This window comes from Carettochelys insculpta, chromosome 11, assembly GCF_033958435.1.
Source record: "Carettochelys insculpta isolate YL-2023 chromosome 11, ASM3395843v1, whole genome shotgun sequence".
In the NCBI taxonomy this organism is placed as follows: domain Eukaryota; kingdom Metazoa; phylum Chordata; order Testudines; family Carettochelyidae; genus Carettochelys; species Carettochelys insculpta.
This window is the reverse complement of record NC_134147.1, coordinates 1292501-1696719: the sequence shown is the minus strand read 5'-3', so window position 1 is coordinate 1696719 and position 404219 is coordinate 1292501. Positions and strand designations below refer to the sequence as shown.

Below are 404219 nucleotides of genomic sequence, written 5' to 3'. Positions count from 1 at the left end.
GAGCGCCCTGCGTTCACCGGGCAATGGGGCCAGTCGGGCGTTTGCAAGCGGTTCGGGAGCTCTCGCCGGGCCTGCCCCGGCCCTCTCACCCCGGCTGCTGAGACACCGTCCCGCAGCCCTGCCCAGGCCAGCCAGCAGCGGCTGGGAACGAGCGCGCATAATGCGGCCATTGATCTGCAGCCGGGCCAGCCGAGCCCAGACAGACACAATAGGGCCTTGTCTAGGAAGGCTCCAGGGCCTGGGGAGGGCGTCTTTCTCCCTTCTTACTCAGCCGCACCTCGGTGCCAGGGCAAAGCCCCAGGCCCAGGGCACGGCGAGGGCCGGGGACGGCCGGGCGGTAGACAGGCCAGGCTGGGAGAGGCAGGAACCGTCTCCCCACAAGGCTGCCCCACACCCGGGGTGCTCCAGGGTGCGCCCAGCCCGCAGCACCGTACAGCGCGGCCAGGCAGCACCCAGGGCCCTTCTGCGGGTGCCCCAGGCAAGAGGACCCACCGCCCCCGCCCCAAGGGGTGAGCCCCAGCCCTGCAGTGACCACACCTTCCCTGCCCCCGCCTGCCTCCTGGCGCTGCCCCACTGCTCTGGACCCGGCTGGCACCAGGGACAGAGACTGGCTTTGGGTGCTCTGCCCGGGCTGGGACAGGGGGGGAGGCAGGACCTCCCGGCTGCCAGCCACAAGCTGGGACCTCCCAGGCCTAGCACGCGGCTCCGGGCATCTCTCTCCTGCCCGGCGGCGAAGGGCCGGCTCGGCTCCCAGGCTCGCCGTCCCCGGCAGGGTGAGCTCCCGCCGCCAAGGGCCAAACGGGCCCGTCCCGCTGCGTGGGCCCAATCCCTGCGGCGGGTGCACCGGCGCCTGCTCACCAGCAGCGCGTGATCCGGCCGCAGCTGAACCCTGAGCCTCCCCGTCAGGTGCCCACACCGGGCACAGCCCTGGGCAGCGCGAGCCCGACCTGCTGGCCACGTACCACCCAGCCAGGGCACCACCCTGGGCTGCAGGTCACCCCCCATTCTTCGCTGGCACAAGAATGGGGGTGGGGGGCACGGAGGTGCCTGCCTGCGGGATCACCTGGGGGCATAGCCCCACGTGCAGAGCTGCCTGTCATGGTAGCTGCCTCAGTTTCCCTGCAGGGTCCCAACATACCCCTTCCCCCCCAGCCTTCGTCCAGGGCCCCACGTGGCTCAGGGTGGGCTCCCAGCCCTCCTTCCTGGCACACAGCTTTAAGTACAAGCCCCCCATCCACCGCTCACCCCACACAGCCTGGGCACCGCCTCCCTGGGGCTCCCCTGCAGCACACCCAGCAGCTCCCTCCAGGCCCGACCCCTTCTTCCCAGCCACTCACCCAGGCACCAGCCGGCTCCTGATCCACCCCAGGTGGGGCTGATAACCCCAGGCCCCATCAGCACTGGCTGGGAGAGACACTGCCCCACCCACTCTCCCAGGCCCCTGGCTCTTAAAGGAACACCTGCCCTGGCCCCTGAATGGAAATAGGTGACACGGGGGTGGGGGGGCTCCCTGCAGGGGGCGCTGTTGGAAGGACAGAAGTGCTTGCTGGGGGTCCTGGCAGGGGGTGGGGGGGCAGCAGTGGGTACTGGGAGGCAGCAGGGGGCACTGGCTGGGGGGCAGGGGGTGCTGGTGGGGGGGCCCTGGGGGCACTGGCTGGGGGCATGGGGTGCTGGCTGGGGGGCAGGGGGTGCTGGTTGGGGGGCTCTGGGGGGGAGGGGGTTGTGGCGCGGAGGCAGGGGGCGCTGGCTGGGGGACAGGAGGTTCTGGTGGGGGGTGCTGGGGGGCAGGGGGAGCTGGCGGGGGGCACTGGCTGGGGAAAACGGGGTGCTGGCGGGGGGGCCCTGGGGGCAGGGGTGCTGGTGGGGGGCACTGGCTGGGGGACGGGGGTGCTGGCGGGGGCCCTGGGGGGCGGTGGCGGGGGGACAGGGGGCACTGGTGCCAGTGCCCGTGAGGGGTGGCTGCTGGGGGCTAGTACTGGGCGGCCCATGGGCAGAGCGCTGGGACCAGGCTGCCTGCGGAGGTCGGGGCTCCTCTCCCAACAGCCGCCTGTGGGCGAGAGCGACCCCCCACCCCCACCTGGTCCTGGCCCCCCGCCACTCGCAGGGCCACCGCCCAGCCCCCACCCAGCTCCTCAGCCTTTCCCCCACGCCCGGCTCGGCCCAGCTGGGGGGCCCTGGCACAGCAGCCGGCGGACCCAGGGGAGGCTACGGGCTGGGGCCATGTGCCATCGGCAGCAGCAGCTTCCCATGGTGCCGCCCCAGCGGGAGGCTCCTGCCGCGGCTTGGGCCAGCCCGAGCTGGCTGGGGCAGCATCCGGAGACGCCGCAGGGACACCAGACGCCCCGGGGGCTCGCGGCTCCCCGGCGTCTGCCAACGGGCTGGTGTGCCGGGGTGCTGCCTGTGGGGCGAGTGCGGACACGCGGCGCGTGGCCGGGTGCCACTGGCTCGCTCAGGCCTGTTCTCCCTGCAGACCTCGTCCTCCCGCTGGCACCAGGCCAGGCACAACCAGCCACGGCAGCCGGAGGGTGCAGCCCCGGGCCGGCCAGGGTGCGGTGTCGCCGGAGAGCCTGTGGCTTAACTACCGGCTCTCATTTAAAGGCCGGCCACACCGCCGGGCCGTGATTTGTACCGCTGAGTGTCACCAACACACCCGGAGCTCCCTGGTTCCGACGGGCGAAGGCAGGGAAAGGGGGGGTTGCTTCCCCGGTTCCGACGGGCGAAGGCAGGAAAAGGGGGGGGTTGCTCCCCAGTTCCGACGGGCGAAGGTGGGGAAAGGGGGGAGGGGTTGCTCCCCAGTTCCGACGGGCGAAGGCAGGGAAAGGGGGGGGGATTTCTCCCCGGTTCCGACGGGCGAAGGCAGGGAAAGGGGGGGTGTTGCTCCCCAGTTCCGATGGCCGAAAGGCTGGGAAAGGGGGGGGTTGCTCCCTGGTTCTGACGGGCGAAGGCGGGGGGGGTTGCTCCCCAGTTCCGACGGGCGAAGGAGGGGAAAGGGGGGGGTTGCTCCCCGGTTCCGACGGGCGAAGGCTGGGAAAAGGGGGGGTTGATCCCCGGTTCTGATGGGTGGGGCCGGCAGCTTGTGCTGGAGCCATTTATAAAGCTTGGAACCCCAGCCTCTGCCCTCCTCTCCTGAGCATCGTCTGCCACCCCGACTGCCCCACCTGGGCAAGCGCGTCAATAGACACAAATAAAAACAAATGCCTTAAAATAAACGCTGAGATTGTCTCACCAGCTGCTGTCAGATGCAAGCCTGGCAGCTGGCTCACATGGGGTGTGTTCCATGAGCTTGCTTGAAGATGGAGGGCAAGTCACGCCACCTCCATGCCTCAGTTTTCCCCTCTGTGAAAGGGGACCAGTGAAGCTGCCCTGCGCCGTTTGTGAGCCGTGCCCATGGAAAGTGCTCTACACAGGCCGGGACTCCGCTCACACAGGACGGCTGCTGCCCCTCAGAGTGACCCTGGGGGCCTCTAGAGCTAAAAGCATGAGCTGGCAGAGCCCAGCCCACTCAACCTGGGGCTGGGGCCGGCTCCTGCCCCGCGCGGCTGGCAGGCAGAGGGGGCTTGGCACACACGCTGGCACTTCACAGGGCCTGGGTCGTTCAGTTCCACCACTGGGGACTGCCGAGAGGCGGAGGGAGCTGGGCCGGCTGAGGTGCCACAGGAGGAGCGTGCATGGCGCTGGCGGGCTGTGCTCCCTCTGCCAGGCCGTCAGTCTCTCCTGGAGGCAGAGGGACACCGGCACAGCAGGGGAAGTGAGTTGCACCACCCTGCCGAGCCAGCAGCGTGCTGGGGCCACTAGAGCCCAGCAGCCGGGGGCCTGGGTGCCCTGAGCCTGGGGGGAGGCAGGCCTGGCCCAACAACATGCTTTGGGGAGTGCAGGCTCGTCAGACCCCCGCTGGCCCCTTCTCCATGCTCATGTCTCTGGGTGACACCTGTGGTGGGGTTCGGGGTCCCCAGGCCCTGCGCCCCGTCCCAGGCAGGAGTGACTCACTCGGCAGGAGAGCAGCGGGTTTATGAGCCGACAGGACACAGCGTCGTACAGAGGAGTCAGTGCAGCCGGCAGAGACAGCCAGTCCCATCCGTGCTGGGGAGAGGAGGCCCTGAGGGGCCCCCAGAGCCGGGGCCTGGCCCCCTCCTTTGTCTCTCTCTCCCTCAGCCCAGACTCGCTGCTCCCAACTCCCAGTTCCAGTTCAAACCCCTCAGGCTCCACCTCCCCCTTTGTCTGCAGTACAAAGGTGTTACCTGGTCGCCAGGTTGCCCCCAGCAGGAGCCCCACACCCTCTGTGAGCCCCTCACACACACACAGGTATCCCCCCCTCCACCACAACAGCTCTCGCAAGGCCCCAGGGCCGTTCCCCCCAGGCCTCTCCTTGGCTGGCAGGCTGGAAAAGCCCGGCACTGCGAGGGTTAAAATCCCTCCTGCTTCCACCAGCTCTGTCCCCCACCTTGGGTCCCTCCTTCCGCCTGCAGCAGAGCCTGGGCTCCGTGGGTGCTCCTGGCACGGCCGGCGGCTGGCAGTGGGCAGTGGGAGCCGCCAGCTGGGACGGGGGTTTTTGATGCCGGCCGGTGGGCAGAAGGAAGGCTCCTCTGGAGAGTGATGGCTTCGGCTGGCAGGAGCGGGGCACCCTGCCCGTCCCACGGGGTGACTGACCTTCGCCCCCAGCCGGAGCCTCGGCCGCAGAGCCGGGAGGGCAGGTTCTCCAGCCCCTTCACCGTCCCTGGACCTTCCCCTTCATCCCCATCGTTCTGCACCGCGGTGGCCGGAACCGGGCACAGGGCTCCGGCTGAGGCCTCCTGGAGCGAGCGTGAGAGGCGATGGGCGCGGTGGTCCAGCAGGGCCGGGGTGCTCTACCTCGGAGAGGGCCCCGAGCTCCCCAGCGGGGACGGCTCTGCTCCTCGGGAGCAGCAGAGCTTCCGTGTCCCCCAGCGAAGCCTGGCCGTGCCGCCGGCAGCGTGTCCTCGGGGCCGGGCGCAGACCGGAGCCGACCCCCCACGGGTGAAGGGCCACCCCGGAGCCCATCGCTGGGCAAGCCAAGTTCCAGGAGTTACCCTGGAGCTCCCGGGGGTGCACGTGTGAAAGAGGGCCACTCGCCCCTCGCCGTGCACGACCCCCCGCAAGTCACACGCTGCCTGGTGCAGGCCTGAGGGCCGGGGGCTGCCGAGAGGAGGGCGGGGTATGTGCCCCGGGTGGGCTGGACGGGCTGCTGCAGGCGGAGGATCAGCCGGCACCCACAGGCGGGGGCATTCCTGGCGCCGGCACTCAGAGGGGGCTGCCCATGCCGGCGTGCCAGCGGCCAGACGGCGCTGATGGTGCTGGGGGCAGATGGAGCTGATGGTGCTGAGGTGCTGATGGTGCTGAGGGGCTGATGGAGCTGATGGTGCTGAGGTGCTGATGGTGCTGAGGGGCTGATGGAGCTGATGGTGCTGACGGAGCAGATGGTGCTGAGGGGCTCATGGTGCTGAGGGTCTGACGGAGCAGATGGTGCTGAGGGCTGATGGGGCTGATGGTGCTGAGGGGCAGACAGGGCTGAGGGGCTGATGGTGCTGAGGGGCAGACGGAGCTGATGGTGCTGAGGGGCAGACGGCGCTGATGGTGCTGAGGGCTGACGGAGCTGATGGTGCTGAGGGGCAGACGGGGCTGAGGGGCTGATGGTGCTGAGGGGCAGACGGGGCTGATGGTGTTGAGGGGCTGATGGTGCTGAGGGCTGATGGGGCAGACGGTGCTGAGGGGCAGACGGCGCTGAGGGGCTGATGGTGCTGTGGTGCCCACGGGCAGACCCATGACAAAGGCCTGTGCTGCCACCTCCTGGCCAGGCCCTGCCAGCACCTCTGCCAGCTTTGCTCTTCCCACGGGGGCGTTCCTGGGGCTGGAGTCTTCCAGGCAGCCACCCGACCACACACCGCAGAAGGTCCTGTCCGCCCCAGGGCCTCGTGGCAGCCAGGCGCCCCAGCCCTGCCAGACAGGAGACAAACCCCGTACAACTCCCCTCCTACATTGGATGAGCTGCAGGGCCTGACGTGGGGCGAGGCAGGAGCCCCTGGTGAGGTTGCGTGCCGCCCAGTGCTGGGACCAGACAAGGTCAAACAGGGGCAGGCAGGCACCTAGATAACTAGGGCATCGACTCTGACTGCGCCCATCCATCACCGCGCTGCCGGCTGCAGCCCACGGGCGCGCCCCAAGGCCTCTCCTCCGTGCCCTTCTCCCTGCCCGCCATCCAGCCCTTGGCATCTCTCCCAGGGCCGCCTCGCCCACTCTGGCCTCCCTGAGCCACCTTGTCTCATTCAGAGACAGGCAAAACAGAGCCCCATGGTCATCCACCCAGCGTCCCTCCCCATCGCATCCCGGTGAGTCCCACCACCGGCTGACTGCACCTCAGCCTCTCGTCTGCACCCTTCCTGCCCTCCCTCGCAGCTCTGAGCTTGTGAGAAGAGTTGATTTGCACAGCTATCATGGTAACAAGTTGCATGTAACAAGTCTCTCAGAGTATTAAGCTTAATGGGCTGTTTTGTTTGGTTTTATTTTGTTTAACAACTTACTTTGATCTTCCTGTTCTCACTTGTGGACACTTAAGTCCTGCTCCCACCCCAAGAGTGGGCTGGACTGGAAGGACAGGGGTGGAGGAGAGCTGCTGGGCTCAGGTCAGGAAGGACATCTCTGGCCTGAGAAAGATGTTACCTGAAATAAGAACTAGGGTAAGAAAGTAAGATTTTCAACAAGTTCATAGCGCACTAGACTTGGCTGTCTCTTATTTTGTTTGGTTACCTGCATCGGTCTCTGACCGCTTCAACCTACTGTTACTGCTTGATAAAATCCCGCATGTTTATTAATAATCCTGGTGTAAATACTGGTTACCGGGGAGGGGGTGGAGAGTTGTGCCTCCATCCTTCCGAGATAAAGGGGCGACCACTTCACGAGCGTGCTCTGTATGAAACTTCACACAGAAGAGGATGGAGTTTTTCTGCAGCTCTGGGCCCGTGGCACTGTGCGCCTGGGGGCTGTGGCAAGGCCCCGGCACTGGGTCTTTCCTGAGCCGAGCTGATCTCAGGGTCTGTGTTCTCTGCTGCGGGCTGACTCCAGTGCTCATAAAGGCAGAATAGAGCGTTTGCAATCATTCATCCGGGCGACACAAACCAAACGTTCCCGGCCCTCGCGTCACCCCCAAGCGCGGGAGTTTCTGTGAAGAACGAACAGGGTCCCCAGGCACAGCCATGCGATGCAGGCAGGTGCAGGAGCAGGCTGGTCACAGGAGGGGATGCGGCATGCTCAGCGAGGAGGGCACCTTTGGTGATTTTAGCTGCTCTACTAAGGGGTGGAGGTTATTCACGGCTTCTTGAGCAAAGAGGAGCAGACTTTCACAGGCATCCTTGGAACAAGGGTCCTGCTTCAGCTCCCTGCTGCGAAGAGGTGGCAGGGCCTTTCTCAAAGGGCGAAACAAGGGATTTGTCTCCAGCCAGGCTCTGTGAAGTGGCTGAAGTGTCCTGACTGAAGCCATCCACAAAAATTCAGCCTGAGGTGGGCGCCCAGCCGGGGAAATTCCAGTCTGAACAGGCCAAGTGCATTAAGCGACTGCGTCTGAGGCTGGGCCTGTTAGACAAAGTTCCTGTGGCCTTGCCTGAGGTCGTGCAGTGACAGGAAAGGGTCCACCCGGAGCACTTTTGCTTTTTCTATAATGTAAAGGGCTCCACAGTGGCCCCACCCTCTGGCTGCATCTATTCCAGCTCCCTGGGAAAGCTGCATTTCGCTGGGGAGTTACAAAACCCAGCAGCAGGCAGAACCTTTCCTGCGTTATTTTCCCTGCTCCTTTCCCCAGAAACCGACTTTTCCTAATGAAGGAATCTCAGGCAACTTGTAAAAAGTGTGCTTGAAAACAGACCGCCCTTTCACAGCTGCTGAGAGATCAGTAACGGGGGGCGGGGGGCGCGACTGGCTGCCTTTATAGGGACAAAGTGCCATTCATCTAAATTCCAAGGTAACGACTGATTCCATTCCGCGGGAGGTGGGGCCGGCAGAGCGTGGGTCAGTGACACCCAGGCCCAGGCCAACGCAGGAACGTTGCGGCTGCGGCCAAGGAGGCTTGCGGGGCAGAGCCGAGGCCCCTGACTGATTTTGTGAAGGGAGCAGGGAGTGCTCATCTTGATGTGTTTGCAGAGAATCCCATGGGACTGGTGTGACGGAGTGGGGTGTTTCACGCTCTTCTGCAGTAACCCGAGGTGGGTGCCTCAGCTTCCCTCGGCACAGCATCAGCGCATGGCGGCGATGGGCGTTGCAGTGGGATGACTTCTCACAGGTGGGGCAGGCCCTCCCGGCTCCTTGTAGCCCAGGCAACCAGGTGACCCCTTTTTTCCCCAGGAAACAGGTCAAAGGCGGGAGCAGGGCCCTGGCTGGTTTGAACTGGAATGGGGCTGGTGAGTGGGGCAGTCTGGTCTGGCTGGAGAGGGAGGTAGGAGGGCCAGGGCTCTGGCTTGGGGACCCCTCTGGGCCCCTCTCCCTAAGCTGGATGGTCCTGACGGCTTCTGGGTTCTGTGCTGACCTGTCTGTTCTCCGCTGGGTCCCTGTTGCCCGACAACCCTCCTGTTCTCCCTGCTGAGCGAGAGTCACGTCCGGCTGCAGATGGGGAGGCAGGGCCGGGTTCCCCCCACACTCTGTGACCCCTGGGCACGGCGCAAACAGAGAACCAAATAAGGTGGGTTGGGTTAAGTCACTGATTGTAACCAGGATTTAAGTTAGCAGGCCGGAAGCTTCAGTTTAAATAATTTTAAGGTTGTTTTGCAGTTATTTTGCTAAGGAAAAATTAACTTTTACTGGCTGGTAACCATTAGAACATGTTGATTTGCAACTAAATGTTGCCTTTACAGGAAGTTTGGTGCTTCATTTTGCTAACTAAATGCACACACACACGTTTATGTTATTATAGAGCTTACATTGCATTCATTCGGCATTGTCATATTGTACAATTCCATTGTATAAGACAATGAGTGGTGCGGTTTCTATTTAATCAGTGGTGACTAGTGATTTTCCTTGGGATTTCTGTCAAGCTGTATTTGGATGGAATATCAAATTCAATGACAACTGCACAAAACCAGCTTTTTAGTTTATGCAGTTAGTTAAATGAAGCTCTCTTAAATGTACTGGATACATAAGAAAAAAATCAGCAACGTTTTTCAAAACACATTTGGTATTTAAAACTAACTGGCTTATTACACAAAGGAAATATTATCTGTAGTTAGCGAATGGAACTGATTGTTTTTGGTCACTGTGGCATTCATGATTTTAGAACTAGCAGCTCAGCACAGTTTTCAGGTTTCTAAAAGGGCGTCATAAGGAGGAGGGAGAAAACTTGTTCTTTTTGGCCTCTGAAGATAGAACAAGAGGCAATGGGCTTAAACTGCAGCAAGGGAGGTTTAGGTTGGACATTAGGAAAAAGTTCCCAACTGTCAGGGTGGTCGAACAGTGGAATAAATTGCCAAGGGAGGTTGTGGAATCTCCATCGCTGGAGATATTTAGGAACAGGTTAGATAGACGTCTATCAGGGATGGTTTAGACAGAACTTGGCCCTGCCATTGGGGCAGGGGGCTGGATTCGATGGCCTCTCGAGGTCCCTTCCAGTCCTAGTGTTCTATGATTCTATGATCTTATCCTCTCACATCTAATTTTTATTAATAGAAAAAAAAATGAGTTTTCCTGCTTTTTCACCCCTTATTAGTTTCTAACTTTGAACAAACCAATCCGTACACTGACCCAACTGAAATAAAGACATTTTAAAAAATTATGAATGTGAATTAAAAAAATCCAATATAAATGTATCTTTAAAATGATTTATATTTATATTGCTCTGGAACAACAGAAACAGCCCTTACCTGAAAGAGTGTTTATCTTGTCCATGCTGGCAGGCGGCCCTCGGCTTGGGGAGGTTTCTCCCTCTATGGCCAGCGTCAACTGGGTCAGTTTAGTTGTGCAGTTACGGTTGGCGCAATGGAAAGTTTAATTTTTAAAACTGAGAGGAAACGAATTTTAAGGTTAGAAAATTGCTCTGATGAAAAATCCCCGGCAAGCCCCACGGAGAAGCCCCTGAGGCCCGGCACTGCCATCAGCAGGCACCAAGCCCGCAGCCCAAGCAGCGGGGAAAGCGCCAGGCAGCGGAGGCGCCCGGTCTGGCAGCAGGGGAGAGGAGATACTCAGAGCTGGCGCGAGAGAGCAGCACCCTGGCTGCAGGGAGGAAGCTTCAGTCTTGGGCGGGATTGTGAGGAGCTCAGAGTGCGGGGGGCCGAGATCTTGGGGGCTGCCAGCTGTGGGAGCCCTGGGCTGTGAGTGTCCCGTCTCACCGGCTCGTGGGCTGCGACTCGTCTGGGGGAGCCAGGCCGGGTGCGAGTCAGGGGTGACCGACGCCCCTGGGATGGGAGACGCCTGCAGCTCTCTCCCCTTCTGCTGAGGGGCTGGGAGGGTGGGGAGCCCGGCACGAAGGCGGGGAAGGCTCCCCGGCTTTCAGCTTGCGACTGGGCCATGAGATTCGTCTCCCGGCGCTGCCGTCGTCTGCACCCGAGCCGGCAGCCGAACCAGGCTGCCTGCTGCTTGATGCGCACTGCCGGCTGGCCGGCCTGGAATCAGCCATCCGGCTGCATGGCTGAGCCAGCAGAGCCTCCGCTCAGCGCCCGTCCAAGCATTGGCCAGTGGCTGCGACAGCTCCTCATGGATCTCAGCGCGGCGGCCCGGCTCACACCGGGGAAGAGGTTTCTGGCCCTTGGCTGCAGCTGTGGCCTGTGACCCTGACTCCCTTGATTTCCCGCCACTGCGTCCTACTTTAACTACGAGGCACCCCTGGCCCAGCCCAGCCTCTGGTGGCGGGTTGGCGTGCTGGCCTTGTGAACCAGCGGGTCAGTTTGATCCTGGGTGCGGCCTCAAGCGTATTTCATGATAACCGCTTTCCAGCGGCTTTCGATAATCACGCTGCTGCCACGTGCCTCAGTTTCCCTGCTTGCAGCTGCTTAACCCCCTCCGCGCTGGGCCCCCAACCCTGCCCGTGAAAGGCAGCTGACATGCAAGTGATTGTTATGAGACAGTACGAACGAGACCCAAACGAAAGCTCCCATCCGTCGGGCCTAGTCCGAGAGAGCTGACTCGTTAGCCTGCCCCCGGTCCAGGGCGTTAGATCACACCCGCCCCCCGCTGCTCCGGCCAGTCAGGGAGCGCTCTGCTGGTGTTTGCAGGACGTCGGGGCAGGTTTTGCTGGCTACGGCGCCGTTCTTAGGATGGCCTGTGACTGGGAAGGCGCCAGGAGGTCTGCTGGGGTGGTCTGTCTACCTCGGAGAGCACAAGCGAGGGAAGGTTCTCCGGGAGGGCCGATGTCAGGAATCTGCTGAACTAGAGAAGAGGGTGGGAAGGAAAGGGGGTGTCCAGCCAGATGGGGCTCAGAGCAGGGCGTGCTGGTTGAAGGAGGAGCGGGGAAAAGCGGGTGGCTCCCATGCACATGCCTCGGTGCACCCGGCTGGAAACAATTCGAGGGCTCCCGGGTTCTAGCTCTTCGCACACGCACGTGATGCAGCTGGGCCGCGAAGGTCAGAGCCCAGCTGGGGCGGAGGCGGTCCCGTAACTCACAGCGGAAAACCACCCTGCTCCTGTGGCGCGCAAATGAGACTGTGACCGTAGCAAGGCCCAGGCTGTCCCAGTGGGGTGTGAGCTTTCCCAGCAAGGAGCCAGCGCTCAGCGAAGAGCAAAGCTGCACTGCTAAGCACTCAGAAATCAGGAAAAGACTCGGGCTGGGAGGGGTTGTACATCCAGCCTCAGCTCTGTCCTCCGTACACGTGCACCAGGCTGCTGACCTACTGTCCCTGAAACAATGGCCCTGTTAGGGCCCAGGTTCCCTGCAGGCGCCCGAGGGACAGGTCCCCGCCTGCACGGCTCACAGCTCACCCTCCTCTCGCAGCGGGTTGCCAGGTCCCAGCTCCCCTTTCTGCCAGCTGGGTTCTCAGCAGGTCCCCTCGACTTCCAGCCCCACTGTGGGTCTCCTTCCAGGAGCCCGAGAGCGACAGGGGAGCGCAGCCGGCGCACAGCTTGTTCCAAACGGAGCAGGAGTTACTTGTGCAGAGGAACACAGCTAGGAGCAGGAGAGGGTAAACCAGCAAAACCGGGCGCCCCTTTTCTTTTCACTCACTGGTACCCAGAGGGTCCCGCTCCCACGGCCTCCTGCCAGTGGTGGGATGTGTCTGTGCGGCCCCGGGCCAGGGGAGGGAGCAGGGGCTCTGTGCGCCCCTTGGCCGGGAGTGGAGTCGCCCCGGGCCAGGGGAGGGAGCAGGGGCTCTGTGCGCCCCTTGGCCGGGAGTGGAGTCGCCCCGGGCCAGGGGAGGGAGCAGGGGCTCTGTGCGCCCCTTGGCCGGGAGTGGAGTCGCCCCGGGCCAGGGGAGGGAGCAGGGGCCGTGTGCGGGGACCAGGCTGAGCACAGGGCCACGGAGCTTGGGCAGTGGTGGAAGCAGCTGGGGCAAGGCTGGAGCGCAGCAAGGGGCCCAGCCGGGCTGGGTGACGCTCTGTTGTCTCCTGGGCTGCCCCCGGGGCTGCCCCAGACATCCCCCCGCTCCCTGGGGCACAGCCAGTGCGAGAAGCCCTGCAGCAGGCAGCCCCAGCACCTGTCGCCCGGACGGCAGTGGTGACGCCGCGCAGGTGTGCGCCCCTCAGGCAGTCGGGGGTCGCTCAGATCCCCGCGGGCGGAGCTGTCTCCTCTCGCCCCTGCCAGCCCTCCACGCCCCAGCGTCCCCCCAGCCAAGGTCTCAGCCTGGGCTGCAGCTCTGCCCCGCCACCCGCTGGCAGCACACGCAGCCAGCCGCAGAAGCGCCCGTGGCTCTCCCGTGGGGTATTTACCCCAGGGTGGCTGGGGACATGCGGTGCAGAGGGGCTCTGCTGAGCAGCCGTCCGGGGCGAAGCGCTGGAGGTGCGCGCCTGTGCTTGGAGGGACGGGTGCGATACACTAGGGGGCAGCGTCACCCCAACCTTCCCCCCGCCTCTGCCGGCCGCGAGAGCCAAGGCGGGGGTCTTTCCCTGGGTGCTGCTTTCTCCCCGCCGTTCCCAGCGGAAGAAGCGGGTTCACCCAGGAAAGCTCATGAGCTGAGAAATCTGTTAGTCTCTGAGGTGCCCCAGGCCTGCCTGTTACAGCAGAAGTTTGGCGTAGCCGGCCCGGGGGGGCGATGGGGAAGAAGTGGGGTGCTCCCCCTGCTCTGTGCAGGACGGCGGTCAATTAGGGCGGGGGCTGTGCCGGGTGGAATTCAGGGGCCCACAGGACGATGGTGCCACTCATTGCCCGGAGGTGGCTCTTCCCGGGGCCGCTAAGGCCTGTCCTCGAACCGCACCTTCTATTCCAGCGAGGACACATGCTCCCCAGGATGGCAGGAGGTGGTCAGCCAGTGCGGGAGGCTGGTCTCTCTTCCTCCTGCGCCTCTGGTCCTCCTCAGCTCGTCAGCGGGCGAGTTCGTAATGCAGGAGGCCGCCGCGCCGGACGTCCCTCCGTTTTCAGCAATCCTGGGCAAGGGTCTCCCCAGCATCAGTGTCAGTATCGAGAACAGCAAGAAGTCCTGTGGCACCTTACAGACTAACAGATATTTTGGAGCATAAGCTTTCGTGGGCAAAGACCCGCTTCATCAGATGCTTGAGTTGGGGGGGTGGTTTCAGAGGGGTATTTAATGAGTGGGGTCCCAGTAAAAGGGAGGCCAGAGCTGACACGGTCTATTCAGCAAGGTGGAAATGGCCCAGTATCAATAGTATATATCAAAAGAGGAAAAATCAAGTCAGATCAGACAGGGGGATGTGAGCCTTTGTCAGAGTCTAATGGGGAGCTATTAGCACCCACAGCAGAGAAACTGCCTTTGTAAGCTACGAGCCACTCCCAGTCTCTGTTTAATGCATGGTTAATGGACTCAAATTAGCAAATAAATTGCAGCTCAGAGATTTCTCTCTCCATTTGATTTCAGAAATTTCTTTGTTTCAGGACAGTCACCCTTAAATCTGCCGCTGAGCGTCCAGGGAGATTGAAATGTTCCCCCACCGGCTTCTGTACGTTACCATTCCTGATGTCCGATTTAGGTCCATTTATTCTTTTACGGAGAGACTGTCCAGCGTGGCCAATGTAAATGGCAGTGGGGCATTGCTGGCACATGATGGCATATGTTGTATTAGTAGCTGTGCAGGTAAAGGAGCCCCTGATGGCGTGGTTGGTGTTAGGTTCTGTGACGATGTCACTGGGGTAGATATGTGAGCAGATGTCAATGTCAGTATTGTAGTTCTTCACGTTATCCTTCTGCAAGTCCTTATCACGCGTCTGTTGGCCTCCTACACTACGTCACCTTCCTTCAGCTGAGACAACACGACCTGTCTGGGGAGGTGCTGGATTGGCATCCGGACAACAGGACCCGTCCAGCACAGTTGCTGCTGGAGGATCGTTGTCTCAATCCTGGTGGTCTCTGCCTCTCGCAGAACACTAATGCTGGTGCATTTGAGTTCCCATTTGCTCTTCAAGATGTCGTGGAGGCTGCGTTGTTGATGGCTCTCAAGGAGTTCCAGGTGCTGTTGGTAGGTTGTCCAGGTTTCAGACCCACGGACGGATACCGGGAGAGTAACGGCTCGATAAAGAAGAAGCTTGGTGTGTGTTCGAATGTTGTGATCTTCAAAACCCCTGTGCCATAAATGAGCGCAGGCTGCACTGGCACGGCTCGGACGGTGTTGGATTCCTGCATAAATATCTGCCTTGGGGGAGAGGGGACTTCCAAGGCAGAGGAAATGGTCGACTTTCTCCAGTACTTCTCCACTGATTTGAATAGCTGGAGCATGTGGGACCTCATCTGGAGAGGGCTGATGGAGCACTTTGGTCTTTTGACGTGGAGCCTGAGACCAAGACCCATGCGAGCACCCGCAAACGCGTCCAGGAGAGTTCGAAGATCTTTCTTGGGTGGACGAAAGCTGCGTTGTTCAGTGACGGATGTGGCGGAAATCTTACCCTTAGCTCTCAGCCTGCTAAGCCGGAATTGCTTTCCAGCCATTCTGTAAACGTTTTCAACCTCCTCTGGGAGCTTCCCAGCATTCGGTGAAGCGTGACAGCAATAAAACGCGCGAGCACGGCTGGGGGGACAACGCGGCCCTGTTTGACTCCTGTTTGGACTTCGAAGGATTCGTGCTGGGAGCTGGCACTGCTCAGAGCAGTCGCTTTCGTGTTCTCGTGAAGCAGCTTTAGGCCCCTGATCTATTTATCGGGACATCCGATCTTCGGAAGTACCGAGCAGCGGGCACGGCGCACCCCCGAATCACAGGGGTCAGTTTTGCTGCCGACACGTTTCGTGCAGCTGCCGCGCCGTGAAGATCAGACCTGCACTTCTGTGACAGGACCAGCAACCACCCTGCAACTCTGGTAAACTTTCTTCTGACCGGGGCAGAAGGTGAGTTCCAAGGCTCCAGGATGCAGCTTTGCTGCGGTGCAAGGAGGGAGATCCCACGGTCGTTCCCACAATCTGCTTTACCCCCTTCCTTGACAAGGATTCAAGAACTGGAATTCAGGGCGCTCAAAGGGGAGGTAATGTCAAACTTCGCCCCAAACTAGTCCAGCACCAGCTGCAGCAGCCGGCCCCCCAGGAGCTGCAGCACCAAATCAGACCTGCTGTGATGGAGTGGGGGATACCTGCGTGTGTGTGTGGTTCACAGAGAGTGTGGGGCTCCTGCTGAGGGTAACCCTGACGACCAGGTAACACCTTTGTACTGCAGACAAAGGAGGAGGTGGAGCCTGAGGGGTTTGAATTGGAACTGGGAGTTGGAAGCAGTTAGTCTGGGCTGGGAGAGAGACAGACAAAGCAGGGGGCAAGGCCCCAGCTCTGGGGGCCCCTCGGGGCCTCTTCTCCCCAACATGGATTGGACTGGCTGTCTCTGCCGGCTGTACCGACTCCTCTGTACGACGCTGTGTCCTGTCGGCTAATAAACCTGCTGTTTTCCTGCACAGACACACAGGCACCTTCCTCGGCCCAGGCCTGGAAAACTCTCTGCAGGTCTGTCTTGGCCACTAGTAGATGATGGGTTGGAATCGCTCCTTCCCTCCTTGAGCTGTGGCAGGCCACTCGGTTCAGAACTCCAGGCAGTCCAGGGTTCCCTGCCCCGATCCGGGCTCACCTCTGCAGGATTTTCCTTAACCCTCAGCTCCGCCACTGCACATCCACGCTGCCTTGTCCAGCTTCTTTAATCTCGATTCGGTTTCCAGGTGCTGCCACTTCACAGCGGAGTTGCTCAGCGTGGTTGCAGGCTCTCAGGCTGATGCCCTCTGCACCCCACGATTCCTGGAAGAATCCCTTCAGTGTGCCAGGCTCCTTGCGGGTCACAAGCTCCCTTGGGTTAGGCCGTAGGCCCCTCTGCCCTCTGGGACCGACTCCAACAGACTCCCAGCGGAATCCCTTCTTCAGTGTGACACCCGCTCTCAGGGACCATGAGCACCCTGTCTTGGGAAGGACTCATTCAGCGTCAGCCTCCTCAGGGGTCACTTGTTCCTGGGGGTTGGGCTCTCGGCCCCTCCACCTTCTGGGACCGACTCCAACAGATTCCCAGGAGTAACCCCTCCTCGGGTGTGACACCCCCTCTTGAGAACCACGACCGCAGTTGCTTGGGTTCGGCCGCAGGCCCCTCCGCCTTGGGGAGCTGCACCTCACTGCCCTTCAGCACACCTGGGTCTCGCAGGCCCCACTTCTTCCAGGGCCCTGGTCACTTACTGCTGGATGCTCCATCCTCGGGGTGCAGAACATCCCACTTCTGACACCAGTGTGATGGGGTTCTGGGGTCCCCCAAGCTCTGCACCCTGTCCGCAGGCAGGAGAGTCTCTCACTCAGCAGGAAAACAGCAGGTTTATTAGCCGACAGGACACAGCGTCGTACAGAGGAGTCAGTACAGCCGGCAGAGACAGCCAGTCCAATCCATGTTGGGGAGAGGAGGCCCCGAGGGGCCCCCAGAGCTGGGGCCTGGCCCCCTGCTTTGTCTCTCTCTCTCCCAGCCCAGACTAACTGCTTCCAACTCCCAGTTCCAATTCAAACCCCTCAGGCTCCACCTCCTCCTTTGTCTGCAGTACAAAGGTGTTACCTGGTCGTCAGGGTTACCCTCAGCAGGAGCCCCACACTCTCTGTGAACCACACACACACGCAGGTATCCCCCACTCCATCACACCTGCTGCCTCCCCTGCAAACTCCAGCGGCGGGTGTGACGCCCTTGGGTTTTGAGAGGAACGTGCGGAATGTGGTTGCAACAACTGTTCTGTGTTTCGACCACCTCTTGGGCCAAGTGAGGTGTCTGTTGAGAGCTGCTGATGCGCTGGTTCTGCTGCTCCTGCTCATGCGTAGGTACCCCTTGAATACGTGGAGTTAGAAGTACGGGCTGTGGGCTTGTATTTCAAACCTGAGTTTCTCCGAGACCACAGGAGGAGGCGTGTCAGCCTATTGTGAAGGTTCCCAGTCAGGCGAAGCCGTACCTGACAGACAAAGGGCCTCATTGGATTCTGGCTGCCATCGGACGTGTGACCCAGCAGAGAGGCGATGGCAGATTGCAGAGGAAGGCCTTGGCCGGGTGACTTGCCCTTGGGACAGGCTCCGTCTGGGACAGGCTCCCGCACGGGAGAACAAGGGAAGTCCCACCAAATGGGCCAGGGGAGAAAGAGGGCCCTGAGAGCTCCTCCATTTATCTTTGCTCCAGCTTGTCATTCAAGAGCATCTTTGCTATGGACTTGGGCCTGGAAGGACTTTGACCCGTCCTGGCAGAGGATGCACTCCAGAGACTCTTACGATAGCAGCTGTTCCATCCGCTGCAAGCCTGTGTCACGAACTCTGTGAGGGGTGCAGGTAATTTGGCTGTGGCAGTAATTTTACTCCCCCCACCCCCCACAGCCTTCCTTTCTTTCTGAATAACCCTTTCGACGCTGGATGCTAACGGGCGGCTCGGCGTGCTCCTGGGGTACGGCCTGAGGCACACATTGGTGTAGGGATGTGGCTGGGCCTTTGGGAGTGGAAGAACCTGCGTGGCTTTGGTGCGATTGGTTCCCAGGGCTGCTCACTGTGAGAAGAGGCCGGGCTGTGGCCCAAGGGAAGCTGGAGTGTCAGTGGGATTTGCTTGGCTGGTTCTTGTTGGCCAGTGCGGCAGCTGAGGTGCTCGGTGTGACGGGCCTGGGGGTGCCTTGGAGCGGAGGACCCTCGGTCTCGGGCCGTTTTAAGCAATTTCTCCGGCTGTGGCCCTCTCCGCCGCGCCCGGAAGAACCTCCCTACTGCAGCGGTTAAAACGCCTGCAGCACGCGACCAACTTCCCGGAGACGCGCGCGGCTTTGCCGCTTCCTGTGTGAACAGGAGCTGGGGCCAAGTCGCCTTGGAGGCTCTTCCCACGGGGAGGCCAGGGTGTCATGGGGGTCAGGGGGCCTCAGGGCTGAGCCCAGAGCTGAAAGTCGGGGAGCCGAGGGGCGGGGTGACTGCTATCGTGATGCTCCAGGGGGTTAACTGAGGTCAATGACTCCCGCCTGCTTACAGCGTGAGAGAGCCCCGGTGGTGCCCCCCCACGCTGGTGCTCAGCAAGCCCCGTTCCTTCCCGGCGCTGGCTGCCAATTAGCATGGTTACGCTCCAGTGCCCGGTCTCCTGGGCACCCAGAGTGCCCACCGCGCGGCGGCGGCCATGGAAGCTGGAAGCCCCTGCGTCCTGGGGTCACCTCAGCTTAACCCCCTCCCAAGTGCAGTGCGAGGAAACTGCTCCGGAGCTCGTTTAACAGAGGGGCGTGTGGGGAACAGCAGGGGACGGCTTACAGGAGAACAGGCGCGGCGCTCGTCAGCCTGCGCTGGTTAAGGAGCTCCTGCCCCGGCCGACGGGTGCACCGTGCTGCGCCGTGCCGTGCCACGCCGTGCTGTGCCGTGCCGTGCCGTGCCGTGCCGCGCCGTGCTGTGCCGTGATGCGCCGTGCCGTGCCACACTGTGCCATGCCATGCTGCGCCGTGCAGTGCTGCGCCAGGAAGCTGAGCTCCACCTCCCAGCTGTATGGTGCCCCTCTTCTTTCCTTACCTCTTCTCCAAGCAGGCCCCGGGGTTCTCTCTCTGTCCGCCTGCTCGCGAGAGTCGTTTGCCTTTGTAAACCTCAGGCCTGCACCGTTCTGCTCCAGACGGAAAACCCAGGGCTGGGCCAGTGGAGATCCCTAGTGCACTCCCTCTCCCCAAGACACCCTCCAGCACCCCCCGGCCAAGAGTTCCCCTGCCCCATCAGACTACGTTGGACGTCTGTCCTGAAATGGCACCTGCAGAAACCTCTCACTCAGCCAGTTCTGAGCTCTTGGCAGAGAACCCCCATGGCCCACCCTTTGGGTCCCACAGCACGCCTGCCTGGCCGTGCCCGGGGTCCCACAGCACGCCTGCCTGGCCACGGCCGGGGTCCCCCAGCACGCCTGCCTGGCCACGGCCGGGATCCCACAGCACGCCTGCCTGGCCGTGCCCGGGGTCCCACAGCACGCCTGCCTGGCCACGGCCGGGGTCCCACAGCACGCCTGCCTGGCCGTGCCCGGGGTCCCACAGCACGCCTGCCTGGCCGTGCCCGGGGTCCCACAGCACGCCTGCCTGGCCACGGCCGGGGTCCCACAGCACGCCTGCCTGGCCGTGCCCGGGGTCCCACAGCACGCCTGCCTGGCCACGTCCAGTGTACTAGGACAGGATTTCTGGGCACAGTTGGAGCAATCAATCCAGGTGCCTTTGCTTAAAACTGGGCCACTTACAGCCCAGGCCGGGATTTCCTTCTGACTGAGGCAAATCCCCCCAGCCACCGCCGCACCTCTGCCAGCCCCACTGGCTGGCCAGAGCCACACAAGCAAACCCCCAGACTTCTCAGCTGTTCTACCAGCCCAGACCGACAGCCCCAAACAAAGCTGAGCGGTTCTCAAACCTGCTTCACCGACTACACCCAGATTCTCCCGCCCCAAAGGGTCCAGCCGCAGTCCTCAGTCAACGTAAGCTTGGCTCTTACCCAGATCGCCAGGCAAAAGCCTGATCCTTTAGACTCTAAACCCCAAAGGTTTATTAAGAAGTGAGAAAGAACAGGGTGAGAGAAGGGTGGTTGAGGCGATACTGACACGCATCAGTTACAGCGATGTGCCAGTTCCTGCAGGTCCCCGAAAGTCCCCCTGTAAGGGGTGAGGTTCCAGGTTCCGGTGCTAGTGGATCTGGCCAGCTGGGGCCAGCTGGAACAGGAACAAAAGGCAAAAGACACGAGACTGTCTCTTCCCAGGGGGACGCTGCTAGGCCCACCCCACGGCTTTTGGTTGTGTCCAGGGACCAAGCCCTTTCTGCTGCCCATCCGGCCCTTAAGGGTCAATGTCACCTGCCCCAGGTGAGCCGCCACGGCACACTGCCACTGGCCGCCGGTTCGGCCAGCCCGCCCCCGTCATTGACATGGCGGGTGTGACGGGCGCCTGATTTCAGCTCCTTCGCTCAGCCCAGCTCACCTGAGCCGTGGGCTGCAGCCCACTGGCCAGCCCCCCTTTTCTGAGGCGTGGACGCGTCGGCTGAGCCGGCTGGGGCTGAGCTCACACCTCCTAGTGTGACTCTGAGCACTGACCGCTGCTCACACAGCCACAGAGCCAAACCCCGTAGCTGTGCCTACGAATGTGACACCGACACTGAAGTAGCTTGCACGGATTCAGGGCATCCTGAGCTTTCTTCAGACACGTGCAACAGCCTCCCTCGCACACTGTCTGGGACCAGCAGAGACACGGTGCTCATACAATGGCTCCCAGGCCCGATATAAAACTCCGGTCACGAGACCTCCAGGTCTCCGAGGGGGGACAGGAAGGTGTTTAGATTTTCTTCTTGTTCCTGAAGCTACGTGGCTAAACTACCCCCCACGAGCCATTCGCCCTTTGCGCAGGGTCCTGGCCCCCGGGGCAGAGCTGGGCATTCCATGGTGAGGTGCCTGGGATCCCTGCGAGCCACAGCCATGACTCCCAGGGCTTCTGGTGCAGGTCGGGCCCAGGAATGCATCTGATCTGTGCCTAGCACTGGGACCCAGCAGGGCTCAGAGCAGAATCCAGCAGGCGTGCAGGCGTACGGGCCCCCTGCCATCCACACACAGTTCCCGCCTTTGCAAGCGCCCCCTTCCCCAGTGCCTGTGCCTCGTGCATGGCTGGGAGAGCCCTCCTGGCGCACGGGGCTGCGGCTCAGAGGCTCCACGACTTACCCATTCCGCACAGGCCGGCTGGGGCACAGCGGCGCATTCAGCCCAGGCCAGGGGTGTCAGAGTCAAGGAACCTGAAAAACGCTGCTCCGAGCCCAGGGTTGCAGGGAGTGACAAACGTTCCCCCTCTGTTAGGTACTCCCAGGGCTGCACTTTCCCTTGGATTCAGACACCTCCCGAACCAGAGCCAAGTGGGGACACTGAGGCAGGGCGTGGGACGTGACCCGTCCAAGGTGTGGGAGCGCTGGGGCAGAGGGCAGGTTTTGGGTGCTCGAGCGTGCTCCCCCGTTCCTCCCTGGGAGAGAGAAAGGCCCCTTTGTGACAAACCCGGAGCACAGCTTGTCCCTGGGTCAGGCTGTGAATATTAATCACCAGTTTTTATCAAGCCCTGGCAGGCTGCCCCTTCGAGCTTTGCTGCTGCACAAGGCAGCAGGCTCTGTGTGCCAGCGAGGGGAGCACAGGGCTCCCCAGGCTCTGCTCGGTCCCCAGCGGGTGCAGGGACGTCGGCTTTGCTGCAGCAGGAGGGAACGGGGAGGAGCTGGGAGCTGGAGCCGCAAACCCCAAGAAGGGCTGGAGCGGCCGCCAGGCCTGAGGGGGACGATGGGGTGTGCGGCCTGGGAGCCCGGAGATGTGGGGGCGCAGGGTGGGGAAGGGAGCGGGGGCAGGGTACGGGGCAGGTAGAGATGCTGGGGGCAGGGCAGGAGGCTGGTGGTGGGAGCCTTCCCTCCCAGCCCGTCGCAGAGGCCAGGAGAGAGCAGTGCTACCGGTGTCTGGAGCTGGTGCTGAAGTGGGGGGCCCTGGGCTGGGCTGCCCACTCCCCTGCTGCTTCTGCCTTGTCCCCCGAAGACCCTGGAGGGGTCTCCCCCAGCCCCCGGCGAACGGCCACGCACGTGGAGCGCCAGCCCCCCAAGCAGCGCCGGGGCAGGCCTGGGTGAGCAGCCCCCAGCGCGGGCAGCCAGCGGGCATGTGTGCGGGTCCAGGCCCAGCTCTGCACTGGCTGCCCTCAGCCGGGTCCTCCAGCCAAGGGATGTGCTGCATGGGCACCCTCCGAGTGGGGCAGGGGGGGATGGTTCAGCTCAGGCAGCTCCCGGGGATGCCCAGAGTGGCAGCCCTTTGCCTGGGAGCTGTGCAGTGGGGCTGGCGCACCTCTGCAGGGAGAGGCCTGCCCGGCACCAGGGCCGGGGCTCTCCACGCTGGACCCAAACCTGACCCTCACAGTGGGTCCCCTCAGGGTTGGGCCGGGCTGCCAGGCTCCGCTCTTCAGATCGGCCTGGTCCAAAGTGTCTGTGCGGCGCCGGACCTGGCAGGGCCCCAATCCTGAGTGGGGACGTGACTGCCACAGCCTTATGGAGACTTGAGCCAAGAGCTGCTCGTTCCTTACACCACTTGGCCGTGGGTCTGGGCGCCTTCAGGGCATGAGGTTTGCCTCTGGACGACGTCCTGCAGTCTTCCCAGGCCTCAGTTTTCCCATCTGTAAAACGGGGATGCAAATGCCGGGTGGCTGGTGAGCACCTGATGAGAAGAGCTATGGGGATGAGTACTCTACGCCGAAGGGGCTCTGGCCCCTGTGACGCTGGCAATCGGGAGGGTCTCTGTCACAGGCAGCCCGCTGCACGTGTAGCTGGGAGCTGACTCCTGTCCCAGGCCTGGCCCCGTCACGTTTCTGTCCAGGTGCGTTTCACTGCAGGGGATGTTTTTAGCTCTGTTTGCAGAGCAGGAGGAGGTGAGCAGCCCCCCCGCCCCGCCGAGAGCAAGGGCAGTGCCTGGCGCCCAATGCGGGAGCCAACTGATACCGAGGTCCTAGGGGAGGTCCTAGGGGGCAGAGTCCTGCAGCTTCTGCTGGTCGGTGACCAATGATGGGGGTGGGCGTAGGGGGGACTCGCTCTGGGACGGGGCGGCTGCTGCCCCACTCCCGCGGCAGCCTGCCAGCTCGGCGTGAGTGTGTCCCCCGGCTGCGCCCGTGCCCTGCTGGGGCCTGGGGGCTGGGTTTGCTGCAGGGCGGCTGTTCCTCTCCAGCGCCGTGGGTGTTACAAAATCCGATGACGAGAGACACCCTGCCTGCCTCCCCTCCCCGGCTTCGCTTGCGCAGCTGCTGGGGAAGGGGCCCAAAGGGCAGGACAAGCCTGGCCTCTGTCGGTACATTCTGTGAGGGCTGCGCCGGGCGGGACGTCCCACCCCCGGGGATAGGCCCCCCGTCAGTGTCACGCTGCCCCCAGGGTGCAGTGCCAGGTCTGGCGGCTGGCCCCAAACAGAGCCCACCCCACGCTGAGCTCTCCTGGTGTCACAGGCCAGAAGGAACGTCAGCTCATCTGGTGCCAGCTCCTGCCTGGTGTTTCCCTGAAGCCGAGCCCGGGGCGGCCGCCAGGAGAGATCCAGGTGCCCCCAGCCGCTCAGCAGAGCTCTCGGGGAGGCTCTCTGGCCCTCCTCTGTCGCCCGCCAGTTGCTCCCTTCCCTTTGTCCTGCCTCTTTTGTTCCTGTGCCTGGGGGCCAGAATAGAGGCTTTATCCTCCTTGCACCCCGTGACCGGATCCCGGCGGCTCGGACTCCGTGCCGTGCCCGGGACCGCCAGTGGTGTGGGAAGGCAGGTCACAGGGAGGCAGTGCCACCGTGGGCTGGCCCCACAGGGAGGCTGTGCCACCATGTGACTGTGGCCATAGAGCCCAGTCCCGGAGTGACAGCGCAAACAGGGTGGCACAAGGGCTCCCCCAGTGCCAGCCCCGCATGGCCCCAACGGCTGGCTGAGAGCTGGGAGTTTGCGAGGACGCTCCGCTAGCAGAGCTGGACTGCAGGAAAGTCAGCCGCGCAGCTGCCGGGGAAGTGGGGCGTGTGCCCTGCAGGAGCTCTGGAGCCCGTGGGGTGCCGAGGCCCGCAGTGTCCTGCAGAGAGCAGCTCTGGGGCGGGTCGGGTCGGGTCGGGTCGGGTCAGGGACCGGTGCAGACAGACTGTCGCTTTGGAAGGGCCGGTAAACGTCAGGCCAGCTCGCCCGCCCAGACGCTCACACCAGCTTCCCACTGGGGGTAACAGAGGTTTCCCGCCTGGCAAAGTGAGCGCGACTTACGGGTGTTTGCTGGGTGCCTTTTGCCATGCGGAGTGACAGCTGGTGTGTTCCTGGTTAGACTCTCTCAATCCTTCGCCCGGCATTGCCCACCGCCGCCACTGTCTCCCCAGCTGCATTTCCCACACTGCACGTGTTTCAAACAGTCACAAAACCCTGTTTTCCAAATGCGTAAAACTGGCAATTCTGAGCAACTGTGAAAACGAATAACCCCCCGCCCCGAAACCTGCTTACAAAGAACCAGCAGTATTAGCCCAGGCAGCTGGAAAAAGCTGACTTCTCCAAGCCTGTGTCTGACGCTACATGATGGGAACTCCTGCCTCGCTAGCACAGGGGGCCTAGCGCTCAGCTGACCCCAGTCTGGTGGCGTCTCCCTTTAAGATTTGGGGGTTTGACACACACCAAAGAGCTTCGCAACATTGGTGATGAGGAAGCAATGAAGCCTTCTTTGGGAGAAAGTTGGCTACTGTTTCTTTAAGGGGTGGGACCAGGAGGCTTGTGGAGTGGGCGGAGCCAGGATCCCCCTCCAACCAATTGGGAAAGAGCTGGGAGGCGAGGGCGGTATATATTCTGGCACAGAGGACCGCCCCCTCCTTCTGCTGCTGGTGGCTGAGGCTGGGGCTCCTGGGAGGCGGGGGCAGCTGATGGAGGAAGTGGTTGGCGCTGCAGCTGGCCCAGAGTAGCGGGCGAGCCTGGCAAGGGGAGCTCGCCAAGGAGGAGTCGGTTGGGTCTCTGGAGTGAGGGGGTGGGCTCGTGAGCTCTGGTAGAGAGCGTGCAGGGGGCCGAGCCTGCAGGCTGACATTTGGCTGGGCAGGTAAAACGCCAGCTCTCAGCAGAATTCAGCCCCCTCCCTGGCACGGGGAGCTTGCCAGCCACTGGGGTGCCACAGCCACCGACCTTGCCCGCCTGTGGCACTCGCCACCCCGGGCTCAGGGACAGTGTGCGGAAGCAATGCGCCGACGTTGCAAAGGGACCGCTCGGATGTTTGCTCTTTCCTCTGGGCTGCACGGGGGACCTAACGACAAGCCAATAAGTGCCTGTGCAGGCCACCCGCCTGGCTGCCTCACCCTCGTGAGCTTCTCTGGGGCGTGTGCCGGGCTCCCAGGCCCCTCACCCAGCCCTCGCTTCTCCTTGGGAACTGGGAGCCTCCTCTCAAATTCGCCCCCCAACAGCTACACCCCCCTCTGTCTGCCAGCGTCGGACGTGTTAAGCATCCGGCCCAACCTTGGGTACCCCCCGGGCTTTTTCAGTCCTTCAGCTGCTGCCTCTGCCCACAGACTGGGTCCTCCTGGGGCTCCGCCAGGGGCACCGTGTGGGCTTTGAACTTTCCCTGCAGACCCCGAGGTGCCAGGCCCTGTCTCGGTGGCACCGGGGTGACTCTGGATGACATGGCCCCCGGAGACCCAGCAGGAAGCCAAGCAGCAGCGAGCCGCAAATCGGAGTCCCGCGGCTGCCGTCCGAATACCGCCGAAGTCGCCTGTGCTCGCGGGGGACCTGCTGGGTTCCAGGCGAGGCTTCGGTGCAGCTGCGGCTGAGTGGCCCTTGCAGGGCAGAGGCTGGCGGTGAATGACGTCAGGCTGCAGGGTGCCCTGGCTGGAGAGGGTAGGTGGGGCGTGCCCCACGCCCCTCACTGCACTGCACTGCAGATCCCCCGGGCTGGGCCCAGGACAGCGGGTTAGTGCTGTCAGCCAGCAGCATGGGGAAGTGAGTGGGTGGCATCCCCTCCATAGCGGGCAGCCCCTGGTAGGCCCCTCTCCATGTGCTCGCTGGGAGCTCCCCCAGAGGCCTGTCTGCTCTGGCCGCTGCCTTCCCGGTCCCCAACCCCTGGCCTGCTGGTGTCTGGGCACTTACACAGCCAAGGAGGCTCTTGTGCAGGGGCAGCTTGTTCAGCCATGGCCCCCTGGGCCCAGCCGGCCCCCCGCCCCTCTGCCCACACTCCAGCTCCACTGGCTAAACATTAACGGGCCCTGTCTGCAGAGCAGGCGGGGACGCCGGGTCGTGGGAGGCAGGTCCCACCGCTCTGCCCAGCATTTGGCTGCAGGGCATGTCCTGGCGAGGAGCCGATCTGCCCCTGCGGCCGGCGCCCCCAGGGCGAGAGCTGCTCAGGCAGCGGTGGCCAGGCGGCGTCTCCGTGTGCCGGGGAAGCCGTCTGAGCGCATCACCTGGACAGACAGGATGGCACCACGAGGATCACATGCAGCTGGCACGGGCCGGGGCCCTTCGCTGTCGGCTGCTCTCGTGTTTCCCACGGCCGGCTCCGGCTCCGGCTCCGGCTCCGGCTCCGGCTCCGCTGGCTCCTCTGCAGGAGAGGATAAGAGCCTACTACAGCTGCCACCTGCCTCCAGTCGCCCACGTGAAAACTGGACACACAAGCTGCAGAGCTGGAACCTTTCCTGCCCCCTCTCTTCCCCATAGGCCCTGCCCCAGCCCCGCCTTTTCCCCATAGGCTCTGCCTCTGCCCCACCTATCCGCCAAAGCTCTGCCTCCCCACTGCGTGGTACGCCAAGGCTGCACCCCACCCTAGCCTCTTCTCCCCTCTCCTGTCACTTGGGGGTCTCCATCCCCTGCCCAGGGTGAGAGGGGCTCATGTGGGGCCAGACCGGCAGCTGCCCGACACAGGTAGGGCAGCCCCAGCTGAGTATTGGCTGGGGCAGGTGACAACCTGCACTGGCTGGACTTTGGGGTCTGACTGGACACGGTGAGGGCCCTTCTTGTCCGGACTTCCTGGTCAAAGCCCAGCACCGCTCAGCCTGTGAACAGCGCCACTCCTGTCGCTCCGTCTGGGCCTCCAGCCCCCGCTGCAGCACCGCCGAGGTCAACTGCCTGACACGACAGGGAACCCGGGGCACAGGGGCCTGGCGCGGGGCTGGAGTGCTGGCGCTCCCTTCCAGCCAGCGCGTTGCAGGCGCCCCCCGAGCGGCTCTGCTGCCTCGGTGGCTTTGCTGTGACTGTCCTGGGGAGGAGATGGAGGAGCCAGCAGCCGTGGGTCCTGGAACCTTGCTGGTCCCATGTGAGGCCATCCCACCCGGCCGGCGTGACCTGGTCAGACGGCCGCCCCGGGGAGATCTGTGTCAGCCTCACCTCAGTCCCTGGGAAACTCATGAGGGGGATCCTCAAGGAATCCATTTTGGAGCACTTGGAAGAGGGGAAAGTGATGAATAAAAGTCCGCGTGGATTCACCAGGGGCAAGTCCTGCCTGGCCAATCTGATTAGCTTCTGTGATGAGGTAACGGGCTCTGTGGACATGGGGAAGTCAGTGGATGTGATATATCTTCACTTCAGCAAAGCTTTTGGGACGGTCTCCCACAACATTCTTGCCCACAAGTTAAGGAGGTATGGATTGGATCCATGGACTATAAGATGAATAGGAGGCTGGCTTGAAGGTCGGGCCCAACGGGTAGTGGTCAATGGCTCAATAGCTGGATGTTGGTCTGTTTCAAGCGGAGTGGCCCAAGGCTTGGTTCTGGGGCTGGTGTTGTTCAACATTTTTGTTAATGACCTGGATGAGGGACTGGTTGCACCCTCAGCAAGTTTGCAGATGACACTTAGCTAGCGGGAGAGGTAGATTCACTGGAAGGTAGAGAGAGAATCCAGAGTGACCTGGATAAATTGGAGGACTGGGCCAAAAGAAATCTGATGCAGTTCAACGAGAAGCGTAGAGTCCTGCACCTGGGATGGAAGAATCCCAAGCATTGTTATAGGCTGGGGACCAACTGGCTCAGCAGCAGTACGATGGAAAGGGACCTAGGGGTTGTGGTGGATGAAAGGCTGGAGATGAGTAACCAGTGTGCCCTTGTAGCCAAGAAGGCTATCAGCAAACTGGGGTGTGTTAGGAGGAGCATTTCCAGCAGATCTACAGAAGTGGTTATTGTGATGGAGTGGGGGATACCTGTGTGTGTGTGTGTGGCTCACAAGGGGTGGGGGTCTCCTGCTGAGGGTAACCCTGACGACCAGGTAACACCTTTGTACTGCAGACAAAGGAGGAGGTGGAGCCTGAGGGGTTTGAATTGGAACTGGGAGTTGGAAGCAGTTAGTCTGGGCTGGGAGAGAGAGACAAAGGAGGGGGCCAGGCCCCAGCTCTGGGGGCCCCTCGGGGCCTCCTCTCCCCGTCATGGATGGGACTGGCTGTCTCTGCCGACTGCACTGACTCCTCTGTACGACGCTGTGTCCTGCCGGCTAACAAACCCGCTGCTCTCCTGCCGAGTGAGAGTCACTCCTGCCTGCAGACGGGGTGCAGAGCTTAGGGGACCCCAAACCCCATCACAGTTATTCCCCTCTACTTGGCACTGGTGAGGCCACATCTGGAATATTGTGTCCAGTTTTGGGCCCCCCAGTATAAAAAGGAGGTGGATTTGCTGGAGCGGGTTCAGCAGAGGGCAACAAAAATGATTAGGGAGCTGGAGCACAAGACCTATGAGGAGAGGCTGAGGGATTTGGGCTTGTTTAGTTCGCAGAAGAGAAGACTGAGGGGTGATTTAATAGCAGCCCCACCCACCCCCCTACGCGTGTTGAAAGCTGCGGCTGTTTTCCTTGGGCGTGTTCCCATTTCTGCGCCAAGTAAAGACGTGTGTACGTTCTCCAGACTTGCTTTCTGACCCCGGCCCAAGGGGGTTTCATATTGTGATGGAGTAGGGGGGGTGCGCAGTGAGACTGAGGCTGGATGTGTGTGACCGGCAGAGCAGCTCCCAGCCGCTAAGGATGAGCCCTGGGGCTGTACCCTGAGCTGGCAGGTAACACCTCTGCCCTGAACACAGAGCAGGGCGGAGCCCAGCAGGGTTTGAATGGGAGGTGGCAAATGGAAGCTGTAGGGGAGAGAAGGAAGGAGCCAGCCTGGGGTGAGGGGAGCAAGACCTCAGATGGGCACCGCTTGGGCTCCTCTCCGCAGGACGGATTGTAACAGAGGGGGGTCCGTGCTAGTCTCTGTACTATCGACACAGCAAAGCAGTCAAGTAGCGCTTTAAAGAGTAACAAAATAATGTATTAGGTGATGAGTTTTCGTGGGACAGACCCACTTCTTCAGACTACGGTGTGAAGAACTGGGCCCGTCCCACGAGAGCTCATCAGCTAATACATTATTTTCTTAGTCTTTAAAGTGCTACTTGTCTGCTTTGTTGTTTTGTCCAGGGCGGGTTGGAGTGACTGTCTCTGCCGGCTGCACCGACACCTCTGTGCTGAGCTGGGCCTCTGTCACCTCATAAACTTCCTGTTCTACCCGCTGGGTGAGAGTCACTCCTGCCTGCGGGTGGGGTGCAGCGCTGGGGGACCCCTGAACCCCATCACACATGTGAACATACCCAACATTTCCAACTCTTTGGTTTGCCGGCGGGGAGGGAGGCTGCAAACTGCAGGGGCGAAAGGTGGGGCCCGACGTAAAACTTTGCTCGCCCTGATCTGGATTGTCCCTGGCAGGTGTGTGTCTGACCTGCCCTTAACTCTCTCCAGCGATGGCGATTCCCCCACCTCCCCGGCCACTTGTCTGGCACTGAACCACCCTGACAGGTAGGAAGTTTTCCTAACGTCCAGCCCACCCCGCCTGGCTGCAGTTTAGGCCCACTGCTGCTTGTCCAGTGCTCAGGGCCCAGCATGGTGTTTCTCCCTCCCTCTTTGAGGAACTTGAAAGTGATTTTCTGACCCAGCGGCCTGAGCGCCTTGGACCCGGCCTCAGCTTGGACCAATGTCCCAGGTGGCAATGCAGAAGGCTCCCAGCTCCGCCCAAGGCCGCGGAAAGTCAATTAACTAACTCAGCCAGCTCCCCGTCTGTTAAGCATGTGCCCGCTGTTTGGGGGCGCAGGCTGGAAGCCACGGGGCAGTGCGGCTTCTCCCGAGAGCACCAGCTGGGAGAGGCGAACCCGCCCTCAGGCAGCTGGGAAGGGATGGAGTGATGAGAGGGGGCTGAGCAGACCTCTGTGCTAACCCACTGGCGAGGCTGTCGTGAGGCGTGAGGGTCGACTGGTAGGAAGGGCTGGGCCCAGCCAAAACCTGGGGTAGCTGTGCGGGCTGGGATGTAACCCTGGGGCTGTGACTGAGGCCTGGTCAGGCCATTTCGTGGCTCAGTCAGAGGGTGAACCCCAGAGCTGCCTACGAGCCTGGGAACCCTGGCTCCAAAGGGAAACTGAGGCACCAGCCGGCGTGAACCCGGAGCACCTGACACGGGCTGCCGGGCTTGTCTCTCCCCAGAGCAACACGCTGCAAGGTAGAAGGTTTGCTGGGGTAACTCAGTGAGGGAGCTGGGTCGATGCTGATTTACACCGGCTGAAACACCGGCTTTCACCACACACCACACTTGGCCCACTTTGCACAGGATTTGGCGCAAACAGAACAGAGGTTGCAACTGTGTTTTCTGTGATCCCAGCAGCAGCCAGTGATGTCAGGCAAGGCGTCAGGCTGATTACACATGCCTGACTTAGCAGGGGCTCCTTAACTCCCTCCTGAGGTCCTGGGCAACTGGAACGCCTGATCACACGAATGCATCATCTCTTTTTCTCTGACTACAAAGCAAATATTTATTGAACCCTTTTGCCTCTCCCACATGCTAATTGGACAAGTCTACCGTGTCTTTCGTATTAACTCTATTGGGAACGCGCTTTTTGCTCCTAAAATACTGCAAAATGCCCTTCTCCTTATTGTCCTTAACTCCTGCTGGCCATCGATTTCGCCTTGCGGCCATTTGCTTCCCCTTTCAATGTCCTACGATTCCTAACTTCTGACTCAGATTCCTTACTGGCAACTCCCCCTTTTTTCTATTTCTTCTACGTGTAGGTTTTTATGTCGTATAACGGCCTTCACTTCCCTTTGATACGAAGTGTCTCTCTAACCTGCACGGCCTCCTTCCCCAGTTGTGGGTTTTGGGGCAGTTAATAAGCTCTTGTCGCAAAGCAGTTCACATTTATCAGTCGCATTTTTCTGAGCTGACTTGTCTCAAAGTAGTTTTCATCTTTGTGAAACTGGCTTTTTCCCACAGCCAAGAATGCGATTACTGGGCTGGACTCGAGGCCATTTAAAATGGCATCAAAGAGTGGCCACTCGGGCCTATGTTGCCATTAACTTTTGGGTCCGTGATCAGTTGCTCTTTTCCTGTGAGGATGGGGTGTAAGAGTGAATCGCCCCGTTGGAGGCCACCCTTTGATCTGGAAATGGCCCATGTCTTTCGAAATCCCAGGGAGGTTTTAGCATGAGCCTGGCAGCGTGCGTCTCTCAGATGCAACGTCTCCGTGATGGCGCAGCTTGCCCGCTGCGCACCGACAGACAGGCGTGGACAAAGGCTCTTGTCCCATCCCCTGCAGGACTGAAAGGGCTGCAGCGCGAGCCAGCTCACTTTGTGCGTCATCTGTCCGGACACTGAGCCGCAAGCCCTCAGGAGCGTTTTCTGCTGCGTCACGCGCTGCTCGGAAACGGGTCAGGCCGCTTTCGACATAGTTCTGCTCTCCTGCCTCCTTTGCGCAGTTGATCCTTCCTGAATAGGCCGCAGCTATTGCCTGTCACGTGCCGGTCAGGGGACCTGTCCCATCATACGACCTAGACGGCACCTGAGCTCCCAAATGGGAATTCCGGTTCCTCTGCTCCAGGCTCCCAGCCGTGCTGGCCAGGCAGCCAACGGAGCTCCCCTCCGTACGCGCTTTCCTCTCCTGATTCAGCTGCTCTCAGCATTGTCATTTCGTGCTGAGCATTCCCGCCTGCCTTCCCTTTTGTCAGTCATTTAATACCTTCCCGTCCCTGAGAAAATGTGGCCCCGTCCACCACGGGGGGCCCAGCCCAGGGAGAGGGCCCCTCCGCCCATGGGCGTTGGACGGCTGTGCAGGATGCAGGTCTCCCCGCCAGGCCTCGGAGCCGCCTTTCTTTGGCTGGGCAGATTTCGCCAGTAACAGCCAATGTCCTGGGGGGTGACAGAGCAGACAAGCTGCAGCTCAGAAAGAGTCCCAGTTAGTGCCTACTGATTGGCCTCTCCCCTGCGTGGCGCAGCCGCCCCTCTCCACCCGCCAGGCCCCGGCGCCCACCTCTGGGGAGGGGTCCTGCAAAGAGGACCAGACTGAGTATCGCAGCATCCTGGGCTTGTGCCAGCTACTCTGCCACTGCCAGGGAGTGGTGCTGCCCCCATCTCCAGGGGTTCCCCCATCTGGCCCCCCCCACGCAGGGTCTGCTTTTGGAGACCCCAAAAGGAGTAACATTCCCCCTCCGCCTGACACTGCTACCTCGCCAGCGTCCACATCCGGAACCCACTGCCTGCTGCCTCCCCTTTCTCACCTGCGGCGCTGGGGGGTCCTGCAGCCGGGGAGGGGGCAGCCCATGAGAAAACCGCGCCCCTAAGGGAATGAACCGCCACCACCTTCCCCCAGGAACCGTCAGGACGGGTGCGATTCGCATTGCCAAGGTCCAGTGTGTTTCCAAACTCCTCGACGGGCCACGCGTGGGGTGTCCCCGAGGACAGGCCCTTTTGGCTGGAGGCTTGTTCGAGGGCGGGGACGCTTTCAGGCAGCTCTAGTCATGCCCGGGGAAGGCTTCCAGGTCCGTCTGGGGCCTGCTTCGGGTCCTTCGGCCCTGCTACTCCGCTGCAGGAGGGAGGACCCGTCAGGTGCCAACGACCAGCTCTGGAAGCAGCCCTCCACTTCGCAGGACGTGCCTGCTACTGACCTCCCGTGGCTGCGGTGCCAGAGATGCGCCCGCTCGGGGCCACGTTGGGCTGGGATCCACGGAGTCAGGCTGGCGGGATCAGAACCCAGCCGTGCACTACAGAGACATTCCTTCCCGCGCGGTACAGAAAGACGGGAGCTCGGTGGCTAACCCAGCCCCCACCTGGGGTCCGCTCAGCCAGGAGCTCACCCCCAGGCCCATGTGTCACAGAACTACAGGGCTCCTCGCTGCAGAGAGAGCTGTCTCCCGCCCTTTCCAGCCCCAGACGAGGAAGTGTTTCAGAATGGGGGGATGCCAACATAAAGCCGCCCCCGCTTCTGCTCCCACCTTCCCTGCCCCCAGCCCAGCCTACCGCTGGCCTGGCCACGAGGCCTGTGGGAGGTTAGTGGTTTAGCGCAGAGATAAACCCAGAGCCTCCAGGGCAGCGATCAGTGTTTGTTTCTGCCTTGTGTAAAGGGTAATTGGCTTGGATTTTCCAGCAACAAATGAGAGGAACCCCTCCCCCCGTGCAAAGATCAGGCCTGCTTTCTGACAAATTGTAATGGCAAATAACGTTTTGAAATTGGATTAACTAATTACTCTGTCTTGCTACTGAGCTTGCCCATCAGCCGAGAGCGAGGAGGATGTACAGGGATATCAGCCGTACTCGTCAAGGGCAAACGACACGGCCATAAAGCAAACCTGGATCTCACCCCTGGCAGCAGCCGGTTTCTGAGCCTGCAGGCCGGGCTGGTTTGCACAGGCCTCTGGTCCTGCAGCTCAGCCATGCGTGAGGCACGAAACTGATCGGCTGCATCTCGCGCGAGCTTGTGTTGGTGCTGGCGCAGCTAAGCCCTGGGGTGGCAATACACCCTAATGGAAAAGGCAACGGACCAGACTGCAGGAGAGCTGGGTGTAAATCTCTCCCCTGCCACTGGCTTCCATGTGACCTTGGGCATGTCACTCCCCCGCCTCAGTTTCCCCGCCTGTAAGATGGAGGTAAAGACACTGACTTCCTGCAGGACGGCTTTCAGCTCTGTTACTGGTTAGCCACGGTTCCAGCTAGAGAAACAGCCTCCCTGACTGCTCCTCCCCCAAGATCCACAGCTCGACCGGCCTTTCCATACCCTGTATCCCACGCGCCTTCTGTGAGGACCAGGAGGTCGGCGCCGCAGCAAGGAAACGGAGCTGGGCAGGGAGCGCTGCTGAGTCTCTCCTAGGCGGCTGGCTAATGGGAAGCAGCATCACACAACTTGGCCCAGTGGGCCTCGGTCCCAGCAGCCCTGCCTGGGCCTGGGCCTCGGCCTCGGTCTCAGCAGCCCTGCCTCCTGGTGGTCACGCTCAGAAAGGCGTAGGAGACCAGCGGCATGTCCAGCGGTGACACAGGAGTGTGCCAGGCCAGGGGAGACTCTTACAGCCCCAGATCTGCTGTGAACGCAGGTGGGGACACCACCCCGCCCTGGGGCTCTCTGGGCTGTCTCGCCCCATGCTGGGCGTGTCTCAGCTCAGGGCCTGGGGCCCCAGAGTCGCTGCGAGTTCCGGCTCCCCACCCACCGCTCACGTCCTTTCCCGCAAACTCCACTTCTGGGACATGTCCCGTTTGCACTTTGGAGGTTGCAGCTGTTCAGTTCTTCCCCAGCCCGACTGCCCCAGACGCCGGCGCCACGTCCCTCTCCCGCGGCCGGTCCCGCTTCCTGGCCTTCCCTGCCGCTCGCCAGGGCAGGGGCTGCACAGCGCTGGAAGGGGGCAGCTGCCCCAGGCCTGCGGGGAAGGGCTTAAACCAGCCTGGCAGGGGAGCCAGCAGCCGAGGCAATTAGCCGCCAGTGGGGCCCAGCTGGGGCTGTGTCATACGGGCTCCAGAGGAGAGGCCTGGCTGCCAGGGAAGCTAGAGGGCTGCCGAGCCCAGAGAGGGCTGGGGGAGGTGGGCAGAGCGGGGGCGCCCCAGGCTGAGGGACGAGGGCTGCCAGGGCAGGAGAAGGCAGCAGGTCCGGTGCCGGGCGGTGTGGAGGGGCCGTGTCACAGGGCAGCCTGCGGCTGAGGGAAGGGCTGGTTGTCACTGAGGCGAGGGGGCGGGGGGCGCCCTGGGAGGGGAGGGCCCCGGGGGCGCACTGCGGCAGGGCAGGGCCTGAGGGAAGGGCCACGCGGCCTGGGCGGGACACGGTGCCGGCGTAAGGCGGTGCCGAGCAGCGGAGGACGCGCCGGCGGCTGAGGGGAAGACCCGAGGTGGTGAGTCGCGCCCAGTTATGGGCTCCCGAAAGACATGGGGGTCTCCACAGAAGTTCCCAGCTGAAACGTTGCGCGGCTGTGGGGGGCGGTACATGTACACTCTGCAGCCCCAGCCATGGCAGGGGTGTCGCTCGCTGCCCGGGGTCGCTCCATGCCAGCTGCAGTGCTCAGCTCATCCCCTGGCATTCGCTTCTCCCTCAAGCACCAGCGCCAGAGCATGGGTGCGCCTCCCCGGAAGGGGGCAGGGCTGCGGGGCATTAGCGAGACAGCTGCCTCCCCAGCAGTGCCCTGCTCACACCGAGCCAGCCCCGGCACTTCCCTTCTGGCAGCTGCCACCCCTGAGCACTGACTCACCACCCCTGGGCAGGCAGCCATGCCCAGACACGCGTGGCCGTGGCCCCTCTCCAGCGCCGGGCAGGCAGCCGTGCCCAGACACACGTGGCCGTGGCCCCTTTCCAGCGCCGGGCAGGCGGCCATGCCCAGACACGCGTGGCCGTGGCCCCTCGCCAGCGCCGGGCAGGCGGCCGTGCCCAGACACGCGTGGCCGTGGCCCCTCGCCAGCGCCGGGCAGGTGCCCATGCCCAGACACGCGTGGCCATGGCTCCTCGCCAGCTATTTGTAGGGTCCCTGGGCCAGCCACCCCCAGGCTGGCAGCGGTGCCCAGACACGTGTGGCCGTGGCTTCTTGCGCAGTGTTCAAGTCACCTGCTGTCCCATTCAATGGCCCAGGCTGCAGTGTGCCCTGTTGGAGGGTCTGGTGGCTGTTCTCAGGCCTCTCCCTCTCTTTTAACCCTTCCCTACACCGGTGCACAGCAGTCCCCACTTCCTGCTGCCTCCTGCCCTGGGGCTAGGCTGGGAATTGGGGCGTCAGAGCCCTGCACCGGAGCCGGCGCTCTCCCAAAAGGCGCCAGTGGCTCAGGTCTGCCTCTGTCACCCCCCTCGACTTCCAGAAGCTTGGGCAGGCCCGGCCTGGAGCCCTCCAGGGGGTCGGCGGCTCAGGCATTACCTCTGCTCACTGCGGGTGGGAATGAAATTCAACAGGGCTCTTCCACCGTGAGCCGCAGAACCCAGCCAGGGTAACCGGAGCCAGGCTGTGGAGGGGCAGGAGGGCAGCTCGAGTGACAGCGGCTTACTGAATAGTTAACGTCTTGGGCGCTGGGCGTTTGACGGACGGTCGGTGCCATCGTTAAGGTGCGGGTGAGCCCGGCTCTTCCTTTTTCTCCTGCTGGCAAGGGAACGAAGGGAACAGGGTGGATCACGCACCGGTTCCCTATCACCCATTCCCAGCATCAGGCAAAGAGAGGCCAGGGACGCCTGTCGGGGAGCCGGCGCTGGGCCCGTCCTCTGTGAGTGCATCTAGCTCATCTGAGCCCGGTTTCGTCCTTTGCCGGCGAGGCGTTCCGGGGGGCCGCACGCTGTGGGAAGCAGCACTTCCCCTGGCCGATTTTAAACCCTCCGCGTGGCCAGGTCGGCTGGTGACCCCTCGGCCTCGTGTTCGGAGAAGGAACAAACATCCCCAGGTTGAGTTTCTCCACGCCAGGCGTGATATCCCGCCTGGGGCGCCTCTTCTCCCCACAGAAAGGTCCCAGGCTTATCCCTCTCTCCTCAGATGGGAGCTGCTCCCCAGACCCAGCCACTGCCGCTGTCCTTTTCTGGGTCTCCTTCTGGGGAGGGCCGAGCACAACTGCGGGGCGGTTCCAGGGGCGGGCGCGCCGGGGGGCACACGGCGGCAATACGCTGTTTTCGGTTTAGTCTCTGCCCCTTTCTGGATCATTCCCAACATGGTTCTGCCTTTTCTGACCGCCGCTGCACAGGGTGGATGTTTCCCGAGCATCATCCACCTGGACCCCACGATCTAATTCACACCCCATCTGCTCTGCTGGTCCAGGGAGAGGGCGCTGGAGGAAACTGTCTTTCCCCCCTGCAGCTCTGGGGCAGCCTGGTCCCCTGAACCCCTCAGCCCCAGCCAGAGACCAGCCCTCCCTCCCACACCCTGCCCCAGAGAAAGCGGTAGAGGGGAGTCCTTCCAGCCGCCTAGAGACGGTGGGGGAAAAGAGCCAATCAGAGTCCAGTAGGGCTGGCACAAAAGGGAGCTATTTGTAGGGTCCCTGGGCCAGAGTCATGTGCTGGGAGGTCTCACCTCCGGCCTTCCCAGCCAGACCCCTAGGCAGGAGTGACTGGCTGCCGTAGTAGCTGCTATCTTGGGGCGCTACCAGTCGCTAGAGAAGAGGATAACAGGCGCTGTGCTAACGGCTCACCCCAGCGTGGGCTGGAGGGGTGGGACCGTGGCAGTCATGATTCCTGGGCTGCCTTCCTGGTTCTGGAGGGGCGTGGGGGTCTAGCGGCTACAGGCAGCACAGCCCAGCCCAGCCTGCAGGTTCAGCTCTGGGTTGTAGCTGTGGGGCAGAGGGAGGTTATAAACTCTGTCCCAAGGGGCACAGCTCAGTCCCTGCCCCCTGGCTTCTGTCCCAACCCCGCTTTCAGCCCCCTTGTGCAACTGCTAGGAGGGGGCATTGGGAGTGCCGGGGGGGATGTGATGGGGCACTGGGGGGGCTGTGAGGAGGTACTGGGGGCGCCGGAGGAGGGCATCGTGAGGTGCTGGGTGTGTGTGCTGTGAGGGGGCATAGGGGGGCTGTGAGGGGGTACTGGGGATGCTGGAGAGGGGCATTGAGGGTGCCAGGGGGTGCTGTGAGGGAGTAGTGGGGGTGTGGTGAGAGGGCTTGGGGGGTTGGGGGGTGCTGGGGATGTGGGGGTGCTGTGAGGGGGTACTGGGAGCACTGGGGCTGTGAGGGGTGCTATGAGGGGGTACTGGGGGTGCCGGAGGGGGACTTTGGGGTGCGGGGGTGCTGCGAGGGGGTTTGGGGGCTGCAAAGGGGGTACTGGGGGTGCCGGAGGGGGGCATTGGGGTGCGGGGGTGCTGCAAGAGGGTTTGGGGGGGTGCTGCGAGGGGGTATCGGAGGGGGGCATTGGGGTGCGGGGGTGCTGCGAGAGGGTTTGGGGGGGTGCTGCGAGGGGGTATCGGAGGGGGGCATTGGGGTGTGGGGGTGCTGCGAGGGGGTACTGGGGGTGCCAGAGGGGGGCATTGGGGTGCGGGGGTTCTGCGAGAGGGTTTGGGGGGGTGCTGCGAGGGGGTACTGGGGGTGCCAGAGGGGGCATTGGGGTGCGGGGGTGCTGCGAGAGGGTTTGGGGGGGTGCTGCGAGGGGGTACTGGGGGTACCGGAGGGGGGCATTGGGGTGCGGGGGTGCTGCGAGAGGGTTTGGGGGGGTGCTGCGAGGGGGTACTGGGGGTACCGGAGGGGGGCATTGGGGTGCGGGGGTGCTGCGAGAGGGTTTGGGGGGGGTGCTGCGAGGGGGTATCGGAGGGGGGCATTGGGGTGCGGGGGTGCTGCGAGAGGGTTTGGGGGGGTGCTGCGAGGGGGTACTGGGGGTGCCGGAGGGGGGCATTGGGGTGCGGGGGTGCTGCGAGAGGGTTTGGGGGGGTGCTGCGAGGGGGGTACTGGGGGTACCGGAGGGGGGCATTGGGGTGCGGGGGTTCTGCGAGAGGGTTTGGGGGGGTGCTGCGAGGGGGTACTGGGGGTACCGGAGGGGGGCATTGGGGTGCGGGGGTGCGGCGAGAGGGTTTGGGGGGGTGCTGCGAGGGGGTACTGGGGGTACCGGAGGGGGGCATTGGGGTGCGGGGGTGCTGCGAGAGGGTTTGGGGGGGTGCTGCGAGGGGGTACTGGGGGTATCGGAGGGGGGCATTGGGGTGCGGGGGTGCTGCGAGAGGGTTTGGGGGGGTGCTGCGAGGGGGTACTGGGGGTACCGGAGGGGGGCATTGGGGTGCGGGGGTGCTGCGAGAGGGTTTGGGGGGGTGCTGCGAGGGGGTATCGGAGGGGGGCATTGGGGTGCGGGGGTGCTGCGAGAGGGTTTGGGGGGGTGCTGCGAGGGGGTACTGGGGGTACCGGAGGGGGGCATTGGGGTGCGGGGGTGCTGCGAGAGGGTTTGGGGGGGTGCTGCGAGGGGGTACTGGGGGTATCGGAGGGGGGCATTGGGGTGCGGGGGTGCTGCGAGAGGGTTTGGGGGGGTGCTGCGAGGGGGTATCGGAGGGGGGCATTGGGGTGCGGGGGTGCTGCGAGAGGGTTTGGGGGGGTGCTGCGAGGGGGTACTGGGGGTATCGGAGGGGGGCATTGGGGTGCGGGGGTGCTGCGAGAGGGTTTGGGGGGGTGCTGCGAGGGGGTACTGGGGGTACCGGAGGGGGGGGCGCGGCTTTATGCGCAGGGGCGTGAGGCTGGCAATGATTTCAGACACCCGCCCGCGGTCCCGCCCCGCCCCGCCGGCCGGGCTGCCCTAGTTTTGTGCCCCATTTGACTGGTGTGAGGTTTAGCTGGGTCCTTTCTCCGCTCTGCCACGGAATGGCTCACCTCTCCCGCGGGGGCACCTGTGCCTGGGGGGTGGTTGCGGCGTAGCCGTCCCGAGCGGGGGCGGGGTAGCCATGGCCGGGGGTGTAGCTGTGCCAGGGGGTGGTTGCGGGGTAGCCATGGTGCGGGGGTAGCTGTGCTGGGGGGGGGTTGCGGGGTACCCGTGGCGGGGGGGGTAGCTGTGCTTGTGGGGGTTGCGGGGTAGCCGTGGTGGGGGGTAGCTGTGCTGGGGGGGGGTTGCGGGGTACCCGTGGCGGGGGGGGTAGCTGTGCCTGGGGGAGGGGTTTGCGAGGTACCCGTGGTGGGGGGGTAGCTGTGCCTGGGGGTGGTTGTGGGGTAGCTGTGCCTGGGGGGGTTGCGGGGTAGCCGTGGCAGGGGGGCGTGTAGCTGTGCCTGGTGGGGGGTTGCGGGGTAGCCGTGGTGGGGTGGGTAGCTGCCTGAGGGGGTTGCGGGGTAGCCGTGGGGGCATAGTTGTGCCTGGGGGTGGCGGGGGGGTAGCTGTGCCTGGGGGGGTGAGGGGTAGCCGTGGTGGGGGGTAGCTGTGCCTGGGGGGGTTGCGGGGTAGCCGTGGCGGGGGGGCAGCTGTGCCTGGGGGTGGTTGTGGGGTAGCTGTGCCTGGGGGGGTTGCGGGGTAGCCGTGGCAGGGGGGCGTGTAGCTGTGCCTGGTGGGGGGTTGCGGGGTAGCCGTGGTGGGGTGGGATAGCTGTGCCTGGGGGTGGTTGTGGGGTAGCTGTGCCTGGGGGGGTTGCGGGGTAGCCGTGGCGGGGGGGTAGCTGTGCCTGGGGGTGGTTGTGGGGTAGCTGTGCCTGGGGGTGGTTGTGGGGTAGCTGTGCCTGGGGGGGTTGCGGGGTAGCCGTGGCAGGGGGGCGTGTAGCTGTGCCTGGTGGGGGGTTGCGGGGTAGCCGTGGCGGGGGGGGATAGCTGTGCCTGGGGGTGGTTGTGGGGTAGCTGTGGCCCAGGGGGGTAGCTGTGCCTGGTGGGGGGTTGCGGGGTAGCCATGGCGGGGGAGGTAGCTGTGGCTGGGGGGGGGGGTTGCGGGGTAGCTGTGGTGGGGTGGGTAGCTGCCTGAGGGGGTTGCGGGGTAGCCGTGGGGGCATAGTTGTGCCTGGGGGTGGCGGGGGGGTAGCTGTGCCTGGGGGGGTGAGGGGTAGCCGTGGTGGGGGGTAGCTGTGCCTGGGGGGGTTGCGGGGTAGCCGTGGCGGGGGGGCAGCTGTGCCTGGGGGTGGTTGTGGGGTAGCTGTGCCTGGGGGGGTGCGGGGTAGCCGTGGCGGGGGGGTAGCTGTGCCTGGGGGGGTGCGGGATAGCCGTGGCGGGGGGGTAGCTGTACCTGGGGGGGTTGCGGGGGAGCCGTGGCGGGGGGGCAGCTGTGCCTGGGGGTGGCGGGGGGGTAGCTGTGCCTGGGGGGGTGCGGGGTAGCCGTGGTGGGGGGTAGCTGTGCCTGGGGGGTTGCGGGGTAGCCGTGGCGGGGGGGCAGCTGTGCCTGGGGGTGGCGGGGGGGTAGCTGTGCCTGGGGGGGGCGGGGTAGCCGTGGCGGGGGGGTAGCTGTGCCTGGGGGTGGCGGGGTAGCCGTGGCGGGGGGGGTAGCTGTGCCTGGGGGTGGCGGGGGGGTAGCTGTGCCTGGGGGGGTGCGGGGTAGCCGTGGCGGGGGGGTAGCTGTGCCTGGGGGGGTGCGGGGTAGCCGTGGCGGGGGGGCAGCTGTGCCTGGGGGTGGCGGGGGGGTAGCTGTGCCTGGGGGGGGGCGGGGTAGCCGTGGCGGGGGGGTAGCTGTGCCTGGGGGGGTGCGGGGTAGCCGTGGCGGGGGGGGGCTGGTTTTACTGCCCATGCGGTGCTCGCTCTCTCTCCCCCAGCACTCGGCGGACCTGGGCCGGGCCCGGCCCTCACCCCGCGGCAGGGGCCTCTGCCCTGCAGAAAGCGCCTCCCTGGAGTCTGGGTCTCCACCTGCAGGGGCGGCGGGACACAGCCGAGCTGCGCACCCAGGTCCCTGCCAGGCGCCTCCAGCCCGGGGCGGGAGGAGGTTATTCGGGCGCCCCGTGGCGCACGCGGCTCTGCGGGGCCCGGTGCTCGGCGCTGCAGGTGCTGCCTGCGGAAAACCAGCCCATGCCGCGCGCTCCGCAGCTGCCCCCGTTCTCCGGGCTGGGGACCTGCGGGAGGCGCTGCCAGCGCTCCCCGCCGGGCAGATGCACCGGCCGGCACCAGGCCAGTCACACGGCCCCGCGGAGCGCCCCGGCCCGGCCCTTGTCTCCGGTGCCGCTGCGCGCCCGAGCTCCGGCTCAGCGAGAAGGGCCGAACCGCGCCGGGGTGCGCGCTCGGAGCCTGGTGCCGAGTCGAGGCGGGGCGGCCTTTCCCGGGGAAGGCGCAGCCCGCAGTGCGCGGCCGGGCAGCCCTCGGCGGCGGGCGGAGCTGCCCCGCTAACCCCGGCGAGGGCGAGGGCGTGACGCGGGGATTGGCAGCTGCCGCGGGGGCGGGCCTGGCGCTTTAATCCTCCCCCGGGGGGCCGGGGCCGGGGCTGGGATCCGCGGGGCAGCCCCGTCCGGCACAGGGGCTCGGCCAGCTGCGCCCAGGGCAGAGCGGAGGCACCGGGGGAGCGGCAGGTGAGTGCCGGGGCGCGGGGGGGTCTCCCCGCTTGGCCGGGCAGCTCCCGCAAAGCCCCTGAGGTCCCGCCGGGCTGAGGCCGGCCCCGCTGTGCCCCGCTCCGCCAGCCAGCCCGGCCCCGCTCTGCCCCGCAATGCCCCGCTCAGCCATCCAGGCGGCCCCGCTCTGCCCCGCAATGCCCAGCCCGGCCCCACTCTGCCAGCCAGCCCGGCCCCGCTCCGCCCAGCAATGCCCCGCTCCAACAGCCAGGCGGCCCCGCTCTCCGGCGCTCGGTCCCGGCTCTCTCTCCCCGGCCTCCTGGCCCCGGGACGCGCTACCCCACACGCCGGCCGCCAGAGACCCGGGGCTGGCCGCGGGCAGAGCCGGAGCAGGGGGGCCGTGCCGGGCTGGGGTCCGGTCTCCCGGCTCCGGCGCTGGCGGGGGCCGGGCTCGGCGGCAGGCGGGTTCCCCGGAGCCCGCGGGCGGAGTGTGGCCCCGCTGGCGGCCGGGGGAGGTTTTCCACTTGAATCTTTCATGTCCCGGCTCGGGTGTCGGCGCTGGCGGAGCGCCCTGCCCGCCTGGCTCCCGGGGCCCTGGGCAGGGCCTTTCCCGCGCCCGGCCGCCCCAGGAGCCCTGGCAGGGGGCGAGGGGCGAGGACCCCCCAGCTGAAGGCAATTCAAGGGCCGTGGCCGGGAGACACCTGGATCCTACTGGGCCCTCCCGCTGTCGCCGCCGGGGGCCTCCTGCTGCTCCTGGACCCTCGGTGTGGGCAGCCGTGGGGCCCGGGCGCCAAGCACCGCTCTCAGCCAGGCCCGTCCCGCCCCCTCACCACGAGGCCGCGCTCCCGGGCCAGCCGGGTCTCCCCCGGGCAGGAATCCAGCGGCTCCGTCCCTGCGCTCGGCCAGGTGCGCTGCTGCGCGTCCGGCTGTCGCTACACCCCTGGCTGCGGCGGGGGCGCAGTGCCGGGGCCTGGCGGGCGGCGCTGGGCCCCCACCGTTGGGTTGCTCGCTCGGGAAACCTTCCCCGGCCGCGGCGGGGGAGCGGGGCCCCGGCGTGCCAGGGCCGGCCTGGGCAGCGTCCGCCGCTCTCCGTGGCCCCCGCCGGGCCCTGCTGGTGACACAGGTCAGCGAGCGGCCCAGCCCTTCCTGTTCGGCCCCAGGCCCCTTCGCCTTCGGCCAGGGCAGGGGCCGCGCCAGGGAAAGGCCGTACGAGCCCCCTTCCCCGGCTCCCTGGCCGCTGCCCCTCACTCGGTCCCGCGGTGTCAGGCGCTGTACACGCTCAGGCAGCCCCCGCCACAACTGCGGCAGGGCCCCGGCCTCGCACCTCTGAGCCGCCCCTGCCCCAGGGCGTTCCCTGGTGCTTCCCGCAGAGCAGCCGAGGGACAATGGGACAGGGCTGCCGCCCCCTCTGCCACTCATTGGCCGGGGGCGGCCCTGCCCCGTGCCTCAGTTTCCCCGCCGGCGGCGCGGACGGATGGCGCCGAGCAGTGAGGCTGGGCTGGAGGGAGCCTGGCTCTGGTCCCAGAGGGTGGGCTCCCTCCCAGCACGACCCCCTGGCTCCGCACAAGAGTCCCGTTGCCGGGGGCCGAGGGCCAGTGCGGGGGGTCCGGCTGGGGGAAGGGGGCAGCGTGGCGAGGCACCCAAGGGAGCCGGAGCCTCGGAGCCCCTGCTCTGGTGCTGGACAGCAGCTGCGGGGTGCACGGGCGCTCCCCAGCCCGGCTGAACCCGGAGGGCTCAAATTCCCCCAGGCTTCCGGCGCCGCTGATGGAGCAGCCCTGCCGGCTCTGCCCCTGCGGCCCCTCAGCACGGCCCTGCGATCATCCGGAGCAGCTGGGAGCCCCCCTCGCTCCCCCGGGATTACATTTCCTCCCAGCGGGCAGCTCAGGACGCGGGCAGCTGGCAGGGGTGGAGGGGCCCTGGCCACAGCTCCCTCCTTCTCGCGAGCAGCTGCTCCCGGCTCCAACTCACTGGCCACGAACAAGCCGTCGTTAATAATCCACTGGTGGGGAAGGCAGATAGGCAGCGCCATGGCAGGGTGCATTGGGGGCGAGGAGCCAGGAGTCCTGGGTTCTCTGCTGGCTCTGGGCAGGCAGTGGGGGCTGGTGGTTAGAGCAGAGGTGGCTGGCAGCCAGGAGTCCTGGGTTCTCTGCTGGCTCTGGGCAGGCAGTGGGGGCTGGTGGTTAGAGCAGAGGTGGCTGGCAGCCAGGACTCCTGGGTTCTCTTCCCGGCTCTGGGCAGGCAGTGGGGGCTGGTGGTTAGAGCAGAGGTGGCTGGCAGCCAGGAGTCCTGGGTTCTCTGCTGGCTCTGGGCAGGCAGTGGGGGCTGGTGGTTAGAGCAGAGGTGGCTGGCAGCCAGGAGTCCTGGGTTCTCTGCTGGCTCTGGGCAGGCAGTGGGGGCTGGTGGTTAGAGCAGAGGTGGCTGGCAGCCAGGAGTCCTGGGTTCTCTGCTGGCTCTGGGCAGGCAGTGGGGGCTGGTGGTTAGAGCAGAGGTGGCTGGCAGCCGGGACTCCTGGGTTCTCTGCTGGCTCTGGGCAGGCAGTGGGGGCTGGTGGTTAGAGCAGAGGTGGCTGGCAGCCGGGACTCCTGGGTTCTCTTCCCGGCTCTGGGCAGGCAGTGGGGGCTGGTGGTTAGAGCAGAGGTGGCTGGCAGCCGGGACTCCTGGGTTCTCTGCTGGCTCTGGGCAGGCAGTGGGGGCTGGTGGTTAGAGCAGAGGAGGCTGGCAGCCAGGACTCCTGGGTTCTCTGCTGGCTCTGGGCAGGCAGTGGGGGCTGGTGGTTAGAGCAGAGGTGGCTGGCAGCCGGGACTCCTGGGTTCTCTTCCCGGCTCTGGGCAGGCAGTGGGGGCTGGTGGTTAGAGCAGAGGGGGCTGGCAGCCAGGACTCCTGGGTTCTCTGCTGGCTCTGGGCAGGCAGTGGGGGCTGGTGGTTAGAGCAGAGGAGGCTGGCAGCCAGGACTCCTGGGTTCTCTGCTGGCTCTGGGCAGGCAGTGGGGGCTGGTGGTTAGAGCAGAGGTGGCTGGCAGCCAGGACTCCTGGGTTCTCTGTTGGCTCTGGGCAGGCAGTGGGGGCTGGTGGTTAGAGCAGAGGTGGCTGGCAGCCAGGAGTCCTGGGTTCTCTGCTGGCTCTGGGCAGGCAGTGGGGGCTGGTGGTTAGAGCAGAGGTGGCTGGCAGCCAGGACTCCTGGGTTCTCTGTTGGCTCTGGGCAGGCAGTGGGGGCTGGTGGTTAGAGCAGAGGTGGCTGGCAGCCAGGACTCCTGGGTTCTCTTCCCGGCTCTGGGCAGGCAGTGAGGGCTGGTGGTTAGAGCAGAGGTGGCTGGCAGCCAGGAGTCCTGGGTTCTCTGCTGGCTCTGGGCAGGCAGTGGGGGCTGGTGGTTAGAGCAGAGGTGGCTGGCAGCCAGGACTCCTGGGTTCTCTTCCCGGCTCTGGGTAGGCAGTGAGGGCTGGTGGTTAGAGCAGAGGTGGCTGGCAGCCAGGAGTCCTGGGTTCTCTGCTGGCTCTGGGCAGGCAGTGGGGGCTGGTGGTTAGAGCAGAGGTGGCTGGCAGCCAGGAGTCCTGGGTTCTCTGCTGGCTCTGGGCAGGCAGTGGGGGCTGGTGGTTAGAGCAGAGGTGGCTGGCAGCCAGGACTCCTGGGTTCTCTGCTGGCTCTGGGCAGGCAGTGGGGGCTGGTGGTTAGAGCAGAGGTGGCTGGCAGCCAGGACTCCTGGGTTCTCTGCTGGCTCTGGGCAGGCAGTGGGGGCTGGTGGTTAGAGCAGAGGTGGCTGGCAGCCAGGAGTCCTGGGTTCTCTGCTGGCTCTGGGTAGGCAGTGGGGGCTGGTGGTTAGAGCAGAGGGGGCTGGCAGCCAGGACTCCTGGGTTCTCTGCTGGCTCTGGGCAGGCAGTGGGGGCTGGTGGTTAGAGCAGAGGGGGCTGGCAGCCAGGAGTCCTGGGTTCTCTGCTGGCTCTGGGCAGGCAGTGAGGGCTGGTGGTTAGAGCAGAGGTGGCTGGCAGCCAGGAGTCCTGGGTTCTCTGCTGGCTCTGGGCAGGCAGTGGGGGCTGGTGGTTAGAGCAGAGGTGGCTGGCAGCCAGGACTCCTGGGTTCTCTTCCCGGCTCTGGGTAGGCAGTGAGGGCTGGTGGTTAGAGCAGAGGTGGCTGGCAGCCAGGACTCCTGGGTTCTCTGTTGGCTCTGGGCAGGCAGTGGGGGCTGGTGGTTAGAGCAGAGGTGGCTGGCAGCCAGGACTCCTGGGTTCTCTTCCCAGCTCTGGGTAGGCAGTGGGGGCTGGTGGTTAGAGCAGAGGTGGCTGGCAGCCAGGAGTCCTGGGTTCTCTGCTGGATCTGGGCAGGCAGTGGGGGCTGGTGGTTAGAGCAGAGGTGGCTGGCAGCCAGGAGTCCTGGGTTCTCTGCTGGCTCTGGGCAGGCAGTGGGGGCTGGTGGTTAGAGCAGAGGTGGCTGGCAGCCAGGACTCCTGGGTTCTCTGCTGGCTCTGGGCAGGCAGTGGGGGCTGGTGGTTAGAGCAGAGGTGGCTGGCAGCCAGGACTCCTGGGTTCTCTGCTGGCTCTGGGTAGGCAGTGGGGGCTGGTGGTTAGAGCAGAGGGGGCTGGCAGCCAGGACTCCTGGGTTCTCTGCTGGCTCTGGGCAGGCAGTGGGGGCTGGTGGTTAGAGCAGAGGTGGCTGGCAGCCAGGACTCCTGGGTTCTCTTCCCGGCTCTGGGTAGGCAGTGAGGGCTGGTGGTTAGAGCAGAGGTGGCTGGCAGCCAGGACTCCTGGGTTCTCTGTTGGCTCTGGGCAGGCAGTGGGGGCTGGTGGTTAGAGCAGAGGTGGCTGGCAGCCAGGACTCCTGGGTTCTCTTCCCGGCTCTGGGTAGGCAGTGGGGGCTGGTGGTTAGAGCAGAGGTGGCTGGCAGCCAGGACTCCTGGGTTCTCTTCCCGGCTCTGGGCAGGCAGTGGGGGCTGGTGGTTAGAGCAGAGGTGGCTGGCAGCCAGGAGTCCTGGGTTCTCTGTTGGCTCTGGGCAGGCAGTGGGGGCTGGTGGTTAGAGCAGAGGTGGCTGGCAGCCAGGACTCCTGGGTTCTCTTCCCGGCTCTGGGTAGGCAGTGGGGGCTGGTGGTTAGAGCAGAGGTGGCTGGCAGCCAGGAGTCCTGGGTTCTCTGCTGGCTCTGGGCAGGCAGTGAGGGCTGGTGGTTAGAGCAGAGGTGGCTGGCAGCCAGGACTCCTGGGTTCTCTTCCCGGCTCTGGGCAGGCAGTGGGGCTGGTGCCTGGAGCGGTTAGCCAGTTACACTCCCCTACAGGCCGTGCTCCCCGGGGCGCTGGCTGACAGCTGCGGAAGCAGCAGTCACACGCGGAGCCTGGCTTTCCCCGGCGCTGTGCGAAGTGGGGTCCTCTGGGCAGCTGTGCTAGGGCCGAGGCAGCGTGGCCAGAGCTTGCAGGCCCTTGTCCTGCACTGGCCAGACGGCTGACCCTGGGCACTTCACTTCACCGCGGTGCCTCAGTTTCCCCACGTGCGGCACGGGGAGCCTGCCCAGCTGCCTCTGTGGCGGGCAGTGAAGGACAACGCCAGCGCTTGCCCATTCTCCGCCGGCCCCGGCCGGGGGATCCTCGGTGGCAGCGGGTCTGCGCTTCAGGGCGGGCCGGCCAGCACGCGCCTCCCGAGGGCTCCCTCAGACCCAGGGGCTTTGCAGCCCTTGGCGGTGTGCGTGTGGGTGGCTGGCGACAGGCAGGTCGGACGAGCTGCCCAGAGTGTCTCGTCCTCCGCCTTGGAGGCGAAGACACCGGCGGGGGGGAGAGATCGGGCAGTCTGGCCGGGCTGCAGCAGTTCCACTCTCCGGCGCCAGCGGGCGCCCTTCTCCCCATTTCACGGATGGGCAAAGCGAGGCCCAGGGCGGGTGCCCAGCCTGGCAGACGCAGTGCAGATCCCGGCGCCAGGCCCCGGGGGCCGCCTTCCTCCCCCAGAAAGAGGGCGCAGGCGGAGGAGGGGCCTGGCCGGCGTGAGCTGCAGCTGCAGCGGGAGCTGCGCCGGTGAGCGGGGCCGGCTGGGCTGGCTGGAGGGTCGGGGCCCGGCTCGGGACCCCTCTCCCCAGGACGGATCCTAGTGACGGTTTCGGGGCTGACGGGTCTGGGCTACGCTGCGTCCCTGTCGCTCCACAACCTCCGGTGCTCCCTGCCCGGGAACCACCGCGGCCTGCGGGTTGGGGGCAGGGCCGGGGCACCCCCAGCTGGGTCGCGCCGGCGCCCGACCGCACCCTGCTTGGCGGGGCTGGGTTGGCCTGTGGCTGGGGGTCCCTGCACCGGAGCCGGCCGCCTCTCGTGGCGGGGTGCTGAGAGCCAGCCCCGCTCCCTGCCGGCCTGCGCCCCACTCCGGGGCTGGAAGGGGGCCCCGGAAGGCCCCTGGAGCCGAGGACAGGAGGGAGGAAGGGCCGCGCGCGTCCATCCAGCCCAGAGTCCCGGCTGCCGGCAGGGGCCAGTGACGCCCCCCGCGGCCCCTGTCCAGCCCCGACGCACTGGGGTCAGAGCGCCGCTGCCGCCCGGCCTGGGAACCAGCCAGCCGCGGAGCCGCCGCCAGGGCTCTCGGGGGGCTGATCCCCGTTAAAGCCCCGGTCCCCGCGCTGCTCCGGGAGCACGTCGAGCCCCTTCCCCCGACTCCGCAGCGGGTCAGAGCCCTCCGCCGGGCCCCCGCTCCGCTGCGCGCCGCGCCGGCTGCCCACACCCCGCCGGCGCGTGGTGCCCTTCGCCGGTGCCGGGGCAGGCGAGCGCGCTGGGCTCCCCCGCGGCAGGGAGGGAGGGCGGTTCTCCGTCCCTAGCGCGCCGCCGGCAGCAAGGGCCATTGGGGACCGACCGCGGGGAGCCCTTTCTGAGCTGCGGGAAGCGGGCGCCCGAGGAGGGCTGTGGCGTCCCCGCTGGGCTGGGGGGCGCGGCCCTGCCCGGGAGCTGCGGGCTGGACACGGCGCGTTTCTAGGACGGGTTCTTCACGCGACTCCGGGAGCTGGGGCTTGAAGGACACCGAATGCCACGCGGTGGGGTCAAGCCCCGGGGTTCCCGGCAGCGCGTGGCCTGAGGGCTCCCTGCGGGGGTTCCTGTACCGCCACCCGGCAGGGTGACGTTTCAAACCTCCCGAGCCCCGGAGGGGCCTGAAGGCTCCTGGCAGGGGCCGGCGGCTCCCAGCAGAGCCGCTGGTGTCCTGGGCTCGGCCTGCCTGGGCTTACAGCCGCGGCACCCCGGGGCACGCACGTCCTGCTCCGCGCGGGGTACCCGGCCAGCCCCACGCAGGCCGGCAGCCGGCCAGTGCTAAAGCCGGCTTACCGCCCTCGCTGGCTCTGCGTCCCCGCCCGGGCGGCGGATTACCGAGCGCTGCCCCCGCCTCGCCCCAGCTCTGCCGCCCGAGGGCAAGGGCCTGGCTGGCGGGCTCTGCACAAGAGCCCCGCGCCGCCTGTGCTCTGTGCCGCCCGTACCCCGCGCCGCCCGTACCCCGCGCCGCCTGTACCCCGCGCTGTTTCTCTCCCACGCCGCCTGTTCTCCTGTGTCATCTGTGCCTTGTTCCGCCTGTACTTGGTGCCACCTGAACTGTGTCACCCTCCCACGCCCCAGCTCCCTCCGTAACAGCTCCAGGGCCTTGTCTCCCCTGGTCTTTCCCAGCCCCGCCTGTGTGTTCGACCCGGCTGCAGGCTGCGCAGGGCCCAGGCTCAGCTGACAGCTCTCGAGCGAGCGCACATGTCCCCGGGGCAGATTGAGCTGAGCTGAAACCGGTTCCCGGCCGCTCGCCGCTGCGCTGCGCTGCGCCTGGGTCCCAGGGGGAGCAGAGGGTCCCCCAGCGCTTCGCACCGGCTGAAGGCGAGTGGAACCAAAGCCCGGGTCGGGGGTGGGGGCGTCTCCGTCCGTCCGTCCGTCCCCCGCTCCTGCTGCGCCAGGCGCCAGCCCCGCCGGGCCAGGGGGTAGGAGCTGAGCTGCGCAGCCCGGCCAAGCCCCGTGGCCCAGCCTGGCGGGCCGGCGCCGCAGGACTCGCTTGTGGCCGGGGGCTGAGAGACCCGGCTGCGCTGAGCGGCGGGCGGCAGCAGGTGTCCCGGGGAAGCTCAGAGGCCGCCCGGCCTGCGCCGCCGGAGCTCGCCGGGGAGAGCGCGCCGGGACAGGCGGCTCCGGGGGGGGACGCCGCGGCCATGGCGGTCCGCCTGGGCTCTGTTCCAGGCGCCCTGAGTGACCTCGCGCCGTGGCTCAGTTTCCCCCCGGCCGGGGCCCAGCGCTGGCCGGTCTCACACGGGGGGTGGGGGGGTCCCCTCCATCGCTCCTGAAACCCTTCCCCGTTCTACCACCCCGGGGGAGGGCGCAGCCAGGCTGGGCACCGCCGAGACCGGCCCGCGGTGGAGGTGGCTGCCCGGGGGTACCGTGTGCTACCCAGGGCCACTGGGGTACGTCCGGCAGGCAGGGCCCCGGCTCGGCGTGAAAGTGGCGGAGAAAGGCCCCACTGCCTCTGCTCACAGGCCCAGGCCAGCCGCGTTCAGTGCGGTCCCCTGGACTAGCAGGAAGTGGGAATCCGGCTGCCCCCCACTTCTGTGCCCAGCTCCCTGGCCAAGCTGGGGGTCGGGATCGGGGGGCCCGGCAGAGCTGGAGGGGCGGGGGTCGGGAGCGGGGGTCCCCGAAGAGCTGGGGGGGGGCCCGGCAGAGCTGGAGGGGCGGGGGTCGGGAGCGGGTGGGTCGGGAGTCCCCGGCAGAGCTGGGGGGGGGCGGGAGTCGGGAGCGGGGGGCCCGGCAGAGCTGGTGGGGGCAGGGATCGGGAGCGGGGGTCCCTGGCAGAGCTGGGGGGGCGGGAGTCGGGAGCGGGGGGCCCGGCAGAGCTGGTGGGGGCAGGGATCGGGAGCGGGGGTCCCTGGCAGAGCTGGGGGGGGCGGGAGTCGGGAGCGGGGGTCCCCGGCAGAGCTGGGGGGGTCGGGAGCGGGGGGCCCGGCAGAGCTGGGGGGGCGGGGATCGGGAGCGGGGGTCCCCGGCAGAAGTGGGGGGGTCGGGAGCGGGGGGCCCGGCAGAGCTGGGCGGGGCCCGGCAGAGCTGGAGGGGCGGGGTCGGGGTCGGGAGCGGGGGTCCCCGAAGAGCTGGGCAGGGCCCGGCAGAGCTGGAGGGGCGGGGGGCGGGGTCGGGAGCGGGGGTCCCCGAAGAGCCGGGGGCGGGGCCGGCAGAGCTCGGTGCAGACGCCGGACTGGCTGGGGAGTGGAACTGGGGCTCGAGACCCCCTGGCTGCAGGACACGGCCCGGAGGCTCCGCGCCGCCTGGTGTCAGGGCCGGGGCGAGCACACGCGGGCGGACACACGGGAGCCCCGACACACACCCCGCCGCCGGGCTCCACAAGGACTCCGCTGATTGCCGGGCTCCCTGGAGTCCTTCCTCCAGCAGCCGCCCCGCTGGCTCGTCCCGGGCACCGGCTGAGCCGCTGAGCCGGGGCGGGCCTTGGCCGTTGGGCGCCCGGAGCGGGCCGGCTGCGCTGCGGGGCTCCGACGGGGGAGCCCGGGCGCTGTCGCTCTGGGGGCACCGGGCCATGTCGCAGGGCAGAGAGGTGCCCGCCCCCCACGCTGCCCCGTTGGGTATCTCAGGTTGGGCCCGTGAGCCTGGGGCTGGACCCGCCTCCGCCCGCCGCCCAGGGCTTTGTTCCACCCCAGAGGCGGCTGCATGCGCCGGCTCCGCGCGTGGGGACCCTGCCTCGGCGTGTGGCAGCAGCGGGGGCCCTGCAGCGCAGCCAGCCCCGCTCCGCAGCGCCCACGGCCCACTCGGCAGCCCAGAGGGAGGCTCTGTCCCGGGCCGGGCCGGGCCGGGCGGGGCGCGCACCCCACAGGGGGAGCATTGGGCGAGCCGCCTCTGCCACGGCCTGGTTCCCTTCCTGCCCCCGCTGGCTGCCAGGTAACCCTCTGCCCCGGCCGCCCCGGGGCTCCCTTCCGCCCTCCGCCCAGGCTGGCCCCGGCCCCTGCAGCCGGGCTGCGCGCGGGGTGCTGCCTGCGGGCCGGGAGCCCCGGGAAACCAGCGGAGCCGGCGGGAGCTCGCAGAGGCTCCAAGAGGGTGTGAGCCAGGCGCAGGAGGGACCGTCCCGCCGCAGAGAGACCTGCAGACGCGGCGGGAACCAGCCGGCCCGACGGGGAGCCCTTGGCCGGCTCAGACCCGAGCGGGGGCAGCTGGCGGACGAGGGGCTGGAGGACGCCGGCGTGTAATCAGGACAGCAAAGGCGCGGTGGGAGCTGCGGCTGGCAGGGGACGGGAGGGGTTTCTACAGGCGTGTTAGCAACAGGAGGGTCGTCAGGGGAGGTGCGGGGCCGTTACTGGACGCAAGGGACCGACTGACAGATGAGGGGAGAGACGCCGAAGTACTCGATGATTTGTTCGCCTCAGTCTGCACGGCCAAGGACAGCTCCCACGCTGCGGTGCTGGACGGTGCGGGGCGGGGAGGTGGAGGGCTCCCACGCCGCGGTGCTGGACGGTGCGGGGCGGGGAGGTGGAGGGCTCCCACGCTGCGGTGCTGGACGGGGCGGGGCGGGGAGGTGGAGGGCTCCCACGCTGCGGTGCTGGACGGTGCGGGGCGGGGAGGTGGAGGGCTCCCACGCTGCGGTGCTGGACGGGGCGGGGCGGGGAGGTGGAGGGCTCCCACGCTGCGGTGCTGGACGGTGCGGGGCGGGGAGGTGGAGGGCTCCCACGCTGCGGTGCTGGACGGTGCGGGGCGGGGAGGTGGAGGGCTCCCACGCCGCGGTGCTGGACGGTGCGGGGCGGGGAGGTGGAGGGCTCCCACGCTGCGGTGCTGGACGGGGCGGGGCGGGGAGGTGGAGGGCTCCCACGCTGCGGTGCTAGACAGTGCGGGGTGGGGAGGTGGAGGGCTCCCACGCTGCGGTGCTGGACGGTGCGGGGTGGGGAGGTGGAGGGCTCCCACGCTGCGGTGCTGGACGGTGCGGGGTGGGGAGGTGGAGGGCTCCCACGCCGCGGTGCTGGACGGGGCGGGGTGGGGAGGTGGAGGGTTCCCACGCCGCGGTGCTGGACGGTGCGGGGCGGGGAGGTGGAGGGCTCCCACGCTGCGGTGCTGGACGGGGCGGGGCGGGGAGGTGGAGGGCTCCCACGCTGCGGTGCTGGACGGGGCGGGGCGGGGAGGTGGAGGGCTCCCACGCTGCGGTGCTGGACGGGGCGGGGCGGGGAGGTGGAGGGCTCCCACGCTGCGGTGCTGGACAGTGCGGGGCGGGGAGGTGGAGGGCTCCAACGCTGCGGTGCTGGACGGGGCGGGGCGGGGAGGTGGAGGGCAGCCTCGGCGGGGAAGGAGAGAGTTAAGAGCTACTGTGATGAAGTGGGGGATACCTGTGTGTGTGTGTGAGGGGCTCACAGAGGGTGTGGGGCTCCTGCTGAGGGTAACCCTGACGACCAGGTAACACCTTTGTACTGCAGACAAAGGAGGAGGTGGAGCCTGAGGGGTTTGAATTTGAACTGGAGTTGGAAGCAGTTAGTCTGGGCTGAGGAGAGAGAGACAAAGGAGGGGGCCAGGCCCCAGCTCTGGGGGCCCCTCGGGGCCTCCTCTCCCCAGCATGGATGGGACTGGCTGTCTCTGCCGGCTGTACTGACTCCTCTGTACGACGCTGTGTCCTGTCGGCTAATAAACCCGCTGTTCTCCTGCTGAGTGAGAGACTCTCCTGCCTGCGGACAGGGTGCAGAGCTTTGGGGACCCCAGAACCCCATCACACTGGTGTCAGAAGTGGGATGTTCTGCACCCCGAGGATGGAGCATCCAGCAGTAAGTGACCAGGGCCCTGGAAGAAGTGGGGCCTGCGAGACCCAGGTGTGCTGAAGGGCAGTGAGGTGCAGCTCCCCAAGGCGGAGGGGCCTGCGGCTGAACCCAAGCAACTGCGGTCGTGGTTCTCAAGAGGGGGTGTCACACCCGAGCAGGGGTTACTCCTGGGAATCTGTTGGAGTCGGTCCCAGAAGGTGGAGGGGCCGAGGGCCCAACCCCCAGAAAACAAGTGACCCCTGAGGAGGCTGACGCTGAATGAGCTCTTCCCAAGACAGGGTGCTCATGGTCCTTGAGAGCGGGTGTCACACTGAAGAAGGGGTTCCTCTGAGAGTCTGTTGGAGTCCGTCCCAGAGGGCAGAGGGGCCTAACGGCCTAACCCCAGGCAGCTTGTGACCCGCAAGGAGCCTGGCACACTGAAGGGATTCTTCCAGGAATCGTGGGGTGCAGAGGGCATCAGCCTGAGAGCCTGCAACCACGCTGAGCAACTCCGCTGTGAAGTGGCAGCACCTGGAAACCGAATCGAGATTAAAGAAGCTGGACAAGGCAGCGTGGATGTGCAGTGGCAGAGGTGAGGGTTAAGGAAAATCCTGCAGAGGTGAGCCCGGATCGGGGCAGGGAACCCTGGACTGCCTGGAGCTCTGAACCGAGTGGCCTGCCACAGCTCAAGGAGGGAAGCAGCGATTCCAACCCATCATCTACTAGTGGCCAAGACAGACCTGCGAAGAGTTTTCCAGGCCTGGGCCAAGGAAGGTGCCTGTGTGTCTGTGCAGGAAAGCAGCTGGTCCACTGGGAATGGCAAGTTGTCTCTGAGAGAAGCTGCTTCACCTTCTGTGTGTGTGTGGAGACCAGCCGGGGGGCTGGGACAAAGGAGAGAGTGTCTCCCATTGTCTGTCTGTGTTGAACAGCAGCAGCAGCCTGGGGAGAGAGCAGACCTGCGTTTGGAAAAGGTGCCAATGAGGAAACTAGCCCATTGTCTGAGGAAGATTCACCAGCCTGGGGTGGCTGGAGAAGGAACCACCAGGAAAGAGCATTCCAGGTGTGACTCTGAATCCAGCCATGGGGGCTGGAGCAGAGGGAATGGCTCTGGGATGGGCAGTGGTATCCCTGCTAAGGACACTGGTCCTTGGTGCAAGAAAAGTGCTTCTGCTTCTGGGGAAGTGAATCCTTTGCCTGAGCCTGTGGGGGCTCGAGATGGAGCCAAGATCCCAGAGCTGGATCTGAGGGCAGCTGAAGCCCAGATGGGAAGTGGGCCTACCTCTGTGTCTCTCAGGGGGGATGATGCTTTAACTTGGTCTAATCCAGTTAGTATCATCAGGGAATCCCAGAGACCAGACGATTCTGGTACTTGTTCTTTGCCTGATGCTGAGGTGTTACCGGGAGGGGGTGAGAGGACTCTGTCCTACCAGAGTCATCCTCTCGCCAGGACACAAGAACAGACGGGCAATGGAGTTACGCTGACTGATGAAGATAAAGGAGCTGGTAGCAGAAGGGAGGAAAGGGACCCTGACCTTCTGTCCGGTGGTACTGGCTGTCTGCCTGGAGGGGGATTACGTGGGAATCTGCCTGATGGGCCAGAAGTGATCCTGGGTTTAGGTGAAACCCAGGAGCTGGTTGTGGCTCAAGGGAGCAGTGCCCCTGTGGAGCCAGACAGGGGTGAGTTATTGTTTGGGGGAGCTCTTGAGGAAAAGAATTTCCCTGAAACTTTTCCTGACCCGTCTGTGGGGACTGCAGAAAATGGGAGTGAGGTGAAGGAGAGTGAACAGGAAAGGTGCTTGTCTGTAAGAGCCAGAGCAGCCCTTTGCCTGGGGAGAAGTTTGTTTCAGCTCCTGATGGCCAGGACTTGCCTGAGTGTGAAACCACTGGCTGTGCTCTGGAAGGGTCCAAAGCAGGTAGTGTAAAAGTTTCTCAGGAATTGGAAGTTAATGCAAGTAAAGTAAAAACTATCAGGGCTGCTCACAGCCCTGTGAGAACCAAGTAAAACAGCTGCACAGTCAGTCTCTGTAGGATGCAGGAGAGGTTCAGCAGTTCCCCATCTCCAAATGGTGGAAACACTCATATTCTCATACTGGATTCGACTTCTGATTCCATGGGGAGGCAGTAGTTGGAGGTGGAAGGACAAAGGAGCTGTGGTCCTGGTGGGCCAGTAAGGGATAAACAGGGATTCCTTCATGTGGATTCTGCATCTGGGACTCACAAAACAACTCTCAGAAAGCAGTTTAGTTTGCAAATTTCCAGGCTGGCTGGGAGATCTCCCTGAGATCATCAATGGCCCAGCTCTTGTTAGAAGGGAGGGCACAGCCAGAGAGATCAAATTTCCCCCCCCAGGGGGCAAGGGAGAAGATTAGAACTTGATGGTGCTAAGAAAGGCCTCAGCCATTTATCCCAAAATACCAGATTCTCAAGGATGTTGCACAAAGGTTGTGGTCTACCAAAGAGCAACGTAAATGTGCAGTTGCAATGGGTCTGTTCTGTTACTCACGCTGACTGCTGTAACCAAGGGGTGCTGCTACCAAAAGCTGTAGAATTGTACCATGCGCTGAAGGTTTGGAAAGAGCCATGTAACATGATGACATGGATGTAAAAGCATAAATTGTATGTTGAAGGAGTCTGTAACTCTGAAATGTCACCATTGTTCCCTGTAACTAGTCTTTCAACCTCTCACATAAGGAGGAACATTCCAAACCTATTGTGTGGCATGGAAGGGGAAACTGAGGCACACAACCATTTTGGTGGTCTGGCTAAATGCCAAGGGGGGAAGCATTTGTACCTTCCTTTACTGGACTGTAACTGAATTCCAAACATTGGCTGGAGCAGCTGTATGGACTGGTGGGCAGACAGGGCAGGGCCCAGACCAGAAAAGAACTATTTGATCTGTTGGTGCTGCAGCATCTGTATGGGCGCTGCCTGCCCGACTTGAGAACGTGGCTGATGGACCAGAGACAGAAGCAGGGAGACCGACCAACCTGAGGGAACTAAAGGGACTTGTCCGGCTGCATCACATGAAAAGGGCCAAAACCAAGCTCCTGAGTTGGAGCCTCCCCCAGCAGGATTATGACATGGAGGTGGTGCACATCAAGGGGAGCACTGAGGGGGCAGCCGATGCCCAATCACGAGGGGAGAGCCCCAAACTTCCCCAGCTCATTGGCTGAGTGACCCCGCTCAGTTCGGTCTGGAAGGGGGGAGAGATGTGATGGAGTGGGGGATACCTGTGTGTGTGTGTGTGGCTCACAGAGGGTGTGGGGCTCCTGCTGAGGGTAACCCTGACAACCAGGTAACACCTTTGTACTGCAGACAAAGGAGGAGGTGGAGCCTGAGGGGTTTGAATTGGAACTGGGAGTTGGAAGCAGTTAGTCTGGGCTGAGGGAGAGAGAGACAAAGGAGGGGGCAAGGCCCTAGCTCTGGAGGCCCCTCGGGGCCTCCTCTCCCCAACATGGATTGGACTGGCTGTCTCTGCCGGCTGCACTGACTCCTCTGTACGATGCTGTGTCCTGTCGGCTAATAAACCTGCTGTTCTCCTGCTGAGTGAGAGACTCTCCTGCCTGCGGACAGGGTGCAGAGCTTGGGGGACCCCAGAACCCCATCACAGCTACCTAGAAAAACTAGATGTGCACAAATGCCCGGGTCTGGATTCAACGCACCCCAGGTACTGAGGGAATTGGCAGAGGTCGTTGCCGAGCCTTTGGCCATTATCTTTGAGGACTCTCGGAGAGGGGGAGAGATCCCAGATGGTTGGAAAAAGGCAAATGTGGCGCCCATCTTTAAAGAAGGAGAATCCAGGGAGCTCTAGACCAGTCACAGCCTCACCTCAATCCCTGGGGAAATCATGGAGGGGATCCATTTTGGAGCACTTGGAAGAGGGGAAAGTGGTCAAACGCACTCAGCATGGATTCACCGGGGCAAGTGCTGCCTGACCAATCTGATTAGCTTCTATGGTGAGTTCAGGGGTCCCCCTGCACTGCACCCCGTCTGCTGGCAGGAGTGACTCTCACTCAGCAGGTACAACAGGAGGTTTATTAGGCAACAGATGCCCAGTTTCTCACAGAAGTGACAGTACAGCAGCCAGAGACAGTCCTTCCAACCTGTCCTGGGGAGAAGACCCTGAGGGGTGCCCCTCTGGGGTGTAGCTTTCCCCCTCCTCAGGCTGGCTGCCTTCCAGCTCTCCCTTTTCCTAGCCTCCAACTGCCACCCCCGATTCAAAACCCAGCTGAGCTCCTCCCTCCTCTTTGTTCAGGCAGAGGTGTCACCTGCCAGTTGTAGCCCCAGGGTCATCCTTAGCCACTGGGAGCTGCTGCTTGCCTCGGACATCCAGCCTGACTCACACATGCACCCCCCCCACTCCATCACATCTCTCCCCCCTTCCAGACCGCACTGAGCGGGGTCACTTAGCCAGTGACCTGGGGAAGTTCGGGGCCCTCCCTGCGTGACAGGGCATCGGCTATGGTGTTGTTGTTCCCCTTGACGTGGACCACCTCCATGTCGTAGTCCTGCAGGAGCAGACTCCACCGCAGGAGCTTGGCGTTGGCCCCTTTCATGTGATGCAGCCAGGTCAGGGGTGAGTGATCGGTGTACACGGTGAAACGCCGTCCAAACAGGTACGGCTGCAGCTTCCCCAGCGCCCACACCATGGCCAGACATTCCTTCTCTATGGCCGCGTAGTTCTGCTCCCGGGGCAGCAGCTTCTTACTCAGGTACACGATGGGGTGTTTCTCCCCTTTGTCATTCACCTGCATTAGCACCGCCCCCAGCACCACGTCTGAGGCATCGGTGAACACCAGGAAGGGCTTGTTGAAGTCTGGATTTGCCAGCACTGGGGCCCTGACCAGAGCCTCCTTCAGCGTGCAGGGGGCCTCTTGGCACTGCTCGGTCCAGACCACCTTGTCAGGCTTTCCCTTTTTACACCGAGCCCAGCTCAGCACAGAGGTGTCAGTGCAGCCGGCAGAGACAGTCATTCCAACCCGTCCTGGGGAGAGGAGCCCGAGGGTGCCCCTCTGGGGTGTAGCTTCCCCCTCCTCAGGCTGGCTGCCTTCCAGCTCCCTCTCACCCCAGCGTCCAACTGCCGCTTCCAATTCAAATCCAGCTCAGCTCCTCCCTGCTCTGTGCTCAGGGCAGAGGTGTTACCTGCCAGCTCAGGGTACAGCCCCAGGGGTCATCCTTAGCCCTGGGAGCTGCTCTGCCGGTCACACACAGCCATCCTGAGTCTCACCCCAGCCCCACTCCATCACACCTCTCCCCCCTTCCAGACCGAACTGAGCGGGGTCACTCAGCCAGTGACCTGGGGAAGTTCGGGGCCCTCCCTGCGTGACAGGGCATCGGCTATGGTGTTGTTGTTCCCAAACCGAGTACCCACTGTCGGCCCAATCCGAGTACCCACTGTCGGCACCACCCGCCTTGGCCGCCAGCCCCTCTGGCTTCTGGGACTCCACCCAGTTGACTCCATGACCCCCCGGCTTGCTCAACCTGTGAGCTTGGGGCACTGGGCTGATCTATGCCCCTTCCACCCACAGCAATAACAGCCTGGGGCTTGCTGTGTCCCTCGAGCTGGCTGCTCTGTCCAGGCTCTGGCTGGTGCTCTGGGGGGTGGCCGGCCCCTCTTTCCTGGGCTTGCCCAAGAGGTGGTCCCCTCTGTCGTACAGCCAGGAACCGGTCTCTCTGAAACTCCTGGTCTCTCCGGGACTCCCTCTCTCTCCGGGACTCACTTTCAAACCTGGCCCGGCTGTTTGTGAAGTCATCCACCAGCTTCCCTGCACTGTGCGGATCCCCGGGTGTCTGGTCCTCAAGCCACACCCTCAGGTCAGGTGCGCACATCTCATAGAATCGCTCCATGACCGCCAGCTCGATCAGGTCTTCTACGGACTGGGCTCCCATCCCGAACGCCCACTTCTGGTAGTATTGCCTCAGGCAGGCGGTTCTATCTACATGGGTTTCCTCTGGCCTCTTCTGCGCCTCCTGGAACCACTTCTTGTACATCTCCGGAGTCAGCCCAAACTTATGCAGCAGGGCCTGTTTAAACCCTTCATAGTCCCCAGGCTGCAGCCCCTCCAGCTGGCTGAGCACCGCTGCGGCCTTCTGGCCCAGCAAGGGGGTGAGGTGCCGGAGCCACTCATCTGGGGGAACCTCTTGCAGCTCTCAGGCTCGCTCAAAGGCGGTAAGGAACTCGTCCATGTCCCCTGGGTCCTGACACTGGGCCAGCACACGCGTCTCCAAGTGACTGGCCACCCCGAGCCGTCTGGCCCTCTCCCTGCTTACCGCAGCTGGGGCCTCTTGGCGTCTCGCCTCTGCCATGGCCCGCTCATGCTCCCACTCTCGCTCTCTCTCCTCCCGCTGTCTCTCTTGTAGCTGGCGCTCGTGCTCACGCTCTCTTTCCCGTTCCTGGCGCTCACGTTCTCTCTCCCCTTCCTGGGCTTCCAGTTCCTTTAATCTCACCTCGTGTGATGGAGTGGGGGGTGTATGTGTGAGTCAGGCTGGATGTCCGAGGCAAGCAGCAGCTCCCAGTGGCTAAGGGTGACCCTGGGGCTACAACTGGCAGATAACATCTCTGCCTGAACAAAGAGCAGGGAGGAGCTGAGAGGGGGTTTTGAATCGGGGGCGGCAGTTAGAGGCTAGGAAAAGGGAGAGCTGGGAGGCAGCCAGCCGGAGGAGGGGGAAAGCTACACCCCAGAGGGGCACCCCTCGGGGTCTTCCCCCCAGGACAGGTTGGAAGGACTGTCTCTGGCTGCTAGGCTGTTGTTTCTGTGAGAAACTGGACATCTGTTGCCTAATAAACCTGCTGTTGTACCTGCTGAGTGAGAGTCTCTCCTGCCAGCGGACGGGGTGCAGTGCAGGGGGACCCCTGAACCCCATCACACTGGTGTCAGAAGTGGGATGCACTGCACCCACGGATGAGCTCCCAGCAGTGGCTGACTGAGCACCAGAGAAGGAAGGAGTCTCACAAGAGCCAGAGGGGGAACAGAGCCATTCCTGCAGCTGCTGCTGGTGAGTGGATACCCCGGGAGACAGTGGGGAGATGGATTATACTCGACTCCTGAAGGCAGAGCTAGCGGGGCTGTGCAGAGAGAGGGGCCTGACCGTAGGGAAGGCGACCAAGGCCCAGCTGATGGCACAGCTGGAAGAGAATGACCGATCCGGGGGGGCAGAGCCTGTCCCGACAGAAAGTGGCCGGTCCACCTCGGGAAGCGTTTCGGACTCTCCGACAGGAGCAGGGGCTCGACGCCGTCAGACAGACGCGGTGCCCGCCAGGTCGCGCTCAGCTAGCGGTGGTCCATCGCGGGCAGAGTCCCCCACCGCAGAGCTGCAACGGCTGGAGCTCGAAGTGAAATTAAGGGAACTGGAGCACCAGGAACGGGAGAGAGAGCGTGAGCACGAGCGCCAGGAACGAGAAAGAGAGCGTGAGCACGAGCGCCAGGAACGAGAAAGAGAGCGTGAGGAGAGAGAGCGAGAGCGGGAGCATGAGCGAACCATGGCAGAGGCGAGACGCCAAGAGACCCCAGCTGCGGTAAGCGGGGAGAGGGCCAGACGGATCGGGGTGGCCAGTCACTTGGAGACGCGTGTGCTGGCCCAGTGTCAGGACACAGGGGACATGGACGAGTTCATTACCGCCTTTGAGCGAGCCTGTGAGTTGCATGAGGTTCCCCCAGATGAGTGGCTCCGGCACCTCACCCCCTTGCTGGGCCAGAAGGGCACAGCGGTGCTCAGCCAGCTGGTGGGGCTGCAGCCTGGGGACTATGAACGGTTCAAACAGGCCCTGATGCATAAGTTCGGGCTGACTCCGGAGATGTACAAGAAGAAGTTCCAGGAGGCGCAGAAGAGGCCAGAGGAAAACCATGTAGATACAACCGCCCGCCTGAAGCAATACTACCAGAAGTGGGCGTTCGGAATGGGAGTCCAGTCCGTAGACGACCTGATCGAGCTGGCGGTCGTGGAGCGATTCTACGAGATGTGCGCACCTGACCTGAGGGTGTGGCTCGTGGACCGGAAGCCAGGGGACTCACATGATGCAGGGAAACTGGCAGATGACTTCACAAACAGCCGGGCCAGGTTTGAAAGTGAGCCCCACAAAGAGAGGGAGTCTCGGAGAGAGAGGGAGTCCCGGAGGGAGAGGGAGTCCTGGAGAAACCGAGAATCTCAGAGAGACCGGTCCCTAACTGTACGACAGAGGGGACCACCTCTTGGGCAAGCCCAGGAAAGAGGGGCCAGCCACCCACCCCCCAGAGAGCCAAACAGAGCCCGGACAGAGCAGCCGGCCCGAGGGACACAACAAGACCCAGGCTGTTACCGCTGTGGGCGAAAGGGGCATAGAGCAGCCCAGTGCCCCAGGCTCCCAGACAGGTTGAGCAGGCCGGGGGGTCATGGAGTCAACTGGGTGGGGTCCCAGAAGCCAGAGGGGCTGGCGGCCAAGGCGGGTGGTGCTGACAATGGGCACTCGGCTTGGGCCGAATCCGCCCCACAGACCAGCTCCTCAGGGGGACCAAATGCTCAGAGGCCAGTTTACAGAGTGGGGGCGGCAATGCCTCTGTGGAGCAAGTGTCTCAAACACCTCGAGGTAGACGGGAAAAAGGTCACGGGGTTCTGGGACACAGGCGCTGACGTGACGCTGGCCCGACCCGGGGTGGTGGCACCGGGCTGCATGATACCCGATTCCCACCTGACGATAACAGGAATTGATGGGACCCCTTTCAAGGTGCCCATGGCGAGGGTGCACCTGAAATGGGGGAAGAAGGAAGGCCCCAAGGAAGTGGGCGTGCACAGCCATTTGCCGGCGGATGTACTGATGGGGGCTGACCTGGAGAACTGGCAAGGTGAACGCCCTCGTGCCCTGGTCCTGACCCGTAGCCAAAGAAGACGAGGGGTGCGCTCCCCAGATTCAGGGGTACAGGCCCAGCCAAAGTCACAGGAGCCACAGGGGCCAACCCTGAGAGAAAGGGGGTTCCCAAAAACCAGATCTCACAGGCCAGGGGTGCTGGAGCCAGGCAGGGATGGGGAAGTAGCTTCCGCCCCTGCCCCAGCGGAAGAATTCCAGGCAGAGCAGCAGAGAGACCCCTCCTTGCAGAAGCTGAGGGAACTGGCCAGTCTCAGCCCAGCTCCACAGTTGGGGAAGGGCTGCAGGGAGAGATTCCTGTGGGAAAAGGGATTCCTGTATCGGGAATGGGCTCCCAGACGCAAAGCGGAGGCATGGAAGGTCCAGAGGCAACTGGTGGTTCCCCAAAAGTACCGGCGCAGGTTGCTGTACCTAGCTCATGATGTCCCGCTCGCAGGACACCGGGGGATCCACCGCACCAGGAGAAGGTTGTTACAGAACTTTTTCTGGCCAGGGATCTTTGCAGCTGTCCGTCTGTATTGCCTGTCCTGCGATCCCTGCCAGAGGGTGGGGAAGAGCCGGGACAAGGGGAAAGCTGCCTTGAGGCCACTGCCCATCATAGAGGAGCCTTTCCAGAAAGTGGCTATAGACATAGTGGGCCCCTTCAGCAAGGCAACGCGTTCGGGGAAGAAATATATTTTGGTAGTGGTAGATTTTGCCACGCGATACCCAGAAGCAGTGGCCTTGACCTCTATCGACGCTGACACCGTGGCAGATGCACTGCTGTCCATTTTCAGCAGAGTGGGGTTCCCCAAGGAGGTCCTCACAGATCAGGGGTCCAACTTCATGTCGGCCCTACTGCAAAGCTTGTGGGACAAGTGTGGGGTCCGGCACACCTGGGCCACAGCCTACCACCCGCAGACCAATGGGCTAGTGGAGAGGTTCAATGGGACTCTGAAGCAGATGCTGAGAACCTTCATGAATCAATACCCCCATGACTGGGACAAGTACTTACCCCACCTGCTGTTTGCATACAGGGAGGTGCCCCAGGAATCCACGGGGTTCTCCCCGTTTGAGCTGCTGTACGGAAGGAGGGTACGGGGACCCTTGGACTTGCTCAGAGAAGAGTGGGAGGGGACGGCCTCCCCTGAAGGGGAGTCAGTGGTACAGTATGTACTGACCTTCCGGGAAAAACTCACCGAGCTCATGGGCCTGGCCAGGGAGAGCCTCTCCATGGCCCAAAGGAAGCAAAAGGTCTGGTATGACCGTAACGCCAGGGCCCGAGCCTACGCCACCGGGGATCAAGTGATGGTCCTTATACCTGTGCGGCGAAACAAGCTGCAAGCGGCCTGGGATGGGCCCTTCAAGGTCGTCAAACAGCTAAATGACGTGAATTACGTGGTGGAACTGTCGAACCGGGCCCACAGCCACCGGGTCTATCATGTGAACATGATGAAACCTTACTGGGACAGACAGAACTTGGTGCTGGCCGTGTGCAGACACTGGGAGGGGCAGGGGGATGATCCCTTGGTGGATTTACTCACAAGGACGGGAGCCGGCTCCTTGCTGGAGTCTATTCCCCTCTCAGACCAGCTGACCCCTGCCCAGCAGACGGAGATCAAGGAGGTGCTGCATTCGCATCAACAGCTGTTCTCGGACAGGCCCGGACGCACTGACCTGGCTGTCCACCGGATAGAGACAGGCACCCACGCCCCTATCAAGTGTGTGCCATTCAGAGCCACAGGGAGGACGGCTCAGGACATAGAGCGGGAGGTTGAAGACATGCTGGCTCTGGGGGTGATCCAACCCTCGTCCAGCCCCTGGGCCTCTCCCGTGGTGTTAGTCCCTAAAAAAGATGGGTCTGTTCGGTTTTGTGTGGACTATCGCAAGCTCAACGCCATCACTGTCTCGGACGCCTACCCCATGCCCAGGCCTGATGACCTTTTAGACAAGCTGGGGGGAGCCCGTTACCTCACCACCATAGACCTCACCAAGGGGTACTGGCAAGTGCCATTAGACCAAGATGCCCGGCTGAAGTCGGCTTTCATCACCCCTGTGGGGCTCTACGAGTTCCTGGTCCTGCCCTTTGGCCTCAAGGGGGCACCCGCTACCTTCCAGCGTCTGGTGGACCAGCTACTGAAAGGGATGGAGAGCTTTGCCCTGGCTTACATGGACGACATTTGCATCTTCAGCCAGAGGTGGGAGGACCATGTGTCCCAAGTCAAGCAGGTGCTGGACCGACTCCAGAAGGCTGGTCTGACTATCAAGGCAGGGAAGTGCAAGGTGGGAATGGCTGAGGTGACCTACCTGGGCCACAAGGTGGGCAGCGGCTGCTTAAAGCCAGAGCCAGCTAAAGTGGAGGCTGTCAGAGATTGGCCAACACCCCAGACTAAGAAGCAGGTCCAGGCCTTCATTGGGATGGCGGGGTACTACCGGAGGTTTGTGCCCCACTTTAGCTCCATCGCAGCCCCCTCACGGAGCTGTGTAAAAAGGGAAAGCCTGACAAGGTGGTCTGGACCGAGCAGTGCCAAGAGGCCCTCTGCGCGCTGAAGGAGGCTCTGGTCAGGGCCCCAGTGCTGGCAAATCCAGACTTCAACAAGCCCTTCCTGGTGTTCACCGATGCCTCGGACGTGGGGCTGGGGGCGGTGCTAATGCAGGTGAATGACAAAGGGGAGAAACACCCCATCGTGTACCTGAGTAAGAAGCTGCTGCCCCGGGAGCAGAGCTACGCGGCCATAGAGAAGGAATGTCTGGCCATGGTGTGGGCGCTGGGGAAGCTGCAGCCGTACCTGTTTGGACGGCGTTTCACCGTGTACACCGATCACTCACCCCTGACCTGGCTACATCACATGAAAGGGGCCAACGCCAAGCTCCTGCGGTGGAGTCTGCTCCTGCAGGACTACGACATGGAGGTGGTCCACGTCAAGGGGAACAACAACACCATAGCCGATGCCCTGTCACGCAGGGAGGGCCCCGAACTTCCCCGGGTCACTGGCTAAGTGACCCCGCTCAGTGCGGTCTGGAAGGGGGGAGAGATGTGATGGAGTGGGGGGTGTATGTGTGAGTCAGGCTGGATGTCCGAGGCAAGCAGCAGCTCCCAGTGGCTAAGGGTGACCCTGGGGCTACAACTGGCAGATAACATCTCTGCCTGAACAAAGAGCAGGGAGGAGCTGAGAGGGGGTTTTGAATCGGGGGCGGCAGTTAGAGGCTAGGAAAAGGGAGAGCTGGGAGGCAGCCAGCCGGAGGAGGGGGAAAGCTACACCCCAGAGGGGCACCCCTCGGGGTCTTCCCCCCAGGACAGGTTGGAAGGACTGTCTCTGGCTGCTAGGCTGTTGTTTCTGTGAGAAACTGGACATCTGTTGCCTAATAAACCTGCTGTTGTACCTGCTGAGTGAGAGTCTCTCCTGCCAGCGGACGGGGTGCAGTGCAGGGGGACCCCTGAACCCCATCACACCTCGAGCTCCAGCCGTCGCAGCTCTGCGGTGGGGGACTCTGCCCGCGATGGACCACCGCTAGCTGAGCGCGACCTGGCGGGCACCGCGTCTGTCTGACGGCGTCGAGCCCCTGCTCCTGTCGGAGAATCCGAAACGCTTCCCGAGGCTGACCAGCCACTTCCTGCCGGGACAGGCTCTGGCCCCCGGATCGGTCATTCTCTTCCAGCTGGGCAATCAGCTGGGCCTTGGTCGCCTTCCCCACGGTCAGGCCCCTCTCTCTGCACAGCCCTGCTAGCTCTGCCTCAGGAGTCGGGTATAATCCATCTCCTCGCTATCTCCTGGGGTATCCACTCACCAGCAGCAGCTGCAGGAATCGCTCTGTTCCACCTCCGGTACCTCTGGCTCTTGTGAGGCCCCTTCCTTCCCCTGCACTCAGTCAGCCACCGCTGGAGCTCATCCGTGGGTGCAGTGCACCCACTGCTGACACCAGTGTGATGGGGTTCAGGGGTCCCCCAGCACTGCACCCCGTCTGCTGGCAGGAGAGACTCTCACTCAGCAGTTACAACAGGAGGTTTATGAGGCGACAGAGCCCAGCTCAGCACAGAGGTGTCAGTGCAGCTGGCAGAGACAGTCATTCCAACCCGTCCTGGGGAGAGGAGCCCGAGGGGGGCCCCTCTGGGGTGTAGCTTCCCCCCTCGCCAGGCTGGCTGCCCTCCAGCTCCCTCTCCCCACAGCTTCCAACTGCCGCCTCTGATTCAAACCCAGCTCGGCTCCTCCCTGTTCTGTGTTCAGGGCAGAGGTGTTACCTGCCAGCTCAGGGTACAGCCCCAGGGGTCATCCTTAGCGGCTGGGAGCTGCTCTGCCTGTCACACACATCCAGCCTGAGTCTCTCACGCACGTGCACACACACACGTGCACACACACACGCACACGCACACACACACTCTCTCTCCACCACACCCCTCTGGGCCCCTCTCCCCAGGATGGATGGTACTGACGGCTCTGGTCCCTGTGCTGACCAGTCTGTTCAGCGCTGGGTCCCTGCTGCCCCGTAAGCCCTCCATGTTCCCTGCAGAGTGAGGGCACCTCTGCCAGCGGCTGGGGGGCAGGGCCTGGGGACCTCCTGCTCCGTGAGGGGGGAGTGGTTCCTCTGGGGGCTGAGCCCCACTGCTTGCCCCTTCCTGGGGGCTGCTCCCAGTGTTGTGGGGTAGGAGGAGTAACGTGTCTGCTCCGGTTCCCTGCAACCGGCACACAGATCGGAGTCGGCTCTGTCCAGCTGGCCCATGCCGGGTGCCCCTTTGCCCTTCTCTGCACCTGTCCCAGCTCCGCTCTCCTGCTCCAGCCGGCACAACCAGCCCTGGGCACAGGACCACAGGGCAGGGCAGGTGGGGCTGGTGATGCCACCCTGGCACAGCCTGAGCTTGGAGTGTCAGAGTCCTCTCTGAGAGCCTCTCCCTGCCCGGTGCCAGCAGACTCCCGGGGCACCGAGCCAGCCTCCCGCCCCCGAGAGCTGTGCCCCGAGGGGTGTGCCACGGATGGCTTCCCTGGCTGCTGGCGCTGCCCGGCAAGGCTGTGGATGGGTGATCGCAGGGACCGGCTAGCCCTGCCTGCGGGGAGGGAGCAATGGCAGACGTCTCGCTGGCTCTCACCAGCCCCCCGGGATTCCCCAGCGCTCGTGTCTGCCCTGGGAGGGTCGCTGGGGGCACCCCTGTGCCAGCGCCCCGGGGGACAGGGCCCTGCGGCGAGTCTGGCTGCAGGGCGGCTGGCAGGCAGCAGCGGGTGGGCGCTGACCACGTGCCCGGCAGACCAGGGGGCAGCGCGAGGGGGTTTCTGGTGTGCTGAGCCCCTGGCCCGGATGTGCTGTCCCGTTGGGTCCCCAGCCCTGGCAGAACCCCAGGGCCCCTGCGGGCATTGGCACAGGGTAGCCGCCTCGCCCTGCTCCTAAGTGCTGCGAGGTCTCCTTCCTTCCCCAGCCGGCGTCCTCGCCCGCCTCCCGCCGGCCCAGCACCGACCTCGCGCAGACATGGCGCCCGTGGAGGAGAGCCCCGTCCAGACCGAGATGGTGGAGCTGCTGCCCAATGGGAAACACGCTGTGAACGCCTCAGCCGCCCCCTCGGTGGGGGACGACAGGTAACCCGGGCAGGGGCCTGACCGGCCGGAGCCAGCCGAGAAACCGGCCAGGTCTGTCCGCCTGCGCCGGGCGGTGAGTGAGGAACCCCCAACAGGCCTGGGCACAGAGCAGGCAGGTGCCTTGCCAGGGTCCCCTCACGCCCGCCCCGCAGCCCGGCCTTCGGCTCCCCCTGCTCCGTGGGTGCCCTCCACCGCAGGGCTTCAAGTAACAACATCTCTCACAGGCGCTGCCCTTTTACGACCTGGGTGCCTGCCAGTGCTCTAAATAGCTCCCTGCTGGCTTCTGCTGCAGCTCAGCCAGCGCTCTGCACCTCTTCCTTCAGCTCTGCCTCACCCCCGACCTGCAGCCCTGCCCGGACCTTCTCCCGATGCCCCACACTCCCGCCCCGCAGCCCCCGCCAGCCCTGCCCGGACCTTCTCCCGATGCCCCACACTCCCGCCCCGCAGCCCCCGCCAGCCCTGCCCGGACCTTCTCCCGATGCCCCACACTCCCGCCCCGCAGCCCCCGCCAGCCCTGCCCTGAGCTTCTCCCAATGCCCCACACTCCCGCCCCGCAGCCCCCGCCAGCCCTGCCCGGAGCTTCTCCCAATGCCCCACACTCCCGCCCCGCAGCCCCCGCCAGCCCTGCCCGGACCTTCTCCCAGTGCCCCACACTCCCGCCCCGCAGCCCCCGCCAGCCCTGCCCTGAGCTTCTCCCGATGCCCCACACTCCCGCCCCGCAGCCCCCGCCAGCCCTGCCCGGACCTTCTCCCAGTGCCCCACACTCCCGCCCCGCAGCCCCCGCCAGCCCTGCCCGGACCTTCTCCCGATGCCCCACACTCCCGCCCCGCAGCCCCCGCCAGCCCTGCCCTGAGCTTCTCCCAGTGCCCCACACTCCCGCCCCGCAGCCCCCGCCAGCCCTGCCCGGACCTTCTCCCGATGCCCCACACTCCCGCCCCGCAGCCCCCGCCAGCCCTGCCCGGACCTTCTCCCGATGCCCCACACTCCCGCCCCGCAGCCCCCGCCAGCCCTGCCCGGACCTTCTCCCGATGCCCCACACTCCCGCCCCGCAGCCCCCGCCAGCCCTGCCCTGAGCTTCTCCCAATGCCCCACACTCCCGCCCCGCAGCCCCCGCCAGCCCTGCCCGGACCTTCTCCCAATGCCCCACACTCCCGCCCCGCAGCCCCCGCCAGCCCTGCCCGGACCTTCTCCCAGTGCCCCACACTCCCGCCCCGCAGCCCCCGCCAGCCCTGCCCGGACCTTCTCCCGATGCCCCACACTCCCGCCCCGCAGCCCCCGCCAGCCCTGCCCGGACCTTCTCCCAGTGCCCCACACTCCCGCCCCGCAGCCCCCGCCAGCCCTGCCCGGAGCTTCTCCCAATGCCCCACACTCCCGCCCCGCAGCCCCCGCCAGCCCTGCCCGGACCTTCTCCCGATGCCCCACACTCCCGCCCCGCAGCCCCCGCCAGCCCTGCCCTGAGCTTCTCCCAGTGCCCCACACTCCCGCCCCGCAGCCCCCGCCAGCCCTGCCCGGACCTTCTCCCGATGCCCCACACTCCCGCCCCGCAGCCCCCGCCAGCCCTGCCCGGACCTTCTCCCGATGCCCCACACTCCCGCCCCGCAGCCCCCGCCAGCCCTGCCCGGACCTTCTCCCGATGCCCCACACTCCCGCCCCGCAGCCCCCGCCAGCCCTGCCCGGACCTTCTCCCAGCCCTGCCAATGCCCCACACTCCCGCCCCGCAGCCCCCGCCAGCCCTGCCCGGACCTTCTCCCGATGCCCCACACTCCCGCCCCGCAGCCCCCGCCAGCCCTGCCCTGACCTTCTCCCACTGCCCCACACTCCCGCCCCGCAGCCCCCGCCAGCCCTGCCCTGAGCTTCTCCCGATGCCCCACACTCCCGCCCCGCAGCCCCCGCCAGCCCTGCCCTGAGCTTCTCCCGATGCCCCACACTCCCGCCCCGCAGCCCCCGCCAGCCCTGCCCGGACCTTCTCCCGATGCCCCTCACTCCCGCCCCGCAGCCCCCGCCAGCCCTGCCCGGACCTTCTCCCCATGCCCCACACTCCCGCCCCGCAGCCCCCGCCAGCCCTGCCCGGACCTTCTCCCGATGCCCCACACTCCCGCCCCGCAGCCCCCGCCAGCCCTGCCCGGACCTTCTCCCAGCCCTGCCAATGCCCCACACTCCCGCCCCGCAGCCCCTGCCAGCCCTGCCCGGACCTTCTCCCGATGCCCCACACTCCCGCCCCGCAGCCCCCGCCAGCCCTGCCCGGACCTTCTCCCGATGCCCCACACTCCCGCCCCGCAGCCCCCGCCAGCCCTGCCCGGACCTTCTCCCGATGCCCCACACTCCCGCCCCGCAGCCCCCGCCAGCCCTGCCCGGACCTTCTCCCCGTGCCCCACACTCCCGCCCCGCAGCCCCCGCCAGCCCTGCCCGGACCTTCTCCCGATGCCCCACACTCCCGCCCCGCAGCCCCCGCCAGCCCTGCCCGGACCTTCTCCCGATGCCCCTCACTCCCGCCCCGCAGCCCCCGCCAGCCCTGCCCGGACCTTCTCCAATGCCCCACACTCCCGCCCCGCAGCCCCCGCCAGCCCTGCCCTGAGCTTCTCCCAATGCCCCACACTCCCGCCCCGCAGCCCCCGCCAGCCCTGCCCGGACCTTCTCCAATGCCCCACACTCCCGCCCCGCAGCCCCCGCCAGCCCTGCCCTGAGCTTCTCCCAATGCCCCACACTCCCGCCCCGCAGCCCCCGCCAGCCCTGCCCGGACCTTCTCCCGATGCCCCACACTACCGCCCCGCAGCCCCCGCCAGCCCTGCCCGGACCTTCTCCCGATGCCCCACACTCCCGCCCCGCAGCCCCCGCCAGCCCTGCCCGGACCTTCTCCCAGTGCCCCACACTCCCGCCCCGCAGCCCCCGCCAGCCCTGCCCTGAGCTTCTCCCAATGCCCCACACTCCCGCCCCGCAGCCCCCGCCAGCCCTGCCCGGACCTTCTCCCGATGCCCCACACTCCCGCCCCGCAGCCCCCGCCAGCCCTGCCCGGACCTTCTCCCGATGCCCCACACTCCCGCCCCGCAGCCCCCGCCAGCCCTGCCCGGACCTTCTCCCAGTGCCCCACACTCCCGCCCCGCAGCCCCCGCCAGCCCTGCCCGGACCTTCTCCCGATGCCCCACACTCCCGCCCCGCAGCCCCCGCCAGCCCTGCCCGGACCTTCTCCCGATGCCCCACACTCCCGCCCCGCAGCCCCCGCCAGCCCTGCCCGGACCTTCTCCCGATGCCCCACACTCCCGCCCCGCAGCCCCCGCCAGCCCTGCCCGGACCTTCTCCCAGTGCCCCACACTCCCGCCCCGCAGCCCCCGCCAGCCCTGCCCGGACCTTCTCCCGATGCCCCACACTCCCGCCCCGCAGCCCCCGCCAGCCCTGCCCGGACCTTCTCCCGATGCCCCACACTCCCGCCCCGCAGCCCCCGCCAGCCCTGCCCGGACCTTCTCCCGATGCCCCACACTCCCGCCCCGCAGCCCCCGCCAGCCCTGCCCGGACCTTCTCCCGATGCCCCTCACTCCCGCCCCGCAGCCCCCGCCAGCCCTGCCCTGAGCTTCTCCCGATGCCCCACACTCCCGCCCCGCAGCCCACGCCAGCCCTGCCCGGACCTTCTCCCAATGCCCCACACTCCCGCCCCGCAGCCCCCGCCAGCCCTGCCCGGACCTTCTCCCAGTGCCCCACACTCCCGCCCCGCAGCCCCCGCCAGCCCTGCCCGGACCTTCTCCCGATGCCCCACACTCCCGCCCCGCAGCCCCCGCCAGCCCTGCCCTGAGCTTCTCCCGATGCCTCACACTCCCGCCCCGCAGCCCCCGCCAGCCCTGCCCGGACCTTCTCCCAGTGCCCCACACTCCCGCCCCGCAGCCCCCGCCAGCCCTGCCCGGACCTTCTCCCGATGCCCCACACTCCCGCCCCGCAGCCCCCGCCAGCCCTGCCCTGAGCTTCTCCCAGTGCCCCTCACTCCCGCCCCGCAGCCCCCGCCAGCCCTGCCCGGACCTTCTCCCGATGCCCCACACTCCCGCCCCGCAGCCCCCGCCAGCCCTGCCCGGACCTTCTCCCGATGCCCCACACTCCCGCCCCGCAGCCCCCGCCAGCCCTGCCCGGACCTTCTCCCGATGCCCCACACTCCCGCCCCGCAGCCCCCGCCAGCCCTGCCCGGACCTTCTCCCCATGCCCCACACTCCCGCCCCGCAGCCCCCGCCAGCCCTGCCCGGACCTTCTCCCAGTGCCCCACACTCGCGCCCCGCAGCCCCCGCCAGCCCTGCCCGGACCTTCTCCCGATGCCCCACACTCCCGCCCCGCAGCCCCCGCCAGCCCTGCCCGGACCTTCTCCCGATGCCCCACACTCCCGCCCCGCAGCCCCCGCCAGCCCTGCCCTGAGCTTCTCCCAGTGCCCCACACTCCCGCCCCGCAGCCCCCGCCAGCCCTGCCCGGACCTTCTCCCGATGCCCCACACTCCCGCCCCGCAGCCCCCGCCAGCCCTGCCCGGACCTTCTCCCGATGCCCCACACTCCCGCCCCGCAGCCCCCGCCAGCCCTGCCCGGACCTTCTCCCGATGCCCCACACTCCCGCCCCGCAGCCCCCGCCAGCCCTGCCCGGACCTTCTCCCGATGCCCCACACTCCCGCCCCGCAGCCCCCGCCAGCCCTGCCCTGAGCTTCTCCCAGTGCCCCACACTCCCGCCCCGCAGCCCCCGCCAGCCCTGCCCGGACCTTCTCCCGATGCCCCACACTCCCGCCCCGCAGCCCCCGCCAGCCCTGCCCTGAGCTTCTCCCAGCCCTGCCAATGCCCCACACTCCCGCCCCGCAGCCCCCGCCAGCCCTGCCCGGACCTTCTCCCAATGCCCCACACTCCCGCCCCGCAGCCCCCGCCAACCCTGCCCTGAGCTTCTCCCAGCCCTGCCAATGCCCCACACTCCCGCCCCGCAGCCCCCGCCAGCCCTGCCCTGAGCTTCTCCCAATGCCCCACACTCCCGCCCCGCAGCCCCCGCCAACCCTGCCCTGAGCTTCTCCCGATGCCCCACACTCCCGCCCCGCAGCCCCCGCCAACCCTGCCCTGAGCTTCTCCCAGCCCTGCCAATGCCCCACACTCCCGCCCCGCAGCCCCCGCCAGCCCTGCCCGGACCTTCTCCCGATGCCCCACACTCCCGCCCCGCAGCCCCCGCCAGCCCTGCCCGGACCTTCTCCCGATGCCCCACACTCCCGCCCCGCAGCCCCCGCCAGCCCTGCCCGGACCTTCTCCCGATGCCTCACACTCCCGCCCCGCAGCCCCCGCCAGCCCTGCCCGGACCTTCTCCCGATGCCCCACACTCCCGCCCCGCAGCCCCCGCCAGCCCTGCCCGGACCTTCTCCCGATGCCCCACACTCCCGCCCCGCAGCCCCCGCCAGCCCTGCCCGGACCTTCTCCCGATGCCCCACACTCCCGCCCCGCAGCCCCCGCCAGCCCTGCCCGGACCTTCTCCCGATGCCCCACACTCCCGCCCCGCAGCCCCCGCCAGCCCTGCCCGGACCTTCTCCCACTGCCCCACACTCCCGCCCCGCAGCCCCCGCCAGCCCTGCCCGGACCTTCTCCCGATGCCCCACACTCCCGCCCCGCAGCCCCCGCCAGCCCTGCCCTGAGCTTCTCCCGATGCCCCACACTCCCGCCCCGCAGCCCACGCCAGCCCTGCCCGGACCTTCTCCCAATGCCCCACACTCCCGCCCCGCAGCCCCCGCCAGCCCTGCCCGGACCTTCTCCCAGTGCCCCACACTCCCGCCCCGCAGCCCCCGCCAGCCCTGCCCGGACCTTCTCCCGATGCCCCACACTCCCGCCCCGCAGCCCCCGCCAGCCCTGCCCTGAGCTTCTCCCGATGCCTCACACTCCCGCCCCGCAGCCCCCGCCAGCCCTGCCCGGACCTTCTCCCAATGCCCCACACTCCCGCCCCGCAGCCCCCGCCAGCCCTGCCCGGACCTTCTCCCGATGCCCCACACTCCCGCCCCGCAGCCCCCGCCAGCCCTGCCCTGAGCTTCTCCCAGTGCCCCTCACTCCCGCCCCGCAGCCCCCGCCAGCCCTGCCCGGACCTTCTCCCGATGCCCCACACTCCCGCCCCGCAGCCCCCGCCAGCCCTGCCCGGACCTTCTCCCGATGCCCCACACTCCCGCCCCGCAGCCCCCGCCAGCCCTGCCCGGACCTTCTCCCCATGCCCCACACTCCCGCCCCGCAGCCCCCGCCAGCCCTGCCCGGACCTTCTCCCAGTGCCCCACACTCGCGCCCCGCAGCCCCCGCCAGCCCTGCCCGGACCTTCTCCCGATGCCCCACACTCCCGCCCCGCAGCCCCCGCCAGCCCTGCCCGGACCTTCTCCCGATGCCCCACACTCCCGCCCCGCAGCCCCCGCCAGCCCTGCCCGGACCTTCTCCCGATGCCCCACACTCCCGCCCCGCAGCCCCCGCCAGCCCTGCCCTGAGCTTCTCCCAGTGCCCCACACTCCCGCCCCGCAGCCCCCGCCAGCCCTGCCCGGACCTTCTCCCGATGCCCCACACTCCCACCCCGCAGCCCCCGCCAGCCCTGCCCGGACCTTCTCCCGATGCCCCACACTCCCGCCCCGCAGCCCCCGCCAGCCCTGCCCTGAGCTTCTCCCAGTGCCCCACACTCCCGCCCCGCAGCCCCCGCCAGCCCTGCCCTGAGCTTCTCCCAGCCCTGCCAATGCCCCACACTCCCGCCCCGCAGCCCCCGCCAGCCCTGCCCGGACCTTCTCCCAATGCCCCACACTCCCGCCCCACAGCCCCCGCCAGCCCTGCCCTGAGCTTCTCCCAGCCCTGCCAATGCCCCACACTCCCGCCCCGCAGCCCCCGCCAGCCCTGCCCGGACCTTCTCCCAATGCCCCACACTCCCGCCCCGCAGCCCCCGCCAGCCCTGCCCTGAGCTTCTCCCAATGCCCCACACTCCCGCCCCGCAGCCCCCGCCAACCCTGCCCTGAGCTTCTCCCAGCCCTGCCAATGCCCCACACTCCCGCCCCGCAGCCCCCGCCAGCCCTGCCCTGAGCTTCTCCCAATGCCCCACACTCCCGCCCCGCAGCCCCCGCCAACCCTGCCCTGAGCTTCTCCCAGCCCTGCCAATGCCCCACACTCCCGCCCCGCAGCCCCCTCCAGCCCTGCCCTGAGCTTCTCCCAATGCCCCACACTCCCGCCCCACAGCCCCCGCCAGCCCTGCCCGGACCTTCTCCCAATGCCCCACACTCCCGCCCCGCAGCCCCCGCCAGCCCTGCCCGGACCTTCTCCCGATGCCCCACACTCCCGCCCCGCAGCCCCCGCCAGCCCTGCCCTGAGCTTCTCCCAATGCCCCACACTCCCGCCCCGCAGCCCCCGCCAGCCCTGCCCGGACCTTCTCCCGATGCCCCACACTCCCGCCCCGCAGCCCCCGCCAGCCCTGCCCGGACCTTCTCCCAGTGCCCCACACTCCCGCCCCGCAGCCCCCGCCAGCCCTGCCCGGACCTTCTCCCGATGCCCCACACTCCCGCCCCGCAGCCCCCGCCAGCCCTGCCCGGACCTTCTCCCGATGCCCCTCACTCCCGCCCCGCAGCCCCCGCCAGCCCTGCCCGGACCTTCTCCCGATGCCCCTCACTCCCGCCCCGCAGCCCCCGCCAGCCCTGCCCTGAGCTTCTCCCAATGCCCCACACTCCCGCCCCGCAGCCCACGCCAGCCCTGCCCGGACCTTCTCCCAATGCCCCACACTCCCGCCCCGCAGCCCCCGCCAGCCCTGCCCGGACCTTCTCCCAGTGCCCCACACTCCCGCCCCGCAGCCCCCGCCAGCCCTGCCCGGACCTTCTCCCGATGCCCCACACTCCCGCCCCGCAGCCCCCGCCAGCCCTGCCCTGAGCTTCTCCCGATGCCTCACACTCCCGCCCCGCAGCCCCTGCCAGCCCTGCCCGGACCTTCTCCCAATGCCCCACACTCCCGCCCCGCAGCCCCCGCCAGCCCTGCCCGGACCTTCTCCCGATGCCCCACACTCCCGCCCCGCAGCCCCCGCCAGCCCTGCCCTGAGCTTCTCCCAGTGCCCCTCACTCCCGCCCCGCAGCCCCCGCCAGCCCTGCCCGGACCTTCTCCCAGTGCCCCTCACTCCCGCCCCGCAGCCCCCGCCAGCCCTGCCCGGACCTTCTCCCGATGCCCCACACTCCCGCCCCGCAGCCCCCGCCAGCCCTGCCCGGACCTTCTCCCAGTGCCCCACACTCCCGCCCCGCAGCCCCCGCCAGCCCTGCCCGGACCTTCTCCCCGTGCCCCACACTCCCGCCCCGCAGCCCCCGCCAGCCCTGCCCGGACCTTCTCCCAGTGCCCCACACTCGCGCCCCGCAGCCCCCGCCAGCCCTGCCCGGACCTTCTCCCGATGCCCCACACTCCCGCCCCGCAGCCCCCGCCAGCCCTGCCCGGACCTTCTCCCGATGCCCCACACTCCCGCCCCGCAGCCCCCGCCAGCCCTGCCCTGAGCTTCTCCCAGTGCCCCACACTCCCGCCCCGCAGCCCCCGCCAGCCCTGCCCGGACCTTCTCCCGATGCCCCACACTCCCGCCCCGCAGCCCCCGCCAGCCCTGCCCGGACCTTCTCCCGATGCCCCACACTCCCGCCCCGCAGCCCCCGCCAGCCCTGCCCTGAGCTTCTCCCAGTGCCCCACACTCCCGCCCCGCAGCCCCCGCCAGCCCTGCCCGGACCTTCTCCCGATGCCCCACACTCCCGCCCTGCAGCCCCCGCCAGCCCTGCCCTGAGCTTCTCCCAGCCCTGCCAATGCCCCACACTCCCGCCCCGCAGCCCCCGCCAGCCCTGCCCGGACCTTCTCCCAATGCCCCACACTCCCGCCCCACAGCCCCCGCCAGCCCTGCCCTGAGCTTCTCCCAGCCCTGCCAATGCCCCACACTCCCGCCCCGCAGCCCCCGCCAGCCCTGCCCGGACCTTCTCCCAATGCCCCACACTCCCGCCCCGCAGCCCCCGCCAGCCCTGCCCTGAGCTTCTCCCAATGCCCCACACTCCCGCCCCGCAGCCCCCGCCAACCCTGCCCTGAGCTTCTCCCAGCCCTGCCAATGCCCCACACTCCCGCCCCGCAGCCCCCGCCAGCCCTGCCCTGAGCTTCTCCCAATGCCCCACACTCCCGCCCCGCAGCCCCCGCCAACCCTGCCCTGAGCTTCTCCCAGCCCTGCCAATGCCCCACACTCCCGCCCCGCAGCCCCCTCCAGCCCTGCCCTGAGCTTCTCCCAATGCCCCACACTCCCGCCCCACAGCCCCCGCCAGCCCTGCCCGGACCTTCTCCCAATGCCCCACACTCCCGCCCCGCAGCCCCCGCCAGCCCTGCCCGGACCTTCTCCCGATGCCCCACACTCCCGCCCCGCAGCCCCCGCCAGCCCTGCCCTGAGCTTCTCCCAGCCCTGCCAATGCCCCACACTCCCGCCCCGCAGCCCACGCCAGCCCTGCCCAGACCTTCTCCCAATGCCCCACACTCCCGCCCCGCAGCCCCCGCCAGCCCTGCCCGGACCTTCTCCCAATGCCCCACACTCCCGCCCCACAGCCCCCGCCAGCCCTGCCCTGAGCTTCTCCCAATGCCCCACACTCCCGCCCCGCAGCCCCCGCCAGCCCTGCCCGGACCTTCTCCCAATGCCCCACACTCCCGCCCCGCAGCCCCCGCCAGCCCTGCCCTGAGCTTCTCCCAATGCCCCACACTCCCACCCCACAGCCCCTGCCAGCCCAGCTCTGAGCTTCTCCCAGCCCTGCCGGTGCCCCACACTCCCACCCCACAGCCCCTGCCAGCCCTGCCCTGAGCTTCTCCAAGCTCTGCCGGTGCCCCTCACTCCCGCCCCGCAGCCCCTGCCAGCCCTGCCCTGAGCTTCTCCCAGCCCTGCGAGAGGGATGCAGAGCAAGACCCAGCCTCCCTGGGCTGCAGTGTCCCCAGGGCTCCCCCCGCCTGGATGGGATCGTGTTTGTGGGGCATGTTGAGTCAAGTGGAGGAGTGCAAAGGGTTGGGGTCAGTCACTCCCTTGGGGACTGTCGGGGCTGCCTCCCCACTCTGACCCACCGAGTGCAGAACGTCAGGGCTCGCAAACCTGAAAAATCCCTTCCCTGTAATGGCTCTGCAGGAAGAAAAGCTCCCCCAGGTCACAGACTCCCTGACCCTGGGGGTCGTCGCCGCTGCCACCCACATGAGAAAACCCCACATGTGAGACGTCTCCCTGTGGGTACCCCAAGCTCTGAGCCTTCCCTCAGGAGAGAGCTTGGGACCAAAGAGCTGCAGTCTGACAGCTGACCTGTCACTCCACGGCCTGAATAACCACAAGCCTGGCCCAGAGCAGTGCTTTAAAAAAGCAACGTATTCACAAAACCGCAACACGGAGACATCCCCAGACAGCAAATAACCCCCCGGAGTCGCGGGATGTAATAACAACGCCAGCGTTCGGCTGCAGCCCCGAGAATCACTTCCCTGGGGTTCAGCAGAGAAGTCACAGAGTGCAGGGGAAAGAAAGCAAATGCGCGAGCGCCTGAGGGAGGCCTCGCCAGTTCCAAAGAACCACAGCCTGGTGGCATCTGCCTGAGCCTTCCCGGCCCCGTGTGCCGAGGAGGAGACGGCCAGGAGAGTTACAGGATTCGTCCCAGCTGCTTGGGGGCAATCGTCCCTTTGGCCCCCTGCGTCAGCCTCCCAGACAAAGACCCCCTCAGCCTGCAAATGTTCTCGGTGTGAAAGACTTTCTCTTACCTGCCGCCCCCGCAGGGGAAGAGAGAGAGAGAGAGAGAGAGAGCCCTCCAAAGGTTTCCCCTTTCCCGGCATTGGTGCATGTACCCCCTGGGTGCCATCAGAGATGGGGAGCCTCCTGCCCAGAGGAGCGCCCTGGGGTGGGATTGGGGCGGTGCAGGAGTGGGAGTGGCCTGGCCCTGTTCTGCCTGGGAGCCTGGGTGGGGCAGACGGTGGCATCCCTGGGGGCGTGGTCGACGGCTGTGCTCTCCCCCTGCCTCCACCCAGGTTTGACGAGACACAGCCCCCCCTGGCGGAGATGGAGGAGTTCCTGCCCCACATCCCTGACAGGAAGCAGACCCACTTCACGGACGTGAGTCCAGGCGGGGGCTGGCGGGTGGCTGCTGCGTGGGTGCTTGCCAGGGTCAGGCCTCACAGCGGGCAGAGGCCCACAGTCCTGCCCTGCTGGGCTGCCCCAGAGCCCGTCCCAAGGCGTGGAGATTGCTGGGCAGAGCTCCCGGGGTCTGCGGTTTCACCACAAACCTCCAGTGCCGGGCGTGACCCATTTGCCTTCTAGGGCAGCCTCGAGGATAAAAGCCTACTGGTGCTGCTGCCGGGTTCCACCTTCCCGCCACCCCCGCCCGCGTGTTCTGCTTCCGGGGGCTCGTTCAGCTGCTGGGGGGACTCCCCCGGCCGGGCGCGGGAGGGGCACACTCCCAGGAGTCCTTCGGCCTCGGCTGGCCCGGCTGCGGCACCAGGCCAGGCGGTGGAGGTAGCAGGAACGTACAGGCCAGAGGGGCGGGGGTAGGAGCCCAGAGGCTCTGCTGATGGGCCCGTCCCCCCCCGTGTCTGCAGCCGCTGTGAGTGGGCCGGGCTTCATCCAGGGGGCGGCCACAGGCCCTGACCTGCTGCCTCCCCTCCTGCAGTTCGAAGGGAAGACGTCCTTCGGCATGTCCGTCTTCAACCTCAGCAACGCCATCATGGGCAGCGGGATCCTGGGGCTGGCATACGCCATGGCCAACACGGGCATCCTGCTCTTCCTGTGAGTGCAGCCCCTGCGCCTCGGGTCAGGGGCGGGGCACAGCTCGGGGGTGGAGCCAGGGCAGGGGGCGGGGCCTGGGGCACAGCTCTGGGGCGGAGCCAGGGCTGGGGGCGGAGCGGGGCTGGAGCACAGCTCGGGGGTGGGGCTGGGCATGGCTTGGCCACCAGGTCCACTGGGTCTGGCCCCCCAGAGAGCCCCCACTGCAGCCTCCAGGGCTTGTGCCCAGACACTGCGCCCCAAACCTCGGGAGCCACCCAGGAAGCCAGGCCCTCCCCTGCCCCTCACCGCACATGGCGACAGCCTGGCACTTGTGCAGACCGGCCGGGTTTGAGGGCTGGTTCCGAAGCAGGACGAGGCCTGGGGAGCCGTTCCGCCGAGGGAGACGCTGGGGCCTGGCGTGGGGCCGACCGAGCCATCCCGTCTGAGCAAGGGGTCGTGCCGGACATGCTCCCGGTGAGCCAGCAGCCGCCCTGGCGTGAACCCGGGAGTCTGTGGGAAACGGCCCTGGATGGGCGGGGTGCGGGACATGGCGGGTGGGTGAAAACGGTCCAATGCCCGAGCGGCAAGGTGCCGTTATTGCCCCTGGAAACAGGGAAACTGAGGCACAGAGTGGGCCAGGGACACGGTGACCCAGCCAGCTGCTGGGGGCTGGAAAGAGACCTGCTCTGCATGGCCTGTGTCCAGCAGGGGTGCGGTCTTGGGAGCCAGGAGCCCGGACGCCTGGGTTCTCTTCCCACAGGTTGTAGGCGTGTTACTTCCTAGGCTCAGGGCTGCGTGGGGCGAGGGTCGTGCGCATGTGGGGGGCGTTCACTGACAGGAAAGGGGGTTTACGCTGGAGGGCGTCCCCAGGCCAGGTACCCCAGCGGCAGGCAGCGGTGACTCCCGCCAGCAGGGAGAGGAGGAGGTGATCGGGCAAGAGGGACACAGCGCAGAGCAGACAGGTCAGCGCAGGAGCCAGAAGCCGTCAGCACCATCTGTCCTGGGGAGAGGGGCCTGGCCCCCTTCCTCCCTCTCCAGCCAGCCCAGACTTTTCCACTCCCAGCCCAACTCCGATTCACCCAGCCAGGCCCCTCCTCCGCCTGTGTCCTGCTTCTGCAGGAGGAAAGGGCTCACCTGGCAGCCTGGGTTACAAAGGCCCCCGAGGGTGATTGTTTACCTGTGGGGAGGTGTGTGATGGGGTTCAGGGGTCCCCCTGCACTGCACCCCGTCCACTGGCAGGAGTGACTCTCACTCAGCAGGTACAACAGGAGGTTTATTAGGCAACAGATGTCCAGTTTCTCACAGGAGCGTCAGTGCAGCAGCCAGAGACAGTCCTTCCGACCCGTCCTGGGGAGAAGACCCCGCGGGGTGCCCCTCTGGGGTGTAGCTTCCCCCTCCTCAGGCTGGCTGCCTTCCAGCTCTCCCTTTTCCTAGCCTCTAACCGCCACCCCCGATTCAAAACCCAGCTCGGCTCCTCCCTGCTCTTTGTTCAGGCAGAGGTGTCACCTGCCAGTTGTAGCCCCAGGGTCATCCTTAGCCACTGGGAGCTGCTGCTTGCCTCAGACATCCAGCCTGACTCACACATGCACTCCCTCCACTCCATCACATCTCTCCCCGCTTCCAGACCGAACTGAGCGGGGTCACTTAGCCAGTGACCTGGGGAAGTTCGGGGCCCTCCCTGCGTGACAGGGCATCGGCTGTGGTGTTGTTGTTCCCCTTGACACGGACGACCTCCATGTCGCAGTCCTGCAGGAGCAGACTCCACCGCAGGAGCTTGGCGTTGGCCCCTTTCATGTGATGCAGCCAGGTCAGGGGTGAGTGATCGGTGTACACGGTGAAACGCCGTCCAAACAGGTACGGCTGCAGCTTCCCCAGCGCCCACACCATGGCCAGACATTCCTTCTCTATGGCTGCGTAGTTCTGCTCCCGGGGCAGCAGCTTCTTACTCAGGTACACGATGGGGTGTTTCTCCCCCGTGTCATTCACCTGCATTAGCACCGCCCCCAGCCCCACGTCTGAGGCATCGGTGAACACCAGGAAGGGCTTGTTGAAGTCTGGATTTGCCAGCACTGGGGCCCTGACCAGAGCCTCCTTCAGCGCGCAGAGGGCCTCTTGGCACTGCTCGGTCCAGACCACCTTGTCAGGCTTTCCCTTTTTACACAGCTCCGTGAGGGGGGCTGCGATGGAGCTAAAGTGGGGCACAAACTTCCGGTAGTACCCCGCCATCCCAATGAAGGCCTGGACCTGTTTCTTAGTCTGGGGTGTTGGCCAATCTCTGACAGCCTCCACTTTAGCTGGCTCTGGCTTTAAGCAGCCGCTGCCCACCTTGTGGCCCAGGTAGGTCACCTCAGCCATTCCCACCTTGCACTTCCCTGCCTTGACAGTCAGCCCAGCCTTCTGGAGTCAGTCCAGCACCCGCTTGACCTGGGACACATGGTCCTCCCATGTCTGGCTGAAGATGCAAACGTCGTCCATGTACGCCAGGACAAATCTCTCCATCCCTTTCAGTAGCTGGTCCACCAGACGCTGGAAGGTAGCGGGTGCCCCCTTGAGGCCAAAGGGCAGGACCAGGAACTCGTAGAGCCCCACAGGGGTGATGAAAGCCGACTTCAGACGGGCATCTTGGTCTAATGGCACTTGCCAGTACCCCTTGGTGAGGTCTATGGTGGTGAGGTAATGGGCTCCCCCCAGCTTGTCTAAAAGGTCATCAGGCCTGGGCATGGGGTAGGCGTCCGAGACAGTGATGGCGTTAAGCTTGCGATAGTCCACACAAAACCGAACTGACCCATCTTTTTTAGGGACTAACACCACGGGAGAGGCCCAGGGGCTGGACGAGGGTTGGATCACCCCCAGAGCCAGCATGTCTTCAACCTCCCGCTCTATGTCCTGAGCCGTCCTCCCTGTGGCTCTGAATGGCACACACTTGATAGGGGTGTGGGTGCCTGTCTCTATTCGGTGGACAGCCAGGTCAGTGCGTCCGGGTCTGTCCGAGAACAGCTGTTGGTGCGAATGCAGCACCTCCTTGATCTCCGTCTGCTGGGCAGGGGTCAGCTGGTCTGAGAGGGGAATAGACTCCAGCAAGGAGCCGGCTCCAGTCCCTGTGACTAAATCCACCAAGGGATCATCCCCCTGCCCCTCCCAGTGCCTGCACACGGCCAGCACCAAGTTCTCTCTGTCCCAGTAAGGTTTCATCATGTTCACATGATAGACCCGGTGGCTGTGGGCCCGGTTCGACAGTTCCACCACATAATTCACGTCATTCAGCTGTTTGACGACCTTGAAGGGTCCATCCCAGGCCGCTTGCAGCTTGTTCCGCCGCACAGGTACAAGGACCATCACTTGATCCCCGGTGGCATAGGCTCGGGCCCTGGCGTTACGGTCATACCAGACCTTTTGCTTCCTTTGGGCCATGGAGAGGTTCTCCCTGGCCAGGCCCATGAGCTCGGTGAGTTTTTCCCGGAAGGTCAGTACATACTGTACCACTGACTCCCCTTCAGGAGAGGCCGTCCCCTCCCACTCTTCTCTGAGCAAGTCCAAGGGTCCCCGTACCCTTCTTCCGTACAGCAGCTCAAACGGGGAGAACCCCGTGGATTCCTGGGGCCCCTTCCTGTATGCAAACAGCAGGTGGGGTAAGTACTTGTCCCAGTCATGGGGGTGCTGATTCATGAAGGTTCTCAGCATCTGCTTCAGAGTCCCATTGAACCTCTCGACCAGCCCATTGGTCTGCGGGTGGTAGGCTGTGGCCCAGGTGTGCCGGACCCCACACTTGTCCCACAAACTTTGCAGTAGGGCCGACATGAAGTTGGACCCCTGATCTGTGAGGACCTCCTTGGGGAACCCCACTCTGCTGAAAATGGACAGCAGTGCATCCGCCACGGTGTCAGCGTCGATAGAGGTCAGGGCCACAGCTTCTGGGTATCGCGTGGCAAAATCTACCACTACCAAAATATATTTCTTCCCCGAACGCGTTGCCTTGCTGAAGGGGCCCACTATGTCTATAGCCACTTTCTGGAAAGGCTCCTCTATGATGGGCAGTGGCCTCAGGGCAGCTTTCCCCTTGTCTCGGGTTTTCCCCACCCTCTGGCAGGGATCGCAGGACAGGCAATACAGACGGACAGCTGCAAAGATCCCTGGCCAAAAAAAGTTCTGTAACAACCTTTCCCTGGTGCGGTGGATCCCCTGGTGTCCTGCGAGCAGGACGTCATGGGTTAGGTACAGCAACCTGCGCCGGTACTTTTGGGGAACCACCAGTTACCTCTGGACCTTCCATGGCTCCGCTTTGCATCTGGGAGCCCATTCCCGGTACAGGAATCCCTTTTCCCACAGGAATCTCTCCCTGCAGCCCTCCCCCAGCTGTGGAGCTGGGCTGAGACTGGCCAGTTCCCTCAGCTTCTGCAAGGAGGGGTCTCTCTGCCTGGAACTCTTCGGCTGGGGCAGGGGCGGAAGCCACTTCCCCTTCCCTGCCTGGCTCCAGCAGCCCTGGCCTGTGAGATCTGGTTTTTGGGGGCCCCCTTTCTCTCAGGGTTGGCCCTTGTGGCTTCTGTGGCTTTAGCTGGGCCTGTGCCCCCGAACCTGGGGAATGCTCCCCTCGTTTTCTTTGGCTACAGGTCAAGACCAGGGCACGAGGGCGTTCACTTGGCCAGTTCTCCAGGTCACCCCCCATCAGTACATCCGCCGGCAAATGGCTGTGCTCGCCCACCTCCTTGGGGCCTTCCTTATCCCCCCATTTTAGGTGCACCCTTGCCATGGGCACCCCCACCCCGGCTCCAGAGCGGGAAACTGAGGCCCGAGGGCTGTGGTGTGCAATGAGCGTGCCGGGAGAATGCAGCCCTCGGTGGCACCTCAGGACACACGGGTCACCAGCGCCTGTCCCGGGGCTCTGCCCCAGCGAGCTCATCTCCATCTCCTTCCAGTTTCCTCCTGACGATGGTAGCCTTGCTGTCCAGCTACTCCATCCACCTGCTGCTGAAGTCCTCAGGGATCGTGGGTGAGTGCCCACTTGCCGGCTCGTGTGCACCAGGCCCCTCCTGGCACAGCTGGACTGGGGGCAGCAGGACGTGGGAACAGCCCTGGCACGGCCAGGGGACCACAGCCCTGTGTGTGCCTGGGGGGCGCCATGGGCCCCAAACTCAGCGTTGCCCACCCGGGGGTTGCACTGAATTGGGGGGCGTGTCTGGAGGGCCAGAGGTCTCTGGGTGCTGGGGCTGGGCTGGGGCCGGCACTCCTGGGTACGGCTCCCTGCAGGCCCTGCCCCGATGCCTGGCCCCTGTGGCTGGTCTCACCCGATCGCTGTCCCGGCAGGGATCCGTGCCTATGAGCAGCTGGGCTACCGGGCTTTTGGCACGCCGGGGAAGCTGGCTGCGGCCATAGCCATCACGCTGCAGAACATTGGAGGTAGGTGGGGGCTGAGCCCCGGGGCCCCTCCCTTCGTGTCCTGCAGCCCTAGCTGCTGTCCTGCAGCGGCTCACCCAACCTGGCAGCTGCAGGGTGCCTAGTGGGGGGCTCTGCTTGTAATGCAGGCGGTGTGGGGCACCACCGAGTGGGTCAAACCAGGGCAAACTCCTCACAGACAGGGCCGCCGACAGCCCCAGCCGGGGTCGTCCTCTCTAGGCACCAAACCCGTCCCCCCGAGCGCCTCTGCCACACTGGCCGGCCAGAACCACCCGAGCGAATCCTGACACGCCGGCGTCCCCTGGGCCACGGCCCGTCCCCTCCTCGCAGCCTGCGGTCCTGGAGCCCAGTCGTGCCAGAGCCGCGCAGGTTCTTCCAGCGCCCAGGCCCCAGGTCAGAGAGCGCCTCGGGTCTCGCCCAAGGGGCGCCCTGGACTCCGGCTTCCGCAGGTTGGGCCTGGGACCAGCACACCGGCGCTGGTGCTTGCTGCGGGCCGGGGGCTCCGGTGGAGCCGTCTGTTGTCTTCAGAGTCTGGAAACCGGCCCGAGCCCAGCCGCTGTCCTGGAGCAGAGCAGACGCCCGCGTGGGCAGCGAGCCGCTGCGCCCCCCCCGCGCGGGCGTCCCGAGGGGGTCTGGTGGCACAGGGTCGTGGAAAGGGAGTCCCATCGGCAGGAGGCCCGAGTCGAGGTCCGTCAGTCCGGGAGGAGACCGGGATTGTGCGGCTGGCCCCTGTGAGGAGGGGCCGGGCCTCAGCTGGCAGCAGAGGTGCTCAGTGCTGGACTGAGGAGCGCTGCAGGAGCCCCCGGGCCACCCTGGCCCTCGCGGCGGGATCCACATGAGCACGTGCCCTGTCCAGGCCCGACTGCAGCAGCCTGGGCCAGCGGGGGCTGCTGGGCTCTAGCTCGTCCCACTGAGGTCTCTGAGATCCCAGGGCAGAGCCGACCCGCCCAGCTTCCCACGCCAGGGCGCCTGCCCCGAGCAGCTCCGGCAGAGCCCTCGCCCAGAGCCCTCCTCGCGCGGCCCAGCAAGCTCCCGGGCTCACGCGGCCTGGGCAGCCCCGGGCACAGCTGGATGCCGGTAACACGGCCGTGCCGGGGCTGCCCCCGGCCCTCTGCTCCCACAGCCATGTCCAGCTACCTGTACATCGTGAAGTCTGAGGTGCCGCTGGTGATCCAGACCTTCCTCAACCTGGAGGAGAAAAGCACGTGAGTCCCCATGTGCAGCGGCCAGCCCCAACCCCCCCGCAGCCAGCCCCACTCCCGCTCGCCTGCGCTCCGCTCCCAGCCAGAGAGCCCAGGCCGCACGGTACGGGGCACCCGGGCCACCAAGCGCCTCCGCCAGCCCTTGTCCTGGAACAGCAGCTGCTTCCTGGCTCCGAACAACAGCGGATTTGTAGCTCTGCTCCCACAGCTCTCACTCCCCACCCACAGCCCCTGCCAGCCCTGCCGGCACCCCTCACTCCCGACCCGCAGCCCCTGCCAGCCCAGCCCTGCCGGCGCCCCTCACTCCCCACCCACAGCCCCTGCCAGCCCAGCCGGCGCCCCTCACTCCCCACCCGCAGCCCCTGCCAGCCCAGCCCTGCCGGCGCCCCTCACTCCCCACCCGCAGCCCCTGCCAGCCCTGCCAGCGCCCCTCACTCCCCACCCGCAGCCCCTGCCAGCCCAACCCTGCCGGCGCCCCTCACTCCCAACCCACAGCCCCTGCCAGCCCTGCCGGCGCCCCTCACTCCCGACCCGCAGCCCCTGCCAGCCCTGCCGGCGCCCCTCACTCCCCACCCACAGCCCCTGCCAGCCCAGCCGGCGCCCCTCACTCCCCACCCGCAGCCCCTGCCAGCCCAGCCCTGCCGGCGCCCCTCACTCCCCACCCGCAGCCCCTGCCAGCCCTGCCAGCGCCCCTCACTCCCCACCCGCAGCCCCTGCCAGCCCAGCCCTGCCGGCGCCCCTCACTCCCGCCCCACAGCCCCTGCCAGCCCAGCCCTGCCGGCGCCCCTCACTCCCAACCCGCAGCCCCTGCCAGCCCAGCCCTGCCGGCGCCCCTCACTCCCCACCCACAGCCCCTGCCAGCCCTGCCGGCGCCCCTCACTCCCGACCCGCAGCCCCTGCCAGCCCAGCCCTGCCGGCGCCCCTCACTCCCAACCCACAGCCCCTGCCAGCCCTGCCGGCGCCCCTCACTCCCAACCCACAGCCCCTGCCAGCCCAGCCCTGCCGGCGCCCCTCACTCCCCACCCACAGCCCCTGCCAGCCCAGCCCTGCCGGCGCCCCTCACTCCCAACCCACAGCCCCTGCCAGCCTAGCCCTGCCGGTGCCCCTCACTCCCCACCCGCAGCATCCCCAGCCCAGCCCTGCCGGTTCCCTTCACTCCCCACCCACAACCCCTGCCAGTCTAGCCCTGCCAGCGCCCCTCACTCCCGCCCCACAGCCCCTGCCAGCCTAGCCCTGCCGGTGCCCCTCACTCCCCACCCGCAGCCCCTGCCAGCCCAGCCCTGCCGGCGCCCCTCACTCCCCACCCACAGCCCCTGCCAGCCCAGCCGGCGCCCCTCACTCCCCACCCACAGCCCCTGCCAGCCCTGCCGGCGCCCCTCACTCCCAACCCGCAGCCCCTGCCAGCCCAGCCCTGCCGGCGCCCCTCACTCCCCACCCACAGCCCCTGCCAGCCCAGCCCTGCCGGCGCCCCTCACTCCCAACCCACAGCCCCTGCCAGCCTAGCCCTGCCGGTGCCCCTCACTCCCCACCCGCAGCACCCCCAGCCCAGCCCTGCCGGTTCCCTTCACTCCCCACCCACAACCCCTGCCAGTCTAGCCCTGCCAGCGCCCCTCACTCCCAACCCGCAGCCCCTGCCAGCCCAGCCCTGCCAGCGCCCCTCACTCCCGCCCCGCAGCCCCTGCCAGCCCAGCCCTGCCAGCGCCCCTCACTCCCGCCCCACAGCCCCTGCCAGCCTAGCCCTGCCGGTGCCCCTCACTCCCAACCCACAGCCCCTGCCAGCCCAGCCCTGCCGGTGCCCCTCACTCCCCACCCGCAGCCCCCCCAGCCCAGCCCTGCCAGCGCCCCTCACTCCCAACCCACAACCCCTGCCAGCCCAGCCCTGCCAGCGCCCCTCACTCCCGCCCCGCAGCCCCTGCCAGCCCAGCCCTGCCAGCGCCCCTCACTCCCGCCCCACAGCCCCTGCCAGCCCAGCCCTGCCGGTGCCCCTCACTCCCCACCCGGAGCCCCCCCAGCCCAGCCCTGCCAGCGCCCCTCACTCCCAACCCACAACCCCTGCCAGCCCAGCCCTGCCAGTGCCCCTCACTCCCGCCCCACAGCCCCTGCCAGCCCAGCCCTGGATGGTGCTTGGATGGGGCCTGGCTGCTTTGGGGATCAGACAGCGCGAAAGCTGATCTGCCTGTGACCTGCCCTGAATGTGGCCCATGGTGGGAGAATGCTCCCTGTGCGTCCAGCCAGCTCCCCTTGCCCACTGGTCCATCCCCGCCCCTCCCCACCTGAGGTGGGCCAGCCAGCTGGGGAAACTGAGGCGTCTCACAACACAAACACCTCGCCGGGGTCCCAGCCTGCTGCTTTCACCCCCCGCCCCAGCTGCCTCTCCGTCCCACTCCCTGCGAGCACATGTCCTGCCCATGCGTCTGCCTGGCCCCTGGCTCAGCCGTGCCCCCGGCCTGCAGGCGGCTCTGGCCCCCCGCCCGGCCCAGGGATTTAGCCATATTAAGTCACTGCTATTTTTGCCGATGGCAGAGCTGAGTAAGCCGCCGGTGTGGGATTAACGCAGCAGGAACAGCCAATGGCTTCTCGTCCCTCCCCGCAGGGCACACGCCTTCCCGGGGTTCCCCGAGCCGCCCCAGCCTGGCCCACCCAGGGGTTAGAGTGGTGGCTGGAGCCGGTTCACACGGGCCGGGAGAGGCGGCGCTGTACCCGTGTTGGGCCGCCCTGAGCCCGTCTCACCCTGGGTGCCACGCGGAGCCGCCCAGGCCCTGAGCTCTGGGCTCAGCCCCTGGCAGGGCCCAATCCCGGCCCTGGGCAATGTCCTGAGGGTGCGGCTCACGCCCCATATGTGCCTGTGCCCCGGTCCCCCGCAGCGCTGCCCCCAGTGCGACTGCTCAGCACCACCTCCCCACTCACTGCTCCACACCTGCCCCGGCTCCCTGTCCCTGGAGACCCCCTGCGGGGCAGCCCATGGGGGCAACTGGGGGACACGGCAGGAGGCACCCGCGGGCCTGAACCGTCCCTGGCGCTGCCCCGCAGAACCGCTGGGTGGCCAGGCTGGGTGCCAGGGCCCCTCAAAGGGCAGGCAGAGGCAGGGGGCCGGGGGTGGCTGCTCTGGTGGGCAGCCCATCTGCTGCCAGGTGGGAGGGAGATGGACGGGCAGGGGCTGTGCTCTGGAGTGAGGGGTACTGGCAGGCTGGGATCAGTGTCACCCCCAGCAGGGCCCCTGCCACGTTATCCAGCCTGCCCCAAACTGCCCTGGGCCTGGCACCAGGCCCGTGGGGACCCTGGCAGCTGGGACCACATCCAGCCATGCACTCTGGGTGCCCATTGGAGGGTGCTCATGGCCAGGCTGGGCTGTAACTGCCCCCCCCACCACTGGGCTCTGCTGGTGCCAGGGCACCCTGGGAAACCTGTGAGCTGCCCCTGGGGAAAGGGGGTGCTGGTGGGCCGGGGCCAGGGGGCGCACCAGGGGGGCAGGACGGGGACGCAGCCTGCTGGGGTACAAGTGCCAGGCGCCCAGCTCTGCCCCTGCCAGCCCTTCCTGCTGCAGCTGGCGGCGTTGCTGGCCCCCTGTCCGCTGCCAGGCCTGACATGGGCTCCCGGCTTTCAGGAGCTGGTACCTGAACGGGAACTACCTGGTCATCCTCATCTCCGTCACCGTCATCCTGCCCCTGACCCTCATGAAGCAGCTGGGTGAGCTGCCCTCCCAGGGCTGGCGGTACGGGGGGGCAGGGCAGTGGGGGGCTGAGAGTGGGGACCCTGGGGCACTATGGGGCATTCAGCATTGGCTGGGAGCCAGGTCACTAAGGGACACAAGGGGGGCATGGGGGGGCAGGATAGGACCAGCCCATGGCTGGAGGGGGTGACAAGGGGCCAGTGGGTGTCTCTTGCTGGCGTCGGGTGGGCGCTGGGTGTCTGGGCCCTGGCGCCCCTCCCCCATGGCTCACCCCCCCCCAAGCCACGCGCCTCTCCTGGGGAGCCCCTCCCCCACGGCTCACCCCCCCCCCACGCCACGCGCCTCTCCTGGGGAGCCCCTCCCCCATGGCTCATCCCCCCATGCCACATGCCTCTCCTGGGGAGCCCCTCCCCCACGGCTCACCCCCCCCACGCCACGCGCCTCTCCTGGGGAGCCCCTCCCCCATGGCTCCCCTCTCCCTGCACGTTGCCCCACAGAGCCCCTCCCCATGTGGGTCTGGGCCAGGCACGGAGTTCAGCTGGAGCTGGCGGCTGCCTGGGGCCCTTGGACGTGGGGTGGGGAATCCCCTGGCCCCGTGGGGCGGCCTGGCTGTGTCCCTGCCCTCGGTCGGTGCCCACCTGATGAGCCCAGGGCCACAGCTCTGCCCACGCCCATTCCCGCTCTCCTCCCGCCAGGCTACCTGGGCTACGCCAGCGGGTTCTCGCTCAGCTGCATGGTCTTCTTCCTCATCTCGGTGAGTCGCCGGCCTGGCGCCAGCCAGCCAGCCGGGCAGCGCCCGCTGCGCCGCAGCAGCCCTGGCACTGCCTCTTCTGGGGCACACGCCCTGCCCCAGGAATGGCTGGAGCTGCCCCCTGCCCACCGGGCTGCCCCACCACCTGGGGGCACACCCTGCTGAGGGCCCCGTTCCGCAGGTGGTGCCCTGACTCATGCTTTGCCCCTTGTCCTGGGGGCCCGGGGCCCCGGCTGCAGCTGTGCTGGAGGCCGCTGGGGAGGGCTCAGGCATGCAGGGTCTGCGGGCTGGGCACAGGTCAGGCCTCGGTGCGTGAGGAGCCTGGCACGGGGAGCAGGAGGCCGGGTGTGCCAGGCCCAGCACCAGGTCTCTGAGAGGCTCGGGGGGGCTGGGTACAGCTACGCGTGGCAGGAACCGGCCACTGTGCCAGCTCCCCGCACCAGGGTCCTGGGGGCACAGCCTGTCAGCGCCAGGGAGTGCCCGGGGGCAATGGCCAGGAGCATCTCACCTTCTCTAGCAGCAAACAGCCACCTTCTGCAACAGCAAAAACACTGGGACCTTCGCTGGGTGGGTGGCAGGGCCGGGGGGTACGGCATGAGGGGCACCGGCAGGGCCCGGGGGTGCGGCGTGAGGGGCACCGGCAGGGCCCGGGGGTGCGGCGTGAGGGGCACCGGCAGGGCCGGGAGGGGTGCGGCGTGTTGGGCACCGGCGGGGCCTGGGGGGTGCGGCGTGAGGGGCACCGGCGGGGCCCCGGGGGTGCGGCGTGTTGGGCACCGGCAGGGCGAGGGGGTACGGCATGAGGGGCACTGGCAAGGCCTGGGGGTGCGGCGTGAGGGTGTGATGGGGTTCAGGGGTCCCCCTGCACTGCACCCCGTCCGCTGGCAGGAGAGACTCTCACTCAGCCGGTACAACAGCAGGTTTATTAGGCAACAGAAGCCCAGTTTCTCACAGAAGCGACAGCACAGCAGCCAGAGACAGTCCTTCCAACCCGTCCTGGGGAGAAGACCCCGAGGGGTGCCCCTCTGGGGTGCAGCTTCCCCCTCCTCAGGCTGGCTGCCTTCCAGCTCTCCCTTTTCCTCCCTCTAACTGCCGCCCCCGATTCAAAACCAGCTCAGCTCCTCCCTGCTCTTTGTTCAGGCAGAGGTGTTACCTGCCAGTTGTAGCCCCAGGGTCATCCTTAGCCACTGGGAGCTGCTGCTTGCCTCAGACATCCAGCCTGACTCACACACGCACCCCCCCCACCTCCATCACAGAGGGGCACCGGCGGGGCCAGGGGGTGCGGCGTGAGGGGCACCGGCGGGGCCGGGGCCACCCAGGACTGGAATCACCGGACTCTCCCAGCACACTGCTCCTTCACCCCTGGGTGGCTCCGGCAGGGAGGCGGCTGTGATGGGGTTCTGGGGTCCCCCAAGCTCTGCACCCTGTCCGCAGGCAGGAGAGTCTCTCACTGAGCAGGAGAACAGCGGGTTTATTAGCCGACAGGACACAGCATCGTACAGAGGAGTCAGTGCAGCCGGCAGAGACAGCCAGTTAAATCCATGTTGGGGAGAGGAGGCCCCGAGGGGCCCCCAGAGCTGGGGCCTGGCCCCCTCCTTTGTCTCTCTCTCCCTCAGCCCAGACTAACTGCTTCCAACTCCCAGTTCCAATTCAAACCCCTCAGGCTCCACCTCCTCCTTTGTCTGCAGTACAAAGGTGTTACCTGGTTGTCAGGGTTACCCTCAGCAGGACCCCACACCCTCTGTGAGCCACACACACACACACACAGGTATCCCCCACACCATCACATCACCTGGCACCTCCATGCTCCTGGGGCTGCCCACGGCTCACCCTTGCCGGGACCCTTGCATGGGGCCGCCCAGGGAGAGCGGCCGCCGGGCTCCTCCCTCCGGGGACGGGGTGAGCTCCTGCTCCGGCAACCCCTGGGCAGCTGGCGTGGACGGCTGGGGCCTGAGGGTCACATCAGGAGGCCTGGCTGGGTTGGGCTGGGCCACTGCCCCCCCCCGGCTCCCGCCCCACTGCCCCCCCGGCGCCGTCCTGCGCAGGCAGCACCTGCCCCACTGCTGTCCCCCCCGGCGCTGCGCTGGGCATGTCTCCCCCCAGGTCACCTACAAGAGTTTCCAGATCCCCTGCCCCCTCCCCGGGCAGGATGGCAACGCCACCGGCAACCTGAGCCTGAGCCAGATCCAGGCCAGCTCCCCGGCCCTCCAGCTGCCCGCGGCCGAGGACGCCTGCTCTGCCAGCCTCTTCACACTCAACTCCCAGGTACCGCCGGGGTGTGCACGCGTGTGTTTGTGCGTGTGCCGGGGCCGGGCTCTGCTCGGGGGCGTACAGGTGTCCCCCCCGCGGTCCCCACTGCCCTCTGGCCGAGCGCTCAGGCCCCTGATGGCAGGTCCGGCTCTGCGCCTTGTGCACTCACATGGCCCCCGTGGGTGTTACGTGTCTGGGCCGGGTCTCCTCTGGGGCCCCGTGGGCTGGAGACGCCCTTGTGAGAATGGAGCTGGGCCTTTGGGTGCTGGGGCTTGGTGGGAGCTGGCCACTCGGCACTGGCAGGGGTGAACCCAGCACCCTCCTGGGCCCCTGCCTGCTCCACTCCCATAAGCAGCACGATGGGGGCTCTGGGGCCGCTGAGGGAACCAGTCCTGGGCAAATTGCTTAAATCCAGGCCACTTACAGCCCAGGCTGGGATTTCCTTCTCCCCAAGGCAAATCCCCCAGCCACCACCGCACCTCTGCCAGCCCCACTGGCCGGCCAGCGCCCCACAAGCAAAACCCCAGACTTCCCAGCTGCTCCGAATGCCCAAACCAGCCACCCACCTGCTCAGAGGAGGGGGTGTTAGAACCTATTTCACCAGCTGCACCCAGATTCTGCCAGCCCCCAAAGGGACCGGCCACAGCCCCGGTCAGTGTGTACTTGGGTCTTACCCAAACCAGCGCGCTGGGCCCGTCCTTCAGACCTGAGCTCTCAAGGGCTGGTACCAAAGAAAGACAGACCGGGGTGGGAGCGAACCCTTGCCGAAGTGGTACCCGACACACCCCAGTTACAGCCGCCGATGCAGGACACGCACTGGTACAAGCGGCTCTGAAAACACGTCCCCCGAGGGCCAGGCCCCGTCCGCGCAGGCGTCGTTCATGCGGAGGGAAGAGCGAGACGGTCACGGCCAGGGACGTCTTTATAGACTGGCCCTGGGGCAGGAAAACCCCTCTCTCCTTCCCGCAGGCAGCGGAGGGTCGGTCCCCGGCTCGGGTGGGCTGTCCTGGCACTCTGCCGTTGGCCACTGGGTTCCCAGCACCTCTCCACCCCTTCCCCCAAGACGTGGGATTGACGTCTGGGCCCCGGTCTCTGCCGCTTTGCTCAGCCCGCGTCGCCCGGCTGGGGAGGTGACCACAGCTGCACTGGGAACCCCCAGCGCGGAACGTTCCTAAGGCAGCGCTAGAGCCGATGTCTGTAACTTCCATGCAAGCCTGGCACAGGCGGACACGTGCCGGGCGTTCCCAGCTTCCGTTACGGCCCTCGCCTGGCCCCCGGCACAGGGATTGCTGCAGCCCCAGGGCCGTGATCCCGGGAATGGCGTTATACTTTGTGTAAAAATCCAGTAACACCCCACTCCCTCCCCTCTCTGCCTCGCCTGGGCCATCCCCAGCTGCGGCCCTGGCCGGACGGGTGCCCTGGGTAGTTCTCCCTGCCCCACTGACGCCAGTGTCTCCCACAGACAGCCTACACGATCCCCATCATGGCCTTCGCCTTCGTGTGCCACCCGGAGGTGCTGCCCATCTACACGGAGCTGAAGGAGTGAGTCCTGGGGGCCTGGGGGGTGCAGCCCCAGGACCCTGCCCCACTGCTCCCTAGAGGGGCCTGAGCCAGTGTCACTCAGCGCCCGAACCCAGGTGTACACCCCACAGCCCAGGGGGCTCCTCCCCTCGAGGCTGGGCCAGCTGTGGGTCCCACAGCAGCACACGGCCTGCGCTGCCCTGGGCTCCAGCGGGTTCTGGCGCCTGCCCAGGGCGAGCTGCTCTCTGCCCGGGGCACCGGGCGCCCAGCCATTCTGGGGCCCACATGCAGCCCCCGGTGCAGAGTGCAGGGCCCACCTGTGCGAGCACTGCAGCTCACGCCGTACCCAGGCCAGGGCTGGCTGGCTCACCTGCCCCTCCGACACGGGAGCAGAGGTGGAAGCTGCTCCTGCTGCCCCCCCCGTCCCCACAACCGGGGCGCTCCTGGCACTGGCGAGCCGTGCAGCTGAGAGCCACAGCCCCTCCCGTGTGCTGTGCCTGGGCTGGCTAGCGAGGGCCTGGCTCCTGGCTGGGGCAGGCCCACGGGGAGGGCAGCGGCTGCCAGTCTAACCCTGCCGGGCGCGTCCCACAGCCCCTCCAAGAAGAAGATGCAGAGCATTGCCAACATCTCCATCGCTGTCATGTACACCATGTACTTCCTGGCTGCCCTCTTCGGCTACCTCACGTTCTACGGTGGGTGCCCTCCGGCCGTGTCCGCGCCTGCCCCGCAGGGACGCTGCCAGGGCTGTGCCGGGCTCCGCTGCCCTCTCCTGCCGGCCCAGCGAGGTCCCAGCGCCGCACGGGCCGTGGCAGAGCCCGGCGACCGGTCCCCGTGCGGGTGCTGGGGGCGCGGGGAGCTGGCCTGACGCAGGCTGCGCCCACAGGCCAGGTGGAGTCGGAGCTGCTGCACACCTACAGCTACGTGGACCCCTTCGACGTGCTGATCCTGTGCGTGCGCGTGGCTGTGCTCACCGCTGTGACGCTGACCGTCCCCATCGTCCTCTTCCCGGTAGGTCAGGCCCCCGCCAGCCGCAGCGTGGCCAGCAGGCGCCCCTCCCTGCCAGGCACGGGCGCCGTGGTCCTGGGCCCGTGCACAACCTCCTCCGGCCCCGGCTGGGTGGCTTTGCCTGTGGGGACGGGCAGGGCTACTGGTTTCTCCGGCTAAGCCTGGCCGTGCGCTGGCAGCAGTGGGCACGGGAGGGGCACAGGAGCACGCGGCAATGGTCTCACACACACCAGCTGCCAGAAGGGGCTGGCCAGGGCCGGGCGTGGGGCCTAGAGGCCGGGGTGACGGGCACCATAGTGCAGACCCCGACCTCGCCCTGCGCGTTTCTTGGAATAAAGCGAGTTGAAATCAAGTTACTTCCTAGCTGCTGCACCCCTTTGCTGGGCTCTGCCCCCCGGCCGGCACGGTGGTGCTGCCCTCACCGCTCTGGTCCTGGCTGTGCCTGGCTCCCGCCTCCCAGGGGCGCTGGGGGCCCAGCGCCAGGCGCAGCAGCTGGGAGCTGGGACCCAGGCAGCAGGGTGAGCGCGGCGAGCAGCTCTGCCACGCTAGCCGGCACATGCACAGAGCTACCGGCATCTTTGCTACAGCTGCGGAGCCGCTCTGCCCCACGCAACCCCAGCCTGGGGGGCCCGAAGTGGCAGGGCGCCCTGCCCCCAGGCTAGCTCTTTGCCTTTCCCTCCCTCACCCCCTCCCACTCCCATCCCAACTTACACGAAATTTGACTGACCTGTGGTTGCCCAGGAACAAAACCTGTGCGTGAGTTGGGGTTTGACTGTACAGGTGACAGCCCTGGTGGGTGTGGGGTGAGAAGCCCAGAGGCCAGGGTGATGGGCACGTGCTGTACCCAGCTGCAGCGGGTGTGAGGTGAGCAGCCCAGAGGCCAGGGTGATGGGCGCGTGCCGTACCCGGCTGCAGCGGGTGTGAGGTGAGCAGCCCAGAGGCCAGGGTGATGGGCGCGTGCTGTACCCAGCTGCAGCGGGTGTGAGGTGAGCAGCCCAGAGGCCAGGGTGATGGGCGCGTGCCGTACCCGGCTGCAGTGGGTGTGGAGTGAGCAGCCCAGAGGCTAGGGTGATGGGCACGTGCTGTATCTGCTGCAGCGGGTGTGAGGTGAGCAGCCCAGTAGCCAGGGTGATGGGCGCGTGCCGTACCCAGCTGCAGTGGTGTGGAGTGAGCAGCCCAGAGGCCAGGGTGATGGTCACATGTTGTATCTGCTGCAGCGGGTATGGGGTGAGCAGCCCAGAGGCCAGGGTGATGGGCGCGTGCTGTATGCGCTGCAGCGGGTGTGAGGTGAGCAGCCCAGCAGCCAGGGTGATGGGCGCGTGCTGTATCCGCTACAGCGGGTATGAGGTGAGCAGCCCAGGGGCCAGGGTGATGGGCGCGTGCCGTATCCGGCTGCAGCGGGTGTGAGGTGAGCAGCCCAGCAGCCAGGGTGATGGGCACGTGCTGTACCCAGCTGCAGCGGGTGTGAGGTGAGCAGCCCAGAGGCCAGGGTGATGGGCGCGTGCCGTATCCGGCTGCAGTGGGTGTGAAGTGAGCAGCCCAGGGGCCAGGGTGATGGGCACATACCGTACCCGCCTGCAGTGGGTGTCGGGCGAGTGGCCCGGACAGGCTGCGTTCAGGAGCTGTGGGAGCCTGGGCTGCGCGTGCCTCTGACCCCCTCTCCCACAGGTGCGCCGAGCCATCCAGCAGATGCTGTTCCAAGGCAAGGAGTTCAGCTGGCTCCGTCACACGGCCATCGCCGTGGTGCTGCTGACCACCATCAACCTGCTGGTCATCTTCGCCCCCTCCATCCTGGGCATCTTCGGCCTGATCGGTGAGTCCAGCACACACTGCCTGCCAGCTCCCACAGCTCATCTCACGAGTGGCCCAGAGAGGCCAAAGGCACCGCCTCCCTCGGCTGCTCCCCCTGGCCCTGGGCTCTCGGCGCAGCCGCAGCACCCAGAGCCGCTCCCCTGCGTTTGCACCTTGGCTTTCTCTCCATTCCTGATGTGCCGCTGCGTCCTGGCACCGACCTGGAGGGGCTGGGCTGGGCATGGGGTAGGCTGGTCCCCCCTCTGCAAGGACTCTCGTCAAGGGAGGAGAGGGAAGTGTGACGGGTTGGATCAGAGGGGTCCCTTGAGACCGCCCCCCCAGTGTGCTTCTCATGCCACTGAGCCACCTGCCTCCCCTGGGGCTCCCCAGCGCCCCCCACTGCTGGGCCAGAAGCTCTGCTCTGCCCCAGCCAAGGCCCAGGGTTGGGGTGAGAACTCCCACAGAGAGCACAGCTCAGCTCGGAGAGGGCCCAGCTGCGAGGACCTCGACAGCTCCCAGGAGCACAGCCCCAAAGGGGACCGAGACCTCAGATAACCCATCTTGTTCTCTACAGCCGCTTTCTGCAGAGAGAGAGAGAGAGAGAAAGAGAGAGAGAGCCCTGTGCTAGGATGGCGTTCTGGGCACAGCCAGACAAATCAGTCCAGGGACCTTTCCTTAAATCCAGGCTGCTGACAGCCCCAGGCTGGGATTTCCTTCTCACTGAGGCAAATCCAACCAGCAACCACCACACCTCTGCCAGCCCCACTGGCCAGCCAGGAGCCACACGAACAAACCCACAGACTTCCCAGCTGCTCTACCAGCCCAGCCCGGCAACCTTAAGCCTGTTTCACCCAGCACTGCAGATTCTTCCAGACCCCAAAGGGCCCAGCCCCAGACCTCGGTCAATATACACTTGGCTCTTACCCACACAACGCTCACCAGTTCTTTAGATCCGATATCTACGGGGTTATTAACACAAAAGAAAGAGCAGGGTTAGAGAGAAGAGTGGTTAGAGCAACACTTCCCCGCGTCAGTCATAGCTACTGGTGCAGCCGGTGGTGTTACCTGCTGACTCTGGAGGGTCTCTGAAGGTTCGTGTCAGGGTACATAGATTCAGTCACTGGAGCGTTGTAGTTCCAGCCGCTGGGGTCCCCCTGCTGGGACATGGACCCTTGGCGACCCCAAGACAAAGGGTCCAAGACAGACACTGCTAAGTCCGCACTATTGTTCTCCTCTTCCTTGTCCCTTGTGTCCAGGGACAAAGCCCTTTGTTCTTCCCAGAGGCCCTTGAGGGGCCGCCCCCACCCGACCCAGGTGGGCTGTTGTGGCCAGTTGCCATTGGATGAATCGCAGGTGACAGTCTCCAGTTTCTGAACTGGGCCCGGTCCTTGGTTTCAGCCCAGGTCCCCTGACCAGAGGGCTGCATCCCATTGACAGGTCCCAGCAGCTGGGATGTGGGTTCGGTGTGTGAGCACCTGGCCCCCGCCCCTGCATTGTTCAGCCCATTGTCCTGGCTGGGGCTGAGCTCACACCTCCTGAGACGCGGCACTGACACATTTCTAACACAGCCACAGAGCCAAAACCTGCAAGTTTACCCACAGCCGTGAGTAGCACACACAGACTCAGGGCATCGCCAGCGTTCCTTAGGCACCTCTCTCTCTCACACTCACACTCACACTCACACTCACACACACACACAGAGCACAATATTCTGTGCCAATAGATACAGTGAACACACACAATGGATTCCGGAGCCATGCAGGAAGGGCTGCCAGTAACGTCACTGAATGCATCCCAGGGACCTTCCCATGCTTGGCTCTGGGTCACTGTGCTCCCCACCCAGTATGGGAAGTACCCAAGTTCCATGTGAATGGCTTGTGAAAACCTTGCGTGTCCATCGCAGGCTTCATCAATGCAGTTACAGGCTCCACATAGCCTGCTCCCACCTCACGACAGTGCTCAGTTAGAAGGCTGGTGGATGGGATCTGCTTTCCCAGCATGGCCCCCACGCACCCCGGCTGCTCGTGCCCTGAGCTGCACAAAAGAGGGAATGTATCCCTGCAGGCTCTGGCAGAGGTTTGGAATTCAGTCACGCCCCAGTAAATGGACCTACAAACATCTCCCACAGTGAGCGGTCCTTGTTTCCTGGCCATGCCAGCAAACTAGCTGTGCGCCTCCGTTTCCCTTTCCACGCCACATGGTCGGTGTGGTACGGTTCTCCTCTTGTGCGAAGTTACACGTCTAGTTACAGGCAACAACAGCAACAGTCCAGAATGACAAAGACCTTTTGCATACATGTCACGCTCTACATTAACGTTAACACGGCACATGGCTCCTTCCAGACATCATACATGTGGTCCAAGTTTACAGCTTTTGGTAACAGCAACACGTCCGCTGCAACAGCAACCACCAGCAGCAAGAACATTCCCACGGCAGCTGTACATCCCCATTGCCCCTTGCTAGAACACAGCCTTTGTGCAACATCCTTGAGCAGCTGGCCTTTTGGGCTAAATGGCCCAGGCTTTTCTTTGCACCATCTAGCTCTACCCCCGCCCCTTGCCCTGTGGGGTAGAACTCTGAATGTCCTTGCTGCCTGGGGCACCCCCACTTCTAACCATGGCTGTAGCTGCAGAGTCTGCTCGTCCGAGCAGTCTGGAAATCTGCATTTTCACAGCGCTCACGCTGCTTCCCGGAAGCTGCTCTGTGAGCTGGGGACAAAGCGTCCACCTGAAGTCATTTCCTTCTAACCCCCTCTGGCCCAGAGCCCCTTTGCTCTGCCCGCCCCCGCAACTCCTGTCCCTGCTTGGTCCGGAGTGCAGGCCGACAGCAGAGCACCTGGACGGCGGGTGCCTGGAGCTGGGACACGGCTTGCCCACTCCTGCCTGTGAGCAGGACTGACTGCACCGCTGCCCTGCTCCGCACTCAGCCGTGTCGTCGCCTTGCGAGGCTGGGGCCCATCAACTTGCTCACGAGAGCCCCCTGCCCAGTGCTGGTCACACCCAGTCACCTGGTCACCCCAGGGCCTGCTCCGGCCCCTTCCAGCGCTCAACCAGTGGCTTCAAGCTCAGGCCGGTCCTGGCCCTCAGGAACTGAGACGAACGTCTCCCAAGCAGGGGCGGGCGCCTACGGACAGCCTCCTTCCCCTCGCTCCCATCGCCCGCAGTGCGCTCCGGGGAGTCCTCTTCCCTGGGAGCTCCCCTTCTGCAGCCCCACAGGAGCCTCCACCGCCTCCATCGAGTGGGCGTGAGCCTCTCGTGCCAGCTCGGCCTCTCGCGTGCTGGCTTGGCCCTCCTCTCGGGCTGTCGTTTCGGCCTCTGCTGTAGGAAGCGCCACGATTTTTATCTGCCCCTCCAGTCCTTGGCCTTTCCCACTCCAGCGTAGGGCTCAGCCTTAGCTGAGGGCTCAGTGCCATCTGCTGGTGCCTTTGCATTGGTAAATCTCTCTGCTCCGGGCTTAGCCTCACGCCATCTGTCGCTCACCTCAGGGCTTCGTCACTCAGGCCCTGATGCCGTGGCTGGCTCGCTGCAGCTGCACTTTAACCAGCACTCGGCTTTAGACCACTGTGGGTCACCAGCCCCAGCCCAGCTGACCAGGCCCGGTGGCTGCAAACAGACAACGCCCCTGTGCTAGGACGGGTTTCTGGGCACAGCCAGAGAAATCAGTCCAGGGACCTTTGCTAAATCCAGGCCCCTCACAGCCCAGGCTGGGATTTCCTTCAGTGTGATGGGGTTCTGGGGTCCCCCAAGCTCTGCACCCTGTCCGCAGGCAGGAGAGTCTCTCACTCAGCAGGAGAACAGCAGGTTTATTAGCCGACAGGACACAGCGTCGGACAGAGGAGTCAGTGCAGCCGGCAGAGACAGCCAGTCCCATCCAAGTTGAGGAGAGGAGGCCCCGAGGGGCCCCCAGAGCTGGGGCCTTGCCCCCTCCTTTGTCTCGCTCTCCCTCAGCCCAGACTAACTGCTTCCCAACTCCCAGTTCCAATTCAAACCCCTCAGGCTCCACCTCCTCCTTTGTCTGCAGTACAAAGGTGTTACCTGCTCATCAAGGTTACCCTCAGCAGGAGCCCCACACCCTCTGTGAGCCACACACATACACACAGGTATCCCCACTCCATCACACGGGTTTCTGGGCACAGCCAGAGAAATCAGTCCAGGGACCTTTGCTAAATCCAGGCCCCTCACAGCCCAGGCTGGGATTTCCTTCTCACTGAGGCAAATCCAACCAGCAACCACCACACCTCTGCCAGCCCCACTGGCCAGCCAGGAGCCACACGAACAAACCCACAGACTTCCCAGCTGCTCTACCAGCCCAGCCCGACAACCTTAAGCCTGTTTCACCCAGCACTGCAGATTCTTCCAGACCCCAAAGGGCCCAGCCCCAGCCCCCGGTCAATATACACTTGGCTCTTACCCACACAACGCTCACCAGTTCTTTAGATCCGATATCTGCGGGGTTATTAACACAAAAGAAAGAGCAGGGTTAGAGAGAAGAGTGGTTAGAGCAACACTTCCCCGCGTCAGTCATAGCTACTGGTGCAGCCGGTGGTGTTACCTGCTGACTCTGGAGGGTCTCTGAAGGTTCGTGTCAGGGTACATAGATTCAGTCACTGGAGCGTTGTAGTTCCAGCCGCTGGGGTCCCCCTGCTGGGACATGGACCCTTGGCGACCCCAAGACAAAGGATCCAAGACAGACACTGCTAAGTCCGCGCTATTGTTCTCCTCTTCGTTGTCCCTTGTGTCCAGGGACAAAGCCCTTTGTTCTTCCCAGAGGCCCTTGAGGGGCCGCCCCCACCCGACCCAGGTGGGCTGTTGTGGCCAGTTGCCATTGGGTGAATCCCAGGCGACAGTCTCCAGTTTCTGAACTGGGCCCGGTCCTTGGTTTCAGCCCAGGTCCCCTGACCAGAGGGCTGCATCCCATTGACAGGTCCCAGCAGCTGGGATGTGGGTTCGGTGTGTGAGCACCTGGCCCCCGCCCCTGCATTGTTCAGCCCATTGTCCTGGCTGGGGCTGAGCTCACACCTCCTGAGACGCGGCACTGACACATTTCTAACACAGCCACAGAGCCAAAACCTGCATGTTTACCCACAGCCGTGAGTAGCACACACAGACTCAGGGCATCACCAGCGTTCCTTAGGCACCTCACGCCCACCCCCACCCCAGCACAGGATGTGGGGCCAACCGAGACGGGGGTACCGTTATCAGCCAGTGAACTAGAGAGGCCCCTGGTCCGCGAGCCAGCGAGGGAGCTGCTGCTCGCCGACAGGGGCAGTGCCAGGCCCGAGGCCTGGTCATACCCGAAGGGTTTGTAGGGCGCGCCAACGGCGGGAGGCCAGGGGCACAGGCGGGCGCAGGTGAACGACTGGATGGAGGGAAACAAACCACCCAGCTCCCCCATCCCCTGGTGCCTGCCTGGTTCCCCTGCCCTCATTCGCTCCTGCTCTGCCCAGGTGCCACGTCGGCCCCCTGCCTCATCTTCATCTTCCCAGCCATCTTCTACATCCGCATTGTGCCCCAGGACAAGGAGCCCCCCCGGTCCCTCCCCAAGCTCCTGGTAAGTGCTGGGCAGCGGGTCTGCAGGGGCCAGGTCTTGGGCAGGGGCGGGGGCAGGTGGCTGAAGCCAACAGGTGGGCGGGGGTGGGGGGAGTGGGGGCCGAGGCCGGAGGGGGTGGGTGGCCGAGGCCCACAGGTGGGCAGGGGCGGGGGGGTGGCTGAGGCTGGCGGGGGTGGGTGGCCGAGGCCCACAGGTGGGCGGGGGGGGGCGGTGTGTGGCCGAGGCCCACAGGTGGGTGGGGGCGGGTGGCCGAGGCCAGCAGGGGTGGGTGGCAGAGGCCTACGGGCGGCTGGGGGCAGGGGCAATGGGCCGACCCCCCGGCCGACGGCTCCTCCCCATCTCCTCCCTTCAGGCCGCCGGCTTCGCAGGCCTGGGTTTGCTCTTCATGCTCATGAGTCTGAGCTTCATCATCAGCGACTGGGTGAGAGGCGGCATCAGGAGCGGGGGCAGCCACTAGGGGGCAGCAGGAGGCTCCCCACCCCGTCCCACCCTGCCCTGCCCCCGCCAGACAGGACTGCTGGGCCAAGCTCCCTGCTCTGCTGCAGGCTCTGTGCAGCAGCCTGGCCCTCCCGCTGCTCAGCCAGGGATGCACCCGTGGCCCTGCTCAGGTGCCGGGGTTGCCCAGCCCCAGCCGCAGCCCTTCACAGCCAACGGACGCAGCTGGGGAGCCGCACTAGATGGACACAGGCCTAGTGGTGCAGCGTGGGAGAAGGCTCTATTCCGGGCCAGGGGAGCTTGCCTCAGTTTCCCCATCTGTAAAATGGGACAGCTACTTCCCTACCTCAGCTGGGGCCAGCTGTGAGAAGGAGTCGCTCCGGGCACGGGCAGAGCCACTCAAGCCCTCGGACGCCGCGGCCAGGGACCGAGTGCTGCCACCTGGGAAGCGGGGGGCAGGGCTGCGGCTCGGGGCGAGCGGAAATGAAACGGGGCAAGGTGGGGGCTGTCCTGCCCGGGGCCTCAGTTGTTTTGCCTGGCTGGCGCCCAGGGCTGGACAGCCTCTCATGGCCCCATTTGCCTGGGGGGTGGGAGGAGGGCGGTGGGTGGGTGAACTGTGGGCAAGGGGCGCTGTGCACTGGGCCTCAACACATCTCAGACCGGCCCAGGAGCGGGAGAGTCCAGTGCCCCCCTGTGAGCCCTGGCGGAGAGGGACGGGGAGCTGGGGTCCCCCACAGAGCCCATGTCGAGAGCTCCCAGCCCTAGGACCTGATTTGCTGCTCATCCACGTAGACGAGAGTCCCCGTTAATTTATTTTGTGTAGGTACAGGCACCCCCCCACTCACCGACACGCTGGCACCCCCCGCACCCACGGGCACCCCCCCAACTCACTGACACGCTGGCACCCCCCCGCACCCACGGGCACCCCCCCAACTCACCGACACGCTGGCACCCCCCGCACCCACGGGCACCCCCCCAACTCACTGACACGCTGGCACCCCCCCGCACCCACGGGCACCCCCCCCAACTCACCGACACACTGGCACCCCCCGCACCCACGGGCACCCCCCCACTCACCGACACGCTGGCACCCCCCCGCACCCACGGGCACCCCCCACTCACCGACACGCTGGCACCCCCCGCACCCACGGGCACCCCCCCAACTCACTGACACGCTGGCACCCCCCCGCACCCACGGGCACCCCCCCCACTCACCAACACCCCCCACGGACACCCCTCCCCACTCTCCGACAAGCTCACACCCCCCCGCACCCACGGGCACCCCCCCAACTCACTGAAACGCTGGCACCCCCCCGCACCCACGGGCACCCCCCCAACTCACCGACACACTGGCACCCCCCGCACCCACGGGCACCCCCCAACTCACCGACACGCTGGCACCCCCCGCACCCACGGGCACCCCCCCAACTCACTGACACGCTGGCACCCCCCCCGCACCCACGGGCACCCCCCCCACTCACCAACACCCCCCACGGACACCCCTCCCCACTCTCCGACAAGCTCACACCCCCCCGCACCCACGGGCACCCCCCCAACTCACTGACACGCTGGCACCCCCCCGCACCCACGGGCACCCCCCCACTCACCGACACGCTGGCACCCCCCGCACCCACGGGCACCCCCCCAATTCACTGACATGCTGGCACCCCCCCCCGCACCCACGGGCACCCCCCCACTCACCAACACCCCCCACGGACACCCCTCCCCACTCTCCGACACGCTCACACCCCCCCACACCCACGGGCACCCCCCCAACTCACTGACACGCTGACACCCCCCCCGCACCCACGGGCACCCCCCCATTCACCGACAACCCCACGGACACCCCTCCCTACTCTCCGACACACTCACACCCCCCCCACACCCACGGGCACCCCCCCATTCACCGACACGCTGACACCCCCCCGCACCCACGGGCACCCCTCCATTCACCAACATGCTGACACCCCCCCCACACCCACGGGCACCCCCCCATTCACCGACACCCCAATGGACACCCCTCCCCACTCTCCGACATGTTCACACACACCCCGCACCCACGGGCACCCCTCCATTCACTGACACCCCCACAGACACCCCTCCCCACTCTCCGACACACTCACACCCCCCTGCACCCACGGGCACCCCCCCCATTCACCGACACGCTGGCACCCCCCGCACCCATGGGCACCCCCCCATTCACCGACACGCTGGCACCCCCTGCACCCACGGGCACCCCCCCATTCACCGACACGCTGACACCCCCCCGCACCCACGGGCACCCCTCCATTCACTGACACGCTGGCACCCCCCGCACCCACGGGCACCCCCCCATTCACTGACACCCCCACGGACACCCCTCCCCACTCTCCGACACGCTCACCCCCCCCACACCCACGGGCACCCCTCCATTCACCGACATGCTGACACCCCCCCGCACCCACGGGCACCCCCCCAACTCACTGACACGCTGGCACCCCCCCCCGCACCCACAGGCAACCCCCATTCACCGACATGCTGACACCCCCCCCCGCACCCACGGGCACCCCCCCACTCACCGACACCTCCACGGACACCCCTCCCCACTCTCCGACACGCTGACACCCCCCCCGCACCCATGGGCACCCCTCCATTCACCGACACACTGACACCCCCATGCACCCACGGGCACGCCCCCACTCACCGACACCCCCCACGGACACCCCTCCCCACTCTCCGACACGCTGACACCCCCCACAAACCCACGGACACCCCTCCACACTCACCAACACGCTGGCACCACCCGCACCCACAGGCACCCCCCCACTCACCAACACCCCACATGCACCCCTCCACACTCACCAACACGCTGACACCCCCCACACCCACGGGCACCCCTCCACTCACTGACACACTCACACACTCACACACCCACAGGCACCCCTCCACTCACCAACACGCTGACACCACCACACACCCATGGGCACCCCTCCACTCACTGACACACTCACACACCCATGGGCACCCCTCCACTCACCAACATGCTAACACCCCCACGGACACCCCTCCACACTCACCAACACGCCCATGCACAACCCTCCTCACCCACCCACACGCACCCACAGGCACCTCCCCCCCACCGACATGCTGACACGCTCCTGCCCACCTGTGGGCCTCAGCCACCCTCCTGCCCCCGCTCGCCTGTGGGCCTTGGCCACCCCCCCCCGCCAGCCTCAGCCACCCCCCCCTTCCCCCACCCCCGCCCACCTGTGGGCCTCCACTCACCGCCACACTAACACCCCCACGAACACCCCTCCACACTCACCGACACACTGACACCCCCAGGCACCCACGGGCACCCCTCCACTCACCAACATGCTGACACCCCCATGCACCCCTCCACACTCACCAACACGCTGACACCCCCAGGCACCCACGGGCACCCCTCCACTCACCAACACGGCCACGCAGACCGCTCCACACCCACCCACACTCACCCACAGGCACCTCCCCCCACGCTGACACCCCACAGGCACCCCTCCACTCACGACACGCTGACACCCCCACGCACACCCCTCCACACTCACACTGACACCCCTCCACTCACCGACACGCTAACACCCCCACGCACACCCCTCCACACTCACACTGACACCCCTCCACTCACCGACACGCTGACACCCCCACGCACACCCCTCCACACTCACACTGACACCCCTCCACTCACCGACACGCTGACACCCCCACGCACACCCCTCCACACTCACACTGACACCCCTCCACACTCACCGACACGCTAACACCCCCACGCACACCCCTCCACACTCACACTGACACCCCTCCACTCACCGACACACTGACACCCCCACGCACACCCCTCCACACTCACACTGACACCCCTCCACTCACCGACACGCTGACACCCCCACGCACACCCCTCCACACTCACACTGACACCCCTCCACTCACCGACACGCTGACACCCCCACGCACACCCCTCCACACTCACACTGACACCCCTCCACACTCACCGACACGCTGACACCCCCACGCACACCCCTCCACACTCACACTGACACCCCTCCACACTCACCGACACGCTGACACCCCCACGCACACCCCTCCACACTCACACTGACACCCCTCCACTCACCGACACACTGACACCCCCACGCACACCCCTCCACACTCACACTGACACCCCTCCACTCACCGACACGCTGACACCCCCACGCACACCCCTCCACACTCACACTGACACCCCTCCACTCACCGACACGCTGACACCCCCCCACATGCATACGCCCCCCACACTCACACTGACACCCCTCCACACTCACCGACACGCTGACACCCCCCCACATGCATACGCCCCCACACTGCCCTCACTGTGGTGCTGGCCCCTGCGCGCTGTGTCCAGGCAGGCTGGGGCGCCCCACAGAGCCTGCTTGGCTGCTGTCGCATGGGGACACCCCTTGTTACCACCTGGGCTCAGCACGAGGAGCAGCCCTGCACCCCAGGCCTCCCCGCCCCGGCCTAACCTCACCTGCCCCTTGGGCGGCTCTCCCCGCAGCGAGCTGGGCTGCTAGCGAGGCTCTGACCGCGCCGGCCAGGCGCCTTGGGAGCCACATGCAGCCCCTGCCCTGCCGGCGGCTCCCACCCTGGCCAGCTCTGCGGGGCCCTGCTTGGCCCAGCGCCGGCTGCTACGGGTGCCCCAGGGGAGACCAGCTCGGGAGCGTCCCTGGGTGCCAGCCCTGCTGAGCGGCGGCCCAAGGGGCTGGCGCGCCCCACCCTGGGGCCAGGGCATGCGGGGACAGCCGGAGAGCAGGGGCGCAGGCCACTGGGCGGGGGGCATCTGTGCAGCCCCCGGCCCATGGCACCCCAGCGCCCCTGCCACTGGGTACGGCATGCCTGGGAGGCTCTGGGGCGTGCTGGGTGGGCACCGTGTGAATGGGGGCCAGGCGATGGGGGTGGCGTGGTCCCTGCCTGAGCCGTGTGGGTCTGATCGCCGGACAGGGCCGCTTTCTCGCCGGGGGGGTGTGGGGGGCGTCCGCTCAGTGTGTTCAGCTGCCTCCCTGCCGGTGCCAGTGGGCCCCTCGGAGGCTCCCCCGCCGGGGCAGGACAGACAGTCTCAAAGCTGGCGGGCGTTGGTGCTCAGCCCTCATCCTGCGAGGCGCTGAGCGCAGCCCAGCCCAGCCAGGCGCTGCCAGCAGCGGGTGCCGCAGCACCAGCCTCACGCCCGGGATCGGGCCCCAGGGTTACCTGGGGCACTGTGGGATGGGAGCCCTCAGGCTGCACTGGTAACCCCAGGGGGCTCCCCACTTCCCCCCGCTGGGCCTGCGCAGGGGCAGGGCTCTGGGGCGTGCCGGCCTTGCACAGGTGGGGGGTCCATGCCATGGTGCAGCGGGCCGCCGCGTGGGGCTGGTGGGTTCGGCCTCGCTCCGCATTCGGGGCTGGGAGGCACCTGGCTGAGCCTGGGCCTCGGGTTCACTAGGGTTCCTCTCTGGAGGGAGACGGCCCCTTTCCACATAGCAATAAAGGAAAAGCAAAACTGCCCCGGCTACGTGTGCTCTGGGCCGGGGGCTGTGGGGCAGGGCAGAGCAGTCCCCTCCCCTCCCTTCCCGTCCCTGTCCCATCCCGTGCCCTGCGGGCAGGCCCCGGCTGCAGCATCCTGCCCTGTGGCTCAGGCACAGACAGGGCGTGCGGCACCCACAGAGCTGTGGGGCCACCCCGGGGGGAGGCAAGCCTGGCCCCAGGGTCCCCCCACGCGGCCGGAGGCAGCGCCCAGGCCCACGGGAGCCAGCCTGCACGGGGCCACGCTGCCCAGCACCTCACGGCCCCGGCGGGCGTTAAAGCCACAGCCCCGGGCCGACGCAGGGCAGGCCGACGCTCCCCGGCCCGGGACGCCCACGCCTGGGGGCCGCGGCAGGCACCCGCTGCATCACAAGTGAGCCAGGCCCGTGGGCCTCCCGCCCGGGGCTGCCCAGCCGGCCGGGTGCTGTACCAGGCAAGGGCGTCCCCACGCTGGCCACTGGGTGGCCCCCTCGCCCTGCCGCCCCGAGGCTGCGCCCGGGGTTACTGCCCCCAGAGCTGCGGGGAGGGGGCAGCCTGATGGGACCTTGGGGGGGCAGGGAGCTGGGCAGGAGCAGACCCCCAGGGACCCCCTGGCTGCAGGGTTTGATGAGCCGGGTGTGAGGCCCAGAGCTGCTCCTGAGCCTCCTCCACTCAGAGCCCCCCAGGAAAGGGCCCCCCCCATTGTTTGGCCCCTGGGGGAGTGGGGGGCAGAGCCTGTGGGGGCTGCAGGTAGCAGCCCGAGCTCAGAGCCCCCACCCTGGCCCAGCTCCATGGGCTGCGCAGCGGGTGGTGGGGCTCAGCCCCGTTGGGAACCAGTTGTAGCTGCTGCCTCCCCACCCCCAATGCCCTGCTGGTGGGGCGCCTTCCCCAGGCGTTGCACTGTGCCCCGACCCTCCCAGAGCAGCCTGCCACTGCTGCAGCTGCAGGACCCACTGCAGGGGTCACGGGGGGGGGTCACACTGCACCTATGGTGGGAGGCTGGGGGGGGGGGTCACACTGTGCCCATGGTGGGGGGGACTGTGGGGGTCACACTGTGCCCATGGCGGGGGTCTGTGGGGGGGTTGCACTGTGCCCATGGTGGGGGGACTGTGGGGGTCACACTGTGCCCATGGTGGGGGGTGTGGGGGATTGCACTGTGCCCATGGTGGGGGGACTGTGGGGGTCACACTGTGCCCATGGCGGGGGGGCTGTAGGGGGTCACACTGTGCCCATGGTGGGGGGACTGTGGGGGTCACACTGTGCCCATGGCGGGGGGGCTGTAGGGGGTCACACTGAGCCCATGGCGGGGGGGACTGTGGGGGTCACACTGTGCCCATGGCGGGGGGGCTGTAGGGGGTCACACTGAGCCCATGGTGGGGGGGACTGTGGGGGTCACACTGTGCCCATGGCGGGGGGCTGTGGGGGATTGCACTGTGCCCATGGTGGGGGGGGGGCTGTGGGGGTCACACTTCCCCTGGGTCTCGCCCAGGCTCCACTCCAGCCTGTGCTATGCTGGGCAAGGCTGGGCTCCTGCTTCCCAGCCTGGGGGGGCGGGGGGGGGGGGGGGGGGATGGGGACCTGCACCGGCAGAAGCTCAGCCTGGCTGACCAAGTGCGCCTGCCGGCAAAGTCACAGCTCCAGGCCTCTGTGGGTCCCAGTCCCCAGCTAGCGGCAGGGCCCCTCACCCTCACTGGCCAGGCCAGAGGCTAGCGTGCAGCCCCCCGGCTGTGCCACTGCGCCAGCTGTCCAGCAGATCGGCCTGTAGTCGCCTGCACCATCTCCATCCTCCCAGGTGACCGAGCTGTGAAACCCCAACTCCAGCCAAGCCCTTCAGCCCAACAAGGAACGCCGGAAACCAGGGTCCGTCCGTCCATCCGTCCGTCTTTCAGTGCAGTTTGCCTGATCCACTTCAGTCACCCTGTCGCTAATGGAAATGCTGCTGGGCACAGCCTCCCTGGTCGAGTCCGTGGGGGGGTGCCGCTGTCGGGGCGTTAATCCACTCTGCTGGGGGTAGCGGTTCTCCCGCAGCTGAGCGCTGTCTACACCAGGGCCTGGGGCCGCTGACACACCATTGGGGCCTGGCTTTTTTGCACCCTGTGTGTTGTGCCTGGCTTGGGCTAACATAGCCGCATAGCCCAGGCCTCAGTTCATTGTCCTGGGTGTGGGCCTGGCACCGCAGCCGGGACTGAGAGCTACGCTGCAGCCTGCAGGGCTGCCTGACCCGAGGCACTGCCCCAGGGCTGGGGGGTGCTGGAGCCCAGTGTGGGTCGCGGGGGAGGGGCCCACGGGTGCAGACTCGGTGTTCCTGCCCTACGCCCTTTCCTGCGGAGATCACTTCTCCTCTCCCCGTGGGAACCTGTCGGCCCCAGCATGAGCAATTACCACCACTTGTCATCGGGCTTTTAATGTGTCACTTATTGCCTCTGCGGGCGGTAGCCTGGTAGCCCTAAAGCCCGGGGGGCGGGGCCGGCTTCCAGGCATGGGGCTCGCCCCATGGGAGCCGGCCCTGCCCAGCGCGGCGCAGGGAGCGGCTCCTCATGCAGCCAGGGGGGGCAGTCCGCTTCAGTGGGGGATTACCACCGACGCCTCCATGTGCCTGTCGGCAGGAGCCAGGGCCCCCCTTGCCCAAGGGAATGAGGAACCCGGACAGTCAGTCGGCCTTGCCCTGTGCCCATGGAACTTGTCGGCCAAGCCCCGTGTCTCCCGGGCACGGTAGCGGCCTGGCTGGCCGTGGGGAGGGGTGAAGCGTGGCCAAGGGCTGGGCGGGGGCTCAGGAAGTGGGAGAGGGGAGGCTGCCAGGAAGGCCGGGCTGGGTGTGCTAGCCGGCCCCTTGCGACGGACGGATGGAAGGACAGATGGACGGCGGGACGCCCTCGGGCAGAGGAGCTGTGCTTACCAGCGCGGCCAGCCGGGGCCCTCGACCGCGCAGGGCAGCTTGGCGGGGCAGGTGTCAGGCGCTAAAGGGAGGGCAGGAACCCTGGGGCCCGAGGAGGGCTCGTGTGATGGAGTGGGGGATACCTGTGTGTGTGTGAGTGGCTCACAGAGGGTGTGGGGCTCCTGCTGAGGGTAACCCTGACAACCAGGTAACACCTTTGTACTGCAGACAAAGGAGGAGGTGGAGCCTGAGGGGTTTGAATTGGAACTGGGAGTTGGAAGCAGTTAGTCTGGGCTGAGGGAGAGAGAGACAAAGGAGGGGGCCAGGCCCCGGCTCTGGGGGCCCCTCGGGGCCTCCTCTCCCCAACATGAATTGGACTGGCTGTCTCTGCCTGCTGCACTGACTCCTCTGTACGATGCTGAGTCCTGTCGGCTAATAAACCTGCTGTTTTCCTGCTGAGTGAGAGACTCTCCTTCCTGCGGACAGGGTGCAGAGCTTGGGGGACCCCAGAACCCCATCACAGCTCGGCACCTTCCGATCGGAGAGGAGGGAGAAAGTCGTGGGGCTGGAACAGCCTGGCACCTGGGCTTCTCGTTGGGTCCCTGGCTTATCTACAGCCTGGCCCCGCTCGCGGTGCCCCACAGCTCTCACCCACTGGGCACTTGGCGGGAATTTCCCCCTCTGGAGGGGGCGCGGTCCTGGACCATGCGTGGCAGGCTGGGGATCTGCTTCCATTAGACTTGCTGGTGCCTGGGCTTGGGTTTGTTCCCTGAGCTGGGCTAACGAGGTGTGATGGGGTTCAGGGGTCCCCCTGCACTGCACCCCGTCCGCTGGCAGGAGTGACTCTCACTCAGCAGGTACAACAGGAGGTTTATTAGGCAACAGATGCCCAGTTTCTCACAGAAGCGTCAGTGCAGCAGTCGGAGACAGTCCTTCCAACCCGTCCTGGGGAGAAGACCCCGAGGGGTGCCCCTCTGGGGTGTAGCTTCCCCCTCCTCAGGCTGGCTGCCTTCCAGCTCTCTCTTCCCCAGCTTCTAACTACCACCTCTGATTCAAACCCAGCTCAGCTCCTCCCTGCTCTGTGTTCAGGGCAGAGGTGTTACCTGCCAGCCTAGGTTGTAGCCCCAGGGTCATCCTTAGCCACTGGAGCTGCTCTGCTTGTCTCTCACATCCAGCCTGAGTCTCACACAGGCACTCCCCCCACTCCATCACATGAGGGACCCCTTTATCCTGGGATGAGGACTCAGACCTGCCACAGCGCTGGCCCGAAGAAACCGGACACCAGCACCGGGCTTCTGCCGAGCCAACAGCTGGGAGCAGGGGAGTGGGGGGAGCCCAAGGCCGGGCTAGCAGGTTGCCTCGCTCGCCGATTAGTACTGTCGCAGGGAAGACATTGCGTGTGACGAGTTTTGCAGAGGCTCAGGCTCAGCTGGCCTGTCAGTAACTCTCTCTGCTCTGTCTGGGATCATTCGCAGCACTTCAGTCCTGCCTCTCGTACTCCATAACGCACCAGGGGTTTAATGTAGCCCAGCCTCAATACTGGTCCCCTCTGGGGGCAGCCCCTGGGCATCCCTCTCGCTGAGAATGGGGCTGGTCCCTGGGCATCTCTCTGCCAGGGAAGCTAGAGGGCTGCCGAGCCCAGAGAGGGCTGGGGGAAGGTGGGCAGAGCTGGGGCGCCCCAGGCTGAGGGACGAGGGCTGCAGGAGGTGCCAGGGCAGGAGAAGGCAGCAGGTCCGGCCCCGGGCGGTGTGGAGGGGCTGTGCCACAGGGCAGCCTGCGGCTGAGGGAAGGGCTGGTTGTCACTGAGGCGAGGGGGCGGGGGGCTCCCTGGGAGGGGAGGGCCCCGGGGGCGCACTGCGGCAGGGCAGGGCCTAAGGGAAGGGCCACGCGGCCTGGGCGGGACACGGTGCCGGCGTAAGTCGGTGCCGAGCAGCGGAGGATGCGCCGGCGGCTGAGGGGAAGACCAGGGTGAGGAGCAGGGGCCCCGTGGAGGTGAGTTGCGTCCGGTTAGAGGCTGTTACTCTGGCTCTGTGCCATGGCTGGGGGAGACCCGTGCTCTGGCTGAGCAGGACGGGGTGGTGGGCCCCCCCGGGGGCAGGCTGGTGTGCTCAGGGGATGATCAGCCCCTGGGGTGAGACTCAAGGGGATCTGTGTGCCCGACCCCCCTCACAACGTACCCTGAGGTCGTATCTCCGCTGCCGTTAACAGCCTGTGACTGGCTGGGGCCAGCTGAGGTGGGCTGAAGGGCTGTTTAATCGCCGGGCAGCCCAAGCTCTGGGACCCTCCCACCCCACAGGGTCTCGGAGTCCAGGCTGCACCCCGACGGCCTGCATGGCAATGAAACAGCCAGCCCCAGCGGGCAGTGCAGACACATCCTAAGTCGAGTGAGTTGCCTTAGGTGACCCAGGAAATCAGTGTCAGAGAAGGGAACTGAGCCCAGCTATCCGCACTCCCACATCAGTGGCCTCACCACTGGGCCACTCTGCCTTTTCTTAGTGGGCACTTTGTCGGGGCACTGCCCCCCCCACCCCCCGCCATGCACAGGCCTGGCTCCTCCTCGCCACGAACGCTGCCACGTGCCAGCACCGCCGCCGTGTGGCAGAGGGGTGGCGCAGCGGACCCAAAGGGGAGGGAAAGTAGCCGAAGGCCCAAATGGTTAGACGTGGCGGGGGGGGAGGGAGTTGACCTGGCCCATCCCGCTAGTAACCGCTTGGCCCAAACAGCCCGGGGCTGAGCGCTGCCAGCACGAACGAGGCTTTCGTTTGCCGGGAACTCGAGCGTGCCCAGGCCAGCAGCCCTGCTCCCCGGCCAGGCGCTGCTGGGAGCTGGAAGAGCTGGCACTGCAGCAGACGGCTTGCCAAAGGCAGCACTTCCAGCTGAGCGCAGGGAGCGCGGCCCTCTGCCAGACCTGGGCCCTGCACGAATTCAGCCCGGCGTGGGCTGAGAGCTCCCCGGGGCTGGCGCGCTCCCCGCTCCGCCTTTCAAACCTTCCACCCACCAGGCCAGAGAAGAACAAAAATAGTTTCCAGCGTCATTCATCATGCAGAGCCGCCAGCCCTCACCCTGGCCTACGCTGCACAGCGCCAGGGCTGGGCTTTCAGTCCCGGGGGCTGGGCAAGGAAGTGCCACTTAACGTACCAGAGGCATGAAGTCACTGCCCCGGCGAGTGACGGAGAGGGCCAGGAACTCCAAGGAGGACGCGCCTGCGCTGGGGTGTGTCCAGCACTGGTCAGCAGGAGACCCCCAAAGAAGCCAGTGCAGGTGCAGTGTCACAATCTCCCTGATTTACAGGTGGAGAAACTGAGGCCCGGGGGGGCAGCGACATGTCTGCGGTCACTCAGCACATCTGCCACAGGGCTGGGAGCGGCACACAGCTGCCCTCTGTCCTAGGCTGGGCTCTGTCCACTACCTCAAGGAGAAAACCCAGGGGCCAAATCCCAGGGTCTTCACTTGGCCGGAACTCCATTTGGTTTCAGTGGAAGTGTGGGCCACCCCCTGGTGGTCCCACCCACAGAGGTCCCTGTAAGCCGTGTTCGGGTGCCCCCCAACTGATTGGCAGGGCGCCCGCAGCCAGCAGCCTGTGTTTCTACTGGGGGTGCACATCCGTAGCTGCCTCAGTGCACTTAGCAAAATTTATTCCACCCCTGGATGGAGTCCAGGCTGCACCCTGGCTGGGAGCCGTCTCCTGAGCAGTTCTCCAGCCCCTCACCACCTGGCGGCTCCCGGGAGAAGCCAAAGGGTCGGGAAGCCTCCCCCCACTGTGTGCATGTGGCCACCAGCAGGGAAGGAGCCCGAGCCCGAGGCCGAGGCGAGGCCGAGGGAGACTCAGTGTGGCCCAGACAGCCTGAGCTCAGCGGAAGGCCAGGCCTCTGACCCCAAGGGAATCCAGGGCTGATTTCCGGGATGGCGGCTCAGGCTGCCAAGCTGGTCTCTCCCCGAGAGCTGCTTCCTGCCCTGCGATGCCGGCTGCGTTGGCAGAGCGCGTGTGTGTGTGTGTGTGTGTGTGTGTGTGCGCGCGTGTGTGTGTGTGTGTGTGTGCGCGCGCGTGCGTGCGCACTCGGTAAATAAACTCAAGCGCAGCAAAGGAACACTTTGCACCCACGTCTCCACCCTCCCCGCTGGTGCAGGCCCCCAGTTTCCCCAAGCACCTGGCTCTACAGCGGCAGCACTGTGTCCTAAAACCGAAGTTGGCCAGTGTCGTGGGTCTGTGTCGGTCTGTTCCCTGGGAAAAGAGGGTGGCACTAACTCCACCATTTCCCTGGCGCGTCTCTCGAGTCACCCCCGGCCTTGCTTCCCCAGGGCTGGGCCCGCTTGCATGCCCGTTCTTGTGCCTGGGATCCCTGGCAGGAAGGGACACGCAGCCCCGCTAGCAGCAGACTGCTTGCAGGTGTGGGCCTCGAGATCAAGAATTCTGAAAGCAACGCTCATCCGGCGAGCGACCGGAGACCATGCCGGGTGCCTGAGCTCCCTGTTCAGTTCAGAGCTCGCTGCGGAACAGCTTTGAACAGCAAGAGGAAGTGGGGAGAACCAGGCACCCTCTCAGACCCTTCAGCAACAGTCCAGCAGCTCTTGGGCCAGCTCTCAGGCGAAGGTCGTGACAAACGCTGGGGGCCCCTTACTAGTGGGGCGTGCATTCCTCGCCAGCGGGAAGGAGCCATCGGAAAGCGGAGTGCTGCTTTGGAAGAGGTTGGGCACCAAAGCGACCGCTTGGAAAGGGCTTGCACGGCTGGGTGCGGCAATCCAAACCGCTCTCAGGAACAAATAAACAAAGCCTGTACAACAACTCCCTCCAGGGCCTCCCAGGCAGTGCATGGTGCTTCTGGGGCTCTTCCCAGTCGGGCATATGCACCGAGCATGGCTGACTAAAACCCCGGTAGTCGGCGTGGAGCACAGGCCACCCACTGCTAAGCCAGGCACCACACCCCGGCTCCACGGCCAGCAAATCCCAGAAGAGAAGGGGACCCCAGCCTGTTTGCAAACAAGGGCCTGCTAGGCGCCAACGGGTCCTCCTTGGAGGGTGCAAACTGTAGAGGCTGCGGACGTCCTTCTGGCCCTGCAGCTTAGCCCCAGAGAGGTGCACCCGCACTGGCATTACCGCCTCAAGCCATGAGGCGATCGCTCACCAGTGGCCGGGGGGCTCTGCAGTTCTCCTGCAGCGAGAAAGCTGACAGCAGGTGCTTGGGGCTACGTGAACTGCAGGGGCGTCAGTTCTGCGAGAGCAGCAAGGGCTGCCGCCGAGCGTCCAGGCTTGCATTTGGGCTTGCAAATCGGAGTTTCCAGGCTTCCCCGTTCCCAGAGTTAAGTGCCAGTCTCTGGCGTGCTGGTTGTGCTCTCTGGCTGTGCGAGCTGGTATCACTACAGATTGCCTCTGTAGGGGAAGGGTGAGGCACATTCGTACTGGTGTAACGGTGGCTAGATGGGGGCTCGTGTTGGCACAAACGTTCCCCCACCCCTCCCCGCAGCTGAGCGAAGTAGACTGGTACAAAGGGCCTTGTTTTTGGCAAGGCCTGTCGTCCTACCGAGCGGCAGACGTGCAGGGAACAGCCGTGCCGACCCGCTGAGAAACGTAGCACTCAGCCAATCCAAGTGCCAACGCGTGCAAACTGGCCACCTGTGGGATAGCTTTCAAATCCCCCTTGCTCACGCCTCTCAGGGGCTTCCCTCCCCAAAGCCCTTGTGCGCGGCGTGAATGCTTGCCGTGCTTCTCTGGCTGGTAGCATACAGGAGCCTGTTTGTGGGACCCGCCTCTCTCCTGGCCAGCAAGAGGAGAGGGCTCTGCGCCGTGGCCCGGACAGTAACGAGCTACCCAGTCAGGCGCAGGCTGGGATGGATGCCTGCAGATAAGGAGGCTAGGGACTCCGGCTAAAGCGGAGGTTTTCCCTTCCTCACGTACAATGCCACAGGAGCCTGCCCCAACCACTCTCACTCCCTGCCCCCAAGGTCCTCTCTGCAGCGCCGTAGAGATCCTGAGCCAAAGCCATCACCGAGGACGTGCGCATCAACACCCAGCAGGGAGAGCAGGGAGGGAGTTGGCCCAGCACCTGAGATGGCAAAAGCTTTCCACTGCTGTCCGTGAGCTTTCCACGCAGGCCCAGCTGCAAGCTGGAGCGTCCCCTTTGTCCCCAGCATTCGGGGCAAGACTTGGTGCTGCCAGGGCCCCAGTGTCCCAAAGCTCCCTCCGAGGGCGGGAAGGGACCTCAGGAGGCCATCGAGTCCAGTCCCCTGCCTGAAGCAGGATCAGTCCCAACTGCGTGTCACACATCTGACAAAGCGGGACTTTGCCCACGAGAGCTAATGCTCCAGTAAACCTCCGAGTCCACAAGGTGCCACAGGGCGGCTCGTAGTCTCAGGGTGGTTTTTCCTAAAGCCCCAGTGCCTGGAGTCAGGAGAGCACATGGGAAGCTTTTATTTCAAAACGCAGGAAGTTTCTGGGTGTAGGGGTTGGGGAGAAATGGGGCCACCTCACAGTCCAAGCTCCAGAAGGCAACAAAAACGAACCCACCTGTGTTTTAAAAAAGATCTTGATTTGGAATGCATGGGGGTGGGTGACACTGTAAATGCCATGCATCCCCCAGTGCACCCCAAACTCACCCTGTGAACCCCCACCCCACCCCTGCACCCCAAACTCACCCTGTGAACCCCCACCCCACCCCTGCATCCCAAACTCACCGTGAGCCCCCACTCCACCCCTGCAGCCCCTGCACCCCAAACTCACCCTGTGAGCCCCCACTCCATCCCTGCACCCCAAACTCACCCTGTGAACCCCCACCTCAACCCCTGCAGCCCAAACTCACCGTGAGCCCCCACTCCACCCCTGCAGCCCCTGCACCCCAAACTCACCCTGTGAACCCCCACCCCACCCCTGCAGCTCCTGCACTCCAAACTCACCCTGTGAACCCCCACCCCACCCCTGCAGCTCCTGCACTCCAAACTCACCCTGTGAACCCCCACCCCACCCCTGCACCCCAAACTCACCCTGTGAGCCCCCACCCCACCCCCTGCACCCCAAACTCACCGTGAGCCCTCACTCCACCCCCTGCAGCCCCTGCACCCCAAACTCACCCTGTGAACCCCCACTCCACCCCTGCATCCCCTGCACCCCAAACTCACCATGAGCCCTCACTCCACCCCCTGCAGCCCCTGCACCCCAAAATCACCCTGTGAACCCCCACCTCACCCCCTGCACCCCAAACTCACCCTGTGAACCCCCACTCCACCCCTGCACCCCAAACTCACCGTGAACCCTCACTCCACCCCCTGCAGCCCCTGCACCCCAAAATCACCCTGTGAACCCCCACCTCACCCCCTGCACCCCAAACTCACCCTGTGAGCCCCCACCCCACCCCTGCAACCCTGCATACAAACTCACCCTGTGAGCCCCCACCTCACCCCTGCACCCCAAACTCACCCTGTGAACCCCCACTCCACCCCTGCACCCCTGCATCCAAACTCACCCTGTGAGCCCCCACCTCACCCCCTGCACCCCAAACTCACCCTGTGAACCCCCACTCCACCCCTGCACCCCCTGCACCCCAAACTCACCCTGTGAGCCCCCACCCCACCCCCTGCACCCCAAACTCACCCCGTGAGCCCTCACTCCACCCCCTGCAGCCCCTGCAACCCAAAATCACCCTGTGAACCCCCACCTCACCCCCTGCACCCCAAACTCACCCTGTGAACCCCCACTCCACCCCTGCACCCCCTGCACCCCAAACTCACCCTGTGAACCCCCACCTCACCCCCTGAACCCCCAAATCACCCTGTGAACCCCCACCTCACCCCCTGCACCCCAAACTCACCCTGTGAGCCCCCACCCCACCCCTGCACCCCCTGCACTCCAAACTCACCCTGTGAGCCCCCACCCCACCCCCTGCACCCCAAACTCACCCCGTGAGCCCTCACTCCACCCCCTGCAGCCCCTGCAACCCAAAATCACCCTGTGAACCCCCACCTCACCCCCTGCACTCCAAACTCACCCTGTGAACCCCCACTCCACCCCTGCACCCCCTGCACCCCAAACTCACCCTGTGAACCCCCATCTCACCCCTGCACCCCCAAATCACCCTGTGAACCCCCACCTCACCCCCTGCACCCCAAACTCACCCTGTGAACCCCCACCTCACCCCCTGCAAGCCAAACTCACCCTGTGAACCCCCACTCCACCCCTGCACCCCCCCTGCACCCCCAAATCACCCTGTGAGCCTCCACCTCACCCCCTGCACCCCAAACTCACCCTGTGAACCCCCACTCCACCCCTGCAACCCTGCACTCCAAACTCACCCTGTGAGCCCCCACCCCACCCCCTGCACCCCAAACTCACCCCGTGAGCCCCCACTCCACCCCCTGCAGCCCCTGCACCCCAAAATCACCCTGTGAACCCCCACCTCACCCCCTGCACCCCAAACTCACCCTGTGAACCCCCACTCCACCCCTGCACCCCCTGCACTCCAAACTCACCCTGTGAGCCCCCACTCCACCCCTGCACCCCAAATCACCCTGTGAGCCCCCACCCCCACTCCACCCTCTGCACCCCAAACTCACACAGTGAGACCCCACCCCGCCCACATCCACATCAGAGCTGCCCCCAGCCCATAGACACCCCCGGCTCCGGCCCCGCCCAATGCCTCACGAGGCCCCGCCCCCGCCCCGCCCCTCCCTCCGGTGACCCCGGCCCCGTTCCGCCCCGCCCCGTGCTCCCGAGGCCCCGCCCCCGGCCCAGCTCCCGAGGCCCCGCCCCCGAGGCCCCGCCCGGCCCCGCCCCGCTCAGAGCGGCGCCCGCCGGCCGGCCGAGGGGAGCTGCGCGCCCGCCATGGGCTGCACCGTGAGCGCCGAGGACAAGGCGGCGGCCGAGCGCTCCAAGATGATCGACAAGAACCTGCGCGAGGACGGCGAGAAGGCGGCGCGGGAGGTGAAGCTGCTGCTGCTGGGTGAGCGCCGGGCCGCGCCCCGCCCCGCCCCGGGACCCCCCCGGGACCCCTCCTGGGGACCCCCCGGATCCTCCCCCGGGACCCCGCCTGGGGACCCCGCCTGGGGACCCCCCCAGATCCTCCCCTGGGGACCCCCCCCTCACTCCCCCCCCGGGACCTCCCCTGGGGAACCCTCCCGTATCCCCCTGGGACCCCGCCTGGGGACCCCCCGGATTCTCCCCCGGGACCCCGCCTGGGGACCCCCCGGACCCTCCCCTGGGACCCCGCCTGGGGACCCCCCGGACCCCCCCGGATCCTCCCCCGGGACCCCGCCTGGGGACCCTCCCCCGGGATCCTCCCCTGGGGACCCCCCCCGCGCTCCCCCCCCGGGACCTCCCCTGGGGAACCCTCCCGAATCCCCCTGGGACCCCGCCTGGGGACCCCCCGGATCCTCCCCCCGGACCCCGCCTGGAGACCCGCCTCGGGACCCCCTGCACTCCCCCCCGGGACCTCGCCTGGGGACCCCCCCCGAATCCCCCTGGGACCCTGCCTGGGGACCCCCCCCCGTATCCCCCTGGGGACCCCGCCTGGCGACCCCCCCACGGCACCCTTGGCCTGGGGACCCCACCTCTGGCATCCCCTGCCCGGGGACCCTGACCCTGGATCCCCGCCCGGCACCCCTAGCCTGGGCACTCTGCCCCCTGGGACTCCCCTGGGACCCCCCACTGGGCACCCCACTCCCCAGGGCTCCCCTGGATCCCCTCCACCTTGGGATCCCTGAGCAAGCCTAGGGAGTCCCCCACTTCAGTCCCTCTTGGCACCTCCCTGGCCCGGGACCCCTCCTGCCCTGCCTAGCCACCCCAGAGCAGCCCCTGCTGGGCCCAAGGGCCTCCCTCAACCCCATTCTTGGGGTTCCTCCCCCTGGCCCAGCCTACCCGATCCCTGCATAGAGAGCCCTGTGGAACCCCTGACCTGGTGAACTCCCCAGGGATCCCCAACATGTGTGAGCCCCACTGGCCCAGCACCCACCCACCTGCCCCCCCGAGCACCCTGCCACCTTGCACCCGCCCCCCTGAGCGCCGTGCGCACCCACCCACCCAGTAGCTACCCACATGCCCCCCCGAGCACCCCGCCGCGGCCCCCATAGATGCACAGTCACCCCTCATGCCGCAGCTCCCCCTGCATATCAGAGACCCCGGAATCTCCCCAACTGGGCCACGTCCAGCCCCGCCGCAAGAGACAGGACCCAACACAAAGGCCCCCCTTGATGGACGCCCTTCCTCCCAAGCCGGTGCACCCCGCGCCCCAGGCATCCTACTCCCATGTGCCTCCTGCAGTCTCTTTGCTCCCCCTGTTAGAGGAGCCAGTCCCGCCACCCTGCACATCCCTCTGCTGCGCCCCAACTTCCCCCAGCCTCCCCAGCGCTCCACCACCCTCCAACCTGCCACGCCCTGCCCAGCTTGGCCCCGGGGGACGAAGCCCAGGGCACCCAGGCCCACCCTGCACCCTGCCGAGGAGGGGGAGCTGGCACTGCCGTCGCTGTTAGGGGGGCGCTTGGAGGGGAGCTGGAGCCGGCTGCGGGGGGACGTTGCGGGGGGAGCTGGAGCTCATGGCGGGGTGCTTGGAGGGGGAGCGGGAGCCAGAGCCGGCTGTGGGGGGGAGCTGGAGCTGGCGGGGGGGGGAGGGGGGCTGGCTGCAGTTTCTCCCGCTGGGTTGGGGGCAGCGGTGGCGGTGAGGGCGCTGGCTGTGAGGCAAACCCCCGGCTGGGCGCCCCTGCTCGTGAAAGCCCGGCGCCCAGTGCAGGTGCGGCATGTGGCCCTTCGGGGGGGGGATAAGCAGGGCGGGGGCCGGCCCCTGCTCACCCAGCGTGCTGGCCCGGCTGGCAGCGCTCCCTGTGTGCCAGGGAGGCAGCGGCCGATCCACCCCCCGGCCTGTCTCCCAGCCGGCCCGGCCCCGCTTTCCCGAAGCTGGGGGCGCAGACTGGCCGGGAGAGCCGGGTGCCACGCACCCCGAGAGACGCAGCAGCCTGGCCTCGGTGCGTGTGATGTCGGCGGTGCCCGGCCTGGCCCGGGCTCCTGCGACACGTCCCCTTTGCCGTGTGGGCATCTGCTGCGCCAGGCTGATGCGCGTAGGGGCGTTGAGCACAGACCTCTCCGCTGCCCTCCTTTGGCTGCGGTACCGGGAGCCGGTGACCTCTGCCCGCGGCTGAAACCCACCAGAGCCCGCGCTTGGAGCGCCATCCCCTCGGCGGGGGGAAGCCCGGCTGGGGCGGCAAACGGGCAGGTGTGGGGGGCTGGGAGCAGAGACGCGTGCGACGGCAAAGCAGTTCAGAAAATGTCTGACCGTGGGGTTTTAAACAGAGGAAACGGCGGCAGGAAACAATGGTGCAATCAGGCCAGCTCCTTTCTTTGCAGGCAGCCTTGCGCTAGCGACTGCAGAATTAGCGTCGGCGCAGCGCGGCCAGGCCGCCCTGTGCTTCGGGCAGGCTCTTCACCAGCACAGCGGTGACTGGCGTACTGGTGAAGTGCCGGCCACCGACCTGCTCGCCAGGAAAGGCCGCGGTGAAGATACGCGGGCGGTTTTGTAGAGGGATTTCAGTAGGCAAAGTAGAGGGGACCCTGGGTTGGTGGGATGTGCCCAGGAGATTAGAACTGGCCAATGGGAATGCAGCATTTCTTAGTACCAATAATATTTTAGGACCTGATCCTGCAATCAGGATCCGTGTGGGCGGCTCCATTGACTGCGCAGGCCTGGGGGTTTGTGTGTGGGGGTGGGGAGAAGCCTGCCTGTATTCTTGTAACCTTATTTGTGGGTGTGAAGGATCTTTTTTTTTTCCCTTGAGAAATAAACGGGTCAAGCGCCTTTTAAATCCCCACTCCCCAGAACTACTGAACGCTGCATAATGCAAGAGCAGAAGCAGCTTGACCTCTATGGTACTTTTAACAGCAAAACAAAAACCTGCTAGATTTCTTTCAGTGAACTTTCTCTTGTAGGAGCCTAACACCTGTTAGCCTTTGTGATTTGTAACATAAACATGCTTGTGATTGCTTGTGGATTTCCAGGTGACTAGGTGAATTCACTGGATAAATAAGACAGAGGGCAGCAGCTTCACCCGTAAACTACAAATAACTTTTAAAAGGTGCCTGGCACCTTGTATTTGGATTTCCACTTGTGTTAGCTTAGAGAGGACAGAACCTGTTTCGTCGAGCGTTCTGGCTTTGGTAACATTCTCTAGCTGAAACGGATGCAGCAAATGTTTCTCCAGGATAATCTCTTTTCACGGCATCGCATTTGTGCTGAATATGAAATATGAACGAGAGTGAGTGTTGCAAAATGCAAATGTTGTGCGTGGCTAATTTGCAGCTACCCTTGTGCCTCATGCTTCATTACTATGTGTTTGTTGGTTTTGGGGATGTGGCTATTGAAAGTAACTCATCGGCTAACAGAGGCCTGCGTCCTGTAAGCACTTCAGCCGCACAATGACGGCCCTTGGAGTTGGTAGAAGAACTCAGTAGAGTTAAGCATGGGTGCAGGTTGCTGGAACTGCGTATGCGCGCGCGCGCGTGTGTGTGTATTACAGCCCCCCCTCTGAGAGGACTGATTACTGAGGATATGAGTTGTCACAGCCCCCCCAGCTAGACAGCCCAAGCAGTAAAATATCCTAGTCTTAACCCTGCAGGTACCGAGCCCATGTCTGGGTGTGTTGCCCAGGATGGTGGCTGTCACGCCTGCAGTGGTGCTGCCAAAATGACCATCTGTTTTTGGGCCTACCCGTTTGCTATGAAATTAAAGGGAAGAAAACCTCTTGGCAGTTTTGAGTGGCGGGTGTCTGTGTGCATTCTGCCCTCTGCCGTGTCGTCTGTGCTGAGCTTGGTTTTGGGCGTCCAGGGCAGACCGAAATGATTTATTCCCAATTGTATCTTCATGTTGGAAAGGGGAGGAAGGGTTAGTCAAACGATTCTTGCATCCTGAACTGGATTTACCAAAGTTCCTTTTGATCTGGTGTGGGGCCCTAACTTCAGAAGCCAAGCAACACCCTTTCCCTTTCCAGCAGCTGTTCAAGTGTAAATAGTGCTGAAGGTTTGAGTCATTATTGCCCTGTGTTTAAGCCGAGACATGTCTGGAAAATACTTTCAAATTAACTTGAAGGCATTGCACAAACATTGCTCTTCACTGAGAGCAGCAGTAAGGGACCCAGTCGCCAAAGCCACCTTCCTGCCTTGAAAGTGACTCCCGTCAGGTGCCAGTGAGTTGTCGGTGTTGGGTCCCTTACAGCAGGGTGACTTGACTGTAAGCCGTGGCAGGTGCGTGTTTTGGTCCAGTTCTGAAGAGCGACTGAATTACTGTGCTGTGCGGAGGGGTCGGGGACATAGCACATGTTTTCAGGACCAAAACTGGCTTGCCTGGCATGAAATGAGCGGTGAAGAGAATCGATATCCCTCCCTGCTAGGCCAGGAGCAGGGCTGTCTTCCCCACCACGCAGCTTTCTGCCACGCGGCTGGGCCGACACAGCTGTCGCTGAATATTGTTTGTGGGCACTTTGGCCATGTGTTTAAGCAGCCATGAGATAGAAACCGTCAGTTGCAGGCGCGGACAAAGCCTAAATGGTGCTGGCAGAGGGGCTGGGTATGGCAGATGTCTTGTATGTCGAGGGAAACTCCTGTGACGTGAACTGTCTGGGGGGCGGATGGAGGCAAGCCTTTGAATACCAGGGGCTCTGAAGTTTGGATTACTGTTTTCACCTGCTCTGCCACCTTTACTTGCAAAGTGACCTTGGTGCGGTTCTAATGCTCCTTAGCTGTCCAAGATTTGGATGGGTTTTTCCCCCACACCCGGCGGTGCTCTGATAAAAGATCTTACTGTGTCCAACTGCTGTGAGCTGTTGCCGCGTCAGCCTCTGGAGCGGAGGGCAGAACCGCGTTTTGTCAGTAGGTGCCTCCGCTTTGGGGCAAGCAGCTGCAGTGGTCAGAGAACCACCTCCTTGTACGAGCTCCAGTTAACACTTTTCAGCAAACACGCCGGCTTTTGTGTCTTGTGGCTAAGACTGGGCTGAGGTCTCAACAGCTCCTCTGTCAAATCAGAACTCTCTATTCCTGCTTTGCACATGCATTCAGAGAGGCTTCAAAGGCTTCTCTTGTCTTGAATCTTCTGCCCCAGAGCGCTGGCAAACTAGAATAGCGGTGTCGCGAAATCTCCAGTGTGCACCTCTTGGCTGGAAGTTTTCATCAGCCGGGTCAGTCAGCTTTGTTAGGGAGGTGGTAGGTAATGGCTCTCTGATCTCTGCCCTTCTTTCCTCTCTGAGTCATGGGGTTTTGCGTAAATTATTCACGCAAACATTCATGAGAAGTTTATTACTGTTTTGATGGCTTATTTCAGCAGGCCATAAATTACCAACCAAAACTTGGGCTGCTTTTAAATCAAGCGTGCTCTGTCGCAGGAAGCTTCCTTTGGGGTTCAGCCTCAAATTTGCCCATTGTCCAGTGACTGCTGCAGAAGGGGAAACGTGTTGTTTTGAAAAGAGGCAGACTTGGGTTAGTAATTCTAAATTAGCGTAAGACTTTCCAGCTCTCTCTTTAAGGAGTTGGCTGGATGCGCAGCTCTGTTCCAAGTTTGAGTCTTTAGCTAAAAATAAGCACAGTCGAAAACTGCTCAGTCGATTTTCAGAGCCAGTGAGAAATACCCTCCTGTTACCCAAGAGAAAAGGGCTGCTGAATTTTGCTGACCCGAAGGCAGGGTGGAGAATTTTGCTTGTCTGTTGCTTGCTGCAGTTCTCGCTGCAGTCTCTGGTTCAGTTGCCGTTCTCAGAAACCATCCCTCGCCTCTGTGACATGCAGCTCTCCCATGGGGCAGTCCTTTTTGTGAGTTATTGTCATTTAGGTCTGAGCTCTGCCTGGGGGCAGGGGGCGGGGGAGTAATGGCAGCCATTCTAGTCTCGTAATGGCTTCTTTGTAATTAGTAACTCTCAGCCCAGAGGTTTTTAGTTTCTCCCTGGACCCCGGTTTTTTTCAGTTCAGGTGTGAAGACTGGCTTTGTTTATCAGAGGACGTTTTAAAACAAAACCAGCCCCTTCCTGAGAGACAAGGAGCTGAAGAAAGCGAAGGCCCCAGCCATCCATCTCAACCCAAGTGTGCTTTCCAGAAGCACGGGAGACGCGTTTCCAGCCACCGTGAACAGAGCGGAATATTGTCTTTAACCTTTTGGGGCACCGGTAGTTTGCCGTCGTACGTGGGAGAAAACTGGAATCACCGCGATCTCTGGAATTCAGCAGTTCGTCAAGGCTAATTTCTGTGGCAGTGCAAACAGAAGCGTGTGCCAGGGTTTCTCAGGTTTACCGCAGGGATAGCTAAATTCTTCGGCGCGTTTGCCTAGAGGGAGACCGTAATTACTGGTAGAAGAGCAGCATCGAACGCACAGGGTGCTACTCATGGACTTAATCAGGTTAAAGGACGGGTGTGGTGGGGCTCCATCTTGCTGGAGGCAGCGGTGTTGCTAGAAGGTTGCTCTTATCAGATATTTGTCACTGCGCATTTTGGAAAGGAATATCTTTGGCCTGTAGACGTAGTTAAGGAGTGGGTGTGTGTGTGCTTCCTGCGGCTGAGAGAGGCAGGAGCATCTGCAGAGCAGAGTTAAGTAATATGGTCTCTGTGAGATGCAGGGAGAACGATTAATGGGTGGGAAAACGTTACGCCGTGCGTGTGGCCATGTTGGCCCAGGCTGGGGGAGAGACGGGGTGGGGGAGGTAACACAGGGTGAACCTCTCTAATCTGGCACCTTCAGACGTGGATGAGAGAATCTGCTGGACGAGCACCACTCCTGCTTCCGGGGCTCTTGGAAGACATTTGGGGTAGATTACAGCTCAGAACCCTGAGAGCCAGGACTGGTGGCTGGAAACACACGCGACTGCACTGCGGGAAACGTGGCCGTGCCCAGGAGCGGTCCGCTAACTAACACCGTGCCGGGTCACGGCTGTTGCTGGGCGAGAGTGTGCTGGATTGGAGAGGGTCCGCCTGTGCCTTTTATTGACCCCACCCCAGTGGAGTGGAGCTTTTTCCCGCGGAAGAGCTCTGTGTGTCTTGCAAGCTCACCTCTCCCGCCCACCGAAGTTGGTCTGATGAAAGATCCTCCCTCCCCGGCCAGGCCTGACAGCGGTGGGCTCCGGGAGCTCGCTCTGGTTAGCCTAGCAAAGAGGGGGAACTCTTTCTTCCTCCGCGTGCAGTGCCTGCCAGGGGACCCGAGCTTTCAAAGTGCAGACCCAGGGATGACCAGCGGTTGGCTGGCCGTTGGAGTTAGACGAATTCAGACTGGAAATAAAGTGTGGATTTTTAACAGGGAGAGTGGTTAACCTCTGGGACTAGTTACCCTGAGCAGCGCTCCCTCTAGCTTTTTCCAGCCATGTGTGGGATAAATTGTATGCGCACCGAGGCATGTGTGGATGTGCCCAACCAATAGAAACACTCGCTCTGCTAGTCAGCTGGGCAGCGCCCGAGCACTCAGCTTACAGGGAACACTGGTCCTGAGCTGTGGTGGCCGCCATCATCATCATCATCATCATCATCATCATCGCTGGACATCTGTAAGTCAAGGGCAGGAATACATTTCAAATGCTGCCTCAGAGCAGCCGTGCGGCGAAGAGGTTACTGTGCTGATGAGCGAGCTCTCCTCATCAGTGTCATTCATCCAGCTCTGTGGGAGGAGCCATTCTGTCAACAGAGTGCTGTCTACACCAGGGCTTAGGCTGATATAACCGCGTGGCTCAGCCGTGTGGATTTTTCACATCCCTGAATGATGCATGTTGCTAGGCCAGCGTGTAACGTAGACCTGGCTCAAGAATTTTTCTAAGAGCCCAGCACTAGTGCAAGTGGGAATTATTTTTAGGGCACATCTTTGGCCTACGTCCTGCAGGAGGTCAGGCTGACCTGGTCAATGCTCTCTTCTGGCCTGGGAGCGCCAGTCTGAGAGGTGTTCCTGCTGCTGGACAGCTGATCGACAATAGCCCGTTTTACATCTCCCAGCTGTTCAGGAACAGGCACGTTTCTGTAAGTTTAGCCTGCGCCAAGGTTTTGTTTAATGGCCAAACTGCCTTTATTTAATCGCACGCCCAGCCATGTCTGAGAAGCTCTTCCATAATGGTGCCGGAGAAGAACCTCGCCTCACTGCACCAGCATCCTTCCGGCAAGTAACTGTATCTGCATCCGTCATGTGGAATAATAGGGTTGTAGTAATTGAAACAGAACACAGTGCAGCATCCATCTCCGGCTTGTAAAAACAAACATCTCGGCTCTGCCTCAGGCTTTCGCCCAAATAAACGAGTCGCCCTTTGTGTAGCAGTAGCAACTGCTGCTCTGGGGCGCTTTCTCTCGCGATTTTAAAAGAATGAACAAGGGAGCCCTCAGGGCGGGGAGGGCTAGCTCAGCGGTTTGAGTATTAGCCTGATAAACCCAGGCTTGTGAGTTCGGCCCTGGAGAGGGCCGGTTAGGGATCTGGAGCAAATGGATTTTAATAAAAATAAAAAAAAAAAAAAATCTGTCAGGGATGGTGCTAGGTGCTTCTGTGAGGGCTCAGGCCTGGTCCCTTCCAGCTCTCTCAGATAGGTATATTTAATTTCTGGCTGGTCCCTGACTAAAGAGTTCTTGGGTTTCTAACTTTAAATGGTCTCCATCCAGCACAGCTCTTGCAGCCAAATGCTTTATTTAGATGAAGTCACCCCTCCATAGGCATAACTGGAGCTCTTTGCTACTCAGGCACGTGTTGCTGCTCTGGTTACACCCAGGCCAGCTTCCTTCCTCTAAGGGTTTGTCTTCCCTGGGCAGGGAACTCAGGTGTTACCCCTAATTTGCAAGCGCACAGGTGGCTGGCCTGAGCTGGGGTCTGGGCCACAACTGAGTGAGCACAGCTAGTCAGCTGCTTGTGCCAGCTGAGCTCGTCCAGCTTTGCAGTGCCTTCCCTGGCATCTCCCCAGGCGCCCAGGGAAGGCAGGTTCCCCTGCCACTCCCGTCTGCGCCGAGAACTGGGAGAGGTGCTCCCAGAAGTCCTGTCGCCGCCCACGAGTCAGTGCAGCACCAGGGTGCAGGCACCAACTCGCTGCCTGTTCCGCCTGGTCTCTGCTTTCGCTTGAGTGCGGCTGGCTGGCGTGAGCGCTGCGGTGAAGGTGTGCGCCATTCAGGGCTGTTGCCTTGGGCTTTCTGCAGACTCAGCCGCACACCTCTCCCTCAGTGTGCCCTCAGAGCTACCATTTCTCACGCTGGATTTCATCATCGGTGCTGGCAAACGGTCCTCGTGAATAGGACAGTTTTCTCTGTGTGTGTTTGTTGCCTTCCTCAGTCTGCAGACAGCCCCAGCGCTTTTGCTGCTGGTGCTCAGGGCTCTGCCACGCTGCTTCGGGCTGACGATAACAAGATTAGGACAGCTTAGCTGCTTTGGCTCAAACGCTGCCAGCAGAAGTGAAACTGTTGGTCACATCCCTTTCATGCAGCGGCTTGGGAAGGAGCGCAGAGCAGGGCGTTGCTGTTCCTCCTTATGGGAGGAGGACCCCCGAAAGAGTCCGAGGGCGGGCTAGGGCAGTGGGATCCTTTCTGGGACAGAAGAATTGGCTGGCACATGCTTCCCTCCAGCTGTAGATAGTGATGGAGCTGCTGTTCTAATGCCCAGGATGCTGTAACTGAGGAGCTGTTCTCACCTTTTCCAGTTATGCAAATCTTTTTTATAACTTAGCGAAACAGACAAGACATGAGCGGTTGTCAAGTGCAGGCCATGGCTTGTGCGACTCTTCCGCAGCAACAGGGAGAGCAAAAATGCTTTTAATAGTAGCAAAAACCAGGCTTGTGAATCCACGCTGACCGGCAAGGGGCTCCTGGGCTGAGGTGTGGCCCCTGAACCTCCCCCTAAGTCCTTTCTTTTGGTTGTCTACATCTCAGGCTGATGAGATCCCTTTAAACTCCCTGGCAGCTTCATCCCCCCGCGTGACTGTTGCTTTCTTAAACTTCCAACTTAGGGTTTAAAATGGGTTTTTCTCTTTGTCCCTCTCCCTCCGAGCACAATCTTCCAGGAGTAGGTTTTAGCTCTCAGCAAATGCTGCAGGGGGTTTCTTCGTTTCCGTGAAATCCAGCCCTTGTGGGGTCCTTCTGCAAGGGGGGTCCTGCATGGGGTCCTTGCACCCCGCACGTGGCACCCTCATTTAGCAGAGCTCAGGGCTGAGAACAGGAAAGATCCAGCCCAGCCCAGCTGCTAAAGTTCGGTTACCTCTGGCGTTCTGAGCTGCCCATGGGTGACACCGACCCTAAGTAAGTGGGTGTCGGCTGGCTCCCAGGCAGCTCAGTTATTTTTGGACTGTGAAGGTTAATAAGGCACTTTCCCCTTTTGGTTGTTGCAGCGGCAGCGTTTGGTGAGGCAGGTGGTTCTTTGGGTGGGGATGGGGGCGCGGGGGGTGGCGGGGGAGAGCCCTGGTGGTAACGTGGCTGCTTCTCTCCCTGTCGAGAAGTGCCTGTAGAAATTCGCCCGTTGCCTTTGTTTGCCTCCATCCGAGGTGCTTGTCCGAATGTGCGCAGGCTGCAACCGCCTCTGCAGAACCGACCCCGTCCCTCGCAGGTCGCCCCTCTGCTGAGCTGGCCGAGCTGTTGTGCCCTGCCCCGGCGAAGGACCGGCTCTCTCCCGCGGGTTGGCGATGGGAAAAGCCGAGGTGGCTGCGGAGCGGGAGGGACGGAGAAGCCGTTGGCAGCGTGGGGCGAGCGAGCTGCTGGCGTTCAATGGGGGTTTTCGGTCGAAGAGTCTGAAGAACCGGCGGCCTGGTCCCTTCAGAGCCTGCTTTGGACCTGGGGCTGCTGCCTGTTGCTGCGACTCAGAGCCCAGCTCCCCCACCTGGCACCTCGCTGGGTCGCAGTAAAGGACTTGCAGCGGCTCCTTCCCGGGCCTTGCGTGTGCCGAGCTTTATTTTTCTTCCCAGTTCCAGCTGAGAGCTGATCTTCTCGGAGGCCCTTCCCCCAGCCCCGGCGAGCAGGCCTCTTGCAGGAACAGCTTACGGGGGGGGCAGGGCTCGGCAACCTTTTCTTCTGTTTTCGAGGCTTGCGTAAAAGCAGAGGAAGGGAGGGGCCGGCTGCAACCGTCTGAGGCTTCCATTTTCCCAGCACGGTGGGTGGAGCAAGGGCGGTTTTTGTTTTGCTGCGCGTTTGTGGCATCTCATCGGAGTGAGTTCTGGCTACCGTTAGCCGCCTGCGGCGCCCCCTCCCCGGCAGTCTGACGGCAGAACGCTTCCAGATTTGGGTGCTGGCCCTGACGCACCTACGCCCGTAGGGAGGCGGGTAGTCGGCCCTAACTGCTCCGCTCCAGGGCGCAGGGCACCCAGGGCTGCCGCACCTTCTGGTGGGGTCTGAAAGCCCTCAGCCGCTCTGAAGAGCCCTCCCCTGCGTGGGTGGCTTAACCTGATGCCACCCAGGTTTGACGTTTTTGGTTAAAGCCTCCCCCCATCCAGGCACCCGGCTCTCCCTGGCCTTTTCAGACGCAGCTTTTGCTCCAGTGCTACAGGCTGCTTGCCTGGCTCTGAGAGCGGGGCTCACGTGAAGGCCCCTGGCGCCTCCCTCCCCCGGCTTGCGACCAGCCCCCTCCAAAGGAGGAAATGGAGGCATAAGGGGTTGGCTGGTGCACTCGCGTTCCCCAAGATGCTTCTGCGGCTGTTCGGCGTGTTGCTGGGAGTCAGCCCTGGGACGGCACGCCCGGGCTTAACCTGCGCCTTTGGTCTGTGCTGACTCCAGATGTCGCAGGGCCGGTCCCGATTTAGGGCCCCTTGCAGTGGAGCCAAAACTCTGCCTTCGTGCAGCCTTCCCAGCCAGCAGAGACGTTTCCAATAGCAACCTGGTTTTGTTCAGCTCCTTGCAGGGTTTGTGGGGACCCGTGGCAGCTGGCGTCCCAGGAAGTGAGACTGCCTGGTGTCTATTCTTAGTGTGACAAGCTGAGAAAGATGCCTGTCAGAAGAACAGCGGTGGCGAGTGCGAGCTTACCGCTTGAGTAAGCTGTGGAGTCTGCCGTGGGAGACAAAGAGCTTTCTCAGTGGCGGTTGAACCCTGCCGTGTCCCTCTGGGTCAGCGAGGTCGTACCCCGCCGGGGTTTTTCACTCCCGCACAAGGGCCACTTGTGCAGAAATGGGAGGCTGCCTACAAAGACCTCTTGGGGTGAGAATGTGACGGACCCCCGGAGCTGCAGCTCGCAGTGAACGGAGGGGCTCGCAAAGTACCTGCTGCGTTCGCTCATGCGCTCGCCCTGCAAGAGTGGAGAACTCGGTAGTGTGCCCGGGGTGCCGGGAGCCGGGTGCCTGCCGTGGCTCTGGGAAGTTAAAAGGGGTGGCCCCGTCACTCCTGAGCCCAGGGCCTTGCCGGGATGGGTCTCATGGGGACACTGGGCGAGGCTGGAATGTTTGAGTGTCAGTCGGCTGTCTGCCTCCCCGAGTGGCACCATTAAGCTGACCCAAGCCTCCGTGCAGGCAGCACTGGGAGGGTGGAAGAGTATTACGGCCTCCTGGAGAGGTGAGCCGGCTGCTCTGACGGGAGAACCCCTCTCATGGGCACAGGTGGGCCTGTGCGGACGAGCCGGCGGCGAAAGCGGTACTGCCTTCACCGGCGTGGAGTCGGCTCTGTCGCTCGGCAGTTGCTTGCTGCTGCCGTGGCTCTTGGGCCAGGGGATGAGCTGTACCAGTGTACGGATGCTTTAGCCTGGGGCATCCCGGCCCAGGGCTGACCCGGATAGGTGAGAAATGGAGGCCTAGCGGCGGGTTCCCCAGTACTGAGAGCCGTCCCTCTGGGGCACCGTGCGATCGGCATCTCCGCCCAGTGCCGTCCTGTAGCGCTCTGGGGGCAGAGGGAAGCTGCCGGCGCGAAATCCCGAAGGAGGGGCTAGAGCGGAGGGACCGAGAACTGGCCTCCCCGCGGGCTGGGGAGTCAGCTGGTGCTGGGGGAGCGAGCGTGAACGGCGCTGGCACTAACGAGGGCCATGGCGTTTCGTTGACGGCTGTTGACCCCGACGTGGAACAAGCCGCTTGTGTGCCCGGGGGCCCGTAGAGTGGCCCGGTCTCCTGGTGGGGAGAGAGGCTTGTCGCGCTCATGCCGTACAGCGCCTCTCTAGTGACCTGGCGGCCTGGCCGCAGGAGCACCAGCTGGGGACGTTGCTAACTTCACACGGCCTGTGCGGTTTGTCCCTGGTAGCAGAGTTCCTCCGTGGCGGGCGGGCACCCAGAGGGGTGCTGCTCGGAGCAGGAGGCGTGCCTGTCTCTCTGCGCCAGCTCTCCGAGCCTTGGCCCTGGTGGCCCATCTCCTGCTGGCCGCTTCAGAGCGGGAGGAGCTGGCTGTGCTTTGTGAAAGCCCTGGGGAGCTGTCGTCCCTGCTTTCTGGGCGCAGCCGGAGCTTTGTCGGAGGAGTGGCCTTTTAAACCTCAAACGCCAGGGCACGATTGTGCACTGACTACACTGTGAACCTGCTGCTCGGGCGCCGATCGCCCTCTTTCCCCAGGGTGGTCAGCTGGGTTTGTGTCCCTCTAGTTTGTGAGCAGAGCTGCGTCGCCGGCTCTCCCAGACTGCCCCAGGGCATCCCAGCATCTCCCAGAGCGGAGCTGTGGCCTCGCACTTAGTGCGTGGCCCAGGGGGTGAACTCTGGAGACATAGGGGTGTAGGTTTTACTCCTGGTTCTGCTACGGGCTCGCTCCAGATCCTTAGGCAGGTCGTGCCTCAGTTTCTCCATTTGTGACAAGCGGGTGCTGTGGCCTGTCTCTGAGAGGCTTTGACTGCTGTGGAGGAGAAGCTGCTCTCTGGAGACGTCTCGTGCTCCCTGCGTGGAACAGCTCCCGCAGAGCGCGGCAGCAGAGAGCTGGCCTCAGGGCCGTGGGCAGGCTTCTGCACTGAGCGCTCTCGCTCTTGGAGTTCCCTGGACCGCTCTCATGCGTGCGCTACCCGGTGTGCGAGCTAGCTCTGCCCGTCCTTGGCGCACCACTCGGTGTGGGTGGCCTCTTTCCCACGGCAAACCTCCCCCTGTGACCCAGCCCCCTCCCCATTTAGTATTAAATGCCGGCGGTGGGGCGGGCTGGGGAGGTGGAGCCCGGCTTGCAGAACACCTGCTATTGGGCTGACCCTGCGTTTCCAAGGCTGCGACTGTGGCTCAGGAAGAAGGTGACAGAGCCACCGCCCTGCCCATGTCATATCAGCAGCCTCCTGCCCCCTCCCGAAGCTCCGTGGGGCACTGGGCTGTGTCCTGCTCCTGGGGCGGGCGCTGCAGCCTGGAGCGCGCTACGGCTGGAGGACGGGGGCTGGCGGGGCGGACTCGGGCGAGTGTTGGCAGCGCGTCCATGTGGCGTGGTAGCGCTCACACAGCCTATGCCATGAGACCGGGCTCCGGGCCTGCGAGATGGTATCTGGGCCGCAGGGAGCGGAGCCCCAGGCCGTCTGGGGAAAAGCAGTGGGGTCTGGGCAGTGCCCAGCCGGGGGCAGGAAGGGTCGGTGGTGCTCGTCGGAAAGGTAGCGCCTTCCTTCCGTCAGCTCGGTGGGCTCGCAGCCCTGGGCTCCTGGCCCTGAAACAAGAGTGGGAATTGTCATGTTAAATGAGCCCCCGGCCCGAGTTCCCTTCTGGGGCGCAGCCGGACCGATGGGGCTGCGCGGCTGCCGTCGGGTCAGCTTTCCCTTTCAGCTCGCGGGGGGGTCGAGGAAGTAGACTCCAGGTGGGCACCTTCCGTGCTGTAAAACTGGAGCCTTGCCCACCTGGCTGAATGCTCCTCGCTGACGGCGCGTAATCTGCTCGGCTCCGGCTCCGGCTCCGGCTCCGGCTCCGGCTCCGGCTCCGGCTCCGGCTCCGGCTCCGGCTCCGGCTCCGGCCAGCCAGCGAAAGAGCTCGAAGCCCTGAGCAGACGGCAGCCTTCCCGCTAACTTTTTCCCTCTGGAGTGGAATAAATGTTGTGTGCCCAGAGGCCTGTGCGAATGTGCGCCAGCCACAGGAAAGCGCTGTGGGCTGGGCGGCACCTGGCTCTCCGCTGGGTGGTCGCCCAAGCGCTCAGTGTATGGGGAGCGCTGGGAGGCATGAGGAGCTGAGCCGTCAGAGGGGTTGTGGGTGATGAAAGGCTGGATATGAGTAAACGGTGGGCCCCTGTCGTCAAGAAAGCTACCTGCATACTGGGGGGCATTAGGAGGAGCATTTCCAGCAGCTCTAGGGAAGTGGTTATTCCTCTTTATTCGGCACTGGTGAGGCCACATCTGGAATATTGTGTCCAGTTTTGGGCCCCCCAGTATAAAAAGGATGTGGATTTGCTGCAGCAGGTTCAGCGAAGGGCAACAAAAATGATTAAGGGGCTGGAGCACAAGGCCTATGAGGAGAGGCTGAGGGGTTTGGGCTTGTCTAGTTCACAGAAGAGAAGACTGAGGTTCTGGAGGTGTAAAGCAGAGGGGCTGGGAAGATGCCTGCGACGGGCTCGGTCGCAGAGATCCCCAGAGACTGACATGCTGAAATACCACTCAGCACGCCTAGCTGCTTGCTCCCTGGGGCGCCCACTCCTGTCCTGCTGAGCCAGGCCCCCCGGGCTCCTCCAGCAATGGCTCAGAGCTGGAGTCAGCCGGCAGCAGAGCACACGGACCCTGAGATCAGCTCGGCTCAGGAAAGACTCGGTCCCGGGGCCTTGCCACAGCCCCCAGGCGCACAGTGCCACGGGCCCAGAGCTGCAGAAAAGCTCCGTCCTCATCCCCCCTGCTCTCACACACAGCACGCTCGTGCAGTGGTCGCCCCTTTATCTCGGAAGGGTGCAGAGCTGCCTTGCCTCCCCCGGCCCCGGGTTTGTTAAGCCACAAAACTAGTTTCACCAAGTGTGAGAAGCGAGCGTGAGTGGTCAGAGGAGATGGCCGACGGTTACGAAACCAAACCGAACACAGCCCAGCATGGAGAACAAGGAGAAATCCTGTGGCACCACCCTGGGATACCTGTCACCATGCCAAACAAAGCACGGCAGTTAAACCTACTGCACTGCGACCTGCTTGCAGATCACTTCTCACCCTCCTTCTTACGTCCCGTAACATCTTCTCAGGCCAGAGGCCTCATCCGCCCGCAGTTCTCCTCCACCCCGTCATTGCCACCCTTTTGTCCCTGGTGTTAAACTCAGCATCTGCTGCCATGGGCGCAGGTCAGTGCAGCGTGTCTGCAGGGAGACGGCTCTGCCCCACTCAATTATCTCTTGTAGTTCTGTTTCTGGCTTCTTCATTGCTGTTCCTGAGGGGCTGGAAACAGGCTTTTCCCATCCTGGCCACATGGATCATAAATCTACGGTCACAGAGCGGCGGCCGTGTTTGTCTGTGTTCGATCAAAACAAAACAGCAGTCCTGTAGCGCTTCAAAGACTAACAAACTAACTTATTAACTGATGAGCTTTCGTGGGACAGACGCACTTCTTCAGATCACAACGCTACCGGAACAGACTCGATAGATAAAGCACAGAGGTACAAAAATTGCTGTCAAGGTTGGTAAATTGGAAGAGCAGAGGGGCAGCCGCGGGAGGGTGTGGGGTGGGGAAGTCAAGAGTTTAGATAAAACAAAGTGTGTAAAAAAGTCCTTATAATGGGCCAGGTAATTGCTGTCCCGGTTCCAGCCACGTGTTCATGTGTCGAATTGGAATGTGAACGTTAGTTCTGAGCGTTCTCTCCCTAGATGAGTATCAGAGGGGTGGCCGAGTTAGTCTGTAGCTTCAAAAACAACAACAAGTCCTGTGGCACCTTACAGACTACAGATATTTTGGAGCATGAGCTTTCCTGGGCAGAGACCCACTTCGTCAGAGGCGTGAGTGGGGGCGGGGTTCAGAGGGGTATTTAAAGAGAGGGTCCCAGTAAGAGGGAGGCCAGAGCTGACGAGGTCTGTTCAGTCAGGGTGGGTACGGCCATCTCTGTAGGCAGTTGCTAAAGTTCCTTTTCAGTAGAACACAAACTCTTGGGTCTTTAATAGACGGCCCCTCCATTACAGTGCTGGCTGACAGGTTTGTGTATTTGGAGTTTACAATTGTGGGACCTCTGTGGTTTATATAGTGACTCAGTTCTGGTCTGGCTCTGGTCTGAAGAAGTGGGTCTGTCCCACCAAAGCTCATCACCTAAGCAATTAGTTTGTCAGTCTGTAAAGTGCTTACGTGGCTGCTGGTTTGTTTTGGGACCTCTGCAGTCAGTACTGCATTCCTAACGTCAGGTTCAGAAAAGGTAGGCGCATAGAAATAGACTAGACGCATTCAGCAGATTGAGCTTCCCGGTGATATTTCACAGGCTTTATTTTGCAGGAAGCGTTTTCCTGTTATGCACATTCATAAGCGCGTATTTCCCTAGAGCCTGGCCAAGGCCCCGTCCCGATGCCCTTCTTGTGGCAGAAAGGAATCATGTCTCTGAATGCAATCGGGGTCTCAACAGAGCTCTCCTGCTTTGAGCTGGAGGTGCAGGGGGCCAGGAGGCCCTCTTTCGGGTGCTGCTCTGCAACGTCTGCTTACTCAGAGACGCGTCTCAGCTCTCCAGCCAGCCGAGCTGGGAGAGGACCCAGGCGGCTCCGAAGCCGCAGAGCGATTCAAATGGCACTCGGAATCTCTGCTGTCGGAGTTGGAAAGCCGACCTACTGATGGGCATGTTTCACTCGCGCAAGCCTGGCCTCTTGGCTCTTGGGGCCGGATCGATGGGCGTCTGCCTGTGACGTCTGTTCGGGCTTTGTCGCCCGCTGAGGTGGGAGCGCATCGGGGAATGTCTCTAACGCAGCTAGAGCCGGTGGGCGCAGTGGTCTCTGTGGGTTGCCCTGAGTCAGTCTGGGGAGAGTCTGAGCTCGTGGCAGCACATCAGCACGAGGCTGGGGGTTGTGTCCCCGTTATTCCTGAGTCCTTGGGGCTGGGCTGCTGCGCCAGCCCGTGTGACGCAAGCGCAAGCTCTTGTCACGTGTCACGCTGGAGGTTTGCCACAGCTATGGACAGAGGGGCCCCAGGGGAGACTGGGGTTCTGGTGCGCTAGGGGCTGTACGGTCGCCCGGGGAGAACAGGCCCTGCCTTCCAGAGCTTACTGTCGAGGCAGACTGAGGGTGGAGGGATAGCGACTGGCGCGGAACAGCACGGCAGGTCAGTGGCAGAGCCAGGGAAGAACGAGTCCCTCGATTCCCACCAGACCACCTTCCCCCTCCCCGCTTCTGCTCCGAAGACCTAAATCTGCCGATGGGGACTCCCTTGCCGTGGGCATCGCGGCCGGCTTGGATTTCACTGCGCCGTCAACCGGCAAGGAAGAGCTGAGGCGGGGGCGGGTAGAGAGGTGCGCTGTCCCTGCACTGGGGCGTGGGAAGGACCAGGAGGGCGCTGGGTACGGCTGCTCTGGGATTCAGGCTGTTGGTCTGTGGCACTGGGAGAGGTGACAGCCGGGGTCCTGGGCTGGCTCCCTCCGCCTCTTCCCTCCCGGAGCGGAAGCCGTTTTGTTCTGTGCGCCGAGGCGCGTGCGGATGCACCCTGCCAACAGAAACGCCGGCCGCCGGCTGGGGGCACCTGAACCTCCGCGGGCGGCCAGGCCGGCCAAGCGCTGAGCTCCCAGGAACGCTGCTCCTGGGTGAAGTCAGGTGTCTCCTTCTGCTCAGGAAAGAGCCGGTTCAGAGGGCTGCTGAGTCAGGTGCCCAGAGCTGATCAGATTGCTTCAGTCGGGTATTTGGTCTCGGGTCGGAGCCCCTCAAGCGCACTGGGGGTCTCTTTGCTGAGCACGAGGGCTGGGACTTCTTGCAGGGCAGGCGGAGAGTCTAAAGTCATCACCTGACTCCCAGAACTGGGGCTTTAAAGCGCCAAATGCAGCAGAACGTGTGACGGGATGACAGGAGTTGGCAAATGGCAGCTCGCTGCCTCAGCTAGCCATGGCGGTTGCAGGGGAGGAGATGAGGAAGTAGCAGCTTCCTTTATGAGCCAGCCTGGCTCAGACAGAACACTTACGGCTCTGGCTTTTCCACACAGCCTCTCGCTGAGACTGTGCCAAAGGGAGGGAAGTGGCTCATGTGATGCACGTTGGCTGGGGAGCTGTGGTCCAGATGAGCCCTTGGAAACCTTGCCTGCATGAGAAGGGGTTTGGCTGTAGAGCCCTACTGCCAAACTCTGCTAGCGGGGACACCATGCACAGAGCGCGTAGTGCCTGTGATGGGTAGAGCGCTGAACTGGGACTCCAGAGATCTGGCTCCTGTTCCCGGCGCTGCCCTGACAATTTAACCTTGGTCATCTCACTTCAGCCCTCTGTGCCTCGGTTTTCCCAGCTGTAAAATGGGGGCCTTACTTGCCTCTTTACTCAGTGCTGCGAGCTCCCTGTTGAAAAGTGCTAGGTAAGAGCTGGGCATAAGTTGCTTTTGTACTGGCAAAGGCACTTTCGTCAGGCCAGGTTTTGCTGCTCTAAAAATGCCGTCACCCCTGCCACCGCCGTCCTGCCCAGCTGAGCTCACTCTCGCCCGCAGTTTCTGATGTAGACCAGATGCTCTGAACCTATATGGGAGGTCCCGCCCGAGCTGGTGCTTAGTGCAGCTCTTCTGGGATAGTCTGGATCACTGCTTTGCAAGTTCAAAGTGGCTCCCTTCCTGCGTGGGGCTTGCTTCCCGTCACTGTTTGTAAGCGAGACGCAGGAAGAGAGAGGAGCAAAAATACCTTGAACTGGAGAGGAAATTCTCAGCAACTATGCAACAAACAATGATCTGGCTGGCTCGGGTTTGCTGCCAGCAGTCACTTGTGGACTTCCTTTTTTTGTGGGGAAGTGGAATTTTCCCTCCCTTCACACCCGTTCTAGGATGGGCCGGTGACGCTCCTGGCGTGAGCCCCGCTCGGCCTGACTGGCCGTTCCCCGGAGGGCCTGGCCCCACCGTGAGCTGCCTGAGTGGAGAAGGCTGCAGGGCGACTTGCGTGGGCGAGGGACTCCGGGCGAGAGCAAGGGAGTCTGTGTGTGCCTTCGGCTTCCCCAGCCCTGGGCTGCCCCGTTCGAGGGGGGCTTACAACCAAGGTGCGCAGCCCAGTGGGAGTCCTGGCCCTTCGCTGTGCCCTGTGGACTCCCTGTGGTGGTCCCTGATTCGCTCTCCCGGTGCAGAACCCCCGGCCGGCTCGCTCCTTTCCTGTCTGGTCGGGACCCCGCCTGGCAGGGTGGGTCCCCAGTTCCACTCGAGGGCTTTCACGTCGCCCTTCTCCTGGGGCGCTCCCCTTCCGCGCTAACGGGAGAGGCTTGAGTGATGGGAACCCGTCTCTTTCTGGGGGGGTGTCACGGCTGGGGCGCAGGAGCGGCGTGGTTAAACTGAGGCAGCCTCTCGCCCCTTCCAAGCAGCAGAGCTGTTTGCACGGTTGCGACTAAAGGGAGCGGCTGACCTTTGAATTCGCTGGGGGGCGCTGGTCAAGTGCCCCCTGCATCCCTCACTCCCGCTTGGCAGGTCCGTAAACACCCGCCTCCCGCGCTGCTTCTCCCAGAGAGGTGTCTTGGGACATGGCCATGCCTGGCCGGTGCTCCCTCCCTGCGGCACGACCGCTCGTTCTGAGCGGAGCCGACGCTGTCAGGCTGGTGGCTGTGTGGGAGGGGTGCACCGTGGTGGGCTGTGAGCCCCACATCAGCCACCGAGTCTTGCGTGTCCCCCAGGGGAGGGCGCCGGCTTGATGCGGCGAGGAGCGGGAAAGCTTCCTGCAGTGGCTGCCGGTTCGGTGGCACCGGTGGCTTCGCCTCTTCACTGGGAGCAGCAGGCCGACGGTGGCGTGCCGGCCACGCTGCGAAATCAGTGCCCCATCCTGTCGGGGTGCAGGGCAGGGCTCAGCACCACAGCTAGGGCCTTGGAGGTGCAGAGGGTTTGGCACCCCAAACCTTGCAGGCTGCACTCTGACCAGCTCGTTCTTCTCTGTGGCCGGCAGCGGCGGGGACAGAATAACCGGGTGCGCAGGGGTGAGTGGCTGTAACTTGGGAAGAGGAGCCTGCTTGTGTTTCATCTCTGACTCCTGGTCTAGGGTGGGGCTTGGGAAGACGCTGGCTGCCATGGGCTGGAGGGTGGGAACAGGGCTTTCTTTTCTCCATCCCTTTTGTCCGGCCTGGGCTCTATTGCTCATACAACACGCACACAAATCCTTAGTTTCCCTCAGCTCTGTGGATAATCCCAGTACCTCCTGCAGCTGCTGCTCTGAGCTTCCTCAAGGAGCAGCAGCCAGGGAGCCAGGCTGACCTGATTCTTGTCAGTTTCACTGCTGCTGTTCAGCAGTGAAACCGACCCAAATCCCCTCAACTTCTCTGATCAGTGTGAGAGAGGCTGCCAGACTCCTCCTGAGGCGAGTGCTCGTGTGTCCAGCACCTCTTGGGTTTGCTGTAAAAGGACTGTAGGAGCCAAAGACGCCCAACAACATTTCCAAGTCAAAAGTTAACCTGAACTCGGCTTTGATGTCAAAGTTTTGGCCCCAAGCCCTAGATGTGTGCTTGGAATCCAGGAAACTAAGCTGCTGCCTTGCTCTCTGTGTGTGCACTCGTGAGGCAGATCATGCTGAAAAGTACCATGTAAAGTTAACTTTTGAAACCTGGTGGCCACCTCTGTTTTTGGGGTGTCATAATTCAAGAACCCCTTATCCGCGTCGCTTCGGATTTTGTAGAAAAAGTCTGCCTCGGCGTCCAGATCAAGGAGGCTAATTGGAGGCCAATGAGCATCTCGGTAGATTTAATGTTTTATGTCTGTTGCACTGTGGTAGCTCCTCCAGACAGGATCAGGACCTTCTTTTTGATACGAGCTGTACAGACGATCAAAGCGGACCTTGTCCTTGTGACAGATCTTACTTTGTGCCTGTAGGTCGTGGTGGTGATGATGGGATTCGAAGACGAGCACCACCTGAATCGGTGCCAGCTGGTTGTGATTTTTAGGCCTTGTGGCCAAGTTAGATTTCAGTGTTGACAGATCTAAATCCTGATGCAGCCTGAACTCGGCTGACTGTGTGGTCTGTACCCCTGTCCCCCATTAGCAAAGCATGTTGTCTCTCGGTGGCTTAGGGCTGCCCGTGAGGAGTCACTGAGTACCAGGAGGGAGGTGAAGCACTGGAATGCGTTGCCTAGAGAGCTGGTGGGTTCTCCATCCCAAGAGGTTTTTAAGTCCCGGCTTAACGAGGTCCTGGCTGGGATGACTTAGTTGGGGTTGGCCCTGCTTGAAGCAGGGGACTGGGCCAGATGGCCTCCTGAGGTCCCTTCCCGCCCTGGGATTCTATGATTCCATGATTCACAGGGAGTTAAGTCGCGTTTCTGCGGAGAATGCGAAATCGGTAGTGCAGTACATCAGCTTTTCAAGCCATTGGCTGTCACGGGGTTTGGTGTTCCCATTTCATAGATGATTAGGGCTGAGAGGGACCTCAGAAGGTCATCTAGTCCCACCCCTACTCAAAGCAAAACCAGCCCAGCTAAATTATCTCAGCCAGGGCTTTGTCCAAGGTGGCCTTACAAACCTCTAGGGGTGGAGATTCCACCACCTCTCTAGGCAACGCCTTCCACTGCTTCACCACCCTCCTGCGGAAATAGTTTTTCCTCATATCCAACCTAGACCTCCCCCTCTGTAACTTGAGACCATCGCTCCCTGTTCTGCCATCCGTCCGTCACCACTCCAGCCTCTTTACAGCCCTGCTACAGGTAGCCGAAGGCTGCTGTCAAATCCCCTCTCTCTCTGTTTCTGCCGACTGGAGAAGCCCAGTTCCCTCAGCCTCGCTACGAGCCGTGTGTCCTAGCCCCCTCACCACTGCCCTTGCCCTCTGCGGGACTCTCTCCAGTTTCACCACTGGAGCTGGGGGCCCCAACGGAAGGGAGGGGGCTGCACCTACGTCGCTTCTCATCTTTCCCATCCTTGCGCGGAATCCGTGTTTATGTGCGCTGAGGGATGTGCACCGCTGGGAGAAGTACAAACCTCGCCGTGGGTGCTCTGCAGATCGGGGGGTGTGTGTGTGTGTGTGTGTGTGTGTGTGGGAATCCCCCCCCACCCCCAACTCCCGGGCGGCCGTGCCAGGGCCCAGCGTAACGGGAACACTGGTCCAGAGCATTTTAATAGCTGTCTTACGTGCACTGTTTTCTGTGGTCGATACATTTATTTTGATACCCCAGCTTCTAGGAGGCCCCGTTCCGTGGCAGGGGCTACGCAACCTCCGAGCCGGGGGGCGGGGGTGTCTCTGCCCCAGAAGCCTCACAGTCTAAGGAATTGTTTTGGCTTTTCCCCGCCCCCCGCTTCGCTTTTTGCTTGGTTACAGAGCTTGATTTCAACTCGGCCTGTGGTAGAAATCTTACTACTTCCCCCTCCTGTCTTGCAGCCTGTCGGAGCAAGCGATGAGTTTGGTTGGGCTGGAGCCTGTAGGCAGTGGTGGGGTTTGTAGCTCTCTGTTGCATTACGCATCGGTATGAAAACTGCCGAGATCTGCTATTTCACACTGGGAGTTGAGACAGAGGATGCGACGCCGCATTTTTATAACCTCCCCTTTCCCAGCCGGGAGCGAGGATTTCTGGGGGAGAGTGGCTTCTCGTAGCCATAAAGAGAAGCATTCGGGCGTGACGGGGTTAGCTCCCCTTTCCTAGACAGCTGTGTGCCAGTGCTGCACGTACGGCTGGGTGCTCCACCGTCCGCTTAAATCTTCCTTCAGGGAAAGGGCTTGATGTCTGCCTGGTGCGCGCGAGCTAGGGGCTCTGCAGAGTCTCTCAGTTAAGACAGATGTTGGAGGGACGCAGACCATAAAATCGTACGGCCCACAAGCTGTTGCGCGGGGGGCTTGTGCACCTGCTCGCCCCATCCCACTAAGCCCACCGTGCGGTGAGTGAGAGTTTGTTGGGACACAGATGGCTTCTAAAGATAGTGCGGTGAGTCACGGGGAGCTTTGGAGGGACTGCTGTGACCGTGGGCCGGCTCTGTTCCTCCGCCTTCCTTTCAGCTGGAAGGCCAGGCGGCTGCGGGCCCTGCGTGGAAGATGCCCCCTCCTGGGGTTCACCCTTTTCTCCGGCCGCCTCTAGAGGGGTTTCCGGAGTCACTCTCTTGCTGACTGATGAGATCCAGGTGCCAGCAGCGCTATGCAGCGGGGCCCCGGGGCTGCCGCCCGCCCCAGTGAGCTGCAGGGGTGTTGTGCTCCTGGCAGCCATGAGCAGCAGCAGGGCCGAGGAGCAGCATTCGCAGCCGCGCGAGGAGCAGCGCCTTCGTTTCCGGTGGCGGAGGGGCGGCGCGTCTGGGCCCGTCGTCAGGGAGTGTTGCCACGGTTACGTTTCCTCTCCTCTGGAGCTGGGGCTGACGCTGACGGTGGTGTTCGCAGCTGTCGGGCGGTGGCCGGGGGGGGATGGAGATCGGCTGGGTCGAGATGGAAAGTTACGGTGAAAAGTTGGGCTCCGGCGTCCGGGCTAGCCCCTTCGGCGCTCTGGCCTGTGGGGCAGCAGCCGGGGGTGCGTGTGGGAACGGCCGCGGAGCCTCCCACGCCCTTACGCTGACTGGCTGGAATTGAACACGTAGAGGACAGTGGCCTCTTCCCTTCGGAAGAGGAACGGCGAAAGGCCCAGCCTGTACGTTTCCTGTGCTGGAGATGGTGCAGGCGGCGGGTGAGGCCTGTGTCCCCTGCCCCAAAACTCCTGTGTGTTGGGCCGTAGGTTAGGCAGGTGCCTGGAGCGGCTCGGGATGACCCAAAGGGGGCTTTTAAAGCTTCTGTAGCCCTGTCCTCGGGGCGTCTCTAGGTGCGGTGCAGAAGCTCCACCAGCGTGCCCCAGCCTGGGCCTCAAAATCAAACCCCTGTCATCAGTGGGAGATCTGCTGGCGTGGGAGCCTCAAGGGTTTGGCTCCGTAGAATGGGCTGAATAGACACTCCCGCCAGCTGAGAAGCGTGACAATGTCCTACGACCAGCACTGGAGGGTTTCACGTAGCAGATCCCTGAGGGTGCGTATACAGGGAAGAATCTCCATAAATCATCTCTGGCTAAGTTTTCCTGGGTGGCTTCCAGGGTCTGGACCCTCAGATTGAACGTAAGTTAAGGAGGGTTCCTGCAGTCCTTGTGTACTAACCTTGTGCCACCAGAGAGTAAAGGGGTAAAACTGGCTTTGTGAAAAATCGCACTTCTCTGCCAGGGCCTTGTCTGCCTGTGGTAAGAAACCCCAGAAGTGCGTTTTCTAAGCTGCTTGAAAGATCAGCTCAGAACTTGCTCCCTAATAAATTCATCACCTGCTCCAGTTAACCTGGCTCATCGCCAGACATACTGGAGTTCCTTTGGGAAACCAGCCACAAGCAAAACGTGGTGAGGGAATAAAATGACACTGAATTTTTTTTTTTCCTTATTTTCCATTAAAATGCCCCATATTTGTTTGGTGCTCTTCTCTGTTACTGAGAGACCCTGTCCCCCTATTTTCAGTGCAGGCCTTTGCAAGGTAGAGTCAGCTTGGGTCAGTTCCCCCTCGTCTTTGCGTGTGTCTTTTCTTCAGCAACTGGGGAGATAAAAAGTGTTTCTTGAATTGGAAAATGTGACCTTATCATGACTTTGCGATTGGACCTTTGGGGCAGTTCTACTGCCTGAAAAACAAACTGAACTCTTTTCTTGAAGTTGATGCATTTCAAGTTGGATTGAAGTTAATAGTTGCTCTTAAAATTCTTCTTCAACTCTTTCCAGACTGTGCTGTGGTGAAATGAGCTTGAAAGATACAGGGAGACAGTTGAAAAAACCCACATGCGTCGCCCTGGTTACCCAGCATGGGGCTCTCAGTCACCCTAATAAAGCAGTTGTTAGAGCTTATTAACTCTGTGACAGGGAGTCCGAGCTCAGACCTGTGTCTGTTAAATGCCTGGACTTAGCTGCGCTTCTGGTGAAGTGCGATTTTTTTGACCCAGCCAGTAGCGATTGGCTTTTCCAGATCACTGGCTCTGTGTGTCACCTGCTTTCCAAAACCTCTCGTCAGGGCCCATTCTTGCGGCCCAGTCTTTGGGGCAGGCTGGAGGGCACAAACGCGTAATCGCTCTGCGGCAGAGGCTCCTCGATGCAGCTGCTGGCTTACAAAGAGGATGGATCTGGGGGCTGCACCAGGGTTTGCTCGTTTGACTTTCCTTGCTGCTGTAGCCCACCCAAACAGGAGTCCCTAATTGCCAATCAAGGGCCCAAACCATCAAGGTGCTTTCCAGCTGTTCCCTGGCTCTGGAGACTTGGCAGACGAAGTTGCCCAGTTTTCACACCAGCCTGGCAGACCCCCTTCCCGGGCAGATGGGGAAGGAGCAGAAGCCAGGACATTTGCTTTGCTGTTTCACACTTTATTGGGCAGGACTGGCTGGAGACGGGGGCATGGTAACGTGCAATTACACAACAGCCTCACGGGAAGGAACGGTGCGGCCTGCCACCCACTGCTGCGTTATCTTTCCTCCTGCACTGACCCGTGCTGGGGACAAGCAGCCCCACGCAGTAAGTAGCTGTGGATAATCAGCCCCCAGGGAAAAGTCCCTCCCGACTCCCAGCAGTCCTGCTGTGTTTCTTTCTGCAAACCAGGGATTGGAGCAGCAGCAAGGTGCCTGAGAGGTGTGTGGGTTTCCACCCCACACTTTGGGGGCAGGGGGGAGGGGCTGTTTATTTTCATGAGGCATTCAGTTGCTGGCTGCTCTGGAAGGCGGGGTGGGGACCATAAAACCTGTGAGACTGTGCCCTTGAGCAAGGCGGGGCAGCTTTTTGGAGAGGGCTTAAAGCTTTGCAAGCTGCCTTTTAAGAATTGCTTTGTTGCTTAGATTCTTGCCCAGCTCCTTCCTGTGCAGCCGCAGAGAGGCAGCCCTGGTAACGTGACTGTAACCCATTTGCAGTGTCCACATATCCGTTCCACTTCGCTCTCCCCAGAGAGTTATTGACTCATTGAAATCTCCAAGCCTGCCAGCCGTCATGTTGTCATGAGGGAGGGTTAGCACAGCTGAGAGAGAGCAGCACTTGGCTGTGTGGTTTCAATAACGTGTGTTAGCAGAATATCCAATTCCTGCGTGTAAAGTTATGTCGGGTTGAGTTACCCAGCCGCTCGATATTTGAGAACAGGGAACCTTGTGTGGTGCATTATGACAACGGAGTTGCCGCAATTTATTGCTGTTCCGGAAGGGGAATGCAGTGAAATAACAAAGGGCTTTTTAGTTTCCTGCTTGGTGGGGTAATAAAGGCTTTTCTCCATCAGGCAAACCATGCGCTGCTGAAAGGTGATGAAAAGTGAAGTCCTGGGTCGAGGGTGTGAGCACGCTGGTGTCCCCCTTCGGCAGGGTTAGGGATGCTGCTTTGAGATGGGTGACAGAGAGGGTGGCTTCTCATAGCTTTCATTCGAGTATCACAGCATCTGCTGGCAAGTCCATGGTTTGAGAGGAGGCGAGTGAAGCATGGGGAGCCCTGCTTGCCAATTGGTTTCTCTTCGTCATTTCAGAAACACAGAGCCCAGGCGACAGGCTCGCCAGCTCTGCATGGAAATCAGATGGCCGCTGGTGAAAGCGTGCTGCCTTTTTTAAAGGCGCTTATTTCTTAAAGTAATTTTCCGCTTATTGTCGCTACAAAGGGCTGCCTAAAGACATGTTTATTTTGCAGATGTGTTCCCCACGGTGTACTGCCTGTCTTTCCAAGGTAGGGCTTAAAAAATCCTGTTGGTACGCTGGGACCTTTTCCCATGTCATGCGAAGAGACCTCTAGCAATTCCTGCAGAGGCAAAGCTTTCACTGAGGTGGGGAAAAGCAGAGAAGCTTCAGAATAGAAACCAATACTGTTTCCTTCCCGAGTCTGCAACCTGGCAGCTCCAGGGCCTTTTACTGCCAGTCTAGCTTTCTCCAGGGCAGTGGAGTGAAATTGAAAAAGCACTAGTCAGTTTCACTGCTGTGAAACAGACATGGCTTTTTGTCAGTTTCACCTTGCTTGGACAGTCAGGTCTCTGGTAACCATACTGTTCCATCCCTCCCCTGTTTTTCACATCTACCTCTGGCTAGTGGTCCCTGGTGCATTTTTGAAACCCTGGTGCTAAAGGATAAGTGGGCATTACAGTACGGAACTCCCGTGGATGGATAGACAGTTTGGCTTTTAAATAGACACCTTTTTAGGATTTTCTAAAGATACAAGAAGTAAAATGGTTAATAAATCAATATGCAGTGTGAATGATTTCAACTACCCTGTTCAGTGAACAGTAGCAAATAAGCTGCAGTTGAGCTAAGAATTTATGATGAGGAAAAATAACTGTTTGATTGCTAAAGCATTTAATACTCTGTCAAGAATTTTCCTGTCCAGAGGTTTCCTAACTGTGACCTGTGGTGAGCTGGTGTGTCACACGGGGCTGCCTGTCCTTGTTTCCTGGTGCTTAATCGCCTGAATAGAGACTCTCAGTATTTGTTCCTACATAAGCACTTGCTGCAGTTGACACAGGAATATCTTTCTGATCGCTGGCAGAAGAGAAGGCGGTCTGCAAGGCGCTGTTATTTGTTCATGTTTCAGCCACTTAGAGGTGGTACTAAATCTCCTGTCTAGTGCTTTTCTGCTCGTTGGCATGAAATAGATAACAGCGCCTTAAAATTCTCCAGTGTCTGCTTAAACGTTTCCTCTGAATCGTAAGTTTTTAAGCTAGCTGCATCTGAAAAATCCGTACGATTGGAGACCAGATTGTCCTAGTGCTCCAAACCGCGTGATGGACGTAAACCTTGTTTCCATATAGCACTCGCTAGTTATTTCAGAGCTAGCGTGAAAAGTTCTGCTTGTGTGATATTTACGAACGTTTAAGAGCAGTGCTGTGCATTGAGACACACAGTCCTAAATCGTTAGCAGGTTAAATTCCACTCCCTTTTCCAGAGCAATTCAGAAAAATGTGCTGGACCTCTAAGCGTTAAAGGAAACCTAGAATGATTTAAAATGTATGTGAGAAACGTTGTTTCCCCACAGATGGAAGCAGATGACTTGCTAAGTGTTTAATTTTCATGGTTTTAGCTCATCCCTGATACTAGAAATGCAAAAACCTGATCTCTGAGAAGTAGTAACAGAAACGCGCAAAGGCCCAATCATGTCTGAAGATGTTGATTCGTTATCTGCTCTCTCTCCCCTCACCCCCTCCTCGCTCCACTGTCTGACCTGGACTGGCAGCTGAGAAATAAGAAATATTTTTCAGTTTTGCGTGGAAACCAGTGCGGTCCAGTGTGGAGGAGGAAGTTGCTGCCCTGTGTGTACGGGGAGCCCAGATGGATACTGGGGCAGGACGCTGCTGGCAGGTCCCACACTTGTCAGGCGATAAGACGAGAGGTGAGCCTGCTTACAGGCTCCACCGGGAGCGGTGTGGAGGGCTGCTTTGGCCATAGTTTCTTCTAGCTCGCACAGCTGGCTCCTCTTTTTGTGTCTTGGGCACCGACTTGTCTCGGCTGCAGTGGCTGGTGGGGTTCACTCCAGTGGAGTTCGCCTCCTGGGCGCGAGAGCAAGACGCTGCGGCAGCTGAGGAGTTACTTCTGCGTCACTGGCTCCGACCTCAGCAGTACCCGGGCCCCAGCCCAGAGGGAGGGCGGCCTGCCGCTTGCCTTGAGCTGGAGAGGGCGTGTGTGCGCGGATGGGCGCGAGGGCTGGAAACCAAGAACGGAAGAGAACACAACCCTGACCCGTCAAAGCTTCGCTTCTCGCCGAGAACGGCCAGGGAACCGCAGCCCTGCTTTCCGCGTCCCAGCCGGCGCTGCCTGTAAGCCGAGAGGTTCGGGGGCCGCCCGGAGCCCCCACGGCACAACCAGCAGCACGCGCTTTTACTGGTGGAGCACGTGCCTCAGTGCATGCAACTGACGTGTTCTGCCTAGGGATGGGCAGAATCCAAGGGAACGCTGGTCCCAGCCGTTCCTGAGAGCTGAGGAGACCCCTGTAAGCCCCTCTGGCTTTGGAGCCAGCGTGTTTGACATCTCTCTTCCCGCCACCTCTGTGTTCTGCTGGTGCCTCGCACACGAGGCGCTCCCCTGGGCTGGGGCCCGGTGTCGTAGGAGGGTCGGGCTGGCTTATCACCAAGGCTGCGTCTAGCTTGCAGACTTTCCGGGATCCAGGCGCTGTGTAACTTGCTGCCCGTTTGGTGACAGGCTGGAAAGGGTTAAGGAGCACGCACATGGCGGTGAACCAAGGGCCAAGTGCTGGGCAGGAAGAGGGGGTGAACTGGCAGTAACTTTCATGGTGGTTGTACGGCAGCTCCCCCCAGCAGCGGGCAGGGCCCGGCGAATTACGTAGCCAGTTAAGGTCTTCGGAGGCGCTCTGCTCCCAAGAGGTCTTGACGCAGCGCTGGTGCAAGTGGGGACGTTTAAATACTGCACTAGATGTGGTGACTGTGTGAAAGGGAACATTGCAGGTGTAAATCAGCCCCCAAAATATATGGGCACCAAGTAATTTCTCTGGCTGCCAGGGTGGAGTTAAAAGATGGGCGGTGCCTTTCCGACCCAGCCAGCTGCTCCCCTCCATGCCTGTTCTTTAAACATCTGCCCAGCTGCCACTGATGGAAATAACAAGTCCTGTGGCACATTAGAGACCAACAGGTATTTTGGAGCGTCAAAAACCCGCCTCATGACTCATGCATCTGACGAAGTGGGTCTTTGCTCACGAAAGCTTATGCTCCAAAATATCTGTGAGCCTCAAAGGCGCCACTGGACTTCTTGTTGTTTTTGCAGATACAGACTAACTCAGTGTGATGGGGTTCTGGGGTCCCCCAAGCTCTGCACCCTGTCCGCAGGCAGGAGAGTCTCTCACTCAGCAGGAAAACAGCGGGTTTATTAGCTGACAGGACACAGCATCGTACAGAGGAGTCAGTACAGCAGGCAGAGACAGCCAGTTAAATCCATGTTGAGGAGAGGAGGCCCCGAGGGGCCCCCAGAGCCGGGGCCTGGCCCCCTTCTTTGTCTCTCTCTCCCTCAGCCCAGACTCTGCTTCCAACTCCCAGTTCCAATTCAAACCCCTCAGACTCCACCTCCTCCTTTGTCTGCAGTACAAAGGTGTTACCTGGTCGTCAGGGTTACCCTCAGCAGGAGCCCCACACCCTCTGTGAGCCCCCCCCACACACACAGGTATCCCCCACTCCATCACATCTCTCCCCCCTTCCAGACCGAACTGAGCGGGGTCACTCAGCCAGTGACCTGGGGAAGTTTGGGGCCCTCCCCTCGTGATTGGGCATCGGCTGCACCCTTAGTGCTCCTCTTGATGTGCACCACCTCCATGTCGTAATCCTGGTGGGGGGGGGCTCCAACTCAGGAGCTTGGTATTGGCCCTTTTCATGTGATGCAGCCGGGCAAGTCGCTTTAGTTCCCTCAGACTGGTCGGTCTCCCTGCTTCTGTCTCTGGTCCATCAGCCACGTTCTCAAGTCGGGCAGGCAGAGCCCATACAGATGCTGCAGCACCAACAGATTAAATAGTTCTTTTCTGGGCTGGGCTCTGCCCTGTCTGCCCACCAGTCCATACAGCTGCTCCAGCCAATGTTTGGAATTCAGTTACAGTCCAGTAAAGGAAGGTACAAATGCTTCCCCCCTTGGCATTTAGCCAGACCACCAAAATGGTTGTGTGCCTCAGTTTCCCCTTCCATGCCACACAATAGGTTTGGAATGTTCCTCCTTATGTGAGAGGTTGCAAGACTAGTTACAGGGAACAATGGTGACATTTCAGAGTTACAGACTCCTTCAACATACAATTCATGCTTCTACATTAATGTCATCATGTCACATGGCTCTTTCCAAACATTCAGTACATGGTACAATTGTACAGCTTTTGGTAGCAGCACCCCTTGGTTACAGCAGTCAGCGTGAGTAACAGAACAAACCCATTACAACTGCACATTTACGTTGCTCTTTGGTAGACCACAACCTTTGTGCAACATCCTTGAGAATCTGGTATTTTGGGGATAAATGGCTGAGGCCTTTCTTAGCACCATCAAGTTCTAATCTTCTCTCTTGCCCCCTGGGGTGGAAATTTGATCTCTCTGGCTGTGCCTTCCCTTCTAACAAGAGCTGGGCCATTGATGATTTCAGAGAGACGCCCCCTCCCAGCCAGCCTGGAAATTTGCAAACCAAACTGCTTTCTGAGAGTTGTTTTGTGAGTCCCAGATGCAGAATCCACATGGAGGAATCCCTGTTTATCCCTTACTGGCCCACCAGGACCACAGCTCCTTTGTCCTTCCCCCTCCAACTACTGCCTCCCCATGGAATCAGAAGTGGAGTCCAGTATAAGAATATAAGTGTTTCCACCATCTGGAGATGGGGAGTTGCTGGCCCTCTCCTGCATCCTACAGAGACTGACGGTGCAGCCGTTTCACTTGGTTCTCACAGGGCTGCTCACATTCCCTGATAGTTTTCACTTTACTTGCATCAACTTCCAATTCCTGAGAAACTTTTACCCTGCCTGCTTTGGACCCTTCCAGAGCACAGCCAGTGGTTTCACACTCAGGCAGGTCCTGGCCATCAGGGGCTGAAACAAACTTCTCCCCAGGCAAAGGGCTGCTCTGGCTCTTACAGACATGCACCTTTCCTGTTCACTCTCCTTCACCTCACTCCCATTTTCTGCAGTCCCCACAGATGGGTCAGGAAAAGTTTCAGGGAAATTCTTTTCCTCAAGAGCTCCCCCAAACAACAACTCACCCTTGTCTGCCTCCACGGGGGCACTGCTCCCTTGAGCCACAACCAGCTCCTGGGTTTCACCTACACCCAGGATCACTTCTGGCCCATCAGGCAGATTCCCATGTAATCCCCCTCCAGGCAGACAGCCAGTACCACCGGACAGAAGGTCAGGGTCCCTTTCCTCCCTTCTGCTACCAGCTCCTTTATCTTCATCAGTCAGCATAACTCCATTGCCCGTCTGTTCTTGTGTCCTGGCGAGAGGATGACTCTGGTAGGACAGAGTCCTCTCACCCCTCCCAGTGACACCTCAGCATCAGGCAAAGAACAAGTACCAGAATCTTCTGGTCTCTGGGATTCCCTGATGATGGTAACTGGATCAGAACAAGTTAAAGCATCATCCCCCCCTGAGAGACACAGAGGTAGGCCCACTTCCTATCTGGGCTTCAGCTGCCCTCAGATCCAGCTCTGGGATCTTGGCTCCATCTCGAGCCCCCACAGGCTCAGGCAAAGGATTCACTTCCCCAGAAGCAGAAGCACTTTTCTTGCACCAAGGACCAGCGTCCTTAGCAGGGATACCACTGCCCATCCCAGAGCCATTCCCTCTGCTCCAGCCCCCATGGCTGGATTCAGAGTCACACCTGGAATGCTCTTTCCTGGTGGTTCCTTCTCCAGCCACCCCAGGCTGGGGAATCTTCCTCAGACAATGGGCTAGTTTCCTCATTGGCACCTTTTCCAAATGCAGGCTCTGCTCTCTCCCCAGGCTGCTGCTGCTGCTGTTCAACACAGACAGACAATGGGAGACACTCTCTCCTTTGTCCCAGCCCCCCCGGCTGGTCTCCACACACACACAGAAGGTGGAGCAGCTTCTCTCACAGACAACTTGCCATTCCCAGTGGACAAGCTGCTTTCCTGCACAGACACACAGGGACCTTCCTCGGCCCAGGCCTGGAAAACTCTCTGCAGGTCTGTCTTGGCCACTAGTAGATGATGGGTTGGAATCGCTCCTTCCCTCCTTGAGCTGCGGCAGGCCACTCGGTTCAGAGCTCCAGGCAGTCCAGGGTTTCCTGCCCCAGTCCGGGCTCACCTCTGCAGGATTTTCCTTAACCCTCAGCTCTGCCACTGCACATCCACGCTGCCTTGTCCAGCTTCTTTAATCTCGATTCAGTTTCCAGGTGCTGCCACTTCACAGCGGAGTTGCTGACCGTGGTTGCAGGCTCTCAGGCTGATGCCCTCTGCACCCCACGATTCCTGGAAGAATCCCTTCAGTGTGCCAGGCTCCTTGCGGGTCACAAACTGCCCAGGGTTAGGCCGTAGGCCTCTCCGCCCTCTGGGACCGACTCCAACAGAGTCCCAGCGGAATCCCTTCTTCAGTGTGACACCCGCTCTCAGGGACCATGAGCACCCTGTCTTGGGAAGAACTCATTCAGCGTCAGCCTCCTCAGGGGTCACTTGTTCCTGGGGGTTGGGCTCTCGGCCCCTCCACCTTCTGGGACCGACTCCAACAGATTCCCAGGAGTAACCCCTCCTCGGGTGTGACACCCCCTCTTGAGGACCACGACCGCAGTCGCTTGGGTTCGGCCGCAGGCCCCTCCGCCTTGGGGAACTGCACCTCACTGCCCTTCAGCACACCTGGGTCTCGCAGGCCCCACTCCTTCCGGGGCCCCGGTCACTTACTGCTGGATGCTCCATCCTCAGGGTGCAGAACATCCCACTCCTGACACCAGTGTGTTGGGGTTCTGGGGTCCCCCAAGCTCTGTACCCTGTCCGCAGGCAGGAGAGTCTCTCACTCAGCAGGAAAACAGCGGGTTTATTAGCCGACAGGACACAGCGTCGTACAGAGGAGTCAGTGCAGCAGGCAGACACCGCCAGTCCAATCCATGTTGAGGAGAGGAGGCCCCGAGGGGCCCCCAGAGCTGGGGCCTTGCCCCCTTCTTTGTCTCTCTCTCTCCCTCAGCCCAGACTCTGCTTCCAACTCCCAGTTCCAATTCAAACCCCTCAGACTCCACCTCCTCCTCTGTCTGCAGTACAAAGGTGTTACCTGGTTGTCAGGGTTACCCTCAGCAGGAGCCCCACACCCTCTGTGAGCCCCACACACACACAGGTATCCCCCACTCCATCACACTCAGCCCACCCCTCTGACGCTGGTGGAAATGGAGACCCTGGGGAGCGACCTGTGCCGGGCTCTCACCTGGGCAGATTTCCCTGCAGGATAGGGCAAAATCCTGCCTCCAAGTCGCTTTCTAGGGGGATAGCGTTCTCTGGCTGCCCGCTGCGGCAGATCCGCTTTCCTACACCTGGGCCTTTTACCGCCAGTTGCCAGTCAGAACCCAGAGCGTTCCCCATTCTGTGGTGGGACCGGAGGCAGTGTTGGCGGCTCCGTGGGCTTTTGCTTCTAACCCTGGTGCGTTCCACATTCATTTTGAGGAGCAGCTGTTCGCTGAGCTCCCCTGTGTGGGTGCAGAGTGCGGTTGGCAGAAGGAGACGGCGTGAAGCCGTGGAAAAGCTGACGTGGGGCCTGGCTCGCGTGGCCTTCACTGGCCAGAGATGAGACCGGAAGAGGACTCCAAATGCATCTTCCTGGCAGCGTGTGCAATCCCAAGTGGCCAGTTACTGGGGTCTTCCCTTTCAGCCTTGCCCTGACCGCCCTGCCTGAGCTGCTGGTTGTGCTGGGGCAGCTGGGGGCCGGACGCTCCGCAGGGGGGAAGTTGCTTTCCTTGCCACTGGTGCTGGCTGAAGGCTTTAGTCCTGAAAGGGCCCCACACCTGCGACTGAGAGAGAATAGCAGGAAAAGGACAAGCCACCAGCAAGAGCTCTACATCTCGGTTGGCTCCAGGGCTGCTCTCCCAGTCGGAAATGCCTTTTCTTCTGAGAGCAGGTCCGGGAAATGTGGCCCTTCCTCCGCTGCCTGGCAGCCGGACAGCCAATTGTTCCACAGAGGGAATGGTTGTCGTGCACTGGAGACTGGGGCTCTGGGGAGGGCTGCCAGTGCCTCTTGGGCCCCATGGAGCAGGAGAGGCTGTGAGAGTGCCAGCTGAGCCGCGGAGGGTGGCGGGGTTCACGTTGGCTAGAGTGGGCAGAGACAGAAGCTCCCCTTGCAGGGCCCTGGGACTCCCCCGTCCTCAGTCGCTTTGCAGCCCTCTTGGCTTTTCTCCATCGGAACCATCCGCCTGCAGGCTGGCGGTGGCCTGCTCGCCGGACGCTGCAAACAAGGGGCCGAGCTTGCCATGCGGAGATGATTGCGGTGTTACGGCCATGCTCCGACTTGGTGTCGCCCCAGGCCCTGCAAAGCTCTCCTGTAGGGAAGGAACGGGTGCGACGTGCTGGCCGTCGGCTGTGCGTGCCAGGGGATTCAGCCTGTGCCATGGGGCAGTGCGTTCTGGAGCTGGGCACACGTGGAGGGACCGTCATGTCCTCCTTTTGCCCTCGGGTCGGGCGTTATTTGCCGGTGCGAGCCCTGGACTGAGTCCGGGAGAAGGTGCGTTAACAACGATGGCCACTTGTCTGGCCTTTCCCTCAGCAGATCTCCCAGGAGAGCAGGAGCATTATTCCTCTTGTGCAGATGGGGAGACTGAGGCACGGAGGAGGTGGTTCCCCTGGCAGGCCAGAGGCTGAGCTGAGGCTAGAGCCCGGGTCCTGGGACTCCCAGCCTAGTCAAAGCAGCCGGGTAGTCGGGCTGGGTGGGAGAGGCCGAGGCTCTTTGCGAGAGAATTCCCTGTCTGGGGAGGAGCTCTAGTGAGGTTCCCCCGAGATAGTTCCAGGGGCACAGCCTTCCGGTGGGTGCTGACGTAGCTCCCCGCTTCCCAGGAGGAGCACCAACCCTGGCTTGTACCGGAGCGGCCGCGTCTGCGCCAGGGCAGCAGCAGCGTCTCTTGTGACCGGCTCAGCAGGGCAGCCTGCCTGCCCCAGCAGCCTGGAGCTCTCGTGGGATGTCCTTCACCACCCCCGCAAGCGAACCCCTCGAATTTGCAGCCCCTCGGCTGTGCTGGCCACCGCTGCTTCCTTTTGGACACTTGGCCGGCTAGCATCCATGCAGGGCAGGGCTGGCAGGGCTCCTCCGGCAGGGCCATGAGCAGTCGGGAAGGACGGCACCGGGCGGCTGTGGCGGGCGTGTTCCGTGCTTCACAGCTGATTTGCACAGATGGCTTTGTGTGCACGCGCGTGAGTGTGTGTGGGAGAGAGGGGGAGAGAGAACCACACCGTAACCCAGAATTTGGCACCGCTGTCCCTCGTGAAGGAGCTGGTACGGGGGGTGTCCCCCACTGCCCCCGGCAGGGTGACCCTGCAGAGAGCCAACGAGCAGCCAGCGCCCTGCGGGCCTCGGAGCGCGCTGTCGGGTGGTGAGTTGGGCTGACTCAGTTCCCTTGGAATGCCCGTCTTCTCCAGCGGTGCAGCGGGGAGGGACCCAGCCCGGGTCACAGGGCCGCGGGGGCGGGCTGGACAGGGGCAGGGAGCTCTGTTCTCCCCAGGGGCCAGGGCCTGGCCGAGGGGGGGCGGTGGGCGTGGTGCTTGCAGGGCAGGCTGTGTTTTCAGCTTTTGGCTGCGACCCACTCCCTGGCTCTGCCGGCCACAGGCGTCCTGACATGGTTACACCCAGTGCCGGCGGGGGGAGCCGAGCCGCTGGAAGGGAAGCCAGGTGCTTTTCATCCAGGGCTGTTCCTGGGGCGCCGTCAGTGGTGGCGGAGTGGCAGGCGTTTTTGTTGGGGCCCGGTTGGCCCGCGGGGTGGGGGAGCTTCCGGTGTGGTTCCCAAGCCTGCGGGCATTTCCTTCTGGTGCAGACCGCCTCGGGCAGCTCAGGGCAGCGTTAACTCGGCAGCATGAGCGGCTCTCTCTGGGGAGGGCAGACAGGGATAACGCAGTAGCAGGGGCAGCCGGTGCAGGGATTCCCAAGAGGGCACTGGCCATGTGCCCCCTCCCCGCCCATGCTCCCCCCCACGGGCTCATGGCCCGAGAGCAGCATGAGCCAGGAAGCTCGTGCTGAGGGGGGGCGTGGGGCAGACTGCCACCGCACTCATCCGAAGCAGCATGGAGCCAACAGCGTGGGGGGTGCGTGTGCCCCCCGCATCCCTACAGGTCCCCTATGTGCCCCAGGCTGGGACCCAGGAGGCCTGCAGTCGGGTCTCACTCCGGCACAGGCTCCCTGTGAACCTGGGGCCAGTCACTGAACGCCCGCCCATCTGTGAATGGGACTTGGCTGGCCGAGCTGCGAGCCCGGGCGGGACCCGGTACCTCTCTGATTCGGCGAGTGAGGCACCCGGTGCAGTGGGGCCTGCTCCCACGTGGGCGGCTCAGTGCGAGCTCAGCGGTGCTTGTCCCCCGACTCGATGGCGTGGGGCTTCGGGACGGCAGGGACCAGTGGGGTGAATGGTCAGCATAGGTTTGCTAGTGCTCTGTTCGCGCACAGTGCAGCCGCCCGTGGGATTTCCTCCGCTTCCCAGCAGCAGCTCTTTCACCGGCTCATCGACTTTTTCCCGTTCTCCCTCCCCGCAAGGTGTAAATGGTGCAGCCCCTCCTTTCCTGCCTGCACGCTCAGGGCGCACGGTGAGCCCCAGGCAGCAAGGCCAAGGCCGGGAGAAGAAAGGTCAGCGTGGGACTGAGACGTGGCAGCCGTGTAGAGTCCGCCTTGTACCCTGGGCTCTCTGACCCTTCCTCCTTCCCTGGAAGCAAAGCTTTTAGCAGCTGTGTGTGCTGGGTGGTGGGGTTTTCAGGCCAGCAGAGGCGAGCTGAGGGAAGGAGCTTTGCTGAGCTCCAGCTCATGAGCCATAAAAGACACTAAAAGGGACAGAAGTGACACCCTGTGGTTTGGAGGGTGCACGTGGCCCTGGTGGCTGCTGCTGTCTTCTGGCAGGGCCTTTGTTTCTGCTAAGCCGCTCTGGCATCCCCTGCTGCAGAGAGCGTCTCTGGGCCTGGCCTTTCCAGAGCGACTTGCTCGCACTCCCCAGGCCGTTAGCGGCAGAGCTCAGAGGAGATCGCAGCTCTGCCTGGTACGACACAGCCCGCGCGTGTCCTGGCCGGCCCCGACAAGAGCGGCCAGGCAGACACCTGGCAGAGAATTCGCTGGCGTAACTCGAAGCCTGAGGCTCTGGAGTGACTCGGGGCCAGCTGCTAATAAAGCCCCATAGAGACCAAGGGGAACCTTTCAGGCGCCTCTCGGAGTCATTGCTTCAGGCTCTCTGCAGAGTCAGGCAGCCGCCCTGCTTTGCTGAGCCAGCCGAACTCAGACCCTGGCTTCAGAGGGGCCGGCAGGAGAGAGAGCCCCGGGCTGGAGGGCCAGGGAGGGTGGGGGACGGTTGGGGTAGAGAGAGGCCGAGGTGGGAGGTAAAATTCAGGCCAGAGGTACAACGTGCCTGAAGATAGGGAGGAGGAGCTGCCTGTCCCCAGGAAGCTGCTCTTGCCCCAGGCCGCTCCCAGCATGTTCGGGCGTTGAGTGCTGCTCTGTGCTTCCCAGCAGTCGCTGAGCGGGGATCGTTCCCTTCCCGTCAGTAGCTGCGCCAGTCCAGTGCAGCTTCTGCCATCCTGTCCCGCGCCTGCGAGCATCACGCGCCCAGCAAAGAGACCCCCTGGGGACCAGGCCTCGTGCCTGGGAACATCTCCGTGACCCCCCTGCGGCGTGGGAGCGAGCTGTGGTACCTCGGCACCTCAGGATGGGCACTCCACGGCCTGGCTGATCAGGACAGGCTGTGCTGTCCGAATTAATGCCGCGCGAAAGCCGGTCCTGGATGAAGGGAGATTTAAAAACCTCAGTGGCTCCTGCCCAGCCTCGGAGGCAAGGCCGCAAACGGCCTCAACTTGCGCCCGCCTGCTCGGCCGGGCTCTGGAGCCCGTCAGCACTTGGTCCGCACTGAGCCCACTGCATTCAGAACCGGCACCACGAGCTCCCTCCCACGCCCGGCGCTTTGGGCCCTGCTGCTCCTGGCCAGCTAACCCACTCACCCACTGGAGTGACTCCGCACCTACAGCAGTGAGGGGAGAGGATGCTAGAAGAAGGCCTTGATTTTTTTCAGCCCTGCCGTGTGTGGCCAGCCCCTCTGTGGCCTGGCTTGGCCTGGCCTGTGCTAGGGAACACCTGTTAGCTGCAGATGCTGGACCAGCATCTGATGAAGTGAGTCTGTGCTCACGAAAGCTCATGCTCAAAACTTTTCTGTTAGTCTAGAAGGTGCCACAGGACCCTTCGCTGCTGTTACAGAACCAGACTAACACGGCTGCCCCTCCGCTACCTGTTAGCAGGTTTGCCATGGGAATGAATCAGGACATGACTTTCCGTGGCTGCGCTAATGGTGGGGTTAATTAACCCGTTTCTGGCCCTGTGCACTCTGTCCCAGCAGAGAGGCCAGGCTGGCTTCTGAGCTGCCTTGCTTGCTGGCTGGAGCCCTGCCTTGCCACCTCTCTGCTGTGCAATGGGCTGTTTCAGTCAAGTCCCTCTCCATCTCTTCTCAGGGGGTTTAAAGAGAAGCAGCTGAGCCATGGGACCGGACTAATTTGAGGGGCTCGCTGGGGAAGTGCGAGGGCCAGTCCTGGCTTCTGGCTGTGGCCACTGTGCTGTTCAGCCTCTGCCCTCAGAGGGACGGGGAGTGTGTCGGAAATCCAGCTGCTGGGCCCCTGAGTCATCACACAGCTTGAATGCCGTGAAGGCCACGTCTGCTTGGGGAGCTTTTAGAGATTCCTGGTGGAGCCTGTTGCTGGCTCAGCAGCCCGGAGAGGAGCTGGCATTCGGGTGAGGCTGCAGATGCTTTATACCGTGGCAGCTCACCCCGGTTAATTGCTGCTGTCTGAAAAGGTAGACGCTGCAGGGGCCTTTTCTGCACTAGTCACGCCCCTGCTGCAGTGGGGCCACGGGTGGGAGACGGTCCCTAAGAGCTGACAGTCCTGAATGGCTGGGAACATGGTGTGAAAACGGCTTTTGGCAGCTGGGATCCCTGGTGTGCACGGTGCTGTACGTGTGGCGGGATTGTACACACTGCTCATCTTTCCCACCCTTGCCTGTCGACTGCAGCCATTGCACGTGTCTGCTGCGGGGCAGGGCAAACTTCTGGGGCAGAGGCCGCTGTCGTTGTCTGTCCAGCCCTAGGATGGCGGGGCCCTGCTCTCTGGCTGGGGTGCCACCTTCATACAGCTAAGCAGAAGGGACTCGGTGTGAACCAGAAGAGTCCAAAGGGACACGGCTCCCGAGGAAGGGGAGGGAGTTCGGCGGAGACAGGCCGGTGTGTGTACCAAGCCAGGGATTTCCAGCGGGCAGAAGGGTAGTACGGGAGGCCGATGGAAGGAGTTCAGCCGGGAGCAGAGCTGGGGTGGAGGTGGGCAGAGAGGTGCAGAACAAGGGGCACTGCAGACTCACTTAGGCTGTCGCTTGCAAATGACAGGAGAGAAGTTGGGGCTGGATTCCTTCTGCTGTCGCAGTGCTTCCATCCCGCCTGATTTCTTGGGGCTTGTCGGCATGGAGCTCCAGGCCCATCCTGGGTGTGCGGACGGGGGTAGATACTCCTCCCTCGGAGGCGGTAGCCGTGCTAATGGAGACGCCCTCCCCTCTGCGCTGGGGGCTAGTCTGCTACATGCGTGGCTGGTCTGTTAAGACGTGCTCAGCACCCTGTGCACAGCTCTTGGTGCGAAAAGCTCCTTCCCCAGGCGGCTACGGAGAGCTGCATTTTCTCTTCCACCTTTCCTGCCCCATCCCGAGGCGGCTCACACCCACTTGGCTCTCTGCGCAGCGCTGCCTTCCGAGGCCATCCCGTCTGGAGAGGGGCTTCTCCTGCCTGGCCTGGCCTGGCGGCTAACCCTTGGGGAGGTGCTGGAGCGCACACCGAGCCCGTTCGCTTTGGAGACTGAGCCGAATGCAGGCAGGAGGAGGCTGCCGCCGTGCAGCTGCAGTAATGAAGGGCAGGTTTATTTTTACAGCCGTGGCCGCTGTAATTGCGGCTCAAGGCACCGATTATAAGCGGGTGCTTCTGTGTTTGCAGCTGGCGGGAGCGCTCACCTCGGGCGGGGAAAGCAGGCTGGCCTTGGAGCCCTGCCTAGTGCCTGGCTCAAGCCGTGGGGTCTCTTTTCCCAGCATGAAGAGGCCACGTTTGCCTGCAACAACCGCCCCACCTGCCTCTTCTCCCGGAGTGGCGGTGCTGGCGCGCTGACGGGTTGGGGTGCTGCACTCTGACGAGAGACGGGCCGACCGAGGGAGAAGGGCGAAGCGCTGTAGCTCGGGGTGTGAGGAGTGGGCTGGAGAAGTGAAGGAGTGGGGTTTACGAGGCCCAATGGAGTCTCCATTGCAGGTGATAATGGGCCGTCCGTGGAAGAAGTCAGTGGGGTCGCGATTGCACCAGGAAGGGCTCGGCGAGCCCCGGGAAGGGTGCAAGGTGCTGGATCCTGAGCCGCTGGTCACTCGAGCTTCGGGACTTCGGGCGTCGTCCTTCCCACGCGCGTCGGAGGGGCCGAGTTTTGGCCGGAGGGGCGTTTGCGGCACTGGGACGGGGCGAGGGTCTGGGTACGCGCGGCAGAGGAAGCAGGGTGAGGAGGTGGATGGGTGCAGGGTGCTCACAAGAGTAGGTGGCGCGCCCTGGCGGGGGACGCAAGCCCCGAAGCAGACGCGGCTGACGAAAGATTTTGCTGGATTCTTGTCGTGCGGCTCCGCATGTCTGACAGCTGAGGCTTCGCTCGGTAACAATAGGCGGGAGGAGCGGCAGGGTTGCTGCAGACGTATCATGCAGCACGTTGGCAGCCGTTTTGGCTGACTGTAAGAGTGAGTGTTCCCAGATCTGTGACTGCTGTGTAGATAACAACCTGCACTTTCCGCCCTGCCGCGTGACGCGCGCCCATCGGAGCTCAGTAACCCTTCGGTGGGTGCCTCGGCGCTGCGCCCGCGCTCTCGTTCCTGGCCGTCTCGTGCGGCGTGGGGACGGTCGGCACAGGACACGCGCTCCCCTCCTTGGCTGCGTGTGGTGGCCCCAGTGGAGAACGTCTGGGAACCTTTGGTTCTCCCAGTTGAATCGGGGTCATCGCGTTGGCAAAGGGAGGTTCCTCGACGCCCATCGTCTCTACCGTCGCCGTTGTCACGCCAGCCCGCAGGATACGCAGCATCGCAGGCCTGGTGCCCGGCCTTCAGCATCTGGGGACCTGGGGGATGGGTGGATGTTGGCTCCTGGCAGCGCAGTGGGGGAAACCAAGAATTCCAGCAGCCATCGTGGCTTCCCCTGTCCACCCGCCCTTTTGAGCCTGGTCTCGCTTGCCTCGGGTTTGGAGCGCCTGAGCTGGGGCCGCACACCTCCCTCCGGCAGGACGACGCGTGTTTCTGACCTGCGCTCTCCACGCCGCGCCCTGTCGCTTGCGATGGGCGAGCCCGGCCAGGCCTTGGGGGCTTGGAAAGCTCGAAGAGACCCACCTCTTGCCGGCGGCTCTGGACGGGGTGACTTGGTGCCCTGGCGAGTGCACGGCAAAGCGCCGCTCAGCGCCCTGCGGAGCCGCCTGGCCCGGCCGTGCAGCGGGTGCCTTTGGAGAAGGGCGCGGTGGGCACTTGCCGGGAGGGGCTGTGAGTGGCCCATGGCCCTGCGAGCCCGGTGCTGGGTGCTGGTCCTGCCGCTGGCGGAAGAGGCCAGCGCAGCCTGAGCTCCTGTCGAGCCGGAGGCGGGCTTCTGAGGAGATGCTGAGAGCCCCCAGGCGACGGCGTCACTGCACTGGTGCGGAACGGAGCCCTGAGCGTGGTGCTGGCAGCGGGGCCGCTCTGGTGTCCGGAGGCAGCTCAGCAGCACCTCGAGTGGCGTCTTCATCCCCCTTCTCATTTCGGTGCTCCGTGGCTCTTCTGACAAGGGCGGGGGAGCCACTGCCCTGGGGAGGCCTGATTAGCCAGAGCCCTATTAGAGCAACCCCGCGGTAACCTGATCAGTGATGCGGCCTCCCTGAGCTCCTTAAATCCATCTGCTGCCTGGCTGGCTCGGCACACCGAGGTCCGACCCAAGCTGTAGGGCTCGCACTGTTGCTTTGCCAGGGCCGTGGCCCTTCCCGAGGGCTGCGCTCCCCCCACGGCACCTTAGGGCCCCTTTCCCAGACAGGGCGCGCAGCTTTCGCTCCTGCCTCTCTCATTGCTGCATCGAGCTGTGCAGCTCTCTGCAGAGCTGCCCCCCGGCCCTTTAGCGCTTCCGTCGCACACCCGCATCCCCTCTAGTTCGGTCTCTTTGGGGTACTGGGTCCCTGCAGAGCGACGGGCCCATCTCCTCCCATCCAGCAGCGTGCAGCTGAGATCCAAACAGGTCCGTCTGTGCCGCGCTCTGCTGCCGTGCGCACGTTTGTGATTCCTTATTGCCAGGGTGGCTGGGCACCTCTTCCCAGCACCCCGAGAGCTGAGGCAGGCGGCTGTCTCCTTGGCACGTGTGGGGCACCAGGGCACAGAGGGAGGCGGAGCTTGCCGAGGGCCGCGTGGACGTGCCGTGGCAGTGCCAGGGACGTGGGCCCAGGAAGAGGTCTGGCAAATGAGGGAGCTGAGAAGTGTTTCCTTAGTTATTTCTGGAGATTTCGAAGCCCCGTAGCTACAAGGCTGGGGGCCGCTGACCCACAGGCATCCGTCGGGGGCCACCGAAGCGAGAGAACCCACCTCACCAGTGTGGTCCCCGACCGTGGGCCGTGCCTTGTCTGGATCAGACCCCGAGGCTCAGGGCTCCCCTCTGTGGTGGGGCGGGGGGCGGGGAGGGGGCAGGGCCCCAGGCTGGGCTGCGGCTTGCTGCTGGCTAATGCCCCGGCCGTGTGCTGTGTGTCCCCCCACGCCCCGAGGAGATGGGAATCCTGTGGCGAGACCGACGGATCCACTGACTTGCCTACTTGTGGGCGCCGCCGGGCTGACTCCTGCGGGGTCTGTTGCAGCTCGCCGTGGGCGTGGGACGGAGCCACAGCCGCAGGGGCCGGGAGTGTAACTACCCCCTGCTTCGTGGGGCAGGAGCAGGAGTCTGAGCATGGGGACAGCGACCACGGCTGTAAAAACAAACCTGCCCTTCATTACTGCCGCAGCCTGGCGGCCGCCTCCTCCTCCTGCACTCCCCAGGCCCGGGACTCGGTTTGCTCCCCCAGTGGCAGCTGCGCCGTGTTGTCGGAGGCCACAAGCGACAAATTCTGTCTCGCGGGACGGTAATAGCGCTCGGACCGGCAGCGGGGAGCCCGCAGGCAAAGCGACGAGCCTGTCAGGAGCAGTGCGGTGCCGAGGCTGAGCCGCCCGTTTGCAAGGGAGACGTGCCCCTCGCTTGCTGCAGGGGCCCTGTGGTGGAGAGGTTTGTGGCTGTGCCCAGCTGGGAGTGCGCAGGGGAAGGCCCTGTGGGAGGTTTCCTCCTGGAGCTGATAGGAGGCCGTGCTGCGGCTTTTAGCAAAGGTGCCGTGTACGCTGTCGGTGGGGGCGGCGTGTAACTTGGCTGTTTAAGGCGGTGTAGCCTAGTGATTGCATTGCAGGACTGGGACTCAGGAGGCCTGGTTCTGGCCTGCGGAGTAACTAGGGCAAGTCCCTTCCCTGCTCCGTGCCTCAGTTTCTCTGTCCACCCGAGGATGGTGCCCCCCCTTTAGAAAAGCGCTCCCCCCTCAGCAGTCACCGGCGCTGTGATTCGGTTGAGGGAATGTTACTTCCCCCAGGCCTGCGGCGCCCCGGAGGCGTGGGAGCGGCAGCTTTAGGAGCAGATGTGAACTGGACTGAAGTGAAATTAAAAGGAAAATCTCGGCAGGGTTTGGCTGCAGGAGACTTTTTGGCAGCTCTGCCTTGGCTGTGTGGGTGGAGCACCAAACGCCAGTCTCCGGGTTACCCTCCGTGCCCATCCGGCTGGAGTCCCCTCTTTCCAGTGCTGTGCACGTTGGTTTCACGATGACGTGGGTTTGAAATGGCCCCGCGGGCTTTCTTCCCTGCTTGTGCTTGTCCTGCAGCTGAGAGCTTCAGCTGTGAAGCTGCCGGGTGCAGTAACGGCCCTAAGGGAGGGGCCAGCGCTGCTGGGGCGAGAGGGGTAGCTGCAGGGGGGCGTTAGAGCAGCCAGCCCCAGGAGTCGCTCGTCAGGGCTGGGTGGTATGTGCATTTTGCAGAGTGCCAGCTGCATGAGGTCGGGGTTCGCGTGAGCTTGTCCTTTTATTTCTCTGGATTTTCCAGCAGGCTTGTCTCTCCTGGCACCGCCGGGGCCGCCGTCGGCGTGGTGTGGGAGCACCTCCCGACTCGGGTTTGGTGGGTAGCCCAGCGAGCACCTTCCCTGCGGTTTGCTGGCAGGTGACTTTATTTCCTCGATCTTTGGTTCATCCGCATGCTCTTTTTGGCCTCTGATAGGGCTCTTACGATGCCTTTGGGCCCAGGACTTCAATGGTTCATTCGTAGCAGAGCCGGGCTTGGGTGACTGTCGCCCTGACGGAAATGGCCTCGGAGGAGCGAGCCCCTGCCGCCGCCCTCGGGAAGTCTCTGCGGCGAGCCAGGGAACAAGGTGGAGCTGGGTGAGCCGTCCGTGAAACCCAGGGCTAGTGCTGGCTGCTTGGAGCAGAGTTTCTGCTCCAGCATGGAGTCTCCGCACGTCCGCGGGAAGCGAACGGGCTGCCTAGGGGTGTTGGTGGCCAGACTGGAGACCGAGGCACAGCCCGCGGCCCAGTGACTGCTTCCCAGTCTGCGTGTGCCTCCCTCCCTCCCTCTCTGGCGGTGGGACCAGCACGTCCCCGGTCCCACCCAGCACACACCAGTAAGTGCCGGGGTGAGGACCGCCTCTGAGCAGGGCTTGTTCCCCGGTTGCAGACACAGTCTGTCCAAGGCGCACACTGGCCTGCCAGAGTCGGGGCAGAGGATCCTGGGGCCGGCTGAGCGGTCGGAAGCTTCACGCAGCATCGCCAGCTCGGGCTCTCCTCCTCTGTTCCCTCCGCCCCTGAGCACAGCGGGGCAGGAGGACACGAGGCAGCCCTGCCGAGTCGCCCCTAAATCTTTGCTTTAAACAGGAGGAGCTGGGAGAGGTGGGCAGGCCCGAGGAGGCAGCTCTCTCTGGCAGCTGGCCCTTCCGGTGGCTGTGGGTCCGAGGAGGACCGTTGGGCTGTAGACGTACAGGCTGCCGGTCGATAGGAAAGTCCTGCAGTCAGTCGGCTGCTCCTGGGGCTGCCCATGGACAGCCTGGCCTCGGTGGAATCCCTCCTGTGGCTGAGTGCCGCCCCCGAGGGAGAAGGCCGTGGGACGGAGGGTTTGAGTTCTCGGGCCCTGGCTCTTGCCTCGGCACACAGCCACGGAGGAGCCTTGGGCTGGCGCCGGCTTGTCCTGGCTGTCACTAGCTGGCAGCTATTGTTCACCGAGCCCGTCCCCTTGTCACGCTGGAGGCGAGAGAAGCTGCCTCCCTCCTGCCGGTGCCTGTGGCAGTGTAGATGGGTGTAGCGAGAGCTATAGAGCAGGGTTAGCCGGCCCTGACCGTGGCGACCTCTGCCCGTCTGATGTGCCGCACCCTGGCCCCTCTCCCGCCGGCGGCAGTCCAGCCCCTGAAAGCGCACGGCTGCCGATGGCCAAAGGAGGGTTTCCCTGCCTCGCCGGCTTGCCTGATGCGGCCTGTGCAACCTCATCGCTGCTTTGGCTCCTGCCTGGGCGCAGGAGTGAAACGCCGGCCCAGAAGCACCAACGGCTTCCTGGCTGGCTTGCAGCCGTGGGCATCGCGGATTGCGGAGCGCTGGGCTTGGCTTGGCATTTCCGGTCTTTGAGCTGCAAGCTGGTTTCTATACAGCTGCTGAGCAGCCCGTTCCCAGCGCGCGCAGTATTTCCTCCCCGCCGTGAGCCGACCTGACCTGTTCCTCATTTGCACCGAGGGAGCGTAAAGTGATAACTCGATTCTGTCTTCGGTGAGCCGGCACCACAGCCGAGGGGGAATGTCGCTGGGACCACCGGGTCCTTCTAGGTTCTGCAGGTCCTGGGTCCTCTCCGGGAGGGCAACTGGTCGCTCTGGTCTGGGCAGAGCGTGGGCACTCCTTTCGTGTGCCATGTGTAATTTGCTCATGAGTCACAATGGCCACGTGTTTGCATGCCAGGCAACCAGCTCCCTCTCCAAAGAGCGTGTGCATTGGGCTCAGGTTCCCGGCGAGCTGAGGCAACCGCTGCCTGCCCCGGAGGGGGCTGCACCCAGGCGACCGGGGTGATGGAGCAAGCAAAGCCCTGCTAGGAGGAGAGCCCCCGGAGAGGGTCGGCGAGGCTGGGCAGGGAAGGAATTGGAGCCGTGCTGTGGGGTTAAAAGGTCCCACAGCCTGGCTGCCCCGCTCGGTTCTGAGCAGCACAGCAGGCTGGTGGGGAGCCCCTTCTCCTGGCTTCCTGAAGCCCCCCAGGGCCAGCAGGCAAATGCTGCTCCGTGTCCCGCCGTCGGCACCGCAGCGCGAGGCGGATTGCAGGAGCTGCGCGCCGCGAAGGTAGTCGCCGACTGCAGCAGGGCCACGCGGGCGAGAGTCACGGCCACGGTTCCGTGGCTCGTGCCGAAGGGCGCGGCTCCGGGAGTCGCGGGCGCGCTGCTGACCCCTCGGGCTGCCGGGCACCAGGCCGCTGCGGCGACTGGCTCCGCTAGCTAGCTCACGGCACGCCCCTCCCCGGGGAGCAGCGCAGCCTTGGCCCCGGGCGACGGCCGCAGTTCCAGCCGGTGTCAGCACCTGCCCAGGCCCTCGCCGCTGGCCGGCGGCTGCGGCAGCCTCTGCCAGTGGTGCTGCACTTGCCCCAGCGGCCATCGCTCAGCTGACCGACTCCCTTTAGCAGCGTCTTTCCCCTCTGCGCCAGCGACGGGCCGGGCCAGCCCTGCCACCGGCCCTGTGGGGTCCATTTATGTGCTGGGCCGGGCTCCTTTTAAACACGGTGCGCCTCGGTCACGGTGCCGGGGGCTGTCATCTGGCGGGGCTGGCGCCCTGAAGCCGCCCGCCTCCTGTGCCCCACGGCACTCCCTGGTCCCAGCAGACGGTCTCTCGGGCGCCGAGGCCATCTGAAGAGTCAGGAACAGCCAGTCTGTTCTAAACCAAACTTGCCTGTCTCTGGGGTGCGCCTGTGAGGCGGGCCCAGCCTGCATGGCGTCTGCCCACGTAGCTGCCGCAGGGGCCTGCGGTCAGGTTCTTCACCTGGGAGTCCACCAGCCTGCAGCTAGCAAAGGCCTGTGCGTGCGCCTGGGGTGCCCATGCCATGGTGCAGTGTGGGCAGGAAGTACCTCAGTATATTTGTAGCTGAACGGCAGCTCCTTCCTTGGGCCAGACTCTTCCTCCAGGAAGCTGCTTGCGGTGGACGCCCTCAGGGCGCCAGGCAAGGGCTGCGGCAGCAGGTTTTCTGGCCGTCTGCTTTGCCTGTCTCTCAGTGTCCTGGCATCTGTGCCGTCTGCCGTCTCGGCTTTGGCTTCCTGGCTGGCCTGCTTGTGTGTGCTCCGTGAGCAGGGCCGCGGTGCTCTTCCGCTCAGCCCTTCCCCAGCCCCTCTGGGGAGCCCAGCACCAAGCCCCCTTCAGCCCAGAGCTCGCTAACGAAGCGGACCCGTGGTTGGGGGGTGACTGAGCTGGGGAGAGAGCAGCGGGCTGGATTGCTTTGCCATGGCAGAGCTGTACACTTCCCTCTGCGACTGCTGGACATAAAGTGCTTCTGGAAAAACCCCTCTCTGCGTAACTGACTCCTAGCCATGCAGGCTTGACGCTAGAAGTGTGGAACTAATTCCCGCGTGAGCCTTAATGGGCCAGCAGCGGCTGAGCTTGTCACCGGCACTAACAAATTAAACCCTAAGTTCCCCAGGCAGCGAGGGAGGTACTGCGTCTGTTTTACGGAAAGGGAAACTGAGGAACGCAGGGTGAAATTGCATGGAGGCTGTCTAGAAGAGCCGGGAAGGTGCACAGAGGCTCCTGGGTCTCACCCCTGTGCGATAACCACTCGGCTCGCCCTCCTCCTCTGTAAATTGAAATGCTGGCTGCAGGACCCTGCAGAGCCCTCGGCCTGCTGGTCCCCATCTGAGGAGGCAGGTGGCTTGTCTGAACTTGAAGAGGAAGATGAAGGGGAAAAGAGTTCGAGAGAACTGGCCATATTTTATAGAAGTCTTGCTCAAGGCGCAGGAACAAACCATCCTGCTGCAGAGTAAGAATTGCAGACGGTCATGGAGTGGGGGATACCTGTGTGTGTGTGAGGGGCTCACAGAGGGTGGGGGGCTCCTGCTGAGGGTAACCTTGACGACCAGGTAACACCTTTGTACTGCAGACAAAGGAGGAGGTGGAGCCTGAGGGGTTTGAATTGGAACTGGGAGTTGGATGCAGTGAGTCTGGGCTGAGAGGGAGACAGACCAAGGAGGGGGCCAGGCCCCAGCTCTGGGGGCCCTTCGGGGCCTCCTCTCCCCAGCGTGGGTGGGACTGGCTGTCTCTGCCGGCTGCACTGACCCCTCTGTACCACGCTGTGTCCTGCCGGCTAACAAACCCGTTGCTCTCCTGCCGAGTGAGAGTCGCTCCTGCCTGCAGACGGGGTGCAGAGCTTGGGGGACCCCAGAACCCCATCACACAGACATGGCAGGCAACCAGCTTGGCCTAACAGGGAAACCCTTGGTCAGCTTAAACCCAAAAAGGGGGCGTATAAGAAGTGGAATCGTGGACAGTTGACGGAGGAGCACAGACATATGGCTGGAGGACGCCGGCCTGTAATCAGGACAGCGAAGGCGCGGTGGGAGCTGCGGCTGGCAGGGGACGGGAGGGGGGACGGGAGGGGTTTCTACAGGCGTGTTAGCAACAGGAGGGTCATCAGGGAAGGTGCGGGGCCGTTACTGGACGCGAGGGACCGACTGACAGATGAGGGGAGAAGAGCTGAAGTACTCGATGATTTGTTCGCCTCAGTCTGCACGGCCAAGGACAGCTCCCACGCTCTGGTGCTGGACGGGGCGGGGCGGGGAGGTGGAGGGCTCCCACGCTCTGGTGCTGGACGGGGCGGGGCGGGGAGGTGGAGGGCTCCCACGCTCTGGTGCTGGACGGGGCAGGGCGGGGAGGTGGAGGGCTCCCACGCTGCGGTGCTGGACGGTGCGGGGCGGGGAGGTGGAGGGCTCCCACGCTGCGGTGCTGGACAGGGCGGGGCGGGGAGGTGGAGGGCTCCCACGCTGCGGTGCTGGACGGGGCGGGGCGGGGAGGTGGAGGGCTCCCACGCCGCGGTGCTGGACGGGGCGGGGCGGGGAGGTGGAGGGCTCCCACGCCGCGGTGCTGGACGGTGTGGGGCGGGGAGGTGGAGGGCTCCCACGCTGCGGTGCTGGACGGGGCGGGGCGGGGAGGTGGAGGGCTCCCATGCCGCGGTGCTGGACGGGGCGGGGCGGGGAGGTGGAGGGCTCCCATGCCGCGGTGCTGGACGGGGCGGGGCGGGGAGGTGGAGGGCTCCCACGCTGCGGTGCTGGACGGTGCGGGGCGGGGAGGTGGAGGGCTCCCACGCTGCGGTGCTGGACAGGGCGGGGCGGGGAGGTGGAGGGCTCCCACGCTGCGGTGCTGGACGGGGCGGGGCGGGGAGGTGGAGGGCTCCCACGCCGCGGTGCTGGACGGGGCGGGGCGGGGAGGTGGAGGGCTCCCACGCCGCGGTGCTGGACGGGGCGGGGCGGGGAGGTGGAGGGCTCCCACGCCGCGGTGCTGGACGGGGCGGGGCGGGGAGGTGGAGGGCTCCCACGCCGCGGTGCTGGACGGTGCGGGGCGGGGAGGTGGAGGGCTCCCACGCCGCGGTGCTGGACGGGGCGGGGCGGGGAGGTGGAGGGCTCCCACGCCGCGGTGCTGGACAGGGCGGGGCGGGGAGGTGGAGGGCTCCCACGCCGCGGTGCTGGACGGGGCGGGGCGGGGAGGTGGAGGGCTCCCACGCCGCGGTGCTGGACGGGGCGGGGCGGGGAGGTGGAGGGCTCCCACGCCGCGGTGCTGGACGGGGCGGGGCGGGGAGGTGGAGGGCTCCCACGCCGCGGTGCTGGACGGGGCGGGGCGGGGAGGTGGAGGGCTCCCACGCCGCGGTGCTGGACGGTGCGGGGCGGGGAGGTGGAGGGCTCCCACGCCGCGGTGCTGGACGGGGCGGGGCGGGGAGGTGGAGGGCTCCCACGCCGCGGTGCTGGACGGGGCGGGGCGGGGAGGTGGAGGGCTCCCACGCTGCGGTGCTGGACGGGGCGGGGCGGGGAGGTGGAGGGCTCCCACGCTGCGGTGCTGGACGGGGCGGGGCGGGGAGGTGGAGGGCTCCCACGCCGCGGTGCTGGACGGGGCGGGGCGGGGAGGTGGAGGGCTCCCACGCCGCGGTGCTGGACGGGGCGGGGCGGGGAGGTGGAGGGCTCCCACGCCGCGGTGCTGGACGGGGCGGGGCGGGGAGGTGGAGGGCTCCCACGCCGCGGTGCTGGACGGTGCGGGGCGGGGAGGTGGAGGGCTCCCACGCTGCGGTGCTGGACGGTGCGGGGCGGGGAGGTGGAGGGCTCCCACGCTGCGGTGCTGGACGGTGCGGGGCGGGGAGGTGGAGGGCTCCCACGCTGCGGTGCTGGACGGTGCGGGGCGGGGAGGTGGAGGGCTCCCACGCTGCGGTGCTGGACGGTGCGGGGCGGGGAGGTGGAGGGCTCCCACGCTGCGGTGCTGGACGGGGCGGGGCGGGGAGGTGGAGGGCTCCCACGCTCTGGTGCTGGACGGGGCGGGGCGGGGAGGTGGAGGGCTCCCACGCTGCGGTGCTGGACGGGGCGGGGCGGGGAGGTGGAGGGCTCCCACGCTGCGGTGCTGGACCGTGCGGGGCGGGGAGGTGGAGGGCTCCCACGCCGCGGTGCTGGACGGGGCGGGGCGGGGAGGTGGAGGGCTCCCACGCTGCGGTGCTGGACCGTGCGGGGCGGGGAGGTGGAGGGCTCCCACGCCGCGGTGCTGGACGGGGCGGGGCGGGGAGGTGGAGGGCTCCCACGCCGCGGTGCTGGACGGGGCGGGGCGGGGAGGTGGAGGGCTCCCACGCCGCGGTGCTGGACGGGGCGGGGCGGGGAGGTGGAGGGCTCCCACGCCGCGGTGCTGGACGGTGCGGGGCGGGGAGGTGGAGGGCTCCCACGCCGCGGTGCTGGACGGGGCGGGGCGGGGAGGTGGAGGGCTCCCACGCCGCGGTGCTAGACGGTGCGGGGCGGGGAGGTGGAGGGCTCCCACGCTGCGGTGCTAGACAGTGCGGGGCGGGGAGGTGGAGGGCTCCCACGCTGCGGTGCTGGACAGTGCGGGGCGGGGAGGTGGAGGGCTCCCACGCTGCGGTGCTGGACGGGGCGGGGCGGGGAGGTGGAGGGCTCCGACGCTCTGGTGCTAGACAGTGCGGGGCGGGGAGGTGGAGGGCTCCCACGCTGCGGTGCTAGACAGTGTGGGGTGGGGAGGTGGAGGGCTCCCACGCTGCGGTGCTGGACGGGGCGGGGCGGGGAGGTGGAGGGCTCCCACGCTGCGGTGCTGGACGGGGCGGGGCGGGGAGGTGGAGGGCTCCGACGCTCTGGTGCTAGACAGTGCGGGGCGGGGAGGTGGAGGGCTCCCACGCTGCGGTGCTAGACAGTGCGGGGCGGGGAGGTGGAGGGCTCCCACGCTGCGGTGCTGGACGGGGCGGGGCGGGGAGGTGGAGGGCTCCCACGCTGCGGTGCTAGACAGTGTGGGGTGGGGAGGTGGAGGGCTCCCACGCTGCGGTGCTGGACGGGGCGGGGCGGGGAGGTGGAGGGCTCCCACGCTGCGGTGCTGGACGGTGCGGGGTGGGGAGGTGGAGGGCTCCCACGCTGCGGTGCTAGACAGTGCGGGGCGGGGAGGTGGAGGGCTCCCACGCTGCGGTGCTGGACGGTGCGGGGCGGGGAGGTGGAGGGCTCCCACGCTGCGGTGCTGGACAGTGCGGGGCGGGGAGGTGGAGGGCTCCCACGCTGCGGTGCTGGACGGTGCGGGGTGGGGAGGTGGAGGGCTCCGACGCTCTGGTGCTGGACAGTGCGGGGCGGGGAGGTGGAGGGCTCCCACGCTGCGGTGCTAGACAGTGCGGGGCGGGGAGGTGGAGGGCAGCCTCGGCGGGGAAGGAGAGAGTTAAGAGCTACCTAGAAAAACTAGATGTGCACAAATCCCCGGGTCTGGATTCAACGCACCCCAGGTACTGAGGGAATTGGCAGAGGTCGTTGCCGAGCCTTTGGCCATTATCTTTGAGGACTCTCAGAGAGGGGGAGAGATCCCAGATGGTTGGAAAAAGGCAAATGTGGCGCCCATCTTTAAAGAAGGAAAGAAGGAGAATCCAGGGAGCTCTAGACCAGTCACAGCCTCACCTCAGTCCCTGGGGAAATCATGGAGGGGATCCTCAAGGAATCCATTTTGGAGCACTTGGAAGAGGGGAAAGTGATCAAAAGTAGCCAACATGGATTCACCAGGGCAAGTCCTGCCTGACCAATCTGATCAGCTTCTATGACGAGGTAACAAGCTCTGAGGACATGGGGAAGTCAGTGGATGTGATACACCTCGACTTCAGCAAGGCTTTTGATACGGTCTCCCACAACATTCTTGCCCATAAGTTAAGGAAATATGGATTGGATCCGTGGACTGTAAGATGGTAGAAAGCTGGCTTGATGGTCGGGCCCAACGGGTAGCGGTCAATGGCTCAATAGCTGGATGTTGGTCTGTTTCAAGCAGAGTGGCTGCAAGGCTCAGTTCTGGGGCCGGTGTGGTTCAACATCTTTATTAATGACCTGGACGAGGGACTGGGTTGCACCCTCAGCAAGTTTGCAGATGACACTTAGCTAGGGGGAGAGGTAGATTCGTTGAAGGGTAGAGAGAGAATCCAGAGGGACCTGGATAAATTGGAGGACTGGGCCAAAAGAAATTTGATGCAGTTCAACAAGGAGAAGTGTAGAGTCCCGCACCTGGGGCGGAAGAATCCCAAGTATTGTTATAGGCTGGGGACCTAGGGGTTGTGGTGGATGAAAGGCTGGATATGAGTAAACAGTGGGCCCTTGTCGCCAAGAAGGCTAACGGCATATTGGGGTGCATCAGGAGGAGCATTTGGAGCTGATCTAGAGAAGTGGTTGTTACCCTCTATTCGGCACTGGTGAGGTCTCATCTGGAATATTGTGTCCAGTTCTGGGCCCAGCAGTATAGAAAAGATGTGGATGTGCTGGAGTGGATTCAGCGGAGGGCAACAAATGATTAAGGGGCTGGAGCACAAGACCTATGAGGAGAGGCTGAGGGATTTGGGCTTGTTTAGTTCATGGAAGAGAAGCCTGAGGGGTGATTTAATAGCAGCCTTCAACTTCCTGAAGGGGAGCTCTAAAGAGGCTGGAGAGAGGCGGTTCCCAGTGGTGACGGGCGGCAGAACAAGGAGCGATGGTCTGAAGTTGAAGAGTGGGAGTTGTAGGTTGGATATTGGGAAAATCTGCTTCCCCGGGCGGGTGGGGAAGCACGGGAATGCGTTGCCTAGAGGGTTGGTGGGTTCTCCATCCCTGGAGGTTGTTAAGTGCCGGCTGGACACGGTCCTGGCTGGGATGACTTAGTGGGGGTTGGTCCTGCTGGGGGCAGGGGGCTGGACTTGATGAGCTCCCGAGGTCCCTTCCAGCCCCAGGAGTCTCTGATTCTGTGAACTTCACCGGTCCCTCCCCCATCTCCCAAGCCCGGGGTGCAGTGAGCCCCTTTAAACATGCACCTCCCCTCTGCGTGGGTAGCGAGAGCAGCTCTTTGCCAGTGTGACTGTAGTGCCAAGGGACCACCTGGCCGAGCAGAGCGGCTTTTGGGGAGCAGTCAGCTTTGATCTTTCTCCTGCTAGTGATCAGTCAATGCTCTGGCAGTGGGAGCCTCATGGCTGAGGCTGTTTCAACCTCCAAGTGCCGGTTGCCCTGTCGAGCGAGTCCATTAATCAAGCTGTAGAACCCTGCATAGGTAAGTGCCAGGCTGGGGTGCAAGGGACGCGCAGGGCTGCCGAGGGGAGGGAGGCAGGGAAGGGAAGCTGCTCCTCTGACTGGTCCCCTTCAGGCCAAGCCCTTCCACAGTTGGCCGGTGCTGCGGCTGCGCTGCTGCGCCTCCCTCTTCGATGTGCGGGAGACCACCAGGGACTGAGCTGACCTCGCGCCGTGCGTGTCTCTGCTCGGAGGCAGGTCCTGGCCATGGCAGAAGAGTCGGCTCGGGTGGGCAAGCGAGCGGGCTCCTGGCGCCAAAGCACTTCATTCCACAGGAGTCACCCACCCAGTGGGCCTGCAAGCCACTTGCTTCCTTGCGCCACGTGCCTGTCTCCCCGGTGCCCTATGAGCCGCTGGGAAAAGCGAAGCCGCGGGTGTGGGGTGCCCTGTACCAGGTCTGCCCCGGCTCCGTCCAGCTGGGGCAGTGGTGGGAAGGGGGCCAGGAGGCGGAGGTCGGAGCAGGATGCAGCGTGAAGTTGGGAGCCCCCCGAAGGACAGAGAGGTGATGTTCCGGCTGTGGGTGCGCAAGGATCTGAGGGTCCTTGGCGAGCAAGGGCAGCTTCCCTGGGCGCCCAGAGCAGGCCTGACCCGTCCCCGGCCGGCGTGACGCACAGTGCGCCGTGCACGGCTGTGGACCGAGGGAAGGAGGCTGGGTCTGGGGGTGCGGCGCTAGTTTGACAATGCAGTTCAGGCCTCGCTCCCCGTGTGACCCTCAGTTCCCTCTCTGTAAAATGGGGGCAGTCCCCTGTCCCTCCCCGGTATTAGGTCTTCGGAGGTGTCCACAGCTGCCAGGCCCAGGGCAGGGGCCGCGTGGTGGACTAACTTGTCCAGGGAGATTTTTCTTTACCCCCCTCCCCCTTAGGCAACGAGCGTCTTATGCCCTGAATTCTGAGGGTGCTAATTGTCCTTCTGGGACCCCTGTCGCTCTGGTTGGCTGCGTCCTGGTCTCAGCCGAGTGCTGCTGGGCTTGTGCTTGCAGTTAACGTTCCCTCCAGTTGTTTAGACCCGGGGTGGAATAACATTTGGTACATGCGCCGAGGCTTGGGCAGGGGTGCACCCCCAGAAGAAACACATGCGACCAGCGGCGGGTGGCTGCGGGGCTCTGGTTGCAGGGCTGGCGTGTGGTGGTGCCTGCCACAGACCGAGCGCACGCTGAAAGGAAATGCACTCCTGCGCCGGGGTTTAAAGGAGCTGCCCGGTGGGGCTCAGGGACGGCTGTTCTGCAAATCCCTGGGACCCCAGAGAGTTCTTCATTTGGGTGGGAGGTGCCGCGGGAGCGGCGGCGCCAGATTCTGGGACGCTGCTGAAGGGACGTGAAGTATCGAAGGGCATTTTAAAGGTGAGCGGGACCCTTTTAATCATGTCAGCTTCCTGGCTTGCTGCCTCCGTGCGGGTGCAGAACTCCTCCTGGGGTCGTTCTGGGCCTCTGCTTCCACCTGGCGGTGGCGCTGAGGTCAGGAGACCTCCGGCAACTCCCAGGCGAGGAGCTCGGGCTCTTTGAGTTGCCGGCCAGGAAGCCTGCTGGGCCTAGCCGGGAGGCACAGGCTGCAGCCGTCCACGCGGATTCAGCCCACGTGTTTCGTAGCTGGGGACACGCACCTGTGTGCGGAGGAGGAGAAGGGGTTTACCTGCACCTCGGTTATTTGCACTTACGCATCGTCTCTGTTCCCGCTGGTTTTACTGTGGCTGACGTCGGGTCTCAGCCTCTCCGGTTCCCTCCAGGGGATCCCAGGCCTGTGCTCGCAAACGGCAGTGGCGCTACCATGACCCTGTGCCGTAGTGGGCCCACGGAACGTGGCTGCGTGTGAACCCGTGCGGCGTCACCGGCGTCTGCAGAGAGCTCGGAGAGGCAGGACCTGCCCTCGTCCTCTCCTTTGGAGCCTGCGGCCCTGGGCGTGCATTTCCCCAGCATGGAGCCATCCAGGCCTTCTGCCCCGGCCGTTGTCGGAGAGCTGCCACCCAACGCCTGCCTCGTCTTCTCTCTCTGCCCCGCTGGGGCCTGCCTGGGGCGGTCCAGCTCTGCTCCTAACGGGGTGGAGCCTGGCAGCAAGGGCGGGAGCTGGTGCGGGTTTTCGTCCGCCCGGAGGGAGGAACGGGGAGAATTGGTCTTTAAAAAGCCTCTTCCTCGGGACGGTTGTGTGCTTGGCGGAACAGGAAGCAAATCCACTGCTGAGAGCTGGGCGTAATTCCCTGCTGTGGGCAGTGGGGAGAGCAGAGGGCAGCCGGGGCCCAGGAGGGAGGTCCGCGCAGGGACCTTACGCAGGGGAGGGAGAACCCGGCTTGCAGTCTGGTGCAGGGGCTGAAACGGGGGGGGTCCATCAGCCAGCTTCGGTCTTCCCCCTGCCCGGCCCAGGTGGTGGGGAGGATGTGCTGAGCTCGGTTACCTGGGCAACCTCGTTAGTGCCTGCAGCAGTGGGCAGGGTCCCCATAGCTACGCACCACAGAGCAAGGCAGGCCGGCCCCGTCCTCACTGTGCATGGCTGCGTGCCCAGGGCCCGCACAGGCGGAGAGGAGCCCAGGGCTCTGGCTCTGCCCCACGTGCGAGCTGCAGCCGTGGGTGGGGCCATGGGGCTCTGCCTGGGCTCGGAGCGCGCTAGGAAGGGTGTAGGCGGCTGGGCTTCGGTGCGTCGCCTGGAGTGCAGCTCGGCGGTGCGGCCTGGTGGGTGGAGCACGGGGCTGGGACTCCGTTTCTGCCATTGGCCTGCTGGGTGGCCGTAGGCGAGTTACTTCCCCCTCTGTGCCTGCTGGGGAGCCGTGCGAGAGCCCGTCGTGCGCGTGGTACGGATCGAGCAGCAGCCGTGTGAGCCGCAGGCTGAAGGAGCTGCTCTTCCTTCCTGGGGCTGGGGCTGGGGCTGGGCCGGGGCGCGTGTCCCCGGGCAGGGCGCAGGGCTGTCCGAAGCGAGGCAGCCGCCTTATCTCCCCTCCGGCTGCGTGGCTGCTCTCAGTGCCCGGGTTGCTCCCCTTAGGCAGGGCGTGCGCCCTGGCCACCACGGTGCTCTGGGAGGTCCGACCCAGCCTGGCCGCTCGGCAGGAACCTGGCTGTGTCCTGGGCTGGAGCAGTTCCTGGGGCGCGGGCCCTTGCGCCCGGGCTGGAGGGGAGGGGAGGGGATGGGCTTCTCTTTCCTACCGGGTAGCAAAGTGGGACGGGAGGCGCTTCCCCAGCCCCCTCGCTGAGCCTCAGCGGCTTCTTCCGAGAGAATCCGAGTGCCCCCGCGGGCGCAGGCGCGTGCTGGAGGCCTGCCTTGTTAGTGGGCCGCGTGCCCCCCGCCTTCCCTGCGCCCAGCCTGGACCCCCTGGTCCCCAAAGAGCGTCTGCAGTGATCAGCGTGCAGCTGTACCCAGCGGTGGCACCTGCCGGCAGCTGGTGCAGCCTGGAGAGCGTCTGCCCGTCTCAGCAGCTTAGTGAGACCCTTCCTGGCGGCTGCGAGGGCTGCGGACGTTTTCTGCTGGTGCGCGGCGGCTCTTCCTTTCGCTCACTTGCGCGTGGCCTTTGGTGGCTGAGGGGGCCTCTGAGCAGAGAGCGGCTGGGGTGGGGCGTGTGGATGAGACCCCTCTGCTAGGTGGCTGCTGGCGTCGGTGGCTCTCCAATCCGTCTCGGTGCCGCTTCTGCACTTACGCCCCCAGGCTGTCTGGCTCGTGGAGTTACCGGAGGCTGCAGGGGAGAAGGCCCTGGGTGGGGACTTTGCCAAGCCAACACGGGCAGGAGGGGCTCGTGCCAGGCATTGAACGGGAGCCTTGGGCACCCCCAGGGGAGGGGCCGGCCCTCCTGCCCGTGCAGGTCCCACTGAGGTGTAGCAGGTTACGCGGTGCATGGGGTGAGCGCCGCAGTGGTCTGACCAAAGCCTTCCTGCCCTGCTCTGCCAGACCGACCCGCCAAAGCCAACCTGCGCCTGTCCCCCCCGGGAGCGGTGCCTGCTAATTACCAGCTGCAGTTCTGGCTCTGCGTCCCTAGAGCCCCGGGCACGGGCTCTGCGTGCGGGTGTCCCCTCCGCCTGCCGGGCTGGAGACGGGCTCAGCAGGCTGGCAGTGGCTTGGCCCGGCTCCGAACTGCGCTCTACGGCCAGGAGGAGGGTCGCCACCCCCAGCAGAGGGGTCGCTGGACTCCCTGGTGAGAGCCTCTGGGGACGGCTGAGTTTTTTGGGGGGCTCTGAACAGACTCTTCAGAAGACACGCGTAGCAGCAACTCACTGCCCACCCGGCAGGCCATGCCTGAGCCCCCTCGCGCATCAGGGCTGCTCGCCCTCGCGCCGGGGTGATGTGCGCCCCCGGCAGCGCCCTGGAACCAAGCCCTGAAAGAAAGCTCGGCTCCTTCGGCGTCCGTCCCTGTGACGGGGTGGGCGGCTGGAGAAGCAGCTCGTGGCAGTGGGTTGTCGGAGGCCGAGGAGGGAGACGCTGGCGCCTGGGGTGACGTGGCGGGAGCCGGTCAGTTGTGCCACAGGAGGCTCAAAGTGCTCTGATCTCCAGCTCACAGGTCAAAGCCCCGGCCCTGATCTCCGCAGCAAGCGAGCGCGCGACTGCCTGGTCAGGGCCTGAGTGCCTGCTGGGTGCGGACGCTTCTTCCCCTGTGACCAGCTGGCTGGGCTCCTGGCCTGGGCCCGCTCGCAGTGGGGAGGGGCGTGTGGCTTGCGCGTCTTCTCTGCTGGTGGGCTCGAGCTCCCTGTGCCGGGGGTTGCCGGCAGGGCCTCGCTTACAAGGGAGCAGCGTTACCGTCCGCGGCCCTGGCTGTGCAGACGAGTGTTCGCTGCTCCCCAGGAGTCTCCGCTTGGCTCCAGCGCTCACATGGCGTGTTTCACCCGAGCTCCTTTTCACGGGGCAGCATCCCGCCCTGTCCTGCGGAGGCTGTTGACGTGTAGCTGAGCCCTGCCCTGAGCCCAGCCGGCGCTGCTAACAGCCAGCGCTCTCCGCGCAGCCCGGCCGGGAGCCCGGGGGCGACGGGGTTTGCTGCTGGCTGTAAATCACTCGCTGCCGGAGAGCAAAGCCGAGCGGGGCTGCGGGGACTTGGGGGGCTCTCAGCATCGCTGACGGGCGAGCCCGATCCCGCTTCCAGGCAGGGCAGTACCCCAAAGCCAGGACCAAGCTGGGCCCCCGCTGAGCTGCCTTAGCCAGCAGCCCGAGGGGTGCCACCGGCCCGCCGAGGCCAGCTGAACGCTTTCCGGGCCTGCAGTGCCTGGGGCAGGAGGGGCCTGAGCAGCTGTGCCACTGGAGAGCCGGCTCGGGGGGCCCCAAAACTGGACACAGTACTCCCAGATGTGGGCTCACCAGGGCCGAGCAGAGGGGAATAGGAACTTGTCTAGACCTGCTGGCAGTGCTCCTCCTAATGCACCTCGATACGCCGTTAGCCTCCCTGGCTCCCAGGGCGCACTGTTAACTGACATCCAGCCTCTCACCCGCTGCAAGCCCCACGGGCTCCTCCTCTGCTGCACTGCTACCCAGTGCCCGGGATTCTTCCGTCCCAAGTGCAGGCTGTATCCCAGCGCCCTGCTGTCGAGCGGCAATGGCCAGTTGTCACACGGCGGGGGATCCCCAGGCCCTGCACCCTGTCCGCAGGCAGGGCTGACTCTCACTCCGCGGGGAACACGGGGGGGTTATGGGGCGACAGGGACCCAGCATGGAACAGACTGCTCGGCACAGAACCCAGAAGCCGTCAGTACCATCCGTCCTGGGGAGAAGGGGGCCAGAGCCGGCGGCCTGGCCCTGCCCACTGCTTCCCCAGCTCGCTGAAAGTCCCCTGCTCCCAGCTGCCCAGTTCCAATGCCAGCCACCAAGCCCCTCCTCCCGCCTGCTTCCTGCACAGAAGGTGTCCCCTCGCTCGCTGCACTCCCGCCCCCCAAGTCTCCGGTTATGAAGGGCATCGGCCCTTGTACTGCAGAAACGATCACTCCCGTCACCGGCGCGCCATCGATGTCCTACCTGGGGAAACTGAGGCACACACCCGGGGTGGCCACAGGACAGTAGGAAACAGGTGCCACGTAAGGAAGGGACTAACCCCCCGCGTCCCCACCAGTGGTGCCCTGCAGCTCACGGCGTCTCTGTCTCCTTTCTCTGCAGGTGCAGGAGAGTCTGGGAAGAGCACCATCGTGAAGCAGATGAAGTAAGCAACCCTTACCCTAACCCTAACCCTGCGCCTGTTCCTCAATTTCCGTAGCTGCCCCCCCAGGGCTGGGGCTGGGGCCGGGGCCGGGGCTGGGGCTGGGCGCGCTGGCTTCGCGGGGCGGGGCTGCAGCGGGCCTCCCTGGGGTAGCCGCGTCCCAGGAGAAGCCTGCTCTCTGTCGCTCTTTTCCATAACCCTGGCCGCCGGCAGCTGGCCGCCCGTGCAAAGCCAGCACAGCCCCGCAGGGCAGCGGACCCCACACCCTTCAGAGTCCACGACAGGTGCGGGCGGCTCCCCAGGCTAGAGGATTTGCAAAGCCAGTTTTGGATGAAAAGCTCCTGCCGTAGCCGTGCGCTGGGGCTGGGCACACCGCTGACTCCCGCTGGCACGAGCACCCAGCGTGCGACCGGCCAAGCGGAGTTTGCCCTGTCGGGCAGCCTGGGCCGAAGGCTGCTGCAGAGGAAGGGCTGCGGCGGGAGAGCAGGAGCGCGGCCCAGGGCCGAGCGGCTGACTCCCCACCGAGCGTTCCCCAGGCGAATGAGGCGAGGGCCGGTTTCCTGCCTGGCTGGAGAGGAGAAGCTCTCCCGCAGCCGGAGAGGAAGGTCGGTCCTCTGCCTGAGCCGTTTGACTGGGAAGTTTGCCAGCGTGGCCGGAGTGACCTGGGCAGATCGCCGAGTCGCTCTGCTGCAGTTTCCCACCTGTAAAACGACCCTCCTCTTCCGCCGGAGCTGGCGAGCGCGTGGCCGTGCCGCAGCCAGCGCAGCGGGGACCTGACTTGGGTTGGGGTTGAGCGGCTGCTGAGAGCAGTCGGACCCAGTGGGTTACATTGGCTGTGCCGGAGCCTCTCGCGGGTGATCCCCTGTGGCTGGGGAGGCAGCACCACAGATTTTTCTGCTCGATTAAGGGGGTGGAGCTGAGTGCCACAAAGCTGGTTTAGCGAGTCCATACAGTGCTGCAGAGTCGGGCTGTTTCGGGCCCCGCGTGCTGGGGAGGAACAGGTTGGCTGCATTGATTCTGGCACAGCCGGGCTTGGGGAAGTTAATGGCAGGGAGCGAACTGCTGCGTGGGCGGGCGGGCGCTGCTGCTGCAGGTGGAATTGATCAGCATCTGGTTAAGTTGGCTGTTGCTGCGCTGGTTCGTCATTTCACTGGCAGAGGAGCAGCTTTCGGTCCTGGTGTCAGGCAAGTGCAGAAGCAGAGCCTGGCTCGCAAACCCAAGCTGCTGCAATGTGCTGTCCTGGCTCCGGGCTCCCCGGGAGTCCAAGGGCTTGTGATCACTCCCCTCCCTTTCTTGCACTGACTAATTCTTCTTGCCACGTGAGCTAGTGGCAGGCTGAAGAGCCACGGCTCTAGGTGTGGCTGGGGGAGGACAGGTTCTCCTTCAGGTCTGCTCCCACCTCCGCAGCTGACTGAGCCTTACCGGAGCGGTGGTCCGTTCGCTGCTGCTGGGCTCACGCCAGCCAGGGATTCTGGAACTGAAGCAGCTGCTCGAGGTGGTTGCTGTGGAACTGGGAGGCTGAGGTCTGGGCGTGGCCGGGCGTGGGAGCGGGGAGGAAGGAACGCTCCCCGTTTTCGCAGTGAGGAGCTGATGCCGATCCCTCTCCTGGTGGTGGTGGAGTGGGGGACCCGTGTGGGGGCCAGGAGCTCCGGCTGGGTCTTGGGGACAGCATTAGGTGACTGTGAAAGCGAAGTCCGGGGCGTTGCTCGGCGGGAAGCTTTTCAGCTGCCTCGACTGAGGGTCCATCGCAGCCAGAATCCAGCAAACCTCGGAGTGCGGGGCTCCCCCTCACGCACCGTCTCGGCATAATCAGCCCTGTCCAGCTCCTGGGCCGCGGCTGTTGCGTGAGGGACCCCTCCCCTGGGACTGCTGCCTGTCCTCTGGAGAGGGAGCTGCTGTGTGGGGGAAGCTTCTGCTGGGGCCGGGCCAGCACCGCGCGGGTCTGACGGTGCCTCTCCCCCGGCAGGATTATCCATGAGGATGGCTACTCGGAGGAGGAGTGCCGGCAGTACAAAGCTGTGGTGTACAGCAACACCATCCAGTCCATCATGGCCATCATCAAAGCCATGGGCAACCTGCAGATCGACTTCGGAGACCCTGCGAGAGCGGTGAGTTGCCCTCCTCTGGACTGCTAGCCCTGCGCTCCTCCGCCTGCTGCGGCGCTGGAGGAGCCGCGGTTCGCCCTGGGGCGCAGGGAGCAGCTGTGTCCTGGAAGGGTCGGCACCCGGCTGCCGAGAGGTTGCAGGTTTTGTCAGAGCTGTGCTGCTGCTGCGTGGGAGAGGCATGACTGACAGCTGCAGCCCGCCCCGAGGCCTCCGGGACTACGTTCGACCCGGGGGCTCCAGGCATGGGCCTAGGCGCTGCGCTGCAGACAGGCAGAAGCTGGCTCAGCTCCCCGCTGCGCCCTGTGGGACTTGCCACCCGCCCGGCTGGACGGGGAGAGGAGAAAGGACTCGTGAGAGGCACAAAACGCTGAACGTCTGCCTGGTTCTTCTGACTTCAGAGCTGTGTCGATAGGTGCCCCCCAGCAGTCCCTGCCACAAGACAGCCAGGCGTTTGCTGCCTCGGCGATTTGAGCAGAACTCGTGCGGGGAATTGCCGCGGTTGGGACAGCTTCCGTGTGCCGGGCCTCCCCGTGGCCAGGCCACGAGGTTCCAGGGGCCCTGAGAGCCACTCGGCTGCAGAGCTCCCCGGCCTCCTTCAGGCGTGAGAGAGGGGGCTGCTGCTTTCCCACACCGGCTTGGTACGGCCCGGGCTCTGCTCAGGTTTCTTATACCCCGGGAAGTGCCGCCCCCCTGGGGGCAAGAGGGGCGGGGCTGCCTTTTCTCCTGCCTGGGGCATGGGGGCATCAAACCTGACCTGACCCGACCCGACAAACTACCCCACCGGCGTGAAGCTCAACCTCCTGCCCCAGTCACTCCTCAGCTGGGGGGCCGTCACTGTGTGGGAGCCCCTGCACCTGCCACTGCCCAACGCCCAGCCCTCTGCCTCTGGACCAGCCGTCCGCCACTGAGCTCCCTGCGCTCAGCCCCCTCCCCGATGCGCCCCAAACTCCGCACCATTGTGCTCCAGACACCCACGGCACCCAGGCCGCTCCTGCTGAGAGCCTGCACCCGGCGCCTGCCCTCCGCTGAGCTGCAGCCACCTTTGCTTCAGAGCCTGTCCGAGCGCCAGCGCCCCTACACCTGGGAATGCCGCCCCAGCGAGCCCCTGTGCATGGAGCTCTCCTCTCCCCGCCTGAGCAACCTGCACCCAGAACCCTCCCACCCCACGCCTGGCACAGAAGGGCGCGGCCTAGAGCATTTGGGGCAAACGCAGGCCTTGCCCGGTGTCAGGGTGGGGGGCGTGGGGCTGGGGAGGCTGCAGGGAGCTCTCTCCCCGGCATGCACCCCACGGCCGTGCTGGAGCGTCGCCGGTCACGCACTGACAGACCCGTGCAGAGCTTTGCAGTGCGGCGTGTGCCGACCTGGCGCAGGTTTGGTGCAGAATGCTCTCTGGTGTGTCCCAGGCAAGCCAAGCTCTGTCCACAAGCAGGCGGTGCCTGGGGCGGGCGAGCCCCTGCTGCAGCATGCGTCCCCCTTCCTTGGCTGCCCTGCCCAGCCGGCGGCAAACCCTCACCGGTGCGGTGCTGTGGGTTAAAATTCAGGCTGGAGAGAGGCTCCGTCTGGCCGAGGAAGCTGGTCCCCCCCCGGGCCACGCCAGCCAGCAGCAGAGAACACGACTGCAGCAGCTTGAAGCCGAACACTTGGCTGTTCGTGGCCACGTGCCGCTCCAGAGGGCTGAACCTGTCAGGCCCCCCGCTGGCTCCGTGCCACTGGCTGGCTGCACCCGGGGCTGGCCACCAGCCTGGGCTGGGAGCCGAGGCCGTGCTGGGAAGCGCCAGCGCGAGGCCATTGTCTGCAAGCCACAGAGTGCTGATGTGGCAGAGCCGCTGGGCGTTCTCAGCAGCCAGATGAGCGGGGCTCTGCTGGAGGCTGCTCCCCGGGGGGCTGTCTGGAGGGAAGAGCTGCAAATGCTGAGGCAAAGGAATCTGCTGTGCCCCGGTCTCCCTCCCTCCCACTTACCAGCAGGGAGCGCTCGCCTGGCCTTCCTCTGCCCCCTCCGCATGCCGGCCGGGGCAGCCAGCTTCCGTGGGCGCTCGCTGCGTGACTGCCCTGGGCACCCCCCAGGGTGTGACAGCGCATGAGAGCGGCCACGCTGGGTCAGAGCGAAGGGCTGGCGAGCCCAGGCCCTGTTGTCCAACAGTGACCAGCGCCAGGTGCCCCGGGGAGAGTGAACGGAACAGGGACACGCCCAGTGACCGTGACGTGCCCCGTCACCCATTCCCAGCTTCCAGCAAGCAGAGGCTGGGGGCACATCCCTGTCCAGCCTGGCTCATGGCTGTCGATGGACCTCACCGCCAGGAGCCTCCTCCGGCCAGGAGTGGTGCAGGCCGGCCGTGCGCTGGGGGGGCGGGGGGGGGGGATCCTTCCTTTTGCTTGTGTGAAACCTGCTGCCCATTCACTTCATGCCTAGTTCTTGGGCTAGGAGGAGGGGTAAATAAAGCGCTTCCTTGTTCACTTTCTCTACGCCAGCCGTGGTTTTCTGGCCCTCTGTCCTGCCCCCTTGGTTGTCTTCTGGCCAAGCTAAACAGTCGTCCTCTTAATATCTCCTCTTACGATATCATTCGTGATGCTCTTTTCGGAACCTTTTCCAGTTCCGGTGTGGCATGTGCCCAGTTAAGTGTGAGAGAAGCTTTTCCTTCCCCCTTGTGTGCTGCCCCGACTAATTGTTTGGGTGGGGTGGTCGGTGTCCCCTGGCTGATAAAAGGTTCCACACCCCTGAGCTGTGGCTGATGATTTTGTTCTTTATACTATAGTTTCAACCTGTTTGCCTGGTACTGAAATTAGACGTACCAGCCTGTAATTGCCAGGATCGCCTCTGGAGCCTTTTAAGAACTGGCATCACGTTACCTACCGTTTCCAGTCATTTGGTACAGAGGCTGATTTAAACGAGTTAGTGGTTCTGACACTTACACTTGAGTTCCTTCTGAGCTCCTGAGTGAATGCCAACTGGTCCTGGTGGCTTGTTACCATTCAGTTGTATCAGCTTGTTCCAAAACCACCTCTAATGACCCCTCTGCCTGGGACAGTTCCACCCAGAAGAGAATGGCTCAGGTTGGGTACCTGTCATGTCTTCAGCCAGAAAGACGCAGACAAAGAACATAAGAACGGCTATACTGGGTCAGACCAAAGGTCCATCTAGCCCAGTATCCTTCTGCCAACAGTAGCCAATGCCTGGTGCCCCAGAGGAGGTGAACCGAAGACAATGATCAAGCGATTTGTCTCCTGCCATCCATCTCCCGCCTTCGACAAAAGGCTAGGGACACCATACCTTACCCCTTGCTCATAGCCATTTATGGACCTAACCTCCAAATATTTATCAAGCTCTTTTTTAAACTCTGTTAGAGTCCTGCCGTTCACAGCATCCTCTGGTAAGGAGTTCCACAGGTTGACTGTGCGCTGTGTGAAGAAAAACTTTCTTTTATTAGTTTTGAACCTGCTACCCATTAATTTCATTTGGTGTCCTCTAGTTCTTATATTATGGGAACAAGTAAATAATTTTCCAATATTCACTTTCTCCACACCATTCATGATTTTATATACGTCTATCGTATCGCCCCTCAGTCTTCTCTCTTCTAGACGGAAAAGTCCCAGTCTCTCTAGCCTCTCCTCATACGGGACCCGTTCCAAACCCTTAATCATTCTAGTTGCCCTTTTCTGAACCTTTTCTAATGCCAATATATCTTTTTTGAGGTGAGGAGACCACATCTGCAGGCAGTACTCAAGATGTGGGTATACCATAGTTTTATATAGGGAAAGTAAGATATTCTTCGTCTTATTTTCTATCCCTTTTTTAATTATTCCTAACATCCTATTTGCTTTACTGACTGCTGCTGCACACTGCGTGGATGTTTTCTGAGAACTATCCACTATAATTCCAAGATCCCTTTCCTGATCTGTTGCAGCTAAATTTGCCCTAAATTTGCTTGTTTTGTTTCTCCACAGTGGCTTCGAGTGCTCCTTAAGCACCTTGATCATCCAGTGACATCACTAGTTGTGTAGCGAGCATCCTGCTGCCAATGTGCTTTTAGGTTTTTTTGTGATTCCTTTTGAGTGTTTGACTCACTGCTCTGTTTTTGGCCTTCCCAATTATGTGTTCACGCTGGAAAAGGCGCCTTTTTTGCCTCTTGCTGTTTCTTTCTCTGTGTTGCTCAGCCATGGTGGCACTTTTCTCCTTCTCTTCCTCTGTTTTCCAACTTGGGGTGTAGGTTTCATTGAGGCGCTGTTCTGGGGTCTTTGACACACTTCCTGGCTGCTTGCAGGGATTTCACTCTGGGCGCTGTGCCTTTATGTTTCTGTTCAGCTCACTTCCTCATTTGTGCATAGTTCCCCCTTTCCGAAAGGAAACGCTTCCGTGTCGGGCTGCTGCAGTGGCTTACCCAGCCCGGGGGGTTGCATTTAATTCATTCCCTGCTTCCACGTGGGCCAGCTGTAGTCACCTCTCGGCCCAGCCCCTGTGCTCCACTTTGGACTACATCCAGAATTGCCTCTGCTCCTGTGGGCTCCAGAAGCAGCCATTTAAGGTGTCAAGAAGTTTCCCTCTGCATCCCGTCCCAGCCACTGAGAGGATCGTTGTTGTGTTATTTTGATAGCCTCTCTAACCTCCCTGGCGCTGTCCTGGCCAGGTGGTCGGGGATGGGTCCCCGCTACGATGCGTCAGCCCTGTTGGCCGAGCATGGGATGACTATCCGTGGAGGGCGTCTGGTGCAGTTTGGTTGGTTTAAGGTTTTTGCTTCATTTGATGCCAGGCGTCCCACCAGCCCAACCTGTGCCGGCCCAGCCGATGGGTGTTGTACCCTGGTCCGGCTGGCCCCTTGGTTGTCCTCCTTCCACGCGGTCTCTGGATGGCACGAGCACATCGCTCAGTGCGAGGTGCTCCGGCTCACCCCGCCCACTGTGTCGCCTGCCAGCCTTGGCGTGGCCCTTGGCGGCTGCCTGCCGTTCCAGCGGGCGTCGCGACGCCGGTGGCAATGGAATCCGGCTTCGTGGCTGGGGAGCCCGGGCTGGAGGCTGGCAGAGGAGCTGGACTCCTGCGTCCCGGCTTCCTGAGAAGGAAGGGCGTGTGGGAGCAGTGGGCAGTGTGCGCGCCCGAGCCCGTCACAGCCCCCCAGTTCCGCCTCTAGAGCTGGAGGGCCCCGGGCTCGCCTGCCAGGCGCCCTTCCTACCGGAAGCCTGGGGGGCTGTGACCGGCCTGAGCCACTGAAGCAGCAGAGGGCCCCCCATGGGCGGCAGCAGCTGTTGGATTCTCCCCGGGTGTGTCCCAGCGCCTTAGTGCTGCTCGGTGACGGGGGAACCGGCCACGCCAAATGCCCCCTCCCCACCAAGCAACGGAGCTGTCCCGCCGCGTCTTCGGAGGGCTCCCGCCTGGCACTCACGCTCCACCTCGTCTCGAGTGCCCGGCCGGCACTCGATCCTGTCACCAGCTCCCTCCGGAGCGGCACCGGTGAGGGTGCAGCAGAGACCTGCACGAGGCAGCGGTTCCCGATCGGTGCCGTCAGCTTACAGGCCAGTCCGCCTTGCGTCTGCCTGGCACCCGGGGCTGAGCACCCCGTGAGGAGCCAGGGCTGCCTGTTAGTTTGAACGGACGCCCAGTCTGTTTGCTGGGCTCGGTGCACGGCAGGGACAGAGCGCCGGGCTGTGGCGCGTTCCGGTGCCCGCGTGCAGCGCCTGGCGATGGAGGTGGAGCGGGCTTGGCTTTCCTGCACCACAGCCGCCGGAGCAGCTGCTGCTCGGGGGCTTCGCTGACGTGTGTGGTTTGCTGTTCCCTGCAGGATGACGCCCGCCAGTTGTTCGCGCTCTCCTGCGCGGCGGAGGAGCAGGGAACCATGCCCGAGGACCTTGCCAACGTGATTCGGAGGCTGTGGGCTGACAACGGCGTCCAGGCCTGCTTCAACCGCTCCCGAGAGTACCAGCTGAACGACTCTGCTGCCTAGTGAGTACCTCACCCGGAGGGGCACGGAGCCCAGCTGCACCACGCGATGGAGCCTGGCTCCTGCACGTGGGTCGTTTGCGCACAGAGCGGGATGTTTGCACGAGCAATGAGTGTGCACGTGCAGTTATGAGCACGAGGGGTAGGGGTAGGTTTGCAGTCTCGGTTGTTGTGGTGCGGTTTGGGGTCCCCAGGCCCTGCGCCCCGTCCCAGGCAGGAGTGACTCTCACTCGGCAGGAGAGCAGCGGGTTTATGAGCCGACAGGACACAGCGTCGTACAGAGGGGTCAGTGCAGCCGGCAGAGACAGCCAGTCCCATCCACGCTGCGGGGAGGAGGCCCCGAGGGGCTCCTGGAGCCGCGGCCCTGCCCCCCTCCTTGGTCTCTCTCTCCCTCAGCCCAACTCCCAGTTCCAGTTCAAACCCCTCAGGCTCCACCTCCCCTTTTGTCTGCAGCTCAGAGGTGTCACCTGGTCGCCGGGGTACCCCCAGCAGGAGCCCCCCACCCTGTGTCAGACAGACAGACAGAGACAGACACTCTACATCACAGTTGCTCCCTTTGGCGTGATGTCAGTCTGTGTGGCGGTTGCCAGGCCGTGCTGGGCACGGTGAATGCGCCCTTGGCGCAGGCTCTGGGGCTTCCCCTCTCGGTCTTGGTCCTGGGGCCCAGCGGGCGCAATGGCGGGGAAGGAGGAGAACCCACACTGCAGAGCAGTGCTAGCGGCAGCCGAGCCCGTCTCTCCCCCCGGCCCTGGCGCTGGGCGAGGGGACTGGAGCCCGTCTCTCCCCCCGGCCCCGGCGCCGGCCCCTGCGGGGTTGCTGCTGGATTTGGCTCCCCCCGCTCTAGCTGTCTTGCCTGCAGAGCTCATGCCAAGGCTCTGCCGCTAACAGGAGGCCCGGGGGTGTCTCCCCCTCAGTTCCTGTTGTTCTGCTTGTGCCCGGCACTCCCGGCTCCCGATTTAGCTCCTGCGAAGCCAAGCGAGTGGTGTGGGCGGTGCTGCTGCCGGCGGGGCCTGGCCGGGGCCGGCTGCTCCTTGCTCAGACTCAGCAGCCTTTTCGTTTCACCCGCGGGGAGGAATTGGGCAGCTCCGCCCAGTGGGCGCTGCCTTCCCAACAGGTGGGCAGCGACAGGCTGTGCTGTCCCGTCCAGTCGGGCGCGATCGGCTGGCCCAGGGCGCTCAGCCCGCACTGCTCCCTTCTGGGTAGGAGCCCCAGAGCGCTGCGCCCGCCAGGCACAGCTCCGAGGCCGTGCCCAGGTCTGCTCCCGCTGGCGCGGCCTCTCTGCTGGGGCCCGGCGCAGAGGGAGGGTCTCCAGACAGGGAAGCTGCTGGAGGAGGGTCCGTGAAGTGCCACCAGGCAGGCGGGATGCCCTTGCCTTGGGACGCTGGCAGAGGGGCTGGGCTCTGTGTGTCTGGCGCTGGGCTGGGCATGGCAAAGAGGCAGGGGCGCTTTGTAGCAGGGACCTGCAAAGCTGGGGCTGGGCTGGGCTCCTTTGTCCGGTGCTTGGTGGTGCATGAAGAGAGCCTGGAAGGGGTCGTGCCTGTGGAGTGTCCTGGCTCCGGGCTGCTCGGCCAGTCGCTCGCTCTGCTCCGTGGGCAGCGTCCACACCCCACCCAGGCCGCCTGCACCGTAAACCCTCGATGAAACCCGCGTGACTCAGGCGGTGGCAGCCAGGACGCTGACCAGCCCCATCCGTTCCCTTCCCTCGGGCTGTACTCGTCCTGGTGCAGCGTCCACCTCGCCGCCCATGTTCCCCCTCAACTGCTCCACCCATGGGCGGCTTTTCCCGTCCTGTGTGGGATACGTTTTTATGGGCACCAAGGCACGTGTGAATGGCCACCGGCTGTAGAAAACTCAGCCCAGAGCCCGCTGGCACCTTAAAAACTAACCCCTGATGTGCTGGGGTTCAGGGGTCCCCAAGCTCTGCCACCCGGCGCAGGCAGGAGGGACTCTCGCTCAGCAGGAGAGCAGGGGGTTTATTAGTCGGCAGAGACACGGCGCAGCACAGAGGTGTCAGCGCAGCTGGCAGAGACAGTCGTTCCAGCCCGTCCTGGGAGAGGAGCCCGAGGGGTGCCCCAGCTGGGTCTAGCCCCCCTCAGCGCAGCCTGGCTGCCTTCCCCCTCTCCCCCGCAGCTTCCAACTGCCGCCTCCCATTCAAAACCCAGCTCGGCTCCTCCCCAGGGACAGAGCTGTTCCCTGGCAGCTTAGGTGACAGACAGCCGGGGTCATCCTGTTAGCTGCTTGGTCCACCCCACACCACATCACACCCTCCCGGCTCCTGGCTGTGCCCCGGGGCAGGTGGCCCTACTGCAGCGTAACATGGAAACCCCCCCGGCGGCGGGTGCTCGCAAGCCGCCCCCGCAGGCTGTGGGCACTTCCTAGCATTAGTGCCCTCAGCATTTCTCCGCGCCCCTCCGCGAGCGCGCTGGGCACGCGTCTTGTGGGGTTGTTTCCAGTCATCGCCTGGCAAATAATCCCTCAGTTGTAGGGTAGGGCTGCAGCTCTCCCTGTAGGGGAAGGGGGAGGCAGACAGGACAGGAGACAGCTCAAAGCCAGGACTGAAGTGCGCCCTAGGCCCGAGTGCCTGCTGCAGCCCCAGGCCTGAGCCCCCCACATTCTAAGCGCCTGCCCCAGACACAAGCTGGAGCCCCCCACATGCTCTGAGACCCTCCTGCCCCCCAAAGCCCCGCCCCAGCCTGCTGGTGGGGAGGAGAGGCAGGGCGGGCTGTTGGGCTTGTGGGGTTAGACCTTTGGCACCCGCGGGGCGCTGACAGGGCTGCCGAGGGGGCCCCAGGAAGGGGCAGTGCCCACAGATGAGAGCCCCTGGGAGGGCTTTGAGCTGACTCGCCCCAGCGCTGCCGTCAGGTCCCTGTGGAGCCCTGGCCTGGCGCAGCAGGGACGCAGCACGCCCGCCCTCCACGAGCAGCCGGTTTGCGGGCTGCAGGTGGGACAGGGGAGTTTCTAACCTGCTGCGGCACACCTGTGCCAGGCCAGCCAGGAGCCCTCTTTCCGGAGCGCCTGGGCAGGGGAAGAGGAAACCGAAGGCCACAGTCGCCACCCAGCGCTGGCTTTTGCTTCCTGTTTTTTGCAGTGAGAGGCTGAGAGTTTCCGGCTGTTTTTGCACTGCCAGCTCTGTCACTGGCTGCGGTCAGGCCTGCCTTTCGCCAGAGAGAGCGTGTGCCGGAGCCCTGCCCGGCACTGGGCTGGTGACTGCGGCGTGGCCCAGCCAGCCTCCAAAGGGGCCGGCCCCAGCGTGTGCCTGGCGAGGCAGGGCAGGGGAAGCTGGGGGTCCCAGCAGAAGTACAGACAGTCAGAGCATGGCTGGCAGTGCCGGGTGGGTCTGACTGGGGCTTTTAACACCACAGTGGCAGGCAGAGTAGCTCACATAAGTGGGATTCCTGCTGGTAAGCTGGCAGGTAACACCTCTGGCCTGAACAAACACGGGGAGAAGCCTGGCAGGATTTGACTGAGAGGGGACAGTTGGCACTGGGAGGCTGGAGAGGAAGAAAGGCCGGGCCCAGCCAGGGGCTCCAGGCCTGGGGTTCCCTCGGGGCATCTCCTTCCCCAGCGTGGACCACGCTGCGCCCCTGTCGCCTAACAAACCTTCTCCTCCACCTGCCGCGTGGGAGTCACTTCCAGCTGCAGATGGGGTGCAGGGCCTGGGGACCCCGAACCCCATCACAGAGTCACTCCTGGGGCGGGACAGGGTGCAGGACCTGGGTGTGTGCGTGTGATCGCCCCCTGCTGTCGGCCAGAGGGCCGGGCGTGCCTGTGATCGCCCCCTGCTGGCAGCCAGAGGGCCGGGCGTGTGTGTGATCGCCCCCTGCTGGCGGCCAGAGGGCCAGGCATGGGTGTGATCGCCCCCTGCTGGCGGCCAGAGGGCCAGGCATGGGTGTGATCGCCCCCTGCTGGCGGCCAGAGGGCCGGGCGTGCCTGTGATCGCCCCCTGCTGGCAGCCAGAGGGCCGGGCGTGTGTGTGATCGCCCCCTGCTGTCGGCCAGAGGGCCGGGCGTGCCTGTGATCGCCCCCTGCTGGCAGCCAGAGGGCCAGGCATGGGTGTGATCGCCCCCTGCTGTCGGCCAGAGGGCCGGGCGTGCCTGTGATCGCCCCCTGCTGTCGGCCAGAGGGCCGGGCGTGCCTGTGATCGCCCCCTGCTGGCAGCCAGAGGGCCAGGCATGGGTGTGATCGCCCCCTGCTGTCGGCCAGAGGGCCGGGCGTGCCTGTGATCGCCCCCTGCTGTCGGCCAGAGGGCCGGGCGTGCGTGTGATCGCCCCCTGCTGGTGGCCAGAGGGCCGGCCATGGGTGTGATCGCCCCCTGCTGGTGGCAGGGGCAGAGTCCCCCCATTGCATTGTTTCTGCCCCAGGCCCGTTCCCTCCCTCCCTGGCCCCCTTCAGTGCCCGGCCACAGGCTGTTTCCGCTGGCCGTGGCTTGCAGCCATAGCGATGAGCGCAGCGTGCGGTGCAGCTCCCGGGCTGGGAGAGGGCGGGGGAGAGTGTGGGGCTGCGCCCCCCGGCAGGGCTCCCCCGCAGCTGCAGAGGGAAGGTGGGTGCCGCAGAGCAGAGAACCGCAGCGGGGCTGGCGCTGGCCTGGCCCTTGCTGCAGCCTCCTCTGGCTCCGACCGAGGCCTGGGCACGTCCACGACCGAACCTACCGGGCAGCTGCCCCCACCCAGCACAGCCTGGACGGCTCAGCCCAGCCCTGCATCCTGGGGTGTGCCGTTTCCCCGGGCCCCGGCGTCCAGCTGGGCTCCTCTCCCCTGCCTCAGCAGTGCAGCTTCCCCGTGGAGCCAGAGCTGCGGTGCCCAAAGCACCTGGGCTGTGCAGTCGCCGCCAGGACAGAGCCCTGGGAGCGCCACGAGCCGCATCCCTGTGCCTTGCTGAGGCGGCTGCTCTGTGTTCCCCGCAGCTACCTGAATGACCTGGAGCGGATAGCCAGAGGCGACTACATTCCCACCCAGCAGGACGTGCTGAGGACCAGGGTGAAGACCACAGGCATCGTAGAGACGCACTTCACCTTTAAGGACCTGCATTTCAAGTAAATGGGGGCTGCCAGGCCCCGGGGGTCTCCTCCGGGTGTCGCTCGGGCTGTTCCCCTCGGCCTGAGCTTTCCCTGGGGCGTCTGCGAGCGCCTGGCTCGTAACCGGCTGAGCCTCCGACTCTGAGCCTGCAGCGCCCTGTCAGGGTCCGGGGGACTTGGGCCGCGGCGTGCAGCCCCTTGCCCCGCAGGGCACGTCTGCATGGCCGGCCACGCGCCCTCGGGCCGCGCAGGGGGTGGGACCCGGCCCCGGCACGCTGCGGTGATGGTGCCGTGTGAGCGCGGCACAGACCCGCCACAGGCGGCAGCGCTGTCGAAACGCGCCGTCCCCGTCTCCTGGTCCCCGCTGGGAGCCACGCAGCACTCGGCCCCGCCCCTCCGCTGCCTTGTTCGGGTGAGGCCTATGATGGGGTTCAGGGGTCCCCAAGTGCTGCACCCCGGCCACAGGCAGGAGTGACTCTCACCCAGCATGTAGAACAGGAAGTTTATGAGGTGACAGAGCCCAGCTCAGCACAGAGGTGTCAGTGCAGCCGGCAGAGACAGTCCTTCCAACCCGTCCTGGGGAGAGGAGCCCGAGGGGGGCCCCTCTGGGGTGTAGCTTCCCCCTTGCCAGCCTGGCTGCCCTCCAGCTCCCTCTCCCCCCAGCCTCTAACTGCCGCCTCCGATTGAAACCCAGCTCGGCTCCCCCTGCTCTGTGTTCAGGGCAGAGGTGTTACCTGCCAGCTCAGGGTACAGCCCCAGGGGTCATCCTTAGCCGCTGGGAGCTGCTCTGCCGGTCACACACACATCCAGCCTGAGTCTCTCACGCACCCCCCTCCATCACAAGGCCAACCCCTCCGTGTGTGCCCGATGGCAGCCGGGCCGGAGTGGGAGCCAGCCCCTGGACCCTCGCGCCGGGGGGAGCTGGGAAAGTGGATCAGATCCAAGCCCCACCCACACCTCCAGCACCTGCTGGGCACCTCTGGGATCAGCTGATCCCTGCTCCTCCCAAGCTGGGGGCGGGGGCCAGGCTCAGCGTGCAGCTGGGCCTCAGGACCCCTGGCCAGTGAACTGCTGCGCTCCCCTGGCCTTGTCAGAGTTGGGCCCGGCTGCTACCTGGGCTCTTCCGCTGCCCCCTGGGTGATCGTGGCAGGTCACGTCACCCCTCCCGCCTCAGTTTCCCCCGTGTAATATGGAGAGAATAGTGATGGGCAGGGCGGGATCCCTGGGGTGAGACCCCTCTGCCTGTGCCATCCTTGCCGTGGGCCGGAGACCCGAGAGTGGCTCGACTGCCTGGCCTGTTTGCAGCGGCAGAGCCGGGGGAGCTGCCCACAGGCAGGGCGCGTGAGCGAGCTCTTGCAGCCGCCTTTGGAAACAGCGCGAGGCTGCGGGGCTGGGACCAGCCCCCCTGCCCCAGTCCTGCTCTGTGGGAGACGCGAGTTCCTGGCCCATGCTTTGTGCAGGGCCCCCGGGGCCTGGCCCTGTCCGGGGGAGGCGCACGTCCCGCACTGCACAAGCAAAGGTTGTGAAACCACCCACCGCACGCCGTCTGTGATGGAGTGGGGGACGTGTGCGCGCGCGTGTGTGTGTCTCACGCAGGGTGTGGGGCTCCTGCTGGGGGTAACCTGGTGCCCAGGTGACACCTCTGAGCTGGAGCCTGAGGGGTTTGAATTGGAACTGGGAGTTGGAAGCAGGGAGTCTGTGCTGGGAGAGAGAGAGACAAAGGAGGGGGCCAGGCCCCGGCTCCAGGGGCCCCTCAGGGCCTCCTCTCCCCAGCATGGATGGGACTGGCTGTCTCTGCCAGCTGCACTGACTCCTCTGTACGACGCTGTGTCCTGTCAGCTAATAAACCCGCTGCTCTCCTGCCGAGTGAGAGTCACTCCTGCCTGGGACGGGGTGCAGGGCTCGGGGACCCCGAACCCCATGACACCCTTCTGACCCTCACAGCCATTCCTCCCAGGCCAGGGCGCGCATCCCAGGGCAAGTCCGTCTGTTCCGCCTGCAGCAGGCCTGTGCTGTAGTGTCCCTGCCTGGCGCTGCTCCCTCACAGGGGGGTCCCCCGCCGGCGGTGGCTGTGCTGGGGAGCTAGAGCCCCTTGGGGAGAAGCCCAGCTCGGCTCTGCAGCCAGAAGCCCTGAGAGGGGCAGCCTGGGGTGGGCTGCTCTGCAGCCTCTGGGCCACCGAGGGAAAGGCCTAGGAGGCAAAGGCTTTACAGCCCCGTTGTGCACCCTCAGTCCTTGCTGGGCTGGGAGCCCTTTGCTGAGCCCGGCGCCCCCAGCGTCCCGGCAGCAGAGCCGGCAGTAAGATGCCGGAGGTCCCAGAGTCCTGCCCAGCCTCCGCCGGTGCCTGGGGAAGCATTGTCAACATCTGAGTTACACTCAGCGCTCGTGCTAAGCCGGCCAGGTGCTGGTCCCCACTGGGCCTGGCCCCCAGTTAACTGCCAGGTGCTGGATTTCTCTGGCTGTGCAGTGCTGCCCCCATGGGTCACTGACGCCGGGACAGCCTGGCGCAGGGCTCAGCCCCTCACATCGCAGCCCTGCACCGCGGCTGTGTTGCAGGGGAGGCTCTCAGCTCTGGGAGGCTGGGCCTGCAGCTGGGGAACCTGAGGCCCCGGGCGGTGCTGAGGCCTGCCCGGGCATCCCGGCTGGTGAGCGGCTCTCCCTCGGGGCAGGGGGCCCGCGTGGGGCTCAGGAGCAGCTGCGGTGATGCCGGCTGTTTGCTTGCAGGATGTTCGACGTGGGTGGCCAGAGGTCGGAGCGGAAGAAGTGGATCCATTGCTTCGAGGGGGTGACAGCCATCATCTTCTGCGTGGCGCTGAGTGCCTACGACCTGGTGCTGGCGGAGGACGAGGAGATGGTAAGGAGCAGAGGGGCCTGATCCGGCCTGGCTCTGAGTGAGCCAGAGACGTGCGGGCAGGAGGAGCCAGGAGACGGGTGTCTGCAGCTGAGCCCCTGATCTGCTTGTCCCTTCCTGGGCCCTGTGGGCTCCTGTGTGACCTGGTGAGAACCGTCCCGGCACTCCATGGCGTGAGGTGGGCACTGGGGAAGGGCCCTGGCACCAGCCCCTGGGCTTTTCTAGAGCGCCCTGAAGAAAGGCCTACGCTGCGGGGTTCGCCCTGCATGGCCTGCAGCGCCTCCCCAGGCCCGGGGGCTGGAACGCTGCGTGCAGGATGGGCGCTGAGTGCCCCAAACCAGCCTGGGAACCCTGGGTCTGATGGAAAGCCCTCCATGCCTCTGGCACCCATGGCCAGAGCAGCCAGGGCCACGGTGCCAGGCCGGGCTGTGTCCATAGCTTAGCAGCCCGGTGCTCCTGCCTTCTCGCCCTGGTGCCTCTGCTGCCCTGGGGCACACAGCCCCCGTGCACCCCCGGCCGAAAGGTGCTGGCTGGCAGTTCCGTGTGGCCCCCGGGCTCTGCGCTGAGGCCTGTGGTTTAAAAGCAGGCAGTGCATCCCGTCCCCTTGGAACGGCATTCCCACCCCAGACGGGAGCGCACCCGGCCGGCTGCCCTGGCTGACCTGTGCAGGGAACACGTGAGGTTCTTGGTGCGCGAAGGCCTCCAAAGGCGAGAGACAGCCCCCACCCTCCAGCGGGCTGTGCCAGATCCCAGGACTTCCCCTGCTCATGCTGGCCTCTCCGGTGTCCTTGTCCACCCCTCGCCGCGAGCCGGGGCCTGGTGTCCTCCCCAGCCTACAGATGGGAAACGGGCCCAGCAGGCAAAGGAACAGGGGCACCAAACATCCGTTGGTCTCAGCTGAGCCCTGCTCTGGCCTAAGGGGTTTGATCCCAGTGGGGGTGAGAACCGCAAAAGCCTCTGAGCTCTGGGCCAAAGTGACCTGCCCAGAATCACACAGGGAGTTCTGGGACTGAACCTGGCTCTGCTCGAGTGCCCCACTTGGGCCCTGACCACTAGGCGGCCCTTCCCGCCACCAGGCCCCAGCTCCCAGCCCAGTCCTTGCGCTGTCTGCGCGCCGCCCGACTCGCTGAGGGCCTGAGGTCACTTGTCCCACCAGAACCGCATGCACGAGAGCATGAAGCTCTTCGACAGCATCTGCAACAACAAGTGGTTCACGGACACGTCCATCATCCTCTTCCTGAACAAGAAGGACCTCTTCGAGGAGAAGATCGTCCACAGCCCCCTGGCCATCTGCTTCCCCGAGTACACAGGTAACCTGCGGCGGCCGCCGGCTCGGGGGCGGGAGCGACAGCGACGGACTGGTCCCGCTGCAGCTCCGGGGCCTGGATCTTCAGCCCGGGCTGTAGCAGCTCCTGGCGGCCCTCCCCGAGCGCCCGGACCTGCCCCTCCTGTGCCGTTCTGCAGCCCACGGGCGCTTAGCTCTGGGGGCAGGTGCCATGGAGGGCAGCCCTGCCAGCTCCAGGCCGGGACTGGTCCCCACCGTGCCAGCCCGTTCTCTCCCTGGTAACGACTCCGCCCTGGCCCGGCAGCGAGGGGAGGGGACGGTGAGCTCAGCGGCACGCAGGCTCCAGCTCCTCCGTGCTGTCCCAGAAGCAGCTCCCCTGGCCCGGGGCAAGCCCTGCAGCTGGGCTGGGCTGGGCCGGGCCAGGCCGGGGGCGACTGCCTCCTGGGCTTGTCTGCGCAGAGCTGGGCCAGGGGGCAGGAAACCCCTCCCTGCTGGTAAGCCCCAGGCCAGGCGAGTGCCGCTGGCTGCTCCCGCTGGGTTCCTGCGCTGAGTGGGGGGTGGGCGGGGGCACCAGTGCGGTGGCAGTTGAGCCCCATGGCAGAGCTGCTGTCCCCTGGGCGTAGCGGTGCCCACGGGACCCCTCTGCTTCCAGGGATCAGGGCACGAACCCAGAACTCAGCCGATCGTGGCTCCGTTCCCTGGCGTGGGGGGCGCAGGGTGCCCAGGCTTTGCAGCCCGGCCGCAGCCGGAAGTGACTCCCACGCGGCAGGTGGAGGAGAAGCTGTGCTGGGCGGCAGGGACGCAGCGTGGTACAGCCTCATCCGCGCTGGGGCGGGGAGATCCCCCCAGGGAGCCCCTGGCTGGGCCTGGCCTTTCTTCCTCTCCAGCCTCCAGGCAACTTCTAACTCCCTGGCTTCTAATTCAGAAAGCTCTCCCTGGGTGCGGGTCCCAGCTGAGCGGAGGGGTTACCCGGCTGCCTGGATTACAAGTGGCCAGGCCTGATCGCTGAGGTTACAGACAGCAGGAATCCCACCCCCGTGTGAGCCACTCACATACACACGCACCCCCGACTTCATCATGCCTGGGCCCTCACTGGTGCCTCAGTTTGCCCGTCTGCACACTGGGGATATAGGTCGGGGCGGGGGAGGCGCACAGGGCCCAAGATGCTCTGCCCTGGGGCGTAGGGCCGGCAGTGCTGCTGGAAGGCCCCAGGTTCACCCAGCGCGCCTGTAACCAGTGGGACTCAGGATCTCGTGGAGCAGAGAGCTTCGCCGAGGCCTGGGCCCAGGGAGCTCTGTGGTTACGTGGGACAGAGGCAGGGATGAGGCTCAGGCTGTGGCACTGCCCTCCCAAGGAAGGAAGCCGAGCCGGCACAGCTACGGGGCTGGGAGCTCTGGGCACCAGCAGCTTCGCACGCCCTGGCAGCCCAGGAGCCATTTCTCAAAGCAGTTCCTGAGCCCACTGTCGGCCGCTTGCCGACCCCGCCAAGCGAAGAGAAGCTGCATGCAGACCCTGCCTGGCACTGGGCCAGCGGCTGGAGTTCTGCCCAGGGAAACCGAGGCACTGCCAGGGGACACCAGGCTGGACTCAGAGCTCAGCGGCCCCTCTCGGCCCTGTGCCAGGACGCAGGCCCTGAGCCCCTCCGTCTCCTCCTTCTCCGCAGGGGCCAACAAGTACGACGAGGCGGCCAGCTATATCCAGAGCAAGTTTGAGGACCTGAACAAGCGGAAGGACACCAAGGAGATCTACACGCACTTCACCTGCGCCACCGACACCAAGAACGTGCAGTTCGTCTTCGACGCCGTCACCGACGTCATCATCAAAAACAACCTGAAGGACTGCGGGCTCTTCTGAGGGCCGGCAGCACCAGCTGCCCCCGGGGGAGGGTGAGGCTGGGGCACGTGGGGGCTGTGTCCAGCCAGGGACTGGGGGAGAAGCCCCAGGGCCTGGAGGCAGGGGAGGGGGCTGTGTCCTGCTACGGGAGGGGAGGGGAGGGCAGGGGGGGCCCCAGGGCCTGGAGGCAGGGGAGGAGGCTGTGTCCAGCTATGGGAGGGGAGGGGAGGGGAGGGGGGCCCCAGGGCCTGGAGGCAGGGGAGGGGGCTGTGTCCTGCTACGGGCAGGGAGGGGAAGGGGGCCCCAGGGCCTGGAGGCAGTGGAGGGGGCTGTGTCCAGCTATGGGAGGGGAGGGGAGGGGGGCCCCAGGGCCTGGAGGCAGGGGAGGGGGCTGTGTCCAGCTATGGGAGGGGAGGGGAGGGGGGCCCCAGGGCCTGGAGGCAGGGGAGGGGGCTGTGTCCAGCTATGGGAGGGGAGGGGAGGGGGGCCCTAGGGCCTGGAGGCAGGGGAGGAGGCTGTGTCCAGCTATGGGAGGGGAGGGGAGGGGGGCCCCAGGGCCTGGAGGCAGGGGAGGGGGCTGTGTCCAGCTATGGGAGGGGAGGGGAGGGGAGGGGAGGGGGGCCCCAGGGCCTGGAGGCAGGCCCCTTTCTCTGCCCCAGGCAGCCCCAGCATGCAGAGCAGCCCGAGGGGGACCTGAGGGGGTTCCCTGTGTGGGCTGCTGGAGCAGACAGGTGCTCCTGTGCTGGCCAGGGTTGGGGGACAGGGGACTGGCTCCGGGAGGCACTGGGGGGCCAAGGGGTCTCCTACCTGTGCAGCGAAGGCTGTGCCCCCGGCCTGAGGCCACACGCAGGGCGCTGTGCTTGTATGGCTGAGCTGGCTGCAGCTGTGGCTGCTGGTGCTCAGATCCGGAGGTTGCCGGTTTCCTCCCCACGACCGCTGGACACCCCCCAGCCCCGGGCACGGCATTAAACAGGCACCAAAGGCTCTTCCTTGCGTCTTCCCTCCCTCGCCAGTGCCCGTCCCTCGCAGTCGCAGGGGGCGCCCCCCCCCCGCCTGATTTGCATGTCTCTCCTCCTGCCCCAGACCCCCCCAGAGGCTGGAGGTGCCCAGGGCGCGCGCGGGGAGCAGCCCGGGGAGCCCGCGGTGTCACTCACGGTGCGTCTCTCCCCAGGGTGACTCGAAGGGCGCTGCACCCGGAGGAAGGACTGCACCATTCACAACGTCCCCGGCTTGGTTTTGTGGTTTTGTTTCTTTGTTCCCCGACCCCTCCCCAGGAAGAGACTTCAGTAACGATCACGACCCGCAGGCCGAGCCCCGGGGCTGCCATCGCCGTCTGTCTATCGAACCCTGCTTGGTAGCTCAGCCCCTCTCCTCCCGCGGCCCTGCCCGCCCCCCAGGGGTGCGCGCGGCCTGGGACCCGCTCCGAGTCCAGCGCAGCCGCTTGCGGCGCAGGGCTGGGGATCTGCTCCTGGCCGAGGGGGGCGAGCGAGGCCTCCCCAAGCCGGGGCCCCGGCGAGCTGCACAGACCAGCACCAGAAACCCCCCAGCACTCCTTCGCCTCTGCCACGCGAGCGCCTCGGCTCCGGTTCTCCACGGGCCCTGCCTGGGGCTTCACTCGTGCCTTGGGGGCTGGGCGGGGATCGCCTGCGAGTTGGGCTCAGACGGACTCTCCCCTCCGGCGCCCTGGGCTGCACGCGCCCTGCGGCTGCGGTGTGGGGAGCCCACAGCCCGGGACCGCGAGCCCCATTGGCAGAGCAGTTTCCGAAGGGCTGAGGCCAGCGGAGGCCACGTCTTTCCATCCTCCTCCCCGCCCCAGCCTGGGGCCTGCGCTGCGGCCGCTCTCCTGTCGGCTCTGTTTTAAACGTAGTTGTAGCTCTAACCGTCGTGTCGGTGGGGGACACGCTGCTGTGTGGGTGGGTGGGCCCCTCGCCAACCACGGACGCGGCCTGGCTTTTCTCACGGGATGTTTTACCAAATTGTTCACATGGTTTGAGATAATAAAATGTAGAAAGAAGCCCCCGTTGGTGCTGCTTCCGCTGGCTGGGAGAGGGGAGGCCCTGGAGAGCCCCCAGCCCCGGGGGTCAGGAGCCCTCGGCGCAGCAGAACGAGCAGAGACGCAGCTGCTAGATGTCTTTATTAATAAAAGGGTGGGAAGCTGCAGGTGTGGCCCCGAGGGGCAGATACAGTGCGGACGGGGGGTGGGGAGCTGGGCTGTGGTGTTTTGGGGTGTCATCTGGACCCTGGCATTGGGGGGCTGCAGAATTAGGGATGGGGGGGGCGCGGTACTGGGAGACGGGTAGGGCTGAGCCGTGGCTGCAGTCCCAGAGGCTGTGGGTTGTGGGCTGCGATCTGGACCCTGGCGCTAGGGGGCGGCCCTGGTGCTGGGGGACCGTGGGTTAGGGCTGTGATGTGGACCCTGGCGCTGGGGGGTTGTGGGTTAGGGGTGTGATGTGGACCCTGGTGCTGGGGGGGGGCCATGGGTTAGGGGTGTGATCCGGACCCTGGCGCTGGGGGGGGCCATGGGTTAGGGGTGTGATCCGGACCCTGGCGCTGGGGGGCCGTGGGTTAGGGGTGTGATGTGGACCCTGGCACTGGGGGGGCCATGAGTTAGGGGTGTGATCCGGCCCCTGGCACTGGGGGGCCGTGGGTTAGGGGTGTGATGTGGACCCTGGTGCTGGGGGGCCGTGGTTTAGGGGTGTGATCCGGACCCTGGCACTGGGGGGCCGTGGGTTAAGGGTGTGATCCGGACCCTGGCGCTGGGGGGACGGCCCCGGCCCCGGTCCTGGCCCCAGCCCTGGCAGCTCAGAAGAGGCCGCAGTCCTTGAGGTTCTCCTTGATGATGATGTCGGTGACGGCATCGAAGACGAACTTGACGTTCTCGGTGTCGGTGGCGCAGGTCATGTGGGAGTAGATCTCCTTCACGTCCCGCCGCATGTTCAGCTCCAGGAACTGGACTTTGATGTAGGCGCCGGCGTCCTCAAACGTGTTGGGCCCTGCGGAGACACTGGAGCCGGCTCAGCCCTGCGGGGAGGGGCTGGCGCCCTGAGCTGCTGGCTGCTCCCTGGCCCCAGACCTGCTGGGTGCCTGCTGGCCAAGGAGCCCTTCCTGGGGCCCCCGCTGGGACCCTCCTGCCCCTCCCTCCATGGCTGCCGGTTCCCCGCCCTGCGAGGGCAGCGGCAGCTTTGCTCCCACAAGGCAATGGCTTCGGCCGCTGCCGGCGCACCCAGCGCTGCCAACTTCCGCTGCTGAAGCCTTTGCCAGTCGCTGGGCGCGTCACTTTCGGCTGCCACAGCATCTCAGCCACCCGGCTCCCACCAGGCCGGGCGCTGCCCACGCAGCCCTCCACGGCACAGGGGTCTTGGCAGCTGGTGCTGCTGCAGAGCCCGGGGCGGCTGTGCTTAGGGTCACCGGCTGGGCTGGCGCTGCTGGCTGGTTGGCTTCTGAGCTGGGCCTGGGCTCCGATCCCCTATGGACCTTGTGCTTCACTCCCCTACATGCTGGGTCCAGGCCCTGTGGGGTCTCCCTGCGAGCGGGGCAGTGAGCCCACCCCGGGCACTCACCGTCGTAGTCTGGGAAGCAGATGCTGAGGTGGGCTTTCTTGATCTTCTCCAGGAAGACGTCCTTCTTGTTGAGGAAGAGGACGATGGAGGTGATGGCGAAGTAGCGGTGGTTGCAGATACTGTTGAACAGGTGCAGGCTCTCGTGCATCCGATTCTGGGGAGGAGCAAGGAGCCAAACGGCTTTTAGTTGCATCTCAAGCAGCAGGCTCCTGCTGGGGCCTGGCTGGTGGAGGGCAGCTCCTGAGCTTTCCTGCCCTGTTTAGCTTGCTGTGGGTGCACCGTACCTCGCCTGGGCGCCTCACTGCCTGAGCCCCGCTCACTCCTCCTCGTAGCAGGCAGCTCTACGCCCCCTACACCGGTCAGGAGCACCAGCTCCATTCTCCAGCTGGGGAAGCTGAGGCACCAAGCAGCACAGGCATGTGGCCGGTGGCAGAGCCAGAGCCAGCCCACACCTGGCCATGCTGTCTCCTGCCAGGCTGTCACCTCTGCTTACTCCCCAGTTACTAGCATTCAGGGCCAGGCAGAGAACAGGCAGCTGGCGGGGAGGGATAGACCAGCACCGGCCTGCTAAACCCAGGGTTGTGAGCTCCAGTGCCAGTGAGGGGTCTGGGGCAAAGACATTACAAAAATAACCTGCCAGGGCTGTGCTAGGCCTCGCTGTTAGGGTGCAGCAGGGGGTCCCCAGCTCCCTGAGAGAGGATTGTTTCCAGCTGCCTCGGCGGTGTTAAATCCCCAGGGGCTGCTCCATCCCAAGCATGCCTGCTCAGCCAGCCGGCACCGGGCTCTGCCAGCGCTCGTCCAAGCGTTAGCCTGCGTCACCGCAGCGCGGGGTGCAGCACAAGTCCCTGCCCGCCTCTGAGCAGTGCTCCATCCTGCCCGTCGGGCTGCGTGCCCCCGCGGAGGAGCCGCTGGCCTGGCCCAGCCCACCGCCGGACCGCCGGCGCTCTGCGCGGCTCCCCGCCACTCACCACCTCGTCATCCTCCACCAGGACCATGTCGTAGGCACTGAGCGCGGCGATGAAGATGATGCAGGTGACGCCTTCGAAGCAGTGGATCCACTTCTTGCGCTCCGAGCGCTGGCCGCCCACATCGAACATCCTGGGTGCGGCGGGGAGGGGAGAGGGCTCTGAGTCAGGCCACCCCTTGACCCCAGGCACCACTGCGGGGGGAGACCCCACTCCGCTGCAGTCCCTGCCATGGCTAGAGCTGGGGCCAGCCACGTGCACCTGTCCCAGCTGGGATGCCGGCTGCCAAGTGGCTGTCGGAGCCCTGGGCACAGCCCTGGCACAGACCCTGCCCCCGGGGCGGGGAGCAGCGTGGCGGACAACTGTGCTGGGCTAGCCACGGAGCAGGTCTGGCACCAGCCGCCACTTCCCACCACGCTCACCTCAGCGGGCAGCACTGCAGGGAGATGGGCTGATGCCAGCTCTGATGCCCACCCAAGGGCTCTGCCCTGCTGAGAATGGGTCTGGCTGGGCAGTCCAGCTCCTGCTCAGAGACTGAGCATCTGCCATCACAGCTGGCCAGGGCACCCCGGCAGGTTCGGGGGAGGTGGGTTCTGCCACAGAGCAGGCCGGGGGTTAACGTCCTGATCTGCCCACAGGGGCTGGCACAGCCCCCGGCACAGCAGGGCCCAGAGCCCCATGGCTGGCACAGCCCCCAGCCCCTAAGGCATGGCGAGCTGGGCATGCCCTCGGGAGGCTCGGGTGCCGAGATGCAGCAGAAGTGAGTGCCCCCCGGTGCTGAGGGCCGGCTCAGCTGCCCCCAGCAGGGCTGGTGCCAGGGGGAACCAGCCCTGGAAAGGCCCCAACCCCTGGTCTCTGCGGGGGGGGTGGGGGGTGAAGTGCCCACCTGTCTCCCTGCCCCACTCCCCTTCCCAGGTTTAACCCTTCGACGCCCAGGCCGATGCTGCCCAGCCAGCTAGCAGCGTGCCCCCGGCTGGCCGGCAGCCCGAGCGCATCTGCTCAGCTGGGTGGTTACACCGCCCACGGAGCACTGCCTGTGCCCCAGGCCGGGCCGGGCCCTACCTGAAGTTGAGGTCCTTGAAGGAGAACTGGGTCTCGATGATGCCCGTGGTTTTGACCCTGGAGCGCAGCACGTCCTGCTCGGTGGGGACGTAGCCGGGGGCCACCAGGCGCTCCAGGTCGCTCAGGTAGCTGTGCAGGCGCAAGGGACAGGCCTCACCCACTCACCGGGGCTCTGCAGGGGCCGGGCGGGGCGCTGGGCCTGGCAGGGGCTGTCATGAGAGCCCAGAGCCCCAGCCCAGCTTGGCCGCCCCTTCACCCACCGGCTGCCAGTCCCCTGGGGCAGGGCCGGGGCAGGGCCGTGGGTGGAGCGGGGGCGTCTGACTAACGCGGTGACCAGCGCCCCAGAGCGTCTTACTCCTTTGTACCCAGCCACGTGGCAGGGCTGGCACACTCGGGGTACAGGGGCGCTGACAGCAGCCGGCCCCCTCCCTGCCTCTCTGCAAGAGGGGCCCCAGCCGCCCCCCACGTGCTGCCCCCTGGCACGGCCTAAGTCCCAGGCCACCTCAGCTCACCTCCCCCTGCCGGGCCAGCACCTGTAGGGCCCAGCAGAGGGCTGCCCCACGGCCTGTGCCAGGGGAATGGGCCTCGGCACGGGGCTGGGGAGACCCCCACCCTCCCGTGCAGTTCCACGTCCCTCCCACGTGGCGGGAGCGCTGTGCCCAGCCCGGCGGGGTCGAGAGGGAGGCGCGTACTAGCCGGCCGAGTCGTTCAGCTGGTACTCGGAGGCACGGTCGAAGCAGGCCTGGATGCCTGTGTCCTTCCAGAGGCGGCCGATGATGTCGGCCATCTCCTTGGGCATGGTGCCCTCCTCGATGGTGTCCGCCAAGTGCAGCAGCTTCCGGGCGTCGTCCTGGGGAGACAGAGGCCGCGGGGTCACAGCCGGTGCCCGGTGGAGGGGGCTCGGTGCCCTGCCCGTGACGCCCGCGCTGCCCGCTCACCTGGCGGGCCGAGTCCCCGTACTGGATGCCCAGGGTGCCCATGGCGCGCACGATGGCCAGCATGGACTGCAGGGTGTTGCTGTAGATGATGGTGATGAAGGCCAGGCACTCCTCCAGCGAGTAGCCGTCCTGGTGGATGATCCTGGGGCGCACGGAGGCAGGCGCTGAGCCCAGGGGGCCAAGGGCTCCTGCTGAGGTTTCTCCAGCCGGGGGCAGGGGCCACGTTTTGGTCTGTGCGCCGGCGCATGGGGGTGTGCACTAAACACTGGCTGCCGGCCGGGGGCGCACCTCTCCACAGCCGCCCAGTGCCGAGGGGGCACCGCTGGGCACCCTGGCGCTGCCTGGCCAAGCACAGCCCCGGCCTGTGGCCGGCTCGCCCCTCCCCTCCCCTCCCCTAATGCCGTGGCAGCCTCAGCACACTGGAGCGGGCTGGCAGCATGCCCTGGGGGTACTGGGGACCCCCCCCCCAAGAGATTGCACCCCAGCATGTCCCAGCTGGCACCTCTGGAGCGGGTGGAGGTGGGGCTGTGCAACCCTCAGGAAAGGCTCCTGGGTGGGCAGAGCCAGGCATTCATGGTGGGCAGGTCCCTGCTGTGTCAGATCCAGCCTCTGCCAGCAGGGGGTGCTGGGGCAGGGCTGAGCACTGGCTATGGGGGGATAGGAGTGCTGGCTGGGGGGGGTGGTCCCAGCCCATGGCACTGGGTGGGGGGGTCCCAGCAGGGGGTGCTGTGGGGGGTTTCCAGCACTGGCTGTGGGGGTCCCGGGAGGGGAGGGCAGGGCACCATGGGGGTATCCCAGCACTGGCTGTGGGGGGAGCAGTGAGGTGTGACCTACTTACTTCATTTGCTTTACAATGGTGCTCTTCCCGGACTCACCAGCCCCTGGGGACGGAACAGACGGGTCACGGCAGAGCTCAGGCCCTGCGTGGCGGTCGGGGCGTTACCCGCGGGAGGCAGGTCACAAACTGCCCTGTCCGTGTCGGGCCGTGGTCCCAGGCACGGGCTGGGCCTTTGCTTTCCGTCTCCTGCCCACAGCCGGTGCAGAGCCCCAGCCTGGAGCGCTGGGGGCACAGGGCCGGGCCTGTGCGCTTAGTGCTGAGGGTGCCTGAACCAACACCCCATAGCACCTGCCCTGCCTGCCTGGCACTGGGCTGGGCTGGCGCCCCTGCACCATCCTCTGCACCCGCACCACAAGCATGCAGGGCCGGACAGGCTGTAGGAGGGGCCGGGGCCGGGATCGCAGCCCAACACGTACCCAAAAGCAGCAGCTTGACCGTCCTCGCGTCCTTCTCGGCATCTTCCTTGAGCTTCTTCTCCAGCTCCCGGGAGTGCTTCTCCTCGGCGCTGGCGCCCGCGCCCATGCTGGCCTCCTCCGTGATCAGCGACAGCCCCCACCTGCCCCTCGCCCCCAGGAGCCCCACCAGCACCGTCCCCCGGCTCGGGCTCCCCAGGCACCAACTGCCCTGTGCCCGCCTGGCGCCAGCTGGGCAGGATTTCGCAGGCCGTGGCCATCAGGTGCTGCCAACGGCCCAATCTGCAGCAAGGACAGGTGGCCAAGGACCAGGTGTGCCCCCCCCCCCCCCCCGGCCCACCGCAGAGCCAAATTGCTGCGCTCAGCACCACGAGCAGGCGCTGAGCTGCCAGCTTATGGCAAAGCCCCTCAAATCCGCCCCGTGCTGAGCCCAGCACTTCGCAGCCCCATCTGCTGCAGGCCAGGCCCCCCCCAGCCTGCCTCCCCCAGCTGGCCCTGTGGGCTGGCAGGGGACCTGGGTTCGACGCCTGGCTCAGCCCCTGCTGGATCCTGCCTCGTGCTGGGCATCTCCCTGGGAGAGCCCCTGGCGGGCGGCCAGCAGCCCACCCTGGGAAGTGGCTCAGCTCCCCCGAGCCGGCCGCTCCTGCTCCCAGGCCAGCGCCCGCCAGGCGAGGGCTCCAATGCCCCAGCCCTGCAAACACGCCCGGGCCTGGAGCCGGAGCTCAGCGCTCACGACGAGGCCCTACCAGCCCAGCCAGCCAGCCAGCGCCGGGGGAGCGCTCTGGGCTGGGGCCCCCGAGAGCAGCCCAAGGGGAGGCCACGCGTGTGAGCACTGCTGGCGGGCCGTGGTGCTGGCCAGCAGGCGGAAGGGGGGGAAGCGCCGCGCGGCGGGCCCGGGCCTGCCTGTCACAACCCCGAAACACCGCCAGGCTCGGGGTCAAAGCGCCCTTTGGTGGGAGTTAGCCACGGGCCTGGGCCTGGGCCTCGGCCGCGCACTGCAGAGGGGAGGTGCTGCAGCGCAGCCACGTGTGCGCGGGGGGCTGCGCTCAGGCTGTGTCGTGTGGGGCTGGGCGGGGGCTCGCTGCAGGAGTAGCCGGCTGGGCCGATCCCCACGTTGTGGCCCGAGGGTTGTGACGGCGGCAGGCCGGAGGCCGGGCCGTTTGCTAGGCGCCGACAAACTCAACGCCGGGCAGGGCCGGGCTCACGCCCAGGGCGCCTCTTTCGCGCTGGCGGCAGACCGGGCGCTGGGCTGGAGGGACCCGGCTGAGCCCAGGGGCCGCGCGCACAGCAGCCGGCTGGTGGCTTTGCCCGGGGGCTGCCCTGCTGGGAAGGGCTGGAGCCCGGCTGCCGCAGTCAGCTGGCGAGGGCCGGCGAGTTAACTGGGGGTGACCATCCTGCCCCAGGGCTGGCCCATACCAGGGCTCTGCAGTGATGGGGGGCAGCTGCCCCACAGTGATTCACCAGGGCTGGGGGCTCCACAGCTTCCCAGCAGGGGGCGCCAGGGAACGAAGCGGCTGCCCTGTGGCAGAGGTTACGCGCAGCGGGTGCTGCCCCCCGGGGTGCCAGGGAATGGGGCAGAGCAGCTCCCTGGTGGGGGTGGGGGGCGCCTGGAGACTCCGGGTGCTGCGGAACAGGAGCCCCACAAAGCACGGGACAGGCTGCCTAGTGGGGAGAGCTGAGACAAGGGCCTGGCCGCAGGCTGGAGCCGCACCCCCAGGCACCAGCAAAGCCCTGTCAGCCCCCGCCCCACCCGCTCCCAGGTGTGCAGGGCAGGTGAGGCCCGGCCGGGCTCGGGTGCTCCTTGCAGGTCAGGTGGCCCAAAGAGGCGGGGGGTGAGGGAAGTGGGGCTGGGGGCCGGGCCTGTCTGCCTGGGACCGGCCTTGGGGCCGCCCCGCCGCCCGGAGTCTGGGCCCGAAGGGTGGGTGAGCCAGCAGCTGGGGCACGCGGGGGTCGTGCCCGGCCTGGTGCTGGCCGGTGCCAGGGGCAGGAGCAGTTCGGACCGCACCGAACTGGGGCTGTGGCCAGGGCCGCCTTCCCCGACGGCGCAGCCAGCGCCGGTGCATCGCGCCCCCGGGCGCCCGCTACCCAGCGCCGGGGCAGGGCTCGAACCGGCTCCGCGCTCCCCGCTCAGGGCTCCGCCGGTTCCAGCCCTTCCCCTCTCCTGCGCCTCGGGCCCTGCGGCTGCCGCTACCGGCCTTCTCCCCGCGGCCCCGCTCCGACGGGGGCTCCCAGGCCGGGCTCACTGTGCTGGGATGCGGCCTCCAGCCGGGGCGGGGTGTTCGCCTTCCCGGCGCGGCCGCGCTGGAGACCTCGTTATAACCGGCCTGTGCGAAAGGCCGGAGCCACCCGCCGGGCCGGAGGCTGACGGCTCTGCCCGGGCTCAGCACCGGCCGAAGCGCTCCCGTCGCAGCCTCTGGCCCGCACGGCACCAGCTCAGGTCACGCGCAGGCGGGAGGGCCCGGGCCTGGGCGGCCGGCACGTCCCAGGGCCCGGGCGCGGAGCTCGGGTCTCCCCGGGCAGTGCCACGTTCCGCCGCCCGGGGGAGCGCCGAGCCCGCGCGTCCCTCCCTGCGGCCCGGCAGCCGCAGCCCCTCGCCGCCAGCCCCACGGCTCGTCCGAGGGCGTGGCCAGCCCCTCTGGGGCCCGCAGCGCCACCGCCCGGCCCGGCACTGGAGCAGCGCGCGGGGAAACTGAGGCACGCCCCGCGCAGTCGTTACGCACATTCCCGCTGAGGGCTGAGCCCGGCCCCGCCCCGCCGCCTTGAGCCCCCGCAGCGTCCTGGAGCCCCGCGCCGCGCCGCGCCGGGGGATGCTGCAGGGCCGGCGCTGCGGGAGACCGGGCTGGCTACGCACCCTCCGCCCCACCGGCTGGAGCGCAGGGCAGGGCTCTCCCGTGCCAGGGGCTGGCGCAGCGCACGAGGCTGGCGGGGGCGGCAGCCGCTGATGGGCGGACTCAGGCACTGGCGAGCCAGGGGGGGGCAGGAGCGCTGGCGGGGGGATCCCGGCAGGGGGCGCTGTGTGTGGGGGGGGGGGGTCCCGGCAGGGGGCGCTGTGGGGGGGGGAACAGGAGCGCTGGCGGGGGGATCCCGGCAGGGGGCGCTGTGGGGGGGGAAAACAGGAGCGCTGGCTGTGGGGGGGGGATCCCGGCAGGGGGCGCTGTGGGGGGGGGGAACAGGAACGCTGGCGGGGGGATCCCGGCAGGGGGCGCTGTGGGGGGGGAACAGGAGCGCTGGCTGTGGGGGGGGGGATCCCGGCAGGGGGCGCTGTGGGGGGGGGGAACAGGAGCGCTGGCGGGGGGATCCCGGCAGGGGGCGCTGTGGGGGGGGGGAACAGGAACGCTGGCGGGGGGGATCCCGGCAGGGGGCGCTGTGGGGGGGGGAACAGGAGCGCTGGCGGGGGGATCCCGGCGGGGGGCGCTGTGGGGGGGGGAACAGGAACGATGGCGGGGGGATCCCGGCGGGGGGCGCTGTGGGGGGGGAACAGGAGCGCTGGCGGGGGGATCCCGGCGGGGGGCTCTGTGGGGGGGGGAACAGGAGCGCTGGCGGGGGGATCCCGGCAGGGGGCGCTGTGGGGGGGGGGCACAGGAGCGATGGCGGGGGGATCCTGGCGGGGGGCTCTGTGGGGGGGGGAACAGGAGCGCTGGCGGGGGGATCCTGGCAGGGGGCGCTGTGGGGGGGGGAACAGGAGCGCTGGCGGGGGGATCCCGGCAGGGGGCGCTGTGGGGGGGGGCACAGGAGCGATGGCGGGGGGATCCTGGCGGGGGGCTCTGTGGGGGGGGGGAACAGGAGCGCTGGCGGGGGGATCCTGGCAGGGGGCGCTGTGGGGGGGGGAACAGGAGCACTGGGTGTGTGTGGGGGGGTCCCGGCAGGGGGCGCTGTGGGGGGGGGAACAGGAGCGCTGGTGGGGGGATCCTGGCAGGGGGCGCTGTGGGGGGGGGAACAGGAACGATGGTGGGGGGATCCCGGCAGGGGGCGCTGTGGGGGGGGAACAGGAGCGATGGCGGGGGGATCCTGGCAGGGGGTGCTGTGGGGGGGGGACGGGTGCTGGCTGGGGGGTCCTGGAAGGGGGCACTGCCGGGGGGGGGCTGGGATGGGAGGGGGAGACACAGGAGCACTGTGGTTATTCATCCTGAGTCGTGGAGCCACACGGGAGGGGGACGGGGGGGGGAGGGCTTGTTGGGAATTTGCTCACTCCCCTGTCCCCCCGCCCACGCAGTCACTGAGGCAGTTTTTTCGGGGAAACTGAGGCACAGGGCTGCCCTGAAGGCCGGCGATGCCAGGCGCTCCCGCCTCCCGGCCAGGTGTGACAGACGGGGAATTCGCTGGGTCCCTCCTTGCAGGGCCCTGGCGCCAGTGCCGAGCAGCTGTGACTCAGCTTCCCCGGCGCGTGAGTTCTGCTGGCCCCCGCTGCCCGCCCAGCACTGTGCTTCCCATGCCCATCTGCTTGGCCAGCCGCCCGGCCGTGACACACCTTCCCACGCCCGGCTGGGCGGAAGGGGGCAGGCCCGCACGCCAGCTGTGTCCCGCCCGGCTTTGCCGGCGTGAGGCCCTGTGAAAGCGGCTTGGTGTGTACACCAGGGCCTGCTCCGCTCCGGTTCGGTGTTACGCCTGCGGTTCCTGCCCAATGCCCCCCAGCCCTTGGCCTCAAGCACCAGCAGTTTGCCAGGGGCCTCCTGGAGGCTGAGCGTGGAGCTCTGGCTGGTGTCGGCCAGCAACCAGGGAGTGGTAACGCCTCGGGCTCCCTGGGTCCAGCACTCTCCTCGGCACCGTGGCCTGGTGCCCAGACGCTGGGGCTGGACTGAGCTGCTTTCCAGCGGGCCAGGTCCCCTGGCGTGCAGAGCTCGGGTGGGCTGAACACTGCCCTGCTGCTGCAGCTCTGCGGCACCGTGAGCTGCACCCCCCAACCCCCGGCAGCAGCATGGAGGCATTAAGTGACTTGCCCGGCAGCACACAGGACCGCAGGGGCAGAGGCAGGGCCAGCAGCAAACCACCCAGGGCAGCGCTGGTCACCCTGAACTGTGAGCTCCGCCTTTCTCCCCTCCCACACGCGCCTCTGGGCCGGGCACCAACTGCCCTGGGCGCCCGTGCTCCGAAACCGGCGCAGGCGTGGCAGCGACGGTCCCCCGCAGGCACCCCGGGGCTGGCCTGACAGCGCCCAGCCCAGCCCGCCGAGCGCCTGGCTTTGCAACCTGACTGGTCCTGACTGGTTCGGCTCTTTGGCTCCACTTCCAGGCTCCGCAAACTGGCCAGCTGGGACCCCCGAGAGTGCTGGCTGTGGTGGCTGATTCAGGACACCCCCCCTCCCCCCCCGGCTGGGTTGGGGCCGCCAGAGCCCGTGCAAAGACCTCTGCCACCCAAGGCTGCAGTGACTGACAGCAGTAGTAGGTTGTCATGCAGGTGGCCTGGGGGGGTGGGGGGGGGCTCCTGCTTTGCCCCCAGCTTTCAGGTGGCGGCTGGGGTGGCCCGGGACTCACAAGGCCCAAGCGGCGAGCGTGCTGGCCATCCCCCCAGCCACCCCGCGTGACCCCCTTCTGCTCTAGCCCTGCCAAGCTCGCTGGCTCCGGCCTGTCTCGTCCCCACCCCGGGCTCTGCCTCTCAGGGAACAAACACCCTCCGAACGGCTCCATTCACACCCAGCCCCGAGTAACCCTGGCACGCACATGAACCACCATGTTGCCCACCCCAGGGGCTCCTGGCTCTGCCCCGTGGCCCGACACACTGGCCCATTTGCCCAGCCGGGCCAGACCCCCACCCACTCTCCAGCCCTGCGTTCAGGCTACGCCCTCCAGTGCCCGCCCAAGTGGCAGGGCTGCTTGGGCCCCCTTCCAGTGGGTGCAGGCTGGTGTCCGCAGCCGTTTCCCCAGGCACCGCCCGAGCTTAGCCGAGGCCCGTGGGCTCTGCTTGCGCCTGCCCTCTGTAAGCGTCGCTGCCAGGCAGCCCAGCCCGGGCTGGCTGCTGAAAGCCTGGCTTGTGCTGAGGGCGCTCAAGCACCTGCTTCACCCCCAGCAGCAGTAGTAGGCTCTTGGCCTCTCCCGGGTGCAGGCCCTAGGGGGCCCCTAGCTAGCGCCTGGCCCCTAGCGAAGTCCCACCAGCCCCAGGCCAGCTCCAAGGGAGGGGCGGCGGCGAGGCCCAAGGAAGAGGCAGGGTCTCCGGAACCAAAGCCAGTGTTTATTGCTCCTGCCCAGCGCAGGCCATGGCCATCACAGGGCCGAGCTGCGGTGCCGTGACGTACAGCTACTCACGCTGGTGCAGGCAGCCGGCCTGGAGGTAGCGCTGCTCGTGACCATGGCACTGTCCCAGGCTAGCCGGGGGTGGACCCCGATGCTGAGGGGCTGGACTCTCAGCTGGTGGCAAAGCGCCGCCCCCCCCCCCCCCCGAACTGTCACGGATGGCAGGGGGCGGGGAGGCCACGGTCTGTTGCGTCGCCCAGAGACCCAGCCTGAGCTGGCGGTGAGGGGATGGGGCCACCTGCTTGGGGCTCCCACAAACCAGCCCCCCCCAGACCCCAGCTGGCCTCTGGCGGTGCTCCCCTGGCAGGGAGCTGGGCACCCCCAGGAGAAGCAGCCCCTTCAGGCAGGGGCTTTGAGCACAGGCCTGATACACACCATGGCGGCACCAGCAGCCTGCCCCTGCCCCAGGCGGCTGGCACCCAACCGCTGCCTCACAGGGCCAGGCACAGCTGCACCCCCGAGGCAGCTGCATTTCAGCAGTAGCTGCGGTGACACAGCCCTCTGGGTGCCGTGGGAGGCCTTGGGCCTGAATCGGTGCCTTTGGGAGGCCAGACCCGCCCCCCCCAGAGATGCTGCCCTCGCGCAGGGCAGGAGTCAGGGACGGGTCGGAGCTGCTCACCAGGACTGCACTGCCCAGAGCATCACGTGCCTGCCCCGTGCTCGGGCCAGCTGCCCCTCTGCCCGGAGCCTGGGGCTGCCAGGCCCAGCAGCTGGGGGAGGGGGGGGCAACGGCTAATGAGCGAGAACCAGGTGGAGAAACTGAGGCACGGAGTGAGCACTTACTCTCCCAAGGGCAATCTGGGAGAAGGCCCCGGCTGGCCAGGTGGCTGATGGCCTGGAACCGCGCTCCCTCTGCCTGCCCGTTCTCCTCGCCCCAGGCCCCGCACTGTCTGCTGAGACGCACGGGGCTTGGGAGCGCTGCCCCGCTTGTTCCTCCAGTCAACTGCCCTGGCCCCTGTGCCAGCTGCCCTGGGCCTGCGGAGCCAGGAAGAGCCCTGCCCCCTGGGCATGTTGGGCACCGGAGGAGAGTAGCTCCTGCCAGCCCCACCCCTCCTGCTGCCTGCCTGGACCCAGTGGCTGCAGGGCCAGCTGCCAGAGAGCCCCACAGCCCCTGCCCAGCAGCTCGGGCTCCTTGCAGGACTGAGGTGAGTCCAGCAGCCAGGCTGGTGCCCTCAGCCCCCCACATGCCCTGGTGGGTCATCCAGGAATGGCATCTCTGGGCAGCCAAGAGGCACACCGCTCCCCACCCCCAGCCGGGCTCTTCAGGGGAGTTGTGCCACAGGTGTGTCCAGGATGGGCGCCAGGCTCCTGGGGACGTTCCGCCCTGGGGTGCCTGGCTCCCTGGAGGGGCCCACCCCCCTCTCCCTGCCAGCCCACGCCTCACGCAGCGCCCTTGGCACCAGGGTATTGGCCGTGCTGAGGCTAAGAAGTTCCCCACCCCCCGCACCTCTGGCCCAAGGGGGCTGGCTGCCCAGGCTCCCGACAGTGAGAGCCCCACCACGCCCCCCTCCACACGCCAGGACTCTGGCTTGGCAGGGCAAGGCCAGTGCTGGCTGATACCTACGTGAGCATCATTGAATGAGGAACGGGAGGGTGGGGGGCGTTACCCCAGCCCCACGCGCCTGCTCTGGGCCTGCCTTTTGTGGTACAGTGCCACAGGAGTTGGGAAGAGAAACGTGGCTGGCTGGGCTGTCTTACCCAGCGGGCTGTCGGGCAAGGGGGTGGGCCCGCGTCTCCCATGGGCTATGTACAACCTACAAATAAATACTGTCTTGGAAGGGAGTGGGGCAGTGTGTGTGTATGTATATATTTATATATATATATATTTATAGATATTTTTTAATATTAAAAGGGGAAATATAGCACTGTTATTACAAAGTCCCTGGCGGCGGTTTCATGTGAGCTGGTCCAAATCTGGCTGGTGATTCCGGCGGTTTCGAGGCTTCTTCTGGTCCTGCAGCTCCTTGGCCTTGAGGCCGGCCAGCGCCTCCTTGTGGCTGGAGGCCACATGGCGCCAGTAGCCCTGGCAGTACTGGTTGATGAGTCCCATTTCAGGCTGGGTGAGGAGCTGCACCAGGTCCTGGTAGTGGGGGCCCTGGGCGCCAGGGAGGCCAGCCCGCATGCCCAGCGCGGAGGCAGAGACCTGGCCATCGGCCTGCAGGGCGGGGGCCTCCGCCTGGACGAGCACGCTGTGGACGGTCTGACTGCTCAGCACGTGCAGCCGCACCTTGGCCACCGTGTGCTTGAAGTTGTTCTCAGTGGCCGTGCAGGAGTAGATGCCGCTGTCGGAGAGCTGCAGGGACCGCAACAGCAGCCCCTGCTCCGTCCGCAGCACCCGGGCCTCCATGCGCAGCTGGACAGGAGAGACGCCCAGGGCCGGAAGAGGGTTAGAAGGGCTGAGAGCTGGGCATGGCAGGGGGCCACAGGGGGAACCCCTGCAAGCCTCCCCCACCGCTGCCATCCCAGCGTGATGCCCCCTCCCCACCACACCGGCGTGGGGTCCCAGCTGCGCCTACCTCTTTCCGCCGGTCGCCGCTGTCCTTCTGCAGCAGCCACTTGACGGTGGCCTGCGGGGAGCGGGGCTGGCACTCCAGGAAGGCCGTGCTGCCCTGCACCCCGTACTGGACGGCCTCCACCGCGTTCTTGTTGGCTGGGGAGCGGGAGGGGAGACGGGAGGTTGGGTGACAGATGGTGACAACATAGGGACTCTGGCAGGACCCCACCCGGGGAGCCGGCCCAGCCAGGGACGCCAGCAGCCTGCCTTCGCTGGGCACGTCGCACCTTCCACGCTCTGTCTGCGTCCAGCCGTCCCACGCGGCCACCCTGCCTCCCTCCACCCCGCCCAGGTGCCCGCCCAGCGTAGCCAGCGGGCGAGGCTGTGAAGGGCCAAGTCCGTCCATGGCTAATGGCCACGCTGGCAAGGCTGGTGTTCCCTGCCTTTGCTCGCCAGACAGTGGGAATGAGCCACAGGGGCAGGGTCACTGCTGGTCCCCCTTTTTCCTCCCTCGGCGGCCCTGGCACTGGCTGCTGCCGGCAGACAGGACACTGGGCTGGACGGCCCTTTGGTCTGACCCGGGGGGGGGGGGGGGGGGCAGTTCCTGTTTATCCACCTTCGCTCTGCTCCGTCTCTCCACCTGGCACATCCATCCCCAGCCATCTGCCCAGCCCCCCAGCCCCCCTCCACCCAGCCCCCCCCCCAGCATATCCATCCGCCCAGCCCCACCCCATCAGAGCCCGTCTCCCTCATTCTTCTCTGCCCCACAACCCACCTACGCGAGACATGGAGCCCTGCAATTTAATATCCCCCCCACCTACGGCTCCATCCTCCGCCCACCTGCCCCGCAGCCCTGCCCAGGCACTGGGTACATCCCTCCAACCTCCACATGCACCTTGCCAAGGTATTCATCCAGCAATGCCACCTCTCCCTGCTACTGGGGGTCCGGCCGGCCGGCCAGCCTTGCGACTCATTCGCCGGCCCGGGTGCCCCCTCTCCTGGCTCACACCCCCTCTCCCGCGCCTCCCCGTGCAGGACAGCCCCGCTGCAGGTGCGAGGCAGCCAGCTGGCCCTACTCACCGTTGGAGTTGTAGCCCCGGCACTGGCGAATGGGGTTGCCATGCCGCACGTCCTGGCGCCGGCTCCGCCTGTGGGGTGGGAGAAGGGGCAAATCGGAGGCTGCTCAGTCGGAGGCACCCCCAGCCCTGGGCAGCCCCCACATCGTGTGGGGCTGAGTCATCCATCCCCCATAGGTACCCAGGGGACTGGGGCCGAGTCCCAGCCCTCCCCGGCACTCGGGCAGTGCCGTACCTCTTGGAGGATGCTGAGTAACGGGAGCAAGCCTTGCCGTCCCAGGCGCAGTAGGGGTCCCTGGCCAGGCAGCAGTCCGCGCAGGCCTCCCCGTACACGTGGCAGCGGTGCAGGGCCAGGTGCGTCACGCCCACGGCCGAGGCCACATACAGCTGTTGCTGTGGAGGGCAGAGAGGATGCAGTGAGCCCCTCCGCCGGGGCAGACCTGCAGCGTCCCCCTCCCTCAGCCTGGCACCCCAGGGGAAGCTGGGAATGAGGCTGGGCTGCCAGCCACCCTGGCGCACGGTGACAGGATGCGGCGGATGGAGAGTGGCCAGGGGATGGGCCTGGGTCCCTGTGTCATGAACGAATGCAGGGAGAGGGTAAACCAGGTCATGGGGTTCGGGGTCCCCAGGCCCTGCGCCCCATCCCAGGCAGGAGTGACTCACTCGGCAGGAGAGCAGTGGGTTTATTAGCTGGCAGGACACAGCATCATACAGAGGAGTCAGTGCAGCCGGCAGAGACAGCCAGTCCCATCCATGCTGGGGAGAGGAGGCCCCAAGTGCCCCCGGAGCCGGGGCCTGGCCCCCTCCTTGGTCTCTCTCTCTCCCAGCCCAGACTCACTGCTTCCAACTCCCATCTCCAATTCAAACCCTTCAGGCTCCACCTCCTCCTTTGTCTGCAGCTCAGAGGTGTCACTGGTCGCCAGGTTGCCCTCAGCAGGAGCTTCACACCCTCTGTGAGACACACACCTATCCCCCACTACATCGCAAACCCTTGGAGGGCTCTCTCTCTCTCTCTCTCTCTCTCTCTCTCCCCACCCCATGGGGGCGGCAGGTAAGAGAAAGTCTTTCACACCGAGAACATTTGCAGGCTGAGGGGGGGTCTTTGTCTGGGAGGCTGACGCAGGGGGCCAAAGGGACGATTGCCCCCAAGCAGCTGGGACGAATCCTGTAACTCTCCTGGCCGTCTCCTCCTCGGCACACGGGGCCGGGAAGGCTCAGGCAGATGCCACCAGGCTGTGGTTCTTTGGAACTGGTGAGGCCTCCCTCAGGCGCTCGCGCATTTGCTTTCTTTCCCCTGCACTCTGTGACTTCTCTGCTGAACCCCAGGGAAGTGATTCTCGGGGCTGCAGCCAAACGCTGGCGTTGTTATTACATCCCGCGACTCTGGGGGGTTATTTGCTGTCTGGGGATTTCTCCGTGTTGCGGTTTTGTGAATACGTTGCTTTTTTAAGGCACTGCTCTGGGCCAGGCTTGTGGTTATTCAGGCCGTGGAGTGACAGGTCGGCTGTCACACTGCAGCTCTTTGGTCCCAAGCTCTCTCCTGAGGGAAGGCTCAGAGCTTGGGGTACCCACAGGGAGACGTCTCACATGTGGGGTTTTCTCATGTGGGTGGCGGCGGCGGTGACCCCCAGGGTCAGGGAATCTGTGACCTGGGGGAGCTTTTCTTCCTGCAGAGCCGTTACAGGGAAGGGATTTTTCAGGTTTGCAAGCCCTGACGTTCTGCACTCGGTGGGTCAGAGTGGGGACGCAGCCCCGACAGCCTGGAATCGGCCTCGCCTGGGGCCAGTGGAGCTCTCGGCTAAGACAGAGCGAGTGAGTCTCTGGTGTACTCTGCTCATTGCCTCTGAGCTGGTCCCTCTGAACTCCCGGCTGGGATCTCCTATCACACAGCGGCCCTGCCTCAGCGAGTTAGAGACAGAGCCCGTCTGAGCCCCTGGCTCCATTGAGCAGGGGAAGACGGAAGCTCCTGGGGACACTTGGTCAGCCCTGGTCCAATGAGGACCACAGGTGAGCTCTCCATCCCTCCTCAGCAGGCATGACCGAGGTGGCTAGGCTGGCAGCTTCCCATAGTGGGCAAGCCCTGGGAGCTCCCAGCCCCACCCCTGCCCCCCGCAGCACACTGCTGACTCACCCTCTTGGAGGAGATGGTCATGGTCTCGATGGGTGCTGGAACCTGGAACGAGAGCGTGGTGGCCCAGCGGTGAGTCCTGGCCCTTCTGCCCCCACCGAGCCACTCCCCGAGCACAGGGAGCAAGGGGGCTCAGAGACAGTATCTGACGCGACTCTGTTGGCTCTGACCCCCTTCTCCCCAGCAAGGGGCAGGATGTGCACCCCAACTGCCACCGGCCAGGCTGGAGGACAGAAGGGCAGAAACACAGCGCCCTGGGCTGCTGACACCTCCTCCTGGTGCTGGCGTGGGGTAGGTCAGGGCCCAGGTGCCTGCTCTGCACCTGCAGATGAGCTGTGTGGGGCACTGGGAGGAAGGGAGGGTCCCCTGGGTGGGGGCAGGGAGCTGGGCCCAGCTGGGATTGGGAGCAAGGGAGGGAGAGCTGTCCCAGGCCTGGTGGGTGGTTGGGGGCCGTCCCAGGCCAGGGGGGTGGGGTGGGGAGGGAGCTGTCCCAGGCCGGGCGGGGGCGGAAGCTGTTCCAGGCCAGGTGGGGGCAGGGGGAAGATGTCCCAAGGGGGGCGGGGGTGGGGCTGCCCCAGGCCAGGCGGGAGCAGGGGGGAGCTGTTCCAGGCCGGGCGGGAGCAGGGGGAAGATGTCCCAGGCGGGCGGGGGTGGGGCTGCCCCAGGCCAGGCGGGAGCAGGGGGGAGCTGTCCCAGGTGGGCGGGGGTGGGGCTGCCCCAGGCCAGGCGGGAGCAGGGGGAAGATGTCCCAGGCGGGTGGGGGTGGGGCTGCCCCAGGCCAGGCGGGAGCAGGGGGGAGCTGTCCCAGGCCGGGCGGGGGCAGGGGGGAAGATGTCCCAGGCGGGAGCAGGGGGGAGCTGTCCCAGGCGGGCGGGGGTGGGGCTGCCCCAGGCCAGGCGGGAGCAGGGGGAAGATGTCCCAGGCGGGCGGGGGTGGGGCTGCCCCAGGCCAGGCGGGAGCAGGGGGAAGATGTCCCAGGCGGGCGGGGGTGGGGCTGCCCCAGGCCAGGCGGGAGCAGGGGGGAGCTGTCCCAGGCTGGGCGGGGGTGGGGCTGTCCCAGGCGGGCGGGAGCAGGGGGGAGCTGTCCCAGGCTGGGCGGGGGTGGGGCTGTCCCAGGCGGGCGGGGGTGGGGCTGTCCCAGGCCGGGTGGGGGCAGGGGGAAGATGTCCCAGGCGGGGGGGGGCGGGAAGTGGCACAGCAAGGCCTGACAGTTCAGTACACACAGGGCCAGAAGGCCTCACCTTGAACACTTCCACCTCCTCCAACATCAGCTCCTCCGTCTCCAGGTCGTCCTTGGGCAGGACAATCACCTTCTGGACCGTGCCACGATCTGCAAGGCACAGCCGGCACTCAGCGCCACGCAGGATGGGCCCCCTGCCCTGCGCTGCCTGGGCCAGGGCCACGGCCACGGTGGTGCTCCGTGGGAGGCCGGGACGAGACCGGCGCAAGGGCCGCGGGACCAGCCCTGACTCCCAGACCAGGGCAACACCTTCCCCTGGGTGACCCACCAGGCCTGGAGCCCCTGAGCCCTGCGCTGCCTGGCTCCGGCTCCAGGCTGGCTGGGGGGCTGCGAGGCAGAGCCTTGCTGGGCTGGTGGGGGAAACGGGGGCTCTGCAGGCAGCACCCCCAGGAGAACAGCAACGTCTGCCCCACAGCTGGGTCCCACACACATGGGCGCTGCACAACCCGCGGCTCCAGCTGAGGTTGGTACCTGGCACCGGCTGGCCCAGAGCCCCTGGGTGCCCGGAGAGTGTCCGCCCTGTGGCGCCGAGCAGCTGCCTCGGGATGGGGGGCAGCAGCAGAAGCACAGGACACAGCTGTCTGGGACTATGGCCCAAGGGCTGGGGGGCAGGCTGCCGGGGGGTGGGGAGCACAGATGGGCAGCACCTAGCTCCCTGGGGGGCTGCCGGCATGTTTGTCTTCATCCGGGCACCGGGCAGCTGCAGCCCCTTCGGCCCCCCGCCCACACGGGAAAGTAGCAGCTGAGCCGGGGCACTTCGTTACCCCGCGGGCCAGGTGGGGGTTGGCTGGGTTGTTCGCGTTCCCTGCCCCCCGTGGGCAGTGCTGGCTGGGCGCCCCAGGCCGGCTGGCAGCCGGAGACTGGGCTCCCCAAGAGGGGCTGGGACGGCACTGCCCCAGATGGCTCTGGCCCCACATGGGGCCCAGCATGGAGTAGGCTGCCCAGCTTGGCACCTGCATGGAGATGGGGGCTGGGGCTACTCAGGTGCCAGCCTGGCCCTGCATGCAGCCCCCCGGGTACAACCTGGCTCGAGCCGGGCAGGTCTAACGGGGAGCATGCGGCACCACTGACCTGGCCAGCTGGGCTCAGCGCCCTGCCCTGCCCTGCCCCCCGCCCAGCATGTCTCTCCAGCGCACGTCTGCGGGTACCTGTGCCCAGGAAAAGCACCTCATAACGCCCGTCGGCTGCATCCACCTGGTCCACGGCCACGGTGGTGAACTTGTAGCGGACGTTGCTGCGCACCACCAGCGGGCGGCGGTGCAGGGGGTACACGGCCTGGTACATCAGCGGGTGGCTGCGCATGAAGTTGATCACCTCGTCGGGGTAATCCTTGGTGGACTTCAGGGAGGGGGTGAAGGTGCCTCCGGGGCACTGACGCGCAGAGCAGGCAGGTGAGACGCCAGCCCCTTGGCAGCACAGCCTGTGCCAGCCCCCCTGCCCCTCCCCTGGCACAGCCCAGACCAGCCCAGCCCAGCCCCCCCATGGCACGGCCCAGCCCTGCCCCTCCCCCGGCACGGCCCAGCCCCCCGTCTCCCCATAGCACGGCCCAGCCCCCACTCTCCCTCCCAGCATGGCCCAGCTCCCCTCTTCCCCATGGCCTGGCTCAGCCTGTGCCATCCCCTCCCCGGGGATGTCCCATGCCACCCCGCCTCCCCCCACGTGGCCCAGCCCCCTTAGTGGTCTGGCTCCAGCCCTGCCCCATGCTGGGCCCCTCCCCTCCACGGCCGCAGCCTGTCTGCCACCCCCCATCACTCTGGGGGACAGGGCAGCCCCCTGCTCAGGTGAGGCCCTGTGATGGAGTGGGGGATACCTGTGTGTGTGTGTGTGGCTCACAGAGGGTGTGGGGCTCCTGCTGAGGGTAACCCTGACAACCAGGTAACACCTTTGTACTGCAGACAAAGGAGGAGGTGGAGCCTGAGGGGTTTGAATTGGAACTGGGAGTTGGAAGCAGTTAGTCTGGGCTGAGGGAGAGCGAGGCAAAGGAGGGGGCCAGGCCCCGGCTCTGGGGGCCCCTCGGGGCCTCCTCTCCCCAACATGGATTGGACTGGCTGTCTCTGCCTGCTGTACAATGCTCTGTACAATGCTGTGTCCTGTCGGCTAATAAACCCGCTGTTCTCCTGCTGAGTGAGAGACTCTCCTGCCTGCGGACAGGGTGCAGAGCTTTGGGGACCCCAGAACCCCATCACAGGCCCCTGCCTGGACACACAGCCCTGGGCACTCGGGGGTGCGCCCCCGACCCTTGGCACCCACCAGGGCCCCACTGCAGCCTTGGCCACGCATGCGGGCGCAGGGCCCAGCCGTACTTACAGTGCCGGGGCGCGGGTACGGCATCTTGCCCGTGTACGGCACCCACTGGTAGTTGGGTCCCTCCTTGTGGGCAAAGGGGCCATTGAAGACCATGCGGATGTCGGCCATGGAGTACACGCACACAGCAGAGCCTTTGAACACAGAGCTGGCGGGGGGGGGGGTCGCATTACGCCCAAGGGCACCTCTGCCAAGCCCATCCGGCCAGCGTGGGGGGCTAAGAGGGGCTCCCCACTCCTGGGCCTGGCAGAGGCAGGAGAGGGGGGCGTCTAGGGCTGCAAATCCCCTCCTGCCTGACCCAGAACCCTCTGTGCAGTGAGGACGGGTCTGATCAGAGTGCCCTGCACCCCACAAGTGACCCCCAACGGCCGAGGCCTGTCCTCCCCCAGGGACACCATCACTCAGCAGGTGTGGGGCCTCCAGAGACCTCCCCCTGCCCTCCGGGGGGCTCACCCAGAGGCCGCGAAGACGGCGTAGATGACGGGGTTCTTCACGTCCTGCGTCTGGTGGACGAACACGTCCTCTGTGGGGAGCAGAGCAAGTGTCAGCAGCCAGGGAGATGCCCCAGGCGTGGGGAAGCTGGGGGTGGAACGGTGTGATGGAGTGGGGGGGGTGCGTGTGTGAGTCAGGCTGGATGTGAGAGACAAGCAGCGGCTCCCAGTGGCTAAGGATGACCCTGGGGCTACAACTGGCAGGTAACACCTCTGCCTGAACAAAGAGCAGGGAGGAGCTGAGCTGGTTTTGAATCGGGGGCGGCAGTTAGAGGGAGGAAAAGGGAGAGCTGGAAGGCAGCCAGCCTGAGGAGGGGGGAAGCTACACCCCAGAGGGGCACCCCTCGGGGTCTTCTCCCCAGGACGGGTTGGAAGGACTGTCTCTGGCTGCTGTGCTGTCGCTTCTGTGAGAAACTGGGCTTCTGTTGCCTAATAAACCTGCTGTTGTACCTGCTGAGTGAGAGTCACTCCTGCCAGCGGACGGGGTGCAGTGCAGGGGGACCCCTGAACCCCATCACAAACGCCCAGCTCCTCCGGGGGGACTTGGCAGCAGGCGTGCACTGGTGGGGAGACTGCAGGCTGGGGCGTGTCCCCCCAGAGCAGGGGGAGCTGCTGGGCACTGGGAGGAATTGATCCAGGCAAGCCAAGTGCAGCCAGCCTGCCGCGATGGGGCGGTGCGTCCTGCTCTGGGGTGCAAACCGCCTAGCCGGAGCTGCGGAGGGCGCTGACAAGCTGCCAGCCCCATGGCCGGCCCCTCTGGGGAGGAAGGGCCCCTGTGAACGCCGCAGGAGGGGCTGGGACCCGGGCGTGGGGCTGCCCTTCTCAGAGACGCTGCAGCCGGACTGCACAGAGGCCTGGGGTCCGTAGTGAGCTCCCACCCCTCCCCAACGCCCCCTGGCAGTGCCCCAGCCCCCCGGCGGCTGCCGGCCCTTACGGAGCTCGTCGAAGTGGGTTTCGATCCCGTCGGGCCCCGGCACCGAGCAGATGAGCCGCGCTTTCAGGAACGTGCTCCACTTACTGACCAGGCAGCAGTGACCTCCGTCGTCATTCTAAAGGGGGGAACGCCACCCTCAGGACCCCGGCACGCCCCACGGGCACGGGCTTCCCCCCCGGCGCCCAGGCACTGCAGCCCCAGCCTGTCCCAGCAGGGGGCGCTGTGGGGCACAGGGCAGGACCAATGGCTGTGGGGGGGCACCCAGGTATTGCAGCCCCAGCCTGTCCCAGCAGGGGGCGCTGTCAGGGGGGGGGACGCCCAGGTACTGCAGCCCCAGTCTGTCCCAGCAGGGGGCGCTGTGGGGCACAGGGCAGGACCAATGGCTGTGGGGGGGCACCCAGGTATTGCAGCCCCAGCCTGTCCCAGCAGGGGGCGCTGGGGGGCACAGGGCAGGACCAATGGCTGTCAGGGGGGGACGCCCAGGTACTGCAACCCCAGCCTGTCCCAGCAGGGGGCGCTGCAGGCACTCTATCTGCAGGGGACAGCGGGGGGGCTCCAGTCCCAGGTGGGGGTGCCACTGATACCGGGGCAGCAGCTCTGCCGGGGGGCGTGGGGGAGGCGCCCCAGGGATCCGGTACCTACCAAGCAGATGCGCCCGATGCGGGAGTAGACGGCGGGGCTCTGCGGCGCGTCGGCCGATTTCTCCCGGAAGAAGAAGTAGAGTTTGTCGTCGTTCCTCTCGGCGCTGTCCGGGATGAGCTGGACGTGAACAAAGGCCGGGTCTGCAACCAGACATGCCAGCGCCGTGAGGCCAGGGACCTGCGTGCTCCCCTGGGGCTTCTCGGCAGAGCGGCCTCAGTTTCCCTGTACCACTTCCCAACGTGCTGTCCTCTGCTCCTAGCTGACAAGGAGGCCAGGGAAGCGGAACGCATTAGCTAGGGAGGTCCCTGTCTTGGTGGGTGGGGAGGGCTGGCCGGCTCTGTGCTCCTGCTGGCGGACAGCCTCTCGCAGGCAGGAGCCCGCGCCTGGGGCATCTCAGCCCAGAAGCTCCAGCCGTTTTCAACAACTGGAAGCAGGAGGCTTGAGCGTGTGGCAGCTGGAACTGGAGTGACCAGCGCTCTTCCTGCTCGAATGTCCGCCCGTCATCAATCAACGCCCTCTGAGCCCCTGGTGACAGCTCGGGCCTCCTCAGCTGCAGCTACTGTGCCCAGAGACGTAATCCGATGGCTCCAGCTTTGGTTTACTCAGCTGTCACTGCTGCTTTCCCGCAGGTGCAGGTGCTACGGGGGGGAAGGCGCAGCTCCCAGCTGGGTGCAGCCAGGAAGGCAGGGGAGCAGGAGAGACGTGCTGGGTTGGTGGGCCAGCACCCCCAAACCCATCTGTGTAGCCCCATGCACAACCGTCTATGGCTCCAGACGGAGCCATCCATGCCTCCCCGCAGCCTGGTCCGGCCAGTCCCACACAGGCCGAGTGAGGGATCGGCATCAGTCCCGTGCTGCTCCCGTGCCAGGACTGGGCTCTGCAGTACTCCAGTCGGCAGTGGCGCATCCCCCAGGCCGTGCGGGGCGCTTCGGGAAGAGCCCTTTACGGAGGGCCAGGTGCCAGGAGGGAAGTCACGCTGGTGGCCCAGGCACAGAGGGGTGAGCTGCCTGAAGGGGGTGATGTGCATTTGGCGCTCGCGAGGTTCTAGGGAGCGCCGGAAGCAGCCACGGGGGTGGCACTGCCCAGGTGCCAGCTCCCAGCTGGGGCTGGGGTACAAAGCTGAGTTGAGGGAGCTTGGCGGGAAGCTGAGCGAAGATTGTCACTCACGCCACCCTACTTAAAATGCAACCTACCCGCTCCCGCACGGAGCCCCCGGCACCAGCGCTGCCTGGCATGCGAACGCTGTGCCCCAGGCTGCCCGCCCCACGCTGGCACGAGACCATGGCTGCCCCCCCAGGAAGCCTGGAGCCAGAGCCCAGCCCCTGTGGGCGGACTCACCATTTAGCCACCGGGAGTTGTACTGGTCGGTGCGCATGGCCGCCTGCCTGCCCATGGTGCGGAAGATGGCGGCGTCCGTGCCCATGAAGTCGATGTAGACACCCGCGTAGAGCTCCTCATCTGTGGGGGCAGAGGGGGGTCAGCAGGGACGGCCCGAGCTGGGCCGAGGCTCCCCAGCCCCTCCTCAGGCAGCCCCGTGTCCTGCCCCACCCCTACCCAAGTGGGGGCTGCCCAGTGGCCAGGGGCTCGGCCTCTGCCTGGGTGTCCTGTGCTCTGGAACAGCCCCCAGGAGACAACTGGGGCTCCCAGGAGCTGGCAGGGCCTCGCTGCCCTTGTCCATCGTAGGTGGCACAGCCCCAGGCCAGGGACCGCCAGTCCCGCGTGCTGCTCCCTGGCTCGCGGCTGCCGCCCTGGGCCTGCCCGAGGGAAGCTGCTCATGTGCTGACTCACTGGCTGGCGCCAGGCCCAGGGCGTTGCCGGTGGGCAGGGGAGCCCGGGAGCACGGCCTTTCTTCCCTGCTGCGTCTCCCACGCAGTGCCCGCCTGACCCCCTCCCAGCCTTTCCCAGGCCTGGCTGCCAGCGCCGCAGCTGCTCCCGGGTGGACATGCTGTGCCAGGCTGCTGTAAGGCAACACCCCGCCGGCAGAGGATCAGAGGCGGCCGAGCCCCAGCGAGGGCAGGGGGATTAGCCGAAAGGGAGAGCTTCGGCCAGCACTCCCGGGGAGCCCGGCGCAGCTGTTGCCCAGACAGGACATCAATACCACCCAGAGCGATTCCGCTGCCCCGGCCTGCCTCGCCCCCGAGGAGCCAGGCTCTGCCCGGGGGGGGCCTGGCACCGGCCGAGAGGGCACTTCTCCCGCCCCAGAGACGCCAGCGGGGTGTGTGGTCAGTGTGGGGAGCAGGAGGAGACAGGCCTAGGGATCGGATGAGGGGTCCCGGCGCTTCCAACGTGCCTGGGGCACAGCTCGGTTCCGTGGCTCTCGGCAGCAGCTGTTCCCACCCGCCCGGGGACGAGGACAGGGACTGGGCTGGGAGGCGGGTGGAGACCTCCCAGCAGGCTGGGCTGACTCACCCGGAGGCCGGACCTGAGTGACGGTGGCCGGGAACGAGAGGTCTCGGGGACTCCCCAGCACCCACCGGTGGCAGATGGAGCCGACTCTGGTCTACACAGGCTCCTCCCGCACCTATCACTGGGGTCTCTGGGTGCCTCTCACCACAGCCCTCCGGACCCTCCCCACGTCCGGGCTAGGGGGCTGCCGGGTAGCCCAGCTGCCTCTCCTCCCCAGCGCAGGATGGGGCATGCTGGCCCCACAGCTGTGGGGCACCCGGGTCCTGCCCGATACTTCTGTGGGGCAGCCAGCTGCAGGGGGCTGCTTGGCTACTGCCACGGGGCTGAGAGAGAGGCTGTGGGTAGCCTCGGGCCCTCGTCGCCTCTCTGTGCTGCCAGCCCGGCAGACGTCCAGCTCGGGGCAGGTCCCTCCCAGCGGCCTGCCCACGGCTCTGCTCTGGGGCAGGGCTCTGCAGCCTCCCTGCCCACACAGCTGTGGCACCGGCTAGCTGAGGGAGCAGGGGATGGAAAAGCCAACTCAGAAAGCCCTGGCGGAGCCCCAGGCACAAGAGAACTCACTTATCAGTGCCGAGACGCTGTCCACCTTGGGGTCGTAGGAGCACTTTCCCTTCCCCGACTCCAGCTTCTCCGGCTCCAGGTAGAAGATATAATCCTGGAGGAGACGTAGGAGGGAGCACGTTACACCCAGTCCTTCTGCAGGACCAAGGCCCCCCCCAGCGCTTGCCTCACCCAGCAGGGAAATGCAGCTTGCTCTGGGGGGGGGGGGGGGGCACGGCAGCTGTTTAGTAGCCCACAGCCGCACACAGCAAACAGAGACCATGAGGGAGAACACTGGTGTAACACCGACAGGCGGAACTGAACCTGGGGCCGCTGAAGCCTCTCCCACCGGAGCGGAAAGCCAGCTGGCTCGCAGCCGTGGCTGCAGCGAAGACACCTTCTCGCTCTAGGTGCCGCTCCCAGGGCCAGAGCCCCACACCAGCAGGTGGGTGGGTTCCACTGGGTCCCTTGGGACAGAACAGAACCGGAGGAATCTGAGCAGTACACTGGGGTTAACGCACCTCCTCCAGGTACTGGGTCATGGGATTGGGGTCGCTTCGCAGCTCCAGCACCTAACCCCACGTTCCAGAGGGCCCCCCAAAAGCCCTGGTGATGCATCAAGTCTTGTATGGCAGAGTGGAGACGGCGGTTACTCCAGTTCCCCTTTCTTGGCGAGGCCTAACCAGTTCCCTTCCCTTCCCTTCCCTTCCCTTCCCAGAGCCGGGCTTAGAGAATCCCTCAGCAGCACAAGCCCCAGGTTGCTCAGGGGCTGCCCCGTCACAGCCCCCGTCCTGTCACTACAACCAGGTCCAGCCGTCCGCGGGGGCCGGGTTTGGCCATAGCATGCTCCTGGCCCCGTAGGAAGCCCAGGAAACGAGGGCTGCAAGTGTCTGCACATAAATGGGGTTGGAGGCTCAAAGTGTGAGATGAGGTTATGGCACTGACCCTCAGACTACGTCCTACCGCCAAGAGCCGGTGATTTCATTACAGGAAGTTCCACCCACCCCCCAGAGCACAAGCCAGGAAGTACGGCCCCTTGGGTTGGCATCCAGGCAGCGTGGCAGCCCGTGTACTTTGTACATTCGACCTGACGTGGGAAAGCGCCAAGAGTCACTGCCACCGGTTACCCATCAGAAAAGGCCACGTCAGCAAAGCATCCCTGGTCAGCACGGCTCTGGTGTGGCACATGTTCAGCTCAAACGTTGCAGCCTTAAACGCGGAACTACCCTTAATCTGGCCCGCCAGACTCACATGGGTTAAAAGCCAGGGGATTTTAAACAAGCTTATAATAATGGTGGAGTTCTTTTACATTGATTTCTAATTTCCAGGCTTCGGGGAGCAGGCACCGCCTGGTTCCAGGCTTTGCTCTGAAGACAGGAGGCCCAGCAACATCCCTGGGCTGAAAGCCAAGACTCCTGCAATCTCTTGGTACCCCCAACCGGTGCTTTAGACAAATATTCCAGACTCGCAATCAGACCGCCAGAGTCGGCAACCGTGTTAAATTTTTAAGCCCAAATTTTCTGCATGTGTGCAAGGATTTTGCTGAATGGGGCCTTTATTTAATGCGGACTGGTCCGTACTGCCGAGTCGCCCCTGAGCCAGCCGCCCAGCACGAGAGCCGCCCCGTGCACCTCCTCACGCACACGGGGCTAACCACCTCTCCGCACTGACTGAGCCCACTCCCCTCCGCCTGCCTCTTGGGTTGGCTGCAGGGTTTTCCACCCTCGTGTGGAACGACTGTTGCCAGGTGCACCTCCCAGAGCACACACGCCGCCAGTGGGGGGGCACTCTCCTCGGCTGGGTGGTGCCACGCGCTCCATGTACCGGGGACCCTAGACGGCTCCACGCAGCCCAGGCTCTGGCCAGCTTCTCCCGCCTCTGGGCGGCCCCTGAGAGCAAGAAGGAGGAGCCACTGTAGCACCGCAGGACGGGCTGGCCAGGGCGGGGAGCGAGCTCTGTGTAACTGGCAGGAGGCTCTTTGCCCTCGCTGGGGTTCCCAGGCCAGCCCCCCGGCAGCCTGGCCCTCCTTCCCCCCGCTGAGGTCGGCTGCGGCTCTCGGATCAGCGCCCCCAGCCACGGGCTCGCTGCGTCCGTGCCCACCGTGACTTCGGGCTGGGCACGGAACCCTGCACGCCGGGCACGAGCCAGCGGCTGGAGACCGACGCTGGGAGCAGAGACCCTCGCGTGGGCAGCAGCTGGGCTTCTGCACCTTCTCGTAGCCAGGGGAGGGGCCGACAGACTCACCCAGCCCCGGCCAAGGTTGGGGGACCTCCCAGATGGGGTGGGGCTGGGCCCTGGCAGAGTGGGTGGGATGCACCTTGGCTCTGACCCAGCCTGGCAGTGCCCGTGTTGCTGGGTAGCTGGTACTCCCAGGTCCCTCCTCCCTGACGGCCCAGCACAAACCGCCCTGGAACGAAAAGGCCGAGCGGCTCCGCACCGCTCCAGCACCTGCGAGACGAGGCCCGAGAGCGTCAGGCGCCACAACTCGAGAAAAAGCCGCACCCCCCCTTTGTGATGGAGTGGGGGGGGGATGCGCTTGAGATAGCCAAGCTGGATGTGTGTGACTGGCAGAGCAGCTCCCAGCGGCTAAGGATGACCCCTGGGGCTGTACCCTGAGCTGGCAGGTAACACCTCTGCCCTGAACACAGAGCAGGGGGAGCCCAGCTGGGTTTGAATGGGAGGTGGCAGTTGGAAGCTGTGGGGAGAGGGAGCTGGAGGGCAGCCAGCCTGGCGAGGGGGGAAGCTACACCCCAGAGGGGCCCCCCTCGGGCTCCTCTCCCCAGGACGGGTTGGAATGACTGTCTCTGCCGGCTGCACTGACACCTCTGTGCTGAGCTGGGCTCTGTCGCCTCATAAACCTCCTGTTGTAACTGCTGAGTGAGAGTCACTCCTGCCAGCGGACGGGGTGCAGTGCACGGGGACCCCTGAACCCCATCACACTGGTGTCAGGAGTGGGATGCACTGCACCCACGGATGAGCTCCCAGCAGTGGCTGACTGAGTGCAAGAGAAGGAAGGGGCCTCACAAGAGCCAGAGGGGGAGCAGAGCAATTCCTGCAGCTGCTGCTGGTGAGTGGATACCCCGGGAGACAGCGGGGAGATGGATTATACCCGACTCCTGGAGGCAGAGCTAGAGGGGCTGTGCAGAGAGAGGGGCCTGACCGTGGGGAAGGCGACCAAGGCCCAGCTGGAAGAGAATGACCGATCTGGGGGGCCAGAGCCTGTCCCGGCAGGAAGTGGCCAGTCACCCCCTGGAAGCATTTCAGATTCTCCGATAGGAGCGGGGGCTCGACGCCGTCAGACAGACGCGGTGCCCGCCAGGTCGCGCTCAGCTAGCGGGGGTCCATCGCGGGCAGAGTCCCCCGCCGCAGAGCTGCGACAGCTGGAACTCGAGGTGAAATTAAAGGAACTGGAGCACCAGGAACGGGAAAGAGAGCGTGAGCGCCAGGAACGGGAAAGAGAGCGTGAGCACGAGCGCCAGCTACAAGAGACACAGCGGGAGGAGAGAGGAGAGAGAGCGAGAACGGAAGGAGAGAGAGCGAGAGCGGGAGCATGAGCGGGCCATGGCGGAGGCGAGACACCAAGAGGCCCCAGCTGCGGTAAGCAGGGAGAGGGCCAGATGGCTCGGGGTGGCCAGTCACTTGGAGACGCGTGTGCTGGCCCAGTGTCAGGACCCAGGGGACATGGACAAGTTCCTTACCGCCTTTGAGCGAGCCTGTGAGTTGCATGAGGTTCCCCCAGATGAGTGGCTCCGGCACCTCACCCCCTTGCTGGGCCAGAAGGGCGCAGCGGTGCTCAGCCGGCTGGAGGGGCTGCAGCCTGGGGACTATGAACGGTTCAAACAGGCCCTGCTGCATAAGTTCGGGCTGACCCCGGAGATGTACAAGAAGAAGTTCCGGGAGGCGCAGAAGAGGCCAGAGGAAACCCATGTAGATACAACCGCCCGCCTGAGGCAATACTACCGGAAGTGGGTGTTCATGATGGGAGTCCAGTCCGTAGAGGACCTGGTCGAGCTGGCGGTCCTGGAGCGATTCTATGAGATGTGCGCACCTGACCTGAGGATGTGGCTTGAGGACCAGACCCCCGGGGATCCACACAGTGCAGGGAAGCTGGTGGATGACTTCACAAGCAGCGAGTCCATGTTTGAAAGTGAGCCCCACAAAGAGAGGGAGTCCCGGAGAGACCGGGAGTCTCAGAGAGACCGGTTCCTGACTGTACGACAGAGGGGACCACCTCTTGGGCAAGCCCAGGAAAGAGGGGCCAGCCACCCACCCCCCAGAGAGCCAAGCAGAGCCTGGACAGAGCAGCCGGCCCGAGGGACACAACAAGACCCAGGCTGTTATCGCTGTGGGCGAAAGGGGCATAGAGCAGCCCAGCGCCCCAAGCTCACAGGTTGAGCAGGCTGGGGGGTCATGGAGTCAACTGGGTGGAGTCCCAGAAGCCAGAGGGGCTGGCGGCCAAGGCGGGTGGTGCTGACAGTGGGTACTCGGACTGGGCCGAGTCCGCCCCACAGACCAGCTCCTCAGGGGGACCAAATGCTCAGAGGTCAGTTTACAGAGTGGGGGCGGCACTGCCTCTGCGGAGCGAGTGTCTCACACCCCTCGAGGTAGACGGGAAAAAGGTCACAGGGTTCTGGGACACAGGCGCTGACGTGACACTGGCCCGACCCGGGGTGGTGGCACCGGGCCGCATGATACCCAATTCCCACCTGACAATAACAGGAATTGATGGGACCCCTTTCAAGGTGCCCATGGCGAGGGTGCACCTGAAATGGGGGAAGAAGGAAGGCCCCAAGGGCGTGGGCGTGCACAGCCATTTGCCGGCAGATGTACTGATGGGGGGGTGACCTGGAGAACTAGCCAGGTGAACGCCCTCGTGCCCTGGTCTTGACTCTCAGCCAAAGAAAATGAGGGGTGCTGTGCCCAGGTTCGGGGGCACAGGCCCAGCCAAAGCCACAGAAGCCACAGGGGCCAACCCTGAGAGAAAGGGGGCCCCCAAAAACCAGGTCTCACAGGCTGGTGGTTCTGGAGCCAGGCAGGGAAGGGGAAGTGGCTGCCACCCCTGCCCCGGCCAAAGAGTTCCAGGCAGAGCAGCAGAGAGACCCCTCCTTGCAGAAGCTGAGGGAACTGGCCAGTCTCAGCCCAGCTCCACAGCTGGGGGAGGGCTGCAGGGAGAGATTCCTGCGGGAAAAGGGATTCCTGTACCGGGAATGGGCTCCCAGATGCAAAGCGGAGCCATGAGAGGTCCAGAAGCAGCTGGTGGTTCCCCAGAAGTACCGGCGCAGGTTGCTGTACCTAGCCCATGATGTCCCGCTCGCAGGACACCAGGGGATCCACCGCACCAGGGAAAGGTTGTTACAGAACTTTTTCTGGCCAGGGATCTTTGCAGCTGTCCGTCTGTATTGCCTGTCCTGCGATCCCTGCCAGAGGGTGGGGAAGACCCGGGACAAGGGGAAAGCTGCCCTGAGGCCACTGCCCATCATAGAGGAGCCTTTCCAGAAAGTGGCTATAGACATAGTGGGCCCCTTCAGCAAGGCAACGCGTTCGGGGAAGAAATATGTCTTGGTGGTGGTAGATTTTGCCACGCGATACCCAGAAGCAGTGGCCTTGACCTCTATCGACGCTGACACCGTGGCAGATGCACTGCTGTCCATTTTCAGCAGAGTGGGGTTCCCCAAGGAGGTCCTCACAGATCAGGGGTCCAACTTCATGTCGGCCCTGCTGCAAAGTTTGTGGGACAAGTGTGGGGTCCGGCACACCTGGGCCACAGCCTACCACCCACAGACCAATGGGCTGGTGGAGAGGTTCAATGGGGCTCTGAAGCAGATGCTGAGAACCTTCATGAATCAATACCCCCACGACTGGGACAAGTACTTACCCCACCTGCTGTTTGCATACAGGAAGGTGCCCCAGGAATCCACGGGGTTCTCCCCGTTTGAGCTGCTGTACGGAAGGAGGGTACGGGTACCCTTGGACTTGCTCAGAGAAGAGTGGGAGGGGACGGCCTCTCCTGAAGGGGAGTCAGTGGTACAGTATGTACTGACCTTCCGGGAAAAACTCACTGAGCTCATGGACCTGGTCAGGGAGAACCTCTCCATGGCCCAAAGGAAGCAAAAGGTCTGGTATGACCGTAACGCCAGGGCCCGAGCCTATGCCACCGGGGACCAAGTGGTGGTCCTTGTACCTGTGCGGTGGAACAAGCTGCAAGTGGCCTGGGATGAGCCCTTCAAGGTCGTCAAACAGCTGAATGAGGTGAATTATGTGGTGGAACTGTCGAACCGGGCCCACAGCCACCGGGTCTATCATGTGAACATGATGAAACCTTACTGGGACAGACAGAACTTGGTGCTGGCCGTTTGCAGGCACTGGGAGGGGCAGGGGGATGATCCCTTGGTGGATTTGCTCACAGGGACTGGAGCCGGCTCCTTGCTGGAGTCTGTTCCCCTCTCAGACCAGCTGACCCCTGCCCAGCAGACGGAGATCAAGGAGGTGCTGCATTAGCACGAACAGCTGTTCTCGGACAGACCCGGACGCAGTGACCTGGCTGTCCACCGAATAGAGACAGGCACCCACGCCCCTATCAAGTGTGTGCCATTCAGAGCCACAGGGAGGACGGCTCAGGACATAGAGCGGGAGGTTGAAGACATGCTGGCTCTGGGGGTGATCCAACCCTCCTCCAGCCCCTGGGCCTCTCCCGTGGTGTTAGTCCCTAAAAAAGATGGGTCTGTTCGGTTCTGTGTGGACTATCGCAAGCTTAACGCCATCACTGTATCGGACGCCTACCCCATGCCCAGGCCTAATAACCTTTTAAACAAGCTGGGGGGAGCCCGTTACCTCACCACCATAGACCTCACCAAGGGGTACTGGCAAGTGCCATTAGACCAAGATGCCCGGCTCAAGTCGGCTTTCATCACCCCTGTGGGGCTCTACGAGTTCCTGGTCCTGCCCTTTGGCCTCAAGGGGGCACCCGCTACCTTCCAGCGTCTGGTGGACCAGCTACTGAAAGGGATGGAGAGCTTTGCCCTGGCTTACATGGACGACATTTGCATCTTCAGCCAGACGTGGGAGGACCATGTGTCCCAGGTCAAGCAGGTGCTGGACCGACTCCAGAAGGCCGGTCTGACTGTCAAGGCAGGGAAGTGCAAGGTGGGAATGGCTGAGGTGACCTACCTGGGCCACAAGGTGGGCAGCGGCTGCTTAAAGCCAGAGCCAGCTAAAGTGGAGGCTGTCAGAGTGCTGGAGTGGGGGGAGTGCCTGTGTGAGACTCAGGCTGGATGTGGGAGACAAGCAGAGCAGCTCCCAGCGGCTAAGGATGACCCTGGGGCTATAACCTAAGCTGGCAGGTAACACCTCTGCTCTGAACAAAGAGGAGGGAGGAGACAAAGCGGGGTGGGGGGGGGGGGTTTGAATGGGAGGTGGCAGTTAGAAGCTGGGGGAGAGGGAGTTGGAGGGCAGCCAGGCTAGCAAGGGGGAGGCTACACCCCAGAGGGGCCCCCCTCGGGCTCCTCTCCCCAGGGCGGGTTGGAATGACTGTCTCTGCCGGCTGCACTGACCCCTCTGTGCTGAGCTGGGCCTCTGGCGCCTCATAAACTTCCTGTTCTACCTGCCGGGTGAGAGTCACTCCTGCCTGCGGCCGGGGTGCAGCGCTGGGGGACCCCTGAACCCCATCACACCCTTCCCATCACCTGAGCTGGAGTCTTCTGCTTTTGTGCCTGGAGTCCAGGGCCAGCCCTCGTTTTCCTTCCGGAGGGTTCGAAACGGCCCCCCGTTCTGTTTTGCAAAGGGTGTAAGGGTGTTTTCTAACTGACGTCCTTCTCCAAACGGTCGCTGCAACTTTTCATTGCCCGAGGCTTCAGAAAGAAAAAAATGCATCCGGCCCTTCGACTGCCGCTTGGATAAAAGAACTGCAGTTTAAAAAAGGCACCAGAGTGTTTGCAGGAAACCAGAAGCAAAGCTGGCGACGGTCTGCACCCGAAGAAAAAGGGGCATTTGTGGAAAGAAACAAAAACTGCTCCTTTGTAACCGAAAAGCTCCCCGCTGGAGCATTGCAGGGTGTCCAGCCCAGACGTTCTGCGTGCATCGCCGCTGACTGCTGGAATGTCTAACGAGGGGATGACAAGCAGGCCGGCGACGGCCCCGGGGCACGGTGACTGGGCTGGAAGCGAGACGCAGGGTTCAAATAGCTAACCGCTGAGCTCAGCCCGGTCTCACACACGCACACGGGCTCTGCTGAGCTGGGCTGAGCTGTCTTCAAGATGGATGGGATCTGGCAGGACTAATCTCCCCCCCGGAGCCCTCTGCCAGCCGAGGACTTGCTCGTGTCAGCGCTTTGGGCGGAATGAGCCGATCAGGGTGGGGGGCGTGGATGCCCCCGGAGCCGCCCTGGGACATGAGTGATGAGTGGGATGGAGCAGAGCCCTCAGCGTGGGGACAATGGGTAACGCTCGCAACTGCCTTCCCACGGTGCATCCCCCCAGGGCAGGGTCTGCCCCGCACCCTGGCGCCCAGCTCACCATCCTCACGCTGCGTGCAAACATGCGGCACCCTCTGCAGGAGCAGCAGCAACGGCAGCTGCAATTCAGCAGTCACTTGAGCCGATGAAGGGTCACTGGAAACCCACCGGCACCGGCCAGCCCCAGCCAACGAAAGCCCTTTGCCCTGTCACACCGGCTCGGCACTCGGCGAGCTGAGCTCCTTTCTGTTTGGGCCACGGCTTCCCCAGAACCTCACTGCCACCTTGGCACGAGTGCGTGACTGGCAGCCACGGCCACGTGGTACTTTTCCCGGTCCCCGAGTGGATGGCCGAGCCTTTTGAAGCAGAAGACCGTGATAAAGGGCACCTCTGGAGCAGCCCGGTGCCCAGGCCTCCCGTGAGCATCCCCACCACGCAAATGCTCCCATGACTATCCTGGCTGGCGAATCGCTACAGCCATTGGCTCTCATGCTTCTGGAAAGCAGCCACAAGCTGCATTCCTTGCAGAGCCCCGTGACTCCAGGGGCTGGCACCTGAACTGCCGGCCCTCCCGAGCCCAGCAGGACTCCCAGGGCCCGTCGGCACAGACTGGTTCGCAGGCTTGGCGCAATTCTAGCAGGAGTGCGGTACCGTGAGCCGGTGCGAGGAGGGGGTTGCTCACAGCCAGGCAGGCCTGAGCCCTGGGTGCGCGGGGTCGCTCCGGACGGGCAGAGCTTACAGACGCTCCGGACTGCCCCCACTCTGCTGAGCAGAGCTTGACCAGTTTCCCCAGGACGTCGGCTGCCTGCCTCGTGACACCTCCTTCTGTCCGTGGGGCCCTGCCCAGACAGCGCTGACCCTGGGGAGACGGCAAAGGGGGCGCTTCCTTTCCGGCCGAGGGCTGCACGGAGGGGTGGCTCCTGGCACGGCAGTCTGCCTGTCGGGCGGGCTGCTGGACAGGTGGCCCACAGCCGAGCGGGGAGCGCGCAGCTCCTCTGGGGTGGGGGCCTCACACAGCCCCATGCCGGGCCCTGAGGAGCAGAGCCGGACCGCAGCCAGGCTGGGGCAGGAATTCAGGTTGGGGAGAGACTCAAGCGGGCAAGAGGGGCTGGGAAGACACAGGGGGGGGGGCTGCCACCCACACCTCCCCTGGGATGGCAGAGGCGAGCAGGGCACCAGAGCCCAGCCCAGGAGGCAGCCAGGGCAGGGGGGTGCTCTGGTCTTGGTGACCCCATCAGGGTTCTTCTCTCTAACCCGGCACGGCTGCCTCAGGGATCTAGCCCCACGTCCAGGTCTCAGCCCCCCTCGCCAGCAGCTGCTGTGGCCCCCAGGTTCCAGGGCACAATGAGGGTGGGGGCCAGCCTGACACCTGCACAGGGGCTGGCCCTCGGGGCGGGGCCCCAGCAGAGATGCCATCGAGCGTGGGCAGGTGGGGCTTTTGGTGCCCGGGGGAGAGCGTGTGGGAGGGATGCAGAGCTCGCGGCACTGGCGGGGACGTCGGCCTCTCAGCTCTCCATCAGTAACCCTCCTGGTGCAAACAGCCCATCCCCACGGGGAGGGAGGGCACGGGCGACACCCCCACTGGCTGCCCCGGGGAGACAAGCCCTGCCCTGGATTGCTGAGCCCTGGAATGGGCTCTGGGGGCAGACCCGGGGGGGAGGGAAAGAGCGGCCTGGATTGCTGAGCCCTGGAATGGGCTCTGGGGGCAGCCCCGGGGGGAGGGAAAGAGCGGCCTGGATTGCTGAGCCCTGGAATGCGCTCTGGGGGCAGACCCGGGGGGGAGGGAAAGAGCGGCCTGGATTCCTGAGCCCTGGAATGCGCTCTGGGGGCAGACCCGGGGGGGAGGGAAAGAGCGGCCTGGATTGCTGAGCCCTGGAATGGGCTCTGGGGGCAGCCCCGGGAAAAGGGAAAGAGCGGCCTGGATTCCTGAGCTCTGGAATGGGCTCAGGGGGCAGCCCCGGGAAAAGGGAAAGAGCAGCCTGGATTCCTGAGCTCTGGAATGGGCTCGGGGGGCAGCCCCGGGGGGAGGGAAAGAGCGGCCTGGATTCCTGAGCTCTGGAATGGGCTCTGGGGGCAGCTGGTGTCAGGAGGGCAGAGTGGATGAGGCAGGTGCTCAGGGTGCAGGAGGAGCAGTAGACAGGGGAAATCAAAGCTCATCAGAAGCTGAGATTCCCCCTGGGACTGGGAGCACCTGATTGCCCCCGGCCCCAGAGCCGTTACGGGGCAGCGAGAGGGATCGGCTGCCCCTCCATGCAGTGAGCCGGCCTGGCCGCCAGCCCTCGGGAAGGTGGTGCAAGGAGCCACGCAGCCCGTCCTGCACCCAAGCCGCCTGTGCCGGACTAACCAGGGCAGTGCGTCTCCGGCGGGGGCCGGGCCTGCTCCCCTGCCCAGTGGTGGCACTGCAGTCCAAGTGCAGAGCCAGCCGGGGCAGCACCTGCGACGGCTCCGGCAGCTCACGCTCCAAACTGGGCCCAACACCCCCACTTCCACCCCGTTCCGACGGGGCTCCGGCGGCCGGGTGCAGCACCGGGCCCTGACAGCGTCCCTGCGGAGCGAGGCGTTAGTCGGAGAGGCAAGGCCCAGGCGGTGCACACGCAGCCCAGCCGTTGCGAGGGGGTGCCTGGCAGGTTAGCGGTTAGGTGCATGCGGTGGGGGGAGCCGGCTCCCGCCCGTCGGCGGCTGCGTGCGAGTCCCACCTGGCGTTCTGCTGATGTCGGGCTGTGGGAGGAGTCGGCCGCTCGGCTTCCCCGGCCTGCCGGTTGGATGCTTGGGGTCAGCGCAAAGGCCTGAGGAGAAGGAGCAGTGCAGAGAGTTAGAGGCCGGGGGCCGCCCGGGGAGGGGCACAGCGGGAGGGGCTGCAGCGCGGGGAGGGCGTTACTCCAGCCGACGGAAGGCACGCTGCTCAGCGAGCAGGACAAAGGGGAGAGAGGAAGGGTTCTACGCACCAGACCAAGGAACCCAAAGCCGTGCGTGTGGGACGTTCACTCGCTGAACAAAAGCCAGCCCTGGGGTGCTGGAAGGGGCGTGCCTGGCCCAGAGGAGGAGCAGATGATAAGGAACCGCAGTTAAGACCCGTTTAGTTAAGAGATGTTTTTGCAACATCCGAGACATTAAGAGCCATGGTTTTGACCATTGCGCACCTGTACGGGCTGCGACTACTTGAAGCGTTAAACCACAACAGGATCACAACGTTAACACCTGTGACTGTAGGCACGGACACGACAAGAAGAAGAAAGCTGTTAATCCAGCCTCCGTTCCATTCAGACGCGCAGCCCCTTGCACAGAGGGGAGAACTGCTCCATATTGAAGTATGACGTGAGGCTGCAGAAAGCACCCAGAACAGGAGCAGGTGCAGGCGAGAACACCCGGTGGGCACACTGCTCGGGCAGTCACCTGCTGCAGCGGGTACGCAGGACAGAACGTCTCGCCCCATTGTGCCTGTGATGGGGTTCTGGGGTCCCCAAAGCTCTGCACCCTGTCCGCAGGCAGGAGAGTCTCTCACTCAGCAGGAAAACAGCAGGTTTATTAGCCGACAGGACACAGCATCGTACAGAGGAGTCAGTACAGCAGGCAGAGACAGCCAGTCCCATCCATGTTGGGGAGAGGAGGCCCCGAGGGGCCCCCAGAGCCGGGGCCTTGCCCCCTCCTTTGTCTCTCTCTCCCTCAGCCCAGACTAACTGCTTCCAACTCCCAGTTCCAATTCAAACCCCTCAGGCTCCACCTCCTCCTTTGTCTGCAGTACAAAGGTGTTACCTGGTTGTCAGGGTTACCCTCAGCAGGAGCCCCACACCCTCTGTGAGCCACACACACACACACACAGGTATCCCCCACTCCATCACATCTCTCCCCCCTTCCAGACCGAACTGAGCGGGGTCACTCAGCCACTGACCTGGGGAAGTTCGGGGCCCTCCCCTCGTGATCGGGCATCGGCTGTACCCTCTGTTCTCCCCTCGATGTTACCACCTCCATGTCATAATCCTGCTGGGGGAGGCTCTAACTCAGGAGCTTGGTCTTGGCCCTTTTCATGTGATGCAGCCGGGCAAGTCCCTTTAGTTCCCTCAGTTTGGTCGGTCTCCCTGCTTCTGTCTCTGGTCCATCAGCCACGTTCTCAAGTCGGGCAGGCAGAGCCCATACAGATGCTGCAGCACCAACAGATCAAATAGTTCTTTTCTGGTCTGGGCCCTGCCCTGTCTGCCCACCAGTCCATACAGCTGCTCCAGCCAATGTTTGGAATTCAGTTACAGTCCAGTAAAGGAAGGTACAAATGCTTCCACCCTTGGCATTTAGCCAGACCACCAAAATGGTTGGGTGCCTCAGTTTCCCCTTCCATGCCACACAATAGGTTTGGAATGTTCCTCCTCATGTGAGAGGTTGCAAGACTAGTTACAGGGAACAATGGTGACATTTCAGAGTTACAGACTCCTTCAACATACAATTCATGCTTCTACAGCAATGTCATCATGTCACATGGCTCTTTCCAAACCTTCAGTACATGGTACAATTCTACAGCTTTTGGTAGCAGCACCCCTTGGTTACAGCAGTCAGCGTGAGTAACAGAACAAACCCATTGCAACTGCACATTTACGTTGCTCTTTGGTAGACCACAACCTTTGTGCAACATCCTTGAGAATCTGGTATTTTGGGGATAAATGGCTGAGGCCTTTCTTAGCACCATCAAGTTCTAATCTTCTCTCTTGCCCCCTGGGGGCGGAAATTTGATCTCTCTGGCCGTGCCCTCCCTTCTAACAAGAGCTGGGCCATTGATGATCTCAGGGAGACGGCCCCCTCCCTGCCAGTTTGGAAATTTGCAAACCAAACTGGTTTTTAAAAGTTGTTTTGTGAGTCCCAGACGCAGAATCCACATGGAGGAATTCCTGTTTATTCCTCACTGGCCCACCAGGCCCAAAGCTCCTTTGTCCTTCCACCTCCAACTACTGGCTCCCCATGGAATCAGAATTGGAGTCCAGTATAAGAATATGTGTTTCCACCATCTGGAGATGGGGAATTGCTGGCCCTCTCCTGCATGCTACAGAGACTGACTGTGCAGCTGTTTTACTTGGTTCTCACAGGGCTGCTCACACTCCCTGATAGTTTTCACTTTACTTGCATCAACTTCCAATTCCTGAGAGACTTTTACCCTGCCTGCTTTGGACCCTTCCAGAGCACAGCCAGTGGTTTCACACTCAGGCAGGTCCTGGCCATCAGGAGCTGAAACAAACTTCTCCCCAGGCAAAGGGTTGCTCTGGTGCTTACAGACAAGCACCTTTCCTGTTCACTCTCCTCCACCTCACTCCCATTGTCTGCAGTCCCCACAGACGGGTCAGGAAAAGTTTCAGGGAAATTCTCTTCCTCAAGAGCTCCCCCAAACAACAACTCACCCCTGTCTGGCTCCACAGGGGCACTGCTCCCTTGAGCCACAACCAGCTCCTGGGGTTCACCTACACCCAGGATCACTTCTGGCCCATCAGGCAGATTCCCATGTAATCCCCCTCCAGGCAGACAGCCAGTACCACCGGACAGAAGGTCAGGGTCCCTTTCCTCCCTTCTGCTACCAGCTCCTTTACCTTCATCAGTCAGCGTAACTCCATTGCCCGTCTGTTCTTGTGTCCTGGCGAGAGGATGACTCTGGTAGGACAGAGTCCTCTCACCCCCTCCCAGTAACACCTCAGCATCAGGCAAAGAGCAAGTACCAGAATCTTCTGGTCTCTGGGATTCCCTGATGATACTAACTGGATCAGACCGAGTTAAAGCATCATCCCCCCTGAGAGACACAGAGGCAGGCCCACTTCCCATCTGGGCTTCAGCTGCCCTCAGATCCAGCTCTGGGATCTTGGCTCCATGTCGAGCCCCCACAGGCTCAGGCAAAGGATTCACTTCCCCAGAAGCAGAAGCACTTTTCTTGCACCAAGGACCAGTGTCCTTAGCAGGGACACCACTGCCCATCCCAGAGCCATTCCCTCTGCTCCAGCCCCCATGGCTGGATTCAGAGTCACACCTGGAATGCTCTTCCCTGGGGTTCCCTCTCCAGGCACCCCAGGCTGGTGAATCTTCCTCAGACAATGGGCTAGTTTCCTCATTGGCACCTTTTCCAAACACAGGCTCTGCTCTCTCCCCAGGCTGCTGCTGCTGTTCAACACAGACAGACAATGGGAGACACTCTCTCCTTTGTCCCAGCCCCCCGGCTGGTCTCCACACACACACAGAAGGTGGAGCAGCTTCTCTCACAGACAACTTGCCATTCCCAGTGGATCAGCTGCTTTCCTGCACAGACACACAGGCACCTTCCTTGGCCCAGGCCTGGAAAACTCTTCGCAGGTCTGTCTTGGCCACTAGTAGATGATGGGTTGGAATCGCTGCTTCCCTCCTTGAGCTGCGGCAGGCCACTCGGTTCAGAGCTCCAGGCAGTCCAGGGTTCCCTGCTCCGATCCGGGCTCACCTCTGCAGGATTTTCCTTAACCCTCAGCTCTGCCACTGCACATCCACGCTGCCTTGTCCAGCTTCTTTAATCTCGATTCGGTTTCCAGGTGCTGCCACTTCACAGCGGAGTTGCTCAGCGTGGTTGCAGGCTCTCAGGCTGATGCCCTCTGCACCCCACGCTTCCTGGAAGAATCCCTTCAGTGTGCCAGGCTCCTTGCGGGTCACAAGCTCTCTGGGGTTAGGCCGTAGGCCCCTCTGCCCTCTGGGACCGACTCCAACAGACTCCCAGCGGAACCCCTTCTTCAGTGTGACACCCGCTCTCAGGGACCATGAGCAACCTGTCTTGGGAAGGACTCATTCAGCATCAGCCTCCTCAGGGGTCACTTGTTCCTGGGGGTTGGGCTCTTGGCCCCTCCACCTTCTGGGACCGACTCCAACAGATTCCCAGGGGTAACCCCTCCTCGGGTGTTACACCCCCTCTCGAGGACCACAACCGCAGTTGCTTGGGTTCAGCTGCAGGCCCCTCCGCCTTGGGGAACTGCACCTCACTGCCCGTCAGCACACCTGGGTCTCGCAGGCCCCTCTTCTTCCGGGGCCCCGTCACTTACTGCTGGATGCTCCATCCTCGGGGTGCAGAACATCCCACTTCTGACACCAGTGTGATGGGGTTCTGGGGTCCCCAAAGCTCTGCACCCTGTCCGCAGGCAGGAGAGTCTCTCACTCAGCAGGAAAACAGCAGGTTTATTAGCCGACAGGACGCAGCATCGTACAGAGGAGTCAGTACAGCCGGCAGAGACAGCCAGTCCCATCCATGTTGGGGAGAGGAGGCCCCGAGGGGCCCCCAGAGCCAGGGCCTTGCCCCCTCCTTTGTCTCTCTCTCTCCCAGCCCAGTCTAACTGCTTCCAACTCCCAGTTCCAATTCAAACCCCTCAGGCTCCACCTCCTCCTTTGTCTGCAGTACAAAGGTGTTACCTGGTTGTCAGGGTTACCCTCAGCAGGAGCCCCACACCCTCTGTGAGCCACACACACACACACACACAGGTATCCCCCACTCCATCACAGTGCCGAGCACGGGAATCCCACTGGCGTGACTAGGGACCAGAACAGCTGTGGCTGGCCAGGGGAGGAGACCTGTTGGAAAGGTACGGGATGCTGGCACGCGAGGCCCAAGGAGGCCGTGTTGCTGGTATCCAGGAAGCAAGCCCAAGACCAACAAGTCTGAGTACCGGACCCCGGAATAATACGAATGGCAGCTTTAGTGAAAGCAGGGTCGAGCGGGTAGACAGCCGCTTCCTGTAGCTGCGTTCTAAGGCCTAAAGCAACAGCTGGGACCCACGCGCTCACAGTCCACCCCTGGCTGGTAAGGGGGAGACCCCACCCTAGCGGCGCCCACCAGCCCCAGATACCAACACAGGGTCACATGGCCACATTTTATATGGGGTCTGGAAGCCATTTTAATGCCCACTGTGGCTCTTGGCCCCACATACTGTGCTGGGGTGGGGGTGGGCGTGAGGTGCCTAAGGAACGCTGGTGATGCCCTGAGTCTGTGTGTGCTACTCACGGCTGTGGGTAAACTTGCAGGTTTTGGCTCTGTGGCTGTGTTAGAAATGTGTCAGTGCCGCGTCTCAGGAGGTGTGAGCTCAGCCCCAGCCAGGACAATGGGCTGAACAATGGGACGGGGGGGCCAGGTGCTCACACACCGAACCCACATCCCAGCTGCTGGGACCTGTCAATGGGATGCAGCCCTCTGGTCAGGGGACCTGGGCTGAAACCAAGGACCGGGCCCAGTTCAGAAACTGGAGACTGTCGCCTGGGATTCATCCAATGGCAACTGGCCACAACAGCCCACCTGGGTCGGGTGGGGGCGGCCCCTCAAGGGCCTCTGGGAAGAACAAAGGGCTTTGTCCCTGGACACAAGGGACAACGAAGAGGAGAACAATAGTGCGGACTTAGCAGTGTCTGTCTTGGATCCTTTGTCTTGGGGTCGCCAAGGGTCCATGTCCCAGCAGGGGGACCCCAGCGGCTGGAACTACAACACTCCAGTGACTGAATCTATGTACCCTGACACGAACCTTCAGAGACCCTCCAGAGTCAGCAGGTAACACCACCGGCTGCACCAGTAGCTATGACTGACGCGGGGAAGTGTTGCTCTAACCACTCTTCTCTCTAACCCTGCTCTTTCTTTTGTGTTAATAACCCCGTAGATATCGGATCTAAAGAACTGGTGAGCGTTGTGTGGGTAAGAGCCAAGTGTATATTGACCGGGGTCTGGGGCTGGGCCCTTTGGGGTCTGGAAGAATCTGCAGTGCTGGGTGAAACAGGCTTAAGGTTGTTGTTTGCGTGGCTCCTGGCTGGCCAGTGGGGCTGGCAGAGGTGCTGTGGTGGCTGGGGGGATTTGCCTCAGTGAGAAGGAAATCCCAGCCAGGGCCTGTAAGTAGCTCAGATTTTAAGCAAAGATACCCTGGGTCGATTTCTCTGGCTCTGCCCAGAATGCCGTCCTAGCACACAGGCATCTCAAGCTGGGTAAAGAAAACTCAGTCTGACAGCATTTCATTCGACAAGGAGCCGCTCCCTGGTAGCTGGGGCTGTGGGATCCGCAGTCGGTGATGGTGGCCCTCACTTTCCTGTTGGTTGTCTGTCTCAGCTCTCCTTGGTTTGTCTGCTGGATAATTGGTTCTGCTCGGTGTAAGCCCGGGCAGGTGGTGGGCGTGACGGGTTAGGGAGTTGGGCAACAGGCTCAGAGGAGGAGCCATGTGAGCCTGTAGCTGCTGAGATAACGAGCAGTCCTGGAGCACCGTAGAGACGAACACACTGGGTAATTCATGCGCTTCGCGGGTAAGCCCCACTGCCTCAGCGGATCAGACAACGTACGGTTACAGCACCAGGCTGGTGAGTAAAATGTTAGCTCAAGGAGCAGCTAAGCAAGAGTCATGTTTCACTATAAGCTGGGGCCCAAAAGGCAGCTCCCTGGGGGCCCAGCTCCAGAGGTCAGAGCTGCCAGACCTCCCCCAGCTGGACCTGGGCCTGACCGGCCCCCAAGACAAGCTCAGCTGTCTCACTGGGCGTGCTGAGCGTGGGCCCTCACCGCCTCACTGATGACTTAACACCTCAGAGACGGGGAAAGGCCCTGCAAACCCACAGGATGTCAGGCTGAGGGAGGGTCAGGGCAGGTGCCCCTAGACAGTGAGAGTGAAGGGATTCCGCGTGGGTACCCGGGGGGTCAGACCTACATGGAAGGGCACAAAACTGCCCCCTCCCGGCCTGCCCCCGTCCCTGGAGCACCCCCGGGGCAGACCCTGTGCCGCGAGTGAGCCGTGCCCAGTGTGAGCGTGGTCTGTGCCCGCCCCGGACTGGCGGAGAGCAGAGCAGCTGCAGCACTCTGTGCCACGTCCCCTCCGGCGATCACAGCCCGCCGGGCGCTCTGGGGGGGCCCAAGACCCTCAGTTAGACGTCAGACCTCCTGGCCCACCGCTGGGGCTGCACGTGGCCAGATCCCACAGGCCTGGCTCAGGGCTGCTAACTGAGACCTCTGCTCCGCTGCACCCTCACGACCCCCGACTGAGACTCCCTGGCTGCCAAGGCTGGGACAGTAGCAAACACCCCGGCGCAGCCTTGGGGCTTCCCAGACCTTACCCGCACTCCGCCAGGTTGCCCTCTGATGCCCGTGGGTGCTCCACAGGAGATGCCAGCCAGGCTGCCGGGAATAAAGAGGAGCCCCCAGTTCTGTTCTGCGCATGCCTGGGAAATCCCTTCCTGACACCTGCCCTGGAGCACAACGCCCATCACCCCAATCCCACGCCCAGCGCCGCCTTCGCCAGTCACCCAACCAACGCCTCCACGGGCGCCCACACACTGCGATGCCCTGCTGCTGGGTGCTGGGACTGGTGGGCGGAGCCCAATGTGAACAAGAGGCCCCGCCCACTCCAGTGAGGGAGGAGCCACAGGTGGCCAGTCCCGCAGGTGTGGCCAGAGCAGGGTAGACCCTTCCTTCGGTGGGGCGAGCCCCTTCCTGCCTTGGCCTTGGGGGGAGGGGGAGGCAGCCAGCGAGGGGCCGGGTTTCATTAGGGCTCGGGGTGCTCCAGCCATGTGGGATGTGACCCCAGTGGAAGTGCAGTGAGGTCCCGGACAGGAGCCACCAGACGGCGTGGCCCGCACGCCCTGGCAATCACAGCTGGGTGGGAGCGGCTGCGGCTGTGGGGAGCCCCTCCTCCAGGGCAGGGGGCAGCTCCCTCCCTCGCAGGCCAACCACGGAAAGCCGAGGGGGCCCTGTTCCAGCGCGGCGCACAGAGACGCGTGTGACCGCAGGCGGCACTGTGGCCGGCTCAGCCGGTGCTCGTTCCGGCGGAGGGAGCTTTGGCAAGCAGCAGGGCCGTCTGCCCGCCACCGCAAGCTCTCACGCCCGAGTGGGACTTGCTGCTGCAGAACTGGGCTGGCTACTGGGGAGGGCGGCGGGAGCCCACCGTGAATCTCCCGGCACTCGCGTGGCTGCTTTCTCCTCCGCTAGCCCCGGCGCGAGGCGGCTCTGGAAACGAAGCCATTCGCAGCCCAGACGGGCCCACTAACGGGACGCAGCTGCTGAGCCATGCTTGGCACCAGCTCTCCACTAAGCCAGGCTGCAGGAAACCTTTCCACACCCCCCGGGGAGCACAGGTGAGAACAGCCCTGGGCCAGGGCCGAGCTGGGGCACAGGGAAAAGAGCCTGCGCCCAGGTGGCCCCGCTTGCCTCTGAGGGCCAGTGCCCGAGGCAAACACAGACAGACAGAATTCACATGTGTAAACTGAGGTGACACGTACCAGGCCTGCTCCTCCCTTAGTTACCCCTCCTCACAGCGACCTGGGCGCCATCTGCACCTGCCCCGTACCCTCCCACCCGCCAGCGCTCAGCGACCTGGGCGCCATCCCCACCTGCCCCGTACCCTCCCACCCGCCAGCGCTCAGCGACCTGGGCGCCATCCCCACCCGCCTGTACCTCCCACCCACCAGCGCTCAGCGACCTGGGCACCATCCCCACCTGCCTGTACCTCCCACCCGCCAGCGCTCAGCGACCTGGGCGCCATCCCCACCTGCCCCGTACCCTCCCACCCGCCAGCGCTCAGCGACCTGGGCGCCATCCCCACCCGCCTGTACCTCCCACCCGTCAGCGCTCAGCGACCTGGGCGCCATCCCCACCCGCCTGTACCTCCCACCCGCCAGCGCTCAGCGACCTGGGCACCATCCCCACCCGCCTGTACCTCCCACCCGCCAGCGCTCACCCACCTGGGCGCCATCCCCACCCGCCTGTACCTCCCACCCGCCAGCGCTCAGCGACCTGGGCGCCATCCCCACCCGCCTGTACCTCCCACCCGCCAGCGCTCAGCGACCTGGGCGCCATCCCCACCCGCAGGTACATCCCACCCGCCAGCGCTCAGCGACCTGGGCGCCATCCCCACCCGCCTGTACCTCCCACCCGCCAGCGCTCAGCGACCTGGGCGCCATCCCCACCCGCCTGTACCTCCCACCCGCCAGCGCTCACCCACCTGGGCGCCATCCCCACCCGCCTGTACCTCCCACCCGCCAGCGCTCACCCACCTGGGCGCCATCCCCACCCGCCTGTACCTCCCACCCGCCAGCGCTCAGCGACCTGGGCGCCATCCCCACCCGCCTGTACCTCCCACCCGCCAGCGCTCAGCGACCTGGGTGCCATCCTCACCCGCCTGTACCTCCCACCCGCCAGCGCTCAGCGACCTGGGCGCCATCCCCACCCGCCTGTACCTCCGACCCGCCAGCGCTCAGCGACCTGGGCGCCATCCCCACCCGCCTGTACCTCCGACCCGCCAGCGCTCAGCGACCTGGGCGCCATCCCCACCTGCCCCGTACCCTCCCACCCGCCAGCGCTCAGCGACCTGGGCGCCATCCCCACCTGCCCCGTACCCTCCCACCCGCCAGCGCTCAGCGACCTGGGCGCCATCCCCACCCGCCTGTACCTCCCACCCGCCAGCGCTCAGCGACCTGGGCGCCATCCCCACCCGCCAGCATTCCCTCCAACATTCACCCATGTGTGGAATACGTTTTGTTAGGTGCCCCCGGCACACGCGAGTGCGCACCACCACCAAACGCTCGCTGCCGGCAGTGACGCCCCACCCATCAGCTGGGGACACACGACTCTGTCCTGGGCGGCCGTCCCAGCGCCCGGTTACAGGGGACGCCGCGAGGAGGGACCCATCCCAGCCCTGGCAGTGCCCACTTGCTAGTGAGGTGCACCAGGCCCCAAGCTGAGACCCTGCTGCTCCAGGACTGTGCCCAGCAGACCTTCAGGAGCATGGCGCATCTCTGTGACCCCCAGCGCCGCGCAGCGCGGGGCCCAGCCGCTCTGCAGGTGCAGCCTCTCTCGGCCTTCAGGGCATTCGCGCAGGGGGGTAGCACCAGCGCACCCTGGCCCTGGCTCCGCTCCCCGGCCAGGGTCCCCTGGGCTGAGAGCAAGTCGCTAGCTGAGCCTCCCGGGCCGCCCAAGGGGGAGATGCTCTGTGGCCCCTCTGGACTCGGCGCCGGGAAGGGGAGCGGGTGGTTCTCCCTCGGGCACCCGCCCACCGCAGCGCTGTGCCCGGCAGCTCCCGGGGCGCCCCCGTGGCCGTGTGGCGCCCGCCCCTCACCTGCGCTTTGCGCCCTCTGTTGACGAAGGTGCAGACGGGGTTGTAAGCGCCGGTGCCGCAGACGTACAGGTGGGTGCGGTTCCAGGGCTGGATCAGGCGGATGAAGTTGGCACATTCACCCTGCGAAGCGGGAGGAGAGTCGGGGGGCAGCACAGGACCCCAGGGCCGCTCACAGCACGCTCAGGGCTGGGGGCTGGCGTGCAGCCGGGAGGGTGGCAGGGTGCGGGGGGCACAGCCCAGTGCCAAGCCTGGGGCTCCTGCGGGCAGAGGGAGTCAAAGAGCCCAGGCCTGGTGGGGGCCCATAGCGCGGCTGGTCGCAGTCCCCTGGCACCCACCGGCCATGGGCCCAGACAGCTCCTGCCCTGAGGGCTCATCAGGGAGAGGACGGGACTGGGGCAGCAGGGAGCTCCCATCATGCCCTGTGTTCCTGCCCCCTGACAGCGTCCCCTGCTGGGACCCCCAACATCCAGAGCTCCTGTCCCCCCACAGCGCCCCCCGCTGGGACCCCCAACATCCAGAGCTCCTGTCCCCCCACAGCGCCCCCTGCTGGGACCCCCAACAGCCAGAGCTCCTGTCCCCCCACAGCGCCCCCCGCTGGGACCCCCACACAGCGGGAGCTCCTGAACCCCCCAGAGCGCCCCCCGCTGGGACCCCCAACAGCCAGAGCTCCTGCACCCCTGCTGGGACCCCCCCCGTGCTGGGACTCCCAACAGCCAGAGCTCCTGCACCCCCAGAGAGCCCCCCGCTGGGACCCCCAACAGCCAGAGCTCCTGTCCCCCCACAGCGCCCCCTGCAGGCAGCAGCTGGAGCAGCTGGGGCTCCCCCCATGCCCGCTGCGTCCACAGGGCCAGTGCAGTGGTGAGATCCCAGAGAAATTCCCTGCTCGCAGGAAGCCGCCCTGGGCTCATCTCGCAGCGTTTTCCTGCGCCAGGGAGACGGGGCTGAGTAACCACCCGCATGCCGGCTCCCTGCAATGGGCACAGGCCAGCCGGCGCCCGGGGCAGGCAGGGATGCCAGGCCGTTTGCCCACGGGTGCGAGGCGCAGGGCAGCAGGTACCACGGGGCGCCCTGCTGGGCCTGGCTCCTGCCGCGTACTGGGCAGCCGGGTGGGACTTCGCTGGCGGCGTCCGGCCCAGGGTCCCAGCTGGCTCTGCGCACCCACCGCTCCCCTTGGCCGGCCCCCGCGGGCACTCACGTTGCTGTTCTTCCCCGACAGGACGCACTCCTCGATGCGCTGCTGGGACGCGGGCCAGTGAATCTGACAAACGAGACGCCCCAGGGTCACCGGGCGTTTCCACCGGGGCTAAGTTTAGCTCTGGCAGAACTTCGGCACCCCTCCGAGAGCACCGGGCCCGGGCTGGGCTGTGGGAACGGCCACCGCTCGGCGCTCAGCCGGCGCCCTGCCAGGCTGAACTAACTGCAGGGGGGCTGCCGGCGGGAGCCTCACGTGGGACCTGGCATGGAGCCCGAGGAAGCAGAAAGGGCCCGTTCTGGATCTCCTGCCACTCTCTGCCAGTGAGAGCCAGGCACAGCACCCCGGGACATGGCGGGGGCAGGGCACAGCACCCCGGGACACGGCGGGGGCCACGGGCGGGGGCAGGGCACAGCACCCCAGGACACGTCGGGGACACGGCACAGCACCCTGGGACACGGCGGGGGCCACGGGCAGGGGCAGGGCACAGCACCCCAGGGCAGGGCGGGGGCAGGGCACAGCACCCTGGGACACGGCGGGGGCCACGGGCAGGGGCAGGGCACAGCACCCCGGGGCAGGGTGGGGGCAGGGCACAGCACCCCGGGGCAGGGCGGGGGCAGGGCACAGCACCCTGGGACACGTCGGGGGCCACGGGCAGGGGCAGGGCACAGCACCCCGGGGCAGGGTGGGGGCAGGGCACAGCACCCTGGGACATGGTGGGGGCAGGGCACAGCACCCCGGGGCAGGGCGGGGGCCATGGGCAGGGGCAGGGCACAGCACCCCGGGGCGGGGCAGGGCGGGGGCAGGGCACAGCACCCCAGGGCAGGGCGGGGGCAGGGCACAGCACCCCGGGGCAGGGCGGGGGTCATGGGCAGGGGCAGGGCACAGCACCCCGGGGCAGGGCGGGGGCAGGGCACAGCACCCTGGGACACGTCGGGGACACGGCACAGCACCCTGGGACACGGCGGGGGCCACGGGCAGGGGCAGGGCACAGCACCCTGGGACATGGTGGGGGCAGGGCACAGCACCCTGGGGCAGGGTGGGGGCAGGGCACAGCACCCCAGGGCAGGGCGGGGGCAGGGCACAGCACCCCGGGGCAGGGCGGGGGCAGGGCACAGCACCCCGGGGCAGGGCGGGGACCCGGGCGGTGGAGGTGCCTGGCTGGGGCGCCCCTGGGACCAGCTGAGAAGCTGCCCCCAGCAGGGCGGAGCGGGAGCGGGAGCGGGAGCCGGGGCAGGGAAGGCCGCGGGGAAGGTGCCGGGTGCAGCGAGAGCGGAGGCGCAGGGACGCAGGGGCAGCACTTGCCGCGCTCCCGGCTGGTCGAGTTCCCTCCTCCTCCCCCACGGCCGCAGGGGCCCAGCCGGAGCCAGCAGCCCGCGTGCCCAGGGAGGGGGCAGCATCGGGGTGGTCCCCACCGGCTGGGCCGGCTTCGAACCCAGCCCAGAGCCACGCATGCCTTATTCCCAGCTGGGTGAGCTCCGGCCCACGGCCCCAGCTGCCCCCTGCGGCCCCCCCAGCAGTGGCTCAGTGCACGGCGGGGGACCCCTTCCCCTTCCCCTCCAGCCCACGGCCCCAGCTGCCCCCACTCCCGGCAGTGGCTCAATGCAGGGCAGGGGGACCCCTTCCCCTTCCCCTCTGGCCCACGGCCCCAGCCGCACCCCCCGGCAGTGGGCTCCAGGCCCCGCTGCAGGGCAGAGGCAGTGCTTACGATGAGGGGCTCCCGGTTGATGTCGTGCAGGTCCAGCGAGAGCACGTAGTCCTTGCTGCCCACGTACATGCGGTCGTGGTCCTCGTCCTTCAGCAGGATGCGGTAGTCCGTGGAGTTCAGCAGGAAGTTGAAGAAGTGGGCAGTGCCGGTGGCCTTCAGCTCTGCGGGCAAAAGACAGAGGGTCGGTTCCTGCCGGGGACCCGCGGAGGGGACAGTGCCTGCTGGGGGACCCGCGGAGGGGTCGGCTCCTGCTGGGGGGTCCTGTGGAGGGGAAGGTACCTGCAGGGGGAACCTGCGGAGGGGACAGTGCCTGCTGGGGGACCCACGGAGGGGTCGGCTCCTGCTGGGGGGACCTGCGGAGGGGATGGTGCTTGCTGCGGGGGGGACATGTGGAGGGGTCGGCTCCTGTTGGGGGGTCCTGCGCAGGGGTCAGCTCCTGCCGGGGGGACCCGTGGAGGGGACGGCTCCTGCCGGGGGGACCCGCGGAGGGGTCGGCTTCTGCCGGGGGGACCCGCGGAGGGGTCGGCTCCTGCTGGGGGGACCTGCGGAGGGGATGGTGCTTGCTGGGGGGGGGACCCGCGGAGGGGACGGCTCCTGCTGGGGTCCCGTGAGAGCCATGGCCCCATGCACAGGAGCAGTTGCCCCACAAGACAGGGCCCAGAAGCCCACCACAGCTTCATCAGCCACAGGGTTCAACCCCCCCAGTAGATCTGGGGTGCACACATGCCAGGGTCTCCCCCGCCAGGTTGGAGCACCCAGCCTCCATGCCCAGTGTCCAGCATTCCCTCCCCACACCAGGACTGATCTTCCACCATCCCCCTGGCATGGGCCAGTCCTTCTACCCAGGGCAGGGCAGGGCAGGGCCAGGGCCAGGGCCAGGCAGGGGATTAGGTGCCCAGCAGGCCAGGCACAGGTTAAATGAATTGCTGAGCCAGGGGCCTGTGCAGAATAGATATTTACACGCGCGCCGAGGGCTGTGTGGCTGGGCACCACCGGGAGACACAAACCAGCCGTCGGTGCCCTGCTGAGCAGCTGGACGGGATGTGAACGTCTCCTGGCTGCAGTGCAGGGCGCTGCTTGGCATGGTGTGACCCCCCCTAGACGTGCTGCCAAGGCCTGGGGCAGCAGGGAACCACCACAGCCCGGCCCTTGCAGTAGCAGAGCTTTCTCACTGCCTGCACCACTCAGCGCTGGCCGCTCAGGGCTCAACCCCGGGGCCTCTCCCAGCCCCAGGCGTTAGGTGCCAGTGACTTGCCAACTCATCGCCCCAATGAGGATGGGGCCCTGTCGAGCTCCTGGCCCCATAGAAGTGGGGCAGGCAGACCCACAGGGGTGAAGGGCCAGGATCTCCAGCAAGGCCCATCTGAGCATCCTTTCCCTGGCAGTGACTGGCACTGAGGTAGGTTAGCCAAGCTGTGCGGCAGGGGAGACGGGCGGGCAAGGCCCTGGCACCTGGGCAGCACAGCTGTGCCAGAGAGCCCAGCATGATAGGCTGGCGAGGGGCTGGCACAGGTGGCTGCAGAGCTGTGCCAGGACATGGGCATGCAGAAGTGGCTGGTGCCAGCCATGGGCATCTGTGCCCACAGCGCCAAGCTAAGCCAGGCCTCCTCAGCAGCTGGGGTCGTAAGGCGGAGAGGACAGAGCACCACGCTGCCTGGGACCATCGGCAGTTGCCTTCCCCCTCTGGGCCACCTGCCAGCTGGTGGGGCACGGGGACCAACATTCCCTACAGCCTTTTCCACCCGTGTGCGGAGTTTTCCCATCCCTCGGTGGAACACGTTTTTCCACGTGCACCGAGGAGCGTGCGAACGTGCACCCCTGGTAGAGCGCACACTGCCGGCTGAGCTGCTCTGCTGCTGGGGCACCGGCCTCTTGCCGCGTGCTCACGCAGCGCCAGGCACAGGGGGACCCCGGACTCAGCAGGCAGCTCCAGCCACTCGCAGCCTGGCAGTTAAAGGTCTGGCCTGCCCTGGGCCTGACGCCACTTTCCCCTGGCCGGCCTCCTGGAAACGTAGGATGTCACTAGCCACCCCTCGCCGGGCTTTCCAGCACCCACTCGCCAGCCTTCCCGTCGCCTCCACAGCCGCCTCGGGGCACAGCTGGGTAGCACAGGGGGCAGGGGTCCCTGGGAAGAGCCCTGAGCACCTGCCTTTCCGAGATGCCACCCCACAGGTGCCCCACAAGCTGCGCGGCAGGAACTGCTTCAAGGCTTGTCTATTCTGCCGGCCCCATGTCTCTGCTGTTGGGCAGACGCTGCCGGCCCCGCTGCCCAGCCGCACACCCTGCCTGCCCCACACGAAGGGGCCCAACTCCAGAGATCAGGTACACATCTTTGGCTTCAGTCCTCCTGAACTAAGCCTGTGTGGTGTGAGGGCCCATCCCTCCAGGGGTGTGCTCTCAGAGACGCTCGAGAAATCAGCATCTTACGCCGCTGGCTGCATCGGCGGCTGTAACTGGGGTGTGTCGGGTACCACTTCGGCAAGGGTTCGCTCCCACCCCGGTCTGTCTTTCTTTGGTACCAGCCCTTGAGAGCTCAGGTCTGAAGGACGGGCCCAGCGCGCTGGTTTGGGTAAGACCCAAGTACACACTGACCGGGGCTGTGGCCGGTCCCTTTGGGGGCTGGCAGAATCTGGGTGCAGCTGGTGAAATGGGTTCTAACACCCCCTCCCCTGAGCAGGTGGGTGGCTGGTTTGGGCATTCGGAGCAGCTGGGAAGTCTGGGGTTTTGCTTGTGGGGCGCTGGCCGGCCAGTGGGGCTGGCAGAGGTGCGGTGGTGGCTGGGGGATTTGCCTCGGGGAGAAGGAAATCCCAGCCTGGGCTGTAAGTGGCCCGGATTTAAGCAATTTGCCCAGGACTGGTTCCCTAAGCGGCCCCAGAGCCCCCTCACGCTACAGGGGGCAAGCGCAGAAGGGAGAGCAGAGAGCGAGGGGCCCAAGGACAAAGAGCTGCCAGCGCAGACCTGCTCCAGGTTTGTCTCCCATTGTGGGAGCACCTTGAGGCGCGGGGGCCCTGCTTCTGCTGGCGGGAGCTGGAGAACCAGGGCCCGGACACTTCAGAGTCTCGGGAGGAAATATTCCCCCTCAGGCCGTTATTTTTAGCCCAAGTGTGGGAGAAACGACTGAAAGGATAATGAGGGGCATGAATATTCACGTGCTAAATGAGGCAGACAGATGGAAGTCAGGAGTGCTACAGATGCTCTGGGCAAGAGCCAGGTTCTCGTAAGTACACAGTGTCATTGGCACGACAGCAGGCCTCAGTCTGGAGACAGTCTCCCCCCGTCCCTCTGTCCGGCCGGCCGGCTGGCCATCTGCCAACTGCTCTGTGGCACCTCCCAGCCGTCCCTCAGACATCCCTGTCTTGGTTCTTCTCTCCCTCCAGCTCCCCGTCCATTTATCCGCCCGGCCACACGTCCACTCATGCATCAGACTTCCCTGCCCTTGTTCTTCCGTCTGTCCGTCTATCCGCCTGCAGGTCCATTCTACATCCCAGCCACCGCTCCACCCGTCTGTCTGTCCGTACACGCGCCCGATCTGCGTCCCAGCCACCGCTCCACCCGTCTGTCTGTCCGTACACGCGCCCGTTCCGCGTCCCAGCCACCGCTCCACCCGTCTGTCTGTCTGTACACGCGCCCGTTCCGTGTCCCAGCCACCGCTCCCCCCGTCTGTCTGTCTGTACACGCGCCCGTTCCGCGTCCCAGCCACCGCTCCCCCCGTCTGTCTGTCTGTCTGTACACGCGCCCGTTCCGCGTCCCAGCCACCGCTCCCCCCGTCTGTCTGTCTGTCTGTACACGCGCCCGTTCCGCGTCCCAGCCACCGCTCCCCCTGTCTGTCTGTCCGTACACGCGCCCGTTCCGCGTCCCAGCCACTGCTCCCCCCGTCTGTCTGTCCGTACACGCGCCCGTTCCGTGTCCCAGCCACCGCTCCACCCGTCTGTCTGTCTGTCCCTAAACGCGCCCGTTCCGCGTCCCACCCACTGCTCCACCCGTCTGTCTGTCTGTCCCTACACGTGCCCGTTCCGCGTCCCAGCCACCGCTCCCCCCGTCTGTCTGTCTGTCCGTACACGCGCCCGTTCCGCGTCCCAGCCACCGCTCCCCCCGTCTGTCTGTCCGTACACGCGCCCGTTCCGCGTCCCAGCCACCGCTCCACCCATCTGTCTGTCTGTCCCTACACGCGCCCGTTCCGCGTCCCACCCACCGCTCCACCCGTCTGTCTGTCTGTCCCTACACGCGCCCGTTCCGCGTCCCAGCCACCGCTCCACCCGTCTGTCTGTCTGTCCGTACACGCGCCCGTTCCACGTCCCAGCCACCGTTCCCCCCGTCTGTCTGTCCGTACACGCGCCCGTTCCGCGTCCCAGCCACCGCTCCACCCGTCTGTCTGTCTGTACACGCGCCCGTTTCGCGTCCCAGCCACCGCTCCCCCCGTCTGTCTGTCTGTACACGCGCCCGTTCCGCGTCCCAGCCACCGCTCCACCCGTCTGTCTGTCTGTCCGTACACGCGCCCGTTCCGCGTCCCACCCACCGCTCCCCCCGTCTGTCTGTCTGTACACGCGCCCGTTCCGTGTCCCAGCCACCGCTCCACCCGTCTGTCTGTCTGTCCCTAAACGCGCCCGTTCCGCGTCCCACCCACTGCTCCACCCGTCTGTCTGTCTATCCCTACACGTGCCCGTTCCGCGTCCCAGCCACCGCTCCCCCCGTCTGTCTGTCTGTCCGTACACGCGCCCGTTCCGCGTCCCAGCCACCGCTCCCCCCGTCTGTCTGTCCATACACGCGCCCGTTCCGCGTCCCAGCCACCGCTCCCCCCGTCTGTCTGTCCGTACACGCGCCCGTTCCGCGTCCCAGCCACCGCTCCCCCCGTCTGTCTGTCCATACACGCGCCCGTTCCGCGTCCCAGCCACCGCTCCCCCCGTCTGTCTGTACATACACGCGCCCGTTCCGCGTCCCAGCCACCGCTCCCCCCGTCTGTCTGTCCGTACACGCGCCCGTTCCGCGTCCCAGCCACCGCTCCACCCATCTGTCTGTCTGTCCCTACACGCGCCCGTTCCGCGTCCCAGCCACCGCTCCCCCCGTCTGTCTGTCCGTACACGCGCCCGTTCCACGTCCCAGCCACCGCTCCCCCGTCTGTCTGTCCGTACACGCGCCCGTTCCGCGTCCCAGCCACCGCTCCCCCAGTCTGTCTGTCCGTACACGCGCCCGTTCCGCGTCCCAGCCACCGCTCCCCCCGTCTGTCTGTCCGTACACGCGCCCGTTCCGTGTCCCAGCCACCGCTCCACCTGTCTGTCTGTCCGTACACGCGCCCGTTCCGCGTCCCAGCCACCGCTCCCCCCGTCTGTCTGTCCGTACACGCGCCCGTTCCGCGTCCCAGCCACCGCTCCCCCGTCTGTCTGTCCGTACACGCGCCCGTTCCGCGTCCCAGCCACCGCTCCCCCAGTCTGTCTGTCTGTACACGCGCCCGTTCCGCGTCCCAGCCACCGCTCCACCCGTCTGTCTGTCCGTACACGTGCCCGTTCCGCGTCCCAGCCACCGCTCCACCCATCTGTCTGTGCGTACACGCGCCCGTTCCGCGTCCCAGCCACCACTCCACCCGTCTGTCTGTCCATACACACACCCATTCCGCGTCCCAGCCATCGCTCCACCCATCTGTCTGTCTGTCCGTACACGCGCCCGTTCCGCGTCCCAGCCACCTCTCCACCCGTCTGTCTGTCTGTCCGTACACGCGCCTGTTCCGCGTCCCAGCCACCGCTCCACCCATCTGTCTGTCCGTACATGCGCCCGTTCCGCGTCCCAGCCACCACTCCACCCGTCTGTCTGTCCATACACACACCCATTCCGCGTCCCAGCCATCGCTCCACCCATCTGTCTGTCTGTCCGTACACGCGCCCGTTCCGCGTCCCAGCCACCGCTCCACCCGTCTGTCTGTCCGTACATGCGCCCGTTCCGCGTCCCAGCCACCGCTCCACCCGTCTGTCTGTCTGTCCGTACACGCGCCCGTTTCGCGTCCCAGCCACCTCTCCACCCGTCTGTCTGTCTGTCCGTACACGCGCCCGTTCCGCGTCCCAGCCACCGCTCCACCCATCTGTCTGTCCGTACACGCGCCCGTTCCGCGTCCCAGCCACCGCTCCACCCATCTGTCTGTCCGTACACGCGCCCTTTCCACGTTCCAGCCATCGCTCAGACCTCCCTGTCTCTCCCCCCTCCAGCGGCTCGGCCTCGCCTCCTGCCACAGCCCCAAGCAACGTCAGCACGGTGGAAAACTCCGCTGGCAGGTGTGCGTAGAGGGGCGCTGGGCTGACCGTGCCTGGATGGCTGTCCTGGGGCGTGTGGTGCCCCCACCTTGAGTGCCCATGGGGCGCCTCTGCTCCCGCTCACCAAGGACAGGTCTGAGGCTGCCCAGTTCACTACAGGAGATGGGTAGCCCTGGCTTTAGCACGCTGGCAGCGCTCCCCAGGCTCGCTGTGCTGCTCCAACACCTGCCCACCTGGTCCCCAAGGAGCACACGCTGGCCTCATGCCAGGGCCCCCGGGGAGCTTCGATTGCCCCCCCACAGCTCTACCAACTCCAAGCCCGGCGGTGCGCACCAAGCAGACCACTCAGCACGGGCTGGGTCTCTCCTCCGGATGCTGCGATCCCAGCTGTGCCAGCAGGGCTGAAATAACAAGCCTCCCTAGGTCACCGAGTCGGCGCACGAGGCAGAGGCGGAGGGAGAGGCAGGCTCCGGTGTCCCTCGGAAAGGGAAACTTCTGCTCGAGAGACAGACACAGACAGACAGACCTCTTCTCCTCTCCCCCCAGCCTCTCCCTGCGGGGGAGCTGCCGGGGTCGGGGGGGTCTCCCAGCTGGCTCAGCTACACGCTGTCTGGGGGAGCACTAGACACCCCTAGGTGCAAGCCCGAAGGCCGACGTGGCCGTGCCCACTGGGCCCCACCTCCCGTGGCAGCGCAGTTTGCCCACTTCGGTCTCCTGGGGCTGCTGGTGAGCTGGCCCCAAAGCCCACCGGTACCTTTGCACAAAGGGCAGCGGCTCCCTGCTGCCCTGGAGCCAGGAGACGTTGGGGGGCAGGGACCCTCTCTCCGAAGGCCCCTGCATTCACCCCCACGGCCCCATCGGTTGGCTGCCGTGCACAGGATAGGCCAGGCCAGGCCCTGAGGGTGCAGTGCGGGGGGCTGGAGCAGGAGGCTGGCACGCTGCCCACCGCGCCAGTCCCAGCACTTCCCGGACTGGAGCAGATGCCTGTGCTGTGGCTCTTCACAAGCAAACATCTGGCCGGGGAGCTGGCGGGGGCTCCCACATCTGGTCCCCAGCTGGGCCGAGCGATCGCCCAAGTTGGAGTGGCAGGGAGGGGGCTGGCGGCCCGGCTGGCTCTGTTTATATTGCATGGCGCTGGCTGCTCCCACATCCTCCCCGGCTGCCGCTGCCCCCCCGCCCATGGGGGCCGCCTGCCCCCCCGCCTGCTCCAGCTGCTCACCCTGCTCCAGGAGAGCCCCCAGGCCATCGCTGGGTCCTAACTGCCTATGCCGCAGCCGCAGCCACAACACGAAATTCCGCTTTCACCCTCCTTGGCCCAGCCCTGCCCCTTCGCCGCCACCGCACAACTGCCCCGCCTGCCCCCCACTCCTGCTGCGGACAGCGCTGTGGAGGTGCACTTCCCAGGGGAATTAGGTACCCACACGCCTTCGAGGAGCTTGTCCTGGGGCTCAGGCACTCCGAGTCCAGCTCTGGTCCTCCAGCTGCACCCTTGGGTGGTACCCCTTGCTCCCCAGGCCAGGCTGGGAATGGCTCCAGGGGGGCTGGTCCTCCCCCAGGGCATGGCTCACCAATTAACCCTTCCTGCGCTGGAAGCTGTGCAGCAGTTCTGTCAAAGGGCAAAAATCCCCCAGGGTCTGCCCAGGGTGACTGTCGTGTGGGGGTCTGGGGTGGGGCTGGGGTGGTCCTCGCAGTTGATGGGTGACACCAATGCTTGGGAACTCTGTGTTTGTGTGTGTGTGTGTGTAGGAACAGGGCATGTGCACGTTTGTGTGTGCGCAATGGTACCAACAGCTAGCTTCGTGCCCTAAAAGGGGCAGGGCCTGGGGCAGAAGGAGCAGGCAGTAGGGCAAAAGGGGTGGGGCCTGGGGCAGAAGGGATGGGCCATAGAACAGAGGGGGTGTGGCCTGGAGCAAAAGGGGTGGGCAAAGGGGGCGTGGCCTGGGGCAGAGGGGGCGGGCAGTGGGGCAGAGGGGGCGGGCTGTAGGACCGGCAGCTTTTAGCACTGCCAGGACCCCCTCCCGACAGCCGCGTGGAGCAGTACGGCCGTGCCAGTTCCCAGGGCCCGGAGCGGCAGCAGTGGTGTCCAGAGCTCCAGGGCCTGGGAAACGCCGGGTCCGGGGACTGCAGCCCCTTTCCTTTCGGCAGCCCGTGAGCGTGCAGGGGCAGGGGAAAGCTGTGTGTGCCGCATGAGAGCGATCCCCCCCCGCCCGCGCGCCTGGGGCCAGCTCTGCTCTGTGTCTGCCCCATGCCGGCGCAACCAGCGTGCAGGCAATCACGGGGAACTCTGCCACAGAGCCGTCTGAACGGGCCAGGCCAGGCCAGGGCAGCTCCCACCCCCTGGGGCTCCAGACGAGACCCAATTAGAGGGAATGAGCCTGTTCCGGCGCTGGGGCTGACAGCCCAAAGGAGGGGCACTGTCCTTGCAAATTAGCAAAGCCGTCAGGAAAGTGACGGCCACCAGCTGCTAAGGCCATGCTGCCGGCCGGGGCCAAGGCTGCGCCGGGGTTTATTCGCCCGGGCTGGGAGCTGGCAGAGGAGGGAGCGGGCAGCTCCGGAGCCTGGGGGATGGATGCACAGAGAGGGTCCATTGGCAAGTGTCTGAACCGCCCAGAGCTGGGGCCGGAGCAGCCAGCTGAGGCCACAGAAGCCTTCTGCAGGCCTGTCCACCACAGCCCTGAACAGGGCCGCCCCACACACCAGAGCTGGCTGCAACGATCGCATCCGCACGCTCCCTGACAGGCAGCAACTTGCTGAACTTTGGGCCACAGAGATCCCTGGGCCCATGGCCCGACTGAGCGCCAGGCTGGGGCCCGGGCTGGCCAGCTGTAGCACGCCTCACTGACGGCCACGCGGGCACCGTGCCGCTCTCGGCCAGGCTAGCCCCACACGCAGCCAGCGACCTCCCACATCTTGTCTGGGCGCTGCCCAGGGCACCTGCTTTGGGCCCCGGGCAGGACAAGGTGTGCGGGAACGCGGGGGCAGCGGCCGGAGGGATTTTGGGACTTGCGGGTAGTGAGAGGCCCAGCTGGGAAGCGACTTCTTGGAGTGCCCAGCAGCCCAGGGACAGCCCAGGCGCTGGGGGCACCTGGGCAGACCCTGCCCAATGCCCACAGCTCATGCATAAGATGCACTGACCCCGAGGCTGGTGGGTGAGAGGGGCAGCCCCTGGGCTCGCTGGGGCGTCTCCCAGCCCCATCCGGATGCGGCTCAGCACGGAGCAGGCGTACGATCCCTGGCCCAGTGACTCATTTCTCCTTCCTCCGCATGGGGAAGGCCGGAAGTGCGGGCAGGAGGCGGGGGGACGCGGTGGTGCCTCCTTGGCTCTCACATGCCCAAGTGAGTCACCGTGAGCTGGAAACCGGGAAGGAAGAGTCGGGAGCAGCCAGCAGCTTCCCCTGTGCCATGGGTAAAATCACCGCCTGTTTCCTGCCAGGGTTACTGCCGGCGGCTTTCCCCGGGGCTGGGCCTCTCCTGACCCCCGGCAGGCCGGCTCCCAGGCTGGGGCGCTCGCTGGCTAATGGACGGCCTCCCCTTGGGTTTATTTGGTGCAGCTGGCGGGGGAAAGCCAACCGGTGGCAGCGAAGCAGAGGCCGGCCTGGTTGTTTATGGCCGGTGGATCTGTTTGCAATAAGCGGCTGCCTGGGGTGATGGATGGTTCGCGGGTGGTGGGTTTGTTGACATTGTTTTGGAGCTCGTGGGACCCTCGCTGGGAGGGCTGGGAAATACTGGGGGGCCCAGGCAGCTGCGGGGGGGTCTCCAGAAGGGGCCGTCCCTCCCTGCCTGCAAAGTGGGGTCCAGCCGGGTAGGAGGAGTTTCAGCACACAGGGCCCCACTGTCCCCAGGCTTCGAAGCTGGACTCCAACCAGAGGCACTGGAAGCTCCGTGGCTTGGGGCCTGGCTGCCTGGCCCTTCGCCTGCGGCGCAAGGAGCACCAGGGACACCAGCCTTTGGATCTGCTCCAGTGCAGGGGGATCCCCTCTGACTGCGCTGCCAGCGATGCGCACCCGCCCTGCCTGGAACCGCCAGCACACGCTGGGACGCTGCGCTCACGGAGCAGCTGCTGGGCTGGAACCCGGGGAGCTGGGGCGGCCGGCATGGCCCTGCCTGCTGTGCGCCACCAAGCTGGGCTGCCCCCTCCGCCGGAGCTGGAGAGGCCCGCCTGCGCTCAGCCTGCCGGCGGTGCCGGTGCCGGTGCCAGTGCCGGAGGAGATGCCGGAGGTCCGCCTGGGCCCGGTGCGAGGGTGGCCGAGACGCGTCCCCAGCGAGGGCTGGCGGCAGGATCGATGACGTGTCCCAGTGCACACGCGTGTCCCAGCTGGCGTGTGCAGGGCGAGTGGCGACAGACTGGAGCTGGGCGGTGCCCATCCACGGCAGCCATTCAGTGTGGTTCCCCGGCACTCACTGAGCTGCCGGCCCTGGCTCCGGGCACCTCATGGCCCTGGCCGCCCACAGGCCTCGCTCTGCGGGCTGTAATGCAGCGCGAGCCAGACGAGAGCCCGGCACTGCTCCAAGCCAGGCACGCTGAGATCCCGCCCCCAGAGCCGGCGCAGCACGCCAGACAGGGCCAGCGCCCTGGGCCCCTCCGCCCCACGCAGAGGGCAGCAGAGCAGGGCCCCCAGCAGCCCCCGCTCCGGGGCACAGAGACGCAAGAGCGAGCTCAGACGTCTGCAGGAGGGCAAGGCCCTGCTGCTTCCTCACCAGTCTCCGTTCCCAGTAGAAGGTGGCCGGGCCAGCTGCCTGCCCTGGGCCCCGGCAAGGCCTTGCCGGCTAGACGACGGAGCCGCCTGCTGTCCCGGCGGGTTTTGTAGCCGGGGTCCGGTCGCCTCGCGGACAAGCTAAGCAGCTTGTGCTCCTGCAGGGGCTCCCTTGGGCAGCTCTCCCAGCCCCTGATGCTCCTCACAGCTCTTCTCTGACCCATCCGCAGTTCGTCACACCTGGTCCCAGCCCTGGGCGTGACACCCGCTAATGCCAAGCACCGAGGTAACTGCACCTGCTGACCGCCGCTAGCTGTCCAGCCAAGGGCCACGTTCGCCACGGGCAGGGAGCTCACGTGTCACCGCCTCCCCAGTGACTCGGCCTCACGAATCGCCTGTTCAGAGCACACTCGTCCACTGCTCGCAGCATCCCCCAACACTGGCGGCACAGAACCTGGCACAATCCCGCACGGACCCCCGAGCGGAATGTCTCCCCACCGCTCTGTGATGGGGTTCAGGGGTCCCCCAGCACTGCACCCCATCCGCTGGCAGGAGAGACTCTCACTCAGCCGGTACAACAGCAGGTTTATTAGGCAACAGATGCCCAGTTTCTCACAGAAGCGACAGCACAGCAGCCAGAGACAGTCCTTCCAACCCGTCCTGGGGAGAAGACCCCGAGGGGTGCCCCTCTGGGGTGTAGCTTCCCCCTCCTCCGGCTGGCTGCCTTCCAGCTCTCCCTTTTCCTAGCCTCTAACTGCCGCCCCCAATTCAAAACCCAGCTCAGCTCCTCCCTGCTCTTTGTTCAGGCAGAGGTGTCACCTGCCAGTTGTAGCCCCAGGGTCATCCTTAGCCACTGGGAGCTGCTGCTTGCCTCAGACATCCAGCCTGACTCACACATGCACTCCCCCCACTCCATCACACGCTCACCTCTTGCTCGCGCGCTAGGAACACCTGGAGGACGATGCCTAACGCACCACCGGGGGCGCCGAACCCTCTGCGGTGCTGCTGCGGCCCGGCACGCTGGAGACAGTGGGACGGTAGACGCCACCGGCTGTGCGCCTGGCGTGCCGGGGGCTCATCTGGAGCAAGGATGTGCGGCACTATGTGGCAGCGCTGCTCCCGCAGGGGCGTGGAGCCAGCCAGCCAGCCTGAAGGCACAGCTCCCCGGCAGCCACAGCTCCTTCCTGGCAGCGGAACCGACTCTCCGTGGCCAGCAGCCCCCAAAACTGCTGGCCGAAGAAGACGCCAGCCAGGGTCGACTCCCGAGAAGATCACCAGCTGCTGTGAACACGGCAGTCAGCCAGCGAGCCCATTGCTGGATGGCTGAACGAGGCGAGCGAGACCAGCCTGGCCAGGAAATAGACAAAGACGTCGGCTCTGGGTCCCTACTGCCTTTGCCTTTGCACGGCAGTGGGACCTACCGGACCGGACCAGATCATGGGCTCCTTGTGCCAGGAGCTGTACACACACATGGCACCGAGGCCCTGCCCCAGTGCATCTGCAATCAAAATCAACAAAGGGAGAGGGGAAAGGACTTGGCCAAGATCGCAGTGGTATTGTGGGCAGACACGCACTGAGCTGTCCGCGAAGCAGCGCCCTACCCCCCTGCACCCCAGGGAGCCCTGCGAGGGGCAACGGCAGCAGGGAAATGCTTTATACCACGGGGTGGGGGGGGGCGCAGGGGGAAACTCTGGTGCTTTCCGGCTGAAACCACCCAGCCGCTGGAGCTACAAAGTGACAGGAATCCGATCAGACCCGGAGGGGAAAGTGAGCACAGAGCAAAGCTGCTATAAGGCCCCCTCCTGCCAGCCCTGCCGAGGGGAGAGTATGGTAAAGCCAGGGCCAAGCACCTGATCGCAGCCCGGGGAGACCTGGTGAGAACGGCCCCGCGATCTCGCCCACCCAGCGCAAGACCCAAAGAGCCCCAGTTCCCCACGACAACGCCAAAACCCCCCCCAGAAATCTGACTCCGGGGAGGTTTACGGCCCGGCTCCCACGAGGGCTGGCGTACAGCAGGACGCCGCCATGAAGGGGCTCCCCAGCTCTGCAGCATGGAGTCTTCCCGGAGGTGCTCCCAAGGGCTGTGGGACCCGCCCGCCCCACAGGAGATGCGCTCACCCTGAACAGCAAGGGAAGCAGCCGTGTTAACGTCGGCCAAGCGCTCTCCAGCATCCTCAATAAAAGGCCACCCGAATACCCGACAGGTAAACCCCATCACATGGGAAAGCCAACCTGGCCTCCATCCAGACAAGCCAACCGCACAGATGGTCATTAACAAACAAGAGACAAACAACCTCACCCTGGGAGACACTCGTCGGCTTTTACAGACTTTTAGAAAGCTCCTTAAATGGCCACAGAAAGGGATCGATGGAGAAACTTACAACCTCGTTAAAAACGACCCACCGATCCATCAGCTACGGGGTGAACGGGAACCCCGGGCAAGCGCAGGCAGGGGACATACCACCGAAGAGAGGCCCATCTCGGCTGTCGCCTGCCACCTCCCCTGGCCTGCCCCTGCGGCTCTCCGAGCCGGCCCTTCCCGGCCATTGAGGACCTGGTGGTGAGAGGGGCTGCCCCTTCTCCTGGCACCGGCACCCTGCTCCCTTGCCCCTCTGCTGAGATCCCAGCCACTTGGCACCCCAGGAGAAGCGACCTTAACGAGCAGTCTGTGGGAATGCTACGGGTACGGGGTCAAACTGCAGCCTGGGCAAGGGCGTCTCAGGGATCTCAGACCCCACCAAACCACAGCTTCCAGCCAGCAACTCGGCCTCCCGAACCACCTGCTCAGAGCACACTCGCCTGCCCCGGGAAGGCCGGCGCCTGCTCAGAGCACACTCGCCCTGCCCCGGGAAGGCCGGCGCCTGCTCAGAGCACACTCGCCCGCCCCGGGAAGGCCGGCGCCTGCTCAGAGCACACTCGCCCTGCCCCGGGAAGGCCGGCGCCTGCTCAGAGCACACTCGCCCTGCCCCGGGAAGGCCGGCGCCTGCTCAGAGCACACTCGCCCTGCCCCGGGAAGGCCGGCGCCTGCTCAGAGCACACTCGCCCTGCCCCGGGAAGGCCGGCGCCTGCTCAGAGCACACTCGCCTGCCCCGGGAAGGCCGGCGCCTGCTCAGAGCACAGTCGCCCTGCCCCGGGAAGGCCGGCGCCTGCTCAGAGCACACTCGCCCTGCCCCGGGAAGGCCGGCGCCTGCTCAGAGCACACTCGCCCTGCCCCGGGAAGGCCGGCGCCTGCTCAGAGCACAGTCGCCCTGCCCCGGGAAGGCCGGCGCCTGCTCAGAGCACACTCGCCCTGCCCCGGGAAGGCCGGCGCCTGCTCAGAGCACACTCGCCCTGCCCCGGGAAGGCCGGCGCCTGCTCAGAGCACACTCGCCCTGCCCCGGGAAGGCTGGCACCTGCTCAGAGCACACTCGCCCTGCCCCGGGAAGGCTGGCACCTGCTGACCACCGCAGCCACTTGAAAGAGGGAGGATTCCCGCAGGCTGGAGACAGGGAAGGGGTTTGGGAATGGGGGCCAGGACTAAGGCTCTGCTGCCTCCATCACACGCAGCTCCTCCTTCTCCTCCTCCCTGCGGAGCCCTGCATGTCGCCCCGGCACAGGGTGAGCCCCTGCAGCCTCCCACGGGCAAGGATGGGGCAGCCCTACGGTGTGCCATGGGGCCCGGCACAGCAGCCACCTCGTGATTCACCGGCAGCCAGAGGGGACCACGGCCCTGCCCGGGAGCTGGGACTGCAGACGGCTGGGGGAGGTGTATGCGCGGAGAGAGACAGACCGAGACCGACTGCAGGGGGGGTGGGAATGGGTAACAGGCACCGACCAATGGACCAGCTGCAGCTCCGGTCCCTGCAGCCAGCAAACATCCTGCTCTGGCTGCCTCCGAGGGGAGCCGCATTGCCCCCGTCAGGGCTGCCCTGCGTCCTGCACCGCGCACGCCTGCGGAAGGAAGGGGCGGCGGGTGCAAAGCCCCGGCCCCAGCGGCACAGCCCATTCAGACACCAGGTCTCCGTGCACCCCCTACCCTGCCTGTCAATCGGTGGCCGTCCCGCTGGGCTCCACGCCCCCTCACTTACAGTGCCCACAAAGGGGGCTGGGGCCCAACGGGCCCTTCTCGCTCCCCCGCCGGCTGGCCTGATGGACGGCCCCTGACAGCTCGGCCACGGCTGAGTGGCGCCCTGTAAAGGTGATGGACAGGCAGCCGCGCCCACGCTCTGACCTCTGACCCCCCAACCCTAAATCCCCCAGGACGGCTGACAGGCGCAGCCAAGGCGGGAGGCCCCGGCTGTTTAATCCCTGCCTGGCTCAGCCCAGGGCTCCCAGCTGCCAAGCCCACGCCTGCACCCCGCCAAGCCTGGGAAAGGGCTGGAGCGAGGGGGCGAGCGGCTGCCTGGGGGCCAGGGCCCAACGGGCTGATGCCCCCAGCAGGCGCATGCAGGGCTGCGTGGGAGTCGGGGCTCATTCCCACTCTCTCCTCAGCCTGGGGGCGACCGCTGCTGGAGCCTGGCCCAGAGACACCGGCACACAGGCCAAGGGCCAGCAGACCTGCCTGCGGGACAGAGGCGGCAGGCATAGGGGGCTGTAGCTCTGTGGAGGAGCCGGGGGGCTTGGGCACAGTGCAGCAGAGCCTGCCGGGGAACAAGCAGGGCCTGGAGCAGAGGAAGGCCGAGCAGGCCCCGTGCCACCGGGAAGGGAGGCTGGTCCAGGAAGGGAGGCTGGTCTCAGGCTGAGCCGGGCCAGGAAGGGAGGCTGGTCCCGGGCTGAGCCGGGCCGGGAAGGGAGGCTGGTCCCGGGCTGAGCCGGGCCGGGAAGGGAGGCTGGTCCAGGGCTGGTCCAGGAAGGGAGGCTGGCTGTGGGCCAAGCTTGGCCGGGCCGGGAAGGGAGGCTGGTTCCGGGCTGGGAAGGGAGGCTGGTCCAGGAAGGGAGGCTGGTCTCAGGCTGAGCTGGGCCAGGAAGGGAGGCTGGTCCCGGGCTGAGCCGGGCCGGGAAGGGAGGCTGGTCCCGGGCTGAGCCGGGCCGGGAAGGGAGGCTGGTCCAGGGAGGGAGGCTGGTCCCGGGCTGAGCCGGGCCGGGAAGGGAGGCTGGTCCCGGGCTGAGCTGGGCCGGGAAGGGAGGCTGGTTCCGGGCTGGGAAGGGAGGCTGGTCCCGGGCTGAGCCGGGCCGGGAAGGGAGGCTGGTCCCAGGCTGGGCTGGTCCAGGAAGGGAGGCTGGTCTCAGGCTGAGCTGGGCCAGGAAGGGAGGCTGGTCCCGGGCTGAGCCGGGCCGGGAAGGGAGGCTGGTCCAGGGCTGAGCTGGGCCGGGAAGGGAGGTGTCTGTAGCAGGCCGGGTCCTTGGGGTATTCGCCAGCACTGGCCACGTTCAGCACAAGGCCGGCGGAGCAGAGGGCTTGGCCCTGGGAACGCTGGTAGAGGTGCTGTCAGGCCCTCCCCTGTGGCTCACCCCCTACATCAGGCAGCCTGGGCCCTCGCTGGGGGGCCGGTCCGTGGGGAGCGGTACAGCGACACCAGTGGGGAAAAACCCAGTGGCCAGAAACCTGCGGAAATCAGCAACCTGGGGCATCAGCCAGGGCAAGCAAAGGTCTCCTGGCCTCAGCCAGAACCTGCCACCCACGGCTGCTCTAGGGCACGTGGGGGCTGGGCTCGGGGGGCAGGCAGGTCTGCGCAAGGGGGGGGGCTTCTGTGGGGAGATGCACACGGGGGGGGTCACAGTGCACACCAGAGGAGGTGCTGCAGGGAGACGTGGCTGGAGGGGTGTCCGTGGGGAGATGCACACGGGGGGGGGGTCACAGTGCACACCGGAGGAGGTGCTGCAGGGAGACGTGGCTGGGGGGGTGTCCGTGGGGAGATACACACCTGGAGGGGGGTCTGCAAGGAGATGCACACCGGGGGGGGGCCCCGCGGGGAGACGCACACCCGGAGGGGGGGTCCCGGGGGGATGGATGCCCTGGCACAGGAGGCCTCTCTTGCCCGGCTGCTTGTTTCCCACGCAGGCCGATTGCCAGGCGCTCCGTGGCCAGGACCAGCCCCAGCCCCAGCGCTGAGCGCGGCTGCATGCGGTGTGACCCCCACAGCCCTTCCCCGGTCACACACCCAGCTCCCACGGCCCAGCTCAGTCCTGCTCCGCACCCGGCTCCCCCAGCGCCAGTACCGGTGGCATCGGGGGCCACGGACTGCAGCTGTGCCAGGGGCTGAGGGTCTGGAGCCGGGCGCCAAGCTCCCCCAGCGTGAAGGGACGGGGCGTGCAGCCCAGCCGGACCTGCCCCACCACTCTCCCAGCCGCCACGCTCGGCCGCCCGGGGCGATTCCGCTGCGGTGCCTGGGAAAGGCCGGAGGCACCAGCACCGGGCTCTCCCGCACCCATGCGGCCCCACGAGACGCGGGCGTGCCAGCGACCCGGCTCATTAGCGGAGTGGCGTTCCGGGCGCCTGAGCCCGGCCTTGCACCAGGGAGACCAGCACAGCAGCTGGCCAGCAGCCTAATCCCCTTTTAATTGGCTCCGCCGGAGGAACCTCCCGGAACTGCCTCGGGTTCCTGCCCCGCTCGAGCGTTAGCCAGCGGCACAGTCTGGAGCCCCGGGCCAAGCAGCAGGGAGCCACCCCACCTGAGTGGCCCCTGCCCCACGGCAAGAGCAGGACACCCCTGCTCAGCCAGCGTGGGGCCTGGCGCCTGCCGGCGGGGGGAACCGGCACCTTCCAGCTGGTGTCTGGCCCTGGCGAGGGCGGCAGGAACACGGGAGCAGCACAGGCTCAGAAACGAGCCACCTCCGATTTTTTAAACCCTCTGATTGACAGGTGGCTCTCAGGCTGGGGCCAGGAGCTGCACTTGCCGGGGGGGGGGGGCGGGGCGGGGGGGGCTGCACGGCTCCGGGCCGGGGGCTGCACGGCTCCGGGATGGGAGCTGCACGGCTCCGGGCCGGGGGCTCCCACTGGCTTTGCTGCAGCCACAGATCCCAGCTTAGCTACTCCATCCAGCCTCTCCCCTCTCGCCCCCGGCCACAGGCCTCCCCTGACCGGCCCTGGCCACAGCCACGGCTCACCTACCCCCTGCACTGCCCCCAGCTCCCTCCGAAAGTGCCATGAGCCCGCCCGAGCCTGCCTGTGCTGACCACGCTCCCTCCTGCCCAACGCCCCGGCCTGGCTCCGCATCGCCAGCAGGGCCCCCACCCACGGGCACGGGCACGGGCTGGCGGCTGCGCCCCTGTAGCACCCCCTGGGCACTGCGGCCGCCCTCGCCCGGTTACAGGTCCAGCCCCCCTCCGCTGGGCACAGCAAGGCGGCTCTCGCCAGCTCCTGGCACAGGGCAGCACCCCAGTGAGGGGCAGCTTCCCCAGCTGAACCCCCTCCCGCCGTGTTCGAGAGGGGCTGTGTGTGAGCGCAGCGGGGGGGCGCGCGAGGGTGTGAGCGACAGGCCGAGCTGCTCCCACCGGCTGGTGTGCCCCGTGGGGCTGTAAGCTCAGCTGGCGGGAACACCTCTGGCCCCAGCGCAGAGCAGGCAGGAGCCCGGCTGGGCTCGAATCAGAGGTGGCAGTTAGCGTGGGGGAGGCTGGAGAGGAAGAAAGGCCGGGCCCAGCCAGGGGCTCCAGGCCTGGGGTTCCCTCGGGGCATCTCCTCCCCAAGCGTGGACGAGGCTGTACCACGCTGTGCCCCTGTCGCCTAACAAACCTCCTCCACCTGCCGCGTGGGAGTCACTTCCAGCTGCAGACGGGGTGCAGAGCCTGGGGACCCCGAACCCCATCACAGAGTCACTCCTGGGGCGGACGGGGTGCAGGGACTGGGGACCCCAAACCCCATCACAGAGTCACTCCTGGGGCGGACGGGGTGCAGGGCCTGGGGACCCCGAACCCCATCACAGAGTCACTCCTGGGGCGGATGGGGTGAAAGACCTGGGGACCCCAAACCCCATCACAGAGTCACTCCTGGGGCGGACAGGGTGCAAGGCCTGGGGACCCCGAACCCCATCACAGAGTCACTCCTGGGGCGGATGGGGTGCAGGGCCTGGGGACCCCGAACCCCATCACAGAGTCACTCCTGGGGCAGACGGGGTGCAGGGCCTGGGGACCCCTGAGCCCCTCACACCACAGTGGGCAGGACTCTCGGAGACTGGAGACCAGGGATACATGTGGGTCTTTTACCCCCCATTGCCAGGCACTTCCCAGAGAGCCATTTGCACCATCCACTCCCAGCTGCTCTGAGCCCTGGAGCATCACTGGCCGACCGCTCTCCTGTCTTCCAACCTCCAGCCCTCCAGCCGGGGCCAGGCCAACACCTGGTGCCAGTCCCCATGGTGGAAGGGAGCAGCCCCCCCCAGCTGTCCCAGTCCCCACGGCAGAAGGGAGCAGCCCCCCCAGCTGTCCCAGTCCCCGCGGCAGAAGGGAGCAGCTCCCCCCCCCAGCTGTCCCAGTCCCCATGGCAGAAGGGAGCAGCTCCCCCCCCAGCTGTCCCAGTCCCCATGGCAGAAGGCAGCAGCCCCCCCAGCTGTCCCAGTCCCCGCGGCAGAGGGAGCAGCTCCCCCCCCAGCTATCCCAGTCCGTGCGGCGGAAGGGAGCAGCCCCCCCCAGCTATCCCAGTCCGTGCGGCGGAAGGGAGCAGCCCCCCCCAGCTGTCCCAGTCCCCGCGGCGGAAGGGAGCAGCCCCCCCCCAGCTGTCCCAGTCCGTGCGGCAGAAGGGAGCAGCCCCCCCCAGCTGTCCCAGTCCCCATGGCAGAAGGGAGCAGCCCCCCCAGCTGTCCCAGTCCCCGCGGCAGAGGAAGCAGCTCCCCCCCCAGCTATCCCAGTCCGTGCGGCGGAAGGGAGCAGGCCCCCCAGCTATCCCAGTCCCCGTGGCGGAAGGGAGCAGCCCCCCCCAGCTATCCCAGTCCCCGTGGCGGAAGGGAGCAGCCCCCCCCCCAGCCGTCCCAGTCCCCGCGGCAGAAGGGAGCAGCCCCCCCCCCAGCCGTCCCAGTCCCCGCGGCAGAAGGGAGCAGCCCCCCCCCAGCCGTCCCAGTCCCCGCGGCAGAAGGGAGCAGCCCCCCCCAGCCGTCCCAGTCCCCGCGGCAGAAGGGAGCAGCCCCCCCCCAGCTGTCCCAGTCCCCGCGGCAGAAGGGAGCAGCCCCCCCCAGCTGTCCCAGTCCCCACGGCAGAAGGGGTTTGCAGAGATGAGGGCAGAGCCCAGGAGCTATTTGGGGATAAAATCCCAGCCTGCTCCTGCTCCACCAGGAGGCTGTACCCCCCGGCTTTCTGCCTCCCAGGGCTGGGCGTGGGCACCCCGGGTTCAATCAAACCCGTGTGGGTCGGGAGGCGTCGCTTTCCCCAGGTGCACCATTAACCCATCCGCTGCGCCAGCAAAACCAATTACATACGCTCTCACCCAATTAGTTTCTAATTACAGCCTTGTAGTGCATGCGACGTAATTAGCATGGAAATTACCCGGCGTGTTTATATTCAATAACCGCTTCCCAGTGTTCCCGGCGGCGCCTGGCGGGGGGGGCTCGGCTTTATTCTCTTCTGGGGGAGTGACTTTCATTGAAATGCCAGCAGAGTGGCCCGCACCGTATTTCACCAGCAAGACGGCGCTTTGCTTCGGGGCTCACCCACGCCCTGCTCGCACGCCTGTCCCAGCAGCACCATCACAGGCACGGCACACGTGAGCACACCTCCCTTGCACACCCACGTGCCCCGGGAGCGCACACGGACACACGCACATGCCCGCAGGCCACCAGGCCCAAGAGGCACAGAGCAGCCAGCTGGGGTGGGAGCGGAGCTGGGGGCCGGGGACACAAAGGAAGGAGGAAAGGCCCTAGCCGGAGGGCCAGGCCAGGGATGGGACAGGAGCCAGGCAGAGGAGGGGACGGGGAAGCAGGAAGTGGCAGAGCTCTGGGAAAGAGCTCAGAGAAAGGGCTGATCCTGCCTCTGCACAGGCCAAAGTGTCCTGAGCCAGGCAGGACAGGGTCTGTGCTGGGGGCAGCGTCACCTCCACCTGGCGCAGTGTAAAGGGGCCGGGGGGCTCCCCCAGGGGCTGGATTCTTGGGGCGCAGGCAGCAGCCTGGGAGGCTGAGGCTCAGCGTTAGCGTGAACCCCAGGCTCTGGTTCCTGGCGCAGGTCCGAAAAGGAGGCACCGTCCTGTCTGAGCTGCTCTCCAAGGGGTCACGCTGCTGAGCGACCGGGCTCGGGCAGCCGCCGGCACAGCCAATAACAACTTCATCCCCTGGGGAGTTAGGAACTACACGTATGGTGGATTTGGGCCTTGGACGAAGCTTTCCACCCCGCGGGCACATAGAACGTCACAAGAGTTTCCGTGTCTGTCCCGCTGGGGAAACTGAGGCACAAAACGGCACCCAGCCTCCCACCTAGGCCAAGGGCCAGGTTGGCAAACGTGTTTAGGGGCCTAAAGTCCCAGGTACCAGCCCCAGGATTCCCAGAAGCACCTAAGACTCATTGACACCAATCGCAGTGAGGCGCCTCCCCATTCAGGTGCTTCTGAAACGTGTCAGCCCTTCACCGGCGCTGCGTGGTGGATTCAGGTGCCTAAACCCCTTCGGAGCACCCGACCCGTTCACCTTGACACCAGAGCTCCCCGAGGGCTGGCGGGCCACTGCCAGGGGTTGCCCCTCTCATGCTGCCATGGGCTGTTGTCATGGGGCCGAGTGCCCAGCTGCCCCAGCCCTGCTGATTTGTGCACGCGGCTTTCCTCATGAGGGGCGATTTACGATGTAATTGAGCTAATTACACGGAAGGCGGGCGGCACCGTGGCCCTGCGCCAAGTGCTTTTCCTACCGAAGCCACTCACAGGCGGGAGGGGACTCAGGCGGCCTGGCTCGGGGCCCGGGCGCTCGTTTGGGGGCGGCTCTGCCCTGCGCGATCCCTGGCACCTGCCCCTGCCCCGCCCGGGGTTGGGGCCAGGCGGGAGGGGAGCCAATGGGGTGCCGGGAAGGGGGGACTCTCGCCTGCCTCGGCTTCCCAGGACCGAATGCAGGGCCCCCAAAGTAGGTCCCACAGGCTCCCCTCCCTCAGCTGCAAGGCCCTTTGGGGGACTGGCTTGTAGCACCTGAACGCTGCGTGACGGGGACATCCCAGACCAGCCAGGCTGGGGCCAGGAGACAGAGGCCATGGGCACGGCCCCCGGAGGAAGGGGAAGGGCTGGCGGGGGCGCTGCAAGGCAAAGGAAAGCAGGACGAGGGGCACGGACAGCTAGAGAAAGGGAGAGATGAGCCCAACCGACCGGGCGCTGCCCGGGGCACACAGGGTGGGGGCTGCCCCCTGCCAGGGCGGAGCACACGCTCCCTTGCTGGTTCAGCGCCAGGCAGACCTGCCAGGCAGGAGCCAGCCCCAGACGCCAGAGCAGCCAGGCACAGCTGTGTGCATAGGGCCCTGGGCAGCCCCCCTCCTATGGCACCCAGGGCGCAGGCTGGGACCTCCTCACCAGTGCGGCCGAGCTGGCCCCAGGGAGCGCAGCTGGGGCCTGGGTGGGGCTCCCAGCTTACAGCCAGGCGGGCAGGAAGGAAAATGCCGAGTTGTGCAGCCCAGCGCCCACGTCCCAACAGCCCCGCTGGACGTGTCTGCAGCCGCCCTGTCCTTTCCTGTCTCAGGGTGAACCTAACAACCGTGCCGGGACGCCTCGGCGAGTCCCTCCCCCGGTGTAGCGTGGCACGGCGTGCTCGGGGGTCCGCGCCCTCCAGGGGCCGAGAACTTCTCATCAGAAACTGGACTTAAATGTACACCACAAAAATGCCATGTTCAAACCCCAGCGTTTCCGGCCCGGCGCCCCCCACAGCGGGAACCCTTGCCGGCTCCGTGGGTTCACGTCCCCAAGGGGCACACGGCCCTGCGGAACCGGCCAGGAGTCAGCACCCTGGACCCTGGGAACACACCCCACCATGGCCCAGCCAGGAGTCAGCACCCCAGACCCCGGGCACACGCCCCCCACGACCCGGCCAGGAGTCAGCACCCCGGACCCTGGGAACACACCCCACCATGGCCCAGCCAGGAGTCAGCACCCCAGACCCCGGGCACACGCCCTCCATGACCCGGCCAGGAGTCAGCACCCCGGACACACACCCTCCATGACCCGGCCAGGAGTCAGCACCCCGGACACACGCCCCCCACGACCCGGCCAGGAGTCAGCACCCCGGACCCTGGGAACACACCCCACCATGACCCAGCCAGGAGTCAGCACCCCAGACCCCAGGCACACGCCCTCCATGACCCGGCCAGGAGTCAGCACCCCGGACCTCGGGCACACGCCCCCCACGGCCCGGCCAGGAGTCAGCACCCCGGACCTCGGGCACACGCCCCCCACAGCCCGGCCAGGAGTCAGCACCCCGGACCTCGGGCACACGCCCCCCACGGCCCGGCCAGGAGTCAGCACCCCGGACCCCGGGCACATGCTCCCCACAGCCCCGCGGAACCGGCCAGGAGTCAGCACCCCAGACCCTGGGCACACGCCCCCCCACAACCCCGCCGAACCAGCCAGGAGTCAGCACCCTGGACACACACCCGCCATGGCCCGGACAGGAGTCAGCACCCCAGACACCAGGCACACACCCCCCACGACCCAGCCAGGAGTCAGAACCCCGGACACACGCCCCTCACGACCCGGCCAGGAGTCAGCACCCCAGACCCCAGGCACACGCCCCCCACGGCCCAGCCAGGAGTCAGCACCCTGGACCCCCGGCACATGCCCCCCACAGCCCGGCCAGGAGTCAGCACCCCGGACCGCAGGCACAAGCCCCCCACAGCCCGGCCAGGAGTCAGCACCCCGGACCCCAGGCACAAGCCCCCCACAGCCCAGCCAGGAGTCAGCACCCTGGACCCCCGGCACAAGCCCCCCACAGCCCGGCCAGGAGTCAGCACCCCGGACCCCCGGCACACACCCCCCACAGCCCGGCCAGGAGTCAGCACCCCGGACCCCGGGCACACGCCCCCCACAGCCTGGCCAGAAGTCAGCACCCCAGACCCTGCCGCCATGTGCGGCCACGTTCCAGCCACAGGGTCCCCAGTCCCCCTGGGATCGGTGTCAGAGCCGGGACATAACACAGGCTGCCAGGGATTCCCCGGCTGGCCCCGGAGTGGGAGGCCGAACTGGCACAGGTTCTCTGCAAGACGCCTACGCTTGGTTTAAAGCCTGCAAAAGAGAGAGAAACGCGCTGCCAGAAAAGCCACGGCTCAAGCCTAGCGGCAAACCAGTCCCACCGGCCGGCTGGGAAGGAACCGCTGCTCAAACCACCCGGCCAATTCCCACCCTTGTCCCCTCGGGCGGGAGCAGCACAGGCGTGTGATCCACCTGGCCAGCCGGCGACCTGCCCCAGAGGCAGCGTCCAGAGAAACATCACCCGGTTAAGGCAGGCTCGGCCCGAGAGACACCGCGCACAACAGTTCCACCCTTCCAGTGGTGCCTCCACCCGGGCCCAGCCTCACCGAGCGGCAGGTTCCCTGGCGAGCGCGTCAGGGTCAGGCCCTGGTGAACAGCTACACGCCAGCCTGTCTGGGCAAGGAACGGTCTGGGGGTAAAACCCGCTCAGAGAGAACCCCGGTCCCAGCCCCCGTGCGACGCTGCAGGCCGGCCGCACATCTGGCCCTGCGCGCGCCCGACCGTGTGGGGTTTGGAAGAGCAGCTCTGGCTTTCAAAGCCTGTCATCTCCGCGCGGCGAACAAGCCTTATCCAAACACAGCGCGGCAGCGAGAGCCTGGGGAGGCTTGTGGTGGGGCTCGCCGGGAGTGACAGCCAGTTCCTGTGGAAAACAAACTTCATCGCCGCAGATGGCGCCTGCCAGAGCTTCGCTTGGAGGCTGCAGCTCGGAGCCGAGCCAAGCCGAGCCGAGCCGTGCCGAGCCGTACTGTGCCGTAGCCCCTCGGAAGGGACGGCCGACAGACCGCCCAGCTGTTTACAACGGCCATCCTGGCAGCACAGTTCCAATGGCCCCGCTGCCTCGGTCACTTAGCTGTCCCCTGCACGCAGCGCCAACGTCGGCCTCCCCACCCTCCCACCGTCCCCAACCGCCCAGCTGTTTACAACGGCCATCCTGGCAGCACAGTTCCAATGGCCCCGCTGCCTCGGTCACTTAGCTGTCCCCTGCACGCAGCCCCAACGTCGGCCTCCCACCATGAATGGTGTGGAGAAAGTGAATATAGAAAAATTATTTACCTTTTCCCATAATACAAGAACTAGGGGACACCAAATGAAATTGATGGGTAGTAGGTTCAAAACTAATAAAAGGAAATTTTTCTTCACACAGCGCACAGTCAGCCTGTGGAACTCCTTGCCCGAGGAGGCTGTGAAGGCCAGGACTCTATTAGGGTTTAAAAAAGAGCTTGATAAATTTTTGCAGGTTAGGTCCATAAATGGCTATTAGCCAGGGATAAAGTACGGTGCCCCTAGCCTTCAGAACAAGGGCAGGAGATGGATGGCAGGAGATAAATCACTTGATCATTGTCTTCTGTTCTCCTTCTCTGGGGCACCTGGCATTGGCCACCGTCGGCAGATGGGATGCTGGGCTCGATGGACCTTTGGTCTGACCCAGTATGGCCATTCTTATGTACTTATGTTCACCCTCGCACGCCGGGGGTTCGCGGAAGGCCTGGGCACGGCCGACCCGAAGGCACGGAGGAGTTGAAAAGCAGCGAGGGGCAGGCCGGGGGAGCCCCCAAAGGGCAGCAGCAAAGCGCAGCCGGGCCATGAGCGGTGAGGGCAGGAGCTCCAGGGAGCCGGCGTGGTTTGTTTCGGTGCCAGGGCACCAGGCTCGGCAGGTAAAGGGCAGAGGGGAGAGGTGCCTGGACTCTGACCGGGCAATGAGCAGACTGGTAACAAGGTTCCAGCCTCGGCAGTGGCGAGCGGCTGGGTGGCTCGGAGAGAGCGGGGGGCTGCGTCGCCTGGTGTGGGGAGGAAAGCGGAGGCTTGAGCCTGTTGGTCGGGGTCTACCCGGGGGCCAGCGAAGGGCTCCTGGGGCAGCAGAGGAAGGCCAGCAGGCCCATGTCACCACGCTGAGCCAGACAGGTCCAGACTGGGATGGAGAACTGGCTCGCCGGGGCCGTTTCCTGGGGTGTGGCGGGGTCACCCCCGGCCACGCTCACATCTAGAGGGGACGGCCAGGGCAGGCAGGAGGGGAGAGCCCTGGGGCTCTGCCAGGCCTGGAATCAGGAGCCAGCTGCTGCCCAGGGCCGCCCAGTCTGCCCCAGCAAAGCCCAGACGGGAAGCACTGGACACCCCCGTGCCGGGAGCCCCCCACGGCGACCTCCCTGCCTCGAGTGCAGGCCCCAGGCGCAGGTCTTGCTCCTGCTCCACCCTGCCTGCCCCCACAATCACAGCCGGGCTCCAGCCCACCCTCCAGCGCCCTCCCCACTGGCCGGCCGCTGGCGCTGGAGACGGCTGCTCTCCTGCCCAACCTGACCAAACGCCTCTGGCACCCCTTTGACCTGAGCCTTCAGTCCCCACCTGCAGCTCCCCCCAGCCAGCCCTGGTCATCTTCCTAAACCTGAGATCCCCCCACCCTCCGCAAACACCCCACTAGCCCAGCCCTGCGCTCCCCCAGCTCTACTGGTGCCCCTCACTCTGGACTGCAGCCCCAGCCCTGCCGGTGCCCCCTGCTCCCAGCCCCCAGGGCGGCCCCACTTCCGATAACCTTCTCTTGAACTGAACCCAGCCAGCAGCGCCATGCGGGCCGGCAGCTTTCAGGGCACGCCCCAGCACTTGCTAATGGGCCCAGGGCTGAGACCGCCAAACTCATTGCACAGGTGACAAAGCAGGCCTCCCTCCCTGCAGCCCCTGCCCGAAGCCGGCCTGCCGTCGGCCCTGACAGCTCGGCAGAGGCGCGGCCCTGGCGCCCATTTCAGCGCCTGCTGGGCCTGCGCCATCTGCACGGCCGGCCCAGCCAGGGCTTATCTCGGCTCACTGGCTCTCGTTCCCTGCCTGCCTGCGGCGGGGCCTGTTCCTGCCGGTTAATCCACCAGTGGGACCGGGCCAAGGGGGAGGGGAGAACCAGCCAGCAAATCCCTCGCCGAGCCGGGGCGAGCTCAGCTCCCCCTCTCCGCAGGTCTCCTGGCCGAGTGGGAGACAGAGAAACTATCGACTCGGAAAAGCCGATTAAAGAGAGCTCAGTTTACAGCCCAGCCTCCCAGCTGGCTCCCAAGGCCGGCCAGAGGTTCCTTCTCTGACAGAGCCAGCACGCAGCAGCAGGGCAGAGACGCCCGATGGAGGAGAACCTGCTCCTTCGGGGTACGGGGAAGGACCCTGCGCTAAGAGCACCACCAGCGGCCGCACAAACTGAGCCGAGGGAGGGCTGCAATGCCCCTCGTTAATGGCTCTCCCCCAACAGCAGGGGCAGGCGTGCAGCTGGCCAGCCAGCGGCTCGTTCAGGGCCCGATAGTGGCCACCCTCGCTGGCCTCTGGACAGCATGGCCATGACTAAGGGGCTGAGCCATGGGGCCCAGGGCGGCCTGGGGAGTTTTCTGGGCTCCCTAGTGCCGGCAGCAGGGGTCACAACTTACCCCTCTCTGCAGCAGCAGGGACCCAGCTCCAGCCTGCTCTCCTGGGCTGTGCATTGCTTGGGGCGCAGAGCAGGCTGGGGCTCCGCTTCAGGACACCCGGCCCCTGCTACTGCCTCCCAGCAAGCCCTGTCAACGAGCAAAGCCAGGCGAGACCCGGGGGCGCTGCCCAGAGGCTACAGAAAGGTGCTAGAGGCAGGCGAGAGCGGGGCTGTTTCTGTCTGGTTTCATACCGAGGACCTTGGGCGTGAGGCAAACGTGATAGAGCCACAAGGGCTGGGCTCCACAAGGCCTCGAGCAAGAGGGGTCGGGCCCCAAGTCCCAGCACTCTGGGACCCGCCTGCCAAATGCCCATTGCAGCCAGCCAAGCTTCCCCGGGGCCAGGGACGCAGCGGTACAGCGAGACCCACGTGCCAGGCCCGGCTCCTGGGGGCAGACGGCTGGCCCTGCTGCTCACTGCGCCGGGTGAGAGCTGCCATGCCAGGGCACACCTAGCCCTGGCATGGGCGCTGCGCTGCTGCCCACGCTGCAGGAAACAGGGGGCGCCAGGCAGCCCCATGCAGCGACCGTACGATCTAGACTCCCAACGGGTCAGGTGCCTGTCCCACCCCCAGGCACTCCCACTCGGCTCAGTGCAGACCCCAGCTCCCTGCAGGGGGGCAGCCGGTGACCATGGGGCGGGGGCAGGGCGAGAGCTCTCCGGCAGACCGGAGCCCAGAACCGCTGGCAACACGATATCACGATGCAGCACGTCACAGAGCCACAGGCCGGAAAAACCTTAGCAGCCGAGTCCCCCTCCCTGGCAGCACACCCACAACGCAGAGGTCCAAAGCCCAAGAGCAGGAACACCCCCAATAACCCCTAAGCACCATCCTCGTGTTCCCACAACCATCCGGGTGAAAGAATTCCTGCCCTCAGCTCACGCCCTGCCGAGAGCCAGGGCTGCTGAGTTTGCATGGGGCACTCTCCCAGCCTCGCACCCTATTACCTGCGGCAGCACCTCCCCAGGTGAGGGGCCCAGAGTGCCAGGCACTGTCCAAACACAGCACGAGCAGCTCTGCCTTGAAGAGCTCATGAGCTAACCAAAGGCAAGATGGGAACCTGAGGCATGGAGCAGGCAGCAACTCAGCAAAGGATCCAGAGTTTGGAAGAGTCACTGGGTGTCACCACTAGGCCACACTGCCACCAGTGGATTCTCCGCAGCTGGCACCCAGGACACAGGCACACACGCAGCGCTCCCCAGCAATGGGCCACAGCCCCCCACGATGGCCACAGCTCGCTTCTGCAAACCCTGGCCCGGCCAGACTCACTGCCCACTCTCACACCCTCCTCTCCCCCCAGCTCCACCCCCGGCCGGGCAGCACTCTGGGCACCCCGGAGAGTGCAAAAGGCCAGCACATCTCGGCAGGGCAGGGGATGTGGCAGCCCACAACGGTGCCACCCTCAGCCAGCAGCTTCGTTTGCAACGGAGCCCTGCCCTGGCCTCGGCGCCTGCCCACTCCTCGGCTGGCTCTGCTCCTGTCCTGGGCCGGGGCTTGCTGATAAAGCCGCCTGCCTGCTCCCCAAGCGCTGCGTGGATGGGCAGACAGGCAGGGCAGCAAAGACACTCGCCCCCACCCTGCGGTGCAATAGCAGCGCCACTGTCCTGCCAGCTCACCCTTCAGCCACATCACCTGTAAGCGAGTCCATGTCCCCTTCCCCAGGGCACCCGGGGGCCAGGCAGTGGGATCCCCTCTAGCGCCACATCCGACCCCACCCCTAGAGATGCCACGTGGCACCAGCCATAATGCCTGGACAAACTCGGTGGTACCAGAGGCCAGAATCCATTCCAGTGAGGTGCCAGGATCCTGGCCAGGACTTCCCTGCGCCCCAGGGCAGTGTGGGCTGCCAAAGGGAGGGGCACACAGAGGGGTGGATCTTCTCATGCTCCTGAGGTTAAGGACCGGACCTGGACTCAGGAGCCCCTGGAATGGACTCAGGTGCAGCCCCTGGGCCGGGAGGAACCGGACCTGGATTCAGGTGCCCCTGGAATGGACTCAGGTGCAGCCCCTGGGCCGGGAGGAACCGGACCTGGATTCAGGTGCCCCTGGAATGGACTCAGGTGCAGCCCCTGGGCCGGGAGGAACCGGACCTGGATTCAGGAGCCCCTGGCATGGACTCAGGTGCAGCCCCTGGGCCGGGAGGAACCGGACCTGGATTCAGGAGCCCCTGGCATGGACTCAGGTGCAGCCCCTGGGCCGGGAGGAACCGGACCTGGATTCAGGAGCCCCTGGCATGGACTCAGGTGCAGCCCCTGGGCCGGGAGGAACCGGACCTGGATTCAGGAGCCCCTGGCATGGACTCAGGTGCAGCCCCTGGGCCGGGAGGAACCGGATCTGGATTCAGGAGCCCCTGGAACGGACTCTGGCCAGAGCTGCTGCAGACCCCTTTCACCAGGAAGCACAAGACAGGAGACACACACCTCACCCCGCCCGGCTTCACCTGGAAACAGGAGACCTGTCCTACCTTTGAAGGAGAGCTGCACCCTCGGCGTGGCAAAGACGTAGTCCTTGGTGTGCGCCGCCCGCCAGCCCAGCGTCAGCAGGGTGACCCAGAGCACCACGCCAAGCAGGGGCATGGTGGGGGGGTCAAAGCGCAGGCAGGGTCTTGGGAAGCCTAGCGGGCAGGAGAGCATGGCGTTACTTGGGGGGCTGAGACCGGAGCCGCCTGCTCACACCCCATCCACCCCCTGCCCCCCGGCACCGCCCCGCCTGCGGCCAGCCCAGCTCCCACGCGCTCTGAAGACGGACAAGGGCTGGGCAGACAGCTGGGCTACGGGGGCCCATACACCCAAGGGCCTGACAGTCAGCACAGCCCCCCACTGGCTGCTCCCCAGACCCACAGTGTGAAGATGAGCCCCAGGTCCTGAGGCCAGGATCCATAGCCCCCCCGGCGGAGCCTGTCACCAGCACGGTGCCCATCACAGCCAAGGGAATGGGGTACTACGTGGTGAAGGAGGGGTGAGCGCAGCCAGCTTCCTGCCCCGAGGGGAAGGGCTGGGAGTGGCGCAGGCTGGTTTTGGGGGCTCTGGCCAGCCTGCCTCACCCCGTCAGTTTGCAAACTCCCCAGGGTCCCCGGGGCTGGGCGGTGGACCAGGAGGAGGGAGGCGACGGGGCAGCCCCAGCAGGTGCTGCTTTTCAGGCCAGGGGTGCCAGTCCCATAGAGCACCAGCCTCCTCCAAGCCAGCCAGCAGCCCCATGCACCGCACAGCTGGAGCTGGCCTGCTGGGGCAAAGCTGGCTCAGGACCGAACTGTCGCCCAGGCCCGATCCTGGGGCGCATGCGGAGGGATTGGCTAGCCCCCGGCGGGCGGCTGCTCGCCCAGCCCGCGACCGCTGCCTCCCCTGCATGTCCCCCGCCAAGGAGCAAGCAGAGCCATGCGGGAACCAGAGGGGAAATCTGGACTTGATTATTTACAGAACAAAAAGAGACAAAAGGGGGAAAAGGTTGCGTGTGCCAGATTGGCCGGGAGCCAGGGGGGGAATCCAGCAACGCCAAGAGGGGGAGCCAGGGCCACACGTGAGCCATAGACACCCACGGGACACGGCTGAGCCAGCCCGACGCAGCAGTGATAGGACTAGAGAGCAATCTGGCCGGACCCCTGGGCCAGGACTCTCCCCCATCAGCCCTGCGCTGAGCAGGCCCATCTGCAGACCAGGAGACAGACACTTTGCTCTGTCCCTGCTCAGGCCAACCCCACCGCTGTCAGCAAAGCCCATCTCACGGCATTGGGAACAGGCCAGTGCTGGGCCCTGAGACCTTTGCCCATGGAGAGACGCTGCCCGCTGCCCCCAGAGACCCACCGGCTCCCAGCCCAAGCTCCAGCTGGCCCTTCCAGCCTGACCTGCCCCAGGCTGCCCATGGACATGGGGTGTGAGCCGCCCTACGCGTGGCCTCGGCCCGCACCCGGCCTGCTAGACCCTGGGCAGCGTGCTCCGGCCAACAGCTGGAAGGCTGGGCCTTGCCTCGGTTTTCCCTTCTGCGCAGTGGGGATATAGGCCTGGAGCTCCCTTTGCACAGCACTCTGTGCTCTCTGGAGGACAGGGCTGGGTGCCGGCTGAGCAGCCAGGGAGGCAGCGGCGGGGCAGGGGCTGATCCGACTGGAGGCTGCACATCACCAGTAAGCCAGGCCCCTCCCAGTCTGCAGTGTGTCTCCCGCCCCACGGGGAAGGGCTCTCCTCCCCATTGGCCAAGGGGACTGAGGCGCAGACGAGCCACGATCACCGCTTGGCTCCCAGGTCCTAGCCTAGCGCACTGCCCACTAGGACACTCAGCCTCGGATAACAACCGGAAGGAGGCTGCTGCCCCTGACACCCCTTTGGGGCGCACTCATGGGCCCTGGGGCGACCCTGCCTCAGTTTCCCCTCAGCGATTCGACCCTTCAGCTAAACCCACCTCTGCCAGGGGGTGAGTCCAAAACCACACGCACACCAGCCGAGTCTGCCCAGGCTGCCCCCATCTCTCTGCTCAGCCCCCTTGGGGCTGCCCCGCCTCACCCTCCTCCTCCCATTCGCCCCACTTCCACCCTCCCCACGCACACAGGAGCTCTCGGGACCCCAAAGACCGGGCAGTCGCTGGAAAGCCTGGGGCGGGCAGGCGGGCGGCAGCGCTGCTGATGGCCGGGGATGTTTGCTTTGCCAAGGGGCAGGGAAGAGGGTTGGTTTCACCCCCCGTCGCCTGCAGGCACCGGGTTTTGAATTCTTCCAGGCTCGGGGCGCAGCCAGCTCACGGGGGTCTCCGCCACCGCTCGGCGCGCCAGGGCACCCAAGGCCGGGGGCGGACGCTTGCCCACGGGCCCATAACAGGGTCCCCACGTTTTTGTCCCAGGTGAGAGACGGGCAGCACCAAACCCTCCCCGGCTTGTAGCCACCGGGCGGCCATGGGCCCCTCTGGCAGCGCCCTGGCCAGGGAGCGCTGGCTCTGCTGCCGGCCCCGCTTCACGGGCCGGGCCGGGCCGGGCCGGGCGCTGCGCGACGCGCCGGAGGGAGCCAGGCGGCAGACAAAGGAAGGGGAGGAGAAAGGCGGCGGGCGGACGGGGGGGCTGCGGAAGGGGCCCGCTCGGAGCCGGGCGGGGACAGACCCGTGGCCCAGCGCCCCCGGCCGCCTCGCTCGCCCCCCGCCCCCGCCCCGGCTCGGGAACTCGCTGGCCTTTTGCACCGGGCAGCTCTGCCCGCCCCCGGAGCAGGATCTCCGGCCCGGCCCTCGGCGCGCCGCGTCCCAGGGAGGGCGGCTCGGGGACTGGGCACCCCCGGACGGGCACCGTGCGCCTGGCCCCGGGGTCTCTGGGGCTCGGAGCCTGGGGGAACCGGCCCCGGCACGGCGCGCAGCCAGCCCGGTGCCACAGGGCCCCCGCGAGCGCCGGCGGAGCGCAGGAGGCGGCTGGGTCCGCGGGCACCGGGGTCCCCGCCACGGCACGTCCCCTGGCTGCGCTGTGCGCCCCGAGCCCAGCCCTCTACTGGCGCAGCCGCTCGCCCTGGGCGCACGGCCCGGCCCGGCCCTGCCCTGCCCTGCGGGTGGCGCTGCCATGCGACCCCGACTCTGCCCCAGGGGGCGGCGCCTGAGCCTGTGGGCCTGGGGCGGCAGGGCTGGTGTCGGAAACCTGCCAGGGCCCTGGAGCCCCTGCCCCAACACCTGCCCTCTGCAGGGTCACCCCGCCACGTCCCCTGGAACCCCCCCAACACCTGCCCTCTGCAGTGTGACCCCACCACGTCCCCTGGAACCCCCCCAACACCCTGATCTCTGCAGCGTCACCCCGCCACGTCCCCTGGAACCCCCCCAACACCCTGATCTCTGCAGCGTCACCCCACCACGTCCCCTGGAACCCCCCCAACACCTGCCCTCTGCAGGGTCACCCCACCACGTCCCCTGGAACCCCCCCAACACCTGCCCTCTGCAGGGTCACCCCGCCACGTCCCCTGGAACCCCCCCAACACCTGCCCTCTGCAGCGTGACCCCACCACGTCCCCTGGAACCCCCCCAACACCCTGATCTCTGCAGCGTCACCCCGCCACGTCCCCTGGAACCCCCCCAACACCCTGATCTCTGCAGCGTCACCCCACCACGTCCCCTGGAACCCCCCCAACACCTGCCCTCTGCAGGGTCACCCCACCACGTCCCCTGGAACCCCCCCAACACCTGCCCTCTGCAGCGTCACCCCGCCACGTCCCCTGGAACCCCCCCAACACCTGCCCTCTGCAGGGTCACCCCACCACGTCCCCTGGAACCCCGCCAACACCCTGATCTCTGCAGCGTCACCCCACCATGTCCCCTGGAACCCCCCCCAACACCTGCCCTCTGCAGTATGACCCCACCACATCCACTAAAACACCCCAAAACCCTGATCTCTGCAGTGTCACCCCCACCATGCCCCCTGGAACCTCCCCAAAACCTGCCCTCTGCAGCGTCACCCCCACCACATCCCCTGGAACGCCCCCAAAACCTGTCTTCTGCAGTGTCACCCCAGCGTGTCCACTGGAACCCCCCCAACATCATGATCTCTGCAGTGTCACCCCCGCCATGTCCCCTGGAACACCCCAACACCCTGATCTCTGCAGCATCACCCCCGCCACTTCCCCTCAAACCCCCCCATACCCTGATCTCTGCAGTGTCACCACCGGCACATCCCCTAGAACCCCCCCAACACCCTGATCTCTGCAGCATCACCTCGCCACGTCCCCTGGAACCCCCCAACACCCTGATCTCTGCAGCGTCACCCCCGCCACTTCCCCTTGAACCCCCCCCCATACCCTGATCTCTGCAGCGTCACCCCCGGCACATCCCCTGGAACACTCCCAACACCCTGATCTCTGCAGCGTCACCCCGCCACGTCCCCTGGAACCCCCCCAACACCCTGATCTCTGCAGTGTCACCCCGCCACGTCCCCTGGAACCCCCCAACACACTGATCTCTGCAGCGTCACCCCCGCCACTTCCCCTTGAACCCCCCCCATACCCTGATCTCTGCAGCGTCACCCCCGGCACATCCCCTGGAACACTCCCAACACCCTGATCTCTGCAGCGTCACCCCGCCACGTCCCCTGGAACCCCCCCAACACCCTGATCTCTGCAGTGTCACCCCGCCACGTCCCCTGGAACCCCCCAACACACTGATCTCTGCAGCGTCACCCCCGCCACTTCCCCTTGAACCCCCCCCATACCCTGATCTCTGCAGCGTCACCCCCGGCACATCCCCTGGAACACTCCCAACACCCTGATCTCTGCAGCGTCACCCCGCCACGTCCCCTGGAACCCCCCCAACACCCTGATCTCTGCAGCGTCACCCCGCCACGTCCCCTGGAACCCCCCCAACACCCTGATCTCTGCAGCGTCACCCTGCCACGACCCCTGGAACCCCCAACCCCCTGATCTCTGCAGTGTCACCCCCGCCACTTCCCCTTGAACCCCCCCCATACCCTGATCTCTGCAGCGTCACCCCCGGCACATTCCCTGGAACCCCCCCCAACACCCTGATCTCTGCAGCGTCACCCCGCCACATCCCCTGGAACCCCCCCAACACCCTGATCTCTGCAGGGTCACCCCACCACGTCCCCTGGAACCCCCCCAACACCCTGATCTCTGCAGCGTCACCCCGCCACATCCCCTGGAACCCCCAACACCCTGATCTCTGCAGTGTCACCCCCACCAGGTCCCCTGGAACCCCCCAACACCCTGATCTCTGCAGTGTCACCCCTGGCACATCCCCTGGAACCCCCCCAACACCCTGATCTCTGCAGCGTCACCCCGCCACGTCCCCTGGAGCCCCCCGCCAGCCGTTCCCTGCCCCACCGCTCTCCCAGCCGGTCGCAGCCCCACTGCGCGCCGAGCCGTCCCTGCAGCTCGTTTCCTGTCCCCGGCGCTCTGGGCTGGCTGTGGACTCAGGCGGCCACGGGTCTGGTGCGCCTGTGCCCCGCGGGCAGGTCCTCCCTCCCCAGGCCCAGAGAGGGGCCGGGGCCGGCACAAGGCGAAGAGCGTTCCCGAGGGGCAGCGGTGAATTGGGGCCGGGGGCCGTTACTGACCCAGTGGAGAGGGGCGCCCGCCAGGGGCCGGCTCCGCCCTGTCCGTCCAGCCCCCCTGCGGCCCCAGCCCGGCCGGCCCCGGCAGGAAGCGCGCAGCGCTGCGGGGGATGGGGGGCGCCCTCTAAGAAAGCCGCCCCGGGAGCGGGGCGCCCGGCTCCCCGCTGCACACCCCGCGGCCGTCCCTCCGCCTCCGGGGAAGCGCGCAGGCCGGCGGCAGAGCCCGGACGCGGCTCCGCGGGGGGCTTGCTGCCCCTCCGCACCCCCAGGGCCGGCAGAGCAGGGGGACGGCCCCGGCCCAGAAGAGGGGAGCCGGGCTGGCAGGGGCTGGACGGCAGCCGCCGGGCACTCAGCGGAGCACGCCCAGAGCCAGGGCTGTGCCCACCCTGCGGGTCCGGACCTCGCACAGCCGCGCCGACTTCCCCGAGCCCGGCCCCGAGGGCTGCGGGGAGCCGGAGTCGCTGAGCTACCCTGTGCGCCCGGCCCGGCCCGCCCGCTGCCCGGTGAGTTCGGAGCCGCCCGAAGTTTTCTGGGCGCCGCGCTGCCCGGAGCGCCGCCCGGCCGCACACCTACCTCTCCGGGGCCGAGCCCCGCTCCCGGGCCGCTCCCAGCCGCGGCGAGCTGCAGGCGCCCGGCCGGCCGGCAGGGTCCGGGGCAGCCCAGCCCAGCCCGCGGGGAGCGGGACGGAGTCTAGCGCCAGCCCGGGCGCATGTCAGCAGGGCACCCGGAGAGCCCCGCTGCGCGCAGCCGGCGGTCAGGGGCGAGCCGGCTCTGGGCCGCGGGCCATAGGCTCCCCGGGCTGCGCTGCGCTGCGCTGCGCTCAGATGCCTTCCCCGGCGGCGCGGCGCGGCGCGGCTCGGCTCCGTGCGCACAGCGCTGGCTGCTGGCGCGGCTCTGGCAGACGCCGGCCCCCTGTGCGCCCCGGCCCGCCCGTCTCCACAACTCGCTCTGAGCCCGGGCCGCGCCGCAGCCCATTGGCTTCTGCTGCCTGCGATTTGCATAGCCCCGCCCTCCCCCGCCCAGGGGGGCGCTGAATTGATTGGCTCCCCCCCCCCGACACACACCCCTTTCCACCTGTACCGCCCCGCCCCGCTGGAGCCCGAGCTCGGGAGGCATCGGCAGGGGCCTGGCTTGGGCCCCCATCAGTTTGCATGTTCCCCAGCCCTGCCCCCCAAGCCTCACCCCTCAATTTCCCAGCTCTGGCCCCCCTCAACCGCTGCCCTGCCCCCTCCTCCTCCCCTTCCAGCCCCAACCCCCGCCCTGCCTTCCTTCCCTATCCCCCCTTCCCTCCTCTCCCCCCCAGCCCCCACCCTGTCCCCTCCCTCCTGCTTCACCCCTCAATTCTCCAGCCCTGCACCCCCCCCTCCCTCCCCAGCCCTGTCCCCTGCCCTGCCCCTCTTCCCTCCCCCCCAGCTCCCACCCTGCCCCCTTCCCCTCTCCCTCCCCCTCCAGCCCCAACCCCTGCCCTGCCCCCTTCCCTCCCCTCCAGCTTCACCCCTCAGCTCCCCAGCCCTACCCCCACCCTCCAGCCCCAACTCCTGCCCTGCCCCCTTCCCTCCCCTCCCCCAGAGCCCTCATCCTGCCCCCTTCCCTCCAGCCTCACCCCTCAATTCTCCAGCCCTGCACCTTCCCCAGCTCCCCAGCCCTGGCCCCTGCCCCTCTTCCCTCCCCTCCAGCCCCAGCCCTGCCCTGTCCCCTTCCCTCCAGCCTCACCTCCCTATCGCCACCCTGCCCTGCCCTGCCCCTTCCCCTTCAGTCTCAGGGCCTGGCCTGGCCTGGCTGGTGCAGAGCCCTTTTCTTAGGTGCCTGTTTTCGGGGGTGGGGGCCATGCCACCCAGCAAATCTGAATGGCAGGAGGGAGCCCTTTGTCTAGCTGGCCTGCGTGCGGAGAGCAGGGCCTGGAGCCCCGGGGCTCCGTGGGGTGTGCAGAGGAGGAAGAGGAGTGGGAGTGACAGAGGAAGGGCCTTTGTGATACTGCAGAATCCAGCCCAGCCCAAGATCCGACAACAAAGAGGAACTCAGGCCTGACTGACAGCCGCGCCGAGCCCGTTCCATCATTATCTCAGCCCCCGCGGCGCGCTTTGCACCAGCCCCCCAGCACACGCCGGGCCTCACCCGCCCCAGCAGGAGGGCGAGCTGCCCCACGGGGGCTGGGGAGTTGTCTGGAGTTCCAGGTTTCCAGGCCTGGGTGGAACGGTGTCGGCATCTCCAGCGCATTTCCAGGGCCCTGCCTGGAAATCAGCAGGTGGTGCTCTTTCCTCCCAGCCAGCCGAGGCCGGGCCTTGTTTCTTGGCAGGCTCTGCGCTCAGGGAAGCCATCGCTTTCCGACGAGGTGTCACGCTGCGGCTGCCGATCGCTTCCTCCCCAGAGGCAGCTGCATGTCAGTGGGGGGTGGGATGATGCACGTGGCCACCAGAGCCTCTGGAGATCGCTGGGCTCCATCCTGCAAATGCCCAGGCCTGTTTTCTGTGCAGCTGGGGAGAGGCAGGAGAGTCCTGTGCCGAATGCAGACAGCTGGGCCTGGGGTGTCACAGGCCTTCCTCTTGGAGCTATCCCCACAGCCATGCCTGGTCTGGGGCTACACAAGCTGATGCATCTTGGCCTGCTCCCTGCTGGCCAGGCTTTCCCTGGATTTGTCTGTGGAATTCCCTGGCCTGTGTCCTGCAGGAGGTCAGGCCAACAGCTGAGCCCAGTCTGGCTCTGGGCATCTACAAAACAGGAAGACAAATGGGTGTGTGACCAAGCAGTAGGCACCCTGTTCTCTGTCCTGGAGCACGTGAGTGCATGCAGCCCTGGCCCGGGTTTCCTTGCTGTGGTCGGAGTTTGGTGCAATCGGTTATGCTCACAGGCTGCACCATCATCAACTACCCTGGGCTCAGCACCCGTTGGTGTCTGATGTCTCCCTCACTATTTCCTTCCAGCTTTCTCTGGCCAGTGCGGCGCGGCTTTGTTTCTGTAGACTAGCTCCGCGCCAGTCTGCTACATCAGCTCCCCATTCTCTGCGGGGTCTGCCTCTCCTCGTCGAACTGCCTGTTACGCCAAATACCAGGCTCTCAGTTTTCCACTCGTCATTCATTCTGCAGATACGCCGACCGGCCGTAACTTCCAGCCCAGAACCTGCCGCAGGAGGCTCCCTTTCGGCTGTAGCTGCCTGGAGCCATCCTGTTCTCAGGATCTTTCTCTAACAGGCCCTCTCGAATGCCAGTATCCTTCTCTTTGAATCTTCCATTGTCACCCAGGTCTCACATCCATACAACATGCTGCTGAATATGCCCGGTTTCAAGCTGCTCAGGTTCCTTCCTAAGCTAATCGCTTGGCTTTTCCAGCTCTTATCCACCACCTTCGAACTCGCTCTCGCTTTCGCTATTCTAGTCAGTTTCCTTCTTACAGTCCAGCTTGTAGGTTATGCTGCTCCCCAGATCCATGAACTTCTCTACTCCAAACCCGAATCTCCTTCCTATTTCCTTACCCAAATGCCATTGGTTTTGTTTCGTCGATGCTCATAATCAACCCATACCACTTCCCTTCCTGCTTTAGCACCTGCACCGTTCTCACTAGCTTCTCCTCATCTTCTTCAACTACAGCTATGTCCTCCGCAAACCCTATGTTGTTGGTTCTCATCCTGTGCACTGATATCCCTTCTACCTCTTCCTTGATCCTCTCCATTGTGCTGGCCCTTTATGGGCGCTCACACCTGTGACTAGCAGGCTGGCTCCCAGGTGAGCGGGCGGGAGCTGGGTGAGTCCCTAGGTCCGCAGAAAAGCCCTCCACAGCCCCACTGGGCTGCCGAGGTGCTGAGACCGCGTGGAGAAGGGAAGGAACCCAGCTCACAGCAGCCCCTCCGGCGGCCAGCAGCCGGTAGGTGGGATCCTGTAGCAGCGGGAAATGACCCAGATCTTAGCCGACTCCTGGCGTGTGGGCTGGGGAAGTGCAGTTGTCCTTGTAGGGGCAGCCCAGGGAGCTGAGAGAGGGGAAGGGAAAGCCACCAGGAGCTGCAGCCAGGTAGGGCAGCGGAGCTGTGGTAGTTTGGTTGTTTGCCAAAGCGTTTAGTTTAACCCATAACTTGTGCCCTGAGGCCAGGGCCTGACACACATTTGGGTGCCACATTGGCCCTTCCTGAGTGGGTGAGCTAGCCCCCCCGGCTTGCTGGTGTAGTGAGAGAGGGCCAAGTGAAAGGGGTGGGTGCAGAAGGGTGGTCAAGGAGGCAAAGGAAGCCTGGTGTCTCTAGCGGGGCTGAGTTAAGGCTGCGATGAAGCAGGGAAGAGTTACGGTTGTGGTGAAGTGGGGCAGAGTTAAGGTTGTGGTGACTGGTGTGGTCACTAGCAGTGGTAGTGTGAGGTCGCAGGTGGAGGTGTAGAGATTTACTGCTAAGTGGCTTCGCTTCTCCTTGCCCAGCTTTTGTAGGTCTGCGCCATGCGGGCGTGAATGCTGAGTATGTCGCAGCAGAGATTTTTTTGTATTAATTCCACAGGTTGTGTTATGGGGGTCGGCCTGTGGGGTGAGACACACGGTGGCTGACGGAGAAAGCACGTCATGGTGTGCTGGCTACTGCCCGGTGCCCGTCGGCTGTTGTCTGATGAAACCTGACCAGCAGTGGAGGAAAACAAAGGTTTTTCCACGTGCCTGGGCCCCCGTCGGCCAGGTTTGTGTGCACAGAACACGGACTTGCAGTTAGAACACGAGTGGCAGCTAAAAACGACTCGACAGGCGCCATTTTCTTTTAACAAGCCACTCGCTCCATCCTGCCTCGGCTCCAGCGAGGCCAGCGGCTCCTCGTGCCGACGGGGGAACTTTTACGAGAGTGACCGGTCAGCCATAAACAGCTCTCCCTGAGCCCAAATTCCAGCCCTTCGGATTAAAACCCTGTGCAGCAGGGGCGGCCTGTGCCTGCGGGCGAGGACACCAGTGTCTGCAATGAAAATCTTGGGGCACACATGACCTTGCTGTTCCCTCCCATCACATAAGGAGGTAGGAAATTCACAGGCCTGGGAATTAACCCAGTGGGACATTTCCCACCCGGCGCCTGCCTAGACTGAGAGGGAGAAGGTGGATTTGTAGCCCACGCTCAGGACTTGCTACCAGGCCCCTGCAACATAAAGTGTGGGGGGGGGGGCTGGAGGGTGGGTCAGTCACCACATCACACCACACAGCCTGCTGTTCAGCGCCTACCCACGGCTGGCTGCGGGACTCTTGCAAGCTCCAGCCGCAAAGGGAGCTCTGCCCTTGTGGGATTGCCCCAGGAGGCCAGGCAGCTGAGGGTTAAAATCTGGACTTGGGGTGGGTGACAGCCAGCGTCCCCTGTACGCGGAGCCCTTGGGCAGCCGCTCAGGAGAGATTCGGGTGCTGCCCGGCTGATCGGCAGGGTGCCCTCAGCCGGCAGCCTGTCTCCCTACTGATGGTGCACCTCCGCACAGGCCTCGATGCAGGCAAGAAAAGTTATTCCACCCATGAATGCAAGACACTGGAGGGAACTCCGGTGCCGGTGCCTCCAGGGAGCGGTCTCTGGGGGACCTGCCCCTTCCTCTCCGCTGGGACAGCGGGTGACGTCAGGCAAGAGGCGATCCGCCCTGGGCTCTCCGTGGAGCCTGCCTCGTGGCAGCGGTTACAGCCGGGTCTCACCTCTCATGATCCCGATATGCTCAGAAAACCGAGGACCAGAGTTTTTACGCTACGGGAAAGCCGAGGTTCGGGAGGTGCTGGCTGGGGGGAGGGGCGCACAGCGGCTGTCTCCAAGCCCTGGGCGGTGATAGGGGCGCTGAGGGAGCAGCGCAGGTGTGGGTCTGAGTAAAGGAATCTCGGCAGAAGTAGCTCATGCAGGGTGCTGGCCGGCAGGTTCCCGATCACGGTTTAAGGTCCCAGCTCCTCTCGTCCCCTGGAGATGGTCTTGCCAGAGGAGGGACAGGCCAGCAGGGGGTGGGCTCGTGGGCACCATGGGCGGTCGCCGGTGAGCAGCAGCTGGGCCACTGGGGGACGGCTGGGTCCCGCACAGCGGGAAGGGATGCGAGGTGGAAGGCAGCTAGCACCACGTCTCCTGGGAAGCACATTTTTAAATAGCGCTGCTGCGAGCTTGAGACGGGGCCCAGCCTGGCCAGTCGCCCTGCCCTTGCAGACAGGGAAGCGAGGCTCGTGGGATGCGGAGATGAGGCGGTGGCACGGCCAGAGCCCCACGCCCATGCTGGGGAAGGAAGGCCAGGACCTCGGGGCGTGGCGCTCCTCCGTACGACCACAACCCTTCAGCTGCCGAAACAAGGAGCTTTTCACGGACGATTTTTTCTTCTTCCACGTTCTTTTCCATAGCGGATTGTAGTGGCCGTTACGGGCTTCTGACACCTGGAAAGTCTCTCAAAAGAGTGCAAACCTGACACTTGATTCAATTATTCAGATTCCCCCCAACCTGCCTGCCCTGCTAATACTTCCCTTTGTCCAGCCAGCACCACAAGGCAGAACCCTTCCTGCTGGAGGAGCTCAGACCACTCGACAGTCACTCTACCCTGCACCTAGAATGTAGCCACTTCTGGGGTGGAGCGCCCTGCCACTGTGCCCCCGGCTGTGTCTTTAAGTGAAGAGTAACGTCTCCACTTGAAATCCCAGCAGGAGCGTTGGGTTTCAGAAGAACAGGAGCAGAGTGGGCCACAGGCTAAGGACGTTGGCCACTGACTCTTTTAATGATCACAGGAGGGCAGAACGCAAGGCTCCCATCTTGTCTGCAGGTAGCCGTTCCTCCCCAGAGACGAGTGCCTCCTACGGTACCACCAGATCGCTCCTAGGCCAGCTGGCTGCTCCTTAGGGCTAAACTCTCCGTCGTGGGCCAAGGAACACGGAGCTGTGCAGAGACCAACCTGGACACGTGGGACACGGCAGTGTCTCTCCCCCTTTGTGAGTATGTTCACCTGGCCACAGAAGATGCTGCTGCAGAAAGGCGTAGTAGAGCCCGGGAGAGGCTCGGCGACAAGAAACCTGGTGCAGAAGGGAGATGAAAGGCCCTGAGCTGAGGAGGAGATATGAGAGAGGAATATGAAATGATCCCGGCGCTGAGGAGAGCCGTCCTCTCTCCTGTTTACCTCTCCGCAGCACATCAGGGCGGCCCAGCCGGGGGCCATTTGTGACTTGCTGAAGAGAAGGATGTGCCAGGAAGAATACCAATCAGCCTCTCCAGAAAGTGTGGCCATGTTCCCTAGGCAGGACAGCACAGAGGGGAGGGTTAGAGCCCTGGCTTCGGCTGAGAAACCAGCAGGCTCAGAAGGGGCACGGCTCAGCGAAGATTAGGTGATGATAGCGGCAGAGGAAAATGAAGCCTCTCGCCGTCCCAGCTGGCTGCCTGTTCCCCGCATCCCGGTGCTGTGGCTGCTATGGTTCGGGAGGGCTGGAGGCTTCGGCTTTGCCGCTGGAGGATGTTGGTAAGCAGGCAGCCCTGGAGCTCCGGAGCCAGCATGCCCGGTCGCTGGCTGGGTTGCTGAGTGGCTGCTCCGGCCTTGCCACAGCACCACCGGCAGGCCAGGCTGAGTCACGGCCAAGAAACCCTGTGGCAACCAGGCGCTCCAGGAAGCACTGTCCCAAGGAAGCCGCCTCCTGTGGTCCTGCTGTCCATCGAACCCAGGCGGGTGGGCCGGGGGCCGTCCCAGCCAGCTGGCAACGGGCGACACAGTGGTTTGTGATCTGCAAGCTCTCGCCTGCCTGGCTCCGGCTCCGGCTCCAGCTCCGGCTCCGGCTCTGGCCCTGTGGATCTCAGCTCCTGTGATTTACTGACCCCTGCTCACTGACCACCTCGATCTGGTGGCCCCAGCCCAGCCAGCCTCACTGGGCCAGAAGGCGGCTGCCTGCGTCCGTCACAGCTCCTCGGCGCCCTGGCTGTATCTCCTTACCCCCATGGGCAGAGCAGCTGAGCCCCTCAGAACCTTTACTCACGCCTCCGCGAGCTAGGGCAGGGCTTTTATGGCAGTTGTGTTATTGGGGAAACTGAGGCACAGAGCCTGAACGACTTGCCGGGATGTCTGTGGCAGGGCCTTGAATGCTGGTGTCCTGAATCTCAGCCCAGGCCTGTTCTTCCACGACGGCTCCTGGCTTGGGCCCCGACGGACGGGGCGCACGGAGCACGTTTTGCGTGAAATCCCTACTGCGGCAGCGCAGGGAGTTTGTTTTCCTGGCCCTCCTCTGAGTGCTGCTGAGCGCTACGTTTCAGGGGCACCTCGGAGCAGCGCGGCCCTGTCGCACGCGGGAAGCCCTTTCCGACGGGCAGGGAAAATTTCATCGTCACGTTTGTTCGTGTGTTCGGCGGCAGCACGAGGCGGTGACCCAGACCTGCCTTTGCTGGGCCGGCTGATATTCCACACCTCGCGTCGAGGATAATCGCGCCAAGCTCGCCAAGGGGAAGTTTTCTGCAGGCCTCTCGGTGGTGGCCATTTCGTGTCATTAAAAAGCCCGACCCAGCCTTGGCACAGTGCGCGCAAAGGGGGTCTCCCCGAGAGACAGGCCTTTACAAAGAGCACTCTGCCCTCCGAGTCACAGGCCCCGCAAACCTCCTCGAAACAGCACGCCTTAGGGGGTATCACCCCCGGCCCCGGAGCCAGTAGCGAAATGCTCTGATTGGCTGCAGTCACACACGGGAGGAGCCAAAGGACTATAAAGTCGATGCAGAGGGGAAGTTGATCTCTGCCCTCGCTTGAGCTCGGTTTGATCTCAGACTGGGCCGAGGTGCTGGCAGGGGCGCCGTGCTCGTGGGGAGCTGGGAGGACGGGTGGGGGTGCAGGTCTAACTTACCGTGATGTCTGTCCCACTTCCTTTCAGTGGCTTCAACCACAGTCCTGTGCTGCAGCTGTAGGGCCACAGGCAAATGCCCCTATGTAGATGGGGAGACCAAGGCCCATGGGGTTCAAGTGACTTGCCCAGGGCTAGCTAGAAGTTCGGTAGCAGAGCTAAGGCTGGCACGCCCAACTCAGGGCTCCCCAGCTGCTGCTTTGTTGGATGGCTCTTTACAAACATGTTGGTGGGGGAAGGCTGCAGGGATCCAAATTCCTCAGAGTGGCTTAGACACCACTTTGTGTCACAAGCCACCTTCGACCCCCTCAAATCCCAAGCTGCCGGAACGCCCGAAGTGCAGGAGGGGGCATTAACTGACTTATGCTTGAAAGGGCTGATGGAGCATATCTCCCTGCAGCAACTAAGGAGCTTCCATTTTCCAGCACCAGGGCCGCCTACGAATTACCGGCAGCCCGCCGAATCCCCACCGCGGTCCGAACACAGGCTGGGGCCCGGCAAACCACCTGGCTGGCCGGAGGAGCCCAGGGGCTCTCCAGGGGCTGCCTGGCTACCCTCGCATTGGCGGTAGTCGACTGGGCTGGTGGATTGCCATACATCACCCTCTCGGTTAGCCTGCATTTCTCTGCTGCCGTTTAATGCCGCTGCTTCCCGGCCCCGTTCGCAAACGAGGCGAGTTGGTCCCTGGCCTCTTGAGAGCAGAGTGCCCCCGGGGGCTCCCACGGACACGTTCTCTCGTCTCCCACCTCGGCTGATGGCTCTCTCAGGCAGAGTCCCCATGTCCTGACCTTAGGAGGATGGGGCGGGGGCCTGTCCAGGCACTGGCGCTTAGCCCTCAGGATCAGTGCTGGGGTGAGCTAAGGTCCATTTGGTGCCAAGCGTGGGACTGATACTCCTTGGCCCCAGCACAGGTTAGAGCAGCCTCGGGGTGGCTGTGATCTACTCCAGGCTGTGGGTGGGACCAAGCAGCCATCGCACTCGCCATGAATTACCAGCGTACAGCGGCTCTCACTGGCCACAAGCGCTACATTAAGTGCTGGAAGGGGAAGCTACTGGGTACCTCTGGCTTTATGCTACCCAGGGACCAGCGTGTGGGTGGCCAAGCCTAGTGGTTAGGGCAGGGATTGGTAGCCAGGGTCGGTGCCAGAGGGGAGGGTCACAGCTGGAGTCAGGCGAGGGAGTGGGGTTCCCTGAAGTGCAGGGGTGGGAGCAAGGCAGGACGTAGTTGAGCCCCGCACAGGCGGTTTGAGCGGCTGCGGAATGGCGAGAGGGGTGCTGACTCCCCAGCCCCTGGGGGGGTGAAGCCAATCAGGAGGTCTGTGCCCAAAGTTTGGCTCCTGACCTCCGCCTGGCAGCTGAATTCCCGGGGGTGGTCCTGCCAGCCTGTGCCCTGCAGAGCTCTCGGGCTGGACTCGATGTCTCTCGGGAGAGGGGAAGGGGGCGCGCTGGCCAAGCGAGAGCCGCTCTGATGCGACGCGCTCTTGCTGAGTACGTACATGCCGCCAGCCTCCTCCGCCCTCTGCCCGCGCAGCCGCGAATCTAAGGCCTGGGCCACAGCCCCAGCCCAGCCGCAATGCCTCCGCTGTGGTGCACGGCCCTGTGCGCCTCTGAGCTGCGGTGGCTGGGTAGAGGCGCCCGGGGCACGGCCCAGGAGCTGCTGAGATCCCTGGCTGCTGCTGGGTGGGTTTGCAGCCCGTCCGTCAGGGCACTACATAGCTGCCACACCCCGGGATGTGAACTCTGATCTGCAGCTGACCCCGGAGCACTGCCCCCTGCCCTGCAGCCGCCTGCCTCTGGCCTCCCTCCTCCCCGTCAGCCGTCGCCCCAGCAGTGTTGCGCTGCCCTCGCCGGGTCGCCCACCCCCAGCAGGGCACCCTGTCCGGCCGGCCGTGGCCTTCCTCCTGCTCCTGCTCTCTCAGCCGCTCCACACGGAGCACCCAGCGTGTGGGAGTCCAGCCCAGGCGCTGCTCTTTCGGTGGCCCCGGGGCCCAGCTCAGATGTTCGCCCAGGTCCTGCACCTGAAACTGCTTCAGGTTGGTCCAGGAATTGCCCTCAGCTTCTTGCCCTTGGCCCGGCCCCTTTGCAATAGGTCCCCCCGCCTCTCTCTGCTCCCACGCCCCTCACCAGTCTCCCGCAATCCAGCCCGCACACGGGGAGCACCGTCGGCCTCCAGCCAGGCTGTGCAGAGCTCAGACACACACGAGCAATGCGCTCTGTGCCCTGGCAGGAGGGTTTTACCTGGGCAGTCTGGGTCTTCACCCGGCAAAGTCTGAACTGCCCCTGCTGCAGGCTCAGGCTCGGCCCCCGCACGCCTGGCAGGGGAGACGCTGGCCAGCGAAGCCGACGAAGTCCGGTAGCGCACTCTCAACCCTGAGTGCTTCACCGGTCGCTCTTGGCGGCACGCTGGGAGTGACGGTGGGGCGTCCCGGAGCAGGACCGCCCCTCCGAGAGCAGGCAGCTGTGTCTGTGCAGGAGGGACGGTCCCATCTGGGGCTGCGACTGGAAGGAGCAGCAGGACTTTGTGAACCGCTCGGTGTGACCACCCGGGAGGCCTCGGCCCTGGTGTGAATGGATTCGGACAGAGGCGCTCCATCAGGCGCTTGCCTCCTGCTCCTCACGGTTAAAGTGAGATCAACCAGCCTGTCGCTCCCACCACCCTCCAGAGCCAGCAATCATGAACCAGCTCCCCTCGTCTCCCCCCCCGCCCGCCAGCCCCTCTCCCGCACTCGGGAGGGTTTGCACAGAAAATACCTTTGCCGGCTCCAGGCCAGGCTCCCCCTCCCTGGCTTCCGCTGCGGTATTATTACAGCTGCAGAGGAAGTGACGACCTCTTTGCTGGCTCCTGAAATCGCCACATTGCTTTGGGATGTGGCAACTCACGAAATGTGCGCCCCAGTCATGAGGCTCATTGCTCACCGGCTTTCGGAAGAGCGCAGCTTGCAAGGGATCGGGCTGGGGGACGGACTCGCCCCTGGCCACCTTTCCGTCCCGCCTCAAATTACCGCTCCGGCCATCTGTCTAGCCGCCCATCTACCCCCAGCCACCCTCTAGCTAGCTATTGCTCAGTTCCCCTGGGACCCACCTGCCACGGCTCTCACCACGCCGTGGGAAGCTATGTGGGCAGGATGGGCGAGGGGCAGGCCCTTCCCCACAGAGAGGAGGGAAATGGAGGCTCAGGGAGTTGGCCAACTCCACTGCTGCCGAGCCCGGACTTGCAGGTGGGGTTGGCCGAGTCCCGGCCTAGCGCTGTAACCATGAGGCTATGCTTCCTCTCCTGACCTCTGCACACTCCCCTCTCCGTTCTCCCCTCCTCCCCCCGCAGTGCAGAGCAGGGCAGTCGGGGGGTCATTACGCTGATGCAATGCCTGGATCCCCAGGCCGGATGAGACCGGCTCACGGGCCTGACTAGCAGCTCCACTCTGACAGCATCCCCAGCTTTCACAGAACCATAGGGTCCCGGGGCTGGAAGGGACCTCAGGGGTCATTGAGTCCAGCCCCCCACTTGAAGCAGGACCAACCCCAGCTAAATCATCCCAGCCAGGACCTTGTCCAGCCGGGACTTAACAACCTCCGGGGATGGAGACTCCACCATCTCTCTAGGCAACGCATCCCAGTGCCTCCCCACCCGCCTGGGGAAAGTTTTTCCTACTATCCAACCGCCCCCTCCCCCTCTGTAACTTGCGACCCTCTGTGTGTTCCCCAGTCCGGCTCAGCGCAGAGTCCTAGCGCACCCCAGTGCTGCCTCGTTGGCCTGTTCCCCTCTCCTCTGCCACCAGGGCCGCCACGAACGCAAGGTGGTCCGGCAGCTGGTGGGCTGCCGTGGCACCTTGTCACTCCGGTTGCAACGGCTGTGTGGGCGCCCTGTCTCTTTGCTGGGGCCCCTGGTTGTCTCCTGGCTCGTGGGAGCAGAGGCTGCCTCAGCTCTGCCCGCAAAGAGGGCCGACGGGTAATAAGCAGACGTGCACAGCTGGCCTGGCTGCAGGGCTGGGTTTGGGTGCCCTGCGGTGCAGCAGCTCAGAACAGGTTGGCTTTAAGCTCTGCTGCTCAGCTCTGCCGGCTGGGCCGGGAGAGGCCTTCAGCACGGGGAGGGGCCCTGCAGGGGCAGGTGAGAGCCAGAGGCCAGTCTAACGTGATCATTAATACTGTAGTTCCCCGGATACCTGCCCGTTAATTGCTGCTAAGTTGCAGTGCACTGGGGGAGGTGAAGCAGAACTACCTCACGAGGCGCCCCCCCGACTCGCCCTTACTGAGAGTGGCTGCTAGGAGCTTGGGGTGGGGAGTGGGTCACTCGGCGGCAGTGGGCCGGAGGGAGGGGCAGAGCCCGGTTCCCCACGGGGACACGGGACAGAGTGGCTGGGTGTGCAGCGCAGGGCGCTGTCCCCCTCGAGCGAGAGCCACCCAGCCGGGAGAGAACAAGTGTGGGAGTCCCTTTCTGGAGCTCTGGCAGCACCTCGGGGAGCCGGTCGGCAGCAGGCAGCTGAGGGGCAGTCGCTGAGTCAGGGCCAGAGGGACCCTGTGGAGCAGCACCTGGGAGGAGGCCTGGGGAACCTGGGCGCTGGGAAGGCGTCTTCACCCCAGCTGTACACGGCAGGTGCCGGGAGAGCTGGGGCCCTGCCCCATGGAGTAGGCAGTGATGTGGGGCCGGCTCCCGGCCCCTCTCCAGGGAACTATTCCCAGCGCTGCTGCAGCTGCTTTTCCCCACCAGCCATGGGGCCCTGGGAAGTGGGGAGGAGCCCCAAGCAGCCCTGGGGTGAGGAGCGGGGCCGCAGACCTGACGTAGCTTTGGACTGTCCTTGGTTCGACGCCCTGGTGCCCGGGAAGAGTGGAACCGGAACCCCGCTGGGCCGGGGGCTGCAGTGTCAGGTGGGGGAGAGCTCCCTGAGACGGGGCGACCCCGCCGGGGCACTGCACAGCTGGGACCCCGGCACTCGGAGCACAGCACCCAGAGCCCACCTGGCCTGTCGCGGGGGCTCTGCGCCTCTGTGGCCCCGAGCGCTTGGTCCCTGTCGGTTCCCCTGGACTCTCCCGGGTCTCATTTCCCCAGGGAGGAGACAGTCTGGGCCGCGGAAGTGTGCGCCCCCGATCGGCCGCTGGGCGGGAGCCCCCAGGGAAGTAAGGCATGAAGGCATCAGCCCCTCTCCAGGGTCTGGCCCTGGGTTGGCCCACGTGGCCAGCTCCCCACAGAGTCTCCCATGCGCAGCAGCTCAGATGGGGCCTAGATTTCCTCCGTTTGCCAAGCAAAGCCGCCCGGACCGTGCCTCTCCGGGCCCAGCTCCGCCACCTCGCCTGGAGCACGGCCCCAGCCAGCGGGATCAGCCCATTAGCGGGAGGCTGCTGTGATGAGCACCGGCAGCGCGCTAATTACCACGGGCAGAATATTGAAATAGCACATGGAGCTCGACGCCTGCATTAGCCCCCTGCAGGGACCGAGGGGGGGCGGGAACTACACCGGCTCGGCATCGTTCATCTCTGCTCTGGCTCAGGGGCACGGTGGGGCGCAGGGGCTGCCAGTGCCAACGGGCTGCACCCCAGAGCTGGAGGGGCAGCGCGCAGCCAGGGAGCTCTGCCGCTGCCGGGGTGGATGGGCAGCCGCCAAGCGGAGAACACACTGGCCTGCCAAACTGAGAACTCCTCTAGGTCGTGCTTTTCGCCACCACCCCGAGCCCAGGCCCATCAGCCCACGTCCAGCCGGGTCCTGAGCGCTCGCTGCCCACATCCAGCCCGGTCCTGAGTACTTGTTGTCCCCATCCAGCCCACACCCCCGCCGGGTCCTGAGCGCTTGCTGCCCACATCCAGCCTGGTCCTGAGCGCTCGCTGCCCACATCCAGCCCGGTCCTGAGTACTTGTTGTCCCCATCCAGCCCACACCCCCGCCGGGTCCTGAGCGCTTGCTGCCCACATCCAGCCTGGTCCTGAGCGCTCGCTGCCCTCATCCAGCCCACACCCCAGCCGGGTCCTGAGCACCCATCAGCCCGCGTCCAGCCGGGTCCTGAGCGCTCACTGCCCTCGTCCAGCCCAGTCCTGAGCACTCACTGCCCTCATCCAGACAGGTCCTGAGCGCTCACTGCCCTTGTCCAGCCCAGTCCTGAGCGCTCGCTGCCCTCATCCAGCCCACACCCCAGCCGGGTCCTGAGCGCCCATCAGCCCGCGTCCAGCCGGGTCCTGAGCGCTCACTGCCCACGTCCAGCCCACACCCCAGCCGGGTCCTGAGCGCTCACAAAGTGCGGTATGAATTTATGCTGCTTTCACCTAATTGCTGCTCTGGGGAAGTACTAAAGGGTTCCCTCCGGATGTTGTAGCCTGGGGCTGGAAGAGCCCATGCAAAGTCAACTGGTCCAGGCCCCAGCTCCAAGCCAGACCAACGTCAGCCCAGCCAGGGCTGTGTCAAGCTGGGACCTAAACACCTCCACGATGGAGACTCCACCACCTCTCCAGGCAACGCATCCCAGTGCTTCACCACCTGCCTGGTGACATCGTTTTTCCTAATTTCCAACCTAGACCTCCCACTCTGTAACTTCAGCCATTGCACCTTGTTCTGCCGTCTGTCACCACTGAGAACAGCCTCTCTCCAGCCTCTTCAGAGCCCCCCTGCAGGTAACAGGAGGCTGCTGTCAAATCCCCCCCTCACTCTTCTCTTCTGCAGAATAAATAAGCCCAGTTCCCTCAGCTGCTCCTCCGCACTCAGGGGCCCCGGCTCCCTAACCATTTTGTTGCCTTCTGTTGGACTCGCTCCAGCTTCTCCACGTTCTCTTCTGCGGTTGGGAGCCTAAAGCTGGACCAATCCTCCAGGTGTGGCCCCACCAGTGCCAACTGAAGGGGAATAATCACCTCCCTCGATCTCCTGGCGATGCTCCTCCTCATGCAGCCCAATATGCCGCTAGCCTTCCTGGCAACAAGGACACACTGTTGACTCATATCCAGCCTCTCATCTGCTGTAATCCCCAACGATCTGAGCAGCTTCCTATCCGCTCTCTGGCCCGTTTATCCAGGCCAGCGCTTTGCTAAAAGCAAGGTGGGCTCGGAGCTCGTGGCCACTGGCTCCTAGCCGCTGCGTTAGTCTCACGCTGGTCCCTCCTGCTTGTTCAGGGCAGGGCTGGTTTCCCCTCGGCTGAGGGATCTCTGGGGGGGCTGCACCTTGGTCTCTGCATCACAGACTGCAGTGTGGACCACCGGAGCTCCTACAGCAGGAGTCAAGGCTCCCGGGGTGTGGCTGTAAGAGACGCCAGGGCGCAGTGCGGGGTGCCTGACACGCGCTGATCGGCAGCATACAGCTTCCGCGGCGGTTCTCTCGCATGCAGCTGGCTGCAGGCGGAGGTTCCCCTTACCACGTGCAGAATGGTCTCAGACACCAGCCACCTGCTCCTTCTCTAGAGCGATGACCAAGCCGCCTCTCCCCAGCCGGGGACCTGAACTTCAGAGCCATGTGCTGGCCGGCCTTGGGAAGTGGCCCGGTGCAGCGGGAGGGCAGGAAGCAGCCCTCGGGAGAGGCGGCTGAGTGCAAACATCTGGCTCCCTCTTGCTGGAGTTTCCCGCGGTGGGAAGGAGGAGCGCTCCGCGCCAGTGCTCGGGGCATGGCAGACTCAGTCCAGCACCTCCCCGCCAACACTGGAACGTTGCTCCCCGCCTCACCGAAAGAAAAGCGGCCCAGCGCCAGAGCAGAGCCCCCCAGCCCAGAAATGGCTTTTTCATTGGCTTGTCTTGGCCAAGCAGGAAGGAAAGTGGCCAATGGGGGTGGCAGAGATCCGCAATGGAGGCCTGCAGGAGTCCAAAGAGTGCAACGCCAGCTCTCCCCGCTGGCTGCGAGGAAGCCGACTGACGATGTCTAGTGTCAATATTTAGCCCGAGTGGAGACTTGCTTGAGCTATTCTTGGGCTCTCCGCCCAGCTGCGCCGGGATCCAAAACCCAGCCAGCAGCCCCCGGCCTTGCTCTCAGCGCTGGAAAGCCCTTGACAAGTCTTATCGGTTTAATATTTAATCCAGGAACAAGTACAAGCCAGCAAAGGAGAAATGCACAGGATGGAGAGACAGGGCCAGAAGGGAGCCCAAGGGCAGATTTCTCTGCTTTAAGCAGGGCCAGTGCCCAGGAACCAGGAGTGGCTCAGCACCAGCACCCAGGCCCCCCGTCACTGGCACGAGGTCCTCGGCGGGATGCTTTCTCCTGCCTCCAATCATCAGCTCCGCCCTGCTGGAGCGCCTGCTCCTTTCACTTGTCTTTCGTCTTGGCGGTGGGGCTGTTTGACTCCTTCAGAGCAGGGAGAGATGCCTTCTGACCGGGGGTCGTTAGTGTCGGAGACGGCGCTGGCCAACTTTCTAAGAGCAGCTGGGCCAAAACCGTAGGGGGAAAACACCATTAATCACCGATTCCTGGAGCCCAGAACTGAGCTGCCAACGGGCCGCACGCCAGGGGGCTGGAGTCCTCGAAGGAGCATCAAAGCCGACGCGGTGCATCCCCACCCAGCACCCGGGACTGGTGGCAGCAGGTCCCAGCGACTCCCCACGTGGCCAGCTGAGATGCTTTCAGCTCCCCGCATTCCCAGAGGTGAAATTATGCCCTGGGTGCGTCCGCTTGCACCAAGCCCTAAGTCCCCCATAGAGGGCCTGTCTCATCACCCGACGATGCCCCGGCCCGGCCCAGCTCGGCCGACTGCACACACTGATAGATGGGTGGGTGGCTCGCGGGCTTGCCAGCTCTTGCTCCGTTCGCTTCAGCTCTGTTTGCCTTGGCAGCCACACTGACACCCCCTCAGCCGTCTCCTGCACGAAGAGACAGGAAAGCCACAGAGCGGTACTGCGAGTCCAACGTTTGATCGACTCCCCTGGATCTGGGGCTGGGCAAAGAGGGAGCGTGAGGCGAGGCAGAGGAAAGCCAGACACCACCGAGCAGTTAGAAGAGTTAAGTCTGCCCAGCAGGACCAGAACAACCACCAGGGCAAGACGGACTCACACCCAAAAAGCAGCTGCTGGGTGTAACGCCCTCCACAAGGCAGCAGCTTGCTGTGCATGGGAGCAGAGTCTGGGAAAACTCAATAGTGACGCCCGGCCTGGAGCTCCGACTGATGCCCCCTGCGTCCTGGGCAGGGCAGAAGGTGCAGAAGCTGTTTGTGAGAAGCCACACGTGTGACGGCTCACGGGGAGGGAAGAGAAGGGGAGTGGGGTGGGTCTACAGCTGGGTGAGGTGACAGGACGAGGGGATGGGTGCAAGGGGAGAGAAGATGACGCAGGGAGTCCCGAAAGCAGGGAGGAGGGATTGGGTGTGGGGGGGAGCAGATGGGAGGGCTGACGCAGGGGCAGCAGTCCCTGCTGAGGGGGCATTGGGAATGAGGGGCACAGGTCAGGCACACAGCTGCACAGGGCAGCAGATGGCAAGGAGCAGCTTTTTACCTGTGACTGACTTCTGCAGAGCAATTGGTAGCAGTGGGATGGGCCGAGCCAGGCGGGGCCGGGGGAGCTGGAAGTGTTGGCTACTTGCTGGGGGAGCTGTGGGGTCGGAGGCAGGGGAAGAACCTGAGAGACACACCTGTCTGCTTGCACGCCTGACGCGACTGTAACCACCCTGCAATAAACCTGCCCAGGGCTGAGAACACAGGCCACGGGCGGGAATTCCTTCGCGAGCCCAGTTAGCAGCCACAGCATGGACGTCTTCCCTGCCTGCTAGAAAAAACCCACACGGGGCACTGAGGCAGCACATTGCAGCTGGGAGCCCAAGTGGAAAGACCTCTGGACTGGGAATATCCTAGCTCTGCCACTGGGCTGTGGGGCGACCTCGGGCAAGTCACTTCAGCCCTCTGGGCTCCTGCTTTCCCTCGGCACGCGTGGCTAGAACGCACCGGCGTGCAGAAAGGCTCCTGGCTCCTCCATGACCTCCTGCTGCAGTTCCTGCAGGTCTTCTCCGCACCCTCGCTCATTTATGCACAACATTACGAGCCTTTCCAGTCACCCTACTGCTGGCGGAGGCCTAGACAGCCACCCCCAGCCCAGCAGGAGGTGCCCCCACAACTGTGGGGCCTGCGTCAGTCCCCTATCATGCCACCCGGCTGGCCAGTTTCTGAGACGGGCTCTCCCCAGTCTGTCCCCACCTGCCGTTTGGACCTTCCGACCCTCCTTTCTGGCCCTATGTTTTCATTTTTTGTGCCCCATAATTTGTTGGTTCCTGGGCTCGGAGGGCCTTGCCCTGTATCTTGGAACCCTGGACTAACCCTCCCGGGGTTAAAATAGGCCAGCACCTTCCACTGTCCCCGCACTCCGAGCACCCCCCGTGGTAGTACGAACAGAGCATTCTCCCAGGTGCTTCTCATGCTGCAGGTATTTGGCCTAACCTCACAGGTACTTATGGCAACAGCCTCCTCACCAGCCTCAAAGAAATGCACCTGGACGGGACCCCCATGCTTCTGATGGGGGGGCTGCTGCTAGGAGTGCAAGCCTGCCCAGGGAAAAGCGAGCCGCGTAAGCACCTCAGCCCGCTTCACGGGGCGCTGCAGGGGAACCACGCAATGGCAGCGCAGTTGTGAGTTTGGCATCTCTTTGTTTGTGCCTCCAATGAAATCAGGTTCTAAAAACTCGCTCTTTTCCCAGGTCTCTTGCCCCTCGCGGTGTCGTTACAGGGCAGTGAAAAGCGCCCCGAGTGGGTTTGCTGGGCCCTCGAGGTGCATGGCTTTCTTTAGGGTCAAGCTGAACTCCGAAGGGCCTGCGTTTGTAATGTAACAATAAGGTGAGGCAGGCACCTGAATGCCGTTATCCTCACCGCCCGCCCTCTCGGGGAGCAGGGCAACGGAGCTCGTCCGAGGCCAGCGCTGTCAGCAGCGGGTCACCTTTCATCGCGGGCCCTTTGCGGACGGAGATCATTACACCCTCCCTGCCCCTCAGTGACAAGCGCAGCATCTCTGGAGAGAGCTCTCCCGCGTCCCAGCCTCTGGCACTCACTCCAGCAGAGACCAAGCACCGGCCCCGCCTCCGCGCTGGCCGAGGAGGCGTCTGTGACCCGCTTTCTCCAAGGCAGGCACCGAGCAGCCCCCTCAGACAATGCATCCCGCTGCATGTGCGTGCTGCCCTCGGGTACCCGCGAGTCCTCCCGACACACACTGGGGTGGGACAGAGCGCAAAGGGAAGGGCACGCAACAGCTCCCTGTGCCTCCGGTGCCCAGACACGCCCCACGCCCTGCAGCGTTCCTGCCCCACGTTCCCTGTGAGGGAGGGGCTCTGTCTTTCTCCCCGCTGCCTCTGCCCCAGCTTGTTTGGCTGCTGTCTTGGCAGCTGGGCCTGGACAGGGAGGGGAGGGAGCTGCTTCTCCCCTGCACAGAGCAGCAGCCTGGAGCAGCCAGGCGAGGAGCAGCTCACCCTACCCCTCCGCTCCCACCTGTGCGCCCCAGCGCCCCTGCCCTGCTCTGGGGAGAGCCCAAGCACCACACGGCAGACGTGCGGCTACCGACGGCACTTCACACGTTCCTGGAAGCTGCTGTGTGTCTCCAGCAAGGGCTGGGACGTGGCAGACGCTGGAGCCTAGGCTAGAGCCAGGCCCAGCCGCGCAGTAACGCCCTTCTTCACCGGGGAGTTTGCAGAAGTTGATGTCGGCTCCCTGCCCCCTGCCCTTTGCCCACTGAAATGCCCCCCCCCCACAGGGTGACGCTGGGAAGGGCGACAGGCTGCTCCAGGCCCTGAGAGGCCCCCCACCACACCCCACCCCAGGAAAGAGCAGTGAAAGCGGGTCCTCTGGGCCTCCCTAGAAAGGCTGCAGGGAAGCAGCCCATCAGAATGCAAGGGGGCCTGTTAAAAGGAGCTGCAGCCCCTGGGGGTGACCCGAAGGGGTAGGACAGGCAAGCAGGCAAGGTAACGGGGCTGGGAGAGACCCTGCTCAAATGGACTACGCGCCCAGTGGAAGGCGTGGACAGAGTGGGAAGCAGCCCAGGGAACCGCAGCATCTGCAGCCCCAGTTGCCGAAGAAAGCCCTGGCCGGCTGCTACGTGCGGGGCCCTGGGCTGGGACCCGAAGTCATGGGCAGGGCCAGGTGCCCTCGCTGCCGAAGGGGCCGAGTGTTGATTTAGCGCCGAAGCAAAGGGCTGGAGTTTCAGCAGGCCCTGAGATGGGCTGACGGCTGGGAGCAGGGCATCCCGTCCTGGGACTCGCCCCTCCCTCCATGCAGACGGCAAGTGGCTTAACCAGCAGCCTGGCCACTGAAGACCCACCTCCGAGGGCAGCAGCCAACGGGGCTCTGGGAGCACGGAGAGAGCTTGGGCTGAGCTCAGCACCAGCCCTGGCGACGGCTCTGCTGTCCTTGCACATGTGGCCCCACAGCTCATCCCATGAGTCCCTGGGAGCTGCTGTCCCCAGGCCGAGAAATCTCAGTGAGTGAGGGACGCCCTGGAAGACCACCGCGTACCCCAGGGCCACCGACCTAGCTCACACGTGGTCCTGCTGCAACGGCAGGGGCCTGGCCTGACCACTGCTCCAGTTCCTGCCAGTCCTAGGACTCTGTGAGGAACGACAGGCGCGTCTAGCACTGCTCAGCAACACGTGCTGGGCATCATGGCCGGGCCAGAGAGAGCCGAGCGTTTTCTGCCGAGGAGCAGGCTTGGCTTGGTCAGGCCAGGATGATCCTGCGCCTGCTCCTGCCAAGAGTCCTGGGCAGCAGACAGCGGAGAGCCGAGCGAAGGGCCCGGTTGGAGCCCTAGGTGAAGAGGGGTGAACCCCAGAAGCCAAAAGGAGACGTTCTTCTGCCCTACGTCCGGCTGTGGGGGCCGCCGCGCCGGGAGCTCTGTGTTCCTTTTGCACTGTTGTTTACCCTGGCACGGGCATTTCTGGTTCAGGCGGAGGATAAAACCAGCTGACCAACAGGGGAAACTGAGGCACCGGCCCTACCCGCTGACAAGAGGGGAAGGGGCACTGTCACACCGCCTTTCTTCCCACTTTATTACCCACAACGAGGGAAGAGGGAAGTGATTTTTGTATTGAAAACCCTCAGAAAACTTTGGAAAACCACCTTTGGCCTAAGAAGGCTTTTTTTGTCGTTTTGCTGAGAATTTTGGGTTTGGAAAAGCACTGAGCAGCTCGAGTGGCCACATTTGCTGCCTGCCCTTGGGGGAACCAGCCTTGGGTTTAACGAACTCACGGAGCAAAACAAACCCTTGCTGAGCTCGGCAGTGATGACTCGCTGGTCCCAGGCTTGCAACGTCTTATTCCGTGCCTCAGCGTGACAAACGGGGGAGACGGGGCGTGACGGATTGATAGCTAATGAGAGCCTCTTCCTGCCGAGTGTTGGAATACGAACCCTTCGCTCTGGCTTCCCAGTGAGGGACAAGCCACCCGGCGCATTACGGCCTGACCAGGAGAAGAACCTGCTGCAGATTAGCAGGTTAATTGGTAACATGTCCTGCTAATGAGTTTGGTGCTCTGGCAGCCCGCTCCCTTCCTGCTGCCCTGGGACAGGAGCTGTGTGGCTGGGCTGCTGTGACCCTCGGGGGTCAGAGGTTGAACGTAGGAAACCCCTTCTGACTCTCAGGGGGTGCAGCTCGGGAACAGGCACCCGAGTGGAGTTGTGGGGTCACCATCCCTGGAGCAGGTGAGCCAAACACCCAGAGCTGCTCGGTGCTGTCTTGGCACCGGCAGCTGGACTAGACGGCCTCTCGAGGTCCCCTCCAGCCCGTGAGCCCAGCGCGGTGGCGGCTCTGGGCCCACAGGAGACTGCCTGCCCCACCAAGTTCAGCAGCTGCCCAGCGAGCTCCAGAATGCTCACAGGGTTGCAGGTGCAGGGGAGGTATTGGGGTCAAGGAGGGGGAGCGGGGACGACAAAGCCACCGCTCCCCAGACTGCCCAGCCAGGTTCCCCCAGCATCTCCAGGCAGAGGACCCCATGTCTTGGCAGTTGCTAGGCTGAGCCCATGAGGCCCTGCTTAGGCTGGGGCCGTGGCTGCAGCCCGATGCCCCTTTCTTAATCCAGCCCTGAGTCCGTGGGATGAGGAGGCAGCTGCTAGGGGACCAGGGGACAGGGGTGCGGGCAGGACCATGGAGCGGCAGCAGCCAGGTGTGCTTGCGGGCAGGGGATGGGGCCGGACCAGGGAGGCTGATGAGAGGCCAGGGACTGGCGCTCAGAGGCGATACAGGAGCAGCAGGACCAGGCACGGGGCAGCCGGCTGCTCACAAATCCAGCTGGGCAGCGACAGTTGTATCCCCCTCTCAAAATGCTCGGTGGCCTGGGGTCGGATTTCCCAGACTGCTCCTCTCGGGGGATAAAAACGGAAGCAGATGAATCCGGAAACATTCTGCTGCTTTCTGCATTTCCGATTCCAATGACTTTTCCGCCCAGGTTTTCCTCTGGTTTTATTTTAAAACTCCCCCAAGGCTGAGAAAGCTCCAAGTAGGAATGATTGCCCCGGTCTGATGAAAACCCCCCTGGATCAGTCCCGGGGAGACCCGGAAGGTTGGTTTGTTGGGTTGGGTTTCTCGGTGACCCAGAAAAGGCCAAGTTCTCCCAGCTCAACTTACACGCTGCCCATTGCCACGGCTCTCAGCGACAGGCAAGAAAACGAGCCCCAGGAAATGTCTTTTCTCTAGGCTGAGGCAACGAGCAATAACTCTGTGCTGCCAGGGTGGGGGGTCAGGACCGGTGGCCACGGGGAATGACCGACGGACCCATGGGGGGTCCTGATCTTTGACCGTCTCCCTTGTAGACACTTCCTGGTGGGGGACTCTCTGCAAGGAAGATGGGCGTCCGTCCGCCCCTTGCCCAGGTCATGGGCGGGGTCTGTGGGAAATAACCCTTCTCCTAGGCCTGCTGATGCGGGGGGACCGGCCTCTGCTCATCCTGGTGTCTCTTTCCTGTGCTGGGTCGAGCTCCCCCAGGGAGTGGGGCAAGGATGACACCTTCCAAGAGTTGGGGGGGTGGGGCCGATGGTGGGGAGCACTTGGCCTTGGAAAAGGCTCAGAGAAAGTTTGGCGTCTCCTTAGCCCTGGCTAGTCTAACGGTGGCTGGTTTTGTGAGCCTCCCGGAAACGCCCGACCCCTCCCTTCCCAGCTCACTCCGGCCTTCGCCTCCGGGCCTTCCTCCGGCTGGGAGCTCCCCAGCCCCGCTGGGCGTTGCTGGGTGCGGTATTTCCTGGGCACGGGACTGAGCATCTCACCCTCCCGCCCACCGGCCCTTTGCGCTCGCCCCACGACAACTCGCCCGGCCCCCCTCTTCGTGTCCCACAGCGGCCGTGTTGGTGGGAGGGGAACGAACCAGCTCGTAGCTCTCCGCCTTCGAACCCGGCTGGGCTAACGATGCTCACAGCGTCGAATGCTGGCGCTGCCGGGAAAAGAGGCTGCAAGAGACACATAATAGGCTCCGCAGCAGAGGAGTGGAAAGGAGCAGGTACAGTTCCCAGGGGGCTCAGAGCTAAAAGCTCGTGTATTTATAGCTTGAGCTAAAAGCAGGGCTCGGAGCTGAGAGCTGTAATAGACACTTGTCCTCTGTGAGGCAAGCATCGAGTTTGCATTGCTCTGTGTAGCTCTGGCCACCGGCTGCGCTTATTCCGCCCTCACACCCACGGCCCTCACTGGGGGGGCTGGATCTCAGCCTGCCTGCCCCACCACCCCCTCCTGGACTCTCCTCTCCCTTCGGGACATTCTGGTGACCGATGGTCAGGTGGTGTGCGTACGGTGAGCGCGACATTTACCGACAACAATCAAATCCTCCCACGCCGGCGTAAGATACAGCCCGGCCCTGTTTTAAGCAGCGTTTCGCTCGTACCTAAGGGCTCCAGGCTGCAGTCGGGCCCCTGCGCTAGGCGCCGGACAAGCCCATAGCCAGAAGACAACGCCGGCGCCCATCCAACGCCTTCTCTGGGGCTGAGTCCCACCCACTCTCGCCCTTTGCGATTCGGCTTGTTTCAGGCCTTTCTGCGAGGGGCTGGCGGCCAGCGGGTGCGGATGGTCTGCGGTGGGGCAGGGGGCCTCCCCGGGTCCCCGCTGCGGTTCTGCTTCTCCAGGCCCCGCTCTGGTTTCTGGGCTGCGATCACACGACTGTCGACTTGGAATTATGTTTGCTTTCCAAGGGATAAAAATGCAATTCCTCCCCCACCAAACTGCCGGGCTGAGAAGCTGTGTTTCCCATCAAGCTGGAAATTAATCCAACCTGGAGAGCGGGGAAGGGGGAGGGCGTCCCACCTGAAATCTGGATTCGTATCTCCAAGCGCCTCTGGCCCCCCGCTCCCTGGACACACGCACCGAGACGCGCTGCACGGCAATGAAAGATAACGGCCTCGCGCGTTGCCATGGCAACCCTGCAGTAGTCGTGATAATGAAAACCAGATCTGGGATTACGGGGCTCCGCGCTCTCCGTCCCGTCAGACTGGCTGGGGCTCTCTCCCCTGCCAATTCGCGCACACGGAGTAGCAGCGAGCCCACGGCCTCGCAGCTCTCGGGCCCTGACCCGGCGAGGCTGTAATCTGTTTACAAGCTGCCAAACACCTGTCCAGGAGGCGCTCAGTGCAGCCAGGAGCGCAGCGGGTTGGACTAGAAGAGCCCAGGAGGCCTCTCCTGGGCCTACGATTCTGCGCTTCCCCTGACCTGGGCCTGGCCCTTGGTGCATCTCAGCGGACCCAGCCTGCAGACCTGCCAACTGGGCCATTTATAGAGCCAAGGAGGGAGGAACCCCTAAGGTCAGCTGCTTCTGTACAGCCCTCCCGCACGGCACGCTCAGCCCCGCACTGAGGGAAATCTGCAGAGTCCCACGAACGCGCCTCCGAAATGCCTTTCCACCGACATCAGCGGCTCGCCGGGCGGAAGATGCACCCTCCACAGGAAGCTCAGCGTGGCTACAACAGCTGCTTTCCAAAGCCCACTCCGGCTCCCCTGAGCCTGTGGGAGCCACTCAGGCAGGTTATGGGACCTGGCGCCTCACGCCCTGCAAGAGGGTTTGAGCCGGGGAGCCTGCTAGGCTTGCCTGCATTGCCTTAGCTACTCCAGCAGCCCGCCTGAGAAAGGAAGATGGGGAGCCCAGAGAAACACCTTCGGCTGCAATTAGGAAGGATGGCTCAGACATGGATCATCACAGAGATTACAGACAAGGGGCCAAGTTCACGGAACATCCTAACAGCTGCGTTAGATCAGACCAACGGCCCAGCTCTCTTAGGCACCTATCTTCCCGCAGCGGCCAGTGCCGCGTGCTTCAAAGGGGACGAACAAAGCAGGGTCATTACTGAGTGATCCATCCCCAGCATCTGGCACTCAGAGGGTGAGGGGCACCCAGACCATGGGGATCCCTGACCATCTTGGCTAACAGCCACTGATAAATTCCTGGAGGACAGGTCTCACTCTTTTTTGGAGCCCAGTTATTGTTCTGGTCTTCGCAGCCTCCCCTGGCAGGGAGTTCCGCAGGTTGGCAGCGTGTTGCAGGAAGAAGTGCTCCCTTTTGTGTGCTTTAAGCTTGCTGGCTATTAATTTAATCGGCTCGCTCGCGGAGTGGTAAACACCACGTCGTTATGCACGTTCTCCTAGACGTCCATCCTACCCCTCCTTAGTCGTCTCTTCTCTGAGCTGCAGTGTCCCAGGGTTTTCAATCACTCCCCATACGGAAGCCGTCGAGTGCCCCTCGCTGATTCTAATGCATCTGGCTTTGAGCTGGGGAAACCACTACTGCTCTCAGGATTCAAAGTCTGGGGAGGCCAGGGGTTTCTACAGAACCATTAACAATACTTGCTGTCCTATTATCTAGACCTTTCCTAATGAGTCCCACGATTCCAGTTTACTTTTCCGATGGCTGTTGCACATTGAACAGATGTTTTCAGAGACTTACCCCCAGTGATTCCAAGAGCTGGGTTTTTTGGTTTGAGTGGAAACAGCTAATTTTGACCCCATTATTGTGGGTGTCAGTGGGATTACATTGCCACTGTGTGCTACTTTGCCACAGCGAAATTGGGCAGCCAGCGCTGACACCACAGTTTGTGAGCTACTTTTGAAACTCTTAGCAGCCAGCTTAGGACTTAACTAACTTGAGTAATTCAATGTCATCTGCAGACTTTGCCCCCTTGCAGTCTACCCCTCTGCCAGACCGCTGATGAGTCTACTGAATAGCTCTGGGCCCAGTACAGAATCCTTGAGGTCCTCTGCTATTTGCCACTTTCTGTCGTGAAAACTGGGTAGGTTAAATGAATAGGGAGTAAACATCCACGTGGAAAGTGGGCTAATGTGGAGTCTCAGGATGCAATCCTCAGCTGTGTAAATCCACACAGGTCCCTCTATCCCCGTCTCAGGAGCTGGGGTCCCTTCATTGCGGAGGCTGGCGTGCCAGTTTGGTTGCGCCCATGTGCTCTGGCACATCTGGGCTCGAAGCAGAAGTCTCCGGAGCCCCACCTGACAAGCTGGTGCAGCTGGTGCTAAAGCTGTCCAGCTGGGGCAATGACAGTCGTCTGACCTCTGTGCATCACATCGGGCCCTGCAACACCCTCTTCAGGCTGCAGAATCCAGGCACCCGTGGCCTGACTTTGTGTCGTGCTCTTTCCTACGCTTTGAGCTGAGAGTGGGACCAAGGAGGCTTCAGCTCAGCACTGCTCCACCCACCTTCTGAGCCTGTCCCGGGCTTGGCCTGCTCTGCCCCGGGACTCCGAGCAGCCACTGAGCTGTTCTAGTTCACGCTGGGGCTGCAGAAAGTGCACCATGCACTAGCCAAGTCCCTTCCCCACGGAGGACAACTTTCTTGCTTTCAAGTTGCCCCTTGTGCCACCACAACAACCTGAGGCCCCTGGAGAACGGCCTCGTTCACTCCCTCACACCTGCACTGCCTAAGCCCCATGCGCTGAGGGGTAAGGGAGCTTGAGTTAGTTTTCAGGAGACTAATTTACACCACCTCCCCCTGAATTGGGCCCTCTGAATCAAAGGGCATTCAACTGAGTCTCAGTCACAGACTTGGTGCTGGGCAGAGGCTGGAAGGAAACCTCTGTGTGACACCAAAGCTCCAGGGCCAAGGTTTCCCTCTTTGCCAAGCAGCTCTCCCCTCAGACCTGACAAACTCACTGCACCTAACGCATACCTTGCAGGATAGTTATCCCTAAAGAGGAGCAAGGAAGATAGCCACACAAAGCTCATAACTTGTTACTTGTCACAACCATTGTGATATACAAGCATGTGTACTATTTAAGGACTATATATGTCTGTCTGTCGTGTGGACATGGTGGAAGAATTTGTCAACAGAGGCTAATAGCTCTCACGGGGTCGGGGGCGGCCGTTCAGGCAGGTGGGAGTTGTTACCCACTCCAGGGGTCGGTGTTGATCACATACCAGGCACAATTGTTTAGTTTCCTTAGTGCCTGCGAGGTTTTCACTGGAAAGCCAGTGGAGACAGCTGCAAACAATTGGAAGCCAGGGAGGTAAAGAAAAGACCACTGCATCAGACACAGAATTGCTCTGCCGGTGAATAAAGACAAAAGCCCTTTTCAGTACAAACGGGAGAAGGGACAGAGTCCCTGTGCCCTTGCACTGAGGAGACAACTGAAGCCCCAAGGAGTTGGATCCTGACTCCTGTGAAGCCATCCAGCTAGTTCTGCAATAGACAGGGGAGCAACTCTTTTCCCAGCCCAGGCCGGGAGCTGTTGTAAGGGCAGAGGGAGGGTTGCGTGTTATGAGTTTGCCAGTGTGGCGTCCCTTTGTTTCTGTCCCTCTCCCTCTGCGGTTTGTAAAATAAACCCACTTTTGTTTGCTGCTGAGCGCTCACAAGTCAGGTCTGGTCGGCCGGGCGTGGCTGAGGGCTGCTCTGTCGCAGAACAAGGAGCGGCAGAGGCCCTGCGGAGGCCCGCTTGCGTTTTCCCTCCATCAGTGGAAGTAGAGGGGGAAGCAGGGAATAATTGCACATGTAACAGAGGCAGGATTTGTCTTCTTTTTAAACAGGAACAACTACCGTAAGCGTATGCTGCCAAGGGTGACTGTTCTCTCCTGAGTATGAACTGCTCTTATCTTATTTAAAGGCACTTTAGAGGTTGCACTTGGCATGCATGAAACAATAGCATTTGGAATTAGAAATACAATGCACCAGACTTGCTCCCCCGCCCCCGCTGGGGCCTTTACGGTTTCTCAGGTTTCCGCCTGGGGAAGCTCCGCGCTTGGAGAAGTTCTCAGGAGGTTTAGTTGTCTCTTGCTCCAGGCTCTTGGGCACTCTTTGTTTACCCTCTCGCGTTCCACCCGAAATCCAGCCCTGCGTGCTGTGGTGCTGGGTGTTGGCCTCTTGACTGAATAACGACCCCTCGGCTCTTTCCTGGCCTACTTCCCGCGGCTCGCTCTTCGATTCTGGCCACCTCGCCTTGCCCACCTCGAGGTTGTCCGCTCCTCTCGCGTTAGCGCCGCACTCTTTTCGCTCCTCCGCTCCCTGTCTCCGGCCTTGGTTCTCGTCACACCTTCCTTCCTTTGCGCTGTGCCACTCTCCGGTTCTAACATTGCTCTTCTCCTCACGTCCGACATTGCTTAGGCTTGTTGGCTGCTTTTCCTCCTAGCTCTGTAGTTTCTCCTTCAGCATTCCCCGGGGTGCCTCTGTCTTTCCTCTCTCTCGCTGCTGGTCCTTTTGCAGCTATCGCTACTGTCCCAGTGTAGCCACACCAGTCCCAGAATACCAGAGACAAGGCGGAAGAGACAAGTTACTCCCACCAGAGATGTACCCCCCCCCCCAACTTGTCTTACTCTCTCCTGCATCCCTGGGCTTCCTCAGCTGGCCCTTCTCCGTTCGCTCTGTTCCAGGGACCCCAAAGATGGTGCAACTGGGCCACCAACCACAGGCTTATCCACTGCCCCCCCCCCTGCCTCTCCCACCCCCCCCCCGACGTACTGTGCACCAGCTTTCCAGTGCCTGCTCATTTCTGGCAACTCTCTGCGCTGGCATGGGGCACCCTGCTCACACACTGCACAGGGCCATGGGTGGAACAGGAGCAGGGCCAGAGTGCAGAAGGGGCTCTGAGCTAAGCACTCCAGCCAGAGCAAAGAGCACCACTGTGGTCCCATCCCAGGCTGAGCTTGACCCGGGCTGGGGCTGAGCTCTTTGGCCTTTTTGCCGAGTAAGATGATGTCACTAAGTCTGGCTGGTGCGGGGGGGACCCGTCAGCTAACGCGCTTGAGGGCTGTGGTGTGGTACTGAAGGTTGTGGGTCCACCGCTGCTTGCGAGTTAAGGGGCATGTTACTTTAGAAACACGCGCCAAGGGGTTCGAGGAGTTAGGTGTCCTTCGCCATGGGCCACAGGCTGCTTGTTGGGAACACGAGAAGGTTCCTTCTCACGCCTCCACGTTTTGGGGCTTGCTGGAACCCTCGAGGGCTGCGCTTTCAGCAGTCATACACGGTGGCATGAAAGACAACCTCGGAGCGTTGCGGCTCTTGCCTTTTTGAAGGGACTCCCATGCTCTAGCAGATGCCAGCCTGGAAGCTGGGACTTGAACAACAGGATTATGTGAGAATCTGAGTTTTGATTTCTCTTTTAAAATAAGTTTCTTGGTCCTCATGGCCTCAGAGGAAAGCGTGAAAATGTATGATGATGACTCAAAGTTATATAAGGATGACTAAGCCAATCCCATGATTTCCTGGGGCCGATCTCATAAGAATGGCCACACTTGAGCAGACCAAAGGCCCATCTAGCCCAGGGTCCTGTCTTCCAACAGGGGCCAACGCCAGGTGCCCCAGAGGGAGTGAACAGAACAGGGAACCGTTGAATGATCCCTCTATTGTCATCCATCTCCAGGCTCTGACAGACAGAGGCCAGGGACACCATTCCTGCCCATTCTGGCTCATGGCCATTGATGGACCGAACCTCCACCAATTTATCCAGCTCTCTTTTGAGCCCTGTCATAGTCTTGGTCTTCACAGCATCTTCTGGGGAGGAGCTGCACATGCTGACTGGGCATTGTGTGAAGAAATGCTGCCTGTTTGTTTTACGCCTGCTGCCCGTTAACATCCTTAGTTATGCCAAGGGATAAACAATTACTTTATTCCCTTTTTCCACACCAGTCATGATTGTATAGACCTCTCATCTCCCCCTTAGCTGTCTTTTCCGAGATGAAAAGCCCCAGTATCACTATTATTCTCTCCTCACACAGCAGCCGTTCCAACCTTTAATCGTTTTGTTGCTCTTTTCTGAACTTTTTCCATTGCAAAGATTTATCTTTCTTTCGGAGATGAGGCAGCCATACCTGCATGCAGCATTCACAGTGTGGGTGTACCTGCAAATTTTGCCAGCTCACTGTTTACCCCTTTCTCCAGATCATTTATGAATTTGTTGAATAGAATTGGTCCCAGGATGGACCCCTGGGGGACACTGCTACTCTCTCCGGTCTGAAAGCAGACCATTTGTTCCTGCCCTTTGCTACCCATCTTTTAACCAGTTATCAAGCCATGAGAGAACCTCTCTTTTTCCATAATAACTTGCTTTGCTTAAGAACCTTTAGCAATCTTGTCAAAGGCTCTCTGAAAATCCTAAATACACATTTGTTGACCCCTCTCAAAGAATTCTAGTAAATTGGCAAGACAAGCGTTCCCTTTACAGAGGCCACGCTGACATTTCTCCAACAAATTACGTTTATCTCTGTGTCTGACAATTTTGTTCTTCACTATAGATTCCCCAATTTACCCAGTACTGAATTTAGACTTACCAGTCTGTAATTGCCAGGATCACCTTTAGAGCCCCTTTTAAAAGTTGGTGTTGCATTTGGTACAGTGGCTGATTTTTGAATGCTCGGTATTGGCAATACCACATCAGCCTTGGACAGAACTGGGGAAAAGAGAACTACAAGGTAACTTTCATCAACTGCTGCGAAACCAGTGTCCTACTTATAGCCCCAGTGTGGTCAGATTTGTTTTCCCTCTCCACATTTTCCAGCCTCTGTCTGCTTTTTTGTCACCAGTCCCCTCCCCCATGAAACAAAAATCTCTCTAAATCAAACCTCCAGCTCAACACAAACTTCTGTCTGATGTCATGGCAAGGACAGCTACTGGGAGCCTTGGATGCATAAGGAAAGGAGTAGTCAGTAGCCATAGGGAGGTGGCTTTACCTTGGTATACAGCAGTGATGAAACAGATGCTGGATACTGCCTCTTGTGCTCTGCCCACCTTTGGAAAAGGGAAGTTGAAAACAAGAGATGGCACACGAAAGAGCCACAACGATTCAAAGATGGAGAAAAGGCCTTGATGTGAGACCCCCACAGTTCAATCTGTTTAGCATCTCAAAAAGAAGATTGAGAAGTGACTTGATTACTGCATTTAAGCCCCTTCACAGGGAGAAAGTACCACGTACGGAAGAGCTCTGTGATCTAGCAGAGAACAGTGGAACAAGGGCCACTGGCTGGAAGCTGACATTCAAATGAATAGTTCTGCACAGATTTTTAGTGGCAAAGGTGATTACCCACCGGAACACATCACTGAGGAGATTGGGGGATCCCCCATCTCGTGGTGTTTTCTGATCTGGAGAGATGCTTTAATAAATCACAAAGCTCAGTCAAGGGTTAGAGGGTGAAATGCAACAGCCTGTGATGTACAGGAGGTTGGGGCAGTAGATCTCATGGGGGGCCCCCCCATGAGAGCAAATAATCTGAGCTGCAAAGGGTTAGTCAAGCCCTTATTTGGGCATCACAGAAAGGCTCTTCTGGGGCAACGTGACCGTCTGCTGAGTGGCCACGGCCAAGGAAGAGTGAGACTGTTTCTTCGGAGAGCTTGCTTTCAGTTACACAACACCACAGCTCTTTGGAGACACCAGGCGAGGGAGATAACACCTCACATTGGACCAATGTCTGTAGGTGAAAGACACCAGGTTCTGTGTCCTTCAGACCGCAGGAAGAGCTCTGCGGAACGGAAGTTGGCCCAATGCAGGAATAGTACCGCACACATCTGGCCTCTCATCACAGATCAATACCTTCGTGGTGTCTGCTGCCACGTCTTGGTCAGTGCTGCAGAAGAAGCAGCAGTAAGTAGGGCTCAGTGCCGGCTCTGATGCGCTGTTACTGGAGAAAGGGTCCACGGACAGTCCACCAGAACTTGCACTTTACGTATTCAAAAATCACCTGTACGCCACCAGATCCGGAGGCTGATGCTCCCCAGGTACAGAGCTGACTGAGTAGCCCCCCTATTCTTTGTCCGCTTCCCCTCCCTCCACAGATACGCAGCCGGGTTTTGCCAGCGAACACGGGGTTGGTCAAGTAGAGGTTTGATTAGATCCATTTGGAACATTTTCAACTGAATGAAATATTGTCAGAGCCGAAGTATTCCTGAGCTGTAGGCGTCTGAACTCGCAGGAATATTGTCCCACCAGCTGGGGGGCTGCTGTGCTCTGCGGCCTTGTGAGCCGGGATTTAGAGACTCAAGCCCTGACTTGCCCTGATTTAGGGATGGAAAATGTGTTGCGCTCACTCCTGCCTCCACTGACGCCCACAAACAGCTCTCTGACCTGGCCGCCAGTACAATAGCCTGTGCAGTTTATTTAGGGCGTTTGCTCTCACCGCCCATACGCTCCTCACCCTGGCAGTCCTAGGGAGCCCGAGGCAAAGAGAGAACGACGATCTCTCTCTAGCTGCCTCTGCCTTCCATATCACCTGCCCACTGGCCTCATTAGCCTCAGTTCCCTCAGCCCACCAGCTAGGCACAGCTCCTCCTAATGAGGTCTGCTCTGGAGCAGTTAATTAGAGCAACGGTGACCAAAGTGCTGGCTCTAGCACTATCGCTCAGCCACTGGCATTTCCCGCTGGCTCTGCTGGCTCTCTGAGACCTGCACCATCTCCGCCTGGGCCCCTTGACTGGTTTTTCAGCCCCCTGGGAGGGGAGCAGCAGGTCCGGGATCCCCCTTGAGGAGTACCCTTGCCTTCAGCAAAACAGGTGCTGTAGCCAGGTTGGCTTCCTGGAGGAGTCCCTCGCCCTCCAGGTCACCGGGCAGGCAGCCACTCAGCCCCACTGCCACGGGTACCACAGCAAACCCTCGAGTCAACAGTCCTCAGATTCCCACCTCGCCGCAGGTGGGTGAGAGGCGACAGCTCGGAAGCCCGGCCTCGCTCCAGGCGGGCGCTGGGGAAGTTAACTCAAGCCCACATCCTTTTCCCAGCGACAGAGCCTGGTGGGGCAGCAGCCGAACCAACAGCCTCAGACGGCCCAGGGCCCAGCTCAGGGTGGACAGCCAGCAAACAGACACAGGTCGTCTCCTTGCTCAGGACGGCTGCAGGCACTTCGCCTGCCTTGGCAGAGTGGGGGATGCTGCCCCCAGGTAGGGGTGGGGGGACATGGGCCCTCCCACACCACCGCATCACAGCCCAGGTTGCAGCAGACAGGTCAGTGGGAATCCGGACCACAACATGCTGGGCCCAGACCTTTAATGGGCCTCACTATTCCCTGGGCCACTTCCGCTCTCCCCTCACCACTTACGTGGGCATCCAGTTGGGTCTTCGGGGGCTCTAGGGGGTCCAGTCCAGTCCAGTCCAGTCCAGTCCAGTCCAGTCCAGTCCAGTCCAGTCCAGTCCAGTCCAGTCCAGTCCACAGGACCTCAGCCTCCCACACTGGGAGCACAGAGCTGACCTCTGGCTCCTCTGGAAGCCAGGCACTGAATGAGGCCTCAGGCTGGGCTTTTATAGTCCTGGCCCCGCCTCCTGACTTCTGGTCAGGTGACTGGGCGGGGCCAGGCTCTGTACAGCCCCTCTGCCTGGCGGAGTGCAGGTCCGCTGCGCTATCTGGGCATCTATCTCCCGGCCACGCATCCCTCCCTGCCGGAGAACTGGCAGGGTTTAGAGTCCAGGGTGGGTGACCGGCTGTGGAGATGGACGGGGCTGCTCCAGTGTCTCTCCCTGCGCGGGAGGGCCCTGGTGCTGAACCAGCTAGTCCTGTCCATGCTCTGGCACCGGCTCAACACCCTGACGCCTGCCCCAGAGCTCCTGGCCTGGCTCCAGAAGATGGTTGTGGAGTTCCTCTGGATAGGACCGCGCCGGGTCTCTGCAGGGGTTTTGAGTCTCCGCCTGGAGGAGAGGGGACAGGGCCTGGTCTGCGTCCACCACCAGGTCCACACCTGCCCCCTCCAGGCCCTGCCTGCCTGCAGAGACTCCTTCCTGGCACAGGGGGTCCGGCATGGAGTGTTGTGGTGCACACCTTCCGCCTCCGCCTCCGGGGGCTCCGGTACAACCAGCAGCTCTTTTTTCTTGACCTGAGAAGCCTCCCGCAGGACCTCTCAGGCTGCCGGAGCTCTGGCAGGGCCCCCTCCAGACCTGGAAGCTCTGTGTGGTGACCAGGTCCTTTGTGGCCACCAAGGGGGTAGACCACCTCGCAGAGCCCCTGCTACACAATCCATCTCTGCGTGCAGGCAGCAGAGGCTCCCTCGGTGCATCGAGGGCTGGTTCTGGCAGCAACTGCTCATGTTGGAGACCTCCTGGACTACAACAGGGAGTGCTGGGTGGATCCCTGGGCGTTTGCGCACTGCGAGGGGCTCTCTGCTTTCCGTGCCCCCTTGCACGCAGTCCAGGACATAGGGGCGGCCTTGCCACGTCCCTCGCTCACCTTCCCGGAGCGATCACTGTGAGAGGGTGTGCCCCCCCCGCCTTCCGCAACTCCTCCGGCCCTGGCTTTGGGATCCCAATTCCGCGAGCCCCCCCGGCCTCCTGCCCCCCCATACGCCCAGCCAGCTGTGCCAACTGCAGCCGGTCTGTTTTAGTACCACACCTAGAGAACAGCTGTACGTGCTCTTGCTCCACACGCTCCATTTCCTCACCCTCTGGTCCTGCCCTGGCGCCAAACGGCGGGACTACCTCCCACCTAGGGAGGGTGAGGAGCCCCAGTGGGCCAGCCTGTGTTCCATCCTGATCCCAAGGTCCACCAGGGATATCAGCTGGCAGGTTCTCCATGGAGCTGTGGGCACAGGTGTGTACTTGGCGTGGTTCAGCCCCGTCCCTGAAGCCTGCTCTTTTCGCAGTGTGAGGGAAAACCTGGCGCACGCCTACCTAGAATCCGCCAGGCTGCAGCCCCTGTTCCGGCTCCTCCAGAACCTCTTCTTGAGGTTCGGGCTGCAGTTCTCCCCACACCTGTTCCTCTTCGCACACCCTGTCCATGGCCCCACAAAGTTGCAAGACCTCCTCGTCCACCTCCTCCTGCCCCTTGCCAAAACCACGATCTATCACGACAGCAGGAGGGTGGTGGACCAGGGGGTGCTGTGACTTTGGGGCCTCCTTCCGTTCCTCCCTTATTGCACACATCCAGGCAGAGTTCTCTTGGGTGGCGTCTGCTGGCTCCTTAGCCAGCTTCGTGGGGCAGTGGGCTCTGTCCGGGGTTCTCTGCTCAGTGTCCCCTTCCGGTTCCCTCATTTTACACCTGGGACCTGCACCACCCATCCCTAGTTTTTTTGTTTTTTTTTTCCCTATTTGCCCCAGGTGTTCAGTTGAGTCTGGGTCCAGTAGCCCCTCCTGCTAGGCTGCGGGAGGGGTGAGGTGGATAGGCTTAGCCTCACCACCACGTCCACCAGCACTCAAATAGTGCCCCACTACAGCGTCCAAGTGCAGCAGCCCCGTTACCCCAGCCATGTTCACTACTTTACTCCCTTCTCGTCCTCTCATGGCTGGGGTGACCATTATCCCTAGTCTCTCCTCAGCCCCTTGTGTCGGGGCAAGTGAGCGCCCGCGTTTGCCACCGGTCGTCACTGCATGTCTTACGCCTCTGGGCAGCACCTCCTTGTGCTCATGCTGGGAATTAGCTCAGCCAACACCCCGTCCAACAGTTGCGCTCTGTCTCGCTCTCACTTTGCTGCCCCTCTAACAAGGTCACTGAGCCAGTGGGTCTCAAAATAGGGGTTGGGACCCCTCAGGAGTCATGAGGCCACAACCTGGGGGAGGGGCGAGACGTCAGTTTCCACCCCAAATCCCGCTTTGCCTGCAGCAGTTATGAGGGTGTTAGTATGTTAAAAAGTGTTCCCAATTTGTACAGCGGGTCGCACTCAGGGGCTTGCTGTGGGACAGCGGTGGCCAGCATAGAAGTGTGAAAACCAATGCAGAGAACCTAAGTCGTCCCCTTTCTGCAGTACCAAAGTGCGTCCATGCCGATGGTCTCAGGAAGTCACTGCTCTGATGGTGCCAGGGCACTAGGCGCTAGGAGGGGACTCTCAGCCTCCACAGCACTCTGCTTCCAGTTACCTGCCGGCTGCTTTCCCTCACACTTCATTTCTTCTTCCGACAGCTTCTGGCTCCCCCAACCTTGAGGTACCAGGACAAATCCCCTCCTGCCAGCGAGTGACTGCAGCCCCTTCCTGTTACCAGCTTCCTGGCTTTATCCTAGCCCTGCCTGTCCCTGCTTAGCCGGGCCCCATCACCATTCAGGGGATTGCTTCAGCCACCTAATTCCCCTCTGTGCATTGAGCTGGTTGATTGCATTGAGAGGTGGAGATGGGACCATCCAGGTTAGAGAGGGTCGAGCACCCAGCATGGGCTTGAATCTGCCACCCCACCCAACTATCACTCCAAACCAATCTTGTATGGATTTGAAAATGGACATTTTGGCCCCAGCCCGTCTCCGAAAAGCACAGAGGGTTTAGGTTCGTGTTCCAATGGGAAACAATGGCACCGCAAAACCTCCGACGAGGCTCCCCCAGGACGGAACCGCCGCTCGCCCAGCAGCTCTGGGTTTGACACAACGCAGGGCCTGTCCCAAGCGCGAGACTCGCCCGCTGCTGGTCACGCTGTGTTCCAGCAGCCGGGAACATGACAGCGTAACGCCAAGCTGCTTCCTCACCGCTGAGTGTTCTGGTGCTATAGGGACGGCCTTTTTGGACCTGGCGGAAGTGCTGTGGTCCAGTCAAAGACCTACCTCCTTTCCCGGGCCATTGCTTCGGTCAGCTCAAAGCCCCCGTATTGCAGCCCAGTGCTTCCCGCGCCCCTTCGGGACTCAGGCCTTAGCAGCGTACCCCTCCCCCAGAGACATCCCAGGGCTTCTCTCCTGACTTTTAGGCATGATTTTCTGCCGCGGACCCCTCGAAGCCCTTTCGCACGCCAGCTGTGAGGCACGTGCCGCACGTCGGGAAACACTCCTCTCACAGGCCCACTGAGGACGCCTGCACTGCAAAAACCCACCATGGCAGTGAGACCCAGAGTCCAGGACAATTCGTTTGGGCTCATCCCCTGGGACTCAAAATAGCAGTGTAGACGTGCCTGTTCAGGCAGGAGCAGGCCCAGACACCCTCTCTCCTTGCTGGATCTGGAGCGCCCAGGCTCCAGCCACAGCGAGAACATATTCACCCTTATTTTTAGCCCGTCAGATCCGGCCCCGGGAGCCAGTCTCAGCTGGGCAAGAGGAGGTTTCAGAGTAGCGATTAGATTCTATGCAGCAGGAGGCACCATTACATTATCTAGTCGGACCTCCTGTGGGGCACAGGCCATAGACTTCACTCACGGGCTGCTGTGTCTAGACCAACGTCTTGCAGCGAAGCTACCCCGTCGCTTTCAGAAAACGATCGAGTCTCGACGAAACGACTCTCCAGTGACATGAAAACCAGCACAGCCCTTGGCAATGTGTTTCAAGGGTTCATCACCATCCGTGTTAAAAATATGCATCGTATTTCCAGTTTGAACTTGCCTAGCCTCCATTTCTAGTCACTGGAGTTTGTTATGCCTTTGTCAGCTCGATTAAAGAGGCCTCTCCTACCAGCTATTTACTCCCTGTGTAGGTAATTATCGAGCTTGATAGAGTTGCTTCTTAACTTTCTGTTTGATAAGCTAATTAGATGGACCTCATTTAGCCTCTCGTATTTTCTATTTAATTCTGTTCTCTCCAGGTTGTTTCACCTCCTATGTCACTGCGCCATCTCAGCACCTTCCAGCATGGCATTAAACAGCAGTCATTCCCGCAGCGAGGAGAATGCTACGGCGTCTGTATACCCCGAAGGCGCTGACGCAGTCCAATGAGCCTACATACCGAGGCACCCCACCATCACTGTCACATTCTAGTCACCTCAGCATAGTGTCTGGCTCTCCTGGGCAGAGACCCACATCTCCCTAACCGTAACCAGGTTTCTTTCCCTGCCTACCCTGCCATATCCCCGGCAAGCCAGACTGCTTTACCAGATACTGCCTGGCCAGATCCCAGCCTCTGCGCTTTGCTGTGTCTGTGGTGGCTGTGAAGTGCAGGGATCTCCGGCAGCGACCACACAGCTGTTTGAAAGCAAGCACCTTTGTTCTTAGGCTGAAAGCAGAGCAGAGCAAACGTACTGAAAAGAGCAACGAACCCAAGTGCATGCCAAAAAGGGTTACCAGATGTCATCCCTGCTGCAGCCTTGAACTCGGGTAGGCCTCAGTCCTTCAAAATCCACAACTGGGTTTTCCCTGTGGTTACAAGTTCAGTGACAGATTCAGAACCAGCACAACCAGCTGGACTGTTCAAAGGGCAGGGAGTTCGGCAAAACTCGAGGTGGGACTTCCCATTCTCCTCACGTGAGCTATTTCCTGGGAAATCCACTCCCGCAGACGATCTGACAAGCCCCTGTTCTTCTCCGCATCCAGGCCTCTCAGCTCCCCACAGGGATGCAGCGCTCGGCGCTCCTACAATAGCATGTGCTGGGATCTAATGCTTCGCGTAATAAGGACCTTGCATGGGTTCCGAAGGGCGGCGCCCCATGCCAGGAACAATAGTTGTGTGACAGCGGAGGGGGAAGGGAACTGGTCTCAGGCCCATGGCTTTGACAGGCCCCCTGCAGAGTCCCAAGAGCCGGGTGAGTCGACCCTTCACTCAGGGAGTGGATGGAGATGCCAGGCCACGTCTTTCTCGGGAGGCCAGGAGAGCAGGGCAGGCTGGGACCTGCAGTCCCCTGGCCCGCCGAGTCCGTGGTTCAGCGCTCCGGCCAGGCTTGCCGGGAAACGAGGCTCTTCCCCCGCAGCAGAGCGAGCTGGTGCTGTTTCTCCCCAAGGCGAGGTGCAGGGAAGCCATTTTGGCTTTCTCTGTGCTTTGTTGCTTATGCACCTGTGCTTATTTCAGGCCGAGGCCCTGGAGGCAGGCTCCACGCAGCGAGGGCTGGGCCAGTTTCCAGACTGTCTGGAGAACAAACGCCCCGGCAGGAGTGCAAGGTCCCTCCGGTGCTCTGTTCTCAGGCAGGGTCCCTCCCGCCGGCCCTGTGGCCCCGTGTGCACCTGTGGTGCGGGGGGCTGGCGGTAGACAGCGGGCTTCCCCCAAGGCGATGGGCGCCTTCCAGAACCCGACTCAAGGCCTGGCGCAGCTGAGCCCTGGAGAGGGGCGCCCTGGGTGCGTCAGCGAACACTCTTCAGCCAGCTAATCAGGCACTCGGCCACGCCTTGGGCTCGGCAGCGGGTCCGTAATGAGCCGTGGCCGTGCACAGAGTGGCAAGGGGGCCCGGAAGGGCAGAGGAGCCGGACAGCTCGTGGCCCTGCGCTGGGCTGTGAAACGCGGCGCTCCTGGCACGCTGGCGAGCGTGATCGGCTTCTGAGGGGACTGGGACCAGAGCCCCGGTTCTCTGAGCCCGGAGGAGCCCGGGGCAGGGCAAAGCGACCCCAGCCACTCACCTGCAGCTCCCCCCAATCACTGCTTTAAACTTCCCGGGCCCAATTCTGATCAGTAACAGGCCACTGACGTCAGTGCGCTACTCCTGATTTACACCGGGGCAGGAGAGTCCTGAATCAGACCCTCCCCTCTGCCCCCCGCCCAGGTTCCCTCCGGCTGCGGCTCTACTTTTCCTGCTTAACCTACAAAAATCTGCCTAAATTACACTCCCGCTCCCAACGGAGGCGGGTCGCCGTGGCAACCGTGGCCAGCGCCAGCGGTAACGCGAGGCGGCAGCTCCCGGCAAGGGGACAAGTGTCACCGAATTTACATCCATTAGTGGGACTTTAGGCTGGCCGCCTCAGGTAATCCTAAACCAGGGCCCGGCATGGGCAGGTCAGGGCCGGCGGGGGAGCGGGGAGGCGAGGGCGCTCCTTGGCGCGTCCGTCTCCCTGTCCCAAGGGGGGCTTCTCCGCTGGGCAGGGCGCCAGGGAAAGGAGGCAGGGAAAGTGTACGGTGATGGGGACGAATGCCGCCCTCGGGGCCCCCCCAGCCAGGCCATATTTCACCCCAGGCTCCCTGGCTTTCGCTGCCTGCTCCACAGCATTTCCTTCCCAGAGCGGCTCATTAAACAGGTGAAATATGACGATATGATTTACTTTTTTCTCCTTCTTCTGCTAAGCCGAGTTTCCTGCCAGGACTCCTGTGGGCCTGCTGGGATCGCTCCGGACCTGAGCTGTGTTATTGCAGAGGGCCCCAGAGCTGCTCATTCATCACCCCGTCCCATTTCAGCTCATCCATTACCAGACGGGCGGGAGGCAGAGGGACGGCGTCGCCGTATCTTGAAGCAGCACCTGCGTGGGCTGCAGGGACGCCAGGCCGTTAACCGTGACAGAACTGGCTTATCTCCCCTGGCCGGTCGCTTGCCACCGCGGCGGCAGTGACTGTACAACCCACTAGCCTGGCAGGCTTTTCTCGGAGTCACTTTAACACAGCAGCTGCCCTCCTCGCCCCATCTTTTCCGCCCCGACTCGCTGGCAGGTGCAGACCACCAGCAGCGGCTTCCTGCTGGGCTGTCATGTTTGGCTCCTGCACACCAAGGAGCAAAGGGCCAAGAGCCCCAAAGGATGGAGAGCCCCGGCACAGCTGCTTCCTGCCCATCCAGCCAACCCTACGTGCTGGGGAGTCGGGGACGTGGCAGGGCTGGGAGACGGGGAGATGCCGTGGCCATCACACTACTTAGCCCCAGACCCGGTAATTTGGAGCAGCCTTTAGGTTACTCTAACACAGGAGAGTTCAAAGTGGTTGACGCGCCATCTTGCCCGGGGGGGGGGGGGGGAGTGCAATTTCCTCCCCCCCCACACAGCTCCAGCCAGCTCCCCAGCCTCCGCTGCATCTGCTGCCTGGTCCCTACCTGCCCCACGGCCTCCACCACCACCAAGAGCGCCCGGCGCATCACTTCCGGGAGACTGCTGCTCACGCCTGGGGCTGGGATTGCGTGGGACGGGTTGGGGCGGCCCGCTCACGGCAGGGGCGAAAAGTGGGGGCCCAACGTCAAAAATTTGCTCTCCCCGGCTCCTTGGTGTGCCCCGGGCTGCAGCCAGCACAGAGCACCTGAGTTTGAAATGTCCCCCTCTAACTCAGCCCTGTGGCCCCCCCGGGAGCAGGGGCAATTAAATCAGCCAGGGCGCCTGGCTTCTCCAGCCTGTTCCAGAGCCCTTTCTTGGGGATTTCTGCACCTCCACCCCCCCAGCCAGGCGCTACTGGGAAAACAAACCTCCAGCCGGAGACGCACGGCCCCTGGAATGGGCTGCCCCCGAGCTGCCCGGGACGGATCCCAGCGTGCAGTGCTCAGGGCCGCGGGTCTCACACCACCTCTGGGTCTCCCTTTGGCCTCTCCAGGACAGCACCCCAGACCTGGGGGGGCAGGGTCTGAACTGCCAGTGGAGCAAGGCTGAGCACCAGCCGGGGAGGAAGGGTCAGACCCACATGCCCTGGTGTTGGCGTGAGGAAACGCGGGTCTGCAGGGGAGCCCCCCTGCCCTTTCATGCCCAGCGAGGTGGGGTTTGTTCCAGGGTGTATCAGCACCAGACAGCAGCTCGTCCTTAGCAGACAGCCCCCCCAGCCCCCACTCTGTGCAGTTCCTTGCGTCTCATCCTTTGCACCCAACTACCCCTCCCTTCGCCCTTCACTCAGCTCCTTAACGGCCTTCTTCTGAGCTTCAAAGCCTGGCGCGGGGCACCGAACCTGCAGCTTTTGTTCTCGCAATTGCTTCCAGGGCTGAGAAGCTGCTTTGAAACCCCCCCCCCCCTCTGCTGGGGAATTTCCATTTCCAAACCACGCCAAAAGGAGGTTTTCACTTTGTTCCCCCACCCCGCCCTTGGCAGCTCAGCAGGGGAGCGGCAGGGACAGCTGAGGGCAAAGGCGCTGTGCTGAAGGTCAGGAGAGGCCCAGAGCACAGCCCAGGTGACCCCAAGAGAGAACTGCGCTGGGAGAAGGGCAATTGGGGGCCAGGGGCCTTGCCCCAGTTCACCTGCAGCCCCTTCCCCAGCAGCGTCGCCGGCTGAGCAAGGAGCTCCGTGGAGGTCGGCAGCAGAGGGGCCCTGCTCCGTGTGGGACAGGGACCCGGGCTGCTGAGTTTGGCGCCTGCGCTCCGGGCCAGCCACTGCAGCCGTGTGGGTGCGGCCGGGGGCTGCTCTGCTAGGCTGAGGGCCTTTGCCAAGGGTCACAGCTCGAGGCACCTGGCCCTCGCCCAGCCTGCCTGAGGGTGTCCTGTGGGGCCCGTAGCGGGGCCCGGCGTGCAGCCCTGACAGCCACCTTCCTGCTGCGGCAGTGACCGCCAGCCCCACGCCGGGAGCCAGCCGGAGCACGAGCGGAGCGGAGGTCGGAGGGCCGAGGGCCAGAGCTTCCTGTGGTGTCAGCACAGCTGAGCTGGCATCAACGGGCCAGCTCCCCAGCGGGTGTAAATCAGCATGGCGCCACTGAAATCAACGGGCCAGCTCCCCAGTGGGTGTAAATCAGCATGGCGCCACTGGAGTCAACGGGCCAGCTCCCCAGCAGGTGTAAATCACCATGGCGCCGCTGGAGTCAACGGGCCAGCTCCCCAGCAGGTGTAAATCACCATGGCGCCGCTGGAGTCAACGGGCCAGCTCCCCAGCGGGTGTAAATCAACATGGCGCCACGGGAGTCAACGGGCCAGCTCCCCAGCGGGTGTAAATCAACATGGCGCCGCGGGAGTCAACGGGCCAGCTCCCCAGCAGGTGTAAATCACCATGGCGCCGCTGGAGTCAACGGGCCAGCTCCCCAGCGGGTGTAAATCAACATGGCGCCACGGGAGTCAACAGGCCAGCTCCCCAGTGGGTGTAAATCAACATGGCGCTGTGGGAGTCAACAGGCCAGCTCCCCAGCAAGTGTAAATCAGCATGGTGCCACTGAAATCAACGGGCCAGCTCCCCAGCGGGTGTAAATCAGCATGGCGCCACTGGAGTCAACGGGCCAGCTCCCCAGCGGGTGTAAATCAGCATGGCGCCACTGAAATCAACGGGCCAGCTCCCCAGCGGGTGTAAATCAGCATGGCGCCACTGGAGTCAAAGGGCCAGCTCCCCAGTGGGTGTAAATCAGCATGGCTCCACTGGAGTCAACGGGCCAGCTCCCCAGTGGGTGTAAATCAGCATGGCTCCACTGCAGTCGATGGGCCAGCTCCCCAGTGGGTGTAAATCAGCATGGCTCCACTGCAGTCAATGGGCCAGCTCCCCAGAGGGTGTAAATCAGCATGGCTCCGCTGTAGTCAACGGGCCCGCTCCCCAGAGGGTATAAATCAGCATGGCTCCGCTGTAGTCAACGGGCCCGCTCCCCAGCGGGTGTAAATCAGCATGGCTCCACTGGAGTCAACGGGCCAGCTCCCCAGAGGGTGTAAATCAGCATGGTGCCGCTGGAGTCAATGGGCCCGCTCCCCAGCGGGTGTAAATCAGCATGGCTCTGCTGGAGTCCATGGGCCCGCTCCCCAGCGGGTGTAAATCAGCATGGCTCTGCTGGAGTCCATGGGCCCGCTCCCCAGAGGGTGTAAATCAGCATGGCTCCGCTGTAGTCAACGGACCCGCTCCCCAGAAGGTGTAAATCAGCATGGCTCCGCTGTAGTCAACGGGCCAGCTCCCCAGCGGGTGTAAATCAGCATGGCTCCACTGGAGTCAACGGGCCAGCTCCCCAGAGGGTGTAAATCAGCATGGTGCCGCTGGAGTCAATGGGCCCGCTCCCCAGCGGGTGTAAATCAGCATGGCTCTGCTGGAGTCCATGGGCCCGCTCCCCAGCGGGTGTAAATCAGCATGGCTCTGCTGGAGTCCATGGGCCCGCTCCCCAGCGGGTGCAAATCAGCATGGCTCTGCTGGAGTCAATGGGCCCACTCCCCAGCGGGTGTAAATCAGCATGGCTCTGCTGGAGTCCATGGGCCCGCTCCCCAGCGGGTGCAAATCAGCATGGCTCTGCTGGAGTCCATGGGCCCGCTCCCCAGCGGGTGCAAATCAGCATGGCTCTGCTGGAGTCCATGGGCCAGCTCCCCAGCGGGTGTCACTCCGCACCGCCCCGCGGACGGGCGGCTGAACAGCTAGGCGCAGGCTGGCTATTACCCTTCTGGCCTGGCGCAGGCGAGGGACGTGGGACAGTCTCCAGAGGTGGGAGCTCAGGGGGGGTCGGAGCAAATGGGGCGACGGAACAGCCCAGGGCACCCAGACAATTACCATGCACTCGGGGGGGGCGGAGCTGCGAGCCTGCCTGAGCACTGCAGGAGCTGGCAGAGCAGCCCCGACTCATCGGCACCTTCGGCTGTGGCCGGCGAAATCCCACGCGCCCCACCGCAAGCTGGTCGGTGCTGCTGGAGAAACGGGGCGGCCACGGTCACCTGCGAGCTGGGGAGGCAGGAGGCGGCTGGCCTGGGAATACAGCACGCGAGACGGATGCTGCTCTGGGAACCCAGAGGCACAGGGGCACGGCCCATTACAAAATGGCTACAGGTCGTCCGCACCATGCCAGCGCCAAACCAGGGCTATGGAGCATTCCTGGGTAGTCACACGGGCCTGGGGCCAGAGGACTTGCCATAGTCCCGTGGGCTGGATTTTGGCAGCAGTGCTGCCATGGGTGGCATGCAGGGACGGAGGTGTGGTCCTGCCCTAGGACATGGCTAGTCCCGGGGCCTGGATTTGAGGGAGGGCGGTTAGCACGTGCCCCACGCAGTCCTTACCCCCAGCTGAGATCGGCGTAGCCCCGTGCAGCAGGAGATGGTCCTTTCCCTGCAGTGTGCCCGGTTGAAACGGCCAAGCGGAGGGCGCCCCAGTCCCTCAGAGGAACACAGAACAAGCTCCGATGGCTGCAAGCGGCCGCGAGAGTCCGTCAGCTAGCAGTAAACTTACCAGGGAGGGACGCAGGCAGGGGACCCGGAGCTGAGGCCTCCCTCACCTGGGTACTGTACAGCCGATGGCACTGCTCACAGCTGTCGCTGCTCCCATGGCAAAGGGCTCCCTTCACTGGCAGCTCCGCAGGGGAGGGCCTGGTGTGTTCCCACTTCTCACCGTCACCCCTCCTCCTCCTGGTCCGTTCCCCACTTGCCCCCCCCCCCCCGGTGGGCATGCTGATCCCATGCTTGAGTCAGCACACGCCTCTGGTTCCCCTACTCCCTGGTCATCCCAGCAGAGTAGCTAGTCGTCCTTCGGCAGCAAGGCTCCTGCTGAGGCTCCGGTGCATGGCTGCAGGTGGGGGGCAGCCTGTGCCGGGGAAGCGGGGTGTCAGACCGGAGAGCCTCACCGCTCAGCATGGGAAACAGGAAGCCAAGTGGGGCAGCACGGCCTATTCAAGTCTGGCGCTAAGTTCAGAATGGAGGGGGGAAGGGCTAGTGGGGAGGGAGGAGCTAGTGGAGTGGGAGGAGCTGATGGGAGGAGCTAATTGAGTGGGAGGAGCCACTGGAGTGGAGGGGGCCAATGGGGAGGGAGTAGCTGGTGTCCATTGACATGGAAGTGAATGGAGTCAGACTTCATGGTCAGCTAGGCGTGGGTGGGTTAGTTGCTCCCACTGCAGGATTTCTCTCTGCCTTGGCCGACATTACAATACGCTGCGCTGCCCACAGGCCTGGCCTGGCACCCCAAAATAATGACATGTCATCAGCAAAGATTGACACTTCCCCCCGCTCCCCAGTCACTGCTCACTGCTGAGCAACACCAGAGCTAGCGCTGAGCCCTGGGCGCCTCTGTTCACACAGGAAATTTATTCCTCTGCATGTTTCAGCCTCCTTGCAGGTTAATAGCCTGTGGCAGGTGCTCACTGCTCTCCTCGGGCTGGCAGCCTTCCTCTGCAGCCCCTCGGGAGAGCCCTGGGCGTGTCGAGATCCATCCAGCCACCTGCTCTCTGCTCCCCGCTGTGCAGCCGAGCTCCCAAATCCCTCAGCCCTGCCACTTAGAGGCACCTCTGGGCGGTCAGCACCTAAACACCTTTGAGGGTCTGGGATGGTGGCACTTTTGATAATCCCACTAGGCAGCCGTCAGCTTTGTTAGGTGCCTAAATCCCTTTGACACCCCAGCTCTGGCTCAGAACCAGCAAGAAGGGGGATTTTGGGCTCCGGAGGTCCCAGATTCGGTCACCACAGCCGACCTGTCCAGGGACATAGCCTGAGTCACTCCAGAGCCCCCTTAGCTCCCCATTTCTCCCCCCAAGCTCTCCTGGAAAGCCCCCGTAGCTCTCCACTCTCTGGCTCCCTGCTCCTGTCATGGGCCTTCTACCGCCCCGGCCCCTCCGCCGGCCTCATGCCCACTGAGCCTGAGCTCCTGCACAGCCCGGGCCAGATGGTTTCATCCCCTGGTTCCTGCCCCAGCCGATGGCTTGTGATGGACCTAGTGCAGCAGCCGGTGAGGGCCCCAGCCCCTCCTGTGGGAGTGCACATGCGTGGGGAGCTGGCTTAGAGATACTCTGGGAGACCCCAAGTGCTTTGGAGACTTTCCTCCGCGGCTCCCTGGGCAAGAAGGGGAGGGAGTGCGGCTCCACCCTGCCTTACAGCCCACACCTGGCGCCCCCAAGCCAAGCCCAGGCTGGGCCGTGGGCCCTGGGGAGAGCAGCTGTCGGGGGGCATGGCTGAGGTGGGACTCCCCTCCCTGCACGCTGGCTCCTTCAGCCGCTGAGGTGTCCCAGCGCCAGAGGCCATCAGCATGCCACCGAGGCACGTGAGCCCTTACCCCGTCCAGTCGTGTCCGGCTCTGGCGCCACAGCCCGGAGTCATGGGAGGAGGGATCTTAGATCAGAGCCATGCTGGAGACAGGGAAACTGAGGCACAGGAGGGCCATGCCCCGCCCGCACTCAGGAGGGCTTGGAGCCAGGAGCAGAGCTATCCCTGGGCATGTGTTAGCTCCCCCTGCCACGAGGCTGCTCTCAAGCTGTTATGGATGGCTTAAGCCAAGGGCAAGGGGTCACGGCCTAAGTCAACAGCAACCTTCTTCGGAGGAGCACCCGGGCTGCCAAGCTCCATCTCCCTCCGCTGGCCCTCGTTGGGGGCTGGGAAAGCCCCAGGGTGTGAGCAGGGAGGCCCCTTAATAGGCTGCCCTTGCCTGTTCCAGAGAAGCGCTCCCAGGTCAGGCCATGCAGCACCTCCATGCTGGGCTGCAGCCAACAGGCGCGACGGCTGTGCAAACGCCCCGCAGGCTGGGGCCACCGCCCTGGGCAGAACTCCTGCAGCGGGGTAGCAGGGCCGTTCGCCTCTCCCCAGGCGGCCGCGCGCGCTCCCGACGCCGGAGGCTGCTGAAGGCGCACTGTGGGAGGGCTTTACCGCTTCCACATGTAACACCCAGGGAGAGTGAAGTCTCTGCTCTACAGCCTTGGCTGGGAGCCAGCCGGCCTTTAGCTCACGTGGAAGAGTGCAGAGCTTCAGCCACTATGCGCCCAGGTTCTACCCAGGTGCCGGCAGCCCGGGTCTGTGAGCATTACACACCACTGTTCCCCGGTGCACCACGAGCTGGTTCAGCTGGGCCTTGGGGGCAGCTCAGCGGCTGGCACAATTTAAAGCAGCCTCAGGCCTGCTCTGAGCTGTGCTTGGCCCTGAGGGCTGTGTCCACTCCACCAGCTTATCTCTGAGACCCCTGGGAGGTACGGTTAAGTCCTTAATGGCCATTGCCATGCCAGTCCCCCAGAGAGACTGCGCCCCATGGTGACCTTGCTCTGGGCCCCAGTGCATGCTGCTGTTACACACTGGCTGGATCCTGGATGGACAAAGAGCCAGCAGAGCTGTGGCCAGCTGCCTGCCCCCATCAGGCTCAGCCGTGCCAGCCCTGCTGGGGTAAGAGGCGCCTATTCCGCCTGCCAGTCCCTGAGTGACCTGCTACAAACAGGGTGATGGGATTCCCTGCAGCTGGCACTGGCCTGGGTCGTGACTGCCTCCTCCAGCTACTGAAAGGGCAGAGCAGGAGTCAGATGGCATTTCCTTTCATCTTCGGCCAGCCTGCGTCTCACTGGCCTGTCACCTCTCTGCAATGCCTGAAAGCTCTCGGCGGGTTTCAAGTGAAGAACCTGGCTGCCTTCCCTGCCTCCAGGTTTCATTTTAGAGCTGGGTTAGGGAAACCCCGAAACTCGGCGACTCCCTCAGCAAGTCCAGCCCGACCCCACGGTACCCTTCTTTCCTCCCTGCCCCGGCTCCTTTCCAACACGCCTGGCTCAGCAGGGGCGTAGTTACCAGAGCTGACATTCCAATCACCGTTATTAGGTTTCAGAGTCAACAGCCCAGTGGGCTGAGAGGCAACAGTTCATGAGTCTCTGAGGGGTTGTTTCAGGCCCTCCCTAGCCTCATGCAGCTGTCAAGTGTCAGTGACAATCAGGTCACATTTTGATGCTTTGCTTTGTAGTCATAATGGCAAAATAAAAAATAGTGATAATAAAGTCACCCCAGTGGCCGTGATCCATCAATCTTCCCATCTCTTTGGAGGGCGACCGAAGGTCAGTTCAGATTCCCAGGGGTACCACTTGGTGACAGCTGCAATCCATTGACTGTCAGGGAGCCTCGCGATACAGCCAGCCCATTGCATTTTACTGCCCCTCTTCTCAGCAACAACATCCTGCGCCCCACTCTGCGGCCTGAGCGCGCCGTTGGGGACTCGGTGGCCCTTTGAAATTCCCAGGAATCTTCTTTCCAGGCCAGCCAGTTGCTGCTCCTCTCTCTCTCGCTGCCGCCCGCCGCTGCTGGCAGTGCTGGTGAGGAGAAGGGGCTGGTGCGTGCTGCTGCCTTGTTGACTTTCCCTTGATAGAACTGAGTGTGCATCAACCTGCTTTCTTTTTTCCTTCCCTTCTCTGCGAGAGTGCCCCTTCCAGCTCCTGGCGCAGGTGAATTTCTTGGCCCAAAGAAATGGTTTGCTCAACTTCTTTGCTTTGTTCTCCCTTGACTGCTACTTGGGCTGTTGGCAAAGCAGCAGCTCACGAACATTGCACTTGGGAGTGGTTAACACACAGTCTGACTTGGCTGCGTTTCGTGTTGCGTTCTCCCAGCATTATCCATTGTTCAACAGAATTTTCAGGGATCAACACGTATTGGCGGCGAATCTGAGCTGGCGTAACCACTTTTGGCCGATGCTGATTCCACCCTTCCAATTCACCTGGCGGTTTGGAGGCAGGTGCTGGGGAGCCTGGCTCTCCTTGTTCCCCGCCTTTCTGAACTGGCTTGTGAAAGACAGTAGCGAACAAAATTCCATTGGTGGCACCGTCAGAATTTGCTTCCTTGAATAGTTTGAGCGGCTGTGTCAATACCTTGCTGTGCAAGAGCTTTGCACTGCACCATATCGACTGCTACGCTCTCAGGTGCTTTTTCAAAGTCGACAAAGGGAATTTGTGTTCCCTTGGCTGTTCCATTAGCTGGTTTGGAGTGAAAAACCCTGCCTGTTGCATTGCCTTTCCTGCTCTCTCGGCTGCTGCTTGGCCAGACTCTGAGAGAGTCGGCTGGTCATTACTTTGCTGAACAGCCTGTCGAGATGCAAGAGGGGGCACATTGGAGCACAGCTCCTGAATGCACTTTAAAGTTCATTCTTTAGTGTTTTCTGTGGATGTTTCAGTTACATGGTGCAAGATGGACGCTTCCCATTATGCCATAAAGGTCCAATCTGACGTGCGCCCACGTCCCTGCATGGGTGTGTATTACCAGGGAAGGGACGTGTGTAGCGCTGTATCTGGAGATCTGCATAGCTCTATGTATCTACGCACACAGGGAGTGCTAGGAAAAAGCGCTGACGGCTAACAGACAAGCTACGCTGTTCTCCCAGCGCGTTGCGCTGCCAACGGCTCGTTCCATCGGCTCCCAGCGGAGAGGGACACTGGTGCCCCAGCAGAGAGCTGGGCCCTTCTGAATCAGTACAGGGCAAAGGAATTGACACGTCTCCTCTGGGAAAGCACATAATGAGCCTGCTCGCCGCGCACACCACCCTCGGGGACACGCTGCGCTCCGTGCTGGTCACCAGCACAGCCAGGACCTCGGACGACCCCCACATCCCTGCTGCCTGGCCAAAAGAGCCGATCTCTGTGCCACGCCGTGCTCAGTCCCAGGGATGGGGGAGCGCATCACAGGGGAGGACTGCATGGCCCTTGGACACTGGGAACGCCTCCAGAGCCTCCCTCTGGGAACCGGCCCTGTGGGGGGACAGGCTCCTGGGGTAGGCGGGGCAGGGGGAGCTTGCTTTCCCTCTCTGCCCTGTGGAACTGGTCCCAGCACCTGCTGCAGCTGATGCCATCCACACGCTCCCCGGACGGCCTGCACCCCGCTGGGCTGGAGCACATGATGACGGGGGGCTGCAGAGCTGGGCCAAGGCGGCTGAAACTATTTGGTTTGGAACAAAGACACGAGAACAAGCTGGGCCCATCGTGTCTTGTGTTGTGAACAAGACACAAGAAGTCGTTCTTCCGCTCTGCTCGGCGCTGGTTGGGCCTCAGCTGGAGTATTGTGTCCAGTTCTGGGCACCGCACTTCAAAAAAGATGTGGAGAAACTAGAGAGGGTCCAGAAAAGAGCGACAAGAATGATTAAAGGTCTAGAGAATGTGACCTATGAAAAAAGGCTGAAAGAATTGGGCTTGTTTAGTTTGGAAAAGAGATGGTTGAGGGGAGACATGATAGCGGTTTTCAGGTATCTAAAAGGGTGTCATAAGGAGGAAGGAGAAAACTTGTTCTTGGCCTCTGAGGTTAGAACAAGAGGCAATGGACTTAAATTGCAGCAAGGGAGGTTTAGGTTGGACATTAGGAAAAAGTTCCTAACTGTCAGGGTGGTCAAACAGTGGAATAAATTGCCTGGGGCGGTTGTGGAATCTCCATCGCTGGAGCTATTTAAGAACAGGTTAGACAGACGTCTATCAGGGATGGTTTAGACAGTACTTGGTCCTGCCACTGGAGCAGGGGGCTGGACTCGATGGCCTCTCGAGGTCCCTTGCGGTCCTAGTGTTCTATGGTTCTATGATAAAGCGTGGGACCCCACAGGCCCTCCGTTCCCTTCCCTCCATCTCCTGCCTTCTCCAGGGCCCGGCTGGCTCTGGCCACAGCACCAGCCCCTGCAGGACACCAACTGCATGGGACTCAGAGGAGCAGCCTGTTAGGCAGCCCCTGGCCAGCAGTTCTCAGGGCTCCCCACCACCCCCACCCACTACCGCGGGAACGTCCCTTGCTTCTCCCCTACCTGGTGAAATGGCCTAGCCAAGACGCGGCGTCTTCGCTCCTGCGCCCTCGCCCAGAGGCTGCCCGACCCCACAGGCTCCCCTCCTGCTCTTCTGCGTGGCAGAGGCCTTGTCATCCCAACAAGGCTGGGCCCAGGCTTCCTGGGGGGCTCACCCAGGGGCCCCCTGCGCTGGCTGTTCTCCTGACCGCAGTCACTGTGTGCTCGACCTGACCAGCTCCGCTCACCCGTCATCGCAGGCCCACCAGTGGCGTCTCTGGACCGGGGCCTGGAAGCCGGGGAGGACACCCCCTCGGCCAGAGCTCTGGTGGGACAGCAGCAGGCGTGGCTGCAGCAGCGACTCCAGCCAGCACCACGTGAGAGGCTCCGGAGGGATCTGCGCAGATAAGGGGCAGCCGGCACGGGAGGGGAGTCAAAGAAACGGAGGCCTGAAGGAATCAGTGAGTACCTGGTCCATGGGCTGAACCAGGCCCAGGACCCCAGCTGCCTGACTCCCCCGGGTCCTAGGCCCTCCGCAGAGGTGTCCCGGGGCGGCCTGGGCTCACTGAACGTGCCTGGTGGGGTGGCAGGGAGCCGGAGACGCTCCCATCCCATGGCCCCTCCGGCCTGGCTTCGTGCCTGGCTCCTGCGCCCTCGCCAGTGGAGTCACCTCTGCATCGCCTCTCGGCTCCCCGGGCACTGAGTGGGCTGACGCACCGGCAAGGCCGTGCACGGGGCATCGCTCAGGCCGGGGCACCCCGCCAGCCTTCCCGGGGGCCGCTAGAACGAGCCACGGTGCTAACCCGGCCAGAGCGCAGGAGGGGCGGATCGGCACAGGCCCAGCAGCCCCTCTCCCAGCCACCGCAGAGCGCAGCAGCCCAGCCTGGCACCTGGCCACGCCCGGGGCGGGCAGCGAGGAGCCTGTCCAGGGGGCTGAGGGATGCCGGCAAATTGCGTCCCCTGGTTCTCCAGGCGGCGGGCGGGCGGGAACTCTGCCTGGAGCTGGCCGGGTGGAGTCCGGCTGGTGGGGGGCGTTATTCAGACGCGACTGCCCATTGCTCGCAACCTGAGCCGGAGCTAGAGGGCGAAGCTGCCGGGGGCTGCGGCCCAGTGCTGGGGCGCCCTGCGGGAAGCAGAAAGCGCAGCCACCAGGAGAGCCGGCAGCTGCCAGACGCCGCCTGACACATGGCATTCACCTGCGCGGCCAGCCCTGCTGCTGCATGGGGCGGCCCCTGACGTGTGTGTGTGTGTGTGTGTGTGTGTATGTGTATATACCCCTGCTGCTGCGTGGGGCGGCCCCTGACGTGTGTGTGTGTGTGTGTGTGTGTGTGTGTGTGTACCCCTGCTGCTGCGTGGGGCGGCCCCTGACGTGTGTGTGTGTGTGTGTATGTGTATATACCCCTGCTGCTGCGTGGGGCGGCCCCTGACGTGTGTGTGTGTGTGTGTGTGTGTGTATGTGTGTATGGCCCTGCTGCTGCGTGGGGCGGCCCCTGACGTGTGTGTGTGTGTGTGTGTGTGTGTGTACCCCTGCTGCTGCGTGGGGCGGCCCCTGACGTGTGTGTGTGTGTGTGTGTGTGTGTGTATGTGTGTATGGCCCTGCTGCTGCGTGGGGCGGCCCCTGACGTGTGTGTGTGTGTGTGTGTGTACCCCTGCTGCTGCGTGGGGCGGCCCCTGACGTGTGTGTGTGTGTGTGTGTATGTGTGTATGGCCCTGCTGCTGCGTGGGGCGGCCCCTGACGTGTGTGTGTGTGTGTGTGTGTGTGTGTGTGTGTATGTGTATATACCCCTGCTGCTGCGTGGGGCGGCCCCTGACGTGTGTGTGTGTGTGTGTATGTGTGTGTGTATACCCCTGCTGCTGCGTGGGGCGGCCCCTGACGTGTGTGTGTGTGTGTGTGTGTGTGTGTATGTGTATATACCCCTGCTGCTGCGTGGGGCGGCCCTGCTGGGGGGGAGGGCACAGACGTGTGTGTGTGCGCACGTGCGCGCGCCCCTGCTGGGGGTGAGGGCATGTCTCTGTGTGTGTGTGTGTGCGCCCCTGCTGGGGGGGAGGGCATGTCTCTGTGTGTGTGTGTGTGTGTGTTCCCCTGCTGGGGGTGAGGGCACAGACGTGTGTGTGTGTGTGTGTGCCCCTGCTGGGGGTGAGGGCACAGACGTGTGTGTGTGCCCCTGCTGGGGGTGAGGGCATGTCTGTGTGTGTGTGTGTGTTCCCCTGCTGGGGGGTGAGGGTACAGACGTGTGTGTTTGTGTGTGTGTGCCCCTGCTGGGGGTGAGTGTACAGACTTGTATGTTTGTATGTACCCCTGCTGGGGGTGAGGGTACAGATGTGTGTGTTTGTGTGTGTGTGCCCCTGCTGGGGGTGAGGGTACAGATGTGTGTGTTTGTATGTACCCCTGCTGGGGGTGAGGGTACCGATGTGTGTGTTTGTGTGTGTGTGTGTGTGTGCCCCTGCTGGGGGTGAGGGTACAGACGTGTGTGTTTGTATGTGTGTGTGTGCCCCTGCTGGGGGGTGAGGGTACAGACATGTGCGTGTGTGCCCCTGCTGGGGGTGAGGGCACATCTGTGTGTGTGTGTGTGTTTGTGTGGGCCCCTGCTGGGGGTGAGGGCACAGACGTGTGTGTGTGTGTGTGTGTGTGTGTGTGTACCCCTGCTGGGGGTGAGGGTAGAGACATATGTATGTGTGCATGTGTATACCCCTGCTGGGTGTGAGGATACATCCGTGTGTGTAGCGCTGCCCCCTGCTGGGTGTGAAGGTACAGATGCGTGCATGTGTGCGTGTGTGTCTCCCTGCTGGTGTGAAGGTACAGATGCGTGTGTGTGTGTGTGTGTGTCGCTCTGTGCTGGGTGTGAAGGTACAGGCATGTGTGTGTGTGTGTGTGTGTCTCCCTGCTGGGTGTGAAGGTAGAGATGAGTGTGTGTGTGTGTCTTTCTCTCTGCTGGGAGTGAAGGTACAGGTGCGTGCGTGTGTGTGTGTGTGTGTGTGTGTGTGTGTGTGTGTCGCTCTCTGCTGGGTGTGAAGGTACAGGCGTGTGTGTGTGTCACTCTCTGCTGGGTGTGAAGGTACAGGCGCGCGCGTGCATGTGTGTGTGTGTGTGTGTGTGTGTGTCTCCCTGCTGGGTGTGAAGGTAGAGATGAGTGTGTGTGTGTGTGTGTGTGTGTCTTTCTCTCTGCTGGGTGTGAAGGTACAGATGTGGGCGTGTGTGTGTGTGTGTGTGTCTCTCTCTCTGCCGGGTGTCAAGACAAAAAGCAGTCAAGTAGCACTTTAAAGACTAGCAAAATGGTTTATTAGGTGAGACAGACCCACTTCTGTCTGTCCCACGAAAGCTCACCTAATAAACTATTTTGCTAGTCTTTAAAGTGCTACTTGACTGCTTTTTGTCTTGATAGTGTATAGACTAGCACGGCTTCCTCTCTGTTACTTCTCTGCTGGGTGTGAGGTAGAGGGGGGTGTGGGTGTGTGTGTCCCTGCTGGGTGTGAAGGTACAGATGCGTGCGTGCGTGCGTGCGTGCGTGCGTGTGTGTGACTCTGCTGGGTGCAAAGGTAGAGATGCGTGTGTGTCCCTGCTGGGTGTGTGGGGACAGATGTGTGCATGTGTGTGTCTCGCTCTCTGCTGGGTGTGAAGGTACAGATGTGTGTGTGTGTGTGTCTCCCTGCTGGGTGTGAAGGTACATATGTGTGTGTCTGTCTGTGTGTGTCTCTCTCTGATGGGTGTGAAGGTAGAGATGCATGTGTGTGTGTCCCTGCTTGGTGTGAAGGTACAGATGCGTGCATATGTGTGTCTGTCTGTGTGTGTCTCTCTCTGCTTGGTGTGAAGGTAGAGATGCGTGTGTGTGTGTGTCCCTGCTGGGTGTGCGGGCACAGATGTGTGTGAGTGCGCTCATGTGTGTGGTTCCCGGCCGGCTGAGGACACTGCTGGTGCCAAGCAGGCCCAGGGGTTTGCAGCTGGCTGGGGCTGCCCCCCAGCGGCTGGTTCTGGCTGGAGAGAGGGCGCTGCTAGGGCAGCCAGGCAGGTGCTGGCACTGGGCACCTCCAGCAGCCTGGGGTGTGGGGGATGCTCCAAGCAGGGCGGGGCGCCAGCCCAGTGCATGTTGGTTGCACACAGCAGAGGTGGGGCTACGGCTGAGCTAGCACCCGGGGGTACCCCCTGCCCCCCGGCATCAGCACCCTGCCTGACTTCCGCCAGCGCCAGCGAGGTGAGACTCAGCCTCCCGGGACCAGCGAGGGCAGGGCTGTTGCGCTGGAGTCGCTCCAGCGTGCTGCAGGCAGGCGCTGGCTGCGGGTGGCCACCCAGTGAGTGGGGGCAGGCGCAGGACGGGGGGCTGATTCCCGGGGGGTAAGTTACCTGGGGGGGGCAGCAGGTAGCTGGGGACTGAGCAGAGGGACTTTCACCCTCTGGGATTCTGTGGGGACTGAGTCCAGCCCTGGCACCGGTGGGCCAAAACCTCCGGGAGCCCACTGCAGCTACAGCTGCTGACCCTATGGGTGGCTTTGGCCCCCGAAGGGGTGGGGATGCTGCGGATGGAAGGGAACTGGGGGTGCTTCGTCTTAGCCCCTCCTGCGAATAAAAACCCTTCTCTCGCGCCTCGTGAGTCCTTCCCGAGCCCTCAAAGCACCTCACAGCCTTGTCCCCATTTCACAGTGGGGGAAACTGAGGCAGGACACTAATCAGAGCTGTGGGCGCCCATCTAATAGCCACCCTGCCACCCCCACTCTGGGCAATGGCAGTCACACTCCTGCCAATCACCAAGTCACAGCGCTGCCGCTTACGCCCACTTCCGCACCCGCTCCCCGCATGGCTGACCTGCCCCCAGAGGGGAGGGCACTCACACATGGAGCCTCTCTCTCTTCCAGGGCCAGCCTGCAGCAGCCGCCGACGGCTTTGCACCAGCGCCTCAGTGCCGAATCCAACCCGTTTCCGGGGGCTGCAGAGGAGGGCTGCGTGGGTGGCTGCCTGGCAGCAGGCTTGTGTGTGCACGGTGCAGACAGCGTGGGCGTCAGTCAGCCTGTGCGTGGAGCTCTCCCGCGCTCGGCCGAGTTTTACACCGGGGATCTCCGCTGACTTCACGCCAGCCTTGCAGCAGGGCCAGGGACAGCAGGTGCAGCCGCTGCGTGGGACACTAATTGGCAAAGGGCGAGACTGCTGCCTTCCACACGGGCGTTTCCGCATTACCGAGAGTCCAACCAGGGCCCCACGGTGGCTTTGTCCTCACAGCTCCAATGCCCAAGGAAAGACGCAGCAAAAGCCACCCGCCGCCGGCTGCCCCTGCTCAGCCACTGCCTGAGCCTGGGAGGGAAGAGAAAGGCAGGAGCTGGGGGGATGAGGCAGGCAGGCAGCAAACCGCAGAACAATGGGATTTTGCCTGGCTAATCCACCCATTGGCACGGTCCAACCAGTCTCCCGCTGAACGGCTGCGACCTGCACACGGCAGAGCGGACGTGTCTCCAAGCAAGGTGCAGCCCATCCGTCACAAGGCCAGGCCCTGCATTCAGTGGGAAGGCAGGGTGGTAAAACCCAGTTGCGGAGAACGTAGGTGCCACCTGATTTCCCGTGGGCTGTGCCTTTGAGTTTCTAACAGCCTGCACATCTGTTGGTACAGCTGCCCTGCCGCCCCTCATCGTGGGGGCAGAGTGCTAGGGCGAGTCACACATGCTGTGCTCTCTCCTGGAGACTTCATTTATGTTCTTTCTTGCTTCGTTGTTTTCCCCTCATCTGAGTAAGAACATGTCAGGAACAAGAGGTGACTGGACAGCAGCGTATAAACGCATTCGGCGGGAGACAATCCCAGGGCTGGTTAGGCTGGCAGAGACGGGCACAGCAAGAACCAGGGGTTGGAAGCTGAAGCCAGGCGAATGCAAACAGGAAATCAGGCAGCAGTTCCCAGCAGCGGGGGCGATCGGCTGCTAGGCCAGTGATGGGTTTTCCAGCCTTTGCACCAGGCCCCCTCCAACGCCAGCAGGGCGGCTGCTGCTTGACGGCAGCAGGGCGGGGCGCCGGTTCGTGGAAGGCACGGCTGATGCTGCGCTCACCACCTGTACCCACGGGCTAGAGCCACCGGGGCGCTCTGGGTGCTGGCCATGCCAAGGAGCCTGCGGCTGAGCCAATGCGCCGACTACTCCCACCGAATCCTGGGAGACAGCGGCTCAGTGCCTCCCCCCTCCAGCCTGTCAGGCTGCCCCAGAAGGTCCCCCCGCCCCGCAGCAGCTTTGCGGTGTGACGGAGTCAGCAGGGAGCAGAACTCTCGCCTCTGCCCCCCGAGGGCCAATCCCTGCTCCGCCTCTGCCCCCCGAGGGCCAATCTCTGCTCCGCCTCTGCCCCCCAAGGGCCAATCCCTGCTCCGCCTCTGCCCCCCGAGGGCCAATCTCTGCTCCGCCTCTGCCCACCAAGGGCCAATCCCTGCTCCGCCTCTGCCCCCCGAGGGCCAATCTCTGCTCCGCCTCTGCCCCCCGAGGGCCAATCCCTGCTCCGCCTCTGCCCCCCAAGGGCCAATCCCTGCTCCGCCTCTGCCCCCCGAGGGCCAATCCCTGCTCCGCCTCTGCCCCCCGAGGGCCAATCCCTGCTCCGCCTCTGCCCCACCAAGGGCCAATCCCTGCTCCGCCTCTGCCCCCCGAGGGCCAATCTCTGCTCCGCCTCTGCCCCCCGAGGGCCTATCCCTGCTCCGCCTCTGCCCCCCAAGGGCCAATCCCTGCTCCGCCTCTGCCCCCCAAGGGCCAATCTCTGCTCCGCCTCTGCCCCCCCGAGGGCCAATCCCTGCTCCGCCTCTGCCCCCCAAGGGCCAATCCCTGCTCCGCCTCTGCCCCCCCATGGGCCAATCCCTGCTCCGCCTCTGCCCCCCGAGGGCCAATCCCTGCTCCGCCTCTGCCCCCCGAGGGCCAATCTCTGCTCCGCCTCTGCCCCCCGAGGGCCAATCCCTGCTCCGCCTCTGCCCCCCAAGGGCCAATCCCTGCTCCGCCTCTGCCCCCCAAGGGCCAATCTCTGCTCCGCCTCTGCCCCCCGAGGGCCAATCCCTGCTCCGCCTCTGCCCCCCGAGGGCCTATCCCTGCTCCGCCTCTGCCCCCCATGGGCCAATCCCTGCTCCGCCTCTGCCCCCCATGGGCCAATCTCTGCTCCGCCTCTGCCCCCCGAGGGCCAATCTCTGCTCCGCCTCTGCCCCCCGAGGGCCAATCCCTGCTCCGCCTCTGCCCCCCAAGGGCCAATCCCTACTCCGCCTCTGCCCCCCAAGGGCCAATCTCTGCTCCGCCTCTGCCCCCCAAGGGCCAATCTCTGCTCCGCCTCTGCCCCACCAAGGGCCAATCCCTGCTCCGCCTCTGCCCCCCAAGGGCCAATCCCTGCTCCGCCTCTGCCCCACCAAGGGCCAATCCCTGCTCCGCCTCTGCCCCCCGAGGGCCAATCTCTGCTCCGCCTCTGCCCCCCGAGGGCCAATCTCTGCTCCGCCTCTGCCCCCCGAGGGCCAATCCCTGCTCCGCCTCTGCCCCCCGAGGGCCAATCTCTGCTCCGCCTCTGCCCCCCGAGGGCCAATCCCTGCTCCGCCTCTGCCCCCCGAGGGCCAATCTCTGCTCCGCCTCTGCCCCCCGAGGGCCAATCCCTGCTCCGCCTCTGCCCCACCAAGGGCCAATCTCTGCTCCGCCTCTGCCCCCCGAGGGCCAATCCCTGCTCCGCCTCTGCCCCACCAAGGGCCAATCCCTGCTCCGCCTCTGCCCCCCAAGGGCCAATCTCTGCTCCGCCTCTGCCCCCCGAGGGCCAATCTCTGCTCCGCCTCTGCCCCCCATGCGCCAATCTCTGCTCCGCCTCTGCCCCCCAAGGGCCAATCCCTGCTCCGCCTCTGCCCCCCATGGGCCTATCTCTGCTCCGCCTCTGCCCCCCATGGGCCAATCCCTGCTCCGCCTCTGCCCCACCAAGGGCCAATCTCTGCTCCGCCTCTGCCCCACCAAGGGCCAATCTCTGCTCCGCCTCTGCCCCCCAAGGGCCAATCTCTGCTCCGCCTCTGCCCCCCCAGGGCCAATCTCTGCTCCGCCTCTGCCCCCCGAGGGCCAATCCCTGCTCCGCCTCTGCCCCCCGAGGGCCAATCCCTGCTCCGCCTCTGCCCCCCGAGGGCCAATCTCTGCTCCGCCTCTGCCCCACCAAGGGCCAATCTCTGCTCCGCCACTGCCCCCCGAGGGCCAATCCCTGCTCCGCCTCTGCCCCCCAAGGGCCAATCTCTGCTCCGCCTCTGCCCCCCGAGGGCCAATCTCTGCTCCGCCTCTGCCCCCCAAGGGCCAATCCCTGCTCCGCCTCTGCCCCCCAAGGGCCAATCCCTGCTCCGCCTCTGCCCCCCGAGGGCCAATCTCTGCTCCGCCTCTGCCCCCCGAGGGCCAATCCCTGCTCCGCCTCTGCCCCCCGAGGGCCAATCTCTGCTCCGCCTCTGCCCCCCGAGGGCCAATCCCTGCTCTGCCTCTGCCCCTCGAGGGCCAATCTCTGCTCCGCCTCTGCCCCCCGAGGGCCAATCCCTGCTCCGCCTCTGCCCCCCATGGGCCAATCCCTGCTCCGCCTCTGCCCCCCGAGGGCCAATCTCTGCTCCGCCTCTGCCCCCCGAGGGCCAATCCCTGCTCCGCCTCTGCCCCCCGAGGGCCAATCCCTGCTCCGCCTCTGCCCCCCCGAGGGCCAATCTCTGCTCCGCCTCTGCCCCCCCGAGGGCCAATCTCTGCTCCGCCTCTGCCCCACCAAGGGCCAATCCCTGCTCTGCCTCTGCCCCCCGAGGGCCAATCTCTGCTCCGCCTCTGCCCCACCAAGGGCCTATCCCTGCTCCGCCTCTGCCCCCCAGGTGAAAACACCTGGCACCAGGGCAAGTCCATGGCACCTGGCCACACCGCTGAAACCAGCCGGACAGGCAGTGGCCGTACAGACGAGGACACTGGGAGATTTCTGCCACCCACGTTCCCCCTGTCACTGCCCCTCGGATGATCTTCGCTTCCGGCCCCACACACCCTACAGCTTTGGAGTGCCAAACAGCCACTGTCCTTCAGCATCGCCACTGGGGTGATCCCTGCTCCTCCCGCCTTGGCATCCGCCCCCTCCGCAGGTTATCTTTACCCAACCTTTCTGGGTTCTTGCAAGAGCAGCTTGGGTGCAGGGTGAGCCTCACTTCGCCTCTAAGCTCCCCTCCAGTCCCATCCGGCTGGCGGAGCTGCTAGTAAGCCCCTCAGAGGCTTTTGGTTCACTTTGCCTGACTCGGTGCTCCTGGGCCTGGCCGTTCTGGTAATGCCCAAGTGCCCGTCTGAGCGCAGATTGCCCCAGCAGCGGGGTAGCGCCTGGGGAGACCTGGGGACCCATTCTTGTTCAAGGGGAAGGGAGCAGGGCCCTGTCACCCCCGCCCCCGCCCCAGCCCCTTCTCTTAGCCGGGACCCAGCTGGACAGCCCCAGGAACTTTTCATAAAGCCAAAGCCTGTCACGGGAGCAGAGCCACTTCCATTCAGCCTTTGTTGGGGCAATTTTCACAGGTCCAGGATGGCACCTGTGGTGCACTCACCTGGGCATGGCTCTGTGACGGGGACAGCTGCAGAAGACCCCCTGGGATGTTTGCCAGTGTGCTGATCAGGCCACTGACACTCCTCTCTGGGGTGCCCCACCATCCTGTCCTGCTGAGCCAGATCCTCTGGTCTCCCCCAGCCAAGGCACAGAGCTGAGGTTACCATCCCCCGCCCGCCGCAGAGCAAGGCAGACTCTGATTTGGAGTTTTCCTCCCTTTTGGGAGATGATTTCCTGGGTCTGTGCCCCAGAGGTGTGTACTCCCCGAGCTGTGGTACATCAGTCTCTCTGTGCAGAAGATCAGCACCAGGAGGGCACATGAAAGAAGCCCCTTTAGCAATGAAAGGGAGAGCTGCACAGAGGTCACCCTCCCCCAGTGATAATGACCTACAGTGAGCTAGGTTAGAAACAATGGAGTTTTACTGAGCAAAACCAGTAAGATTTAAGTGGTTATAAGTAAAATCAGACCGATCAAAGTGAGCTACCAAATTAAAATAAAAACCAACATAGCTGGTTCTGTTTCCCTGAGAATCTCATTACATGTGAGTTCTTACTCTGAACAGCTGTTCTCATATCAGGTAAAATCTTCAAACCAAAGCCAAGTGCTTGGCCAGCAGCCCAGGAGACAGTCAGGTGCCACCCAGCTGATTAACAGAGTGTCCACAGCTGGCATCATGTTTCTGTTGGTGATGCACATCCACACAGGCCTTGGTGCGCAGAACAAAATGTATTCTGTCCATGGATGGAGAAAATAGAGGGAACACTGCCTGTGTCCTCTACATGCTGTTAGCCCCTGCTGAGGTATGATGGGAGAGCAGCTCCCAGTCTCCCAGCATGCACCGACCCAGACGCAATCTGGGAGCAAGGCCAGCGTAGCTGCACAAATGTGGTCGCTCCACAATTGTGCTGTGAAGAGAGCGGTTGTGAAAAGAGCTGCTGTGTAGACACAAGTCAGCTGCGTTGTTGTAGCTGGCTCAGACGAATGTGTTTATAAAACTGTGGGTGCATTTGTGGGCCAGACTGGGCCCAAATCTATGTGCACATCTGTTGTGGTGGAGAAAAGCCTTTATTCTTAGGCTATTAAGGACTTAAACGCGCTAGCGACCTTGAATGACAGCTTCATATCCACCGTGGGCCTGATTCCTCCCTGGTGTCTCTGAGCTGACTGCAGTGAAGCAGCTGCAAGCCGCTAGCGGTCCATTAATACCATCTCTGTGAGCTGCAACCTCTGGGAGCCATGGAAATTGTCAGAGCCACAGCTTTGAAAATCATCTAAAATTGGGATAAATTACCCTCCCTTTGGCTCCCAAGAAGATCCGTGGATGAGAAGGCTTTTTTCTCACAGCCCAGAGATCTCTGAAGAGATAATAGGCGTTCTCTACCGCTAGGAAATAAAACCTCCTGTTTATGGCCAAATGAAAAGCTTTTTCCTCAGTGAATGATTTTATGGGGCTTTTATGGGGAAAACTGAAACGAATGCCCTTTAAATCATTTGTGTTAAGTGAATGAGAATCATACTGTTGTAATTATTTTGAAAGAGATGAATCAACAGACTATTAAAGAATTTATGGCTGTTTCCTCCTTCTTTTTTTTTTTCCTTTTTTTTTTTAAACTGAAATGGAGGAATAAAACTACTGACCCTGCAGTTTGTCGAGGCAAAGCGCTCGGCTTTAGCCCATTTGGCCATGAGGTCGAGGTTCCCTCTGGCAGGCAGGCAGGTGTGGACCTACCACAGAGGTGTTGAGGGCTCTGTTCCCAGGTCTGGTGAGTGACTGTGAGCCAGGCTTCAGATGCCTGGGTTCCCTACCTACAAACTAAGGGTATATTTCATAGAACGCTATGCCACTGCCACATCTGCATAGCGATGTATTTGTAATGTTTGACTGGGCGGCTGAGTCATGGGGGGCTGTTTCTGTTTCCTGGTTGGACGATGAAAACTTTTAGAAGAGAATGACAAATAAGAAATACTTTCCCCCATTCAAATGCTAACAGCTCCCCCCAAAAGTGTTACCAGATTGTTCCCAGATCTTGCAGTTTTAAGAGGCATCTCACAAGAATTGCTGCTTTTCAGAAATCACCAGCTTGGAAAAGAGTCTCTTAGTACATGGCAAGAATTAGCAACTCTGAAGGCACAGCATGTTTGGGCTCGGGGTCAGAGGGAGACGACCCTGTCCCTGCACACGGCTCACACCCACCAAACTCAAAGGCGATATGCTGGCTTTCTCCCAGCGGCAAGAGGACAGAATCAGGCCCTGTTATGGGACAGGTTGGAAATTTACAGTTGAACCTTTTTCCGGCGGAAAATTCTTGTTGTTGTTGTTTCATATATAAAAGTTCCCGTAGAAAGTTTTTGCTTTTCTGCAAAAGTTTTGATTCTGCATCCCAAAAGCCAAGGCCCGGAGAGTGTGCGGGAGGACAGAGGGCTGGATGAAAGGAGCTGGTTTCTGCAGTTCGGGGACTACACATTCCACTTCAGGGCCATTTTCGGCCAAACTTTTCCAGATTCTGGCGTCCCAGTTTCTCGCCAGGAAGTCGGCCTGTTCTGTAGAAAATGTCCTGGATGACGTTGTCCTTTTCCTTGCGATTGTCCATGGACACACACCTACACCCTTTCCCACTCTGCTCTTCCTAAGAAGTTCCCACCTGCCAGTCACGGTTGCAGCTACAGCCCTCCAGGAACACATCCCCCAGAGGAGGCCAGAGCGTGCTACTGATTGTTGCGTCATGGAAACATTGACTTCTTTCCCAGCTTTCAACACACAGACAGACACTGGCGAGGCGCAGAAGGTGCCAGGTGAGGAAATCAGAACTGCGGAGCAGTTCCCCGCCCACCTCCCACCAAGCAGGGGAGAAGGTTTCATGCTTCGCTCCTCGGGGCCCTGGAGCACAAAACCATGTGGCTGCTCCGCTCACAGCCAGCGGCCAGGCCTGAGCTCATTAGCGCGGAGGAGGCAGTGCTGGGCGCGCCTGCACGTCAGGCCCAAGCCGTGTGAGTGACAGGCCGGGTGGCAGAGGCCCCGGGGATGAGTCTGTTGCAGAGATGCTGTGCCACTCCAACGGGACGTAATTAAAAGTGACGGACGCCCCCCGCCCGCTGGCCAGCTCCGGGTGATGTCACTTAAATTCTTCACTAATGAGTGCCAGGCTGCCCGGCCGGGGCTGCATGGTTCCCAGGGCTGCGGGGAGACGCTGGTGGCGTGTTTGGGCTCGGGCTTAGAGGAGGGCGATCCTGTCCCTGCACAGTGCTCACGGCCCGGAGTACTTAATTGTGCAAGCTTCACGCTAGCAAAGGAGAGCCCTGGCTTGAGCAAACCTCCTCTGCTCACAGCTGCCTTCCTGTTCTCCTGCCGCCCTGCCTTGCATGCGGAGACCCCGGGTGGGTTTCAACGGGTGTGCTTGACACACTGGTGTGCCGAGAGAACAGTCCAAGTGTGCTGTGAGATGTCCTCAGTTTCCCCTCCCTGGGGCTCATGCAGAGCTGCTGCGCAGGGAAATGCCAATATCACAGGAGACCGCTCGTGCCAGGAGAGAGCTGAAGTGCTCCTTCCTGTCCCAAATGGGCCGGCAGCAAGGAGGGAGGGATGGCCGAAGCCTGCTGGAGCTGGGATGGGATTTGAGTGCCACAGCCCAGCTCCAAGGGGCCGGCCGGGAGGGGTGATGTGTGAGCCATCAGTTCAGCTGGAAAGTGGGTGTGCCGCGGAATTTTGGCCCATTGAAGTGCGTGTGCCATGCCAGCGAAGAGGGTGGGAACCACTGGCACAGACCTCCTGCACCCCGGGGAGGAGGTCAGGAAAGCAGCCAGCCTGCGTGTGCGCAGGAGGTGCAGCTGCCAGCGTCCCGGATGCGAGTCTTGCCGAGGGGCGTGAACGCTGGCGAAGTCCATGCCCCTCGGCCCGGCTAACTCCACGAGGGTGCTGTGACTGCCCCAGGGAGCGAGGAGAGGCCTGGCAGAGCAGCACGTGGAGGGAGCCTACGGACTAGCAGCGAGGGCGGATGGAGCCCAAGACGCCGGCCAGCTGCACGGCCCGGGAAGCAGCCGGGACTGTAAGCCGATAACAGGATTTTAATAACTCGGGAGGTGTCGGGGTCAAGAGGGGCAGCAGGGAGGTCAAGTGCATGAGGCCAGGGAGGAGCCTGGCGTGCAGGCAGCTGCTCTCCCAGCCACTTGAGTGGGGATGAAGGGTTACACTGGGGTGAGAGCAGCTCTTAAAGGGACAGCGCCCCTTTTCCCACCAGGGCCCATATGCCTGTGAACAGGTCAGTCTGTGACCTTGGATCTGGCCTCTCTGGGCAACCTCCTTAACGCGCCAGACCAGGGCAGAGAGGAGCCAGCTGTTTTCCTTAGCTGGTTAAGCCCCTCTGGAGCAGCAAGGCGCTCCTGTGTCGGGCAGAGGGATCCGCGGATAAGCCACGCACCCCGTTCCGAGAGCCGCCATGCAAGGGAAGCTCTTCACACTGCAGGGAACAGCCTCGCGGGCCCCTCAGGGCGCGGGAGTGGGCGGTGCAGAGAAACCTGGACCAGTCTTGGTCTCCACTCACCCAGCTCTGCCAAGCAGCCTGACCCTGCTTCTCAGCACCTGCGTGCCCAGCGCTGGCCTCTCATCAGAGAGCTGACCCGCGAGCACCCGCGCTTTTTCTGTTCAGCCTTTGTCCTTAAAAAAAAAAAAACAAAAAAAAAAAGTTTTGTTTGAAATTTTCCATTTTCCAATGAAAAGCCAACCCCCGCCCCCAGCTCGCTCCAAAAATCTGAGCATCCCGCACATTCGCTGCCTCCCCAGGCTGTCCACAGGGAACACTCAGCCCATCTAATCACCAGCCATATGCAACGGAGCATCTGGCTGGGATACGTGTGCACCTCAGGAATAACACGGGGAACCCATTGCCCCCAGGGGAAGGCGTGGAGGCCAGAAGGATCACAAAAGTACTAGGGACGTCCCATCAATGGCTGTTAGCTGCACCCTGCTCATGGGTGCCCTGGGGCAGGATTTGAACCTAGGTCTCCGGAGATAAAAGCTGACAGCCCCTTAGGAGGGGGAGCACTAGAGAGCATGGCTGGGCCACTCACCTTGGAGTCAAGTATCGGAGGGGTAGCCGTGTTAGTCTGGATCTGTAACAGCAACGAAGGGTCCTGTGGCACCTTATAGCCTAACAGAAAAGTTTTGAGCGTGAGCTTTCGTGAGCACAGACTCACTTCATCAGATCAGATCAGATCAGATCATCTGATGAAGTGAGTCTGTGCTCACGAAAGCTCATGCTCAAAACTTTTCTGTTAGTCTATAAGGTGCCACAGGACCCTTTGCTGCTGTGACCTTGGAGCTTGCTAATTAAGCTCATTAGTCCCTACAACAAAGAAGGGATGTCCTGGGAACAGGCTGTATCACCAGGACATCCCTGGCTGGGGTTAAGTGGCCGGTAACAGCAGCGCTCCATTTTTCAGCTGGCATCGAAGCCTTTCTGAATCCCTGATGCCCAGGTGGAATCTAGTCCTTGGTGCTGTGAGTGAGGTGGGAGGCAAATGGCAGGTCCTGGCTCGCCCCAAGCTGCAGCCGCTTCGTGTCCCTGGGATCCTGTCCTGAGCAGCGCGGGGTGCACGAGGCAGCTAGGCACAGGAAGGGACGTAAACTCTGCAGCCGCTGGACGGAAGGAAAGACACGGGGACTCAGCCAGGGCACCAGAACTGAGCCCTGACACACGCAGGTGGGGTCTTGGGGTTTCAGCTGAGCCCCCCTTGGCTGCACAGGCTGGTGGCCCCGACTCGGCCAATTGCCATGAACAGGCCGATGAGTCTCCTGCCACCTGCCCCCACACCTGCACCGTCCCCTGCCCCTGCCCCCGCCCCAGGACACCTGCCCACCTAGCTCCCCTGGCTTGCTCCTGCTGCAGGGCTGGGCTGCCCTCTGTGGCTAGTGATGCCTGGGCCCAGGCCAGCAGGGCTGCTCCAGGGAGCCGGGGGGGTAGCTGGCGGAACAAAAAGCTTTGTGTTGCCCGTACAGCCTCCTCTGCCTCCATTTGCAACCCTGCAGCCTGCGCTGTGTCCCCACCCCCACCCGCACATTAGCCTTGTGGTTTCTCCTCTGCCCCGCGCTGGGCTCCTGCGCTTTGTAACACTGTCGTCACCACCCCCTTTGCTAACACAGTGCCCCTGACACCTCCCTGGGTCATTCGATACCATGGCACTCGGGGCTCCCGGTCGCACACAGCCAGCCCCTTGTGCTGCTGTGCACACCCACCGGGCCAGCCTGCTTCGGGGGCCTGTGTCAACAGGTGCCAGGCTATCAATCAGGGCAGGCGGCGTGGCGTCTGGCGCACCCAGCATGCGCTCAGTGCCCAGCGCCAGTCACCGCTCCAGCCCCAGTCATTACGCCTGCGTCCCGACCGAGCTGTGTAGCCCGGCGGCTATTCACCTGGCCGACAGCCCCCCTCCCTCCCCAGGCACTCACTGGGCATGCAGGGAGGGGCAGCAGCTGACCGCCAGCTGGAAATGGAAGCGGCTCAGCCAGCTGTGCTAGGGAGACCAGCTCTACCGAAGCCGGAGCGGGAAGAGCTCACTGCTGGAGTCTCAGCACCGCTGGGCCTTAGCAGCCCCACTGCACTCCAGCCTCACACCCCGTGGTGGCACTGCCTGGGCCTGGGCCGGGGGGAAGCAGCCATGTACTGGTGCCCACCAAACCACTAAGGGCCTGTGATAGGTGGGCCAAGGCTTCTGCCCATGGGATGCCCGAGCCAGTCCAGTCCAGTCTCCTTCAGACCAGGGAGTCACTACAATCAAGCAAACCATCGTGTGCAAATTCAATGCATGGGAAGAGCCGTGACTGGCCTCACTTGGGAGACCCTGGAGCAGCTGACCAGAGCCCATGTAATCACAGCAATTAGATACAACAGTCGTTAATAACGCACCTTAATTGCAACTTCTTTTCTCCCAGTGTGGCCTATGCACAAGGGGCCTCTTAACCCCAGCTGGGGAGCATGTGTCCAGAGGCTGTGTTCGCCTGCGTGAGAGATCACGCAGGACACAGAGACACCTCAGCTGGAGGCCCCACGTCGTCGGTGATGTCGTTCCTTTCAAGTCACACAGTATGGAAGAGACTTACGGGCAAATGCTCCAGAAAGTCACGCTGTGCCGTGAGGCTGGGGAGAGGCCACGCTGCTCCGCATGCCAGGCCAAAGGAGCGAATTCCCGCTTCAGGTACCCCACGCAACCTGTCCTCTGGTATGGAAGTACTGATCACACACGTGCACGCACACCCACACCCCTAGGGTGCCTTTCCCTCCCTCTCTCTCACACACACAAACACACCCCCTAGGGTGCCTTTCCCTCTCTCTCTCACACACACCCACACCCCTAGGGTGCCTTTCCCTCTCTCTCTCTCACACACACCCACACCCCTAGTGTGCCTTTCCCTCTCTCTCTCTCTCTCTCTCTCTCTCACACACACACACACCCCTAGGGTGCCTTTCCCTCTCTCTCTCTCACACACACCCACACCCCTAGTGTGCCTTTCCCTCTCTCTCTCTCTCTCTCTCTCTCTCACACACACACACACCCCTAGGGTGCCTTTCCCTCTCTCTCTCTCTCACACACTCACACACGTGCGCGCGTGCCCCTAGGGTGCCTTTTGCCCCACAAGCCGGCCCGCAGGAGTACTGTGTCTCTGCCAGGGAGCTAGGCACAGACCCACAAAGGGCTGTGGCTCCCAGCACCCCTCGCTTTCAGCCCTTGTGGCTCTGGAAGCCTTCCGCTTTCTAAGGTCCTTCTCAGCCCCGGGGGGCAAGCCCGGCCCGCTGCGATGGAGCTGGTGGGCCCAGGCCGGCCCTAGGCGCCCACACGCACAGCCTGGCGCTCAGGGGAGGTCCTGGGAGTGGGGGCTGGGGCGCTTGCAGATGGGGGGGTGCCGCTCCGGCTGGCAGACGTCAGCTGGTCAATTCACCGCAGCCGAGCCACCCCTGCAGCGCAGGCCCCGGGATCCGCCTGCCCCAGCCGCCTCACTCCTGGCCTCCCTGCAGCCCCAGGCCCAGCTCCGCCGCGTTCCCCTCCAGCCCGCGGGCCGCGCCCGAGCTCCTGCCCTGCGCCGGGGGCAGAGCTGCACCCCCGGCTGCACCCCCGGCCAGCTCCGCGCGCACCTCGCCTGAATTTCAAAACGGGGACCCGGTTGCCAGGGTAACAGAAAGGTGCATCCGGTTGCTGTGGCAACCAGGCCCCATCCAGGTCTGCCTCGCGGGCCCCGGGGCTGAACCGGCGGGGGGTCAGGGGAGCCCGGGGCGTGGCCGGACAGCTCACTGCGATGCCCCCCCCAGGGGTCCCCGCCGCCCTCAGGCCCCCGGGGAGCTGCGCTCGCCCCGGCCAGCAGCGGCTCCGGCCAGGTCCGCCACGCCCCGGGCCATGGCCCCTGCCGCCCTGGGGCTGAGCCCGGGGCGCGCCCTGTTCCCGGCTGCCCGGGAAGCCCCCAGCGGGCCACCCGGCCCCGTCTCCGCGGCCGAGGCGCAGCGGGCAGAGCCCGACGGGTTCCGCGCCCCCAACGCGGAGAGCAGCGGCCGCCTCCGGCCCCCTCCCGGCCCGGGCCCGGCTGCCCCGGCGGGCGCGTTACACGGGGCTGCGGGCTCTGCCCCTGCGCCGGTAACACCGCGAGGCGGGGCCCGATTCTGCCCGGGGATGCACCTGGGGGCGCCGGCGGGGAAAGGGAGGCGCCCGGCCCCAGGCAGCCCGCGGAGGGGTCGCAGCGGCTCGGCCCCAGCGCTCCGCACTCGGCCCCGCCGAGCCGCCGCTTCCCGGTGCGCTTGGGCGGGGGGGAAGGTTGGCGAGGGAAACTGAGCCACGCGAGGCTCGATCTCACGCCCCGCCCCCCACCCCCGGCCTCTGTTTCGGAGCGGCCCCGAGTTCTGCAGCCGGCCCGGCTCGGGGACTCGCAGGGCAGAGCCGGGCCCGATCCAGCTCCTAGCGGCCCTGGCTGCCCCGCCCCGCCTGGTCTGGGACCGGCCCGGCAGCGCCCCCGGGACGCTCCCGCTGCTCCGGGAAGGGCCGGCCCGGTCCGGTCTGCGAAGGCGCTAACCCGCCCCCCTCCCTTGCAGCCCTGGGGCGGGAGCCTCTGCCTGCAGCCCGGCGTCTCCGCGCCCTGGGCGGATGTAACTGGCGCTTCCCCGCTCCGGCGCAGCGGGACGGCAGAGGGAGCTTTGCCCGTCTGTTTACCTGGCCCTGGCCCTGCACCAGGCAGCGAGGGACAGACACCCCCGCCCCGCCCCGCCCCTGCAGAGCGAAGGCGGCGGGTCCCGGCCCCGGCCCCTGCACGGAGGTGACGGTTCGGGGCGGCGGCCGGACACGGCTGCGTTTGGCCGCCTTGCGCCGCCCCTCGCCACGGCCAACCGCTGCGCCTCGGCGCGTCCCACCGGCCTCTGGGCGCGGAGGTGTCCCCGTGCGCCCCGCTAGCCGCAGCGCCCGCACCAGGCGAGGGGCCGGGCGGCCGGGAACCCCCTCAGGCCGCCGCCGCGGCGCGCCCGGGATCGGCGGGTCCCGAACGGACTCACCCGGGGAGCGGCTGTGCCCGAGCCCCCCAGTTCTGGTGAACGGGCTGATGGCGTGTGTGCCCCACAGCGCCCCCTGCGGGGCCCCCCGCCAGCGCTCCTGGCCCCTCCCACAGCGCCCCCTGCGGGACCCCCGCCAGCGCTCCTGGCCCCTCCCACAGCGCCCCCTGCGGGGCCCCCCGCCAGCGCTCCTGGCCCCTCCCACAGCGCCCCCTGCGGGACCCCCGCCAGCGCTCCTGGCCCCTCCCACAGCGCCCCCTGCGGGGCCCCCCGCCAGCTCTCCTGGCCCCTCCCACAGCGCCCCCTGCGGGACCCCCGCCAGCGCTCCTGGCCCCTCCCACAGCGCCACCGGCCGGGACCCCCCGCCAGCGCTCCTGGCCCCTCCCACAGCGCCCCCTGCGGGACCCCCGCCAGCCCTCCTGGCCCCTCCCACAGCGCCCCCTGCGGGGCCCCCCGCCAGCGCTCCTGGCCCCTCCCACAGCGCCCCCTGCGGGGCCCCCCGCCAGCGCTCCTGGCCCCCCCCACAGCGCTCCCTGCGGGACCCCCGCCAGCGCTCCTGGCCCCTCCCACAGCGCCCCCTGCGGGGCCCCCCGCCAGCTCTCCTGGCCCCTCCCACAGCGCCCCCTGCGGGACCCCCGCCAGCGCTCCTGGCCCCTCCCACAGCGCCACCGGCCGGGACCCCCCGCCAGCGCTCCTGGCCCCTCCCACAGCGCCCCCTGCGGGACCCCCGCCAGCCCTCCTGGCCCCTCCCACAGCGCCCCCTGCGGGGCCCCCCGCCAGCGCTCCTGGCCCCTCCCACAGCGCCCCCTGCGGGGCCCCCCGCCAGCGCTCCTGGCCCCCCCCCACAGCGCCCCCTGCGGGACCCCCGCCAGCGCTCCTGGCCCCTCCCACAGCGCCCCCTGCGGGGCCCCCCGCCAGCTCTCCTGGCCCCTCCCACAGCGCCCCCTGCGGGACCCCCGCCAGCGCTCCTGGCCCCTCCCACAGCGCCACCGGCCGGGACCCCCCGCCAGCGCTCCTGGCCCCTCCCACAGCGCCCCCTGCGGGACCCCCGCCAGCCCTCCTGGCCCCCCCCCCCAGCGCCCCCTGCCGGGACCCCCCCGCCAGCGCTCCTGGCCCCCCCCAGCGCCCCCTGCGGGACCCCCGCCAGCGCTCCCGGCCCCCCCCAGCGCGCCCTGCCGGGACCCCCCCGCCAGCGCTCCTGGCCCCTCCCACAGCGCCCCCTGCGGGACCCCCGCCAGCGCTCCTGGCCCCTCCCACAGCGCCCCCTGCGGGGCCCCCCGCCAGCTCTCCTGGCCCCTCCCACAGCGCCCCCTGCGGGACCCCCGCCAGCGCTCCTGGCCCCTCCCACAGCGACACCGGCCGGGACCCCCCGCCAGCGCTCCTGGCCCCTCCCACAGCGCCCCCTGCGGGACCCCCGCCAGCGCTCCTGGCCCCCCCCAGCGCCCCCTGCGGGACCCCCGCCAGCGCTCCTGGCCCCTCCCACAGCGCCCCCTGGGGGGCCCCCCGCCAGCGCTCCTGGCCCCTCCCACAGCGCCCCCTGCGGGACCCCCGCCAGCGCTCCTGGCCCCCCCCAGCGCCCCCTGCCGGGACCCCCCCGCCAGCGCTCCTGGCCCCCCCCCAGCGCCCCCTGCGGGACCCCCGCCAGCGCTCCCGGCCCCCCCTAGCGCGCCCTGCCGGGACCCCCCCGCCAGCGCTCCTGGCCCCCCCCAGCGCCCCCTGCGGGGCCCCCCGCCAGCGCTCCTGCCCCCCCCACAGCGCCCCCTACCGGGACCCCCCCGCCAGTGCTCCTGCCCCCTCCCACAGCGCCACCGGCCGGGACCCCCGCCAGCGCTCCTGCCCCCCCCCACAGCGCCCCCTGCCGGGACCCCCCTGCCAGTGCTCCTGGCCCCCCCCCACAGCGCCCCCTGCGGGACCCCCCAACCAGCGCTCCTGCCCCCTCTCACAGCGCCCCCTGCCGGGACCCCCCAACCAGCGCTCCTGCCCCCCCAGCGCCCCCTGCCGGGACCCCCCCGCCAGCGCTCCTGCCCCCTCCCACAGCGCCACCGGCCGGGACCCCCGCCAGTGCTCCTGCCCCCCCCCACAGCGCCCCCTGCGGGACCCCCCCGCCACCGCTCCTGCCCCCTCCCACAGCGCCCCCTGCGGGACCCCCGCCAGTGCTCCTGCCCCCCCGCACAGCGCCCCCTGCAGGACCCCCCGCCAACGCTCCTGGCCCCCCCCAGCGCCCCCTGCGGGGCCCCCCACCAGCGCTCCTGGCCCCTCCCACAGCGCCCCCTGTGGGACCCCCCGCCAGCGCTCCTGCCCCCCCCCACAGCGCCCCCTGCCGGGACCCCCCCGCCAGCGCTCCTGCCCCCTCCCACAGCGCCACCGGCCGGGACCCCCCCCGCCAGCGCTCCTGCCCCCTCCCACAGCGCCACCGGCCGGGACCCTCCGCCAGTGCTCCTGCCCCCCCCCCCACAGCGCCCCCTGCGGGACCCCCCAACCAGCGCTCCTGCCCCCTCTCACAGCGCCCCCTGCCGGGACCCCCCAACCAGCGCTCCTGCCCCCCCAGCGCCCTCTGCCGGCACCCCCCAGCCAGCGCTGCGGTCCTGTCCCCTCCCCAACAGCGCCCCGGCTGGGAGAGGCTGGGGCTGCCGTAGCTGGCCTGGCCCCTGCTGCCCAGCTACTCTAATTTCCTTGCACCCCCCCACCCCCCAAATTTTCCTGGATTCCGTTTCCTGCTGCCCTCTGCTCTCCCCAGGACTCGCCCCACACCACCCCGCAGCGCCCCACCACCTCGCTGGGACTCGCTCCTCACCTGGCAGGCTGCTGTCCGGGCCGCGCCCCCCGCCTTTCCCTGGCTTCCAGCTAGCCGGGCCCCTCGGTCCTGGTGGAAGTCAGGCTGTTGGGTGGCACCAGCCGGGCGGCCCTGGCGCACCAGCCTGCGCGGACTGGGGGTTCAGGGCCTGTGAGGGCACAGGTGTCCCAAGCCACTGGGGGGATCGTGAGCCCGCGTCACAAACGAGGACATCTGGGGTTCATTCGTCTGCTCCGCCCACAAGGGAGCCGTGAGGTGGGGGCAGATGCCACCGGTACAGGCACGGGGACCCCGTGGCAATCAGCCCAGTACCCACACCTCTGAGCACCCTGCACAGGCCCCCAAGGGGCCACACCACCGGGGCCAAATACCCTGTCTGTGCGCAGGGCTGAGTGCAGAACCCAGGCGTCTGGGCCGCCCCTGCCCTGGTCTTAGCCCTGGCCCCATTTCTTTGCCCAGTGCAGGGTGGGGGTGCCAGGGGCTCTCCAGATTCAGGGCAACTTGCAGCTGATGCAGGGGAGAAGGCTCACAGTGTGCAGGGCCCCCCACATCTCCGCTGCCCTCACCCCCACCCAGCCACGTCCCTGCAGCTCCCCGCACAGGGCCGCAAAGCCGAGGACATAAGGGCAGAGGTGGGGGCAGGGGACGCTTCGGGGAGCAGCGCTGATGGCGAAAGGCGAGTGCCGCCTACAGAACCTCCAGCCCCACTTCCTGGGCCAGCCTGGGCCTCTCTGTGGGGTGACCCACCAGCGAGCACTGGCGTGGCCCGGGTCGGTCTGGGATTCCAGGGGGACAGGAGGTGGAACAGCTCCAGCATTTAAGGATCCCCCAAACCAGCTGCCCACTGGAGCCTGTGAGTCTGGGCTGGCCCTGTGCACTTCTCTCTGCTCAGAGCCAGGCTCCGGCGCGGCGTGGGCTGGTGCCAGCCCCCCACCGCCCACCAGCATGGCGCCCCATTTCATCCGCCGCCAGCCCTGCGAATGTCTGACACCGGCCCGCCGCGGCCCTGTCGCTCGGGCTTTGATTGATTGTCCCAGGCCGCGGATTCCTCCTCCTTTGTCCTGGCTCCCTCCCCACGTGGGCACCTGGCAGAGGAGAGGTCGCTGGCTCGGCAGGGCGGGGCCCTTTGTGGAGACGGTGGGCCTGCCAGCCCACACCCTGGGCAGAAAGGCAGCCCCCCCGCGCAGGCACTGAGGCAGCAGAGCAATGGAGGTGGGGGATGGAAATGGGGCCGCCAGGCTGCTGCCCCCCTATGCAAAGTGCATCTCTGCGTGCAGCCCTGGGGCTGCGCAGGGGCCGGCGGCTCAATGGGGCATGAGAAAAGGAGGCTGCTGGGGGTGGCAGCTGGAGCTCCCACAATGCCCCCCACATGTGGCCCCTGTGCTCTCCATTGCTGACCCCGCCAGCATGCCCCTGCCCAGCCCCACAGCCTGCCCTGGCCAATCCACACGCCCCAGCCCCACATCCCGCCTGCCCAATCCACACGCCCCAGCCTTCCCTGCCTGACCCAGAGCAAGGCAGCAGACAAGGGAGGTTTGCCCCCTCCCACCCCCTCGCTGCGCCGCCCCGTGGCTGAGCCCCTCAGGCCGAAAGTAACAGAGAAATGGGGGGCCTGCCACTGGCGTCAGTTTCCGCCAGACTCTCGCGGGGGAAAGCGGTCGCCCCTGGGGCCGGTGGGGCTTTCACCACCCAGCCCGGGCCGCTCCCCTGCCCGTCGCTGGTTAAAGCCAGACGAGGCTGGCTCCCACGGCCGGCCTTGCGGGAGGTGCATGGGGGGGGGGGGCGCAATTGGCCACGTGCTCCAGGGCAACAGCAAAGCCCGGCCTGAGGTGTGTTACATTCCCCTCGGCGCAGGTCGTCCCGCAGGGGGACCCTCGAGCGGCAGGCCTGGCCCCAGGAGCTGGAGGTGCCCGTCTCCTGGCCAAGCCCTGGCCTGGCTGGTCGAGCGCTCTGGCAAGGTTTGGGTGCCACGAGAAGCAGCGTGGCCCAGACCCGCCGGGGCATTTCAGGGCCTAACTCCTGTTGACTTCAGCGGTGTGTCGAGAGCCAGGCAGGCGGGGCAGAGGGACAGTGCCAGCCCCCCCTTTGCAGCCTGACTGTGCCAGACAGAAGCAGGGGGGGTTTACTGTGCTTAGCCCACTTCTCCTGGTCCCCGGGTGGGGGACTCCCAGCCCTTTAAGGAAGCAAGGGCAGGCCTGAGAGCCCATTTCACAGCTGGAGAAGCTAAGGCCACGCTCCCCTTTCCTCCTTCCCAGGCCCTCTGGAGGAAGAGCTGTTACACCCCGCTCCGGCCTTCAGCTCTCCTCCGCGTACCCAGCCAGCTGCCCGGCACGCACCAGCTCTGCCCGGGCAGGCCAGGCCTCGGCGCCTCACTCCTGCAGCCCTGCCCCTCCGCAGCCCCCTGGGGCTGAGCGCATAAACATTCCTTCCCCGCAATTCCACAGCCAGCAGCCCTCCCTGACAGGTGACTGGCAGCTCCTCAGAGGCTGAGGGGGTGGGGAGCTGTCAAGACAGGAGCGTCTGTGCCTCCACAGCGCTCGGCTGGGGTAACCGGTGCCTCGGGGGAGGACAGGACAGGCTGCGGGAGCACCCACACTCGGCAGCACCCTGCCCTGTCCCCAGGCAGGCCCCCGTTGACAAAGGGCGCAGGGAGTTGAGAGGCTGAGCGTGGCAGCATCGAACTCTGCAGCGCCCTGAACACGAGCAAGGGTCGGCTCTGGATCTCAGGCTGGGGAGGAGAAGGGCTGGCTCTGCAGGGGATGCCCCAGCCCGGCTGGGAAACACCCACGGGCAGGCTGCAAGCAGCCTGGCTGGGCCTAGGAAGGGCCCGGGCTCTTCGGAGGCTCGTGGAAGCTGAGGGGAGAAAGAGGCCTCTGAAGGTCACCTGCTCCAGGGGTGAGCAAGCGTGTGACACACGTCGCCTCGTAGTGCAGGGGAAGGCGCCGCACAGGCCTCCCGGGGGCATTTCACAGCTGGGCTCGGCCGCAGGGAGGGCGGCTCTCCCGGCTTGCAAACGCCCACGGCAAAGCTGAACAGGTGCAACCTGATGTGATGGAGTGGGGTGGGGGGTGCGTGTGTGAGTCAGGCTGGATGTCCGAGGCAAGCAGCAGCTCCCAGTGGCTAAGGATGACCCTGGGGCTACAACTGGCAGGTAACACCTCTGCCTGAACAAAGAGCAGGGAGGAGCCGAGCTGGGTTTTGAATCGGGGGCGGCGGTTAGAGGCTAGGAAAAGGGAGAGCTGGAAGGCAGCCAGCCGGAGGAGGGGGGAAGCTACACCCCAGAGGGGCACCCCTCGGGGTCTTCTCCCCAGGACGGGTTGGAAGGACTGTCTCTGGCTGCTGTGCTGTCGCTTCTGTGAGAAACTGGGCTTCTGTTGTCTAATAAACCTTCTGTTGTACCTGCTGAGTGAGTCACTCCTGCCAGCGGACGGGGTGCAGTGCAGGGGGACCCCTGAACCCCATCACACCTGACACCTGACCGGTTCTGCACAAAAAGCACCTGCCCCAGGCTCGCAGCACTGGCTGCTTTGGAGCCTGGCGCGAGGAGAGGTGCTGGTCTGACGGGCAGCAGTGGACTGAACCGTCTGGCCTGGGGACAAAGGTTCTGGTACCCTGACCTTAACTCTCTCCAGCGATGGCGATTCCCCCACCTCCCCAGCCACTTGTTTGGCGCTGAACCACCCGACGGTAGGAAGTTTTCCTAATGTCCAGCCCCCCCCGCCTGGCTGCAGTTTAAGCCCATTGCTGCTTGTCCGGTGCTCAGGGCCCAGCACGGTGTTTCTCCCGCCCCCGTGTAGCCCTCATGCAGAACTTGAAAGCCGCTACCCGTGGGGGCTCCTCTTTGGCACACTAAACAAGCCCACTTCCCTCAGGGTCTCGAAGCCTTTCGTTGCTCTTGTCGCTCTGCTCTGGACCTTCTCCCCTTTCTCCACCCCTTCCCTTCCACGCAGCGCTCCTCGGAGGCCCAAAGAGCGCGCAGGAACCCCTTCTCGAGTCGCGGCAGCCCCCCTGGAAGAGAGGCCACAGCAGGGAGGAAAATGTCACTCGCAGAAGGGGAATAAAACAGAAGTCACATTACAGACAATTAGCAGCGGGATCCTCCGTCCCCACGGGCCGTGTCCCCTGGGGCTCCAGCCCTGTGTGGAAGCAGCCAGCTGCCCAGCCCTGCAGCCGCCAGCACAGAGGGAGGGAAGTGGTCAGGAGGCTGTCGACATGCTCAGCCCCTGGCAGCATCCCCCGAGCTCTGGCCTCCCCAACCTCCTGGGCCGGGAGTTCCAGTGGCTCTTTGATCCCTTCCCCATTTCCATGCCATGGACCCAGCCGAGCAGCTACTCCTGGTCTGGGCCAGTCAGTATATAGAGCCTTTGTCCCGTCCCGTCCCCTCCCCGAGTGGCTGGGGGGCTGAGCAGGCACGAACTCACCCCCAGGCTGTTCTGCACCACGGCCACCCCCTGGGCTCTTCTGTGCTTCACACGGGCCCAGGGACGGCCAGCGCGGGCCTGGCCCCATCACAGGAACTCACCCCCAGGCTGTTCTGCACCACGGCCACCCCCTGGGCTCTTCTGTACTTCACACGGGCCCAGGGACAGCCAGCGCGGGCCTGGCCCCACCACAGGAACTCACCCCCAGGCTGTTCTGCACCACGGCCACCCCCTGGGCTCTTCTGCGCTTCACACGGGCCCAGGGACGGCCAGCGCAGGCCTGGCCCCACGTGGGAACTCACCCCCAGGCTGTTCTGCACCACGGCCACCCCCTGGGCTCTTCTGTACTTCACACGGGCCCAGGGACGGCCAGCGCAGGCCTGGCCCCACGTGGGAACTCACCCCCAGGCTGTTCTGCACCACGGCCACCCCCTGGGCTCTTCTGCGCTTCACACGGGCCCAGGGACGGCCAGCACGGGCCTGGCCCCACGTGGGAACTCATCCCCAGGCTGTTCTGCACCGCGGTCACCCGCTGGGCTCTTCTGTGCTTCACACGGGCCCAGGGACGGCCAGCGCGGGCCTGGCCCCACGTGGGAACTCACCCCCAGGCTGTTCTGCACCGCAGCCACCCCCTGGGCTCTTCTGTACTTCACATGGGCCCAGGGACGGCCAGCGCGGGCCTGGCCCCACCGCAGGAACTCACCCCCAGGCTGTTCTGCACCACGGCCACCCCCTGGGCTCTTCTGCGCTTCACACGGGCCCAGGGACGGCCAGCACGGGCCTGGCCCCACGTGGGAACTCATCCCCAGGCTGTTCTGCACCGCGGTCACCCGCTGGGCTCTTCTGTGCTTCACACGGGCCCAGGGACGGCCAGCGCGGGCCTGGCCCCACGTGGGAACTCATCCCCAGGCTGTTCTGCACCACGGTCACCCGCTGGGCTCTTCTGTGCTTCACACGGGCCCAGGGACGGCCAGCGCAGGCCTGGCCCCACGTGGGAAGCCCATGGCCAGGCCAGGCCCACAATGCTGGGGTGTTGTAGCAAGGGGGCGGAGGGATTGAAGGGCAGCAGGGGAGGCTCAGGTTGGAGGTGAGGAAAACAGGGCGGATAAGCACTGGAATAAATTGCCTGGGGAGGTTGTGGACTCTCCATCGCTGGGGATGTTTAAGAGCAGGTTAGACGGACGCCTACCAGGGATGGTCTAGACAGTGCCAGTCCTGCCACGAGGGCCAGCGACTGGACTCAGTGGCCTCGCGAGGTCCCTCCCCGTTCCAGCGTGTTAGGACTCGATGAGTGAGGCACGAATCCGCCGACAGGCATCTCTCCGCTCAGCCAGCCAAGCGCCGAGCTGCCCAAGGGCTGGGAGCTGCTTGTGCATTATGGCCGAGCAAAGTGGGCAAACCCCAAGCGCCGTGGGGTAGCTGAGCACAGGCCCCATTTCCCCAGGGTTGTGATGCAGCCTCTGTAACAGGCTGGGCCGGAGCCCCCTGAATCCCCACCACTATTCCTGCACCCCCAAATCTCCCAACACCCCCCATCCCCTGCCCCCACACCCGGCCTTCTGCCTTGATTCCCAAACCTTCCTGCCCTGAGCACCCCCACCCCGGCCTCTGCCCCATTCCTGCACCCCCACATCCCCCCACCCTTATCCTTGAATCCCCCCCACGCCCCAGCCCCCTCCCTGAGCACCCCCACTGCCAATACTACAGTTCCTGTAAGAAAAGTCGGTTTCTTTCACCCTTGAGAAGTGCCGGGCACGGTTAGAACGAGGCAAACGCATCAGACGGCCTCGCAGCCGGGGTGCGATAATTCGTGGCCGCTCAAGCGGGGGGTGGGAGGGGGAGAGGGGCACATCTCGCGTTTCCTGCCCCGCACATGCTGCATCCCTGGCTGGGGCAGAGGAATCAGGCCACGGTACAGCACAGCTACGTCTGCAGTGGCCCCCTCCTCCCACCCTGCTCTGCCAGTGCTCCAGTCCTGACCCAAGGCCCCCAAGATCCCGCGCCCCACCACCTCCTCCTCCCCCTCCTCCCAGCCTCGGCTCCTTCAGTGCGGCCCTGGCACGAGCCCAGCCCAGAGGCGCCCTGGAAGCCGGGTCGCCGGAGATAAGAGCTGCCAAGCAGCAGTTCCCTCCACAGGCTCCCTAAGCCTCAGGTATAAACAGGAACGTGGCGATCCAAGCCGCATCCTTCACCGCCCAGTGCTCCACTGCCACCCCTGCACCGCTCACAGCCCGCCGATAGCGGCTCCCAGCGGGCCAGGCTGGGGGGGAGCCGAAGGCCCCGGGCTGGGGAACAACACACATCCCAGTGCCATGTTATTCCATGTGCAGGCTCCCTTCCCTTGCATGGTGCCCGAGGGGAGGCGCTGCGCCCCACGGACGGCCCCTGGCCCGGCCCGGCCCGGCCTGAGGGGAGGGCGCTGCGCCCCACGGACGGCCCCTGGCCCGGCCCGGCCCGGCCCGAGGGGAGGGCGCTGCGCCCCACGGACGGCCCCTGGCCCGGCCCGGCCCGAGGGGAGGGCGCTGCGCCCCACGGACGGCCCCTGGCCCGGCCCGGCCCGAGGGGAGGGCGCTGCGCCCCACGGACGGCCCCTGGCCCGGCCCGGCCCGAGGGGAGGGCGCTGCGCCCCACGGATGGCCCCTGGCCCGGCCCGGCCCGAGGGGAGGGCGCTGCGCCCCACGGACAGCCCCTGGCCCGGCCCAGGGAGGCTGTCACACAGCTGAGGAATTTCTCTGAAGTAACCCCCTGGTGCCGGCTCCTCAACACCCCACTTTGGCCACCCACCACCTCCAAGTCCCACGTCTCCATTCACCGTAGCAGAGCCCCTAATGCTAACATGGCTTCCCAGGCACAGCCCCCTTGGGGGAGGGCAAAGCAGGAGTCAGGGAACCCCCCCCACCAGCTGGTACCAGCTCCCAGGAGCCACAGCCCCAGCCTCGCCTGGCACTGGCGGCAAACCCAAGGGGTGCGACTGAGCATCTGGACCCCGCCGTGGCTCTGGGCAGCAGGTACCCAGCCAGGGCTGGGACTCTCCTGGGGGGTGGGAGAGCCCGAGAGGAGCGGCAGGTGTCGGGTAGGGCCTGCGCTTGGGGAGGATCCTTCGCAGGGGGCTGATCTGGGGCCTGTTCCTGCTGGTTTCAGTCTCACCTACTGCGGGACAGGCGAGGGGTTCCCGCCCATCAGCGCTTCCCCGACCTCCCTCCTCCCAGGCCGAGCTAAACGCCACAAACCTCCACCCTGCTCGTAGGCCAGCGAGCCGAGGGCGAGGCACAGAACCGCTCCCTGGGAGTGTTTCGCAAGGGCGGCGCTCGGCTCTGACCTTCAGACGAGGAAGTGACTTTGCTGTCGTGCAAAATAACGAGCTCTGGAAAGAGGAGATCACTTGCAACCAGGAACAACGTTTTTCCTCTCACAAAGGTCAAACTGAGACAGTCGGACAATTCCTCTGTTTGTCCAGTTGGGAGAGTTGTCAAAACTGTCTCCTTTGCCCAGACGGGCTGCCCGCAGAGCCATGGGAGAATCCCCCTCAGCTGGGAACGGTACAGGGCCCCTGAGACAGCCAGGGCAGCCCAGTCCCACCCAGCAGGCAGAGCCGCACCAGTCCAGCTTGGCAGTTCGTTGGACCTACCTATGGAGATGCCAGGAGCTCTGTAGGATCCCACCTCCTCACTGCAGGCTGCCCAGACAGCTTCCTACGCCCGGAGAGCAGGCAGGGAGCCTGGCTGCCAGCTCCCTCCCTCGCCCGAGCAAACATTGCCAGAGGTTGTGTTTGACTCCAGCGACTGAGGGCTGGGCAGCGGCCGGTGCGGGAAGTCCCGGCAACACACCGACAGCCACGCGCAGACAGGCAGCAGCTCCTCGGGGGCTCCTGTCTGCCGTCGCCTGGCCGACGGGGGAGGTGGCCATGTCCCCAGCTGGGCTTTTCCCCTCTGAGATGCTTCCAGTCAGAGCCCTGCAAATCGGTGGGGAGCCACAGCTCATTTGCAGGGCTGCGGGCGTGGACACCGCCGGTGCAGCCACACAGGGCTCTACCTCCGGCATCTCCGGGCCCTGGCCCAGCCAGGTTCTTCAGTAGGTGAGCTTGGCTTCTCCACTGGGCTTCCACTCCGCCTACCCACCGCCTAGCCGGTGTTCAGAGCACTCAGGGCTGGAGACAGCTCCCGCCCATCCAAACACCCGGAGCCCCCTCGACTCTCCCAGCAGGACAACTGGCCCGTCTCTGGTCCTCTCCTGGGCTCTGTGCAGGGGCGTCAGGGGCAGCTGGGAACCTGCACCCCGCGCCGCCCATGTCACACGCCTGCGGCTGGGAAAGGGCTGAGCAGCCGTGGAGGCCCCCAGCGCTGGCTGCCTGCAGACTCAGGAAGACGACTTGGCCTCACTTTGTGGGAGGGAGGCTCCCCGCACAGCCGGAGCGCTGGGAGCGCTCTGCCCTTGCTGCTGTGTGATGGGGAGCAGCCGGCCTGCGTGGGGCAGAGGGGACCTGGGGTGACGTGGGCAGGAGGACATGCTGGCAAGGCCCAGCCAGGCAGGACACCTGCTGGTGGCTTTGTCAGGACTGTGAGCCCAAAGCGGTAGCACGAGAGTGCCAGGCACATGGAGTCTAACCCCCAGGGAGCCCAGGAGGGGCTGGGCCCGGGCCCTTTGGGGTCTGGAAGAACCTGTGCGGTGTTGGGCGAAAGAGGCTTAAGAGCCTCTCAGGAGAAGTTGGCGGTTGTTGGTTGGGGCAGGTAGAGCAGCTGGGAAGTCTGGGGGTTTGCTTGTGGGGCCCTGGCTGGCCAGTGGGGCTGGCAGAGGTGCTGTGGTGTCTGGTTGGATTTGCCTCAGTGAGAAGGAAATCCCAGCCTGGGGCTGTAAGCAGCCTGGATTTAAGCAAAGGTACCTGGATTGATTTCTCTAGCTGTGCCCAGAAGCCCCGTCCTAGCACACCCTGCTGCTCCTACAACAGACAGCAGCATGGGGCGATTGCCTGGATCAGGCCACGCTGCCAGCATCTGCAGGCAGTTCACACGGCCCCCGCCTGTGCGGGGGGGATGCCCAGCTGGGCCCATCTCATTCCCCATGTGTTTCTCCCGCTCAGCCTGTCACTCTGAGCTCCCTGGGGTGCCAGCCAGGTGCCAGCTGGCTCTGGGTGTGGGGCTGGGGCGCAGCCTGGGCTGGCAAGCAGGCCGAGTGGGTGTGGGTGGCCAGCACCACCCATCCCTGCTAAGGCAGCAGCGCCGTGCTGGGGGAGGGCCTGGTGTGGAGAGCACCGGATCTGGGGAGTCAGCCCCAAGCCCCCTTACGCCCCTGCCTGCCCAGCGAGCCACTCCCTTGGCCTCCCCCCTCCCCCGCTCACTGTGGCAGGGGGTCACACCCCAGTGCCGTACCTGCCCGCCCCAGGTGACTGGCACAGGCCGTTCGCTGCACCCTGGGTGTGATTGCTTTCTGCCCACTGGGATCCACCGCCCCCCAGCCGGCCGTGCTCTGCCACTGGGGCAGGGCTCACCCCCCACCAGCTCAGCTCAATGCCTGCGCTCCCCACCCTGCTCTCAGCGAGGGACCCCTCCCTGAGCCCCAGGGCTGGACGGGGCTCCTGCAGTCGCCAGCCGAGTGCCCTGCCAGCACGGGCAGGCAGGACTCAGGCCTGGGGAGGGAGCGGGGCAGCTCCTGGTCCATGGCAGCTGGCCCATCAGGAAGCCCCGGGAGGGCTCCAGCTGGGAACACCTGCCCGCTGCCCTTGTTCTCACTCCTGGACAACAGCCCCCAGATCACCCTGATCCTGGCCCAGCCTGGGCCTCCCTGGAGCCGTGCGGTGCCAGCATCATCAGGCGCCCCCCGCCAGCCGCTGGCAGTGCCAGCCTCTCCCGCCTGGGGCTGGAGACCCAGGGGCTGCAGGGAGCAAGGTTTGGGGGCACAGTCTCCATACCCCTGTGGGGGGGCCCAGCCAGACAGCCCCTCCCCGTGTCCCTGGCAGCAGCCCATAGCACTAACAAGGCCCGAGTCCCTCCGTGGTCGAGTCCCGACATTCCCGCACACGCGGGAGCTGCCAGCCCCCTTGCGAACCCACAGGCCAGCCTGTGCCCCTGGGAAAAGGGAGCCCCCCCTCCGCTGGGGGTGTGCTCGGGCCCTTGGCCTGCCCCGGGCCAGCCGCTAGGGGGTGCCAGCGCCCCTGCACCTGCCCCCATTCCCCGGGCCCGAGTCTGGCCAGGCTGCTGGGCCAAGGGCGAGCCAGCAGCGCCCTCCTGTGGCCAACGCGGGAGCTGCGGGGTGCTCGCTCTGGGGGGGCCGTGCCAACCCCCCTTCACCGCTGCCGGCGGGGGCGGGGGCAGGAATTCAGGGTTACTGTGCAGCTAACGGTTGTGTCATGCGACGAACTCGCCGGAATACGTCCAGCCCAAGCTGGCCACCTCCCCTGGCCCCACCCTGCCCGCCCGCCCGCGCCCCCCACCTGGCCCAGGCCAGTGCCACCTCCCCGCCTCCCCACGCTGGACTTGGCCAAGGGGTTCAGGTGAAAGCCCCCTGCCCATGGCAGCTAACCCCACCCCGAGGAGGGCTGGCCCAGAGCCAGCTGAACCCCAGCTGCCCTCCCCATCCCCTCCCAACCCCACCCCACCCCACCGCCCCAGGATCACAGCGCCAGTTCCTGGCCACTGCCGCCACCCGGCGGTGCTCTGCCCAGGGAGCCTCTGAGTGCAACCAGGCTGGGGGCTCCGCTCCCCTCCCCGCTGGGCCGTCTCCATGGGGTGTTGCTCAGTGCCCCTTCCCCCAGGAGAGCAACCACCTGCACCAGCCTCCGGCCCGCTGAGCCCGAAAAGCCCCTCCTCTGCCTACAGCGAGGGAAACTGAGGCACTGGGCGGGTCAGGGGCCGGCTGAGGTCACACAGTGATGCCGCTGGAGGCAGCTCAGCTAGTCCCAGCCCTCCTTCGCCCCGGGGACCAGGACTCCTGGGGTCTCTTTCCCGGCTTGGCCAACGATTCAGAGCCCCTTGTGTCACTGCTGCTCGCTGCCCGTCAGCCCAGGTGTCTGAGGGGCTCAGGGCAGTCCAGGGGGCTCGTGACAGGGGTGCTACGGTGGCTGGACAGCGGCAGCCCAATGCTATGCCCCAGACTGCTCTTCCCCAGGGAGATCTGGAGGCAGGGGCTGTGGATCCTGCCATGCGGCTCTGCCCACGGGCTCGGGGCAGGCCAGGCTGCTTACAGACCACAGAGCCCAGCACTAACTCTTAGGCATTACTAGGGGCCACTCACACTGCAGGGAGCTCGGCTTGGCAGGGACAAGCATCACGCCCTGCGATGGGGCTCAGGGGTCCCCAGGCCCCACACCCCGTCCCAGGCAGGAGTGACTCTCACCCGGCAGGAGAGCAGCAGGTTTGTTAGCCGACAGGACACAGCGTCGTACATGACACAGCGTCGTACAGAGGAGTCAGTGCAGCCGGCAGAGACGGCCAGTCCCATCCATGCTGGGGAGAGGAGGCCCTGAGGGGCCCCTGGAGCCGGGGCCTGGCCCCCTCCTTGGTCTCTCTCTCTCCCAGCCCAGACTCACTGCTCCCAACTCCCAGTTCCAATTCAAACCCCTCAGGCTCCAGCTCCCCCTTTGTCTGCAGCTCAGAGGTACCCCCAGCAGGAGCCCCCCACCCTGTGTGAGGTACACACCTCTCCCCCACTACATCAACCCCCCCTCACAGGTAGAGGGCTCTGAGGGGGGGTGCACTGACACGCTGGGGGGCTGCACGGGTGTGTGCCTGTGCCCCAGCTGAGGTTCCCTGGGGATCCCCACACACTGCACTGTGTCTGCACAGGCTGCTCCTCTTTCAGGGCTGCAGAGCAGGAGGCTGCGGCCAGGGCAGACCCAGAGGGCTCAAGGCCTCGGAGCAGCTGCAGGGAGTCTGTGTCCCTGGGACTCCCCTGCACACGTGTGGAGCGTCTGCCTCTGGGCTGGCCCTATGCCTCCTACCACCGTGCCTCGGCCAACTCTGCCAGCCCCTGCTCTAGCCCTGCTGGGAAGGGGTCGAGGGGGGGCAGGGACACAAATGGGGGAAGCCCAACCCTGGCCGCCCTCCTCCAGCCCCCCCAACCCAAACCTACGCCCTCAACTTCCCCAGTGGCTGCAACACTTCTGCCTGGGCTGGGAGGGACTGGGGCAGCCACACAGCCCCTTGCTGGGTCAGGCTTGGCAGGACTCTGGAGGGCATCTTGGAATCCCCACACACTGGTAGGGCTTGGAGCCCCCTCACAGAGAGGGGCTCCAGCTCTCAGCAGACCCAGGCCACGCCACTCGCTTGGGCGAGGCACCCTGCACGAAGTAGGCCCCGGCTCTCTGCAGGGGTCACTGTGCTAGTCACTCAGCGTGGAGGCCTTGGTGAGCCCACCTCCCAGCTCCCCTTCATTGCATGGTGCTGCCCAGCCAACCGTACCAGCGCCAGCCGCACAGCGGCCCCGAGTCACCGGCAGAGATGGGCTCCCCCGGCCAGTGGGAGAAGGGACTGCGCAGGCAACACCAACCAGCACACGCTGGTGGCCAGGGGAGAGCACTGCAGAAGGGAGGTGATGGAGACCGGCTGAGCGAAAGCCCAGGCGCTGCAGCCGGCGCACCAGGAGGCCAACGGTCTCCTGGAAGGACTCAGGATGGCCTGGCCAGCGAGACCCTGCAAGCCAGCGCCTCGGCACACTGCGCGCACAGGCCCAGAGGGCGGGCGGAGCAGCCGGTCTGGAGGAGGAAAGAGGCCCCCAGGAACCCCGGCAGAAGACAGAGAGGGAGACGCACCAGGGCAGCGTGGGACTTCTGGGGCAGCAGGCACGGCTGCTAGGCTCCTGGGAACCTTCAGGTTCCCCGGTCAGCCCTAAGCTCGCCTCCCTGGCCCGCGGCTGGAGACTGCCGAGCCATTGCAGGGCCTCCCTGCACCAGCCAGCCTCCCACGTGGCGTCCAAGGCTGTCCCCCCACCCGACCACAGCCCCCCAGAGGGCACTAAGGGCAAGGCCAGCTTGACTCGCCCTGACCCGTGGGAGCCACAGTTGATGTATGCAGAGCTCAGCTTCACATGAATACTCTCTCGCCTCATTTAAGCTCAGTTCTGTCAGCTTATTAAGGCTTTAATGAATTGGCTTTTTAACTTGCAGAGGATTATTTTAGAAGTGTTTTGGTTACCACATAAAACGGCACAGTTTGGGAAACAATTCATTCCGAACATATGTTGCCAAATACCTGGCAGTAATGAGAACACACACTGTGACATAACTGGCAGGATCAAGAGAAACACATTGTAATGATCAAATGTGAATCATGCACCATCCAATTAATAGAGGCTTTGACAGCCTTATAGTCAGAAATGTGCACCAAGCACCCCACATTTCGTAAGCTCCCACAGAGCAGGAGTAGAGCGAACACAGCACACGTCACTGTGGCTTGCTGGTAAAGTGCTCTTTCAAAGACTCTCACCTGGATACCTCTGTGCTGGGCTCTTCTGGTAGCTGGTGTGTCTGGCTGTTCAAGCTCAGACACCTCTGCCCTCCACCCTCGCAGCAACTCCCCCCCTTTTCTTCACAAATACTGTGCAGGACAAGCAGGCAGCTATGACCACTGGGACGAGCAAACAGCAGGAGCATTCCTTCAATCCACAAAGAGCGCATTGGCCTGTCTTTTCTCACCTGCTGAGCAAGCAGCTAACACCTACAGCTGCAGCCCAGGCCCGGCCCCCACTCCATTCCTTCTCCCTAGGGCCTACCCCTACCCTGCTTCTTCCACCCCCTCCTCCACCCACACTCCACCCCAGAGGCTCCTGCAGAGTGTTGAACAACTGGTCAGTTGTGGGCAGAAGGAGCCAATTGGTAGAGCCCGCTGGCAGGTGGGAGGGCTGAAGGGAAAGGGGAGCAGCTGATCTGCTCAGCTGCAGGTAGGTCTGAGCGCTGACTGTTTTCCCCATGGGTTCTCCAGCCCCAGGCCTGGCGGCCAGTTGTCATCCCCACCTCCAAGACTCACCAATTGCTGGAGCACCCGCTGCTGTGTGTAGCTCTGCTCTGTGAGGATATCTTCCCAGCTCTGCTGCTGCAGGTCACCGGGGCCTGCCTCTTTGTCAGGTCCATCTGCATCTGTTCCTGCTGCTTCAGGAGCCATTGTCGGGTCTCCTCCATCTCTGGCCCACCAACTATGTGCTCTGGCTTGGGAGCCCTCAAGGTCTCTGCTGAAATCCCACCTTGGGCCCCACTGTAGCAGGGCATCTCGCACTCCTGGGCCTCAGGCCCCTGTTCTGGCCACAAGCCCAGCAGAGCCCACTCCCATTCCAGGCACCTGAGCATTTACTGCGTGTAAAGTCCCACCAGACCGCAGTGGGCTGCCCCCACCAAAGCCCGCTGGCCACGGCCCCACAGCGTCCTCGGGACTTAACCCCGGCCAGTCAGGGCGAGCTCACCTCAGCCGAGCCAGGCCCGGCCCGGCCCTGTGTCCATCGTGGGGGCAGCCCCCGAAGGCCCTCCCACCCACGGGTCCCTCCCCGCAGGCCCATGGCCACCAGGGGAGCCCTGCGGCAAGTGGCACAGGCCAGGGCTGACGGGCGAGGCAGCAGCAGAGAACCGGGTCCCACCTGCGCTGCGGGGCCGGCACACGGAGATCCCTGACCCCGGGGGCACCAGCGGGTGGCTTAGACTTCACATGCCTGTCACCAGCCACCAGACTCAGGCGAGTCCTGTAACCCCCCTTCGCCCCTCGTGCCCCAGCCAGCTGCTCCAGCCAGGCTCTGGGTCACAGGCCTGTTGTGCCTCACCTGGGCCACCCTCCTCTCCTGGGGCTGAGGCCCCCTGTTGGGCGTAGCATGTGGGGGGGGGGGGGCTGGGCTCAGGTGTGGGGCACCATGGCACAGCGGGGAGTCACCGCCGCCAGGCACCGGGGAGCAGCGCGACCCATGGACCGCAGGCCCGGCGGCAGAGCGGCTCCTCCAATGCGCACTGCCTTGTGCTCAGCACCTGGGGCACAGGGGTCTCACCAACGTCCCGCAGACCCCTTTGGGCACCCGCCCAATGCGCTCCGGAGCGTTACTGCACCCGGTCCTGCGCCCGCTGCCTGGCCTCCATCGCCACAGCCTCTCCGGCCAGGCCAAGCTGGGATCCCCCGTCCGGGGCCAGGGGCTTCTGCCAGGCCTGGCATCAAGCAGCCCTTGTGCACCCCACACCTGCCAGCCCCGTAGCGCTCCAGCAGTCTGGGCCCCGGGCTCTGGGGCGAGCTGTGACGGCCTGGCCCTTCTCCAGCCCCAGGCCTCACGCCCCTCAACTCCGCCTGAGCGCTTCTCCCCCTTCTGTGCCCAGCCGGAGCCACCCACCTCGGCGCTTGTCCCAGGCAGCAGGGCTCCAGCCCGGCTTGGGAGGCCATCCTGCCCGGGGGCTCCCTGCCAGTGTGCCCCCTCCTCAGCCCACCCAGCACAGCTCCAAGAGACGCAGCAGGCCCCCCCACCGGCTGGGTTCGTGGCCTGGTCGGGCTTCTCAGCCAGGGCAGCTGGGATGGCCGCGCACACGGGAAAAGTGACGAAACAAGCAGCCACTGCTGGAGCCCAGCGAGTTCCCCCCGCTCCCGAGGGCTCTTTGCCGGAAAGCCCATCACACACTGCCAGTGTGACACGCGTCATCCATCCCTCCTCCTGCCTCACGTGTCCACAAGGGGCTCTACCCACACGGACTTGGCTGGTCGGACGTAGAACATGAGAATGGCCATCACTGGGTCAGACCAAAGGTACATCCAGCCCAGCATCCTGCCAGTGCCAGGTGCCCCAGAGGGGCTGGACCAAAGACAATGATCAAGTGACTTGTCTCCTGCCATCCATCTCCAGCCTCTGACAAACAGAGGCCAGGGACACCATTCCTACCCCGTAGCTAATAACCTTTTATGGACCTCACCTCCATGAACTTATCCAGCTCTACTTTGAACTCTTATAGTCCTAACCTTCACAGCCTCCTCTGGCGAGGAGTTCCACAGGTTGACTGTGCACTGTGTGAAAAAGAACTTCCTTTTATTAGTTTTAAACTTGCAGCCCACTAATTTCATTTGGTGTCCTCTAGCTCTGATATTATGGGAACAAGTAAATAACTTTTCTTTATTCACCCTCTCCACACCACTCAGGATTTTATATTCCTCTATCATATCCCCGTCAGTCTCCTCTTTTCTAAACTGAAAAGTCCCTGTCTCTTTAACCTCTTCTCATATTGGACCCCTTCCAAACCCCTCATCATTTTAGTTGCCCTTTTCTGAACCTTTTCTAATGCCAGAGTATCTTTTTTGAGTTGAGGAGACCACATCTGTATGCAGTACTCAAGATGTGGGTGCACCACAGCTTTATAAAGGGGCAGGAAAATATTCTGTGTCTTATTTTCTAACCCTTTTTTAATAATTCCTAACATCTTCTTTGCTTTTTTGACTGCTGCTGCACATTGCGTGGATGTTTTCAGAGAACTGTTCACAATAACCCCAAGGTCTCTTTCCTGCTTAGTTGTAGGTAAATTAGCCCCCCCATCATATGGAATGTATACTTGAGGTTATTTTTAACAATGTGCATTACTTTACACTTATCCACATTAAATTTCATTTCCCATTTTGTTGCCCAGTCACTCAGGTTGATGAGATCTTTTTGAAGTTCTTCACAATCTGCTTTTGTCTTGACTGTTTTGAGCAGTTTAGGATCATCCACAAACTTTACCACCTCACTACGTACCCCTTTCTCGAGATCATTTATGAATAATTTGAATAGGATTGGTCCTAGGACTGACCCTTGGGGAACATCACTCATTACCTTTCTCCAGTCAGAAATTTTACTATTTATTCCAACCCTTTGTTTCCCGTCTTAACTAGTTCTCAATCCATGAAAGGATCTTTCCTGTTATCCCATGAGAATCTAATTTACACAAGAGCCTTTGGTGAGGGACTGTGTCAGTGGTGTTCTGGAAATCTAAGTATACTACATCTACTGGATCCCCCTTGTCTGCATGTTTGTTAACCCCTTCAAAGAATTCTAATAGATTAGTAAGACATGATTTTCCTTTACAGAAACCATGCTGACTTTTGCCCCACAAATTATGTTCTTCTACTTGTCTGACAATTTTATTCTTTACTGTTGTTTCAACTAATTTGCCTCATACTGATGTTAGACTTATCGATCTGTAATTGCCAGGGTCGCCTCTAGAACCCTTTTTAAATATTGGTATTATGTTAGCTGTTTTCCAGTCCTTGGGTACAGAAGCTGATTTAAAGGATAGGTTTCAAATCACAGTTAATTCCAGTTTCACATTTGAGTCCTTGCAGAATCCTTGAATGAATGCCATCTGGTTCTGGTGATTTGTTACTTTTAAGTTTTTCCATTTGTTCCAAAACCTCCACTGATGACACTTCAATCCAGGACAGTTCCTCAGATTCATCACCCACAAAGAACAGTGCAGGTTTGGAAATCTCCCTAACATCCTCAGCTGTGAAGAATAAAGCAAATAAATCATTTAGTCTCTCCGCAATGGTTTTATCATCCTTGATTGCTCCTTTTGTATCTCGATGGTCATGGGGCCTCACTGGTTGTTTAGCAGGCTTCCTGCTTCTAATGTCCTTAAAAAACATTTTGCTATTACTTTTTGAGTTTTTGGCTAGCTGTTCCTCAAAATCTTTTGTGGCTTTTCTTATGACATTTTACACTTAATTTGGCAGTGTATATGTTCTTTCCTATTTACCTCACCAGGATTGGACTTCCACTTTTTAAAAGGTCCCTTTTTAGCTCTCAGTGCTTCTTTTACATGGTTGTTAAGCCATAGTGGCTCTTCTTTAGGTCTCTTACTATGTTTTTTAATTGGGGGTATACATTTAAGTTGGTGTCCTTGAAAAGTTTCCATGCAGCTTGCAGGGATTTTACTCTAGTCACTGTACCTTTTAATTTCCGTTTAACTAACCTCCTCATTTTTGTGTAATTCCCCTTTTTGAAATTGAACGCCAGACTGTTGGATTGCTGAGGTGCTCTCCCCACCACAGAAATGTTGTTATACTACGATCGCTATTCCCAAGCAGTCCTGTAATAGCTACCTCCTGGACCAGATCCTGTGCTCCACTCAGTACTAAATCGAGAATTGCTTCTCCCCTGGTGGGTTCCTGTACAAACTGCTCCGAAAAACAGTCATTTAGGGCATTGAGAAATTTTCTCTCTGCATCTCGTCCTGAGGTGACGTGCACCCAGTTCACATAGGGATAATTGAAATCCCCAATTATTATTATTATTATTATTATTGAGGTTTTTATTTTGATAGCCTCGCTCATCTCCCTTAACATTTCAATGTCACTATCACTGTCCTGGTCAGGCTGCAGCTGATGAAGCAGGTCTTTGCCCACGAAAGCTTATGCTCCAAAATAGCTGTTTGTCTATCAGGTGCCACAAGACTTCTCGTTCTCGAAGCTACAGACTAACACGGCTCCCTCTCTGACACTTGTCCTGCTCAGGTGGTCAATAATACATCCCTACTGCAGGGAATTACTACCCATCGTGATCCCGTGGAACATTTTGATTCATTTAAGATTTTTACTTCATTTGATTCTACATTCTCTTTCACCCCCAGCGCCGCACCGCCACCCACACGACCAACCCTGTCCTTCCAATACATTTTATATTCCGGCATGATTGTGTCCCACTGATTGTCCTCATTCCACCAGCTTTCTGTGATGTCCACCTCCTCCTTTCCTACAAGGAACCCTAGTTCACCCATCCGATTAGTTAGACTTCTAGCATTCGTGTAGAAGCATCTTTAAAATTGCCACCGTTTGTTTCTCTGCCCTTCCCTGATGTATTAGATTCTTTCAGCTGGAGCGTTTCCTGTCTGATCTGGTGCATGTTATATCATCTCCCCTCCTCTCTTTCTGACCAAAACCTAGAGAATCTCTACCCATGGACTCTCGTCTAAGAGAAATCTCCGCCCGTTCCACATGCCCCTCTGCACCAATCGGCTTTCCCCCATCTCGTAGTTTAAAAACGACTCTAAGACCTTTTTAAAGTTTAGTGCCAGCAATCAGGATCCACCTTGGTTTAGGTGGGGCCCATCCTTCCTGTATAGGCTCCCCCTGCCCCAAAAGTGTCCCCAGTTCCTAATAAAGCTAAGTCCCTCCTCCCTACGCCACCCTCTCACCCACGCATTCAGACTCCGAAGTTCTGCCTGGCCTTGCATGTGGAACTGGAAGCATTTCTGAGACTGCCACCGTAGAGGTCCTGGATTTCAGTCTCTTTCCTAACCTAAGTTTGGCCTCCAGGACCTCTCCTACCCCTCCCTACGTCATTGTACCACGACCACCAGCTCCTCCCCAGCACTACACGTAAGTCTATCTAGATACCACGAGAGATCACAACCTTCGCACCAGGCAGGCAAGTCACCATCCAGTTCTCCTGATCACCACTAACCCAACTATCTGTTTCTAATGATCGAATCACCCACTACTAACACCTGCCTCTTCCAAGCAACTGGTGTTCCCTCCCCCCCGCAGAGGGTATCCTCAGTGCGAGAGGAAACCATAACCTCCTCTGGAAGGAAGGTCCCCGCTGTGGGATGATTTCCCTCTGCTGCCATTCACTGCTCTCTTCCCCTGGGCCTTTCATCCTCCTCAACAGCACTGAGGCTGTCAGACTGGGGGTGGGACAGTCCTACGGTGTCCTGGAAAGCCTCATCAGCAACTCTCTCTGCCTCCCTCAGCTCCTCCAGTACAGCCAGCCTGGCCTCCAAACCCAAACTCTGCCTCTGAGGGTCAGGAGCTCCTTGCAGCGGGTGCAGACATACAACACCTGCCCACCCGCCAGGCCAGTGCTGGCCAGAGCCCCCCGGCAGGCGGAGGCGGTACAGCAGTGGAGAGGGACAGCAGGCTGGTCCCAGGCAATGGGAGAGGCGCTGTCAAGGCCCTGGCACCTGCTGCAAAGCTGGGCCAGCAGTGCCTGAGGCCTGTGTGACAGACCAAATGTCACCTGTCTCCCAGCAGCCAGTCCTCTCCAAAGCTGCTGGGAGTGGGCAGGCTCTGTGCCTATATAAGCCAGACCCAGCTGGTTCCATGACGCCCCAGGGGACTGGGGAGACAACCAGCACCCGCAGGGGCAGGAGGCGGCACTGGGGCAGGTGTCACGTGCTGGCTGCCACGGCTGGGGGCCTGGACAGTGCCAGGCTGGGGAGAGTGGGGGGCGGGCTGCCTCCCCCAGGGCTGCAGACTTGCCTGGGCAGACGGAGCACTTGGGGACAGGGAGGGAAGAACCGAGAGAGAGGCAGGACTCTGCTTCGGCCCCGTTTGGGTCTTGGGCAGCCTGCAGCTGCTGGAAAGCCCATGGGAGAGGGGCAGCCGAAGTGGGGATGTACGGGAAACAGGTGCACAGGGCATCAGACCTGCCCCTGGGGGGTCCAACCCAGTCAGAGGACTGTGCACACCTGACTCAGCTCATCACATTGGTGGTATCCTTGTGCACCTCCTTCTGGGGTGTCTCATGCAGCCAGGGCCTCCAGGAGGCAGCAGGTCTGCACAGGGCCAGGGCCAGGGCGGTTGGGTTTTCTGCTGCACTCAGCTTTGCTTTTCTACAGCTCCAATGTGCTTGTCTGCACTTGGGCTCCAAAGCCACATGCCGCAGCCCCCGTGGGAGGGGGCCTCAGCCTGCGCCACCATGGATCAAAGGTGCCTCCCACCAGGTGAGGGGCCTCCAGCAGGCTGCCCTCACCTCGGCAGGCAGCTCATGGTATCAGCCCAGGAGAGGGAGCGCCCTTCTGAGGGCAGCAAAGCCGGCATTATGGCTCTCTCTGCCACCCCACCGGCTGGGCCCCGTGAGCCGTGCCAAGCCCAGGCCCATGCCGGCAGCCCCCGTGCACTGACCCATATGCTGGGGCTGCCCCCCTGGGCTCACATGGCCATCCATGGTCCACCTGATGCCCAGCACCACAGTGCCAGGGTGGGATGCTTGGGGGACACAGGGCCAAGCCCTTAGCAGGGGTCACTGAGGGGCAGAGCTGAGTAAGGTCAGGCCCAGCGTTGAGGCTGGGATTGGAGGGAGCAGGGTCTAGGAATTAGAGAAGGGGATGGGAGGCAGCATGCCTAGGTTCTGGCTCCACCTGGCAGTGGCTGGCTATGCGTCCTGGGGCAAGTCCCAGCATTCTGGGCCTTAGTTTCCCCCTCTGTAACCTGAGCTTGTGCTTGGCCCCAGGGCGAGCTGGTTCTGTCTGGGGCTGGAGTGAACAAGAACTGCACCCGAGCTTCTGACCTAACAGCATCCACCCCAGTGAACCTCCTCAGCTCCACGAGGCCCAGCTGGCACAGGGCCAGCAGTGCAGTGAAGCGCTCTGAGCCACCCCGTGAGGGTTTGCAACTGGCAGGGAAACAATTTCCCAGCATGGTCGATAAAATGCATTTCCTCGTCTCACTGCCTTCAGCGTCTATCGACCCGTCTCTGCAAGAGCCAGCTGGCAAAGGGCTGAGTCAGATCTGGGACACCCCTCCCCCTGCAGACCTCTGTGGGGACCCAGCTGAGAGCAGGCCAATCCCCTCTGCGGGCTGAGGGCTGAGACCAGCCTGGACTGCGAGGGGGTGAAGCAAGAAATGGGCACAGCCGACTAACAGCAGGTCCCCTCACTGCCAGCACAGCCCCTGCCCCCCACAATGCACTGCTCTGCTTGGCTGTCAGGGCACAGCCCATCCTTGGCTCGAATGCTGGGGCAGCCTGCCCAGGAGAGGCCATGCCAGCCAGGCCAGGTGATTGCAATCCTGCTGGTGCTGGCCAAGGCACTGGCAAGGCCACAGCTGCGGCTCGCCCTTTGGGAGCGTGTAGGTGCCTGAGCAGTAACTGGCATCCTAGCAGCAGTGGCAAGGGCTGGGCAGGGCCTGGGCCCAGAGGGCAGAGAACAGGGGTCCTGCTGCCCACACAGGTTCCCAGTGCATCACTAGCCTGGATTGCAGGGGGTCACCATGCCCAGCCTCCTCCTACTGCAGGGGTGGTCCAGCTGCCCCCACCAGGGATGTGGGAGACAGGGCCCTGTCTCCCTAGGGACTGGCTGGCACGGGGCTGATGCAGAGGGGAGGGGTCCTGGGGTTGCTAACTCACACTCACCCCGAGGGCTTGTTCTCCAGTCAGGGATCCCAGCCCGTGCCAGGCACTGGCTCCATGGACAAGCCACAGGCCCCTGTAGGGCCAGGCAAGGAGTGGGGTGTGGATGTCCACTCCCCTGCCAGTGAGACCCCCTGACTACATGTGCACAGCCCTGAGTGGCTTAGGGCTCCATCGCCGGAGGGGGAAACTGAGGCACAGCACAGGGCCCACGCAGGGAGCTGCAGCCAGAACCCAGGCAGCTGGCATGTGCTCCTCCTGCAGCTGCTGGGAGGGAGCTGGAGAGCACTGCCGGGGTGGCACTCACAGGACCCAGCTCTGTTCACCTGTGCCCCAGGCACTGTGCAGGGCTGACAGGCGAGAGGGGAGCAGGCAGGAGCAGCAGTGCGCAGCTGGTGCCCCTGGCCAAGCCCTGCACCCTCAGCGCAGGACCGGGCTCTGGCTCAGGCCAGCCACCATTGCCACCTAGTGGCCACCGCACATGGTGCCGGTGCCTGGGACACAGCAGATGGGGTTACAGCCCAGCTGTGGGGTACCCCCCCCTTGACCCAGTGCAGCACCAGCATTCAGTCACAGCACCCGCATGCCAGGGCAGACGGGAGCGGCCCCATTGTCCGCTCTGGTTCCTTAGCGGCTTGCCCATGGCTGCAGCAGGGGACACGGACCGGCCTGAGCTCAGAGCTGGGCGTGCCGTCACCAAGGCCTGGCGCCGGTGCTCTTCTGCAAAAATCTGCCTTCGTTACACCCATCGGCCTATAGGAGTTTAATGTTCTAGCTTTTGGGCTGCACAACGCACCTGCGACCTTCCACAGGCTCGTGGATACTCTATTAGGCCACTGCAAAGTCTCCAGATCCGGCTCTCTCAGCGACGTGGCTGTATTTTCTGATTCACGGACAGAGCACTTAGTACATCTCCAAGCTGTCTTCCAATGCATAAGGGAGGCAGGGCTAACAGTTAAGGCAAAAAATGTCAAATTGGCTTGAAAAGGGTGACCTCCCTTGGACACCAGGTGGGTCAAGGCACTATCAACCCTCTGCAGGCCAAGAGAGAGGCTATAATAAACTGGCCTGTCCTGAAGTCAAAAAAACAAGTTCAATCCTTCTTAGGGCTGGCCGGGTATTACAGGCAATTTGTACCACATTACAGTGAGGTCGCCGCACCTCTAACAGATCTAACCAAGAAAAGCCAACCCAACGGGGTCAAGTGGACTGACCAGTGCCAGGAAGCTTTCAACCAACTCAAGACGGCTCTTATGTCTGAGCCTGTGCTGAGAACCACAGACTATAGGAAGGTAGGTAAGAATTGAATTTTTTGGCTCCTCCCTTTTTCTGTCCTCTGTTCCTTCTTCTTTCCAGCCATGAGGGGGAGAGAGAGAATATCTCCCTCCAAGAACAGGCCCTCCAATCTTCTGTAAGTAGGGCAAAGTTTAGATTGATCCGTTAGGCTTTATTGTTTTGTCGTTTGGGAAGTGGGATCTGATGTCTGGGCACTTTTTAGAAACGTTCTTTTACTCTCCTTGTAACTAAGTTCTAGGCCCATGGTGGGGACTCCCCACGTGTTTTACTTTGTGACTCTTCCATCTAGCCATGAGGCCTTCAACATGAATATTGTTGTAATAATAAAAGTTCTTTTTTTCTTTTTCTTAACCTGGTACTGGCTAATGTTTGTGTCCTGGCTTTTACTTTTGGGGCTGAGATTTCCCAAGTCGTCTCTCCCTGGTTTTCCTATTACTACTTGGGTGGTGGCAGCGAATTTTATCCCCAAAATCTAAGTTTTTTTTTAAAGGATTTGGGGGGGGAAGTTTATACCAAAACATGGTAGATAAGGTTTTGGAGGTACTTTTGCTGGCCCCCAGTTCTGCATTTGTCTTGCTAGAGTGGGGAAGGAGCCATTTGGTAGGGTTGGACCCTGACAGGACAAGCATCGCCTGTGTCAATGGAGATGCCTGTTTGGTCTGTCCTGGGATGGCTGCGAACATTGGGGTGACCTGGGTACACAGCGGCACGATCTGTCCGCGCTGCTCACAGCGGAGGTTCACGGAGCGGCTTACCTCTTCTACTCCACCCTTGCCTTTCCCGTCGTAGTAGGCTCCCTCCGGCCATTCTGTCCCCTCCTCCTTTTGGGGTGTGAACTGAAGACCTCGAGTTCTTGAGGATAAAAGGGCTTTAAGAGAGTTGACATGATACACCTTAGGTTTAAGGTCAGGGAACGCTATGAGGTAACCAACGGCCCCTAGACGTTCCTGGACCGCGAATGGCCCTTCCCAGGAACGATGGCCAATGCACAAGCCCAGCTCCCTAACATCTCCTTGGCCTCCCTGTAAACATCACAGCCTGGCTTTTACAGCCCCGTCTGCTGCATGCACCAGGCCCCAGCCTGTTCCAGATTCTCCAGAACCACCTCCTGAGACTGGCTGCACTTCTTCCCCCGCCCGCCCACCGAACCGCCTTGCCAGCCTCCTCCCCGCCCTCGCCAAAGCAGCCAGCCACACCACCAGCAGGAGTACTGCAGGGCCCATTTCCACTCCTCCCTCGTGGCACAGCCCTGCGTTAGGGTAAACAACCAGCCTGCTGGCTCCGGTGCCGCCCCAGAGCCTGCGCACGCCTCCAGCCTCTTTTTAAACAAAAGCATGAAGTGGCCCCACTGTCTGCACCCCCTGCAGGTAAAAGTTGTCAGGCGCTGACCAGACCAGGTGCAGCACATACTGACTGGCCAGCACAGGCAGCAGCAAGGGAGGGAGCCAGAGGCCCCCCTAGAAGTACAGCAGGGGACCTTGGGAATAGGTAGTGACAGAGGTAGCTTTGCTAGCCTGTATTCTATCAAAACAAAGCACTCAAGCAGCACTTCACAGACTAACAAAAGCTCATCACCTAATAAACTGTTAGTCTTTAAAGCGCTACTTGACTATTTTTTGTTTTGGGAGTAGGTAGGGTGTTTTGTCCGTTCTAAGGGGAACCTGGTACCCCACCAGTGCTGCACAGCCCCTCTGTGGCCTGCAGGCAGGGAGACTACTGCAAGGAAACAGCTTAACCCCCGCTGTAGGGCACCCTCACCTGTTGTGTCCCCTGCCAGGTACCTCTGCAGCTACAGCACCCAGCAGCCAGGGAGTTCTCCCGAAGGGCAACAGGACAGCTGTCAGCACCCCAAGGCACATGGCAGCCATGTAGCTCTCCAGCGGGGCAGCAGACCCATTCCCGACACTCAGAGGTGTGGGGCAGCTGGTGAGGTCCTCTGCAGGGTGGAAGCCCCACTTCCAGCACCCAGACCTGTGGGGCAGCTAGGGAGATCCCCCATGTGGCTGCAGACCCACTCCCAGCATCTGGAAGTCTTTGTTTCCCCACCTCCCCCCAGCCCCAGGACCCACCCCTGGAACCCAGCGGCCTGGGGCAGCTGAACTCCCTCCCCTTTTGCAAGGCAACCACCCCTGCAGCCAGGGAACTTCCCCGTAGGGCAGCAGCCCCATTCTGGCACTGGGCAGGCAGGGTGCCACACACACTCAGCAGCTGCATGTTGTCTTTGTCAGAGGAAATCTGAGTGAGCTCTTGGGGGTGATGTCCACTGCCTGCTGGACAGCGTGGAGGGACAGAGGGTGCTGTCTGGCTTCCTCATTTTGAACCTGCACCCCAACCCTGTTTTTTTCATCAGCAGTCTCATAGCATCAGCCGGTCTCTGGGTCCACTGGTTCCTCCCACTGGGCTGGGGCATGGCCTCCAAACGGGGCAGGCCCTTACCTCCTCCCACAGAGGATACAACCACCTCAAACTCCTAGCAGAGATTCCCATTTCTGCAACACAGGGTAGTTTTGCCTTTTTGGCCACAGAATTGCTCTGGGAGCTCCTATTCAGCTAGCTAGCCACCACACCCCCCACACCACCACCCACCCAGCGGTCCCCCAAGACAAGCCCCCTGCTGCAGGGAGGGGGGTGCAGCCAGCTGCATGCATTTTCATTTAGCCACGCTGAACCACAGAGCCTGCAGAAGTCCTGCTTACAGACCAAAAGGGGTGGCGAACTCTAGTTTCAAGCCTAGCACCCAGTCCCCGGCCGCTCTGGGCTTTAGAAGTGTGGCTGGTAGCTCAGCCAAGCTAAAGCAAGGCTTCCTGCTGGGTGTTGCTCTCAGCCCCCAGCGTGTCCTCTGACTCAGAGGTCCAGGGAAAGCCAGGGCATCTCCGCTCCATGCCCCCACCTCCAGCACCACAGTGCCCCTGACCAGCGACCCAGGGCAACAGAGGCCATGTGCAAGTGCCCGAGGGCCACCTACAGAGCCCCCTGGCACAGCACAAGAGCTGGAGCATGCTGACACGCCTGGGCACCCCCTCAGGTAAGCACAGCTGGAGCCCACCCACTACTCCAACCAGGGCCCTGCTCTCCAGGCCCCAGGCCCCGCCCCTATGCAGACACCCCCCAGTGCCTGCACCCCTGCCCCATAGCTTCAGCTCTTCGCCCAAGCCCAGAAGCCCTGCTGGGGCCCTCAGATTTTCCAACACCCACAAAAACGTACCAGGGTAAACAAAGGTGGGGGAGCGAGCAGGGGAGGGGGTGGACTGAAGATGGGCAGGACCTCACGGCAGGGTAAGGGTACTGCTTCTGCTACCAGAGTTGGCACCATAAGAAGCAGTGATCCCTCTGTTTACACAATGGACTGGATGCATTTACAGTAGTATAAGACACTGAAACCAGCCTAGAGGGGAACTAGGCTTTCCAGCTGGGGCTGACTTTGAACAGCAGCAGGGAGACCCTGGCCTTTCCTTCCACCTCTCCACCCTGCTTCGAGCCCCTGGTGTGGAGCATTTTCTTGCCATTACAATCTTTACGAGGCTGCTCCTGATTCCACACAGAAACAAAGCTCCTTTCACCCACGGTAGTTGTGGCTATACTACATCACACTGCTCACCCCACGCAGACCAGCACAGAACTGTGCCAACCAAGTCTCACGAGAGGAGCAGGGCACAACTTGGCCGTGCATGATTCAATCCACACAACCAAGTCACAGGAGGGAGCTGAGATCCAGTGAGAGCTCTGGGTGGGTGCCGTTCAGCTCCGTAACAATTCCACAAAGGATGCTAACACACAGGTAACCAGGGACGCACTCCTGCCGTTTCTCTGTTGGCCCCAGTTGCTGAACTTCTGCCATACAGCAACACAAAACAGGAGTAGATTCATACCCGAGAGATGAACACGGCAGGAGCAGGGCCCGGGGCCAATCTACTGCCCCCACCCCCAAAGTTAAGGGGTTTGTTTGCTTCAGCTAGGAGTAAGTCTGCACACACACAGTGCAGATTTACAGCCAAGCTAAGAAGTCTAGTGCTAAGAACTTGGCTTTCCCAGAAGAACCAGGTTTTGAGGGAACAGAACCAGGTATTCCCTCCACCCCAGAGCCTATGAGTGAAACCTCTGGCATTGGGCAGTACTAGAGCGCAGAAAGGCAGGCCCAGGTCAGAGATGAAGCTCTGGCAGATATAATTTCTCTCCTATGCTCTTTACCTGTCCTAGTGAAGACCCAGTCAAGCTACTGGCAGTAAAGCGAGTGTTCTCTGATCCAACCCAGCTCCTCAAAAAGAGGCACAGAGCAGCCAGCAGGTGCTACTTGCCCCTAGGTAACAGGTACAGGAGGGAAAGGGACTCCCAGCTGTGAAATAGTAGAGATGGCGCTTACGACATGCTGGGAGCAAGGAGAGGGCTAGTGAACAGAGCAGTTGGGCTACATCCACCACAGCTGTGAGGGAGGGGTGGAGAGCAGGCTAAGCATGGGAACAGGAAGGGTTCAAACTACAGAGGAGACATGCATACCCACCACTCACTGTAGAATACAGCTAACAATGCAGGCACACCACTTCTCCCCCGTTAGTTATGCCACAGCAGGGCTGCAGGTGGAGCAGTTTCTTGGCATACAGCCCTGTAAGCTGGGGCCAAGCTCAGTTTCCAGCCGGGCACTATCCATCGGAAGTGTAACCTAAACTCTGCCTGAGGAGAGAGGGGACTCCACAGTTGCTCCTGGACACCATTTCAGACGGCAAGGTGGTGGCACTCGCACACAGCAGGCTGCCTTGCACATTTACAGAAATGCACCAACAAACGGGTAACTGCCAGACACTGCAGGGAGCACATGAAACAGATTCCACCTACTAGAAACAGGACACAGCCTTTGCCCTGGTTTCCACTAGCTTCTTTCCTCCCCCACCACGGACCATGCCCTAGATCTCAAGCAGCAGGGCTGTATTAGAGCACACCCTCTCACCAGCTGAAGCACTCAGCATGCCAGGCGTGGACAGCACATGTAATCCTACTGAGCTATGACATTAAGCAGCTCCCTAGGCAGAGCAACTCTCCAGCAAGGGCCTGGGCTTCACTCAACGTGATTAAGTTGCAGCCATACCAACTATGACTCATCCACTAGAAAAAAAAGACAACTAGCTGGAGCAAGCAAACCCCAAGCCCAGTAGTGCTAGAAGGAAGCGAACCGTGCAAACAAGTGTGCATCCAGGGCTCCCAGAGGGTAACTGTCTGGAGAGGTCATGCTGTTAGTTTTAGCATGTTAGCTTAAGCAAAACTAGCAGATCCAAGTCCACCCAGGGTGGATATAACACCTCCCTCTGGAACACAGACATGCCCTAAACATCAGCGTGTTCCTAAGGGTTCACCTGCAGGTACACTGACGCCCCTGGTGGATTTCAGCCACCAGCACCAACACTGCAGGAGGAAAAAGCAGAATGCTTACACTGGTCACAACAATAGAGGACCAGGTTAGTTGACAGTGCCAGTGGTCAGAACGGAGCCAATAAAACAGCTCCAGCATTGATTAGTTGAAGGAAACAGACTATTCGCTGTAGTGTCCTCCACCTGAAAACTTGAGAATCAGGAAAGAGACCAAAAGCAAGACGTGGCCAAAGCTGACAACATCCACCACAACAAAACTGAGTCAGGAAGTTGCTGCAGCCCTTGAGGATTTGAATATCCTTCACCCACCCCCTGAGAACCAATGACAGGGTCAGGTTTGAGTGTATTTCTTCTGGAAAGGAGTCAAAACCAGAAACTGGAATCAAAATCTTCAAAAAGTCTGTACAAAGGTGTATCATACAAAATGTACAGGGAAGTTGTGCCAAAACCCAGGAGACAATACAACAACAAAAAAAGCAGACAGTGTGAAAACTACAGCTAACACAGCCCTGATCTGCTCGAGGCCCGGAGTGGTACTGAAACTACACACTGCGAACACAAAATACAGTATCTTACAATATGTACAAGGAAGTACAAAGATGCAGCATCCCCTCTGGCCTGGCCATGAACTCTCCAGCATGAAGGTATAGCAATTCAGACAACCCATCATGGAAGTGACATGCTGGAAGGGAACAAAGTCCAAGGGAATGAAATGGTTAATTCTAACCCATACTCAGAACAGGGCAGTGCCACCCAGGTCACAGGGTTTAACAGTCAGTTCCAGATAACAGACAAGTCAGGAGCTTCGCTGCCTTGTAAGCCCTGAGGGTGTCGAGCTCATCATTCCATCTCAGTGAAGCGAGCAAACATGGCTTTCCGCACCGCATCCTTGTATGAGTCAGCTGTGGAGACACCGTAAGAACTCCCCTTGGCTCCCAAACCAGCTCCTCGCATGCGCACCTGAGCCTGGAAAGGAAGAAGCACTTAAGTGTCCTGCACCCTGCATGCACTGGAGTAATCCCTATGCTGGCTGCTTAGGGACTCTCCTACACAATGTCTATCAGGTTAATGGTCACTTAGCGAATGTTAGGAGAGTAGAGAGGAGACATTTGTTACATTCCCTTACAGCCACTTAGGCCCTTCAGTAAATATATTAGGAGGCCTGTCTCTGGAAAAGGCCCCCAATAACGCAAGGACTACATGCTTAGGTCTAATCTGTTCACACAGCTGACCTGACACAGGAAATGCACCCTAAGGGGCGGGGAGGATACACCTGACATGTTTGCCAAGCCGATATTCAAACAAAGCAGGGCAGGCCCGGCCCACCCCAGCTAACAAAGCCAGAAAGCACATCAGAACCCTGATCATGGAACTGACCCACATCGGGAAAGTACAATGGGACAGGCACCTCTAGCCCTTGAGCACTTCCAACTCAGAGAAAACTAGACTGTGAATTATAATAAACATGGTTAAGTGCAGCCGGTTCTAGCCCTTAACTTAACCCATGCTGCACAATGCGTGCACAAGCTTACCTTCCTGTTCAGATGGCTATTCAAAATAACATGCATGCTACCCACTGCACACAACTGTGGGACAGTTTCAGCAACCCTGATCCCACAATAGTGCAGGTATTTGGTGATGGTGATGTTTCATTCCAGCTCTGACCTTAACTGCATATACTTTACTCCAACAGTCAGGAAAATACTTCTTTGGGGCATCAAACAACCTCCAGTGCAACCAGCAAAGCCAACAGATCTGATTCATACAGCCTAACCCATGCTTACCTCAATGGGAGCTGTGATACCCTGGCATTTCCTTCCCAGGCCTGAACCTTCCCTCCAGCCCATGGCCTGGAGCATTTTGTTGCCAATATTACTATGGTCAATACCATCCTTAGTGGGCTGCTCATAATTCCTACACAAGAGAAGAAAGCGTTAGCTGAAGGAAAGCTGCATGCTCTAGAAAGCTACCACCATGCCCAACAAATACATACACTGTGCCAGCATCAAACACCTTCTTTCGCTTGGGCTCAGGGGGTTCCGGGATGCCATACTTCTCCCGGCGCTCAGCTGCTCTGTCTCTGTATTTCATCTGCAATGAGAAATGTTCCACGGGACTGAGTGCAAATGGCTGTAAGCGGGATGCCACTGCCACCACCAGGCAAGTCAAGAATTCCCCATTGACACTTTGAGAAAGCAAGAGCTGGTGACTCAGTACAACAGCAGCACACCCAGTTTTGGGGGAAGTGTCTAAGCCTGCCTCAACCATTCAGTCTACAATACCAGGCATTAGAGATGCTGCTTTTGGGGCATGCTGAACATTAAGGAGAAACACTTTCCCTGCATGTAAAGATCCAGGCTACTCAACTGTGCGGTTTTGCAAAGATCAGTAGTTGGGAAGATCCACGGAAAAGCCCATGACTGATTCTAGACACAAATCGGAATCTATCACGCTAAAAGCTTTAGCTGTAAATAGAGAATAGGAGCCGTGTGTTTGATGATGCATTTAGCACAAGGGTTTATAGTCACTCCACTAAAACAGAGGGGGCAGGGCTGATCGAAGGGCTTCCTCTTCTCCCCTCCCTAGTGGGGGCACTGGGCCTTAGAAGACGATCGGGCAGGAACAAAACTGGCTCCTGACCACATCTGAGTTATGCATCCTTGGAGGAACCCACGGTGGGGCAGAGAGAGTAGTGACACTGGCGTGAGACTAACAGGGCAATGAACAGTTATTTCCCCTGAGGCCTGGCAAAGTAACCTGAGCACAGCAGTTGCTAACATCCCCCACCCCTCTTCCCAGCCCACTGCAGAGTCTTGCCTCCGGCATGAGAGCCCATACAGAACAATACTGCCATGCAGCAAGGAGAGAAAAGCCCACTTTCCCCTGCCTGGCATTCAGGTCTGACTCACTGGGAAAATCCACAAGCTTGCCACACAGCAGGTATTTAGCGTAAGCTAGCTCCTGACTATTCTCAGCTGGTGACATGTCACTAGAAAGAAATATCCTATCCATCTCCAGCGCATGCTCATCTCTGGATCCCTTGTTTTGCCAGAGGGCCACTGACCTCTCTCTCACGCAGCTCCAATGCTTCAAGTTCCTGCTCCGACAGCCTAGATCTCCTGTAGATATCCATGTTTTGCTGTATCAAAAGAGAAAGGTTTCATAGTACATCATGTTACAACAATGCTCAAGGAGGCCACATGGCTGCTCTGTTTTAGGACAGTAACACCTTGCTGGCATAGCTGACCAACAAAAATTGGCATTTCCTGGTACAAGCAATGCCATGCTACCTTGAACGCCTCCATAAAACACTACAGCAAATGGCCACTTCAGAGATGGGGGAGGCTCACACATAGAGTGTTACCTTGTGTAGGTCTGAGAGCTGCTGGTGTCGAACCAGGGCATCTTTGTTTGGAAACTGCCTCCTACAGAGCAGACAAGCAAGTTTCTTCCAGTCAGTCAGCTTCTCCTCCTCATTCTCAATTCTTTCCAGTACGTCTTCCTCATTATCACTATCACCACTGTAGGCAGCCACCAGGCCACGCTGGAAGGCAGACAAGCCCACCATCAGCACAGGGAACACTGTACAGGTGGCAAGACCCTCAATGTTTAAAGACTGCCCATTTCTGCAACAGCCAAACAACTGAAGGAAGCGCATCTGCTCACACACAAACTTCCTCATACAGCAGGACAACAGTCATCATGCAAAACCTCGTGCCCCCATCAGTGGGCACGACCTCCCAAGGCAGCTCCACAGGCCAACATCAACCTACCTAGAGCCCTGCAAATCCACACGTTCATTTTATGGCCACAGATGTGCACATCTGTGCACCATGTTTGCAGACTGCATGCAGAAAAGTTTTGTATAAACACAGGCATCTAGCCGTACTCTACATGTGGGAATGCAGCAGTGTTATAAGAGCTGACCTGCCACCGGACTGACTGAAGTGTCTGTAGGGCCAGTGCTAACACCTCAGCCTTTGTTGTCTCTTGCAGATCAGGTGAGACTGGGACCCTCCCACAACAATTCATTGAGGGGAACAGCCCATGTCACCATCTACCTCTGAATTTCAACCAAATGCCTGTGCAGAGCGTGCCCAAGAATTACCCCTTCTCCAAGCCGCTCTCAAAAGCTGGTTGCCAGGCTCCCAGCAGCAGCATGGTAATGAGCTGTATGTGTACACACTTACTTTGAGAGGATTCTCCTCTTCTCCATTCTTTAGCACCTCTGGCATGACCTGCTGTCTCTCAGACAAAGTGCCCTAGAGAGAAAAAAGAGATAAGATCTGGGCTCTGTACAGCCTGCCCTGCCCTGCCCTGCACACAAACTCCTCCACATGCCCACCTTTTTCTCAAAAAGGGCAAAGCCAGCATCTGCTGCTGCCGACTCCCTCCTCTCTTCCTCCCTGGAACAGAGTGGCTGAAAGCTATTCTTAAAGTTCTCTTTCTGTTTGTTCAAGCTCTTTGCCCAGCGCTCCATATCTTTAGCTATCTGAAACACAAAAATCGAGGACTGGATCAGAAAACTCACTTTTTCAACTCCTAGGACTTTGGATCTAGTTATTCCAATATTTCTACTCCCTAAACAAGGTGTCAACACCCCCGGCCCCAATCTTACAAATGGCTGAACCCAGATGTCCTGTTTCCGAAAGAAAGCGGAGTTTAAAAGATTACCTGTGACCATCTAAGTTCAAGACAAGCTCACAGATACCCCATCCCAACTGGGATCTGATTTTATCTCCTCACCTGCTGAGCTGTTTTACTCTTGGGTTTCTCTTTCTTCTCCTTCCCTTCTTTGCTAGAAGGTGCACTAGTTTGCTGGTATGTTACCCCTTCTGCAGCAGGCACATACGTCTCTTTTTCACCATCCCAGTAAAGATATTGCTGGGTTAGGGCATTGTAATAATACTGAGAGTAAAAGGAGGAGGGAGGGGGAAAAAAATCAGTCATCCATCTGAGATGAGTTAAGTGTATACAAGGAACAACTGCTATTCCCCAACTGAGGAATGTTACTGCAGTATCCCAAATTTCCACTAATGAGTCAACCAAGTGCCAGCCTGTTCAATCCATGGCTTGCAAGCAGACACATTCTAAGACAACCCTTCTACTCTCCTTTACATCATCTTCAGGGACACCCCACTAAAAGCTCAGAGGTAACCAAGTTTAATCAGATACTACAGGAGGCAGCAGACGCATCAATAGGATCCATAATTAGAGGCCTATGCTTAGCTGGGTCGTCTGAGGAGACGAAAAAGCACTGACAAACTGCTGCACTGCAGGGACCACACAGCAGCCCCGAATCACTGTTGGGGGTATGTGCGTCTTTCTTTATTGTACCCCCGACCAGGGATGTTAGTTTTACTCAGAGCTTAAGAGGCATGAAACTAAGAGACCCCAAAAATTACAAAGAATAGGAAGAACGTGCGTTTACCTGGGAGTTGGGATCATAATAGAGCCCTGTTACGGGATCATAATAATAGCCTGAAGACTCATCATACTGGTAGGTAGATGTGTCAGGGACAGCTGTAAAATCAAGATTGCATTTGAACTGAAACGGGCACCTTTTAGTCCACTCAAGACAACTGTGATTACAGAAAAGGCTATAAAGCACTGCCACCTCAGCCACAGGCTGCATCCCTCTAGCGATATCTTCACTGACAGCAAATGAACAAGCATCTCCTGCTACACCATCAGACATGCTTCTGCCAACAAGAGAGACTCAACTTTGCTTACCGTATTTGGTGCCAGGGACCACACCGGTTGGGGAGGTTGACTGCGCCTGAGTGCTAGTGCTGGTGCTAGGCTGTGCTGTTTCAGTCTGGAAAGAATTAAAACCTCATTAAGGTCACTGCAGGGTACATGGAAACCAAGGCAGCAAACCCAGTCCCCAACAACATACTACTATTCACACCAGCTTTTCTTGACACACATGCTCCATGTTCCCAAAAAGAGGAATCAAAGCCAGAGGGGCAGGAAGGGCAAATAGCTGCCCTTTTGCAACTAAAAAGAGTTTCCTGATAGACTAATCAATCTAGAGAGACAAAGCCAGGTTTAGTGAGGCACGCCTCCCTGATTTTGCTACATACTCAGCTGCAAAACAGCATAGGAATGCCCCATGACTGACTCCAATCCCACCTGTGCAGAAAACCAGTCGCAGGAGCACTGAACAGTTCTGTATTTACCGAAGAGTCTGGCGAGTTGGGCTGCTGATTATACAACTGAGGGCTCTGCGATACGACAGCCGCTGTAGTGGTGGTAACTGGAGCACCTGCCAAGGTAGTTTGTCAGTGGATCAGTCAACTTATTTCTGGCACTCTGACAGCACCTGATCCAGGGCCAGAGTAATTCCACTTGTGTTCATCAGCTCCTATTATGTCCTCCAACAGCCCCCTTGGGCAAGAGCTTCCACAGAAATGTCACAGCTAACGAGTAGAAAATTCAATCTACACTGAACCTTAAGAGAAGGTGATACAAAGAGACTTTCGGGGAATGCAACAGTTACTACTGCATGGTCAATACACACACCACCTTCCATTGGCATGAATGTCAAGCATTTACTATGCCAGAAGGCAGCCACTTTGCCTGTCCCCAACAGTAATTCCTGGTAAACAGCTACCAGCATCCTAGAGTTTGCTGGAGCAGCTCACATGTGGCCTTGAGACAAATGCAAATCAGAGTTCTACAGTGGAATCCACAGCTATCCTCTGTTTTAAATAAGCTGCAGCCAGAAGAGACTGGAGGTCCCCTACATGGTCCATCTTGAGCCATCCTGGGTTGCCAGAAATGAGTGAGAATGAGGTTAAACTGATGACACTAAATGAGATTCACTGGATTCTGCAGTTAATACTGCTACACAACTCAATCCCCAACCAAGTAACAGAGAGGGAGCCGTGCTAGCCTATATACTATCAAAACAAAAAGCAGTCAAGTAGTACTTTAAAGACTAGCAAAATACTTTATTAGGTGATGAGCTTTCGTGGGACAGACCCACTTCTTCACACCACAGCCAGACCAGAACAGACTCAATATTTAAGGCACAGAGAACCAAAACAGTAATCAAGGAGGACAAATCAGAAAAAAATGATCAAGGTGAGCAAATGAGAGAGTGGAGATGGGGGGAAGGTCAAGAATTAGACTAAGCCAAGTACGCAGACGAACCCTTATAGTGACTCAGAAAATTCCCATCCCAGTTCAAACCATGTGTTAATGTGCCGAATTTGAATATAAAAGCCAGCTCGGCTGCTTCCCTTTGAATAATGGTGTGAAAGTTTTATTTCAGTAACATGCAAACTCTTAAGTCATTAACAGAATGACCCATTCCATTAAAATGTTGACTAACTGGTTCGTGGCTCTAGAGTGTGTTGATGTCTCTTTGTGCCCATTAACCCTTTGTCTAAGGGAGTTAGAAGTCTGTCCAATATACAAAGCCTCAAACAAAGGCTACTCTGAAGTGGAAAGATGGTATTACCAGATATAGTAGTTGCATCTGTGTCTAATGCTCCAGCCTGACTCTGGTAGTACTGCTGATAGTCCTGTGAGTACTGTGAAAGAAAGCAAACAAAGGATCTAGTTGATCAGACCTTTACTCAGACAATGAATACAAACACCCAAGACTAACATTACCCACCTGTGCATACTGAGTATAGCCATCTTGTCCTGGCTGGAGGTAGCTGTAGTCAATGGTGCCTCCTTCTCCACTCTGAGGCTGAAAATTTCAGCAGAGGATTTTTAATGAGATAAGTCAGTGCCTGTATTTGACTGTTTCTAAAATGTGGTAATACTGAAATCAAGACAACCAGCCCATCAGCTGTAGTGACCATTCCCTTCCCTAGCACTCTGCTCTGGACCTCCAAATAGCCAATTCAGGAATGCTGTGCTGTCACTAGTGGGACTAAGCACTCTCTGGTTTCATGTCGGCAAAAGCATGTGCCAGTGTATGGAAGCTCCCCCACTCCACACCCTACCTGGGTAGATGACCACTGAGCGGCAGCAATGGCTGTACTCGCCACAGAGAAGGCGCTGACCCGGTTACCGTCTGGGAGAAGCAAGTCTCTGAAAGGAGGAAGATCAAGTCACATGAAAGAGCTAGTGTGATTCTCTCTCAGCTAACCCCATGCAGGAAATCTCCCTGCATTCTATCGCTGCAGGGGATACGCCCATCACCCTACACGTGGTCTCTACAGATGCTTACAAATGCCCTCTCAGGTATCCCAGCTAGCTAAAGTATAGCATGGCAAGCTTGGCAGGGGAAACGGCTACGGTTACTTTGAGACTCACTACTTTGCAATCCAGAAACACTGAACAGAAGCTATTCTGAGTAAATACGTCTGCATCAGTTGAAAGAAAGCCAGTAGCAATAGCAATGAGAAGGGCTTGGAAATGCAGAGGATACACAGCCAGAGGTGATAACCCCTATTTTCCCCTCATATGACATGATAAAGAACATGTAATGGCATACACCGATTAGATGAGCAGAACCATTCTGTCAAACAGATAAAACAGGCCACAATAACACCTACAAATCTTAATAGAGGCAGGAAAGGCAAGTGCTTGTAACTCACTTTCTGGCACTTTTTGCAAAATCAACACCAATTGTTTTGCCATCAATTTTCAACGGTGGCTGAAGACTTTGCAAAATCTGTAGCAATTGAGATGCATCCTAAAAAGATAAAACGTGTCATTATGGTACAAGCTAGAAATGGGGTAAAAAGGATAATGCTGAAATGAAGATTCAATGTTCATCCCAACTATGTACTAAAATGCAAATCTCTAAGGAAAAGATGAGTAAGTCGCATAATATTTGTGGGTAGCTAGATATACGAACATTTCCCCCACTCCCTTCAAACTATAAGGGTGAATTATATACTTGAAAGAGACAGCACTGACCAAAACTATGGTCTGTGGACATGCTCTGAAAGAGTCCCAGATGCAGGCCCGTCAACCCACCTTTCCCTCCTGATGTGCAAAACTCAGGGCTTTTCAATTCTCAACTAGCCAAACTGGTCTGTGAAATGAGGTTTGCAGGGACGTACCTGAGAGTAGAGTCCATGTTTTCAGCATGACAAGGACAGGATTCAAACCCTGTCTACAGAAACCAGAGCACAGATCCCACCCTCAAATACCACAATGCTTTCTTTCCCCTATATGGGCATATTTAATGTAGGGGTACCTAGGTGGTATGTCACCAGGAGAAAAATGAGGGAAGAGACGAATCATTAAGTGATGTACGCACTGTTACAGTGAACCAGGGCAGACCAGGAAATAGTAGCCAAGGGTCTAATTCTCTGCTTCAGCTTTACAGATCATGGTGAGACATTCTGCACAAGTCTTTTCATGTTTTTAATTCAAAGCGCATATTAAAACCTCACCATTGCAGAAGACAGCTGCACAAACGCAAAGCCCCTATTTTGCTGAGTCTGCTTGTCTTTGATAAGGCGAATGTTATTAACTGCCAGTGAAGCATATGGAGACAATGCTGTCATGATGGAGTCCACTACTGTGTGGGGAGCTATGTTTCGTAGAATGATGGCTGAGTGAGAGAGAGACAAAGGATTATATCTATTACATTCATAAAAGCTCCTCATAGTACTTTTAGTTACTATGAAACCAATGATTGTTGGAAGGTCCGGCAGCAAAATTACTCTTAAAAAAATTTAACATCTCTTTTATTTTGAATAGAAAGTGAAATTATGACAGGGGACCACAGACAATTATCAGAATTGATATATCCCTAGATAAATCATTCTAACACACGCAGTCAAAAAAAAAAAGGGCGGAGAGACTTACTATCACAGTAGTAATCCACAGACTGGACAGCCTCTGATCCTGGAGGTACCTCCTGTTCTGAATCTTAACAGGAAAAACAAGAACTGCTGTTAATCATACAGCCCAGATCTTTCAGAAAGGTGCCCAACGTTAAAACAGACACAATGAGCAAGCCTAGAAGCTGTGATTCCACATAGTTTCCAACTGGGATGGGAAATTTACCACGAAACAAGACATGCTAAAAAAAAAAAAAAGAGAAAGTGACTCACCAAATTTATCTGCTCCACAGCGGAAGCATTTTAACCTTCTCCTGAAGTTGTATAGGCAGCACTAGGGGACAAAACAATCGTACTGAGATTTTACAGGGTTCATACCCTATGGGGATACTATGAGATGTCCATACGATGCACTGTATGCCTTCAATATGATGCTGTAAGTCAAGAGACTGAACATGCCAGATTAGCATCACTGCCATGTAGCAAAGCATTGGTACAAAGGTAGCCAACAGTGATTCTGCCTTAAAGTACTCAGGTATTTCTAACTTCCAGTCTATGATCCCAACCACGTTTTATTACAGGCTCATGACTGCCACTATGCCACTCCTCTCTGGCAGTTCACAATGTGCATACTTCCTTCTTAACTAGACACAGTCTAATCTGTTGTCGATTTTTGACAATTCAGTCTTGGGCAGCCCAGACTCCACTGCAGATTACATGGTGCATAGGTTAATATGCAGCAAGCACCAGCTGGTGCAACACAGCTAGATTTCCATGTGGTTAACCTATCTAACTGCACAAAGCAGAGAACTAACTGTTCTGTAAAAGGTGAGAAAAGCTGAAGAGTGAGGTAATGGTTGGCTGGACTCAAAACCTCTCAGCACAGCTGTAGATAAACAGACACAGATTTCAAAGGTTTGGAGCTCAGTGGAACAGAGCAACCCAAACAGTTCTTCAGAGCACAAACATGATGCACCTGGAAGATCTGAAAGCTACTTTTCTCCATTAGTACCTGGAATTTGAGCCTAGCCTACCTTGCTGCAAAGTAGCATGAGAGTTAACTGCCACATGGACGGGGTCAATGAAGTCTGGCCTCCAGATAATCTTAAGACTTATTTACTCAAGTGAGAGCAGATTTACTATAAATTGCTGCTTAGAAAGACCAACAGGTCAATTTACTCAAATGACAAATATCAAATATACTATTTAAATAGCAGATTGTTCACAATGTAAATTGGTACACAACATAAACATGGACGGAAGCTTTCTTTGGTGCCATGAAATGCAAAAGGTGCCAAATGCATGACCCTAGAAGCTGCTCAAACCATCACAGCATGCTGCCTAAGGGCCAGCAAACTAGTTATGCTACTGTCCTCTTAACAGTGTTTCATTAAAATGGAGGTACAGGCAATATGGATACAGCAGTCTCTTTTTTGTTCTCACTGACTCATTTCCACTTTGGGTCAACGAAGAACATGAGTATTTACTACTGAATAGTAATCTAACACTGGGCATGGCTATTACGTCCTACAGTTGCACTAAGTCTGTTATGGTAGAGGACTATGAAATTCAGAGGATGAATTCTTAAATCTGATATCAGATGATTGTCACGTTAGCACATGTCCTTAGTCCTATACTCAAATCATAGATCAGAACTACCAAATCCAGACTTGTGGCCTTTCTGGAAGACAGGCTTTAGTTCAGCCACAGGTTACCTGGCCCAGTGCAAGAACTGGTGGGTAAAATTCCGCAGCCTGTGTTAGGCAGATCACTTTACAGTAGTCCCTTTTGGCCACTACCTATGAATTGCTGCCCATATCACTCCATGTCTCCAACTGAACATTTCCTGGTCAAGGGATGTATGCTTTATTTAGTCAGAGGTACATGATACGTGCTCCTCTTATTTTGTTCCTTACTATCATCTCATCTCAGGGAGTTAAATACCTGAACGTTTAACCTCTTTTCCCACATCATTAACCATGGGAAACAGACCAAGACCCCAAGGTGACTGGAAGAACTCCGTGCAGGAACCTTTCATCTTACCTTGTTACAAAGCCAGTCTTCAAATTTAGGCCTGGGGTTGCTGTAGTGCATTGCAATCTGCTTCCCTTGAATCACCAGCTTTTTCTGCAAGAAAAGCGGGTTGAGTTATCTCTGTATCAAGGCACACGTGTCCATTTTCCCATGGCAGAGCACACTTCGGAGGAATCAGTGCTCCTGAATTAAATGGACAACATATGGGGAGGATGTGGAGGACCAACCACCGCCACCTACACTCTGCCCATCCAATCCTGCAGAGAGGAGGACGTGGGCAGTAAGAGAATGGGATGTGGAATAAAGGTAAACAGAATCAGGGAGTGTCGACCAAGCTGCCAAATACTAAACACGGACATGGAACAAGGAGGCGTCTCTGAGGAGTCCTAAGCCTGCTGCTTTCGGTAATCGCCAGATTTTAGGAGTTTCTTTCAACCAAGTATTTCTATTTCTGGTGTACCACTAAGCAGCTTTCTAACCGTGTCCTGACTGTTTCACTTCTTAC

At 63.7% G+C, this 404219-nt stretch overlaps 5 protein-coding genes and 1 long non-coding RNA gene across 9 annotated transcripts in view; 2 read left to right on the top strand and 4 right to left on the bottom strand.

The window, feature by feature from the left end:
- Window positions 1-41937: 41937 nt before the first annotated feature.
- Window positions 41938-103529, top strand: SLC38A3 (solute carrier family 38 member 3). 2 transcript variants are annotated; one of them, XM_075004979.1, is made up of 16 exons: window positions 41938-42060; window positions 67940-68096; window positions 79076-79160; window positions 79714-79829; window positions 84722-84795; window positions 85110-85202; window positions 86323-86404; window positions 90006-90088; window positions 90767-90825; window positions 92923-93084; window positions 94532-94611; window positions 95182-95282; window positions 95474-95598; window positions 97264-97408; window positions 102833-102936; window positions 103289-103529. In XM_075004979.1, exons 2-16 carry the CDS (start codon window positions 67990-67992, stop codon window positions 103391-103393), a joined length of 1521 nt encoding a protein of 506 aa, XP_074861080.1. In that variant the 5' UTR covers window positions 41938-42060; window positions 67940-67989; the 3' UTR covers window positions 103394-103529. The 2 variants fall into 2 exon arrangements, with proteins under 2 accessions (XP_074861080.1, XP_074861081.1); XM_075004980.1 differs by lacking the exon at window positions 41938-42060 and having other exon boundaries at window positions 68048-68096; window positions 79643-79829.
- A 17000-nt stretch (window positions 103530-120529) lies between these two features.
- GNAI2 (G protein subunit alpha i2) lies at window positions 120530-203096 on the top strand. The gene is made up of 9 exons (XM_075004935.1): window positions 120530-120705; window positions 182035-182077; window positions 184041-184182; window positions 189948-190108; window positions 195009-195137; window positions 197842-197971; window positions 199125-199278; window positions 200917-201139; window positions 202258-203096. Exons 1-8 carry the CDS (start codon window positions 120588-120590, stop codon window positions 201105-201107), a joined length of 1068 nt encoding a protein of 355 aa, XP_074861036.1. The 5' UTR covers window positions 120530-120587; the 3' UTR covers window positions 201108-201139; window positions 202258-203096.
- A 143-nt stretch (window positions 203097-203239) lies between these two features.
- Window positions 203240-209176, bottom strand: GNAT1 (G protein subunit alpha transducin 1). The gene is made up of 8 exons (XM_075006173.1): window positions 208866-209176; window positions 208450-208492; window positions 207612-207753; window positions 207366-207523; window positions 206674-206802; window positions 205615-205744; window positions 204647-204800; window positions 203240-204079 (listed from the first exon to the last, which is right to left on the bottom strand). The coding sequence occupies exons 1-8, from the start codon at window positions 208969-208971 to the stop codon at window positions 203889-203891; spliced, it is 1053 nt and encodes a 350-aa protein (XP_074862274.1). The 5' UTR covers window positions 208972-209176; the 3' UTR covers window positions 203240-203888.
- A 6677-nt stretch (window positions 209177-215853) lies between these two features.
- On the bottom strand, window positions 215854-290086 carry SEMA3F (semaphorin 3F). Of its 2 annotated transcripts, XM_075005039.1 has the most exons (19): window positions 289735-290086; window positions 283618-283767; window positions 253737-253897; window positions 252032-252094; window positions 250837-250956; window positions 240487-240576; window positions 229363-229456; window positions 227737-227856; window positions 226399-226538; window positions 225757-225871; window positions 224785-224854; window positions 224335-224479; window positions 223176-223398; window positions 222029-222117; window positions 220791-220832; window positions 218895-219052; window positions 218664-218731; window positions 217606-217739; window positions 215854-217442 (listed from the first exon to the last, which is right to left on the bottom strand). In XM_075005039.1, the coding sequence occupies exons 2-19, from the start codon at window positions 283727-283729 to the stop codon at window positions 216984-216986; spliced, it is 2403 nt and encodes an 800-aa protein (XP_074861140.1). In that variant the 5' UTR covers window positions 283730-283767; window positions 289735-290086; the 3' UTR covers window positions 215854-216983. The 2 variants fall into 2 exon arrangements, with proteins under 2 accessions (XP_074861140.1, XP_074861141.1); XM_075005040.1 differs by lacking the exon at window positions 240487-240576.
- A 60802-nt stretch (window positions 290087-350888) lies between these two features.
- Window positions 350889-355136, bottom strand: LOC142019123 (uncharacterized). The gene is made up of 2 exons (XR_012646988.1): window positions 355026-355136; window positions 350889-354528 (listed from the first exon to the last, which is right to left on the bottom strand). It is a non-coding gene; the product is annotated as an uncharacterized LOC142019123 (long non-coding RNA).
- A 37181-nt stretch (window positions 355137-392317) lies between these two features.
- RBM5 (RNA binding motif protein 5) overlaps window positions 392318-404219 on the bottom strand; it is a 19597-nt gene continuing 7695 nt past the window's right edge. The window contains exons 7-25 of one of the 2 annotated variants that reach the window (XM_075006166.1): window positions 403724-403807; window positions 401954-402014; window positions 401706-401768; window positions 401288-401448; window positions 400481-400578; window positions 399884-399971; window positions 399547-399624; window positions 399388-399460; window positions 398102-398187; window positions 397653-397737; window positions 397351-397442; window positions 396666-396827; window positions 396265-396411; window positions 396110-396181; window positions 395284-395463; window positions 394984-395058; window positions 393913-394010; window positions 393704-393833; window positions 392318-392885 (exon numbers count right to left, since the gene is read on the bottom strand). In XM_075006166.1, the coding sequence (XP_074862267.1) occupies window positions 392760-392885; window positions 393704-393833; window positions 393913-394010; window positions 394984-395058; window positions 395284-395463; window positions 396110-396181; window positions 396265-396411; window positions 396666-396827; window positions 397351-397442; window positions 397653-397737; window positions 398102-398187; window positions 399388-399460; window positions 399547-399624; window positions 399884-399971; window positions 400481-400578; window positions 401288-401448; window positions 401706-401768; window positions 401954-402014; window positions 403724-403807 (1959 nt within the window). In that variant the 3' untranslated portion in view covers window positions 392318-392759. The remainder of the gene's footprint in view (window positions 392886-393703; window positions 393834-393912; window positions 394011-394983; window positions 395059-395283; window positions 395464-396109; window positions 396182-396264; window positions 396412-396665; window positions 396828-397350; window positions 397443-397652; window positions 397738-398101; window positions 398188-399387; window positions 399461-399546; window positions 399625-399883; window positions 399972-400480; window positions 400579-401287; window positions 401449-401705; window positions 401769-401953; window positions 402015-403723; window positions 403808-404219) is intronic. The other variant, XM_075006167.1, reaches the window with a different exon arrangement.

Excerpts from the sequence above, each read along its gene's own strand:
- SLC38A3 (XM_075004979.1), top strand. The coding sequence starts at position 67,990 with ATGGCGCCCGTGGAGGAGAGCCCCGTCCAGACCGAGATGGTGGAGCTG. Across the intron at positions 79,830-84,721 it reads ACGGGCATCCTGCTCTTCCT|TTTCCTCCTGACGATGGTAG; the intron begins GTGAGTGCAGCC and ends ATCTCCTTCCAG. Across the intron at positions 86,405-90,005 it reads AACCTGGAGGAGAAAAGCAC|GAGCTGGTACCTGAACGGGA; the intron begins GTGAGTCCCCAT and ends CCCGGCTTTCAG.
- SEMA3F (XM_075005039.1), bottom strand. The coding sequence starts at position 283,729 with ATGCCCCTGCTTGGCGTGGTGCTCTGGGTCACCCTGCTGACGCTGGGC. Across the intron at positions 224,855-225,756 it reads AACCCACTTCGACGAGCTCC|AGGACGTGTTCGTCCACCAG; the intron begins GTAAGGGCCGGC and ends TGCTCCCCACAG. Across the intron at positions 217,443-217,605 it reads GCGGCGACCGGCGGAAAGAG|CTGCGCATGGAGGCCCGGGT; the intron begins GTAGGCGCAGCT and ends TCTCCTGTCCAG.
- GNAI2 (XM_075004935.1), top strand. The coding sequence starts at position 120,588 with ATGGGCTGCACCGTGAGCGCCGAGGACAAGGCGGCGGCCGAGCGCTCC. Across the intron at positions 184,183-189,947 it reads TCGGAGACCCTGCGAGAGCG|GATGACGCCCGCCAGTTGTT; the intron begins GTGAGTTGCCCT and ends TGTTCCCTGCAG. Across the intron at positions 199,279-200,916 it reads CTGCTTCCCCGAGTACACAG|GGGCCAACAAGTACGACGAG; the intron begins GTAACCTGCGGC and ends CCTTCTCCGCAG.
- GNAT1 (XM_075006173.1), bottom strand. The coding sequence starts at position 208,971 with ATGGGCGCGGGCGCCAGCGCCGAGGAGAAGCACTCCCGGGAGCTGGAG. Across the intron at positions 205,745-206,673 it reads TTCAAGGACCTCAACTTCAG|GATGTTCGATGTGGGCGGCC; the intron begins GTAGGGCCCGGC and ends CGCCGCACCCAG. Across the intron at positions 204,080-204,646 it reads CTGCTTCCCAGACTACGACG|GGCCCAACACGTTTGAGGAC; the intron begins GTGAGTGCCCGG and ends GTGTCTCCGCAG.